Source organism: Taudactylus pleione, unplaced genomic scaffold (genome assembly GCF_031769625.1).
Source record: "Taudactylus pleione unplaced genomic scaffold, aTauple2 ptg000095l, whole genome shotgun sequence".
Taxonomy (NCBI): domain Eukaryota; kingdom Metazoa; phylum Chordata; class Amphibia; order Anura; family Myobatrachidae; genus Taudactylus; species Taudactylus pleione.
The window spans coordinates 18,313,052-18,889,767 of record NW_028284497.1 but is presented as its reverse complement, the minus strand read 5'-3'; the positions used below and the strand labels follow the sequence as shown (position 1 = coordinate 18,889,767).

The 576,716-nt window shown below is 43.7% G+C and overlaps 2 protein-coding genes across 3 annotated transcripts; both read right to left on the bottom strand.

Moving 5' to 3' along the window:
- Nucleotides 1-96,607: 96,607 nt before the first annotated feature.
- AUH (AU RNA binding methylglutaconyl-CoA hydratase) lies at nt 96,608-557,442 on the bottom strand. 2 transcript variants are annotated; one of them, XM_088470044.1, is made up of 10 exons: nt 557,359-557,442; nt 391,147-391,214; nt 379,471-379,558; nt 324,234-324,320; nt 236,281-236,373; nt 221,617-221,673; nt 119,915-120,102; nt 107,668-107,718; nt 107,400-107,447; nt 96,608-97,185 (listed from the first exon to the last, which is right to left on the bottom strand). In XM_088470044.1, the coding sequence occupies exons 3-10, from the start codon at nt 379,556-379,558 to the stop codon at nt 97,108-97,110; spliced, it is 690 nt and encodes a 229-aa protein (XP_088326170.1). In that variant the 5' UTR covers nt 391,147-391,214; nt 557,359-557,442; the 3' UTR covers nt 96,608-97,107. The 2 variants fall into 2 exon arrangements, with proteins under 2 accessions (XP_088326170.1, XP_088326169.1); XM_088470043.1 differs by lacking the exon at nt 557,359-557,442 and adding an exon at nt 425,768-426,164.
- On the bottom strand, nt 533,343-557,446 carry NFIL3 (nuclear factor, interleukin 3 regulated). The gene is made up of 2 exons (XM_088470042.1): nt 557,359-557,446; nt 533,343-535,230 (listed from the first exon to the last, which is right to left on the bottom strand). The coding sequence occupies exon 2, from the start codon at nt 535,040-535,042 to the stop codon at nt 533,654-533,656; it is 1,389 nt and encodes a 462-aa protein (XP_088326168.1). The 5' UTR covers nt 535,043-535,230; nt 557,359-557,446; the 3' UTR covers nt 533,343-533,653.
- Nucleotides 557,447-576,716: the final 19,270 nt, after the last annotated feature.

The window sequence follows — 576,716 nt, the reverse complement described above, 5'->3', positions numbered from 1 at the left end:
TTTTGATTTAATTATTTCTTGGTATGTGTTGTATTTGAATTTATCACTGTGTTCTTTTTTTGGGAGTGACCACTTTGTTTTCTCTGTTATGTTGTGAATAAATGTTTGGAGAGTGAAATGGTCTTCCTTTTTTGGGACGTTAACAGCAAGTGTAACCAGGTTAACACAAGTTACATTTGACTAAGGGGTAAACCAGTACTGATGCCAGTTGAGCTAAACTTAAATATGTTTTCAGCTTCCCAACCCACACCAAAAGGAAGCCTGGCCCAACCTTGGGATTTGTAAGATTGGCCTAAGCAGCTTGCGCACCAACTAGGAACCTGTAAAATGTAGAAATATGTAATTGACACTACACCCAAAAAGGGAAATGACATTGTTACTGTTATGTGTTTCTTGGGTCTGTTTGACATACAAAGACAAAACACAATCTAACTTTTAAAAAAGGGAAATCCTTGCAGGAACAGTCTACTTATGTCATGCTAAACTATCTTGGTTTTGGATTTAAAAAATGAGCCACAACGTATATTTGTCTGAATAAATTTATTTTGAAAAAATACCAAAAATAAAAAAACTACTGCCGAAGGAGGCCAGACAGCCGGTCGAGGGCCACCAGAATGCCGATTACATGTTGGCGCATCTGCCCCACACAATCCGCCACCTCTTGCCGACGCCTCTGTTCCTCTGTGGGTGAGAAAAGTGTGTGGGTTAATACAACAATAGGGAATCCACATTAAAAAAAAAAAAAACACAACCAAATCACTCCTAAACCGAAAAAAAAAAAAAAAAAAGGGGGGGCTGGCAAAAATACAAGGCCTAGGTAAAAATTCCCACAGGTATGATATGTGTATGTTGAAATCACCAGGAAGAGGTAAAGGCAAACCTTCAAAATCACCAAAAGTCAAGCCACAAAAACACGAAGAAAGGCACGACACATGATTACATACAAACAGTTTGTGCTTTAAAAAAATAGAAAAAAAAAACATACCGGGAGCCAAAACGGGAGCTCCGGAAATACCTCCATGATCCTCGGAGGAGGATCCGTCATTCCCCAAAGAATGGGGAGGAGTTATGATGGACTCCGGGGAGGGGGTAATTGGAAGAGGGGTGGGTGGAGGAGAGGGGGAAGTGGGACGGAGGGGAAGGAGGCCCGACATTTCCGGGAGAGGGTCTGGGAAGGATGGGGAGGAGTGGGGAATAGGGGAAAGATTTGGGGTGGAGTGTTGGCTGGGGGTTGGGGATAGTGGCCGGGAACGCCGTCTGGACGGACGGTGACGGCGGAGTCTTGGCTGTCCCCCTAAAATATGACAAAGAAATTGCGGTTAGTTTATGGACAAATCCGGGCAACAAAACTAAAAAAAAAAAAAAAAAAAAAAAAAAAGCCAAATAGCAGTAGAATGAATAAATCAGAAATAGAGGGAAAACATGCACACGCAGATATGAGTACAAATAATAAATAGGACAGAGAGGAAAACATGCACACGCAGATATGAGTACAAATAATAAATAGGACAGACAGGAAAACATGCACACGCAGATATGAGTCCAAATAATAAATAGGACAGACAGGAAAACATGCACACGCAGATATGAGTACAAATAATAAATAGGACAGACTGGAAAACATGCACACGCAGATATGAGTACAAATAATAAATAGGACAGACAGGAAAACATGCACACGCAGATATGAGTACAAATAATAAATAGAACAGACAGGAAAACATGCACACGCAGATATGAGTACAAATAATAAATAGGACAGACAGGAAAACATGCACACGCAGATATGAGTACAAATAATAAATAGGACAGACTGGAAAACATGCACACGCAGATATGAGTACAAATAATAAATAGGACAGACAGGAAAACATGCACACGCAGATATGAGTCCAAATAATAAATAGGACAGACAGGAAAACATGCACACGCAGATATGAGTCCAAATAATAAATAGGACAGACAGGAAAACATGCACACGCAGATATGAGTACAAATAATAAATAGGACAGACTGGAAAACATGCACACGCAGATATGAGTACAAATAATAAATAGGACAGACAGGAAAACATGCACACGCAGATATGAGTCCAAATAATAAATAGGACAGACAGGAAAACATGCACACGCAGATATGAGTACAAATAATAAATAGGACAGACAGGAAAACATGCACACGCAGATATGAGTCCAAATAATAAATAAGACAGACAGGAAAACATGCACACGCAGTTTGCCCCACAAACACAAACATTAAAACCACAATACATAACACTTACTTTCCAGGATCTCCATGCGAAAGCATGCCAGCAAGCGGGGCGTTCGCCGTTGCAGGTCGGACCACCTGCGCTCCAGCTGCCCGATGTTGCGGCGTGAGCCGAAGGACCGCAGGCGGGACCGTGCCTCCGCATACGCGGAGCGCTTCTGGCGGTTGGTCATGGGTTGAGGTTGGCTGGTGATCCGGCGATCCATGACCTCCGTAAGCACCAGCAGCTCACGCCTGGTGAATGCGGAGGCTCTCATGATGGCAATGGTGTTTTTCTTAAAAATCATTTTTGATAAAGTGTGTAAAAATTTTCTGATTGGCTAATGTATTTTGGAAATTAACAGGAGCAGTTTTATTGGTTAGTGTATGAGTCATGTGTTCGACAGGGCCAGAAATCTCTGGAGAGTTATGATAGGCTTGATGCAGTGACATGCGTAAGCAAATTTAAATAAAGAAATGAACCTAGGGAAATATGCGGGGATCCACAGCAATAGTACAATTGTTTAATTGTGGTTCACATGTTTTTTGAACAATAAAAGCGAATGTTTCATCCGTACGTATTCTGCGGGTAAACACAAACACGGACAAGAGTAAAGTTTCTTGCATTGTGTTGAAAAAAACAAACAATTAAGCTAATTGATACATTGATTGGCATGATACGATTGATGGAGGTAGGCAGAATAAAGGAGCAGGTAATCGACATCTGACAAGGCCACTTCCTGTTTATACTTGTGCGTGCGTTCCTTTCAAGCCATTTCGGGGATGTACGCTCGCTATTTCGTACGCTCGTTAGTTAGAGGAGGGGTCGCCTGAGTTTAGGGAGGAATTTTAGATGCGAACGAAAATACGAGCGAGCCATTGAATTTAAATATTTTTGTACGTACGCCTAACGTACGTGCGCCCGCTTGCGAGTGGGTCTGAATCAGGGCCTATGTTCTTAGTCCAGTTGGAGTAGAGGAGAACAAATCCATTTATGGGGGACATTGTATATTGTTCTTATATTTTTTATATATATCAGAATAAATTTTTTTGGGATTTTAAAAGGGAAGTCTTTTTCTATTTGGACATTTGTGGTTGTTCTGGACTTTATATAGGGTCTATGGATGACCTACCCACTCAGACATAAGTAAAAAAGAAACCTTTATGTGGATGTAGCAACCGTTCAATTGGTGAGTGTGAGAACACTGGGGGAATATATGATATCTGGTATATATAGAGAAGATCAAAGATACCTTTTGATGCATGCATTTTCATTAAGTGATGGTGAGTCTCGATATGCAGACGAATACATAAAAGAAGAGAAAAAACAGTGTTTGATAAACCCTTGTTTGTCTTCTGATTTGTTATAACAATAGAAAATTACTACAAAAGAAACCTAATGTTCTATATATTAATCCGAATCTAACAGCGCTTGTGAACCACTCCATGTTGATAGTGGAGGGCTAGGGATAGGGTGACTGTACTTAATGGTATGCTGACACACATGACCACCAGGACTTGGAAGCTGCCGCTGGAGATGCCAATGCACTCTGGACCAGGTAAGTGACCGCTGGGCCACCAGGGACACTGGGTGAAATGCTCCAACGTCAGAAATGCGGTCAAACCTCCAAAACTGCAGTTTTGGGTTTGACCGCATTTCTCATATGCTCCAAGACCCGGAATGCGATACATTCTGGGGCTTGCATGCGGTGAAATAGCATTGCCCAATAAAAGCCTAAGGGCTTCTCTCTTGCAACGCCCCCTGAGAGGGATCTACTGGGATCCCTTCCAGCACCCCTTGCAGCATGCGCAGAATGATGCCAGAGGGACTTCTGGTTCATAAACCAAGAAGCCCCTCTCTCGCAAAGGACAGCTTTTATCGGGAGAGTTATCCTTTGTGTTTTTCTTCATGCCTACCGGCAAAATTAATGCTGGCATGCATATGATGAGTGGTGGGATGTATTGCTTGCAAATTGCAATGTGTCATGAATCCAATATGTTAACATTCTATTATGTTGATATTTCATCAGTGTCTACATGGTGATTATCGACATAGTCAATGTCGACATTATGACCTTGTCAACATACTCATGTCAATATTATGAATGTCCACATTATGAATGTAGATATATAATTCCTAACCCCATTGTCACGATCTGCACACAAAAACTTCAGGTGAGGGTAAAAGCCAGGGCGATAGGGTGGCTAGGGAACAACTAAGCAAGTGCCAATGACTAGGTCTCCCTATAGCAGCCAAACCCAAGTTTGGCTAGACCTGCCCAGAGGTGCGGAGTCTAACCCACTTGGTGGCCTTTACCAGTGACCCCTCCAATCAGGATTTGGGTTTTGCTGCACCAAGTAGGCAGTTTGCGCCCTCTGGACTATATTAGCATGAATATCTTAACACAAGAGATGAAGTGACTACTTGAACACCGGAGTTTAGATAATACTTGAAAACAGGAGTTGAACTAAATACTTGAACACTGGTGATAAACGCAATACATGAACACTGGAAATGAAATAAATACTTGAACACTGGTGAGGAACAGAATACTTGAACACTGGTGATGAACTAAATACTTGAACACTGGTGAAGAATGGAATACTTGAACACTAGTGATGAACTAAATACTTGAACACTGGTGATGAACGGAATACTTGAACACTGGAAATTAACTAAATACTTGAATACTGGTGATGAACGGAATACTTGAACACTGGTGATGTACAAAATTCTGAGAAAGAGCTAAAGTCTCAGACTGAAAATTAGCATTGAAGCTAGTGCAGGAAATATTAGAGAACTGTGAGTAGGCAGAAGCAACACTCTGAAGGAAATAGCACAGAGCCACACTGGTGAGTAACACAGTCACTGGAACAGCAAAGTTGAACAGCAGTTTTCTGTTCCTGGAGTCAGACTTAAATACCCCTGGGTAGCTGGTCATTGGATCAGAGGATCAGCTGAGTGACCACAGGATTACCATTGGGAGAGACTAGTCAGGTGATATGGACCAACATGGCTGCGCCCATGCCCGCCACCCCGGAAACCAGGACCCACGCACAAAAGCCCTAGAAGATCCTGGGAAGAATACTCTGTCACCACTGACCTCCACTCACAGTGACTGAACACCTAAGTCCAAGGACGCCGGGGCGAAGGTGATTAGCGAACGATCCCAGGCCGCATCTTGACACCCATTATAGAATATACTGTATGCATATACAGTATGGAATTATATAAAGCTTGCATTAAAACAGAAAAAGCATAAAGCCACTGGAATGTCTATTAACAATTCGTTGGGCCCGCCAGCCAATCAGATGCTTCTCTACATTTAGCGCCCTCTGATTGGCTGTGACCCACATGGCTGACAGTCAACAGCACGTGGGTCACAGCCAATCAGCAGCTGCTAACTGTAGAGGGAAGAGCCCCGGGCTTCAGACTAAGCCTGGGGTGCTCAGGAGAGAAAGGACCCCTTGATTGAGGGGATCCCCACCTCCCCAGAGATCCCTGGCTTAGGCTGACTAGCTTGTGGTGTTAATGCTTTGGCCGGGGTGACCCGGTGAAAGAGTCCCCTGGCTGTGGCATTACACCTCAGGTAGGTTTGAGTCCAGTGCTGGCTTTAAAAATAGGGAAAACCCCACGCCATTTTTTTCCCCTATTTTAAAAACCCCACTGGCTCTGGGAGCCCAGTGCTGGTTACAAATATACGGGGGAACCCTACATGTTTTTCCCCCCCAGTTTTTTAGAACCAGGACAGGCTTAGGAGCCCGGGACTAGGTATGCTTTGGGGGGGAACCCTACATCATTTTAAAAACAATATTAACGCTTGAATAACTTTCACACAAACAAGCAGCCTGCACGTACCTCATTGATATGTGCAGGCTGCTTGTTCGGGAGGGAAACATGGGTAGATCACATACACCATCGGGAAACATGATCCTGACACAGGAGCTTAGTAAAGCCCAATTTTATTTAAAACAAAAAAACTCACAATTCTGTTCATTCCTACCCGTGTTTAAAAACTGACAGCCGTGGGCAGGACACGAACCTTAGTAAATTTACCCCTAGAAGGCTTGTCAATTTTAATGAAATAGTTTTCTTACATAGTATCAAGAGTGAGTTTTACTATGTTCATTGAGCTTCGGAGACAGTTTGGAAAAACAATGTGCCCTACACAGAGGAGTAGCGTGGTACCCCATTGTGTCTGGAGAAAGTGCTTGTCGTAGCGCCCCCCCCTCTCCCTGTACTGAACTGTGCAAGTGGGGTATGGACAGCCTGTGGGGGAATATGAAATGAAGAGAAAAACAGCAAACAGTGGCAGTATCACGCTGGGCATTGAGGTCCCATTGGTGGAAAAGAATGCTTCGGTGATGCACTATCTGATATTAAGGGGTAGCTCATTTGGCACTGTTTTATTTATGTATAACACCTAGGATCTGCCAAAATGTGTCTTAGGGCCTGATTCAGACCCACTCGCGAGCGGCTGTCCGCTCGCAAGTGGGTCGATGTTATGGACTGAGCATGCGCACGACGGAGGGAGCTCCGTCGTGCGCATGCGCCAGACGCGACGAGCGAAGGAAAGTCCTTCGCTCGTTGTGTCCGATCAAAGGGGGCGTGCTGTCAATGTTGATTGACAGCACGCCCCCTTTGGTGGGCGTGCCGGGGGCGTGCCTCCCTGACGGGGGCGTTCCCACGGGAACGCCTCCCGTCAGAAGCCGGCCCACTGACATCACTAGTGATGTCAGTGGGAGTGATTTTGGCTCTGATAGAGCCAAAATCACTCCGGAGCTTGCGGTTGAAAACCTCAACCGCAGGCTCCGACTCGCAATTTCGATGGTCGCGATGGTCTCGACCATCGCGGCCATCACAATGCACGCTCGTATAGCCTGTGGGTGGTGACCCACAGCTATACGAGCGTCCAGGAGGACGCTCCATGAAAATGGAGCCCGGCCCTCATTCAGAGCGTGCGCTCTGCTCAGAGCGTACGGCTCTGAATGAGGGCCTTAGTCACATGGCTATGGAGAATAGTCGGAATGGCATTTTGGTGCACCGTAGTATGTATATTAGTTTTAAGATAAGGAATTACTTTATAGTTTTAAGTTTATACATAATGTAATGCAGGGATGGGGAACCTCAGACCTGGGGGCTGTATAAGTCCCGCGGAGTCATTGGGTCTGGCCCTCTGAGCTTTTCTCTGCTGGTCTCATCTGGCTAGCAGGGTGCCTAGAATGGCCCCCTTCAGCTAGAATCTATACAGCAGTGCTGCCTGAAGCATCCTTAGGATGTTTCAGACAGTCACACTGCTGCCCTTACAGCTCCCCAGAGCATCCTGAGGATGCTCCAGGCATTGCTGTAATCACCGGCGATTGTGGCCCCGCCCCCTGTGACATCACACGGAGGGAGGATGGCCTGCATCGGGCCCGTGAATAATGTTATATATATCAAAATGGCCCTCTGCAGAAAAAAGGTTCCCCACCCATGATGTAAGGGAACCCAAACTTTATATGCTGTGTTGTGGTGTTGTACATTGTATAGTCACCCAACCATTATCTCAGATTGCAGTGACAGACATACTGAACATAACTCACAACTTTGGAAATGAGAGTTACATTTTCAGATGTAAGAAAGTATACTGCTATGCTATTGTTTCATATTTAAGTACTTTATGAGGCTTATATTAAAAATACACAAATAAGTTAGCTGCCCAGCACTAGTACCACAAAAGCATTGTTCCCCACCAGATTGAATCTCATGCTTGTCATGGAAATTTGCGTGCAAAGAGGCATCAGCAAAGGGATGCTGTTAGGATCCGTGGGTAGCGAATCTTCTTGGTGGCAGCTCCCAGCCATAGTTTGCGACTGGGACAGGCAGCTGGAAATCCTGTCTTGTCTGTGTATAGCTCATAGCCTGTCATTCCTTCCTGCCTGTGCGCAGATCTTAGGTGCTCACTAATTAATCAGCTGTCTCTGTGCAAAGCTCAGGTGCACACTAGCCTGTGATTAGGAAAAGCTCTCTGCAGGAAATGGCTCTGATAGGATCCTGCATCTCTTAAGTTACAGCCAGCCCTGCACTCAGTTCCGGTTATACTGTTTGACTACCAGTGTATGTTGCTCTGTTCAGAGTTACTTGCCGGTCTACCAAGTTCAACTATTCTTGTATCCTGACCCTGTCAGTATTCAGCTCTGCTGTATTATTACCACAGTTCTGTCTAGACGTGTCATGGAGCATACACACGGTCAGATTTTTCTTCAGATCTGAACGATAACGATTTAAAAAATCATTCAATCGTTCATATCTGAAGGAAAATCTGACATATCTGTCAGATGAACGATTTGAACGATGCGCATTCCCGATGGTCTTTTAACGATATCTGAAATCTGATGTGTTTGCAGTCAGACTTGGACGATTCCATTCATTTTAATGCAGTCAAAAATCGTTCAAATCGTTCAAATCTTTGGTAAAATCGTTCAATCGTTCATCTGACAGATCTGACAAATCTGACCGTGTGTATGCTCCATCAGTCTGCATTCAGCTAATGTTACCTGCAGTGTTCTCCACCTTGCTGCTTCCAGTTTGTGTTCCTGCCACATTTGAGTACTTCTGTCTGCTGTTTGGTTCCAGCACCTCGGCCTGCAAGGCTGCATCTAATGGAGCATACACACGGTCAGATTTGTCAGATCTGTCAGCTGAACGATTTGAACGATTTTACCAAAGATTTGAACAATTGAACGATTTTTGACTGCATTAAAATGAATGGAATCGTCCAAGCCTGACTGCAAACACATCAGATGTCAGATATCGTTATCTGACCATCGGGAACGTGCATCGTTCAAATCGTTCATCTGACAAATCTGACAGATATGTCAGATGTGTCAGATTTTCCTTCAGATATGAACGATTGAACGATTTTTTAAATCGTTATCGTTCAGATCTGAAGAAAAATCTGACGTGTGTATGCACCTTAACCGTGTCAGTTTATTCCCAGCTATTCTGCCAGCAGTGTTCTCCACCTCGCTGCCTCCAGTTTGTGTTCCTGCTGCATCTGAGTACTCCTGTCTGCTGTCTTGTTCCTGCATTATGGTCTGCTAGGCCTCGAACTGTGTTAGTACTATCACGGCTCAGTAGCCGCACATCGGCTGTCTCAGTTGCATCACGGCTCCTGGGCCGCAACCTTGTCAAGTAATTCACAGCTTTCAAAGCTGCACCTCGGCCACTAGGCCACACATTTGCCAAGTATATCACAGCTCTCAAAGCTGCCCCTTGGCCACTACTTTGTCATTTGGTGTTATACTGCTACATATTTTTCAACCAGTGGCAGATCTAGGGGTGAACAAGCAGGGCTATTGCTTGGGGCACTGAGGCCTGAGGGCATGTCCACAGTCTCTAATTAGATGGCACCCATCTGCTCTTTCCTGCTGCTGCACCGCTGTCTAAGCCATCAATCCAGTGGTGCCATGATGACCACTGCCTCCCTCCTTCCCATTCCCTCCAACTGTCTCCCAGAATGTCTGAGCAGCACACTGTGTGACTTTGTCATGGCCGCGTCTGGCATTCTGGGACACAGGGGAGAGAACTGAAGACAAGGACACAGAGGAACAGCCTGCAGAATTGGGACACAGAGGAGCAGCCTTAGTCTGGAGGGACACACTGGAGGAGGTAAGTCACTGAGGAAGGGGTTGGGGGAGGTGAGTTGATACCGGTGGAGTGGGGATTAGGGGGAGGTGAGTTGCTGGGAGAGAGAGGGTGGGGCATAATAGTGTAAAAGGCATTACAGTGTGGCATAATGTGTAAAGGGCATTACAGTGTGGCATAATGTGTATGGGGCATTACAGTGTGGTGTAATGTGTAAAGGGCATTACAGTGTGGCATAATGTGCAAGGAGCATTACAGTGTGGCATAATGTGTAAGGGGCATTACTGTGTCTGGCATAATGTATTATAAAGGGCAATGTGTTTACAAAAGGGCATTACTGTGTGGCATAATGTGTAAGGGGTATTACTGCTTGTGGCATACTGTGTAAGGGGCATTACTATGGGTGGCATAATGTGTAAGGGGCATTATTGTGTGTGGTATAATGTGTAAGGTGCATTACTGCATAGCATGTGTTAGAAGGGACACTACTACAGTGTAGCATAATGCATTTAAGGAATACTACTGCATAACATGAATGGGCTCTGTGTGGTGCCATATTCACAAACTGTGCTGCTGTTCCCAATCCCTCCCAGTCTCCCAGAATGCTTGTGGTGCCAGGCATGACGTCATCGCACATGGCATTCTGGGGGCAGGCGCGGGAGAAGATGGAGCAGCAGCACACTGCAGTAGCGCATCCTCTTTCTGCTGGGCATGCCCTTAGAGTGATGAACATGGGGCTTGTCACTAAGACACACCCCTTTTCCGGGAGCTCATGCGTCTTCAGCAGCAGAAAACGCCATCTATGTTTTTTTCATAGTTTTTTTTTTTTTTTGGGGGGGGGGGTGTAGGGGTGTCACCAAAGGGAACTTTCGCCCCTGGACTCCATAAGGTCTAGAACCAGCCCTGGTTCCAGCCATCGGTCAAACTGATTGACAACTACAGGAAAGTACTAAAAAAATATACAGAATTCCATGCTGACAATTTTCTGTGACAAGTTTAGGTCACACAGGAGTTCTTCAGTAGGTTCAGGTGGGTATACTGTATTGTATACAGAATATTAAGTGGCAAAAGAAATATGATGAAACCTGTTACTGATGTGTTAATTCAGTTAAATCTGGTGTGACGATGAGTAATGTAAGCTAGATAGTATACAAGTACTGACAGCAACTTGCACAGCAACTCATCTAAAAATTCCCTTTATATTTCTCTGCAGTTCCATTAACTCTGATAACAAAACTGTATAATTAACCTGCAATTAAAATAAAATGGAGTGTGGTAGAATCAACATTTTGAATCGTGCCATAGAGAAAAGCTGGAGTTCAAATCTGCAGATGTCACACAATGCATGTATTGGAGAAGTCTGCAGTACGCTATCAAGGAAAGTGAAAGGAATAGCATAGCTACGACATGCAAAAAGATAAATCCCATGGTAAGAAATACCATTAATACCCAAATATCGTATTATGTCACTCAACTTCTTCATTTATTTGCCTTTAATTACAGTAGGTTTCTAGAAAAAAAAAATCACATCATCTTTACCCAGTCTCACAATTTCCATGCTAACATCCCCATTTGTAAAGTCACTGCACAGCAGGAAGTGAATCTGGTTATGAAGAGTGAAGTCACATTGCTAGTTCCTCTGTTAATAAAAAGTCCCCAAAAATCTTAGGCTTTTAACATTGCAATAAATACTTTTTCCAATGAAGTGTGTGCTCAACTTAATAATTCAGAAAACTATTACTAGCTTTCATAAGCATGCAATGTTTAGTCACTCTATACATATTTAGATACAATATAAAATTGAATTACAGAAATGTAACTACATTTATGTAATCCCTTACTGAAAATGTTAATACCAGTGACCTTTGTGCCTATTGAAGTGGTTCCCAAACTTTTATGAATCACGGCGCCCTAGAGTATCAACTTTTTGTTCATGGCACCACTAGGCCAAACGTTTCTTATTACATGACGGTGGACAGTGCTGCAATTGTGTTTGCCCACATATTTTATGTTTAGCAGCCACCAGCTCTGGTTTTGCCTTACACTGCCCATACCCCGTTGTGAGTGCCACGCCAACAGTGGTGAACCAGGAAGCGTTTTACCCAGAATGTACAAAGAACTATCCTCACGTAGAGGGTGAGTGAAAAGTGACCACATCAGCCATTTGTGTGCTGCCGCATAGCACACTCTCACCTGTAACTTTGTGGAAACATTTTAAACAAACTTTATTGTCATGTGATATTCAAACATGGAATATTTCCTGCTTTCTTGACGTGAGTAGAAGCAGGTATCACCATCTTCAAGAGGCTATATCAGCGCTGGGGAAGAAGCCCAATTTTAAGTGCCCTTTCTTTCAGCAATACCTGTGTCTTTGAGTGCTGCCATGGGTGCCTGTGGCAGCTTGCTTTAGCATTTATAGGCAAAAGCTTCAGGTAATCCCTTTCTATATATTGAGAAACAATATGTACAAGGATTTTCTCTGACTTTTCTGTTTTTGTCCCTTATTTCCTTTTAGTACATAGTCACCACCACCACCACCACCACTAGAAATACTGGAGGAAGAGGAGAGAGATCAAATGGGTGGAGCTACAAGTGTCTTTATGCCCTGAAAGTTTTGTAATGGGCCACAAAGAATGAAAGCTGTGTGTAATATAGTTATATAATAATGCAAGATATGGATGAGACCTTGAGCCATTTAAGTCATCATTGGGCCCATACCACCACTACTAGAGGAGTAAATTGCATATGAATCCTAAAAGTTACTGTAGGTTATCAACATTTCTTCTCTATTTGGGGGACGGTCAGAGCAATTTTACAGAACAGGATATGGACAGTATCAAGAAAAGTACATATAGTTCACATATGGTTTATGATACTCAAAAACATTTAATTTCTAATTTAATATTTGTAATAGGTTGTGATTCTCAATAAGAGCTTGTGTTAGGTTTAACTTGACTAAGATAGTTGTCGTATAAGCTTAAAACTTCAACTACAGTAGAATTAGGATTAGAATCTTACTTATTATATTCCTTTAGCCTGTCTCTCACTTCACAACCACTAATGTATATTTAGATCAGGGATGGGGAACCTCAGGCCCGGGGGCTGTATAAGGCCCCCAGAATCATTTGGTCTGGCCCCCAGAGCTTTTTTTTTATAGCCTTATCTGGATAGCAGGGTACCTATAATGGCACGCTGCAGCCAGAATCTATGCAGCAGTGCCGCCTGGAGCATCCTTAGGATGCTTCAGACGGTCACACCGCTGCCCTTACAGCTCCCCGGAGCATCCTCAAGATGCTTCTGGCATTGCTGTAATCACTGGCAATTGTGGCCCCGTCCCCGTGTAACATTGCATGGAGGGGGCAGGGCCTACACCGAGCCCGCGAATAATGTTATATATATTAAAATAGCCCTCGGCAGAAAAAAGGTTCCCCTCTTCAGATCTCATGGGGTACATTCATCTCACTATTGACTTAAGGTCTGGGTAAAGCTGGCAGGGCAACACACTTTTCTCTCTCACCTACATGACTAATCTGAGTGAACAGCCACTGAAACAAAGACATATCCACGGGTTCTATGCTGCCAGGTAAACCAGACCCTCTTTAAACTGTTAAGTTTCAGGATTGCTCCCTGAAATCACATGAAACAGTCTATATATACAGGATCAGATTTTTTTTACAAAACTCCATTCTTCATACTATTTTTCACAGTTATTTTATTTCATTCTATCATCTTAAAAGTTATCATAAGGTTCCCGGGATGATGATTTTACCTCTCTGCTATCCAGGTATTTTGGCTTTGAAGGGAAGCTAGCTGACGTGGGTACTCCTTTAAATGTAACTTAGTAGTATAGTCACAAAGCAAGCCAGTATCAATTAATCAAAAACACAAATGTTTCGTAATTATCCTAAACTGGTATTTGTAAGATTTTTGCATGAATTTGCCAGGTGCCATAAAGCTGAGTAACTTCAATGGTTTTGCAACTTTATTTTAACACAGACGTACATAACAAATTGCTCATTGTTGAACCACAATTTCTTAATTATTCCCTCCACTATCACTATCTAGATGAGTAATGTTTTCTGGTACAGAGGTATTTGATGACTAGACATAGCTAAACATGACTGAGTACAAAAATGTCCAATTAACACATTTTCCCAACATTTTGCATTAGTGTTCAAATCATTATTATATGTACTTTTCCTCTATGGATAATTTTGCAGACTCGTCAATTAAAGTTTAGCACTTGTCTGATTACATATACCTCCTTATACTGCTTGTATTATAATTATGTGACTTGTACACCCGAACACACCAGGGGTCTGAAAGGAAAGAATACTAGTGATGCCATATATATGATATTCATAAGGTCAGCTATTTAAAATAGAATTTGAACTAATTGTACTGCAGCAATGTAGTCAGCGCATTTCATGTCTGTCTAGATTTTCCTAGTCTCATTTTCTTCCACTGTAATTCAGACTCATTATGCACCCAGATTACACTACAGGTTGAGTCTCCGATATCCAAAATGCTTGGGACCAGGGGTATTTTGGATAATAGAATATTCCATATTTTGGAATAATTGCATATCATTATGAAATGTCTTGGGAATGGGACCCAAATATACACACAGAATGCATTTATTTGTTATATACACATTATATACACAACCTGCAGGTAATTTTATACAATATTTGCAATAATTATGTGGCTCAAACAAAGTTTGTATACATACATAAAATTCAGTTATGTTGCATATACACCCTATGCACAAAGCCTGAAGGTAATTTTATACAATATTTTTAATAATTTGTGCCTCGGACAAAGTTTGTGTACATTGAACCATCAAAAATTAAAGGTTTCATTATCTCAATCATGCCAAAATAATTCCGTATTTCGGAATATTCTGTATTTCGGAATATTTGGATATGGGAGACTCAACCTGTATAAACTGAACTTTTGCTTAATTTAGCACCCAACAAGAAGTGTTACCTGAGCAAACATGGGCATTGCAGTTCTTAGTGGAACCCGTTACACTACATAGTATTATTATTATTATTATTATTATTATTATTGTTTAGAACCATTAATTTGCACAGAGTTGTACAGAGAAAATTTTTTATTCATTTTGGTCAATAACATACAAGAGAGCAAACACACATGGATAATATGTCAGAATACAAGGAAACCAGAGCCCCAGAGTAATACCCACACAAACGTGGGAGAACATACAGACTCCATGTAGATGGACCATAACCGGAAATGAAACTCAGGAGCTCAGTGCTGTGAGGTATACATATGTGAACAGATCTAACAATCTTATCTACCTTTTTTATCACAATGATATACCATCCAATAATTTGGTTTTATGGGGGTTTTTTATCAGCAAAAAGGGAGTGGCTGATGCATTGTTGTTGTTGTCTTGTAAAAGCAATTTGTGTACATTCGGTTTATTGGGACTTATGGCTGTGCAGTTATTGTCATTTCTTTCGGAGTAGGCTACTACATTGTACTGCCATATAATGATATTGATGGCAAATACAGGCTATCAACCACTTTATTTTTCATGAAGGTGATACAATAAGAAAACTTATACAAATGGTATATACAATCAAGAAGTGGCCTGGCTAAATGTATCATATCTGTTGATTGGATTTCTATTTTCAATTAATAAGCATGTGTCAAGGTCAAACACGCTGTGCTGAGTCTCGTTGATGAACAAATGTAACCGGTACAGATGTTTTCCCACTGGTATGATGAGTAAGATCTGAGTCTTTAACTTGAGAGTTGCATAACCTGGCGGAAGAATATGAGGATAACCAACAGCTGGGGTCGCTAGGGAAAGGCAGTGGTAACACACTTTTATCAAATTCTTTTAGTGAATCCTAAATGCATACAGTATAAGCTGAGCTATAGCAGACCGGTAATACACCCTAGGCCAGCCCCACCCCCATATATGTGACATCATGAAGTCACAATAGGGCGCTGCCAGGAACAGGAAGCTGAGCTCCCAGAACATCATTTGGATTTATAAGATGGCTCTCTGGCAAAACTCTCTCCCACAGTGAAGTGTAGAAATCTCCTGGCACCCCATTCTTTGATATGTTGTAATACAAATGCCCTAAAATGTAAGTGTAGATCAGCCTGTAAAGTAAATCTAGTCCAAGGACTCATTACTAACATGTAATGCAGAAAGTTATAATTATTATTCACATATTTATTTATTACCAGTTATTTATATAGCGCACACATATTCCACAGCACTTTACAGAGGATAGTTGGCCATACACATCAGTCCCTGCCCCAGTGGAGCTTACAATCTATGTTCCCTATCACATGCTCACACACAGGGTTCATTTTGGTTGGGAGCCAATTAACCTACCAGTATATATTTGGAGTGTGGGAGGAAACCGGAGTACCCGGAGGAAACCCATGCAAGCACAGGGAGAATATACAAACTCCGCACAGATAGGGCCGTGGTGGGAATCGAACCCACGACCTCAGTGCTGACCTCAGTGCTGTGAGGCAGTAATGCTAACCATTACACCATCTGTGCTCAAATGTCATTACATATCTGTTTAGTAAACAGACTGCTAAGCTTTTTAGCAATTGTTGCATGTTGCTGTAAATTCTGCGTATATTATGCAATATACTGAGATAATATGCAAAATATGTGTAAGAAATAATTGACATACATTTCTCTTTACTTTTGTAATTTCCATGCCACTAGGTTGCGTGACTTCTCCATTTCATATAAAATTGCTCAAAATAAAAGGTGTGACAGTCTTACACAAAATTGTTGCATACAATATTCCAGTAAAATGTAATTGTATAACTGCATCATTCCACAAGAGGGAGACAATGAGCAGAAGTTTACCTGCACAATTGTGTTACTCTAACACAAACAAACAAAGCTGTTATTTTGTTAATCTGTAACAATACAGTTCAACAAAAAAGCATTTTTCATTGTAAATATAAATTTTTCTTTAGCCTTCCAAAGAGTGATTCTTAATATCAAACATAGCTATCTGTTTGGCTCTAGTGGTTTGCTGTGTGTTCATAATTTATTGTATTTATTTACTACATTTATTAATGGGTCCATACACATATAGCAGCTAATCATGAAGGAACATTGTAAGTAGTCACCAATGGCCAAATAATTGCTTTAAAAGTGAAACCAAATTCTCCAGATGAGGGATGAGTTTGTCAACCAATAATAGAGTGAATTTGAGACAGTAAATTAGCCCAGATGACACATCACAGACTCTAAAGCATCATATGTTTGTTTCTCAGGTTCATTTAAGAGTTTGTATATTATACTTATTATACAACTATGTAAATACACCTTATAAATATATGTCTGATATAGCCATTGTTTTTCCATGATAATTTAAAAAATAGATTTTGCAACAAAACTAGCTTACAGTATGTACCTTTCATTTCTTCACTCATCGGAAACTGAATCCATAACCCTTTCAGACTTTTACAGTAGTTATTTTATACATGTCCACTGTAATAGAACACAGCTACAGTTACTGCAGCCAAAGCTGTATTTTTGTATCAGAAACCCAGGTGGCATCCTAACTGTGGCCTCCTGTAGGGGGTAGCTTAATAGTAATATAAATCTACTGTATAACTCTGACTTGTGTGTCTGGATGCATTAAATGCTAGAAACAGCTTCCAATAGTTCCTGGCACTTGGGGCAGTTGTAATTAGGCCACAGTCTGGTGTAAATGTAAGTGACGGGCACAGGCCAATGTATAAGGTGGTCTACTGACTGATGTGTTGTGTACAGTTCAGGCTGTACCTAATATGTTGGGCTGTACAATATAAAGTATTTAGAAAATGATATGCTGGGCATATGGTGTAGTTACCTAACAAGGTGTGCAGCCACAACTGACAAACATTGACTATACTATAAGAGGAGTGGGTTAGCAGCATCATTTTACTGAATCTGTTTGGCAAGCACTTCACATCACTGCTTTGTGTTGTTGAGGGAGCCTTGTTGAGGGAGGGGGGAGAGATAATATTTATTAAGTGATGCCAGGTGGCTGCTGCATGGTGTATGTATTTGCGGGGGGGGGGAATAATATTTATTAAAATAAGGCCAGATAACTGTTGCATGTCCTTGCAGGGGGGCGGGGGAGATAATATTTATTAATTTATTAAGTGATGACTGCTGCATGGTGTATGAGTGGGGGGGGGGATAATATTTATTATAAGTGATGCCAGATGACTGCTATCTATCTATTCATCTATCTGTTATTTGTGGCTAGATGTTTTTTTCATTGGTTTAGTAACCAAGAATTTGGAAACCCCCCTTTCAAAATCCTAAGTATGCCACTGTAATGTACACTTATTTCAGTGGATGTGTTAAAAAAAATTAGTTCACCTGTCAGGGACATTTCTACAGAATTCTGAATGTGTTCAAAGTTCTTAGAAAAAAAGTTAAAACACGTTTGGTCTAGAAAAGGTATGACATATGTGTGAGGTAAATTATGTACAGCCAGGAAATAGGATGTCAGTGAAGAAAAGGGAAGTCTGATGACTAATGCAAAGATGCGCTGAGTAAAATATCTATAAATCATGTTATGTGTACATAGAGGAATTATATAAAGAATCTGTTAGGTGTAGAAAACTAGAATGTAATATATTACACATGAATATTATAAGTATGAGTATTATGGGCCTGATTCAGAGGTGGATGCAATGACAATGTATTCGCAGTTGTTCGATGGTTTTTGTACTGAGCATGCATCTGAGTCACATGGCGCATTTGCTATGCCACCCTGTGCTAGCCCTGCCCCCTAAACCTGTGACGTCATGACATCACTTCTAGGGGGTGGGGCCATCAGCTCCATAAATAGAGCACTCTGGGTAGCCCGATAGGCTGTAGGGTGCCTATCTGGAGCGACCCTCTGCAGTAGCGCTAGTGGCTGCAGGGTGCCATGCCAGCAAGCATGTGCAAGTACCATGGGGCAGTAATGCTGGATATCTGCCTACTCTTCTGGGGGTGTGTGGGGCTACCCGAAAAATCGGGAGCTTCCCGCGACTTCCGAGAGTGTAACAAGTATGTGCAGTGACATCGCTCGCACTCCCATAGTTATGCACTGCAGGTGGTGCAGATTTAAAAATTTGCAGAGAGATTTAGGGGTATATTTACTAAAGGTAAAACTGACTATAAAATTGACACTTTCAGCAATAACCTAGGTTATTTCACGTGAACATTGCTCAGTGTGAAAGGGCCAGGTTTAAATAACCTGGGTAACGAGAAGGGTTGAACACATGTTCAACCCGGCTCGCGGTGAAGTGTAGACGGGTAACATGGGACGATGCGCCCCGGGTCCCATTCTGTGTATAGGAAGAGCCCGAGCTTGAAGATTCTCTCATCTCCAAGCAGCAGCTCAGCACGTTATGGCGGTGATGTGATCAACCCGGCAAATAGCCGGGTCGTGCCACCAGTCTGAAAGGGGTCTTACCTGGATCGTGTACAAAATCCCCGCTGCGACCCGGGATAGGGGTATGAAAGGGGTATGAAAGAGAGATATTGGCAGTGTATTACACAGTCGATTTCAGTTTCGGTCAAACCCAAAAATTTACCTTCAGTAAATATACCCACGAGAGTTCAGAGGGACATTTCCTAGCTGAAATCTAAATGGCAGTGTGACAGAGTGGGTCTCTCCCACATTATAAGGTTTAACCTCCCTGCAGCCAGGGAGGAACCACACCCTTACCTCAATTAAGACCAGCTAAGGTATAAAAACCTGGTAAGTTTAGTTAGTCAGTGGAAATGTGAGGGAGAGATTGCACCTTCAGCAGCTCTCTATGCTGGACAATCTGAACCATGACTGTGCTGGGAATACTCTGCTCGTTTGAACTGCTGTCTCATGTAAGCTGTATTATTGTTTCTGAACTGTGCTTGCCTTATGTAAGAAGCCATTACACTGACTCTGCCTTTTCAAGCCTTGACTAAAATGCTTACCTGTTTGTATCATATCAGTCTCCCATTGGTCATCTGAACTTACCCGTTACAGGCAGTTTAAAGAAAATCTGTCCAGTATTTGTGAGCTACACGCAAAAGTTACCAGTATTTACCATGCATTCAAAAGATAAATAAATGTATTTGCACTACTTGCTTTGCAACTTGGTTTATAGCTTTGATCCCAACACTGAATCAACCCCGCAGTACGTACTTAAATTCTCAGGGGAAAACAAAGCTTTTCTATTAGAGTGTTATAATCCAAACAAGAGCATGTAAAAAACAATGGCCCTGATTCAGACCCACTCGCGAGCGGCTGTCCGCTCGCAAGTGGGTCGATGTTCTGCACTGAGCATGCGCACGACGGAGGGAGCTCCGTCGTGCGCATGCGCCAGACGCGACGAGCGAAGGAAAGTCCTTCGCTCGTTGTGTCTGATCAAAGGGGGTGTGCTGTCGATGTTGATTGACAGCACGCCCCCTTTGGTGGGCGTGCCGGGGGCGTGCCTCCCTGACAGGGGCGTTCCCACGGGAACGCCTCCCGTCAGAAGCCGGCCCACTGACATCACTAGTGATGTCAGTGGGAGTGATTTTGGCTCTGATAGAGCCAAAATCACTCCGGGGCTTGCGGTTGAAAACCTCAACCGCAGGCTCCGGCTCGCAGTTTCGATGGTCGCGATGGTCAAGACCATCACGGCCATCAAACTGCACGCTTTTATAGGCTGTGGGTCGTGACCCACAGCTATACGAGCGTCCAGGAGGACGCTCCATTTTCATGGAGGGCGGCCCTCATTCAGAGCGTGCGCTCTGCTCAGAGCGTACGGCTCTGAATGAGGGCCAATGTACGGTGTGGTTTACCTTATTTCGATGTGGCTTTATATGGCCACTGAAATGTAAAAAAATATATTGTCAGACAGGGGTGGATTGGGATGGAAAACCAGCCAGGGAAATGTTGGGGTGGCGGTGGAGTTTCTGGAGGGGTGGAGTCTGTTAAGGTAGCAGGATCCTTCCTCATAGGGCCTGATTCTGAGTCGGATGCAGTTGCATCTGTGACTTTATGCTAATGCCACTACAAAGCCTTCCCTGGTGTACATCCGTGCTTCTGAATGTGCAAGGAATGAGATGCCCACTTTCTGTGTATACAGATGCTGCAATCATGCTTTGTGCTTCTTTAGAGCCACCATCGGTCGCACCATTGAAACTTTCACCAGCCTTGTGCTATGTACAGATCATCCGTCTGAGTATGGTCTCCAATGTGAGAAATTCAACATCTCTGTATGCAACCACTTTCAGCAACATGCCCATGATGCTCCAATAATAAGCCTATACTACTCTACATCTGCGTCTGATTAGCCATCCTCCTGTAACCACCAGGCCCAGTTGAAGGAGGCATGGCCTAATTGTGGGAGGCGAGGCCACGCCCCCTACAGGAAAAAAAATTGAGTAAAAACCCAAATTGCAGCGCTGCGTGGCACTGCTCACTGGGGGAGGCTCTGTGCCCCCCAGCCTGGCGCAAATCCATGGGTGAGCGTGATCAGTGTGATTGTTCCCTCCCCACAGGCATAGGAGACTGCTGAGGCTGCCACTCAGCCATGAGTAGTCTCCTACTCCAGCCCAGCACACAGCAGTGTGTGCTGGGCTGCTGATATGTAGGAGGGGGGATTAGACCCGGGCCCCTCCAGCAATCCCGGGTAATTTGTACCTGCCCCCCCCCCTCTCGGCACCCCTGAGAATCTGCAGGGACAGGTGTGGACTCCTAAAATCTCTGGAAGGGTTTCACAGATCCCAAATACAGGGGCCGATGCAGAATTGAGTACAATTGGGTGCTTTTGTTTTCACATTGCATGCATGAAACAGAAGGTGTATGTTTGACTATATGTACAACAGAGATGTGCAAAACTTGTGTGTTAAAACATATAACATCATTAGGGTGCCACCCTTATACTAGGGGCGCTGTGAGTCACTGTGTTGTGTGTTCAGGCACTGTTATAAAAAAGAATCCAATTTTAAAACTTCTTGTTAAAAAATATAACATCATTAGGATGCTACCCTTATACTAGGGGCACTGTGAGGCACTGTGTTGTGTGTTCAGACACTGTTATCAAAAACATAATAGCATTTAAAACTTGTGTGTCAAAAAATATAACACCCCCCACACTGCAGCATGTGGCTTGGGGGGGGTCTGTGAGCGTATTACAGGACCCATTCTGCACATGCGCAGAACTGATTCTGCGCCTACACAGACCCCAACCATCAGAGATGTACGTTCATTATCAAATTAACGTACATCTCTGAATCAGGCCCAGTGAAAATCGATGGGCAGCACAGGACCCCTTGACTAGGGGACCCATATCTACTGCACACCCTGCACCCATTATAGATCCGCCACTGAAGTGTTTTAGAACCATTGCTTACTGTTACAATGCACAGTTTATTGTACATGGTCCTTTGATTAATCCGTTTTAATTCCACATGATTGTGCAAGTTCTTGTATTGGATGTGATGTGCTAGAGCTCATTATCTAAACACTAAAAAAAAATATATAAAAAAAGTAATACATTGTAGTGAGCCCCGGAGCGACGGAGGCGGCGCATGTGCAGTGGTAGAACATCGACCCGCTTGTGAGCGCTGTGCGCTCGCAAGCAGGTCTGAATCAGGCCCCATGTCTATGATTATTTTCAAAAACATACAGTACATGTATTTTTATTTTTTTTACTTTTTTGTATGAATTATATTCATTCTGAGTTGTGTAGGAGGCAATCTGGGTCCATAAATCAGTGTTTTTCACCTGCTAGTGGCTGACGGACTCACAGATGTATTGATTATATTGTTTAGCAGGATCTGTAATAATATAATTATTATTATAATTATTAATAATTTTAACACTTTTTTATATAGCACCACCATACTCCAACGCACTTATGAACAAACAGACTGATGAAGCAAGACTAGTAATTACCAAATAGACAAAGAAGTAAGAGGGCCATACTTTGATAAATAAAGTTAAATACTACAGATTGCATAATGATCCAGTCAGATTGTAACAGGAAAGTGCTTAGAGGAGCTCAGGGTCGTAGAGAGCGGAGGGTGCTGGCGGCCACACAGGAACATTTGTCCCCCTCAGCTGCACTGCAAATGGGTACAATGTCCCCCTTAGCAGCTGACCTAAATAATTAGTACCTGCTTACCCCTCTCTCGGTGACCCTGAGTATGGTACCTGTGAGCAGAAGTACAAGCCTGGATGCCCAGCTTGATGCAGGTTGGGCACTCCCACTGCAGTTTGGCTGTACCAGTGCAGTCTCACACACTCTGCTCTCCACCACCACAATGCTTCACCTGGCCACGGTCATGATGGCGAACAGGAAGGGACTTGAGGGTAGGGGACTTGTGCACTCAGGAGGAAGTCTGTCTCAACAGGTACTGGATGATGTGGGCCATGTTAACTGCAGGCAGCAGGGCGCATTGTGCAGCTGGTGCTGGCGGCCGCACAAGAGGACAATGTCCCCATTAGCAGCTGACCCAGACTGGGTCCTCGCTGGGCCCCATCAACAAGTCGGGGCCCGAGTAATTAGTAGTAGGAAGCCCCTTCCCCCGTTCTCGGTGCCCCTGGAGGAGCTTCAGCATGTGGCCTGGATGCCAGTAGGATGTTTAAATAAAATAAAAGGTATAAATTTAAAACTAAGATATGAGCTAAGTGTGTAAATGGCAATTACTATGTACAATAGCCTTGAGGGGTAGACTACCGAGATTGATACATTTTCCTGAAGAGAGTATACAATAGTGAAAAATGTACCATATACATATGGTATAAAAGATAATTCCCAAAACATTTTTGATGAATTAATTTCAAAGAACATTTTCACTGTAAAATAAGTAAGTGAAGCCTATTTTTTCACAGCTATAACTGCAATGAGAAATTAGATGAAAAATCTTATTTATTCTGCAATAATTTGATATCTTCACTTCTTTACAAATACTAAACGATAGCATTTTCTTGATTGGATATGAAAATCTATGACCACAGACAATCCTCTGTTCTAGATGACACATTTACCAAAGCACAATGACAGTCATAGTGATTCTGAAGGGTTATTTTTTCAGCCTTACAAAGTAGTTTTTGTTATTGCAATATATACATAAATTATACCTAATTAGGGCCAATAAAACATTTGTAACTTCTACTTGATAATCACTATAGAAGATTTAGTTACAATGTAAAGAACATAATGCATTCCAGTCTTTCCACAGTCTGAGCTGTAATTCATTGCACATGTCTGGGGGAGATTATTTTCTGTCTGCAAATGCTGCATTACAGTTCGGGGACAAGTGTCCATCCTATTGAGTGATGTCTGGTATTTGTAAACTTCTAAATAAAGGGAGTATTCCTCCCTTTCCTGATCGGACAAATTGACATTTATTGGAGAAGAATCACATGAACTGTGTATAACATGTTTATTTGTAACCAATCCAAGCTAAAAAGTGCACAAGATCGCAGACACTCATAGGGACCACAGGCCAAGGAATATGTTTTCATTTTGGAAGGTATTGTGGACAAATCCTTAAAAAGGCAGCACATTGGGATATAGGCAGGACCTAACCCCTATTTTACTTTACCAGCAAAAGCTCACAAAGAAGAATTGCATTTTCAGATATATAATACAAAGCACCTACGATGCACCATTTGTGCGCTTTTAAATATATTTAAATATATTTATCTTCTGATGTGTTTCAATGGCAAACAGACAAAAAGACCACCAGTGTGACACAAGGCATGACAACATTTTTAACTGTGAGATGGCTGTTTTGCAACAGGTTATCCCAGGGCTGATTTGTAAAAACAGTGTTGAAACTTGCTGTAAATGTAGGTACATCCCGATGCTTTAATCTGCCTGTCTTCTGTTTTATACATCTTACATAAAATAAAAGCAAATACATTTTGAGTATAAAACACTTCATCATAGTCTGTATCAGCTCTCTGATCTCCCTTGCTTTTATTTTTCAGAAAGTCTTGCTAAGTAGTGACTAAATACACCCAGTAGATTTCTGACAGTGTTTTGTAAGCTCCAAAACCTCAGCCTAACAAGAGGCCTTTCATCTGTACTATTCCAGGAAGAAATGTATGGCATTTCGTCATCACAGCTGAAAGACTTGCTGGCTCTGCACGTAGGCACAGGGGGAATAAGTCCTGTTAACTATATTTAGGCTACAGTGGTTGCTCATACTAGTCAGAACTTCCTTTTACAAACTACCACTTGTGGCATTTTCAAAAGAGCCAGAGATCAATGAAGTAGGTATTAATAAAGGTGTTGATCTTGTTTAGTTTTTTTAAAAAGTGACAAGATCTGTATTGTGCCAGTGGTGAAGGAAGTGATCTTACACTACTACACATGTTGTACTAAGAGCACTAAATGCTACTGAACATCAGGTTACGATGCTCATATTAACAGTATGGCAAAAAACAATACTGACTAAAGGTTAAACACACATAAATATAATACAGTATGTACCCTCTATATGAAGAGCACATAATGTAAAGCACAGGCAGTAAAAGTAGAGCGATTGCTTTCTGAGCAAGCATGAATCATCATCACTCATTAGTAAGTCAACAGATTTACACTTTTACTTTAAGTTTCAAACCTCCGCCAAGGCTGACAAACTCAATGTCCCCGGTGTTTTGTAGTAATTAGTAAAAGAAATCACAGATGTTCAAATTAATAGACTATTGATGCACTCATATCTTCTTTATTCCACTGCCTGACAACAGTCACTTCTTGTCTTCATATTATGTGTAGAGTGTAAAGCATAGAAGAAGATCAGGTATATTCAGTATATGACTGTGCACATTTGTGTTTCACTCTGAATTATTTATTGCTGCAAATGTAAAATAACAACTACTCATTGATTTTCATAGAAGCCCACATGACAGTTACAAACTGTAATTGAAAAATATGGATATAAATGCATCTAGGAGGGAAAGTGAATCTAGCATTTAAACAAATTGAATAATGTGTTATGTGTTTTGTTATGTATTACCTGTAATCTGTATAGACCTAGCTTTAGCCAATGTTGCTGTACGGCCATTCGGAAGGACCACAAAAGAACAGATAAGGGTTTGCACTGATCTGGTTGTTGTGGTGCTGGCCGGAACCATGTGATTTGCATGGCAGCCTGCACGTCTGATGGAAGCATGACCCCATACAAGACAGGGCACCTGAAGTCATCATTTCACCTGATTCTTACCCAATACTGTACAATGCAGCTTTATACTTAGAGATTAATTTCAGTATGGCTGCATCGTAATATTTCTATTTTAAAGAGATATTATTCTGAAATGATTGCTACTGTACAAAAATATGCAAAACAATTGGGGAAACCATGGCAGAATAGATGTATAGAGATCCCTGGCCATATAAGCTTACAATTTAAAGTTATAGAGGAATAATACAGACATCATTCTCAACATATAACATTAGTAAATCCTTCCTCATCTAGCAGATTCTTTGTTTAAAGTATTTTCAAAGTAAGTTCATTTGGACACTGGGTGGCGTTGTCCTATTTGTGACTATAGAAAATCTTAAATTGTACCTAGGGCTATGAATCATCTCCCCTACTATATTAGTAAATGCAAAGGAGAGGCTGTTGTGGCAAATGTTGTATGTATTGTCTTTAGTATTTCTGTAAAACAAGAAAGAATAAAGTATATTTATGTGATAACAGCCTCCAGCACCAGTAAGATGTTGCAGAACTGCACAGCAGAACCTAGTGTGACTGCACAGCTTGGAAAATAGAAGGCCTTATAGTATATTCCACTATTTATTTATTTATTTATTAACAGTTTCTTATATAGCGCAGCATATTCCGTTGCGCTTTACAATTGGATCTATAGTCACCGCTTCTGGTGTAACCATATACCCTAATGGGTCCTTACACTGATAGATGATCAGAGGTCTGCGTGACTATATACACATCAAAGCACACATTTATTCTGTATTATTACAGTCATAATGATGTCACTTTGTGAGCGCAGGATCCTGCACAATGCTCTGCCTACATTTACGCTCTCACGTATGCTACTAAGAAAGAAATGGCCTAATCATCACTGCATTGTCTATGTGGCCAGAACATCTTGTAAACACTACTTATAGCAGCGAGGACTAAAAGGGAAAAAGCTAGAGAATAATGGTCTGCAAACGCTGATGAGCTGCAGGGGAAGCAACACTGAAAACATTCTAACACAAATGTTGTTTGATTTAACATTAAGTACACTGTGGCCCTTGTTCAGCTAAACCCATTGTGTGAAACAATCAAGATGCTGAATCACTTCACTTTGAACAATGCAGATACAGAATGCAGACATGTATTGCATAATGATTAGAAAAGGAAGGGCGGTTTAAGTATTTTATTGCACAAAGCCCAGTGATTTATGTGTCAGCCATGAGGAAGGCAACCAGACAAAATATCAGGTTTCATATAGACTGTGGAGGGATAAAGACCGCTTTTTTCAGCAATTCACATTGGGAAATGATTATTTCTGTTTCATAAGCTTTATAGGGACAAAGTAAGGTGTAAACCAGTTTCCTTCAAAGAACTAGTGCACAGCTTTCAGATGGGGAGCTGACATTTATACAGAGAGCTGGTATATAAAGCCGGATGATTCTTCTGGAGTGACAAATGTGACAGTATTTTTACTACTCTTTATATTAATCGCGGTGCAACACAGACTTTGTGTGAAAAATAATCATACTATGTTATATATATTCACAGAAGACACATGAGTCTGTAGATGAAAATCTAATGTATGATTGCAGTATCCCTACATATCTGCCAACATTCCAGATTGGAAACACAGGAAAAATGATCAAATACAAAAAGAGCATATATATTAGAACCAACAGTCCGGCACTCCCACAACTGTAGCACGGTCCACCGGTGCCTTCTGGCACAATTTGAACCACTTAACCTGAAGCAAGCAGCGGCACTCGGTGTAATATCAATGGAAATAAACTTGTATTAGGTTACATTACAAACACGACTTCCGACGTTTTCGGGGCTAAGGCGCCTCTTTGTCAAGGTGAAGAGATGACAAAGGGGCGTCTTAGCCCCAAAACGTCGGAAGTCGTGTTTGTGATGTAACCTAATACAAGTTTGTCTCCATTGATATTACAGCGAGTGCCGCTGCTTGCTTCGGGTTAAGTCATATATATATATATATAGGCATATTCAATTAAGCACGAAAAGTCCCGTACTTTTAGCATGCCAGACTTTTCGCCGACATCGCTGGTTTTCAGTGCCAAAAAGTATTGCGCTCGTCCCCGCTTATCCCCATATTCAATTAAAAATCAGCTAAAACGGGACCCGGCGAAACTGTAACATGCGAAAAGTACAGATTTGGGGAAATCAGCCTGACACCCCCCAAAAGATGTACTGACATTGGGGATCATTATAGATATCCCAGAATAGCCCTGCTGAAGGTATTCGGGGTACTTAATAATTCTCTCAATAGCTGCTAATTAGCTTCTTTGCAGAAGTGGTGAAGAATAGCATTTAGCAGTTTTTTGGGGGGAGAAAATAAGTAGTCCCAGCAAATTTGAGGTACATGAAAATGGGTGCTACCATATTTTAAAGTTACTAAAGTGAACTTTCAAAAAACGTAAAAAATCCACCTGCCGCAAGAACCTGCAAACTTAAAACACCTGGGGCATACTTGGGGACCCCCCTGGAGTCTATTTTGCTAGTTTTTAAATTTGTCCCCTAACTTTGGACTTTTTCTCCCCCAAACTGAAACTTTTTTGGGGTGAGCTAAAGTATTTTTTAAACTTTTGCTGATGCAGTTTACCTTTGGGGGACTGTCCCAAGGGTGCAGGGTGCAGGGGGGTTTTCCGAGATTTCCACCTCAAAACCCCAATTCTGAACTTTTTTTTACACCTATTTATAGGCAAAACTTTTTCGCAGGTCCCATTGCATTGACTTTCCGCACGGCGAAAAGTCTCCGGAATTGAATACGGAGGAAACTTTTCGCATGGCAAAATGACGTCACTCGCTATACTTTTTCACAGAAAACGGCTTTTCGCACCTAATTGAATATGGCCCATAGTCGCAGGCATCTGAAGATCATCCAGCTCTGCACCAGTAACATGTCCCAGTTGTATGTCAGGCACATACGCTTACACCCATAAGCACAAGAAAATTTATTTGATTGCATAAAATGTCATTAAAAATATGGCTACAAAGCCATATAAAATACTGTAGGTAAGCCAGTGCTAGTGACCACCATCATTGTGTATTTGCACCATCCTCAGGCAGTAGCACAGCTACTGACAGACATATACTGTATGACCTCAGGCGGGTCTGCCACAGCCACAAATGCAATCGTATTTTCCCTGCACTTAGGGCCTGATTCAGAGTTGTATGCTATTAGCACAGTAGTCTGCTAATGCCGCAGGAGGCCTCTTGTGTAAATAGGCGCCTCCTATAGGCTTTAGTGATCTGCTGCTGCGCTGGAGGAAGCAGCATTAGATCACTCTGTGACCATCGGTCATCTGAGTAACTGCCCCAAAACAGCTGCAGGCTGTCAATTCAGCTGAGGCATCCGGGCACTGCAAGCGAGCTTGCAAAAGGAGATCTCTGCGTGCGCAGTACAGATCCTGCACTTGAGCAGATCTTCAAACATTGGAGTTGTACACCCCTTAGTGTGCATTTGGGTGACACTGATACACTGTTTCAACATTTATTAAAGCTATTTTCATATTGATGTAATAAATTCATACTTGCCAACTCTCCCTGATTGTCAAAGAGACTCCCTGTAGCACTCTCCCTGACTCCAGGGACGTGCAGTCAGGGTAGGCAGGGCCTTCCTGTCATACTCCTGAGATTTGATATCAAAATGATTAGAATAATACAAAGAAGATATTTATAACTTATAAACATCTTCTTTGTTTATTGAAATAATTTTTATAGTTAACACTCACCAGCTTTGCGTAGCTCCCTGGGACTTCAGGGAGACGAGAGATGAGGCAGCAACAGCTCAGCCTCACTTCTGTATAGTCAGACACTGCTTGCAGAGTTGGGGACGGGGCCACACCACGGGCAGTAAACACTCAGACCCATTTCCATGTGTGCCATTGCTGCACATCACTGCCTGACTCCTTAAAAGGTCTAGAAATCTCCCTGATTGTACGTTACTACCATTATGAAGCTGTCATATAAATAACAACAGATTTATATACATATGGAATCATTAGTATAATTTCCTTCATTGGTTATGAGGCACAATGATCCCTATGGCTACATGCATTTTCTGAAAAGTATCATTGTGTTTTCATCAAGTAGCTCTTACGAACTGCTTTGGGGCTCATTTATATTTTAATGTAAATCAATTATTTGACATGCCTTTCTGGCCATTTTACAGCTGCCCTCTTATGTGCTGGTTTCACAATATCCCTGAAATGCTTTTTCAAAAGTAGGCAAGTATTGTATGTATAAACTCTTTTGACTGACTGGAATATTGTCTGTTTTATCCTGTGACCTCCATTTTCATTCAAATTGCACATTATCCATTCTGCATGGCAGAGTGTTTCCCAGAGTTCTTCCTTTTTAATGTTGAGACTTCTGATTTCAGTTTTATTCTACTGTCTATGCTGGACTGATATCATATGTTATATTTATTGTAGTACTAGCTGCAGTGGCGTAACTACCGTAGGTGCAGGGGGTGCGGCTGCTATGGGGCCTGGGCTGCCTCAGGGGCCCGGCCCTCCCCCTGCACCCACGCTGCCAGGCAGGGCCGTTAATTCAAACTCACTTGCGGTGCGTCTGTTGACTGGCCCCTGCAGAGATCTGTTTTTTCCTTCGTTCAGTGCCTTTCCTCCTCTGATCCCAGGCATGTCATCACCCCCCACCCCTCCTTCCCAGGTATCTCCTCCTTGGCCACCCCCCTCCTTCCCAGGTTTTTCCCCCCTGACCAGTGGCAGCACCCTTCTTACCATCTCCTAACTGGCCGACTCCCCCTCTGTCCCCTCTGCTACCTGGCAACATCCCCCTCCATCCCTAAGCAAGGCTAACACAGCCGGATTAACAGTTATACAGTGTTTCAGGTTATTCACTGTAATTTATTGAATACACTGAGGCCCTCATTCAGAGGCGGTCGCAAGAAGCGAGGGCTCGTTCTGAATGAGGGCGGCCACTTCATTTTTGAAGTGCGGCCTCCTGGTCATTAGGTAAGCTGTGGGTTACCAACCACAGCTTAACGACCGACCAGGTTGATGGTCGCGATGGTGAACACCATCGCAACCATCGGGGCTTGCGACGAGACCCTAAGGTTGGGTCTCGGCAGCCGCAAGACCCAGGGAGCTTCCTGCTCTGAAAGAGCAGGAAATTCCCCACTGACATCACTGATGATGTCAGTGCGGCTGCCCACAAAACGGTAGGCATTCCTTAAGGAACGCCTCCGTTTTGGAAACCACCCCCCAGCCCGCCTACCAAACGTCGACAGCCGCCCCTTTTGTAGAGAGCTCCGGAGCGAGAGAGTTTCTCTTTCGCTCCGGGGCTTACGCACGCGCAGGGCTAACTATCGACCCGGTTGCTTGCACATCGGTGCTTGCGACCGGGTCTGAATGAGACCCTGAATCTTGTTCTAACAAACATCCTAACATGTAAGCAACTGCAATAGCTGTAATATGGTAATGCAACAGGAGGTGTTATACCTCCTGCATTCATCACTTATCCAAACTACGTCCAGGGATGCAGCATCAGATCATCTGCAATCCCTTCGGCTGGCCATGGGTGACACAAGCAGGCCGCCGCAGATGAGTAAAAGAGGCCAGGAAATCTCTGTCAGCCAATGGAGATCCTGGCTTTGCCACTCCCACCCAATGGTGGCGACATGCCTCCATTTTGGGAAACGGAGGCTGTCGCCACCCGCTCCCCGACCACAAACTGTCAATCACTGACAGTCTGCTACCAGTCACTGTCAATCACTGACAGTCTGCTGCCAGTCACCGTCAATCACTGACAGTCTGCTGCCAGTCACCGTCAATCACTGACAGTCTGCTGCCAGTCACCGTCAATCACTGACAGTCTGCTGCCAGTCACCGTCAATCACTGACAGTCTGCTGCCAGTCACAGTCAATCACTGACAGTCTGCTGCCAGTCACCGTCAATCACTGACAGTCTGCTACCAGATTGTGTGCAGGATTGCAGACCCGTAGTGCCGATGCACAGTAGAGGTCAGGCACATTTGCAGATTACCACTAAATGGGAATCTATGTGATCCCTGTCACTGCGTCTGCAGCTGAATCAACCCCTGAAATCACTCTGCAGACCAACATTGAAGACCATGTCTAGCAGGACTACCATCAGGGAGGGGAATGCAGGGACTGGAGTCCCGTTCCCGGACAGAAGTTGCGATTTACCAATGCTAATAGAACCCATTGCTCTGCGCATTAGGGCACATGAATCTGCAAACGCCTTTCTGTCTGGCTGCGGAGCCTGCTTACTACATAATGTGAGAAGCTGCCTGTGTATACCATCAGCAGCAGCAAGCGGGTCTGAATGAGCTCCAAAGTTCAAACCTAGGTAAAAACCTAATCCTGGTCAAACTACACCCCCGTGCCAAATGTGGTGGAGCTAGGTTCAAAACTCTGGCCATCCATAAAGGACAGACAGACAGACAGACAGACAAACACACTTTCTCATTTACTATATAGATTATGTATAGGCAGTGCTATACTCTTTTCACTCTGATTGAGCAACATCCATCAACAATATTATCCTGACAAACATCGCAGGTTTAATGACTGAAAAAAACTTGTAAGTAAAGTAAATTTTTCATCTTTTTTAACTTTCTACTACTTTTATAATGCAAATCATTACAACTTTAATTAAAAATAAATAAATAAAATAGCAGAAAATGTATTTAGCTTCTACCACAAAAAAGTAGATTTTTTAAAACAAACAATGATGATGTACCGAACTATTGTCAATTATTTAATAAATAATATTAAATCATTTGTAAACACCAGTCACAAACCCATTTCTTTAAACTAATCATATGTACTTATAAAAAAGATGCAATTATTTTATCACTATAATCTACATAACCTTCTTATTTACTTATTATACACTTTATTGAATTTGTCATACAAAGCTAAAGTATACCCAGTTACACAAGAGCAATATTGTTTCAAAAACTGTGGCCCTGATTCAGCAAGAAACGCAATTGCAAATCTGCATGCAGGCTGATGTAGTGCACGCAGGCAGCTTTGCAGTTGCGATCCTTGCAATAATGCAAATGCAGCAGGAGGTGTATGACACCCCATGTATGACACCCCCTGCTGCATTTGCAATCTCAGCACTGTGACGGATGTCGCAGTCTGGTTTCATCATCGCAACCATCGGCTTGCGAACCCAGCAGAATGCGTACGTCCACGCAGTCCCTGAGCTGGCCACTCCCGAAAAACGAGGCAGACACGCCCCATTTCTAGTAACACCAGCCAACCTGCCCCGCCCTGTCAATCAGGCAGAGGCATTTAAGGGCTTGCGTGCGTCTTAGCAAGACCCATTCTGCACACTCGCAGAATGGGTCCTGCGCATGTGCAGATTCCCGATAACTTGCGTGCACTGCTGAATCAGGCCCTGTATTGTCAAATTATTTAAAAAAATTATAATTTTATGCACAACTCAATCTCTAAATCGCGGGAACATAGTGATTGGAGGCTCGGAGCTCAATATACCCTTTATATACTGTAGCTGTTAGTTGCCAGTCTCCATTAATTAATATGTATCATAGGTGTATCTACCCCTTGGCTTGGATGGCACTTGACAGGGGAGCCGACCAAGGGGGAGGGGCCGCTTGGCGGTGCCACCCGTGGCCTGGGGGTAGAATCACATAGTACTAGTTCTGTTCAGGGCCACCATAAGGGGAAGACTGCTGGGACTGGAGTCCCAGGCCCAGACAAAAAGAACAGCCTTCCCAGCGGCTGGATTGGTTCACACTACATGCCGGCCTGGGTTGACCATACATCTGCCGGTCCGGCTGCAGCGCTTCAGATGCCCCACTGTGGGATGCAAATCGGAAGTTGTTATCTGCTCCAGCTAGTTGGATGCAGCTGTGTGCTCGGCCTGGCTCTCCCTCATCCTCATCTCTCCGCTGCCTCAGCACAACCTTTGCTCCTCTTCTCCCCAGCAGGACAGCAGCATGAGGACTGATTATCGCTGTCACTACAACTAGCAGCATAAGCCAACAATCATCAACCTACCCCCAGCTCCAGAGACATACACTACCAACCCAGTATCAGAGACATACACTACCAACCCAGTCTCAGAGACATACACTACCCACTCTACACCTCCAGCCCCAGAGACATAAACTACCCACCCTGGCCCCAGGGACATAAATTCCCCACCCTACCCCAGCAGCCCAGGAACATATACTATCTGCCCAACCCGCCTCCCCGACCGCAGCCCCAGCGACATACACTACCCAACTGGCCAAGGGACATACCCTACCTGCTCCCCCAGCCCACGGGACATAAATCACCTGCTCTGCACCCCAGAGACATACAGTACTCCTCCTTGGATTCCAGGACAATTGCCCTTCATGTACACATTCTGGCTATGCCCAGTACCCAGACTCATTTCTGTACTGGAGGATGGGGCGTCATAGCATGTGCTTGCTTGGTACGCTACAGTTCCTCGCTACGCCTCCGTCTGGGAGATGGACCACCCGGGAGTCCAGCAGTTGCCTCTATAACCATGGCCTGCGGGCAAGTACTGCAGACAGGCCAGTCTTTCGATATTTTGAAATGTCACCCATGTGTCCCACTTTTTCCTTCAGCAGATGTCAGGGGAGTGGCACATGTCTCTCACTGATCAGTCTGCACCTTCAGAATGACTGGTTTCACCAATGAGGAAGTGAAGGTTAATTGTGAGTGGGTTGACTGAGTTTGAATGGGGCGACAGAAGGCTGCACCACAATCTCTCTAATAGCTTCCTGATACCCCACACAGCTGATACCAGAGGACACCTCAGGGAAATAAGATGTACTCCAATACCAGGGCAAAAAAAATGATGCGACTGATTTATTGCACTGGCAGTATCAATCCAAATATCCCCTGATATTGGACCAATGGCCTGATTCAGAGATGTACACTATTCTAATATTTACGCAGTTGAGTGATTTTCAGTCGACTGTGCCTGCATCATGGTCACACTGCACCAGGGCCAGATTAACTGGGGGGGCGACAGGGGCGGTCGTCCCGTGGCCCCCACATTTAAAGGGCCCCCACAATACCTGGATCTCGGAATACAGCATTTTACTGCCTCCGGTCCGGTCCCCCTGTATGTCCTCGAAGTGTACCTGCATGTTTCACATACCGGCACTTCGATGGACTGCACTGCACACAGCGGGGGAGTGGCTTGAATGCCGAGAGCCTGGAGGGTCGGGTGCGTGTGACAGCCACAGCCACACACTCTAGTCTGGAGCCCTGCTGTCCAGCTGTCCGCCTATTAATGGAGCCTTGCTGTCCCGCCGGAAGGTCTGCACTTACCCCAGGGTCAGTTTTATTGATGGCCGGATGGCCCCTCATTCCGCCCGCAGTGGCAGTCTCTGCTGAGCCCTGGAGTGGATACCTGTTGTTGGAGCCTTTCAGTCTCTGGTCCTTCCCTCCCCCTTCAGTACCGCTGCTGCTGCTAATTGCTCCCGTGGGGTTGGTTGCCGCTCAACATTACTTCTCTCCCTGCTGCCTTCATTCTGTGCCTTCTAGACCGCCCCCGGATCCCGCTACCACTCGACTGGTCACAGAAGCAGCTGGTAATACCATCCAATTCCACAGTTATACCTGTGTAGTTGTCATCTAGTCATCTAGTATATATGTTCCTCTCCTAAGAGGTGGTGGAGTAGCCTACATTTCCCTAAATATTTGCCTAAATATTTGAGTGCCTGCCTCTATGCTACACTGTTTGGAGCTGGGAATATGCTCCTGTGATACACTATTATATTCCTGTGGGTGCCTATGTGTGTGTGTTTTTTTTTTGTCCTGTGGGTGCCTATCATAACCCCTGTAGCACTCACTAAAGGGATTATGTCCTTCTTTCACTATTTAACAAACAGCGTTAAGCTTCGCTTACTGCTGTTTGACAATATACCACATATGCCATCTGTGGATGGCAAGAGCGATATGGTCCCCATTGTAAATTTTCAATGCCCGCACTCCAAGGGGCATATTCAATTGTGTGCGAGAATAGCAAAAAACCCGCACCTGCGAGGTTCTTCCTGCAGGTGCGGGTTTTTTGCTATTCTATTAGGTGGTTTTTAAAAAAACACGCACCGGGAGTTTTTTTTTCACGCACCTCCTGAGCAAGCGTGAATTTTCCTAAAATCGATAATTTTAGGAAAAATCACCGGAACTTGCTCTGACATCCCCGCGGCACCCCCCCTGAGGACTAAGCAATTGTAAGTATCCAATTAGCTTAATTAGTCCTTCTGCATCTTCTTCTGCATCCAGCGTCGGGAGCCGGCTCTTCTGCAGCAGGGTGAGTATGTCCGTGTGTGTGGTGTATGTAAGTGTGCATGAGTGTGTGCGTGTGTGTGTGACCCGCGGTGCGGTGTGTGTGGCCCCCCCGGAATGGGCGCTGGGAGAATTACATCTCCCAGCAGCCCTTGCTCCTCCCATCAGCCCCCGGGACTCCCAGCAGCCCTCTCTCCAGTAAGAAAAGAGAGGGGAAGCCACTGGGAGCCGCGAAGACCGCCTGCCAGGTAGGTGGTTTTTTTTGTTGTTTTTTTTTTATTTTACGCGGCGCAGGGTTTTCAGAGCTGAAAACCCCGCAACCACTATTTTTTTAATTGAATACCGCGGGTAGCGGGAGCATGCATACCCGCAGTATTCCGGAATTGGGCATGAGGTGCACAAGGTTTTTAACTTGCTAAACCTCGCGCCCAATTGTATATGCCTCCAAGATTCTAACTTCGACATAGATATATATATATTTTTGTAATTGATAGCGGCACACACAAGTTTGTTGCCCAGCGGCCCCCACAGACCTTAATCCGGCCCTGCACTGCACACGCACCAAGGTATCTCTGTGTTGCAGCTCGTTGTGACAGTTTCTTAGTAAAATGATTGACATTCAGACAGCGTTTGTAGGAGGAAATGGAGAGGTGCAGACAAAATGTAGGCGTGTCCTGGATGTTTTTGGGGCATGTCATAGCCTGAGTCTGCAATCAGATAAAGTGGTTCTGACGTCTCAGTTCATGTGGCCATTCTGCGTGACCATAGAGCTACTCAGATGGCCGATTATCTAATGATCTGCGATGGTGGCTGTGTATTTCTATGCATTTGTTTGAATCTTCTAAGCCGCCAGTGGGCATCTCATTGTATTTCCAGCAAGCTACAGCATTAGCAGACTTTAGCACAGCAGTTGCATACGGGATCACAGCTGTGAATGCGTTAGTGAATCAGGCCACAAGAGCGTCAATGTTTTGAATTCATTGTTATTAGATGTCATTAGATGATCATGCTTGCTGATCCCAGCCGCTCACCCAAACTGCCCTCTGCCAGCATGGTTGGTCATGGATACCAGTCACCCTATTCCATCAAGCAAACTGAGGTGTCTAAACCAGAGGCTTCTCCATGAGGACTGTAAGGGAGTTGGCAGGTAAGACATCTGGTCCTGGATCTTACTATACTTGTACCAACAACCTGGCTCTCTTTAAGAACTATAAAAATGATTGCCTGTTTTTCACATATAAACATAACAGTGCAGATCACATGGTACAGAGGCATGGTTGCAATCACGCATTTAAACACAACAGGATATGTGTCATCTTAGCTGTGATTTACCAATGCTAATAGAACCCATTGCTCTGCACATTGGGGCAAATGAATCTGCAAACACCTTTCCGTCTGGCTGCGGCAGCCTGCTTACTACATAATGAGAGAAGCCTCCTGTGTATACTAAAAATTTGTATACAAAATACTGCATATCCCGCCACTGTTCTTACATCTACAGCTGTCACCATTAGTACCATACTTATAGCAGCCCCATGCTGGGGACAAAATATCCATCTGAAACAGTTGGCTGACACACTCACTGAACTCCCATGACACTCCCATGAGATGGATCAGTTCCTCGTGGTCACATTGTTGCCTCCCAATTACCTCCCAGAATTGCCCATTTTAGTAATGCTGTGAGCCATAGATGGATGGATCAATCTGCACACACTAGTGAACGCCGTCCATGTGCTTATACCTGATATGGTGCATGTGCTGTTACTGAACTCTGTGAGAACTGTCCGCATTGCTACTAACATCCGTCTCAGAATGATGCCCATTGTGTGATAGCTCGCAGGGCACTTTTGTAACAACACATGCTGTATTAGAGCTATGTACATATATAAACTATCCAACTGCACCTAAAGGGGCCCATACACTACTGACAGATCGCAACAATGTTACGATCCTACAACCCGGCATTGCAGGATCGGTGAAATCCAACATGTTGGATTTCACAGATTTGCCGATCATGATCAAAATATGATTGTGATTGGCACATCGGTGAAATTTAAAATGGAGAATTTCACCGATCCGCCAACAGATCACAGAACATCGATGGCCGCCGGTCGGCATTTCCGATCCCATCGCAGGATCCCGCGATCCGTCGTTAGATGTATGGGTGCCATAAGTCCATACGTAATGTTTGGGTAATGGGACTGTCCTACTATTGCTGTCAATCTACATTAGCTGAAAGAAAGTATGATGAATACTTGTCCCACATAGGTAAAAAGTATCCCCATGATTTACAGTGCATACAAATATATGTCTAGATTAGAGATAATGGGGAACTGTCACAACATCACAGGAATTTTACTCCAAATAGTCGGGCATTGTCCCCTTTCCAGTACTATGGAACTGGGGAACATTAAAAGGGCTATAAAAGTATTTAGTCTGAACTTCTCATTCTGAGCTCTATTTACTACAATCCGCATTGGTAATGCAGATTGTAGTGTGATATTACCGAGTGAATTCGCATTGCGAATTCAGGCAATATCACAGGGATTTACTACAAATTCCTTGCAGGGACAGAGCTTGCGATAAAGCTCTGTCCCTGCTAATCCCCTTCGGAGCCTTATCACGGTATTTTCGCAAAAAATACAGTGATTAAGTGCCCGCGCATGCGCCGACCGATCGCCGCTGCTACCCCCCCCCGGCGCTAAGCCCCGCCCCCGGCGCTAAGTAAAAATAATGTTGATAAATAGAGCCCTCTGTGAGGGACAAGGTATATTTTCACTGAACTAATTGCTGAACTCCCCTGGATGGTAACAAGTTATTTAGAGTAGTTTACATTAGGATATCAGAATACAGTAAAACACATTACCTTCATGAATTCTTCAATATGTTTTTTTAAACAATTCTATTTACAGAAGGAGTTAGGTCCTGTATGATCAGGCACCTGTCTGCCATTAGCTATGCCACAATCTCATAGTGGTGATTGTGGGTAGAGCTATTGCAGCACAGTCAGACACATCTTCAATTAAACAAGCACTTTATTAGAATGCTTGGCTAAGATAACCTGAATGCATCTACATATTGTATTGTGTAATTCTTTATAGGTCTCATAACTCCAGCCATAGAAAGTTATGTGGCTGTCATGGAGCATGTGCACACAGCACTGTGGTGCATATTTATCTATTTGTCCCAGAGACTCCTAAATCTCGGGTGGCTCTCCTGGACCCCGGAAAGAGTAGGCAAGTCTCATGAGTAATGTGGGTGGTCCAATTGACTTGATGACACTGAATCTACTCATCATGGCCCCGCCTCCCACTTTACAAAATCTATAATTATGGCTTTGAATAGTGGGGCAAAGAGAATGTGAGTGTGGCACCATCACCCTCAACCCACTGTCCTCTTGGCTGTACCACATCCACCCACACAGATGACTCTCCCGGAGTGGGCAGCTGAACGATTAGCATGTACATATCTGCTAGTGGCAGCTTCTCAAATAAGATAATTATGATGAAACTTTGGGGTCCAGTTATTAATGAGCACATATGCAATGCGATCTGGGCATGACATTGCCAGCTATGATTTCATTGCAAGATGCGATTATAGTGTTGGAATGCATTATCTGGCACCCACTGGGGCAGGGGCTCCGAAAGGAGTCCGTCCCTACGATCTGTCCAGAAGCTGCTGGGGCTACCTCAGCCGGCTAATTTTGCGAAGTGTAGCCTATAAGCTACAACAGGCTAACGCCATCTTCAGATGACGTTAGCTGCGGGGGTCAATCTCCAGAATGCTCGGCATTCCAGAAGTTGGTAAATCTGGCAGCATCTTATCCCCCATAGAAACCTATGGGGGCTTCAGCTGCTGGCGAGAATGGAGGGATCGCATCAAGTATCGGAGATATCTCCCGCTGTCCCTCCTTCATACATGGGGGGTGATACTAAATATTTGTGCTTACCCCCCCCCCAGAAATGGATGTTTTTGTATTGATAAATAGACTCCTTTATTTATACACAGCTCTCTCGCATGGGTTGGGTACGGAATGCTGGCGCTCGGGATCCTATCGGTCATGATCTCAACGCAGACATCCCAACATGGTTAGGTCCTGTAGGTAAATATCGTAACCCTACCCCTAACACTAATCCTCCCTCCCTGCACCCTAAACCTAACCCCCACACCCAGTGCCTAACCCTCCTCACCCGAACCCTCCCCCTAAACCTAGTATTTACCGCTGGTGCGGGATTCCGGTGCTGGCATTGTGAGCGCGGTTATCCAGACAGCTGGGATTTCAACTATATCCCCCTCATATGATATCAATAACTTCATCTATTGTTGAATTTCTCAAACCACCTGTTGTTCCTTTATAGCAGAGCTTTTAATATAGTTTAGTTTTGCTTCGAAAACAAGCAGCACTGGAAACACTCGGCAAACTGTCTAAAAGTTGTTTAAGTGACAACCTTGCTATATGGATAGCATGCAGCTCTGTAAATGTCAAGTCAAATCCTGACAGGAACAACGACAATTTAAAAACCATTATAAATCAGGTATACTGCACTCCAATAAAGATATAGAGTCTTTCTGAAACACATTATTCTGAAGCCTGGCTTGAGTCTTCCATATTCATGTGACAAGAGTTATGTCACTGTGTTAATCATTCCCAGGAAGCTGGGATACAGAGTAATGAGAAACTTCTTGTGCAAGGAGTCGTTAATCAGAGAACATAACATTGCATAATGCTTTCTGGAGCATGTGCAATGTGATTAGAGTACAAGGTTGTATAACTCTAGCAGTGTTTGTGCCATATGCTGACCTTTTCTCAACTGAAAGGCAATCATGTGACGCAAGGCGGTTGCCAGCAGTAAGCTAATGCTAATAATTAAGTCTTATGATATGGAGAGAAGAAACTTACAGTACTTGCATTACTTTGGAGTTAGAAAGGGAAGCAACTTTGAAGTTTTTGGCTGCAGTCATATACAAAAAAGGTCCAACTTGGCTCTGCTTTTTAATAGTTATTTTGAAAGACAAGGGCACTTTGTTTAAGTGGTTTCTGGCATGTACGATACACAAACACATGAATTTACTCCATATAATTTCTTTGATCAGAAAAAGTAATACAGATATAATAAAATCAGAGGATCGAGGACAATATCTTACCAAGGAATCTGATATGAAGCAAGACCCTATTTATTAGTGGTAATTACATAACTCCTTAGAACATTTTAGTATTGCCCAAAGGAACACTTGCGCAATCTGAAATATAAATAGGTTGTTATTATCATACCCTGGATGCACAGCTTGTGTAGTATAAACTGTTTCACTTGAAAACTGCACGTACACAGACTTCTGTGATGAAGTACAAACACGTTCTTACAATCACAGGAGAGGGGGAGCAGGTTATTCCTAGTGTTATGTTGTTTTGTCCTGACAGCTTATATCAGCAATCCTTTATGCTGTTCCAAGGTCCATTAGGAAGGAACTTTCTAAGGTGATAAGCTGAATTTTTATAGACACAGCCCACAATATACAGCTGCTTATAGGAGGATGTAACTGAATGACAAGATGATCAAAAATCTCCTTATTACTAATAGTTCACAAGTTAAGGGTATGGATATGGTATAGAAGCTTTGGTGGGCAAATCCCTCATGTCACAAGCTGGCTACGCCACTGCTGCACAGCAGAGAGACCCAACTCAGTATTTCCATGGGGAAAATAAAGTGCAGTTACTCCCACCACTGGAATCCACATTCTGTATTGAACTTTTAAAAGTTATTGTTTGGAATTGCTACTTTATGAATATACTGTTTCTACCAGGGGAGGCCTCCATTTTATGAGCTCAACCAATGTTCATCAGGTCACCTGAAGTCCCTGACATCACTGTGGCTTAAGCTTCATTCTCAGCTTTGTGCAGTTAAGTGGTGAGTTAAAAACATGCACTTTTCATCACATATACTGCTGCTTGTAGGTATGTGTGTAGCGGAAAATATGAGTTTGAATCAGCATGGGCATAACTGAATATGATATTGTGTTGGCACAAACATGTAACTTTCCCTTGTAAATTTGTATGTAGCATCCTTTGTATGTGGATGTGTGACAAAACTCCTCTGGGCTAGTCCCCTTTTGAAGATGGGCAATTGTATATGGCATATAAGAAAAATGTCCATGGAAATTATAGGACAGCCAGCCAGACCCTTGATAAACCAGTCATGAGGAGCCCTGTGTTCTGTGTGGGGACAGCGATCAAAGGATAGTTGTTTACACAGAGAGACACTGGTCTTAGCAGGTGTGAACTGCTTCACCTAGTCAGCTGTGTACATTTATGACTTACCAACCTCACAGAAAGCTGAATATGTAACTAAAGAACCCCTGCTCATGTGGCCAGGAAACCCTGAAGCTTCAGCCAGCTGGACAATCCATTCTGAGCTGACAAGGGTTAAAATCCCCCAGGGAGGGGGATGAGGGGGTGCCTGGAAAACAGGCATAAATATGTGACTCAACCTTAGTTTGTTATTCATCGGCATGAGGTTATCAAAGGATACAGATGATCCAGATTTCACATTGGGAAGACCTCATCCCAAAACCAGTAAATCCAACTGAGTGGTTTGTTTCTCCCATTTTGTTATTTTATTTTCTGGAAATTGTATCTGTGTGATTCTTTTTAACATTATTATATTCTTGTATCTTTTTGTACATAAGCTTTGAAGATATTCTTGAATTAAACATTATTTCTAGTTCTGGATTGGTGTTTTTATGACCCAAGGCCTCATATAGCTCATGTTACCTATTTTTCTAAGTATTGATAATTGTGTATGAAGGTAGGAGCAGAAACTTACCTTATGCTTTAGCATTACAGTTTTCTTCTGCTGTTGGCAGTTACCAGGTTTAGTTAACCACACGTGCTGAGGTAAACTGTAAAAGTCACGGGTGGCCATTCTTCCAACTGGCGTATCTGGAGGGTCGGACCGCAGGACCATGACAATGTGTGACACTGACCTTCCCTCTGTAGCATTAATCTTGTTCCATTTGCTTTAAATCACGTGACAAGAGTGCATAACCAATCTGACAAAGGCTGAGCGTGTCTATTGTCTGGTGATTGGAATGTGGAGGTGTAAGAACCAAAGGAGTTGGGACTGAAAATGGGAAGAGCGAGGACTGTAAGTGGGAGGAGAAATGAGTAGAGAGGGGAGGATTCAGGATACATAAACCAGGTCTCCCTACAAGAAAAGTCTAGATCCACTCCTGCTTCACATTAAGGGAATCCTCCTTTACCTTCACACAGATTTCACTCCATTGCATTTGACAAGGTGAAGAGGATACTTGCTGACATTTGTATTATCTTCCTCAAGTGATCCTGGAGGGTACTTTCAGGCAGGATGTGTGTGTATGTGTGTGGGGGGGGGTTACTGCATGTTGCATACACTATCACGGCTCAATCAAGACGCTCATCATGCACCTGCAATGCCCGTGTAACTGGGGAAGCCAGGGTGAACTGGGATGCTGATCTACTCTCCAAAATTCAAGAGAGAGTGAGAGAGAGAGAGTAGGCAAGTATGGAGAATAGAGTGCTCATATAATTCAAAGAGATAGGGTCGGGTGTCGGCAGGGGTGTATTAACACTCAGAGGGACTTGTGGGCAGCAGACTCCCTCAACTGAGCAGCCCCCAACCCCCTCTCCCTCACAACCAGGCATCCGATCTTACTGTGATAAGCAGGTCCCTTCTGCGCGGCGTCATCTTCCCAGTGATATTCAGGAAGATGGCGCATATGCACTATAGAGCAAAGGCTCTGGCAAGGTGCCAGAGTCTTTGCTGTTACTGCGTAACGCCATCTTCCCGAAGATGTTACTGGGAAGATGGTGCAGCAAAGGAGGAGGGACCCACTTACAGGGCATAGTAAGTATACTTTGGGTGCAGGATGTGCATTGCAGGGCCCCCCAGGACCCAGGGGCCTTTGTGTTCTGCACACCGTGCTCTCATTAAAAATACGCTTATGGGTGTCTGTCTAATATGTGCATGCAGTACACAATCACCACAGCGTGGAACACTACATGCTGTAAGCACAGCCACTCTTCTCCACGTGTGACAGAAAGCCTAGCTTCACCCAGGCATATGTGCCCAGTTTACACCAGGCATATGTCACATACACTTGTGTCCATGTTTTTAATAATTTATTTTATTTCTAAAAAGCACATTTGATATTTGGCATCAAAATAACTGCAAAAACATTTTTTACACAGCCTTGTTTGCTTAAACATGCAAAAGCATATTATATGTCAACAAAGAAAGCTAAAAAATTCATGTCAGTGGAGCATTCACAAACAGCCAATCACAGCTGTTGGGCCCAATATCTTTATCATCCACTATGTGCACTTGTTCCTGATGACCCAAAAATAATACGGCCTTGTCATGCATACGAGTCTTTGTACTGATCTGCATGTTTTTGTGATTGTGTGAACATGCCCTCACTGTAATTGGCCTACAACAAAACTGTTGAATCACACACTTTTATTCAGAACAAAAGAAATGTTGTTGAAGTAAACAACCAGAAAGAAGTTATGAGATGACTAAAAATGCTTTGTATATCCATGGAACACTATCATGTGCACCATTAGGAAATAGAGGGAATATAGCACAGCTATGGATTTGTTTAGGAGTTTGATCCAAAACTGAGTATCTGTGCATTACAGGCACTTGGTACAGAGGCCAGCAAGAGACCTACAGTATGACAACACGGACAGATTTACAGTCTTTCATGACAGAGATAAAAGATACTATAATCCAAACACTTCACAAAATATGCTTTATGGAAGGTGTCAAAAGCTAAATCATTGGTGTGGAAACTCACATGAAATATTGTTTAGGTTTTTAGAATGTATGTAGGAGATCCATGTACAATACCAAGCGGAGGAAGATTCTATCATCTGATGAATCCAAGACTAAACTTTTGCCTCATTGCAAGTCATACCAATGCCATAGACCCATACCCATGTGAGCTTAATTCTATAGGGATACTACTCTGCTTAAGGGACAGGACAGGACAGTCTGCAGCAGTCAGAAAATGCCAATTCCGGCAGTACAGTTACCCATAGGAAACAGCAAAAACTACACTGGAATGACAAATATCCATGTACTATGGGGACCTAATGGAAGCTTAAAACCTCAATCCCATGGAGGATCCGTGGAATCATTTAAAAATTGCTGTTCACCAATGCATCCTATCCAGCCTGACGTAACTGACCAATATTGCAAAGAAAAATGGGTCCGATTCAGAGCTAGACACAGTGTCGGACTCAGTGGAGCGATTTTTGGCTACTGCACATGTACCAAAACTGTGCATGCATGGGGATAGGTGTGAGGCAGAAGACGCAGTGTGGATTAATTCTCAAAGTGAGTGACAGGTAGACAGCCTTAGAGGAAGGTAGCGGGGGTGGCTACAAAAAAAGCAGATGTGTTGAGATTGTTTTCTGGGCATGCCCTAGCCAGCCCCAGCATCGTAGGTGAGATAGACATTCTGAGACAGCGTATTGTTGCTCAGAGATTCGATGTGAGACCGATGTTTCACTCTTGTACGTAAGCAGCAGATCTGAGATGACAGAGGAGGGACTCTGTGTGCACAAGATGGCGGCTGAGTCATTCGTATATTTTCGCAAGTGCGCTGTATAAGGGATTTCTTAGCAGCGATGGCCAATGCGTGCGCCTCTGATGGGCCCAATGTCTCTAAGGACTGGCAACTTATCCCAAGAGAACCAGACATGTAGTTGCAGACAGAGTAAAGGTGTTTCTACAAAGTGACTACTCAGCTAATCAATAATTATTTGTTTTACATTTGTAACCGCTTAATAAAAATATGTTTCTGTTAATTAGACATTACAAACTACTTTGTGTTAATCAGTGGAAAGAACTCTTGAATTCCTGAAAAAACACAGGTTACTCCCATGATGTAATAAAATAAAAGTAAAATATATATACCGGTAAGAGAATAATCTCTATATAGCTTATTTGGCCTCGAAACAATGAACAGATTTATATTACAACGGTTTGTGAAAAGAGAAAAATGTTATGTAGCAGGACATACTGGCAATGTCTAAATATATTATGATATTCCAGAAATGTTCCCTTGCCTAGGTCATTAAAAATATTCCATTTACCGATTATGCATTACAGAAGGCAGTCAGGTTTAAGAAAAAGTCAGGACTGACACTGACAATTGATACAGATAGGAGAAGGCCATTCTGATTGATTTTAGAGACTTCTTTAGATTCTGCTCAAATTGAGGGGAAGATTAAAGGCCCCCACACACGGTATGAATTTTCAAACAATATTGCCGTTTTCGACCGATTGGAATGACAATCCATTTAAAAATATGCTGTGTGCATGATAACAATGCAATGCCCGCTCCCGCTGGTCGTTGGTCATCATCGGTGATCTCTTCAACATGCAGCAAGATCTCGACCTGTCTTTCACAATTTGGCACGCATCGTTCCCTGTGTACGCACAATGAACGATATGGATGACGAACGATTTGTCACTTTTCCTGGCTACTCCCCTCCGCCATTTTGTGCCAGCCGACGGGGAGACAGAGAATGGATCGAGAGGTTGTTTGCTGCCAAACAATATATCATTAACGATTTACAGTCATTAACAACCCATCTATATCGTTTCATTGTTTGTACAATCGTTCCATCTGTATGCACAATATCGTTTGTCTGGGTATGATCAGGAGTTCAAGGAAAATCGTTAACTACATCGTACCGTGTGTAGGCACCTTAAGTTTGCCGATGTCTTGAATTTCGTCTTCCCATAAGCTTCTGTTTTATAAAGTAGATGACTGAAGAGTGGAACACTTGTCCTAATTGCATTGCTTTATTCAGACTACATGTACAGTATGTATATATACAAACAAAAATTATCATTGCTAATAGTGAAGTAAGTAGTTGCTACTACATTTATTTGTTTCTAGGAATATAGTTATAATTATGTTTTCAATAGACATGGCTTGCAAGCATTTCTTATGCAGAAATAACCACAAAGGGTTTTTGGGAGGTTTGTATATGTGTTGAAAACAGAGATAAGTATACTGTCCTGTATACATATAAAAGGTAGTGGACATAGGAATGGAAACACAATATAATGTTACATAATAGGGCATTGAGTCAGTATGTGCAGGACGGAAGCAGCATCATGACCTAATGTGGCCCAAACATCTGAGATGGATTGCCCCAATTCTCTAGTCTGCCAAAGGAGGGGTCAAGGAATCGGGGAAATCCAACACGATTGAAAATCTCCATTCCCCATTTCCAACACAAAAATGGTCTGAATCTGTGAGTTGGGGACTTTTAACATGTTGAATTTCCCTGATTCCCGACAGATCACCGATCATCGATGTCCATGGATCAGCATTTTTGGACGCCGAACTTGTATGTGAACAAGTAAACATTCAAAAAAGTCTATGAACTTAGTTAACAACTAACTGAGAGATAAGAAATTGATAGAGCATATTAGGAGGGGGCACAAGGGGACATTTTAGTAAAGGTTTAGAAGAGGGAGATATGAAAGAACCACAGTTTTGAACATGAGAGATTATATCCTAGAGATCCAGTTACAAGTAACCATGTAATGCAGAATTCGCTGGGACAATTATTGAGAAAGCTCGTTATGTGTTTGAAACAGTAAATATTCCAGTATCAGGTGCTTAGGCATGATCCACTGCTGTGTGCCGCTCACTACCAGCCCGAGTTAGAGTAGGGAAGGTCTGCAATGTAGGTGAGGGAGATAGACACAACTCTGGCCTCCTGGAGTGAAATATACACATTCACTGCAGTTTCAACTAGTTTTTGCAACCACGATCTCCACCCCAGTACAGGATAAAGAAAACCTAGAAGTTGTGGTCGCTTTAACCAAATTTTTACAAGAGCAAAATTCTATTTAAAACTCATAGGCTATAAACACAGACAACACTTTCAAGAGACCAGTATGTAAAAAGAAATCTACATTTCATCCAACTAAAGTCAACTGCCCACACATTCAAACCTTCCTAAACATGGGATCTATAGATTTTGATAAATTAAAAGCCAAAATTAAGTATACAAAGGATAACCTCAATAAAAAAAGAAAGAGAAGCCATGAAAGGATTACAAGGGTATGATGATATAGTGATATAACTCTCATACAAAGGAAGTAACTTGGTCATCTGGTCTAAGAAACAATATAAATATGAAGCAAATTAACAACTCAGAGATCCGAAATGTTACAAAGCACTTTATTCTAATTCTAAGGACAACTATTTAGAATTATATAATAACATGATAGACAGTATGTACAGTACCACAATAACATCATCACTAAAACTGAATATGAAGTATCTTTTTAGATACCCATCTTTGAAAACATGTCATAAGCCTCCCATTATACCTGAAGGACACTTCAGCTGTACTTTGCCTCCTGAATACCATCATTTTGGATTAAAATGCTGCACTTGCAATATATGATGTGGAATCCTTATATATCAGCATAAAACATGAAGTTATCGAAGCAGTACAGCATTACCTTAGAAAAAATCAGCATACTGAATTCAATACAACTATTAAAGTTTGTACTCATTAAAAAAAATATTTTACATTTGAGGAGGAGGGTGTAGTTTTCAGTGAAAAGAATGAAAAATATACCAAATACCTACTGATATGGGAATGATGCATTGATAATATTCTAATTACCTTGGATGGTGAGATGGATTTATGACATAATTTATAGAGGTCCTATATAACAACTAGAATAATCTCCGACTATCTGGAGAAATAGGTGCAAAAAAGTACTATTACAAATGGTGCGCAAAACCTGCTGCCTCCGGTATAACACACAAAATATGGAAACTCACTATATTCCACTATACAATTGTAACAAAAATGTTATTGTGTTGCCATGTGGCACTGGATATACAAACAAGTGTAGAGCAAAAAAAAGAAGAAAAGATACTCAATCTGTTTCAAGAGATAAAAGGGTCCTTGCACAAATCACTTTCTGTGGGAAATCCTTAGAGTCTCCAGCGATTAGTCCAGTTGGCACATATAGAGGAAAAAAATACAAAAACGGAAAAGACCGTCTTAATGGTCTAATATTTGGTTCCAGATAATAATTGTGCATCAAACATAGGGGCAGAATGGTATAACTCCATCAATTGATTGAATCTAATCAGTGCGTACCCCAACTCACATCAGAACATATAGTGGGACTCCCAAAAAGGTTTCTTTATATTTCCCGCCCACTCAGTGATTCCAAACAAGTCTCCTATAGTCACACGTAGGTGAAGGCAGTAGAATAATGCATACCCTACTTACGTATTACAGACGTAATGTTCTGCATATAAGGGTTTCTTTCAATGGTCCCCCGAGAGATTCTGGGGATTTAATCCCACCGTCTTTGCTTCTCCATCTTCCTCCTCCCTCCGCCTATGTCTCACTGGTGTGACCGAGCACCAGCAGCGATACGAACTCTAGTGGCTTGCTGTATCTTGAACGCTGCTCGGCTGGAACAGGAGTAGAATATGACGACACCAACAGGTAAATTAGGTTATAGGGGGAAGTGGTATAGCTTATGGAAAGTAACATTAAGAATAAGAGGGTAAGGGGTTAATTAAGATGTTTTTCATTTGTTATGAGATGGAGGGAGATAATTAGCAGGTTACTATGCAAGAATGGAATTATATGATGATGTTGGAGCTAATTAATAATCCCCATTATTAAGGAAATAATTGTAAAGGGGTAAATTATATTAATTATTATTAATGGAATTGCTATAATGCTGAATTAGTCAATAGTTTTTGAGGAGGGGTTAATTATTGATGAGGAAATGGAAAAGACAATCAAAAATGCTCTCTGTATTATATATTTGTCACAAAATCTCTGCGGTCACTGATGCTCTCTGTATTATATGGTGATCAATCATGCTCTATGTATTATATGAAGGTCCATGATGCTCTCTGTCTTATATGGCGGACACTGATACCCTCTGTATTATACTGCAGTCACTGAAGATCTCAGTGTATTGTGGCAGTAACAGATGTTCTTGGTATTATATAGTGGTCATGGATGTGCTCTGTATTATAGGGCAATTACTGAATTTGTCGGTTTTTCTGTATATAGTCACTTACGCTATCTGTATTATATGGTGGTCACTGTGATGCTCTCTGCATTATATGGCAGTCACTTATTCTCTTTGTATTATACTGTGATCACTGATGGTCTCTGAATTATATGTAGGTCACTGCAATTCTCTGTTTATTGTACTGTATGGCTGTCATTGAAATTCTCTGTTGTGCGGGAGGTAGTGTACTACAGGCAGAACTATAGTACTTCCCTTTGAGTCTTGAGGAAGTGCAGCCTAAATGCTCCATTTATATGACTGCTATCTACTGGTGGGGGAGAAGGGAGAAGGGGTATCAAGCTGAGTGTTTTCCCCAGCTGACGGAAAGCCTAGCTTTACCTCTGGTTCTTGCTACTGGGATCATTTTCTTAATCTACTAGGTAGCATTTTACCCTATCCATGTGATATCCAAGTTTTGTTTATAATAGTTGTAATCAATGGTACTTTAGATTTTTTTCAGTTTCCAGCTATACTACAATTGGCTCCATTAATATCTGCCTAATTATATGCTCCAAATGCTTAGGTATCTGTGGGAAAGGATGTTGGAGAAGTGTATAGGATGGGAAAGAAGGAATATGGGAATGGTAGCAACTAACTTTTTTACTACCCATTAATTACTTTTGTGAATGTCTACTTTCATAATCTCCTCATTGGGAAAAGTCCGTAGAGGAGATGCAAGTAGCCAGTGATGGGGCAGGGTTTGGACTATTTGCATCATTAGGACCTGCTCCATCAAGACAAAATGCATCAAACTGCGCATATTTGAAAAGGGGGTGGGTCACTAGACCATGCCCCCTATTCAAGAACCGTGATTGCAGGGTGGGATGCTGGAGGAGTACACATTCTTCCAGGAGTCCGGGGAACTACCCAAAATCAAAAAATTGTGAGTCTCACTCAGAGAGACTCCCGGGAGAGTAGGCGATATGGTTTGTATGTGTTGTAAAGCTGGTGGCACTCCGGAAATGGGGGAATGGGATGGAGGGGGTTGGACCAAAGTATATTTTTCCACCACACGATAGTTCTGCTACTGCTGCCCAGGATGTTATGATTGCTGCCTATGCAGTCACATCATTCATTATAGCAGTATTGGTCACGTGGGAGTCCCTTAGGACCAATACTGCTGCAGTAGCTGCACAGGTCATCACTAATCAGACAGATATTGATAGATGTGGCTGCATAGAATCAATGAGCTGCTGGCAAGATTTTTTTTTTTTAATAAAATAGTGATTCAAGAGATTCAACAATTTTACACATTGCCACAAAGTGGTTATTTATTACAGACTCCCCCAATATCTTTAAACTGGTTTTCTGAAAATAAGATACTGAATGAGAGACATTATTTCACTCATTCAGTGTTTTAAGCACACACCACAAAAACACAGATGCCCTAGGCGGCTCCACAGGTTTAGCACAGGCTCTAAACTTTGATGTGACAATAGCTATATAGGTTACTCACAGTTCCATTATCCCTGGAGTTGATAAGTTATAGAGAAAAATCTACCCTCTCTCTCCAATACTCTAGAGCAGTGATTCCCAACCTCGGTCCTCAAGGCACACTAACAGTCCTGGTTTTAGTGCTATCCATGCTTAAGCACGGATGGTTAAATGAAAATACCTAAGGTACTAATTAATTCACCTGTGCTCAACTATGGCTATCCTTAAAACCTGGACTGTTAGTGTGCCTTGAGGACCGTGGTTGGGAAACCATGCTCTAGAGGGCCATTTTGTAGTTTCACTGTTTTGTGTTTCTTTCCCACCACACAGCAGAGAGGCAGGTGGTCCCAATCCTGACACAATAATGTACACAACCAATGAGGCTAATTTCATCTATTTTACCGGAATTCTCCAACCACTGTCATGTTCTGGTTTGCTTTTAAGAGTAATGTATGTTAACACTGTATATTTAAATATGTTCCAATAACTTATTATAAGGAACATTCCTCACCAAGAGAATTCTATATATTTTAATGTATTGTTATATACTATTTTAGTACATTTTACCCACCTAATATCCCTTACCCTAGCAGTCACACTTATAAGGATTCAATGCTAATACATAACAATATGAGTCAACCTATTAACACTAAATACCAGTATAATTATCAACTTACCCTGTATTACTTTTGTCATCAAACTATAATAATTTTAAAGTCCATTCAAGCCAGTCATATTAATGTTGGTGCACTTAATTGGTGTCTTTAAGAAATCCAGGTTTTATTGATTAATGAAACATCCATTGAGTTGTATTCTAGTTTCTTATCCTTAGCCTCTATGGTTGGATAATATTATTTCTGATATACTTAGTAGCTCAATGAACACTGCATAATAGCTCTGTCTGTATCTCATTCTATTGAATTATGTTCACAATGCTTCTTTCTTGCACCGGGGGTATTAACTACCAACAGTTTTATGGAAAGTCACTTTAATAATAGCATAATAGTACAGATGGCCCTGGGCACATAAAGTAACTTTAGGGTGGTTGAAGCTGGAAAGACTCAGATTTGTCTGTTCAGTAAGATCCTGAATTTGACAGTTCAGTGTGAGCTGCAGTAGTCTCCTGTATTCTTTGCCCTTGGTATATACTCTCCAGCTGTAACCGGTATTGGAAGTCTATGTATATACACTAGGTATAGAGCCATTCTATGGTATTTTGCTGTAGAGAGGTCAGACTTGTTAACAGGGGCAATAGAACTATGAATTGTCGCTAAAGTCCTAAAGCCCCCTGTAGTCCCCAGTAAATAAAAAAAAAAACTGTTATACATTATTATCAATGGGATACTGGAATTACTTTCTTTTTTCCTTAATGTTTATGATTAGACTTCTATCCTCAGTGGAGAGCGTTTAAGGGGACTGTTATTGCACAATTGTTCCTAAGCTGATGTAGTTTCTCTGTCTGCTCTCTAGTATTATTGGAAGTTTATCACCAACCTCTTATTCCATCAGCAAGGAAGCAGCTGTGCAGCACTGGACAGCTCTCCAACACGGTTGGGTATGAAATCCCGACGTCAGAAGTCCGTTTAAGAAAGATACCGACAGGGGCGGTAAGTCACCTAACCCTACCCCTCTCTCCCCCCTAACCCTCCATTAGTGGTGCCTAACCTTAACCTCCTCCCGGTGTTGCCTAACCCTAAGCCCCCTCTTCCCGTAGCCTAACCCTAACCCTCCCTGGGGGGCCTAACCCTAATCTCCCCCTGGGGTCCCTAACACGAACCCTTCCCCCCCTTGGCTATCACCTTACAGGGCCCCGGTTACCTTCTTTCGAGATGCTGGCTGTCGGGATTTCGGCATCGGGCTAAAGATAGTTGTTGGGATTTCTATGCCTATCTTTAGTCCCGGGTCAGGCTTCTGATTCTGATTCCAACAGCCGGCATCCCGGCAGCCGATAAATTAACTACATCCACTTCAACACACCGGCAGGCTCAGGGCCTGATTCAGATGTGGACAGTTTTGCATACCACAAGGAAGTGGCTCTGCAATACCATCCAGCAAATATTTAAATGCTGCAGGAAGCTTCAATAGGAAGCAGACACCTCCTGACAGCAATTGCGATCCGAGTGAGCATCCGTAGATACTGCATCGGATCACCATCATGACCACTGACAGACCCTGGCCTTGGCATTCTCAGAAAACTGTCCCGCAGTCCTGTCGGCTTCCGGGGGAAGGGGGGCTTAACAGGCTTAACCTGGGTACACACTATGTGATATATCGTTCGCAACAGATCGGAACGACCTTTATAGTGACTATACTGAAAACCACCCGATTCATCATACAATGAATCGGGTGGTCGCACGTCAGATGGGAAGATGCTGTGAATAATGTGGTATAGTTATATTAGACATGTAACAATATAGATCGCTCCATCTTACAGCTGATCATGCAGTGTGTATGGTGATGTGGGGACTGTTGCTATACCACTGTCTCTGTCCCTCCCTTAACAATACCCTAAAAAGGGAGATGCTCTCACAGCTGGCCTGAGAGGTGGTTGACGAATGTGTCTAATCTCCCAAACTTCCTGTGATGCGGATGTCATCCTCCCTAAGTCACCTCACTAAACCCTAGCATTCGGCGCCATGCATGTTAATGAAGGACGGAACAAGGGATCGTTCCATCCTTCATTAATCGCTGCAGTGTGTACCGGCAATCATGCAATGCCCATGGTGTCACTGGACATCGGCACAATTGCCGGCCATACAAGTGTGTACTCTCCTTAAATATGGGAGATAACAGAAGTGTTTGGAGACTGTAGATGTGTGTTATGCCAGCACTCTCTGGACGTCACATCACTGACACAGGTGGTAGGGGTCAAAGTTCAGACCAACCGTCACTAGATTCCAAAGTGATTACATCATTTTTATCACTCTTCAGCTTTACATATAGACAAATAGTGTTTCTTGTCTGACTACTGTTTGTACATTGATATTAGGATTTTTGTCTCCATCTCTTCCGTTACCTTTCACCTGTGCATGTCTGCCAGTTGATGACTTAATTACTTATCAATAGATGAGTCATTTTATCAGGCAAATTCCTTTCCTTACTCATACTCCTAGCCTCTTTCCATCAAGTGATAACCATCTTTTCTGGATAATTATTATGTGTCTCTAGAGATTTCAAACAAGCAACATGTTGTAACAGTTCTTTTGTGACATTGTTTATATTAAAAATGAGAGGCTGTGTCCGAATGTTTCAGGGGCAGAACTGACAACAGTATCTTAACATAATATTAAAAAATGCACACTGTTACATTTCCAGAAATGAGAGTAGATAGTAATTTAGGTAGTAGTAAAGACAAGTTTCCATGGCTGAATTCATACTCTATAGCTCAGAAGTGCTTTTTTGTATTCCTCTACTGGCACTACTCCAACTATAACGCAGCTTATTTGTGTGACATTTCTGGCAAACTTCCTTCTATTGCCACATTGTTAAAGTTTAGTAAAACTACATCTTGCATAATGACTTATTGTGTCATTTTTTTCCCACACGTAAAAGGCAGGTGTTGAAGAACTATTATTTTTGCTGAACAATGACAAAATAATTAAAATGTGCTCATGATTTATATTAACGGTAAAGTTGTACTTTATTCATGTAAGTAAACTTTGCGAATACAATTGCTTTGTTATTATGTGAAATATACAGTACAGTGTTAGAATTTAAAGGGCCCTCTGCACTTTTAAAATACATGTCGACATATTGTTTGCAAAACTTGTGCAGTAGTCAGCAAAATGCCTGTACAGCTATGTTTAGGAATGGTAACATATTGCTGGTGTTCTTTAATTCACTCACATTATGTTGGCCGTGTGTGTGTGTGTGTGTGTGTGTGTGTGTGGTTGTAAACACACACACATAAATACACACACACACACAAACTTGATAGAAAATTGCTTGAATCAATATTAACACAGTGCAATTTGCTGTCCTGATGTTTTTCATGTCAAACATACAAGTCTCCAGATATAATAGACAAGCTAGATATGAAGTCACCGAAAATACACCAGAACAACTTGCCAGGCCCCTCGTTTTCCAATTTATTACTTACATTATTTCCTTTGGGAATGGCCGTATTTGGTCTAATTTAAAACTAAAAAATGCCAGTGATGGCTTCATACTGTGGGCCTGATTCAGCCTTGTACACAAACACTATGGTTTGCCTACAATCTGGTGGTTGGACTGCGAATGTGCTGCGATGCCACTGCAAATTTCACTGCTTTTTTAATACAGAAAATATGTTTCTACTAAGTTGTTATTATTATCTTTTATTTATATGGTGTCATAAGGGTTCCACAGTGCCTAACAAAGTACATAAACAATTGAGCAGAACAAGAGTACAAGACAATCCTGGACAAGTACATGGTATATAAACATTGCTGCAAAAGTGGTCATACCACTGGCAGAAGTCAAGGGATCGGTGCCATAAATACGAGTAGGGGAAGGAAAGCACATGGGGGAAGATCCCCAGCTTGGGCTGACCAGCTTGGGGTGTGAATGCTTTGGCCCTGGAGACCCGGTAATAGAGTCTCCAGGCTGTGACATTACACCCCGGTCGGTTTGGGTCCATTGCTGGTTTTAAATATAGGGGGACTCCTATATTTAAAACCAGGACTGGCCCTGCAGTCAGGTACTGGTTCCTAAATTATGGGTGAAACCCTACACGTTTTGTTCCCCGTAATTTTAGGAACCAGGACTGGCTGAGCAGTCTGGGGCTGGTTATGCCTTTGGGGGGTGGGGGGCCTACATCATTTAAAAAAAATTACAATTATTAGACTATTTAAAGGCAGAAACATACATGGATCACACTGATCTGTGTATGTTTCTAGCAAACTCGCAGCTCACAGGCAGGTGAATTGATTTCACAAATTTGTACAGGAGTATTGTCAATTCTCATAAGAGTTTAGAAACTCTCATCTTGGTAAATTCCCGAATCCTATCTTCTAGTGAAAAGCTCGAGTTTGGCAGATGGTGAAGTAAAGAGAGTTTGCTAACTCTCTAGAATTTTCCCGTAGCAAAGGAGATTTCTCTCCCGAGTTTGTCATTAGTAAATTTGTGAGTGGAAAAAAATGCCCAAACTCTCCAGAGAATGCTAACTCGAACAAACTTGAAACTTAGTAAATTTACCACTTAGAGTTTAAGAAAGCGCTGGGACATTAAGGAAGTGATAGCAGAGAGACAGTAAGAGTATCATCAGCACAGAGATGATACTGGAAGTGGGAGTGCACCTAAAGAGGACATATAGAGGGAGAATAGGAGGTGTCCAAGAACAGCATCTTGGGGGACACATACTGTTAGTGGAAGTAGAGTCATGAGAGATGACAGAGAAGGAGTGGTCAGAGAGGCAGGAAGACAGCCAGGAGAGGGCAGTATCAAATAGACAAAAGGAGTAAAGAATTTGCAGGAGGAGAGGGTGGACCACAGCGTCAAAATCAGCAGAGAGGCCGAGAAGACTGAGCAGAGAGTAATGGCCCTTGGACTTGGCAGCAAGGAGGTCATTGCTGACTTTCGTTAGGGCGTTTTAGTGGAGTGGAGAGTTCGGAAGTCAGACTGAAATGGGCCAAACAGGGATTGGGAGGAAAGAAAGGTGGTAAGGTGATTGTAAACAATATGCTCAAAGTGTTTGGAGGCAAAAGGGAGGAGAAAGATGAGTCGGTAGTTGGAGAGAGTGTTGGGATCAAGGGTAGGTTTTTAAAGAATAGGGGAAACAAGGGCATGCTTGCATGCAGGGGGCACAGTGTCTGAAGAGAGGGAGAGATTGAGGAGGTGGCAGGATGGTAACAGGCAGAAGGAGAGAGGTAGTGGAGGAGGCAGGATGGAATAGCATTAAGGGGGAAGGTGGAGGGGGGTGAAGATCGGGTGAGGGCCATAACTTCATTCCCAGATACGGTTGTAAAAGAAGTCAGAATGTGTAAGATGGATGTGGAGGGACAGGCTGGCAAAGGAGGGGGTGGGGTGCCGAAGGTCTGGTGGGATATGATGTCCTGACTTATGAAGTCAAGGGTAGAGAGTGATGACGGGAAGCGAGGAGGGGGTGAGCAGAGGAGGCAGGTGAAAGTGGCCAAGAGATGATGAGGGTTTGAGGACTGGAAGTAGATGATGTTTTTGAAATACAGTACGAAAAGGGCAGCACTGTAGGATGAGAGCATACATTTGAAGTCTGCCTTGTTCACTGAGAATGGTTAAGCAGCTCCATACATAAGCCTTATTGTGCATATCAGGTACGTATTGTATACTGTATTTAGTACTGGCATGCATGCAGTCTTCTACTGTGTGTGCACATTTATGAGGTCCTAGACACATCATCATAAGGCTTTGGCTTAATACAGTGTTTTGTGCTTTGATGTGTTAGTCCATGGTTATATGGCTTGTCCTCATCACAACTGAGACCTTTTGTTTGTCCTGGGTTTTGCTTTAAAAGCAACAGATATCAGGCTCAACCACAAGAAGTGCTACTACTGTTATATGCAAAAAACCTCACTAAATAACTCTAAGGTCTGAAATCAAAGCCATCATTATAGCACCTATCTGAAACAGAAAACCATCCTAAATAATCCGATTTTATGTTGCCCCCCCCATTCCAGGCACCCTGCTAGCCAGATACTGGAGCTGTGGGTGAGCGGAGGTGCCACCCACAGGGCTCTGCACGGCCGCACAGCTTGCACACCCCTTGTTACGGCCCTGCTCAAGGCACCCCAACAGTTCAGGTTTTAGCGATATCCATGGCCGAGCACAGGTGGTTAAATCAAATTAACTGTGGTACTAATTAAGCCACCTGTGCTCAACCATGGATATCTCTAAAACCTGAACTGTTGGGGAGCCTTGAGGGCCACGTTTGGGAACCTCTGATTTGGCCTACAAGGAGATAGTTAAATATGATCCAGTTTGTGTAGTTGGACTGCACCAGACTAAATGAAACTAACATATAATAAAACTACAAATGATTAATTCCACTTTAAACCTTACCTGTAGATATTGGCTTCCTCATCTAGTGGGTCCTTAGCCACTGGCCTCATACATAAGTAAATCCTCCCTGCAAATACCAACTTTGAGAGGTAAGAAAGAAATGTAAATAATAAACCCAGTGTGCAGGAATGTGCACCAGTAACATATGTTACCATCATTTCCTCCGTCCCATGGAGAAACTTCGCTCTCCTGGGCATTTGGGACCAGAATTTATATTGACATAATATTCAGACCACCTGGGCAGATAATCTCTATCAGCACTCGGTGTACTAGAATCAGCCTCCTCATTTTTATGTTTTAGATTGGAACTGAACTGTGCAGGGCAGTGTTTGTGATTTCAAATCAATCAAGAAAGTAAAAAACAGTGGTTAAAAAAAACTGTGTTCCCATAGATGTCAATAATATACAAATTGCCCCGTGATACAAAAAAACCCAATTATATATGGGATTATATTCAATGCTGCAACAATTCGAAGAACTGTATTAACATTAAATACACATTGCTGCTGACAAATAATAAGTGCAATTAGCGTGAGCACATTATTTAATAATGTGCACAGATAAGAAGCCTATGATTTATAAACCCAAGCATTCTCACAGCAGGATATTCATACTAGCATTGTTTATGACACACTAGCGTACTACTAAGCAATACTGCATGAGATCTGGGAAACAGATACGGCTCTTGGCAAAAGCGGCACAAGTAATAATTACTAGTACCATCTATGCTCAGCACTTTTAAAAAATAATATTATTTTTACCAGACTTCAGAGAGACCTTTGAAAGTATGACCGGTTTAATATAAATACTTTCCATTCCTTTGTTAACATTTAAGGCAGTGTTTAATGGGTAGTGTTTGTCACACCACTATAAATCATAACTGTCTTATCACAGTCTCCCTAAAAGCCTGCATATAGCTCATCCACTACCACATATCTTCTTTATTTTTCTTATTGATAGATTTGAATATATTTAGAAAGTAGAACTTTGTATTATATGCTTAATATCAGAGCCGTAGCTAGACATTTTGGTACCCTGTGCGAGAAAGAGCATTGGTGCCCCCCCCCGCCCCTCCCACCAACTGCCGGAGTTTGCAAGTATATAGACAGCTCTGTGCGGTGGCACTGACCGCCAGAGCCATAACTAGACATATAGGTGCCCTGTGCCAGAAGGCACATTGGTGCCCCCGCCCCCCCATTTTTTAAATAGGGTCAGTCAAAAAAAAGGGGTGTGGTCTAACGGGGAAAGGGCATGACCACACAATAGTACCCCCAATTCGCATTACGCCACACAGTTGTGCAACCTTATGCACATTAAACTGTACTGTAGTGCTCCTTATTCACAACCACCCAGTAGTGTCCCTTTTCACATTACACCACACAGTAGAACCCATTAAACACATCTCGCCACACAGTAGAGCCCCTTATTGCCATTACACCACATTAGTACCCCTTATACATAATATGCCACATAATAATGCCCCTTACACATTATGCCACAGGGGTGTGTGGTTACAGGTGGCAAGGGTGGAAGTTACAGGGAGCAGTGTGTCACTTGTATGGGGGACAGTTACAGGGTGCAGAGGTGGCAGATGGAGGGGGTGCAGTTACAATGTGTAGTAGGGACAGTTAAACTGTGCAAGGTCCAGGGGTGGCAGTTACTGGGTCCAGGAGTGGCAGTTACTGGGTGCAGAGGTGGCAGATGGAGGGGGTGCAGTTACAATGTGTACTAGGGACAGTTACACTGTGCAAGGATGCAAGGTCCAGGGGTGGCAGTTACTGGGTCCAGGAGTGGTAGTTACAGGGTGCAGAGGTGGAAGGTCCGTTTTTCTGGGACTGTCCCGCCCGTGGACTGCAGTGTCCCGCGGTGTGGGATGGGGGGTTGGGGAGAGCACACCCGCTGCTCTGCCTAGCAGAGCAGTGGGTGTGCAGAAGGTGAACAGATGCCGTGCGCATCACATGGCATCTGTTCACTAGCATAGAGAGAGCCTGGGGGGCTGCCCAGCACCTCGGAGAGTGCTGGGCACGCCCCTTATAGTGACGAAAATGGGGGGAAGCCGCGAGACTCCGCCCCGCTTTCGGTTGGCTTCGCCCCCTTGTCAAAAGCCACGCCCCTTTTTTCCCTCCTTCCTGTTTTGAAAAGTTGGGAGGTATGGTATTCAATGGGTGGAAGGAACAGGGAGGGGGAAGTATCTGTGTGTAACCTCTTAAGCTGCATACACACACAACGATTTTTTTAATGATTATCGTTAAACGATATCGTTTAACGATAATCGTTTGCAAGAATCGTTCACTTTCTGAGTCAAACGATGAACGATTATCGTTCATGCGCGTTCACGTTTGTAGTTTGTCGTTTGTAGTTCAGTCAGACTTGTCAACTCAACGATTTTCATTAAGGGAATATGCAAAAATCGTTTGTAGTTCATAAAAATCGTTCATGACATTTAGTAAATGAACAACTTTAGTAAACGATTTTAGTTAATTTTTTCAAGGGAAAAAATCGTTTACTAAAATCGTTCATTAAAAAAATCGTTGTGTGTGTATGCAGCTTTAGTCTTAGATCTCAGAAAATCTCCACCTCCCAGTCCAGCACCACACCCCTCCCCCACACTTCATGTCTCCTTTACCTGCTTCTGCAACATATATTAACTTTTGTGGCTAGGGAAAAGGGGGTTGCTATGGTTACTTACCGCTGGTGGGGCTGCTGTAGTGAAGAAACAGCATTTCAGGAGCGATGACAGGAGGAGCTTTGTTAGAAGCTGAGACCCTCCGCCACGCTGTGGGCCACTGGCAGGCTGCCAATGCCTGACATATTAGTATGCTGAGTGACATGCAACTGGAGGCAGGGCTTCATACTACATTCGGCCCCACAGTCCGCCCAGAACAGAACCTTTTAATACCCGATCTGTGCCACCGCACGCACTGCTAATAACAACAGCCTAGCGGACACCCAACAAATGGACATTGCGAATGCAATGCCAGAGCAGGGCACTGTGGGAACATACTGGGGATGGGGCGGACCAAAAGGGACAGGCTGGCTGCAGCGCTGCCCGCTGCTATGTGTAATGGTAGCAGTGTGCCCGGCAGGGAAGGAGCAGGACGCACTGCTACTATTATACTGTATATATTGCAGCGGGTGGCAACACACAACAGCAGCAGGCTGCTCCTCAGTGGCTTCACCAGAGGAACTCAAGACTTGGACGGGGAGATGTCATGACGTAATGACGTCTCTCCTGTTCCACAAAGGATGCAAGGCTGTAGGCTGCCGGGACTCGGGAGTCACAAGTAGGACGGGGGGAGGCAGGCTGCACAGCTGTCTGACTCCTGTGTAAACAGTGCTGGGCATCACACTTTAAATAAGGTGGGTGGCCGGTGTTCCGCCCTGAGCGCTGTTGCACTCTGCGCGGTGGCACCGACCGCACCACCCCAGCTACGGCCCTGCTTAATGTCATCACTAAAAGCCTATTGGCCCCAGTGCAAAATTGGTCCAAGCCCCAATAGCCCATCCCACACTTACATATTTTCTTAATCTCCTAGAATATTTACGAGACTCCAGAATTTGGGGAGCTCCCTCTGACTCTGGGTAGAGTAGACAAACCTACTGGATCCCACCTACTTCTCCAGTGAAGTGGGCAGTCCGGGGGGTTTGATGATGCCACTTATGGGGAATCATGTCATAGTGTCATTGTGTCCCGCTGCCACAGTTTCATGATACACAGCGTTGTACAGCGGGAAGCAGAGGCAGTATAACACATCTCCTATCTGGATGTCCATTCTGGGGTCTCTCCCAGATAGTACGAGTAAAATGTAGGCATCACAATAGGAGCTGATGGAGCTGTCCACAGGCTCCTAAACAAAGTTACCTTCAGTAGCAAAAGAGCACAGTGGTTACTTTGACCAATGAATAGGCTCTGACAGCTGGTCACATGACAGGAAGAGAGAGCAATTCAAAACTTAAGTTAGGGGCAAAAAGTTTCAAGGACAGTGGGACTCATCATTTTGATATATGATATTGAAAAAAAAAAAAAACACTTAAAAAAGGAAAAAAAAGTATTCCCCCGATTCCTACCAGCCTGTCCCAATGATTTCTTCCCCAGACCAAGCTGCTTGGATGAAATTTACCTAAATCCTCAACCAGTGCTACACTGAGCTGTTTCCCATTAATATGGAGACAATGGCCCGTATTCAATTAGGGAGCAAAAAGTCCATGCTGGACTTTTTGCTCCACATCGGAGCTTTTCTGGGGATAAAGTATCGGGCGTGTGCCCGCTTTATCCCCGTATTCAATTTGGAGCCGGCGAAAACAGGAGCCTGCGGAAATGTAAGCATCGGGAAAAATAGGGGAATTTTTGGAAATTCTTCCTGGGACCACCCTAATGAACTCCAGACATGGGGGATCACTGTGGGTACCCATGTTTAGCCCTGCACAATGTGTTCTGCATTTTTTAATAGCCGAGGCAGGTGTTTTGTTCCCGACATTAAAGAAGTGATGCAGAAGAGCACTTAAGTTTTTTTTGGTTCCATCAAATTTGGGGTACATGAAAATGGGTACTAGCATATTTTTAAGTCCCTAAACTTATTTTTTTTAAATTCTGCAAAAATGCACCTGCTGCTAATAGCCTATTCTAGAAAACACCTGCCGCATGCTTGCAGAACACCCCTCAACCTATTGCACTATTTTTAAACACTCTTCCCCATTTTTATTTTTACCCCAAAATTAAAATAATTCTTTTGGGATCTCCCTATTTTTTTTTTAAACTTTTTTTACACATTTCGTTTTTAGGTGCTATTCCCAGGGGTGCAGGCTATTTTTTTTTAAGCCTGCACCCCTAAACCCTAATTCTGCACTCTTTTTCGCCATGTAAAACATGGGGAAAACTTATACCCATTTTTTTTCAAAGACTTTTCGAACCTGCGAAAAGTCTTTGCAATTGAATACGGGGATAATTGAAATAGGCGAAAATTACGTCATCGGCGATAATTTTCGCAGCCTAATTGAATACCCCCCAATGAGCATTGAGTTTCCACATCATAGAACAATTTAGTCCCAGACTAGAGAGTAGGGATGGCCATTGAATGATACACCATCAATAGCACCATCTGAACTTTCCATCGATGGCAGAAAACAATTGAATGAAAACCATTGATGGTTTGAACCACCTATGGGCAGCACAAATGCGGACATATGATGGTGGTGGGCCAATCAGAGAATTGGAGAAGGAGGACAGGCCTAAGTAATATGTGAAGAAAAAAAACAATTGATGCATTACCATCAGAACTCCATTGATGGCAAAACATCTACCATTGGTAACCCATTGATGTTTGTTAAAAATTGATGTTGATGTCCATCCCTACTAGATAGTACAGGACTGCTGCCTCTTTGGGATGTCCCAGTGATTTCAAGTCATTTAGCACCAAGGCTCTCAGAGAGCAGTCCAGCCAGGGCTGTATTAAGGCCTGTGGGTGCCCCGGGGCAGCTAAGTTGCGGGGGCCCCTTCAATAAAATTGATACCTAGACACTATGACCCTTCCTTGCCCCTCCTACATGCCCCATGGTGCCCTCCCAATTTGTCCCAGTGCCCCCCATATGCAACCCAGTGACCCCCCCACCAATATGCCCCTCAGTGACCCCCCTAGTGCCCCTGATTACTCACCTCTCGTGGCTGGGTCTTACTGAATGATTCTGGATGTTACAGCACAGTCAGTGATGTGGCATACAGTGCAGAGCAGGTCCCACATCCCCTCATTAGAGAGGATTCGGCAGCCACTCTGCCATGCATGCAATATCACAGACAGTATCCAGATTAAATATCAACAATGTCTAGATAAATACTCAATAGGTCGACAACGGATGGTCAACAGGCAATAGGTCGACAGCGACAAAAGGTTGACAGGTACAAAAGGTCAACTGACAAATGGTCGACAGTGCAAAAGGATGACAGGGACAAATTGCTGATAGGGACAAAATGGTCGACCCAATTTTTTTCAAAATTTTTAAGGTTAGGCATTTGCAGGAGTGTTAGGGTTAGGCTGTGGAAGGGGACGGTTAGGGTTAGGCACTAGGGGGAGGGTTAGGGTTAGGTTTAGGCACTTGGGAGATGGTTAGGTTTAGGCACCTAAGAGTTAGGGCTAGGCACTAGCAGGGGGAGGGGGGTTAGGATGAAGATTAGGCTTAAATGACAAAAAAAAAAATGCATCAACCATATGTGTCAACCATTTGTCAAAGAAAAAATATTTTTTTTAAGTTCAGCTCCACTTCCTCCTTACTCTTTCCTCATAACCATACTAGCATCTCGTCTGCACATATTACTATGCCACTGTAGGTGATACATCTGAATCAATAATGTATTATTTAAAAAAAATAAACTTTATTGACAATGTTACAATATATTTCACACTCTACAGTATGTATTGTTTACTGACTCAATGCAGTCATTTGTACCTTTCTCTTCCTCTTTTTCATGCCACGTCTAGTCACACAGTAACACAGGGTGTTGGCAGTCAAATCGGCTGACAGGGTCTTTCCTCCTCATTACCATAACAGGAATGATCTGGTCTTGCTATGCATGTTGTTTACATTTCCTTCAATAAAATGAGATTTTGAACTAAAAGAAAATGTGTGGGCAGCATATATAGATTCTTGTAATGGCCTGATAATCAGGGGCATAACTAGGTAATTGTAAGCCCTATTGCAAAAGTTTGTAAGGTGTCCAGCGGTACCTGTTCCTAGATGGGGCCTGTTACAGCTCTGTGTTCTGCATGCACATATGTACATAACACTTATAACTTTGACAAGGAAGATGGGCCCCCGTAAGCTCTGGGCCCCATAGCAGCTGCACCCCTTGCACCTATTGTAGTTATGCCACGGTAGTTTGGGTTCCTAAAATTATTCATATCTGAATAGAAATAAATAAAAAAACAAATTCAATATATATTTAATTTAAATCATAATTCTGATTATTATATTATTAATATATTATTTTTGTTGTGTTTCTGCTTAAATGACTAATTACTAAATGAGTGTGCATTGTGAATAGACACACAATTCAGTTTATTTATGACTTTAGTACAAGGCTACCATGACACAGTTTACACCAGATATGATACAATTGTCACAGAAAACAAACATATTATGGTGTCTTCATGCTGTGCAATGAATTGTGAGAACATGTGTGTATTTTGTGTTTTTTTCAAATTACATAATTGTCTACTCTAGCACATCAAAAATAAAAAAATAAAAGTACAGATTATGTAAGAAAACCATAAATCCTGTTACTGTTTAAACAGGGTTTATTGAGAGTTACTTATAGCCTGATGAGAATTCTGTATATGTAATTTTGCATGTTGTATAATTTTAGCTTGAGGTTACAGGAAAATAACACAGTTACATAATGCAGCAAGGGCTTGCCGGGACTGGCTGCTTACAGATGGTAATTCTTGTCACTTTGTATTTGAGTGATACCTCTAGAGAGACAGACATATAATTGGATAACAGAACCTTTTTCTTCTTCAGTTGAAACATCCAAACTTAATAGAACTAATTTAGCATTCTCGGGAAATAATTACCATGCTCTCTCTTACATTACTGTTGGAGAACAGTGATTCTCATGGTAAATATACTTTGGTTGCCATGGTGGTCATATTCAATCTATGGTAGCCACATGGTAAATGGAAATGAGCAGATGTGGTATTCAGCATAGGTGCAAGATTTTCTTTTTCACAAATTGATGCATTTTGTACTTCTGCCTCCTTATGCAGTTTTATTTATTTATTTTAATTTGTGTTTACAAATATGATATTTGATTTGATGTGTATATTCTTTGGTGTCTATGTACTGTACTAAAGCAAACATACAGGAAGGATAGGACATTTCTGTTCTTTAGTCCATATTTGAATTCTATTGGGGGTCCCTGCAGAAACAATTGGGTCACAGCTACTCATAATTATAAAATGAAGCAGTGCTACACGGTGTGTCTCCCCCACTTTTTCCTGTCACAGACTGCCAGCAGCCGTCCTCCCAGGCCCCTGCTTCCTCCTGCCCCAGCACTGCACTCTCACTTGTCAGTGAGATCAGTGCTTAGAGCCGGGCAGTGTGCAGGCAGTGTGGTGGTCACCCCTTCCCTCTACTCCAGTCCTCTTCTTCACTCGGGTCCTCCTCAGCCTGTCAGTTACAAGCTCCGCCCCCAGATGAAGAGCTGCTGCTGGATGGACCCTGATAAGTTATTTCTTTAATGGCTCATGGTGAGAAAAATCACTTAGTGGTTGATGTGTGTGTATATATATATGTGTATATGTATGTATATATGTGTATGTATTTGTGTGTGTATATGGATGTGTGCATGGTTATGTATGGATGTGTGTGTGTGTGGTATGTGTGTATGTATATGTGTCTGTGTGTGTGGTGTGTTTTTGGGGTGTAAATTTGTTAATGGGCACTAGGTTGTGGAAATTGTTCAGGGAATGGGAAAATGAGTGGTTTGTGGGGTGGAGTGCCATGCTGAGCTCCAGATGAGTGCCCTGTGGATTGGAGGAGGTTTATACTACTCTTCCTCCTGCACTGAGAGGGCGCTTGAGTTGGATGCCACACTTCCTGCTGAAATCCCGCTGATTCCACAGCCTCTTACTGCCTATTCATCAACCTGGTCTGAGGTGACTATGAGTACATGTATTTACATGTGTTATTGTATACTTAATAAATTAGAGACACTGCTGTGTGGCATATTTATTTATTGGAGACACTGATGTGTGGCATATCATGTATTGGGAGCACTAATGTGTGGCTTAATTAGTTATTGGGGCACTATCGTGTGGCATATAATATATTGGGGGTACTGTAGTGTGACATCATGTATTGGGGACACTGATGTGCAGCATATCATGTATTGGGGGCACTAATGTGTGGCTTAATTAGGTATTGGGGCACTGTAGTGTGGCATATCATTTAATAGGGGCACTGTCATGTGGCATATCATTTATTGGGTGCTTTGTAATGTGGCATATTACTAATTGGGGCACTGATGTGTGGCATATCATGCATAGAGGGCACTGATGTGTTACAAGTTATGTATTTTGGCACTGCTGAGTGGCATTATGAATTACAAGCACTGGTACATGGCATATTAGGAATTGGGAATGCTGCTTGGCATGTTATGAAGTGGGGACACTACAAATCCCTCACAACTCACAGGTAAACACCCTCACCCATCCCCACAACATCTTCAAAGTAGTGTTTAGTAGCTGCCCTCAAATTAGGGCCAGTGAAACATAGTCCAACTGATCAGTGTTGGACTGACCAACCAGGGCACAAGGAAATCTCTAAAATTTTGGCAGATATTAAACTATTGTAGCGCAATAAGCAGAAAATATGCAGCTTCTGTGCCTATCAAAACAAGTGAAAACACCAGGTACAGTACTTGCAGAATTGGATTTCAAGATAAACATGATGATTGGTACAGAATATCACTCTTCTCTGATGGATGTTTGTTATTCACAATCAAGTATATTGAACTTAATATGTATACCCTTATGTCTAATATACTCCAATATAGTGTGGCATAGACATATTAAGGGAAGGTTACATTTATTAAAAAACAAATGTAATTAAAAACATATACAATGCCATGTACATAATTTACCCTGAGAACATAAATTAGACAGTGTAATGAATATAGTCACAAACACAAATATCGAAGTTCCCTTTAGGCTCATACCAGGTGGTGTGTGTTACCAGTTGTTAGTCAGACGAAATCTGGATTATCAGGCAAGTTAAACAACACACCGACCTGCTTTGCCTTAGTGGTGAAGTCCAAACATTGGGATCCAGTCAGTGTATGGCGTTCACACAACACGTTTTGGAAATGAAGGTATCCTTTTTCAAGTGAGTATGCCCTGCTTGTGTAGAGATCCAATATTTAAACCTAAACTGCCGAAAGTAGGTGTCAGCTACCCTCGCTTCGCTCAATTACACAGCGAAGAGAGGGAAGCAAGCAGTGAGAAGTACAGAGGAGGGAGAGGGCAGCAGGCAGTGAGAGGTGCAGGGGTAAGAGAGAGTGAAGCAGGCAGTGAGAAGTGCAGGTGAGAGAGAGGGAAGCAGGCAGTGAGAGGTGCAGGGGAGAGAGGGAAGCAAGCAGTGAGAGGTGCAGCAGAGAGAGGGAAGCAGGCAGTGAGAGGTGCAGGAGAGAGAGAGAGGGAAACAGGCACTGAGAGATGCAGGGGAGAGAGAGGGAAGCAGGCAGTGAGAAATGCAGGGGATAGAGAGGGAAGCAGGCAGTGAGAGGTGCAGGAAAAAGAGAGGGAAGCAGGCAGTGAGAGGTGCAGGGGAGAGTGGTAAGTTGTGAGAGGCAGGGCCGTAACTAGGGTAGAGCGACCTGTGCCATGGTACAGGGCACTGCAGGGCAGGGGGCGCTGTGTGGGCCTCTCAATTTTCCTATTTATTATCATTCTCACTTGTAGCTCCCTCTTCTTTTATCCTCAGCATCTCCTGGCCTTCCCTATCTCTTCCCTGGCCCTTCCCCACGAGACCAAGGTCATTTTTCAGGTGCACTATCTTATGTCCCTATCAAAAAAATGGGGGGGGGAGGCAAAAAGTCTTGTTACGGCTCTGGTGAGAGGTGCAGGGGAGAGAGAGAGAGAGAGAAGCAGGCAGTGAGAAATGCAGGGGAGCGAGAAGAAAGCAGACAGTGAGAAGTGTGGGGGATGACAGAGGGAAGCAGAGAGTAAGAGGTGCAGTGGGTGAGAGGGAATTGGGGTGACAGCTGCAGGGGGTGAGATGGAAGCAGGGGTAGCAGGAGTGAGAGGTGCATGGGTAAGTATAAGAGAGAGATGCAGGTAATCAGACATAAAGGAGAGCATGGGGGGGGGTACCTGAGATGAAGATATGGGCACATGTGCAGTGTGACAGACAAAGGAAACAGACAAGAGAAAGCAGAAAGGACACATGGAAGACATAAGAGAGAGGTTCTGTAGGAACATGTGAGACACTAAGGAATGGTGAACACAAGTGGAATAGCCTTACATCATATAATATGTTTTATATGTTACTACATAGCACTAAGAGCATCTAAAATGAATCTCATATTATCAAAATCTTTAGCAACAGAATCTATATGGAAATGTCTGGAGCAAAAATGCTTCAAAGTATAATGAGGCCCTAATTGTAATCTAGTGTCTGTGCATCTTTTGTTTAAATATGAACCAGAATATTCACTTAAATTCTATATAACTTATATTTTTGATAGTTTTGCTTTAATGGAGCACTCTAAGAATGAATAAACATATATCAAATTAATGAAATGTTTCCATTAATTACAGATCTCTAGAGTAACATAATCTGGGCCTGGTCAGAGGTGAATGCTATTGCAGCCGAGACTGCGACTTTATGTTAATGCAACAAACGATGGTCTTCCTACTGAGACTATTAGGATGCACCATCGGTCGCACCATCGAACATTGCACCAGCCATATGGAGGCGCAGAATCTCCATCTGAACGTGGCCACCGTCTTTAGATGTAGTTGCTGACCGTGACCCACTGACATTCAGAACTCCCTGAAATGCCCACTGACATTCAGGGCTCTTGTATCCAAGTTAATTCTGCATCTCCCAACGCTGACCATCGGGACGCATGTGAAGTGTAGCTCGGATGCATGCAGCATCGACATTACATACACCTCTGAATCAGGCCCTCTAAGTTTTCCAATAGATCAGTGGTTCTCAAACTCGGTCCTCAGGAACCCACACAGGTCACATTTTCCAGGTCACCCAGCAGGTGCACAGGTGTATTCATTACCCACTGACACATTTTAAAAGATCCAAAGGTGGAGCTAATTATTTCACTTGTGATTCTGTGAGGAGACCTGCAAAACTTGCACTGTTTGGGGTCCTGAGGACCGACTTTGAGAACCTGTGCATATGATTATATAATGTACACCATTTCTAAACACATCTTTGTTGACCTTTTAAGGATAAAGCTTCTTTGACCATGCCTTTATTCATTCCTTCCACATTTTCCTGTTTTGTGGGTGAAGCATAGTATTATTTATTTATTTATTACCAGTTATTTTTATAGCGCACACACATTCCAATGTGCTTTACAGAGAATATTTGTCCATTCACATCAGTCCCTGCCCCAGTGGAGCTTACAATCTATGGCCCTCATTCAGACCCACTCGCAAGCGGCTGTCCACTCGCAAGTGGGTCGATGGTGTGCACTGCGCATGCGCTCGACGGAGGGAGCTCCGTCGTGCGCATGCGCCAGACGCGACGAGCGAAGGACTTTCCTTCACTCGTTGTGTCTGATCAAAGGGGGCATGCTGTCGATGTTGATTGACAGCACGCCCCCTTTGGTGGGCGTGCCGGGGGCGTGCCTTCCAGACGGGGGCATTCCCAAGGGAACGCCTACCGTCAGAAGCCGGGCCACTGACATCACTAGTGATGTCAGTGGGAGTGATTTTGGCTCTGATAGAGCCAAAATCACTCCGGGCCTTGCGGTTGAGAAACTCAACCGCAGGCTCCGGCTCGCAGTGGCGATGGTCGCGATGGTCAAGACCATCGCGGCCATCAACCTGCACGCTCGTATAGGCTGTGGGTGGTGACCCACAGCTATACGAGCGTCCAGGAGGACGCTCCATAATTATGGAGGTGGGCCCTGATTCAGAGCGAGCGCTCTGGTCAGAGCGTCTGGCTCTGAATCAGGGCCCATGTTCTCTACCACATGCTCACACACACACACACACACACTAAGGTTCACTTTTGTTGGTACCCAAGTAACCTACCAGTATATTTTTGGAGTGTGGGAGGTAACCGGAGCACCCGGAGTAAATACACGCAAGCACAGGGAGAATATACAAACTCCACACAGTTAGGGCTGTAGTGGGAATCAAACCCACAACCTCAGTGCTGTGTGGCAGTACTGCTAACCATTACTGCTGACACCTTTATTTATTTTTTAAACTTTACTGTAAGTGAGCAATATATATAATTCAGTAAAAAAATCAATAGTGCAATTCCTGGGGCATAGCCGAGGTCAGGGCTAGCGGCAGACAGTACATCTCCAGGGACGTAGCCAAGATCAGACTGATGGAAGAAAACGCATCTCCTGGGATGTAGCCAAGGTTGGGCAGGCGGCAGACAATGCATCTATAGGGACATAGCGGAGGTCGGGGCAGGCAGCAGACAGTGCATCTCCAGGGATGTAGCCAAGGTTGGGGCTGGCAGCAGACAGTGTGTCTCCTGGGATGTAGCCAAGGTAAGGGCAGGCAGCAGACTGTATATCCTAGGATGTAGCCGAGGTTGGGGCAGGCAGCAGATAGTGCATCTCTTGGGATGTAGCTGAAGTCAGGGCAGGTGACAGACAGTGCATCTCCAGGGACATAGCCAAGGTTGGGGTAGGCAGCAGACAGTTCATCTCCAAGGATGTAGCCAAGGTTGGGGCTGGCAGCAGACAGTGTGTCTACTGGGATGTAGCCAAGGTTGGGGCAGGCGGCAGACAGTGTATATCCTAGGATGTATGGGATGTAGCTGAGGTTGGGGATGGTGACAAACAGTGCATCTCCTAGGATGTAGCCGAGGTTGGGGCAGGCAGCAGACAGTGCATCTCTTGGGACGTAGCTGAAGTCAGGGCAAGTGACAGATAGTGAATCTTCAGGGATGTAGCTGAAGTTGGTGCAAGCAGTAGACAGAGCATCTCCTGAGATGTAGCCAAGGTTGGGCAGATGGCAGACAGTACATCTCTTGGGACAGGGCAGGCATTTACAGGGACATAGCCAAGGTCAGGGGGAGGGGGCAGACAGTGCATCTCAAGGGATATAGCCAAGGTTGGGGCTGGCAGCAGTGTGTCAGCTGGGAGGTAGCTGAGATCGGGGCAGACGGCAAACAGTGCATCTCCAAAAATTTAGCCAAAGTTGGGGCAGGCAGCAGACAGAGCATCTCCTTGGATGTAATTGAGGTAGGGGCAGGTGGCAGTCATGGCATCTCCAGGGACATATCTGATTTTGGGATAGCCCAGGTAGACAGTGCATCTCTGGAGATGTAGCTGAGGTCGGGGCAGGAGGCAGGCAGTGCATCTCCTTGAATGAAGCCAAGGATTGGGCAGGCTGCCGACAGTGCATCTCCTGGGATGTAGCTGAGTTCTGGCAGGCAGCAGACAGTGCTTCTCCAGGGACATAGCTTAGGTTGTGGCAGGCGGCAGACAAGCCATCTCCAGGGATGTGTAACATGTGCCGCTGTCTGTCTGATTGACTCTCAGTTGCTATCCTAGCTACCTGGACTCTGGCTGCTATGTGCAGCTACTCACCTGTTAGTAGTCTCGTTACCTGACCTCAGCCTAATTGACCAATCGCAGGAGACATCTCCCTTCATTAGGGATTCTGGTTAGTAACTGGTTGCCGGTGATATTACTAAGTGTCTGCATCTAGTGGATGTTCACGTGGTCGCTGCACACTGTGCAGTTCCTTGCTCCTGAACCTTTGTTCCTGTGTGCTGTTGTATACCTTTGCTTCCAGACTCAGTCCTCCTTGTCCTGTCCCTGCCAGTCCTACTCCTGTGTCCTGCTGGATTTTGCCCTGTTCCCGTGTCTATCCCAGCTCCGTGTCTGTGCCTAGCCAATACCCTCCAATTCACCTTTTGTGTCACCTCTGGTTTGTGTCTAGTCCCAGCGTGTATCCGTGCATCTGACTGCTAGTTCAACCATTTCAAGTACTGGTTCTGTTACAAACTTCAACCAGCATCCGCCTGTCAGTTCCACCATATCAAGTAATGGTTCTGTTACAAACTTCCAACTGCATCCTGAGTAGCTGGCCTACCACAATCAAGTCCATATCCAGCATTGCAGGTTCAACAACATCCCACCTGCACCCTGAGTAGCTGGCTGTCACAATTAATTCCATATCCAGCATTGCAGGTTCAACATCATTCCCACCTGCATCCTGAGTAGCTAGTCTGCCACAACCAAGTTCATATCCAGCATTGTAGCACCTACATTATTCCTACCTGCATCCTGAGTAGCTGGCTTGCCACAACCAAGTTCATATCCAGCATTGCAGCTTCAACATAATTCCTACCTGCATCCTGAGTAGCTGGCCTGCTACTATCCAGATCTGCATCCTGACTGTTTCTGTGCATGTCAACCTGTGCCAGTTAATTGCAAGTCTTCATACCTACAAGGTGCAGCAGACTCCAGTACACACCTGCACCTGTTTGCCCCTTCAGTTACTATTGCCTTGCCTACTCTGCCTACTGCTAACTCCAGGTTAATTCTCTGTGGATCCCTGCCTATTGCATGAGCCCCATCAGCGAGCTCTAGGGGTCTCATGTAAATAGTGCAGGTACATCCATGACAGGATATAGCTGAGGTCAGGGCAGGCAGCAGACAGTGTCCAAGGTCGGGGTAGGTGGCAGACAGTGCATCTCCTGGAACTTAGCGGAGGTTAGGTCAGGCAGCAGGCAGTGCATTTCCAGGGACATAGCCAAAGTCAGGCAGGTGGCAGAGAGTGCATCTCCTGGGATGTAACCAAGGTAGGGGCAAGCAGGAGACAGTGCATCTCCAGTGACATAGCAGAGGTTGCCACAGGCAGCAGACAGTACATTTCCAAGGATGTAGCTGAGGTTGGAAAATGGGGTAGATAGTGCATCTCCAGGGACATTAGCCATGGTTGGTGCAGGTGGCAGAGAGTGCCTCTCTTGGGACATAGCCAAAGTCAGGTCAGGCGGCATTTCCAGTGACTTAGCTGAGGTAGGGCAGGCAGCAGACAGTGCATCTCCTGGAACATAGCCAAGGTAGGGGTTGTGGCAGGAAGCAGACAGTGCATCTACAGGGATGTAGCTGAGGTCAAAGCAGGCGGCAGACTGTGCATCTCCAGTGACATAGCAGAGGTTGGGGCAGGCAATGCATCTCCAGGGACATAGCAGAGGTCATGGCAGGCAGCACACATATCATAAAAAGATGGTTTTAGAACTGCAGATTTTCTGTTTACATTAATGCAGGTCATCGTCTGATGATATAGTATGTGCTTCCATTGGCGCATTGTGATAAGTTTCACCCCATATGGAGCACACAAATTGTGGCAGTAATTGTTTCTTTGAAAACTTCACTTTTGGGCACTTGAATTTGCTGTTCTGTATCTAGATCAATGAAGTCCTTGTGCAGTGTGACTAGGGATGTAGTTTTTCCAGTCTCTGTCTCTTCCCAGTTAATTAAAGAGAAGAAGAGGTGTTCTCGCACATTATCATTTACCCCGAGCTGGAAGGACTATTCATTGCACAGAAGCTTTGCTAAAATGTCCTCTGTTACAGGACCAGTAAGGCCTGGGAATGCTGGTTCTTGTGTAAGGATTATTGTCTCTACTTCTGATGCTGACTCTCCAGGGAAAGGGTATGATCCTATGGTGAGCATATATAAAATAACACCAAATGCGAACCAGTCTACACCTGCACTGTATGGCTGGCAGTTTATTATTTCTGGAGCATTATAGCCAGGTGATCCACCAAAGTCTGTGGCATCAACTTCTCCATGCGCATTCAATAGTGCCAAACCAAAGTCAGTGATCTTGACAATTTTATGCCCCAATTAATTATTCCTCTTGAATGCATAAACTGCAATATGCAAACCAGTTCAGCAGCTATAAATGTTATTGTGTTGAGGTCCAGCACTGAGGAAATTGAACAGATCCCCTCTGCCAGCCAGTTCCATTACACAGTATAGATAGCTCTCTGTAAGGTTGCATAACCATGGATCAGAAAAATGCTCTCATCTGCCAATTCAAGGACCTGACACTCTACCAAACTGTCCTCATAATCTATTAGTGTTCTCTTCCTTAAGACTTTAACTGCCACTCTTTCCCTACGAATAGCATCTATTGCCAGCATCACTTTGCCATAACCTCCCTCTCCAAGTATTGAGTGGAAAGTAAATGTTTCCACTGTTAGAGGGACAGTCTCTGTGCTTTGGTGGCTGGTTGGCACAGACCAGCTCTCTTCTGCAGTTTGTTGAACTGGTGGGATGCCTGGTTGGCTTCTGCTAGTTGCTGTTATGGATTGGTTTTTCTTCTTTTTAACAAATCCAGCAAACCTGTCCCAGGTTTGTGACATCACAGTATAGCTCTCTTGTGTGATTTATTTTTGGTTATCTCTTATTTTGAAAGGTTTGTCTGGCCTTCCCAATGACTGAATCCCTCTCCTGGATCTTCAGCAATGTCAGAGTTTCTCCTGTGTCTCACTTGCCAAAATCTGGGACATCTGCTGCATGCTTTTATGAACTGATCTCTTTTCTGTTTTAGAAATCCAGCAAACCTGTCCCAGCCTCCCTGTACACCTGCAATTATTCCAAAAACTCCTACCCTCGGCCTCTGTACAAGATTTACTCATAGACAGAGTGCATCGTCTACCTAAACCAAGAGTGAGCACCAACAGTTTCCCTAGAGACACTCTGATGAGGATACATTTCTTTTACATCAAAGAACTTATCCTGAAAGCTGCCAGACAAGCAGAAAGATCAGACACTCTGGGAGGCCTACAGATATTTCCAGACCTATCGGCACACACACTGTCCAAGTGACGTTCATTTCATGCCATCACACTTCGGGACTCTGAGATACCCTACCCTACGTTGGGGGTTCCTGGTTAAGCTGCTAGTACACTACGAATCCTCTTCATACGTTATCCAGTGGAAGCTGGTATTAAACTACTAGCGGAATGGGACATTCCCGTGACCATAGGCACATCTAGATCTTCAAGGAACACTGTTCCCGATTGTTCTTATCCACGTGAAATAATGTGTATATTTTCTTGAAACCTTGATAGATCAGGTTTCCCTGCTGAGATGAGTGGTTTTTTTTCTAGGTCTGTGGATCTTTCCCTCGTATATTTATACTATGTAGTTATAGTATTACATTTATTGTTTATATACAATGTTTTCTAAAAAAAAAAAAAAAATTTTCAAGTAACTAATATAATATAATTACTGTTTATATGCTTTTTTATATATAAGGGTATATCTATTCTTGTCTACAAGACTCTATGAGGCTCCTAGTATGTAGGGATGATTCTTATTCCTAAGAAATATGATACTTCTAAATTAGTTGACTATTCATACTTTAAGCTGTAGTGATCATTATCAGATTTTATAAACTGGGGTTTTCTGAGTTCCATATAATAGATATTCTTCTCTCACCCAGTTTGGTAAAAAAAAAAATATATATATATTTTCTAAGTAGCTGCATGGGTGAGTGGCTTTCATGCTAGGCCACTTTTCCCCGATGTTTTTTGTTTTGCTGACACTTTTTCCTTGCGGCAAACATTCTGGCCCCGATTTTTGGGCTAATTCAGTTAATTCCCCTTTAATGTATGTTTTCCTGAGTGTTTTTTTGTTTTTTCTATCTCCCTTTTCCTTTCCTTTTTTATTAATCCCTAGGAATCTAGATATGCTGTCATATAAGTTCTATTCAACAGAGAGGCCTTTTCTAACCCCAAATGGTTACATTTTACTTATTAAATACCCATGGTGTCAATTCCCCTAATAAGAGACGCTTAGCACTGGCTACTTTTCATAGGGAAAAGGCGAAAGTGGTGGCTCTTCAAGAGACACATTTCTCTTCATTGGCACCTCCGGTGATTAAAGATGCTAGATACCCAGTAACTTATTACACTAACGGTCCTTTAGAGCGCAATGGAGTGGCTATTATGTTCCATTGCTCGTTGCGATTCAAATTATCCTGTAAGATTGCAAATAGAGATGGCAGATATCTGATATTAGTGGGAAAACTAGATGATAGAGAAATTACTTTAGTCTCCCTTTATGCTCCTAATACGAGACAAATTATTTTTTTTAAAAAGATGTTAGAGGCCCTTCGTGGAGTCCAAAAGGGTAGTGTAGTGATCATGGGCGACTTCAACCTAGTACCAGATATTAAAGTAGACAAGTCAAATGTAGGGGGTACCCCTAGAACTTACACAGACTCATCCTCAATGCTGAGCAGTTTACTGAAAGAGTATGATCTGTATGACGTGTGGCGAATTCACTCCCCAAGGGTGAGAGACTATACATATTTCTCACATGTTCATAATTCATATTCTCAGATAGACCTGATTCTTTTAGACAAATGGACTTTACAACACACTAGACAGTCCAAAATTGTCCCTGTAGTTTGGTCTGACCAAGCAGCTGTGACCTGTTCTTGGAATTGCGAGGGCTATCAATTTCACCCTAGACAATAGAGATTCCTGGAATATCTGCTACACACACCCGAAGCAGCCACTCCTCTATTGGATGCTTTCTCAGCATATAAAGCTACTAACTCCCCAGAGGACACATCTATAACTATTTACTGGTGTGCTCTAAAGGCAGTCCTTAGAGGAGTTGCTATTCAGACGGGTTCTAGACTCCGTAAGAAAGACCTACAACAACAAACTGACTTGGAAACCGCCTGACACAAGTAGACTGCTTAAATCAAGCTCGCCCATCGCGTCTCCTTAAAAGAGATTTGGTGTCTATCAGAAACCAACTCCAAAAATTGTTTATGGAACGTATGAAAAGCACCTTGTCTAAATTACAACAGAAATTTTATACATTAGGTAACAAAGCGGGCAAATTCTTAGCACGTAAATTACGCTTACGCCAAACGAGAAATAGAATTAAAGGTATCACTACGCCAGATGGACAGAGATTGCTTAATCCCTCGTCCATTGCTGAGGCATTTGCTAAATATTATGAAAAACTGTATAATTTACATAACGATTCTAACACTCCTCAACCCACCCACAACCTTATTTCCTTGTTTTTGGAAAAGTTACATCTACCCAAATTGAAGGCAGATGAGCTGGAGTCCCTAAATGCACCTTGGTCAGAGAGTGAGATTGTTGATGTTATTAAGACCCTCCCTGTGGGTAAATCACCTGGCCCGGATGGATTTTCCAACTCCTTTTATAAACATTTTTCACTTGAGGTTGCCCCTATTCTCACTTCGCTTTATAACTCAGCCATTAAACAAGGATCCTTTCTAACTGAGATGTTGGAAGCACGGATCATCACTATCCCTAAGCCTGGGAAAGATCCCTCTTTCTGTCAAAATTACAGACCAATTGCCCTGCTTAACTCTGATGTGAAGATTTTTTCTAAAATAATTGCCAATCGCCTTTCCCCACTGGTCCCACAGCTAATACATCCTGACCAGGTGGGTTTTGTTAGGGGCCGCCAAGCCTCGGACAATACCCGTAGGGTCTTTAACCTAGCTGAATTGTTAGTTAAAAGAAAACGGGAAGCGCTTCTGCTTTCTTTGGACGCCGAAAAGGCGTTTGATCGCCTACATTGGGAATTTCTTATATCTACCCTAACTAAATTCGGATTTCAGGGAGCAATACTGTCGTCAATAACTGCTCTATATAGTAACCCGACTGCCAAAGTCTTGAGCAATGGTTTTTTATCATCTCCATTTGTTATTTCAAACGGTACAAGACAGGGTTGCCCCCTCTCACCTTTGATGTATGTGTTAGCTATAGAGCCATTTGCCACTTCTATTCGAGCCATGCCAGGTTTCCCGGGAATCACTGTAGCTTCCACGTCACACAAATTATGTTTATTTGCAAACAACGTTTTATTATTTATTACCAACCCAGAGACTTCTTTGCCGGTTTTATATGAGGTTATAGATAAATACAGCAGGGCATCTCTATATAAGTTAAACACTACCAAGACTGAGGCATTACCTTTCCATATATCCAATAGGATGCTTGCACATCTTCAAATTGAGTATAAATATCAGTGGAAGAAAGAATCCATTTTATACCTTGGTATACATATTCCAAATAATGTTACTAATATTGTTGGGATTAATTTTTCTCCTATTATATTACATATTGCGGATCCTCTTAAAAATTGGTTGAGTTTTGAAGTCTCCTGGGTGGGCAGATTGGCAGCTTTCAAAATGATGGTTCTACCCAAGCTAATGTATCTGTTCCGCACAATTCCCTATTTGATACCACAGCGCTTTATAGCTCAAACACTTATTTAGCAGTATATATGGAGGGGTAAAAACTAAAAAGCCACAAATTGCCTACAGTCGATTAACGCGGCATAGAAGCCGAGGTGGCTTAGAGGTCCCTGGCCTCTTGGCATATCACCACGCATGTTTGGTAGCCCAGATCAGTGACTGGGCTCTGCCTGTCAGCTCAAAGCCTTGGGTCGATTTGGAAAGATCTCTGTTCCCGCATTTCCGCTTAACAGAACTGATTTGGACCCCTAAACAATTTCGCCCATCTTCACCAGACTCCCCTAAAATGATAGTTGCTGCAGCTGCATATAAAGAATGAAAATAAAAAAGTGAAGTACATATATATTAAACACACACAGTGAAGGGTTAAAATGTGTTATAAAGGAAAATGTGTTATAATGCGGTGCCCTGAGACAGATCAACCAACACAATCCAGGTAGACCCACACCCCAAAAATGAACCAAAGTTGCACTACAGTATATAACTTGTAGGACTTATCTAAAATTGTGCCTAATACAGTTTTGCATATACATTACCATACTCCATGCTTTTAAACTAATAAGGAAGAGTGCTAGTCCAGAATGAGGGTGTCTCTTTTCCCTCAGAAGTGCAATAAAGCACATTAAATGGAGCATATGGGAAAGATTCCTGGACTGCACAACCTGACTATATATATGATGGGAGGTGCTACCTGATGAGACTAATTGCAGGCACAGAAACAGACAAATCTCAGGTGCACAACTCCAAATTATTAATAATATATATAAATGCAATAAAATTTTGCAATCAATAGAGGTTTTTAGCATAATCATGGCCAAGGTTATGGGCCTACCCACCATATCCAGGTAACCTCTTTCGGGTAGGTGCCTAACATACTAGGGTTCAAATCCAGAGTGCAGGACCCCCCAAAACTGGCCCAGCCAAGCCGCCCCAGGGCACCACCATAGTAAGAAAAGTGCAGTGTAAGAGATAGTTAGGAGCAGCTGCAGCTGCATATAAAGAATGAAAATAAAAAAGTGAAGTACATATATATTAAACACACACAGTGAAGGGTTAAAATGTGTTCTAAAGGAAAATGTGTTATAATGCGGTGCCCTGAGACAGATCAACCAACACAATCCAGGGGGACCCACACCCCAAAAATGAACCAAAGTTGCACTACAGTATATAACTTGTAGGACTTATCTAAAATTGTGCCTAATACAGTGTGCATATACATTACCATACTCCATGCTTTTAAACCAATAAGGAAGGGTGCTAGTCCAGAATGAGGGCATCTCTTTTCCCTCAGAAGTGCAATAAACCACATTAAATGAAGCATATGGGAAAGATTTCTGGACTGCACAACCTGACTATATATATGATGGGAGGTGCTACCTGATGAGACTAATTGCAGGCACAGAAACAGACAAATCTCAGGTGCACAACTCCAAATTATTAATAATATATATAAATGCAATAAAATTTTGCAATCAATAGAGGTTTTTAGCATAATCATGGCCAAGGTTATGGGCCTACCCACCATATCCAGGTAACCTCTTTCGGGTAGGTGCCTAACATACTAGGGTTCAAATCCAGAGTGCAGGACCCCCCAAAACTGGCCCAGCCAAGCCACCCCAGGGCACCACCTAACTATCTCTTTACACTGCACCCACAGCTCTAGCGACCGACCAGGGTGATGGTCGCGATGGTCATCACCATCGCGACCATCGGGGCTTAAGACCAGACCCTAAGTTTGGGTCTGGGCTCTCGTAAGCCCCAAGGAACTTCCTGCTCTGTTTGAGCAGGAAGTTCCCCACTGACATCATCAATGATGTCAGTGGGGCCGCCCCCAAACGGCAAGTGTTCCGTCTGGAACGCCTCCGTTTGGCCAGGCACGCCCCCGGGCCGCCCAGCAAACGGGGCGAGCTGTCACTCAACATCGACAGCTCGCCCCATCTGCTACGAGACCCCTAGCGATGGAGTGCCTGTCGCTAGCCAGGTCTCACGCATGCGCACGACGAAGCCGGCTCCGTCGTGCGCATGCTCTGTGGGGACCATCGACCCGGTTGCGAGTGCATCGGCGCTTGCGACCGGGTCTGAATGAGACCCTATATGTGCAGGTTGTTTTAGAAGATGGAAGAATGTGCCATGCCCCCTTTCAAAGCGCCATGCTCTTTGGATTGGAGGAGGTTTCTGCCACTCTGTTTCCTGTACTGAGAGACTGGGCGCTTGGGCTTGGATGCCACACTTCCTACTAAGATACCACTGACTCCATAGCCTCTGACTGCCTCTTCATCAACCTGGTCTGAGGTGAATATGAGTACATGTATTTATGAGTACATGTATTGTATACTTAAATGAATTGGAGATACTGCTGCGTGGCATATTTATGTATTGGGAGACAATGATGTGCAGCATATCATGTTTTAGAGCACTGTAGTGTGGCATAATTATGTATTGGGGCACTGTAGTGTGGCATATAATTTATTGGGGACACTGTAGTGTGGCATATCATGTACATGCTCACTGATGTGTGGCATATCATGTATTGGGGCACAGATGTGTGGCATATCATGTATAGAGGGAACTGATGTGTTACAAATTATGTATTTGGGCACTGCTGAGTGGCACTATGATTTGGGGCACTGATGTGTGGAATATTATGAATTGGGGGAATGCTGCTTGTGATATTATGAAGTGGGGGCAGTACTGTGTGTGGCATATTAGAAATTGAGGGCACTGCAAATCTCCTAGCTCAATATTCCTAACCTCCCTTATAGGTTACTACCCCCCCCCCCCCCTGTCTGCTGAGTCTCCTTCTGCAAAGTGTTTAATAGCTGCCCTCAAATTAGGGCCAGTGAAACAAAGTCCAACTGATCAGTGTTGGACTGACCAACCAGGGCACACAAATATCTCTGTTGGGCACTATTGTCCATAGTACACACTCAAATACTTTTCTCAAAACTTGGTCATGTGGGTAAAGTTTTATATACTCTATATGGCTAGAAAGAGTGTATTTGGGGGAAGTTGAAGGGTGAGCAGGGTCTGTAGGGTGAAGTTTTGCCTAGGATGCCTAGAAACCCTACACCCGCCTTGGGTCTGGGCCCTCCTACTCCCTGCACCCAGTTCACATCCTACTGCTGGCGCCGAACACTTATGTAATTCAGTCAATTCAGTATATGATGCCCCGGTACCTTCCAAAGCCAAACTGTAAATATGTATGCAGAGAGAGGTGGGACTCCAGGGACTGGCATAATGTAGAAAAAATACTTGTCACCACATATATTTTCTACATTGTGCCAGTCCCTGGAGTGTCGCCTCTCTCTGCTTTTACATATATATTGTATGTGTGTGTGCATATACAGTATATGTATACCCTTCACTTATACCCCTTTTACACCAAAGTCCCGGGTCTGACCCGGGATTTGGAACACGCTTCCATCAGACCCGGGAGTTTCAAACCGCTACACCAACCCGGACTATACCATTCACACCAGAGCCGGGTCTACAGTGACCCGGTCCTTCTGGCGTTGCGGTGGATGCTTGGAGATGTCATTTCCAAGCGCCGCTAAAGCCGGCCACACCTGAGCTGGGTCTGTAGTGACCCGGCTTTTCCGGTGTTGCACTGCAGTGGACGCTTGGAAATGATGTCATCTCCAAGCGCCACTGAAGCCGCCCAATGCGGCAGCATGCGGCACGATCCGGGTAATCGTGACCTGGGATTGCTCTGTTTACACTGTATGGTGACACGGGAATGACCTGTGGCCAACCCTGCAAGCTGTCCGAATTGGATCCCCGGGTCCCTGGACCCGGGAGGATCCATTTACACTGACAAAAATCCCGGGTTGATGCGCGCATGGGTTTTGCGGGGTTTTCAGGTCGGTGTAAAAGGGGTATTAGTGATGCTTTTTTGTTGTTGTTCTTACTATGGGTTATAGACTAATATGTTCTTGGTATATCTATTAATAAGATTAGGTGCTTTTTATATAGAGAAATGTTACATTCATGACCCACATGCTCTTTAGTAGGGAGGTTTCAAATTCATGTGATCACTAAGTGCCATTTTCTTTATTTGTCATGTTAACAAGGGGTATATCCTTCTGTTTGTAGATGTTCACATTACACTGTTGATATAAGTGGAGTGGAGAATGCAATTGAGATGATTGAAGGTGCTAACCACAGCCCATGATACAGGTCACACCCCCACAGCATTGGTCATGCCCCACCATATCAACTGTCACACCCCCTGTGGGGGCACACAATAGGCCCTTTGTAAATTTCAGCTCCAGGCCCATGTGGACCTTAATAGGGCACTGGTGTTAAACATGTCTTTATTTAAATGTATTTGAAAAGCACTATAAATTATATAAATAGTCTAGTGTAATATGTATTTTGAAGTCATATGCAAATAGTGTATCTTGTTTCCATGCCTACTTGTTACTTTCTGTTGCTGAGTTGTTTTGAGGTTTGAGTGGAAATATTGATTATAGTGCCCTGAACACTTATTACATACACTCTAAGGAAGATACTAAAGACTGCTGCCTCTCCTTTACACTAGTATTGTGCACTTGTTTTGTTGTTTGGACTAAACATTACTTTGTGCATTTCTTGAAGTCAGTTTTTATGAGCTTTATCATAAGCAAATAAATGACAATTTTCATTCCTATAGCTATTGTGTTTCATATATACATAAATTAAATGACATGCTACTTTATATCAACAGTTGTTTGGATTGCTAATCGTATGACATGCTGTGTCTTGACATTTATTGGATGTAGATTTGGTGATCTGCTGACTATAATCCATACCTAAACCCATGGAAAAAGACATTAGTAACTAGGTATTTATGTTAACTATGCAATTATCCTCAGTGGGGTTTCATTTACTTTTGTATAGTTATTAGCAGAGACTCGGCCATATGTTTGCAAAATCACACCTGATTTGGAAGTAGAACATTTGTGCATGGTGTATTGTGTGCATACATTTTACCTTTTCCATATATTTGTATTAATGCATATGTATACATGATTATTGTTGTCTCCGGTATTTTCTTGTCTTATAAGCCAGATGTATTACAAATATGGCAGCTCACAACAGGCTTGAATACATATTTATAAATGCAAATATTTAGAGACGATACGGCCTCTGCACATATTGTAATAAATTATTTCCCATATGCCTGTTTATTGGGAATTAAATAAATATGGTTATTTTCTTAACTTAAAGATGAATCATTTATTTTTTGGTTAACACTGCTATTAAATTATTTATCATTTGAATTGCTCTTTAATACACTGAATGGTGACGAACCCTGATACTAATGAAACATTTTCATTCATTCATTTTGGGCATATAGAATTCTAAAGTGGTTTTAGTTTTTATATACTATATGGATTTAGCAATTGTTGGTTCAGCTGGAGCACCTATCTGATTTTACAAACTCTTCAACTATTTCAAAATGCTCCATAGAGTGACACCTAAATAATTACAATTTTACTTGATGTTCCGTTTTTTTTATTACAAAATATTGGACAGACAATAGTTACCATAGATTATATCCAACGTGGATATAGTGCATACTCTTCTGCAATAGCCTAGCTCATTAGTGCACCTGTAACTGCAGCTTGTCATGTTTGTATTATAGTCATGTTTTTTAAGCATGAACATATCACAATGAATAAATGATTATAATACCTAGAAATGGGTTTCAATATACATAAAAACCACAATGCCAGTTGTAAATTGGCATTCCCGGCTAGTCTGGCATGATTCCTGGAAACTTTGTATCAACAAGGCTAAATCATCTACATAAAGACAGTTATAAGTAGTTTAACTACAGTATGTAAGCTGTATCAATATAAATGGGTCATGGCAAATTTAGATGACACCAGTCATACCGAGAACACATGAATAGGTTTATAAGAGTAGATGACGTTTCAGACCCAACGAGATTAGGGCATATTTTGAGTATGAATGAGGACAGACAAGGTCATTTCCCAAAACTTAAAACAACTGTTACCACCCACTAACACCCTTCCTTTACGCTATGTAAGCTCATGAGACCAAATAGGAAATCTCTATGGTAACTGTCACCATACATGGCAGGGAAGTATGGCTTATACAGTATGTAATCAGGCTATAAGTGTGAAAGACTCATCCTCACCTATAAGAGAAACATGACAGCTGCAAATATTGCATCACTGCTACACCAGACTTGCCTGTTCCCAAATCTACTGTAGCCATTGTTAGGCAAAGTATTTAGTTTGAAAGAGCGTTTGGAAACCTGTAGGGGAAGAAAACATATACTTGGAAGGCTAACTTCTTTAAAAAATAGCTCAATGTATCATTTAAAATGGTGACAAAGGTGAAATATTGTGAGAATAAAACATTTAGTAGTGAATGATGTGCAAAATAAAGAATATTGTGAGAATAAAACATTTAGTACTGAATAATGTGCAAAATAAAGAAAATTGTGAAGAATAAAACATTCAGGGGTCTATTTACTAAGCAGTTTTAGGAGACAGAGGCCCTGATTCAGAGCCGGACGCTCTGACAGAGCGCTCGCTCTGAATCAGGGCCGTCCTTCTTCATTTGTAGAGCGGCCTCCTGGCCGCTCGTATAGCTGTGGGTGACCTCCCACAGCTATAGCGAGTGGCCATGATGATGGTCGCGATGGTCAAGACCATCGCGACCATCGGGCTTGCGACAAGACCTTTGTGGTGGGGTCTCGTTGCCGCAAGCCCTGGAGTACTTTCGGCTCTATCCACCCACAGCTATAGCGAGCGGCCAGGAAGATGGTCGCGATGGTCAAGACCATCGGGCTTGCGACGAGACCCTTGTGGTAGGGTCTTGTTGCCGCAAGCCCCAGAGAGATTTCGGCTCTAACAGAGCTGAAATCTCTCCCACTGACATCACCCGTGATGTCATTGGGGCCGCCCCCAGGCGGTAGGCGTTCTCATGGGAACACCTCTGTCTGGGCAGCCACCCCCCCGGCCCGCACACCAAAGGGGGCGTGCTGTCACTCAACATCAACAGCACGCCCCCTGTGGTACGAGACCCAGGGCGACAGATTGCCCGTTGCTATCCGGGTCTCGCGCATGCGCACGACGGAGCTGGCTTTCGCTCTGGGCCACCATCGACCCGGTTGTGAGCGCTCAGCGCTTGCGACCGAGTCTGAATCAGGTCCAGAGTGAAAAGTGATAAGGAAGTGATAAGGTGCCAGCCAATCAGCTCCCAACTGTCATTTTTCAAACACAGCCTGTGAGATGACAGTTGGGAGCTGATTGGCTGGCACCTTATCACTTTTCACTTTGTCTCCTAACACTAATTAGTAAATAGACCCCTTAGTAGTGAATGATGTGCAAAATAAAGAAAATGATGAAGAATAAACTTCGGCCATGTCACTTTATTGCTTTTCTTTCTAGCCTTAGTCTGTGTATAGGTGTGAGGTAGTATTCTTCATGTAACAATTCAAAATGGTATATCTTAGGTAACTGTATGCAGTTAGCCATATATTCTGATTTATTTGCAAAATTCCATCATGATATCGTATATCGGCCCTAACTGTGTGGAGTTTGTATATTCTCCCTGTGCTTGCGTGGGTTTCCTCCGGGTACTCCGGTTTCCTCCCACACTCCAAAAATATACTGGTAGGTTAATTGGCCACTAGCAAAAATTAACCCCAGTGTGTATGTGTGTGAGCATGTGGTAGGGAATATAGATTGTAAGCTCCACTCGGGGCAGGGACTGATGTGAATGGCGAAATATTCTCTGTAAAGCGCTGCGGAATATGTGTGCGCTATATAAAATAACTGGTAATAAATAAATAAAATATATGTAAATAATATTAATGCACAGGAGTGTAATACCATTAGTCAGATTTGAGAGTTCACTCCAAACCCACAAATTGCTTAATTACCAGATCTTATCTGGACTATGTTTTTATATTAGGTTCTACTAAAAAACAAAGAGATACTGTATATTAGGTTCTAATAAAAAACCACAAGCAGATATATTAGGTTGTAATAAAAACTAAACAGATATGTGTAAGAATTCTTCTAATTTAATCACATTCATCACATTCATTCCACCTTCTAGGAAAAGTATATGGACTATATTTTGTATCTATGCTGTAATAAAAACCAACCAGAACGACGTTGTTCACAGACATATTGCTGGTAGACACCAGCTGACAAGCCCATGACATATTGGCCGTTCAATTGAATTTGTCATGCCAACAGTAAAGCTTCCTGAGACCATTCATGTGTGGGGTTGCTTCTCAGTCAGTGTTTTGCCTAAGAACACAGCCATGACTAAAGGATGGTACTAAAAAATCCTCCAAAAGCAACTTCTCCCAGCCATCCAAGAACAGTTTGGTGACAAACAATGCCTATTCCAGCATGATGGCGCATCTTGCCATAAGGCAAAAGTGATAACTAAGTGGCTCGAGGAACAAAACATCGAAATTTTGAGTCCATGACCAGGAAACTCCCCAGACCTTAATCCCATTGAGAACTTGTGGTCAATCCTCAAGAGGCGGATGGACAAAAAAACCCCACAAATTATGACAAACTCCAAGCATTGATTAGGCAAGAATGGGCGGCCATCAGTCAGTATGTGGTCCAGAAGGTGATTGACAGCATGCCAGGGCGAATTGCAGAGGTCATGAAAAAGAAGGGTCAACACTGCAAATAATGACTCTTTGCATAAACTTAATGTAATTGTCAATAAAAACCTTTGACACATATGAAATGCTTGTAATTTTACTTCAGTATACCATAGTAACATCTGACAAAAAGGTCTAAAAACACTGAAGCAGCAAACTTGTGAAAACCAATACTTGTGTCATGCTTCACAGTTTGTACAATGAATGCTTATTAGTAATATGATTCTGGCAGAGCACCTATTACTGAATATATAACACTTTACATAATCCTCCTTTATAAGAAAATCTTAACGATGATAACTACTTTAAGAAACAAAAGTCAAAGTATATTTCTTATTAACCGTGGGGGTCACAGAGATATTACCCCGATGTGCTGTGACCTCATTCATGGTGGGTGATGGATGTTGGTGGGGCGGGTGGGGGGGTAGGGGGACAGAAAGTTATTAGCCACTATGGGCTGGATTCAATTTGCCAGAAAAATTACCACGAGAGGAAAAGTACTAGTAGCCTCAGACCTTTACACCCAGAGCTATTCAACTATAAGCCCTTTTCCTCATGCATAAAATGTTTGTATTTAAACTTAAACTATTTGAGTTAAAGTTTTTTTCTTCTTGGCACTTTTAAGTCTTACGGACGGCACTGTATGTAACAGCGCGTCAGATCCTGATACTCACTTACTGGGTCCGGCAGTGCTGGTCCCCTGGGGATCCTGGTAGACAGCGGGTGGGAGATCCCCGACGTCCGCTGCAGTGATTAGCCGGGCAGCAACTGCTGCAGGGTTGCCGGAGTATTCTCTCCTCCTCTAGCTGCAGCATGCTTAGCTGCACAGGCGGCTCCTATAGGGAAGTGCGCCGCGCTCTGTACAGGATTTAAAGGGCCAGGTGCGGCAAAAGGGAAACTTCTCATTGGTGCCCAATGGAGCTCCACCTATATAAAGAAGTACCTGAGAGCACTCCTGTGCCAGAGTATAGGCTACCAAACCTTACTACAGCGTTACTTTCTCCGTGATTAGTTCATTCCCGATTCCCATTCTTTGTACTGCTCCGGACTCCAGTCTGCTGTGCTCCGTGCGGTCCCTGTTCCATCTGTGTTCCTGATGATCGGCTTCTGGCAGTTTCCACTCCAGAGTCTGCACGCCATTTAGCGTACTCCAGTGTCTGCTTCAGTGCATACTAGCCCTGTACCTGCTTATACTTAAACTGCTGAATTTAAATTTGCAACTTGGCTGATCAAAGAAAAAAAAGAGAAAGGATTGTCTCTTTGTGTTTTTTACTTTGTATAGACACACTTTGTATAGTCTTTGGCAGCACCCCAGTATGAACAAGCAGGGGTTGTAAAAGGGGGCGTGGCGTAATCGCGGGAGGCGTGGCCACGCCACCTTAGGTAAAAAAAAAAAAGTTTTGCAGCGAAGGGGACGCAGTGAGTCCTCTCAGACCGGTGCATAACCAGTGGCGGGCGCGACCAACCTGATCGCTCCCCATAGGCATAGGAGACTGCTGTGACTGCTTCTTAGCAGCCGCGAGCAGTCTCCTAGTACGCTGTGATGTAAGAGGGGGGGAGCAGTGCCGAACCCGGGCCCCTCCAGCAAGCCCAGGCCCGGGTAATTAGTACCCGCTCCCCCCCCCCCTCTCAGCGCCCCTGTGAACAAGACATATTATGGGCCAGATTCAATTATATGCGATAAGCCCTGTTTTGGCGATAAGGTATCGCAATCGCACAATTCAATTATCGCATGTGCAATAAGTGCATAGACTGAAGCCGGCGATAAGTTTTCACCATCTCAGAACAGGTGAAAAAAAAATGCAAAATCTCTATTTTTGCCTAAAAATGTGGGGATTTGTTTCAGAACCCTATGGATACTCCCCTAATAAATAAAAAAATAGCCAAAAAGTTGTGTTTAATTAGCGTAATTTGTGCAAAAATGGAGTAAATTTTAGGTAAAAAAAATAAAACTAGTAGAAAATGGGTTCAAAGTAGTGGGCTTGGTATTTTGGGGGGCAGTATGGATGCGACAGGTGTTTTAAACATTGCAGGTGGCTGCAGCAGGTAAATTTTAATTTTTTTTTAAAAGTGCACTTTATAGACACAAAAATATACTAGCACCCATGTTAATGTACCCCCAAATTACACGCAGCAGTTATTTTCTCTCAAAAAATATTGCTTTTTATCATTTTTCAACATTAATGCAAATATGCAGATAACAGCCAAAGGACCCAATTTAAGAACCCAAAATACTTTTATTACGCCATTTAATACACTTCTATATTGATTTCCTATGTCAGCCTTTTTTGGGGGTTCATTGAAATCATTGACTGATTTCCCTAAATGTGGAGAAATTTTTGCCTGTTTCACCATGAAAAATTATATGTTTTCGCCTGTTGTACAATAGTTTTGGTGAAAAATGAGAGTGCGCGTTGCCGGAATAGGCGATAATATTGCGCAAAAACGGGCGATAATATCGTTGGCAATAAATTATCGAATTATCGGCGCTAATTGAATCCGGCCCTATATGTCATAAGTAATAATTTGGGGTTACATATGAATTTTTAGAGATACCTACAAGTGCAGAAGTTCTCCCAGTATCCCCTTCCCCATTTACATATAGCAACTTGCAGAGCCATAACTACCTTCCCTCATTTACATATAGCAACTTGCAGAGCCATAACTAGACATATTGGTGCCCTGTGCGAGAGAGAGCATTGGTGCCCCCCCCCCAACCTCAACTGACTACCTAGAAAAAAAATCACTAGCAAAAACTCAATCTACTTTTACTTCTGGGATACCTTCTCAAGAGAATTAGCCTTTACTTCCGCCCCCGACACCTCTCACTACCTACATCCCTCCCCCCCTGCACCTCACAGCTTACTTTTCTCTAACACCCCTTGAACCTGACACTACCTTCTTCCCTCTCACTCCCTGCACCTCACACTTCCTCACCCCCAGTACCTCTCAGTTCATGTTTGTTGTCCACACTGACAGGCTGCTTCTACCCTTCCCAGTCCAACTGGCTGGCAGTGGGCTCTCCATGGGCAGATGAACACAAAGCAGGGGCACATCTTGCCAAGACCAGCTGCTTCTCCTCCTCCACTTCCCGCTGGTGTTGGGCTCTCTGCGGCGGCTCGGCAGGGACACATCTTTCATCAGCGCTGGGACCCAATACATGAGGGCAGATGCGGCAGCAGTTTAAACCAACCGCGTGGCTGCTTCTGATTGGGTGCAAACCAGCTGCCAATCAGAAGCAGCCACGTGGCTGCTTCTGATTGGCTGCTGGTCCGCAAGCCATGATTGGCTAGTCGCTGGTACCAAATTTGAAAGACCACCGCTTGTTTTTGATTGGCCGCCGGTCCGTGATTGTTTTGCAGTGGCAAGGCTGCTGGCATGTGTCATGTCAGAATGTGGTAGGCGGTCAGCTCCGCCCTCGGGACAGTGGTACTCTGTGCAGTGGCACCGGCCGCACCACCCTAGCTACGGCCCTGCCAACTTGCCTGATGTCATGACTTTAGCCAGGCAGTGAGACATTTGTAAAGAGCTCCTGGTATCGCTCAATGAAGAGCAGACAGAAAGAATCTGAGTTGCTGACTCTGAGCGCATTGGAGTTCAGAGAGCAAGCAAGAGGTGCAGGGTCCTACTCATGAGAGTTTACAATCTAAGAGAATAGGATTATAAATCCGAGTGATTCTGAGTTGAACACATCATGGACGTTTCTCTCCATCCTTGAAAAGCGCATTATTTCCGGATGGCGACTGGCCGTACGCATGGAAGCGAACAGTCTTGTGAGAGTATTGTGGGTATGTAGTCAGAGTTACACCACATTCTGAGTTCTTCTTATGCCGTGGGAACACCTATTTTAGTTATATCATTTGCACCTAGCATGGGGTAGCGCTGATGATAATGTTGACGGCTGCTCTCATGTACGGAAGTGGGGTGGTGCAATGTGAACGCATTAAGGCCTACATGTAGTTGTATTGCATTTCATTTGCAATCAATTGACATTCAGAACTTGACCACATTCGGACCATCTCATGATCGACCTCTTACCTCATTAAGCGCTCATTCTCTGTCTCTTCATCTGACTCCATCTGCTGCCCTCTACAGGTCTGTGTAACCAAAATGTCTGTTTCTTGGCCTCTTCCCTTTCCCCTTTTCATATCCTTGCTAGTAGATCTCATTAGCTCGTTCGGTCCTCTGATAACACACAAATTTAAACTGAATTTAAATGTAACCCTCACTGGTCATCTCTTGTGCCTCTGTCTCTCTGTCGTATACTCCTTGAAGTTCCAGCACTTCTCAAACTCAGTATACCCAAAACCAAACTTATTGTTTTACCCCAGTCCAGGGCCCCCTCATCTACCCTCCTGTCTGTATCTGTTGGAAACACCATTATATCCTCTGTACTGCAAATTCACTATCGGGGGCACCATTCTTCATTCCTTTCTCTGCTGTACTCCCCACATATGATCTATCTCATAATATTGCCACTTCTACTTTCTTAATATCTATCAAAAATATTATGTGCACACTTGACATTTCCTGCCTAGACTACTTCACCTCTTCTTATCTGGCCCTCCTCTCTCCAGCCACTTGCCACTTAAATATATCCTTAATGCTTCCAACTATCTCATGTAACTCTACTGGCACTCAGTGTCAGTCACTGGTTCCCCATCCACCGCAGGACTTAAGTTAAACTTCCCACCCTCACATATAAAACTGTTAATCGCTGTCCCCTCTCCTACATCTTCAATGTGATTTCTGTAATTTAACTTTTTCCCACCATCTCTACTTCTCCCCTAAATGTCACCTCACCTCTGCTCTGGTGACACCTTCTCACTCCCCATCTAAGATTTTATCTGTGCTACCCCACTACTCTTGAACTCCCTCCCACAGACCTTCTGCCAGCATTCTGACCTCCAAATGAGTCCTTAAGTCAAAGTCAGGCCGTCTGATCAACCACCTACTTTCCTACTCTTTCCCAACCCTCCCTGTTAGATTGTAAGATCAGAGGGACTGATCTCTCCTCCCTCATTCTCTCCTCCTAGTATTATCCCTGCCATTGGTGCACATTTATTACCCTGTCTCCCACCAGTGAGTCTGATTCTATCTGTCTGACTACTTGTTTGGAAAATTCAATTCACATAAACAGGAATTACGATCCAATCAGGAAGTGTGCAGTTGTGATAGATATAGGCGTTCTTCAAAATAAAGAAAACACGTGTAGTAGGTATTAAGAGTTGATACCTACTAAACATGTGATTTTTGTTTTCATCTTTATTTCTAAAAACACCTCTATCACAACTACTGTACACTCTCTCCTGATTGGATCGTGATTCCTGTTTATATGAATTTAATTTTCCCAACTTGCTGGATTAGACGCATAATTGTGTTAGTTAATATCTGTACAGTGCTGCAGATACCTTGGGGTGCCATATAAATAAAAGATACTGTAAAGATAATAATAGATTTTAAAAGATGTAGGCTTATTAGTGTAACTAACTGGTGTCCAAACCATTCCAAGGATTACAACAAAGGAAGCTGGTCAGTGCTTTCATGAGTGGTCACCTCTAAAATGAATTAGGACAGCCAAGAAAAGTATCCTCTGTATGTGGACTATGCTGTCTCAGGACTGGTACAGTAGATTTCCATAAGGATGTCCAGCATCTTGGGCATGACGATATCACAAGGGGAAGGTCAGAGCTATTGATTTCTATTAGCAAAACACATTTCTGGGACTTTAGAAGTCTGCATGGAAGATTTACTAGAATAGCATAATCATCTGTCTGAGTTTTACACAAAACTGTATCATTGTACAATTTTGTATTAAATAATATCTATTTCTTTTCAAAATAAGCTACTCAATAAAGCTTTCTAAACACAAAGCTTTCAAACGTACTATTTTGCCGAATGATAACAGAAAAATACCCCCAGGTTTCAAAAGGAATAACCAACATATAGATTACAGCAATGCTAGACCTAATGAACTATAGAAATTATATAAATATAAATAATGAAATTATGGATTTTCTTGAAATGCTAGCACTTAACCCTCTGTGAGTGATGTGATCTCAAAGGAGTATGTGCCTCAGACAATATTATATATTGAATTAAATTTTTAATGATATAACACTGGGTACAGATACACCTTGTTTTTAAAAAAATATATATAAATAATATATTGTTTTAAAGCCTCTATGGATTGTATAGTATTTTATAGTTTCACATATAACCCACTATAGCACTGTAGTGATAAAGGAGTCTATTCATAATGTTAATAATCTGGGTCGGACCCCAATAATTACCATTCTAAGTCGATGTGAGTGCCGGAGCAATTCATAATTACTCCGACGTGGAGACAGCTGATCCGAAAATCAGCTGTTTCCCCGAAGTGTTTCACTGCTCCTTTTGGAGAAGTGAATCGCGACCTAGAGGTCAAGCATGCGCTCAAGAGCCCCGACGTCTGGCGGAAAGATTTGAAAGGATCCCTCTTCGCAACCTGGGACTTATTCCATAGAGAAGGAACGGGTTGCGAGCTGGAGTGGAAGCACTCGTCATCTGAAGATGGTGATTGCTCACGCATGCTAGCTCCGAAAATATTGTATTTTCGGAGCTTGATAAATTCTGTCCCCATACCAGTATATGCGGACAGTGGCCCATGCCGCGAGAGGAAGGTAAGCAGGTGATATCTGTGATATCCCCTGCTTTACCCTCTTGATGAATGGCCCGATAACTTATTTTCTACAATTGCAGGTGAAAATGTTCATTTTTATCTGCTTTTGTAGAAATTAAGTGATGATGAATAGGCCCCTATAAGAGCTAGAATAGATTGGCAATGGTAACCTATTAATGTGTGATGACAAATTTCAATCTTCAGTCTCGACACTTCATTCTAAAGCAAACTTTAGTTACCTCTATATAAAGATATAATCTAAGTATAATGCACTACACTGTTTCTACATTCTGACATAAGTACTTGATTACTGAAGAGGGAGAAACTTTTCAATGTGAATCGCCATTAGCAGAAATGTATACATTTATAATTATGATTGTGCAAATCCTTTATATATTATGAAACACCAATGACAATATATCGCCATTGTCTCACTAAGTTCTTGTACATATGGGTCCTTTTAAGTTTTGAGAGATGGCTTTAAACATGTATGAAACGCACACAGTAATATTACTAGTGTTCATTCTAGTACCCTGCACCTGTCACAACCCGTGCAGTTCCTCTTTCCTGCCTGGGGTGTCGCTCTCTGCTCTGGTGCTTGTGCACACTCAGCTGATGCAACAAACTGCTGAGATACAGACCAGTGTGTGCTAGAAGCACCAGAGCAGAGCGTGACACACTGGTTGTGACAGGTGCAGAGTGCTAGATTGAACACTATATTATGCTCATTAATTGCTATGGTGAAAGCTCTCTGGATACACGGGGGCTCACTGTGAACATCGGGTGGTCTTTGGAAGTGAAGTAACAAGTGTCATTCTGTATGAAGCCTAATTTATTAGAATACTTTTTTCCCTGTAATCTTTTCACCTCATCAATAAAAAATGAATTTTTGGTCATTTCATTTATGAAAAAGTCTGATAAAGAAATGTGCTCTACTTGGAATCTGAAGGTAAAGTATACCAAGCGGCCCCTGTCTGCAATACTATTTACAAATATAACAATAAGTTGTACACAATTTGTATTGCTGAGAAACAAAGCGGTGTTGCTGCCAATGAGGATACAAAGACAGGGAATGATATACTGTATAACATATCCCCCCTAAGGCAGCTAAAGAGAAAGGGCATGTACTGTAGTCTATCAACAAATCAATTGACTTCTACCTTTAAAGTGGAATTCTCTTTTCCATGCTCTTTATACCATTCAGTCATAGTTCATGTCAGATATTACCACACACAATAAATTATAATTACAATTAGGCTAGCTCATACATGCTTACTGTGAGAAAGCACGATCATCTCCCAATGTGGCTGCTTGTCTCACACATTCCCAACACACACTGTAATATACAACACTGACTATAAGATTATGTAATCCACAGAGTCATCACTTCCCGACATATATGGTTGCAGTACAGCTTTATTGATTTCATACATTCCGTCTGATATTTTCTGAAAATGTTTTCTTGCAGTTTGGTTTGCTGACATATTTAATTGATATTGTGAATAATTTCTATGGCTTTATTTCACATTACTTTAACAATCTATACAGTGTTTATAACATACAATGCTGTTGAAGCAAAAAATAAACAAACATAGGTTTGCCTCTGTGTGCAGCCCTGGAGATTACAGGTGTTTGCTATTACACTGGAGGTTCTAACAGCTCAGGTAACTGTGAGTGACAGTGCATGTAGGCACAAGCACCATCGGAAACTATGAAAGTGATCTGAAACACATACTTGCATCAGATGCATGTATGGGCACATTCCAGATGCCGTAATGTTTTTTTACATTTAATTCAATTTCCATGGTTGGGAAATGTACTGAGACAAGGCATAGAAAGACGGTGCCCAAAACATTTCTTTTCTACTGCATTCTCAGGAAAGGCATTGCAGTGTTTCCTTATTCTCCCTTGTAATGTGGAGGTCTTTTTTCTTTAAATGCTAGTAAGCCTTCAATCCTATCCTTTGTTGGGATTACCTGTAGACAGAAAACAGTAGAAACACTTTTTTTAATGGAGTGGCAAAAAGAGGAGTACAACGCACCCCCCCTCCTTATACATATATACATGCTGGTATTGTATAATATACTTTAATGTATGTTACCTTAAATACACAATCTAACTCAGGGTCTGATTCAGAGCCGGACGCTCTGACCAGAGCGCTCGCTCTGAATCAGGGCCCTCCTACCTAAACTTGGAGCGGCCTCTTGGCCGCTCGCATAGCTGTGGGTGACCACCCACAGCATATGCGAGCGGCCAAAAAGATGGTCGCGATGGTCAAGACCATCGGGCTTGCGACGAGACCCTGCGGTAGGGTCTCGGTGACCGCAAGCCCTGGAGTGATTTTGGCTCTATCAGAGCCCAAATCACTCCCACTGACATCACTAGTGATGTCAGTGGGGCCGGACCAAGACGGTAGCCGTTCCCATGGGAACGCCTCCGTCTGGCAGCCACGCCCCGGCACGCCCACCAAAGGGGGCGTGCTGTCAATCAACATCGACAGCACGCCCCCTTTGGTGCCCGCACTAGGGCACCATCGACCGGCTTGCGAGCGCTCAGCGCTCGCGAGCGGGTCTGAATCAGGCCCTCAAAGAGGTAAGGATTGATCCTACTGAAATAAGGTGAAGCCTAAGGCACAGCCCCACGTAAATATTTGTGTAGCAGTGTAAGCATTTCCTGTAACCCCATCAGGCAGGACAGTCTGTAAAACAGTACAACTGCAGGGATTTGGAACTCAAAATATCCTGATTTGATTGTGAACAGAGGGCCTGATTCAGACCCGCTCGCAAGTGGGTTGATGTTGCCCAAGTGCGCATGCGCACGACGGAAGCGGCTCCGTCGTGCGCATGCGCGAGATCCGAATAACGACGGCCAAGCCGTCGTTATGGGTCTCGCACCAAAGGGGGCGTGCTGTCGATGGTGATTGACAGCACGCCCCCTTTGGTGGGCGTGGCTGCCCAGACGGAGGCGTTCCCATGGGAACGCCTACCGTCTGGGGCCGGCCCCACTGACATCACTAGTGATGTCAGTGGGAGTGCTTTTGGCTCTGATAGAGCCAAAAGCACTCCAGGGCTTGCGGCAGCAAGACCCTACCGCAGGGTCTCGTTGCAAGCCCGATGGTCGCTATGGTCTTGACCATCGCAACCATCATTATGGCCGCTCGCTATAGCTGTGGGTGGTCACCCACAGTTATGCGAGCGGCCAGGAGGCCGCTCCAAAAAGGAGGAGGGACGGCCCTGATTCAGAGCGAGTGCTCTGTCAGAGAGTCCGGCTCTGAATCAGGGCCACTGTCCCTTTGCTAAACACAATCGGAAATATCTGAAATATAAACCCAGCCACTAAGCACAAGATAGCACAGAAATACCTGTATACATTTTCTAATATATGTAAATTCACAATATTCCATGGTATCACTTATGATGTATTCATATTACCACTGTGTATGGTTGTGGGTTAGTCTGTATGTTACCTGTACAAACAGAGGGCCTGATTCAGAGCCGTTCGTTCCGAGCGATGTTTGCCCAACTGCGCATGCGTACGGATCGTAATACGCATGCGCGAACCAGTCAGTGCGGCCGAAAATTGTTTGTTCGCTAAATAGCGAATGCCTGCTATTTTGAGCGACAGGAGGAGGCGTATGTGGGTGGTAACAGGGGAAGGTGCTTGAAAACGGGGAGTGGAGATCCGAACGCAGGCGTGCTTAAAGGTCAAAACGGGCGTTTTATGGGTGTGCATAATTAATACAGCAGCGTCACTGACCACGTCACTGGGTTATTTTATAGTCAGAACTGCTTGCAAGATTGTGGTAGGAAAAATCAACCACAAGAATATCGAGCAGTTCATACGCTGGTCGATGTACTCGATTAATCTGATAAATAGCGGACATGACGTAGGATGCGAGCAGCCAGGGGGCGTAGTTATCCAAAAAACGACCGCAAGTTTTGTTCGCTCGTTCAGACATGGAGGCGTCAACAGACCGCAATGAGCGAACGGTTCATTTGAATAGCCACCCCCTTTTCCTGAATGACCGTCCGCAAATAGCGTCCGGCTCTGAATCAGGCCCCGAATACATAGTTGGTATACAGAGGCTGTTATGTCTTAGTTTAACTATAAGTCCCAGCATGCCTTTCTAGCAAGTGGTGATCAAATTTAAAATAATACACTGACACTTTTATGATGCTACAACTCCAGAGTAAGAGGACTACACCCTCTTCTTAGATGGTTATTGGTTCCAGGAAGTTGTACATTATTGATGCGAATAGTGAGCAAACTATTGTGAAGAAGAGGGAGGTTATTTACCTCTCCCCCTGTGTCATTTCTTAGTAAATACTTTGCCTATGTCTTTGATAGAGAATTTGTAGTAATATACAAATATATTATACTGTTCTTGGCAAATCAATGACCTGTTCAACTCAAAAACATTGCTCCACAACACACTTCCTCCTTAATGTGACTAACCAGTAGATGTACTAAGCCTTGGAAAGAGATAAAGTGGATGGAGATAAAGTACCAACCAATCAGCTCCTAGCTGTCATTTTTCAAACAGTCTGTAAAGTTACAGTTGGGAGCTGATTGGTTGGTACTTTATCTCCATCCATTTTATCTCTCTCCAAGGCTTAGTACAGTACATAGAACATTAAGGGCCTGACTCAGACCCACTCGCGAGCGGCTGTCCGCTCGCAAGTGGGTCGATGGTGCGCATGCGCGAGACGCGACGAGCGAAGGACTTTCCTTCGCTCGTTGTGTCTGATCAAAGGGGGCGTGCTGTCGATGTTAATTGACAGCACGCCCTCTTTGGTGGGCGTGCCGGGGGCGTGCCTGCCAGACGGAGGCGTTCCCAAGGGAACGCCTACCGTCAGAAGCCGGCCCCACTGACATCACTAGTGATGTCAGTGGGAGTGGTTTTGGCTCTGATAGAGCCAAAATCACCCCAGGGCTTGCGGTTGAAAAACTCAACCGCAGGCTTCTGTTCGCTACTGGCGATGGTTGCGATGGGCAAGACCATCGCGACCATCATCCTGCACGCTCGTATAGGCTGTGGGTGGTGACCCACAGCTATACGAGCGTCCAGGAGGACGCTCCATAATTATGGAGGTGGGCCCTGATTCAGAGCGAGCGCTCTGGTCAGAGCGTCCGGCTCTGAATCAGGGCCTAAGTGTGCTGACATCTCACTTTCTCAGTTGAAAAACTACAGACCCAACACAGGGTTCAGGAGACCTTACTGTTGTCTTTGATATAAGTCGACAATACCAATTCCTACAGATTTGGCTTGTCAGCTCAATTACAGTGGATAGTGATATAGCCACTCTATTGACTGCCTACTTGTTTGTATCAAGTAGTGTTTTGTCTTTGATATACAGTTCAAACACAGTGACAACAGTGTACATATACTTTTTCCAGGGCTGTCACAAACAGAGCCATATTATTGTATATATCGAAAAGTGTCACCAAAGTAGATGGACACACAAATTTGTATGCTCCACACTTCTGTCAAAAACAAGATCTTTAATAATGCAAGTGTCTCTGAGCACCACTTTGACTGACTGCTAACAAAATGACAAGCTGCAAAAAATGAAATAAAATGCCATCCATGATAAAACTGCACATATTTTAGAGCTGTAAACAACAGCAATGCATATGGTGAGAAGCCTGAAATTAATGCTCAAATGAATGTGTGGCCATTTAGGAATCCTAAATTTATCTAACTTGCATAAACACCATTTGCTGATTTTTGTGTGGGAGGTTTCACATTACAAAAACAATAACTCCTTCCCATGAAAGAAATAAACAAACAACAAATAAAGCAATTAAATACTGCATATAATCAAATTTGAATATGTCAAATCCTACCATCCAGTATGTAAAATATGTACAATTCTGGAAAAGAGAATAACACTTAATTTTGCTTTATTCATGATACGGACTTCTATTATGGGTCAGAATGAAATTAAATGGAATGAACTTGAGATTGGAAAACAAACTGACATTTTCTTTTAATTTTGCTTTACAGTTAAAACATTATTAGGATTATATACAGTTTCATTGTACTCAAATTACAAATTACAACATTATTGTGTGTATTTGTACATACTGTACTTCGCCTGTATGAAAAGTGGATGCAATGCACATAATTACATACAGTGTTCTCCCCAGGCAGTTTTCTGCGGGTGCATCCCCCGCTGACCCCCGCTAACCCCCACTGTGGAATGTTGGCCTCTGAAGTGATCGGAGGCTAAAGAAGCCTCCGATCGCTTCAGAGGCCAGCGTTCCCAGTGATGCACTCCGCAACGTGAGGAGCCTGCCCCGCGCGCCTGCTGGATCTAGTTAGATCCAGTCAGCGTGATGCAGCATGAGCGGGAGAGGCCAGCAAGTAAAGGTAAATGCTGGGCTGGGGCCAGGACCAGTCTGGCGGCAGTACATAAGGGACACTTTAAACCTGGGGGCACTGCATAAAAGGGCCAGCCTGGGGGCACTGCATAAAGGGGCCAGTCTGGGGGCACTATTTAAGCCTGGGGGCACTGCATAAAGGGGCCAGTCTGGGGGCACTATTTAAGCCTGGGGGCACTGCATAAAGGGGCCAGCCTGGGGGCACTGCATCAGGGACACTTTAAACCTGGGGGCACTGCATAAGAGTCCAGTCTGGGGGCACTATTTAAGCCTGGGGGCACTACATAAGGGACCAGTCTGCTGGCACTACATAGGGGCACTACTTCAGCCAGGGGGCACTGCATAAGGGCAAAGCTAAACTACAGGGGGCAATGCATAAAGGGGAAAACTACAGGGGGCACTGTATAAAGGGCACAAATACAGGGGGCACTGCATAATGGGCACTTTTGACTGAGAGCCAGTGGGGGAGCAGCCTGAGACATGTCGGGCTGGATTGGTAAGGGAGATACCCCTTTTCCCGGCACACACATAATTGCGAAGGTCGCCACCCGGCTACTTTTGGATGCCAAGCCGGCTGGAAAAAATTTCTGGGGAGAACACTGACATATGCTTCTACTGTCTCTCAGGAAATAACCCTACATAAATAATCATTACACATCTTACCTCTTGTTCCATTGATCTATTTATTTTTTTAATCTAGTTCAGAGTTTTTAAACCACTGTGCCACGGTATCAAGTCTGCCGCGGTGGTCAGCTCAGCGCACTTGTACTGTAGTGTGTTTTGTTCCTGAGGAGGCCAGTGTAGAGAGTTTTATTCCTAAGGAGGCCAGTGTAGTGAGTTTTATTCCTGAGGAGGCCAGTGTAGTGAGTTTTATTCCTGAGGAGGCCAGTGTAGTGTGTTTTATTCCGGAGGAGGCCAGTGTAGTTAGTTTTATTCTTGAGGAGGCCAGTGTAGTGAGTTTTATTCCTGAGGAGGCCAGTGTAGTGAGTTTTATTCTTGAGGAGGCCAGTGTAGAGAGTTTTAATCCTGAGGAGGCCAGTGTAGTGAGTTTTATCCTGAGGAGGCCAGTGTAGTGAGTTTTATTCCTGAGGAGGCCAGTGTAGTGTGTTTTACTCTGGAGGAGGCCAGTGCATACATGCCTACTCTCCCGATTTGGCCGGGAGCCTCCCGAAAATCGGGTGCCGCTCCCGGCCCCCTGGAAAAGTAGGCAGGCCTCCCGACTTTTCCAGTCCCCCCCGCAATGTAATGCTAAACCCCCGCTGTGGAGGGGCTGATGACGCGATTCGCGCTGAATCGCGTCATCATAACCCCACCCCCCGCATAGCATGCCGGAAATATCGGCATTTTGTTGTGGGGCGGAGCCTAAATGACGCTATCGCGTGGCTCCACCCCCAGTCCCGACCTAAACACTTGTAAAGTGCCCGGCCACGCCCCTCTATACAGGCCCTGCCCCCTGCTACACCGACCTGGCTGCTTCCTCCCGGAGGAAGCAGCCAGGATGTAGGCAAGTATGGGCCAGTGTAGTGAGTTTTATTCCTGAGGAGGCCAGTGTAGTTAGTTTTATTCCTGAGGAAGCCAGTGTAGAGAGTTTTATTCCTGAGGAGGCCAGTGTAGAGAGTTTTATTCCTGAGGAAGCCAGTGTAGAGAGTTTTATTCCTGAGGAGGCCAGCGTAGAGAGTTTTATTCCTGAGGATGCCAATGTAGTGAGTTTTATTCCTGAGGAGGCCAGTGTAGTGAGTTTTATTCCTGAGGAGGCCAGTGTAGTGAGTTTTATTCCTGAGGAGGCCAGTGTAGTGAGTTTTATTCCTGAGGAGGCCAGTGTAGTGAGTTTTATTCCTGAGGAGGCCAGTGTAGTGTGTTTTATTCCGGAGGAGGCCAGTGTAGTGAGTTTTATTCTTGAGGAGGCCAGTGTAGTGAGTTTTATTCCTGAGGAGGCCAGTGTAGTGAGTTTTATTCTTGAGGAGGCCAGTGTAGTTAGTTTTATTCCTGAGGAGGCCAGTGTAGTTAGTTTTATTGCTGAGGCCAGTGTAGTTAGTTTTATTCCTGAGGAGGCCAGTGTAGTGAGTTTGCTGGCACTACATAGGGGGCACTACTTCAGCCAGGGGGCACTGCATAAGGGCAAAGCTAAACTACAGGGGGCAATGCATAAAGGGGAAAACTACAGGGGGCACTGTATAAAGGGCACAAATACAGGGGGCACTGCATAATGGGCACTTTTGACTGAGAGACAGTGGGGGAGCAGCCTGAGACATGTCGGGCTGGATTGGTAAGGGAGATACCCCTTTTCCCGGCACACGAATAATTGCGAAGGTCCCCACCCGGCTACTTTTGGATGCCAAGCCGGCTGGAAAAAAATTCTGGGGAGAACACTGACATATGCTTCTACTGTCTCTCAGGAAATAACCCTACATAAATAATCATTACACATCTTACCTCTCGTTCCATTGATCTATTTATTTTTTTAATCTAATTCAGAGTTTTTAAACCACTGTGCCACGGTGTCAAGTGTGCCGCGGCGGTCAGCTCAGCGCACTTGTACTGTAGTGTGTTTTATTCCTGAGATGGCCAGTGTAGAGAGTTTTATTCCTGAGGAGGCCAGTGTAGTGAGTTTTATTCCTGAGGAGGCCAGTGTAGTGAGTTTTATTCCTGAGGAGGCCAGTGTAGAGAGTTTTATTCCTGAGGATGCCAATGTAGTGAGTTTTATTCGTGAGGAGGCCAGTGTAGTGAGTTATATTCCTGAGGAGGCCAGTGTAGTGAGTTTCATTCCTGAGGAGGCCAGTGTAGAGAGTTTTATTCCTGAGGATGCCAATGTAGTGAGTTTTATGCCAGTGTAGTGAGTTTTATTCCTGAGGAGGCCAGTGTAGTGAGTTTTATTCCTGAGGAGGCCAGTGTAGTGTGTTTTATTCCGGGGGAGGCCAGTGTAGTGAGTTTTATTCCTGAGGAGGCCAGTGTAGTTAGTTTTATTCCTGAGGAGGCCAGTGTAGTTAGTTTTATTCCTGAGGAGGCCAGTGTAGTGAGTTTTATTCCTGAGGAGGCCAGTTTAGTGAGTTTTATTCCTGAGGAGGCCAGTGTAGTTAGTTTTATTCCTGAGGAGGCCAGTGTAGTTAGTTTTATTCCTGAGGAGGCCAGTGTAGTGAGTTTTATTCCAGAGGAGGTCAGTGTAGTATGTGTTATTCCTGTTGAGGCCAATGTGTGTGTATTTTTTTATGTGGAAGCTAATGTATATGTTTTTTCATTGGTCACACACACCACTTCGCTGGATAGTGTGTCTTGGCAATTTTAAAATCTTGTGTAGTGTGCCTCAAGTTGAAAAAGGTTGAAACTCACTGAGCTATTTAAATGAAACTACTGTATATCCTCTATATTATTATTTTTATGCACAACAGTAGACCAGGAGCAGCCACCAGTAGGGTTGGGTATGGGATGCCGGCGCTTTGGAACCTGGCGGTCAGAATCCCGACGCCGGAATCCCGACAGGGTTAGCTTACCGACACTTGTTGGTTGGTATGCTAACCCTCTCCCTACCCTAACCATCCCTCCCTGGTGCCAGTCCCTAAACCCTAGTGCCTAACCCTAACCTCCCCGCAGCCTAAACCTCCCCCCTTAGTGCCTAAACCTATCGCTTCCCCTAGTGCCTAACCCCTAAACCTAACCCTTCCCCCAACCCCGCTACTTACTATATCTTCGGTAACCCGGTAATGTAAGCGTCGGCATACAGACCACCAGGATGCCGAAGCTTATCCCTCACTGGTATACTGTTCACTTGGACACTGGCACTGTCAGGTAATGTAAAAATCATAATAATGGCCCCATGTAATAGATAGAATAGCTGATTTATATACTGCACAATGAATATTTTGTTTTCTGATAAAATTAGTGTGGACCAAACCATTTTCCGGTCGCGTTGATTCTGACATGAAGTGCCCATTTGCACCGAACACCACTCTTTTGATGCATGTGCTCATACATACAGCTAAATAGCAGGTGCTTCTACATACTGCAGCATCATTTTGTTATGTCACTCATCTGGTCAATACTCCTGCTGTGCCTGTCCTACTGTACCTGAGCTACATGTTCTTTACAGTGCATCCGGAAAGTATTCACAGCGCTTCACTTTTACCACATTTTGTTATGTTATAGCCTTAATCCAGAATGGAATAAATTAATTTTTGTCCTCAAAATTCTACACACGATGCCCCATAATGACAATCTGTAAAAAGTTTTTTGGAGATTTTTGAAAATTTTATAAAAAACCCCCCCAAAAACTAAGAAATCACATGTATATAAGTATTCACAGCCTTTGCTCAATACTTTGTTGATGCACCTTTGGCAGCAAAAACAGCCTCAAGTCTTTTTGAATATGATGCCACAAGCATGGCACACCTATCTTTGATGCTGCCACTACCATGCTTAACTGTAGGGATGGCATTGGCCTGGTGATGAGCAGTGCCAGGTTTCCTCCAAACATAATGCCTTGCATTGACACCAGTGAGTTCAATCTTTGTCTCATCATGGTCTGAGAGTCCTTCAAGTGTATTTTGGCAAACTTCAGGCGGGCTGCCATGTGCTTTTTACTACGAAGTGGCTTCCGTCTGGCCACTCTACCATACAGGCCTGATTGGTGGATTGCTGCAGAGATAGTTGTCCTTCTGGAAGGTTTTCCTCTCTCCACAGAGGAATGCTGTAGCTCTAACAGAGTGACCATCGGGTTCTTGGTCACCTCCCTGACTAGGGCGCCTCTCCCCCATCGATCGCTCAGTTTAGACGGGCGGCCAACTTTAGAAAGAGTCCTGGTGGTTCCGAAACTTCTTCCATTTACGGATGATGGAGGCCACTGTGCTCATTGGGACCTTCAAAGCAGCAGATATTTTTCTGTACCCTTCCCCAGATTTGTGCCTCGAGACAAGCCTGTCTCGGAGGTCTACAGACAATTCCTTGGACTTCATGCTTGGTTTGTGCTCTGACATGCACTGTCAAGTGTGGGACCTTATATAGATAGGTGTATGCCTTTCAAAATCATGTCCAAAAAAATTAATTTACCACAGGTAGACTCCAATTTAGCTGTAGGAACATCTCAAGGATGATCAGTGGAAACAAGATGCACCTGGGCTCAATTTTGAGCTTCATGGCAAAGGCTGTGAATACTTATGTAAATGTGATTTCTTAGGTTTTTTTTTTTATTAAATTTGCAAAAATCTCAAAAAAACTTTTTACAAGTTGTCATTATGCAGTATTGTGTGTAGAATTTTGAGGACAAAAATGAATTTATTCCATTTTGGAATAAGGCTGTAACATAACAAAATGTGGAAAAAGTTAAGCGCTGTGAATACTTTCCAAATGCATGGAATATGAGGGTGGTTCAATAAATACTGTAAGGTAACAAAACCTCTCTTACTGCGTGAATTTATTCAACTATCAATAGTATGGCCTTGCTACATATTATTTTTCCACATAGAAACTTTTTTTTCTTAAATGAAAACTTTGGAAACAAAATAACTTTATAACTTGAAGATTTAAACCCGGGCAACGCCGGATACTTCAGCTAGTTTACAATAATTATGAGAGAAAAAAAGCATACCTAGCCTCCACCCATATGCTGAGCCCTGTATATCTTGAGATGCGTACAACTCCACATCGGCAGCATATGGACCTGGCTTACTCTAGGCATATGTCATATACACTTATGTGCTTAGTTTTACCTATTTATTGTGCTTGCCAAACACACAGTCGCTATTGGGTTTCAATAAAAACTCTAACACAGCATGTGTTACATGCTTATGTAATATGGTCACACAGGAGTACATACCTGAGCATAGCATGCTTCTTCTATTGCCAAGCCTGTTGCCAAATCCACCTACAATTAATAAACATAATTCTGAATTACAGTAGCATGTGTACTTTAAAAATGCAATTCAACCACCCCGAATACTACTATAAAAATTGGATACAAATTCCATGTTAAACTGACACTGATACAGAAAACACTCTCCAACATGCAACATCATGGTTGTGGTATTGTTCAAGTCACCTGATAATATGATAATATTCCAGCACACATCAAATCAAAAACTTACTTCAATGCCTTGGTTGATTGCTAATTTAGCCATTCTCATTGCAATTGGCCCCTATGAATTAAGCAAAACAATTAATTGCATTATTCATCAGAAAAACAGACTTTTGGAAACACAAATATCAAGTTTATGTGTGAGTGTATACAAACATACATATGCAAAAATACAGCGACACTCTGGAAATACTACTATAAACACTTATATTTTTTAAATCAAGGTAAATAATTTATCTTGCTTTAATAAACCGAAGTGTTTTTAGCATAATTAGTTGCAGATTGCTGATATTTTTTCTTTTAACTTGTACTTTTTTTTTCTTCTTTTCTTTAACTGGACCTGAAGTGCCCATTTTTGAACTACAGTACTATATAACTCTACAGCACCTAACAGTCAGTAAACAAATCATACACAGAATGAAAAACATACAGAGTTGATAGAGAAGGTACAGACGTAAAAAGAGAGTACAGAGGGGGCGATTCAATTGTTTATCCAGCAGCTATTTTTTAAGTCGCCCGGCGGAGCAATTCAAGTGTTGCTCCGTCTAAGCGCGGTAGCTGCTGGCACGGACATTTCTGCAGTTAGGGCGTCCTAACCAGGACTTTAGGTCTAATAGGGTGTGAAGAAGGCTATAATTGAATTGCAAAACTGGGCACTCATTAATTATCACCGCCCACGCAACAATTGAATCGCCCCCAGAGTGTCCTGCTTGTGAGAACTTATAGACAAAAGTTTGAAGACCCTTGTTTACATATGGACCACACTTTTTCCTGGTGCAACATATACCAGATTAACTAGTAAAAATCACTAATAATTTATTATCTTAAATCATTTTTTATAGTTGAATGATTTCACAGTACAATATGAAGACAGACACGCTCAGAGGCAACTTTATTAGGTACGCCTGTACTCCTGCTCATTAATGTAAATATCTATCTATGCATGATAAATTTATGCGGACATGGTCAGAAAACACCTGTCAGAATGTGATCTAGGGTACATATTATTATAAACTGGTTTACATAGTAAATAATGTACGCAACCTTGATATTTTATTTAAAAAAATGACATGCAAGGAAAATAGGTGAATACAAAAATGGAAGAAAGGAGTGGGACAAATCTGTTACATCTGACACATGTTGCATTTGACACAGGTTGTGAGAGACTGATATGAAGAACCCTGAACTCCATATACTAATATTTCCCCAGAACTGGTGAATACTAGGTTAATTCCACTGCAGCATTTTTCTATATGACCCTCTACAGATGGGGGGACATTGATGGTAAAATCTTATTACATCCACACTAACCTCTATTTAATATTGTGTAACTCAATTCCTATATTTTAGTGCATATATAAATTCCTTGCAAAATGAAAACATGACTCTCTTCTATTAGGTTAGATTATGATAAAGTATACAATCACAAGTCCAGGCTCAGGTTATTTTGTGCATATTTAATACTCCTACCGTCTTTCCCAGTCCTCCCTCCTGGTTACGCCCCTAATTTTAGACTGATCCCTCTTCTCCTGTTCTCTTCTCCTAGCACTATCACTGATGCCATCTTTGATCCTGTGTGTTGTCTAAAGGTTTCTTACTCATTGCGATCAAGATATGACATATTCTAAGCCCTCCCTATAGTCTCCAAGGTGAAAACCTCCTCCACTGTAGCCTGGGGGAAAACATAGGTTATTGAAAATAGGGTGTGAGCGTTGTAAATGATGAGTAGACCATGTTTAGTGTCTTCATTTTGTAAAATCACTTTAAAGTTTAGCCAAATAGTGTGTACAGAAGCAGGGAGGGACAGACCCGAATCCAGCAGGTAAGCAGAATTTATCCTGATCACCAGCTCCCTCCTTTTCAACCTCTTATTCTGCTTACAATTTATGCCTGTTTTGTTTGGTTTAAAGTAAAGCTTACATTGAAAAGGAAAGATAGGCACAGCCCAATAAACGGAAGACACATACATAACTCAGAGGGCAGACCACAATATAGGAAAACAAAGGACATAAAGCACATTGCTGAAGATTTTGGCATAAAGTTCAAGTGATGGGTGTAGAAATAAAAGACAAAAAGACTTTAGAGAGCTTCCAGTACATAAAAAAGTATGAAGAAACATCTGAGCATTCAATACATAATGAGTTAGGGGTGGGGAATGTGGCAGTGGTCAGGACCGCACATAGGAATTACAGACCTCCTGACAATCTTGATCCTGGGACCATCTTTTCTTGTGAGATGAGTTTATAAAGTAATCATGTTAATCTTTACATAACAAAGTTTAGAAGAATAATCTTATCACGTTTTGGGGTGGGTAATGCAAACAACCAGTCGTTTAGAAAATAAACCCCTTGATGAAAACTTCCTTTATAATGTAAGTTCTTGCAGTAATAGCCACAGTTCTCCAAAGAATATTTCCTCTGTCAACTCCCTATGGACAACCCTTAAAGTGGTGGTGGGAACCTCAATGACACTTGCTCAATGTTTGTATTAGGGTCCAGACTACATTACTGGATAATGTGAGTGCTTAATTCACAAAACATACTAAAAAAACCAGACTCCCCACAGAGGCATTTTAAGAGAGGAGGGGGCCCTTGTGCATACTCAGTGTGGGCACTCTCCATTCTCCAGCCGTCCCACGATGCAGTAGATTCTGGCATAGTTAGAATATACTGTGCATGCGCGGGTCTCCGGGAAAATGGGACCTGCGCCGTTTTCCCGGAAACAGCGGTACTGCACATGAGCGAGTCACCGGGAAAATGTCCGTCGCTGCCGTTTTCCCAGTGGGCAGCACTACAGACAGGGAAGTATAAGACTATATGTGTGCACTGCATAGCCTGCACCCATTTTAGATACGCCCGACTCCCCATTAAATAGACTTGTGTTTGGGTAAAAACTTAGCTCCCTAGTGTTATAAATAGAGATAAGCAGGTTTGCTTTTCTGAAAACCGAACACACCCGAACTTTGCATAACCAAGTCCTTCTGATTCCGGGCTCGGTTTCTCCCGCCAGAGTAGGAATCCAAAAGGAGGCAAAAGTCATCTTCCTGGTGTCAGATCTCGCAGGTTTTGGATCTGATAAAAGTCCCACACTCGTGATCGCGATCGCCGTTTCACACAGGGTGCCAGAGGGCTAGGATGTGTGGGACAGGCTGCAGTGCAACTGTGACTCTGTGGGCTACTGTATGTCTCAGTGTCACTGTCTGTGACTGCCAGTGTCTGTTATCACCAGTACACCAGTGATTATGGGCTGTACAGGCTACTGTGCATCACACACTGTCATCATCACAGTGAAGGTCTGTGTGCTACAGCACTGTGACTCTCATTAAGCAAACCATCATTAGAAAAAATAAATAAAATGTGTGTGTTTCAAGTCACAACGTGTTCAGACACTGTAATTAATAAATAAATAACATACAGTAGGTGCAGTGCCACCATTGATAAGATTAGTGCTGTGTGTTGCAGTTTGAAGTTGTCATTTGTTACAAAACTTTAAAAAAAACAATTTTTTTTATTTTAAAACTTGTGTGAGCTCACTGAGCAGTTCGCTGTAAACATAAAAAAAATAACGTATAGTCCATCGTGTAATATCAGCGCTGTTGTGTAGTTGTCACTTCTTCCACAAGTAAAAATTAAATTCAAAATTTTTTTTTTTTCGTAAAACTTGTTTGTGTTCACTGGGCAGTGCGCTGTAAACATTAAAAAATAATATATTGTAGGTGCAGTCCACCGATAATATCAGCGCTGTGTGACTCGTAGTGTGAAGTAGTTGTCATTTGATAAAATATGTGAAACTTTTTTTCCAATAAAAGTTGTGAGTGTTCAGGACCAGGCAGTGGCACTGTGTTACAATAACGCTCAGTAGGTTGTGTGCCACCGTGTTAATAATATAAGCACTGTGTGACTTGCATTGTGAAGTGGTTGTCATTTGTTATAAAACAAAAAGCTTAACATAAGTATGCATATTTAGTATTAATCAGTAATATGCACAAGATAAATTAATAGATTATTCACAAAAGTCAACAGAAATGCTTGCAAGCTTGTAGATCATGGATAAGCAAAAAAATCTCTCTGCTTGTGGATTAGATTTAGGAAAAAAACATGGTATTATCCCTCATACTCAAACGCTCTAGTGCACCTCACAAAAGTACTGCAAGTGTGTGTTACCCAATTAGGGAAGGGGGGGGGGGGGGTAGTATAGCCAGCAGGTCAGCCTCCTATTATTTGTTAGCATAAGATAGGCTGATTTGATGTTTGCTACTCTGCAATGCAACTATTAATTTACTTGGCTTCTATTCCAACCCTTGTGAGTAATCCTTGGCTATTACCATTGTATTGTTTTATGGTCTTATAGTTTATTTTCTTAATCAATCAAATCAATTAGAATTAATCAATGAATCAATCAATTAATGCACCACTTTCAATCATTTTGGGTGCTTGTTTATTAATAAAAATTTCCACTTCTCTTTTTTTATAGTATTAATAAAATAATTATTAATTAATCAATTAATGAATCACTCTTCCACTATGTACTCCACCTCAATTTCCCTGTACTGCCCTTGAGCCTCTGATCTAGTTGTTGATTAATTAAAACATTTTATAGCATTGTATAGTTTATATTAAATTGCCATCCTGTCTGCCACTGCAGTGCCACTCTTGTTTCCTAGATGTGCCATGATTGAAGTTGAACAGCCATGTGTTTGTGCCACCCACTGCTGTCACTTTACTTAGTCAGCCAGCTAACTCGCTGCAACCTTTTAGCCTAAACTGGATGAAAACAATATTTGAGCTCTGAGGTGGTCAAAATTGACTGGAGATTAATATTATTGAGGTTAAAAATACTGTAGGAGCAAAAATGGGATAGTTATGAATAGAGATGTGAGCTGACCCCCATGTTTTGGTATTGGATCTGGATTCATCTTCATGTTTTGGTTTTGCAAAGCCACCCTCAAGTGTTTTGGTTTTGGATCTTGGGTTTAAAAAAAAAAAAAAACGAAGATAAAAAGACTTTAAAAACAGATAAAATCATATAATTTTTGCAATCCAAAACACGAAATTTGAATTTAAAATCTGCATATCGAGCCGCGACTCAGATCGGTCCGGATTCAAGAAATTTGTGTGAATTCGGATTTATGGACAACCGAACCGCACATCTCTAGTTATGAAGTTAATTACCAGCTAGAAGTGGCATTGAAATTTAATTGATTCTATACATATTAGGCTTGCATATATCATACAGGTATATAAGTTACTTGTTTTGGTGTTTCTCAATGAACTTCCTTTAAAAACTAAAGCCCACGCAGGTTAGTGAAAGGTAAACTATTTACCTTTTTAGGTACACAATACAAACATGATTTGTTAAGACTGAAGTAATCTTTGAACTTGTGAGCTGGTTTATCGGCCTCAGGGCTTAGGTGACATATTTATGCATATTTCAATTCCATGGGTAATATAATATCTGTAATTCCTAGTGCTCCTAAAGCTATTTGGTGTAGAACATTTTAACATTTTGTACACTACAGAATCTGAATTAGTGATTGGTTCTAAGGATTACCACTTTTTTATTTTCAGATTTGCGGACAGTGTGTGTGAAGATGGGACGTGGCCAAAACCGCAGTAGGGTTACAACCATTTTATTTTTATGGCAACATATTAAAAGATAAACCTCCCAATTTTCCATAAGTTAAACACTTATATGCCTTCACCCCTCCTCTACATGTACCTTTATATGTCAACAGAGCCATCCATGTCCCTATATATGCCATCAAAGGCCAATCACGCCCCTTTATTTGCCATCAGAGCCCCCTCATGACCCATTATATGACAGATGCCATCCTCCACATGCCCCTTTATAATCTAAAGCTCCCTCAAATGCCATTACCCCTTCTCAATATGCCCCATGTTATATAAAGAAATAAATGATCACAGTGACCTTTGAAGCAAAGAATAAATAAACATTAGTTTTACTGTACAAATTTTCCTTAAAAAAATATTATCTAACATTTTAAAACATGAAAAAATGACTCTACAACAAGGAGTACTATGCACCATACAGCGATTGTTGCACAACCAAAGTTATGATACTGTACATACTGCATAATTATTTTCTTTTGCACAAATAGTTTTTTGAATGATAAACATTAGGAATATTTTTAAATAGCACATAAGGTATTGAAAAACCTAGAGACCCAAGGGACTGCTCATTTGCCACCCAATATTTGTCAGACATCTTCCTAACACCACCACCATGTGATGTTAGCCCATATATAAGGCAGGCATCCTACCCCATTCTATGGATCCCAGCAATTACCTTCTACAGTCCTAAGTGTGACAGGCAGCTGTCCGTGTCCGGATTGCTAAATCTCCCTCCTGACTCCCACAGTGACAAGTCCAGTCCAAACAGGAGTAGTACTGTAACTAGTGAATCCTCCTGTCTCAGACTAACCTGTTGTCACATCACAGTCATAACTCCACACTGAGTGAGTCAGAGGAGGACACAGGTGGAGTTTGGCTGTGGCAGCGCGGCCTAAGTAAGCCAGGTGGTGGTTGAGCAGAGGCATGTCACAGGCTAGCTGAAACAGGCAGAGGACCCGTGAATTCTGGTACTTCCTGGCTGAGATCAGTCAGTCTCCGGACTCTGGACAGATCTTGCATTTTCCACACTGTCCGGAGGAATCTGGGATGGGTGATAACCCTATTGCTATTTCAGATTGATTTATAATGGTCTTTAGCATTTTAAACATTTGTTTATGCTCTTCAATACTAACATAATATCATGAGTGTATGCCTTCATGTCTGCATCACACAACTAGAACATGGTTGCAAAATAGTTTATCATTGCTGCCTCACAGTGTTGGCAGGGCCGGCTTGAAGACCATTCAAGTGGAGATGCCACACGGGGGAGCGACTGCAGGGATTGATGTCTGTAGCACTGGTGTCCGACCAGTGCAGCCTGCCAGGGCAGTTCTGGATTAATGGGAGGAGGTGATAGCCTTGGTGCCCTCAGATTATCTATCAGCGTGTAGGAGCAACTGCTACCATCAGACACGTAGTGTCAGCTTCACCTCCCTAGACCCTGAAGTGGCATTATGAATCAATTGATGAATGCTACAATTTTTCAACATGTCCTCCATTCTGGTGAACAACAATTTCCATTCCAACTACAGTATTCTCTATAGCAGAATGTAACATGTCAGGTGAAATAGCCAGCAGATGACATGCTGTATTTCAGATCTGACAGGATACAGTATGACACCCTTCCCAATATACCTGGGTCTTAAAGAAAACCCACAAGCAAAATTAGCGATTGGGCCAAGATATCTGAAAGTAGCAGCTAATAAGCCATTTTTCGATAAAGTGTTGCCTTAGCAATTGTTGCACTCTTCTAGTGATATCTATCTCCACCTGGTGACAACATTTGTAACGGATAGATGTTTTCAATAAACGCTAGGGCATTCGCTGAAATGATAATTATCCAAATGTATCTACATTACAAGCAGTAGAATTTGTTCCAGAGTGCTCTGAGTATAATATTTTTTAATATGTTTATTATGTAAATAAAAATAAATCATAATTGATCATGTTTAAGGCAAAATTTCGTAACTAGATCAATGTATTATACCATATGAAATATTACTGACTATGTTTAGTGTTGAATAAATTGTGATCTGCAAACACTGGGCCGCGTTCTCACTGTGCATATATATGAAAAGACTACACTAACGTCTATTTATTTGTCTGATGTATTTATTTATCTGATATTGGGCTCTGTGGATCAAAAAATAATGAAACCTATTATTACACTGTCAGGGAAATGATTATATCTAATGTGAAGTGCAATGACTATGACTTTGAAAGAAACAAGTGACTCTAAAGTAAAAAAATAAAATAAAACGTAAACAGTTTGAATTACCAAGCCACAATGTTAAAAATAACTGATCTTTGCAACAGCAGTTTGCAGCCAGACTCTTTTGTTTCACCCTCATTGCTTTCAATAGCTTAAAGCTTTTAGGACAAGTTAGTAATGAGACAGTTGCTTTTACACAGGGCCGTTGAGACCTTGGACGGAACTTGGTGCTGGGGCATGATAACGCCTCCTTACTTATTGTATACACAGGTAAGGTGTGTGCAATACTCGTTGTAATGTCACCTCCCCTGCGCTACTAGTCCCCCACAGAGGCCCTAGGCCTTTTAAATTGTTCTCGCGCTAACGCAATGTTATTGCACTAGTTTTTTTAACCAATCCATCATTACAAAGCACGGCTGCTACACTGTCCCTGGCCGCAACCAGGAGCTATTAAGGAGACCCAATAGCAAGTATCTCAACAATTACAACTTATAGGATCCCTGTTTTACCAGGAACTCTTTGGATAGTATACTTGTAACTGGTCATTATTTCACTGGGAAATAAGCCGATAAGCACTTGTTGGATTGCTGCTGCTCATACATTCATACTGTGATTTAAGACTCGATCCAATTAGGTGCGATGTGCCGGTGCAACTGGGTTAAAACGCTAGCAACGGCCCGGCACCTCGCACCCCGACTCACCACTGAATTCACCTGACTTTGCTCGTTGCCCTATGGGGCAGCGAGCACTTTTCAGGCGAAGCCGGGCGGCCGTCAAGTACGGCCACTGTCGCGATGACTCGCACACGCGAGTACATCGCACCTAATTGGATCGAGCTCTTAATATCTCAGACTTTTGTGTACTGCAGTTTTATAGCCGAGATGAGCAACCTACAGTAAGACTGCTATTGTTTTTATTTTTGTGTTAATAGTGTATATTTAAGTCTAGTTACATTTTGTATTATTAATGTTGGAATAAATCTAGAATATATCCTAGTTGTTAAATGTTTTACTTTGTGGATTGAGTAGTTATTATTCCTATCATGTTAGCCCTCTGAATACCTCTGAAGTGTCAAGTAGGCTTCATCTCATAAGTTTCACACTTTAAAACATGTAAAAAAATATTTACATGCATCAGGGAATCAAAATGCTATTTTCTTCCTTAACAGGGAACTATAAATGTCAATATATTTATTTTATTTATTAACAATTATTTACAAAATGCATACATATTACGCAGCACTTTACAAGGAATATTTAGTCTAGTCTAGTTATTAATTTACAGAAACATTTTCAATAACACAACATAATAAAGTAATCACCACAGTAAGTAATTGCTTATTAGATAGAACTATACTTCAGGAATAATAAAGATGACATTCTTCCTTGCCAGATTTATATTTAGGCCCGTATTCAATTAGGCGTATTCAATTTCCGCCTACATCGCGTGTTTTGGACGCCTAAACTTAACGGGCACGCCCCCACTATTCGTCCTATTAAATTCCAAAGGACGCGAAAACGGCAAGTCGCGATGTCAGAACAGGCAGAAAGTGCTGTCAGAAATGGGGAAATCAGTCTGAACCCCCCAAAAGATGCACTAACATTGGGGATCACTATAGATGCCCCCGATTAGCCCTAATGAAGGTATTTGGGGTACTTCAGTTGTGCCAATTAGCGCATTCACACAAGTGGTGAAGAATAGCATTAAGCTATATTTTTAGAAGAAAATAACTACTCCCAGCAAATTTGGGGTACATGAAAAATAAGTGCTAGCATATTTTTAAGTTGCTAAAGTGAAGTTTTAAATTACGTAAAAAAACCCCACCTGCCGCAAGCACCTGCAATAAAAAAAACACCTGCCCCATCCTTGGGGACCCCCCAGAAGTCTATTCTGCTAGTTTTAGAGTTTGTCCCCCAAATTTGCACTTTATCGCCCCCAAAATGAAAGTAATTCTTTGGGGCATTCTAAAGTATTTTTTAAAAATGTTTTGACACAGTTTATCTTTGGGGGACTGTCCCAAGGGTGCAGGGGGTTTCCCGAAGTCTGCACCCCAAAACCGCAATTCTGACCTTTTTTCCACCCGCTATTACCGTATATACTTGAGTATAAGCCCATTTTTTGTGCTGAAAAAGCACCCCCTCGGCTTATACTCGAGTCATGCCCGCATGGTACGCTGCTGAGTAGCGTACCATGCAGGCCGCGGTGCAGACTGTGTCACTGTGACACAGCCTGCACCGCGTGTGTAGCGCTGACAGGACGGAGTTCGGTCAGCACTACACACTGCTAAACACACAGCCGCCGGAGCCGGCAGCTATGTGTTTGGTGTAATCAGCAGCCGCTGAGAGTCTGTCAGACTCTCAGCGGCTACTGCTGCTCCCACTGCGGGAGCCATCTTCCGGCTCCCGCAGTGGGTAATGGGAGAGACGTCGTCATGACGACATCTCTCCCATTATGCAAAGCGGCGGAGGAGCCTGTAGCAGCGTCGGGACCAGGAGCGGGGTTACAGGTAAGTGTTTTTTTTTTTTTTACATTTCTTTCTACTGGGGGGGCTACTACCGGGGGGTACTACCAGGGGGGGATATCGCTACTGGGGGCACTACCAGAGGGGGGGAATTAATAATGGGGGAACTACCAGGGGGGGGATGTTGCTACTGGGGGCACTACCAGGGAGGGGGGGAATACTGGGGGCACTACCAGGGGGGATGTTGCTACTGGGGGCACTACCAGGGGGGGTTAATACTGGGGGCAATACCAGGGGGGGATTAATATTGGGGGCACTACAAGGGGGGATGTTGCTACTGGGGGCACTACCAGGGGGGGGATTAATACTGGGGGCACTACCAGGGGGGGATATTGCTACTGGGGGCACTACCAGGGGGGGGTATTACTACTGGGGGCACTACCAGGGGGGGATATTACTACTGGGGACACTACCAGGGGGGATTACTACTGGGGGCACTACCAGGGGGGGATTACTACTGGGGGCACTACCAGGGGGGGGGATTACTACCAGTAGCTGCTGCATTTCCCACCCTAGGCTTATACTCGAGTCAATAAGTTTTCCCAGTTTTTTGTGGTAAAATTAGGTACCTCGGCTTATATTCGGGTCAACTTATACTCGAGTATATACGGTAATAGGTGAATCTTTTTCACCTATTACATTGCTGCGTACACGAAAAGTCTTTGCAATTGAATACGGCGATATTTTTCTGCGGATTCGGGCCTTTCGACGCTAATTGAATACGGCCCTTAATGTGAAAGAGGACATTTGGTGTGGTTGTCTTTTTACCAAAACTTCTCCACACAGTAATTGAAGGTTATCCCGTCTCTACCAAACACCCTTAAGGTGCCAACACACATAGCGATATTTTACACGATCTGGCCGATTCCGACGAATCGTGACGACAGATCGTGTAAAATATGGCCAAATCGTGAGGAAATCGTGAGTCCTAACTCACGATCACGATGCGATGCGCGCCCCGCTGGTCGCACATCGCATCGTCAGATCTGCCGTGCAGTAGGGCAGATCTGACAATCTGGGACAAAATGCACTGGGAAAAAAAAAAAAAAAAGTTAAGATGCACGATAGATCTTATGCTTTTTACTCCAAATCGTGTGTAGGAGCTGCCGGGGAGCTGGTGGGGGAGAGTTCAGGGGAAATAGCACACATCGTGGGATCGTGTGCAGATCGGTATGTCTGTGGGTACCTTTACATTCCTCTATCTCTCTCTCACTTTTTTACACCAACTATAAATTATACTTATGCTTTCCCCATTGACAACCAAATTCTAGGTAACTTTTAAGAAAAAACAAAATACCCCAACACATTGACTGTCATATTAAGGACGATTAAGCAATTCTGGCCATTTAGCCACTAGATTTAAAGCAACAATTAGTTTTAAAGCAAAACCAGATAGCAGCTAACAACTGACATCATACTGGTGCCTGCAGATCACATGATACAACATTAGGGCCATAGGGGTAGATTTACTATCCTGCGGTTTGTCAAAGCCACCAATGATAAGATGGCTTTAATTAATGGTTTTAAAACGGTAACAGAAATAACTGCTAAACCAGCCTGGTTTAGCATTTATTTTTGTTGCTGCTTTAATTCCATTGGTGGAAGCTGCCGATCATCACCAACTTTAACAAACCGTGGAATAGTGAATCTAATCCAACAGAGAATATCCAGATGCTGCTCCTGAACACAAATGGAGGGCGAGTATTGTTTGGCTAATTAAAACCAAGCAATTGAATGTATCTCTGGAGACAAACAAATGTCACTAGGTCAGGTTAAGATCTCTCTCTGGTAAAGTTAATCTGACCATATCATTATGGGATAAAGTATTTTACCTTCATGTTTTATATGTGAACCTTTATGATTTGGGGTTCAGTTGTCTTTTGATTGATATTACCTGAGATGTAAATTCAAGTGCTAAAGCAACAGCCCTTTTGTAAGCTGCATCTCCCTCATCATTTTGTTCTACCACGTGACTGACCAGTCCAATGGATTTTGCTTCGCTGCCATCTAGGACGCGGGCAGAGAATATAAGTTCCTTTGCCAATGCAACTCCTACTGCACGTGGTAGTCGTTGTGTTCCTCCTTAAACATAAGAAAATATTTGCATTTATTTTTTAATACAAGTAATATTTATACACATACAAACAAAATAACATTTTATTACAGAGAACAATTTGTAAATACAATATTCATATTGTTATAAGAATGGTGATATCTATGGATTTTGGAAGATTCTTTTGCTAGATAGCACTCCAGCTCCATTCCTCCACTATGCTGCCCTGGGATGTGTGAAAATTAATGGCTGGGAAACATCTCTCTGAAGAATTTGTGGCAAACAACACCTGTATCAACAAGTACACTAGTATGGTCAGTATTTCCATAGTACTGAGAGGAAAACGAAAAACTAGTTTTGCATGAAAATTAAATCTGTGCCCTCAAGTGAATCATAACACATGTATGACGTTTCTTTCACTATTAAAATATTTCAATAAAACTTGTGCATTAACTGCAGAAGTTTGGATTAACAGAAACTAAAGTTTTTAGCAATACTTTGCCAGCCTAAATACTAGCAACAACTTTACATGATTACCATTAAACCCCTTTCTAAAGCACAGACTGATGATTACACATCTTATTGTCATCTGTTTAAAAGGTTCACAAACTTACATGATTATCCTGACTTGGAGAATACAACAAATGCATATATGTAAACATGTGAAATGTACTAAGGCATCAACTTTCGACACTTTGCCAGACCTTACTACTGTATAAAGAAAATGTCAACACACTACATTACTGAGAATAACTTCCTCATACAGAGCTGAGTGGCATTAGCCTTTCCTCAATACTGCCGTTTTTGAGGCAGTTTGCTATGGTCCTACTGTAATCATCACAGATCAAAAACAGATAATTACGCTAGCCCACTGTACTGTATATCATATTATCGGCCAACTACTGAATATACTGTATATGAAGTAAAAAACTTCAATCACTAATTATAGGTAGTTACAGTTCTAAAAATTCTCATCTACTTATTATATTAACATAATAATTTTTTATTCAAAGAATAATGGAGGTCACCTAGCCACCCCTAGTTTTAAGATAATTTTGTCGTCAGAAGTGGACTACTCTCGTGCACCTTTGGGCTTATGCTTTTTGCTTATAGTTACATTATTAAAATAACTATCAGTTATAGTTTATTAATTAAAAAGCGCTACTATATTGCGCAGTGCTGTGCCGAGAAGATTTAATAATTCACAGCAGTGACCTAACTCATTGAAGTTTACAGTCTAAATTATGTACCACACCAACACTTAATAGGTACCATTTAACATCAGCCACCTAACCTACAGTCACAGTATGTTTTGGGGCTCTGAGCATCTGGAAGGGGAGACGTGTTACAGAAAGGACCCTAGTCGGAATCGAATCCATGGCCCCAGTGTTCTGCTCAGTTTGTATTATTATCAATAAGATTATAAATAGCTTTTGCAATCCTGTGATATGTTAATTTGGCCCATAAGGTGGACTCCATTCTTCATTCCCTATGCCATCCACTCAACTCACTAAACCCCTTTTGGAAGATTTGACAAAAGGAGTAGGTACCTTTGAAGTTGCCATTATCTGGACAGCTCCTGCTGGAGGTAAATTTACTAAAGTTTGCTTTCAAATCATTCTAAGTTGATGTTGTGTTTCTGGGTCTAAATCACACATTTACTAACAGAAAATTTTGATTTGTTTTTTTAAGTGTTAGTAAATGTGTGATTTAGCCACAGAAACACAACTTTGATTTAGATCAATTTAGATAAATTTGAAATTGATTAAAATTGATTGATATTGACCATTAGTATATTTACCCCCTGGAAATTGGTCCGGCTTTTTCTCAGTTCCCTTGTAAAGCAGGATCATCACTGGGCTTCCTTCCTATCCAGGAATACTGGGACTTGTTTGTACATTCAAAACAGCTTTTATATATGTTTATACTGTATTTGTAATTTGATTTAAAAGTGAAGGTTCCATAACACTATTAGTTTATATACACAATTATCTATTTTGAGAATTTAAGTGACCAGAACTTTACGAAGTAAGACAGGTCCTCAATTGCTGCTCCCGATTTGAAAACTACTGTACATCATTATACAGTACGTATGTCCATGTAGCCTAAACTTTGTTGATATTAACACACAAATATTCACTCCTACACTCCTCTGCCATTAGAGTGGCACTGAGTAACAAAAATATGGTCTAGCCTGTAGCCAGGCACTTTTCAAGAAAAAGCATCATACGTTAGCTACTGTACATTACAATTAAAAATCATTTGTCACAATCCTCCACCTCGTCATGGTGGTAATCGGACTGCAGCACTATCCAGAGTAGAGTCACAATGGAACTACAGATTAAACACGTTCAACCAATGGGACTAAACAAGAAAATATCTTGGAATGTTTTGTAACTTTATCCATATCTGTATTCATCCAGTGCTTCTTTTTATTTTTCCTTTTTACCAAGATTGTGCATATCTATTTGGACATATGGTGAGGCCCTAGTGTGAAGCCCGGACTTTATCTATTATTCCTGGCAGTATTCATATTCATTTATATGATCTAGACTTGGGAATTTCTTACAGTTATTATCAAGTTTAATAATCGTAATGCACCATATTGTTCTGCTTTATTATGCCTCTAATCTTTTGTCTTTTTTAAGTATTCTTTCTTTAGCTTGTTTTATCACAGCTTTTACCCTTAACCTTTTTCTTTGTTTCTCACTGCAGAATGAGTTGGACAATAGGTCCTTCCACCTGGTGGGAGGGAGGAAAGTTTATGTTAGTTAGAGCTGGACAGGCTAAGATTTATTTTTATGTTTTGTTTATTTTATACTGCCAAATAAAACTAGCAGCGGTACTGGGTTGGGTATGATATCCCGGCTGTCGGGATGCCGCTATCAGAATACAAACAGCGGCATCCCGACACCCATAGCAGCCAATGGTGAGTATAGTTCTAACCTCTAACCTAACTCACCCTTCTCGGTGTCTAACCCTAACCCTCCCCACCTATTGTCTAAACCTAACGTCCCCCTCCCCGATGCCTAAACCTAACCTCCCCCTAGTGCCTAAACCTAACCCCGCTAGCTAATACTACCCTCCCCCTGCACCCCGATACATACCTTCGGATGCCGACGGTCAGAATACTGGTGCCGGGATCCCGACCTGTCGGGATTTCGTCGCTGGTATTAAGACTGTCGGCATCCTGCACGCCGGGATGCCGACTACATCCCGCGGTACTTGTATGGAGGTACTGGACTGGTGTGCTATTGATTGGCTACTGCATGAGAAGTGCTGCCATTTATCCCAGGAGATGGCACCCCTTAACCTGATCTTGCGACACTATATATAACATGTTAGTTGATACTGTCCCTTGAACAGAAGGCTTTTGAAACGTCCTGAGGAGAAATCTACATAGTACCTTCCTGAACTGCAATATCACATAACTTTCTGGTCTCAGGTTTCTATATGTAGACTAAAAAAACAACAACTGATAAACAGTTACAAAACTATTACACAACAGCTTTATCTTATGGGAACACCACGTAATTCTGCTGAAAGCAAACATTACAGTGAGATGAGGCAATAGAGTTAACTGGAAAGAAGTTCATTTCTAAGCCAAAAAAAAAAACATCAAAAAGACAAACAACAAAGAGAAGCACTGATGTGTTTGAGCCCTCCCAGCTCTTGTACAACAATGATGAAAATATTGCAAAGTTCACCTTCATGTTCATCCACAACAAGCTGAGGTTCTTCTCCTAGTAAGAGATGAACCTCAGCTTGCCTTGTATGACATTAGTGCTTGCCATTACTTGTAGCTCTTGTAATAAGAGGATATGGATAATATGAAATTTCATGACCTTTATCCCCTTTTATAGTTCTACTAATATATTGGACCTGGCATTCACTGGATACCTCCCTCATAAGCAGGCGCTAATCTGTCCCTTATCAGACATGGACCCATTGTGCATGTATGATATCATAATAAATCCACATTCAAAAAAAACAATACACCAATGTCTCCACTCACACTAGAATGAACATTGGTAAGTATGTTGAGTTACGGTAGCATAAAACCCTTCTTGTTAATAGCACACAATGAAATACTTATGTGTGTCTCACGACCTATCATACAAGGAGTATCTGCTGAATTGTTCATAAGGCACAAGCTGACCCCTCTAATTTCACAATTTAATGATTTACTGGATACAACTAAAAAAAGTTGGAGGATTTATATATTAAACACGCTCCTCTATTTTGCACGTTTGTATGCAAAACCTAAGTTCTACAGCCTTATAGTTCACAAGATGCAAAAGCAGTCTTACAGCTTCTGAAATATTAAAGGTACATTTTTTCCCAGAGAAAACAATACCACAAAATCAAACCTTAACCAAGTGGTAAATTTAAATAATGCTTCTAATTCACCACTTTCATTCTTCAATATTGCCCGATGCAAGTACAAACTCTGCACTCAATTCAGAGCTTTACTCTACTACTTGTATACCACAGGATGAGATGAAATATAAAGTTTTGCATTTTTAATTGGTTAGATTTTGGTAGACTTGATGTGCCATTACATTACCTAACTTTAAAGGCTCCATTTATTTGTTAAACAGAACCTCTGTGTCTCTACTCTCATCATACCTGTCACTCCCAATCAGTATTGTCCCTACACTCATTGTCAGTATTCCTGACACTCGCCCTATCACACAATAAACCTCAATGTTCCCGTCACTCACACTCTCCCTGACAATCACACTAAAGTATCACACATTCACACTTACCTTGGAGCTCACAGTAACTATCACACAATCATCTCAAAGTTCCCATCAGTCAAATTCACCCAGTCACTCCACTCCATTCTCCACCACTCTGCTCAGGGACTCTGCCACTCAAACTCACCCTCTATAACTAGAAATATTTTTAGCACTGTCATACTACATACATGCATCATATCAGTGTCTTGCCAAATTTCTGATTATGATGACATTTGGGACCAGGAGATGTTTGAGAAGTTCAGTTCCTGATGGTTAAATGAGGGCAGGGAATAATCCATTACATTTAGCAGCCCTGCAATGGAGTCAGTGTCAGAAGGAACAATACTAAGAGAGAGCGAGGGGCATGAGAGCAAGAATCAGAAAGGCAGGAGAGAAAAAGACATGCAAGCACATCGGGTGCAGGAGAGGATGAAAAGAGCAAGTCAGAGGAGGGATAAAAAGAGAGAGGCACAAAGACGTGGGAGTGTCAGAGGGAGAAAGAGAAATAGACAAACGAGGGAGATGCGTGATATGGGGAAGAGGCAGAATGAGAAAAGAGAGTGTAATTTAGAGGGTGGATTAGAAAAAAAAAGGGGGATGTGGAAGAAGGGATGTGGATACCATTAGTATCAGTAACTGCACACAATGGCCTGTAACAACCGAGGGTGGGGCAAGACAGTGGTGGTGAGTGAACACAAAAAAAGCCAGGTAGCATTGTGCATTACATCTTAGGGAATGTGTAAACAAGAAACAACTTCCATTCAGTCAGAATGCCACCATTTACAATATCTACATTCACAATGTTGACAGTAGAAGGTTAACATTGATTACGTCGACATGATTAAAATGTCAATGTTAATGTTGACACATGTAAAATGTCGACATTTCCATTAAGGTTAGTGTTTTCATTAATGTTCGGCACAGAATCAGATTAAAAGTACATTGTCAACATTTCATTTGTGAACATTGACAATATATAACACATCCACCAGTCCATGGTAATGATAATCCTTACATTTTATTGAAGTATGTATCAAAGTTAAACATAACTGATTTTTATAATGTAATTACAATAACAATACAGTCTGTAAATTTATAGAAGAGATGTAGAGTATGCAATTATACCTTTCCTTACAGATTTAGCAAAGGCATAGGCTGAATTTGTCATTGATGTTCATCTTGCAAATGCATATTAGCCTACTCTCATGAAATGTCCACGAGACTTACAGATTTCAAGTAGATCTCTTGGACTTCTCAGAGAAAAGGTCACCACTCCATGACGTTTTTTATCATTACCCTCCTGGCTCTTGCCCCTCCCTTCCAGACTCTCCTGGGAGAGGAACCTGAAAAAGACAGCTGATATACTGAATGGCCGCCTCCACTGTATGTAAGCAACAGATGCACTATACTTATTTAGGGGCTTATTTATCAATATATGGCAATAGAGCTTGTTTTTACACCGCTTATGGCAGTGATAGAAAAACACTTGTCATCATAATTTATTAATAAAATTTCACCAAGGCAGCTGAACGATTCGATTCCCAGGTTTGTGCTTTTGGTCCCACTTCATAAAATAAATTGAAAGAAAAAAAAAAGTAACAAAATATTACAATATTATTAGCCAGGGAAAAAAATTCATTATTCTAAGCTGTGACCGGATGACCTTGCTCGCCACCAGATCACTGATTAGTTTAGATCCCACAGCCTCTTGGGGTATCAGGGATTCCCTCTTACCATCAGTAACTGCCTGTTACTGACTCCGCCCACAGCGCTGTGGTCGTGTAACTTCGCTGCCACCACCAGGTTCTTTTACTGGCCCTTGAACAGCTTGCTGCTGTGTATGCATAGACACGCTGTGGCCACACCTCCTGAATGGTATCGTCTGATACTCACTGATCCCTCGCAATGGACCAGGCCCTGCACAGTAGCTAGCAGAGAGCATGAGCTTGGAGACACTGGGCTCCATTCAGAACCGCCAGAGAACGGAATAGTGTTTGGCGAAATTCTGTTGTCGCAGGATTCAGATGTAGTTGTTGTAAAAGCAAAATGTTTATTGCTCAAATAGTCTTAACAAAGACTCTTCCCCTCAGATTAAGGGGGTATCACAGCATACAGATGTTTCACAGCAGTAGAATCTTGATGTTCAAAAAGATATACATACAACCAAGCTCGCAGGCCTTCTTTTATGCAACTCCAATACACATTACCACAGGGGATAAGTCTGCCCTGTGGTTTTCACCCAATCAATTAAGTGCATGTACCTTGCATGCCCAAGGCAAGCTCACCTTTAACATTGTCCCCTATGGACAGTTGGGAGTGGTCACTCCTCTGTGCCTGATCAAACCCGCAGGGCTCGCCGACACCCAGTTCCCTCCAAAACATACTGCCACCTCTAGAGAACCAATATCTTGCGCTCCCAACTATTTTCTAGCAGCTTCCTATTAGTGTAGTCAGTACACTGGCTACATAAATGCAATTATGTAAAAAATAGAAGTGCTTGTAAAATTATATATTGTATGAAGTATTAAAATGTAACTGAGGACCAATGCTTGAATGACATACACCAACAATCAACATATATAGACAGACACTAATGTTTAAAGCTCTTTTGGGAAAAAAGGACCTTGAAAAAGTCTGAGTACGAAACGCGTTGGTGATCATTGAACACATTTTTTGTGGACATTTTGGACTATCTCCCCCCCACCCCTGACGTCACCTCCCAGTGGGCGCAATTCCAGAGTGCGAGCGGCGCCCAGAAGGAGAGCGCTCGTGTAGCAGCGAGACAAAGCGCCGTGGTACGGCTGAAGCGGGACCTACTGAACGGCTGGAGCGGGACGCACTGACGAGTGGTCTGAAGCGGTAGCCAGAAGAGGACCCTGGGGCTGAGATCCACGAAGTGCGGCAGCATAGGGAAAGGTAGGGTCAGCGTTTGCTAGCAATTTCAGTGTGCTGCTTATTTATCGGCGATACAATCCTGAAATCACCACACATTTTTTTCCCAAAAGAGCTTTAAACATTAGTGTCTGTCTATATATGTTGATTGTTGGTGTATGTCATTCAAGCATTGGTCCTCAGTTACATTTTAATACTTCATACAATATATCATTTTACAAGTGCTTCTATTTTTTACAATACTGCCACCTCTAGCCTGAATCTGTGTTCCAGAGGTGGGCAACCAAGGTCCCCAGGTAGGGTTTCCTGGCCACGGAGGGCAATATCTTTGGAGCTCTCTGAAAACAATTAGCTTGTTGCATTATGCAGCCTTCCCTCTACCTTCTCATGTCACTTTCAGGCATGAGGCTGCAGAGGAAGGCTTTTAATTCCCATAGGAGAGAGGCTGGGGGACCCAGCAGCTCACCGAGAGCTCCGGATCCCCCTGGACCTCCAGGGAACAAGGTAAGTGCACTTTACTTATATACATTTAAAACACTGACTTGTACAAATATATACACTGAGCCTGTGCCCTGCAATAAGCTTTACACGCTGCAGCACTGCAGCCCGGTAGCTGGTGTCCCAGCTCAGGGCTGCACATACCTTTTTAAATACATTTATATATCTTATCGATTACTATATTTTTAAAATGTGTGCTGGTGCTTTTATACACTGTGTGCCCAGTGCTGGGCTTCCCTAGCTCTGCAGTGCTGGGGCACAGGGAGCCAAGCTCCCAGTCCCCCGCATGAGGTACTCAGCACTTCCGTCTGGTTAGTGCTGGGGCTCTCCCCCTAAACCCTTCTCAGCACTGGCCCTCCTCAACACCGGGGGTACAGTGAGCTAGCTCTCCCTGCCTCCCAGCAGGTGGCCAGTCTACCTGCGGCATCGGGAGCTAGCGCCCCCAGCGTTCAGCACACAGTCCCTTTCTGCCATGCAACATTGGGAGCTGGCTGTCCTGGTCTCCCAGCAGGTGGCCACTCAGCCCTGCAGTCCGGGACAAGAGTTCTGGCTGCAGCAACTCCTTGCTGGTCTGTGCACCGGGGCGCCGGGAGTCCCCAGCAGTCAGCACATAGCCCTGCACCTTGGGACTATGGCCCTCATTCAGAGGCGGTCGGAGGATGCAAGCGGTCGCTCAGAAACTGGGTGGCCACTTGCATCCTGACCGGCCGCCTTTGTTGCGGTCGTTAGACTGTGGGTTAACACCCACAGCTCTAACGACCGCTCGGGTGATGGTCGCGATGGTCAGAGACCATCGCGACCATTAGGGCTTACGACAAGACCCTAGGGTAGGGTCTCACTTGTCAAAAGCCCCGGAGAGCTTCTGGCTCTGTCAGAGCCGGAAGCTCTCCACTGACATCACTAGTGATGTCAGTGGGGCCTCCCCCAAACGGCAGGCGTTCCCATGGGAACGCCTCCGTTTGGCCTGCCACCCCCCCGGCCCACCTTCCAAACGGGGCGAGCTGTCAATCAACATCGACAGCTCGCCCTCTTTGGAAAGAGACCCGCTACGACAGGCGCTGTCGGTCGTAGCGGGTCTCATGCATGCACACGAGGGAGCCGGCTCCCTCGTGCACATGCGCACTGGCAAAACATCGAGGCGGCAGTGCGGTCGTAGACCGTACGGCCGCCTCTGAATAAGGTCGTATGTCTCAGCAGCAGTTCGGGTTCCCTAGTGTGGAGCACTCAGTGGCTCCTTACAATCCGTCCCCCGGTACAGCGCCACAGGGTTTAACATGAAACATCGCTGTGGTAGCCGGAGACGGTCTGGGGCCACGGCACATCAACTAAAAAGTAATTTTTTTTAAATACTCGGGGCTGGCGAGACCTAGCGAATCTTAAAACAATGCAAGTTTGCATGTGCTCGGACTCTATTACATTGGGCGAGTTTAAAAAGTGTGAGAGATTACTGCTAAATTCTCACATTTTCTAAACTCTCACCCTATTACATTTTGCCCCTTAATTCGATATTAGGTTGATATTGCTGTCCATAGAGAGAACAAGTAAGTGATATTATGATACTATAACTCATTCCCCTGATTTGGGGGTTTATTAGAGTTGGATGAATATGGGCCTTGAACACACATGAGAGACACATACAAGAAAGCACATTTATGTGCATATTCAGTTAGACAAATCTCAAGATACAGCCAGCTGCATTTGCGTCAGACGTATGTTAGGTGTACAAGTTTGTATACTTGCAACCCATGATAGCACACATTGGGCCTGATTCGGAGATGTATGCTAATGCCATCGCAGATGCGATTTCGCACGGAATGCAGATGCGAAAATATGCTAATGTTTCCAAAGCTTACCCGAGCATAGGAATGTCCACTGCTGCCTTCTCACTCATATTAGTCCATCACACACCAATGTAAACATCAGTAAGATCGATGCAGATCAGGCAGCAATGCAGAATATGTGACAAGTCTGACCTGTCACAGCGTCCCTCCTGATACACAAAGAACTCTCATGCTGCAAGGGAGATCACAATAGCTAATTTATGCACCCCCATGAAACGGCATTTAAATGGCCAACATGTCTGTCCACTTGAACGCAGTTTCATGGGCGTGCATAAATAAGCCCCTGCAATTGCATACGCAGCATGAGAGCCCTCTGCGTGTCAGGAGAGATGCTGAGTTTGCGGCTGGTCAGACCTTCCACAAGTGCAAGATGGGTGCTCGATGTGCATCGATGTTACAGATATTTACGCAGGTAAGCAACATTGTACGTAGATAAGACGACAGCAGTGGGCATCCCTATGCTCAGGTGATCTTTGGGACCATATGCATATTTTCGCTGCGGAATTCCATACAAAATCGCAGCTGTGATCACATTACCGTCCATCTCTGAATCTGGCCCCGAGTGCAGTGTTCGTAGACGTTGCCTTGGATCATCGTGACCATTTGTCGCAATGGTTGCTGCTTTGGCCAGGCTGCATAAGCTGAAGCTTACTCTGGCTGGCCGATGGGACTGGACAGCCGGGTCCAGAAAGTCTACATCCCACGACGCAAACCCTGGACACGGCATGCTTCCAAAACAGGGGCGTCACGTCCCCGTTTTGGAGAACAGTCCTTGTGTTTGCCCCCCAAATGCTGCAGCATACGCAATCACGCAGGACCCGTTCTGCACATGTGCAAACCCGCAATAAACAGAAATGTACACAAACGATCGGGTTTGCTTACAGGTGTTTATGTATCAAATGGCAACAGGAGAAATGTAAAATAAGCCCTATCTATCAAGGGGTTAACCCTGGTTATGGCAATGCTATCACAAGCCCAGGCAGTTTACTTTACAAGGGTTGCAGCAGTACATGTATCACCAGGGTTGGACTGGCCCACAGGGGTACAGGGTAAATCCCCGGTGGGCCCCACTGCCTAAGGGCCCTACCACTTGCTCTAATGTCAGGTTCCAGACTGTGCACTTGAATTAAACATTGTTACTCTATTAGAGAGTCAGTTACATGGTCTCTAATGTCTGCCCAAACCTCTGTGGGGGCTGGCCTCATCCCCTGTAGCAAGTGACCACACCCCAAAGCATGGGCCCCTACCATTGCATTCCCCCGGTGGGCCCTTCATGGTCCAGTCCGACACTGTGTATCACCACAAACCTTTGTCTGCTATTGCTATCTCTGGTTGGCAGTAGCAGGAGAAAATCAATTCATTTTGTTTTTTTAGAAGTGTAATGGAGAGCCCAAGTCCAAACACACAAATCCTCTTCACACGCGTTAACTGACTAGCTGGTTCACAAATTGCCTGTGACTGGCCTGGCAAAGCAGTAAGTTATGTCTTTACACTCTTAGGGCCTGATTCAGAGCCGCTCGTAAGCGGCCGCTCGTTCGTTCCGAGCGATGTTTGCCCAACTGCGCATGCGTACGGATCGTAATACGTATGCGCGAACCAGTCAGTGCGGCCAAAAATCTTTTGTTCGCTAAATAGCGAATGCCTGCTATTTTGAGTGACAGGAAGAGGCGTACGTGGGTGGTAACAGGGGAAGGTGCTTGAAAACGGGGAGTGGAGATCCGAACGCAGGCGTGCTTAAAGGTCAAAACAGGCGTTTTATGGGTGTGCATAATTAATACAGCAGCATCATTGACCACGTCACTGGGTTATTTTATAGTCAGAACTGCTCGCAAGATTGTGGTAGGCAAAACCAACCACAAGAACAGCGAGCAGTTCATACGCTGGTCGATGTACTCGATTAATCTAATAAATAGCGGACATGAACGGTTCATTTGAATAGCCACCCCCTTTTCCTGATCGAACAACCGCAAATAGCGTCCGGCTCCGAATCAGGCCCTTAAGCCAGTAATGCTGAGACTTTCATTTATAACTCATGGTAAAAGGTAGTTTTCTAGGGCGTATGTTGTATTGGTAAAAAAGACCACACAGTGCTATTATAAAATATGTTTTAGATCACATGCCATTCTATCTTTACTCACCTTCCTTAAAGTGCAGACACCATAGAAACATACATAGTACCCAATTAGTAATCACTTGAGTAGAATATAATACAGCAAATATATATGACCAGTGTTTCCCTTTGACCAGTATTAAGCGCATATTATCCTTTGTTTATAAGTGATCCTCAGTGCTATATAAAGTGCATATACAGATACAGTGAAAACATAACAAGACTAAAGGTACAAAATGTACAATGCAAAATATATAGTATAAAAGCCATATAAACATTACTTCATATACAGGCACTATACCCACAAGGCAGCACCAGCTAAAACAGGAGGTTCAGTTTTGCTGTTAAAAAGAGATTATGGCAAAAGATAGGAAAGGAAAAGCACATAAGGGAAGAGGGCCCTGATTGTGAGAGCTTACAATCTATAGACAACAGGCAGACACCCATGGGTGACATAGAGAGGTGAGTCAGTGTGTGAGGAACACTGAGGTGTGAGTCAAGAAGAAAGCTGGCAACCAGTAACCATTGGTTTAAATTATTGCAAATTGCCATGAAGAAAAAGAGAGCAAAGATGGGTATACTGATGAGACTGGAACAACTCTTGTTGGTAAGAGAGATAGCTGCTTCTTCTATCTTGAGCCTCAAAAACAATTTGCTTTTAGAGGTCAATAAGAAGCAGCCTACATTTCTAGCAATCATTGGCTGGGTACTTTCCAACTCCAAACTTTTCAATACTAGCAAAGTCTGAATCTGGAATTCAAGTTGGCATGCTAAGCACTTCTGAAGTGCTAGGCTAGCCCTAACCACCCTCCTGTCCTACAGAAATACCAATGAATTGCTGCATGAACTGAATGCACCTGCCTCCACTACATGCAGCAAGGCAAATAACACCCAACTTTCGGCAAATCGGGATGAGCGTGCCTAACGCGAGACGGTCCACTCAATCGTGATTTTCTAGCCAAAATTGGGGCAATCCCCAGTCTGTAGTGGTTCCTCAAAAGACCACCCTATTTTGCTGACTGCAGTATGACTTTATGAGCAACTTGTTGATGTATAACATTAGTGTACTTCATGTTTATCTTTATGATCATTAGTGTAATGCTACATCTTTATGGCTGCAAGTCAACATTTGAAAAACACAACCAAATTATAAAGGGGTGTAGTCGGGATCCTGGCATGCGGGATGCCGACGTTCCTAATACCGACGCCGAAATCCCAACAGGTCAGGATCCTGACACCAGTATCCCGACTGTCTGTGTACGAAGGTAAGTATCAGGGTGCACGGGGAGGGTTGCGTTACCTAGCGGGGTTAGGTTTAGGTACTAGGGGGAGGGTTAGGCACCGGGGAGAAAGGGTTAGGATTTGGGTGCGGGGAGGTTAGGTTTAGGCACTGGGGGGGTTAGGTTTAAGCATCAGGGAGGGGGTGTTAAGTTGAGGGTGCGGGGAGGTGGAGGTTAGGTTTAGGCACTAGGGGGGAGGGTTAGGGTTAGTCACCGAGAAGGGTGGGTTAGGGTAGGGCTTACAAAAATACTTACCATTCACTCCAATGCGTGTCGGGATTCTGCCTGTCCGGATGCCGCTGTCGGTTTTCTGACTAGCGGCATCCCGACAGCCGGGATATCATACCCAACCCCCTGAGGTGATACAACCTACTCAATCCACTGTGTATGTGAGTATGGCACATCGGTACAATTGTTTTACCCATATTCAAATCACTAAATTAATATTAGATCAAATGTCCTGTAATTGATATGTGCAATCATATATAGAAGAATTTAAAAACACAGCTGTAGAGCTACCTAATGTATTAAGCAATTAAGAGGTATATCCAAGATAGTTTATGCCAGATAATATATTAAAATTAGGGGTATATTTAGTAAAGGTCGATTTTAATCAATTTTGATTGATTTAAAATCTATGAAAACTAACATTGACGTGTTTCTGGGGATAAATCACACATTTACTAACAGACAATTTTTTTTTTTCAAAGTATTAATATACAGTATGTGTGATTTAGCCCCAGAAACACAACATCAATGTTGATCGATTTTGCATTGATCAAAATCGATTAAAAATCGACCTATAGTAGATGTACCCCTTATATATTACTCTTCTTTATATTTACAAGCCGTATAAACATCTCCAAGACAGAATCCTTTACAAAACAATATAAAAGTTTATTGCTCCACTGTGTAAAAGTTTTAGATGAGTAAGTGCTTAGATTACTTTTATGTAACACTCAAAATGCTCCCACATGTCCGATTTCAAGGGCACAACGGAGGACGACGTCTATGGATGGAACAAGTCCAATTCAGATATATAATTTATTAGCTCAGCTTTCCAGCAACATTAGAGAAATGAGAGGCCAGGGTATTTTCCGCCTCTCTTTGTTTCTGTAAAACAACCTTAATCATTGTGTCATAAATTAAGAAAACATGCTTGCCCAAGTGACAGCATAAAGCAGATCTGTGATGAGGAAGAAAAAACACACATGTCTACTTCTTGATTTACATTTTATTCTTAACTTATTTTAAGAAGACATCTGGTGTAAAATGAAGCGCTCTGGGAACCTGTCTAAATACTGTCACGTTACCCATTGGTTACTAAAGGAGGAAATGATGGTACTTTTAGGCATATTCAAAATGTAAAATAAAAACAAATGCATAAATTGGTGTTAACATTTTCTTATTTACTTTATTACATGACAAAAGTTCATCAACAACTCTTTAATGGTTCGCAGAATGCAGCAATTTGGTCACATTCTAATCATTAGAGGAATCTATTTACCTTGGTCTATCCTATGGTGCTGCAGTGTAGAGGAGCTAAAACTAAAATGATGTACTGTAATACCCCTTTTACACCAAAATCCCGGGTCCGACCCTGGTATTTGAACACTAGTTATTCCCGGGTTTGCCCCGTTTACACTGAACCCGGGTAATCCCTGCTTTTCTCTATAGAAGTCATTAAAAATGGTCCATTTTGAGGTCTGACAAAGATGGTCACAAAAGGCAACAAAAAAAAGGCTTACAGCATTTCTACAGGTTGCTGTTCTGGCTGTGTATCAGCCTGCTTTTGTGGCTGCTGGTCAGGCTGCTGTGGTGCAGGAGGTTAGGCAGGCAAGCGATGGCTTCATGTGAGTGACAAATTACATCATCTGCCAGTGCCCCAGAAGCTCCAATCAGCATCATTCAGAGCTAGCCGGGTCAAATAAGCAGGGTAGCACCCGTTTACACTGCCTCATGACAACCCATTTTCAACCCTGCTCTCAACCAGAGTCAGATTGCCTGGTAAATCGACCCGGGTTTTTTTGTTGGGAGCCGTTCACACAGAGCCTCAACCCGGATCGACCTGGCAATAACCCGGGTTATTTGTTTGGTGTAAAAGGGGTATAACTGTAGGCTATAGGACCACAGTCTTTTCTAACGCATGTAGAGTGTAGAATTGTGATTCCAAAGTAACTAACAAAGTGAGCAACCCCACAAACTCACTAAAACAGATCTTACTATCTAGTAGGTCTACCATAAAGTATGAAGCAATGAAACTTACAAAAACAAAAAAGTTAATGTGTTTATCAGACCTATTTATGAAGTATTTCTTGTGGAAAAATCAGCAAAAACTGCATTAATTAAGTTTCCCTCTGATGTATTAAGAGGGTTACGTAGCGATTGACACCTGAATCCTGATCGCTAACACCATCTTTTAGTGGCATTAGCCATTTCATCCTACTATGGGCTACATTAATTTTTTGATATATTGCCCCGATAATTAATTTCTTATTGCCATGATATGCGGCAAAAAGACATTACAATTACTAAGGATAAACTGCAGATGTACATAAATAGGCCCCTAAATGTTCATTTCATACAGAGTTGCCTGCTTTAACACCACTATGTTCCCACACCAGTTTGACAGGAGCCTAACATTAGGACCTGCTCCTTCTACTACTGCTCCTCCCTCTCTCTTTCCCACATCATCACAATGCATCTATGATATATATATATATATATATATATTAGGGATGTGCAGGCTCGGATAGGTTCGAGTTTGCACGTGGAGTTCGGATTTTTCCCTCCAAAAAAACGGAACTCAGAACGAGGCAAAACGTCATCTTACATGGACGAACATCATCATTCCTGGTCTTTTGTCCAGGAATGATGATGTTCGTCCATGTAAGATGACGTTTTGCCTCGTTCTGAGTTCCGTTTTTTTGGAGGGAAAAATCCGAACTCCACGTGCAAACTCGAACCTATCCGAGCCTGCACATCCCTAATATATATACACATCATCACAATGCATCTATGATGTATGCAGCTTCTGTTCTGTAAGACAGTCACACAGGTGGACATGCCACTCATCACACAGTCATCTCCTAAAGACCCCAATAAACAGTTCAATATTTACCTATTTTAATTTTCAGACTCCATTGTAGAAAATACTAATTATACATTGCCTTGCCTAACACAAACTGAAAAACAGACAATAAAGCATATGAGCTCCTCATACTTAACCTGCATTTTCTCCACTACACAGATGTTGGGATGGGACGCTTATCTAAAGCACCATGTTTACTTTCAAAGCTGTCAGGAAATAAGCAACTAATCCTGAAACCGCTGCAGACATACAGATCTAAAAGGAACTCTGAACACAAACATTTCAGTTTTAAAACATTGGAAATGGAAGTCATTTTGTAATCTAAACTGTGCATTCCACAATGACTGAATTATTATTATTATTGTTACTGTTATATTATCCCTTTGCTCATATTCTGCAGTGCTATACAACTTATAACAAGAAGTGAGCATGTTACATTTTATCATTGAAAAAGGATCTTTAACCAAAAAGAAAATATTATTATTTATATGTATACATAATTTTTCCCCTGCTAAAATAAACATTATATACAATTTATTTTACATTTGGCACATAAAATTATATGTTAGAAGTCTGTTTACAGCAATATAATTTAGATTTTTAATAGATGTTATGGTTATAGAAGATCAGAACACAGCCCACACTAGAAAATTATATTTCTAAAATAAAAATGTATACCACAGTTTTGTGCAGTGGGCAGAACATACCCTTTACCCGAGTGCTGAACATCAGACATAATTAGAACTCAGGTAATGGAAATGGCAGTAGCCTGCTGACAAAACATTTCACTAACCAAACCATGCAATTTTATGTGTTTAGCAGAATGCAGCTAGAATACAGTCTGACATTCCTCAACATAAAAGCAATTACATCTACAGATTAATATCAATGTTGGCAGACTTATCCTTAAAAAAAATAAATAACGCAGCTTTTACTTACAAGTGAAGGAAAACGAAAAAACTTGGCTGTGGAGACTATTGCATAGATGATAAAAGGGCTAGACAAGGCAAGGCAGCTGCGGAGAGTTACTACAGATAATATTTCAACATGGGGACATTGTGTTTGGTAAAAGTTGGTTCAGAGAACTCTCTGGGGCCACATTATCACTGTGACATAAGTGGGGAAACAATACTTCATAAATCATGTTCTGCTCTTTTATTGTAAGCTAGTATATTGTTATGTTAAGGTTGGCTACTAGTTATCGCAGCTTGACAGTTTTTTGGGGCATAAATGTAACACAGTAAGACAAAATGCTTCGTACTGAAATTAAAAAATATAATCTTTTTTGTTATGATCACAAGTAAAACAAGCATTTTTTGAAGATAACTCTGTATGCTGCATCTGCCATATTAATTTAAACAGGTTTACGTACGGGATCCCGGCACACACAATACTGGTGCTCAGAATCGCAACTGGTTTGAAATACAGACAAGTAAGTATTCTAACCCTACTCCTAACCCTACCACTAAACATAACCCTCCCCACGCAGCCTATCCCTAACCCTCCCCTCCAGTAGCCTAAACCCCTTATTCATTATGCCACACATAGTAATGCCTTTGATACATTATGCCACACACAGTAATGCCCCTTATACATTCTGCCACACACAGTAATGCCCCCCACACCATTATGGCACAATTGATTCTATTTCCCCTTCATCATGGCACACACAGTAATGCCCATTACACAATTATGTCCCCCCCCATACTGCAGCCCCTCACCTGGTTCCCCTCCTTCCACAGTAGCCCAGCAGTTGTTGATTTGAAGTTGCACACCCGCCCCGCAACCAACCACAGTTCATTTTTGAGAGAGACAGCGCCTGCCGCCATCATTCTAATGTGGCGCCAGTCGCGAGTCAATAGGAGCTCGTGGACAGGCAGCAACTGCTGATTGGTTGCCAGTCCGCGAGGTCTGATTGGCTCGCGATCTGCGCTACAAGCGGCCATATTATAATGATGGTGGAGGGCGGTGTGTCTCTAAGGGCTTCGGGTGGCTGGCTGCAGATGAGCAGCTTCAAATCCACTCTTGCTTCCACCCAGCCCCCCTCAGTGGCATGCTCGCCCCCTTACATTCTTCACCCTGGGCATGTGCCCCCTTAGCCTCTCCCCTTGTTGCGGCCCTGACTAGCGCTGAAGTCTATGCTGAATAAATTCTATATACAACCATAGTCTATAAGTAAAATAAACACACATTTAATTGCACAGTAAAAACATATAGACGATATAAAAATAGCATCACGAATGCAAACAGACACAATTTACAGCACAAATGAAGTTGATTAATGCACCAAAGTGAAGGATCTCTTTTCCTTTCAATACAAGTATATCTGATAGCAGAAAAAAACTAAAATATGTCTATGCAGCACCTCTGGGTAATTTGTAATGATTCCAATACCAGCAGGAATAGTTCTAGTATCAGCAGGTCACCTTTTGAGTCATTAGCAACACTGGGTATCCGATACAATGTTGCAATTATACAGCAGCAGAAGTGTCACTCAATAACTAATTTGTAGCAAATACTGCAGACAGTATCAGAGTAAATTCATACTACCAGTAGTTGGGGTGGTCATCATTGTAGAGAAACCTTTTATGTCCGGTGTGGATCTGGACTTTAGAGCTGGAAACTCAGAATTCCACAGTCTTCTCTGCCTGTTTGTCAAGCTACAAACAAACATCTAGCTATTAGACTCTTAAAGAAAGATGGTGTTCTATACTCTCTACGTGTGTCCTTTTCTGCAGTTAATTGGAGGGGTCGATTAATCCTTTAGTATCTGCTGCCAGGAGGAGAAAAAAAGTAATGTATTCCAGGAACAGAACCTAAAATGTTAAAAAATATATTTCTCAAGTTTGGCATATTTTAAGAGACAACTGTATCATGTGAACTGTGTGACACCCAGACAGCAGAGCAACATGGTGTTTAATTGGATTAAGATCAGGACTCATTGCTAGCCAGTTTAAACAGTTAAGTTTTTACCTTTTCAACTATTCTTCAGTGGTTTTGGATGTGTGTTTGGTCCTGGAGGACCCATGATTTTTGACCCAAACCTAGCTTTCTTACACTGGGCCTGATTCAGAGCCGGACGCTCTGACCAGAGTGTTCGCTCTGAATCAGGGCCCTCCTACGTAAAAATGGAGCGGCATCCTGGCCGCTCGCATAGCTGTGGGTGACCACCCACAGCTTATGCGAGTGGCCAAAAAGATGGTCGCGATGGTCAAGACCATCGGGCTTGCGACGAGACCCTGAGGTAGGGTCTCGCTGCCGCAAGCCCAGGAGTGCTTTTGGCTCTATCAGAGCCAAAAGCAATCCCACTGACATCACTAGTGATGTCAGTGGGGCCGGACCCAGACGGTAGGCGTTCCCATGGGAAAGCCTCCGTCTGGGCAGCAACGCCCCCGGCACGCCCCCTTTGTCCTCACCATCGACAGCACGCCCCCTTTGGTGCGAGACCCATAGCGACAGCTTGGCTGTCGCTATGCGGGTCTCGCGCATGCGCACGATGGAGCTCCCTCCATCGTGTGCATGCGCACTAGGGCACCATCGACCCGCTTGCGAGCGGGGTCTGAATTAGGCCCTGAATACCACATTTTGCTCACAAATTCCATGGTAATTCTCTCTTTTCATTATTCCATCTATTTAGTGAAGGCCTCCACCATGTTGAACAGTGGGCAGGGTGGTATTTTCCCTAAAAGTTTAATTTTGTCACTTATAAAGAAATTGCTGGTCTGTACTGCCAAAGAGTTCTATTTTGGTTTTGTCTATCCACAGAACTTTTGCCCAGAAGGATTATTGTTTGTCTAGGTATGTTTTGGCAAAGATCAGTTGTTTTGTAAAGATCTTCTTGCTTTAGTGTGCAGCATATGATATGTGTTGAAACCAGGACTCCAGATTGTTCTAGGTCAGCCTTCAGCTCTTTGGATAATTTACGTGTTATATTCCACAGTTCATACCAACCTTTGAAGACTTCTCTCATTAATTTTTCTCTTTCCCCCATGTCCAGGGAGGTTCTTTACAGATCTATGAATAGCAAACTTCTAAATAACATTGTGCACAGTTGAAACTAAATTGCCAAGTTCTTTGGAGATGGCCTTGTACTGATGAGTTCTTGTGTTGGTGATATTAGCACTTCTACAGCTCTCAGCCAATGTGACAATGTTACAGCAGGGAATAAAAAGTGGCATTTTTAAACATTAAAGCTGTCATTTAGTGGTTAATTCAAGTCTTGTGAGTACTAACAATTTATCACAGGAAACTAATTTCTAATTTATCACAACGGAGTCTAATCTAGCTTTTTTTTTTTTAATTGATTTGAATTGCTCAATAGGGTGCATATAATTCTGTCATGGTAATCTTATTGCTTTTTCAAAAGGTTGTTGGTTTGGCCTTAGCTGTTCTGTGTCTTTAGATGGGATGTACTCGGAATCTCGGTGCACACAATGCCGGCAGTCAAAATACCGGCGCCAGAATCCCGGCAGCAATCAGAATCACGACGGCAGTGATCCCAGCAGTATTAGGTTTAGGCACTAGGGAAATGGTTAGGTTGCGAGAGGGGAGAGGGAGCGTAAGGGTCAGGCTACGAGAGGGGAAGGGGAGGGTTGAGGTCAGGCTGTGGGCGGGCAGTTAGTGTTAGGCTGCGAGAAAGGTAGATTAGGGGAAGGGTTAGGATAATTACCTGCATGCGTCTCAATTTCGCTACTGGGATCCTGACCGCCGGCATTATGTGCGCCTGGACCGCGTACCTAAACCTTATAGACTAAAACTGTTTCACTACATTCCTTTTTTTCAGGAGAAACTGTACATTAGCTACTTAAAATTCAAGGGTGCCAATAATGATGACCAGAACTGTAAAACCATTTAACTCTAAACAATTCTAGAGCCAGGACAACATGAAACTAGAAGCTTTCATTTGATTGCTTCACCTACATTTCCTATTAGTTTTGGAACCCCTTAGCTATCAACGCATAATCCTTGCATCAACTAGTATACTCATTCTTTATCATTTCCTTCTAAGCACTGTAAGCCTAATTGGTCAATTGTCATCCAGGGACTTTGGTCTCAGAAGCTAAACAGATTTACAGTATGAACTTTCTTCTAACAATCTGGGTATGGTGTAACCACAGTGACTGGATTCTAGGATATTTAAAAAAAAAATAAAATAGGTAACTTTTGTCCTAATCACCAAAACGACTGTCCCAATGAGCTGCAAATGTATTCTCTCTCTGAACTACAGTTAAAGAACCTACAAGAATATCTGGAAGAAAATTTGATAAAACCAGGACATGAGTGGAAAACTCCTTCAGTACAGACATTGTGAGCATTTGGCCATGTGATGACCCTGCAACTTTTCAACATTTCATCAATGACGTTTTAATACAGTAGATCTACACAATTAATTTGTAGTTGCCTATTTGGACAACATAATTTTTTTTATTACCTTGAAAAATATTGCAAACATGGCTGTTGTGATTTTATGTAGTAGTTAATTGGCTTGTACGTAAGAATGAAAAGGAAGTACTGTGGTGTACTGGCTTAACAAACTTCTACCAATAAACATTAAGAAACTTCATTGAATTAATTGATACTATTTCCATCAATAAGTTCCTTTCAAATTGTCACTTAAGAAGCAAGCAACTTTTATTCAGCTTAAGACTCTGTACATCAGTACCAATATTGGTACATCCAGATCCAAAATTACCTTTTGATGTTGACATTCATGCTGTTGACGCTCTGACTGGTCTGTTAGAACAATCCAATGTCAACTTGTGGTGAGAAAGTAGTTGCATTCCTAAGCCTATTTATTATTTTATTCCATCACCAAATAAACTCAGCAACTGGCTGTCAAATGTGATTTTTCAGACAGGAGACACCATTGTGAGGATACTGTCTCTATAGTAACAGTCCTTACAGATCACATTAATCTGGAATAGATACATACTACTACTACATAACTGTCCCATGGATAGACCAAGAGGACTTAATTGTTCTTGTGCTTTAACTATATAATTTCATTGTGACCTGGATTAAGACTCTTGTGCCAGAAAACAGATTCCACACAACTCACCAACGGGTTTGCTTCAATGCCTTCCTATTTCATGTCATCCTTGGAGCTAGATTTCTTTAAGTTCTATAGTTGATTTGTCTACTTTTAAAGTGATGACAAGAATACTGGTGGTAGTAGATCATCTTACAAATATGGCTCATTTTATCCCAACCAAAGCTGTACCCAGTTCTAAACAGACTGTGAAAATTCGTGATTCAAAATATTCATGATTTTTGGCATTCCTAATACAGATGTGTCCTGCTACATCTTTGCTCCATATGCCATGTAGTCACACCCTGCTGTGGAGATGTATCTCGCAGCATGTTGTAGTAAGGCGCAACGTAACGTAATGAAGCGCTGGAAAAGCCTGGAGTGTGTAATACAACTTTCTGTCCACTAGATGTCACTTTTCATAAACTGCACAGCGCATGCTTGAAATAGCTAACAAAGCTTTTGTAGCGCCATCTGCTGATTGGCTGACGGAAACTGTCTTTCATTACACTATAAAGTTGTACTGGACTGTGTTTTGTCATGAATGAACAATGGGCATCGGTAGAATTTTTTTCTTTTAAATCATCACTACAGGATTAAAAATAAATCATTTGGTGTGTGAGTTCTATTATTTAAAAAAAAATACATATCTGTGTTGGCCAGATTATGCACAACCAGCGTTAAATAAAGACAAAGCAATTCAAGTTCAATATTCTTAAGGAACTCTACTGAACTCAATACATTGCTCCCAACACCTGGCATTTCTATGCTACTATATGCCACCCAGCTGCATTTTACGGTAAACTGCTATACAGTAGACATTGTATTGTACACATTGTGGGGTGTCCTGCCATCCTGATGCGTACTCATTCCTGACAATAAGGTGACTCGCTATAGGCCTTATTGTAGGGGTGAGCTGCTCATCCTTGTGCGTTGGCGGGACAGGCTGGCAACGGACGGTCAGCTCCCTTCAAAGGAGGTGGATCGATTTAGTCCAGAGAGACCCCCAGCGGCTGGAAGTTAGGCACAGTAAGTACAGTACTGTCATCATATAGCCAATCAGTATCTGCCATAGCGGCATTCCTGTTTGGCTTAATGTACTGTAAATAATAGTGAGGTGTGGTGAGGTTAATGGCTGGGGAGGCTATGGCTAGTATCAGAGTCAGATTTACACACATACTGTTACATACACATATGTACAGCATATTTGCCAACTCTCCCTGATTGCTACTATTTCAAGGAGTCTCCCTGACAATCTCTCTGACTCCCTGAAGAGTCGAGCAATCTCCCTGATTGCACCTTATCCCCATTATGAAGTTGTTATATTTAAAAAAAAAAAAGATATACTGTATACATTCATATGGGATCATTAGTATCATTTCTCTCCATTGGTTATAAGACACAATGGAGATGTATAAAGCTCTGAAAAGTAATAATGTGCAGAGTGATAAACGGCCAGCAAATCAGCTCCTAACTGTCATGTTACAGGCTGTGGTTGAAAAAGGACAGTTAGGAGCTGAGTGATTGGTCGTTTATCACTCTGCACTTTATCACTTCTCAGAGCTTCATACATCTGCCCCAATGATCCCTATTGCTACAAGCATTTTTCTGTGTATCAGTGTGTTTTCATCAACAAATAGATCTAACTGCTTTGGGGCTCATTTACATTTGTATGTAAGTCAGTATTATGACACGCCTCTCACATGTACTGTAGCAGTACACTTCCACTTTACCACTGCGCTCATAGGTGTTGTTTCACAATCTCCATGAAATGCTTTTTAAAAAGTAGACAAGTATGTTGTACAATACAGTATTGTACAGTATACTCTATATGATTTGGTTGTTAGTTTTGACTATAAAAATGATTACAATAGCACAAACATGAACAAATACAAATATATTTATACTTTAACTTACAAATACTGAACAGTACTGTATCTTCTTTGTATTATTCTAATTATTTTTATACTCAGAACTCTGGAGTGTACTGGAGTATGACAGGCAAAGCTCTACTTCCTTTGCTTACCCTGACCGCACTTCGCTGGTATATGAGCTCTGAGGCATAAAGGTGGTTGGAAGTTGAGAGCAATGTATTGAGTTCAGTAGAGTTCCTTAAGAATATTGAACTTGAATTGCTCGGTCTTTATTTAATGCTAGTTATGCGTCTTCTGGCCAACACAGATACAGTATATATATTTATAAATGACAGAACTCACACACCAAGTGATTTATTTTTAATCCTGTAGTGAAGATTTATAAAAAATAAAATAAAGAAAATACTGATGTCCAAAATGCCATTGTTCCTTTCCAGGGCTCAAACCTGGAACGCACACTCTGTAAGGTGCTCACCTTAACCACTCACCCACACACTCCAGCAGTATCGCGACCCATGTCGTTTATGTGATGTGACGTGTGCGACTTTAAAGCAGGGAATGTGTAGAATGTTAATAGCAGGCTCAGCATGCGGTGGCATTAAATAGAAGCGAATGATGGTGGGGGGAGGTGGTGAAGGGACTTGGGTGGCCAAATACAGAGAGAACAGGAGGGGGAAAGTGTAGAGTACTGTATTTTAAAAGTATAGAACCTGAAAAGATCTCTCTACTCTCTTAATGAAAAACTTCCTGAGCATCGTACGGATGGCCCTGTAATGTGTACAATATAATGTCTATTGTGCCAGGTGGTTGGAAGTTGAGAGCAATGTATTGATTTCTGCAGAGTTCCTTAAGAGTATTGAACTTGAATTGCTCTGTCTTTATTTAATGATGGTTGTGCGTCTTCTGTACAACACAGATATGTATTTTTATAAATGACAGAACTCACACACCAAGTGATTTATTTTTAATCCTGTAGTGAAGATTTAGAAAAAATAAAATAAAGAAATTACCGATGTCCAAAATGCCAATGTCCTTTTCCGGGTCTTGAACTCGGGATGCCCACTCTGTAAGGCGCTCACTTTAACTACTCGCCCACACACACCAGTCGTATTGAGACCCACACCTGTCATGTATGTGATATAATGTGTGCGACTGTACAGCAGGGAATATGTACAATGTCAATAGCGGTGTATAGTCTAATGAATTTGGATATCATTAGATGGAGATGAAGGAATGAGGAAAGTGCGGAGCAATGCATAAAGTTGAGCAGAGTACTTTAAAAGTATTGAACCTGATATGCTCTGTCTTTATGACCAGGGATCTTTAAACCATGTAGTGACCGTATACAGTACGGATGGCCCGCAATACAGCAAGTGCAATATAATGTCCATAGCGGTTTACTGTAGTCTTGACACAAAGTGATAATGTCAAGCATGAGGAGTGACTGTTTACACTGCATGAACATGATTGGCCAGCCTCTCGCGGATTACCATGCACTGCTACAGTATTGTATTCAGTACTGTAGTTTTCATTCGTGGAGCGTTCGCCACCCAGTGGTTAAACTGTGTACTGCATGGTGGGTAGTCTTTCGTGGTATACAGTACGCCTTGCCACGACATAACCCGCAGTATCTGCCATAACGTGTGCTGACATGCCGTGGCAGGGAAGCCAGAATGCCGCGCTATGAGCAAAGATGTAGCAGGACACATCTGTATTCTAAATTCAGATCAAACAGTATTCAATTCACCTGCAAGTTATAGAAGAATTTCTGCACTGCTTACAGTAAATAGGAATTGGTCTTCTTTTTTCATCCACAGCCAAATGGGCAAACAGATAAAACTAATCAAACAGTTTTTAACATTTACCTTCAAGATACCTGGATAGATCATTTACTCTTGATTTTCTTAGAAAACCTCTGAACACAATTTAATTTCCCAGTTCACTACTTTACAGCTAACACAAAAGAGACTAATTAAGACTTAGGGGCCTATTCATCAACACTAAAATAACGGTTTTTAGGACATTTTCCTTAATTACTGTTATTTTAGTATTCATTAACACACTTAATGCAAGAGATATCACTGATACCTCCTGGTTAAGTCCGCCTGCGTTAATTTCCACACTCCTCTTACATTAGTATGGGGATGTAGAAATTAGGCTATTCATCAAATTCCGAAAATTATGTATTTTCGGAATTTGATGGAGTTACTATATCGGGTGATACTTACCTGCTTTCAGCTGGGCAGGTCCTCCTGGGCTCCCTCCGTCACTCCCTCATCCCTCCTCCGGCTGCTGCTCCGATTGTTGTTCTCTCAGCAGAACACAGTAAAGTTTTAAAAAAATATATACATATATTTTTTTTAAATCTTTACTGTTTTCTCCTCTTCAGACGGGAGGTCGGTATCCACGGCTGCAGCGGCCAGGTAGGTGGGGGGAGAGAATTATCGCAGCTGTAGGCAGTGCTGCACATGCGCCGATTTTGTGAACTTAACGGCGCATGCGCAGCACTGATTACAGCTGCTGTAAGTTAGAGCAGGCAGGGTAAAGTATCTATTTCCTGAAAAGCTGTCATAGCAAAAATGACAGCTTTTCAGAATAGATACATTATGGAGAGGAGGAATGATGAATTCCGCCAGTAATTAGGTAGAACTCCATGCGAGTTCTAAACCTAAGTACCTCCATCGATTTTTTTTTAGTGTTGATGAATAGGCCTGTCAGGGACATTCATCAAGTTCCAAAAAATATGAGATATGGTAAGAACTTACCCTTGTTATCTCTATTTCTACGAAGTCCATAGGGTTCCACAGGATACCTTGGGGTATAGGTGTGACGTCAGTCGCAGGGCACCAAAGAGTTAAGCTTTCAGCCTCCCAGGATGCACTAGGTCCCCCTCCTATACCCCGCCCCCGGGCCAAGGCACCTCAGTTAGTTACCAAGCCATAGGCCGGAGGAGGAGAAGGAAGAGAGAGAACAAAGATCTGGACACATACAAGAATCACATTCTCACCAGAGGGAGACGGAAAACCGGTGACCAGAGCAAAGCCCATCTGCAGCACAGGTGCGACAGGGCGGGAGTCCTGTGGAACCCTATGGACTTCGTAGAAATAGAGATAACAAGGGTAAGTTCTTACCATATCTCATATTTTCTACTTCAGGGTCCATAGGGTATCCACAGGATACCTTGGGGATGTCCCAAAGCAGTATCCTTTAAGGGTGGGGACGCTCCTGTGCAGAAAGGAGAATCCGCCGCCCGAAGGAAGCATCCTGAGAGGCGAAGGTGTCAAACCTGTAATACCTCACGAAGGTATGGACAGAAGACCACGTAGCAGCCTTGCAGATCTGAACTGCCGAGGCACCACGTCGAGCTGCCCACGAAGGACCAACAGACCTAGTGGAATGAGCCTTCAGAGAAGGAGGGACCGGTAGGCCTTCATGAAGATAAGCTTCAGAAATAGCCATACGGATCCAGGCTGCCAAAGTTTGCTTTGAAGCAGGCCAACCCTTTTTACGGAAGCCAAAGAGGACAAACAAAGCGTCCGACTTCCTAAACGAAGAAGTGCGGTCAACATAAGTCCTTAAGGCCCGCACAACATCCAAAGAGGCCTCACCCACGGAAAGACCCGGTGAGTTAAAGGCCGGAACAACTATTTCCTCGTTAATATGAAACTGGGAAACAACTTTGGGAAGAAACTCGGGCCGAGTGCGGAGCACTGCCCTGTTCCCATAAAAAACCAAGAAAGGGGGTCTACAAGAAAGAGCCCCTAACTCAGAAACACGTCTGGCCGAAGCAATGGCCAGAAGGAAAACAGTCTTAGCTGTTAGCCATTTAAGATCCACTGAGCCCAGTGGTTCAAACGGCGGTCCTTGGAGAGCCCTCAGGACCACTGCCAAATCCCAAGGCGCCACAGGTGGAACAAAGGGCGGCTGAATGCGGAGAACACCCTGCATAAAGGTGCGCACATCCGGGATTGTAGCAATCCTACGGTGAAACCAGACAGATAGGGCCGAAACCTGTACCTTCAAAGAAGCAAGGCGAAGCCCATGATCTAGTCCCGCTTGCAGGAAGGCGAGAATCCGAGACAGACGAAACTCCCGCGGTGCATAACCTCTCGGTCGACACCACTGGAAGAACGTATGCCACACGCGATGGTATATCCTCGCGGAAGACGGTTTCCGAGCTCGCAACATGGTACGCACCACAGAGCTGGAAAACCCCCGGGACCTCAGCATGGCCGTCTCAACAGCCACGCCGTCAAAGACAGCCGAGTCAGGTCCGGGTGAAGGCAAGGACCCTGAGACAGAAGGTCCGGTCGTAGCGGCAACCGCAGAGGAATGTCCACGGACAGACCCTGAAGGTCTGAGAACCAGTGCCGTCTGGGCCACGCGGGAGCTATCAACAGGAGCGTCCCTCCTTCCTGTTTGAATTTCCGGATTACCCGTGGAAGAAGGGAGACCGGAGGGAACAGGTATGCGAACCGGAACGTCCACCGGACGGACAGAGCATCCACCAGAGACGCCCCTTCGTCTCTTGTGCGAGACGCGTACACCGGCAACTTGTTGTTGTGCCGGGACGCCATGAGGTCGATTTCTGGAAGACCCCACCTGTCCACCAGTAGTTGAAAAACGTCCGGGTGCAGGGACCATTCCCCCGGATGAACGTCCTGGCGACTTAGAAAGTCCGCCTCCCAATTGAGCACTCCCGGGATGAAGACCGCTGATATGGCCGGAAGATTGCGCTCCGCCCAAACCAGGATCCGAGAGACCTCTACGAGAGCCGCCCGACTGCGAGTTCCTCCTTGCCTGTTTATGTAGGCCACGGTGGTAGCGTTGTCCGACTGGACCTGCACCGGGCGACCCTGGAGAAACCGCTGTGCCTGCTGGAGAGCATTGAAGACCGCACGGAGTTCCAAGATATTTATTGGAAGCTCCGCTTCTGTCGGCGTCCACCTGCCCTGGAACAAGTGTGGACCCGAAACTGCTCCCCAGCCCCGAAGACTGGCGTCCGTTGTCAACAGGACCCAATTTGGAACCCAGAACGGACGTCCCTTGTTGAGGTGGGTCGTCTGTAACCACCACGTAAGGGACAGGCGAACCTCCTGGGTGAGCACAATCGTCTGGGACTTCAGAGACTGAGTCAGCCCGTTCCACTTGGACAGGATCAGGTGCTGCAGAGGTCTGGAGTGAAACTGGGCGTATTCCACCATGTCGAACACCGACACCATGGAGCCCAGTAACCTCATCGCCGAGTGTAAGGACACCCGGCGGCTGTGCAGACAACTGCGCACCCTTGACTGTAAAGCAGAGATCTTGTCCTCCGTCACGAAGATCCTTTGCTGTCCCGAGTCCAATAAGGCTCCAAGATGCAGAATCCTCCGAGACGGGATTAGAGTGGACTTCTGCCAGTTGATTAGCCAGCCGTGACGTTGCAGCAGTGCAATGGTCAGGTCCAAGTGGCGTAACAGGAGCTCTGGAGATCCTGCCACCAATAACAGGTCGTCCAAATACGGCAACATGCGGACTCCCTGCAGCCGCAGAGAAGCCGCCATGACCGCCATCACCTTGGTGAAAACACGTGGTGCTGTTGCCAGGCCAAAAGGTAACGCCCGAAACTGGAAGTGGTCGCTGCTGATTGCAAACCTGAGGAACTGTTGATGGCGCCAAAGAATAGGGACATGCAGGTAAGCGTCCTGTATGTCCAATGACACCAAGTAGTCCCCAGGTTCCAGCGCCAGAATGATGGACCGTAGGGTCTCCATCCGAAACTTCGGGACCCGCAAAGACTTGTTCAGTGCTTTGAGGTTGAGAATCGGACGATATGACCCATTGGGTTTCTGTACCAAAAATAGATTTGAATAGAAACCCTGGCCCCTCTGGGAGAATGGAACCGCCACTATAACTCCAGCCTGGAGCATAGTGTGCAATACCTTCCGCAGCTCCGTAGCCTTGTTCCGGTCTGATGGGAGACCCGTGGTGAAGAAGCGAGCCGGGGGTCTGTGCCGGAAGGAGAGGGCGTATCCGTGGGAAACCACCTCCAGAACCCAAGTGTCTGTCGTAGTGGTCGACCAACACTGGGCGAACTGTAGCAGGCGGCCTCCCACCCTGGGATCCCCCAAAGGGAGGCCCGGACCGTCAGGCCGCAGGCTTGTCATCTGGCTTGGGGGCCGGACGTCTGGTACTCCATGCCTGCTTCCGGGGCTTGACCGATTTCTTAGGGCCAGCCTGTCGAGGAAACGACTGTGGTTTGGGCCTGCCCTAGGCCCTAGATGACCGAAAGGACGATGGTCCCGAACCAGAAGGAGCAGCGGCCGACGGGAGACAGGCAGATTTGGCTGCCGCCAGCGTGGCCACAATCTTATCCAGATCCGGACCGAAGAGAACTTCTCCGGTAAACGGCAACGCTTCCAAACCTTTCTTGGAATCTGCGTCCGCCTTCCAGGATCGCAGCCACAAGGTGCGACGAGCAGCTACCGCTGCTGAAGAAATTCTAGACACCAGAGTACTAATGTCTAGAGCCGCCTCGTTGATGTAGGTGGCCGAATCACGGAGATTGCCAATCAACTCCGCCTGATCGGCCGGACAGTCGGATTCAAAAGAAGCCTCTAATGAATCCGCCCAGCGCTCCATCGCTCTGGCAACCCAGCAAATGGCCATAGCCGGCCGTGCTGCCCCCCCTGCAAGGGAATAAGCGGACTTCAGGCAGATTTCTACCTTGCGGTCCGTAGCATCCTTAAGGGAGGACATGGATGGCATCGGCAATGTGGCACTACGGACAAGACGGGTCACGTGACAATCCACCTGTGGAGGGGATTCCCACTTCGCAAAATAATTATCCGCGAACGGATAAGCCACCGCCAGGCGTCTCTGCGGCTGGTATCTTTTGCCAGGTTGTTTCCACGCCTCCTCTAAATGGTCCACCAACTGACCCGAAAGAGGAAAGACTGTGGCATCGCCCTTCACATCTTTGAAAAAGGCATACTTAGATTTAGCCGCTGGGGGAACTTCGTCCTCAATCACCAAGGCTGTGCGGACCGCCCGAATAAGTCCAGGAATATATACTTTGGACTTAGCATCAGCGTCCTTAGTATGGAGAGGTTCCTGATCGTAAGGATCTAGAATCTCCCCATCATCAGACGTCCCTTCGTCATCCTCATAAGGAGCGGACAGAGACGCCACCGGCCTTTTATGAGACCGCATCACAGACTCCCCTTGCAACACATCCGACAAGTGCTGTACAGAACTCGTCAGGGAGTTAACCCACGCTGGCTCCTGAGAACCCGGGAGCGGGGAAATAGGGAGACTGTGGGGTACCACCAATTGTCGTGGGAACCCCTGCATGGGTGACGACACCACAGACTGCTGGGACAAACCCATCGGAGTAAACGCGGGCTGCGGAGCTAACTGGCCCACTAAAGCTGTTAACGCCTGAGCGAAACAAGCCCAGGGCGGCTCCTGTACCGGTGCTGTAACCGTAATAGGCCGCGCCATGGACAAACACTGCCGGCAAAGGCCCTCCGCGCTACCCTCCCCCTCCGCTAACGGTACTTTGCACGTGGTACACTGTAGCCGGAGGGGAAAATCACTTTCAGACATGATGGCACCACGTATGTGACCTCTCTCACCAATTAAGTATTAAATAGGCGAGAGACCACCCTGCAGCACCGCACCGCAAGGGCTTTAGCAGAAAGAACAGGGACAGTAATAAAGCTGACAGTTTAGAGAAGAAAAGATTACAGGCAGCAGCGCTAGCACAGTCACATACAATGCAGAAAAATAACAATTCCTGCACTAACAGCGCTGATCACTCAACTACACAGACACAGGGCCTGGTAGGACACAGCGCTGCATACACAGACCTGACCACAGCGGAGGAGAGGTATGCGGGGGGACCCAGAACACGATGCTTCCGTCCAGCGCTTCCAGCAGCGTTCACCATGCGTTCTGGAGAAGATGGCCGCCGAGGAGCAGAGAGGAGGCTGGCCTGGGGGAGGAGCGCTGCCACAGGACCAGTCGGCAGCATGCAGAGAGGGCTGTGTGCAGCGGGGGAGGCGCCGGCTGTGAGACAGGGAAGGCGCGCTCCCCTGGCATGCATTTAACCCCTGGGACGCCGCAGCGCTACCGCTCTGCTGCGGTCCGCTGTCCCAGGGGGTAGTGGAAGCGCAGGTTGGTCGCCTGGCTCCACGCTGCAGCCAGTCCCCAGGGAGCCCCCTGCCTGGGGACTTAGGACCATGTGATCAGCGGGGACCCACCGCGGGACCCCGCTGCTTACCTCTGTCCCCCTTGAATCCGGCCATGGTCCGGAGCATCTGGGGTCACCGCTAGCTGTGACCCCAGACGCCCACCAGCATCCCCGGATCAGTACCGGCGTTCTGGTACCGGCGGGGTGTAGGGAAGACAGCATGGACGTCAGGACTGACTGTCCATGCTGTTCATCCAGTTGTGCAGCCACAGCTGCATGAAGAATAAGCTTCAGGGGCTCTTCTAGCCCCCACTCCAACAGGTGCACCCGACTCCGGCCGGGCACCAAACTAAACTGAGGTGCCTTGGCCCGGGGGCGGGGTATAGGAGGGGGACCTAGTGCATCCTGGGAGGCTGAAAGCTTAACTCTTTGGTGCCCTGCGACTGACGTCACACCTATACCCCAAGGTATCCTGTGGATACCCTATGGACCCTGAAGTAGAAATTCATTTTTTTTGGAACTTGATGGTGTTACTGAACGCCACTCTGAGAAGCCGTTCAGCTCCCGATAACCTTCAGAGGCTGCTGTTTACACGGCCACCTGTGAAGAAATACCTGCCAGCCACAGCACAGGGATCTATTAAGATCCTTCCCTGCTGTGTCTGTATTGCCGGGCACCGGAACTCAGAGCCCCAGGGCGCAGCAGACATGTGGCCACACTCACTGGTCGAAGACACAGCTGGAAAAGGTGAGAGGGGATGTGGCACGGGCGGGGAGCATCGGACACCTGCAGGGGGGCATTGGACACGCGCAGGGGCACCGAACACTCACCCGGAGGGGAGGTGCAACGGACAACCCCTTGCCCGGATCGGACACCGGAGGCGCCGCGGAGGGGAGGAGGTGAGACAGTGGAGCAATAGAGGGTGGAGAGCCATGACTTCACAAAAAGAGCAGCTTCTCAGAAGTGATACTTTTGTTAGGGAGTCATGATGAATGCCTCAAAAACATAACTCGCAGCAAGTTTAAAACATAAATATCACTAGTGATAATTATGTCATGATGAATAGGCCCCTTAGAGAGAAGCTCAAAACAGCCACATACAGATAACACAGAGCTGTAGCCAATCTTCAAGTGAGAGAACAAGTCTGGCACTGCACTAAAAACCTCAAGCAACCAGATTCTGGACGTGGACTATTCTCCAGACTAACATTCTTATAGAAGAAACAGCAGATTTGCAAACCTTGTTAGACTGTGTATTCTATAGTGGGCATTAGTGTGGCACAATGTCAGAAGTATTGGGCATGTAAATGCAAGCAAGGGGGCTATAGATTGCTAGTTTGGGTACAGTGGCAGAACTTGCAAGCGGTGGACTCAGGTGCAAAAATATGCTTTGGGCCACCTCCCTTCTAGGCCCACCCCGAGTTCATAATATGCCACACAGTAGAGCACCACTTGACCGCAAAACAATACAGACAGCATCCCAGTGTCTAATATTTATCTGTGCCCCTTTTAATCAAATAATAATAATAATCTGTGCCCCCTTTAAACTCGCCAGTGTAAGATGCCAGCAATGCTGGTCAGTGGCTGACAGAGAAGATGCAGAGGCAGGGGAAGAACTATGGGAGACAATGGAGGCGCCTGCCGCCGGGCTCCAGCTCTGAAGGGGCACCTCCTCCATTGTCCACAACATATTCACCCCACTTAGGGCTGTAACTATGTACCAGGAGTGTACAGTCATGGCTGCCCAATACATGGCACCCCTTCACGGCACCTGAGAAGCCACCATACACTAGTGGAGAGCTCCATGTCGGACCATCAGCTGCTGCCTTCGTCTATCTATAGCCTGTCTACATGCAAATTGCTACATTACAGTGTCAGCGGCTGTGATAGGGGGGGGGCACCAAATTATAGCTTGCCTCCGGGCATCTGGGATAATCTTACGCCACTGGGCAGAGGGTGATGGGCAGAGGCAGAGTGTGACAGGGGAAGGAGCATTACTGACAATACTGATGGTGTCATTCACTCCTGCGGCTCAATGGGTACATTCGCCTGCTGCCAGTGAGCCTGCAGTCTGGGCGCAGTGGATAGACTAATCAGAGGACTCGAAAAGGCCCTCATCACCCACCTGTGGAACATGCGAGATTAACTCTATGAGTTTGTCCAAACTGTCTAAGGCAATCCCGGACAGGTGGCAAACGCTGTAAGCTCACAGTGTTAAGGCTGCCGGCATTGTGAATCATCAATGATGATGATACAATCAGAGGTGGGGACCCAGTCGCACCTTACTCTCCAGAGGCCCAGCTGCACCGGCGTTAGTTCCATCGCTGTTGGCCGTGAACATTTGACTGGATCTGACATGACAGTATACAACTTCCTTAATCCAGTTGGTCATTGATACCATATTTGTATTAATTTGATAGGACAATACATTCTATAATGAAGACTAAATTTGCTCTAAATCAACCTTCTAGCCGTGTATGTAAAAATTCATATATACTGTATGTTATTTTAGGGATGTAGTCAGGATACCGGCAGCCACTATCCTGACTGCCAAAATCTTGACACTAAAAGCTCGACATGGGACTAAAGATAGGCCTCGAAATCCCAAAATTATTGCTGTGTATGATCCTTGAAAAAGGCTCTTTCTTGAAAGGCAGTCCTTATTACAGCCAGAGTCATAACTATTAAGGAGACCCTCCAGCAGCTGATAAGTTTTAAACAATTTATTTAGCGCCTACATGTTATTTTAAATATTGGTATACATATCTTTTATGCAATAAATGTGACATATGTGATTTATTTAAATCTGTTTCCCAGTTAACATTTATATATTTTTATCTTGAGCACTGGGTTCTTAGACATATGTCGAAATCCCGGCGCCTAGCATTAGCCCCACGACAAAATCCTGACGCCCGGCATACCGGTCGAAGTTAAGCCGGGTGTCTTAGGTTCTAGCAACAGGGGGGGGGAAGTTAGCTTTAGGAATCCCCGGGAGGGTTAGGCTAGGGGAAGGGGGGGTTAGGAACTCCAGGGGAGAGCTAGTGTTAGGCACCCCCCCCAAGGAAGCGTGAGGTTTAGGTTGCGGGAAGGGGAGGGTTAGGTATAGGCACCACTAAGGGAGGGTTAGGGTAGGGAGAGGGGAGGGTTAGGGTACTTACCACCCCCCATTGGGATTTCAAACTGTCGGTCTTCCGCTCTCGGTACGTTTTTTTTACTATGTGACTAGGGAACGATCCTACATAGTAGTTGATTCATAGTTTAAGCTATTTACAGCACATCTTGTAATAATGAAAACTATCGGATTAAGGGGTTTATGTATCAAGCAGTGAAAAGCGAGGAGCAGTGGAGAAGTTGCCCGTAGCAACCAATCAGCTTTGAAGTAGCCAAGTACAGTCTATAAAATAATAGGTAGGAGCTGATTGGTTGCTATGGGCAACTTCTCCATTGGTCCACTTCTCCACGCTGTTTACTGCTTGATACGTAAACCCCATATGTATTAAATAAACAGTTAAATACAGCTCTAGTACTAATACAGATATGTTTATGTAATCCTACTGGAAATATTCTTGTGAGCATTTGTGAGCATTGAGCATCTGTATGCCTTTCAAAAATGAATGTGAGTGAAATACTGACTTTACTTAAATTCTCAATGAGTCACTTGTGAGTCAGACCTAAGGAAGAGACACATTTACACAGATCACATCCAGATTCCAGGCTTCTTTATCACAGAATTTCCCTTTTCACTTATTTTAGTCAGAGTGCATTCTGCACCTCTCTCAAACTCTCTGTATAGTGTAGTTACAAACCATGTGATGGAACTTGTAAATGAGTACTTAACAGCAATTAAATGACTACTACTATGCAGATTTTTAGCATAAACATTGATGTGAAGCAAGTTCTGTTACTTCAGATAACATCAGGTCAAGCCTTGAAATTTGATGCACAACACTACTTTTATTTTCAATAACCATGCATGTGTACATTATTAGAACATTTTTGCTCCAATATACATGGACTTACCAAATAATACATGTATTTGTTAAGGGTATCAATAAAATAAAAATGAGCCTCTTGCATATGCTCCAATACATACTGTAGGTATAAATATTATTTGTGGTATACTGTAGAAATGTCATTTACCATTGTTTTACCACAGCTCGCGTCTCTGTAGTACAAGAGATATGGTTTATTTGCTCTTTGGTGTCCTTTTCCTAAACTGCAAATGTTGGCATGGTCACTATTCCACACTAAAATGTTTATTATCCTTTAATAGTCATTGTTTCTATTACAGTTACCCATGGGGCTTTACATTTGGAACACCTTCTATACCTTGCTTATTTGCTACTCCAGCTGGTAGCTTGTGTTTTCAGGAACTTAAAGCGCCATGTAAAAGGAAATGAGCAGGCTGGCATCACCCCACAACCACTAAAGCTACATGACCTAGCTGGCTAGCTATAACGGGATACATGTTTTGTATTAATGAAAGGTATAACAAGTATTTGCTAAGCCATGCAGATTTTATTAGAAATTTATATTAAAGGTACTATCACCCGAAAGATTATTACTCTGAAAAGACTATTGTTTTCCCTGTATCTGTTGTCTGTAATTTCTGATTTTTCAGAAACTGACTTCATAACACTATCAGTACCACAACAGGAAGACCTGACTCCTATTTTGAGAGGATTATCCCATATGGGTGCAACTGACAGGAACACTTTGGGAGAAAATTGTGAGGGACTCAAAAACAATGGCTATTAAAACGGCAAATAAAACTGTGACTAAATTGCTTGTAGCATGGGAGTTGTATATGGCAGTAGCAGTTAAACCAGCTCAAGTTTAAAGTCAGATTTAGTGCAAGCCCTGCATATTTATGTTTTGGGCAATTCACTACAAAACTAACCAAAGAACAAAAGGTAGATATGGACTATGAGAACCTATCGCTGGACTGACAAACCAGGGAGATATGAGGCTAGAAAACAATTCTTGTGAGCATTGAGTATCTGTATGCCTTTCAAAAATGAATGTGAGTGAAATACTGACTTTACTTAAATTCTCAATGAGTCACTTTGGATCTCATATTGAGAGTCTACAGCAACTGATTCCAAATGCAAATGTCACACCTAGAATCAACTCCAGACCTTTTACCTGCTTAATTGATAATGAAATAACGAGGGAATAGCCCACACCTGTCCATGAAAGCTTTTGAGTTGATAGTCGCCACTACTTTTGGCCCCTTAAAAAGTGTGAGGCACATATAGAAACCGTTGTAATTCCTACACCGTTCACCTGATTTGGATGTAATTACCCTCAAATTAAATCTGAAAGTCTGCAGTTAAAGCACATCTTGTTTGTTTCATTTCAAAGCCATTGTGGTGATGAATAGAGGCCAAAATATGAAAATTCTGTCAATGTCCCAATATTTATGCACCTGACTGTATATAGAGTATATATATATATATATATATATATATATATATATATACATACATACATATATGTATTATTCATCCAAAATTGGAGTAAAAGAGGGCACTCACCAGTGATATAAAATAGATATCACGCTTTCATCATTCCGATCCAGCACAGCTGTGAGCTGTTTCACTCACCAGTGATATAAAATAGATATCATGCTTTCATCATTCCGATCCAGCACAGCTGTGAGACGTTTCAGTCTCAGAGGACCTTTGTCAGACTTCACCATTAAATCAGCCACATAATACCAGATGTGTAACAGCAGCATCAATCTCCAAACCATAACAATAAACCATCTCCCTATTTACACCCACCTTACCTCCAAAACAGCGCCAAACCAACTGAGTCATGGCGGGCCATAGACCAGATAATACATCACTTCCGGTACCGGACCAACCAGGGCCATCTCTTCCATTGGGCTTGTTGGGCAGTTGCCCAAGGGCCCAAAGCTTTTAGGGGCCCGCCAACATGCCCCCTGCAGCCGCGGCCAGTTGGTAAATTTGTGATATTTTTATAAGCCAGCTGCCGATGCACTGTATTCTGATCTAACCCTCCTCCCGGTGACGAGTACTCATCTCAGTCCCAGTTTCACTTCATCCGCTGGCTTCAGATCAGTCAGACACAGTCTCTCTGCATGTGTGGGAGGTCTGATGGTCATGCAGGAATGTTTAATTTTATTGACCATTTAAATTTTTTTCCCGTGAATGGGTGGGTAGGGCCCCAGTGCATTGCTTTGCCCAGGGCTCACACTGCTGTTAAGATGACCCTGGGACCAACAATAAACAACTATACAATGTCAATTAATGCAGTAATCATCAACTTCCTCTTAATATAGCATACTGTGAACACAAACACTGGTGAGATCAGTCACCAGTAAAGCAAGGTGGCCGTCCAGTGTTCACGCACCATGTGCAGGCTCTCCTGGTTGTGACAAACTGGTGCACACCGCGTCTTATTGCCTAGGAACGGAATTAGCTGAAGCACCCGCTGAATGTGGGACAGTTGCGAGCATGATCTAGGTGGGCCCATGGCAAAAATTGCAGGACAGGCACATCTGCTCTCCTGGCCAGCTCTGCCTCTCCTCACTGAAAGATGCTGACAGGAGGCCATGCAGAGCCTGCTGGGATATTCTCTAATCATGGCCATGCCTACTCCCATATCAGTCAGAGAGGAGAGATGGAGCTGACCGCAGTGGCAGATCCGGGGGTGGGAGTGAAGTTGTAGCAATCGCCCAACCTAGCACAGTCTGTCCTTGATCATCGCTCTCCTCTGCATCATGCACTGAGCAGGCTGTGTGCCTTCCCCTCCCCTTATCCTCATTCAGCCTATGCTGTGATCGGAGCTGTGTAAGCCCGTCCCCGTCCAGGAGGTGTGTCAGTGACAGGCTATCACCGGGGAACCAGGGAGGGAGAGATCACAGTTGGCTCCCCGTAGTCTGCTGTTGCAGGACTGACCGGAGACGGTCATCACTGCACAGTGGTGCTGTCTGTACGCTACTAACACTTTGCATGGAGACGTTACAGCTGTAACTTACAGCCTACGTCCCACCCTTCTGTTACTGCCCCTGGACAGAGAGAGGAGGGAGGGGGAGCAGGGAGATATCTGCTTCTGCCAGAGGGGAGGGGGCATGGCTTCTGCTGCCCTTGGACAGAGGGAGAGGGGAGCAGGTAGATGGCTGGGGGAAGGGGGGGGGAGCATGGAGATGGCTGCTGGTGCTAAAACTGTGTATTCACACATAGTGAATACATAAACATATAAACATTGTAATAATCAATGTGGCCATTAATAAAAATCCTATGAAGGGAAGGAGTTTGGACCAGAAATGGGAGGTACCAGAACAGGAAAGGGGAAGAGACCAAATTAATAATTAAATCACCCCCCCCCCCCCTCCTAGAAGAACAGTCTAGATCCGCCTCTGGCCGACTGAGAGAGCAGATGTACCTGCCATACGCAGTACACTGCTGAAAGAGGACAACCATGGAGCTCAAGAGGAGAGCCCATAGCTGGCCTGGCAGCGTAGGTGCACAGTAGGTGCACGGGGGGCTGTGCCCCATAGCAGCTGCACCCCCTGCACCTACGCCTATGGTTAGGAGGTATGATCTATATATTTATATATATATATGCATCACATGCAGTAAGTGACTGACACTGACTGCTCAATTACCAATAGCTACAGAAACAGACAAATCACAGGTGCACAACTACAAATTACTGATTATATATATTCTGTACATTATGCAATACAATTTTACAATAAATAGAGGTTTTTAGCATAATCATGGCCAAGGTTATGGGCCTACCCACCATATCCAGGTAACCTCTGTAGGGTAGTTCTCTAACATTCTAGGGTTCAAATCCAAAGCGCAGGACACCCCCAAACCAGCTCAGCCAAGCCACCCCAGGGCATCGCTCTAATGAGAACAGTGAAGTGTGCAGTAAGAAAGGTAAGAGCAGCTGCATATATAATCAGTAATTTGGAGTTGTGCACCTGTGATTTGTCTGTTTCTGTGCCTACAATAAAAGTCTCAACAGGTACTGTAGCAGCTCCCATTATATACAGTCAGGTGCATAAATATTGGGACATTGACAGAATTTTCATATTTTGGCCTCTATTCACCACCACAATGGCTTTGAAATGAAACAAACAAGATGTGCTTTAACTGCAGACTTTCAGATTTAATTTGAGGGTAATTACATCCAAATCAGGTGAACGGTGTAGGAATTACAACGGTTTCTATATGTGCCTCACACTTTTTAAGGGGCCAAAAGTACTGGGACAAACTAAACAATCCTAAATCTAATTTTCACATTTTAATACTTTGTTGCAAATCCTTTGCAGGCAATTACAGCCTGAAGTCTGGAACGCATAGACATCACCAGACGCTGGGCCCCAAGCCCTCCCTGCACAGAGAAGAGATGCCATGCGCACTGCATCTATTCACCCGCTCCTCTGCATAGCAGAGCAGCGGTGAAATTGATTTCTCCCAACTTCCCTCCCACCGTGGGACACTGCGGCCTGCGGGTGGGACAGTTCCTGAATAGTGGGCCTGTCCCGCCAGAAGCGGGACAGTTGGGAGGTATAGCGCTATATAAAATGATTTTGCAAGAGTTATGGCCACAACATGTAGTATAAGGAACAGATGGTCGATGTTTGCCCCTTGCGCATACGCCGCCTCCGACGTGCGCATGCGCGAGCGACTGAAGTTCAGTCGCTCCGGGGCTTGCTACAAGACGGGGCGGCTGTCGATGGTGAGTGACAGCTCACCCCGTTTTGTAGGCGGGGAGGGGGGGTGGTTAGGGAAATGCATGCGTTCCCTTAGGAACGCCTGCCATTTGTGGGCGGCCCTACTGACATCACGATAATCGTGACCATCTCCAGCCCACTCGCACAAGCTGTGGGTGGGTGTCCACAGCTTAGCGAGCGGGCAGGAGAAAAAAAAAAAAAATTCCCCGCCCTGATTCAGAGCGAGCTCTCGCAAACAGCGAGCGGCTCTGAATTAGGCCCAGAGATGTTGGGCATGCCCAGTGGCAGCAGCTTTTCCTACCTAGCCTGCTGTGTATGTGAATCTCTGGTCTGAGAGACTGTGAAGAGAATGTGTGCTTAGAAAACTTGGTTCTGTCTCCTATCCAGTGTTAGTAAAGGACCAAAGGGTACATATCTGTTCAGGGCTGTTGCTAGGTCCTTCTGCCACTCCCCAGGATTCCAGACCTTACTCCAATGCTCTGCAGAGCAGTGAAGTTGGATTGTGGAATGGTCCCTAAATGCAGAAAACAAAAACATTCAGCTCAGATGGCCAGGACCTACTGCTACATCTAACAGCTTACTGTGATCACTGCCCCTCTTTGGAAATCCTGCATTTACCCCTGCAGTGATCGCGCTGAGTGACAAAATATGTGGTCCCAGGGACCTTCCACTTTAAAAAAAATTGGGTCCTTCCTGACCATTTATGGGTTCCATCATAATATATGCTTTCGAGCTCCCCATATGCCTCCTCAGATATCCCCACATGCTACCACACATCCCCACATACCCCTAGAATGCCCATCTGATACCCCCAACAGCATCAGACCTCCCCACATGCCCCTTAAATGCATGTTTAATGCCTCCATGATCCTACTTATGATATGACTGTACACAAAACCCATAGTGAATAAGGCATTATGTAATAAGGGGCATATTCATCAATTGTGCGTTATATCACACATAACCATTTTTGTAGGTGGAGCGTAGATATTAAGTATGTATAGGGGACCACAGCAGATATTCCCCTAGTCTTCATGTTAGGGCAGGCAGGGCGCCTTTCAGAAAGGGACACTTCAATGCGCGCTGAAGAAAGGGATATGGTCACTCAGAAAAGGGGACGGGTCCTTGAGATGCGCCCCCTTTTCTTGAGATACTCAATCTTTTTGACTCTGGGAATTGGGGAAAAGTTATAAACATTACCAGAGCTGGATCACCATGGATGCACTTTGAGACATTCACTTTGCAGAAGTTTGCTAATTGACGTTATCACTACACAAGGACAACAGATATGCACAAATGAAATATATATGTGGATATACTGTACATACACATATACATTAGGTTATGCGCTACAGACCCTTCCATTATATATGTTTGATCATTTTATATGAAATTGTCGTCTCTTCCCATCCCCTCTAATCTCTCTTTTTACTTACAGTACCTTACTGGGGCTGAGCCAGGGTGGTTGCTGGGCTCTTTTGTTTTTTATTCCTGCCTGCTTCCCCTGCAGTTCATCTTCTTGGAATCAGACCTTATTATGTTTAGACATCATAACGTCTCATTCCTAAACCTCCAGCGCCACCCGCCCAATAAGTACTGATAGCGGAAGCCTGGGCACATCATGTGACAGAAGAGGAGGACAGAGGTGAAGGGGAGCGGGGGATGAGACATTCTGATGGCTCCTGGCTGCTTCACTTGTTTTGAGCGCCAGGCTTTACTGACTGGAGCGGAACAGCTCTGGCCAGGAGGGGGGGGTCGGTCACAGGAGATAGAGGGGCCCGAGGGGACTTGCCCCCCCCCTTAATCCGGCACTGGTTGATGGTAAGGCAGCCGCTGCTGATTGGCTGCCTGTTCGCGAGTCCTGATTGGCTCACGACCGGAAACTATTTTTGCAAGGCAGCTGTGCCAGATCCCCGGAGATGCGCTGTGCTGCGGCCAATCCCCGACAGGCTGTCAGAGATTGTCCACAGCACAGTGCCGCCCCCGGGGACCCAGGCACTTTTTAAAAGTGAGTGCCCGGTCTGCAAAACAGGGTAAATATGCGCTATAGCGCGTATGCCCCTGTATATATTTACAATACAGGAATTAGCAGTAACATATTCTGTTTGACAGAGCATTGGGAAAATTGTAGTTTTGAATATGAATAGTAAAAAGAATAAATGTTGGGGACATGTACTGAGTAAGAACTGCAAATAGAGTGCAATTATGGAAAGCTGACGGAGACTGCAATGAGAAAGGCATTTCGAATGCACGGGCTGGAAAGGTAGAGTCATTCCAAACCAGTGTCTGGTGCTAATTACATTTTATCAATGTTTTCAATGTGCAACATACCCCAAGAATTACATATTTTAAACTCAATATATTAAGAATTTAGACCATAAATGGGTATTTTATACATTTAATTACTGTGATTTTGCTAACAGGGAGGTGCCATATTGTTCCTCCCAACAGTTCTGCTTTCAGCGGGACAGTTAAATTTTTGGGGACTGTCCTCAGCAGAGCCGTAACTAGACTTTTTGGTGCCCTGTGCCAGAAAGAGCAATGGCGTCCCCCTCATTTTTCAAAGGGACATAATGCACCCAAAAAAGGGTCATGGCTTCATGGGGAAGGGCCAGGGAAGAGATGGGAGAGGCCAGGAGATGCTGGGGATGAAATAAGAGGAAGCTACAAGCAAGAATGATAATAAACAGAAATTTGACAGCGCCCCCTGACCCGTGGTGCCCTGTGCGATGGCACCGGCTGCACTATCCTAGCTACGGCCCTGGTCCGCAGTCCCACCCGTGCGTTGCAGTGTCCCGCTAGGATTTGGGGGAGAGCAGGAATACTCAGTCTCCACTGCTGCTCTGCAGATCAGCAGGAAAATATCTGTTCAGTGTACAGGGGGAGAGTCTGGGGGCAGCGTGCGTTAGGTCCCGATTTGTAATTGTTGGGAGGTATGGCCATTCTCTTTCTAAAAGATGGAGGAACTATTCTATAGTCATGCTTGCTTACTCTCCTGGAATGTTCAGGAGACTTCAAAATTTCAGGGAGTTCTCCCGGACTCCTGTGAGAGCAGAGCACCCTCCCATATCCCATCCACTTAACCAGTGAACCTCCCCAAACCCTATACCTTACCTCTCCCCCTAGTGCCTAACCCTAGCCCTCCCCCTAGTGCTTAACCTTAACCCCATTACTTACCGGCAGGATGCCGGCGGTGGGGATTTTGACTGGTGCCGGGATACCGGCACCGGAATCCCACATGCTGGTATTTCAAATACCACCCATATTGTAAATATCCTGGAGCTATTCAAAGAAAACAAAAGGGATCAAGTCTGACAAATCAAACTTGTACAGTTGATGGGTGAACATAAAACACGATACTATAATTAAAAAATCTTTCTCGCTGTCTCCCTCCTTACCCTTTTTTCCTTTCTGTATCCTGTAAATTTAGATTTTTTTTCAGTAAAGATTGATGAAAAAATATTTCTAGCTACAAATTAAAAATGCATTTAGTTATCTCAGTTAATATCCAAATAACCATGTAGTTTTATGGTTATCTGGTCAATTAGCAATGCAGTCATTCAATATGCTTTCTAGGGCTTAGCATTTTAAAGGTTCCATTTTGTTGGCAATTGACAAAAAAGGATTTGACAAATAGTACAACTGATGTCAAGTGATTCTGATTATAAATTTCAATAAACACACTGGCATCATCATCTCTATGACAAGTTGACAGGATACATTTAAAAATTTGTAATAAACCTGATGTATTGAATAGTAATTGTAAAATAAAACCCTCTCTCTCTTTGCACCTGTAAAACAAGTTCTCAGAGGAGGTTTATGTAACAGTGGGACTGATCCTTTAAGCACAGACATGTCTGAAGATTTCATGATTACCATAGGATCGAATGTAGGTTCTAAATACATAGTTCCATTGGGTTGGGTATGGAATCCCGGCAGTCGGGATGCCGGTTGTCAAAAGACTGACAGCGGCATACCAATGCTGAGGATCCCAACAGGGGATAAGGGAAGTATGCAATCCCTCCCCCTTACACTACCTAACCCTCCCCCCCTCAGTGCATAACCCTAACCCCCCCAATGGTGCTTAACCCCATCTTCCCACAGCCTAACCCTAACACCAGGATCCCGGCATTGGCATCTCCACTCATGTCGGGATTCTGGTGCCGGACCATTGTTCGCGGTTCGGGATTCCGGCGCCTGGACTTCATCAGCCGGCATCTCGATCGTAGGTTTTTTAACTACATCCTGTTCCATTACTTAATCCATAAATAAGAATGTCTCTAATGGAAGCAGAGGTCCTCAGGAACAGCTTGAATGATATATGGAGCATAATTTGTTTATGCTGCATTGTCAGGTATTACAATGGGCACACAAGCTAAAAGTAACACATTAATATTAAAATGTTTCTTTGACATTCCACTGATGTACAGGGAGACGTAAAAAACAAATCACACATCTTGCAGCTGTGCCTTTATATGCAGGGTTTATTGCTAGGAAACTGAAACACTATAATTGAGTGTATAGGTTTATTGATATAGTGGTCTTTGCTTCTCTTTCCTTTTTTTTGTAGGTTTCATTATCATACTGAAGTCTTCATTTCTTTTCACATGAATTTTCATTTTTTCCTATTTTCTTTTGAGTCTTTAATAATGTTCAGTAAGATTTAATGGGTGCTTTCACAGTAGTTAGTAATAAAGTAAGGTTACCAATCAGTCCATATTGTTCATGGGCAAATGGCTGAGCAAGTCTACAGTTAACAATAATAGCCAATAGCAGCAGAATAAATACCAATTATAATCAAAGTGCGCATTTTATTACTTGCAGTTTTAAATAGCTTATTTACGTATTATGGGTCATAATGTGGATTTTTTTTTTATTTGCTGTGGAAAATGTGTTCTTCCTGTAAGAAAATGTATTGCAGAGAACATTTTCCACACAATTAAATGGATGCTTCATCTTTAAATATATGAGGGGGGGGGGGGTTTATCAAAAGCGTGGACAGAGATAAAGTACCAACCAATCAGCTCCTGTCATTTTTCATACACAGCCTGTAAAGTGACAGGAGCTGATTGGTTGGTACTTTATAGCCATACTTGCCTACTCTCCCAGAACAGCCATAAGGCTCCCGAAAATCGTCTGTAAGAGAGGCAAAGTCTCCCGGACCGGCCGCCACATGCGCACCCACCATCCTAAAGCTCCCCCCCCCCCCTGCAACTGTCCAGCATTGTATAGCGGGAGGGGCGGCCGTGATGACGCAATCGCGCCGCTGCACTACCTAGTATTGCCAGCATACCTCTTGTTGCGCTGACCTGCAAGGGGGGGCAGCCAGAAAGTTGGTAAGTATGTTTATAGCTCTCTATTTTATCTCTCTCCAGGCTTTGAGAAATTTCATAGATGGTGTATTAAAAGTAATGAATACATTTAATAGCTGATTTGTAGAATTGATAATTAAATAGATAGAGTATCTCGGAAAGAGAGTGAGGGTGTTTAAATGTACTTACTACCTGCATACTTTTTTTTTTTTTACATAACCAACTCTGGACCTGATTCAGCAAAGAACGTAGTTGCGTATAAGCACACAAATTGTTCGATTCATTTGCACTGTGCATGCGTTTGCATCACAGCGCGCGTGTGCGAGCCAGACGCTGCGGTCAGAACTGCGTATGCAGAGCTATGGTAGAGTGATTAACAGGAATTGCCGTTTGTGGGTGGTGACGGGGGGGTGGACGTGCGAACGCAGACGTGCCAGTGCGTCTCAACGCCGTTGCATAGGTGTGCATAAATTAGCCGATGCAATACCAGAAGCCGCCTGAGGCCTCATAGCGTGCGCAGAAGTTAGCAATTTCTGAGTGAGGTCTGGGCTTCCTTAACTGTGCGTATGGGTCCGATGTTACTCGATGTTACCGATTAATTCGCTATGTTGCCCAGGTATACGGATGTGAGTAAGGGGAAGTGGGTGTCCTCATGTCAGGCTGTGTACGCAATGTGAATGCACACATTTAAATAGCACAGCTGATATATGCGTGCGTATAATCAGAATTGCGTTCCTTGCTGAATCAAAAGCGTGGACGCTTTCACATAGAATATTTTCACATAGAATATTTTTATCACTTCTCTAATTGTTTGTATATTATTTATGTCATTTTAAATCTTTCACATTTCATTAACACTTATTGATTTATCCTTACACATCTATCCTTTACACTTCACTATCACCTTTTTTCCCCTTTTCATGTGATGCCCTGGGGATGGTCCTTGGCTGGAATTTTTTGGGGTGCCTTGCTTCTCGGACGTGAACCCCTTACTGTTAGGGACGCCAGTATAGAGGAGCCTTGACGATTGGCCTGGCGCTTAATCATATATTTGCAAATGTATGTAACTAATACCTCTGAATCTCTATTATCATGTAGGATTTAAGTATTTTTGATTTTGCTACAGTGTGCTGGAGGGAAAATCCCTTTTTTCTGTGCTCAGTGTAAACCCCGCCCTTTACAAGCACCTGTGGTATGTCATTAAGCTGATTTGAGCAACTACCATATTTTTTGTTTGATTCAGGTCCTCTATCAGCTACACAGTATGTGAGAATGCCATCTGCCAATCAGGGGCTGGCTGGCAACTTTCAAGTGGCCCCGGCTTATTTATAAGGAAAAAAATAAAAAACTGTAATAAAAAAAAAATGTGTGTGTGTAATAAATAAAGTTTTGTAATAAACTACCCCTATAAAATCTGCAGCCCTGAAAATATCCTTGTTCTCCATCCTTCTTGTTAAATAAAAATTAGACCTCAGACTGTGGGGTGACCCAATCAAGTTACTCACCCTGCCTTCTGCCTTCTCTGTCCCTCTTTATTATCCTTGCAGACTCCTGCACTCTGATTGGTGGATAATCCAGCCATCCACCAATCAGTGTGTGGAGACATCCCATCACTGTGATTGGTGGATGGCCAGAGCCTGCTGCAGCTGGCAGACTGTAAATGTGTAACTCAAACGGAGAGGCCAGACATGTATGCAGCGTACGGCTGTAGGCAGCTGTTGGCCCTCCAGCACTGAAATTGTAACGGCCCAGGGAGGCACTCTGTGAAGTTAACAATGTTTTCTTGCCAGGAGACCGGTTCTGAAAAGAGCCCATCCTGGCAAAGAGCTGGAAACAATGTGATAGCGTTACCTACAGTATGAAACTTTCTAAACAGAACAGGTGGAAGTTACCCAAAGCAACCAATCATATTCTACCTATCATTTTATAGACTGTACTAGATAAATGACTGCTAGAAGCTGATTGATTGCTATGGACATCTTCCCCTAAATAATAAGACTCCTGGGGGGGGGTGGAGTTTTACCCAGGATTGGGAAGATTTTGGCATATGTTCTCCAACCAAAACATTTACTAATGTATGTAGTGTTGGGTGTTTTTGTCTAATAGTCAAATGTGATAACCACAAGTGATCACCAGGAAATATCAACGAAGAACTTAGGGACTACCCTCTTTCAGATGTGTAAGCCCTTGAATTATTGGAAGCAAGTGTGGGGGAGGGGTAAGTACCCTATTGTATGCATTTTACAAAGTGTAAATGGTAATGCTTACTTTTCTAAATCACTACTATAATATGTGGGTGTCATTTTAACATAAGATTTGTAACTTGCAAGCACTCATTGTAAAACTACATTGAATGCCCATGTATCTGGGCATGCAAGTCAGTTCATAGCATTGAGCACATTTGTAATTAAACAGAGCTTGGCAAGTCCCAGAAGCCAAGTAACCAATGCACCTAATGAACAACTGGAGTTATTTCTCAATGGATGCCTATCTTGTGTTACAAAATTACTGCTGTGGAAATAAATATATTACAGACAAAATATCTATCCTGTATCAACAGTTGATATGGTAGTTATGTATTTCTATAGAATCCTGTTCCTGCTCATAATAACTTGTTGTGCTTCCTGTGTGTATTTTTAATGGCTTGGTTTAGCCATTAACATGCTTGCTGCTTTAAAAATAGTGGCATATTCGCATGTATTACCGCAGCGGCGCCGGCTCGCAGTCTATTACAATTAGCCCCATGTGTGATTAGTGTCCTCAGTATTCAATGCATTTCAGTCTAGGGAATGTAGTATTATTACACACGATTTTAAATGACATTTTTATTTAGTTTTTTTTGTTGCATGGGAGTGAAATACCCACAATTATCCTGACATCCCCCCCCCCCACACACTTTCTGTCATTATGACATTTCAAATTATAAAGCGGTGAGCAAAGATCCAAAGCCCCTTTCCACTGTCCTCTCAATGAAATGCAAAGTTGTTACAATGTTATATTACCTTTGCAGAAATTAAAGCCAAAACTATAATGCATTGAACGTCTGCAATACTATTCAAATAATTTCATTGTTACATGAGAATAACAACCAAATGTCTGGTGGGCAACAGTTCAACTAGTTTTAATCCACATGGGACTATGATTCATGTAAATTACATTTTCTAAATGTCTGAGAAACTATCCCGCATTTAGTTCCCCCATAAAAGATGGATTAATACAGAGAATCAAATCCTTAACTGGACAGGGGACCTAACAATGAGAGACGTGACATGGGTCAAGCACAAGATGATCTCATACTGAAAGTATTTAGTGGTGCAGTCCTAAATTGACTTATCATGATCTCTGCTGAATTAAGAACAGTATTTAGTCTCATGACTACATTAGTTATTCTGTTCTAAATTTGACAGAATTAAAAAACAGAGCTAAAAGAAGGTCTGCTCTGAGAAAAGTTTAGGATTGTAGAATGAAGAACCAACCAGGAAAACTAGACAATGGGCAAACTGCCAAGTCAAGCTCATATATAACATGTTGCGAGCACCCTTGTAACTAAAACATACATATGATAGCATTATTTTTCTCATGTCTTCTTTCTTTCTGCCAAACGGTCTTCTTGGGCTAGAAGCCAACCCATAAACATCTTGGAAATAAAAATGTACAGATATACAAACATTAGCAAAAGTAGCATTAACAAATGTAAAAGATGAGTACTAAGGGGCTGATTCAGCAGTGCTTGCAAGTGCACTGCTGATCGCAGATTCCCGATTACTAAGCAACAGTTGGCCCATTCTCACCAAAACTGGTCAGTTGAAGACTGGAAAATGTTGTCTATGATGAATCTCAATTTCTGCTGCAACATGCAAGGTCAGTATTTGGCATAAACAGATGAATCCATGTATACATCCTGTATTGTGTAAACAGCTGAGACTAGCGTTTGTGATGTAATGGTGTGGCAGTGATCTTGAGGGTTCCATAAATGTATAATATTCCGGGTCCTACTTCGCAGTTTACATATCCCATATTAATTTATGACACACGTCTGAAACCCAGCATCTTTCCCTGGATGCACAGGTTGCTTGACAGTGATTGGCTGGATGGGGACAATACTATCTTATTAGCTGCAGCAGGACCTGACTAAAGCTGGGTACACACTGAGCGATATATCGGATCCTGAGTACACACCAGAACGAGGTAATGAACGACGGAACGATACCTCGTTCCTTCCTTCATTACCTGCAACGGGGCCGCATGCGATATCGACCGGTTGGACTTGCAGCATGGCTGACCGGACGATGTTGCATGCGGCCGCACGCATATTGGGCCTGATTCAGCAAGGATTGCAATTCTGCTAATACGCATGCAACGCAAATGCTTGCATTCATATTGTGATCACAGCCTAACATAAGGATGCCAACTTCCCCTTACTCATATCCGTACACATTGGCAACATAGTGAAATAATCTGTAACATCACTCAGGAATTGCCAACTTCAGCGCACGCTATGAGACCACAGACTGCGTATGGTATCAAGTGGATAACTTATACACGCCCCTGCAACGCCGTTGAAATGCACAGTTCCGTTTGCAGCAGCTGGTTCGTGCACGTGCACTGCAATGCGTATGCATGTGCAGTGCGAAAAAATTGTCAGGTTGCGTGCGTAATAACAATTGTGATCCTTGCTCAATCAAGCCCATTGGCCATACACACTGAGCGATACGGCATTCCGATTAGCCGGAAACAACATATCGTGCCGACATCGTCTCACTGTGTGCCCAGCTTAAAGGTTCGGGTCACCTAAGCTCTCACTTTTCCCTGTACTCCCGGTGCTGGATAAACAATTCTCTGTTATGTGTTCCTTGTGCTGTTCTCATAGGCTGGCTCTGCTCCTTCACTCAAACACTGTACTGTAGCAAGGAGACATGCCCTTGCTGTGCACATCACACAGACACATGACAATATGACTTGTCTGCATCACAAACAACCTTTTTAGTAGCAGATCAATGTCTGCTTACCCCTAACTATGCCCCTATAGGGGATAATATGGACAACCTATGGGAAGATATAGGGGAGATGGAAAAAATCTGCAGCTGGCCAAGTGCGGACTGGGATGGGAAACCTGCCCGGCAATTTCTGGAAACAGCCCTAATGGGGGCGGGTCTGTTGTGGAGGAGGGGGCGGGGTCTGGATACTCCATCCTCAAAAGACCTGGAGGGGCTGTGGCAAACCATTGAGGGGAGTAACAGGGCCCGGCTCCAGGGTTCGGAGTACCCTGTGCCGGCCCTTGAGAAGGCGCCCTAACATTGCAACCAATTTTGGGGGTGTGGCCTAATTAACATAGGCCATGCCCCCTGTGTGACGTTATTTAGAGGCGTGGGGGGTAAAGCCCAGCACTCAGTCACTGGGCCAGTCACTGGCTTCCCCTAGCCCTCTCCCGTCAGTGAATGGTCCCCAACCTCCCAATTTGACCACCCGCGGGCCACTACGGCCCGCGGGTGGAACAGCGAGACAGTACTGTCCCGCTGAAATCGGGATGCTGGGGAGGAGTGCCGCCCTCTATGGGTGGCGCCCCTGTGCGACTGCACTGATCGAACACCCCTAGAACCGGCCCTGGGGACCAGGGAACAGAGGCGGCAACAGAAATCTTGAGGAACGATACACTCATTTTTGGGGCTCCCCATCCCTCCACACAAGGTACAGTACAAGGCAGTCGGCTCAAAAGTCTTTTGTTACCTACATGGTGGTTTCTCTTTATTTGAGCCTCACTGGGCAAATAGCATCTTCAGTCTGCGTTCACTATTCATGTCAGAGATAGCATTGTCTGGAAGATGACTGTTTATGTAGAAATATGACCAATGTCATCATCACATACAGTAACTAAGGTTTAATCAGATAATACATAGTAAATAGAAGTATTTGTGCAGGGCAACCATGTGAATTTCCCTGATCAAACAATCTAATATTCTTAAACTATTTGCTAATTTGGTGCCATTGTATAAGTAATATCATTTTTTTACTGTTGTTTTGAATTAGTGTCTTAATGAAGATTACTTTCCAAAAAATTTACCCCTCCCCCTGTGCATCTCCAGCACTTTTTCCCACAGTGCCTCTCCAGCACTATGCCCCTTGTGTTTCTCCAGCACTATCCCCCATGCCCCTCCAGCCATATGCTCCCTGTGTCTCTCAGTCTCTGTCTACAATCCACTTGTGTCACTCCAGCTCCCCTGTTTCTCTCCAGGTCCAGGCCCCTTGTGTCTCTCCAGACACCCCTGTGTCCCTCCAGGCCCACCTGTATCTCATAATTTCCAGGTCCTCCTGTGTCTTTGCAGGCCCCCTGCATCTCACCATCTCCAGGCCCCCCTGTGTATCTTCATCTCTAGGATACCCTGTGTCTCTCCATCTCCATGTCCTCCTGTGTCTCCCTGTGACTCTCCATCTCCAGGCCCTCTTGCGTCTCTTCAGGCACCCTGTATCTCTCTTTCTCCAGGCCCCCCTGTGTCTCCAAACACCCCGTGTCTCTCCATCCTGTGTCTCTCCATCTCCCCATGTCTCTCCAGGCCCCCTGTGTCTCTCCATCTCCAGGCTCCTGTGTCTCTTCAGGCCTCCCAGTCTCTCCAGGCTCCCTTGTGCCTCTTTATCTCCAGGCCCACTTGTGTCTCTCTAGGTTCCCTGTGTCTCTGGCTTTAATCCCTCTTGTGTCTCTCTGGCCCCCCTATGTCTCTCTGGCTCCAGTCTGCCCATGTCTCTCTGGCTCCAGCCCATACTTACCTTCTTTCTCTGTCATCTATTCTGGCTGCAGTGCATCTCTTCTTCGTGGCTTCTCTCCTCTGCTCAGCGCACAGAGTGACGTCATGATGCTACGTGTGCTGCACATAAACCAGCCATTTTACTACAGAATGCCCAACCGGAGCTGAGCTGTCAGCTACTAACAACAGGCAGTGTGTGCTGGCCCAGCAGAGGTGAGCATTGGACTGGCCCAGCAACTGGCATAGATGACTCCTCCCTATAACTTTAACCAGCCCCATCTTTTCGGGCTGCTGGGAGATGTAATCTGCAATGGCACCATTATAGAACATCTGTCGCGGCTGTGGTTTCCTGTGGTTAATGCCACTGTGCCCAGAGCCCCAGCAAATCCAGTCCGCCCTGTCTTAATTTCCAGTCTAAAAAAAAATAAAATAACTATAGCGCATAAGTGCAGACACTGGTGTGGGGAATGTTTTCCTGGCACACATCAGACCTCTAAATTTTTTCGCCAATCATGTGCATCGCTTTATGGCCAACATCTACCCATCTTTTAGTGGTTACTTCCAGCAGATAAATGTGCCATTTCTCAAAGCACATGTCAACTAAACTCCACTTCTAAAAACCCACACTTTAGTAAATATACTGTACCCCTTAGAATGATATAATATAGTATTTCCTTAATTAGTAGCATTATATGAATACTAGTCAGTAAGCAGTAAATCTAGGGAGTAAAAGAAACAGAAGCTTAAACATATTTTGGCTAAAACACATTTAGTGTAAAAAAGTTAAAAGTGACTGATTTGTTTCCCCATTTGCAGGACATATTGGGTGCTGAGAAATGTCACACAGGAGTCATACATACTCAGTCCCACTCAAATGCCAGGAATACTCACATGTTTGATGAATTTTACATAACCAGGATTAGCAGAACTCCATAACAAGCTGTACTTGAGAAATGTAGATGTACTCATTATATAAACACCCTGCCCGACAGTTTAAACACAGTCTCAGATTTCTCCTAAAATATTCCTGTACTTTATATTATGCAGAGCATACATATCCACAAGACAGCAGCCTAATAAAATGCAGCAATTAATTAAACATATGGATCCAAACTGCTCAGTAAACTGCAATATAATATTGCACTTTATGTTTTTCAAGAGTTTACACTTCTGCACAACCTGGGCTTTTGGGATTCTATTGATGCATTTTTGAGTTCTCTGGTTAAGTCATCCGAGGAGCAGCCTTATTTTTTAAATGAGTTTTGTAACTGTTTAACATGAATCTAGTAGTCCTTCAAGCACTTATGTCAGGCATGTCAAATGTGTCTTGTTTAGTGCACATAGAAGGAAGCAATGGGATATCAGATGGCGCTGTCTAAGCTGCAGGTTCAAAAGGGGGTAGTCAGCCCCCTATATAAAGAGAAAACACAAAATGGTAGAACCGCGCTAAGAATTATTACAGTGAATATCAATATATGTATATATTGTGTACAAGTAATTCACATAACAATAAACTCAATGCAATGAATATTCCATAGGCAAACAGAGATATAGGTATGGTAAAAAAATATAAATACGGCTTGGTTGAAATAATCAATAAAAATAGTTTAATAGCATCAATAAAAAAAACATTAATGGTCTAAAAAATCAAGAAAATGATATATAAGTCTTATTGGAGTTTGGGACGCATATTATTGTCCACTGATCTCCTGCACTCAGAGACAGCGCTGGAAGTAAGAACTTGAAGAGCCGCAGCTAGACTAAACTTATCGCAGATTTGTAGACCAAGACCCTGGAATCTGAAGCATTGTGCAAGTGCCCAGAAGAAGAGGAGCACATGCAGTCATCCAAAAAACATGTTTCGGCTACCCATTACCACTGATACCATTTACATCGCCCCTGTCGCCCTCCCTATAATCCGGCCCTGCCATCCTGTGTACAATGCAAACTGCGCATATTATATAATACACATAGGCATAATTTTCTGTGTATGCAGTGCTCATTTATACCTGCTTTTTGCACAAACACTGGCCCTGATTCAGAGCCAGATGCTCTGACAGAGCGCTCGCTCTGAATCAGAGCCGTCCCTCCTTCTTTTTGGAGCGGCCTCCTGACCGCTCGCATAGCTGTGAGCAGCCAAAATGATGGTCGCGATGGTCAAGACCATCGCGACCATCGGACTTGCGACGAGACCCTTGCGGTAGGGTCTCGCTGCCGCAAGCCCTGGAGTGCTTTTGGCTCTATCAGAGCCAAAAGCACTCCCACTTACATCACTAGTGATGTCAGTGGGGCCAGCCCCAGACGGTAGGCGTTCCCATGGGAATGCCTCCGTCTGGGCTGCCACGCCCCAGGCAAACCCACCAAAGGGGGCGTGCTGTCAATCACCATCGACAGCACGCCCCCTTTGGTGCGAGATCCATAACGAAGGCTTGGCTGTCGTTATTCGGGTCTCGCGCATGTGCACGACGGAGCCGCCTACGTTGTGCGCATGTGCAATTGGGCAACATCAACCCGCTTGTGAGCGCTCAGCGCTCGCGAGCGGGTCTTAATCAGGCCCACTGTCTCATCATCATTATCACCGGAGAGACATCTATATACAAACCCTCTCTGATACACCCCTCAGTAGCAATAGATATGCCCATTGGTGGAACTAGACACATCCTTTGGGCGGAGCATGACACCCCACCTCCCCCCTCAATGGGGCACTGTGCTTCTCATGGCACACTCTACTACCAACTATAATCTCCCTGAGACTAGTTTTCAAAAGAAGGCAAGTATGGTTCATTTTCCTAGCATGGTTTGAGTACTATGGTACAGCATGACCATCTTCACCGCATGTTGCAGTATTTCTTTCCTGATAGGAGGGGTGTCTTTCAGGATGACCCATACACAAAGCACATGTGGTTGCTCAATAGTTTAATGAGCAAGACACTGATGTTACCGATGGACCTTATCAGTCACCAGTTCTATAGCCAACAGCATTTTACAATGCCTGACACAGCATTTTCGACAACTACAACCGGATGTCAGCTGAGTGACATAAGTAATAATGTTACACAATTCCAGACATTGGTGGACTGGAAGCACCAGCGCATACAAAGCTCATTAACTGAATGCGGTTGCCCAAAGCCCTATTACGCAATGGTATTTACATGGTAAATTTCACACACAGGACAAACTACATCCATTTAGTTAAATTAAAATGCACAAAACCGAGCAAACAGTCAAAAGAATAAGGGGTCAATCCAATTAGCTGCGATGATCTCGTGGCGGGTATGAGTCATGCACTTTACAGCAGCCCGGATTCACTTAAAAGTGCTCACAGTTCCATAGGGCTCCGAGCAAAATCAAGAGAATTCGGGCTCGGAGTGGGCCACGGAGGGTGCGAGGTGCCAGTCCGTTGCCGGCATCTTAACTCCATTGCAAGGGCAACTCGCACCCTTCGCATTTAATTGGATTGACCCCTAAATTGCAATAAGCGGCGCCTATGTTTATAACTATATACACATAGGGCTCAATCCAATTACCTGTGAGATGTGGTGCCATTACCGGCGTTTAAACGCTGTGGCAATGGCACCGCATCTCGCACCCTGCGCTACCAGACCCGAGCCCAGATTCACATAATTTTGCTCGGAGTCCTATCGGGTTGCGAGCACTTTTATGCGAATCCAGGCTGCCGTAAGATCATCGTGTGCAACCGGATTGACCCCATAGAGATAGTACAGTTCTATATTGAGGACTTACAATTATTGTATATATGTGCATAGATTATAAAACATACAGTAGTATATATTTGTGCTAGTTTTCTTTGCAAAACTGTGCACACTGCTAACTGTTCATAGCAGTTCAGTAGATTTATAAAGGTGAGATCACATACAGCTGTAAGACACGTGCTTTGGATGACTCTAGTCCTCCAGCATTGATAGCCACAGCCGGATCTCTGATTCATTTATAATTAGTTGTTGTCCACTTCAGACTTTGTTACGTTCAGGTTTTGACGTATACATTCAGACTGGCATCTAAGATACTGTATACTATACATAATACAAATTTAGTTCTTGGTGAAGTAAAAGCAGTATGTTTGATTACACCTAAATACGAAGTTCACAGGGCAAAGTCAATGAAACAAAAAATATTTTCTTTAATTGTGGATATAGGGCCTGATTCAGAGCCACTCGTAAGCGGCAGCTCGTTCGCTCCGAGCGATGTTTGCCCAACTGCGCATGCGTACGGATCGTTATACGCATGCGCGAACCAGTCAGTGCGGCCAAAATTCGTGTGCTCGCAAAATAGCGAATGCCTGATAATATGAGTGACAGGATGAGGCGTATGTGGGTGGTAACAGGGGAAGGTGCTTGAAAATGGGGAGTGGAGATCCGATCGCAGGCGTGCTTAAAGGTCTAAACGGGCGTTTTATGGGTGTGCATAATTAAAACAGCAGCGTCATTGACTACGTCACTGGGTTATTTTTTAGCCAGAACTGCTCGCAAAATTGTGGTAGCAAAAACCAACCACAAGAATAGCGAGCAGCTCATACCCTGTTCGATGTACTCGATTAATCTAATAAATAGCGGACATGACGTAGGATGCGAGCGGCCAGGGGGCGTAGTTTCCCAAAAAAACGACCGCAAGTTTTGTTCGCTCGTTCAGACCTAGAGGCGTGAACAGACCGCAAACAGCGAACGGTTCATTTGAATAGCCACCCCTATTTTCTGGACGAGCGAGCGCAAATAGCGACCGGCTCTGAATCAGGCCCATAGGTCTTGATAGAATTAGTATTTTTCTGTACAGTCATATACTCAGCTAACATCAGTCCATACGCAGGTTTTTGTTCCACCAATCACTTTTGTTTTATAATATAAAACAAAGCAGACATTGGCTGGCAACTTATCATGGTGCATTTGTTTTCATAAATATTATTGGGACAAGAGAGAATGGTTAATAGGAGTTTCCAGGAAAACAGATCACATACATACATACAGTATACAAACACACACACAGCTATTTATGGATTCATGGAAAATCTACTGCATTTCTGTAAACATGTATGTTAAGAGGTTGACACCCACTAAGTTTATTGTTGATAAAGTCCCTTGAATGTACTTGGCACAGAAATATCAAGATGCTTCCTCTGTCGTAGATGATTTTTTATTACATTTCATTGCATTCGCTAAAACTGATGGTTTTCCTAAAGCAAAAAAACAGCAGAACAGATAATTTCATCTCACATTTCCAAACCTACAACTTGCTCCTTAAATTTAAAGCAGGAGAAAACAGGCAGCAATATTATAATTGGCCTTCCGTATAACAATACACACTACACAAGTGCCCCTGGTTTGGATTTAAATTTCTCCTCACTTTCTCCCACTTGTGCCTGTTTTTAATCAATTCTTCATGAACAGACCTTAACAACAATGATAATCATTGTTTGCATTTCCTGTGCTGGGATTGATTTCATACTCAACTGTATTTTTATTTAAGGAGTATTATCAGATCCACAAACTCCAGGAGGACTCCCCGAAACTCCCATATATTCGGGAAAATTAGGCAAATAAGTATTAGATCCATGTTACACTTTAGCACTGCTTCTATCTAATTCATATCATACTGTAGATGATATCTAGAAGTGAGTAAGTGAGATGAAGCACTATTCTTCCACAATAAAATAACTCAACTGACTTCCAACTAATGATGTTGGTCAACGCTGTCTCAGGTATCGTTCCAGGATATCACATAAACGCTGTATTAGGTTCTGGTGATGGAAAATACCATCATATATAGAAAACATCAGTGTGTTTTCCCATTGGAGTCCCATTCTGACATCACTACAGGCACTGTTGCTTCGTGAAATATGAGCAAGTTGAGCTGCATAAGTGACTGATGCTAAATTGACCCAGACAATTACCTTTGTTCCAAAGTCACAAGGGTTTCCTCTTGATGCCATGCCATTCATGATTATAGGCAACCAGATGAGTGCATTATTGACCCTGACTATTTTTACCATTATTATTGTTGATTTGTAAGTGGGGGGGAAGGATGCGCCACATGTAGAGGCATTGGAGACAGAGGTGTAGCGTGAAGTCATAGCGCCCGGAACATGCTATTGCTACGCACCCCCCTCCCTTCCTTCCTCTACTGAATTTTGCTAAAGTGGTCATGTGCCACATCTGCCAAATCAGAAGCTCAAACCTACCAATTGTTCTCTGGCTGTCAGGACATTCCATGGATAAAATAAAGGCATGGAGGGATTGTATGTTTACGCAGTCCAGTGCCGGCAGGAGCTGCAGAGGGCACTTGTCCAGAAGTAATGAAAGTCACAGACGGAGAGGCGGGAAGAGGACTGGAGGCAGACAGGGAGGCGAGTGAGTAGGTGGGTGTGGACGGGAGGTGGCTGATGCATGCCAGTAACTGGGAGAGTACTGGAGGTAAACGAGGATTAGAGGCAAGTGGGTAGATGGGAGATGACTGGAGGTAGGTGAGGAGGCAAGTGGGTAGACGAGAAAGGACTGGAGGCAGGTGAGGCGGTGGGCAGGTAGGCAGGGGAGGACAGGAGTCGGGTGAGGAGCCAGTGAGGAGGTGTGCAGGTAGGCGGGAGAGGACTGGATGGAGGCAGGGAGATGGACAAGGAGGCGTGCTGGTAGGTAGGAGAGGACTGGAGGCAGGCAACTAGGTGGGGAGTTGAGCTTGTGAATGTAATAATTATTATTAACACTCAGCCCTACTTCCCTCTTACTTTCCCTCCCTATGCTCCCCTCTTTTTTCTCCTTTTACTTATATTGTCAGAGCTGCAAGGAACTCCCTTGCAGCTCAATTCCACCAGTAGGTTAATGCCGGTGACATATCTCTCTCCCCCCACTCCATTTGCAGCCACAAGCATCCCCCCTCCACAGCTCGTGCCTGCAACCTGCCCAAACACTGAACAGATGTCCAGCCCATGGGCATGCCACCTGCCTCCCAGAGCAGTCCAACTCTGCTGTCAGGATGCTTAGGTGTGGCAGTATGCAGGAGCAGGAGGAGGCGATCAGGGATCCCTGGCTGCCAGAGCGAAGCGGAAAGAAGTGTACCTGGAGCCAGCACCCGTGAGTCTGTCTTCGATTACACAACTGTCTGAGTTGGACTTCAACCGCAGCCAGCACCCTCTGATCTATTCGGTGCCCGGAGATCGCACTCCGCCAGAACCACCCTCCCTACGCCCCTGACTGGAGGAGCCGTTGGATAGGTAAGAAAACAACCAGAAAAGAATTGTGTCCTGAAGGACAATGGAGTGGAAAGACTCCAGAAGAAAAAGAAGAGCAAGAATGTCAAAATGGGGATGCTATTTGCTTACTGCATGCATGAGTCCCAGCTGTATGCAAGCCCATGCTTTGAGTAAGCTTGGCCTCCCTTATTTAACCAAGTGTATTCATTTTTTATCTACTACAACCAATTTTCTCCACAAATAAATAACTGTACTTCATCTAAAATTAATAGACTTGTTTTTTTAATATATCACTATGTACTGTTGTCGAAGCTGAGTAATTGGCTGAGACAAGTTCAGTTTAAAATTGAATCACAGCGACGCCATCTTGCGACTGGCTGATAGACGCCATCTTGGAAATGAGATCGCAAGACGCCATTTTGCGAATGGCCGCCTAAGCGCCATTTTAGATAAACTCACAATTAAGTACATATGGCGAGATTACTATTAGCACCATGCGATTGCATCTTCCATCATTTCTCATATACACAGTAATACGCACAATTGCACTGTTAACTAGTCGCATATTAACGAATGCATAAGAAAAACACCGCTTAGTAGCTAAATGCGCACGCATCTGTCCCCAGTTAACTGGCATCTTCATATCAAACCCCGTACACTCACACATTACATATTCACTTACAAGGTTCCATTAGCTTTAAGGTATAAAATTTAAGTTTGTTCAGTTAGTATAAATGCTGTGAAATAAAGATATTTGGTAACTAAGGTTTTATACATGCTAAATAAGCAGTGTTTGGTTTCGTACTGATGCGTATGCCATTATTATCGGTGGGGAGATCGCATCATGCATTCTCAACTTATGGACCGCAGAGACTTCAAGCAACAAAATGTATATTATATGAACAACTGTTAGGATGATTGCATGGGGTGGGAGGGCAGAGACCCCCAGTTGTTAGAGGCTGGGAGAGTCTATTTGAATCAGCCTGTTAAATGCTCCGTAACAGATGGATCCCCCTTGGGAACCAATAGCATCAGCAACAAACTTCTCTATTGTTTTGTCTATCCCTGGGGGGTATAAATATGTGTGCTCCAACACTGGGTTTTTAGTCTTCGTGCTGAATGCTGATAGACGAGGAGTTTCTTGCTGATGCCTAACACCTGGTACCGGAAGCGCTGCGTATTTATACTGTACTTGGGTCTGTATAATTCCTTTGCGCCTAAATTGTGTCTGGATCAATTGCGTGTAACTGACTGTACTTTTACTTGAATAATACTTGTGCTTTGGAACCACAGATTCCAGGTCTAAGTCTTTATTTACTGTATGACTGCGTACGCAAATTAGCGTCATCCTTAGAAGGTATAGCCAGGATATTAGAAGGTATAGGCAGGATATTAGAAGGTATAGGAAGGTGTGTATAGAGGTTCTGTTCCAGTATTGTTAGTTGGGGGCTCTTAGTGAAGTCACTTACCTGCTCACACGGTACATACGGCTATCGATATTTCAGCAAAGGGCGGAGTGGCCGCATGCAGGGTTTGCCTGCAACCGCTTTGTGCTGAAAGATCGCTATCCGTCTCCGTGTGAATCAAGGAAGCTGACTAGAATCCAGGGACAAGAGAGGAAAAAGTTTGTTTTCCTCTGTTGATAGAACCTTACGTTTAAAGGGGTGCCGCAGTACTGAGTACGCGGCTGAGTCGCAGGTTTGCGCACAGCAAAGACGCACTTTTTTGTACGCAGCTAAAGGGTGTCATACGGTTGTGTGGTAGTCGCATTATTGTGTATGCGTCTGGTCGCACAATAGCGTATACGTACTTCCGGTTGTGCTGCCACGTGTTTGAACAAAACCGTTGAGGTTTACATTTTTCAATTATTATCAATATCTGGGTTAAAGTGTATTTTTCAGCGCAGGAAAAAGTGTGTAACAGTGAGTGCTAGTCGCTCAGTAAGCAGCTTTACCGTTCTATACACAGTAGCAGGTGTACATGTTGTCTTTGTTGTAGAGAGGTGCGTGGAAGTGGCCAACATATAAACTTCCATAGGTGTGGAAGTTGCCTTACTAAATCTTATCCGGGTTTGGAAGTTGCCTTTTTCAAATCTTATCCAGGTGTGTGGGCGCCGCCGACTTAAGTCGTCCACAGGCCACGGGTAAGTGAAAGTATCTTGATTGTCTTTCACCAGTTTAAATCTTCATTGAAAAGCGTAGGATTTTTTCTCAGAATGGGAGCCGCGCAAACAGTGGAGATGTTAGACAATGATGTGCTGCTAATGGAGGCGCCGATCAGATTGGCTCGTTGTATTATGCATACTAAGTACGGTACTTATGCGATAAGGTATTGTGATGTATGGTTTAAAATGACGATGAAGAGTGTTAGACCGTTTCCCAGAATTGGTAGTTTTGATAAAAATGTCTTAGATAATGTCCGGGATCACATCAGTCTGATGCGCTCCCGAGAGAAAAAGGTTAAATATATGAATGTTTAAAACTGTGGCAGCATGAAGGGGATGCGTGGCTTAAAAATGTGCAAACAACACAAACTAGCGTCGCGAGCACATTGCCAGAGAATACATCCGCGACGCTAAATTGCAATACGTGCGAGCCGCAAAATGGCGCGCATGTGTGGCAAGATAGCGTTGTGGAGAGTATTGCCAGCAGTTCACGCTCACCTCCCCCACCATATGTGGATGGAGGTGCAAGTACAGTTACCAAAAATACTCATAAAACTGTAACAAGCAATTTGTTCCCTCTCTTAAACAACCATAAAGAAAATGTTTATGATGTGGATGATGAGCCTATTGTAATGTCTACCATTTCCCGTGCTGTGCAGATGATAGATGCTGCATCACCACAATCACGAGTGGTTCCGACATCTCCATCGGTTACAGCAAGGGAAGTGTTAATGCCCTCTGCACCCGTAGAGGAAGTTGTTCATACCATACGTAGCAGCAGCAGACTAAACCCCCAGCCAGGTAACCAGGTCAAAGGTAGCAGAGCTACCAGTCTGCATCCATTCGGACAATAACTGTTCCAAATGGAAATGCAGATGCGAACGGTGTAGTGCCCACGAGGGAAGTAGTAATGCATTGTCCTTGGACAAGAGCAGAACTAAACTCCATCATAAATGATTTCCCCGATCCCAAAATGGACCTAGCCAAATGTCAAAGATTTTTTAGAAATTTGGGTAGTTCACATGAGCCAACTAATAAAGATTGGCGAGTGGTGTTAAGGGCCTGTCTGCCACGCAATACCGACGTGACAAAATTTATCACGGATTGTGTATTGGATGGTGACGTTCCCTTAACAGACCAAGTAAACCAAGGTAACATTTCCCGCATTGTAACTCAATTGGGTATATATTTTCCAGTAGTAGTTAACTGGAACAAAATTTTCACCATTAAGCAAAAGGAGAGTGAATCTGTAGAAGATTATTGCGACCGGGCTCTGCAGGCTATCACCCAGTACACTGGGATAGAAGATATTAAAGATAGCACTCACCACAGGGGAATGATAGTCACGGTACTCGTGGACGGTCTGAAAGAGAGTTTAAAAACCCGGGTTCAGACCTCACAGCCTGGCTGGCGGGGACTCACAATAGATACCCTCATAGAAACCGCCATCGAACATGATAAAAACATCTCAAAGAAGAGAGAAGCCCAGAGCGAAAAACTAATGGCTGTCAGTATCCAAGCTCTGGAGGGAATGACGGTAACATCACAGCCAACCGACACACTTGCACTTGCACACACACTTACATCTGAACAAGCATGTGCCCTCACTAACCCCACGCAACAACAAACACAGCCCTATCCCACTAACCCGATACAATCACAGGTCCCATACTACTCACAAACTTCATATCCCCCACAATACCCTAACCCTCCCTATCCTTACCCATATCCACCACCTTTACCCTCTGCTCAAACTGCAAAACAACACGTCTTCACCCGATCCACGAACATGTTTTAACTGTAAACAACCAGGACACTTAAGTAGAAACTGTACAGTAAAAAGAGTAGGAACCCCAAATCAGGGAAGACCTGGATATCCCCATAAGGGATATGCACAGAGGCCAGCAAATGTCCAGCAGGCACCAGCTCCAATTGTGGCCGTAAATGCTTTATTGGAGAATGGTAGCCAATGCTAGGGGTCAGGTCATACCTGTAGTCTACAGATAGTCAGGTTAACGGGAAGTACTAGGGAAGAACCGGTCATGATGGTTGATGTAGCTGGTACTGAATATCCTTTTCTTGTAGACACAGGGGCGACCAGGTCAGTGATAAAATCTCCCGTTAATTTACAGGTGACCAACAAGACAGTACCAACAATGGGTGTAACAGGTAAAGTGGAACATTATCCTTTAACAAAATCCACAGAGGTTACTAATGGGCAGTTGCATACCAGGCATTCTTTCCTCCTGGCTGCTGCGGCTCCTACTAACCTGCTGGGTAGAGCCTTGTTATGTAAGATGGGATGTGTTATATATTGCACCCCTGATGGTGTATTTTTAGACATCCCAGAGAGAGTTGCACACGAGGTGCAGGATATGTTGGTCACTCCCCAAAGGATAATGTATCACTCTACAAGTTTAAATGAAAATCCATCTCAGATAAATGAAATGTTGTCCCTAATTCCAGATTCCCTTTGGACTAATGATGGACAGGACACTGGATTAATGGCAAACGTAAGCCCCGTAATGGTAAATTTAAAAAGCGGTAGGCAAGCTCCAAAAATTCCCCAGTACCCACTTAAACAGGAGGTAGAATTAGGGGTTTTTCCAATAATTGAGCGATTATTGCAACAGGGAATTTTAGTTTGTACAGCTAGTGTAGCCAACAGTTCCATCTTTCCAGTGAAGAGTGGTGGGAGGGGCTATAGGCTAGTACAAGACCTTAGAGGTGTTAATAAGGTAGTAGAGAGCCAATTCCCTGTAGTGCCAAATCCAGCTGTCATTCTGATGCAGATCCCACCAAATGCAACCCATTTCACTGTCATTGACCTCTGTTCTGCTTTCTTCTCTGTGCCTCTCCACCCTGACTGTCAGTATCTATTCGCATTTACATACAGAGGTTTACAATACACATGGACACGGTTACCCCAAGGTTTCATAGACAGCCCCAGTATCTTCTCGCAGTCATTGCATGACTGTTTACAATCTTTTCAACCTGCCAATGGATCTGATCTAATTCAATATGTGGACGATTTATTGCTATGTTCTGACTCGTTTATGTCATGTTTGAATGATACTAAACTTTTGTTACTTCATCTCTCGCAGACAGGATACAAGGTGGCAAAGGACAATCTACAGCCGTGCCAATCCACAGTAAAATATTTGGGACACTGCCTAACCCAGGGGTTACGACATCTTACAACAGATAGAATCCAGGCCATACAAAACATGACACTGCCGCAGAATCAACAGCAATTTCGTACCATCTTGGGAATGTGTGGATACTGTAGAATGTGGATCCCAGGTTTTTCTATTTTGGCCTTACCTTTACAGGAATTAGGACCTCATTCAGAGTCGGTCGTTGCGGCCGCACGGTCGTACGCATACGATGTTTTTCTTACAGCGCCTGCGCACGGCTAGCAGAGCGCATGTACGTACGAGCTCTACCGATGAAAAATACTGACGGTCGTAGGGCTTCCGACACGGAAGTGGATTGCTAAAGTTGATTGACAGGTAAGACCGTTTGTGGGAGTATACGGGGGGGGTGGCCTGCAAACGGAGGCGTTCTTCAGTGTTTCAAGGCATTTTAGGGGAGTGCATAAATTACCTGCTTCGTACGACCAAGAATTGCGGATGCATGAAAACGTCACTCTATGAACAGGATGATCGTCCAGGCTAAGGTAAGCAAGAAGCGTCCGTAAGCCATAACAGTACAATCATTAATCTGATGTTACCTGCGATGTTTCTATTTTGAACCACACAAACCAAGCAGCTAAGATTGCTGCATTGTAACTATTAACACTGCTAATTACCTTGTAACTGATTTCACTTGCGTGTGCATTAGGGAATTCGTAACACAAATGTTTCTTTGTGCTTTTTAAACATTTTTTGGGCAAAACAGTTTGTAAAACATCTTGCATTGTGTTTTGCGTAGCAGCCTTTTCAGATACCATACTTTTTAAACCTTGTATACATTGATAAAGTTAAAAAGAGACATTTTTGTTGAAAATAATTTTTGTTTTATTTGTAATTTGCCTTTCAGCACACGTAAAATATTAATTGTGAACGCAACATTTGCATATAATTAAAATAAAAATATAACCAAAAAAAAATTGGGGGGGGGTTTCAAAATAAGAAAAAGAGCTTGAGACATTGGTGACAAGAAATATGGGGACTGGACAACAGGTGAGGGAGGAGATATCCAGGGCTACTTTCGTCGTCTGGGCCGGCTCGGAGGAAGAGGTAAGCTACATACAGCCAACTGGCATGTAACACGCCGACTGGCCTGGCCAGAGGTAGATGGGATTTCCTGTGGCCTAGGGCTCTCCATACTTGTGGGGGTGGCTGTTGGGCTGCCAGAGGTGGTGGTCCTGGGAGGAAGGGAGTCTCGCTCCATCATGGCAGGTGGGTTGGCCTGCTCCTGGGTATTGGCCAAACGATCTAGGGCCCCAGCAATGGTCTCCAGGGGCACCGCCACCCTCACCAGAGTGGTCTCCATCCTCAGAAGAACACACCTGTTCTCCTGAGTTTGGGAGACCAACCTGGTGAGGAGAGGCACTGCTCGGTCTGATGGTTGCCCTGGAGTAGACTCCACAGGGTCCCCAGATGGAGTACTTGGATCCTCCCCTGCAGAGTCCCCATCTGTGCTGGACCCAGACCTGACCTCAGGAGCAGGCACTACCTCCTCTGAGTCTGGAATATAAAAAACATTTTTTTTATTTCTTTAAAAAAAAAAAAAAGCATAGACGTTTGAGCTTTATACTTTTTGTCTAACAAATTAAAATTACCTTCTTGCACATGTGGAGCGTTGAAGTCGGCCATGTCAGTGTCCATAGTGGACACGCCGACTATCTCCTCTTCCGTCACACATCCCTGAGCCAACGTCCCCAACCTCGTCAAGGCCAGCTCCTCAGGGATGGGACCACCACCTGTCCCCGCAGCATGGACCCTACTCCGTAGCTTCTTCTTCAGTTGGTACTTGAAATCCGTCCATCTGTCAATGTGAATTTAGAAATTTAAAGGGTTAGTTTATTTAAATTAGATCAAGCTTTTGACTTCAGTACACTCACAATATAATTTTCTTACCGTTTTTTAATGACTTTCATGGTTCTGTAGGTTGTACCCACACCATTAACAGCCCTGGATATCTCCTCCCAAATCCAGTCTTTGGCTCCAGCCCCCATATTTCTTGGGGCATTGACAAGGTTCTCCATTGTCATGGTCACCAATGTCTCAAGCTCGATACGTGAAAACGGAGGGTTTCTTGCCCTTGGCCTGCTTGGGCCCTCCTCCTCTACTGGTGGAATTGGATTCCCAGCACCTACAACATTGTTGAAATTAGATAAATTTTTAAAATGTTGTTGGTGCAAATATGAACAGTTCTGGTGTTGTTGAAAAAATGTGATTCGCACTTACCTGCCTCAGTTGGCCTCTGCTCACCATGGTCCTCGCTTGACATTTTGCTAACCTGTGAGAGAGCATGAAGAATACTGCTTGTGCAGACTTTTTAAGAGATGTGAGCGCATCCCTGGATTGGTTACCCGTGCATCCTTATTTGCCTAACTAGAAATGCACACCTTTCCTGCATTCCGTAATCACTGCATGGGTTGTGCTAGATGTGAGCGCATCCCTGGATTGGTTACCCGTGCATCCTTATTTACCTAACTACAAATGCACACCTTTCCTGCATTCCATAATCACTGCGTGGGTTGTGCTAGATGTGAGCGCATCCCTGAATTGGTTACCCGTGCATCCTTATTTACCTAACTACAAATGCACACCTTTCCTGCATTCCGTAATCACTGTGTGGGTTGTGCTAGATGTGAGCGCATCCCTGAATTGGTTACCCGTGCACCCTTATTTACCTAACTACAAATGCACACCTTTCCTGCATGTTTCAATAATTGGGGTTTGGTTTCTTTATTTAAGGCAAAGCCAAATGTTCCCTTACTTGTGGGTTGTAGTTGGAGTGTTTTGTGGTGCAGGAGGTGTTTGATAGTAGTTACATTGTTTGAAGTTGTTTGAGAGGTGCTTGTGTGAGTTGTTTGAGAGGTGCTTGTGTGAGTTGTTTGAGAGGTGCTTGTGTGTGTTATTTGAGAGGTGCTTATGTGAGTTGTTTGTGTGTTTTTTTTTTTATTTTGGTTGTGGGTTTTTTTTTTAATTCATTTTTTTTTTAATTTCCTTTATTTTTGTTGTTTTTTTCTTGTTCCTTTCTTTTTGATGTTTGTTTTTTGTGTTCATTTTTTTGGGTGGTTGTTTTTTGTATTCCTTTCTTTTTGGTGGGGTTTTTATTGTTTACTTTATTTTGGGTGGTGTTTTTTTTTTTGGTGGTGGTGGTTTTTGTGTTCCTTTATTTTGGGTTGTGTTTTTTTTTTAGTGTTTTGTTTTTGGTGGTGGTTTTTGTTTGTCAAATTTGTTTGGTGCTGACATTTAACAAACCCCATTAATTGTTGTGCTTGAGCCGGTTACTTGTTCTGTTTGAGTGGCCGGGCTTATGTATCCTTAAAAAAACAACGTTATTCGAAGACTCAAGTAAGTGTGCCAGCCTACTGCATTTGTTTTTTTTTATTTTTTGGATCAACAATCCTAAAAAACTTACATTTTTTGGTACTATTTTTTTTATTTGATTTTTTAATTTATTAAAGGTGTTTAACAGTCCATTTTGTACTTGAATCGGGTAAGTGTCTATTTATTCAAACCTACAATTATTCTTTTCTTTTTTTTTTTAAATGTCAAATTAATACTTTTAATAATGTTTTTGGATCTATTTGGTAAATGTAAATTCGTACATTTAACAACAATTCATATTGGCGATTTTAAAAGTTAAGCTTTGTTTTAACAATAATAGTAGTAATATTGGTTTGGACTAAAACAATGTAATTAATTTTTTTCTTCCCTAAACAAAAAAAACGTACTACAAATACACATGTAGGGATTTCCGAAGATGGCACTGCCCGACCCTGTAAGAATATGCACCATTATTATAAAGCTAAGTATTTTTGAACAAATAATCAAAAAACACTCTGTAGAACCAATTTAAAATATAAATTTAACTTTACAGAGCGATGTTGGACAGCTAATAGTGGCCATGTTGACCCCCACCAACCTTCCTCAGCCTCCTCCTGGGCGTAGGCATAGGAGGCGTGCAAGGGCCAAGATATATAGAACACGTGTCACCCTTTTTGGAATGCCTGATGATGTGGTTGTAACCACTTATCGCCTGCCTCCAAATATTCTCCTAGACACTCTTTCAATAATAAAGAATGATCTAGAAAGTCAGATTAACATTCCTACAGCAATCTCACCACTTACACAGTTGTTGGCGGTGTTACATTTCTGCGCCTCAGGGTCCTTCCAAGCCACTGTGGTGCTGGTGGGTGGTTTCTCCCAGCCCTCATTTTCACGGATCCTGAGGCGTGTGCTAGATGCATTTTTCAATCATCTAGCACATTTTATTAGTATGCCTTTGGATACAGAAGCCCTTGATGTGGTAAAGCAGAAGGTTTTTGAAATTGCAGGCTTTCCACACGTCATAGGGGTAGTGGATGGCACTCACATAGCAATTCAGCCCCCTGCATGCAGGGAACAAATATATAGGAACTGAAAACATTTCCATTCCCTAAATGTAATGGTGCTATGTGATGCCTCCCTCCAGATTCTCTCCCTGAATGCCAAATTCCCATGCTGCAGCCATGATGCGTATGTGACCCAGCATTCAGGGGTTTGGCCAAAATTAAGCACACTACAAGCTGGTGATGCGTGGATTCTTGGCAAGTAAAAATCCAGTATGTATCTCTAGTAATAGTGTAAACAGGTTTTCATGGTAAATGTATGTATTTTTTGGTGTCCCATGACCATCAGGTGACAGTGGATATCCTTGCACGCCCTGGCTGCTGACTCCTTATTTGACTCTCACACCAGGGCCCAAACTCACTATAATGCCGCATTGCAGGTGGTGGAGCGCAGTATAGGCCTTTTAAAGGGCCGGTTCCGGTGTCTCCGTCACTCTGGTGGTGCACTCATGTACCTGCCGGATATGGTTTCTCGCATTGTGGTCCTGTGTGGGATTTTACACAACATTGCAATAAGGAGTCGAGTACCCATGCAGCCAGAGGAGGGTTTGCCAGAGGATGGCCCCCCGGAGGAAGGTGTTGTGATGCTGTCGGGGGGGGCCAGACGCGATTATGTTGTTTCACATTTTTTTAGGTAGGAATATTTAAATTTTTTTATTAAACAAAACACTTTTGGCAACTGTATTTTAATGTGTACCTTTTTCTTTTGTTTTCTTTTCCTACCAACCAAATCACAACACTTTCCAAAACCTGCAAAAATAATGGAACCCATTGGCAATACCCTGTATGTTTTTGGACAACTAACACATTTTGCACGGATATACCCCAACATGTTTAGTTAATTTGCCTTTTTTAATAATTTGTATGTTTTCCATTCAAAAATCTGTTTGTTTTTTACTATCGTTGTTTATGTTTGACTAAGCCAGATGTTTTATTTGCCCAAACCCTGAGGACATTTGTTATGTGTGAATGTGTTATGAAATTATTTTTATGAGTAAAAGCCTGTTGGCAACATGTTTGATATTTAATAAATGTTTTCAATTAAATACAAACATTTTGAGGTGAATAATGTATGCCAACCCCTAAATAAAAAATATACATTACGGCAAATGTTCTTAAGGTTTACTAATACATTTTTGCAGTTCTTACACTATGGAAAGGCACCCACCTTTGTTCACAAAGTTTTAAAATGCAGAATTACATCCTTTAATGTGTGGCAAAAAAGAAGACAAATATTTGAAACACAAAAACTTTAATGTTTTTTTTTGCGTAAGAAAAATCAATAAATATGTCAACAAAATAACTAAACATCCTCCAAACGCCCCACAATTCTTTGGAGGCAGCAGTAGGCCTGAATTAAATATCCAGATGTGTCTCTTAGCTCCTCCCTTATTTCCCTCAGGATGTGGGTTAGATCTGTGGAAAAAAAAAAAATTTTTGGAATTAAATTCTTCATTAAAATTACAAACATTTGAACATTACACATTATTCAATGTACCAAAAAGTGTTTAAACACAACGATGTTACGGTGTGTTTGAAAGTATCAGCCACACAACATTATTAATAGGTTTATACTTTTATTTTGTTAAAATAATTTGAAACCCTAACTATGTGGCATAAGCCAAAAACCACTATGATGATGTTAAAAATAATGGGAGGTGTATTCTTAAGTCATGATGGCCATATCCTTAAAACACAATGCACGTATTAACTTCTAGAATGTTCTTGATAAACCTAAAATACAATGTGTTTGTTTGCTATGGAAAACATCACTTTTCCTAAGTACATTAGTACATTTTAAACACAGTGTACACAACATCAACAAGGGTAGTCTGGTTCCTAGCACCTTGCCAAGTTGTGTGACATGTTTTTTTACATTGTAAAATACTATTCGAATGTAATCATTATTTCCTAAAAATACAAAACATTTTTAAAAAACCACTAAACCTATATTTTTGAGGTCCACAATAAAAAAAAGGACCAGCCACAAAACCTAAGGTCGTAATTGTGAAAAACAGCATTACTGCGCAATGATTTGGACCCCCATACAGATATTTTTTAAACAAAAAAAGGTCATAAATTTGTACAAATACATGGATAACAACAACACCCAAAAAAATAAAATAAAAAACATACCCTCAGAGTGGTCGGACACAACCACAGATGTGGGCGGAGATACTTCCGGAGAAGGCGAATATTCGGGAGTTGGGGGAATGGTGGAAGGGGAAATAGAGCAGGAAAGACCCAAGGGAGGGGTGATTTGAGAAATTTGGGATGAGTGGGCAGGGGAGGGAGGAAAACTCGGGGAGGATTGGAAGAGGGAGGGAGGGTTACTGGGGGAGTATGGTGGTGGGGAGGGAGGGCTGGGTTGAGGAGATGCTGAACATGAGGGCTGCAGGTTGCCACCAGCATGTCTTTGCATTCTGCGTGCCCTTCTCTGTGCTTCTAAAATGTAAACATAAAATTAAAAAAAAAATAGTTTTGAATTTAGGCTACACAATACAAGTAAACTTTACACATTCAGGACAATAGGGACAACATACAGGAGGGTTTTTTAACATTGACTAAAATAATTGGCAAAGGAACATACATTTTAAACAGTACACTAATTATTACTTTTAAACAAACACATACTTACGTCAGCGTATTTGCGCCCGCAAATTCATCAGGAGCGCAGGCGACCGGCGGCGCAGGTCAGACCAGCGCCTCTTTAATTGGGCAATATTGCGCCTGTAACCCGCTGATCGGAGGGCTCGCCTCAACTCCGCATAGGCCGCCCGCTTTATGCGGTTGGAAATGGGTGGCAAAGCGTGTGTAATCCGCCTGTCCAGGATATTTACCAGGACAAGCAACTCTCTCCTGGTAAAGGCCGCGGCTCTCATGATGGCAATAGCCGATTTTTCAGAAAATATGAAATATACATGGGGTACAAAAAATATGATTGGCTAAAATATTTACACTTTCCTCAAAAAAACCACTATTGGCCAATCCTTTAATCATGTGTCCCGAAAAATAAGGTCACATTTGATTGGCTACAACACGCAGTGTGCAATTGCAAACATAAGAGTGCAAATGATCCTAACGCAAAATGCACATGCATTTATAAAGTTAACACAATTAGCAAAAGTACATTCACAGTTAATAAACCTTACTTTGTTTTTCAAATTGTGTGAAAAAAAAGAGAACGGAGAAAACACCCACGAAATGAACAATAAAGTTTATTGACACATGATAAAAAAACTCGTTTTAAAGAACAGCAAGAGTTAAACACTTAATTAGATAATTGACAACAAGCTAATAACAAGCTGATCGATAGTCCATGTTTAACATGACGTGACCATCAAAACAGCACATACGGCCGCAAACATCAGAACATAATTAGCATACAGCGCCTGACTACGATTGACTCGTTTGTTCGTTCAGATCCGTCGGTAGCTAGAGGAGGTGCAGTGCTAACGAATGGGCGTCACTTTGTTTATGATCGCCCTGCCGTATGATCAGATTTTGCGGTCGTTGGCTGTACGACCGTGCGCCCGCTACGACCGACTCTGAATGAGGTCCTTAGTCTCTTCCTCAAAACCCGATCGTGTCATACACACAGAGGAATCAGAGCAGGCTTTCCTTAATCTTAAGGATAGTCTGACAAGAGCTCCTGCATTGGGAATACCTGATTATGAAAAACCTTTTGATTTGTATTATACGGAAGCCGATGGTTGTGCTGCAGGTGTCCTTACACAAAAACATGGTGATGCCAGTAGGCCCGTAGCATACTACAGTGCCCAATTGGACACTGTAGCAAGATCACTCCCCACCTGTTTGAAAAGTGTAGCAGCTACCGCTCTATTGGTGAGTAAAAGTGAGGACGTAGTATTGGGTCATGATATGAGTGTCTACACTCCCCATGCTGTATCTGCTCTGTTGAACTCAGCTCAAACCAGACACGTCTCCTCGGCTAGGTTCACCAAATGGGAACTAGCTCTAATCGCTCCTGCAAATATTACAGTTAAACACTGCAGTACGCTGAATCCAGCAACATATCTACCATATGTACAAAATGATGTACAATGGGTGGAAGGAGAGGAGTTGCTGGCGGGAGGTGAGTACAGCAGACATAATGATACGCACGATTGTATGACATATCTGAACCAGACCTTTACTGCTAGACCTGACATACATGACACACCTTTAGAGAATGTGGATGTGACTTTTTATACGGATGGGAGTTGTCATAGACAAACAGACACAGGTGAATTATGTACTGGTTATGCTGTTGTAAATGACACAGACATCATAGAAGCTAAACCTCTTGATCCTCCTCACTCAGCCCAGGTGGCAGAGTTAGTAGCACTAACTAGAGCGTGTGAACTGGCAGCAGGCAAATCTGCTAACATTTACACTGACTCGAGGTACGCGTTCGGGGTGGTGCACGATTTTTGGTCTCTATGGCGTCTGAGAAATTTTATGACAGCAGCAGGCACACCAGTTGCACATTCCCAACACATAAAACATCTTTTAGAAGCAATCCAACTGCCCAAAGCAGTGGCAGTAATTAAATGCAAAGCCCATACATGTGAGGATGACCCGGTGTCACTGGCAACAACAGAGCCGATGAAGCTGCAAAATGGGCAGCAGGGTTAAAAATGTTTTCTCCAACTGAAACAATTATGTAATTCCAAACAATTGATATGCTGAAATTAATTGAGATGCAAAATTTGTGTTCAACCCAGGAAAAATCCACCTGGAAGTCCAAGGGATGTGGGCAAGAGTCCTCTGGGCTCTGGAGGGACGGATAAGGTAAGCCAGTAGCCCCCAAGGCATATTACCCCAGCCTGGCTGAGGCAGCAAACGGTCTGACTCATCTGGGTAAACAAGGTATGTGCAAGTTGGTGAGGGCATACTGGTGCGCACCAGGTTTTTCTTCACAAGCAGAAAAGAGAGCAATGTCCTGTCTGACCTGCTTGAGTTCCCTACCGAACTGTCCCACATTCCACCGACTGATGGACCTTTCCAGGTGATACAAATTGATTTCATCCAATTGCCACCCTGCAGGAACCTTAAGTATGTATTAGTGTGCACAGACGTATTTTCTAACTGGGTTGAGGCCTACCCAGCGGCCACTAATACTGCTGCATTTACTGCCAAGAAAAAAGTTCAGGAATTCATATGCAGGTATGCTATCCCTAGAATCATTGAGAGTGATAGGGGTACTCATTTCACAGGTGATGTTTTTCAAAATATGTGTAAGCTGATGGGTATTAATAGCCAACTTCATACCCCCTACCGATCGCAAGCCAGTGCCAAGGTAGAGAGGATGAACGGGACTATTAAAAATAAGTTAAGTAAAATCATGGCAGAGACGGGACTAGGATGGCCAGAAGCATTACCTTTGGTCCTACATAGCATAAGGACCACTCCTAGACCTCCTCTGAATCTGTCCCCATTTGAAATATTGTTCGGTAGACAACCGCATTGAATTATAAGTCCACAGGAAGACCTGAAGGGTAACAACGAGGTAACTGTAAAGTATCTTATATCAATGAGTAAGCAGTTAAAGCAACAGCAGCAGAAACTGAAATTGTTGTCTAATGATATGCCTGAAACTAACTGTCATGATGTTGAACCAGGAGAATATGTAATGATCAGAAATTTCTTGCGTTCAGGTTGTTTGACTGATCGGTGGGAAGGTCCGTACCAGGTGCTGCTGACAAGTACTACATCTTTGAAGGTGGCCGAAAGAGATACCTGGGTCCATTCCACTCACTGCAAAAAGGTCAATCAACCGGTGGAGAAACAAGTCGGAGACAAGACTGATAGTGTGGAGCTGTCGCTCGTGAACTTGTTCCGGGAGGGTTGAAAAGGTTGTAGTGAGATACCTGAACTAAAAGAAACTTGCAGGTTTTGTTGTGACAATGAACGGGCCTGCTGTGTTCATTTTCATATTCTCTTTTAGAGTGTTCACCATCTTGGTCGGTTCGGGAATATCCAGTTTCTGTGATGGGAGACCGATCGAGGAAATGGGAGCTGATGGCAGTGCTGATGGAGTGGAGTCAGGAGGAGTGCAATGCCAATCAGGGGAGTGTCTGACCAATCTTAGTACTATTATTGTTAAAAGAGCTGTCATTCCGGATACTCGGGGACGGTGTGGAGGTTTATTGTCTGAAGATTCCTGTATTTGTGAGCTATGTGGGTCCCTAGTTGATGAGAACTGTATCCAACGGTGCCAACCTAAATATAGCCCGTACTGGGGTGGGTATCCTTTAGAGGATTATCATAGTATGGTAGGCAAAGTGTTAAATCAAACTGATTGCTGGGTGTGTTCACATGTACCACAGGGACAGAATAATTTAGGGTTGGTGCCATTTCCGCTGAATATCACGGAAATTTTAGAATTACAAAAAGGGAAAACATTGGATGGAAAATTCCTCTCATCCAAACCACCTCATTTCAAACTCTATCAAACCCGGGAGTTGGGAAGTGACGGGGAATAATCAGACGATGACCTTCTCACAAAGAGCTGATAATGAGTCCATAAACCATGACCTGTTACGCTCCATTAAGTCTGGTGGGAAACATTTTAGGTATCGGTATACATTCAGTTTCACCAAAGAAATTATTGGTAAGGTGCCAAATGGTTATTGTGCTAAAATAATACAGCCAGAAACTTTCATGTACCAGATGGAAGACCCAGAAATAGGATTGTTTGCAAGGGAAATGTGCTTAATGATAATGATGCATACCATTCCTTATGTTCTCCCTGATAATGTATATTTCATATGTGGAAGAAAAGCGTATAAATGGCTCTCCCCGAGTTCCAAAGGTTTGTGTTACCTGGGAAGAGTAGTACCAGAAGTTATGACCCTCACACATGTTGAAATGCTTGGTATACATAAAAACACACCGTCACCATATCTTCACACACAGTATGAAAACAGAGGCAAAAGAAATATGATACCTGGTGACGTGCATAAAGCCACTCAGTTAATCAGTGAGACAACTGGCTTTCAAGTTTTAGTCGCATTGGATCCCACCAGGATTGCTCGGGGTACCTAAAATTTTCAGGTACTTGCTAAATTGATAGATAATATCACCGAGATGTACGATGACACATTCACGTATACAGGTAGAGAATTGCAAGCATACAAGAAAGAACTGGTGCAACACAGACTAGTATTGAATTATTTAACTGCTGTTACTGGAGGGTATTGCGTAACATTGGCCACCCAATTTGGAGTAAAATGTTGCACCTATGTCACCAATGATACTAGCGACCCCAAGGAGGTGATAGACCGAAAGATGGATGAAATTCTGCAGCTAAAATGGGAGTTTTGTAAGAACCATAACGCTTCAGTGGCTGAAGTAGGGGAAAAGATAGAAGGATGGGTTTCATGGCTGAACCCAGTAAAATGGTTCTCAGGTCTAGGGGAGTGGGTCCAGGAAGTGATCGCCAGCATAGGCAAATTCTTGATCCTTATACTAATTGTCATCATAGTAATTGGCATATGCGTCCGGTGTGTTCCTATTGTGTTGAAGTCTATTTGAATCAGCCTGTTAAATGCTCCGTAACAGATGGATCCCCCTTGTGAACCAATAGCATCAGCAACAAACTTCTGTATTGTTTTGTCTATCCCTGGGAGGTATAAATATGTGTGCTCCAACACTGGGTTTTTAGTCTTCGTGCTGAATGCTGATAGACGAGGGGTTTCTTGCTGATGCTTAACACCTGGTACCGGAAGCGCTGCGTATGTATACTGTACTTGGGTCTGTATAATTCCTTTGCGCCTAAATTGTGTCTGGATCAATTGCGTGTAACTGACTGTACCTTTACTTGAATAATACTTGTGCTTTGGAACCACAGATTCCAGGTCTAAGTCTTTATTTACTGTATGACTGCGTACGCAAATTAGCGTCATCCTTAGAAGGTATCGGCAGGATATTAGAAGGTATAGGCAGGTGTGTATAGATGTTCTGATCCAGTATCGTTACTGTCTACGAAAACAAACATATGTGCTTTACACATTTCAACATGCATTGTCCATCAAAAGGCAAATGTTTCACAAACATGACTGCCACGTCTATCACAAATAGCAAGTAAATGTGTCACACGAGTAGCAGAAAAAAAGGATATAAAAGAAATGAGGAAGCTAGTAGTATGAAACTTTATGATATGCAGCTTAAATTAGTTCTTGGAAAACTTTCACCTCCTACACACATTCTCAACCCCATGTGAGTTCATTGAGGAAATGACTTCAATGTCCGTAAGTTATAGTGTGTGTATCTCATCTGTCTCATGCATATATTACAGATCATCATAGTGGTACCAGTAATTTACATGTAATAATTTCTGTGAATTATAGTTTATAGTTTAGGTGGTCAATGTTTCTCATCAGTATTTCAGTATTTTTTAAAGGACGTGTTTCACATCTGTATGGCTGTCACATCAAAACATAAATGCATTAGCAGGTGCATGATCTTCATGGAAGAGAGGATAGTGGTACGGGGACTAACTACAGTCCATTTGATAAATAGCTAAATACATTTTTGGTGTTTCATTTTAGCATACTGTAACTGTGTGCTATGGTTACAAAAACATTCATGTCGCTCTCTTGTTGTTTGTAGCCCCACTGACTTCAGTCTTTGCAGTTTCCTGTTACTATGCAGCCATCTATCGTCTTCTACAGCCCATCACCAACGACTACTGTCAAACTTAAGAACTCCGTCAGCTCCCACCTCTCAAACATACCACCCTGTTGTCCGAAGCGAGATGCACCACAGCAGCAGGCATATCCTAGGGGGCAAGTCGTCGCACATGACATTTTTGAGTCATATGTGGGATAATGAGAGCACCTCCAATACATGTTATTTTTTGTTCTTATGCAAAGTTGTATGACTACTTTGTGCATTTGAAAGGTTTACCTGGAAAACAGTAGTGCACTTAGATGTGTTTATTATAAGTATGGTTTTATTGCAGCAATAATTTAAGTACAAATCAATGCAATATTTGAAATCAAATACAAATCATGCACGTTTCTAAAAAAAAAAAAAAAAAATTAAAAAAATCACAGATGCCTGATGCAGTAAAAGTAACTTGTCGCTATAACTATATAATTGAACCATGAAAAAAAAGCGTGCGTACGTGACACCTGCCATGTACAACGCACGCCCCAGCACCCACTGCGCACATTATAGGGCTGATTCAGAGTCACACATTGCTGTATCTTTTGCCATAGTCATGTCTGTGACTTTATGCTAATACAAATATCAGTCCTTCCCCTGGTATACAAGCGTGATTCTGAAGACTGAAATGCACACTTTGAGCCGCTTGGTGCGTCTTTAGACAAAACTATAAGTCGCACCATCAAAACTTGCACCAGCCCCATGTCTCAGAGAATGGCCTCCAATGTTAGCAATTAAGCATACTTGCCGACATTGAGATTTTCCTCTCCGGGAGTTGGGTGGCAGTGAGGGAGGGTCCAGGCAATCTGCATCATTAAGCCTCGCCCCTCATGCTAAAATACCGCAAACCCTGCATATTTGACTAAGGGGGCGGGGTTACACGAAACATTGAGAGCTCCCCACAACTCCCGGCAGAGTAGGCAAGTATGATTATTGGAGAGATGTATGAGGATGTGGTAAGTGTCAAATCAGCTATGACCAATTTATTGTTTATTCCATATTCAATATAAATCAGAGATTGCATTTGATTTCTGATTCAAAAGAATATATTTAATAATAAAACAAATGAAAATGGCATGGACAAAAATGATGGGACACTGTCACGCCTAACTGGGTTGACCCCTAAATGCAGTTAATCAATGTTGATGAACGAATGGGTCCAAAGTAAATAATAGCACGTTAAAACTTCCTGCGACTTAAAAAAGTGTACTTGTTGCAATATATATACACTATATATTATATGCATATAGATAGTTCATTCGTAAATCCACAGTATTATAAAACAATAGAAATTAAAGAAAGGTGCAGATATACAAAATAATATTTTAGTCTCAAATTCATCTAATATTTCAAATATTATTTTTTTTATTCAGACAGGGAACACCAACAAAATTAATAGTGCAGGCTAAAGAGCCACGTGAAAACTAGAGATGTGTGCATACCCCCATTTTTTAACTTTGGTTCTAAAATTGTCATGTTTTGGTTATTATGTCAAAACCACCCTCAAGTGTCTTGATTCGGTTTTGGTTTTCTTTAAAAAAATTATAAAAACAGCTAAAATCATGTTAGATTGGACCTGTTTTTGTTCCTATAGTATTAATAACATTAATTTCCAGTCAATTTTAACCACCTCAGAACCTGCAAATTACGAGGGAGGGACTTAAATGAAAACCAAGGTACGCAAGATATGGCTTTTACTGTAGATCTGAATTTCGACTCAGTTCAGTCTGGACTGAATCATTGGAATGGTTAATGACTTGTTCACCTGTTATGATGATATCAGCCTGGGCGTTGGCCTGGTCGACTGTGATTGGTTTGCCAGCAGTTTTAATCATGTGCTGGCTCTTGGGCCTGTGTGGGTTTGTTCTGTTCTGGCTGAGTCTCCCACAGGATTCCATGACTTGCCAGGTCCCTGGTTCTGTTTGCAAGCTGCCTAGGAAAGATTGCTGATTTCTTCATCCTGGATACATTCTATTAAATATTATTACTAGCAGATATACACCTGGCTAATATACTACCCTGGATAGTCCATGTGTTTTTAAATGTTTTATCCTGCAGTTTGCTGTATATCTTAAGAAATTGCTGAGTTTTGCAATTACTCTCGTGTTTATTGCATTATCATTCTGGAATTGTTATTAGTTATTCTTGCTTAAGAATTTATATATTATTAATGTATTGAAAATATAATTGCATACCCTTTGTTAGTTGCTTAATTATAAGTAGCTAAATTGAACCCTTGTTTGTTACTAGCTTGCAGTGACATTAAATGCAGGAGAGTATTCTGGTAATCACTGATTAGGAGTGCTACTTGTATTACTACATCAATTAGCTTTAGACAGACTCATTCTGTCTAGTTTTGGAAGCTACACAGTAAGAGTTTGGGTTTATTCCTGGATGGGAGACCTCCTGAGAATCTAGGTGTAGTTCCCTATATGAGTTCTTAGAGTGTCTATATTTTGATACCTGTGCTTCCTGCACTGTTATTACTTTAAGTGCGAAGTCCAGGCGGCAGCCGAGTACCTTGAATAAGTGTGTGTCCCGGGAAAGGGGGTTGTTATTGGCAAAGGGCACTTTGTTTAGATTTTGACAGTGCAGGAGTTCATCAGGTATGATAACAAAGGTGCTTCTAGGGCTGCAGCCAATGCAGTCCCTAGAAGCAGCAGAGCAGAAGGGGGTGCACATCCGCAAGTTCCCCTGCCGGCCGTAATGTTCTTCAAGGGCTGCAGCCGATGCAGCCTGTTTTTTTTTGTTCTTTATTCTCCCTTCACTAATGGTGCTGCAGTACAGTGAGCAGCACGGCGGCAGGTGTGAACAGAGCAGAGGGAGGTGCCAGAATCCCCTTCCCTCAAAATGATAGGCAGGAGCCACCACTGATCTAGATATTATCAACTTTGCCACATCATACCATTTAGGAAGGAACTTTTCATTGCATCAGACATGGAGAGACTTAGGCCCTCATTCAGAGCCGTACGCTCTGAGCAGAGCGCACGCTCTGAATGAGGGCCGCCCTCCATAATAATGGAGCGTCCTCCTGGACGCTCGTATAGCTGTGGGTCACCACCCACAGCCTATACGAGAGTGCAGTTTGATGGCCGCGATGGTCTTGACCATAGCGACCATCGCCACTGCGAGCCGGAGCCTGCGGTTGAGGTTTTCAACCGCAAAGCCCGGAGTGATTTTGGCTCTATCAGAGCCAAAATCACTCCCACTGACATCACTAGTGATGTCAGTGGGCCGGCTTCTGACGGTAGGCGTTCCCTTGGGAACGCCCCCATCAGGGAGGCACGCCCCCAGCACGCCCACCAAAGGGGGCGTGCTGTCAATCAACATCGACAGCACGCCCCCTTTGATCAGACACAACGAGCGAAGGAAAGTCCTTCGCTCGTCGCGTCTGGCGCATGCGCACGACGGAGCTCCCGCCGTCGTGCGCATGCGCAGTGCACAACATCGACCCACTTGCGAGCGGACAGCCGCTCGCGAGTGGGTCTGAATCAGGCCCTTACTCCACACTGGAGTTCATATAGAACCCAGGAGCCCCCTTAATATTAATTTATTAGTGAAAATTGCACTACTTTATACCTATGGTTTTAGACATATGAACATATTTTATAGGTAATATGTGTATATTCTTTATATGCTCCTATATGGAACTCATACAGTTTTTTTAAGGATGTATCCATAAATACTGGTTAATATATTTACTATAAAATTTTCCTTCAAAGTTCAAAGGGGATGTGTCATCAGAATCATGCGATGGAACCAATTGTACCAATAGGACGGTCCAGTCGTCAGAGATAGTTACAGCTCTACATACAGGAGAATATAGGCATACAGTATATTACCCTGCACACATTATGGGAGCAATTCCATTCAACTCAGCATTGTCGCCTATGAGCTCAACTGAGGCAGGAATTAATATAAATTATTACAAATATTCTCTGTAAATAATAAACATACATACCACAACCAATGAAAACTGAATACCTGGCTGACTTTTTCACATGTTGGAATGGAAATCTTTAGTGTGCATTTTTTTTTCTTATGTAGCTTGTTGCTTTTCATGAGCTGCCAACATTTTCAACATGATCAAAACACAAAAATGGCACAATGAATAGGAGTCCTGTAACTAATCACCTAATAGGGTGACCGTGACCATTTCCAGACGCTTTTTTCTGCTTCTGTAAACTAGTGACGGATTGCAGTTGTTGCGAGGTCAGCAAATACATTAATTCCAGGGCAATGGAAAGTATGTTTGTGAAATGAAAAGGCCCTTGCTGACATTGCATCACAATTTCTAGACAGTGCCTTGAGTACCAAATAAATCTCTGGACTTGGATGCGTGCCCAAATACTATGACCTAGTTTCATTAGGGTGGGAAGCAAATAATAAGTATTCTAGAGGGAGCAGATTACCAGAATAGCTTCCAGTATAAAAACAAAACCTGAAATCCCAAATGCAGAATATTTTTTCGCTCTTACTTAAGAATTTTCCATAATCATTATGTTATTAGAAAGCCCTAAGGCACAGAGAACACAGTGTACGTACGTTATCTGTATTATTTAACATGATATACCCTTCACATGTTTAGTCAGGTTATTTCGGACTTTACACAGTCTGGAAGCCTAAACACAGTCTGTAATTTGTGCTTCATATGTTGCTCTTCTAGAAACAATAAATGTGCTTTCCATTTTATTTCCACATATTTTTAAATGTAATTTACTAATCAGATTTTTACATAGGAAAACACAGAGGGAATACATACTTTTCTATACCCTAATGAAGCACAAATTTGATCATATTAAATAATATTGTGCGCATGATAACAATATGCCCAATACAAGATTGTATAGGACAGTCCCCTTTTTGAAATTATGTGGCTCCTTCATGGTGTGGCAAGATAAAGCTAGGTGGTGATAGTGAGCCCTGGATTCTGTGTGGGGCTGGAGGGACCCACCCACACAGGGAAGAAAAAGGAGGTGTGACCAGACCTAATGGCTGCCTAGAGGAGTCAGTCCAAGGAGGATTTAGGCAGACAAAGAGCCCAGTGTGCCAAGCCAGACCAGTGGGAGGCCAGGAGACCATGTCCAGACCTGCAGTCAGGCAGGGAGGACCACAAATCTGAGACTGTGTTAGTGTAAAGCTGTGGCAGCCAAATCAGGCCATTGGGCCTTGAAGCTGCAGGACAGGAGACCAGTGTCCATACTTGCATGGGGCAGGGAGGACCACAAGACAGACTTTGTATGACCTTGTGACAGACAAGACAGGCCAGGAGGCCATGCCTATGCCTGTGAGAGACAGGACTAAAGAATGAGACTGCATTACATTTGCAGACTGGCTGCCCATTATAGTTAGAGTTGAAGAAGTGAGGTAGTGCCCTACATGGGAGCTAGGTCATTTATTATTTTGTTCCTATATGCTGACAGTAAAGCACCATTTATTTCAGTTATCCTGAAAGCTGCATGTGGACCCTTATTATGCACCTAGATACTGCACCACTGACCCCTCTACCGATCTAAATTACCCCAGTTTATCACAGTGGTTATTGTATGGTGATAATCAAACAATATCAACTTACATTGCAGAAATACTGGAAGAGCTGGCCAGGGCCGGATTATAGGCAGGGGGGAAGGGGCGGTCGCCCACTGCCCCCACACATTGGGGGGCCCCCACATATTGCTCCTACCTGGCCCACAATGCACCCTCCCAGGCCTGGCCGGCTCCCTCCAGCATTTCAGTCTCTCTGTCTCTAAAGCTGGGTAGACATTTAACGATTGGGTACCCAGCGATGCAACCCACGATTCCAGCGCTGACGGGCCGACACATATCAGGTGGTCCGTACACACTGGGTGATCCATTTCTGGCACCCGCCACATAGTGCTGCATGGGATCGTCAGCCGTATTGTATGATCTTCCAGATGCACAAAAGATTAGGCAATGCGGCTTATGACCGTATGGGAGCGCACACTACACGATGCAGTGTATACACACTGCACGATATTGACGATTTGTCATTCCGATGCGTCAAAATCGGCCAAATCGTTAGCAATATTGTGTAGTGTGTATGAGCCTTAACATCAAAAGCTCTCCCCTCTGACCTCCTTACCTTCCAGTCCAGTGTCTTTTTTCCCAGGCTAGACAGGGTGGGTATGATCGGCGCGCAGCTCTCTAGTCTTTTTCTTTTTGCTCTCCCAACCCAGGCTGCTGCTGCTACTCTGTGAACGGCCGGTGACAGCAGCTCCAGAAGGAAGATCGGGACCAACGGGGTCCTGACAGGTAATGCACCGCTGGCCAGTTCCTGGACCTCTCCTGTGCATGTGCGCGCTCTGCCCGCCCCCCCACCCCTGCTGATTGCAATGACAGTGGCTGTGATGGGGGGGCTCCAGCTTGCAACCTGGCACTGCAAGGTGGCACTTGGCTGCCCAAAGACAACCCTCCCCGCTGGCCCCACTGCCCCCCAATGTACTACCTGCAGTTTGTAGATATCTATATTAGTGCTACTATTATGCAGGGGCATAATACTCGTAGGGGGGGGTCTTTGTCAATTTTAATGGTGGGGGCCCCCCACAACTTAGTTGCCCCGGGGCCCCATCAAGCCTTAATCTGGCCCTGGATCTGGCAGATGGGGCAGGGCACTAGTCTCCCCCATCCTGGCACATTCACACTTGTGAGAGCTTGTTTGAAATAGAGGAGTCCCCTTAAGCAAAGTTCCCCCCTTAGTACTTATGTAATGGTGATCATCAGAAAATAACACCCTCTATTACAGAAAGTGTTAAGAGGTACAGAAATGGGGGGGTTCTAGTATACAGACCTCCCCCATCTTGGCAGCAATAAATACATAGATTCCCTCAACTGATGCAGTAGGTTATTTATTTTTCAAAATGGTATGCCTCGTTGGGCTCCCATATCATTACTTCACATATTATACATTTCATTCAAACACGTAAAAAGAAATGCGTTATCATTTTCAAGTGCAGATTGGAAAAATGCATGTTTAATCTGTAATTTTGATGTTTCGGAAAGGTAGATCAATTCCGAAGCAAGAACCACAAAGTACTTCTCGGAGGTGGTTAGAATACAAAATTAGTACACACATTTGGTTTTACAGATGTGTCCTCACACATCTAGCCTCCTTTCGTGCTAAACAGCCCCTCCTAGTCGCGCCACGCCGTGGCGTGACTCAGTAGTGCTGAGCGTCTTTTCATGCAACTTTTTACCTTCAAATGCGTATTATCGCACAGCGATGCGAATATTTAGCACAAGCAGCTCCTGTTGATTAAAATGATATGCAAAATGGGACATTACAGTTTAGTTGCTGTAACGTAGCATTTCGTATGAAGAGACACCCGCAGTCGCACACAGAACATAGGCATGCTGCATATCATTTCAATCAGCAGAAGTCGCTAAATATTTGCAACGCTGTGCGAATAAGACGCATTTGAAGGTAAAAAGTTGCACGAAAAGATGCTCTGCGCAACAGAGTCACACGGAGCTCCCGCATTATGTGTAGCGCGACTTCTTGCGCCCGGAGGATAGATGTATGCGGACACATCTGTAGTTCCTTCTTTTCCAAATTCAAAAACATGCACTTTTTGGCTGCTATGGGTAGATGCTCTTTGCCGTGTATGGAATAACAAAACGAACGGTACATTCTGAAAATGCAAAGTAAATAAATACATATATAAATTAAGTATAATTTGCATGGGTGCAAAAAAAATAATACTGATCTTTAAGTTGGAATGTTCCGAACCCAAAAATACCAAAATAGGGTCTGCGAAGAGTAAAACTGAACAAGGATCAATGTTCAATTTGGCATGGTAATCCCGTGACTGGAGACTAGTTGTGCAGTTGGAGAAAAACTGTAAACAGGCCAACAATGGTATTCCAAACACATTTGCCAACATGCCACGATAATAATCTGATTGATTACAATTAGCTTTTTATGAATCATCTTGACTGTTTTTGGACCACATAAGCTTTGATATTGGGCCAATTACTGCAGAATTCACAATGTGTGTGTCTAGTCAGCATTATTTACTCATTTCATCTGCACTCATTTTTATATGCAATATAAACTATTAGATGTCCATACAAATAAATACAAATTGGATTCTAGAAACTAAGCGCAACCTCAGCAGCTTCAATAAACAAGGTCTTTAAGGTGTCACCCTACACCCAATATAAGTCACAATGAAAAAATATATGTAAAGCCCTCAGATATAAGCGCTGACAAAACATCAATGAGTCATTATACAAATCTTTATACAAGTGTGAGGAATCCTCCAGTATTCTCTTTTTACTTCTCCCCTCGTAGATCCAGATGTTCGTGGATGAAAATCAATAGGAGAAGGAAGGGACAATGTATCGGTTCTTATGTAAACAAATGGTGCAAAAAGACGATTAAATGTGGGCACACCTATCTAATAGAGATTTCAATGATGTGGTATCTCAGGTGTCTATCAAAGGTTCGATGTTATTTATGAAGGTAAACCAATAAGTAAGGGTCGTACCCTACTCACTTGAATAAATGTTTACCTCCTCCTATAACGATATCTTTAAAGTGAGTGTACCATGTACTCACATGTAGCTTTTCTTTGACCAAGAGCCGTATTCAATATGAGCCGAACCACTTATACTTTTTCGCGGCCCGGACTTTCCGCCTACTTTGCCTGTTTTGTAGGCAGAAAAGTATCATGGCCATCCCGGCTTTACCCCGTATTCAATATGGAAGTACACGAAAAGGGACCCGGAGAAACTGAAACAAGCGGAAAGTACTGTCAGTTTTGGGGAAATCAGCCTAACAGCCCCAAAAGATGCTCTGACATGGGGGTTCCCTATGGTACCCCCTGATTTGGCTTGCTGAAGGTATTTGGCGTTTTTAAACGGGCTCAATAGCTGCTAAATAGCGTTTTTCTATACGTGATGCAGAATAGTATTCTGGAGTATTTTTTCCTGAGAATAACTTATTCCAGCAAAAATGGGTGTCAGCATATTTACAAGTTGTTAAAGTGAAGTTGAAAAAAACATGAAAAATCCACCTTCCGCAAGCACCTGCAATCCAAAAAACACTTGGGGCATACTTGGGGACCACCCCGGAGTCAAGTTCGCTAGTTTTTAAGTTTGTACCCCAACATTTTTTTTTTGCCCCCTTTTTCAAAGTCATTTTTTGGGGAGTCCTTAAGTGTTTTTTTTTTTTTTTAAATTAACACAGATTACCTTTGGGGGACTGTCTGAAGGCTGCACGGGAGTTACCGCAACGTTGCACCCCAAAACCCCAATTCTGCACTTTTTTCCGCCTCCCATTCATAGGCAAAACTTTTCCGCCTATTACATTGCATTGACTTTCCGCCTAGGCGGAAAGTCTTTCAAATTGAATACGGGGTAAAAGTCAAACAGGTGAAAATGACGTCATCGGTGAAAAGTTTCCGCCAAAAACAAACGGAAACTAACTTTTTACCTCAAATTGAATACAGCCCTATGTTGCAAATAAATTGCATATATATATTTTTTGCATGTTGAGCATAAGGAAATGCTCTACATTTCTCTGTACAATACGGAATAATGACATGTTGCCTATCTTGTCCAGTGTTCTATATCTTTTTTTTTTTATAAGTCACAATATTTATATAAACTTGTGAAAAAGCTTCATTAGGCCGGTGAAATATTTAAGTTGGCTTCAGTTCCTGCTTTGCTTAACTGTGAATTATCTGAAGTAAGAGCCAAATTCTTCTGAAGTCTATAGTCCAGAAAGGAAATAAAGAGGCTAGCCAACAGCATAGTCTCTCACAGAAGTTAATAGACATAAAAATAGAGAATTTCTGTCACATGTGGACAAGATAGTCCTGATAATGCAGTTAACTTTGCAAACTGTGAAGTCAATCAACAGCTTACCATTAAATATACACAATACTTAGGATAGAATGTATACAATGCTGTGAAGTAAATGTATTACTAACATTGACAAAACACGTTTATTGGGGAAAAAAAATGTAAAACGTTATGGCACAGATTAGTATAGTAACAGAATGCTACATAATCAGTAACTTAATGTCACTTTAAAAAGTGGCATTAAGATACTTAATGCCACAGTGGGTAGTGTCGAGCGGGAGGACGGAGGAGCGGACAGCGGCAGGCGCAGGAGCAGGGATTCATGTAAGTATTGTGTTTTGTGTGTGTCTTTGTGATATGTAAGGGGCTCTACTGGGGGCACTGTAGAAGGGGCAATACTGTGGTCACTGCATAGGGGGGACGACTACTGGGGTCACTGTATAAGGGGCAATACTGCATAAGTTACACTATTGGGGAACAGCACTGAGGGGACCACTACTGGGGCCACTGCATAAGGGGACCACTACTGGGGGCACGGTATAAAGAGCACTACGGGGGGCACTGTATAAGGGGAACTACTAGAGGCGCTGCATAAGGGGGACCTCTATTGGGGGCACTGCATAGGGGGGCCCACTACTGGAGGCATTGTATAAGGGGCAATACTGGGGGAACTGTATAAGGGGCACTACATAGAGGTGACCACTACTGGGGGCTCTGTATAAGGGGCACTGCATAGAGGGTTCACTACTGGGGACACTGTATAAGGGGCACTACTGGGGGCACTGTATAAGGGGCACTGCATAAGGGGGATCACTACTGGGGGCACTGCATGGAGAGAACACTACTGGGAGCACTGTATAAGGGGCACTGCATAGGGGGGACCACTAATGGGGGCACTGCATAAGGGGCACTGTATAAGTGGCACTACTGGGGGCACTGTATAAGGGGGACCACTACTGGGGGCACTGTATAAGTAGCAATGTATAAGGGGCACTGCATAAGGGCAACCACTACTGGGTGCACTGTAAAAAGGGCCCTACTGGGGGCACTGTATAAGGAGCAGTACTGGGGCACTGCTACTGGGGACATTGCATAAGGGACACTACTACAGTGGGCATTGCAAGAGGGGCATTAAGGTGCATATGGAATGGAAAGGAATATTCCCAGAGTGACAAGAAACGATGATGTGTCATGTTGACAAGCCAGCATTTTTCAGTGGCCACGCCCACTTTTGGCGCACACACATAGGAGCGGAGGGGCTCCATTTTTCATCTTGCCCTGGGCTCCAAATACCCTAGTTATGCCACTGCCTTCCTACACTGCAAAACATAAGGCAAGGTAGCTTGTTTTTGGCCTATTTGGATAATGCAAAAGTGATACATTGCATTTTGCTTAATCTTACCATGGGTATCTTAGGATCACTCTCGTCAAGCATATAAAAAAAGGGTATCAGAGGGGCTAGAAAAATTCTAACCTATTACACCCCATAGCCAGCAAGTTTACTAGTGGTCCCCCTTTCATTTTGGGCCCAAACCAAATACCTCTTTTTGTACGACCCTTACTGCTTAATAAACTATGACAATTAAGAACAATGCATTAATTTGGGATTATTAAACTATTTCAGGATGTAATTACCACAACAATAGAGTACAGGCATAATGTGATCAGCTTACAAGAGAAATAGTCAGAAATGAATGTCACACCGTATGCTGCCCTGCATTACATAAGCCAAACACTCCTATGGAGGAGTCTCTGTGACAGCTGTCAACATCACTTTAATTCCAGATGAAAGAAGCAAAGTTGTCATAGCACAACTGTACTTCAGTGAAAGCACTAAAATAGTAGATATGACATACAAATTATCTTATGTGGTGAAGTGATGTGCCCTACACTACCTATTTATAACATCATATCGCTCTAAAGAAAACTGTGATCCCTTACATTCACCTACCAAAATTAATAGGCAGCACTCTGTCTATATCATGTTATAGTTCTTTGTACAAGATTTACATCCATATTAGAAATTTGACATTTTATAGAGCCAACCTTGCTTAATAGTCATAGCAATATTTGTTTTATCGTTATATAAGCTATAATTAGTCATATTATTGGTTGAGCCTTTGTGCCTTCACACAGGGCTGCCATCAGAAATTGCGGGGCCCAGGACTGAAAAAACAGGCAAGCCCCCCCCCCCAATGTTTCTGCAACTACAGCCCCATATTGTCTCTCCTGTACCAGCCAGTCTCCCTTCTGTCTCTGCCAGCCCCCCTTCTGTGTCTGCAGGCCAGCCCCCTGTTGTCTCTGCCAGTCAGCCCCCTTCTGTCTCCACGTGCCAGCCCCCGCATGACATGACACTTACCTTCTTGTCTTCTGGCTGGCATGGATGCTCCTCACACGGCGCGGGCCACGGCTCCTCTCCCTTTCAACAGTATAACGTCACGTGCGCGTCGGCTCGGCTCGCAAAAAAAAAGTTATTGCTCAGCCATGGCGATTCAAGCGGACACCCTGTCACTTAATTGCACGGGGGTACTAATGGCTGGTGAGAGGGCGGTAGAAACAGGATGGCAAGTGGGCGGTACGAACAGTCACCCCCCCTCCCTTCTCTGTCTAAATGTCAAGGCCCCCCTTCTCTGTCTAAGGGCCATATTCAATTAGTTTAGCTCATGCAAAACTTGTTTGCATGCTGCACTTTTCGCTGACTTTGTGTGTTTTAGCCGTGGAAACTTATCGTGTGCGCCCCCGCTATTCGCCGTATTCAATTCCAAAGGACGCGAAAACACATCCCAGCGAAACTCTAACAGGCGAAAAGTGTTGGCAGAATTGGGGAAATCAGCCTACCTCCCAAAAGATGCACTAACATTGGTAATCAATGTAGATGTTCCCGATTAGCCCTACTGAAGCTATTTGGGGTACTTAAGTGCTGTCAATAGCTCCAAAATAGGAGCTTTGCACAAGTGATGAAGAATAGCATTAAGCAGTTTTTTTTGGTGAAAATAAGTATTCCTGTCAAATTTGGGGTACTTGAAAATGGGTGCAAGCATAGTTAAAAATCGCTAAAGTCCACTTTTAAGTGCTGCAAAAAACACACCTTCAGCAAACACCTGCAATAAAAAAAACATCTCCCCCATACTCAGACCCCCCAAAAGTCTATTTCGCTAGTTTTCGCATCTGTACCCCCACTTTGTACTTTTTCGCCCCCACTTTCAAAGTGCTTTTTTGAGGTGTTCCTCTTTTTTTTGTGTTTTTTTTAACGCAGTTATTCTTTGGGGGTCTGTCCAAAGGGTGCAGAGTGGTTTCCGCACCTTTGCACCCCAAAACTTCAATTGTGCACTTTTTTTCGCTGGCTATTCAGAGATTAAACTTTTTCGCCGGGTACATTTTATTGACTTTCCATACCGACGAAAAGTCGCAAGAATTGAATACGGCGGAAACTTTCCGCCTGGCGAAATGATGTCACTCGCGATTTGGACTTTTCGACTGGAATTAAATACGGCCCTAAATGTCCGGGCACAGGATTAGAGTCCCGGCTGTCCCTCCCTAATGGCGGCCCTGCCTCCACAGGACACAATAACGACATTAGCTGGTCATAAACATTATAGCAGGATGATTCATTAAAATTGCCAAACTGCTATCATTTATTAACATGATCTAATGCTTACAGGGTATAACAATAAGCCATAACAACTTAATCAGCAGGTCAAGAGGTCATTAATACCATGTGATATCACAAGACCATTTCTTTAGCGAGAACTATGACTCTCTGGCTGTTGGTGTTTTCTCTATAACTTTTCCCTAGTAAGCAATGCTTCTATTATTATGGAAATAAACAAATTATTAATTACTGACACATTTTTCAGTAATACTATTTTATAATATATAAGCAGGGCTGTGAATAGAAAAAGCCATAAGTAGATGCCTCCTTGGGCAATGGTGAATTTGGGACTCATGTTCTGTACTACTGCAGAGGAAAAAGAATCCTACCGCAATGGCCAATCCCATCTATTGCAGTCCAATGCTACACAATCTTGAGAAGGAGGCTACACAGAGTGAAAGTGGGAAGCGAGAGGTCTGCACATACAAATATACTACCCATAGTAGTAAAATGAACTACTGGTTTGTGAAATCAGTCATCGAGTTGGCATTATTTCCAAACTATATGCCAGAGAATGTGGCTTGTATTGTATCACTGATCTACCATAGAACACTGCAATATAACAAGAGCTTAGTGATTACAAATGTGTGGATGAGTAAAGTTCTATCTATCTCAATTACAAAAAGTATCCTTGATAGAAGATTAAACACATTCTCCATGTACCAATAAAGATACAGCAACATTTAAAAAAAACAAAAAACAGTTACTCCAATATATAAACTTTATTAACATGTTTAAATCACTGGTTGCATCCTTTAGAACAGGGGTGGGGAACCTTTTCTCTGCCAAGGGCCATTTGGATATTTCAAAAACCATTCGCGGGCCATACTAAATTATCAACTTAAAAATGTGCCTGATATATATATATATATATCAAATATACCCACACACTAAAGCAGAACATTTTTAATAATGTGATGTGAACCTAAATGATAACCTAGTTTAGTAATAACAACACACAGCCCCAGGTAAAACACAAGTGGCCTACTCACAGTCCAGGTGCTTTTTCTTAGGGGCCCATGATCTCGTGGGTGGTGGTCTTGCAGTCTGTTATGCTCTGGCCAGACTCCAGGCTGGCGTCTGACATGCAGAGGATCGTATCCAGCAGGAGAAGGGAGGGATCCGGCATCACCTTGCTGCAGACATGAGCATGGACACCATTCGGCACATTGCCTGTCCCTTCGGCACATGGTACGGCAGCTGCTGGAGGAAAATGGCAGCTCAGCACCGCCTTAGGGATCCATGAAGAGAGCAATCACGTGACCGGGAGGCGGAGGTCACGCTGATAGGTTGAGGAGACGCTAATGCGCACAGTCATTGGTTGAGAGATGAGGGGTGTTACTGTGCTGGCAGCTGCAGCGCACACAGCGCTTCCTGCAATACCTGGTCAGCCACAGCTGGCCGGGCCTGATAAAATGATCTTGCGGGCCATATACGGCCCACGGGCCGGAGGTTCCCCATCCCTGCTTTAGAAAATGGAGCATGCTGGAATATGTCCATATATGTTATTGTTTGCTGCCATGGAGTGCTTCAAAGAAAGGAAATGATCAGGTAAGCATCATTTACTAACTGCACATTGTTGTGCACCTCATCAGTTTGGGGCATGTGCTTCTAGATTTCCCCCAGTGAGCATGGTATACAGAGAAGCACTGGCGGATAGGAATAGTAAATGGGAATGAGGGCATATCTTTCTAAGCACAAAGTAGCTGCATTGGTAGGCCAGTTTCTTGTAGCAATGGAAAAACAACATTTCATTTTGCGGAGTGAGATTATTGAATGAAATGTGGGGAGGGTACATTTTTAAAAGGAGTGGAAAGGTGCATTTTTAGGGATGATCCTTGCTGCCCAAAAAGCTACACAGGCATTTTTATTCCACAAAAGGAATTGCTTTTTCCACTAGCTAGAGTTAAGCTGGCCACACATCTAAAGATTATCTGTCCAACCAGCCAACTAGTTGGCTGGTTGGAATGAAAATCTGGTAACGTATGGGAGTAAATGATGATCAGCAATTTGCTCCTAAATGCCAGAAAACAGATGAAAATGGTCGTCAGACAAGTTTGTTAAATGTTTGATCTAAACCAGCAGTTCTCAAACTGTGGGTCGTGAGCCCAAAGTGGGTCGCGACTCACATGGGGTCAGGTTGATGACTCCTCTGATCTCTCAGCCAGTGATCTGAGGAGAGTGAAACCAGTTGAGCTGTCTGTTATTTCAGACTCCTTGGATCACTGGCTGAGTGATCCAGGGGGAGGGGGGGGGCTGCTGCCAGGGTGGGGGGACACAGAATGTGTGATGATTGCTGTGGAGGGGGAAGAAACATCAGCAGGGGAGCATGAGCAATGAGGGGAGTGCTGAGCACAGAGCCCATGGGGGAACAGGGGAACACATAGTGTGGGAACTGGAGGGGGGAAACAGAAAATAATTGAATGTATTAAAAATCCACTGCCTCCCCCATCATCAACCGCCTCCCCCATGAAACACACTGCTCCCCTCTGTCTTTCTCACTTTCTACCTCCCCCTGTCACCCGCTGCCTCCCCATCACCCAATCACCCCCTGCCACCCTCTGTCTCTCCCTGTCACTCTTTGCCCCCCCACTGCCTCCCTAGTCACCCACTGTCTTCCCTGCCACCCTTTGTTGCTCCTTGCCACCCACTACCTCTCTCTGTCACCATTTCCTCCCCTGTCACCCACTGCTTCTTGCTGCCTTCCACTGCCTCATCCTGCAACCCACTCCCTTTTCCTGTCATCCACTGCTTCTCCCTGCCACCCAATGCCTCTACGTCACCCACATACACCCTCTGCCTCCCCCTGTCACCCACTGTTCCTCCCTATTACCCACAGCCTCCTACATTACCTATTACCTCCCCAGTTACCCTCTGCCTTTCCATGCCACCCTCTGCCACTATCTGCCCCCTCTGTCTTTCTCACTTTGATCTCCATATACGTCACCATCCAGTCTTGGATACCTCCCTGTCACCCTCTGCCTCTCCCTGCCTCCTCGTCATCCAATCACCCCCTGCCACCTCTGTCTCTCCCTTTCACCCTCTGCTTCCCTGTCACCCACTGCTTTTCCTATGTCACCCTTTTCCTCCCACCTCCTCCCCAGTCACCCACTGTCTCCCCTGCCACCCTATGCTGCTCCTTGCCAGCCACTGCCACTCCCTGCCTCTCCATCACCTGCCGACACCCTCTGCCTCCCCATCACCCACAGCTTCTCCTTATTACCCACCTCCTATGTCACTTATTGCCTCCCCAGTCACCCTCTGCCTTTCCATGCCACCATCTTCCTCACCCCTGTCACCCACAGCTTCTGTCATCCACTGCCTCCTACGTCACCCTTTGCCTCACCAGTAACCCACTGTCTCCTCAGTCACTCTGCCTCACCTTGCAGGGACAGGGGCTTCGAAAAGAGCTCATACCTGCAATGTGTAAAAAATTAAACGATCGCATTATCGGACACTTCACAGTTTTGTGTCTCCATAGTGTTACTGTGCATGAGCGGTCTGCTGACCACACGTGTGGCAGTCATTCTGCAGTAACATGCTGGGCTCCTGTAATAACTTTTATTGTTAGATGGGGTCCCAGAGCAAAAAAGTTTGAGAACCCCTGGTCTAAACAATTTGTTCAAACAACAGTTTTTGTCCATTTTCCGGCGTTTGGGGGCAAATTGCTGATTGTCATTTGCTTTCATACCTTACCAGATTTTCATTCCAACCAATCAATTAGTTGGCTGGTTGGATGTAAATTGGTCTAGTGTGTGGCCAGCTTTAGAGCTTTGTACTGTTCCAATGTAGAGTATATGGTGCCTTCCAGTTTCACTTTAGTGAGGAGGAAGTACCGGAACATTTGCCACACAAAAATGCACATTATAAAAATGTCAGTCCTGTTGTCCCCTCAATGAGGCAAAAACAACATGTTAGAAGAAAATCTAAAATATATATTTTTAAATATGGTGGTTCTATATTGGTAGTAGTTTGACCTTTGATGTGAATTTGACATTTTCTGCATTGCACATTTTCTGCAAATGTAGGTGCACCTCTAGTTTGAGAAGGTGTCTCCTGAGGGTGGTGAGTAAGCATACACAATGGATATTGGACAATGGACATCAGACCTGCACCTCTATATGTGCTGAGCAGACCACCTAGGTGCACCGTTGCAAGCCATGGCATTTTCCCAAGCATTCACGCTACATCATAAAGGGAAACTAACAATGCATAGGGGAAAAGAGGTATAGGAGCAATGAATGCCTGCCCCAGATAGATGGAAAAATGCACCTTAACTTGTCATTAATTTATTGTATATATTTTTATCCCTTTGTAGTATTGTGAACCATACAGTATATGCTTTACAGAATACTTACATGCTTTAAATGTAAAAATAAATAGTAACAGTAGCACATTACATCCTATGACCCCAGATAAGTAAAGATATACATACGCAATTAAAGGACTAAATTACATCTGTTCAAATAGTTGTACTTAGTCAGTTGTATTCGAATACTAATTTAATATAAGCAGAAATAAGGAAGGTACAGCCCTCATGCAAATAGCTTTTATTTGAGACAAGCAAGAATAAAAAAGCGCTTAGCATATTAGAAATTGAGAAATTGCAGGTGGTGATCACAAAAACACGTTGGATCATTAACAAAAATTATCATATCTGGTATGAAAAGATTAGTTGCAAAAACAATGTTTATTTTTTATCATATGTTTTTGTTAAAGCAACGCATCTGAGCAAGATGTTAATCCTCTTGATTTAAATAGTTGTTATTGTAATTGACAGCCAAGACAAATAATAAAACTTAACATCGCATTGCTTTTGTCAATTACTAGCTTTCCGTTTAACTAACAAAATAAAACACATAACTGACAACCTATATTAATACACATATGTAAATGTATACACATATGTGCAGGAAACACATAAATTAAAGAATATTTATGAAACATTTTCCAGAAATCATAATAACTGAAAGTGCAAGAGCCCAAACAGCTCTGCTTTATATCCCTTTATCCTCTGTTTTATTAGGTAATAACATTGTTCTCTGTGTATATTCTAACTGAGTGATAGAAATGATTTCTTCATGAAAAATGAAACCATTACTTGTTTGTTTTTGTTGCTTACCTGAAGATAGTTGTTTGATTTAACATGGAGACTAAACGTATTGCTGGTATAAGCTTCAAATAGCACCATATGGAATGGAGAGAGCAGCTAAATTAGGTTACTGGTGAGAGTGGTTGCCAAAATGAAGGGCGGTTCAGCATTTTTAAAGTCTTAAGGTGCGTACACACAACGATTTTTTGAACTATTTAATAATAACGACGTCGTTATCGTTCAATCGTTTTAAAAAATCGTTGTATTTTTTAGCCTAAACGATGAACGATTATCGTTCGAGCACGTTCACGTTTGCATTTGTTGTTCATCGTCCATTCTGACTGAACAACTCAACAATTTTCATTAAGGGAAAGTTACAAAATTAGTTTGTAGTTAAAAAAAATCATTCATTACATTTTGTAAATGAACAATTTTAGTAAACGATTTTCGTTCATTTTCCCTTGAAAAACGTTTATTTACAAAATTGTTGTGTGTGTATGCAGCTTTAAGCTGCATACACACACACAACGATTTTGTTACCAACGATTTCTGAACGATTATCTGTCAGATATTTTAAAGTGTAATGAATGATTTTTTTGAACTACAAACGATTTTTGCATATTCCCTTAATGAAAATCATTGAGTTGGTCAGTCTGACTGAACTACAAACGTGAACGAACGATAATCGTTCATCGTTTTAACTTAGAAAGTGAACGATTTTTTCAAAGATTGAACGATAAACAAAATAGTTAACGATAATCGTTCAAAAAATCGTTGTGTGTGTATGCACCTTAAGATCTATGTAAGTAACAATCTACACATATGGGGATAAAATGAGCTGTAAATTTATTTATTTATTAAGTTATTATATAGTGCACACATATTACAGAGCACTTTACAACGAATATTTAGTTGTTCACATCAGTCCCTGCCCCAGTGGAGCTTACAATCTATATTTCCTACCAAATGGACACACATACACACTAGGGTTATTTGTTTTTTTATCAGAAGAGAATTAATCTACCAGAACTGCATGTTTTTGGGGGTGCTGGAGGAAACTGGAACACCTGGAAGAAAACCCTTGCAAATACAGAGAGAACATGCAAACTTCAAACATACAGAACCATAGTTGGGATGTGAACTCTTGACCACTAACAAACCATGCCACCAAATTTTTGCATTACTGGATATGCAGCCACTTGGACACACTGATTGGCCTGGGAGAAGCTTGAAAAAGGGGGATGCTCAGTGCTTGGGATCAAGCAACCTTATTGGCTGTAAACCAGAAAAGCTATAACACAACTGGTGGCCGTAGTTCACAAACCATCAAAAGACCTCCTTCTCTGTAACTGATAGGTCCCTTCTCTTCCAAACATCGCATGACCAATCTGTTAAATGTAACAATGGTCATTTCATTCTAGAAAGAGTACAAGCAGTGACCCTTTCTACCCAAACACAAGAAACTAGTATATATTCATAGATGTTTCCATGTCTGATGAGCAGAACACTAAATAAATACAGATATTTGCCCATTTGCAGAGTTGTGCACATCTATGCAGCTGCACCACCCCTGTTTATATGTATGCAGAAATAGCCATCAGCCCGCACTTGTATCGGCCCTATATTTGGCGCAAGAACATTTCTGGTTACAATTCTGCCTATACGCCCTCACAACCCTTATAATACCTGTGAACTCCCCATTTCAACCCAGTAACGCCCACTCAGCAGCAAGTGGAGATGTGACTGAGCTGCTTACGACCAATAACTGCCAGTAGTTCCTCATAGTTGCCTACAGTTGGATACAGAGCATACACAGTACTAAAAATCGTAAGATCCATTCACGCAATGGAGTTACGTGCAATTCTTAATCAGCCTCTCTGTGTGCATTGCTGGAAAGAGAATGATGGTCTATAAGGTTCAGTAAACGATTTAGGGGGGTATTCAATTAGGCTGCGAAAAGTCAGAATCGGGGATAATTTATTGCTGATGATGTCACTTTCGCCTATTTCAATTATCCCTGTATTCAATTTCAAATACTTTTTGCAGGTTCGAAAAATCTTTGGAAAAAAAACGGGGATAACTTTTCACCATGTTTTACATGGCGAGAAAAAGTGCAGAATTGGGGATTAGGGGTGCAGGCTTTAAAAAAATAGGCTGCACCTCTGGGAATTGCCCCTAAAAACAAACTGGGTAAAAAAAAAGTAAAAAAAAAAAAAACCGGGACACCCCAAAAAAATTATTTTAATTTTGGGATAAAAAAAAATAAAATTGGTGGACAGTGTTTAAAAATAGCTAAATAGGTTCAGGGGTATTCTGTAAGTATGCAGCAGGTGTAATGTATTGTATTGTACTGTAAGTCACTGTAAATCTATTTATGTACTTTGTAAGGCGCTGCGGAACACTTGTGGCGCCATATAAATAAACGATAATAATAATAATAATAAAGGTGTTTTCTAGAATAGGCTATTAGTGGCAGGTGCTTTTTTGCAGAATTTTTTAAAAATTAATTTAGGGACTTAAAAATATGTTAGTACCCATTTTCATGTACCCCAAATTTGATGGGAACACTTTTAAAAATTAAAAAAAAAAACCTAAGTGCTATTCTGCATCACTTCTTCAATGTCAAGAACAAACACCTGCTGCGGCTATGTAAAAATGCAGAACACATTCTGCAGGACTAAACGGGGGTACCCACAGTGATCCGCCATGTCTGGACATCATTAGGGGGGGTCCCTGGATGAATTCCCGAAAATTCCCCTATTTCCTGATACTTACCTTTCCGCAGGCTCCTGTTTTCACCGGCTCCAAATTGAATACGGGGATAAAGCGGCCGATACTTTATCCCCAGAAAAGCTCCGATGTGGAGCAAAAAGTCCAACACGGACTTTTCGCTCCCTAATTGAATACGGGCCTTAGTCATCGACAATTTGAAATGGGACACTGTTAGGTCAAACCCTGGCATGCCGACATGCTAATACGGTGTAATGCATTTTAACAGAGCCAGCTTTACAACTTCAAACATGATGATAAAACGGTTGTGAAATTATACAACCGGCACAATCTCGGCATGCTGGGGTTTAACCTAACCGTGTCCCTGTTCCGATTGTCAATATTTTCACTTTCTAAATTGAAACTGCATCGGTCCATGGATTAAAAAAGATTGATGTATTCTGCATATTTGGACTATCATTTAGAAGATCAATAAACATAGGAAACAATTTAACATATAATTCTACATAGTCAGTATGCCTAGTAAGCAATTTAACATATACATTACATTTTCAACAATTTAACATATACTTCTACAAAGAGATTATATATACTGTACATAGACACTTAAATTAATCAAATATCCCTATGTTTAGATCAGAATCGGTATATAATGCTGTCTACTGTTTAGCTGCCGGATCAAAAACCGACAGCGGCAGCCCGGCGGGTCGAAATCCTGACAGCTGAAGGTGGTAAGAACCCTAACCCTCCCCTTCCCCCCCCTAACCCTCCCTTAGGGGTGCCTAACCTCCTTCCCTAGTGTCTAACCCTAACCTCCCCCCCTTAGTGCCTAAACCCAACCCCTCCTCCCCGCACCCTAAACCTAACCCTCCCGGTGGGGTACCTAACCCTAACCCCCCCTAGTGGTGTCTAAGCCTAATCCCCCTTCCCCTACCCTAACCCTAAATCCCCCTGGGGGTCCCTATACCTAAACCTCCCCTCCCCACGGCTAGACGCTAAAACACCCGGCATACCTTCATTCGGTATGCCGGGTGTCGGGATTCCGTAGTGGGGCTAATGATAGACGTCGGGATTTCAATACCTATCTTTAGTCCCATGTCGGGATGTAAGTGTTGGGATATCGGCGGGCGGGATAGCGCCCCGCCAGTATCCTGACTGCATCCCATTTAGATCAGTTACAGCTTTGATCATTGAGGTTGAAAGGAGCAGGAAAAGATATACATCACTGCTTCAGCAAATGACCAAGAACAGAAATACATAAACTTTATATTCTAGTAACATAAACATCACATGTGCGTTAATATACTGTATGTATATTTCACTGAATAAATCAGTCCTACCTGCTCCAGGAATTATGGCCAGCTTGGTTTCAACTAGCCCCATTTTTGCTGATGAAGCTGAGAAAACAAAGAAACAAAATAAACGGATACTGGTATACAAGCCAACAATCTAATAATGCTACTAATTACACAGAATCAGACACTTTACAGTGTATATTTGTCTGCTCAAAAGCAGAATATTATGTCATAAGCTTTGACATCTGTTCTTATCTTCGTAGCTTGTATCCAAAAATCAGACAAGAACATAGGTATTATACCAGTAAAAGCTTGGAACCTAGATTTGTCTTTTGAAAATGATACCTTGGTAAAGGACATAGCGAAACACACTTATCAATAGCATTAATTTAATGGTTAGATATAAAGTTTGTCAGTTAAACAGGAACTACCAGGCAGTAAGAGTTGTCGTCAAACTGCAACTTCATTATACAATACATAATTCTAAATAATGTTCTGCATAGAATTGGCTAGAAATGATGGTAAAGGTATTTATTTACAGTATTCCTTTGAAAGCTCCTGCCATCACATTAGTAAATATAACCTGTTATTTATATATCAATCCATAAGCCGGAGCATCTGGATGAAACCCACACATATAAAGAAAGGACACATATAGGGTCCTGATCACAATCAAATTTACCCCCAGTGCTGTGAGAAATAATGTGAATCACTCATTTATTACACTGCACAACAATGAAAATGTTTCCGATGTGAAAATAGTTACTTCTAATTGATTTCAGCATGCAAAGATTGAATATGACATTTAAAACTCTCAGTTGGCTCTGAGTTCCGAGATATAGCCCATTTATGACGATGTAGGGGTATTCCTAGAGAACTGGGCAGAATGGAGAGAATCTTACCAGCAATCTGCGTTCCGTGCAGAGGGGGCGGGGCCTAATGACCCAATTAAATGAATCAGTTATTTGTCCCCTCCCCTATTCAAATATATGCGATTCACGTGATTACCCACACAAGATAACTGTGGTGCACTGAGTGACAAGCATAGTGAGCGATTCCACCAAGACATTTCAGCAATGGACTAAAGATATCAGGGTAGGTGATCACTACTGTTGGACAGTGACAAGAGATGCCCCAGAAGAGGAGTACAAGCGACAAGCAAAGAGAAAGCACCCCCATGAATAGGTCACTATATTAGATAGTACTTTCGTATGCTGTATGTTTGTTTCGTATGCTGTATGTTTGTTTCGTATGCTGTATGTTTGTTTCGTTTTGTGTTCTTATTTGTGATTGATTGAATTAAAACAACTGTTATTTATTTTCTATCAAGAAAATATCAGATTATTTTAAAATAGCTTTTCCCTATGACTATATTACTAATGTACATACAATATACTGCAAGTAGTGTAGCTCCAAAAATAGAGCTAGTAAAAACATTCTGAAATCATTTTAGTTTTTCTTGACCTCAAATTAGTAATGTATGACTATTTTTAGAAAGGAAACAAATTAAAAGTATTAATTTGTTGTACAGTGTTATCACTTGTGACAGCGTAAAGGTCATTTATGAATGTGGAAAAGTGCAAAATACACAGAACAATGGTATTTTTTTGACATTACACACCTACTTTTCAGCAAATGGATTTTTTTTTAGTTAATACATGGATATGTATATTAACTAAAGGCCAAGATGGCTTTATCTCTGGAGGTGCAAACGTTTGAACTATCGGATGTTGCACAACTATTATAAGTTAAGTAAAAGACAATGGGACAAATACGGAAAGCCAGCGGAAAAGGAGGTGACAGTTTTGAAACCTAGTCAGTATACGGATTGTGGTGTTTGTGTGAGTATTGGGTGCATATTAGTGATGGCATGTGTTCAGGTGATCATATTTTCCAGGTATATTTTGGTTTTAAGAGTATTTGTGAAGTCGGCAGATGTTACACTCTACAAAAAAATTGTCATCTGTAGTTTCTTTCTAAACCAATTTGCATGAAGGTCCACATGAAAGATGATGATCAAGGCTCAGCTGATCCACATTCACTATAACCTAGTCATATCTCCATGTCAAAGCAAGTTAGAAGCATTCTAAGTATTCTACAAGTTCTTGAATGCCCTATTATTGTATTGCCTTTAGTAGGTTTTGTTATAGCCTACCTTGAATCGGGATGTAATCAGGAAGCAGACGGTCTAAATGCCGACCGCCGGCTTCCCGACTGTCTAATCCTGGCAAGGTACTAATGACAGGCGTTGAAATCCCGACGCCTGTCATTTAACCTACGCCGGGAGCCCGACGCCGGAGGTGGGAGAAGGTTAGGTTTTAGGGCTGCAGGGGGCTTAGGTTAGGCACCCTCCCAGGCGGGTTAGGCTAGGGGAAAGAGGGGTTAGAGTTAGGCACCCCCGGGGGCAGGTTAGGGTTAGGCACCCCCAGGGGTACCGAGAGGGGGGGGAGCGGGTACAAATTGCCCGGGCTTGCTGCAGGGGCCCGGCACCTCTTCTTCTCCCTCTTAAGTCACAGCAGCCCAGCACACGCTGCTGTGTGCTGGGCTGCACTGGGAGACTGCTCGTGGCTGCAGCTGGAGCAGTCTCCTGTGCCTATCTGGGGAGCGATCAAGCTGATCGCGCCCCCCATTGGCTGTGCACTGGGCTGAGGGACATACAGCGCCCCCTCCCAAGTACGCAGCGGTGCTTCGCGGCACTGAAAAAAGAATTTTTTGTTTTAAGGGGGCATGACCACACCTCCCGCGATTAGGCCACGCCCCCTGTCACCTGGACCCGGTGCGGCTCTCGTCGTCCCTGGGCACCCCCCTTGGGGGACTTAGGTTTAGGCTGCTGGGAAGGGGGGGGTTAGGTTTAGGCATTTAGAAGGGCGTTAGGCACTCCTAAGGGAGGGTTAGGGTAGGGAATTAGGTTAGTGGTACTTACCTTAATTAGCGATCGGGATCTTCACCCCTGCCGGGCTTCCGTCTGTCAGGTTTTGAACCTACCTACTACACCCCTTGAATCTAGCCTAAATCAGGGCTTTATAGATGGCTGAATTAGCAACTATATTGCTTCAAAGTGGTAAAAGTTGCACACTGAAATACCACATTGTAGAATATGGTAAACCATATTTGACAATCTGATGTGCATGGGAATTTCCAAGTGACCAGCTACATTTTGGTACATGATGCTTCAGCATAGATAATTAGTCATTACCTATAAATTATGTGATTCATGTAATGAAATAATTATAAATGGATATTGGCCATCAATGTTTGAAATATACTTCTGACCATTTTTTATTTAAACATAAGCTCCAAGTACACAGTGATTACACATCAGCTCACCACTGAATAAAGAGAACTGTTTTAAATCAAGCAGAGTTCTGTGGGAATATAAATATCCTAATGACTGTACATTCCCGGATGGTCTGGGTACTCCCCCAGCTCAAAAGCATTTAATCATTACAAACTACTGGCAAATGTGAAGGCTGAAGGCTATCTATGTTGTTTGCACAAATGAGCCTTACACTTCAGATCAATTATATGGGCCAAATTTAATAAGCCGCAATAAGCATCCACAAGTTTTTCCTGTTCAATTTAAAATCTGTGTTAATTTAACGCAGCTCTTGGGCTTTTAGTTTGCATCTTCTGAGTAGGTGAAAAGTTAGCAAAAATTCTTTATTTTTAATGTACGACAGTTGAGACTTGTTGCAGGCCCTTACTTCCCCTCTTCCCCAATGAATAATAATTGGCCTGAAAGAAATTTAAATAGTAAAATCTGTTGAATAAAGATGTACTGTAATTTTTCAGGTTATTTTCTATAAAATGCTAACAATTGTATTAAGTTTGTAGCACATGTTATGTGGAAGTGTTGGATAGATGGGAAAGTCTTTGTAAGTGCAGATGGCAGTTACATGTGTTTTTTTCCAATAGAGAAAGAGAAACAACAACATCCGTTACACAATAGGTGGAAGAATAGGAAGAGACAGGGGAGGGAGATGGGAAGTTGTTGGAAGAAAGAGGAAAACAAATATCCTTGCTCAATAGCTAGCGACCCGGCAAATGATGGGTCCAAGATACTAGTTAACAAGTAAATAAAACTGGTTGTAGTTACATAATTTGCTATAATTATCATTTTAAATTATTTGTATTTTTTAATTTTTTTGTTTTGTACTATTTTTATTTTATTATAAAGTCCATGTAAAGCCCCGTACACACTGAATGATGTGTGTATTGAGCGATATAGGCAGCGGCGGGCCCAGCAGAGGCGCCAGCATCGGTAAGTGCATACACACTTGCCGATGCCGGCAACTACGAACGAGAGCGGGAGGCGGGGGGGGGGTAGCAGGGCCATAAGGCTTTCATCAGCATGGCATCGTTAACGATGTCCCCAGATTGAGCTGCATGTATAGACGACTGGGGATATCGTTGACGACCCGCAGGAGCGCGCATCAATCATCGCATAATGCATACACACTGGACAATTTGAACTATATATATCGATCAAAGATGTCGTTATCGTTCATATCGTTCAAAAATATCGTCCAGTCTGTACGGGGCTAAAGTTTATTACTAGAATAATTTAGTTTTTTTATTTTAAAGCAGACCACCCTTGCTCACTAATCAATCTAGTTTTTTAAATGATTGGTAGCAATGTGGTAATTTCAGTGATTCACAGCTATGCAATCTCGGAAATGGATCGATCCCCTTCAGATTTTGTACCCTGACGTCATCAGCCAATGTCCAACGTCATTCCCTACCATTCAAGTGGGCACAGAGGGGAAATACATTCTCATGGCAAGCACAGCGAGCCACCGAGCCCGAAGCGTAGCGAGCGAAGCAAGCCCGCGAGGAGCCAAGTTTTGTTTTTTGGTGGACTGTATGGGCAGGAAACTGCACTTCTGCCCTTAGTCCACATCACTTCCAGGTACAAAATCTAAGGGGATTCATACCTTTCCATGCAACCTATCTTCTTCCCTATAATATCCCAATTGCACACCCGAGGGGAATATGAAAAGACACAGATGTTCTAGAGACACGTGTCCCAGAATTGTGTTTACTAAACAACTCCTGCATACGATTACATTTCTAGCAGCACAGTCGGTACTCGGCAGCTGCTGTCCTTTCCTACTGTGTTACTCTGACTCTGCTGGGGTGCCCTGCAAATTTGGGAGTATCATTATGCCCGGTGTAATTTCTAATTGAATACTGAGGTTCAAGGGAACGCGCATTCTGCAATATTATTAACTTGCCTTAAATTATTTATTTATACAGCACGCACATATTACGCAGTGCAGGGGATTCTTAAGAGAGGAGGGGTCCCGTGTGCACTACCCGTGCGGGGCCCCCTCCTCTCTTCCCGGTGGCCGGCTGCCGACTGACGCGGCTGGCCAGCCACCGGAGCATTAGTAGACTCTGGGCACTAGAGTGTGCCCGGAGTCTACTGCGCATGCGCAGAACACCGGAAAAATGGCCGTGGTGGCCATTTTCCGGTGTTCTGAGCAGAGCAGACACCCACCGTGGGACTATAGACAGGTAAGTTTAAAATAATATGGGTGCAGGGTGTGCGGTGTGGGGCCCCCCTGGACCCGGGGGCCCGTGTGCCCCGCACACACTGCACCCATTATAGATACGCCACTGACACAGTGCTTTACAGAGAATATTTAGCCATTCGCTTCAGTCCCTGCCCCAGTGGAGTTTAAGCTCAGTGCTGTGAGGCAGTAATGCTAATGGTGCCATCACACGGTCAGATTTTTCTTCAGATCTGAACGATAATGATTTTAAAAATTGTTCAATCGTTCATATCTGAAAGAAAAATGTGACATGTGTGCAACAATGAACGATGCACTTTCCCGTTTCTCAGATTACGATATCTGACATCTGATGTGTTTGCAGTCAGTTTTGTACGATTTCCATTCTTTTTAATACAGGCTGAAATCGTTCAATCGTTTGCAAATTGTTTGCAGATCGTTTGCAAATCGTTCATCTGACATATCTGACCGTGTGTGCACCTTTACCATTACACTGTCTGTGCTGCCTCAACTTTTACAGAACTCACGCATAATTGATTTCAACCTATAGTGTTGCATATTTTCTCATGATTGTAAAGAATAAATAAATTGCTATATTTCAATAATCAAGCATTGTTCCTTTTCCTATCCCAATTATCAACATCTTGAGATGATCAGAGGGTATTCATTCTATAAAGAGATTAATCATCTTAACAATAAATCTGCATGATACTTACTGCCATTCTATGTGTGATTTTTTTATCCAATCTCAATTTATTTTAGGTACTGTCAATATACATAGCAAACTATAACTATTTTGTAACCTTGAAATGAGAAAATAGAGGTACCGATTTATATAATAAACAAAGGGAACAACAAAAATTACACAAAAAGAGAAGTTCCACATGAGAGAATTTAATGATCCCAAAGTACTTCACACAACCTAAGGGAACGGACAACAGTCCCTGTGAATGCTCTGGTTACAGCAGGTTTTTTAAGAGGGATTTTTTTTAAAGTGCACTTATAGAACACTAGTAAGGATCTATAAGGAGGCACTCCCACTATCTATGATACAGAGGGCTTGTTTCAGACCCGCTCACTAGATGCATTTGCACGCTAGATGCGTATGCAAATTTCGGCAAGGCAAGCGATCGCATGCCAAGGCATTAGCATGCCCACTATATCTTGGCATGCGATTGCTCTGTGTATGCAGACACCCACCTGCCTGTCTTAAGATGCCCACTTGCATACACATCTCCAGGATGTGTATGCAACCATCGGTACATCGAGTACCATCGGAAGCAAACTCAGCGCTTCTGGTTGACTATACCCTACTGCGAGCACTTCAGTGTGAAATATAACCAAGTGACGTGTATTAGGACGCTGCTTGTTAATTATGTACGCCTCTGAAACGGCGTTAAGACGCTCAGGCACGCCGTTCGCACCTCCACTCCCCTGTTTCTAGTGGCCAGCCCCTGTCACCACCCACAAACGGCTTCTCCTGTCACTCATTGTACAGTGCAGTCTATGGGCCTAATTCAGACCCGGTCGCAAGCGCTGAGCGCTCGCAACCGGGTCGATGGTGGCCCAGAGCGCATGCGCACGACAGAGCCGGCTCCGTCGTGCGCATGCACAAGACCCGGATAGTGACGGGCAATCCATCGCTCCGGGTCTCGCACCAAAGGGGGCGTGCTGGCGATGTTGAGTGACAGCACGCCCCCTTTGGTGGGCTGCCCAGAGGGAGGCGTTCCCATGAGAACGCCTACCGTTTGGGGCCGGCCCCACTGACATCACAAGTGATGTCAGTGGAGAAATTCCGGGTCTGTTAGAGCCGAAATCTCTCTGGGGCTTGCGGCAACGAGACCCTACCACAAGGGTCTTGTCGCAAGCTCGTGACTATCGCGACCATCTTCATGACCGTTCGCTATAGCTGTGGGTGGTCACCCACAGCTATGCGAGCGGCCAGGAGTACGTTCTTAAAAAAAAATAAGGACCGGCCCTGATTCAGAGCGAGCGCTCTGTCAGAGCGTCTGGCTCTGAATCAGGGCCTATGTGCGGCAAGCGTACACTTCCCGATCACTCGCAGTGGTTCATGCACAAGCATTGCGTACGCATGTGCAGAATGCATACAATCGGCTGGCTGCGTTCGAAAAACATCCTAGTAAGCGAGTCTGAATGAGGTCCAGAGGGCCTGATTTAGAGCTGAACGCTCTGACCAGAGCGCTCGCTCTGAATCAGGGGGCCCTCCTACCTTTCTTTGGAGCGTCCTCATGGACGCTCGCATAGCTGTGGGTTACCACCCACAGCTATAGCGAGCGTCCATGATGATGGTCACGATGGTCTTGACCATCGCGACCATCGGGCTTGCGACGGAGACCCTGCGGTAGGGTCTCGCTGCCGCAAGCCCTGGAGTGATTTTGGCTCTATCAGAGCCAAAATCACTCCCACTGACATCACTAGTCACGGGGGCCCATGGGAACGCCTCCGTCTGGCAGCCACGCCCCCGGCACGCCCACCAAAGGGGGCGTGCTGTCAATCAACATCAACAGCACGCCCCCTTTGGTGTGAGACCCGGAGTGACAGCTTGGCTGTCGCAGTCCGGGTCTCGCGCATGCGCACGACGGAGCTCCCTCCGTCGCGCGCATGCGCAGTGGGGAAACATCGACCCATTTGCGAGCGTCCTTTGCTCGCGAACGGGTCTGAATGACCCCCAGAGTTCCCAGAGAACCATCACACTTAAAGCATCTATTTGTGAGCATACAGTATGTAAAGCACTGGGGCTTTTATATCACCTTGTTAGAATGTTTAGCGGGTCTCCACCAGAGACATCATTTGGGAGCTCACATACTGAAATGCTTATACCCACAGTAAGTCACTCAAAGTCTGGCTAGCAGCTGTAGTGGTGCACTACGTTATCCTGCCCATTATGTTCCCTAGGGAAAGTGTGTCAATCATTCTAATGAGGACAGGTGGAGAAGTTGCCTAAAGCAACCAATCAGATTCCACCTATCATTTCATAGACAAATATCTATAATCTGATTGATTGCTATGGGCAGCTTCTCCACTTGTCCTCTTCATAAGATTTGAAGTATTTGACTTAAGGGGCCCATTCCCCATTCTACCGATCCAACCTGACAATCGGCGGCCATTGATGAACGGCAATCCGTTAGCCCATAGGGGAATTTCAACATGTAAAAATCTCAGACTCTACGATTTCAACAATTTTCAGGTCTGGATCTACGAATCAAGATTTTTCAATATGTTGAATATCCCCGATTCCCCCACCCAAACATCAGCAGTTGATTGCATTGTCGCCACCATGAAATGCCCAATTTCACAGAAAGATAGATCTGGCCAAATTCCATCCATCTCTGAATAGGAAGGACATATGCAAACATTCCGTAGATTCACATCTGCGCATTCACTGTATGTAAAAACTTGCCGTTTACATACAAGCACAGAGATCCATCCAACTCAGAATCAGCCCTTTTGTATGTAATGTGGGACACTTTCAAAAAGACGTGAAGAGGTACCTGTTCAGAAACCGTGCAACAAATGACTTCTGAATTAAACAAAATGCAACTGACTCATATGCATTTATAGGTAGCCAGGTGCTAGGCAGGGAAGAATCAATAGTATGGCCTTGGTACATATTATTTTTCCACATACTTATCTAAGCATTTATTCCAACACTAAGGCATCTATCCTGGCAAAGTAGAAATCATTGTCAAGCGCCTGAAGCCAGGTCACGACGGCATGCTGAACTTCACAGTCAGTTGTGAATCACATTCCACCCAGGTGCTTCTCCAATGTAGGGATGATGGTCCACTACCTCCCAATAGTAGCGCCATAACAACCACGAGTGTGGTCTGGCAGTATCGTACAATAAGACGCCTGTTTGCAGTAACCCAGGTCATCTTTGACTAATTGCCCTCCGCAACTGACTAAAAGTGCATCACAGTAGCAGACAGAATTCACAGTATCTCCCTTGGTGAGGAAATCAACAAGACGCACGCTCTTGTGGTCCCAAAACACAGATGCCATGACCTTCTTCGCTGATGGAGTGGTTTGAATTTCTTAGAACGTGAGGACAATGCGTGTTCCATATCATGTATACTTGCTGCATCTCCAATGTCGCATAAGGCACCCATGTTACATCACCTGTAACAATACACTGCAGGAACTGCACTCCTTCCTCATGGTACCGCGTCAAGTGTAAGGGAGACATTCCCATCCTATTGGTTTTGTGAACTTCTGTGAGTTGCTTTGGTACCCACAGTGAACACTTTTTCCCCAGTTGCACAGTGCCCACTGAAATGTTCAGTCCATTAGCAATATCACTAACTCAAATGTGTCTATTCTCCTGAATAAAACCTTCAATGAGCACAAATTGTCATCTGTGGTGGACGTGCTTGGCTGTGTGGATCGCTGCTCATCCGGAAATGTCCTGTCATTTTCAAAGGCAGTACACCAAACCCAAACCTATTTCCATGACATGTCATTATCACCATACATCTCGGAAAGTTGGCAATGAATATCAGCTGCTTATGTGCCCTTTAAACGCAGGAATCTGATCACACTATGCACCTTAATGTTTGACCATGTTTCCGCCAGCCATCATACAACTGATGCTGGGACAGTATGATTTATAATGGCCGTGAGGGGAAGCAGTGGCCTACCTGCTCTGACCTGGCAGGAAATTAGAACAAAATAGAGAACATTACACACGTGAGAGGTCTTGTTACCTTACTTATTGAACCACTCTCATATATCTATTGGGAGATAAAAAAATATGTACTTGCAGTGTCTGCATATTATGACATATGAAAGGGGTTTCCTTGAAGGAGTGTCTGTGGACTATGACATATTGAACAAGTGTCTCTGTATATTACTGTATATCACATGGAAGGTATATTATAACATATGAAATAAGTGTATATTAGTACATATTGAATGAGAGCTTATATTTTATTAGCTATGGAAGGAGTGCATCTGTATATTTTGAAATATGGAAGTTGTGTATGTATATTATCACGTATGGAAAGTGTGTCTGTATATTATGGCATATGAAATTAGAGTCTGTACATTATGGTATATTGGAAGTGTCTCTATATTATAGAATAAATAAAGTGTGTGTATTATGGCATATGGATGGTGTTTCTGTATATTATGACATATGGAAGAAATATTTGTATTTTATTACATATGAAAGGTGTGTCTGTATATTATGGCATCTGGATGGTGTGTCTGTATATTTTGAAATATGGAAGCAGTGTCAGTATCTGATGTCATGTAAGGTGTGTCTGTATATTATGAAATATGGAAGATGTGTCTGTATAGTATGACATATGAAAGCAGTGTCTGTATATCTATTTATACATAGTATAAAAAAAGTCCCTGGAAGGCGCCTGTCTGTTTTTCGGGTTAGCCTGGAGAAGCACTGGACAGATTTTGATGCAGTTTTCATTATTTTATAGAGCATTTGTCGAGGAAGGTTTAGGTGTATGAACCATTAATGTATGACGAAAGGGAGCCGAGCAGTGATGATTTTAGTGAAGCAAGTCAATGAAAAAACAGACGCCAAAGCGCTTTCTTGGCTTACGCTGCCTAAACCATTAAAGATATATCACAACGATGGCCTTTATTTTATACATTTAGAGATTGATACGAATTATCCGGTTTCTCCAGAAATATTGATGTAAGTCCTCTTTACTGATACAGAATTTCAGTTTTTCCCTTTTTTTTTTACCTGTTCCTATTTTATTTATGTGAAAAGTTATACTTTAATTTCAAACAAGTCCCAGTAAGAATCTGCTTTGGCATGACAATAAAGCACTGGGACAGACACTTAGGGCTTCATTCAGAGGCGGCCGTATGGTCTACGACCGCCTCGATGTTTGTCCAGTGCGCATGCGCACGAGGGAGCCGGCTCCTTCGTGCGCATGCATGAGACCCGCTACGACCGACAGCGCCGGTTGTAGCGGGTCTCTTTCCAAAGGGGGCGAGCTGTCGATGTTGATTGACAGCTCGCCCCATTTGGAAGGCGGGCCGGGGGGGTGGCAGCCCAAACGGAGGCGTTCCCATGGGAATGCCTGCCGTTTGGGGGAGGCCCCACTGACATCACTAGTGATGTCAGTGGAGAGCTTCCGGCTCTGACAGAGCCAGAAGCTCTCCAGGGCTTACGACAAGTGAGACCCTACCCTAGGGTCTCGTCGTAAGCCCCGATGGTCGCGATGGTCTATGACCATCGCGACCATCACCCTAGCGGTTGTTAGAGCTGTGAACCTACAGCCTAACAACCGAAACAGAGGCGGCCGGTCAGGATGCAAGTGGCCGCCCAGTTTCTGAGCGACCGCTTGCATCCTCCGACCGCCTCTGAATGAGGGCCTTAAAGTGGCTGGAATTGACCTGAGTATTTTTCTCATGTTTTTTTCATAGATAACTTTGCCCTTCTGAGTGTCACGTCAAAAGTAAATCTTTTCGTCTTGACGTCACGAAGAAAAACGACTAATGTGTCGTCTACAAGGCAATCTATTAAAATACCTTTGTTAAAAAAAAGACTATCGCTGTAAATTCAAAAGTCGCTTGTTATGGCATATGAAAGGTGCGTCTCTGGATATTATTACACTATGGCCATCAACACTGCAAGTTTTCCCTCGCAGACCATAAAGGTGCACAAGAACACTTGCTATGTCTGAGATAACATAACTAGCTGACATGTGCAGCCAAGTGCAGAACATAGCATTCAATTTAATTAAACGGGATATTGGGCCTGATTCAGACCCACTCGCGAGCGGCTGTCCGCTCGCAAGTGGGTCGATGGTCTGCACTGAGCATGCGCACGACGGAGGGAGCTCCGTCGTGCGCATGCGCCAGACACGACGAGCGAAGGACTTTCCTTCGCTCGTTGTGTCCGATCAAAGGGGGCGTGCTGTCAATGTCGATTGACAGCACGCCCCCTTTGGTGGGCGTGCCTCCCTGACGGGGGCGTTCCCACGGGAACGCCTCCCGTCAGAAGCCGGCCCACTGACATCACTAGTGATGTCAGTGGGAGTGATTTTGGCTCTGATAGAGCCAAAATCACTCCGGAGCTTGCGGTTGAAAACCTCAACCGCAGGCTCCGGCTCGCAATTTCGATGGTCGCGATGGTCACGACCATCGCGGCCATCAAAATGCACGCTCGTATAGCCTGTGGGTGGTGACCCACAGCTATACGAGCGTCCAGGAGGACGCTCCATGAAAATGGAGCCCGGCCCTCATTCAGAGCGTGCGCTCTGCTCAGAGCGTACGGCTCTGAATGAGGGCCATAGTCATTAGGTCAACAATAACAATGTCTATAATCATAATGTTGACATTTATGTTGACATTGTTAAAATTTCAACAGACAACATGTCGACATTTGAAATGCTAACCTTGACATTAGGGTTAGGCACTATGGGAAGGCTAGGGTTATGCTACAGGGAGATGGGGAGATTAGGGTTAGGCACTAGGGGAAGGCTAGGGTTATGCTACAGGGGGGTGGGGAGATTAGGGTTAGGCACTAGGGGAAGGCTAGGTTTATGCTACAGGGGGATGGGGAGATTAGAGTTAGGCACTAGGGGAAGGCTAGGGATATGCTACAGGGGGATGGGGACATTAGGGTTAGGCACTAGGGGAAGGCTAGGGTTATGCTACAGGGAGATGGGGAGATTAGAGTTAGGCACTAGGGGAAGGCTAGGTTTATGCTACAGGGGGATGGGGACATTAGAGTTAGGCACTAGGGGAAGGCTAGGATTATGCTACAGGGGGATGGGGAGGTTAGGGTTAGGCACTAGGGGAAGGCTAGGGTTATGCTACAGGGGGGTGGGGAGATTAGGGTTAAGCACTAGGGGAAGGCTAGGGATATGCTACAGGGAGATGGGGACATTAGGGTTAGGCACTAGGGGAAGGCTAGGGATATGCTACAGGGGGATGGGTACATTAGGGTTAGGCACTAGGGGAAGGCTAGGGTTAAGCTACAGGGGGATGGGGAGATTAGGGTTAGGCACTAATGGAAGGCTAGGGTTATGCTACAGGGGGATGGGGAGATTAGGGTTAGGCACTAGAGGGAGCTAGGGATTAGGGTTAGGGCCAGTATACATACCGGAACACTGGCGCATCAGATTACTCTACCAGAACTGCGCACCACATTCTATTATGTCGACATTTCATCAGTGTCTACACGATAAATGTCAACATGGTCAATGTCGACATTATGAATGTTGACATATCATACCTAACACGAATTGAACCCATGGAATGAATGCCTGTATTTTAAGACATATGGAAGCTGTGCCTGTATACTACGACATATTGAAGACGTGTATCTGTATATTAAGACACAAGCATGTATTGCAGCAGACACGGTCCTGCCAGCCGCCAAGGATTAGACCCTTTGCACTATAGCCAAATCTTAAAGAAGAGAGACAAGGGGGTTGGGGTGGAGAGAGTAATTTGGAGGATAAAGAGTACCAGGGAGTGAGTGAGAGGCTGAGAGAGAAAGAAATAAACAGAAGATGGGGGAAAAAACAGTAACATCTATGGTTAATGTAATAGCCTCCGAGTTTTCGATGCTGTGGGGATTTATGTGAGTCTCCCTGTTTATTTTAAAGTGGCGATCATTATAAAGGCTAAACCAGCTTGGTTTAGCCTTTGAAATGATTGCCACTTTAAAAAAAATTAGGAGACTCGCATAAATACCCAATGCATCAGAAACTCAGGGGCTATTACATTTATCTCCTAAAGTGAGAGAGAGTGTGATTGTGTAGTGTATCCAGTGGGGTCTGACACTGGCAGTAATAGGTGAGGAAATACCTAATCTCCGGCGAAAACCCCATTTTTGTCAGAGAAAGGGCTTAAATACATTTAATAAATAGACTTGCTTATCTATGTAAACATTGCGGTGTAAAATTAGTGAAAACTACACAGTGTTTGAAACACTGGCAGACTTATGTAATAGGGTGCGACTTGCAGCAGCTGCGAGAACTCCTGCGAGCCTTCCCGTATTTTTAAAGCGGCAATCATTTTTAAAGGCAAAACTAGTTTTGTTTTGCCTCTAAAATGATTGCTGCTTTAAAAATACGGGATAACTCCCAGGAGTTCCCGCAGTGACTGCAAGCCGCACCCTATTACATAAGCTCATAGATATAAAATGCAAAACATATTCAACAAAATAATAACATTCACACTTTGACCTTACCTGCCACTATAATGTCACTCGCTAAAGCCATCTCTAGGCCTCCACCTAGAGCGACTCCATCCACGGCAGTAATGGTTGGCATTGGAAGATTCGCTGAAGAAAAAAAAATTAGATTCATGAAAACAACCAGCTAAAGTAACAGTCCATAAAAAAGTAATTTAAATACCTGGTATTTTATTAAAGCATAAAGAAATAATATGATGACCAATTGGCTAAAATGAATGCACTATTTAAAATCTCAAGCTGTGTTAAGCATACTATTCAGGGCTAGTAAACTCTAGATTAATACTTCATAAGATATTAAACATAAAAAAATTATATAAAAAATGTGGGCTGGATATTCTTTTAAAATGTTAAACTAGACATAAGTAATGCTTTCAAACTTTTTTCTACATCTCTTGTGCAGTAAAAGTAATAATCGTACATGCATTATATCACCAAAATATAAAGGCCAACTCCACAAAAAATACACCTCAGCCCACCTAACAGACCTGTGAGGGCTATATGTGAGGGATCCCCACAGATTACGGACAACATTGTAATGGCTTATTTTAAATGTTGACAACTACTGTAGGAGCAGTTCAAATCCTAGTAATACGAAGTAATTGATAGTATGTTGTCAGTGGTTCCTCTAAACGAGATGTAGTCAAAATGACGACATTTACAATGTGAACATTCATAATGTCAACACCACAATGTCAACATTGCTAAAATGTCGACATTACATGTCAGTGTGTGAAGCATGTCCATGTTCACAATGTCAACATGTGAGACACCGACATTCTGCAAGGACCGGAAGCAGAGAGTTAGGCAATGGGAGGGTAGGATAAGGCAATGGGAGGGTAGGGTTGGGCTATGGGATGGGAGGTTAAGAGTTAGGCAGTAGGGGGAGGGGGCAGGGCCAGGCTGCGGGAGAACAGGTTAGGGTTAGGCACTAGAGATGAGGGTCAGCGGTTAGCCACTCACCGCCGCAAGTGCCACTAGAACCGCCATCATCTATGACCACCGGACCCAGAAGACATCACTGGAGCCATCAGACCCGCTGTACCAAGTAAGTCACCGCAAGACCACCAGGGATGTTTTGTCAACATTTTACATGTTGACATAATGAATGTCGACATTATAGCCATGTCAACAAAATATACCACACCCCTCTAATCTGTGCCCTATGAAAGTAAATAGTGTTTATTACAGCCCTATAGAAAAAAAAAAGCTATTTATTGTGTTGCACTGTGCATATATAACTAATATGCAGGGTGCAGTGCTACAATTCCAAAGTGAATGAAGAGCACCATGTGCTGGGGTCATACAAAGCAGCTGTGTTTTCCCCTGTAGCTCCAGACTCGGCTAACTACCACTCACCTTAAGAGGATTTAGACCACACAAAATTTTTTTGGAGAATCTACTGAGCATCGAGAGCCTAATTTCTGGCAAGATAGGAGTTCCACTCCCTAACACCTGTCCTACTATTCTGGCTTGATTGGAGGCAGCACTCTTTCTTTCCTTTGTTCCCACATCAGGCAGCATTTGCAATGCCATTACCCCAATCTACACCAAAAATCCCTCTCCCTGTTTGTCATTTATTCACCACACTCATTGAATTCTGGAGGCAGCAAGAGGTGACTTTAAGAACCTGGGATTCTCACCGAGCATGGAACACTGATGATCAAAACTGCCCCTTTAAGCTTTGAAACTAAAACTTACTTTGCTCATTTTTAATGAATGATGTTCTACTTTTATGCTTCTGATAAACAATGTATATTAACTTAAAATTGATTGTTATGAAGCTAAAAAAACCAGCCCATCTGCCAGTGCATGCCCATTTTAGAGACAGATTGTATTCTATTCTTTGTCAACATCCACCCCCATAAAGCAGCTGAACTTCAGGGAAAGATGTTGATAATCATCATTGTAATGATCTCGCAAAGTTCATACAGTACTTTATCGCCAGTAAAAAAGCAACCTGATAGCGAGAAGGTGATGCAATAGATGTGACCACAAATAAGACTATTATTAGTAATACATCACAAGAGATGACTGTACTTAGTTCACAGTCCAGCTCATGCTTCTGACACCTCTACCATATACTTGAACACTAATGATAAACATTCTCCACTACCGTCACTTTTGGCGTAAATAGGTGATGGTGGAAACAGGAGGTGGTGGGATTATGGTCTTAAATGGACTATGATATTAATATAACTTTAACCACACAAACTGATGCATATAAAGCATAGTAGTTAACACTGCTGACTCTCAGGCAAGGGTAATGGGTTCAAGTATCAAAACACTATGGGGCCTATTTAACAAAATATATTTAAATAGTGCACACATATTACACAGTACTTTATAGAGATTATTTGGCCATTCACATCAGTCCCTATCACAGTGGATCTTACAATCGATATTCCCTACCACATGTACATACATACACATACACACTAGGGTTACATTTTTGGATTGCGGAGGAAACCCATGTAAGCTTGGGGAGAACTTGCAACCTCAGCACAATTATGGCTGTGATGCCCAAACCCATTTTTGGGGTGTACCCGCGAATATTTATTATACCAAGGATTTATGTAGGGGGGAAACCGCAGCAGATATCGAAGACATATGCTGCAATCCACCTTTTTCAATTGCAGAAAAAGACCCATAGGGTTGTTCATAGGTCCAATGGTCGAGTAATGTTCATCCGACGCTGCATTTTTGTACGCAATCTGAGAAGCTGGTGTTGGGCATCTATACAAAAAACTGAAACTTTTGCATAACTTCTCAGATCCGCTGCGTAAGAAGACGTAGCACTGATGGCCTTTGTTTCCACCTCTGAATCAGGCCCTGATTCATGCAAAAACAAGATTTTTGAAGGTGCAGTTTATATTTAGTAATTGGTTTTAAACTTATAGTAGACATTGAAGAGATGATTTCACCCTTTTTACCATGTGCATATCATGTTACAACTGGAAAAACCTTTCCCAGAGTACATGTTTCAAAATCAGGGCCTTATGCAGAATTGGATGGAAATTAGCCAAACATGCTCCTGCAAATATGTATATGTGCCTGTACGCAGAGTTGTGCGCATCTTGCAAGAGCGACAGGTTTCTGTGGAGTCCACGTAATTGCCAACTTTACCAAGGTCCGGTGATTGGCCCAGGTAGGCTACACATCGCAATAGTTACCAGTAGAGGGATCCGCAGCTCTCGCTGCTCGTACGGTACATACGCTTCATTAGTGATCAATTCACTTTTCACACTTCACAAAGACAGCTCCAATCAGCACTTCTGTCCCTGCATATGTTTTTAATGCATTTGGTCGAACCATAATTTCTTATTGTCGCGATAAGAGATTATAATTATTGGGTTCTAGATTAATATGCCGCTAACAGTAACAAGGCAATCACACAAGCTCTGGATTTACACTGCTCCACAAGGATGAATTATAAAAGGAGCAACACCCCCTAATCAATATCAGCTTTCTATAAGAGAGGAAACACATAGCTTGATGGAAAAATTTAGAGAACAATTTTTTGTCAGGTAAATTATTTAACTCAGTAGTGCAGAGGTTTTGAAATGCAATAATTTACAAAAGTGGTTTTACTTTACCTTTAATTATAAGACACCACTTTATTTATAAAAATATAAAAACTAAATATTATTTTATTCCAAGTGTTCATTTTAAAATGTAAAACTTTGATACATTTTAGCCATATTTCCAACAACATATAGTTTTCCATATGCCTCTATGTCTTACATCACGGCGCTGCACACGTTACATATAGCCCTGTTCTCACAGAAGTGAGGCACAGCTTCCCAGAAGATCACCTCTCTCCTCTCCTCCTGCAGTGACCATTCTGGTCATTAACAAGTAGCTCTTTTCTCCATCTACTTTAAAACTGTGTACATTCTGAGCAGCGAGATGGAGACAAAATAGATTCAGATAATAGCACTTTAAAAATTTAGATTTTGGTTATACAGGTTGAGTCTCCCATATCCTAAATGCTTGGGACCAGGGGTATTTTGGATATCGGAATATTCTGTATTTTGGAATAATTGCATATCATGATGAGAGATCTTGGGAATGGGACCTCAATATACACACAGAATGAACTTATGTGTTATATACACCTTATACACACAACCTGCAGGTCATTTTATACAATACTTTCAATAATTTTGTGGCTCAAGCAATGTTTGTGTACAGAAATGAAATTCATTTATGTTTCATATACACCTTATACACACAGCCTGAAGGTAATTGTATACAATATTTTTAATAATTTGTGCCTTAGACAAAGTTTGTGTACATTTTACCATCAAAATTCAAAGGTTTCTTTATCTCAATCATGCCAAAATTATTCCGTATTTCGGAATATTCCGTATTTCAGAATATTTGGATATGGGACACCCAACCTGTACTTTCATGATATGCCTTATCTGTAACATAACCGTAGTTTCCTCAAGTGTTTGAAATGTTACATAACTTTCTAGCAAATTTCAAACATATTAAACCTTCTGAAGTGTGACTAATCATTAGCAGAGACTGACAGGAAAAGCTAATAATCTTCTTACTTGTAACCTTGTACAATCCCAACACGTGTTCCAGTACTATCATGTATGCCCCTGAAATGTACACGTACAACGCTCTAATATTGAAACGTTGAACAATTACGTTTTTAACTATAGTAGTAATAATTTATGTATAGTTTTACTATCTAGTTTGTTAAATGCAGTTCTACGTACACAGTAAAGAAATATTGTTGTCAATGGGGCCTGATTCAGCAAGGATCGCAACTGCGATTAGGCAAGCAACTGGTCGTTGTTGCATTCTGCGCATGCATTGCAGTGCGCATATATGATCCAGTCACTGCACATGTGTGAACCAGGCACACAGCTGCATGTGCTGGGCTGCTGGAGGGGGGCGGTGTTGGACCAGTACCCCCACAAGCCCAGGCCCGGGTAATTAGTATCCGCCCCCCCCCTCCCGAAGCCCCTGTTTACAACAAATAAAAAAGGGAATTATAGTCTCAGCAAGTAGCGCCCTCTTCCTTTAAAATAAAAATGATCTATCAATCATCAGCAGTTACGTATTAATGTGTGGGAGAAAAGGATGAGAGGGAAACTCACATTCGTAGAACTTAGAAAAGTTATGGGCTGTAGTAACTCAACCCTATGCACCAGAGCAGTTTGTAATAGAGAGTTTTCACTTCCCTGTACCTAATTAATGTGTGGAACAATCATTCCCTAAAAAGAGAGACAGGCTACATTCAGTTGTAGCCGCCTGTCCAGAATTGGTAAGAGACGTCCCTGGCTTCTGCAAGAGCAAACAAATATCCCAAAAGTGCTTACTTGCTCATCACCATGCAGTCATGTAACAGACCTGTGTGTAACGAGGTGGGCAAGGCTTGCCAACATTATTGCCCCAACTGCATGTTGCTGCAAATCATGTCATCAAGCATCACTCACCTGTATTCTTCTCACCTTGCTTCCAGAAGATCTGGAGGCAAAGCAGGTAAAGAAAGCGAGGATGCTTTTTTATCACCTTAAAAACACTATACAAGGTTTTACTAGCCTTACGTTCCCTAATTGTTACACGGCAAAAGAGCCGCATAAAAAAACTGGAATAGCTATTCTTATTTCTCGTGACTGCTCCTTTGTCCTTACTAGCCAACACGTGGGTGAGAATGGCAGATCATCCTTATAGGCCGATTGCATGAGGCAGAGATAACATTACTGTCTATGTATGCCCCAACTAGACAACTTTCCTTTTGAAGGAAATTTTGCACAGTTGTCCAAAGGTGACTTTAATATAATACAAGTTGAGTCTCCCATATCCAAATATTCCGAAATACGGAATATTTTTAGCATGACAGAGATAGTGAATCCTTTGCTTTCTGATGGATCAATGTATACAAATTTTGTTTAAGGCACAAAATTATTAAAAATATAGTATAAAATAACCTTCAAGATGTGTGTATAAGGTGTATATGAATCATAAATAAATTTCATGTATGTTCACAAACTTTTTTTGATGCACAATTTTATTAAAACATTATATAAAATTACCTTCAGGCTGTGTGTATAAGGTGCATATAAAATCTAAATGCATTCTGTGTTTAGATTTGGGTCCCATTCCCAAGATATTTCATTATGGTATGCAAATATTCCAAAATACGGAATATTCCAATATTCAATATACCCCTGGTACCAAGCATTTTCTATATGGGAGACTCAACCTGTATTAGATACGGTTTTAGATAGATCACCCTACTTCTAAACTGAACGGTACCTCCACACAAGATCCCTCTCGTGGTATTTGCCAGCTTCTAGCAACCTGTTTGATGTGTAGAGGGCGAGACACCCCACAGTTAGGGACTAGTCCTTTTTTTCACATGTCCACAAGTCATATTCTAGGATTGACCTGGTTCTGTCAGATAAGTGTAACTTACAGCAAACTGGGAATGTCGTTATATTGCCTATGTCATGGTCTGGCCATTCCCTCCTCTTCCTTATGTGGGATGTAGGTTCCAAAAAGAACCAACCCTTGGCACTTGGGAGGCCATTTGCTAGCACAACTCCAGAATTAATTTTTGTAGACGAAAATGTTGACTAAAATTAATCTACAACATTTTTTTTAGATGACTAAATTGTAACGATATTAATATCTACATTTTAATAACAAAAATTATGAAACGTCTATGGTCAATTTTAAATAAGCGACTAAGACTAAATTTAAAATCCTTTTCAAATTAACACTGATAATACATACACTACTTTCTTTTTTGTAGGGTTATTTTAAATTTTTAAAGAACAAGTATGTGTTCTAGATAATTGCAGAAAATATGGAAATTTAATTGTGTATTGCACTTTTTCTAAGAAAATTAAGGCATTAATTTGTATATGATATATAGGAGGAGTACTACGGTAAGTCAGTATGTAACACATTCTCACTCAGCCTACTGAGCCTAGAGTACTAAACACATACTTAAAAGGTATGCTGACTTCAAGTTCTCAAGGGAATTTTAGAGAAAAGTTCTGCAGTAAAATCCATTACAGTATCATTAAACTGTCTAAATCTTGACTAAAAAAAAAGCAAAGAAGAGACTAAAATGTGACTTTAAACCAACTACAAATTCAAATAAGCAACTAGGACTAAACTAAATTTAAAATTCTTGTCAAAATTAACACTGCACAACTTGAGCCTAATCAAGCCCTTTGACAATCCTGGACTCTGTTCTTATATACTAAAAAAACAGAAGACACGTCTACCTTTAATTTATGGTGCTCTCTTAAATCTGAAGATGGACTGTGATTCAGGTAGCTAGACTCAAAATCTAATTTAAAACGCTTAGCAGGAGGAGAGCCATAAAGCTAATCCCAAAAATGATAGCCTCTTTAAGGAACTGGTCCGAGCTGGAGAATAGCTGAATATCTACTCTTTGTGGGAAGTTCAAAAACACTTGTTCCGCCTTAACCAGAACTTCTGTTTCCGGTAATCATGCTTGTAGACTGTTCGAGCGGAAATTGGAGGGGATACTGACTAGAGAGCAAATCCGGACCATATTTAACTCAGTGGATGCAAAGGTTTATAAACCTATGGATGTATAATATGTTTTCAATGAATAATACTCCCAAATGTATAACCTTGGGGGTGATCATAACACCACTCAACCCACTGCAGAGGGCATTGACTGCATCTTAAATAATCTGTCTCCCCACTCGACCCTGAAGCTTGTCAGTCTCTTACACAGTTGAGCAATTATCAGCCAACTGCGCGTGCATCACAGTCACACTGCGCACACTCCAAGGTACTATAGCGGTGCCACTTGCAGTGAAGATTTCTTTGCAAAGTGATTGACATTTACGGACCATTTAGGAGCGGATACGGGGAGTGGTGGCAAAAACACAGGCGTGCTGCGGTAGTTTTTGGGGTGTCTTGGCAAATACTGCAATCTTGTATGCAGAAAACTTGGCGCCAGTGTCTCAGTTCCCATGCACGTTCTGTGCAACTATAGAATTACTGGTTGATTATCAAAGGATCTGTGATCACCGCTGCGTGTTTGTATGCAATTGCTTGGATCTGTGAAGCCGCCAGTAGGCGTCTCAATTCCTTTTTCATGTGGCTGCATGCATTAGAATATTTTCTCACAGCAGCTGTGTACGGGATCGCAGCTGCGATTGAATTAGAGTGCACACCTGAATAAGTGCCTGTTTTCATTGAGGCCTCTGCAATGGAATGTTTCCCTCCAGAGATGCTTGAAAGCCCAGATTGTTGCTCTTCCCAAACCAGGCAAGAATCCTACTTCTGTTCAAAATTCTCGATCTACGGCTGTGTTGAACACAGATGTCAAAATCTATGCAAATTCAGTTGCTAATAGATAGGGTCCCATACTTTCCTCCTTGGTTAAACTGGAACAGATAAGATTTGTAGAGGACAGATAGACCCTGGATAACACCCACCGAGTGATTAGCATTGTGGAGAGGTGTGAGGCACAGAAAGAGCCTTTGTTGTTTCTCTCAGTCGATGCTGAAAAGGCATTCCATAGGCTCCATTGGGGTTACTTAACTGCGCATCTGCAATGTTTTAGCATTCGAGACAGGTTTTTGGATTCCATTTTAGTTTTTACTCTTCCCCTACAGTGAGAATATTTATCAATGGGTTTCTTTACCCCACTTTCAACATTTTAAACGGTACACGCCAAGGCTGCTCGCTTTCCCTTTTCATTTCTCGCTTGCAATAGAGCCTCTAGCTGAGAAAATCAGATGTACAGATTCTGGGCCTGATTCATCTTGGAACGCAGTTGCAAAGACGCACGCAAACGGTCGTTTGTTGCGGTCTGCACATGCATCGCAGTACGCGTGTGTGAATTAGTAATTGCAAAGGGAACTGCGATTGCAGAGGCTACGCAGACCTGGAGCAGAGTAATTTGACAGGAAGTGTGGGTGGTGACGGGGGGGTGGTCGGGTGTACGCAGGCATGCCAGTGAGTTGCAACGCCATTGCAGGGGCGTGCATAACTTATCCACTGCGTGGCCATAAGCAGCCATAGCACTGATAGCGTGCGTGCGTGGATGTTAGCAATTTTTGAGTAAGGTCAGGGCTTGTGCAAGTGTGCTTATTGGTCTGATGTTACTCGATGTTACCGATTGTTTAGCTATGTTCCCCTAGTATACGGATGTGAGTAAGGGGAAGTGGGCGTCCTTATGTTAGGCTACGTTCGCAATGTGAATGCAATAATGTAAATAGCACCGCTGATATTAGCCTTAGTGAATCAGGTCCTCTATAACCCTGGACCCAATATTTGTGACTCTCCATATATAATTTGCTTATTTGTGGACAATATATTGTTGTGTCTCTCCAGCCCATAGACCTCTCTTCCTTCCTAACATTTTGTGCTGGAGGAATATTCTAGAGTGTTTTTATACAATTTAAATGCTAATAAAACTGAAGTTCTTCCATTTAATATTCCCGTACATATTTGTCAAAACTGCAGCATAATTATAACTATGCTTGGCAATCTCATAGCTTTAGGTATTTGGGGGTACAAATCCCTGTGTGTGAACAAGACTTACTTGTAACTACAACTTCACAGTACAATAGCAAAACTTACAAAGGACTTGATGTTGCAGGTCTCATTGCTGGAACAAGTTGCTGCAATAAAGATGGTCCTGCACCTGAAACTACTATATTTATTCTGTAATACTCTTAGAACAATCCTATCACCCAATGTAATATACAGTATTCTATTCAGTTATCTCCAAACTTGTGTGGAAATCAGGTAGACCATAACGGCCAGATATACCATGTCCTTGCCTAAGTCAGAGGGGGGTTTGGAGTTCCCTAAAATGGAGAAGTACCAGATTTCATGCTTGTTAAGTCATTTTCACTTTCAGACTTGTTATGGCTTCCTGTATCCGGTGAACCCAATATTTTTACCTCCTGTAAGGCAGTTTCAGCCACTATTGTGGAATGGCATACTCTAATGAAGAATTCAGAGGAAATATAGCTGCTTTTTCCAAATCTATCTTTGGCTAGGATAGCCCACCTGATATAAAATGTACAGCTTACCAATTGGTGTAGCAGTGGCTTGTCTGGTTGGTTAGGTTATGTATGTTAGTGGTTTGCTCCCTTTCTTCCTTTTACAGTCTGCATTTGCTATTCCTTTTCAACATTTTTATACATGTTTGCAGCTGAGGCACTAGTTACAGTTATTAGTTATTGGTTTCTCCAGTACTCAAAAAAAACTGTTTTGCCCCCATATATTTTTAGCAAAGTTTATTTTTACTACCCATAGAGGTGGTGTTACTTGGTGGTACAGTCTACTACAGCTTCATACTAAGAAGGGTGTATGGTGTATGGTGCCTGGAGCATCCTGAGGATGCTCTGAGGAACTGTAAGGGCAGCGGTGTGACCGTCTGAAGCGTCCTAAGGATGCTCCAGGTGGCACTGCTGCATAGATTCTGGCTGCATGGTGCCATTCTAGGCACCCTGCTAGCCAGATGAGGCTAGCAGATAAAAGCTCTGAGGGCCAGACCAAATGAATCCGCAGGCCTTATACGGTCCCCGGGCCTGAGGTTCCCCTTCCATGATTTAAGCGAAGGATCACCTTAATTGAATTAGGAACCATTTCCGTTAGAATCATTTCTAAAAGGGAACTTTGTGTGCTTTTTTATGTCTTTCCGGTATACACGATATGGAGGACTCTAGAAGATGTTGATCACCTGTAAAAGGTCATCCATTATTGAATTATTGGGAAAAGGACTAAGTAGTTCTTTTTTTTCTGGACACTATTTCTATTGCATTGTATATCCATTGCCATCCTACTTTCATATTGTTTTTGTCATTGCATTGTTATTTGAGTAGGGTGATACTCGTATTTTGTGAAATAGGAAGGTTGCAGGTTTTGCGCACCCTCTCCACACACAATTTTCTTTTGGTATATCCAGCGCTATCCTACTTTCAGATTGTTTTTGTCAATTTAATAAATAGTATTCATTGAAAATTCGCTATGAATGAGGTGTGCATATTTCTGTATATTGTGGTGTATATCGTGGTATAGTATGTACTAACTTTTTGTTTGAATTCAGTACAGCATGTTCTCTGAATATTTGTGTATATTGTTTATCATAAGGCGGAATGATCCTTGTTTGAAGTACTGATTTCTCAGCCACCCACATCAATGAAGGTTTAACTGTTGTGTAATGTTTGCATTATTAAATAATTGGGAAAAGAATTAAGTAGTTCTTTTTTCTGGACACTATTTCTATTGCATTGTATATCCATTGCCATCCTACTTTCATATTGTTTTTGTCATTGCATTGTTATTTGAGTAGGGTGATACTCGTATTTTGTGAAATAGGAAGGCTGCAGGTTTTGCACCCTCTCCACACACAATTTTCTTTTAGTATTCATTAAATTGTTTGACTTGCCGTTAAAGTTGCATTTATCAAGCACATTTCTCATCAAGTTAAATTAGTCTCATTTCAAGTGCTGGTTATTCTGCAAATATATCAATTGTGAATGCAGCTAAGTAGGTAAGAAAGCCATAACAAATCAAAAGTTTTTATGTGAGCTTATGTTCCTTATGTGTCAATTTATAACTCTTCTTACAGATACAAATTTTTAAAGGCAGTTGAAAATGATCAGCTAGAGCTGAGAACATCAATACACCAAGGACAGGGGTTCTTTGAAGATCTGCCGGAATACCATGACAATCCAGCTGCTCGACCTACAGACTTCAACTGTTTTGTTACCATCTCTGTTCCTCTCTTGGTGGTCTCTGTGACCTCCCTAATGGCAGAAGCTGCTACCACATCGTTGGTGTACATGGGGAACAAGTGTCCTTGCTCTGTGTGTTCAGCAGCGAGCAGGACGCCAAACCAAGGGAGAATAATGGGCAGAGGAATTCTGAGCTGGCGAGTGACCACAGGAGCTCCCATGCAGCAGAAGAATGAAAGCCTTACAGAACCAAAAGAGGTAGGAAATCCAGGTGAGATAGTGAAGGACAGAAATGAATGTGAGCAGTGACTGATTCATTTTTTTTTACCAATACATTTTCATGAATTTATTTTGTTCAAAGTATCTCGAAAGATGGGGGAACATAATAAATAGAGGGTGTGACATTGGGGTTAAGGAATAAAGTGAAAATGAAAATTGCATATTTAAAGTTATCACACCTACATTGCCAAAAAATAACACAGCAGGTGTTAGATTTTATCTGCATTACACTTGTCAGATATACTCAATGTTAGATGCTCTATAGTTGGGTGCCTACGATATTTTGTATGAGGTGAATAGCAGACAAGATACTCTGCCTCATTAACTCATTATTTGGGTGTTAACTTCAGATGCTTTTTTAAAGAATGTTCAGCCTCAAAGTAAGTGCTCCATGGAGACCAACTGCTTAAACTATTTGGAGTGCTATGTAATATACTGACTATATGTTCATGCGATAAGTGGACCAACTGTTTAATCCTTCATGTTTCTTCCATCCAATGTCTCCCTGCAACCCATATCACAGCCCCAGCAGCTGCTCAGATAGGCCAGGTATAATTGTTATTCCACTAATGCAGAGGTTCCCAAACTCTGTCATTACAATCCAGGTTTAAGGATATCCATGCATGAGTCCAGATGGTTAAATTAAATTGACTGAGATACTAGTTAAATGTCACCTGTGCTCAAGCATGGATATTCTTAAAACATGGCCTGTTTGGAAACCTTTGCACTAACGTATGTTTTAATTGTTCTCCTCACAACTTTAGACTCTAAGCTCATTTATTTTCAGCAGAGCTACCTTTACTTCCACTCAACGCAAGGTTGGACTGGCTTGCAGGGATGCTGGGTAATTCCCTGGTGGGCCCGTGTTTCAAGGCCCCACCCCTTTCTGTGATGGGGTGGGGCTTAGTGGGAGGTAATTTGGGGTTGGGAGCTGCCCAGCATGTTCTGGCTGTCAATATATGACTGTCCCCGTCTGTGCTGTAACTTCTTTTGCTGGTGGGTGCCGGCAGCAGCCTCTTTGCAGTGCACTTCCGCCTTCACCCTTCCCTCACAAAGCAAAGAATAAGCTCTGCTCCCACCATATGAGCTGATCTTAATGGTGCTTAGAAGTGCCTGGAAAGAGGGAAGCTCTCAATGAAGAGGAGTGCATGCAGCTGCACCTCTGCAGCTGTTAAGCACAGTAAGCTATTGCTTTTTTCTGCTTAAAGTATCATAACATTTTAAAAGATTAGGTTTCCCCAGGGTCGAACTGGCCAAACGGGGATGTGTGTGTGTGTGTATGGGGGGGTGTTGTTAAATTCCCAGTGGGCCTCACTTTCTAGCAGAACCGCCTACAATCTCAGGGGGGTAGGTCCGCCTAGTCAGTTTCAGAGTGCCCCCAGATCTCAGACCGAATCTTAACATAGATTGCATTGTGCAGCATTAGCCACTTCACCCTGCAGACTGTGCCATGGATGCACTGAATTGACGGGCGCTTCTGTACTGTTCATACGTGGTTTCCACTGTCAGCTGAAGCCTGGTAGGAGGAGCGGACACGGACTGCAATAACTGAAGACAAGACTCAGGATCGGGCGAGCGGCAGCATGTAGGAGTCGGACTCAGGACTTTGAATAGGTAAGGAAAGTCCTCTAGGGGTTCAGATGGTAGGAGGGAATCACTTCAGAAAATATGGGGGAACATTATTATTATAGTAAAGGTGGCAATATAGAAAAATAACATATAAAATAAAGGTGCCAAAGATGATATATACAGGTTGAGTCTCCCATATCCAAATATTCCGAAATACGGAATATTCCAAAATAAGGATTTTTTTTGGCATGACTGAGATAATGAAACCTTTGATTCTTGATGGTTCAATGTACACAAACTTTGTCTAAGGCACAAATTATTAAAAATATTGTATAAAATTACCTTCAGGCTGTGTGTATAAGGTGTATATGAAACATAAATTAATTTCATTTCTGTACACAAACTTTGTTTGAGCCACAAAATTATTGAAAATATTGTATAAAATGACCTGCAGGCTGTGTGTATAAGGTGTATATAACACATAAATGCATTCTGTGTGTATATTTGGGTTCTATTCCCAAGATATTTCATTATGGTATGCAATTAATTCAAAATACGGAATATTCCGTTATCCAAAATACCCCTGGTCCCAAGCATTTTGGATATAGGAGACTAAACCTGTATATATATATATTATATATATATATATATATATATAATATATATATATATATATATATATATATATATATATACACACACACACATACACACACACAGTCAGGTGCAGAAATATTGGGACATTGACAGAATTTTCATATTTTGGCCTCTGTTTACCACCACAATGGCTTTGAAATGAAACAAACAAGATGTGCTTTAACTGCAGACTTTCAGATTTAATTTGAGGGTAATACCATCCAAATCAGGTGAACGGTGTAGGAATTACAATGATTTATATATGTGTCTCCCACGTTTTAAGGGGCCAAAAGTAATGGGACTATCAACTCAAAAGCTATTTCATGGACAGGTGTGGGCTATTCCCTCGTTATTTCATTATCAATTAACAGGTAAAAGGTCTGGAGTTGATTCTAGGTGTGACATTTGCATTTGGAATCAGTTGCTGTCGACTCTTAATATGAGATCCAAAGAGCTGTCACTATCAGTGAAGCAAGCCATCATTACGCTGAAAAATCAAAACAAACCCATCAGGGAGATAGCAAAAACATTAGGTTTGGCCAAATCAACTGTTGGGAACATTCTTAAAAAGAAAGAATGCCCTGGAGAGCTCAGCAACACCAAAAGACCCAGAAGACCACGGAAAACAACTGTGGTGGATGACAGAAGAATTATTTCCCTGGTGAAGAAAAACCCTTTCACAACAGTTGGCCAAATCAAGAACACTCTCCAGGAGGTAGGTGTATATGTGTCAAAGTCAACAATCAAGAGAAGACTTCACAAGAGTGAATATAGAGGGTTCACCACAAGATGTAAACCATTGGTGAGCCACAAAAACAGGAAGACCAGATTAGAGTTTACCAAACAACATCTAAAAAAGCCATTACAGTTCTGGAACAACATCCTATGGACAGATGAGACAAAGATCAACTTGTACCAGAGTGATGGGAAGAGAAGAGTATGGAGAAGGAAAGGAACTGCTCATGATCCAAAATATACCACCTCATCAGTGAAGCATGGTGGTGGTAGTGTCATGGCGTAGGCATGTATGTCTGCCAATGGAACTGGTTCCCTTGTATTTATTGATGATGTGACTGCTGACAAAAGCAGCAGAATGAATTCTGAAGTGTTTAGGGCAATATTATATGCTCATATTCAGTCAAATGCTTCAGAACTCATTGGACGGCGCTTCACAGTGCAGATGGACAATGACTCGAAGCATACTGCAAAAGCAACCAAAGAGTTTTTAAGGCTAAAAAGTGGAATGTTATGCAATGGCCAAGTCAATCCCCTGACCTGAATCCGATTGAGTATGCATTTCACTTGATGAAAACAAAACTGAAGGGAAAATGCCCCAAGAACAAGCAAGAACTGAAGACATTTGCAGTAGAGGCCTGGCAGAGCATCACCAGGGATGAAACCCAGCGTCTGGTGATGTCTCTGCGTTCCAGACTTCAGGCTGTAATTGCCTGCAAAGGATTTGCAACGAAGTATTAAAAAGTGAAAGTTAGATTTAGGATTGTTTAGTTTGTCCCATTACTTTTGGCCCCTTAAAAAGTGGGAGGCACATATAGAAACCGTTGTAATTCCTACACCGTTCACCTGATTTGGATGTAATTACCCTCAAATTAAATCTAAAAGTCTGCAGTTAAAGCACATCTTGTTTGTTTCATTTCAAAGCCATTGTGGTGGTGAATAGAGGCCAAAATATGAAAATTCTGTCAATGTCCCAATATTTATGCACCTGACTGTATTAATATTTTAATGAAAGGGGCACAGATTACTATTTTAATAAAAAGGACCCAGATTATTACAATTTTAATAAAAGGGTGTACCAAATATTGATATTATAATAATAATAATAATAAAAAAATTGTGGGATGATCACACGCCCCCAAATAATGGCCACACCTACCCAATGGCTGGTCACACCTTTCAGAGGGCCCCTGCCATTGTATTCACCTGTGGGCCTTCTGTGCCCCAGTCCGACACTGCCTCAATGTACTTTGTTACACAATATGTTGACTCTATATACAGTAAAAAACCAAAATGATGATATATTATAATCTACTGTACACCAAGCTGAAGCATAGACATTTTGCAGACTAAGGGCTAAATGTAATAGACCGTGATTTGTGGGAGCTGCTGCGAATCCATCAAGATAGTCACTAGATTTAATTTGGCATATACAGTAGTTTAAAGGTAAAACCATCCTGGTTTTTCTTTAAATTAATTGCCGCATGTACTTTTGACCCTTAGGGTGTTCTTATACCTGCGCTTAAAACACAAGAGCTTTTCTAACTAGAGTTTATAGCGCTCAAATCTCTCCATGACACATGCAATGTTTTCTAAACATAATAGTTTCTATGTGACAGGGGAACAGAGTTCTCCATTTTCTTTAATGTGTCAACACAATTTGATGACTATAAATGATAGTGCTTTTCGAGCAGTAGCATTAGTATGACATCACCCTAAAACTGCACATTTTGCTGTAGATAAATCAGTTCAGTGCTTATACACTCTTTAAATGTCACCCTAAATCATCAAAAGAAATACACTATGCTTAATGGGTAACAAGTCCAAATATGTACAGCCATGGCCAAAAGTTTTGAGAATGACACAAGTATTGGTTTTCACAAAGTTTACTGCTTCAGTGTTTTTAGACCTTTTTGTCAGATGTTACTATGGTATACTGAAGTAAAATTACAATCATTTCATAAGTGTCAAAGTCTTTTATTGACAATTACATTAAGTTTATGCAATGAGTCAATATTTGCAGTGTTGACCCTTCTTTTTCAAGACCTCTGCAATTCACCCTGGCATGCTGACAATCAAATTCTGGGCCACATACTGACTGATGGCCACCAATTCTTGCCTAATCAATGCTTGGAGTTTGACAGAATTTGTGGGTTTTTGTTTGTCCACCCGCCTCTTGAGTATTGACCACAAGTTCTCAAAGGGATTAAGGTCTGGGGAGTTTCCTGGCCATGGACCCAAAATTTAGATGTTTTGTTCCCCGAGCCACTTAGTTATCACTTTTGCCTGTTGTTCGTCACCAAACTTTTCTTGGATGGTTGGGAGAAGTTGCTCTTGGAGGATGTTTTGGTACCATTCTTTATTCATGGCTGTGTTCTTAGGCAAAATTGTGAGTGAGCCAACTCCTTTGGCTGAGAAGCAACCCCACACATGAATGGTCTCAGGAAGCTTTACTGTTGGCATGACACAGACCTTAAACCCATTGAGAACTTGTGGTCAATCCTCAAGAGGTGGGTGGACAAACAAAAACCCACAAATTCTGACAAACTCCAAGCACTGAATGGGCGGGCATCAGTCACTATGTTGCCCAGAAGGTGATTGACAGCATGCTAGGGCGGATTGCAGAGGTCTTGAAAAAGAAGGGTCAACACTGCAAATATTGACTCTTTGCATAAACATAATGTAATTGTCAATAAAAGCCTTTGACACTTATGAAATGCTTGTAATTTTACTTCAGTATACCATAGTAACATCTGAAAAAAAAGTCTAAAAACACAAGCAGCAAACTTTGTGAAAACCAAAACTTTTGGCCATGGCTGTAGATAAAATTGATACAAAAACATTATAATTCAAGTTTACATTGAGTAGTCAGTGTTGGAATTAGTGCATTTATGAATAGTGACTTGCCAAAGTATAATTATGCTGAATGCATAACACTTTCATGCTAAAGAAGTAAATGATTCTTATATTATCATGTAACTAAAAATACAAGCAACTAAGCAATCAAGAAAAACAAAGATAACAGAACAAGGGATGGTATTTTTTACGGCACTTCAATTCACAAAGAAGGGATGAAGCAAATTATATACTGTACTAAAAGAAACCAATTCAGATATTGTGACCGAAGTAACATAGCAACCAAACAATACATACACAAATAAGTAAATGCTGCCAAGAATCTAACAATTGTTAAAGGCAACACAAATACAACATTCCTGGGAAATACTGAAGCAAAATTAAATTTCAGAAAATACTAAAACAAGAATAAAACTGTAGTTTTTCTTTCAGATAATAAGTTTGTTATCTGTAGATAAAAGTCACATTTTACAAGTAAACAGTAAAGCAAATAACTAGAGCTAGCGCTATCAGCAGGTGAGCATAGATATTGCCTAGGGCACCAGGGTATAGGGATTGCCAAAAACTCTGAATAAGTGACTTATGGTGCATATCCACTAGCAGACTGTGAAATGATTGAACGATTACGACATTGTAATCGTGCAGTCGTATCACAGTCTGTGCTGTGCCTACACTGAACTATCAGTCGTTCAGTGCAGGCACCCTCCTTCATCCCCGAACATGGGCAATCTGTAGTTATATCGGCAGATTGACCAGCATGTTCAGGCGATGATAGATGTCAAAAACAACCAGCGGGAGCGCGCATCGCTGGTCGTTTTTGACATTAATCTGCGCGATTAACAAGCGATTAAACGATAACAATGTCGTTATCGTTCAATCGGGTAGTGGATACCCGCCTTAATTGGGTCTGTTCATGAAGTATAGAAAAGCCCTGTTTTAATGAAAATTTTTCACTGCTTCTATCTATTCATGAAAGGGGTTACCGTGGAGAAGACTTCTCCAGCGGCAGCACTGCTTTGTGGCTAGATCACTCCCCCATACAGTTGTATGGGAAGAGCGATTCATAGAAGCTCTGCTTTCCATTTTGCTTCGCAAAATCCATTCGCCATCTCAGGTTGTCGAATGGATGTTGGTTATAGGAGAAGAGCAGTGAAAACAGCTGTCTCCCTGCATTCTCCCAGGTCTCTCCGTCACCTTCGTGGACAGCAGCCAATCAGAGGAGCCCAGTGCATATGCCGGGTCCCCTCAATTATGACTGGCTGCCCCGCCATATCCCTGCCGTCGCCACTATATTAGTAAAAGTAACCCGGACTATGCATATGCCGGGTTACCTACTCCTGACTGCCCAGCGCCCACTGCCCCCGTCCCACAGCACCCATGGCCACTATAGTTAGGTGACTCGCAATATGCATAAGCCGGGAAACCTCCATCATGACTGCCCGCAGCTCCTACTGTTCCACGGCCGGCTCGCTCTGTTTGATGCCCTCGCTGCTCCCCGGGGGACAGTACTGGAGGTGCATGCGCAGACAAGTCCAGCTCGCCGAGACCACAGAAGACCACAGCTGAAGCAGGATTGCAGTGGGCTTGGTTTCCGCATTCCTTTGCAAAACAGGCAAGTGTACATGAATGGATAAATAACACTAATATATATTGCATCAATATGATGCAATATTTTGTGGTAATTATCGGTAGGCACTTCGTTTTTTACACGAATAGACCATGTGATGTCACTCATCATTGTATTATTTGTCACCTGTGTCCCAGCACTGAACCCCAACCACTAAAACAAATGGGCAACAGTCGGCAGCTTCTTACCTGTAACATTTCTTGTTTCTAAATGCAAATGGCTAAGAACACAAAGGCTACATTGGTATGCTATGCATTTGCACTAAAAATAAATGTTAGGCACAGTATTAAAACACCAGTGAGTAGGGCCATGCTTGCCGACTTTCTGGCTGCCAGGTTGGAGCAGCAGGATGCATGGCAGCAGCATAGGTGGGCGGTCTGGGGGAGCTACTGTGTAATCGTGGTCTCGCCCCCGCTATACATTGCTGAGATTACTCGCATTGTAAAGCAGGGGGCAGGGGTACAACAACGCAATTTAGCTTGAATCACGTCACTGGCACACCCCGGACACCCAGAGGGCCATAACTAGGATGTTGCAGCTGCTGCCACAGAACAGAGCGCAGGATGCCATGGGGCGGAACCAGCCGCCAACACAATTTCTTTTTGCAGGGTGCCCGCATGTCAATAGCGGTGAGCCTTGCTTGTTCCATTCAGTCGGGACCGCCTCTCAGACAGATCCCTGGGCCAACGGCAGCAGTGGTGAAGTGGGGTATAGCGGTGGAGGTCGGAGTGTGATACAAATAAATAGATAACGGTTACCAGCGCTGCACACTATTATAAAATGAAGGTGGATGGTTTTAAATAAATTGTTCAGACATTTATTAACACAATATAATCGCCAAAAATGGATGCATATACATCTAATATCAAGCTAAAACATAGTAAAAATATACACTTTAGGAGCTAAAGCTCATGGTTCATAAAAGTCCTTTAGCAATCTTGGACTTTGTAATTGTATATGGACTATATATTCCCTTAATGGCAAGACAATTGATTACCGAATCCAGGTGTCAAGGATGTCACACAGTCCCTGGGCAACGTTTTTTGCACAGAATGGGTTAATGTGTATTACACCTTATCACGGATGATACAGTTCCTTAGCAGCGTTCTAGTTGCACATGAATAGGGTTCTTTTAAAGCCTCCGGATGTCCCTTGTTTCTGCCAATATGCCAGGGTGAAAATAATCCAAAGTCCACAGTGTAAATGTCCACAGATGGTTTCAGAGCTAGGTCAACAAAGGGCATGTAGCGCTCAACGCGTTTCGCTGGGTGTAGTATTGTGGAGCTTCCTCAGGAGCTTATGGTTGAATGGTCCACCATGACTTATATATACCTGGTCTCTAATTTAATCTATTATTCACACCTGTGTTCAATTGTATTTGTCATATGAAAAACCATCCACTTTGCAATATTAAAACTATTTATTCTAGGCAATCCTATTATATCTCTTATATAGCATATTATGCAAAATTATCATTATTAAAAGGAAAACTAACCTTTAAAGTTGATAGAATAGTGCATCTGTCAGAAGTCCCGTCCACGTGATTTATTCCGATCACGTGACCCGGAACTCCATATAGCTCTTTGACACAAATCACTTGCTATTATGTGATTGTTATATCACATGTCTAGTGTACCAATGAAATGGGTTATTGCAATGACCTATCAAAAACTCTTCCGCATCATGTGATAATCAAGACACGAGTCTGAACTTCTCATTAGTCCGGGATCGTCGTCATGGATCCCGGATGTAAACAATTATAGATCACAGAAACCATACATAAAATATAATGAATATAATGAAGGGATGAATATAATGAAGGGATCAAGGTAGGTATAGATAGAGGGATCACAGTATATATATTATCAACACTTATCAGTAATAACAGTAAACACAGTAATTATTGATCCGAGCTACTAAGTAGGAGGAATACATACAGTATTAGCGATATATCGCTATACTTAAAAACTTATTTTGTAAATCACAGGACACATACTGATAATATAGGAATCAATGTGAGTATATAGATAGATACAAGGATCACAATATATACTATAATCTGTTATTGAAAACCATTAAATAGGGGAGATATACACAGTAATAGCAATAACTACTGTATATCAATCTAGTCCTCTACATACAAAATGTCAGGATAATAGCCATCTACCATGTTAGTCCTTAAGATAAGAGATGGCTGGAATGTTCCAAATATTGCATATTCCGATATACAATAATATTAATCAGGAATAAGTATATACAGAAATAGAATAATTAATAATAATAATAATAATAATAATAATAATAATATGTAATAATGACATCTTAAGCTCCCCAAAAGAATAAACAACTAGATAAAAAATATCTAAACAATATTAATAGCTATGGGAGATCTTCATTGTAGAACTGAATTCAGTTCAATAGCCTCATTTAGGCCATCTAGATGTAAAGAACTGAATTTTAACATCCAAAAGACTTCCCTACAGCAAAGTCTATTAAACCTGTTTCCACCTGGTTCCATAGGAGGAATTGTTTCTAAACCTGTGATGGTTAAACAGTCAAGACTCCTCTCATGTACATCTGAAAAATGTATAGAGACACTATGTAATCTATTCTGATTGATGATGTTTCTACGATGTTCCATAAACCTGATCCGCAAAGGTCTGGTGGTTTGTCCCACGTAAAATAGTTTGCATTTGCATGTGAGCACATAGATGACAAACTTGGGAGTCACAATTAATAAAAGTGGGTATTTTATACTTTTCTTCATTGGAAGGTAGATATACTTTGTTTGTTCTTCTGGGGATATGTGAGCTTGTCGTGCACCTACATATTCCACCCTTGAAGAAGCCAGCAGGTCTCTCCATCAACCACCCTGAGATATTTGGATTAGTGTTACAGTTTAATGTCTTTAGATGACTGGGTGCTAGAATGGTCTTGAGTGATCTATTCTTCCTAAATGTGATATGTGGTCTCGGTGTTAAGATGCTCTGTAATATGGTATCCTGTCTAAGGAGTCTATAATTACGCATGATAATATCCTTAATCTCCCTAGAACTATTATTAAATTAACATATAAAGGCCATCTCTCTTTGATCTTTTTCTCTTTTGTCTGTGGTCATATTTAATCTATGACTACCTTTCTTCTTATCTAGAAGATCTTGTCTATTCATTAGATGGACATCTCTATATGCAGTCTCTAAGATTGTCTCTGGATAACCCCGTTGTCTGAAAGCCTTCATCATATCGTCTACCTGTATAGAGAAAGTCTCTATATTAGTACAGTTTCTTTGAAGGCGCATCAATTGTCCTTTTGGTATATTTAGTTTCCAGGGAGCATGGTGTGCACTGTGATAATGTAAATATGCATTAGTGTTAACAGGTTTTATGTAATTTGAGGTGATAATTTCTTCTCCTTGTGTCTCAAGGGTCACATCTAGGAAATCTACACAATTCCTGCTATATGTGAAAGTGAATAGTACATTATAAAGATTGGTGTTCAAGGAGTGAACGAAAGATTTGGCAGAAGAAAGATCCCCATCCCAAATAATAAAAAGATCATCAATATAACAGCCATAGACTAGGTTTGCTGCCCAGCCACTTCCCCACACATGCTCCTCCTCGAAGGCACCCATGTATAGGTTCGCATAGCTGGGCGCAAACCTAGTCCCCATGGCCGTCCCCATCACCTTGAAATAAATAAGTGCTATGAAAAAGGAAATAGTGCTATGAAAAAGGAAATTGAATACAAATCATAAATAAATTTCCTATGTGTCACTGTGAGGTCATAATTTTAATTAAGGTTTTGTTCAATCACTTTTGAACCATTGTAATGAGGAATATGGGTATATAATGCAGTGACATCTAAAGTGAGGAAGGCATAAGTGTCTCTCCATTTAAAAGATTGAATTAAATTAAGAAAATAAGTGGTGTCTTTTAAATGTGACTTAGAAGTGAGAGAATTAATACCCGTTATAATGGGACACCCAGGGGGGCAAGTGAGGGACTTATGTATTTTAGGGAGAAAATAAAAAGTCGGAGTAGTGGGAAATGAAGGGAGCAGGAATCGGTAGATTTCTCTAGATAGACCCCCGAGTCTACTGCTGAATCAAGGAGTATTTTCAATTATATTTTTATAATTGTTGGTGGGGTCACTCTGTAAGATGGAATAGAATTTGGTGTCAAGGAGTTGTCTATGGGCTTCTATAATATATATTTTCTCAATCCATGACAACCAGACCTCCACCTTTGTCCGCCTCTTTGATTATAACAGATGTGTCACGTGTCAGTGATTTAAGTGCTCTTTTTTCCTCCCTTGTTAAATTCGAAGAATGTCTAGTGCTTCCTTGTTTTTGTGACCATAAGGTTTTAAAGTCTTCTAAAGTAATCTTATAGAAGGCCTTGATGTTACTACTTTTAGCAATTATAGGGAAGAATTTTGATTAATTTTTGAATACATGATTATCTCTCAAGATCATATATTTTTTCAATTAATATGTTTTCTGTCCCTAAATCACTCTCACTGATAGTACTACTCTCTTCCCACAATTCTTCTAGGGAGGAGAGTAAATTTTTTCAGTGCTATCCAGTACTAAAGGTATAGATGTATCTCCCTGTTGATTCAATTGTTTTTTGGCAAAAAATCTTTTACGACCGAGGGTTCTCATGTATCGGGTTAGGTCAACATGTAGGTCAAATATATTTGGTTCACTTGTTGGAGAGAATTTAAGACCTTTGTAAAGCAGTGATAGTTGAGACTCATCAAGTTTTTTAGAGGAGATGTTAAAGATACTCTTCACTAGGGAGTCTTTAGATCCAATTGGGTCATCTAATCCACCCTTCTTGTATTTATTTTTGTTACATTTGCCTCCTCTCCTCCCTCTGGGCTTATATTTCTCTGTCTTTTGGGTGTACCTCTTGTGTATCGAGGATAATGTTGTAGATTTTCCCTGTTTTGTTTGGGTCTTGCCCCTAAAAATTTTCTTTCTCTATGACTATTGTATGATCTTCCCAATGAATGTGGAAGATAAATCTTGGTGTATTTGATCTTCAGATATCTTTCTACATCTTGTCCCATTTTCAAAATTAACGTGGGTAGTCATAAGTGGGGCAAATATATTTTTATGAGTAAAATTCTTAATGTCAATAGTGGTAAGCCTGGCTTGTTCCATGCAGTCGGGACCACATCCCAGACAGATCCCTGGGCCAATGGCAGCAGTGGTGCAGTGAGGTATAGCGGTGGAGGTCGGAGTGTGAGGCTGTGAGTGGAACAGAGGAGAAGGACACTAGTGGCTTCAGCAGCTCAGGTACTGTATCTGCATGCCCGCACGCACCCCCTCTCCCGAACAGCAACACCTTCAGCATCTCCCCCCAACCATACACCAAACAGCAGCACCTTCAGTATCCCCATACCCCTCAGCCCCCCCGCCTCGTGATCTCACCCCTCTGAACAGCAGCAGCACCTTCAGTATGTTCCTGCCCCCCCCCTCACAATCGCGGCACCCCCCCTCGTGACCACTCCCCCTGAACAGCTGCAGCACCTTCAGTATCTTCCTGACCCTGCCCCCCTCACGATCGTGGCCCATCCCCGCGGTCAGCCTCCCTGAACAACTGCAGCACCTTCAGTAGCTTCCTGCCCCATCCCCCCCTCAAGATCGCCCCTCTCCCCTGGGCAGCAGCACCTTCAGTATGTCCATGTGGTGTTATTCTCATGTATACATTTTCCAATATAATAGTATACACTGTCCTCACTGCACTATAACCCTATAATTCTGTCCTGGTTTCACTAAATCCCAGTGTTATTATCTTTTATTTATATGAGACTATTTTGTGGCATACTGTGTATAAGGGCACTACTAATTTTTGGCATAATGTGTAAGTGGCATTAATTAATGTGTGGTATAATGTATATAGGGGAACTACTAATGTATGGCTTTATGTATATAAGGGGTACTACTACAATGTGCCATTATGTGCATACGGGGCATAACTACTATGTGGCATAACGTGAATAAGGGGGCTCTCCTGTGTGGCCTAAAGTGAATAAGGAGTACTACTGTGTGACGTAACGCGAATAAGGGGATCAACTGTGCCGTGTATTGTGAATAAGGTTGCACTGCTGCGTAGTGTGATTTGAATTGGTACTGTGTGACCACGCCCCCACGTGCTGTCCCGGTTTAACCTTTAAAATTTAGGGGGACGCCAATGCTCGCTCTGGAGAACCAACCTTCGCTCGGTAAGTGGGCGGCTACAGTCTGGAAACATGCCCTCTCTTGCGGGCGGCCGGGAGCGCCACCTAATTTTCGGGAGTCTCTGGGCAGTTCTGGGACAGTAGGAAAGTATGGGTAGGGCCCTAAATCATACAAGTAAGCACAGTTACATAAAAGGTCAATAGCTGTGTGATTTTATACTGGGAGACGACTTTGTATTATAGCATCTATTCCATAGAGAAAAATTTACTGCTCTGTGTTTTACATATGTGTGTACCTTTTTTAAAAACGACTTCTATGCAGCACTGTGTTGTGCAAACATGCAATACAGGGAATGTTGGCTTCCTGAAAATAGCCATACATTAAATAACATGGCCATAGGTCAGAACACTATAGTGTGCAATGGAAATGTGACACATTCCAAGAAAGTCTGCAGTGAGATCTGTGTTAAGACAATAGAAGGCTGACACTATTAATGTCTCATCACCACACGTACTCCTGACCTTTGATAGAAGCAGATTCCCAAGGTCACTAAACAGCTCTTCAGGCAATGTCAGCAACTGGAAGGCTGAAGACTTAATCACAGCAAGCTCCTGACAAACCGATTATACACACAGTCGCTCCTTAACCATAAAAAGATTGTTACCTGACATACTAGATAACTGTACCAATTTTGTATTTTTTATCTTTTTTAAATTGACACAGGAGTCAGATTATGAACAATTAGTGAAATACAGAATGTATAAGGTGTTTTTTTTAATTAGTTTAGGTAATGTAACAGTTTTATTGCAATGTGTGAAATGTATAAAGTTGAGTACTATATTATTTGGCACTAACTTTGTATTTGTACCAACAATTCATTTTTAATGCAAAGCTTCCACTGTTCATGCAGAATGAATTACAGCAAATTTCTACAACTTAAAATTGGTAATTACATACTGATGAAGATAGAGCAACTTTTCACATTTTTATAATTTTACCAAGATGGCTAATTTGAATATCCCTCTGCTGCCAAGTTCCCCATACAACTGCAATGTGTCAATTTAAGGTGCCCATTTTTAATAATTGGCTGAAAATACCAGCTTCAGAGGCCCAAAAAGGCTGCCTATTCTATTAAACATATATGCTAAATCAAGTCGGCCTAAAAATCCAGTGAGACGATGACGACATCTGCCCTATAGAATTTAGCCATTTGGATCTTGCTGTACATGGTGGTATATATGTGGTTAATGGCTTTGATTTATTTTAAAATCTTGCAACACCACATTATACATAAAAAACATAGGGTTGATGACGTCCATGGCAAATTAAAAAAATGGCAACCCTTAATAATTGTTCTTTATTTTGAGGCTCAATACAATTTTAAACACACATTGGAAACACACATTAAGAAAGCACAATAGCAAGGCTAAACACAAATATGGCAGCTATAAATAGCATGTGTGCAAACTGTTGTGGAATGAATTACAACAAAATTCAACAAAGGAATAAATAATGCAAAAGGATATACACCTGTCAGTCATAACATTAAAACCACTGACAGGTGGCGTGACTAACATGGACACCACCACCATCTCCTCTAGCCCGCAAGTTCGCTGTCTTGAGGTCATCCTTGACTCCTCCCTCTCCTTCAAACCACACAATCAGCACCTCTCACAGTCCTGCCATTTCCAACTCAAAAATATTACTAGGACTAGACCTTCTCTCACCATGGGGGCAGCCAAAACCCTCAACCACTACATCTGTCTCCCCTTCCTAGAAGACCTTCTTCACTGGCTCCCATTCTTCTTCAGAAATTTCAAACTTCTCACGCTAACTTACAAAGCCCTTACCCAATCCTGTCTTATTAACATTGCTGACCTCATCTCCCTCCACATTCCTGCCTGCCCACTTTGCTCTACCCATGAATGCTGCCTCTCTTCCCAGCTGATTACTTCCACCCACTCTCGTCTCCAAGATTTTGCCTCTGGAACTCTCTCCCACTTCCTATAAGACTTTCCACCTCTCTACAAAATTTCAAACGGGCTCTTCTTCATCAAAACCTTCAAGCTCTCATCCTAACTTACTATCCCATGTCCCTTGCTAACTGTCTCTCCACTATGTGTCACCCATGTCTGCCCCCTCCGTTAGACTGTAAACTCTCATGAGCAGTGCACTCTTCCCTCATATGCTTTTCCTTTCCTTCCCACTGCCTACTACAGCACCCTACCTTTCTGCCATCCTGCCTATTTGAGTTTTATGACTAATGGTGCAGCAATGTTTATAAACAATGTCCATGTTCTGCAATGTTCTGTATGTCAGTTTAGTTTCTGTGTTCTGTTCATACTGTTTGTGTATTTTGTAAGACGCTGCGGGCCCCTTGAAGTGCCATATAAGGAATGATAAAAATAATCTTGTTGCAGTGAGCAACTTTGACAAGGGTCATATTGTGATGTCTAGATGACTTGGTAAGAGCATCTCCAAAACAGCAGGTCTTGTTGGGGTATCCCCGGTATGCAGTGGTGAGTACATACCAGGGCCAAATTAAGCCTTCAGGGAAATATCTTGCAGTCCTGGGTGCACACATATCTCCAGCACTTAACGTTTGATAAAGGTTCAGTCCTGTTTTATAAAGCTCAGTCCTTTTTAAATACATAGATATCAAGATGATGTACAGACTTCCTGTGGGACGTCTCCCTTCAAGACTGATAGCCTGTCAGCTTCAACGGACCCTTGGTGTAACAGCACTGCCCTGCTGGACTGAACACTATATCTCTTTCGCAAACACCAGGACCCTTAATCTCAGTAATGAGTTAAATTAATACATTTAATGAAAGAGTCATCTATCTGTAATAATGTATCAGCAGCATTTTATACTGTACAAGCAATATCAAACAGGTGAAGCAGGCTGGTGTGCGATGGAGTGCCTGGATGAAAAAACTGTTTGCCATCCCTTCAAACAAAGTCTAAACCTGGGAAATTAATGACTAATACATTGAAAAATGAATATAATTGAATTTTCCCTCAATCAGACCCGTTACCACAGGTGTATAAAATCAAGCACCTAGCCATGCAGTCTCCATTTGCAAACATTTGTGATACAAAATGGGTCGTTCTGAAGAGCTCAGTGACTTGAAGCGTAGTACTGTAATAGGATGCCACCTTTGCAATAAGACGGTTTGTGAAATTTCATCCCTGCTGGATATTCTACAGTCAACTGTGATATTATTAGAAAGTGGAAGCGTTTAGGAACAACAGCAACTCATCCACAATGTGGAAGACCGCGTAAAATCGCAAAGCGGGGTCAACGGGTGTAGTAGGTATTACCGCCGGATGCATGTCCGGCAGTTCAAAACCCGACAGCGGCAGCCCGGCAAGTGTGAAAATCCCGATCGTCTCTATGGTAAGTATCGCTAACGTAATTCCCTCGCTAACCTTAACCCTCCCTTAGGGGTGCCTAACCCTAACCTCCCCACCAAGTGCCCAACCCTAATCCCCCCTTCCCCGCCGCCTAAACCTAAGTCCCCCAAGGGGGGTGCCTAACCTCCCCCTGGGGGTGCCTAACCCTAACCCCCCCTTCCCCTAGCCTAACCCTAACCTCCCGAGGGGGTGCCTAACCCTAAGTCCCCCCATGAGCCCTAACCCTAACCCCCCCCTGCGGCTGTCCGTGCCCGGCATCTCTTCGATCGGGATGCCGGGCGTCGGTCTTCCGGTGTCTGGTTAAAGATTGGTTTGGACTGGAACAGGTGTTGGAGGCTGGGAGGTGTGAATAAACCTGGGTGGCTTAAGTCAGGACTTCCTCATGTACTGCTGTGAGAAGGTAGAGGAGCTGCAGAGAATGATGGGCCCAAAGGCAAGAACAAGAATGGAATGTCTTTATTAAACAGTAGGTTGGAATGAGATCTGGAGATAATACTGAATGAATGAGCAGAATATGATTGGGACCGATAATGCTGGATTGAGAGCTGGATCGGTTTGAGACCAATGTTGATGATTTGAAGAACTAGATGGATTTGAATCCGAAGTTGAAGAATTGATGAACTTGATCGGATTGAGACTGATGTTGAAGAATTGAGGAACTTAATTGATATGAGTCCAATGTTGATGAATTGAAGAACTTGATCGGTTGGGACCAATGTTGATGGATTGAGGAACTTAAATAAAATGAGTCCAATTTTGGAAGCATCGGATGAGACCAATGGTTGGAGGTATCGGCTGGACCAATGGTGGCTGCACTCTGGGCCTGATTCAGACCCAGTCGCAAGCGATGAACGCTCGCAACCGGGTCGATGGTGGCCAGAGCGCATGCGTCGCTCCGGGTCTTGCACCAAAGGGGGCGTGCTGTCGATGTTGAGTGACAGCACGCCCCCTGTGGTGGGCGGGTCGGGAGGGAGGCTGCCCAGACGGAGGCGTTCCCATGGGAACGCCTACCATTTGGGGGCGGCCCCACTGACATCACCAGTGATGTCAGTGGGAGAGCTTTCGGCTCTGTTTGAGCCGAAATCTCTCTGGGGCTTGCGGCCACGAGACCCTACCACAAGGGTCTCGTCGCAAGCCCGATGGCCACTCGCATTAGCTGTGGGTGGCAACACACAGCAATGCGAGTGGCCAGGAGGCCGCTCCATAAAAAAAAAAAAAAAAAAATAGACGCCCTGATTCAGAGTGAGCGCTCTGTCAGAGTGTCCGGCTCTGAATCACGGCCTCTGTGTGAACCAGCCCAGCCTAAGGCGAAACGTACGTCACCTAACAAGGGAATTAGGCAGCGGCCAGGTACCTTCCTGACAACAGCGTGGATAAGAGATCCCCGCTGTTCACAACCATGCGCTCCCTACCACAGTGCACTCCACACAGGGAAGCCGTCTAACGATCAGGCTATTGTCTGACAGCAGTATACGGAGGAGATCCTTTTTATCACTGCCGCGAGCTTCCGACACGAACTGCATACACTTACACGCAGAACGAGCTATTCAGACACGGGTGAGTGGACTCTCTCCGGACCCGGAGGGAGAAGGAGCCTGTTTCGGTTTGCAACATATCATCTGTAGTGGTAACATGGGCACCTAATTACAGTGGAATAAGAAAACTGAGCTTGAGCCCATTCTAACTGACAGCTAAGTATCACTGGTTAATTTATTATCTCGTAGCAAGTTTGTTAACATATGTGGGGAACATGGCTAGTATTGTTATAAGTAGCGTTCAAGTCTAAATGTATGTTTTTGATTTATTACTTATTCCTTAGCCTTTCCTATAACCCACTGAGAGTGTTTTCCGTGCTAATCAGCGGCACTTCAATATACTACCAGTGTACTTATGACATATGGTCTCCGGGTAATAAACTATAGCAGTCTCTAGACCAGTGATTCCCAACCTCGTTCCTCAAGGCACACTAACAGTCCTGGTTTTAGTGATATCCATGATTGTGCACAGATGGTTAAATCCAAATAACTGATTTACTAATTAAGTCACTTGTGCTCAAGTATGGCTATCCCTAAAACCTGGACTGTTAGTGTGCCTTGAGGACCGTGGTTGGGAAACACTGCTCTAGACCTTATGATTTTTCCCATATTAACACATTACCTTGTAAATAGCTTGTTACCACTTTGCGTTTCAATTGATGTTACAATTCTTGTGCATGATACTACCAGTTAATTTTGGATACTGTGACTAATAATTTGTTACATGTTATATTTGGACTGCTGTGTTGCAGAAGTGTATCCATTGTTACTTCATGGCTATAAGATGTGCATACATTTGTGGAAGTGTGCTGTTCTTGACAACAGTGAATTACTGCTAGGCTGCATGTTAACAGCCTGTTAATAAGAGATATAGATGCAAATTATCTTTATTATTCGCAGCAGGGTATTATGTCACATTTAAAAGGATCTTGCTTTATGATGTACCTTATTATGTACTAAAATATGTTACATGTTTAATGTCTGTCCAAACTTATTTTAAACAGTGATAATAAATGCTAAGTTTCATTTATCTTTCAAATTTCATAATAAGCAGTGCCCCCAAACTTTCTTTTTCTTTTGCTCTGCTTGATTGTACCCCTCTGACTATCTGTGGCTCATACAAATTACTGTCATGTTGGTCTTCTTTACATCTAAAGCTATATGAATCCTGTGTGGCTCTCACCCTCCTCTTCTGTGAAAAACTAATGGTGGCTGTAAGATCAAGTCTCTGTGGTAAAAACCATTTTGGTGTGCAAGATGGTATAGAAGACTTGTTTACCAGATATAGGAACTGGATATAATGGACTGGCGGCTTGATTCAGCAAAGAAGAGAACACACACACTTGGCTGATGTTCTTGATCTGCGCAGGCATATGCATCGCACTACAGGGGCGCGAACAAGCCAGTGCGATCGGGTTATGGTACACAGACTACACGCAGTGTGCACGTAGACCCTTTCGATATTGATTGACAGGAAGTGCTGTTTGTGGGTGGTGACGGGGGGGTCAGGTGAACAAAGGCATTATAATGCCATTATAAGGGCGTGCATAATTAAGACAGTGCAGTGTCATACGCAGCCATACCGTAAGCAGTACACAGGAAGCGGCCAAAACCCTGCGGAAGGTCAGGTCAACCACTATTGTGCGTATGAGTCAGATGGTTCTCGATGTTACCGATGTTTACACTATCTTGCGTACTAATGGCTGTGAGTAAAGGGAGATGGGCAGCTTAATATGGGGCTGGGCGTCTGCATCTTGGGTTGCTGTTCCGTGCGTATGCATTGATTAGCGTTTTCTCGCAGCGGACGTATGCGTGCATCTTCTACCGTGCGTTCCTTGCTGAATCAGGCCCTGGGACCGCTCAGATACAGACTTACTGGGAGCTCAGCACTGAGGTGTAACTTCAGCAAGAAACGACATTGTACTGGCAACAGAGGCAAGTCTGGAAATTGAATTTATAGGGGAGGATCCCCAGGGATTGGATGCTGCGATCAGCTGGTCTGGGAGCAGAGCTATGAGAGGAGGAAGAGCGTCAGGTGACAGAGTTCAACATGGCTGCACTCATAATGTTGATAAGTAGGGAACTCTGGTGTGCAGCCTGTGTGCCCTCATGCTGGGAAGACACGCTGTGAGCAAGAGGCTGCAGAGAGTCAACTCCATGCTCAGTAACAGAACACTGAGCGGACGGGGCAATAGCAGCACAGACAGACCTCAGCACCAGACAGGAGCAATGTGCAGCGTTAGCAGACCTCTGTGCTATCCTAAACAGGCACCAGAGCGGTAAGAAAGTGGTTTTAATAGTCCAAAGCGTGACAAAAGCACACCGACGCTGGACTGTGGAGCAGTGGAAATGTGTTATGTGGAGTGACGAATCATGCTTCTCTGTTTGGCAGTCAGATGGGCGAGTCTGGGTTTGGTGGATGCCAGAAGAACGTTACCTGTCTGACTGTACTGTGCCAACTGTGAAGTTTGGTGGAGGAGGATTAATGGTATGGGGCTGTTTTTCAGGGTTTGGGCTAGGCCCCTGATCTCCAGTGAAGGGCAAAAACTAATGCTTTAGCATACCAAGACATTTTAGACAATGCTGTACTTCCAACTTTGTGGCAACAGTTTGGGGAAGGCTCTTTTCTATTCCAACATGACTGTGCCCCAGTGCACAAAGCAATGACTATAAAGACATGGTTTGATGAGTTCGGTGTGGAAGAACTCGACTGGCCCACACAGAACCATGACCTCAACCTCATCGAGCACCTTTGGAATGAACTGAATGAGATTGCAAGCCAGGGCTTCTCGTCCAACATCAGTGCCTGACCTCATAAATGCTCTACAGAATGAATGGGCACAAATTCCCACAGAAACACTCCAAAATCTTGTGGAAAGCCTTCCAAGAAGAGCGGAAGCTGTTATAGCTGCAAAAGGGGGACCAACTCCATATTAAAGTATATGTATTTGAATACAATGTGATTGCTGTCCCTTTTAGTGTAATGGTCAGGCGTCCAAATACTTTTGTCCATATAGTGTATGTGTGCTCCTGTTTATCGCGTAAAAAACTTTCTCGGAGATGATTTCAGAAAAAAAGGAAATCTGCCTGTACCCCAAAAAAGGTAAGCTAAGATGGGGAAATGGTCTAGAAGTGTGTTAGTGGCCATAATGAAAGGTTTTGGGGTTCTTAAATTGTGTTAATTGGCTGTTATAAGCAGTTTTCTAAAACAGTGAAAAAATAATAGAAAGCAAAATTTTTTGGCAAAAATAAACGCTGTGGTTAAAATAGGGGTACATAAAAAAGGGTATTTTAGGGAAATTTTAAAATGTTTTAAAAATACACGTGTCACTGCCTCCTGCAATATTTAAAACACCTGTCCCATCCATACAGGCCCCCCAAAATACTTATCCCACTACTTTAAACCCATTTTCCAGCATTTTTTCATGCAATTATTGGCCAAATTCTGCTATTTAAATTTAAATAAGAGAGGTGTCCAAGGGGATCTGAAACAAGTCCTGACATCTCTACATAAAAAACAGGGATTTGGGACCCGCTCCAGAGTTCCGCCAAAAAATTTCGTAAAGTCGAAAACTGACTTTATGCCATGCGAAAAGCCCCAGAATCTGAAATGCCCAATAATTTTCGGTAAAAAAGCTCTTTAATGCCAGTTTCAGGCTTATCGCGGCTAACTGAATCTGGCCTTGAGTCTGATGAGCATGTCACAACTACAGTTTGGTAGGCAGCCTAACACACCCTGTGCCTGATTCAGGGGTGGACGCAGACGCGACTGCATCTGTCGGTCGCATGTCTGAAACTTTATGCAAATGCCTGGTGTACATACGTGTGCATGAATGTGCAAGGATTAAGACACCCATTTTCAGCACCTGCACACACTGCAACACCACCTAGTGGGTCTTTAAACACCACCATCGGTCACACCAGTCATATGGCAAGTGCAGATTTAATATCTGTGTATGCTGTATGGCCTCCAAAGTGAACAATTGAGCGCATCAGTGACACTCCCATAACACAGCCATAAGATGGACCATCTTTGTGCATCTGTTTAGCCACCTCACAGTCACCGCCCAGGAACACCCAGCACTTTTCCAGAGCATCTCTCATACCGTGTGTCTCAATAAAACAGCGCCTTTGTGCGTACACTCTGTGGATTTTCATGCATGCGCAGTAGCAATAAATCGCTCAACTCCATCAACATTGCGTACGAATCAGGGCCCCTATGAGGCAAGAGTACATTATTTATATTTGCATTTACTAAAGAGATGTATATTTTTGCTGAATTTTTACTGGAAATGAAAGGGTTATACTAAATTTTGTATCAACTTTATGTTTTTTTTTTTTTATGGGGATACTTCCTTAAGATAAACACTTTACCATCTGGTTATTGCTTTTGCGGAGACTTCGTTTGTACTTCCACCAACCACACGACTGGTTATCTTGTTGAGGAGGAGAGTCCCCTCTTTCAAACTAATTGTCTCTTGACCACCTGTGACTACCAGACAATATCAAAATGCACTACAGAAATACTGGTAGAGCCTGCAGATGGAGTAGGGCATTTAACATGTATTATTTCCACCATCCTGGCAACTACATACTTGAGGGAACCCGAATTTGCCAATGTGCCCTCTTAATCGTTATTTAGTGGTGATCAGGCAAATGCACTCTGTGCTGCAGATTAAAAAGTGTGAAGATGCCCATAGATGGAGGGTTCTAATTCCCAGATCTCCAACAGCCTGACATATGTAAACACAACAGCCCCATTATTTAATGCAGTAGAGCTACCAAATTATTTCTACACATTTTCGAATAATTAAAAAAAACTGTATTAGCATTCTCAAGTGCAGATTTTAGAATTTCTTAGTCATGTTTAGGGGAAAAAATACACACATTTGCTTTTAGTTTACATTTTGCAATTTTTATTTAAAGAAACACAACAAAAAGACTTTTTGCCATTTTGGGTAGATTTTCATTACTATGCGAGAATAAATCAGAATACTAATGATATTTTCAAGAAAATGAAAAAACATGTTAGAATTTGTGTGGGTTCCCCATAAATACCTAATGATATTGATGTTGGAATGTGACCAGCCCAACATTGCAAAAATAGGTTCAGCATTGAAGGGGTTAATGAAAGAAAGAGACCGATTTGAAATAACATATCAATAGGCATTTTAAACAGGTGTTACAAGCTATAACAAACAAGTGCCGTATGTAAAGACTCAAAAGGGGTAAATTTACTAAGATGGGAGTTCTATCAGGGGGTGATTTCGAAAGTCTCCTGGCCATACTTGCCACCTCTTCCTGATTGTCAGGGAGACTCCCTAACATAGTAGCAATCGCCCTGACTCCCTGAAAAGTCTAGCAATCTCCCCGATTGCACTCCCATTATGAAGCTGTTATATTGAAAAAAAAACAGATCTATACATTCAAATGGGATCATTACTATAATTTCCCTGCATTGGTTTTAAGGTTCAATGATCCCTATGGCTACATGCATTTTCTGAAATGAATCAGTGTGTTTTCATCAACAAATGGTGTATATCTTTCAAAAGGTGCCCATACACCTACACGATTTCGGGCCAATTGCCCGATTTTCAATGAGTCATAAGATGGATCTTGTGAAAATCGTGTATTATTTTAGTAAGATACGATCCGATGCGCGCTCCCGCAGCTCCTATAATCGGATCGTATGATCAGACGTGCAGCCCATATGTTCCATCGTATGGTGTGCAGATCGTGCCGTTTATTTTGTTCATGCGATCCATCGTGCAATTTAAGTAATTTCAATGACTGTTTTTTTATGAGCCTGTGAGACACAGGATCGATCTTACGACAGATCCTGTGCTAAGAAAAACAACAAACATGCTGCCGGGAGTGCCAGGGAGCTCAGGGGAATCATAGGGAAATCATATAAATGCATCTGATCTTATGCTGGTCGTGTAGGTGTATGGCCAGCATAACTGTTTTGGGGCTCGTTTACATGTGTACTGTATGTAAGTCAATTGTATGGCACATCTCTCAGATGTATCAGTACACATCCACTTTACCACCGCCCTCATAGGTGTTGCTTTCACAATCTCCCTGAAAAGCTTTTTCAAAAGTAAGCAAGCATGCTCCTGGCCGTTCCAGGAGACTAGGCAAATGTGACTCAGCCTAGCTAGCCTCACTTACAGATTGTCCTACTGTAAATAAATCATAAAAGTTATAGGGGGGACATCTGTCACTTTTCTGTGCTTTAATAATTTTATTACAAAGGGCTGTTTATAAGCACAATACCAGTTTTCCACCACTTGCATGTTGCATGATCCACAACATGTAAAACATGAAAAAAAGTCCTCCCTAATGAATATGGAATGCTCCCATAACTGCTTTCTTTCTACCAGGTGAAACTATTTAAATAATAACATTCCCAAAGTGAAATCTTGTTTAGCATGTAGATCATTTGCATGGCCAATACAATGCACAGAACACCCTGATATGCCCAGCTCCTTCCAACATATGATGAAAAGTAAGGTATCCCCGCAGATGGCCCAAATTTGACCTGTAAAATCAATGCACATTGAATAATATTGGGCACACTTCTGCAAAAGCAAGGACAAATGTCATCTCCATATTGGGAATATATATCACACAATGATGTGGCACTTCATCTCTCTCTGAGGGGTCTATGTACTAAGCAGTGTTAGGAGACAGAGTGAAAAGTGATAAGAAAGTGATAAGGTGCCAGCCAATCAGCTCCCAACTGTCATCTCACAGGCTGTGTTTGAAAAATGACAGTTGGGAGCTGACTGGCTGGCACCTTATCACTTTTCACTCTGTCTCTTATCACTGCTTAGTACATAGGGCCTGATTCAGAGCCGCTCATAAGCGGCCGCTCGTTCGTTCTGACCGATGTTCGCTCATCTGCGCATGCGTACGGATTGTAATACGCATGCGCGAACCAGTCAGTGCGGCCGAAAATCATTTGTTCGCTATATAGCGAATGCCTGCTACTTTGAGTGACAGGATGAGGCGTATGTGGGTGGTAACAGGGGAAGGGGCTTGAAAACGGGGAGTGGAGATCAGAACGCAGGCGTGTTTAAAGGTCAAAACGTCACCTGGTTGTTTTATAGTCAGAACTGCTCGCAATATAGTGGTAGGAAAAACCAACCACAAGAATAGCGAGCAGTTCATACGCTGGTCGATGTACTCGATTAATCTAATAAATAGCGGACATGACGTATGGTGCGAGCGGCCAGGGGGCGTATTTTTCAAAATTACAACCGCAAGTTTTGCTCGCTCGTTCAGACTTAGAGGCGTGAACAGACCGCAATGAACGAACGGTTCATTTGAATAGCCACCCCTTGTTTTGGAACGAACGACCGCAAATAGCGAGCGGCTCTGAATCAGGGCCATAGACCCTAAAGATTTTATCTTACCATTTGGTAAACACTAATGCCTTTGAGGTAATTCAAATATTTTTATTGCGGCTTTAGCTAATTGGCGATCGAAGGAGCAATTCAACTGTTGCTCTGATTGGACGCAAGTGTCGTGGGTGAACACATTTTTGCTCGCAGCCTGCTAAAGGGGGAGGCAATCGGGAAGCCGACTGCCTAAATACCGGCAGCCGGCTTCCCGACTGTCTTATCCCGGCAAGGGTGAAATGCCGGGCGTCTAGATGTAGACGCCGCATTTCCCCGACGCCAGGAGACCGGCATCACGATCGTAGTGATGCCGGGCGCCGCGAGCGGACAGCCTCGGGGGGGGAGGGTTAGGTTTAGGGCTCCCGGGGGGGACTTAGGGTTAGGCACCCCCCCCGGGAGGGTTAGGCTAGGGGGATGGAGGGTTAGGGTTAGGCACCCCCGGGGGTGATTTAGGGTTAGGCACCCCCCTGGGGGACTTAGGTTTAGGCAGCGGGGAAGGGGGTGGTTAGGGTTAGGCACTTGGGGGGGAAGTTAGGGTTAGGCACCCCTAAGGAGGGTTAAGGGGGTTAGGTTAGTGGATACTTACCTATCCACGATCGGGATTTCCAGCGCTGTCGGGCTTCCGTGCGTCGCACTCTTCTTCTGTCGGGCTGCGGTCGACGGTATTTCATACCAATTCCGCTAAAGGTGGTGAGCAGAAATGTGCAAAGATTCTGTGTTGGGCGCCCTAACCAGGATTTTAGACGGGTTCAATCTTTTATGTGACAAACTTTTGGCCGAGATAAGCACAATACTTAATGGGCGCCTAAAACAATTGTATTGTCCATTAATTATCGTGGCCAAAAACAATTGAATCACCCCCTTTGTTTACGTTAGACAATGTATGACTCTAAATTAATTTGTGATAGCTATAAAGTCTCTGAAACTGCAAGTAATACCCTCAGTATACTTCTAGAAGATTTTAGGTGTAAGTAGTTCAGCACTGCCTAACTATTGTAAGGAAAGCGAGAACCTCAAAAGTCATATTTAGTTTTTTTCCAATTTGCTTAGGTATAACACATGTGTACTACACCTAAATCTAATTAAAAGGGAAAATAAAGTGTTTTCATTTTTATGATTATTTAGAGTTAATCTGAATTTATATTGTACTAAGCATAAGACATTTTACCCTAAAATGGCAGGTATGCTCCCCACATGCTCCTGCCATCTATCCAACATATCCTATCCAAAACAGCTTTGCCAGACAGCATTTTCGTGGATGCACACAGTCGGCAATCTGAACGTCAACATATTTACTGAGGATAAGAAGAAAAATCACACCTCCTCCTACTGTAAATAAGAGAAGGGAAGTGGTTAAGGGACTAAGAGCACAGCTACAGAAATTACAAAGAAGCGTGTGTATGTGGTATATATGTGTTATATATATATATATAATATATATACTAGCAGTGTGTGTGTATATATATATATATATATATATATATATATACACACATACACACTAGCAGTGCCTACCCATTGTTGCATAATTATTAATTTTAGTCAATGATAAACATTTTTTTCTTTCCCGTTTTTTTTTCACTCGTCTGTCTTAATAACTTATAGAGCAGGGGTGACCAACCTGCGTCTCTCGAGCCGCATGCGGATCTTTTGTTTTTCCAATGTGGCTCGTGGTTCAGTAGACCCCCACTGGAATTGTGAACTCTGGACTCTGAAGCGATCAGACGCCTCTGAACACTTCAGAGGCCAGCGATGCAGTGCGCGGGTGACGATGTGAGGAGCCTGATGGATCCAGTTAGATCTAGCAAGAAGGGGCAGCAGCAGTGATGGTGGGACTCGGGAGCCCCTACGGCGTGGATCGGTGCCAGTATGAAGACAGGTAGGTTTCTTCACAGGGGTGTGGGCGGGAAGGGGGAGCTAGTATTGGGGACACGACTACAGGGTGCATTGCATTGCATATTGAGAGAATGGAAAGAAGAAATACATTCGTAAATGGAATTTAAATAAGAAAGAATGGACATCCATTAAGGGTCTACAGGAAGACAAGAACATTGTTAAAAAACCGTCTGACAAGGGAGGGAGTATCGTCATAATGAATAGATGCGATTACGAGAAAAAAAAATTATCGACAACTCAATACTCCCATCTATCAAAAGTTGAAGAGTGACCCCAGTTATAAAACAAAAGCTCTGTATTCCAAATTTATTGAATAGAGCTTTAACAATAAAATGATTACAAAGGATGAAAAAGAATACCTTGATATCAAGAATTAACTGATGCCTACGATATATGTTCTTCCAAAAGTTCATAAGGATGAACAGAATCCGCCTGGAGGTCCAATTATTGCAGGGACCAACAGCCTCACAAGCAACCTGTCAGAATACATTGACCATCATCTCCAACCTCCCGTTGTTCAAAATAGATCTCTCAGAGACACCGGGGACGTGCTCCATAAATTCAAGGACATAACATGGAGCGAGGACATGTTCATGATTTTGGCTGATATCACGTCCCTATACACAATTATTGAGCATGAGAAAGGCATTGAGGCAACTAATTGGCACATGGAAAAAACAGAAATGCACCCTTCTAAAACTTCAATTCTCATAAAAGGCATTGAGTTCATCCTCACCCACAACCATTTCTTCTTTAACGGTGATTATTTCCTACCATGTATCGGAACTGCTATGGGCACCAGGTTCGCCCCCAGTTACGCAAATCTATTTCTCGCCAAGTGGGAGGAGAACATATGGAATGGCGTGTACAGGGGGGATAAACCTGGTGTCCTGGTTATGATACATAGATGATGTTCTGTTTCTCTGGGGAGGATCAGAAGATACCCTCAGAACCTTCTGCTCTAAAATTAATAATAACTTGATTAATTTAAGTTACAACTTTAACATTAGTAAAACGGACTGTAACCTTTAGGATGTTACTATATTTACCGACGATGGCTGTTTACAAATCCAAAGTATACCGTAAACCAGGGGTCTTCAACCCGTGGCCAGCGGGTGGCCCATGAAGCTGTTCCCTGTGGCCCACCGACACAGCAGCAGGTGACTTGACCACCCAGAACCCGGAAGTAAGGAAGCAGCGTACAGTGCCGTTGCAAGCTGCGTTCTCAGGGACAACAGCCTGCCGAGTGGAAGAAGCCCATTCACAGCCCGGACCCTTCCGGGGAGATTCAGTGGAAAGACTCCATATGCCCGAGCAACAGCACCCACAAACAGTACCCGCATGCCCCTGAGAAAGACTGTCCTCGGCAAGCAGCACTACCGGTCTGTGACTATTAGCTGCAACACACTCTGGGATCCCCGGGGCTTACATTGCGAAAAGGGATCAATCACTCCCTGGATGCCCAATCAGCAGTCTGTAATTGCAGCAACCGCATGCCGCTAAAACATACCGACAGCGGCTAACATTACTGCCAGGCACACGATCTGGCAGAAAGGGAAGAGACAGCGACTGAGGTCAAGTATAGCCAGATCAGTCGGGAAAAGGTCTTAGAATACTCAAAAATTTAGAGTCTAAATACTGCAGCACAGCTTAGTGGCCCTCAGACTTTGTTGAATTTTTTAATGTGGCCCACACTGTCTTAAAGGTTGAGGACCCCTGCCGTAAAACAACCGATACAAACAGCTATATTGATAGAAAAAGCGAGCATCTAAACAGATGGCTGGAAGGAATACCAAAAGGTCAATTTATGCGGGTAAAAAAACTGCAGCAATCAAAACACTTTTTTGTAACAAGCTAAAACCATGAGTGAAAACTTTTTAGCAAGAGGGTATGATAAGGAACATATCAATTTGGATAGAAAAGAAGTAACCAATATGGATAGAAACCTCCTCCTTGCTCCAAAGCCTAAGAAGGCAGCAGATAAGAAAGAATGGATGTTTATCACCACCTATGGCAGTCATCATACTGAAATTGAGAAAATATTTAAACATAATTGGCAAGTACTGCAGAAAGACCCAACATTATCCTGTGCTCTACCTAAAAAATCCAGTTCATCTACAAAAGAGCTAACAACCTCAAGAACAAACTGGTTAGAAGTGCCCTAGAACATAATACCCTAAATCCAATAAGGACCAAAGGCTTCCATAAGTGTGGAAGTAGTGCCATGTGTATTAATGTCAAGAGGCAACCATTCAAAACCACAGTTCAACTGCGTTTAATCTCATAGAATGTTCCTGCGGCCTATTTTATGTTGGCCGGACATCTAGGGCACTGAAGACAAGAGTGGGTGAACACCTACGAAATATTAGGAAAGGACTAGAGAACCATTCAATGTCTGATTTAAAAAAAAATCCACAACAGCTCCACTTCACATATTCGCAATATTATGGGTATTGAAATTATCAAACTAAGTTGGAAAGACAGAGATCTAGAATCCAAGTTGGTCAGAAGTGATATGTGATGGATATTCAACTTAAAAACCCTTATACCTGAAGGACTGATTTTGAACTGAAATGGTTTTTATAATATAGATTTTTTTATGATATTTTATCTTTTTAGGGTTTTTACTGCCTTTTTTTAACCCTAACATCGATATTATCAGAACGATCCTCTATATACATTTTTAGCTTCATTTTACCCACCTCATGTGACCCCCGTGATCCCTTTTGTTTGTCCACATTTGCACATATATATTTTTTATGTGTGTTCACACTTGCATATTTATTTTGATTTATTTTTTCCTCTATACTTATTCTTATACATACTAAATGTCTCACCACTGTCCCCCTTTATGAATTAGTTGAATCTGGCAAAAAGAAACCAAAACGGAAGACATTTACCATTCCTGTGGAGAATCCATGAAGCTGCACACAACAGCCAGGAAACCAGAAGCCCTGACCCACTTCCGGTTTTACCACAGACCGGAAGCCTGTATACTTTGCCATTTCCGGTACTGGGACTACCTGATTGCACAAAAACTAAATGACCCTGCCTTATCCTACCCATCACCACTTAACCCACACAAACCTTTCAATCACCACAAACTTGATAAAAGGAAAAAGGAAGAAATAAGAGAAGGGAAAGGAAGAAAGAGAAAGGAAAGGGGAAAAAAAAAGTTTTTATTTTGTTACCGATAAATCTGAAGTGCCTGGCCGTGTCACTTCCGGTTGGTGGTTTTTCAATTATCTCTGGCCCTATTTAAAGCCAGCATAGCTTGCAGTATACCTTTAAAGAAGAGCCCAGCAGCTCTAAACACGTCAGGCCAATACTGCAAGCTACCTACCTGCACCCAATATCCAGAAGGAACCACAGGTATCGTTAAACACGCAGAGCAGTATCCGGAGACTGCTCTGTTTGCACACCACTGCCTTATTTACATCGCTCTCTGGTACAGGTGCTATTTTGGACTTTCCTTTTTACCACTGCATATGCATTTATCGTGATTTTATTGTTTGCTCTGACTCAGCCATAGTCATCTATTTGCATTATTGTTCATGTGGTTATCATTTTAGGACCAATTATATGGTCCACAGTTTTCATCTGCTATTTCATTAAAATTTGTGAATTTTAAAACTGAGTTACACTATATTTGTCTTAGGGTTATCTTTTTACATGTGGGTAATCCCTCCTATGCAACGCTTCTCTTAAGGGAAGTATTTATTTTTTTATTTAATTTCCATCTCGACTGGTTCATTTTATTTCTGATAAATGCGCCAGTAGGCAGATACTAACATTTCCTACGCATTGCAGAAGGGGCATTAACTACTGGGGCCATTGCATAATGGGCACAGCACTGGGGGCATTGCTTAATGGGCACAACTACAGGGGGCATTGCAGAAGAGGCACAACTACTGGGGGCATTGCATATTGGGCACAGCTACTGGGGGCATTGCAGAAGGGGCATAACTACTGGGGTCATTGAATAATGGGCACAGCTACAGGGGGAACTGCATAAGGGCCACAGCTACTGGGAGTATTGCATAATGGGCACAACTACTGGGGGCATTGCATAATGGGCAAAACTACAGGGGGCACTGCATATGGGCATAACTACATGGGGTCCTGCATAAGGGGCACAACTACAGGGGACACTGCATAAGGGCACAGCATAATGGGCACTACTGCCTGAGAGCCAGTGGGGGGGGGCAGTCTGAGAGCTGGGGGGATGATGCCTGCTTTCATGCTTATGAAGGCAGAGTGGGGCTGTTGAGATAAATCCAGGGGAGGTGGGGGGGCTGGAGTGACACATGAGGTGTCGCTGCAGTGGCATGGAAGGGGGGTTGCAATGGCACTTGAATGTGGTCTGGAATGGCAAGAGAGGGGGCTGGAGTGACACATGGAGGAGCTGAAGTGTGTATTATGTGAATCTTGCTTTTTCACTGTATTTTATGTGGTTCTGGATTTCAAAATGTATTTTATGTGGATATGGTTTTTAAAACATACTTTATGTGGATCTGGCTTGTTTCTGTTTATTTTATGTGGATCTGGCTTGTTTCCGTTTATTTTATGTGAACATGGCTTTTTCAATGTTTTCTATATTGCTCTGGCTTTTTCTTTCATTTCAACAGTGAAAAAAATATATTGGGAAGATTACGTAAATTGTGTATTTTCAATGTGCTGGATTCGCCCCCAGCGTGACACAAGGACATGCTCCTGCAAATGTCATACCAAAGGTGTGTGCACAGAAATGAGGCATGGCATTATGACAGCTAGGCCACACCCCATTTTTTGCGCGCACATGCTATCGGCTCTTTACCTTGAGTACAAATATTTCTGGGTTCTTTGCCTCTGACTGGTTGGCTACCCTTGTTCTAGAGTAACATTTCATTTTTATTTTCTTATTGTTTACCAATTTCTTCAGTTTGCATAAATAGCTCGTAGTTAACCGGGATGCAGTCAGGAAGCAGACGGTCGCAATGCTCACCGCCGGTTTCTCGACTGTCAAATCCCATTTATCCACAACATTAACACGCGGTTTCACACTCCTCCAGCTAACCAGAGCCCGGCCTCACCCTGGCCATGCTAGGCAAGGTGCGTTACAGCCAATCGCCATGCCGCTGTCACAACATGGTGTCATGATGTTGCAGGAGCCAATCGTCACCCTCCCTCTTTACGTTTCCGGGGAAGCCTTCCACCTCAACTGCTCAACGCTACAGCCAGCAAATGAGGAGGCCATCTGGCAGCAGAGAGGTTAGGACAGGAGACAGAGCAATAGCTGCTGTCACTCAAAGTAACGTGGGTCCAAGAGGCCCTGCCTCCCCAGATTACACAAGTATCTGCTAATATGCATTTATCTGCCAAAGTCTGCTAATTTTAGAGCGATATATTGAATTATTTCATCTTACAGATGGAGAAATCAAATCCAGAGGAAACTGTTATTTGGGCAACACAAAGAACCATGCTTGTATATCTACATGCACAGGACCAAGTCAAGTGTGAAGCAATTTCAGTAATTAGACAAACATGTTATCATGTAAAGGAACAATGTAGATCAGATTTCTCTGGCTCGTAAGGCGAGGGATTTTTCCACATAGTTATATTTAGAGTATTGATTAGAACCTCTTGATCCTTTTCTTTTTTAGTGCAAAACAAAACACTCAGCTGTTGATGGCAAGAAATGCATAACTGCAGAGATGTCAGACAAGTGGGCTACTTATCGGCTTTCTTTAGAATAACTGATTAATTGGCCTCCCTGCGCAGACTGATATGATAATCTATAATAGTTAACCAATTCACACCTGCCAGTATCCATAAACAAGCTTATTAACAGTGTTGCTATATGTTGTGCAGTAAACACACACTGAACGCTCATGTCATTCAATTGTACATTGATTTTATTTTATTTACAGATGTTGGACAGAATAGTAAAAAAAGCCAATCTGATTGGTTAGTAATAACCTGCACGGTTCTATCCAAGTATTTTTGTGGGCCCAATCCCCGTAGGGAGTACAGTGCTTTGCTGACTACTCTAGGCAGGGCCGGATTAAGGGGGGGGCGACAGAGGCGGTCATCCGTGGGCCCCCACACAGGGTCGGTGTGACCCTGCCGAGAACAGGTGTCGGTGGCACCTGTTCCCGGGAGGGCGCTCTGCAGCTGCGGCCATGCTACTGCATGCAGCAGCACAGTCAGTGCTGCTGCATCAGCTTGGGGCAGGGTGGTAGTGTGGACGCACATAAGTGCCGTTCGCACTACACAGCACAAACACACAGCCGCCGGTGGCGGCAACTGTGTGTTTGTTTTAGCAGCCACTCAGAATCTCATCGGCTGCTGCTCCCACTGCCGGAGCCTCTGTATTCCGGCTCCCACAGTTTCTGATATTAGAGCTGCCATGTCGTCTCTCCCATCATGCAGAGCGGGCCGGCCCGGGAGGACGCCGGACGGAGGAGCAGACGACAGAGCGGGGATTAAGGTAAGTGAAAGTTATTGTATTTTTTGTGTGTGTCTGGGGGGGGGGGTACAAGGGTCACTGCTGGGGGGTACTACTACTAGGGGCACTGCAGCGGGTACTACAAGGGGCACTGCTGGGGGGTACTACTACTAGGGGCACTGCAGTGGTTACTACAAGGGGCACTGCTGGGGGGGTACTACTATTACTAAGGGCACTGCAGAGGGTACTACAAGGGGCACTGCTGGGGGGGATTACTGGGGGGACTACTAGGAGCACTACTGGGGGGATTAGTACTGGGGGCACTGCACACTGGTGGGACCACTACTAGGGATCACAGCATAGAGGGGGATTACAACTAAAGGTACTCCTGGGGGGGACTGCTACTGGGGGCACTGCTGGGGCAGACTGCTACTGGGGGCACGGCTGGGCTCGACTGTGTGGCTTGAAGGGGCCCACCGCAACTTAGTTGCCCTGGGGCCCCTACAAGCCTTAATCCGGCCCTGACTCTAGGACTGGTTGGCACTAGGGTGGTGGGGACCCCCACACTGCATATATACCTGCTGCAGAACCACAAGCCCTGGCTGGCAAATCCTAGTGTTGGTAGTGAACTTTTCACTAGCCCCCATGATTTTGCAGCTAACAGCTCTAGTGCTCGTTGGATATTTAGGGAGAAGGAGGGGAGGCACACCTAATTTTCTAATTTATTTTACTATATAAAATACTGCAGCATGAAGCTCTCTAAATGAACACTTTTACATATAATCGCAAGTATAAAGAGTGTGTTTTATTTTTTTATTTTTCTGCAGGAAGATTTTTTTTTTCACGGCACTTCAATGCTTCTAACTATTAATGAAGTAGTCAAACAGTTTACTCTAATAAGACAGCATTGCATGAACATGGATATTGATAAAGTACACATATTTGACATGTGTACTTAATAATCAAAAACCTGTCACCGGCACTACAGTAGGCTTACTACAGTAGGCTTTAAACAGTATCCCAATGGTGATATAAGCCTCTAGATCTCAATATCAATAAGTCGTCTATGGTGATTATAGAGTTTCCTAAAGGAAAGAACCATGATCCATTTAGTGGATGGTTTTGTTGATGTTCTAATATATAAAATTAAGTGTGTTAATAACTGAGATGACATCACATCCCACATGAAATGGTATCTTCGTCCTCAGCTAGAAGCATACTACATTCTTTCCCTCAGCTCCCAGACACATAGGGGTAAATTTACTAAAGTGAGAGTTTTTAGAAGTGAGTTTTAAAAGTGATGTTGCCCATAGCAACATATCAGATTCTACTTAACATTTAACTAGCACCTTCTAGAAGATAATAGCAAGAATCTGATTGGTTGCTATGGGCAACATCACTTTTAAAACTCACTTCTAAAAACTCTCTCTTTAGTAAATATACCCCCAAGAGTGATACCTTTGATATGCACATCCCACAAATGAAGATGAAGTATCTATTATCTTCTTATTTTCTTAGGCTGGATACACACTAGACAATATATAGGACGATTTGTCGTTTTGAGGCGAATTGGAATGATATTTCACCAATATTGTCTGTGAACGCACAATCGCACGTTCACATGCGTCATTCATTGCATCTTCTCATCTACTGTAATGCATGGCAGATGAGAAGATATGACCACATTGCGCAGTGCATACGCCCTACTGGACATCTACGTGATATGTTGTAGATGTCACTTCAAGCCACTCCCTATATACCTACATAGCCTTCACCACTATTTGTTTAATATATATTATATGCAAGTCCCTACTCTGTTGCTCAGGATTATAACATGGAAAGAGCTATCACATTCGTCTTATACTCAAGGTATGCTATCTGGTTTAAAGCTCACAGCAACTTTGCTTTTAAAGGTGAGCGCAGAGCCCCTGTGATTTCTATTTAAACAATGTGTTCACATACCATGTTGCACCCCAAATCTAGGAATGTTGAATGCCGTGGATTTGTGCATTTTGTTTATTTTATTCTTTTTTTAATTCATAATTTTGTGATTACATTATTCTCATGCACCCCTTTTAACCTATTTAATCTAGCTTGTGTCAGGAGAGAGAGAGAAAGAAAGAAAGAGAGCGCAGTCGTGAGAACAGTATACCAAATAATTTTTATTTATAATAATGCTCACATACATTAAGATAAAAGTCTTCGCACATATCCCGGTAATCAGCCCTCATCAGCTTATAGATCTCTCAGCAGTCGTAGGAGCCTCCGGAACAACGCTGCTTCTGGAGGTAGCAGATGACTTAATGTCTCACATTAGCTTAGCCAATTACCAACGCGTTTCGTCGATGACTGTCAAGTGACGAAAAATGTGGATCCTCCTAGCAAGAGGAATTTGGGGACTGAGCTACAATACATCTGGGAAGCTTTTTGAATGTTATTGGGAATACTTGCACTGAAGTGTGCTGCCATATATATTTATATACATGGAAGAAAACACATGGGGGCACTCTATAGTGCATAAAAATGAGAGATATGGTAAGAACTTATGTTTGCTATCTCTCTTTCTTCGAAGTCCATAAGGTCCACAGGGAGACCTTGGGGTTTAGGTGATGGCAAGGACATCCGGCCACCACGCAGTTAAATTTTTACTCCCAGGATGCACTGGGCCTCTCCTTATACCCCACTCCCGAGCCAGGGGCACCTCAGTTCGTAGTAAGCCAAAGGCCGGAGGAGAATAAAAGAGAGAAGAAAGTCTGGAACACTCAAGAATCACATTCTCACATAGGAGATGGAAAAACCGGTGACCAGAGTGAAGCCCATCTGAAGCCAGGTGCGTCAGGGTGGGTGCCCTGTGGATCCTATGGACTTCGAAGAAAGAGAGATAAAGGTAAGTTCTTACCATATCTCTCATTTTCTTCTTCAGGGTCCATAGGCTCCACAGAGGATGGGGATGTCCCAAAGCAGTCCTTTTAAGGGTGGGGACGCTCCTGTGCTGAGGGGAGAATGGAAGCCTCCTGAGAGGAAAAGGTATCAAATACACAGAACCATAAAAAGGTCTGGACAGAAGACCACGTGGCAGCCTTACAAAGCTGAACAGCCAAGGCACCACTGCAAGCTGCCCACGAGGGACCCACAGACCGAGTAGAATGAGCGGTAACCGAGGGCGAACAGGAAGGCCCTCCTGAGTATAAGCCTCAGAGATAGTCATACGGAGCCATCTAGCAAATGTCTGCTTATTGGCTGGCCATCCCTTCTTGTTTGTCCTCTACGGATTTCACAAGGAGTCTGACTTCCGAAGGGAACTGGTACGATCCACATACATTTTGAGGGCCCGCACCATATCCAAAGAGGCCTCACCTGCCGAGAGGTCTGGAGACAGAAAGGCTGGCACAACACTTTCCTCATTAATGTGGAAACTAGAAAGCACCTTATGAAGGAACCCAGGGCGAGTCCGAAGCACCGCACTGTCCTGGTGATATATAAGAAATGGGGAGCGACAGAAGAGTGCCCCCAAGTCTGACTTTTCTGGCGGAAGCTATGGCCAGATGAAAAACAGTCTTTTCTATAAGCCATTTGAGATCCCCTGAAGCCAGGGGATCGAATGGAGGGCCCTAAGTACAACAGCCAAATCCCAAGGAGCCACAGGAGGGACAAAGCGAGGCTGAAATCGGAGGACACCCTGGAGGAAGGTGCAGATATCGGACAGAGGAGCAATTCTCCTCTGGAACCATACGGACAGAGCCGAGACATGCACCTTCAGCGAGGCCAAGCAGAGACAGAGATCCAAACCCGCTTGAGAGGAAAGCCAACACAATCCGAAATACTAGGGATCGTAACCTCTGGGACGACACTATTGGAAGTAGGTATGCCACACTCTGTGGTAAACCCGAGCAGAGGCTGGTTTACGCACTATGAGCATAGTATCTACAACAGAGCTGGAAAAACCCTTTGACCTTAGGAGGGATGTCTCAAGAGCCACGCTGTCAAAGACAGATGACCCAGGTTCATGTAAAGGCAAGGACCTTGAGACAACAGGTCCAGATGTTAAGGCAACAGCAACGGAGTGCCAATGAAGAGACTCCGAAGATCTGAGTACCAGTGTTGCCTGGGCCATGCTAGAGCCACCAGCAGGACAGTGCCTCCTTCTTGTTTGAACTTCTGAATTACTCGAGGAAGCAGGGAGACTGGAGGGGACAGGTACGCAAACTGGAACTGTGCCGACAGAGCATCCACCATGATCGCCTCTGCATCTCTTGTTCTGGAACTGTACACTGGCAGTTTGTGATTGTGTCGGGAAGCCATGAGGTCCACGTCTGGACGGCCCCACTTGTCCACTAGGAGCTGAAACACCTCTTGGTGAAGAGACCATTCCCCTGGATGCATGTCATGAGGGCTGAGGAAATCTGCTTCCCAATTGACTCCTTGAATGAACACTGCCGAAATGGCCATATGACCTTCCGCCCAAGTCAGAATGAGTGACACCTCTGTCAATACCGCCTGACACTTGGCGACTGCGGAGGCATCTGCGTACTCGTGCCTTAAAGTGGAGATCTTTTCTGCGATCAGAAAGATCCTCTGCTGTTGGGAATCCAACAGAGCTCCCATATGGAGCATCCTATGGGAAGGAGTCAAGGAGGACTTCATCCAACTAATCAACCACACGTGAGTATGACGCATAGAAATTGTAAGCTGTAGATGATGGTGAAGTACTTCTGGAGACCCTGCCAACAATAAGAGGTCGTCCAGGCAAGGCAACAGGTGAACACCCGGCTACCGTAGATGGGCTGCAATGACTGCCGTAACTTTGGTAAACACCCAAGGTGCAGTAGAGGCGCCAAACGGCAGAGCCCAAAATTGGAAATGTTGTTGCAGTACAGCAAAACAGAGAAAATGCTGGTGAGATGAAGCACTCGGAATATGTAGGTTCGCATCCTGAATATCCAGCGATACCATAAAATCCCCAGGTTCCGCCAGTATAATTGAGCGGAGGGATTCCATCCTGAACAGAGGTACCCTGAGGAATTTGTTTAGGGACTTGAGTTTGAGGATAGGCCGATAGGATCCGTTCAGAGCCTTTCGGTTTCTGAACCTAGAAGAGCTTGGAGTAATAACCAGTTCCTCTCTGAGGTAACAGGAAAGGGAGGGACGACAACTCCTGCTTTAAGCAAGGATTGTATGGCCTTCTGGATTTGTAATGCCTTGTCTTTGTCTGACAGAGGGCCTGCACAGAAAAACTGATGGGGAGTCCTTCTGCGGAAGGAGAAGGTGTACCCATTAGAGACCACTTCTTTTACCCAAGTGTCTGTGGTGGTCTGACACCAGCACTGGGTGAACAGAAGAAGTCGGCCTCCCACCCTGGGATCCCCCAAGAGGAGGCCCGTCCCATCAGGCTGGGGACTTATGGGCGGGCTTGGCCACCGGACTTCTGGCACTCCAGGCCTGCTTCTTGGGCTTGTCAGTCTTTTTGGGGGCTGACTGCCTAGGAAAGGGATGACCCTTAGGCTTACCTTGGGGTCGAAAGGACGAGATCCGGGATCCTGAAGTAGTAGATGCCGAAGGCAGACACGCAGAGTTAGCCGCTGCCAACGTATCCACAATCTTGTCCAGGTGAGGACCAAACAAGATTTTATCATTATAAGGCAAATACTCTAATCGTTTCTTAGAGTCCGCGTCCGCTCTCCAAGAGTGCAGCCATAAGGGATGGTGAGCTGACACAGCAGCAGCCTAAATCATGGAAGTTAAGAGACCAACATCCAAAGCAGCCTCATTCATATATGCGGCTCAATCACAAAGATTACCCACCAGAGTCACTTGATCTCTGGTAGCATCAGAAGGAAAGGACTCCTCTAGGGAGTCTGCCCAGAACTCCATTGCCTTGGCCACCCAGAAGATAGCCATGGCCGGCCTGGAGACAGCCCCTGAAAGAGAATACATTGACTTTAAACAAACGTCTACCTTCCTATCCGTAGTATCCTTTAAGGAAGACATGGACGGCATGGGTAGAGTAGCACTTTTAATTAAGCACGTCACATGAGAATCCACCGCAGGACGTGATTCCCATTTGGTACAATGTTCCTCAGGAAAGGGATAGCCATAAGCCAGGTGTCTTTGAGGCTGGTATCTCTTCCCAGGTGATTTCCAAGCCGCTTCTATGAGCTCTACTAACTGATCAGATAAAGGAAATTCCGCAGAGGTAACCTCTATTTCCTTGAACAGAGCATGTTTGGACCGGGGAGCTGGTGGTTCGTCCTCCTCTATGACTAAGGCCGAATGGACAGCACATATCAGAGCCGGAATATTGATCTTAGATTAGTCTCCACCTCTCGCGGAGAGGGCTCAGAGTCAAATACATCTAGAATCTCCCCGTCATCAGATGTCATGTCATTGTTATCATTTAGTGTAGACTGAGATGATGGCATAAGCATTTTAGCCGGTCTAAGGGATTTATCCCCCTGCAGAATAGCCTGGAAGGCAGTAGAGTTATCTGCCAGGTTCTGCACTGTAGTAGAGAGTGTATTTACCCATGGAGGAGGCACAGATGGAACCTGCAAGGGATAAACCTGTTGAGGCAGGCCCTGTGAAGGCAAAACCGACTGCTGTGGGAACCCCATCGGGGGAAACACAGGAGGTACTGCCAAACCCCCCGGAATGGTCGTCAATGCCTGAGCAAAGGATGCCTAAGGAGGCTCATGCGAGGTGGCTGAGACTATAGAGGGGTCTGGAGGATTATAACACTTCACACATAATCCCTCTTGCACCATGTCTCCCACACCTAACATGATTTGCATGTCAGCAGGGCTGGAGCAGAATTGTGCACATTATCCTCACTTTCAGACATAGTGTAGAGAAGAAAGTGCACACTCTATGTGACAAACCAAACAGATATTAATATAATAAACACCCTGACAACACTTGTACTGTAAGGGCTCAGAAAAAGGAAAGTTATAGTAATATGGTTGACAGAATGAGTCTGAAACACAGACAGACAGTGCTAGCATAAAGTCACATACAATGCAGAAAACACCTGCACAATGGCACTACAAGTCAACCACACAGACTCAGTGTCTGGTAGGCTATAGTGCTACATACGCTGACCAGGTGGTGAGGTATGTAGGGGGACCCGGGCTCCGCAACATCGTGAGAGATCTGCGACTTGCCAAAGGAAGAAAATGACCGCCGGAGACCTCAGAGGGGGTGTGCCTGTATGAGGGGTACTGCCTCAACCAAGCCAGAACGCAGTGGAAAAGCGCGGTGAGCAGAGGGGAGGAGCTGCTGTGAACAGGGAAAGCTGCCTCCCCATGCAGCCAAATAACCCCCAGGACGATGGTACGCCTGCCAGTATAAGTCCCTGGTGGTCTAGTGGAAGCGAGGGTTGTCTGTGCCTGGCTCCACTGCCGTCATCCCCGGTCCATCCCCTGAGACCCGGAGGAAAAGGACAGCCACAAGCTTTTTACCTGCTCCCAGTACATCTGGCCCCAGTCCTGGGAGTCCTGCGGGGTCTGGCTGGCACAGACACCGGAGTCCCGCCGAGATCCCCAGATCAGTACTGGCGTCTCAGCGCTGGCGGGGTGACGGAGCGGCAGCGTGAACGTCCACTGCCTGACGATGTCCCCTCTGAAGATAACTTGAAATTATTCTGGGGCTGTAAACAGCCCCACCTGCGTTACAGTTACTCGACCCCGGCCGGGCACCAAACAAAATATTTGATATTCCAATCCCACTTATTATGAATGTTTTCACTAATCTGGTTACCTTTCTCTACATGAGGACATATCTTACAATTTCCACATGGATAGCAACCTTTGATATCTAGAAAGGTGGCTGAACCTACATTACTAGATGGTAACATTGTGAGTTGGCTTTTTGACTAGATTTCATATTCTTAGCTTTCTTGTACACAATACTTCATAATATATATATATATATATATATATATATGTATGGATTGCAAACGGCGGCACTCAGGTATGAATAAATGTAGTCAAAAGCAGGTTAATAGGCTCCTGGGAGCTTATTAACCTGCTTTTGACTACATTTATTCATACCTGAGTGCCGCCGTTTGCGATACATATCATTGGGACCCTAGCTGTGGCCCTGATACGGAAGGCAACAGGGCACACTGAATCGGATTTTCGGAGTGCCGTCCTATGGGACATATATATTTATATTTATTTCAGTAGTAGGCTGGCACTCTCAATATATTTGATCCAATACCTGGGGTGCATACTCAGAGGCAACACATATATAATCAACAGAAAATTAGACAGCACTCATCAGGGCTTCTTGCCAAAGAGTTTGTTACTTACATTACAGAAACATTCATAATTAGGGTCGATGTTTCGGTGACAGAATGTGACCTTTTACAGGACAAGACTGTAGTATATTCCCTGGTGCATCCTACCCCACTTATATACCAGTGGTTAATGCAGAGTACTCACAATTACATGAGAAGCCAGCAGAAGTGACGTCATTGCTAAGTTATATTATTAAACCAACAGGCATATCCTTATCGCTTTGGCCAAACAGGTTTAGTCGCTACATTATTTATTTAATGCCTCCTAGTAAAAGACCAAAGATGTACCAGTGTCAAGCAATCAGATCGGGCTGCCTCCGGTCAGCACTAAGCACAAAACCGGAAGTCACTGTTGCAAAGCAATAATACAACAGACCCAACATATGGCTTAAATGCATAGTTTTAACCCACCTTTTGCCTACCCCAAGTGGCTCCATACTATTCACCCTACTCCATTGGTGACCATAAGCGCTCCTGCTGCGCTTGCCCCACGGTGCAGTGCAACTTCTGGCTGACGACCCAACAGTGGACGGCGAAAGGGAAATCATTGTTTAGTGTGCAAAAGCACAGCTCTCGACTCCGGTAGCTTAACATAGAAGAAGTTGCACAAAAATCTCGAGCAAAATACACTTCTAAGCAAGACTTATTAAACCTGCAAGTTTTAGCAGTGGTTATTGAAACCCAATGCCTATAATATCATAATATTCCCAGTCTCATGACTTTTAGCTGGACCACAGCGAGACAAGCAGAACCCCTGATTGCTATAAAAAGCACTTACTGTATGTTACTAATCTATTAACAGTAGAATACTCTCAAGGGATATCCCATCATGTTACAAACATTGTACCATTGTATTAATCTAAGGGGTGTTTATGAGACCAATACCCACATAAAAACAAACATAAAAACAGAATGCTATATACAAAACCACCACAATATATAATCAGGCATCTATCTAAAAAAAAACTTATGAAAAAATGCTTGTGAATAAAAGCTTCTTTGAAAAAACATGAGAAAAAATTGTATGTATTTAAATGTAGGCCATGGATTCTAAAAATTCTATGCATTGTTACAAAACATGTTTAAATGAACATATTCATTTAGACCCTTAGGTGGCCACAGTATCTTGCCGATGGATCCACTTTGCTTCCTTTTTCAACAATATAAGTCCTTTATCCCCTCCTCTCTTTGTTGGTGGTACCTAATCAGTGATCATATCCTTTAATGTTGATATTCGATGACCCACTTGCAAAAAATGAGCTGCGACAGGTTTATCCGATTCATTGTTGGAGTACGCCAATTATAGAGGAACAATGTTGGTCATCCGATCTTGGAAGGTCCTGGTTGTCTTCCCGATGTACATTAAGCCACAAGGACACTTTAAGAAATAAATCATATGGTCCATCTCGCATGTTGATCGATGGTAAAGTACAATTCTTTTTCCACTATGTGGATGTGAAAAGGAATGTTCCACAATCAAAGATGTGCAGGTTTTGCACCCCAGGCAGGCAAAACAACCTTATTTGACAGTCAGCCAGTTGCACAGTTCTCTCTCATATCTTCTGTCATTTGTCTTGTAAAGTAAATCTTTTACATTCGGATCCCTGTGGACACATACTAATGGTGGTTTAACACCTAGGTATCCAAAGTTTGGATCCGTCCGTACTAGCAGCCAATGCTTCTCAACAGAATTCTGCACCGCCTTCAAATTTGTATCGCATTTGATGCCCAATATCATTCTCCCTTTAATTGTAGATTGAGCTGGAGCTGGATTTCCTTCATGTGAATTCTTCTTGCCTTGATGAGTCAGTTAGCTATACTTTTTTTGTTGTAACCACGTTCCTGAAAACGCTTTATTGTCTATTGTCTTAATCTGCAACTCAGCAAGGTCACTCTCAGAATTATTTCTCAAAACCCTTAGAAATTGTGAGATTGGAAAGCTTACTTTGCAGAGCGTTCGGATGGTGATTGGTCGAGTGAAAAAAAATGTATTTCAATCCATAGGCTTGCGAAGTAATGTGTATGCTAGCCAACCTTCTTTCTTATGGATTGTTATATCAAGAATATTCATGCTTAAATCACTGATAGCTGCAGTAAAGCGTACTGGGCTATCCACTCTATTAAGGAATGTAATCATCTTGTGGAAGAAATTTTCATCATTCCAGACAATAAAGATATCATCAATAAAAAGCTTTTAGGAAGGAATGTTCTGTGCAAATAAGGGCACAATGTGACACCTTTCATAGTTATCCATACACAGGGTGGCATATGCCAATGCCAATTTGGAACCCAAGGCCGTGCCCATTAGTTGTACAAAAAAAATATTTTGATCAAGAAAATGGTTCAGCTCAAGTACTTTCTGTAATAACAATAAGACAAACTCTATTGGTGGACCATCATAGGGACCTTTAATTAAAGACTGCCAAACTGCTTCTATCTCTTTCTTGTGTGGTATAATTGTGTAAAGGTAGCAGACATCCTTGAATGTGAAATAGCACTTCTGGCAGGTAGGTTGTTTAAAGACAATAAACCTTCTAAAAATTAGTAGCAAGTGATGCAAAAAGTGTTTGTAGCAACCAGAGTCCAGTGATGTAAGTCCAGTGATGTAAGTCCAGGTTATGCAGTCAGCAGGATCTTGTAGCAGCAAGAATGTGGAATCACCTATGTGGATGTTATTTACTCCAAATCTAGATTAGTTTGTTGGTAGTGTAGATAGGTCATTTCACTTCAGTTCAACGCCGGTCTAACGTCAGTATTAATATTAAAAAGCACTTTTGATTTGTGCACTTATGATATAGGGCATTTCCAGCCTACTAATGACCCATACATAGGAGAATTGGCATGTGAAAGTACTGATTGCTAACAACCCCAGCACCCTCCCACTAATATGGCTAGCAATAAATTGAGTTAGACAAACAAACAGCACATACCACTAGGCAAATATCAGGCTCAATGAGCTAACTAATAAAGAAACAAAAACACAAAAAAACATCAAACTACTATACTATGCAGTGATATGCTATATAACATTGCTTATTAGCAAACTAATAACTCTAAGAGGGGTATTCAATATGAAAGGTTAACTTCAATGGCGAAGTTAACGTTTCATATCGGAGTTTTTTTCTGCGTAAAGGTATGGTGCGCGCTCCTGCTTATCCCCGTATTCAAAATAAAATTAACGAAAACGGGAAACTCTGAAGTTGGATTTGCGTAAAGTTACAAATTTTTCCTTAAAATAATTGTAAGACCCCCCTAAAGTTGTAAAAACATGGGGGAACACTATGGGTACCCCCGTTTTAGCCTTTAATTGAAAGTCGATGAATTTAAATAGCCGCAGCAGGTGTTTTTTTTTCCGACATTGAAGAAGTGATGCAGAAGAGCACTTAGGTTATTTTTTTCATTTTTTTAAGTGGTCCCATCAAATTTGGGGTACATGGAAATGGGTACTAGCATATTTTGGTGTCCCTAAAGTAATTTTGTAAAAATTCTGCATTTGTGCACCTGCCGCTATAATTCTATTCTAGAAAACATCTGCCGCATACTTGCAGAATAGCCCTGAACCTATTTCCCTATTGTTTAACAATTTTTTCCCATTTTTTTTTTTTGCACCCCAATTTTTAAATTCATTTTTTGGGGTGTCCCTAATTTTATTTTAAACTTTTTTTTACACAGTTCTTTTTTAAATGTCAATCTCAGGGGTGCAGGCTATTTTTTTTTAGCCTGCACCCCTAAAGCCCAATTCTGCACTTTTTTTCAACACCTATTCAATGGTGAAAAGTTATCACCGTTTTTTATCAAAGACTTTTCAAAACTGCTATAAGTCTTTGAAATTGAATACGGTGTAAAACTAAAACCAGTGATATTAACGCAAAAAAGTTAAAAAGTACGATATTAATGCAAAAAACGATGTTATCGCACCCATATTGAATACCCCTATAAATCTCTATTATCATGTAGGATTTAAGTATTGTTTTTGCTGCAGTGTGCTGGGGGGCAAATCTCTTTTTTTCTGTGTTCAGTGTAAACCCCGCCCTTTACAAGCACCTGTGTTATGCAATTAGCTGATTTGAGCAACTACCATATTTTTTTTTTATCAGCAAACTGCTGAGACTTGAAGTCCGTTACCTAAAGTTATCAGGCTGCCCAACATACAGTACATTCAGTGCAGCAAAATGCTGAGACTTGTAGTCCGTTACCTAAAGTTATCACACTGGCCAATATACATTCAGTGCAGCAAAATGTATTATTCAGTCCCTGGAATAATTCTGCTTGCGACCCGAGTCGAGCCTTTCAAGCTGAGACAGGATCTGGGTTGTCCCAGCAATATCCCAGAGGCTCAGTTTGAAAGGGGTATTATTCTCCTGGACCTCTCTGCTTCATCTGACACTATTGGCCATTCTCTTTTCATACAAATGCTATACTCTATAGATCTTTAGGACACAGTCCTAGCCTGATCCTACTTATCTCATCATTATTTTAGTATTGGCTTCTCTAGATCCATGTCCTCTCCACTTCCTTTATCAGTTGGAGTACCACAAGGCTCAGTCCCAGGTCCTTTGCTTTTCTCCATCTATGCCATTTCTCAGGAAAACTAATAAGTTCTTTTGGATTTCGGTATCATCTGTATGCAGGTGATACCCAAACTTTCCCATGCTCATCAACTCTACCACCATGTGTTGGCCTGTAGTAACAAATATCTGCCATGGTATTTTGTATGAAAGGCAATCTTTCAAAAACATAGTTAATAGTATTACTACCAGCCAACAGTGGTTTATATATAAATGTCTGTATGTCCTTTATGCACGACCACAGTTTTGTACCTAGCTCCACCAAATTTGGCATGGTGATGTGGTTTGACCAGGATTAGGTTTTTGCGTAGGTTTGATCTTCGTCAGGACCACACACTTTCACACAATCGCATAAAACTGAGACATTCTTAAATTACACAGGATCTGGGGCTGAGGGGCTGGCTTCCTACACACACTGTAACACTCTGGCAGGCTCATGAGCAGCTTAGCACTCGATACATTCGGACTGAGGTAGTCAGCATAATCAATCCACAGTCTATGATCCTGGCAAAGCTTAGCATATGGAGATTACAAACAGCAGGGGAGATTGATCGCAGCCACACAGTGCCATTATGGGCAGGCCCCCTTCTGTACGGGAATGGAACTCCAGTCCCGGCATTCCCCCACTGATAGCATAATGGTCTTCAATGTTGGTCTGCAAAGTGATTTCAGGGGGTGATTCAGCTGCAGACACAGTGACAGGGATCACGCAGATTTAGGATTATCAAGAATCTGCGCATGCACATGACCCGTACTGCGCACGTGCAGTACAGGTCTGGGATCCCGCACGTAGGTGTACTTCAGTGTCCAGTCTTCAGCCTTGGCAATGTCGGGTATCCCAGCTAGTGTATATTATATATTTTTTTTCTTGAAAATACGACAATAAACCCTGCCCTTCAAGCTCGCTGCCTAGGTGTTGTCCTTGATTCAGTATGGTCCTGTACTACCCACATTCGTTCTATCAAGGTACTGTACATACATCTAAGAAACATGTCCAGAATTTGCAAATATTTCACACAAGACACTGATAAAAACTTTAATTCATGTACTCATCTCCCACACTAATTATTACAATACTCTCATTCCTGGTCTTCCCCTAAACAGACTTTCACTCCTACAATCTATTTTAAAAGCTGCGGCTAGACTGATCTTCCTCACAAACCAATTTGTCTTCTGCTGCTCCGCTCTGTCTCTACAATAGATACGTATATTTTGCCAAATTCAATATAATATACTTCTGCCTACATACCAGGCTATCTACAAAATTAAACTAACATCCATTTCTTCATTTAGCTCAAAATATCTCCTAATTCGACATCTCCACTCTTGCTAGATCTGCGTCTCTCATCCACACTCATTAACTGAACCCATTCATGGTTACAGAACTTTTTCGGCAGTAACCCTCCATCGCACAACTACAATTTTTTCTAAACTTTCAAGTGATCTCTAAAAATGCATTTCTGCAGGAAAGTTAATCAAATTCCAGAACCCACCATGTATACTCAATAAGCTACCGATTGACCTCCCCGCTACACAAAAGGACTTACCATATGTACTCTTTCTGCATTAACACAATCCACTGATCCCAGGTCAACATTTCCATGTGACTGAATCACAAACTACCAAAAACCTTTGCAACATGCATGTACTAATTTACAATATCTAGCACTTACCCTGTTTATCAATCTCCTTTTACACTGTAAGCCCCTTAGCCCTTTGTTTGTCTGTCATTATCAGTCTTATATTATTACTGGGTAAAGCGCTTTGCTACATAAATGTTAATAATAATCACAATTAATAGCATAAAGGTGCACAAAAATATAAATTATGTGAAAACTTCTGTAAATAATATAAACATAAAGCTATACGGTATTTTCACTAGTAACGTCCATAGTTCTAAACTAATGCCGTATGTTGAATCGCAGCTTCCTGCATGGTGGCAAGGCACAAGGTCATTTGCTTTATTAGTTAATAGACTATTTCGTAAGAATTATAGCAGACTTGAAAGAACATTAATGTAAGATCTATATGAAACTGTTTAAAAATAAAGGGTTAGCAAAAACGAATATTGTTAACAGGTTTTTTTTTCTTCTGGAATAAGACTGGTCTTAAATTTTTTTCACAGACAAGATTAGAATATTGAAGACGTTATAGTGTACTGTACATCATATTCACAGAACAAGTTGAACCTTATTACACTGCCAAGATAAGCTTCCTGGAGCCTGTTACAATATGAGCTGTGTTAAATGTAATAGTACATATTGTAATATTTTATCACTGTTCTAATCCTGAACCAAAAAAGGAAAGACAAATTTACATTCTACTGTTATGTGGGATACACACTTAAACGACAAATCGTAAAATGTTATGATGGATCTAACGATTTGGCAAGGTTATGCACAAAAGACCTAGTGCATAGACACTTATCAAACGGCCACCCGATCTGGTAAACAGATGATTAGCAGCCTAATTGACATCTGTGAGAGGCTGTCAGTCTCTGTAGTCAGTCTCTCACTACCTGGTGAACAGGTCAGAGGCCTGTTGAGGGACACTGTGATTACTGGCTGCAAGTATTATGCTAATAATGTTGTTTTGTCAGAGGGGCGTAGGTCTTTCTTTTATGTTTTATCTTTAACCGGCAAATAAAATTAGCTGCGTACACTTGTACTAATGCCCTAGACTGGTGTGCAACTAATTGGCTGCTGTGTGAAAGATCTAGATATACAGACATATTGAAAGATAGATACTATATATCATAAAATTGGACACATTTTACTTTTGAAATATGCTTTTACATTATTCATGGAGTTCTAGAAAGTTGTTGGGACTCCATAATTTGGGATTGACAGGCTCTATATTGTCCTGAATCCATATATCTCTCTTTCCAAATATTGCTTATTTTAGTTATGATGTAAAAATAAATATTGATAGAGGGTATGGCAGGGTTTTGTATCCTGCAATGTTTACTATACATATATATAAGAAAAACATATCCAAAAATATTGTGTAAACAAATGTAGGTATTATGCAGTTTAACAAATGCCTAATGCAGGAGAAGATAGAGGTATCTACTACGTGAGGCAAAATCAATGGGGACAGTGTTCTGGGACAGTTTACAAAGTTCCAAACAACTTAGCTACATCTCCAGCACTGCAGGTAAGCCGGTAGAGTTGCCACCTGGACTGTTAATTCCAGACGGGCAGCGTCCGTGAATCTCCCAGGGAGACGGTCATTCGCTCTGTGATAATCAATTAGCGCTAGTCTTTCCCATTCAGCAAATCATCACCCACTCTATGGACCCTTCAACTGACAATAAGCTGCAGGCTTGCTGCTCACCCAATGAGAAAGGTTTGCTCTGGTTAAACAGACAATGCACTCGCTGTTGCAGGGAAAGTTTTGACAAAAGATTCTGGTGGAAAGCAAGCAGCTGTCAGTGCAAATTCTGCCAGCTCTGTTCCCAGGGTGAAACTGCATTATCCCCACTAGCTCTGTGAGTATCCCCTATGCCCATCCCAGCTGGGCTAGGCTACACTGACCTGCCCCTAGTCTGTCAAATTTACCAGTGGGTGGCACTGGCTAGCATATAGAGAACAAGAGGCATGATTTGAGGGGGTCTGAGGCATCTATATGGGCACAAAGGGACTATGGCTGGCATGTAAAGGCATGAGAAAACTGAAGCATACAGTGCCTTGCAAAAGTATTCACCCCCCCCCCCCTTGGCTTTTTACCTTTTTTGTTACATTACAACCTTTATTTTTTTTTTTTTTTTTTATCTGAATTTTATATGATGGATCTGCACAAAATAGTCTAATTTGGTGAAGTGAAATGAGAAAAATATATATAAAAAAGAATCTTTATAAATAAATTCTGAAAATTGGCATGTACATATGTAATCACCCCCTTTGCTATAAAGCCTCTCAAAAGTTCTGGTGCAACTAATTACATTCAGACGTCACATAATGAGTGAAATGAAGTCCACCTGTGTGAAATCTTAATGTCACATGATCTGTCAGTATAAACACACTTTTCTAAAAGGCCCCAGAGGCTGCAAACACCACTAAGCAAGAGGCATCACACCATGAAGACCAAGGAGCTCTCCAAACAAGTCAGGGACAAAGTTGTTGAGAAGTACAATTCTGGGTTGGGTTATAAATATAAAATATTCAAATCTTTGATGATCCGCCAGAGCACCATCAAATCCATCATAATCAAATGGAAAGAACATGGTACCACAACAAACCTGCCAAGAGAGGGATGCCCACCAAAACTCATAGACCGGGCAAGGAGGGTATTAATCAGAGAGGCAGCACAGAGACCAAAGGTAACCCTGAAGGAGCTGCAGAGTTCTGGTGTATCTGTGCATATACCCACAAGCCGTACACTCCATAGAGTTGGGCTTTATGGAAGAGTGGCCAGAAAAAGGCCATTACTTAGTGATAAAAATAAGAAGACACGATTTGAGTTTGTCAAAAGGCATATGGGCGACTCCCCAAATGTATGGAGGAAGGTGCTCTGGTCAGATGAGACTAAAACTGAACTTTTCGGCCACCAAGGAAAACGCTATGTTTGGCGCAAACCAACACATCCCATCACCCCAAGAACACCATCCCCACACTGAAACATGGTGGTGGCAGCATCATGATGTGGGGATGTTTTTCAGCAGCAGGGACTGGGAAACTGATTCGATTCGAAGGAAAGATGGATGGTGCTAAACAGAGGGATATTCTTGAGCAAAACCTGTTTTCAGTCTGCCTGTGATTTGAGACTGGGACGGAGGTTCACCTTCCAGCAGGAGAATGACCTGAAGCATATTGCTAAAGCAACACTCGAGTGGTTTAAGGGGAAACATTTAAATGTGTTGGAATGGCCTAGTCAAAGCCCAGATCTCAATCCAATCTGTGGTCAGACTTGAAGATTGCTGTTCACAAGTGGAAACCATCCAACATGAAGGAGCTGGAGCAGTTTTGCCTTGAGGAATGGGAAAAAATCCCAGGGGCAAAATGTGGCAAGCTCATGGAGACTTATCCAAAGCGACTTGCAGCTGTAATTGCCGCAAAAGGTGGCTCGACAAAGTACTGACTTTAGGGGGGTGAATAGTTATGCACACTGACGTTTTCTGTTATGTTGTCCTAAATGTTGTTTGATTCACAATATAAAATAAAACACATCTTCACAGTTGTAGGCATGTTCTGTGAATGAAATGATGCACACCTTCAAACAATCCATTTTAATTCCAGGTTGTGAGGCAACAAAACATGAAAAATTAATACTTTTGCAAGGCACTGTATATACATATGAAAATGATCTTTTTCACATAGTCCCATCCAAAAGCTAATAGTGAATGTGGGTGCTTACACAGAGGCTTACAAAACAGTCCCAAAATATAGGTGTGGAAATCGCCGCACTCAGTAGTCCAATTATCCATCCATTGCTGGGGTGCGACAAACCAGAGATATACCAACTTCCACTGGGATCCAGACAGGAACACCTTGCTGTGGGTTGTATACAAGCCATCACCCTGCCAAACTAAAATCCAATCTACCTGTGTCTCAGTTTCCCAGGGTACTACAAAGTAACTAATACTGAGAGAGCAAATGCCCAATTGGAAGACTATTAGACACGGTACCTCGAAAGAGGTTATAAGAAGACTGATGTTCTATGGTGTTTAAATAAAGCCAAAAGGATCCACACTGAAGTGCAACGTGATCGCAGGATGGGTGCAGGGTCTGATCATATTATACTCAAGACTAGATGCAACACAAATCTTAACAATGCAGAGAGATCAATTAGAAATAATTGGTCGATCCAAAATTCAAGAAGGTGGGCGATAAATCAGCATTGATCAGTGTACAGAGCGGACGCAACCTCTAAGATCTGTTATTAAGACCTGATATGAAACCAACGCCAGCCTCTGACACTGGATGGCTGCATAAGCATAATGGCTGCTTTAAATGCTTGAGTTGCATTACATGCAGATCATGGGGAAATATTTTTGTCATCCTCATAACGACACTAGGATCCCCTTGAGGCACCATCTAACATGCTTGCTGGACCATGTAGTCTACATTTTGGTGTGTCCCTGTGGTTTGATGTACATCGGGAAGACGGTGAGGACGTTCAGGGAAAGGATGAATCAACATAGATCATCCATACATTTGGCATTTGCTAGTTATAAAATGGACAAGCCCTTAGCAGATCATTTCTTACAAATAAAACACAAATTATCCACCCTTAGGGTCATATTAAATTAGCAGCGAAAATGGACGTTTTTTTCTCCATAGACGAAAACTGCAGTTTTTCAACAAAAAAAGGCAATATTTTTACCAAAAAACAGGCAAAAACGCAATAGGAGAAAAAAAACTGGAGAAAAGTTTTCTCCATCTAAGATCAGGCGAAAAAAAAATGCAAAATCCCTATTTTTGGCTAAAATATGGGCATTTCTTTCAGAACCCTTTGGACACCCCCCTAATGAAAAATTACCCCCAAAAAAATTTGTAAGTTGCGCACTTTTGCGAAAAACGACCGTGCAAATTTTGGGTAAAAACAAAAAACTTTGAAAATGGTTTTAATTAGGGGTGAAATCCGAACCCCCCCGAGCCCCCCCGATCCGAGTCAGGCTCGACTTTTCCCGCCTGACTCGGATCAGAAATTGAGGCAAAACGTCATCATCCTGCCTTCCGAGTCTCGCGGGTTTTGGAACCTATATAAGGTACCCGCGTCGGCGCCATTTTCTCACTCGGCTGTGGACAGTGAAGAGGGAGGGTGGGAGTTAGGGCTGGCTGGGCTGTGTAGTGTAGTGTAGTGCAGAGTAGTGCTGCGCTGTGCTGCTGTTGTCCACTACTTCAAAGTCCATAGGGGCTGGCTGTGTTGTGCTGTGCTGCTGTTGTTAATAGGGGATGTGTCCACTACTTCAAAGTCCATAGGGGCTGGCTGGACTGTGTTGTGCAGTCAGTTCTCCATAGGGGCTGTGTCCACTCCAAAGTCCTGTGCAGTGTCCCAGTCCTAAAGGGGTGCTGTAGTGTTGTCCAGGGGGTGCTCTGTCCATCAGGGGTGCTCCCCCCAAGTGCTAAAAAAATAATATTTTTTGTGTGTTTGTGAATTGTGTGCGCAGTAGCCGCACGTGCATCAACAAAGTAGTGCCAAGCGTGCGCCTGTGTCATAAGTAAAGGGCCGGCTGGCTTGACCGTTAAAGGGTGCTGTAACCCCCAAAGTACACTCTAGTCCAAACCAAAAAAAAAATTATTTTCTTTGTTTGTAAATTGTGTGCGCAGTAGCCGCACGTGCATCAACAAAAGTAGTGCCAAGCGTGCGCCTGTGTCATTAGTAAAGGGCCGGCTGGCTTGACCGTTAAAGGGTGCTGTAACCCCCAAAGTACACTCCAAACCAAAAAAATATATATTTTCTGTGTTTGTGAATTGTGTGCGCAGTAGCCGCACGTGCATCAACAAAGTAGTGCCAAGCGTGCGCCTGTGTCCCATAAGTAAAGAGCCGGCTGGCTCATTTCTTAAAGGCTGGTGTAACCCACAAAGTGCACAACTCTCCAGCAAAAATAAAAAAATATTTTCTGTGTTTAGCCGCACATATATATCAAATCGATATAACATAAATGGAGGACCAAACTTTCTCCGATAAAAATAAAATAGAGAAAGATCAAGAACCACTTCCTCCTAGTGCTGAAGCTGCTGCCACTAGTCATGAGATAGACGATAACATGCCATCAACGTCGTCTGCCAAGGCCGATGCACAATGTCATAATAGAGGGCACATACAATCCCAAATGACAAAGTTCAGGAAAATGACCTTGAAAAAAACATTTAAATCAGCTGAAGAGAAACGTAAACTTGCCAATATGCCATTTACGACACGGAGTGGCAAGGAACGGCTAAGGTCGATCCCTAGTATGTTCATGACTAGTGGTTCAGCTTCACATGACGATGGAAGCCCTCCTCCCACTAAAAAAATCAAAAGAGTTAAGCTGGCAAAAGCACAGCGAAGAACTGTGCTTTCTAAGAAGATATCACAAATCCCCAAGGAGAGTCCAAGTGTGGTGGTGGTTGCGATGCCTGACCTTCCCAGCACTGGATGGGAAGAGGTGGCTCTTTCCACCATTTGCACGCCCCCTGCAAGTGCTGAAAGGAGCACCCACAGTCCACTTGCTGATATGCAAATTGAAGATGTCACTGTTGAAGTACAACAGGATGAGGATACTGGTGTAGCTGGCACTGAGGAGGAAGTTGGCGAGGAGGATTCTGATGGTGATGTGGTTTGTTTAAATCAGGCTCCGGGGGAGACAGTTGTTGTGCGTGGGATGAAAAAGCCCATCACGGTCATGCCTGGGCAGAAGACCCAACATTCCACCTCTTTGGTCTGGCAATATTTCTATCCAAATCCGGACAACAACTGTCTTGCCATATGTACCTTATGTAAAGGTGGAATAAGTAGGGGTAGGGACGTTAACCACCTAGGAACATCCTCCCTTATACGGCACCTGCAGCGCGTTCATAATAAGTTACTGTCAAGTTCAGAAACTTTGGCTAAGACCGTAAGCAGTCCAGGGACACCTAAATCCCGTTGTCCTGTTGTATCCAAGTGCCTGTAAACCACACCGTCAACTCCCTCCTCGTCAATTTCCTCCTTAGTCAGGATCGGAAGTAGTCCTGCAGGCCATGTCACTGGCATGACTGACTCTCCTATCCCGGATTCCTCCGGAGGATCCTGCATTGCTACGCCTCCTGCTGCCACTGCTGCTGCTGGGAGTCATTCATCATCCCAGAGAGGAAGTAGGAACACCACTACTTTTACTAAACAATTGACCCTCCAACAGTCCTTAGCGAGGAGGATGAAGTACGACAGCAGTCATCCTGAAGCAAAACGTATAACTGAGGCCTTGACTGCTATGTTGGTGTTAGACGTGCGTCCGGTATCCGCCATTAGTGCAGTGGGATTTAGACAATTGATGGAGGTAGTGTGTCCCCGGTTCCAAATCCCGTCTAGATTCCACTTCACTAGGCAGGCGATACCGAGACTGTACAGAAACGTCAGAAAAAGTGTCCTCAGTGTCCTGAAAAATGCCGTTGTACCCAATGTCCACTTAACCACGAACATGTGGACAAGTGGAACAGGGCAGACTAAAGACTATATGACTGTGACAGCCCACTGGGTAGATGTATCACCTTACGCAGCAACAGCAGCAGCGTCACCAGTCGCAGCATCTCAGAAACACCAGCTCGTTCCAAGGCAGGCTACGCTGTGTATCACTGGTTTCAGTAAGAGGCACACCGCCGACAACCTCTTAGAGAAACTGAGGGAAATCATCGCCCAGTGGCTTACCCCACTTAGACTCTCCTGGGGATTTGTGATATCTGACAACGCCACCAATATTGTGCGGGCATTACATCTGGGCAAATTCCAGCACGTCCCATGTTTTGCTCACACAATAAACTTGGTGGTGCAGAATCTTCTGAAAAGCGACAGGGGCGTGCAGGAGACGCTTTGGGTGGCCCGAAAAATTTCTGCCCACTTTCGCCATTCAGCGACTGCGTGCCGAAGACTGGAGCGCCAGCAAACACTCTTGAACCTGCCCCGCCATCACCTGAAGCAAGAGGTTGTGACGCGGTGGAACTCAACCCTCTATATGCTTCAGAGGATGGAGGAGCAACAAAAGGCCATTCAAGCCTATACATCCACCTATGACATAGGCAAAGGAGGGGGTATGCACCTGACTCAAGCGCAGTGGAGAATGATTTCCGTGTTGTGCAAGGTTCTCCAGCCCTTCGAACTTGCCACACGTGAAGTCAGTTCAGACACTGCCAGCTTGAGTCAGGTCATTCCCCTCATCAGGCTTTTGCAGAAGCAGCTGGAGAAAGTGAAGGAGGAGCTAAGACGGAGCGATTCCGCTCGGCATGTGGGACTTGTGGATGAAGCCCTTCATTCGCTTTGCCAGGATTCCAGGGTGGTCAATCTGTTGAAATCAGACCACTACATTTTGGCCACCGTGCTCGATCCTAGGTTTAAAGCCTATGTGGTGTCTCTCTTTCCGGCCGACACAAGCCTGCAGAGGTGCAAAGACCTGCTGGTGAACACACTGTCAGCTGAAGCGGAACGTGACACGTCAACAGCTCCTTCTTCATTTTCTCCCGCAACTGGGGCTGCCAGGAAAAAACTTAGGTATCCTAAGCAACTCGCTGGCGGTGAAGCAGGGCAGGCAGGACCAAGTTTGGACATCTGGTCCGGACTGAAGGACCTGGCAACAATTTCTGACATGTCTACTGTCACTGCATATGATACTGTCACCATTGACAGAATGGTGGAGGATTACATCGGTGACAGCATCCAAGTAGGCATATTCAGACAGTCCATACCTGTACTGGCAGGAAAAAGAGGCAATTTGGAGGCCCCAGTACAAACTGGCTCTATTTTACCTGAGTTGCCCCCCTCCAGTGTGTACTCCGAAAGAGTGTTTAGTGTAGCCGGGAACCTTGTCAGCGAAAGGCGTAGGAGGTTGCTTCCACAGAATGTGGAGAAGATGATGTTCATCAAAATGAATTATCAGCTCTTCCAGGGAGACCAGCCTCCAGAACGTACAGAGGGACCTGTGGTGGTGGATTCAAGTGGGGACGAGTTAATACTTTGTGAGGATGAGGATGTACACACTGAAGAGGGTGAGGAATCGGTGGATGAGGAGGATGAGGATGACATCTTGCCTCCGTAGAGCCAGTTTGTGCAGGGACAGATTAATTGCCAGCTTGTTTTGTGGGGGCCCAAACGAACCAATCATTTCAGCCACAGTTGTGTGGCAGACCCTGGCGCTGAAATGATTGGTTTGTTAAAGTGTGCATGTCCTGTTTATACAACATAAGGGTGGGTGGGAGGGCCCAAGGACAATTCCATCTTGTACCTCTTTTTTTTCTTTGCATTATGTACAGTTTGGGGCCTAGTTTTTCAAACTGCCATCCTGTCTGCCACTGCAGTATCACACCTAGATGGGTCACGTGTTTGTGCCGCCCACTCGTGTCGCTTAGCATAGTCATCCAGCTACCTCGGTGCAACCTTTTGGACATAAAAACACTATTGTGAGGTGTGAGGTGTTCAGAATAGACTGGAAATGAGTGGAAATTAAGGTTATTGAGGTTAATAATAGCATAGGAGCAGAAAAACCTACAAATTCTGTGATTTTAGCTGTTTTTATGCTTTTTTTCAAAAAAATACAGATCCAAAACACAAAACCCAGAACCCAAAACACGGAAGGGTGGTTTTGGCAAAACCAATCCAGATCCAAAACACGAAGAAAGATCCAGATCCAAAATCAAAACACGAAAAGTGGCCGGTGCACACCCCTAGTTTTAATGTATTGGGTCTGATTTTTCGGGGGGCGCTATGCATGTGTTTTAAACATCGCACGCGGTCGCAGTTGGCGGTTTTTTTAATTTTTTGTTAAATGGTTGCGTGGTTGTTGTGCGCTCCATGTAGTTTGGAACGCATAGCGCTGGATCCGATAATGTTGCTTCAACATTGGCTGATCGTCACCCCGTGACTGAAACTTCCAGCTATGAAGCGCATGTGGGGTTTAGTCCGTTGTGCAGATATTGGTGATCATTTAGCTCCGTTTAACGTGTTTTGTACTTTGGGCTTATTGCTCTCCCACCTTTAACTGAGTCTATTCGAATGCATAATGATATATGCTAATGTCACTGTAAAAAGGCTTATTGCGATCAGCTGACCAGAATTTCTGGGTATGGGTTTTCACTTTACAATATTAGCCTATGTTATATATATATATATATATATATATATATATATATATATATATATATATAAAATACAGTACTGTGCAAAAGTAAAAGTTTTAGGCAGGTGTGGAAAAAATGCAGGATGCTAATCAAGAATGCTTACGAAAATAGAACTGTGGTTAGTTCTCCAAGATTTTCAGAACAACCTCGCTGCCGAGTTCCTCCAAAAGCTGTGTGCAAGTGTACCTAGAAGAATTGATGTTGTTTTGAAGGCAAAGGGTGGTCATACCAAATATTGATTTGATTCAGATGTCTCTTCTATTCGTTCACTTTGCATTTTGTTAATTGATAAAAAATAAACTAATAACACTTCTATTTTTGAAGCATTGTTAGTTTGCAGCACTTTTTCCCACACCTGCCTAAAACTTTTGCACAGTACTGTATGTGTACATATATATATATATATACACACACAGTATATATATACATATATATATATATACACACACATATATACATAGGCTTATATTGTAAAATTATATATCATCTCAAAATCATTGTGTATGGGAAGTTTCCAGTTTGCAGAATATAATCTAGGTACCAGTTACAGTGCGCTTCAGCCATCATTGCCTGAACCACAATTGTGGTTTGTTTTCTTATGAGTTATAAATACCTTCAGCATCTTGTCAACATCAGATGAGTACAGGGAATACAAGCTGTACAAACATGTGGCAGGAAGCCATACCTAAGAGCAAATTTACTAACCAGCATGATGAAATCAAATGCCCACATTAAAGGTTTAGTTTTTGCTGCCTGTTGCCCTATGTAATTGTTTGGCTCCCTAGTGCTGCCAAAGTACAGTTCAGTATGAACTAAACAAGTCCAAGGTTACATTTTACTTAAGAAACCATTCTTATAGACATGAAATTGTAGCACTTACGCTCTCTTCTATGATTCGGTAAGCTGACTATTGACATCATCATAGCACCTGGATTCTGAACGAATTTTAAGTGCTGCATTATTAGGTCCCTGCCTAGATCTACTGTTCCAGCCTTCAGTACTCTGTGTTCAATGCATCCAAGTTTTCCAGACAACAACGTGTTTGACTCTCCTTCAGTGTACTGATTTGGTATCTCACAGCATATTGCAATTTTACAAACTTTGGCACATCTGACTCTTGCTGATTCGCTACCACACTTTCCTTGGCTACCAGCTTCTCATACCAAGGGGCAGACCTGAGGTCCACAACATGCGGACATCCTGCAGGAATATTCTGCCAGCGCTAACCTTGACTGAAAGGAATCAGTTAGCACCAGATCCTACTTTGTTACACAAATCTATCTTTGTATTTAGCTACAAACACTTAACAGCAACATACACATACACAAACGCACGTGAACTAACCTTTGAACAGCTACCTTGCTACAGTATGGCTACATGCCACTGCAAAGCATATTACAATGGCGGCTAAGCTGCCACTATTCAAAGTCCATCCCTAGCGGAATTGGTATGATTTACCGCCGGAACCATGCCCGGCGGTTGAAATCCCAACAGCGGCATCACGGCAGAGGAGGAAATCCCGGTGTCCAAGGTAAGTTGGCCTAACCTAATTCCGCCCCCTAACCCTGACCCTCCCTTAGGGGTGCCTAACCCTAACCTTTCCCCCAGTGCCTAACCCTAATCCCCCCTCTAAGTGCCTAAACCTAACCCCCCTTCCCCGCCGCCTAAACCTAAGTCCCCCGGGGGGTGCCTAACCCTAAGTCCCCCCGTGGGTGCATAATGCTATCCCCCCTTCCCCTAGCCTTAACCTAACCCCCCGGGGGGGTTCCTAACCCTAAGTACCCCCCCCCAGGAACCCTAAACCTAACCCCCCCGCGCGGCTATCCGTGCCTGGCGTCCCTTCGTTCTGGATTACGGACACCGGTCTCCCGGTGTCGGTAAAATGACAGGCGTCTACATTTAGACGCCTGTCATTTAACCCTCGCCGGGATTAAGCAGTCGGGATTAGGGCCCTCATTCAGAGCCGCTCGCTAGCGGCCGTACGCTCGTTCCGAGCGATGTTCGCACATCTGCGCATGCGTACGGTTTTTAGTACGCATGCGCGAACCAGTCAGTGCGGCCGAAAATCATTTGTACGCAATATAGCGAGTGCCTGCTATTTTGAGTGACAGAATGAGGCGTATGTGGGTGGTAACAGGGGAAGGTGCTTGAAAACGGGGGTGTGGAATTCGAACGCAGGCGTGCTTAAAGGTCAAAACGGGCGTTTTAAGGGAGTGCATAATTAATACAGCAGCGTCATTGACCACGTCACTTGGTTTTTTTTAACTCAGAACTGCTCGCAAAATAGCGGTTGAAAAAACCAACCACAAGAATAGCGAGCAGTTCATACGCTGTACAATGTACTCGATTAATCTAATAAATAGCGGACATGACGTATGGTGCGAGCGGCCAGGGGGCGTTTTTAACAAATAAACGAGCGTATGTTTTGCTCGCTCGTTCAGACTTAGAGGTGTGAACAGACTGCAATTTGCGAACGGATCATTTGAATAGCCACCCCTTGTTTTTGAACGAACGACCGCAAATAGCGAACGGCTCTGAATCAGGCCCTAGGTCCACTGGCTTCCCGACTGCATACCTCCCTACCACATGCTGCATGAAATTATTAATCTTACTATCATGCGAGCGCACCTTGAATTCTCCTTCTCCGCGCACAATCCTTAATGGACAACCGTGTTAAGAAAAGGTAAATGTCCTCCAGTTTCATCAATCTTAATTTAGTACACAGAGCTCTAAGAATGCCAGAACCCACACAGATCAGATTTATTATAGTTATGATAGCAGTCTGTCATATTATATATAGGGCCTTGGTATAAGAAACCACAGCTAGTTATATTTGCAGCACAAAGATAAATAATACCTAGCCTACCCGGCACTAAAGTACCTACACAAAATGATTAATTCTCTCAAAGGGAAAGGACCTACACAAAACAGCGGTATTAGCACAGTACTTACAGCCAGTAATCACAGTATTTCTCAACTGGCCTGCTGTCTGCTCCCCAGGTAGTGAGAGACTGAGACTAGCAAATGACACACCTTATATCAATTTCTCACAGGTGCTCTGACAACCAAAGTTTTATATTAGCTTCTGCCCACCAGACACAATCCAGGGGAATCTGGGACACATAGCTCCTAATTTCAACTTCTCCTGTGCTTTTATCACTCTATATACGTATATTCTAAATCCTGTGTCTTTTCTGCAATAAAAAACATCTAGCGAAATCTGGGTGCTGGTTGGTTCTTTATCCGGATGGACATGGTAAATGTGTTTAAACAAACTGATTTTCTAGACCTTGCACCACACAGATTATGTTTGGATCATTTGAGGGTTTTTTTTTCTTTGTCTGTTATGGCCTCCTGAAGATAAAATACTTGCTATAATTTGGTATGTGGACCCTATACTGGAAAACCACTAGAAATGTCTTTAGACTCAAATATTTTACAAGTAAGCAAGCGATAGCAATGTGATTCACATTATTTGGCCCTGGTACTAATGTTTTACCAGAACAGGTTGGAGAATGTAGCTTATGCTGTCCATTGCACACTTTTACAATTAACACAGCATATGACTTTTATCTACATACTGTTCTTGTATTATCTCCAATAAATGTTTGTTTTATTCCTACACTACCTTAATGGAGAATATTTGTGTGTTTTAGAAATAGAGCAACACAGTACACTGTATATAGTGCACACATATTCCGTAGCACATTACAGAAAATATCTGGCCATTCACATCAGTCCCTGCCCCAGTGGAGCTTAAAATGCATGTTCTCCAGCACACGTAAACACATACACCCACTAGGGTCAGGTTTTGTGAGAAACCAACTAACCTACAAGTATATTTTTGGCTTATGTGAGTAAACCAGAGTACCCGGGGGAAACCCAAGCAAACACGAGGAGAACGTACCAACTCCACGCAGATAGGGCCTTGGTGGGAATCGAACACAAGACTTCACTGCTGTGAGGCAGTAGTGCTAACCAATACACCATCTGTGCTGCCCTAAACTAGTATTTTAGGCCAGTCAATCGCTGGGTAGTAAGAATGCAAAATGAATAAAAAAACAGGCTATATTCTCTTTCCCATCCCCTCTTTCCCCAGTCTCTCACTGTCCCCCTGTCATTAATGCATATTTCTCTCTCCACTACCCATTCTTTCTCCCCCTACGTCTCTGTACTACTCTTTTCCTGCCTCTCTCTCTCTCCCCCCTCTTCCCATTTATCTCCCCCAACTTGCTCTGTCGTCCCTCCCATCTCACTCCCTTTCATATTTTCTCTTTCTCCCTTTTTCAGACATCTATGTCCGCCTCCTGCTAGATTCCACTGTCAGGGAGGTAAAGGGGGGAAATACACAAGGGTCAACAGGTATCATGGGGTCAAGGAAGGAAAGTGGCAATAAGTCCAAGGAACAGTAGAGAAAAGTGTCAATAAATCAAAGGATGGTGGCAATTAAACTAGAGTGCAGAAAAATAAGGCGCAGGAAAGTAGAGGGACAATAAATCCAAGTTGCAGGAAAGAAGATGGGCAATAGATTTTGGGCTCAGAGCGATAGAAGAAGCTTTGTTTTTCTGATCACTTCTGTGCTGGACTAGGATGCAGCACTCCGGGAGCCTATATGTGCCTGCCCTGTTCACCCCAGCCACTGCTGAGATCCTACTGCGCTTTTCTCACTGCACTGCAGAGCACTACCCCAGCCACGACTTCCCTGCTACCGTGTTTGGAGCTGGTTAGGGCACCTGGTTATGGCTATTGCTTGGTGTATGCACGGCTGGATGGATAGTTTAATGTGGTGTACATGGCGGGCTGTGTCGGGGTGGGGGGCTCCGTTGTTACACGTACCCCAGCTTTGAACTACCCTCCAGGCTCTGGTTCATGAACATGGGACTAAGAAGAGGAATGTGCTTGAGCAGGGCAGGGAGGGGGATAAGGGTGGCTTGTGAGGGGAGGTGAGACTGGGCACGTTGTTCTGCTGGGGAGCTGCCAGCTGGTCAAACATGCACCAACAGTCTGAGGGCCTGATTCAGAGCTGTGAATAAAGTAAGAAAGAGCAAGTAACTCTGCATCTTGTTCATAACCATGTTGCACTGCAGGTGGGACAGATTTAAAATGTTCCGAGAGCTTTAGATTTGGGAGGGGTGTGTACAAACTGAAATCTAAATTGCAGTGTAAAAATAAAGCTGGCCAGCATTTGTGGGCTACATGCAAAAGCAGCCAGTATTTAACCCACATGCATAAAAAATGTATGTATATATTTGCACCCCTTGCATTGTAAAATGGTTTGTCCAGGTACACAGTCACTTGCTACTTATTACTCTATTCCCAATTCTGAATTTGGCCCTGTGTGTCACTGTGCATGTCTGGAACACAAAGGCTAGTAGTATAATACATGTGTTTATGCCATAAGTAGGCAAACACTTGAATCTACTATACTGAGTTTGGGCAGTTATATATTTTTAAGGCTTTCTATACTTACGGGTAAGACTTTGTTAACTTTTCAGTAGACCCTAAATTCATTCTTTTCTTAAAAAAAACAAAAACATATTATATATACACACATATACATATTTGTATGTGTGCTTACAGATAACTGCCAAGAAATAAAGCATCATGTGGGAGGGTCTTCCATTCTTTCACTATCTGATTGATAAGCACCTACTTGTAGACTATTATAGAATTCTTAGTTTGCCATGGTTGCAGTGTGGTCAAGATTTTATCTTCAATTATATAAATATATATCTGGGTCTTCCGGATCTGGCTCCCGAGAACATGGGCGCTTAACGGAGGAGCTCCATTGCAGCCTGGGCTAATTACTTCTCACAGCCGCGTAGCCATTGACATGGCACGGCACACAGCGGAGACGAGGGAGAGGGTGTCGGAGACGGATGAAGTGATTCTTCCCTCCTCAGAAACCATCGAAGCAGCAGAGGTCCCGCTCTGGGAAGCGGCACTCAGAAGGTATAATGGCCGCCGCCCCCGAGACGCCAGACATCCCTGCAGACGCTCCCACAGCTCCTGCAGCCCACATCTCCCTCCTCTGATATATCAGACAGCCCTGTCACTTATGGAGATGTGTTAAAGTCAATACAAGAAGTCATGGGCCCTATCATGGAGGCACATTCAGCAAAGCTTTCACAAGCAGTCTTAGATATAAAGTCTCAGATTAAACAACTCTCTCAGAGAGTACTCACAACAGAGAATAGGTTGGGAGTCATGTTTCATGATGTTCAGGAGTTAAATTCCACTACTGCCTCTCTACAGAAATCATATCACCAAGTCATAAATAAGATTGATGACCTTGGGAACAGGTCTAGAAGAAATAATCTTAGAAACACAGGCCTGACAGAATCTCTTAAGGGTGCAGGGCTTTATTGCTATCTACAGACCTATCTTCTAGAAATGCTGAAAATTGCTTATGCATGCTCAGATATCGTAGTAGAACGGGCACATTGCAGTGGACAAATCCGAGACACCAACGACAGCAGACCACGAGTAGTTATCTTTAAGTGTCTTAATTTTTTGCACAAAGACTCTATCTGGACTGCCTCCCATCGCCAGAGGGATCTTCAGTGGAATGGGAAAAAATTTATAATTTCCAGGATTAGTCTACAGAGGTTTCCCGTGCAAGAAAAGAATATTCCCCTCTCTGTACCCACCTATTCAAGTCAAACGGGAAATTCGCCTTACTTTACCCAGCGAGGCTACGGCTAATTGAAGGGGACTCCTTTAAGGACTTTCCCTCAGTTGCAGATTTTTATTTTCTGAGGAGGAGAATTCTACTTCTTCGCAAGCGTGAGACACATTGATTCCACATTTTTGATTTGTTGTTTGTAGTGGATATGTGTTTCCATGCAAGGATACTAAGCCTGAAGTGCTATGCCAAATTTTGTTATATTATGTTCTCCACCTATTGAGTAATACGTATATCTGTTTGCCATAGATAATGTGTCTCTTGGTTTCTTACATTATTGCTGTATGATAAAAAGTTCATGGGTTTTATTGATGCCGTTATGCTGTGTTGTGTTGTCACACCTTTTGTGATTTTACCAGCCGTGGTATGCTGAGGGCATATCCGGAATTTCAGAAATTATCTTTGTGCATTGTTTGCCGGAAGGTCACGTTTATTCAGAATATTTTAATTCTGCCATTATCAGAGTTCAACCAAAACCGGGGCGAGATCCTGAACTACCAAATTCATACTGACCCATCTCCTTATTAAACAATGACTATAAGATACTTACTAAATTGCTGGCAAATAGACTAAAATTCATGTTGCCCTCTATTATTCATCCCGACCAATCTGGCTTCATATATGGATGCCAGTTTGTTGTTGATATTAATAAAGTCCTATCTGCAATTCAATGGGTGAGATCCTCTGGGAGTTCTGATACTGGTATAATTTTATCGTTAGATGCCGAAAAGGCCTTTGATTTAGTAACATGGGATCACCTTTTTAAAGCATTGAGGAGGTTTGGTGCCCCGGAGGATTCCATTCATTTACTGGCTAATTTATATTCTAAACCTGCGACGCAGATACTAGGAAATGGATACCTCTTTTCTTCCTTTATTATTCAGAGGGGTACTCGCCAGGGCTGCCCTTTGTTACCGCTACTTTTTGCACTAGCTTTGGAACCTTTGGCAATTGCGCTTCGTGGCTCCTCTTTATTTACAGGCATTCCCATAGGTCGGGTGGAGGCTAAAGTTTCGTTATTTGCAGATGATATGTTATTGTTTATATCTAACCCTTTCACCTCAGTTCCTGCAATAATCTCTATGATTGATATTTTTGGATCCTTTGCTGGATACAAGGTTAATTATACTAAATCAGAGTTGTTACCTATATCTGGAAGTGTCTCAGGTTTGACCTTCACCCGATTCTATCGCAATTTCCCATAGTTACATCTTCTTTGAAATATCTCAGAATTCTAGTCCCCATATCACTAGATAATTTGTATACAGCTAATTTTGAGCCAGTCCTGACCTCCATTTTTAAACTTCTTTCTTGGTGGATGACCCTGCCATTATCAGGTAGAGCTTCAGTAATTAAAAGTGTAGTTTTTCCAAAATTGTCATATTTGCTGCAAATGATCCCTATGCACCTTACAAAAAGAGATGCATCCCGTATAGAATATATTTTTTCTAAATTTCTGTGGGCAGGTAAAAAGCAGAGGATAGCTTATTCTAAAATAAAATAAAACAAAACTGCCTCAATCTGAAGGAGGATTAAATATTCCAGATGTACAAATATTTAGCAGGGCCACATGTTTTAGGTATATATATGGGATTGTTTTTGGGGCAGTTCTACTTACGTAAATTATGACTTGGATGTGGAGATGTTTTCTCCTTCTCTCCCAGTGCATTACTTCATTCTCCTAAAAAAGACATACCTATCGAAATAATTTTCTAATATTTTATTTAAAAACACTTGGGAATATACTAATACTAAATTACAGAGAAATCCACATTCTACTAGGTTCATGACTTTTTGGGGAAACCCAGTATTCCTACCGGGTCTTCATAATTCAATGTATGGGTCATGGAGGAAAGCTGAAATTGCATCTATAAGAGATGTGTTTGATCTAGGAGGCTCGATGCTCTCTTTCTCATGCCTAAACCTATGACCTCTGAAGAGATCCCAGATCCCATGAAAATTCTGTTTTCCATTTCTCATACCAGTGTCTATAGATTACACTATTACAACACCTATCTCAGAGTGACTGGGAGAGATGGGTTATGGATTCGTACACTCCGAAACTGGTCACATGATGTCCCAGAACTTGTTGACTTTGATACAATATTAATGCATAATCAATTAGTACTTAAACACTTACATTCTGCTTCATTGCAAGAAACGCACATTAAAACAATACATAGGAAATATATTTCTCCAGCCCAGAGACTCCACATGGTGCCAGGGGAATCTGGCAAATGCACAAAATGAAAAGCTCATAATTTTTGGCAATGTGGAAAAATAGTGGTATTCTGTCATAAGGTTATTAATTATATTAATCAGAGTTTTATATTAAAATATCTCTAAAAACCCAATAGCCTGTCTGTTCGCTAGAATTGACACCTGTCTTAACAGTTATTTTGACAGTAGCCAAAAAAGTAATTTTGAAATACTGGATCAAAAAGTCCTCTCCATCATTAGCTGAAGTTAAAAATCTTTTATTCGCATCATTTATTTTGAAAGGCGAACTACTATTCCAGACATTGAACAAGGGATCATTAGTTTTCATAGGAAATGGGAACAATATATTGCTGCCTTAGATACCTCAATACAAACACATATATACAAACTATTTGAATCTACTACCTGGAACTTATATAGACAATTAGATCTCTCCTCTTCATAGCTTTATTATTGACTAGAGTGCTGCCTTAATTGTGACTTATTCATTATACAAGTTGAGCCTCCCATATCCAAATATTCTTATTGTCAAGTATTCTGTTAACGTGAATATCTTCATTTTTGTTTTCTCTACATATATCTCATACAAACTGAATCCATATTGTATTTGAACCATAATTATTCTGATTGTATTGAAATGACACAAGACTACGAATTTTGTGTTTTATGTTCAGATTTATTTGAAAACATTCTAATAAAAACGTATATATCCATCTATTGATCAAGAAATGTTTCAGTTACGACAGAAATAGTTTGGCTTACTGTGGTATAAATTCTAACTAGAAAACAAAGCACTCAAAGGTATTAAGTTATAAAAAATAAATTTTTATGCTTCACAGATAGGGGCAGATTGGGCCACTGGGAGCATGAGACAGTTCCCACAGAAAGTGGCACAAGACTGTGCCATTTTCAACAGTCCATTTCAGTAAACCTGTAGCACTACGAGCTGTCTCTCAGCCACATCCACTTGAGGTACCCCTAAGGCAGCTTCTTCCCAATATAATTTTCCCTGCTACCAGTACACTTTATTGGGGGCCCCTTCTTGGAGGCGCTGACTACACTGCATTCTTATTGCGTCTAAGAAGAGGTCAGTCAGCTGCTCTGTTTGGAAAGCTTTGTTTCGCATCATTTGGCCTGTGTCAGAAAGGGGGGGGTTTGGCTGGGAGTGTGCCTGAGTATGTGCCTGTGTTTGTGCAGAGTCTGAAGGAAGGGGGACTGATGCTGCTGCAGTGTGTAATGTCTGTACCAGTGTCAAGTAAATCCATATCTAACTGATTGCTGACAATTACTATATGATTATAGATGGTCTCTGGGACCTTCCTGGGGTCCTCCCATGCACAGGACTGCAGACGACAGGTTTCCTACAGGGACTCCCTTCTTTTTGTGACAGGTGAAACTGATGTGTCCCGCTTCGTTGCAGTTATAATACCTCTGGGCGTCGCCCAAAACAGGTTTTCCCCCCACCCTCCCAAAAGGTGCAGCAACAGTTGGTGTACATTCAGAGGAAAACGGGGGTGAACCTTCAGGTCGCCTCTCTTTCCAGGCCAATTGCCCAATCCTGCCAAACTATTTCTTTGCAGCAGGGGCTCTGGTGCTGGTGTACGTGTCCGCCATGCTGGCAGCCTCCAGAAGGGATTCAGGGTCCATTCTTTGACATCTGCTGGACACAAGCAAAGAAACTGCTCCTGGATCATTAAGTCTTTGAGTGTCTCATTTTCAGTCACTCTCACCCCTTCAATCCACTGATGGAATATGGTTGTTAAATGAGCCAAAAGTCCAGAATATGTATCAGATGCACTGCATTGTAAGCCTCTGAATTCTGTCTGTATGCCTCAGGGGTGATGTTGAAAACGCTTCAGCAAAGCTTATTTATTTTCAACATAAATGCCATCCTTGTCAGGGGGGAGGTCGGCAAAAGTCTCCAAAGCTTTACCCCTCAGTCCAGGAGTTAAATAAGTAGCCCACAGACTGAGGCCAGTGCAAACTGTCTGCAAACTTTCTCAAACCCCCTGAAAAACGTATGCAGATCTCCGTCTTTGTTGAGTACTGGGAAATGCTCTGGGTGGGGGAAGTGTGACAGGTGAGCATCTCGCTGCAGACTGGCTGTTGAGCCTGGCTAGCTCCAGCTGGTGTCTGCGTTCCGCTTCCCGTTCTGCAGCTTCACGTGCCGCTTACTGTTCTGCAGTCTCCCTGATTGCCTCTCGCTCTATAGCTGCTTGGCACTTGGCATCAGCTGCAGGGCCAACACAATGTCTGTATCCCTCACATATTTGAGGGCAGTTTGCAAGTACCTGTCCAAGTCAGGATCCTCACCGGAACTAACAAATGTATCCGAATTCCACCAAGGATTTATCTTAAATGTCCAGTGCCAGCTGGTTCTCAGAAACAGGGCTAGCGCACGCCTTGCCTCCGACAGCACCCAGATTCCGAATCGGCCTCTACAAGCAACTAGATCTGTTTTTGCAGGAACCGATAATTCCTCTGTCTTCACACAAGGCAAACAGCTAATTCTATTTCAGCTGCCATCTTGGATCTAATCTTTTACCAAATAAAAAGAAAAACAAGAGAGGGGGGGTGTCTATTTCACTTTTGTGTCTCGTCAAAATATATTAAGCATTGAGCGTAGTTTTCTTATAAATTATGATGTTGACCCTCTATCTGGAATTAATAAATTACTTAAATTCTTATAATAAAAAAAGATTCTTATCCCACCGCACATTTTTTGCCACGAACAGCTGGTCCCCAAAACTGCTGGTAGTAGTTAATTGTCCCGTCATAACTTACGATGAATAACACCATTCAACTGCCACCATCAAGGGATTAGAGGACGTATTGTAGGCTTTTTAGTACATATAGTATATATATTGTGACGTTCAGTCGGGTTAGGGGTCCCTGTCCTGGGGTAGATGGACTCCTTCCTTACACACACAGCAGCCGGGAAACAGCAGACCAGTCTGGATGCGAGTACAAGCTGGTCGGCGCCAGTCTTTATTGTACAATATCATAAATTACATGAATGAAACATAAACATAAATCCTAGCCCTGTCTGGGCTCTAACTTTACAAGTGATTTCCCTCACTACAAGAACCTGGCAGGGCCTAATACCCTCACCAGCAACAAAAGCACAGCACAGTCCTCACTGCTAGGTTTCCAAGTGTCTCTGAGCAAACTCCCTGCCTGCTCTCCCAGGTGAGACACTCAGCCCCAAACAAACCAAGCATATCTTGGCCACTCTCAGCTGGAAGCCCTAATGAGCCTGTTACCAGGCTGAAAGGCCCAAAACCTGGAGTGGCCGTGGGTGGAGCCCACCCTCTCCTCACACCCACAACCCCCAGGTCCCACACCGGCTTTTCCAAAAGCAGACATTCTAGTCTGTTCAGAACACAGACTTCTCCTGGGTTTTTTAGAACACATAGGACAGGAATCTGAGACAAACGTACCTGCCACAGACCACTTTACCAGTGATCCTATCACATATCCCCCCCCTTTGTTTCGACCTGTGGGGCGGAACAACTGAAGCCCCCAAGCAATGAAAGCGTGACAGAGTATCTGCATTGACCAGCTGGCGCCCTGGCCAGCTGCGGCTTTATTATACCGCTGCCAACGGTGTAACCAAGACACTTTACTTCCTCCATCCCTAGGCAACATTTCTCTGGGCTGGCTGTCAACCCTGCCCTATGGATGGAACCCAACACTGCTTGCACCCTGGGCAAATGAGACTGCCAATCAGGACTATGAATGACAACAACACCTAGACAAGCAGCAGAATACCGTCTATGGGGTCTTAGAACTCTGTCTAACATCCTTTGGAAGGTCGCTGGTGCCCCACGTAACCCAAAGGGCAACATCTTATATTGGAACAACCCTTCTGGCGTCGGAAAAGCTGTCTTTTCTTTTGCACCCTCAGCCAATGGCACTTGCCAATACTCTTTGGATAAGTCTAGTGTGGTAAAATACCTGGCTGTTCCTAGCCTTTCAATTAGCTCATCCACCCTTGGCATTGGGTAGGCATCGAACTTTGACACACTGTTCAACTTTCGAAAATCATTGCCGAAACTTACACTCCCATTGGGCTTTGGAATCAACACAATGGGACTGGACCACTCACTGTGTGATTCTTCAATTACCCCCAATTCTAACATCTTTTTAATTTCCTTTGACACAGATTCCCTTTGGGCTTCTGTTAACCTACAGGGCTTTAGATTAATCTTAACCCCTGGGTCAGTGATTATGTCATGTTTAACGACTGTGGTTTTGCCCAGCACATTTGAGAACAAAACCCTATTTCGGCTAAGAAATTCCTTTACTTCCTGCTGTTGAACTGCTGACAGGGTTTTTGCTAAAGTCACTTCAGGAACCAAAGGTCCTGAGTTTACTGGCTTTCTTCTCCTAGGCTTAGTGGCAGTTTCATAGGGACGGGACAGCTCCCCTGCCAAGATTTCTTTTCTGACCTCAAGACCAGTCAGACAACCATTTGGCTTAACAATACTTCCCATCTCAGTATTCACTGGTTCAAAAATCTCGCTACAAACAGGGAACTTCTCGGACTCGGAAGAAACTTCCCTTGCTACTGCATTAGCAACCTTCTCAAATGGGTCGGGGTTATTTACTTCGGTAACAAATCAGCTTTCCCACAACTTCCAGAAGTGAGTAAAGTCTCTCCCCAACATTATATCATACTTCAAGCCAGGCACCAAACCCACAGAGACTACAGTGGAACCACACTATGTTTCTATGTTCACTTCTGCAGTAACATAATACCGAGTATCCCCATGTATGCAGGTCACACCAACAGCTCCTCCCTTGCACTTTAAGGGGTTCACTAACTCAGCTTTCATAAGCGTAACCAGGCTGCCAGAATCTAACAGAGCCGCTACTTGTTTGCCTTCTACAGTCACCTTACACATTTGCGTATCTGTCTCAGCCTGACGGTCAGTAGTACAGGCAGGCTGTGCAAAGAAAAACATTCTGCGATGGACATAAGCAGTATCACATTGCATAGGTTCAGAAGTGAGTGGACAATTAGCAGCAATATGGCCCAATTCACTACATCGGAAACATTGTATCATTTTATTATCAAGTCTCTTATGGGGTAAGAGCCTTCCTGGCCTGGCAGGCCTGTCTCCAGGTTCTACACCGTCAGACTTAAGTTCATTGCACCGCTCAACACCCTTCTCCCCAGGAACAGTCTTACCAGTAGTCATGGGAGATCGCCGTTGTGGAATCGGGGCTCGGTGGGACACACTCAACAGTTCCTCAGCCACCACATACCTCACCACCAGTTTGACCAACTGGTCTTCAGATTTAGGGGCTGCATGGCTCACCCACTTGCGTAGAGATACAGGTAGCGATCGCAGATACCGGTCCATCACGACTCTTTCCACGATCTGCGTTCCCGTCAGCGTCTCGGGCTGTAGCCATTTTGTGGTCAGATTGACAAGGTCATGCATCTGTGAGCGTGGAGGTTATTCCATTTGGAACTCCCAGCGGTGGACTCGTTGGGCCCGAACAAATGAGGTGACTCCCAAGCGAGTCAGGATCTCCCGTTTTAGCTTTGCATAATCCTTGGCATCAGCCAGGCATAAATCATAATAAGCCTTTTGTCGTTCTCCAGACAGGAAGGGTGCCACAAGACTTGCCCACTGTTCCTTGGGCCAACTCTCCCTTTCTGCGGTTCTCTCAAAGGCCGCAAGATACGCTTCCACATCATCACTCTCGGTCATCTTTTGCAGAAAGTGACTGGCGCGGACGGAGCGAGTGTTGGTTGGAGGGTCAGCGGAAGCATCTCCAGTCCGGGCTACTAGGTGTTGTACCACCTCTTTTATGGCCCGGCTGTTCTCCGCTAAGGCGTGGCGGGTTTCCTCGTTGGTGAACTGTTGTTGCCTCTGGGCCGTCTCCAAGGCCAATAGTTGCACCTGGGTGGATTCGTGCTGAGCCCTGGTAGCTTCCTGCAGAGTTTTGTTAGACTGGAGCAAGGCCTTAACTATGTCCTCCATGCTGTCCTTAGGTGTAGGTTTGTAGCAAAACCTGGCTTCTCTCAGCATCTGCCGACAACACCTCTATGGACCTCAAAGGACACAGTTTTTATCCACACTGAGGAACTGGTGTCTGTCCCTTTAAATTTTAAACGTAAAATTTTTTCTTGCTGCACCTTTCAGTGTGTAGTTGCTCGCATTCTCCACCATATGTGACGTTCAGTCGGGTTAGGGGTCCCTGTCCTGGGGTAGATGGACTCCTTCCTTACACACACAGCAGCCGGGAAACAGCAGACCAGTCTGGATGCGTGTACAAAGCTGGTTGGCACCAGTCTTTATTGTACAATATCAGAAATTACATAAAGAAAATATTAACATAAATCCTAGCCCTGTCTGGGCTCTAACTTTACAAGTGATTTCCCTCACTACAAGAACCTGGCAGGGCCTAATACCCTCACCAGCAACAAAAGCACAGCACAGTCCTCACTGCTAGGTTTCCAAGTGTCTCTGAGCAAACTCCCTGCCTGCTCTCCCAGGTGAGACACTCAGCCCCAAACAAACCAAGCATATCTTGGCCACTCTCAGCTGGAAGCCCTAATGAGCCTGTTACCAGGCTGAAAGGCCCAAAACCTGGAGTAGCCGTGGGTGGAGCCCACCCTCTCCTCACACCCACAACCCCCAGATCCCAAACCAGCTTTTCCAAAAGCAGACATTCTAGTCTGTTCACAACACAGACTTCTCCTGGGTTTTTTAGAACACATAGGCACTTAGGACAGGAATCTGGGAGGAACGTACCTGCCACAGACCACATATATATATATATATATATATATATATATACTGTGCTTGGTTTCATGTGATGTTCATCAAAGTGTCACACCAGTTGATATCTACTAACATATCAATGCCAGGAAGAATGTTTATTGCATTTATGGCATGCTTTTTTTTTTTGTAATTGCTATTTTCAATTTCCTCTGAACATTTTTATAAAGAAGAAAGAAGGGAAGTGACATTAAGTAAATATACCTGCCCTTTTTGTAGTTATTTATATAGCAAGCACCAATATGGCATATAATCAAAAAGGTAGATAGGGCATTTTTTTCATTAAATTAATTTTGTTGGATAAAAAGTTTGTTGCTAGACGTTGATTCTGTTGGACCTGACTGTCTTGATTGGACTTTTTAGCCAAGAATTGTGACTCTGGACATCCAGTGACTATATCAAGACTTGTCACGGTACAGGCTGTTGATTGCACAGCACACAATTTTTTGCAATATAAGACACCATCATTTTCATACTATTGGTGATAAGCTGTAATATATATTAATAATAGGAAGGATTACATCCCCTACTATTTTCACGTCATATCAAGTTTTGATTATTTGTATTATTTATGGGATGAAGACAACTGGTACGGTTAGCAGCTGCTAAAGATTAGCGGCTAATAAAGACCGGTTTATTACATATTGACCTCTGTATTACTGCAATATTTTATCACTATGGCATAGTATACAACATTATGGGCCTGATTCTGACGTTTTTCATCTGCACATGCGCCTGACTTGCACCACACATATATCCCCGATGGTGTTCGTACAGATTCAGACACATGCTTGTGTTGGGAGTTCCTTGGCGGTTACAGGGGGTTGGCTAATCATACGCAAATGGATGCGTTATTGGAGTGACACTGGGGTGTTGCTGAACGTGGTTGCTTACAGAGTCGCTGAATCATTGGAGGTCATACTCATCGAATGATCTGCACATAGAATAGGGCTGGTCCAAGATTCAATTGTGCGACCGATGGTGGCATCTAAAGAAGCACAAAGCATGATTGCAGAGTCTGTTGGCACTGAAAGTGGGCATCCCAGTCCTTGCATATTTGGGCACACAGATGTACACCAGGGAAGGCTTTGTAGCAGCATTAACATAAAGTCGCAGATGCAACTGCATCAAAAGATACAAGGAAAGCAGCAACTGCCTCCGACTCAGAATCATGCCCTATAAGGAGGGTGTATCCTGCCTCCCCCCACAGACCTCGCCCCAATAGGGCTGCTTACAGAGATTTCCTAAGCTGTTTTTCCATCTCAATCCACCACTGCTCACAGAAACATGTATTATACAAAGAGCAACTTGAATTTACTTACCAAATTCATTCATCAGGGCTCTAGCTTTTGATACAAATGGTCCCACTTCACTTGGATGCATTTTTGCCCTTTCTTTCAAATCAGCTCCTATATAGAAGACACATATAATATTATATAATATTATATAAACATTTAATTTAGCATTATTCAATATTTGTAAGAAGAAACCACATAAAAAATAATTTAATGAATATACAGTATCTTTAGATGAAACAGGATACTAAAATAGTAGCTATGAATTTAGCTGAGCAATAGCTACAATTTTATTCACATCAGTAATACAATTGTTTCTTTTGAATCCAACATAATATTAGAATAAATAATCCCATTAATGAACACACGAGCAGCGTTCCTGCTAGGCTGTTTCAGCGGGACGCCGCACCCTGCCCTATTTCTAAAGGGCAGAAAGCACCCTGCCCACCCGCGCTGTGCCCCGCTGAAACAGCCTACGGGTTCTGTCCCCTCCCGCTGGCAGCAGTGTCCCGTGGGTGGGGAAACCAGCGTCGCAGCGATCACCACAGGTGAATGGATGCCGGCGCATGCGCCCGGCATCCATTCACAGTGACCTCAGCGCTTGGGGGCTGCCCGGTATGTCCGTAAGTGCCCACTTTTCGGGCAGAAGCGCCCTTTCTCTAGGACCAGCGCCGGACCTAGAGTGAACACTACATGAGTAGGTGGATAACATCCTACATACTACTGATAAATAATTCATACTCAGTAATATTCTAATTCCTAAAGTATAGGAAGCAAGTCTTTATATCTCAATGATATCAGTTACTTAATTTAAGTTCTTCATTCAACCTTTCAGAGTTCAGTTACCGCAATTTAAAACACTACACAAAATTCTAAATCTATCACTGCCCTGACGGTATTTGCAACAGTTTCCACCACCAAAACATTGAAACACTTAAGCCGGCCATACACAGTACAAAGGCAGCGTGTGAGGCGACAGGGGATCTGACGTCTGACATATCAGGCGGTCCGCACACATGGTGCGATTGGGTGGCCGACCGCCCGATATGCCGGCTCCCCCCTCCCTCACCCGCATAGTAATGGATGGGATCGTACATCGCTTCCCTTGATCGACTGATCCTGCAGTAAGATCAGGGGGTGCGATATACCACCCCACGGGAGCGCGCTTTGTCCGATATCATGGGTATACACAGTGCGATATAGCAGCTGAATCGTACCAATCAGTCAGATCGGCTGCTTTATCCCACCGTGTATGGGGGCCTTTAGGATTACAATTATGCATCTCAGCGACAATGTGTGTCTATAGACCATTTTCAATATTTTTTATGCTCTCTGAACTACAATTTAAAGATCTAGAAGACCTTCCACACATATCAAACCCCACATGGGCATCATAACACATAAACCACACTGTGGTTTGCAACTGATGGATTGTTTAATGGAATACCGGAGGATAGAAACTCTAGAATACATTTTTTAATCATAAAATTACATGCATGACTAACTGATCTATGTTAGGTTCACACTAGGAGCTAAAATATCCTTTAAATTCTTATTATGCTTAAAAACAACAGAGGGTTTATTGTCGATCAACTTTCCTAGAAGTGCATATACTTCAAGAATATTGCCATATTTAGTTATAAATGGATTAGTATTTTTCAGTATTGAATTTTCTCTTTATAAATTATGTTTTTTTGAGTATCAACAACAGCTTCCTATCTTGATTATAACCAAATGCCTTAGCTATTCAAAATATCACAATTCATTTTATCTATATGATAAATTAAATTTGTTTTCTTAAGTACAATTTCTCCTTAATCTCCCCATCTGAATCTTGGACATATTTGAATAATTTGTATAAAAGAGATCTTTAATGATCAATCATAAAAGAAATAGATAATTACTTGTATCCACTGGTTTGCAAGAAATTGTTAAAACAATTTTGTCATTATGGGCTGAGAGGGTAATATTAAAGGAATTTGTACGCAAAAATCTAAATTGTGAGTACATTTCAGATAAATAAAATTGTATTTAGGTGTAAAACAAAGTTCTGTGGCAAATCAGACCCTCCTCCCCAAATAACAAACAAATGAAAGTAACGACCATAAAACAAAGGTTTCATAGATCCATTTCAACTAGGTCTATTCAAAACGCTGATTTATAATTAAATTAAGCTTGTGGCAATTCTTGTGCCCATGGCCGTACCTAGTGTTTGTGAATTAAATAAAATAATAAATGTTGTGAAAAGTAAATTGTGGACAAGAATAAAAAGGATAGAATCCAGAAAGAAAAAAATTAATTCAGAAGAAATTTAATAGGTCTTCCTAAGATCTCTAGATCTTTAAAAATAGCCTTGCACACACCTAGCTTCAAATTGATCTCGTCCAATCATCTCAGTATATGTATAGTACATTTTATATGAGTTACGAGAGAGGTAACATTGATTGACATAAAAAGACAAGTTAGAAGTCAGAGAACACATAACAGAAATAACAGGTATGCCAGTATTTGTGAATCTTAATAGAAAATTGGTGTAGTAGGGTATTTAATAAATAAAAAGTGCTACTCATCCTTGCATATCACTCCCTCAAATATGGCTGACCCCATTTAGTTCACCTTGATAAATCGTAGTTGAATATTTATCAAAAACAAAATAAAACATCTTATCACACAATTGTCTGAATGATTCATTTATTTAATCATCCATTGTTAAAATACAAATCTCCATACACCTTGACTTCTGCTTTAATGACAAAGGAGGCATAATTTTGGAGCTGTTATAGCATAGATAGATTGTTTTTTCCTAATCCACTAAAGTGATCTTTATGAAGTTTGGCTTTATAAATCTTATTACGAGTCTCATTCTGATAATTCATGTCAACTATCGGTGCATTTGATCAGTAAATCTTGACCACATTATCTTTCCCAAAATTTTCTTATATAAAAAGGCAAATTTGATCATCTGTATCCAGAACAATTGGACTAAAATCTGACTTTTTTCTTAATGACATGAAAGCAAAATATATAGTTTTTTACATAATAAAATAATATATAAGTTAATAAAGATCAAACAAATTAGGATATGCACTGTTTGCAATACTTAAATGTTTAGGTAATTAAATTTGTGGGACAATAAATAAAAATACTTTAGTATTCTTTTTGTACTTGCTCCCAACTCTTTTTCCTTTGGATCTGGCAACCTTGATGTTTTGGGTTACAGCCCCTGAAACATAAAATCTTGATATCTCCCTTTCCCTAAAATATCCCTTCAAGTGTCTTGGGTCCTAGACGATTTAGGTACTGCTAAAGACTCTTATCCTCTTTAGGCACTTTAAGTTCATAATCTTTTCTAATTGGCCAGAAAGATTTGATCTTAGGATCCTTTCTTTTACTAAATGAGTCTTCATTTAGACCCACTTCAAAAGAGCAGAATTGATTTGTCTCCAAGGAAATTTTCTATCTTTATCCACCCAGGATCTTTCATTGTTTCTTAAATTAAAGGTATTTTTCGCTCTATAGGACTGGACCACTCATTGTTCATAATCAAGCAGGTCTCTTGCAAACTCCCTCACTGGTAATTAATAATCAGTTCTTTGGCATTGGCATCTTTTTTTCAAATCTTGAGATTTCTTGTATCTAGAAAAATGTTTTATCACTTTCTGTATTTCTTCAACCACTTTCTTAAATTCATAATCCCAGTATTTTATTAATAGATTTATAAGAGATTTGTGCTATAGACAATAAATAAAGTACAGAATATATAAGACAAACACTCTGGTACTGTTCTGGAAACAACTACAGTAATAATACATCTAGGAGTAGTAAATCTGAACTAAATATGGAACATTTTGTTAATCACTCATGAGTTAGCTGAAACAAATGTTCTCTTAATTAGTTTGAATAAAATTTAGTTTATATCAATATTAGATGAAAAACATTATTTTGTCCTGAAGTGTATATTCCTGTTAACGGACACAGATATTTTTATTTGAACATGATTACAGCAATGTCAATTATATGAAAACATACCAGAAAGAAACAAGGTTTTGTCCTGGAGTTAAAAAAATCCTATTAACAGACACAAAAGTAATTATATATTCTTTCTGACAAGGTTACAACAATGTTATTAACAGAACTAGCAGAAAATTCAGAATCAGAAACTTAAGATGTTTAATAGAGTAGAAGTCAAAAATTTCATAGTTTTAAAAGAGAATATAGAGATTAAGTAAATGGCAGTGGATTCTTACAAACTTAAAAGAACATTAAAACTAAGCATACAAATAACAGGTAAAAGCAAGGTGAAAAACAGAACCATGCTTAACATGTAGTCTAATGCAACACGTTTCACAAAGGGTCTCCGTTCTTCAGGCAACTTAAGACTGAATGAGAGGAAACCATTTATGTAGCCTACCCAGATGGATAATCGCTAATTGATTATGCAGTCAGGAAAGGTGTATCGGAAAAAAGGACTGAAAAAAGCGATGTATGAACAATATTAATATTAAAAAAAAGTTGGTGTAAGTGATGAGAAAGAAATTTGTGACAGGCAGCCTGAGGGGAAGTGAGAATTAAAAAAAATTGGGATAAATTGTGTACTACCGACGCCATTCGCCTAGGAACAAAGAAACTAATGTGATGAAAGATATGGGAAATTGGGGTGCTTCACTAAACAAAGGTTGCTGCCCCTCACCAGCACTATAAGGGTCTATCCTAAAATTCCACAGGATAATATGTAAAAGGTTAGCAATGCAGTGCATTATTAACCTTTTACAGAGAAACGAATGTGGCTGCTGGATAATGACAGTAACGGATGACGCTCAAGCATATACACCGCTACCAATCAGCCGATATCAGGTGATCAGTTCAATGATTGTATAGGTGCAAACTAAGCTTAAGTGAGCTAGAAAGAACAATATTAACAATGCAATAAACGTTAATTTAAGTGCTGCGGATAGTTGTGACAAGCAGTAAAAGGGGAAGTGAGAATTAAAAATAATTGGGATAAATTATGTAGTAAAAATGCCAGTGGTTACCTCCTAAGAACAGTGAAACTAATGTGTGGCTGCGGGATATTGACAGTATAATAGCAATCAGTACTACAGGTGTTTAACTTGACTTGTCAGACTGACTACAAGGGGACAGATCTCCTGGTGAATGACTGGAAACACAGAAAAGGTATGTGAGAGAACAGAGTATACAGTTTGCTGTGCGGTGATCTCAGGTCGAATGTCTGTGAGGAATTGTATTAATTAACAACTCTAATGTGTCTGGGAGAGTTGCAAAGCAAAGTAAATAAAAATGAGCTCATTGTAGAGCGGTGTTAATAATTATGTGAGATAAAAGACTGGAATTGGTAATTTGTAAATATAGGAATATACAGTCAAGTCCATAAATATTGGGACATTGAGAGAATTTTCAGATTTTGGCCTCTAATCACCACCACAATGGTTTTGAAATGAAACAAACAAGATGTGCTTTAACTCCAGACTTTCAGATTTAATTTGAGGGTAATTACATCCAAATCGGGTGAACCGTGTAGGAATTACAACAGTTTCAATATGTGCCTCCCACTTTTTAAGGGGCCAAAAGTCCCTGGAGGACTGGCAACATGTGGCGAGGTCCGATGAGTGATGGCTTCAATTGTCGGGCTGAAAGTAGGGTCCGGGTGTGGAGCAGACCCAATGAGGCCATGGACCCCAGTTGTCAACAAGGCACAATGCGGGCTTGTGCTGGTCCACCTGAACACGTCATTGACAGCAATGGAATATTTCAGCAGGATAATGCACCATGTCATCGTTCCCAATTTGTCCAGAATTGGTTTAAGGAGCATTCTAGAGAGAGTTCCAACAAATGGTGTAGCCACTATGTATACCCAGCATGAACGCAATCAAGCATTTATGGGATGTGGTGGAGAGGTCCATTCGCACCCAAGATCCTGCACCTATGAATATCAGGAGCTGTGACAAGCTAGCCAAATGGCATGGGTCAAACTTTTCTTTAGAGGTCTTCCGTCCACTTGTAGAATCAATGCCACGATGAGTTGCTGTACTTTGCTGGGCTAAAGGGGGTCCTACACTCCTTTATTCTAGGCATCGGTCTCATGACTTTTGGCACTTCAGTAGATTTTACTCTAGGGCTGTAGTGGGGCAGAGCACATGTGGTTAAAAAGGGCACTATTGCTAACCCCGAAGGCACGCACGTTCAAAAAAGGGGTGTGGTCACTTGAAAAGGGGCTGTGTTCTTAAGACACTTCCCCTTTTCATCACTGTACGGGCGTGTTTAGCACAAACAGAGATGCTGGGCAGCCCAAAGGCTCTCCCTGGAGCGTGAACAGATGCCATGCACATGTGAACTCCATCTACTCATCCTGCCCCCCTGCGGGACACTATGGTCCACCGGTGGGGAAGGCACCCGCCCTGCAGTTTCAGCGGAGAGCTACCATTAGGTCAGGTCACATTTTAGTGTTTTAAGATCAGGCAGGGCAAGGCGCCCCACTAAAACAGCCTAACGAGAACACTACTCAGGGTGTATATATATATATATATATATATATATATATATATATATATATATATAGTCCCACTTTTTAAGGGGCCAAATGTAATGGGACAAACTAAACAATCCTAAATCTAACTTTCACTTTTTAATACTTTGTTGCAAATCCTTTGCAGGCAATTACAGCCTGAAGTCTGGAACGCATAGACATCACCAGATGCTGGGTTTCATCCCTGGTGATGCTCTGCCAGGCCTCTACTGCAAATGTCTTCAGTTCCTGCTTGTTCTTGGGGCATTTTCCCTTCAGTTTTGTCTCCATCAAGTGAAATGCATGCTCAATCTGATTCAGGTCAGGGGATTGACTTTCCACTTTTTAGCCTTAAAAAACTCTCTGGTTGCTTTTGCAGTATGCTTCGGGTCATTGTCCATCTGCACTGTGAAGCGCCGTCCAATGAGTTCTGAAGCATTTGACGGAATATGAGCATATAATATTGCCCGAAACACTTCAGCATTCATTCTGCTGCTTTTGTCAGCAGTCACATCATCAATAAATACAAGGGAACCAGTTCCATTGGCAGCCATACATGCCCACGCCATGACACTATCACCACCATGCTTCACTGATGAGGTGGTATGTTTTTGATCATGAGCAGTTCCTTTCCTTCTCCATACTCTTCTCTTCCCATCACTCTGGTACAAGTTGATCTTTGTCTCATCTGTCCATAGGATGTTGTTCCAGAACTGTAATGGCTTTTTTAGATGTTGTTTGGCAAACTGTAATCTGGTCTTCCAGTTTTTGAGCCTCACCAATGGTTTAAATCTTGTGGTGAACCCTCTATATTCACTCTTGTGAAGTCTTCTCTTGATTGTTGACTTTGACACATATACACCTACCTACTGGAGAGTGTTCTTGATTTGGCCAACTGTTGGGAAGGGGTTTTTCTTCACCAGGGAAATAATTCTTCTGTCATCCACAGTTGTTTTCCGTGGTCTTCCGGGTCTTTTGGTGTTGCTGAGCTCTCCGGTGCGTTCTTTCTTTTTAAGAATGTTCCAAACAGTTGATTTGGCCAAACCTAATGTTTTTGCTATCTCTCTGATGGGATTGTTTTGATTTTTCAGCCTAATGATGGCTTGCTTCACTGATATTGACAGCTCTTTTGATCTCATATTGAGAGTCGACAGCAACTGATTCCAAATGCAAATGTCACACCTAGAATCAACTCCAGACCTTTTACCTGCTTAATTGATAATGAAATAATGAGGGAATAGCCCACACCTGTCCATGAAATAGCTTTTAAGTTGATAGTCCCATTACTTTTGGCCCCTTAAAAAGTGGGAGGCACATATAGAAACCGTTGTAATTCCTACACCGTTCACCTGATTTGGATGTAATTACCCTCAAATTAAATCTGAAAGTCTGCAGTTAAAGTACATCTTGTTTGTTTCATTTCAAAGCCATTGTGGTGGTGAATAGAGGCCAAAATATGGAAATTCTGTCAATGTCCCAATATTTATGCACCTGACTGTGTGTATGTGTGTATATATATATATATATATATATATATATATACACACACACACACACAGTGCCTTGCAAAAGTGTTCACCCCCTTAGCATTTTTCATGTTTTGTTGCCTCACATCCTGGAATTACAATGGATTGTTTGAAGGTGTGCATCATTTCATTCACAGAACATGCCTACAACTGTGAAGTTGTTTTTTTTATATTGTGAATCAAACAACATTTAGAACAACATAACAGAAAACTTCAGCGTGCATAACTATTCACCCCTCTAAAGTCAGTACTGTGTCGAGCCACCTTTTGCGGCAATTACAGCTGCAAGCCGCATTGGATAAGTCTCTATGAGCTTGCCACATCTTGCCCCTGGGATGTTTTCCCATTCCTCAAGGCAAAACTGCTCCAGCTCCTTCATGTTGGATGGTTTCCACTTGTGAACAGCAATTTTCAAGTCTGACCACAGATTCTCAATTGGATTGAGATCTGGGCTTTGACTAGGCCATTCCAACACATTTAAATGTTTCCCCTTAAACCACTTGAGTGTTGCTTTAGCAATATGCTTCGGGTCATTGTCCTGCTGGAAGGTGAACCTCCGTCCCTGTCTCAAATCACAGGCAGACTGAAACAGGTTTTGTAAGAATATCCTTGTATTTAGCACCATCCATCTTTCCCTCGACTCAAATCAGTTTCCCAGTCCCTGCTGCTGAAAAACATCCCCACAGCATGATGCTGCCACCACCATGTTTCACTGTGGGGATGGAGTTCTTGGGGTGATGGGATGTGTTGGGTTTGCACCAGACATACCGTTTTCCTTGGTGGCCGAAAAGTAAAATTTTAGTCTCATCTGACCAGAGCATCCTCCTCCATACATTTGGAAAGTCGCCCACATGCCTTATGGCAAACTCATATTGTGTCTTCTTATTTTTATCACTAAGTAATGGCTTTTTCCAGGCCACTCTTCCCTAAGGCCCAGATCTATGGAGTGTACGGCTTATTGTGGTCAATGAATAATTTCAAGCCAAATAATAATTGGGCTGTAGAATTCTTCACTGTAAGATATCGTGCTGTGCTCAAATATGTATCTCTAGAGAATAATCAATATAAATTGTTGCTCATGTGCTATAACTAGTAGTACAACCTCTATATGAAAATTTGATATAATACTGAATTCTGATATTAGGATATGAGTATCCCTGTGCCGTCTGATTAATATCAGTCATGATCAAAGAACAGATTGTCTACAATATATGTAGAGGTTATACAAGTGGATAATATAATTTTAGTTGGATAATCAAACACGTACAGAAATTCAAGTGTAACTGGGGGATTTAAAAGACACAGAGTACCCCCGGTGCAACATCACCTTGTATATTCTTTGGAATCTTAATTAGACACATTGGGCCAAATGTAATAGGGTGAGAGTTTAGAAAATTGAGAATTTCTGACACTTTTTAAACTTTATCAATGTAATAGAGTCCAAAAACAAAGTAACAGAGCGAACTTGCATGTTTTTTTTAGACTTAAAAAACTCTCACGATTTAAAATCTCATTCAGATGTTTTCCCATTTTGAAGATAAAACTCAACCAATGTGAGAGTTTACTGCTAAACTCTCACCCTATTACATTTGGCCCATAGTCTCTATATAGGATTGTGTAATAGAGCTCTTCTGAGGAAGAATTGAATCTTGCTCCCATGAACGAATACTTTGACGAACTGAGACCTATACATAGCTCTTCAAGACAAATATATTTATTAGTGATATATTAGTGACGATAGTCATTATAGCTACTAGAGAGACAGTGACATCACATAAAAGTACTATTACTTTAACGCACATACAAAAGGAGCCCCGTGCGGTAGGGACTATTTTAATACACCTTATTTTTTCTTTGATTATACACATATACTTTCTTTTATATTTCACTGTGGTTTCTCCTTAAGTTTAGAATTTATAAATATATAATGAAGGTTATATTTTAGCATGAGTGCATCCACCTTAGACAATTTTTTTTTTTTGTTCTGTTGATTGTACTTAGAGGTAAAAGTAACCAAGGTCTTGTTCTCTATATCTTAGAAAAATGGATCCCCATCCTATACGATGTGCCACGATTAATGTGGCTTCTGTAGTTTCCGAACGTGCTCGTATGTTGGCCTTTGATTTTTTCAACACGGTTGTGGTTGATTTTTTGTTTATGCAGGAGACTAGGATTAGTAAATTGGATCACAAAGCAAAGCGCGAGTGAAGGAGGGGTCCTTCTTACTGGTCTCTGGCGGCTGCGCCGTACGGTGGGGCAGCAGTACTTTTTACTGACATAAGCACAAGGTTATAGAATTACAAGCAGGTAGATGTATGATTTTGGATAACAACTTGAAGGGACAGGACTCATGATTGATCAATGTATATGGGCCACAAACACCATGGGATAGGAAGTGTCTCTTTATGGAGATTAAACCTTTTCTTTTTATGGCCCAGCAGGTTATCTTTAGCGGTGATTTCAATACCATTATTAGGCAATAGGACAGGGGAGGTTCAAGGAGACCTCTGGGCCCTGATTCTCATTTTTTAGTTAGTATGATTAGACAGGCCGGTCTGGTGGATGTGCATATTCGTCACTCCTCAAACCACACGGGTTTCACCTATTTTAGAGGTAGCCTTAGGTCTAGGATAGTTTTTTTGTTAAGGAGACTTCTAAAACTTCATCCCTAGGGGTGAGGTTGGTGGAGTTCTCCGATCATGTTTTTTTCTCAGTAACTTTGAATGCCTCAGAAACCCCTCAGAAAGGACGGGGCCTTCGGTGTTTGAACTCTGAGCTTCTGGAGGAAGAGAGAGTTAGGCAGTCCTTCAGGGTCTTTTTTAAATCTCAGGAGACACTTCTGGAGGCTGGCTGGAGTAGATCCGAGTGGTGGGAGGTGATTAAAAGAGAATCCGAAAGTTTTTCCGAGGTGTTAGAGAGAAGAATAACTGGGTAAAACGTAATATCTACCTTATTTTCAAAAAAACACCAACGCGTTTCAACTCTAGGTTGAGTCTTGAAAAAGACTCAACCCAGAGTTGAAACGTGTTGGTGTTTTTTGAAAATAAGGCTGGAATCCAGGAGGTAGGGACTGATTGAAGGTTCTACTCTATGCTGTTGGAGGATTACAGATTCCTTTTCCCGGGAAGTGTGGATTTCTATACATGCGATTATAGGTGCAAACACATTGCACCCACACGTTCTGGTACGCCTTGAATTTCATTTGTGTATGGTGGATTTTATTAATTATGCATTATATGTTTTTGATTCCTAATTAAAAGACAATATTACACTATGGTGGCCCTTCACTCTCTCTTTACATAAACGCTTATGGTGTATGGGAACTTGAGGATTCACCCACATCAATTGTTGGAAGCATAAGAAGCCCTCCTCACAGTGGAAAATCGCAGGGAAATTTCCCAAAAAATTGGATGTGGGAGTTTTTTTTTGAGACTAAGAAATTATATGAACTATCTTTTTACTACCAGTCAACTAACATCATTGTTCTTCAAAAATATCAAGGTTTTTTCATTGTTTTAGATAATGCGTTAGGTGCCAATTTTATTGTTTATTTATGTGCACTATTAGATATTTGTAGGTATTACCTTGTGACACTAGACAGCTGCAATTTGTGAAGCGCAGGTTCCTAGACTCTTTTTTTTATCTTTACCTCCCGATCTATGTCATCCAGTGCTTGAGGATGATAAAGCAATATGGTATGGGAGTGGGTGAAGTCAAAAACTCCCCCAGGAGGTAGTTGGGGAGAAGAATTTTGCAGACTCACTTTCATGTCCCGCTGTCACTGAGGGACTGCCCAAGTGATGTCGATTCGAGCGGGTTAGTTCTGTTAAATTCACAGAGGATACCGTCGAAGTTTAAGGATATTGCCTACCTACTTTGCTGGAAGGCTTTATGTTGGAGGGAGCCTCAAGTGGCGGAGTGCCGGTGATCGTGGTTGTCCACGGGAGGAACGTCCAGTGGTGGAGGAGACAACGGACCACTTTCTGCTTGAGTGTGCCTTTAACATAAAAGATAATGAGGAGGTATCGAAGGCCATTGGTATCCTGTGCCTTTTGGGGCTTAGTTACACTGAGTGGGCCAATGGGGTAGTCAGAAGGTGAATTTCATTTGTCCACAATTTATTTAATTAAGCTGTTCGGTATCACACGTGGGGCACACAGTGTCATGTTTCCATTCGAAAAAAGATCCTCCCCTGTGATATGGTGGTGGGATTGATTCTACAAGAGGTGAAAAGGATGATGGATCTGGACAAAGAGAGATTGGATGCTGTCAGCTGGTCTCGCTTGTGGGGCCAGCTAAAGCCCCCTTGAGTGGGTAGTTGAAGGTCTCTTTTTGTGTTTTAGCTTTGGGCTTTTCTTCTTGCACTCTCCTGTAGAAGTTTTTGTTATTTCATGTTTTTTTTTTATGAGAAGGTTTGCATATATCTACCTGAAGGTGGTAGATAATGGTGGTGTGTAGCGATAAGGAATTTAGATAGATAAGTTGTATTTAGATGGATATAACCCAACCTCTGCGCATCCAAACAACGAGAATATACTAAACGGGATATGCAATAAATCCAAACTTGAAGACGTTATCTTCCTGCAGATAGTGTTAGTTCAACGTGGTACATGGTATAAAGGTTCTTCTTGTGCGGAATCTTACAAACAACAAGAAAAGAAAAAGAAAAAAACAATGGTGTAGTAGTTCATAACAAAGTCTTTCGTATCAAATAAGAGCACATAATTTCTTCCTCTAAGTGTGGAAAGTGGGCGTACCGCACTCACGTTAGGATATTACAGATCTTTAACTGACTGGAAAGTTTTTCTCACCACTGTGCAATATTTCAATGATAGTGCTCACCCATACATATAATATATAGGGATGGGCGTACCCGAACTCACACTTGAAATAGGCATGTATGCTCGTAATGGTTTCTTTGAAAATGGCTGGTTCTGTTCCTTTGCAGTCTATATAATATCTCCTCCTCGTGTCCTCAGTATGAAAAAGGTTGGTAACGATATGGAGTAAGATAAGAACTAGCCGTCACAAACCATATAATAATTTTATTCCTTGTTTAAAAACATAAATGAACTGGGTGCCCAATGGACAAATAAGACATAGATGAAAAAATAATGACCTGGTTTGGATGGTAAGTCCGGACTCCTCCTCAACAAATCACTAATGTCCAAGTCTAAAAAGGTATCCCTATATCCTGCTGCCACCATCGCGTTTCAACAATAAGTCTTTATCAAGGTGTATGTGGCAGGATAACACAAACAGCTATATATACCCCTACTGTGTCCCTCCTCCTTAGAGGGGGCGGGGATCTCAATTCCAATATATAAGGCGTTTTATTCAGCACATAAGCTCCCAATTGTAACATCTAGGTCTGGGTCTAGACTTGCTTGGATTGGTCCTAAAGAGACCACGTGGGGGTAATGAACCTGTCCACTGCGACTTCCGTGTATGGTGCGTTCCACGCTGCAGGACGCTGGTATGCCAAAACACTATATTGTATATTTCTTTTGCTGGGCGATTTCAGTCTCTTACTCCTGATTAAGGTGACAGTTAAAGATGTTACAATTGGGAGCTCATGAGCTGAATAAAACGCCTTATATATTGGAATTGAGATCCCCGCCCCCATTTTCCACACTTAGAGGACGAAATTATGTCCTCTTATTTGATACGAAAGATTTTGTTATAAACTCCTACACCATTGTTTTTTTCTTTTTCTTTTCTTTTCTTGTTGTTTGTAAGATTCCGCACAAGAAGAACCTTTATACCATGTACCACGTTGAACTAATACTATCTGCAGGAAGATAACGACTTCAAGTTTGGTATTTATTGCATATCCCGTTTAGGATATTCTCGTTGTTTGGATGCGCAGAGGTTGGGTTATTTCCATTTCTTGTATTTGGTTGATATCTATTGTAGGAGGTTAGTGATCACCTCCTGGTTATTTCCCACTTTGCTGCTCCTGGTACGCAGTTGTCCATCGTATTAATTGTTCATTTTGTATTTAGATGGGTGTTGTGTGATACAAAATCCTTGCTTAGTTTTTCCTGATAGGTGTTAGGTAGTACGTATATATATATATATATATATACCTTGTTGAAAGCTAAAATAAAAAGGAAGTATGACCAATCACGAAAATGCAATGACAGATCAATTATTCCCATGTGGTGCACCTGTACTTTTGTGTGCTGCAAGAGAAACCCAGGGTGAATTTAAAGCTGTCTACAGCCTGTTCCTGCAGGCTCCTTGGTTTTCATCTATCCCGCTGTAGGAGAGGTGTAGCAAATAAGACTCAATGGAAGCAACTCAATTGGTTTCACCTGCGGCTGTGACTAATGGGCGCCCGAAGAGGCAATTCAATTGTAGCTCTGTTCGGGCGCAGATATCCACGGAAGTGCACATTTCTGCTCACACCCTCCTGAGGTGACGAGCAAAAATGTACAATAAGTCTATGGTTTGGGCATGCTAACCAGGACTTTAGATGGGTTTAGCCGTTTTACATGACTAAACCCAGTCTATATGGGCACAACATGTGCGATAAGGCATGGGCGCCCCAAACAATTGAATATTGCAGCCTGATTTACTAAGAATCATGTCTGTCAGTGTTTAAACAAGGATTCTCCTTAGCTTTTTGTGACCAAAATCACAAATTTACTAAGAATCGTGCTTGCCTGTCTATTTTGATTCGATGGGGATACTGATCGTGTATTGTGTGCAAGTTTATCATATTGGCTCCTTCTCAATAGACTTCGCTGAGCACTGCACAGATCAGTCAGATATTTGCCCTGCTTTTGTGTGTTACATGTTAAATAAAGGGTTAAAAAAAAATGAAAATACTGGCGTGGTGTCTCCCCAAAAAAGCATAATCAACCCCGGACCGCTGAGCCCGTTCTGGTGCTGGAAATTTAGGGAGAAAAACAGCATAGGGTTCCCCGTATTTCCAGTAACCAGCACCAGACTCACCCAGCTGGGGGGGGTAGTGCCATAGTAGGGGGATACACATCATGGGGTCCCCTTGCCAAAGCATTATCTAGTCCCAAACTGGTTACCCCAGCCTTGGGATTACTCTGAAAGTGGGGAAACCCGCCAAAAAAGGTGTTCCCCATCCCGTGGTTACCGCAGGGCTGGGGTAAAGCCCTTGTCTATTCCCTGCAACCCTGGTGGCGGTGTGCAGGTTTAATGTTTGAAAAATAGAAGCTACAGGTCCCAGGAAGCCTGCCCTGGCATGGTAGCACTTGGAGAACCACAATAGCAAACATGGGGAGGGAATTAAATTTAGCTGGCATCCATAGAGGTCACAGGAAACTCACAATGTTGCCACTACCATAATTGGCATAATTGTACGCTGCCAAGCATCATGATGATGCTCGGTGGCATATCACCAGAACTGACTCCCCACCCCCCTAATAGCTCAAGAGCTTGAAACAAGGGGAAGAGGGAAGTAACTTCGGCCTTTGGATTTACTATGTTAAGGCTCAGAGCAAACAGTTGGGTAAAAAAGTCTTGCACAGCCTTGAGGGCTGGAGTATCTTGGCTAGATGCGGCCGTATAGAGGTGGTGCGGCCTTTGAAGCCGGTCGCAGCCTCTGGGCTGGTTGAGGCCTGATGGCCAATAAATTGTGGTGCGGCCTTTGGGCCAGTAGCAGCCTCTGGGCTGGATGCTGCCTTGAGGGCAGAAGGACTTGGAAAGAGGACGCTGAGGTGCGCACAGTGTCGCCGGGATGACACCAGCGGAAGGATGCAGAGTTGCGTACAGAGGACGCTAAGGTGCGCTTAGTGCCGCCGCGATGACACCAGCGGTTGTACACAGGGTGCGTACACAGGATGCTGGGGTGCGCTTAATGCCGCCCAGATGACACCAGCGGTATACACAAGGTTGCGTACTCTGATGTGTGGCCTGTGTTGCAGGGTTGACACAAGACACTGGGTTGCGCACTCGGAACGCTGAGTGCAGACCGTGCCGCCTGGATGACACAAACAACAGCTGGAACAAATGCAGACCGTGTCGCCTGGATGACACAAACGACAGCTGGAGCAAATGCAGACAGTGCCGCCTAGATGACACAAATGACAGCTGGAGCAAATGCAGACCGTGCCGCCTAGATGACACAAACGACAGCTGGAGCAAATGCAGTCTCTGCCGCCTGGATGACACAAACGACAGCTGGAGCAAATGCAGACCGTGCCGCCTGGATGACAAAAACGGCAGTAACAGGGAAGCAGGCTAGGTGCTGGTAACTCGACTGTGAAACAGGAGACCAAAACGACAACCGGAAACATGTGAACGCTATCACCGGCATGGAGTGCAGGGCTGGCTGGAATTTAACAGAGACAGAGTCCAATCAAAGCAAGTCTCCCTTGATGACAGACTACTGTGCACCTGGGCTTAGCACAGACAGGATAATCAATGTGTGCACCTGATACTGCACACAGCAGGTAGTAATTAGTGCAGAGCCTCAGCAGCAATCAAGACTGGAACTGCAAACAATATGGTGCGACCACAGATCCTAACAGGAGGAAGGAGGAGACTTCAGCGAACGCTTGTCCGGCGTTCACCCCACACAGCATTTGGCAGCGTGGCGGCTTGTGACAACTACATCATCTAAGTATTATCATCTTTCATTTTATAAATCGATGACATGTTATGCAGTGGTGTACACTGAGAACATGACACAAATGACATACAATGACATGAAACAGTAAAGATGGCCCTGCTCAGATGAGTTTCCAATCTAAGAATAATTGTAGTAAGTATGTTCCTACCTACTGTATGGCAGCATCATTATCAGCTGCCAATAATAAAGCAATTATTGGAAATTGGATTTATGAGCAACATTGTTGGAGTGTGAATCGAGCAAAGGTGGAACGGAACATTATTCATTCCTGTAGAAATCTTGTTATGAACTGAGGTATAGTATTATGAATAAAGTCCTGCTACAGCTTTGAGGGCCGGTATACTTGGCTAGCTGAGGCCATACTGCAGCTTTGAGGGTTGGTGGTGGCCTGTGGGCCGTAGAATAAGATGCGGCCTTTGGGCCATGTAGCAGCCTTGGAAGGCTGTGGCCTGAGGACCTTAGAACAAGATGCGGACTTTGGGCCATGTAGCAGCCTTGGCAGGCTGTGGCCTGAGGGCTGTAGAATAAGATGCGGCCTTTGGGCCATGTAACAGCCTTGGCAGGCTGTGGCCTGAGGACCGTAGAATAAGATGCGGCCTTTGGGCCATGTAGCAGCCTTGGCAGGCTGTGGTCTGAGAGCCGTAGAATAAGATGCGGCCTTTGGGCTATGTAGCAGCCTTGGCGGGCTGTGGCATGAGGGCCGTAGAATAAGATGTGGCCGTGGCAGGCTGTGGCCTGAGGGCCGTAAAATAAGATGCGGCCTTTGGGCCGTGTAGCAGCCTTGGCAGGCTGTGGCCTGTGCCGCCGGGTTGACACAAGCGGTGATATGCTGGATGCTGGAGTGTGCCGCCTGGATGACACAAGTGGTGGCACGCTGGACTGCGTACGCTGGAGTGCGGCCTCTGCCACCTGGATGACACAAGTGATGATACGCTGGAGTGCGGCCTGTGCCGCCTGGATGACACAAGCGATGATACACTGGAGTGCGACCCAGATCCCAGAATGATGGACAAGAGGTAGGCGGAGATTTAGTGAACGCTCACCCTGCGTTTGCCTCGCACAGCATTCGCAGTGCGGCTGCTTGTGACAAAAATATTCAGCTGTCACCCATAAACTTACAGTACACACTTTCTCTTTGCACTATTCACTTCTGTAACATGATGGTATTGAAGAGTAGTTAATTATTGTTTAGTAAAAACTTTTTAATTGATTTTCTATAATGACATTATGTCAATTGGGTGTGATATGTTAGGTCGACAGTTCTCATGTCAACATTCACCAGGTCGACAGGGGAATGTCGACCTAACATTCATCATGGTCTAGTGGTGTCTTATCAGGTCCTTGTGAAAGAAACGACTCTAGTGTTGCCCCAGTGGCCATGTTACCATCACTTCCGGCGGTGACATCTCCGCCAGAGTGGTGTTCCTGTGAGTATTTTACCACTATCTCTAATCCTTCTACTAACCACCCCACCCCCCTACTGCAGTTTAACATTTACCTCCCCTCTGCAGCCTAACCTTAACTGTTGACATTTCACATGTTGACATTGTAAAACATGTTGACAGTCTGAGGACGTCGACATGCCGCCTTTGGAAATGTTGAACCATGTCGACATGGTAAGTGTTGACAACATTATGAATGTCAAAATGGTAACTGTCAAACATCAGACCGGATCCACATCAAATCACGTCACATCAAGCAACACATTTATGGCTTATTTTTGAAAAAAAGCAATATCATTACAGTATATGCAGAAAAGAAATAGCACTATGATGGAGCTTCCAATGACGGTGCTAAATATTTCACCAGTTGTCGTTATGGGATGCTTTAAATATTTAAACATGCAGCTTGACACCCAACCTCCTCTTGACATTTGGTTTATGCATCAATAAATGCACCTCCAAAGCCAATTCCAAACTAGGAGTTGTGTGCAATGGTGATTCATGCTGCCTTAGCAGTTGTTATTGCCAGTCACTGGTAACAGGTATTCCGTTTATGGCACTTAACTTCTTACATTTTGCTATGTATATCCAGGCACTATTTTACAAGTATAACATAATTTGTACATTTACAGATATGTTCACATACATCTAGACTCCTTGCACGTTAAACAGCCCTTCAAGTCGCGCCATGCCGTGACTCGGTAGCGCCAAGAGTCTTTTTGAGCAACATTTTACCTTCAAATGCATCTAATTCAGACAGTGGTGCGAATAGAACGCACAAGCAGCTCCTGCTGCTTAAAATAATATGCAGCTTGCCTATATTCTGTGTGCAACTGTGGGTGTATCTGCATATGAAATGCTACATTACAGTGTCACAGCTGCTGACACTAACGTAGCATTTCATTTTTTGCATTATTCATTAACTGGCCATAAAGAAAGGAATTCATATCCCTTTTAGGAAAAAATGTTCTTTAATACTATTCACCTTCCAACTAGTGAACCTAAAGCGAGGTATATAAAAGTGTTTCCAATGTCAATATTTACAGTGTCAGAAAACAGACATGTTAGTGATACAGATATTGGCCCCTAAAACAAATTAAACCCTATCCTATACCCTTTTTCTGAAGCACAACGAGTAATGGACTTCGACATAAAGTGCCCAACGCGGGAATATGATGGTAGGGGCCTAAAAACTAGTGTGCACGCCATAGGGCTGCTGCAAGGACATGGCCAGCTGCTATAAAGGTGTGGCTATAGTGTTCGTCAGCCCACAGATAAGAGAAGGGGAGAAACATTGACAAAAGCAGTGAAAGGGCAGAGAGGCTGGCAAAGACAGAAAAGGGCATAAAGTTAGCACAGACAGGGGAAGGAGAGAGAATAGTACACTACGGAAGGAGAAAGGCTGGTGCAGACAAGGGAACGGCAGAGAGTATGGTAAAGGCAGGAGAATGGCAGAGACTGGAGCAGATAAGGGAAGTGCAGAGTGGCTTGCGCAGAAAGCGACAGACTGGCTCCTGAGAAAAGAAGAGGGCCTGGCGCAGACAGGCAAGAGGCAGAGAGGAAAGCACAGAAGCTGATATGATGATGGGCTCACACATAGAGAAGGTTTGGGAGCTAGCATAGACTGCAGTAGGGCAGAGGACTGAAAGTCTGGAGCAGACAAAAGACAGACAGAGACAGAGAGACTGGCACAGACAGGGGAAGAGCAGAGAGACTGACAAAAACATGAGAAAGGTAGAATAAAATTGCTACAAGCACTAAATTTGCCAGCCAGGGTTGGTGGCACCATAGCAGGGTGACCCGCAACATGGGTTCTCCCATCATAGTGATAACCTGGTCAGAAAAAAAATTAAAAGCCAGCCTCTGATAGATGTGGTTTAATAAAATGTGTCAAAAAATTTTAAATTGTTGTTTCCTCTGGTTCCAGAAAGCCCTGACATGCCACTTTTAGGAGAGAATCTGGCATCATTCAAAATTTTCTTTTTTTTGACAAGTGAGGATCAGGGATGCTACCTGGAACTTTTTGGAAATATGTGAGTAATAAATGGGTAAAATATTCTGTTTTGTAGTTTTTATTTCAATAAAGTATTTTCCCACAGAGCGTGTGTTTTTTTTTTTTAACTGTTTTTTGTTCAGATGGACTACAGATATCAGCAGGCCCTGGAAGCAAGGGATTGCTGGCAATTATGGTCCCCCAAGTGAACATTCTAGAATAATGGCGTGGTGGGGGGACCCCTGCGGGTTTTCTATGGTAGCGCTGATAGTTGAAATTTTGGGATTTGGATAACAAATTTTCTCGGATAACAAAGAGACTCAGAGGGGAGATGGATCCTAGTTTGCATGCAGACCGAGACACTACTTTTTAATATGTATTTTATAGGGGGGGGCGATAGAATGAGTTACTTATTGAAAGGAGAAATTCTTACAAATTACACTTACAAAGATTGCTCCAGACAGTATTTTTTATTGTGAACCAGTAGGCTCTTAAAGTATATTTTTAAACTTGTAATTATTTCCTTATTTATCTGCAGATTAAAAAAATAAATGAAAAATGCTGCTTGTAAGTATTCAACCATTGCAGTCTAAAATATGGTAAAATCACCTTTTGCTGCAATAACAGCTATAAGTCGGTTGGGGTAAGTTTCTGTGAAAGATTTCTGGACTGCACAACCTGACTATATATATGATGGGAGGTGCTACCTGATGAGACTAATTGCAGGCACAGAAACAGACAAATCTCAGGTGCACAACTCCAAATTATTAATAATATATATAAATGCAATACAATTTTGCAATCAATAGAGGTTTTTAGCATAATCATGGCCAAGGTTATGGGCCTACCCACCATATCCAGGTAACCTCTTTCGGGTAGGTCCCTAACATACTAGGGTTCAAATCCAGAGCACAGGACCCCCCAAAACTGGGCCAGCCAAGCTGCCCCAGGGCACCACAATAGTAAGAAAAGTGCAGTGTAAAGAGATAGTTAGGAGCAGCTACAGCTGCATATAAAGAATGAAAATGAAACCAAAAGCTTTATTGCACTTCTGAGGGAAAGGAGACGCCCCCATTCTGGATTAGCACCCTTCCTTACTGGTTTAAAAGCATGGAGTATGGTAATGTATATGCACACTGTATTAGGCACAATTCTAGGTAAGTCCTACAAGTTATATACTGTAGTGCAACTTTGGTTCATTTTTGGGGCGTGGGTCCCCCTGGATTGCATTGGTTGATCTGTCTCAGGGCACCGCATTATAACACATTTTCCTTTATAACACATTTTAACCCTTCACTGTGTGTGTTTAATATATATGTACTTCACTTTTTTATTTTCATTCTTTATATGCAGCTGCAGCTGCTCCTATCTATCTCTTTACACTGCACTTTTCTTACTATGGTGGTGCCCTGCTGCAGCTTGGCTGGGCCAGTTTTGGGGGGTCCTGCGCTCTGGATTTGAACCCTAGTATGTTAGGGACCTACCCGAAAGAGATTACCTGGATATGGTGGGTAGGCCCATAACCTTGGCCATGATTATGCTAAAAACCTGTATTGATTGCAAAATTTTATTGCATTTATATATATTATTAATAATTTGGAGTTGTGCACCTGAGATTTGTCTGTTTCTGTGCCTGGGGTAAGTTTCTACCTGGGTTGCACACTGTTTGGGAGTGATTATTGCCCATTCTTCCTTACAGATTTGCTCCAGGTTTGTTCAGGTTGGATGGATGACGTTTGTGGATTGCAAGTAGAGTCACAGATTCTAAACTGGATTGAGATCTGGAATTTGACTTGGTCATTGTAGAACATACACTATTTTGATGCCATGCCAGTATGGCTTTGACCTTGTGTTTAGGATTATTGTTCTTCTGAAATGTGAACTTTTTTTCCAAGCTTGAATCCTCTAGCATACTAAAGGTTATCTTGCAGTATCTGTCTGTATTTTGCAACATCAATTGGTTCTTCTATATTAACAAGGTGACCAGTCCCCGCTGAGAAAAAGCATCCCCAGAACTTGGAGCGCCACCCCCACAATTTACTGTTGAGATAGTTTGCTGAGGAACGGGCAGTGTTAGATTTGTGCCACAGAGTGTTTTGAATGGGAGCTAATAGCTCCATTTTTGTCTCATCTGACACAAAACCTTATCCCACATTTTGTTTGCCCCACTATGTTATTTTCCGGCAAACTCCAGACATGCATTCATGTGGTTTATCTTCAGTATTGGCTTCTTTCTAGCCACCCTCCCAATCAGGCCAGTTGTATGCAAAGCTCGTGATATGGTTGATAGGTGCACTTTTTACTCCAGTCTCAGCCACTGAATTATGTATCTCCTTCAAAGTGACAGGTTGCCTCCCTGTGGCTTCCTTCTTGCTCTGAAGCTGAGATTCGAGGGATGGCTTTGTCTACGCAGTGCCTGGGTAGAATGATGCAGCTTCCATATTCCCACAATTGACCCAACAGTTCTCACTGGGATATCCAAGCATTGGATATTTTATAGCCTTTTTCCATTTTGTCCATGTTTACAATATCTTTAGTTTCTTAAAAACGCTATTTGATTTCCTTTCCTTCAGATTCACAGTATTTGATTTAGGGGATCTTTTAGAAGTGCTGGCCTATTTATAATGACTCAAAGTAGAGGCTAATTGAAAGTAAATTGTTATGGAAATATCTTTCATCTGTGTTAACTTGGATCTTCCACAGCACAGGGGAGGACTACTTATATATAAGTAAAAATGTCAGTTTTATTTTTTTTTTAATATATAATGGATTATGAGTTTGAAAATTTACTTTAAGAGCCAACTGGTTCACAGTAAAAATACTATATGAAAAGGTCTAAGGCAGGGGTGGCCAACCAGTCAGAGTCAAAGAGCCCAAAAATATCTGTAGGTATGTTAAAGAGCCGAGACCATGCGAACATGCAAAAAGGGGTGCGGCCTTGTGCCAGCTAGGCCATGGCCCTCGTATAATTTTTTTGTAGGTGCATGTAAAAGCACATGTGGAGGTGACTATTAAAAGGGAAAGAAAAAGCCAGAACAATTAAAAAAAATTGACAAAAACAGATCCACATAAAATACACTGAAACAAGACAGATCCACATAAAATACACTAAAAAAGCCATATCCATAAAAAAAATACATTGAAAAAAAAAAATCAGATTCACATAATACAATCCAGCCCCCCCATGTGTCACAACAGCAGTCAGTGTCAGTCAGGGGAGCCGCATTAGGATAATGGAAGAGCCGCATGTGGCTCAAGAGCCACAGGTTGGCCACCGCTGGTCTAAGGGCTATAATTACTAAAGGTCAGTTTGAAACAAATTTAAAATCAATGGAAGTCGGTCAACATAGATGTTTTTCTGGCGCTTACTCACACATTTACTACTACTTAAAAACCATATAAAATATTGTCTGTTAGTAAATGTGTGATTAAGCCCCAGAAACACAATGTCAATTTTGATTAATTTTAAATCGATCAAAATCGACCTTTAAATAATATATCACTAAGTGTAATTTTGTTATGATGTTTTTTAACGTTCTGTATAGTACTGTGGGACTTTGTGTAAACTTGGATCTTCTGCAGCACAGGGGTTCAATAATTAAACAAGCATTTTTAAGCCTTTATTTAAAAAAATATGCAGACAAATAATGAATTCTGAATTTGAAAGTTTACTTTAAGAGCCTTAAGGTTTGCAGTATAGGACTGTCTCAACTTTAGTGTATATACAGATATATTATTTATTTTAAAAAAGCAGCACTAAACAAAGTTCAGCGGCCAATTGGGAGTGTTCTGACCACAGATATCCTGGTTTCCATTGCGATATGAAGGTTTGTGGACCTTTACTTCTAAATGTAATTTTGAAATGCACAGAATTTGAAATAAAGCAGAATTGCAGAGCTAATTTGCATCTTGTTTTTTTTGTTGTTGTACATTTCCTTTCAATATAATACTTTTACCAACTTGTTTTTTATTATACAATATAAATCCATATTGTATACACCAATATTTACTATTTGCCAATATATCTGACAGTGATCGCAAAATATGCGCTATAGTGTGTATTTACACGATACAAGAAGTGAGGGTCCCACAGGACACACTATGGCCCTGATTCAGAGCCGGACGCTCTGACCAGAGCGCTCGCTCTGATTCAGGGCCCACCTCCATTAATATGGAGCGTCCTCCTGGACGCTCGTATAGCTGTGGGTCACCACCCACAGCATATACGAGCGTGCAAAATGATGGTCGCGATGGTCTTGACCATCGCGACCTTCGGAACTGCGAGTAAAAGCCTGCGGTTGGGTTTCTCAACCGCAAGGCCAGGAGTGATTTTGGCTCTATCAGAGGCAAAATCACTCCCACTGACATCACTAGTGATGTCAGTGGGGCCGGCTTCAGACGGTAGGCGTTCCCTTGGGAACGCCTCCGTCTGGCAGGCACGCCCCCGGCATGTCCACCAAAGGGGGCGTGCTGTCAGTCACCATCGACAGCACGCCCCCTTTGATGAGACACTCCGAGCGAAGGAAAGTCCTTCGCTCGTCGGGTCTCACGCATACGCACGACGGAGCTCCCTCCGTCGTGCGCATGCGCAGTGGGGACCATCGACCCACTTGCGAGCGGACTGCCGCTCGCGAGTGGGTCTAAATGACCCCCTATGTGCGTACCGCAGAGCAGCCAGTCACCGCCAGCGGTGATTGGTTGGAGAGATGCTGTCAGCGGTGACTGGCTCCTGCGGCGCACACACAGCTGCTGCAGCAGCCAATCACCGCCGGCGGTGTCTCATCCAATCACTGCCGACAGCATGCATCAAACAATCACAGGCGGCGGTGTCTCATCCAATTGCCGCCAGCTGTGCGTTCCACCTGACTTCTGCGCTGCTCCAGGTGTACGGACGGATCCTGCCTCCTAGAGTAGAGTGCCTGTGCGAGACTGCCGCTGAGCTGGAACAGTACTACCCTCACTTCCTAACTGTGGAACTCCAGAATATGTGACAGGGTTCCACCTGCTGTTCACCACTGTGGCCAGAGAGAGGAGAGTACAGCTGAAGGGTCCTGTCTAGAAGCACTGAGGGGCACAGCGCCAGGACTTAGAGACACTGAGGGCCCTGCTATGCACGATTCGGGTTGTATAACTATGGAGTGCCGCAGACACACTTACAGTAATAAAACAACTTGGAGTGACCTATTTGAAGTTTCTCATTTATAAACCCATTGTTCTGTACTGGTTTATACATAGATTATGACCCTTATTAAATCCTGCTCTGCCCTCACACCAGTTTCCCTTTCCCCATGTCTGTACCCCTTCTGCTCTCATCTGTAATCTGTCCTCCCACCTCTGTGCCCCCTGTTCCCCTCTCCCCATGTTTGTACCATATCTGTTCTCCTGTGCCCCCTCTTACTCGCTCTCCATGTCTGTTCCCCTTCTAGTCTTCTGTGTACTCTCCCCTCCCAACCCTTTGCCCTTCTCCCCATATCATTCTTAGGGCCATATTTAATTAGACGTGAAAAGTCCTTTACTTTTCACATGCCGGACTTTTTGCTGACATCGCTGGTTTTCCATGCGAAAATGTATCGCGCGCGTCCCCGCTTATCCCCGTATTCAATTACAAATTGGCGAAAACGGCACCCAGCGAAACGCAAACAGGCGAAAAGTGCTGTCAGATTTGGGGAAATCAGCCTGACACCCCCCAAAAGATGCACTGACATTGGGGATCACTATAGATAGCCCCGAATAGGCCTGCTGAAGGTATTTGGGGTACTTAAATTATCTCAATAGCTGCTAATTTGCGTCTTTGCACAAGTGGTGAAGAACAGAATTTAGCAGGTTTTTTTGGTAAAATAACTAAGTGAGGTTTGAAAAAACGTGAAAAACGCACCTTTAGCAAGCACCTGTAATAAAATAAAAAGCTCCCCCATACTTGAAGACGACCCCAAGGTCTATTTCGCTAGTTTTTAAGTTTGTACCCCAACTTTGTACCTTTTCGCCCTTTATCACAGTAAATGTTTGGGGTGTTCTTTAAAAAATTTTAGGATTTTTTTTACGCAGTTTACCTTTGGGGACCTGTCCTAAGGATGCAGGGTGGTTTCCCCACCTGTGCACCCCAAAACCACAATTCTGCACTATTTTTCGACAGCTACTCATAGGCGAAACCTTTCTGGCGGGTATAGTGCATTGTGTTTCCGCACCGGCAAAAAGTCACCACAATTGAACATGGGGATAAGTTTCCGCTGTCAAAATGACGTCACCGGCGAAACTTTTGCGCCGAGTACGGCTTTTTGTCGCTAATTGAATACAGCCCTTAGTGCAAAATATGCGCTATAGCGCATTTTTCCGCGCTACAGGTAGCGGGGCATAAATTGTGATGGGACCCAGTAACTGTGGAGTAGGACCCCAGTGTTTTTCTTTCAGCGCAATCACTGACATATGCAGGTAGGGAGTCGTATGTGGTAACATTTTAAGCAAGGGAGGGCCATGTTGGAAGTTTTGGGAAGTTGGACATGGAGATACTGAAATCAAATCATTTTAAAGCTATTTTTCACTCTTAATATTAAGGGCAATGTGCAGCCCTTCTGATAGTTAAAGGGTCGGGCAGACCTTGCTTTATGTCAGGTTCCCTATCACTCTCCCTTTGGGTTATTCTTTTACATGTTCTTTTACATCTGTCCCCAGTGTCTAGCCAAACTGAATACTGAATATTTTATAATTATAATATAAATATATTCATTGTTCGTACAAAATAAAGTTTAGTCTAAATACACAAAGACATACCCAGTGGATGGAAGAAATTAGATGAAATGCTATTAAGACCTACTGTAAACATTATTTCGCAAAAGAGAAAGTACCAGGCTAGTGCCATCAATATACAGGTTCTAGTTGGCATCCCGGCACACAGAATGCCAGCGCTCAGAATCCCGGCGCCGGAATACCATCGGGAGTCAGAAACCCAGCAGCAACAATCCCGATGGTTTTATAATTAGGGTTCGGCACTAGGGGGGAGGATTTAAGGCTGTTAGGCTGCGGGGAGGCAGGGTTGAGGTTAGGCTGTGGGAGGGGAGGTTTAGGCTGCGAGAAAGGTGGGTTAGGGGAAGGGCTAAATTACTTTCATGCGTCAGGATTTCCAACCTTCAGGATTCTGGCGGCAGTATTCTGACCGCAGGGATTGGGACACCGGGATCCCATACCCAACCCCAATATACACTTATGATAGTATGATGCTCCACAAAAATCATTAAAAAAAATGTGTGTGAGCCAACCAATGCTGTATGTAAGTGGAGAGACCTTACTCAAAGTCTTCAACCAGTACTGCTAAAGTACTAAAAAGGCATCCAGTCTAGGGATTAGAAACAAGGGCATCCACTAATGTTGGAGGAGTCCACATATACCACATATTTTGTTTATATGTTGATATGCGGTTGCTGTAAAAAATATGTGGGAAAGACAAAGAGGACACTAAAAGTTAGGATTTTAGAGCATATGAGGAATGTGAAGAACTGTGTCGATAACCATAGTGACTCAAGACACTTTAAACAGTGTCAAAAATGTAAACCCCAAGCAATGATTCTCAGGGCTTGGAACATGTCGTTCTCAACCAAAGAGGGGACGATAGACTGAGGGCCTGATTCAGAGCCGCTCGCGTAAGCGGCCGCTCATTCGCTCCGAGCGATGTTCGCACATCTGCGCATGCGTATGGGTTTTAGTACGCATGCCCGAACCAGTCAGTGCGGCCGAAAATCGTGTGCTCGCAAAATAGCGAATGCCTGCTAATTTGAGTGACAGGATGAGGCGTTCGTGGGTGGTAATAGGGGAAGGTGCTTGAAAACGGGGAGTGGAGATCCGAACGCAGGCGTGCCAAAAGGTCAAAACGGGCATTTTAAGGGTGTGCATAATTAACAAAGGAGCGTCATCGACCACGTCAGTTGGGTGTCTTTTAGCCAGAACTGCTCGCATGATTGCGGTAGGAAAATGCAACCACATGAATAGCGAGCAGTTCATTCGCCTTTCAATGTACTCGATTAATATAATAAATAGCGGAGATGACGTATGATGCGAGCGGCCAGGGGGTGTTTTTTACAAAAAAGTCCGCATGTTTTGTTCGCTCGTTCAGACATAGAGACGTCAACAGACCGCAAAGAGCGAACGGTCAATTTAAATAGCCAGCCCATTTTTCTGGACGAGCGAGCGCAAATAGCGTCCGGCTCTGAATCAGGCCCTGAATCTCTAAGCCAAAAGAGAAACATATTGGATTATAACTTTAAACACTCAACATCCCCTTCGGTTTGAACGAAGGATTTGAAATCACCCCCTTCTTGGAATGAGAATTTCTGGGAGAAAATTATTATTTTTTTTTTTTAAATACCTCGGTTTCTTTAAATAGCATATATTTTTTGGAAAGAGGATGTTATAAGACTGGATGAGATACTTTCTAAAGGTACCTATCCATTAACAGACATTGAAACAACGGCACAATTACGACATTGTAATCGTGCTATCGTTTCTATGTCTGTGATGTGCCTACACCGAACGTTCAGTCGTTCAGTGCAGGGACATCCATCATCCCCGTACATTCTGAACCTGATGTGATCATCAGGTTGACCAGCATGTACGGGCGATGATAGATGTCGAAAACGACCAGTGGTCATTTCCGACCTAAATGTGCCTGATACATGGGCGATTTGCTAGAGATTGCACGATAGAGACGTCGTTATCGTGCAATCGCCTGCAAATATCGCTAAATGGATACCCCCCTTTACACGATCATTTATATATTATATGTATCTATTTCGTCATAGTGAATTTACAATGGTGTAAGAATATAAGATGAATAGTGTACACCTTTTTATATAATTTTTTTTTTTTTTTAATATATTAGTTTATTTTAGATCGCAACAATTGCTGCTCAGTATAACTGTGTATCATCGTATATATATGAGACTGATAATGTGCGTTACGGGTATGAACTAGGTTTATAAAGAATTAGTTATGTAACGACCATGCATCTATGTATGTTTGTGAGATAGATGATGTTTTATTGTTATGAATCAGATTTATAAGGAAACAGTGATTATGTAACCTTTTAATTAATTGCGTATGGTTGCACATATGATTTATATGGAGCTAGGGATTGTCCACTCCATTTTTTATAATGGGAGGTCGGGAGATGTCGTAACCGTACTGTCTTTCCATAGTCGGGTAGTGGATGTGCACCTTAACATAGTAAAGCACACAAATTTGTACTATTTTACATTACTAAATTGTAGGGAGATAAATTCAGGCACATTTATCAAGTTTGCTTACATTTCTGAATGTGGTTATGTTGTATTTAACGAAGGATAGCAAAATGTTCATGTAGCTCTATCAACTTCAATAGTGAAGTCCACAGTAAGTTATTTTTGTATTTATTGACTTTCTTTCAATGTTGTATGCATTACTTAATTACACTACTGTATGTTTATAAAGATAGCTCAAGTATTGCAATCTACTGTTAGGGACAGGAAAACCTCATATTCATATAACACTATTCAGGCTTAGGTGTCTCCTTTACAGTAATGATGTAATACCTAAAACTAAACAGAAATTGGATCCAAAATATGTATAGCTTTAGGTCTCTTTGCAATTACTTGAAACTTGATATAATAGATTTGCTGTCAGAAATCCTACGTGCAAAAATACATACTTCCTTTACATGCTCTGATGCGATTAACAAAAGCCGAATGCTATGCCAGTCTGTGCCTGCATTAAAATGATAATCTCAATGAATCATGTATAATTGTACCTCTCAACATGGTTAGAAATATATAGAAAAGTCAATTTTAAGGGGACTATTGCCTGCAGACGTTCAGCAATTTCTGGGAAGCACTAGCTGCTGAATGTGCTGTTATGTATGTAAACTGAAGAACCCAGTGCATAAAGCTCCTGGGGGGAGATTTATCAAAGCTTGGAGAAAGATAAAGTACCAACCAATCAGCTCCTGTCATTTTTAAAACACAGTCTGTAAAGTGACAGTTAGGAGCCGATTGGCTACTATTTTATCTCTCTCCAAGTTCTGATATATCTATACCTAAGTACACTGCAACTGGAACATGAGTCTTTCAGGACAAACTTAAGCTCTATGAACATTTCATATCAGAACATATGTCTTTATTTTCAATTGCAAGCCAGTTGTAAGAATAAAGAATAACTGGAAAATAAAAATAAAAAATGGGCATAAATTAAAGCATTATAGCCTACCATTCAATAAAAAGTTGTAAAAATAATTGTGCTCTAAAAATAACACAGACTGTATAAGGGCATTAGCAAGATCTACTAAGCTACAAACTGTATATCATAGCTAGAGAGATACAACAATGGTAGACAGATAGCTAGAGAGATACAACAATGGTAGACAGGCAGTCATCTGGCTATATCTACCAGGACATCGGTGCTTACCCGAGATCAGTAATCTTGACTGTATGCTAATGATAGCTAGCTACGTATTATGATTGGCCTATACTTGTCTGGACACCGGTGCCAAACTTTTGGAGGACTCTACTCATGGAGGGACTTGATTCTCCCGGACGTTATAAATTGACAAAAGGATCCAAGAAAAGAGTGCCAATTTCTCCCTATGCATATTCATATAAGACAACCAGTTTTAACACTCTCCTAGTCGCATGATCCGAGAGATACAGGACTCATTTTTTTGTGACTACTAGAGCACAGGTTCTCAGAACCCCAAACGGTATATTTCCAGGTCTCCTCACAGAATCACAAGTGAAATAATTAGCTCCACCTGTGGATCTTTTAAAATGTGTCAGTGAGTAATGAATCCACCTGTGCACCTGCTGGGTGACCTGGAAAACGTGAACTGTGTGGGATCCTGAGGACAGAGTTTGAGAACCACTGTACTAGAGCACGCTTGGGCCTGTGTAATAATATCTTCAGGATTGGATACTTGTATCTCACATATATGATGCAAGCACTGGTGTTAGTCCAAGTGAGGTGAGCAACGGAGTGTGTAGAGAAATACATTGTTAATGAACATTGCTACTAGAGGGTAATCTGGGTTCTTTTGGTTTTTTTTTTATATTTTGTTGATTTTTTTCATGATGTAATTAATATCTAGTCCAGTTGTGAACAATTATGGCAGGACTTTGTTGAGTCTAATATTCTGTGTATTATTACTATACATATAGTTGTATTACAGAAGAATAAATAGTAAAATGATTTTTATTACCAGACTAATTTTTAAATTAATATTCATCTTTTGGTTACTCCTAGACACTTTTATATTTTCTGCTAGTGGTTAGATACAATTGTATACAATGCAAAGTATGCAGCCAAATGTCATAACCAAAGGAAAACTACCGGTAAATCAAATCTACCTAAAAAAAAAAAAGAGTTTGTAGGGAGAAGCCATTTATATTATTATCCTTTATTTATAAGGCGCCACAAGGGTTCCGCAGCGCCTAACAAAGTATATAAACAGTTGAGCGGAACAAGAGAACAGTGACTTACAGTACAAGACAATGCAGGACAAGTACTTGATATATAAACATTGCTGCAACAGCGGTCATAACACACAAATAAGTAGAAGGGTGGCAGAAGTCAAGGGTTAGTTATATATTTATCTGAAGGTGGGGAATATCTTTAATGTAATATTTTATTTAGGGAGTAGAGTGTCAGAGGTAGGGAAGGGTCCAATGATCTGTCTGATGCTAACATTTATATTACGACTACAATATTCACAAGAAGAGCTAATCAGATGAAAGTCAGACCAACAGAGGAATTTATAAACACACTTCATTTAAATGCCTAACCAGTGATACCTATTAAATAGACAAGTCTATCTCTAATGCAATGTCATACACATCTCTGAAATTATTTCCATCTGGCCATAGCAGGAACTTCAGCAAGTCCGAAAATTCCTTACAATAACCTCAGCTGCCACGATATAAATAATTGAGACATCCTTCATGAGGCTATAGCTGTATTCTGCAACTCCCTTATTAAACAAAATGTAAAAATTTATTTGTGTTTCAAACTTCATTCAGACAGAATTAAATGACACTTAAAAAACATCTTCTTGTCAAATTATGTTGTCATATGGTTAACTGACAAACTCATCAGGAAATAATTTGAGAATCTTACAGATGAAGAATGCTAATTTTTGCATATCAGATTCCTTGTCACATAATGGCAACGTTGGGCATCTGGCCTAATTAACCAGTCATTTCAACTTAGTGAGTTACACAGCAAGCTTTAACATAAGGGCAATTGCTAATTACTTCGAGCCCTATTAAAAATGTTTAAAGGCAAAAACATTCCAACTACTAAAACCAAATCTGAATGTATTGTGCAAAGATCTTGGGAAAAATGTCTTCATAAAACTGCTCTACGAGTCAGTCTTTTTCCTGCTACACATTCATATTCCATAATCTCCTGCGGTGATTCTTGCCACTGTAGCAATAGGGATTTTCTCTATATTAATCAAGCAGAAAGTGAATTGTGCTCTGGGTTTAATACTACAAGCAGTGGCGTTATACCTGAATATAATATCGTTGTGGGACTTAGGCTTGGCAAGACCCCAGTAGCTATGGATGTTATACAGAAAGACAATTGTTGGTGCTTATTACCATCAATGTAAATCTGTTTGTAACTAGCAAGGTTACATATTGTTCATATATACAGGGGGGTAGCAAGACCTATGGGGGCCCCACAGCAAAATTTGCACTCTTCCCCCACCAGCATAGTGTGCTGCTGTCACTAGTCCAGCCTGCTCCATCTCTTCTCACTATTGCTAGGAAGAGAAATGGCCAGATGTGTAGCAAATACACCAATTAAACATTAAGGGCAGAATTGGATTATGGTCACGTTATATCATACTTACTAAAACTAGGGAGACTAATAATTTTTTTTTAAACATATATTTTTCATTTATAATACTATATGCTAATCACCATTCATTTAAACCATCTATGTTAGCTAAACATCATTTAGAATCATAATGGCTATTCTGCAAACAAAATTGCCGTTTATTCATTATGGCTGTAAATTATCTAATGTTTGCAATCCCTGCTTGTTTAGCTGACATACAAGGTTTAAATGAATGATGATTAGCATATAGTAAGTATAATAAACCGTAAAATCTCTTCCTTGGAGTCAATCTGGGGGATGCCATTACCTCTGGGTTATATATAGTCAGCTGTGGAATCGGGCACTAACTAATTAAGACTGGCTCCCACCGCCTATATAACCCCTCCCCTTCCACTAAAACCTCAGTCTATGTTTAACAAAGACAGAGAAGGACCCACGGAAGAAATGAGATAACCAGAAAACCAACAGGTAACTAGTATGAAACCAAACAAGGAAGGGATCCCAGCATCTCCCAGATGGACTCCAAGGAAGAGATTTTATGGTGTGTAAAAATCGTATTTCCTTTATTATTCATCTGGGGGATACCATTACCTCTAGAATCTACCAAAGCAAGCCAATTTAAGGGGGAGGAGCATCGGATCCAGCTGCACAAAGAATTTTTCGTCCAACACTGGCGTCCCTCGCTCAAAATGTATGGAAGCGGTAAAGTTTTGTGAAAATGTGTACAGATGACCAGGTGGCTGCTCTGCACAGCTGGTTTACCGAGGCACCATGCCGCACAGCCCAAGAAGCCCCGACAGCACGAGTCGAGTGGGCCCGAAATGAAGTCGGAGCCGTCACATTTGAAGACAAATATGCCTGCCGGATGGTAGAAGTGACCTATCTAGCAATGGATCCTTTCGAGGCTGGCCAGCCTCCTTTTGGAGCATCAATCAACGCCAACAAAGAATCTGCACGCCTCAAAGATGCAGTACGCTCCAAGTAAATGCGTAACGCACGTACCACATCCAACAGTGCTAAAGTAGAAGCTTCACTAGTCATTTAAGCCTGGCGAAAAGCTGGAAGGACGATATCCTGGTTAATGTGGAAAGTCGATACCACTTTTGGGAGAAAGGAAGGTTTAGTGCATAACACCACCCTATCCTCATGAAAATGTGAAGCGAAGATTTACAAGAAAGAGACGCTAACTCAGATACTCTTTTGGTTGAGGCAATGTCCAAAAGAAAAACATCCTTCTAAGTGAATTATTGCAATTCTACAGATTCTAATGGCTCAAAAGGTGCCTTATGAAGTGCCTCCAAATCTAAATTCAAGTAACAAGGAGGAAACTGGGGGGAAATAAGGAGGCTGTATGCGAAGAACCCCCAGAAAAAAGGATTGAACTTCAGGAATGGTGGCCAATTTTCTTTGAAACAGGATCGACAGGGCCGAAATTTGTCCCTTTAGAGAGGACAATCTAAGACCCTTAACCAACCGATCTTGCAGAAAAGACAAAAAAGACGAGACACTCTGTACCTTTCAGGTTTAAACTTGTGTTGTTCACATCAAGAAATATATATCTTCCATATCCGATGATAAATCTGGGAAGTGACTGGTTTGCGAGCCTGTATCATGGTTTTTACACCAGATTCTGAAAATCCTTTGGCCCTTGTTGGATTCAAGAACCATGCCGTCAAAGTGTCACAAGAGGGTTAAGTACTTGTGGAGATGAACCTGGGGTAGATTCAGGGGAGTTTATAGGAGCAAACGTCTGATATTGAAAGGACCTGGTCTGAGATGTGTGTTGCTCTTGAATGGCCGACTGATGAAGAATAGATGCTGGAGACGAGATACACCCGGAGCGGACTGCGGATACACCCAACAGGTAACTGGCGGTAGGACTCTTCATTTGTTTATGTGGACCTTTTCATCTGTTTGATTCATTAAGTTGATCTACCTATTACTTTTTCTGGGAAACCAATTTTTGCTATTTATTCATTGATACACTTGTCTCCATATTCATCTATTTTCCCTGTGAGAGCCCACATGAGTTTTCTTATGTGAATATATATTTATATGTACTTTTATTGCTGTTGCTGCTTACTACTTTGCAACATATTGCGTTTTCTAGCAATGTTTGTCTTACCATACTTGCAATATGTTACCTAATTTTGTTGCTGCATTCTTTCTAGAAGCTGCCATTCATCATTGTCCCAACACCTTCTGTGATTTTTATACTTGTAAAGAAATTTTTTGGTGTATTAAATCCATCTTTATACTACAGCACTTAGTTTACTGGGTAGCGCCAATTATTGTGACAACCATTTGTTTTTCCAGGAGATACTGGAGTTGACCATAAAGGACTCAAGAATCCAGAATTTGTTTTATCTTGAATTCCTCCCCTCTTTCGGTATGGACTTTCGGAGGTGATGGCAGAACTTGAAGGAATCGGTTAAGGATCAAGGGTTTGAGCAAGGAGATATGGCAGGAGTTTGGGATCTTGAGGTAAGTGGGTAGCTTCAATTTATAGGCCACTGGGTCAATTATCTCTGTAATGGCAAAAGGCCCGATGCAGCAAGGGGCAAACTTCATCGAGGGTACCCGAAGTCGTAAGTTACACGTAGAGAGCCAAACTTGATCCCCTATTTTCATGCTGGGAACAGACCTTTTCTTGTCTACCCTTAACTTGTAGCGACTGGATGTCTTCATTAAAGAGGAGTGGACTTGGGAACAAATTCAGGAGAATTGTTGTAGTAAGGAATCGACTGCTGGGATATCGAAGACTGGAAGACTTTGGAACCCAGGGACTCTGGGATAACAGCCGTAGACAACGAGAAATGGTGTTTGTTCGGTGGAGGAATAATTTTAACTTATGTGCGAATTCCGCCCAGGGTACAGAATCCGCCCAATTATCCTGGGAAGGACATATAAATTCTTAGGAATGTCTCTAGGTCCTGATTCACTCTATCAGTGCACCCGTTGGTATGGAGGTGATAGGCCGTGGAGAACTTTAGCTTGACCTGTAGCGCTGAACATAAGGCTCTCAAAATCGCGCCACGAACTGGACTCCTCGGTCCGAAACAATTTTGGTCGATAACCCATGCAGATGGAATATGTGAGAGATGAAGAGTTGATCCAGATCAGGAGCAGAAGGTAGTTTTTTGAGTGGTATATAGTGCACCATCTTGGAAAAACGGTCGATCACTACCCAGATGGTAGTGTACCCGTTAGAGACAGGGAGGTCAGTTATGAAATTCATGGATAGAGGAGTCCAGGGACGGGTCGGTATGGGTAGCAGTTGAAGTTCTACGGCAAGAGACAGACGGGATGTATTGAGCTGAGCACATTAGGTGCAAGAGGAGGTAAATTCAGATATCTCGGCATTCATGGCAGGCAACCAATAGGACCTTTGGAGAAATTGTAAGGTTTTACGATTTATGGGCCCATGTTAACAGCTGCTTCCTGAGTTCGGGAACCACGAAGACTTTCCCCGGGGAAGGTTGAACGTTCATGGCAGCAAAAACTTTAGGTTCCAGAACTGGAGACACTGCTGTTTCCTCTAGTGTTTTCTCGGAGTAGAGAGAACGTGATAGGGCATCGGCTTTCGGGTTTTGTGATCCCGGAAGGAATTTTAGAGAGAAATCAAACTGGGAGAAAAAGATTGCCCACCGGGCCAAACGAGGACTGATGAGGGGATGTTATTTAATAAGAGTAGGTTTCGATGGTCTGTGAACACTGAGATGGGATGTTTAGCCCCTTCGAGTAAGTACCGCCACTCCTCAAAAGCGAGTTTGACTGCTAGCAGTTGTAGTTCTCCTATGGGGTAATTTCTTTCCGACGGTAGGAACTTTTTGGAGAAGTGGATTCGGTTGTCCTCGAACCTCTGGGACAGTACTGCTCCAACCGCCTCGGAAGAAGCGTCCACCTCCAAGAAGAAAGGTCTCTCAACATCAAGTTGTCTCAGGATGGGAGCAGAGATAAATGCTTGTTTCAGCAACTGGAACGCTGATTCAGCTTCGGGAGGCCATCGAGCGGGAACCACTCCTTTCCAATTTAGAGCAGATATGGGTGCCAATAGGGTAGATAATTCCTTAATGAAACATCTGTAATAATTGGCGAATCCTAGGAACCTCTGGACTGCTTTCAAGGAAGTAGGACGGGACCAGTCCAGAACGGCTTACACCTTCTTAGGATCCATTTTCAGCCCAGATCTGGGTATTATATATCCCAAAAAAGAAATGGAAGGAACCTCAAAAACGCATTTCTCAATTTTGCAAAACAAAGGGTTTCTTCCGAGACGGGACAGGACTTATTTCATGTGCTTCCTATGCTCATCTAATGAGGAAGAGAAAACCAGGATGTCATCGAGGTACACTACCACTGAGGAATAGAGCAAGTCTCTGAAAATCTCATTAATGAAGCTTTGAAAAACCGCCGGAGCATTGCATAACCCAAAAGGCATAACTAAATACTCAAAATGTTAATCGCGAGCATTAAAAAGCGGTTTTCCACTCGTCACCAGGTCGTATTCAAAAAAACTGTAGATCCCTTGACCCCATCAAATAACTCAGTGATGAGAGATAAAGGGTAATGATTTTTCACTGTAATATCGTTCAATCCCCGATAGTCGATACAAGGAGGCCCTAGTCTTTCTTGGTTACGAAGAAGCCCGCACCAACTGGGGAGGTAGAAGGTCTGATGAAGCCTTAGTGAAGGTTCTCCTGAATATACTCAGACATGGCCTTGGTCTCTAGCAGGGATAACGGGTAGGTGCGGCCACGTGGTGGGGTTTTCCCCGGTATCAACTTAATGGGGCAATCCCAGTCTCGGTGCAGCGGTAAGGAATCTGCCCCGGCTTTACTAAATACGTCACAGAAATAATGATACGGACACGGAAGTGGTGAATATTCTGACAATTCAATCTTTTTGACAGGTCCGATACATGGTAGACAAGACTCATGACACGCCTTCCCCTCGGACAGAATTTGCATAGTGTTCGATTCAATCTTGGGGTTGTGTTTACTCGACCAAGGATAGCCTAGGATAATCCCGTGAGAGGCCTTGGTAATAACCAGAAATCGAATGAGCTCAGTATGGAGAGCCCCTACCCGGCATCGTACTGGTTGAGTCAATGAGGTCACAGTCCCGTTAAGGATACAGCTGCCATCCACTGCGGATAAGGTGATATTGTGTTCAAGTGTAGTGACGGGAATTGAGAGCTCCTGGACAAGTTCAGTGATGATAAAGCTCTCTGCTGCTCTTGAATCAAGGAGAGAAAGCTCTAGTTTAGAATTTTGATCAAGTTCTAGAGAGAGGCAAGGTAGACTCTTTCTTTAGATGGAGACTGACACATGACTCCTAACCTGGTGTCCCCAATGCCAGTTAAGAGTGGGAATTTCGCGGACGAACAGGGCAGGATGCTACCATGGGGCCAGTCCCTCTGCAATGAAGTCAAAGATTGTCTCAGTGACGTCTTTGCCATTCTTCAGTGGATAAGTGAGCTCTATTGCTCTGCATCGGCTCCTCATTGGATGGCTCAGGAACTGGAGTATTAGGAAGGGTGGCCGGGCGGAACCGATAGCGCTCTCCTTAGTCTTCGCCACTTGGCGTTCCTGGTGTCCAAGGTCCACTATGTTGCAAAGTGAGATGACCTCATTCAGTAAGTAGGGAAGATCCGTAGTAGCGAGATCGTCCTTTACTCGGTCAGAAAGACCACTCCAGAATGCAGCGATCAAGGCCTTCTCATTCCACCTCAGCTCTGAAGCCAGAGTCTGGAATTGGACTACATACTGACTCACGGGGCGGTTGCCTTCGCATAGTCATAGAATCTCAGCGGCAGCTGACGCCGTTCTTCCTGGCTCATCAAAGATTCTCCTAAAGAAGGCCAGAAATTCAGGATAATTGTCCAGCAGAGGATCGGATCTTTCCCACAATGGCGACACCCAGTCCAGGGCAGATCCAGAAAGAAGGGACACAGGACCTTATTCAGAGGCCGCCTCGATGTTTGGCCAGTGCGCATGCGCATGAGGGAGCCGGCTCCCTCGTGCGCATGCATGAGACCCGCTACGACCGACAGCGCCGGTCGTAGCGGGTCTCTTTCCAAAGGGGGCAAGCTGTCGATGTTGATTGACAGCTCGCCCCGTTTGGAAGGCGGGCCGGGGGGGTGGCAGCCCAAAAGGAGGCGTTCCCATGGGAACGCCTACCGTTTGGGGGAGGCCCCACTGACATCACTAGTGATGTCAGTGGAGAGCTTCCGGCTCTGACAGAGCCAGAAGCTCTCTCCGGGGCTTACGACAAGTGAGACCCTACCCTAGGGTCTCGTTGTAAGCCCCGATGGTCTCTGACCATCGCGACCATCACCCGAGCGGTCGTTAGAGCTGTGGGTGTAAACCCACAGCCTAATGACCGAAACAGAGGCGGGCGGTCAGGATGCAAGCGGCCACCCAGTTTGAGCGACCGCTTGCATCCTCCGACCGCCTCTGAATGAGGCCCACTATGTAAGCCACTTTAGCCTTGGAGGACAGAAAGTTCACTGGCTGAAGTGTGAAATGTACGTCACACTGGTTGAGGAAACCCCGGCATAACCTGGGGTTCCCGTCGAACTTATCAGGTGTCGGCATATAGAGATGGGATGGAGCAGCAGTAGCGGTAACGAATGGTAAGGGCTGTGGATTTGGAACATTTGGTAAATTCACCATGACCAGAGAAGCTGGAAGGTTATCCTGGCGACGAGACATCTCCTGTAGAAACTGATGCTGCGATGCTCCCAATCCCTTCAGGCGGTTGGTAATGCCTTGGAGGAGGTCTGCCCTAGGGTCCTGACCACAAGCTGAATCCAAGGGCCAGTGCAAACTGTCACAAGAGGGTTAAGTACTTGTGAAGATGAACCCGGGGTGGATCAGGGGAGTTTATAGGAGTAGACATCTGATATTGAAAGGACGCTGGTCTGAGATGTGTGTTGTTCATGAATGGCCCACTGATGAAGAATAGATGCTGGAGACGAGATACACCCGGAGCGGACTGCGGATACACCCAACAGGTAACTGGGACGTCCGGGAGGATCACAGACTGTCAGGATAGCTTAAGCAGGGCTCCCTTTGCGGGGGTAGTAAGGAGTAGTACCGCTGGTATGCAGAGTGTCTGGGAGGCTGGAACCTGGAGCAGTTCACTTATTATGTGAGACTCAGCAGGAACAAGGAATAGCAGGGAGCTCAGAGAACTAACACCCACCTAGGCTGGGAACAACGTTGCACTGGCAATGAAAGGACTGCAGATCAGCCCTTAAATACCCGGAGGAAGTGCAGGATTGGTTGCTAGGGACTCCCAGGAATGCTCTGACTGGGAGTCCACTTATCCAAAAATCCAGGCTGGTTTGAATCCAACTTTCCCAAAATCTGAGTAAGAGGTCGGGTCCCAGTCCCGTGACAGTCATGTGGATTGACCTGAGGAATTAGCAGCAGGGCAACGGGTGCCGGGGACACCACATCCCATGAAGGTACATCTACAGGGACCCCTAGTCATACCCCAGAAGGCCTTCCCCTGCCTTTGGTCCGAAAGGAACGAAACCTAGGAGATTTTGGTTGTGGTGTTAATACGGGAAGGTAAGGACTTTTACCTCCTGTGACATGAGAAATAATTTTAAATAATTCTGGACCAAGCAGAAAACCTCCTTCAAAAGGCAGTGCCTCTAAAGCATGCTTGGACTCTATGTCTGCCTTCCATGTTTTAAGCCATAGAAAACGTCTGGCGGAAATGGCCAAATATGAAACTGTACGTGAATAGTGTCTATTAAAGCATCACCTATATAGGTCAGAGCCTCCGAAATTTGATTAGCTAAAGAACTAGCTTCAGACAAATCCTCTGATTGAAACCCAGCAATCTGGGTCACCCAGGAATTTATAAATTTATCACCCAGCCGCTGGCCAGAACAGGTTGCAGCGAGACTCCTGACAAAGTGAATATAGACTTAAATACAGCCTTATTCTTCCTATCCATAGGATCCTTAGGTGTTACAGACTGTGTTGTAGGGATAACAGTATTCCTGACCAACCTAGCAATAGGAGCATCCACCGTGGGTGGAATTTCCCAAAGCTTGGTATATTCTTCCGAAAAAAGATAAAGATACTTTAATTTCTTTCGAACATGAAATTTGGAATTAGGTTTTAACCAGGCTTCTTTTAATGTCTCTCCAAAATGTGAAAAATCTGGGAAAACAGATACATGTTTCTTCTTACATTGCAAAGTCTCCCGGAACGTATCTACCAGCATAGACACCCTTGAATAAGAATGGGAGTCATCCTCCCAGTTTGAGGTGTCTTCCCAGTTATAATCCAATTCCCCTTCTTCCTGGGAAGAGCTGAAGCCTCATGTCCAGGAAAATTCACTGACTGGCCTGAACATCTCTTAGTGGCTGTGGCCCCTGCTGATGTTACCATTTTATTTAGGGACGTTGCCACCTCAGCGAGACATTGTCCCATATCCTGGGCCCATCTGGGCTCTACTGGGGAATCAGACAAACTAGGAGTTTGAGCACAGGGTAACATATAATTTGACTGAGAGTGACTTAATTCACCTATGGCCTCAGCCATAGACCTAGCCCAATCAGGCATCACTGACTGTTCAGCCAAACTTCCCGGTAATGAATCTCCATGTGAACAACCAGCACTGAGCGACCCTGGGTCCATACAACCTTTTGGCAAATTTTTACAGTGGGATACATGGTTCACATAAACCTCTATTCTACCCAACTCCCACTCTGCTAGTGCTTGTCGCCTGTTGCCAGGAACTAAATACCCAAACTGAAACTGGAAAGTATAGAAAATAAACCTAACTAAAATAGCTAGGACCTATCTAGTGCCTTACTCCTAGGCACTAAAAACAAGACTGAGGTTCTAGTGAAAGGGGAGGGGTTACATAGGGGGTGGGAGCCAGTCTTAATTAGTTAGTGCCCGACTCCGCAACTCACTATACATAACCCAGAGATAATGGCACCCCCCCCGATGGATGATAAAGGAACAATGTATTAGGCCCCCTAATTCTAATTGTGTATGATATAACGTGGTATATAAGGTGGTTATGTTTCACAATTAAATAGGCTAAGGAGTTACAGTATGCTCCTTGCTGGAGACATGGGTGAATGGGTAAACTTGTACCTAGACAGAGCCACGCCTCCTCTAAGTGAGGAGAGACAGATACGGAGCTGGCCAGCCTGTGACAGCAGATGTGCCATGCAGTAGCACCCTGCTGAGAAGCTCCTGGCAGTTACTGGGTGCATATAGCTCCATAGCAGATGCACTCCCAGCACCCATTGTAGCTACACCCGTGCATATATGGTATTAATAATGCTATGAAGCTGGTACTATGTATAAAATGAGTAAAAAGCAAGTGCAGCCATATTTCTTTATTACCATGCCTATTATGTAGCAGCAGTCATCAGAAAAAAAAATATGGACCACCTGAGACATTACTATCTACAAATAATGTACCCTTATTCTTTTTAAACCTTACAATTATTCCTATTTTCACTAACATACTACACAATGAATTGTTTTGAAGACTGCAAATAATACATATGTGGAGTGTTTTATTTAAGTTGTTTACTGGGAAATTGAAAAGTAATTTCTATTTGGCATTGCACATGAGAAGAAAGAAAACATATCCGCCTGACTAGCTATTTTTAGCAAGACTCAGGGTATTATGTAAAAGAAAGAGGAAATGGACAGTTTTTGTTTCTACCATGCATTTTAGTGCATTATGAGTATCACAAGATGGCACCATATAGGATATGTGCATTAAACAGCAAATTATAGCACGGGATAAGTCCTTTTATACGAAGTACTCAATAGCAGCGCTTAACATGGAAAAATGTCCTTCTATTGGTGCATACACACAGGACTATCTGTTCAGCGAATGATATCGCTGAACGATCTCCCTTGAATTTCCTGGTGTGTTGGATGAACGATAGCATTCATCCACACACAAAGGATATCACCAACGATGAACGACCAACGATCGCAAACCCCTATGGAAAATGAACGATATCGTCTAGGTTGGCCTGCATGCTTGGCCGACCAACAATATCGTTTATCGTCCATGCGGGAACGCACATTGTTGGTCGTTGGCTGCATAAAAATGAACGATTTAACGATGAACAATATCGTTCATTGAAATCGTACCTTGTGTACGCAGCATAAGTTAGGTAGAAATTAGTATCTAGAAATAAAAAAAATCATGCTCCTGGATGGTATATAATGATACCGCTCCTTTTCCCGTCTGAGCGACTTTGCAAGCTGTTTCTGAAATATATAACACTTGAATAACATGGGCGGAAAACCTGGGCTGTCATGGAGTACTATAAAGTAAAGGAATTAAGTAACCATAATTTGCTGGGGTTTTTTTTATAGTCCTCCAATTCAGCCCTTACAGTGGGATGAACCCAAGCAATATTACAGGGAGGGCCACAGGAAACAAGCCACATATGCTGCGTAATCAAATATTGACAGATGTGTAATAATACATTGTTGCTGTAGTCACACCAAACAGCCCCTATCAGCACACCAGGTCCCATACGACTCTGCTTGCACAAATTGTCTTTTTTGAGTCTTTCCTGCGTCTTTTCTGCCTGCAAATGCATCTTAGGGCCTGATTCAGCAAGGAACACAAATCTGCTTATATGCACGCAACGCAGTTGCTAATATCAGCGGTGCTATTTAAATGTGTAAGTTCACATAAAGTTTGCAGCCTGACATAAGGATTCCCACTTCCCCTTACTCACATCCGTATACTAGGGCAACACAGCTAATTAATCGGTAACATCGGACCCATACACACAGTTAAGGAAGCCCAGACCTCACTCAGAAATTGCTAACTTTTGCGCACGCTATGAGTACTCAGGAGGCGTCTGATATCGCAGTGGATAATTTATGCACACCCATGCAATGGCGTTGAGAAGCACTGGCACGCCCACCACCTCCTGTCACCACCCACAAACGACACTTCCTGTCAATCACTCTGCCATGGGTCCGCGTAGCCTCTGCGTACGCAGTTCTGACTGCAGTGTCTGGCTCATGCATGCGCAGTGCGAATTAATCAACCGATTGTGTGCATATACGCAACTGCGTTCCTTGCTGAATCAGGCCCATAGCCACAAGGTGAAGCACCTGGAGAATGGACTGATTCATTTGATATGTGAAACTTATATCACTATATATCTGTTTGCAAATGAGTCAGAATCTGTATACGAAGGGCTACCATGCAGTGGTTGCTATAAAAGTTATGGAGACGTGTTCACCCTGTTATCTTGCACAATTCTGTCACGTAGGCCTCAGCCCTCTCAGCCCCACGTTTTAAATAGAGTGGGGTCTGTGAAGTTCTTGTTTTGTTGTGGGCCCGGGGTGGTAAAAGGAGCAGACACTGAAGCAGATTTAAAAATAAACGTAGAGTTTTTATTTAGAGGCTTAACAGACATGAATGTGGCACAACAAAAAGTCTGGGTATAGCACTAAAGTGCACTTGGGAAACTGTAGTGAAGCAATGGGAAAAAGTCCAGTACTCCAGGGTTTGTGAGGCTGAAAAGAATTGCAGGCTGAAATAAGTTACAGGCTGATGTGAGTTGCAGGCTGACGTGACTTGCAGGCTGACGTGAGTTGCAGGCTGAGAAATAATGTCCAGGGAAACTGCAAGTGGAGGCAAGGTGCAGGGTAACAGCTGACGCAGGTACTCAGGCAAGGTAGACGCAAAGGAAGAGGCAGGAGCCATCGGGGCTGGAACAGGCAGGGTGAAGCAGGCTAGGTAATGATCCCAACAGACAGGTGAATGAGCACAGGAACTCTCTCTCTCAGCTCCCGCTGAGAAAACACGTTGCACTGGCAATGAGAGGAAGCTCGGCACTCCCTTAAATACCCAGTGCTGCACTGTAAAAGGCCAGAGAGAGCATGTGACACACCAGGATAGGGCGACTAGGTCACATGACCAGAGGCAAGATGGCGGCGCCCATGCCAGAGCGGAACGGAAGCACCACCAGGCCTAACCAGACCAGAGTGACAGTATGCCCGCACAGGACTACGCGCAGCTAATGCACCCCAGCAGATACCAGCGCCAGACGCCCCTCACCATAGTGTCCTCACAGGTAATATCTGCCGGCCGGCATGCCGAGAAACCCTGGTCGTGAAAGGGTCTCAGTACTTCTCTTACTTTACGTCTTGTATGTATATATTATTACTTCTCTGATCCATCTAGAAATTACTTGTTTGGTAGGGTACTAACCTTTCCATGTTCCTGCTGGTATCATAAATAACTGTCCACTAGTTTTAATACTCTTTGGGGGTCAATCCAATTAGCCGTGAGCGTTGCCACCACATTAAAATGCCCGCAGCACCCCATCTCGCACCCCTTGCGGCCAAATTTTGGCCCATATTTGCTCTCTTTTGCTCGCAGCCCTATAAAGAGAGTTCAGGCTGCTGTAAAGTGCTGGCATCAGGCGGGTTTGAGAGCGCTAGCTTAGTTGTACATCCGATTGAACAATAGGCCAATAAGGTTTGCTAATTCGGTTAATCTTAGAGCTACAGGAGTTATACGTATTAACCCAAATATTGTTAATTTTCTTCTGTGAAGATTGTAACACCACAGATAGGATTTTTTTGAGGACCTTTTCTTTTATTTTGATAACAAAACTCCTGTCATATCCACTTGTGGAAACTTTTCCAATCGCTAAATTTAGTGCTTCATCAAATTGAGTGTCATCACTGATGATTCTACCAGAGAATATTGGATGAAGAATTAAATTCAATGATTGAGAAATATACACACATCTTAACCCCCACCCCAGACACACATACTTATTCAGTGGGCACTTGCCACCCCAGTGTCTGCAAATCCCATGGGCATTACCTACCTTCCCCTGTAGTATTTACCTCGCACATCCTGTAGAGCGCAGAAGGGCGTGTGTCAGCGGGGACTGATCAGTCTACGATGCTGCTGTTGATCCCTGGGGTGTCGAAACGCGTTGGAAGATGTACACTTTGGTGACCCACCTAAAAATACTTGGTCCACTGTCTCCAGTATCTGGAAACACTTATTCCGAGCTGTTTTATTTCAACCCTCTGGTAGGGTACCAAACGGTTACTTTTATGGACACCATATTTTTTGTTTGTAAAGATCTTATGTGCTTGTTCCATAAATTTCCTTTATTAGATTGATGTAATGTACTAATATTAATTCTTTTTTCACATAACCATTTTTCATTTGGAGATTCACCCAAAGGGAGAAATTCACACTGAAAGATATTCCTACCACAACAGGATTGATTACTCGCTTTATAAGATGTGAGGGGAATTATACCTTATAATTAAGTTGTACATTCTTTGAAGTTAGGATATTACAATACTAGCTGGGATACCCGGCGTAGCCCGGGCTGAAGACTGGACCCTGATGTACGCCTGCAGCTTTTATTTGTTTATATTATCCTCGCCTATAACCCCATTCCATTGATCCTGAAAAGGACCCCACTATTTGTGGACATGCATGCAAACCGTGGCGTAGCTACCGTGGGTGCAAGGGGTGCAGCTGCTATGGTGCCCAAATTGCCTCTGTGGCCCGCCGCTCACCCAGCACCTGTTCATGCACATAAGGTGGGCTGGTCCAGTCAGGGCCATTGAGGGTGGCAGCGGAGTTGATTTGGTGTCGGACCGTCAGCTGATTATAGGCGACGCAACAACAGGCAGACATGGATAGCCAGCACCGCCACTTGTGAAAAAATCATTGCTGGCGGACCGGCAGCCAATCACGGTGGTGGATCCTGATTGGCTGCTGATCTGCGAGCTCCGATTGGCTTGCGACCAGCGCCAGATTTAAAGTGTGCCGTTAAGGTCTGTCCATTTCTACCGATGCCTGCCAGTGCGGCAGCTATAATTAACTAGCCGCCTGGCACCAAATCCACACCTGCTGGCTGCTGATGGCACACAGGGGGAGGTGAGAGGCTGCTGGAGTTAGATGGGGAGGTGAGTTGCTGGGGGGGCATAATGTGTAAGGGGAATTACTGTGTGGCATAATGTGTAAGGGGCACCTACTATTATGTGGAATACTGTTATATGGCGCACTACTACTATGTGGCATAATCTTTAAAGGGCATTAATGTGTGGTATAATGTGTAAAGGGCATTACTGTGTAGTGTAAGGGGCATTATTGTGTGGAATAATGTATAAGGGGTACTATTACTGCTTGGCATAATGTGTAAAAGGGGTAGTACTGAATGGGCTCTGTGTGGCATTACATGAATGGGCTCTGTGTGGGAGCAAATGTGTTTTTTACCTCTTGGGGGGGCCTTTTAAGATTTTGCTATGTGGCCCACAAACTTCTAGTTACACCCCTTGCATGCAAACACAGAGGGCTGACTAATATACTGTATATGGTCACTTTAAAAAGGACTAAAGGTGCCTATACACGGTGCGATTTGTCTGCTCTATCATACCGTGTATGGGCATGATATCGGAAAGAGCGTGCACCCGTGGGGTCGTACATCGCACCCTCAGATCTTACTGCAGGTTTGGTCAATCTGGGGATGCGATGTGCTATCCCATGCAGCAATATGCGGGTGGGGGAGGGTGGAGCCGGCATATAGCACCGTGTATGGCCAGCTTTACTCTAGATTTAATATGAACTAGCATGAGTCAAAGTTTGACACTGTAAGATTAAAAAGATACTTTTGTAGCTTTCACACAGGTTTATGGCAGACTGCCAATTTTCACTGGAGCCAGCTCTGAACCCTGTAATAATAAGCCATCATCCCATTCTAAAATACACCTAAGAAAATGTATAATAAAATCATAATACTAGGAACAAATTGAAACTTGGCTTATTAATGAAAAGATTTGAAGACTATGGTCTCATTTAGACCATCAGGATGTTGTGGACGGAATACACAGAAAGCTTCTTTTTCACACAGAATTTTGAACCTATCACTTCCTCTCAAAGTTTGAGTGATATGATGAAACCCTGTTACTCGGGTCACCATTGTGAACCAATGCAAAGTGTTTTGCTATACTATGATATTGATACTTTTTGAGAATATTAAGACAATCTACTCTTTAAATTGCATATAGTAAGCTTCATGTACTGTAAGTCAGAATGGCACTGCAGTATATAGATACAATAAGAAGTATCACAATTAATGGTTTAATGCTAAATACATCATTGATAACATTAGACTTAATAGATGTAGTCCTATGTGATGCATATTGACAGGTCAAACATCTAGTTTAACCACATTTAAAACAACCTGCCGTAGGTGAGGTGAGCAAAGATAGTGTGTCTTGAGTTTGATTTACAGACAACTTCTTTCTCAACATACTTGGTGCCAGGATAATCTTAGATTAGTATCTAGGTGTGGAATTTAGGTATAGATTAAATTACAGGCTCAAAATTAAGTCTTTTTGTAATTTTTTACACAGAATATATCTAATAAGATGAGATATGTCATTATATTTAGAAATACAAAAGAAATCTGTACTACTCAGATTTTGATCTATATGTAGAGAACATAAATCCTCACTAGTATCTTTCTTATTTAGTATTTAGGAAACAGGAGAGTAGACAATCAGTGTTAAATGCTTTATTATATTCAGACTTTAAGATATTTGATGAATAACCTCTTTGTGCAAAATCTTTAACCATTTTCGTAGCTTGTATATGGAACATTTGCGACTAAACATATTAAATTGCCTCAATGGAATCTTTTTGAGCCAAGGTTTATAATGTCCACTTGAAAAATGTAAGAATTTTTTAGGATCAACTGGTTTTTGATAATTATGAGAAACTGAATTGCTCTCCGATAATGAGGTTAATCCCAAACAGTTCACCAATTTGTGTCTAAATGTTTGAATAAACGTCAAATTAGAATTATCATTAAGAAACAAACAAACACAATCTTAAGTGCTCCGTGTTTCCCCTCATGTCAAATTAGAAAAAGATCATCAATATAACGGCCATAGTACACTAGGTTTGCTTTAAATATGCCATACCATATAAACTGCAGTTCAAATAAACCCATATATAAATTATCAAAACAAGGAGCGAATCTAATGCCCATGACAGTCCTTGTACAAAAAAAATCATCAAAAGTAAAATAATTGTGGAAAAAAATTTTTTAAGCACTCAGAAATCCATATATATGTGGATATAAAAATGTTCTTTGGCTTTGACACCCAAATCATGTGGGATATAGATATACAAAGTTTGAATGCACTGTGTTAAAAAACCATAACTGGAATTAGAAAAAAATATCTTTAATAGTATTAAGTATGTGCATCATACCACGTATATAGGATCAGACATATTGTTGTAACAAATAATCTATAAATTGGAAAAAGTTACAAGTGACCCAATACCCCAAATAATTGGTATCCCGGGAGGTGCAGAAAGTGACTTCTGTATTTTGGGATTTGATAAAATATAGGTGTGGCAGGAAAATAAATAAATAAAAAAGAATTCATCTTTGGATATTATCTTTGCAGGACTGCTTTGATGTTTTAAGCCATTTCTGAAAAAGCATTAGTAGAATCATTTGATATTTTGCGATAAAACAAAAATTGTCTAGCTGTCTATAATGTAATAAAGTATCTTAGACTATACAAGAGAAACAATAGTGTCTTCCCAACGTTAATATACAAAAGCTGCATTTTCAATACATAATGTAATGAAATGCAGACATCCATATATAATTTACCACTTTGTAAATCTAATGGGATCTACAGCAGAGTCCAAAAGGAAATGACCAATAATAAATCCAAACAGATAGCCTTGACTTTGCATAAATACAGCTGCGAAGTTAATTCATAAAGTATTATCAGGTGGAGTGGTCAATATGTAAGCAGCATATCAATAACAGTTTCACGGTTCAGTGGGTGTCATCATCTCAGCATATATGAGGGTGGTTCAATATTAAGATAACAAGACCTCTAACGTGTGTAATTGGTCTTGTTGCCTTATTTATTTAACCACCCTCATATTTACACAAGGTCTCCTCTACCAGTACTTGCAAAAACACACCATTACGGTAGTTAACTCACTCTTTCCCTGTTCCATTCTACCTCTCTAAGTGAATCTGCTATAGTGATTGCCTTTTTTTTAGGAGTTACACATACACATAATTACACGCTTAGTGTAAGAATGTACAACAGTTCGTTACTCTACAATTAGATATCCGAAAACAGCAAACAAACCAGCAGGATTAAACAAAATACATAGGGTGAGCTCTCCAAATTCATAATATATATAACATTGACCAGCCGCTATATGCCGGTCAGGCTCCATTGACAAAGCTTAGTAGCACGAGGCATTCACGGCTCTGCATGGAGTAAAAACCAACTCTGCTAGATTGATAATAAGGACTAACGTTACTTGAATTAAAGGAACATATGCCTTCATATAATTATAAGCATATTAAGAAGCAAAAAAAAGATTCTGGGTTACTCACCGTAGAATCAATTCCTCTGAGTCCATTTGGGAATCACTGACGCTGGGATATTAGGGAGGGGCCAAGGAGTAGGTACTAAAAATAATTGACTGACTGAAACTCCCCCTACCTTATATACCCTCCCCTTTCTCTAGCTCTCCAGTTATCCGACTAGCAAAGCAAAAGGAGAAGAACAAGAGATGAACATAAGAATCCATCACACACATCAGTGATTCCCAGATGGACTCAGAGGAATTGATTCTACGGAGAGTAACCCAGAATCTTGTTTCCTCTTTCACCCAATCTGGGAAGCACTGACGCTGGGAATTCCCCAAGCCTTAAGAGGGAGGGAGATTATGCACATGCAATGCTGTACTTCGCGTACGTTGCGAGCAAAACTCACATCTTTAGCCACAAATGTGTGGAACCGATAAAATGTGGTAAATGTGTACACTGAGGACAAAGTGGCCGCCCTGCACAACTTCTCAATCGATGCACCCTGCCGAGCTGCCCAAGAAGCACTCACAGCCCGAGTCGAATGTGCGTGAATGGGATCAGGTACTGACTCGCCCAGGGCTATATAGGCCTGCTTGATAGTGGAAGTAATCCAACTAGCAATAGACTGCTTAGAAGCTGGCGAGCCTCTTTTATGGACGTCATAAGGTACTAACAGACTGTCTAGTCTTACGCAAGGCAGAAGTCCTATCCACATACATTCTGAGTGCTTGTACCACATCCAGAAACCGGACAGGACTCTCTGGATCAGGTGGATGCAATACTGGAACCACAATCTCCTGATTTAGGTGACATCTTCAAATCACCTTAGGAATAAAGGATGGGCGAGTGCGGAGAACTGCTCGGTCCTTATGAAAAATCAAAAGGGGAAAGCTGGCTGACAAAGCCGCCAATTCCGAAACTCTGCGAGCTGAGGCGATTGCCAAAAGAAAAGCTACTTTCCAATTAACCACCTTAAATCAATCCTTCTCAAGTGGCTCAAAAGGAGCGCACTGAAGACCAGCGAAAACTAAAATTAAGGTCCGAAGGCGGTACTGATGAAACATAAGATGGCTGGACTTGCAATACTGCTTGCATAAAAGTTCTGATGTCTGATATGGACGCCAGACGTCTCTAAAAAAAAAATAGACAAAACTTCCCTGACACCTCAGGGAAGTTAGGCAAAGGCCTTTGGACAATCCAGCTTGTAAAAAAGAAAGTAAACGCAGCAAGCGAATCTGGGAAATCTTCCCAGTTTCACACCAATCGGATGTAAGCTTTCCACAACCTATAAGAAATCATAGAAGTGGATGACTTGCGAGCCTGTAACAGTCTGGATAACTGCTGAAGAAAACCCTTTTGACCTCAAAAGACTGGTCTCAAGGGCCCCGCCGTTAAAGCCACTTTGGTAAATTGGGATGGAGGAATGGACCTTGTGACAGTAGATCTTCTCTTAGTGGAAGTCTCCACGGTTGGTTGGCCATCATAGACAGATGATCCGAGTACCATGACCTCCGTGACCAATCTGGCGCTATTAGAAGAACATGAGCTTTTTCTCGCTTGATCCTCTTGATTACATGCGAGAGCATGGGAATTGGCGGGAAAAGATACCCGAAGTGGAAGGACCACTTGGCTGTTAAGGCATCCACCAGAGTTTCTTGTGGGTCTCTGGACCGCGCCCCGTAACTCGGAAGCTTCCTGTTCAACCTGGAAGCCATGAAGATCTAGCTCTGGCAGATCCCCATTCCTCCACAATCATGTTGAATATGTACTGATGCAGGGACCATTTTCCCTGGGTGAACCCTGTGCAGACTGAGAAAGTCGGCTTCCCAGTTGCTTACCCCTGGGATAAAAATGACCGATACGGCTGGAACAAATCTCTCATAATAATCACATCATAATCTGGGTGATCTCTGCCATAGCCAAAGGATTCCTGGTTCCTCCCTGTCTGTTGATATATGCCACAGCCGTGGCATTGTCTGAATCTATCTGTAAGGGTCTGTCTCTGAGAAGATCTTGTGCCTGAACCAGAACACGAAAGATTGCTCGCTGCTGTAGCACAATGATTGACAACATCTTCTCTTCCAGAGACCAAACCCCCTAGAACTGGGACCCTAGACCTACTGCAGCCCATCCCTGGGGACTGGCGTCTTTAGTTACTAATTCCCAGGGAGAGAATTGTCAACCTCTGGATAGGTTGCGAGTGCAGAGCCACCAACCCAGGGATTGGCGCACCTGAACAGACAAGGTAAAAAACTATCAATCAATCTAGACAGGGAGCCTACCTGCTCCTGCGCTGAAGAATGAAATGCTGAAGGGGCCTGGAATGGAAGTGTGCAAACAGAACCGCTTTGAACGCGGCCACCATCTTTCCCAATAGCTGCATGCAGCGTAGCACGGACACCCTGTGTAGAGACAAAAGAATGTGCACCAGGGACCGCTGGACTCGTTCCCAAATAGGTACATGGAGATACGCGTCCTTTATATCTAAGGACGCGAGAAATTTTCCTACTTCCATAGAGGCAATTACTGAAAGTAACGACTCTATCCTGAATCTTCTCACCCTTAAGTGCAGTTTGAGACCTTTTAAATTCAAAATGGGGCGAAAAAAAACATCTGGCTTTTTTAGCAGAAACAGATTTGAGTAAATTCCTAGCCCCTGATAGTGTATTGGAACCGGGACCACTACTCCTGAATCTAAAAGGGAGAGAATTGCCCCCCTTAATGCCCTTCTTCTGAGCTGATCCCGAAAAGGGGTTACAAAAAAACAATGTGGACGGGGTCCCTCCAGATCCAAAACGTAACCTCTGGAGAGGACTCCTCTGACCCAAAGGTCTGTGGTTGACCGAAACCAGGCCTGACTGAAATAGAGAAGACAGTCACCTATACCAATGGGCTGGAAGTCTTCCTGATCCGAGTCATTGGAAGGATCTGTCACCCCTACGGGTGCCCGGGCGACGGGACCGCATGGCCATACGCCCTCTGAACTGAACCGCTCTCTGACCTCCTGTCATACCTCTGGTAAGCAGAGGCCAGAAACCTACCAGAGTACCAAAAGGGCCGAAACCTAGAGCGGGAAGTAAGAACTGGAAGAAACTGGCTTTTTCCGCCATTCGCCTGAGCGATAATTCGTTCCAGCTCTGGACCAAACAGAGATTGACCTGTAAATGGAACTCCCTTCAAAATTTTCTTGGAATCGCCATTTGCTTGCCAAGAACGCAACCACAATGTTCTTCTGGCCGAAACAGATAAGGTTGATATACCAGCCAGAAGAGAAATAGTGTCTAAAGATGCATGACTCGCATAAATTGAAGTTCGTTTAAGGTTGTCCACCAGATTAAGGATATCTGAAGAATCTGCACCTGACTGAATAGCTTTTGCTAATTGGTCTGACCAGTCTTCTATGGCCTTGGTAGCCCAGGCCCCTTCAAACACCGGACACAGGGTATTACCTGTTAAGGAAAACAAGGATTTGAGCAGATGCTCACACTTACGGTCCATAGCATCCTTCAGTGTGGCTGCAGTAGCCATTGGAAGAACCGTAGTCTTTGCTAAATGAGCAATCAGTTCATCCACTGCTGGAGGTACCTCCCATGGAGCCGTATCTTTCTCAGCAAAAGGATAAGTAAACTTAAATCAGTAAACTGGCAGAACGGCCTCCTGGGCCCCTTCAGCGGCAAGAGCAGCGATTCTATACAGACGCTGAGGTGTGAATTGCATGATTCACAACAGCTGGTAATATGCTGTGCCCCTGCTACAATGTGCTTAAATATGGGTACCAGCCTTCATACACTTAGTACAGAGCAACAGCATTGTACTTGAAAACCTCACCATGAAAAACCCCTATCTCCACTGTGGTGGCCCCTGGCCTTAGCACAGTCAACGCATTATTGTGACCAAAATAACAAATAGCCCTAAATTGGCTTTGATGTTTATGTTCTAGCACATAAATCAACTTTAAAGAAAAAAATTGCCAGGTGTGGTAAAAGGAAATTTCTCCAGATTTATTTTGACTTTTTATGACAGAATATAAAATGTTGCCACTACTCTGTGCTAAAATAAGGGTACTACTGTGGCATAAATATTTTTTATTCCAATGATTTTATATAACAGCTTTAGCGACAAGTTGCGTCCAAAATGTACCTTATCAACACCCTGCCCAAAAAAATCCTAGAGTGAACACAGTGTGTTCAATACAGTCTATCATACATTCATCTACATACAGTAGGTGTAGTGCTTGGACAATCTAATTTTTTCTATAACGATTATAAGGAGGCCTCTAGTCCTTAGCAGCTCCTGACCTCCTGTTCATGAACCCTGACTGCAGAATCCCCAAACCTCCTTTCCTTGACTCTTTAGTATATAAAATTAAGTTTTATTGTCACGACATTATATTATAAATTCATCATTTGGTTTTATCTAGTAACTGTTTGATGTGGTTTAAAAATTCTAAGACATCCTATAAGATTTGCATCATATATTTTGCCCTTGGAATCACTGCATTGGGACCTCTACCACATTTATTTTATACAGCCTTTATTTACTATAAAATTGGAAAGCACTAGTTTAAGTTGCTAAGGCAGCAGCAACACCCAAATCTCCATATATTGCATAGACAGTACTACCATTCATCTTTGCAAACATTGGTTATGGTATGGGGAATATAAATGGAGACAAATGAAGCGCGTAACCATCTTTTGATATATTACTACCCTGCATTGGGTCGTATGTAATGCCTAGTAATATACTATACAAGTGTTTCACTGACATTACTAAGCACCCCTACAGAAACATGATTGGATTAGTAATCTACTGACGAAAACAGACCGCTAACAATAAGCACATGATAAAACCTTACATTCAGGCGATGGCACACTATACCATTAAATACATACCTGCACAAAACACACCAGGGACTTCACTCCGCAGGATTACGGTCCTCACTTTGTTATTGCTCTTTAGCGACTCAACAGTCTTCATCATCTACACAGGAAATAAGCAGTTTCACACAATGAAATGTGAGAAAACAGTCATCAAATGGTATTTACTAAAATCGTTGAAATAATTTAGAAATGTTGCGCTGAAATTAGTAACAGCAATATGCATAAGAATACCTATACAAAAAGAAGTATGGTTTCATGCAACTTTATTAGTAAACCAACCAATGAGTATTTCATATGACATAAAAAACACACATTGAAAAAATGTTTAAAAGTATCTTGCAAGGACACCCTTCAAGGCAGTTCCACAGAGTATGTCCACAACTCTATATAATACATATTTATGAGGTCAGCATAAAAGGTTGGTTCTTATATTTAGCATAATCATCCTAAATATATTCATTACACTACACTCTTTTTAGTGATTAGTTAATGTGCATCTGACTAGACAGTACATGCAGCGGTGTTTCAAAGGCCTATTTTCCTTCTGATTGTTTTTTAATCTAGTAGGTGATTTCCTTAATGGGTCAGTGATCGCAAAAAAACGCGCTATAGCGCCTCTTTATGCGCTACAGCAAGTTGGGGACCTGCTTTTTTAAAATTCAGTGGGTCTCACAGAACGCGCTGGCTGAGTGTGCGGTCTGTAAGCAGCACTGCAGCAGCCAATCACCGCTGGCATCGTCTTCTCCACCAATCACCGCTGGCAGATTCGCGCTGCAGCAGCTAATCACCACTGGCGGCATCTTCTCCACCATTCACCGTTGGCGGATTAGCCTCAACCCATAGCTGCCGGAAGCATCTCATCAACCAATCGCTGCCGGCAGCTTCTGATTTAATTGTTCTCCAGATGGATGGACTCTGCATTCACCGGTGAGACAGGGGACAGCGCACTACCCCCAACCCCCCCTCCAGGGTTGCATAATAATCAGATTTTTTTTTTAAATGGATTCATTTGATTTAAATCAGATTTTTTGGGAATTAAACAGGTTTTTTTATTACATTTTTTTTTTTAAGTAAATGGTTTACTTTTAAACTGTTTACACCTTGTTTTAGTAATACATGAACAATTTTGAAGTGTGAACAGTAACAAACTGAACACAGTATTATAATACACACTAAACAGTTGCATCAAGAAGTACAGTTAGGCTCTGAAGTTCACTCAGTTATTTGAGTCTTAGTCAAACATGTGCATGCCTTTGTCCACGTCCTCATGTTTGTCCTCAACAGAAAAGGCTCTGTAGCATGCAACCAGCTTAGCTGCTTTTTCATTTCCCAATTTGTTGCGTGTTTTGGATTGTACAAAACCGTATGTTGATAAAAATCCTTTCAATTCCTGCACTTGATGAAACTGCGGTGACCATCTGCTTCAGAAGATTTACTACAGAAGTGTCTAACTGAAGTTGAGCTGCGTAGGACATCCACCATGCTAGAGGAGATACTTGGCGTAAAGTGTCCACTTCAAACATGTATAGTGCAAATGGTTTCATGGATGCACGAAAGTTGATGATGACCGGCATAATTTGACGAGTATTGGCATGAGCAAACTCTATATACTATACTCAATTTCAGCAGGACTAAGCTTTTTTCCCCTGTACCTAGGATCAAGTATATTAGGCAGCAAGTGGGCATCTGTGAGTGCAATTTTAGCGCTTGCCTTTGCCATCTTTACTACCTTGCTATAGTGTCCAATCTCTTCAAGATCATCTAACAGTTTCTTCCACACTTGTAAGACCTCACTGATTGTGCAGTTACATCTTTGTGCACGATCCAGGGCTACAGCAACAGGTTTCGGTCGAGCCAAATAATCTTCAGCACTCCGCTTAATACCTAAGTTAACAACTTTGTTAATACTGTCTTGTGGGATATCATCTTTGTTTTCATCACATACTCTAACAAGAATGGGCCTGTTTTTCAGAAAGGAGCTGAGCTTAAAAAAAAAAAAAAAAAAAGGGACTGCCCCCACCTACACGTCTATCTCTTCCTAAGCAAAAGTTGTAGTTTAACGTTTTGAATTAAATCATGATATAATCATTTGATCTAAATTCATGATTTCATAATTTGATTTAAATCGTGCAACCCTGACTGGGTAACTGGATGCAGCCCCCCTAAACCTGTGTAACTGGGTACAGCCCCCACTAATCCTGACTGTGTAAAGCAGGGTAAACACTTGACAGATATATCTGCAGATCGAGTGATATGCAAATATATCTGCAGATGATGGTTGTTCATACACACTGATCAACCATCATCTGTCATCTGGCCGTGGATCCCGCTGGCCGGAAAGTATATCGCGCCCCCCTCCACGCGGTCTCTGCTGCAAGTGTACGGGCGGGCAGTGAACCACCCGTACACACAGCACGATGGACAGATATATCTGCCATCGGCTGGGCAGCACAGGTGACACAATATGTCTGTGAACGACATCTTTCACAGACAAATCGCTGGTACATACTGGTTGACGGGCACCCGATATATTGGCCAATTGATAAGCCAATATATCTGCCAGTGTGTACCCAGCATAACTGTGTGCAGCCCCCCTAATCCTGACTGTGTAAAGTGTTTATCTTCCCTGACTGTGTAACTGTGTGCATTCCTTCCCGAGCCCTCGACTGCGTAGCTGTGTGTATTTCCCTTTTACCCTTACTGTAAACTGTGTGCACTGCCCACCTTTCCTCAGACACTGCCTGTCCCTTATCTTCTCCTTGCCCAAATATTGCCACAACTATCTACCCTAACCCCCTCCCTTCCCTTAGTACTGCCTGCCCTTAACCTCTTCCTTGCCCCATCACTGTCACAACTGCTGTCTGCACTTACCCCTCCCTATGACCAGTTCTGCCTGCCCTTACTGCCCTCTGGCTCCAGCTCTACCCCAACTTCTCCCTGCCTTTAACCCCAGCTCTACCCCAACTATTGATTGCCCTTAACCCCCATTATACCAACTGCTACCTGCCCCTAGCTGACTGCCCTCGCCCCCCCCTTAATATGTGATGGGACCCAAAAATAGTGGAATAGGACCCCAATTTTATAAAATGAGGGGTCCCTGGGACCCACAATTTTTTTTGCTTAGCACAATCACTCATGGGTAACTCAACAGTCACTTCATTTGATTGTCCAGTAAGACATACTTAGGATTATTGACATTATGTACAACAAAAATATGACCAGAAAGATCTCATCTGTTGTCATATCCAAGGGCAAAATCATGTAATACTAGAAAAGCAGACTGCAAAGCTACAGTATAGCTTGGGACTATTTTCCTTGAATTCAGACTCCTGATGCACGTATGTAGGCAGTTTCAATTAGCTGCAAGATCCGTGCTGTGAAGACACACGTTAATATAATCTGCAAATATTGATTGCTAATATTGCCATAAAAATTGGAACAGCTTACGTAATTCAATTAGAAAAATCAAGTTACTGACATTGCGCCAGTATCACATGATAATCCTGCAGTGTGCAAAGTATTTGAAGTGCATGAAACAACTGGGATATCACCCTGACCCCCAAAAAGGGTCAAACTGTTGGGTGGCCATAAGAAAAGTATAGGAGGCTGTTATAATGTGTCACTCGGTTGAAATGTACAACTTTTATTAAATCAATGAAAGCCGAAAGCCATCAAGTGTATTTCAGTAAATATGGTTATAGAGTATTTTGAGAAACCTGTAAAAATTAGAGTTATGGTATAACATACCTTTGTTAACTCTTTTTCTTCGCGGTCCATAGGGTTCACCGGGCACCCACCTTAACGCACCTGGTGTTATTGGGTAATCTTATCTGTTGTATTTCTGTGATTCTCTCTTCTTAGTGAGAGTGGTTCTAGAGTACAAGGGTCCTTCCTTCTCTTCTTTTTCCTTCTCCTGCTTTGGGCTTGGTAACAAACTAACTGCCTGTAGCCAGGGGCGGGGTATATATGGAGGAGGACCCAGTGCATCCTGGGAGCTGAGAGCTTGTTAACTGTTAGGTGCCTGGATCATTCCAACCACATACCCCAACGTAATTTCTGTGGACTCTATGGACCTCGAAGAAAAAGAGTTAACAAAGGTATGTTATACCATAGCTCTAATTTTTTACAGGTAACATACCTTTGTTAACTCTTTTTCTTCGAGGTCTTCTTTAGAGGAAGAGGCAACGGAGTATCTATGGAGAGACTCTGGAGGTCGGTGAACCAATGGCGTCTGGGCCAAGCAGGGACTATCAGTATTACTGTGCCGCCTTCCTGCTTGAATTTCCTGATGACCCTTGGAAGAAGGAAAAACAGAGGGAACAAATATGCCAGTCTGCAGTTCCACTTCACTTGCAGAGCGTCCACAAACTCGGCTGCAGGATCCCTGGTTCTGGACCCGTACCTGGGAACCTTGTGGTTGTGACCTGAGGCCATGAGGTCTACTTCTGGAAGACCCCATCTTTCCACTAGACTCTGAAATACCTGTGGATGAAGAGCCCACTCTCCGGCATGTATATCCTGCCAACTTAGGAAGTCCGTTTCCCAATTGAGGACTCCTGGTATGAACACCACCGAGATCGCTGGAAAATGACATGCTGCCCAGACCCGAATGTTTGATAATTCCGCCATGGCAGCCTGGCTCCGCGGGCCTCCCCGTGCCTCCCTGATGGTTGAGGTAGGCTACTGCAGTGGCGTTGTCAGATTGCGCCTGGACAGGCCTGCCCTGTAGTACTTCCTGTGCTTGAACAAGTGCTCTGAATACTGCCCGTAGTTCCAGGACGTTTATGGACAGGAGACTTTCCCTGGTCGTCCATTTTCCCTGAAATGTGTGTCGACCTGTCACTGCGCCCCATCCGCGGAGGCTGGCATCAGTAGGGAGAGGCACTCAATCTGGAAACCAGAATGGGCGACCCTTATTGAGAATGAACATCTGTAACCACCATGATAGGGACAGTTGCACTTCTGGTGAGAGACAAATCGTCTGTGACTTTATTGAGTGGTACTCCCCATTCCAGTGCGAGAGGATTAACCGATGCAATGGTCTGGAGTGGAACTGGGCATATTCCACCATGTCAAAGGTGGACACCATGGAACCCAGAACCTGCATTGCTGAATGAACAGATACTGACCGGCTGTGAAGAAACCTGCCTATCCGTAACTGAAGGGCCACAATCTTGTCTTCTGGCAGATATATCCTCTGTGCCAGAGAATCCAAGCTCGCCCCTAAATGCACCATCTGTTGTACTGGAAGAAGCGACTACTACTTCCAATTTATGATCTAGCTGTGTCTGTGATGATGCTGCAATTGTTGTGGAGATTGCGCCAATAACAGGAGATCATCCATGTATGGCAGTATCCTGATTCCCTGAAGCCTGAGGCAGGCTGTCATTACCGCCATGATTTTGGTGAACACCCGAGGAGCTGTTGATAAACCAAAAGGCAGCACCTGAAATTGGAAATGTTCCCGCAGCACCGCGAACCGCAGAAACAGTTGGTGGGATGGTGTAATTGGCACATGTAGATATGCATCCTGAATATCCAAGGACACCATAAAATCCCCTGGTTTCATTGCCAACACAATTGACCAAAGGGTTTCCATAAGAAACCTGGGCACCCGGATAAATATGTTGAGTCCCTTTAGATTCAAAATAGGCCATTGAGACCCATTGGGTATTTGAATCAAAAATAGGTTGGAATAATAACCCTTTCCTAGTTGATTCACTGGAGCCCGGATTATAACCCCTGATACCAGCAGGGAGTGCATAGACTGCCAGAGGGCCAAGGGTTTCGCAGACTCCGCTGTAGGAGTTGTGCAAAAAAACCTCTGTGGGGGACTTCTCCAGAAAGTAAGTGTGTACTCCTGGGAGACCACCTCCCGAACCCAGGCGCCTGTTGTTGTGAGAAGCCAGGTGTCCGAAAACTGAAGAAATCGGCCTCTTACCCTGGGATCCCCCAGGGGGAGGCCCCCCCTTCAGGCTGCAGGTTTATCCTTGGACCTGGAAACCGGAAGTCTGTTTGGCCAGGGTTTCTTAGATTGCGGTTTCCTGCGAGAACTGGCTCTAGAGGAAGACTGACCCTTTGCTTTTGTTTGTGGCCAAAAGGCTTGAAAGGATGACTGCCTAGGTCAGGGAGTAGATGCTGCAGGTAGACCAGCCATTTTAGAGGCTGCCACCATAGCAATAATCTTGTCCAGTTCTGTGCCAAACAAAATGCCTCCCGTAAACGGAAGAGATTCCAGGGATTTCTTGGACCCTGCATCTGCTTCCCAGTCCCTTAACTAATGGGCTCTGCGAGCCACAACTGAGAAAGCTGATGCTTTAGAGGATAATATACCAGCATCAAACGCTGCCTCTCCTAAATAGGACACTGCCTCCTTAACATAGGAGATAATTGTCACCTGTTCCTTGGAAGCTTCTGGAAGAGTCTCTTCCAGTGCCTTCATCCATTCTTCAGTGGCTTTGGAAACCTAGGCCGTAGCAATGGCTGGGCGAGTAACAGCCCCTGATAGAGAAAAGACTGCCTTGAGACATGCTTCAAGTCTCCTATACGTGCAACATTTAAGAGACGATGCAGATGGTATGGGCAATGTGGCGCTCCTGACGGCGGAACTTCCCATTTGGCAGAGTCGTCTGACGAAAAGCGGTATAAGGCCGCAACCTTTTTTGTAATATGGAATCTCCTATCCGGAGAACTCCATGCTTCCGAAAGCTGCTCAGATTTGGGAAATTCAGCTTTCACGACTTTCTGGCATTTAAATACTGGAGCCTTCCTTTGCACTGGCTCCTCATTATCTATGTTTAGCACAGTTTTGACTGCCCTAATCAGGGAGGGGACATCTGCTGCTGGAAAATGGTCCTCCTCTCCTGAGAGAGATCCTGAGAAGAGCCCTGTATATACCCACACTCATCAGAAGATGTACCAGAATCTGCAAGCTGGACGGAGTGATAGGATGAGGCCGACCGCCTTCTGGCTTTTGGCTGTACCGATCTAGCTGCTTGCAGCAGTTGCTGAAAGCTGCTGATGACGAAGCCATACTCTGACCTGAATGAGCATACATGTCCATCCAGGACGGATGCATAGGGGGAATAAACATAGTAGGTTGCAGCTGCTGAGGGTACCCCATCATCAGGGCCGGCCTATGAGCTGCCAACTGATCTGCAACCTGTACCATGGTCTGGGAAAAGGAAGCCCAAGGGGGTTCCTGCCCAGAAGCTGGTAGGTTTGACCATCTTGTATGAAATCCTGTGGGGATAACCCCGCTTTGCAGGCCATACATGACACCAGCAAAGGGGCTTCAGCCTCATGTATCTCAATTTCTTTGGACATAATATCATTAGTGTTATGCAAAGTTTTTATGCAATGTGACAATGTTTCACACCCAAATATAGCAAACACACCTGTAGCAGAGGGCTTATGAGGAGAAACAGCAGTGATAGTTATAACTGACAGTTATTCAGAAATAAGAAAGGCAGTATAACACACAGCAATGCACAAGATATATATATATGTATATATATATATATATATATATATATATATATATATACATACATACACACACATCCACACACACAATATATATATATATATATATATATATATACACACATATATATATACACATATATATATATATATATGCAATAAGCTCTTAGTCAACTACGGACAGCCTCAGGCCGAGTAGGATATAGAGCTCTGTATAACCTGATCACCGTAGAAGAGGTATTCAGGGAGACCGACCCAACCTCCTGAGAACACAGCAACCAAGAGCACCTGAGAGTGGTCTCTGGCCGATTCATATAAAGGGAGGCTGGGAGGGGCAACCAAGATGGGAAAACCGAATCTGGACCAGCGTCTGGGTTGGGGGAGGGGCTGCTGGGGAGAGCGTACCTCCCCTCTGCTGTATGGATCCACCCAGCACACTGACATGGCCGCCGCCATTTGCTTAGCCCCTGGCTGTCACGAACCCTCATATCCCGGTGGTCTAGTGTGGGTGGCAGTTTACCTGGCTCCTCACTACAGCATCCTCCGGCCAGTTTCCACCACAGGAGGCACGGACTGCCACGTGGTTCGCCGCCGTCAGCAGCTACAGGGAATCACCTTACCAGCGTCCCCGATGTTACCGGCTGCAGTCCTGGGCCCAGCTGATACCCGCCGAAGATCACCAGTTCCCTCACTGGTGTTGCGGCGCCGGCGGAGGAAGATGGAGCAGCAGCACGGACGTCTTCCAGATGCCGAGCTGGTCAGCGTTGTGCTGCTTACTCATTATACCCATTTCTCTGCTTTTTCGTGAAAATGATAAGAATATGAAGTGTTTTATTGGCCATATTATTTAAATACACTATTATTCATCAGGAGGGCTATATAAAGCCACGGCCGCTGCATGGTAGCACTTTATACATAGGGGGAGGGGCCCTAGATTGCACACCCTAAGCACAATGTGAGGTGCTACCTGATAAAACTTGTAGTGCTACAAGCAGAAAGAAAGACAGATGCAAGTGCACACTCTAAACATGCTGAACCTAATAATAATACTGCTAAATTGCATCCAAGAGGTTCTTAGCATAATAATGGCCATAATTATGGGCCTGCCCACCGCGTCCAGGTGACCTCTATCAGGCAGGTCCCTAACACTCCTATGAAACAAATACAGGGCACAGGATCCCCCAGGCCAACCCAGAAGAACTGCCCCATGGCACCACACTAGTGTGAGATTTGAAGTAAGGGTTAAAGAATAATAAAGAAGAAAGCCTATGTGTTAAGTCCTACATAAGTAGGAGGTTATAATAAAAAGTGTATAAAGTGCTACATATATTGCACTTTGTATACAGATTCAGACTCCATCGCACACAGATATAAAAGTGTCACATATCAAATTAATCAGTTTCATGAAGAGGTTTGCGACTAGCATTTTTGGTCGAAAAAGATGCAAAACAGATGCAAACCGAGTCGCATGGTTCCTGGCATCGAGAAGGGTTGTTTGGCTCAACTGCAACAATAGTATATGAGGACACATCTGTACTGACATGGTTATACTTTTGTTAGACTAAAATAAGGACTTATAACTTAAAGTAATCACTTACACTTGAGGTGTGAAATAAAATCTGCAATTTCTAACTGAATTGCAAAGTGTCGCTGCCAGTTTTTGAAGGTTTTTCAAATGAATGGTAAAAGGTTGTGCAACCTAGTTTGCGGCTAATGGAAACTGCCCTTAGTTATCACAACTTAACATTATGTTTTTACTGCATATGGTACCGAAACCGATTCTACTTATATCTCAAGGACACTACACATTGTCACCCTATAAAGGAAATGGAATAGAACATTTTATTTAATGCAATTAAAATATTGAGTACTGAGGATAGTGTACAGAACTCCAGAGTAATGCTGTTCCAGACAGGTTGAGTTATGAGCATAGATTGATGGGAAGATCTCGTCTTGTTTCCCACTTCGCCCCTAGATCCTGCTAGGACACCCTACAGGTAGAGAGGCGAAGACCCAGCAAGCAAAGTGCAGACAGTGATCCTAACAGTAAATAGCATACTACTACCTTTCTAACTACTCTTTTATTAAATAGCTCCTGACAACTTTCCTTTTCTGATTAGGAGAACCTTATAATTACTTTTCTAAAAACAAAAATAGTAAAAATAATGCAATTATCTAATTAAATAAATACTCACATTCCCTAAAAAAATTAATAAACTTCTAATGAATAGGAAACATTACCCTTTTCCTAATAAGTCGTTGCCTAACATTAAACCACAACAGTGGTGCAAAGCTTTAACTGCATAATAAATAAAAATATATTATATATATATATATATATATATATATATATATATATATATATATATATCTCATTATACTAATTACTAATAAGTTATGTTACCAATTTTGGGGTGGTGCACTTATCTTAGTACATTGCAGCCATTTAATAGCTGGTGGAGGAGGCCTAAGTCACCTAACATAATATAGACTCTGTCAAATAAAGTGACTGCACTGCATTCAGGCTCCTGACAGTTTTCATAATAATGCTCCACAGGTAAGTATGGTAATTGAGGCTTTTAAATGTTGTTAACTATAATGGGTGCTCCAAACTAGTCCCTTTCTCCGCAAAGTAAGCCCACTGTTGGCTATTTTTAGCGCATCTGTATTATAATTTATTATTTTTTATGTTCTCTGAGCATGATACTTATTACTGTTCTTTGATTGGTAAATGCATACTGTTGTAAGGTGTTGCTGCTATAATCTTATGAAAATGTTTCATAAATTATGTCACTTTGTTCCAGAAACTCCAAGTAAGGCATTACTGGTGCTGCAGTCATGGCTCCATACAGCAATGCTTGCCAAGATGGTGTAGACAGCAGTAATAAAGTGACAGTTATGCTGGGTACACACTTGCCGATGTAAACACGGACGATATGTCGGCCTGATGTGGCAACTTATCGTACCGCGGGTACACATTGAGCGATGAAATAAAGGACAGAACCCCTCGTTCTGTCCTTCATTACCTGCAGCTGCGCCGCATGTGATATCGTCTGGTTGGCAAAGCAGCACTGCCAATCAGACAATATCGCATGTGATCCGCATGATCTATCATTTCGATCCGCATCGGAACGATAGATGGTTCAATGAAGCATATAGTGTGCTTTACAGTTGCTCTCAGTGTGTCAGAGCCTGTCTCTGGCCTCACAAATACCCGTTTCACATCGGAATTCCGATTCGTACCCGGGATTTTGTACACAGGTCATTGCTGGGTGCGACCCAGCTGAGACCCCTTTCAGACTGGCAGCCCAACCTGGCTTATTGCCAGGTCGATGATATAAGCCACCCTGTGCTGAGCTAGTGCCAAGCGGCGGCTCTTCCTATGCTGTGAACAGGACCCAGGTAGCATCGACCCGGGTTACCCATTCACACTGCATCTCCTGGCCCTTTCACACTGCACGGGTTATTGCTGGCTGTGTGAAAGGGGTGTAACTGTGCTGCCCTTAAGAGTGGCTTGCTCCTCTTAGCAAAAGGATTTTACTGGACAGTTTTGCTGCACATATAATCCTGCACTTGGTATTATATTCCCTCCTCTCAATACTTCATTTTTTTTATTGGAAATAGACTGCTGGCAAAACAGTTCTTACAGCTGAAATCCTTCAGAGAAAATACTGGGTTTACAAATACTCATATAATATATTTTTCAAACTCTCTGCTACCCACAACCCTGGTTCAGACAGTTATCATGGTAGCTCGCTCTCTCTTTCTCTCTGGAGGAATCCCATTCTGTTGGCTGCTGCTTGATATGTTTCTCCCGTTTCCTCCCCTCAATCGGACTCACGTGCCCCTCACAGTGTCGCTTCTATCTGCTGACTCTGACTCCCACTTTACTACTCCTCCTGCTTCCACTCCCCACCCTCTGGACTATCACCAACACCTGCTGCCAAATTTCTTCTCCTCACACTTCCCTCAGACCAACTACCTCTACTCTTTTATCAACTATCCCTCAGGCTTCCAACTGACCTCTCTGTTTGTGCATGGGCAGTAATGTGCAATGCTATGCGGCTGTCATAATACCCCACATATTGGGCGGTATTACAATGTATTCTGCACTAATCAATTAAGACATAAGCATGGTCATTAACAATAAGACAAAGTACAGAAACTACACATGTATTTTTTAATACAAAACAGTCAACTTACCGATTTAACCAGACCTTTACTAATGGCATTTTTTGCATGTGGTCGATTTATCCCAATCACAACAATTCCTGGTGAAGTAAAAAATATATATATTTATAGTGTGCCAATTCTAAAAATTTAATAAGAAAACTGCTACAAATCACACAGACAATTATATATATAACGGATTCATCAGAAACTGCATTAGATCATTGTATTTAAAATAACTAAAAATGAAAGCAAGCTTTATGCCTGATCTCTTATGTGAACTAGCCCAAACGTGGCGAATTATTTCATCTGTACACTCATAATCTACCCAAAATAGAGCTTTATAGAAAAACTTTTTGTAGACAGCAAGGTTAACCTTTATTCTTATGTTTAGTGCTTTGTAACGAGTCTATGAAACAGCATAGTAGAAAAAGACTTCATGAACTATACCGAATGGGTTCAATCTATAAATGTATGACTTAAAAGAATTCACACACTGTGCTGGACTGCTGTGTTCTGTGCAGACTGTACAGCTCATTTGTACATCAGAGTAAAGACAGAATGAATTTGGACAAAGCAAAGGCTAATAAATACATATCTGAGTATTTGAATATTTGTTATAAATAGAAATGTTCTTTAAAAATAATCAGGTTGCTTTGGTAACACTTGCAGTTTTTATTATCAAATTCTTTCTCAAGCTACAGCAATAACCACAACAAACATTAATACCATTGACATTACCTACGCCAGAGTACAGCTTGGCAGAACAGAACATTGAGACAGGGATTACTACAAGTACTCACAGTGACTCACCGCTCTGCGGGGGTCCATGAAAAAACACGCATCTGCACAAATGTTTCAGAATGACAAGAAGTCACAATTCAAAAACAAGTCTGACTCAAGGTTCTTAGGCTTAACTCATTAACTCTGTACTTCTAAACAGAGACAATCATTTGCTATAGCTATTGCAACTATATAGACATGACAGAATGAGAAGATTGGTGCATACAATAATGGGCATGTAGAATGGGATTCCAAGAGCTTTTGGTCCTATAGCCCTTATGTCCATACATTTACCAAGTATACCTCTATATGTCTGCCAGGAATGCACAATGTGTTTATATTCATTTATAGAAGCTTGCATTCTTGATTTTATATATATTTTATTCTTGAATAATATAGAAAACAAAGGGCCTGATTTAAATCACACAGCAAATATGTGGTACGAACATAGGTGTAAAATTATGGTTACATCAATACTTTGTTTTTTAGAAACATAACTAGATACTTTTCCAAAAAAACATGTTTTAGCAGGCCCTGGCTGCCAAAACATACTGACTCTTGTAGTTCTACAAGCTCCGACATCATGCAGAAGCCTCAGGTATGCTGGAAATTGTAATTCTACAAGTGCCAGCATACCCGTCGTCAATGGCTGCCAGGGCTTGCTGTGACTTGTAGTTCAACAAAAGTACTTCATGATAATATGACTTCTCACTATTACCTTGGGACATTGTCCCATGGATGCCAGAATGGAACCTAGAATTATTCATCATAGGCCTGGTTTGTCTTCAGTAGCATAACTTGATGTCATTCCCTAACACAGTCATGGGCTACAGTTGGCCCTGGGGCCATATGTTGCCCTTCCAGACTTCATTTGCAGACCCAATCTCCTTCCTGCTTTGTTGTTAAATTTGGTTGTTGTAGCCTGTCATTTTACCTACGCCGGGAGCCCGACACCCAGCTTCCCGATCAGAGGTAAGCCGGGTGTTGGGCGCGGACAGCCGCGGGGGGGGGGGAGGAATCACTGTCAAGTGTGTACCTTGCCTTACACAGTCAAGATTAGGGGGGCTGCACCCAGTTACAGTCAGGGTTTAAGGGAGCTGCACCCAGTTACACAGTTAGGGTAGGGGGGGGGGGGGGAGTGCGCACAGTTACAAAGTCAGTGTTAAGGGGGGGGCCACAGTTACACAGTCAGGGAGGGTTAGGGGGATGCACGTGGTAACAGTCAGGATTAGGGGGGGCTGCGCACAATTACAGAGTCAGGGTTAGGGGGCTGCACCCAGTTACACAGTGAGGGTTAGGGGTGGGGGGAGGGAGTGTGCACAGTTACAAAATCAGTGTTGCGAGGGGTGGCCACAGTTACACAGTCAGGGAGGGTTAGGGGGGATGCAGATTGTCACACAGTCGGACTCTACACAGTGATGATCATAGGCTGTAAGTGATTGAGCTCAGGGTCTCCTCTATGTCACCGGCTGTCAGAGCTCGGTGTCCCGGCAGCACTTCCCCTGTAAATGCTGTGAGCCCCCCCCCAGCAGCTCCGGACCCGAGTACTCCTGACCGCTGTCCCTGTTTTATCGGTGGATGCAGAGTCCATCTGGAGAATGTGCTTGTGCCGCGGGCATTGTGGAAGGGGGGTGGTGTCAGGCGGAAATTAAATCAGAAGCTGCCGGCAGCGATTGGTTGAGAAGACGCTGCCGTCAGCTATGGGTTGAGGATAATACACCGGCGGTGATTGGTGGAGAAGACGCCGCCGCCGGTAATTGGCTGCTGCAGCGCTGCACACAGACAGCACACGTCCTGCGAGACCCGCTGAGATTTAAAAACCGGGTCCCCCAACTTGCTGTAGCGCGTAAAAACGTGCTATAGCGCCTATTTTGCGATCACTGACAGATAGGCGTCTCTTTAATTGATTAAATGTATTCACTTAACGTAATACAAATGTGCCAATATGCGGCCCTTTTAAAGGTTAGTGGGCTAATGTACCCCCAAAGTGTATCAGGTTACCTATCAATGTGCAAATACAACTCCTGCCCTTTTTTAAAAGAAACTATTCTTGTATTGTTGTTTATCAAACAAATAACTAGAAGGATTCCAAAGGAAAGAAGGGGAGGTGATATGAACGTTAGCAAGAATAGATAGTGAGCTTACAATACAGAAAAATGGAGTTAGTCATAACAACATGTTTCAGTGTATTTGTGGAGGTACATAATCATTCAAGAGAGAAAAACATTCAGTCTATAATCAAAGAGGTATACTGTATATTAATCGCCCAGGTGTTCCATTTTAGATATGTTGGAATGTATAGGGACATAAATGGATGGGTGATTGGTTCAGTGAGCATAGAGGGAGTGGGAATTTGCAATAAGTGAGTAGCAGAGATGATATGGAAGGAGTCACTGAAATGTTAAAGTTTTCCAAAATATAGAATTTAGTTTGTCATGTAAAGGAAGGGGTCTGCACAATGACCTGTCCATGGAGTGTAAGGGGCATATTCAATTTGGAGCGAAAAGTCAGTTGCCAGACTTTTCGCCGTCATCGGAGGTTTAGCTGTCAAAAACTTATCACGCGCCTCCCCGCATATCAGCGTATTCAATTCCAAATTGGCGAAAACGGGACCCGGCAAAATCGACGAAAAGTCCTGTTGTTTTTGGGGAAATCAGCCTGACACCCCCCCCAAAGATGCTCTGACATGGGGGTTCACTATGGGTACCCCCGAATAGCCCTGTAAAAGGTATTTGGGGTCTTTGAATGGTCTCAATAGGTGTTATTTAGCGTCTTTAGGAGAGTGGTGAAGAATAGCATTTAGCAACTTTTTTGAGTCAAAATAAGTAGTCCCATCAAATTTGGGGTACTTGAAAATAGGTGCAAGCATATTTAAAAATCACTAAAGTCAAGCATTAAAAAGCACCAAAAACGCACCTTCAGCAAGCACCTGCAATCAAAAATACACCTCCCCCATACTTGAAGACCCCCCCAAAGGCTATTTCGCTAGTTTTTGCATTTGTACCCCACACTTTGATTTTACTCGCCCACTTTTTCAAAGTGCTTTTTTGGGGTGTCCTGTGTGTTTTTTGTATGCGTTTTTTGACACAGTTTGACACAAGAGGGGGTATACAAAGGGTACAGAGTGGTTTCCGCACCTCTGCAATTTTTTCCGCCGGGTATTCAAACTTTTTCGCCTATTACAGTGCATTGCGTTTTCGCACCGGCGAAAAGACGCTAAAATTTAATATGGGGATAAATGAAATAGTCGAAAATGACGTCATCGGAGAAAAAGTTTCACCGAGAACGGCTTTTCACTCCAAATTGACCCTATGGACGGAATTCAATTGTTTTCTTATGCCCAATCCCTAAAGTGAAGGGGCAATATTCAATTGTTAGTGCCGACGGGCACTAGTTAATGGGCGCCCATTACTTATCGCGCATGACACACTGAAATCATACTTGCCAACCATTTAAATCTCCTCTCCGGGAGAAGCCTGTAGAGGAGAAGTAGCTGGCCACTTCGGGGTGTGGGGCCACACTGTCATTAGTTCTACCACAGTCACGTCAAACTGCCACAAATCACGAGACCGCGAGGAGGGAACGTGGCTAAATGGTGTGTTTTTGCATCATACGGAGCCGCGATTCTCGGCAGTTAGCTCCCCATCCTGCCCACTTCACTAGCAAGTGGGTGGGATACAGGAGATCTGGACAATCTTCCGGGAGTACGGGGGGCTACCCGATAATTTGTGAGCCTCCCGCAACTTCTGGGAGAGTGGGTTAAGTATGACACAAATGCACACCAGGTTTAGACACATAAAGCAGCTGCACCCATGCAATATAATAGGCGTGCTGCGTTTGGTGCTCCAAAGCCTGACTTTTCAGATTTCTGCTCGCCACCTCAGGAGGGTGCAGGCAGAAATAATGGACTTTCACAGCACTCACGCCCATCGACACAAACATTTGAATTGCTCTCGTCACTTTAGACAGGAATTGCAGACAGCGCAAAAACAACTGAATTCTCCTCCCAAAAGCAAGAAAACTTATACAGTATTGGGAATAATGCTAGCGATGTATTCCATACTGCAGACTTACCACATTCTGTATATAATAGAAAGCAAGGAGGAAGGTTCTGAGTTTTATACAAACAATGCTCAAAATTGAAGAGAAAATGAAGCTGCATTGATACATTAGCCATTAATGAATGGAGAATATTGAGGAAGTTTGCTCCCATTGCCACATTAGTTGAAAGAGCAAGGCTCTATCTAGTACATCATATCTTTTACATTTTTTTTCATCTTACCACCATCACTACGGTGATGGCAAACTGTGCCAAATTATTAAGTGGTGAAACAGTTAACTTTCGCCTCTTGTGTTTAAAACCTAATCCCTTATCAGGAAGGCGTTATGTTAATTTACAGGCAAGTCAGTGTACAGACTCCCATGGAGAGGTTATGCACATGCTCACTATGGGAGAAAACTTACAGAGCTGACTGGGCTTGCGCATGCACAATACGAAAACACAGGAGCCCAGCCTTCTGTATCAGTGACACAGAGAAGGCACAACACCGGACACAATAGGTTTGTACAGGACCTTTACCAGCAGGCAAATAATTGATATGACCCTTCCAGCAGGTGACAATTTGATAGGTTGCAGTGTTTTCACATTATGTATTACTGCAATAAGTAACCATACAAAATGTATTTCAGAACAGAAATAATGAGAGTTATGGTAAGAACTTAGCTTTTAGTGTCCACAGGGAGACCTTGGGGTGTAGGTGATGGAACTGAATCCGGCACCAAGCAGTTAAAGCTTTCAGCTCCCAGGATGCACTGGGTCCACTCCCCCTATACCCAGCCCCCGAGCCAGAGGCACCATGGTTCGTAATAAGCCAAAAGCCGGAGGAGGATAAGAGAGTAGGAAGACTGGTACACTCAAGAATCCCCTTCTCACACAGAAGGAGATGGAAAACCGGTGACCAGCAACATAGCCCATATGAAGCCAGGTGCGTCAGGGCGGGTGAACTGTGGACCCTATGGACGTCGAAGAAAGAGTTAACAAAGGTAAGTTCTTACCATAACTGATTTTCTTCTTCAGGGTCCGTAGGCTCCACAGGGTGACCTTGGGGATGTCCCAAAGCAGTCCTTTTAAGGGTGGGGACGCTCCTGCGCTGAGAGGAGAACACGGCACCCAAAGGAAGCATCCTGAGAGGCGATGGTATCAAAAGCATAGCACTTTAGAAAGGTCTGGACAGAAGACCATGTGGCCACCTTACAAAGCGGAACAACCCTGGCGCCACGGCGAGCTGCCCAAGAGGGACCCACAGACCGAGTAGAATGAGCACTCACCACTAGGGCACCTAATACTTGATTGCTTATGCTCTGTTGCTTATCTGGGTGATACGGTCGCTAATGTAGCAATATATATTATCCATGTCCTGGTCCTGTATTGTATTGTTCTGTAAGTCGCTTGTCTACAACTTGTTTATGTACTTTGTAAGGCACTGCGGAACATTTGTGGCACCATATAAATAAATAATAATAATAATAATAATAATAATAATAATTAACAGAAGCCGGAACAGGCAGGCAAGCCTGCGTGTAAGCCTCTGAGATAAACAAACATTGGCTAGATGGCTTTGTATGACTATTGGCTGGCCATCCCTTCTTGTGGAAGCCATAGAGCACAAATAAGGAGTCCGATTTCCGGAAGGAACTTGTACGGTCCACATAAATTTTGAGGGCGCGAACCACGGGCCTGATTCAGACCTGCTCGCAACAAAACGGGGCGGCTGCCGATGTTGATCGACAGCTCGCCCCGTTTTGTAGGCGGGGAGGGGGGGTGGCTGGCCAAACGGAGGCCTGCCGTTTGAGGGCGGCCCTACTGACATCACTCGTGAAGTCAGCAGTTGAGCTTCCTGCTCTATTAGAGCAGGAAGCTCACTGGGGTTTGCGGGAACGAGACCCTACCACAAGGGTCTTGTCGCAAGCCCGATGGTCGCTCGCAAAAGCTGTGGATGGTCACCCACAGCTTAGCGTGCGGCCAGGAGGCCAGATTGAAAAACAAAACAAAAAACAGGCCGCCCAGATTCAGAGCGAGCGCTCACAAAGAGCGTCCGGCTCTGAATCAGGGCCCACATCCACAAAGGCCTCACCTGCCGAGAGGTCTGGTGATTGAAAGGCCGGCACTATAATTTCCGCATTAATGTGGAAACTAGAAACCACTTTAGGAAGGACTCTGTGGTAGATCCTAGCAGAAGCTGGCTCTAAGCATTGTGCTGATGACAGAGCTAGAGAATCTTTTGGACATTAGGAGGGATGTCTCAAGAGCCACGCCATCAAAGACAAGGACCCTGAGACAACAGGTCCGGACATTGAGGCAGCAGGAACGGAGTGTCGATGGAGAGACTCCGAAGATCTAAATACCAATGACGTCTGGGCCAAGCTGGAGCCACCAGCAGGACAGTGCCTCCGTCTTGTTTGAACTTCCGTAGAACTCGAGGAAGAAGGGAGACTGGAGGAAACAGGTACGCGAACTGGAAGGTCCACTTCACTGACAGAGAGTCCACCAAGGTTGCCTCGGCATCACTTGTTCTGGACCCATACACTGGTAACTTGTGATTGTGTCGGGAAGCCATGAGGTCCACATCTGTGAGGCCCCATTTGTCCACTAGGAGTTGAAACACCTCTTGGTGAAGAGACCATTCCCCTGGATGCACGTCATGACGGCTGAGGAAGTCCGCTTCCCAATTGAGAATTCCCGGAATGAACACTGCCAAAATGGCCGGGAGGTGACACTCTGCCCATGCCAGAATGCGTGACACTTCTGTCATTGCTGCCTGACTTCGAGTGCCTCCCTGATGGTTGATGTAAGCCACCATGGTGGTGTTGTTGGACTGAACCTGCACAGGTTTTCCATGAATTATGTGTTTGGCCAACTGGAGGGCCCTGTACACAGCCCGAAGTTCCAATATGTTGATTGGAAGGGTTGCTTCGACTGCTGTCCAACGACCCTGAAAAGAGTGCGGACCGGTCACTGCACCCCGGAGACTGGCATCTGTTGTTAGGAGTACCCAGTTCGGGATCCAAAAGGAGCGACCCTTGGTTAGATGAGACGTCAGTAGCCACCAAGACAGAGACAGACGCACCTCCGGGGAGAGCACTATTGTCTAAGTTTTGACAGGTGGGGCAATACGTTCCATCTGGAGAGGATCAGCCCCATCAGAGGTCAGGAATGAAATTGAGCATATTCCACCATGTCGAAGGTGGACACCATAGATCCCAGAACCTGCAATGCCGAGTGTATTGACACATGGCGACTGTGGAGGCATCTGCGTATACGTAGTTGTAATGTGATGATCTTGTCTGAAGTCAGAAAAATTCTCTGCTGTTGAGAATCCAGGAGAGCCCCCAAATGAATCATCCTCTGCGAGGGATTCAGGGAGGACTTCTTCCAATTGATTAACCACCCGTGTGCCTGTAGAAAGGCAATTGTCAGTTGCAGGTTGTGGCGAAGCACTTCTGGAGAACCTGCCAACAGAAGGAGGTCGTCCAGGTATGATAGTAGCCGGATACCCTGCTTCCGCAGATGGGCCACCATAATGGCCATAACTTTGGTAAACACCCTCGGACCTGTGGATAGGCCAAAGGGTAGCGCCCTGAACTGGAAGTGTTGCTGCAGTATAGCAAACCGGAGATGACGCTGATGAGAAGGCATTATAGGGACATGAAGGTATGCGTCCTGAATATTCAGAGACACCATAAAATCCCCAGGTTCCATAGCCAGTATATTGAAGCGTAAGGTTTCCATCTTGAACCTGGGCACCCTGAGGAATTTGTTTAGGGATTTGAGGTTGAGGATAGGCCGATGAGATACATTCGGCTTCTGCACCAGAAAGAGAGTAGAATAGTAACCAGTCCCACGCTGGCATGGTGGAACTGGCACAATTACCCCTGCTTTCAGCAAGGACTGCATGACTTTCTGGATCTGTAAGGCCTTGTTCTTGTCTGAAGAAGGGCCTGAGAGACCACGTCTCTTACCCAAGCGTACTTGTGTCACAAGCCACCGCACTGCGAATGCAGGGCGAGCGTTCGCTGAAACTCCTCCAACCTCCTGTTCATCATGCCAGGATTGATCTGGTTTGGCTCCTGCTTATATTTTCTCCTGGTGTGAACGCGGCTCTGATGCCGGTAATAGCTTTTCAAGTGTTTCCGGGTGTGGTCAGTCTCCTGTTGTTTCTAGTCCAGTTCCGGTTATCCTGTCAGCCTTATTTCTTGCCTGCCATTTGTACCATCGAAGCACCACGCTCCGCATAACATCTGCCACCTGCCGATTGTGTCATCTAGGCGGCACGGTGCGCATTCCAGCTCCCAGCCGCTTGTGTCACCCCGGCGGCACAGAGTGCACCTCATTGTCCAAAGTACACAACCCAGCGTACCATCGCTTGTGTCAACCCGGCGGCACAAGTCGCAAACCAGCATCTTAAGTACGTCTCTACTGTATTATCACTAGTGTCAACTCGACGACACTAGGTATCTTCAACTTCTACCTGCAAAGGCATACCAGCCCTCAAGGCTGCATCTTGCTCACGGCCACAGGCCGCAAAAAGCCAAGGCATATCAGCCCTCAAGGCTGCTACACGGCCCAAAGGCCACATCTTGCTCACGGCCCAAAGGCCGCAACCAGCCAAGTTTTCCAGCCCTTAAGGCTGCTACACGGCCCAAAGGCCGCATCTTGCTCACGGCCCACAGGCCGCAACTAGTCAAGGTTTTCAGCCTTCAAGGTTGCTGCACGGCTCAAAGGCCGCACCGTGCATATGGTCCACAGGCCACAGTCAGTCAAGGTCATCTGCTCACAAGACTAACAGCATTACACTCCTTGACTAAACCTCCGATTCCTAACACCTTGGTGGTTTGACACCAGCACTGGGTGAACTGAAGAAGTCGGCCTCCCACGTTGGGGTCCCCCAAAGGGAGGCACACCCCGCAAAGCTGAGTGTATATCCTCTGGTTTGGAGGCCGGACGTCTTGTGCTGCAGACCTGTTTCTTAGGCTTAGTGGCCTTCTTGGTAGTGGACTGTCTAGGAAAGGACTGCCCTTTGAAATTACTTTAGGGACAAAAGGATCTAAAGAAGGAGGTTTGAGATTTTGAAGGAGCAAATGCTGAAGGCTGAAACGCAGATTTTGATTTTGCCAACATGTCAACAATCTTGTCCAGGTCTGGACCAAACAAAATCTCCCCATTACAGGTAAGGCTTCCAGGCCTTTCTTAGAATCGGCATCCGCACTCCAAGAGCGCAGCCACAGGGAACGGCGAGCCGACACAGCCACGGCCGAGACCCTGGAGGTCAGTTGACTAGTATCTAGAGCAGCCTCACAGATATATGTAGCCGCATCCCGGATGTGGCCAACCAGCGACACCTGATTCTCCAGAACTTCCAAGGGGAAGGAGTCCTCAAGTGCATCGGCCCAACACTCTATAGCCTTAGATACCCAGGAGATAGTCATGGACGGGCGGGCAACAGCTCCTGAAAGAGAGTATACTGATTTCAGGCAAGTTTCCACTTTCCTATCTGCAGTATCTTTCAAGGAAGAGATGGAAGACATAGGTAACGTTGCACTTCTAATCAATCGTGTAATGTGGGAATCCACTGCAGGGGGCGATTCCCACTTTTTACAATGAGCCTCAGGAAATGGGTAACATGAGGCCAAACGTTTTTGAGGTTGAAACCTCTTACCAGGTGATTGCCAGGCAGCAGCCATGTGATCCACTAGCTGATCTGATAGAGGGAACACGGCCAAAGTCATCTTTATCTGTTTAAACAGAGGGTGTAGATCTGACTGCACGCACCAAGGCAGGAATATTAATCCCGGACTTAGTCTCCACCTCTTGCAAAGGGAAGTCTGGGTTAGAGGTGTCAGCTACTTCTCCGTCATCAGATGACATCTCGGACTCAGATAGTTGAGTGGATTGAGAGGACACCACAGGACGCTTAGTTGCCCTTACAGGTCTCTCACTCTGCAACATGGTCTGAATGGCCATAGAGGAAACTGCCAGATTCTGCACTGAAGTAGATAAAACATCCACATAATTAGTGGTAGTCCCTGTGAGGGAATGACAGGCTGCTGTGGTAGCCCCATAGGAGGAAAAGCAGCAGAGACCGCTAGATGGCCCGCAATGGAGGCCAGTATCTGTGAAAAGACCGCCCAAGGGGGCTCCTGTACCGATGTCGGGGGGTTTGAGGTACCCGGTGGATTATAACACCTCACAAATAACCCATCCAGAACCAAATCTCCTCACTGAAATCTGCATTGCAGAATAGGTGCAGAAATGTGTTCATTACCTTTGTCAGACATCCCTGCAGAGCAAGATAACACACAATATGGCACTGGGTACAATGTAACCACGAGTATGTACAAATACTAGCAGGGAAGCAATATATTGGTCCCGTCTTATGCTTGGGTAAGCTTCAGGGACCGGCTGCCTAAATATGGCACAGTGCAGCACACAACAGCATGTGACCAACCTCACAAATATTGTTTATAATATATATATGTATATATATATATATATATATGTATATATATTATATATAAAAATTTCTCCAAGTCCTGCACTCACATCAACATTAGTCTCCAGCATAGGGGTGCACTCCAGCCACACCAGTCCATTTTCCAGATAGCAGGCAACAATATTAATCCCAATGGAGGCACTCACCAGTCAGATGTATCAAAAAGATGATTTATTCCAATGTTATCAAAAGTTGAAATAGCGACGTTTCTGTCATATCCAGACCTTTTTCAAGCCAATAGCACATATCAACGGTAGCGACAATCAGACATATCAACAATGTACAGCCACAGCTCCAAGATAATAAGGGCACAGTCGTGCCCTTATATTAAGGCTGCATGTAAAAAACTGCAATTCTCCCATAGAGAATTCCGGTGGGGGGGGCATGGCGTTTAAGGGGCTACACCTCAAAAGCTATTGGAGGTACCGTGCTGAAATTTGGCACGGGCGGGTAGAATTGTCGCTCGGTGTTGCATGCCAAATTTCAGGGCAGAAACATAAAAAACTGAGGACTTGGGAGTAATCTAAAGTTCCAGCTGTCACATTTTTCTGACATTCTCTTTAAGCCACAGTAAGTACACCTGATAGACACTCCCACTTTTCTGCTGTAGTCTATGGGGGTTTTTGGGAAGGCATAACTCAGGGTAGGGGGCAGATTTAACTTGGGGTTTGTTTATTAGGTAGCTATTGTGCGAGGGTACGTGCTTTGGGGGTTCAGGTAAATTAGAAAGTTACAGTTTTTAAACTATTACCTCAAGAATGCGCCATTGAATAGATAGGACTTTTCAACTTGTTGCGCAGCCGCAGTAGGAGCCTCCAGCAGATGTATTCACTGTGGCTTCTTTTGGGTGCACCAAGATGGCCGTCGTTTGCGGGCTTTAGCGGTGGTGGACTCGGGGGAAGAAAGTTGGAGTTAGCTGCAGAGGGACCCGGGGAAAAGGTGTGGGGGGGTAGCGGGCACTAGCTGCGGCCAGGAACCCGGGACGGCAGCGCGCCATAGCAGCGGCAGTGCGGGCGGCGGTTGGGCAGGTGTTAGGACCCGGGGGAGGTAGCAGCACACAGCATGCAGGCTCGGCCCTGCCCCCCAAAAAACAACCAGCACCGGGCTTTGGAGACCCAGTACTGGTTGTGCTAAATACAGGGGACAAACGACGTAGGGGTCCACCGTATTAAGCACAACCAGCACCAGGCTTTTCAGAACCAGTCCTGCTTGCCAAAATACTTGGGACAAATGAAGTAGGGGTCCCCCTATTCAGCGCAACCAGCACTGGGCCGGCCCTGGTTCTGGAAATACAGGGGGAAAAAATGCATAGTGTCCCCCTGTATTTACCAGAACCAGCACTGGACTCTTTCTATCAGGGGAGGTGATGCCACAGGTAGGGGAGCCCTTTCACCGGGCCCCCAGCCGCAGCATCACCACTGACCGCTAGTCAGCCCAAGCCAGGGATCCCTGGGGAGCTGGGGACCCCCCCAATAAAGGGGTCCCCCTCTCCAGGGCACTCCAGGCCCAGGCTGATACGGACCTGCTGGTACTTGTAATTCCACAGCAAAAGCAATATTAAAAAAACATAGAACACACACACCGCTGAAAAGTCTCACATCTCACATACTCACTTACGTATCCCTGTTGCCAATCTGTCCTCTTCTCCAGTAGACAATCCAATGGAGTACCTGTAATAAAAAAATCCATACTCACCTCCTCCAATGCGTGGATCTGTCCTCTTCAGGCAATCCACGGTCTTGGCAAAAAAAACAAACGCAAAATACCCGGACCCACGAACATTAGTAGTGTCCTCTAAGGACACTACTACCCGAATGATAGCTCCGCCCGGCATTTCAGTTCAGAAATCCTGGTGCGGAGCACCCATTGGCTGAGAGAGGCGAGCCTTCTGCCTCTCAGCCAATGAGCTGTTGTCACCATTGACTTCAATGGTGAGAACCGAGCGTGCTCTTTTCAAAAATGGCAATATAGCAGAGAAGACCTGCGCACTGAGCTTACCTAAAGAAGGTGAGCTGCTAACAACTTATAGGTACCCTTACCTACAAAGTATACATAGACAGACAAAGATGTTGTAGCGCTCAACCTGCGTGAAAGCTAATATAATAATGGAGTGGTGTTCTCAATTAATCCTTCCTGTGTTATAAGTCCAAATGTATAGAACTGTAAGTGCCTGGTAATTAAGTATATAAACTGGTAACCCACTTAGTTAGCTTATACTAAATCACATATAAGAATGGAGGTAGAGGTATACTGTATGTTATACGATAATATGAAAATATGCCAATGCAGATAATAAAAAAATATGGTGATTTGAGTCATGCGCTACACCAAAGTAAGCCAGAAAAGATGCACATGCAGGATGGTAACAATGTCACTCAGTTCAGGATGTAGACCAAACTGATGGGTGCTTGAGATCCGGACTGTAATAGACAGTAACCGGTGTATGGTTAAATGAGTGCTGTCCAAAAAATGAGGAAGGGGGGGGAAGAAAAAGGAGGAAGGTAAATCCGCAAGCGGCGTCCCGCTAAGACTGTATTTATGTGGAAATAGAGAGTTGGAACATGGGTGCCCGGGGTGATCTTCTTAGGTCAGGGAGTACGGTGTGTACTGTAGGGGAGAGGCAGCCTCATTCCAGCACGTACGTCACCCAACCGGCACAGCACCGGATGGCACCTGACTGAACAGGCTGCCTCCGGCGGACCGTACCGTGGTGTGCGCTGTGGTCCCAGCAGGAGACAGCACGGCCCCATTGCTCGTTAGAGTAATGTGCCGCGCGTCTCCTACTGTGGACGGGGGACTTACCTCTCTACCCTAGAGGGCACCGCTCCTGTCCTGCCGGCTCTCGTTCGGTTGACGGTGATGCTTGCTTCCTGGGTTGGTCACGTGACTAGAGGGTTCCAAGTACTGTTGTCTTGATAGGCAATGTGGATACTTGACAGTGGTTCCGGCTTCCTGCAATGTGCACGCTGATCTGGGGTCTCTGGTAGTGGCAAATATAGGTAAAAAAAGGAGCTAAAAGGAGCTTGTTCTGTAATGATCTCCAACACGTTTCAGCCTTTTTCAAGGAGGTAATGATTGCAATGATGAGGTCTCAATAAATAGTCTTGGGGCGGTCTTCACGTATGCAAATCCAACTGTGATGATTGGTGAAGCGTGTAGACACTCTGGATTGGTGCAAGCCGCTGTCAATCATTCACTCTGAAATGGTGGCAATGTATGTGAGTGCTTACTTCTAAGTACCCTTATAAAATTACAGCTAGTATCTATCCATGAGGTAGTCCCCTATGCATCAAAAAGAGACAACCATTGAATAGATACACTAAAGAACCTAAATGACTCCATATAAATTAAATTCTATTCACCATATGGTAAATTACTGTATAGACCAATCTGCATATATATATGAACTATTTGCATATGACTGACATAACTTCATTATCTTTATTTAAACCCCTTGGTGCAAATGTCCTCAATTCATACATCCACTTGAGTTCCTGTTTGTTTATAAAATGACCTCCTCTCCAATTGGGTTTTATTTCCTGTATCCCTATAAATGTTAATGATTTATGGTCGCTATTGTGAAATTCCTTAAAATGCTTTGATAAGTTGTGATCATCCAGGCCTTTCTGTATATTCTGGATATGCTCGGTGATACGGGTTTTTAATGGTATTATGGTGCGGCCTATGTACTGTCTTTGTGTGCTTCGTTTATGACTGTTCACACATCCTGGGCAGTTGCCACAGTAAAAGAATCCGTTCTTTGGTTTTTCATTACTTATAGTGGTTTGTCGTTTGATGGTGGGGGCGATATGGTTAAGTACCAATTTGGATCTTAGATCTGGTGCTTTTCTGTATACGATGTTCGGATGGGGAGGTAGGTGATCTGATAGTATTTCATCCTCTAATAGTAATGGCCAATATTTTTTTACAATTCTCTGTATATCTTTATATTGTTTGGAGAAACTCGTTATGAAAAGGATCTTGTTGTCTGATTGAATTTTCCCCTTGTCCTTATATTGTAAGAGTGTGTCTCTCTCTATATGTTCTATTTCCTTGAAAGCTTCTCCTAGTATAAAGTTATCGTAATTTTTCTCAATGAATTGGGTTGTCAGTTCTTTTCCCTGTTTGATGAACTCTTTCTTATTTGAACAGTTCCTTCTCAGCCTGATGTATTGACTTTTGGGTACTGCTCTCAACCAATTGGGGTGATGCCAACTATTGTGTAAGATAAAGCTATTAACATCTACTTTCTTCTTAAATGTTCTAGTTTGTATGGTACTATTTTCAATATATATCTCAAGATCCAAAACATTTATATTTGTTCTGCTGGAAGTGGCTGTGAATATAAGATTGTTGTCATTGATATTCAATTGTTCTATAAAGTCTTTGAGTTGTGGCTCATCACCTCTCCAGATGATCAAAATGTCATCTATGTATCTTTTCCAGAGCACGAGATTCGCCCCAAGATCCGGATCATTCCAGATATGTTGATCTTCCCACCAACTCATGTAGAGATTGGCATAACTTGGGGCGAATCTCGTGCCCATAGCAGTTCCAGTGTGTTTTAAGTAGAATTGGTTCTCAAACCAGACATAGTTATGTTCTAATATAAATTGTATACATTCTAATGTAAAATGGCGTTGTGTCTCTAACATGTCAGGATCTTTTTCCAAGTGGTAGTTAATACTCGAAATGCCTTGCTTGTGATCTATCACTGAGTAGAGTGATGTTATATCTGCTGTCACTAACCAAAAGTTATCGTCCCATGTGATATCTTTTAGATAATTTAAGGCGGATGTACTGTCCCTTAGATATGCCTGTTGGTTCTGTACGTATGGTTGTAGTAGCAGATCTAGGTATTCTGACAGTTTGGAGGTTAGGCCTCCTATACCAGAGATGATCGGTCTTCCTGGGGGTGATTCTACATTTTTGTGAAGCTTTGGTAGGTAATAGAATACCGGTATTATGGGGTCACGTGTCTGTATATAATTGAATTCTTTGTCTGTTAGAACCCCCAATTGTAATCCCTTCTGCAATTATTTGTTGAGTAGGTCTTGTAATTTAATGGTTGGATCTGTCCTTAATTTAGAATATGTTGTCTCATCATTAAGTAACCTCTGTGCTTCTTTTATGTAATCTTGTTTGGCCAGTAGTACTATCCCTCCTCCCTTATCTGCAGGTTTTATGATGATTTGATGGTTATTTTGCAGTTCTTGTATTGCTAGTATTTCCTTGAGGGTGAGGTTGTTCATCTTCTGTTTGTGTCGTGATTCATCTAATTTCTCAATGTCTCTTTCTACCATCTTGGTAAAATTTTCAATATGACTGGGGTAAAACTTTGAGGGAGGATTAAGGGAAGTGTGTTTAAAGGGTTCAGGTTGTGTTGAGTTCATTATTTCTGTTGGTATTGTGGAGGAAAATAATTTCTTAAGTGTCAATTTCCTCTTAAAGCTATGTAGATCTAAGTAGGCCTGAAATTTGTCCAATTTATTAACTGGGGCAAATTTGAATCCTTTGTCTAAAAGTCTCATTTGTTCTATTGATAAATGAGTGTCACTGAGATTAAAAATCCCTTTGCCTACTTCAGTTGTGTCTTTTTGCGTGTTTTTCTTGCTTGTTTCACCTCCTCTACATCCCCTTCTTGTTTTTCTAACTTTCTTTTCCCCAGTGGGAATATTGAATTTGTTGGGGTGATGGTCATTGGGTCCTGGTCTAAAAAAAGGGGAGTGGCACATCCTGTTGTTGAAACTTCGTTCAGTGGGGGTTCTGTGAGTGGCAACCCTTTACTTGGAGATGTGCTTATTGTTGTGCTTAGTCCGAGTGGTTCTAAAACGTCACTAAGTGTAATAGCTTGAATAGGTGTGTCTAGTAGTTCCGTTCGTGTAGTCTGTTTGTCATTCAGTATGCTGCTGTTAATCCACCCTGTTTCTAAAGACAACCTGGCTATGTCTTCATAAATATGCTCTTCTCCTATATCATAAACAGAAAATGAGATGTTGGAATCGGATTCGGCCGAATCCTCAGATGCCACATCTCTAACCTTCTGTCTAGGTAACTTCGTGTTGTGTTCTGTCTTATGTAATCTAGACATATACTGTTGGTAGGTCAAACTAAGTTTTTTGAAAATAGGGCTATGAGATTGAGCCTTGTAGGGGTGTTTTGTTGTTGGTGTTTTCTGTTTCCTTGTATTCCTAGTGGGCCTAATGCCAAACCCTTAAGATTTTGTTCCTCTTAATTTCTATCAATGTGCTTTCACCCCTAAGTATTCTTTTTGCTGTGATCTCCGAGAGTGATATGAACTCTTGTTCGTCATGGTATGGTTCTAACTGGGAATTGAGGTGTTTCATTTCCTCCTCTATTTGTTTTAATTGTTCTTGTTGTTCTCCAATAATTAGTTGGATAAGTTTATTTGAACAGTCTTGTAATACTTCATCCCATTTAGTCATGAAATTTTTATCCTCCTGATTATATGTTGGTTGTTTCTTAATGCGTAAACCTCTGGGTATTAAATTGTTATCTTGGTACCACTTCAAAGTGTGTGTGTCCCACCAAAGTTTTGTTTCTTTGTTGACTAATTTTTAAAGTCGGAGAAAAGTGTTGCAAAATGCGAAGCCTCTATTGAGGGGGTTATGTGCTGTGAAAATGGACCCAAAAGCGTCCCGGGCTCTCTCCTCCCTATGATTCCTAATCTCTATCAATCACATATGTAAGCTCTTGCTGCGGGACAGTAGGGTAAATGATAACAGTAATATAGCAGAGTAGACCTGCGCACTGAGCTTACCTAAAGAAGGTGAGCTGCTAACAACTTATAGGTACCCTTACCTACAAAGTATACATAGACAGACAAAGATGTTGTAGCACTCAACCTGCGTGAAAGCTAATATAATAATGGAGTGCTGTTCTCAATTAATCCTTCCTGTGTTATAAGTCCAAATATATAGAACTGTAAATGTCTGGTAATTAAGTATATAAACTGGTAACCCACTTAGTTAGCTTATACTAAATCACATACAGGAATGGAGGTAGAGGTAGTATACTGTATGTTATACGATAATATGAAAATATGCCAATGCAGATAATAAAAAAATATGGTGATTGATTGAGTCATGCGCTACACCAAAATAAGCCAGAAAAGATGCACATGCAGGATGGTAACAATGTCACTCAGTCCAAGATGTAGACCAAACTGATGGGTGTTTGAGATCCGGACTGTAATTGATAGTAACCGGTGTATGGTTAAATGAGTGATGTCCAAAAAATGAGGAAGGGGGGAAGAAAAAGGAGGAAGGTAAATCCACAAGCGGCGTCCCGCTAAGACTGTATTTATGTGGAAATGGAGAGTTGGAACATGGGTGCCCGGGGTGATCTTCTTAGGTCATGGAGTACGGTGTGTACTGTAGGGGAGAGGCAGCCTCACTCCAGCACGTACGTCACCCAATCGGCACAGCGCCGGATGGCGCCTGACTGAACAGGCTGCCTCCGGCGGACCGTACCGAGGTGTGTGCTGTGGTCCCAGCAGGAGACAGCACGGCCCCACCGCTCGTTAGAGTAATGTGCCGCGTGTCTCCTACTGTGGACGGGGGACTTAGCTCTCTACCCTAGAGGGCACCGCTCCTGTCCTGCCGGCTCTCGTTCGGTTGACGGTGATGCTTGCTTCCTGGGTTGGTCACGTGACTAGAGGGTTCCAAGTAATGTTGTCTTGATAGGCAATGTGGATACTTGACAGTGGTTCCGGTTTCCTGCAATGTGCACGCTGATCTGGGGTCTCTGGTAGTGGCAAATATAGGTAAAAAAGGAGCTTGTTCCGTAATGATCTCCAACACGTTTCAGCCTTTAAGGCCTTTTTCAAGGAGGTAATGATTGCAATGATGAGGTCTCAATAAATAGTCTTGGGGCGGTCTTCACGTATGCAAATCCAACTGTGATGATTGGTGAAGTGTGTTGACACTCTGGATTGGTGCAAGCCGCTGTCAATCATTCACTCTGAAATGGTGGCAATGTATGTGAGTGCTTACTTCTAAGTACCCTTATAAAATTACAGCTAGTATCTATCCATGAGGTAGTCCCTTATGCATCAAAAAGAGACAACCATTGAATAGATACACTAAAGATCCTAAATGACTCCATATAAATTAAATTCTATTCACCACATGGTAAATTACTGTATAGACCAATCTGCATATATATATATATATATATATATATATATATATATATACACATATATATACACACACATAGTAATCTTCAAGTTGGCGTAGAAAGATTGATAAGTGGTATTATCAGAACTATTTGCATATGATTGACATAACTTCATTATCTTTATTTAAACCCCTTGGTGCATATGTCCTCAATTCATACATCCACTTGAGTTCCTGTTTGTTTATAAAATTACCTCCTCTCCAATTGGGTTTTATTTCCTGTATCCCTATAAATGTTAATGATTTATGGTCGCAATTGTGAAATGCCTTAAAATGCTTTGATAAGTTGTGATCATCCAGGCCTTTCTTTATATTCTGTATATGCTCGCTGATACGGGTTTTTAATGGTATTATGGTGCGGCCTATGTACTGTTTCTTACAGCCGCATTCGAGTAAGTATATCACTCTCTTGCTATTACATGTAAGTCTGTCTCTTATTTCATATGAAGTGTCTGTATATTGCGATTTAAAGGTGTTTGTAAATTTGGCGCAGACCAGCTGAATAAAGAAGACACCGTGGAAGCCCTGGATGGGCGGCGCCCAGGGAAAAGAGCTTAAAGGCTGCCGCCCCACAGGTGAAGGTCCGGCAAAATAAAATATTTTAAAAAACTGTGTCTTTGTTTTTTTATTTTAATATTTCTTTTGCAGGGGTACTATAGGTACCAGCAGACCCTTTAATGCCCCGCCTGCTGGTACTTGTGGTCTCCAAGTACCAGTTTGCGGGGATGCCTGCTGGGACCTGTAGTACTACTGCAAAAGACAATATTTATATTTTCATATGCATTACTTTACATAATCAACCCGGTACCCACCGCCCAGGAGTGCCAGGGATAGCACCGGGCTATCAGTCTGGGCCTGGGGTGCCTGGAGAGGGGGACCCCTTTATTGGGTCCCCAGCTTCCCAGGGATCCCCGGCCTGGGCTGACTAGCGGTCAGGGGTGATGCTTCGGCTGGGGAGCCCGGTGAAAGGGCTCCCCTGACTGTGGCATCAGCTCCCCCCCCTCCACCGATAGAAGTCTGGTGCTGGTTCTGGTAAATACCCTACACATTTTTTTCCCCCTGTATTTCCATAACCAGAGCCGACTCAGAGCCCAGTGCTGGTTGCGCTGAATACGGGGGACTCCTACGTCATTTGTCCCAAGTATATTGGCAACCAGGACTGGTTCTGAAAAGCCTGGTGCTGGTTGTGCTTAATACGGGGGACCCCTACGTCGTTTGTCCCCTGTATTTAGCACAACCAGTACTGGGTCTCCATATCCCTGTGCTGGTTGTTTTTTGGGGGGTAGGGCCACGTAATTTTTTTTTGTTTGTTTTTAGTTTTTTTAATCACAGAAGCATAGATGGGTCTCACTGATCCCATCCGTGCTTCTGTGTTTATTTATACACAGATGCAGGTATCACGGATCTTTCAGATCCGAGCCTGCATCTGTCTGCTGCTACCTCCCCCGGGTCCTTCCACCTACACCACTAACGCCCCCGGGTTCTGGCCACAGCTAGCTCCTGCTGCCCCCCTGGGTTCCTGCCATAACTTACGGCTGCTTCCTCCTCCCGAGCCCATCCGCAGCTACCGCCCGCACTGACCTGCCATCTTGGTGCACCCAAGTGAAGCCACAGTAAGTACACCTGATAGACACTCCAACTGAGGCTGTGCACCAAGTTGAAACTTCCCATCTCTATAATGGTGATTTGTGAGGAAATAGTTTAAAAACTGTAACTTTCTCAATTACCTGAACCCCAAAAGCACCTACCGTTGAACAATAGTTACCTAATAAAACAAACCTCAAGTCTAATTTCGCCCCCTGCCTTCCCAAAAATCCACCATAGATAACAGCAGATAAGTGGTCCTAAATGAGTGTCAGAAAAAACTGACAGTTGGAAATTTAGATTACGCGCAAGTCCTCATTTTTATGTTTTTGCCCTGAAATTTGGCATGCAGCACCGAGCGACAATTCTACCAGCCCATGCAATATTTCAACTCCGTACCTCCAATAGCTTTTGAGGTGTAGCCCCTTAAACACCATGCCCCCTCCATCCGGAATTCTCTAAGGAAGAATTCAATTTTTTTTTTTAGAGGACCCCTACGTCATTTGTCCCCTGTATTTTGGTAACCAGGACTGGCTCTGCTTAGCCTGGTGCTGGTTGTGCTTTATACAGGGAACCCCTACGTTGTTTGTCCCCTGTGTTTAGCACAACCAGAACTGGGGCTCCAAAGCTCGATGCTGGTTTTGCTGTGGGGGCACATCGTTTTTTTTATATTATACATTCATTTTTTAAAACAATGCATGGTTGGATCTCACTGATACGTCCATGCATCTGTGTCTTATTGATTTGATTTTCTCAGTTGCATGCCCAGCAAAAGTGAGTCCCTCTGTCGCCCGCCGATGCTTGTGTGCATGGCCCTGTTGCTGCCACTGCTCTACACCCCCACTACTGCTACTGCCCCGCACACCTGAAGCCTGCTCCCACAGCAGTCTCTGCACCCTTAAAACACCTCCTGTGTGTTGTCTGTTCCTCCACCCCTGTTAGTGTACCTATTTGTTGTCCTACTGCCCTGCAGGTGGCCCAGTTTGCTCGTCAAAACCCTGATGGTTAATAAATTATAAAAACGCTTTGAAATTCCATAGACAAAAAAACCTTACGGTTTCACATGCCCCATTAAGGTTGCTTAGACATGATCTGAAAATTCACAAAACCTACTGAATTTGTGCCACACAGACTTCAAAAAGCAATGAAATTATGATCATTAAGGCTGACGCCTTAATGGACGTGTTCCTTGCGTAATACAAATATGGTATGCCATGACACCGTGTGGTTAACGGCAGATTCAGCACTCTCACAGAGGGAGATTGCTGTCACTCACAAAATGGTGGAGCTGCTAATTCACAGAATTGTGTGCTCATTGGAATACACACAGGTGAGCTTTAAACCAGGTAACAGTTTTCCAGTTTAAACTCTACGATAGCAGCTACCAGGTTTCCATAAGTATGACAGATAGTGTAGACCTGCAGAAAAGTAGGGTCCCGTGATGTGGGCTGCAGGCTTAAATGCATTGATCAATCCATGAACCAAAAACCCATTATTCATTTATATAGTATTGTGAGTGATTTAACAATGGTGAGTGCTGAGATTTTTGTATATATATATATAGTTATTTATGAACCACCCTAACAACACCTGTATCAGGGCATGAAATAGAGAAAGGGTGTAGCCATATGCTGACAGATAGAAAAAAAGAGACACAGACAGGCAGCGCTAGCACAAGTCACATACAATGCAGGCATTACTGCAAACTGGCACTACACTCAACTACACAGACTCAGTGTCTGGTAGAAAATAGTGCTACATACGTTGAGCGTGGGGAGAAGTATGTAGGGGGACCGGACCACGCGCTGTCCTGGGAGAGCTGCGACTGCACCATGAAGAAAATGGCCGCCGGAGACCTCAGAGGGGACGTGGCCGGAGGAGAACAGCTCAGAGAAGCCAGACCTTAGAGCTGAGGGAAGGAGCCGCTTAAACAGGGAAGCTGTCTCCCTTGGCCGATTATTGACCACTGGGACACTGGTTTCCAGCAACAAAATGTCCCCGGTGGTCTAGTGGATCGCGATGGCTGGTGCCTGCGTCCACACTAAGCCACCTTCGGTCCGTCCCGACACCGAAGGTATCAACTGCCTTAACACGCGGGTCAAAGCAAGCGGTGGCCCGCCTTACCTGTCCCCTAAAGTCCGGTTGTAGTCTGGGTTCTCTCTGGAGTCCCTGGCTAGCGTTGGCCCCGGGCATGCCAGCCGAGATCCCCAGATCAGTACTGGCGTCGCGGCCCAGAGGGGTGACGGAGCGGCAGCGCAGACGTCACTTGGACATTCTGCTGCTACGCGCTCTATGAAGAAAATCTAAAAGAAATCAAATCATAAAAATAATAGTTGATGCCCGGCCAGAGTCAGGTCATAATGGTGACCTGACTCTGGCCGGGCATCAACGAAACTGAGGTGCCTCTAGCTCGGGGGTGGGGTATAGGGATAGTGGACCCAGTGCATCCTGGGAGCTGAAAGCTTTAACTGCGTGGTGCCCGGATTCAGTTCCATCACCTACACCCCAAGGTTTTCCTATGGAGCCTATGGACCCTGAAGAAGAAACTTTTATATAAATACCCCTTAGGCTCTGTCATATCAAAACTTTATTTCAAAAGCTAGAAGTCATTCCATGTTTTCTCATACCATTTAGTACAACAGCAAATTAGTCATACAAGGTATTCATTTCTTAAGCTTTCCACAATGAAGAAATCTCTTCATCAAATGTCACATCTGACCTCTGAAGAGTGTAAATCTTATACACTATATTGCTTGCTCGTCACTCTAAGGGCCGTATTCTATTAGGTTTTCCATGCGTCCGCGCTTATCCCCGTATTCACTTAGAAAGCGGTGAATACGGCACCCAGTGAAACGTAAACATGCGAAAAGTGCTGTCAGATTTGGGGAAATCAGCCTGACACCCCCCAAAAGATTAACTAACATTGGGGATCATGGTAGATGCCCCCGAATAGCCCTGCTGAAAGTACGAGTATTTGGGGTACTTAAATGCTCTCATTAGCTGCTAATTAGCGTCTTTGCAAAAGTGGTGAAGAATAGCATTTATCAGTTTTTTTTTGTGACAATAACTAGACCCAGCAAATTTGGGGGATCTGAAAATGGGTGCAAGCATGGTTAATATTTGCCAAAGTGCGGTTTTAAAAAACATGAAAAATGCATCTTCAGCAAGCACCTGTAATAAAAAAAAAAACACCCCCATACTTGTTGACACCCCCAAAGTCTATTTCACTAGTTTTAAAGTTTGTACCCCAATTTTGAACTTTTTCGTCCCCTTTTTCAAAGTCTTTCTTTTGGGGGGATTTTTTTGACTCAGTTTACCTTTGGGGACCTGTCCTAAGGGTGGTTTCCCCACCTCTGCACCCCAAAACCGCAATTCTGCACTTTTTTCCGCCAGGTTGCATAGGCAAATCTTTTCCGCCTATACCAATACAATGTGTTTACGCACCGGCGAAAAGACGCCACAATTGAATACGGGGATAAGTGTTCGACTGGCGAAATGACATCACCGGTGAAACTTTTTCGCCGAAAACGGCTTTTCACAACTAATTGAATACGGCAAAAGAAGCAAACAAATAAAGTAACTGGACAGTATGCAGGGGATCTTGACCTATGCTACAGAAGAATGCTGGTTATCCTATGATCTCTATGTAATAGAATGGTGGCTTCATAGTAACAGACATAATCCGATAAAATGGTCAAAGTGTCGTTTCCACCATGAATGACAAAAAAGCAGATACCCACTAAGAACTTGCTATAATATATCATAGAAATTTTTAGTTAATAAAGAAAAAATTCACTATTAAACTTCAAAGTAATAAGTAAAATTACTGTAATAATGGGCTCAAATAAGCATAAACATGTCTCAAATACACTTAGCGTTCCCGCTAGGCTGTTTTAGCGGGGCGCGGCGCCCTCCCCTCCTTTTGGAGGGCAAAAAGCACCGTGCCCTCCAGAAGGAGGGCAGAAAGCGCCCTGCCCTCACAGCCTGCGGGTGCCATCTTCACCCGCGGGTCGCAGTGTCCTGTGGGTGGGGAAATGTGCGATAGACGACGGGCGCATGCGCCAGCAATCATTCTCCCTGTCAGCAGCGCTTGGAGCTGCCGGGGTTGTCCGTAAGTGCCGGGCACGCCCCCAAGAGTGACGAAAAGGGGACGCGTCTTATAGACATGCCCCCTTTCAATGGCCACGCCCCCTTTTCGGGAAGTGCCCTCTCTAACTCCGGCGCCCTGCACACTACACTACACACTTATGATATCAACACTGCTGATGCATTCGATAATTATAGGTTTTACTGGCCAAAAAATAGGGCCCGATTCTGAATCGCATGTAATGCAATCGCAATTTCAGCTTCTTTCGATTGGATCACACACATGAACATCTGCCAGTATTGAGTCTACTACAACTTTACTAATTATGCACTCCCATTAAACGCCCTTTTGACCGTTAGGCACGCCTGCGTTCGGATCTCCACTCCCCCGTTTTCAAGCACCTTCCCCTGTTACCACCCACAAACGGTACATTCTGTCAATCAAATTAGCAGCCCCTCACTGTTTTGCGACCGCACGATTTGCGACCGCAACGACTGGTTTGCGCATGCGCATTACGACCCATACGCATGCGCAGTTGTGCGAACATAGCTCAGAGCTTACGAGCGGCTTTGAATCAGGCCCTCTGTCCATACTGACCAAAAGACCAGAGCCAAGGAAAAACTCAGTTCCTGTGTCCATAAATATAGATGCCAAAAACAGCTACATTTGCAAAACCATTGCCTTCTGTATCAAGTAAACCCAGACCACATCAAAAGAAACAACAAAATTGATACACAAAATAAACATGCTGAACCCACATGGACTTAATACTGTTATTATTGTTATTTATTTATAGGGCAACACAAGGAATGGGTAATGCTGTCAAGAGTGCATACAAAACTACAGGTCAAATATAGGGCTCAATCCAATTGTCTGCGATTATCTCACGGTTGCGAATCATCGCGACAACAGACGCATTTTACGGCAGCCCAAACTCTAACAAAAGTGCTCCCCATAGGGCTCTGATCAAAATTGAATTGGGGCTCGGAATTTGTGCTCGGAGCGGTCCGCAAGGTGCGGTGCCGTTGCAGGCGATTTAACACCATGGCAATGGCAACTCGCACCCTTCACAAACAATTGGATTGTCCCCATAAAATGACAAAATTGTCTAAACGTGTACCCTAATTGATGGGAGCAGCAGACAGCTTCAGCGCTATTAATTGCAAAAGCACTGTCATGAAGGGGGAGATGATGGTGTTTGCAGGGAAAATAAGGGTACATGAGATAAAAGGGCTGGTGAGAGATTTCAATCTGTAGGATTTAAGGTCCATTTAGATTTTTTATTCACAATCTGGTGTAATGTACATTATAAAGTTTGGAAAGATACAAAAATATGAGATATGGTAAGAACTTACCCTTGTTATCTCTATTTCTACGAAGTCCATAGGGTTCCACAGGATACCTTGGGGTATAGGTGTGACGTCAGTCGCAGGGCACCAAAGAGTTAAGCTTTCAGCCTCCCAGGATGCACTAGGTCCCCCTCCTATACCCCGCCCCCGGGCCAAGGCACCTCAGTTAGTTACCAAGCCATAGGCCGGAGGAGGAGAAGGAAGAGAGAGAACAAAGATCTGGACACATACAAGAATCACATTCTCACCAGAGGGAGACGGAAAACCGGTGACCAGAGCAAAGCCCATCTGCAGCACAGGTGCGACAGGGCGGGAGTCCTGTGGAACCCTATGGACTTCGTAGAAATAGAGATAACAAGGGTAAGTTCTTACCATATCTCATATTTTCTACTTCAGGGTCCATAGGGTATCCACAGGATACCTTGGGGATGTCCCAAAGCAGTATCCTTTAAGGGTGGGGACGCTCCTGTGCAGAAAGGAGAATCCGCCGCCCGAAGGAAGCATCCTGAGAGGCGAAGGTGTCAAACCTGTAATACCTCACGAAGGTATGGACAGAAGACCACGTAGCAGCCTTGCAGATCTGAACTGCCGAGGCACCACGTCGAGCTGCCCACGAAGGACCCACAGACCTAGTGGAATGAGCCTTCAGAGAAGGAGGGACCGGTAGGCCTTCATGAAGATAAGCTTCAGAAATAGCCATACGGATCCAGGCTGCCAAAGTTTGCTTTGAAGCAGGCCAACCCTTTTTACGGAAGCCAAAGAGGACAAACAAAGCGTCCGACTTCCTAAACGAAGAAGTGCGGTCAACATAAGTCCTTAAGGCCCGCACAACATCCAATGAGGCCTCACCCACGGAAAGACCCGGTGAGTTAAAGGCCGGAACAACTATTTCCTCGTTAATATGAAACTGGGAAATAACTTTGGGAAGAAACTCGGGCCGAGTGCGGAGCACTGCCCTGTTCCCATAAAAAACCAAGAAAGGGGGTCTACAAGAAAGAGCCCCTAACTCAGAAACACGTCTGGCCGAAGCAATGGCCAGAAGGAAAACAGTCTTAGCTGTTAGCCATTTAAGATCCACTGAGCCCAGTGGTTCAAACGGCGGTCCTTGGAGAGCCCTCAGGACCACAGCCAAATCCCAAGGCGCCACAGGTGGAACAAAGGGCGGCTGAATGCGGAGAACACCCTGCATAAAGGTGCGCACATCCGGGATTGTAGCAATCCTACGGTGAAACCAGACAGATAGGGCCGAAACCTGTACCTTCAAAGAAGCAAGGCGAAGCCCATGATCTAGTCCCGCTTGCAGGAAGGCGAGAATCCGAGACAGACGAAACTCCCGCGGTGCATAACCTCTCGGTCGACACCACTGGAAGAACGTATGCCACACGCGATGGTATATCCTCGCGGAAGACGGTTTCCGAGCTCGTAACATGGTACGCACCACAGAGCTGGAAAACCCCCGGGACCTCAGCATGGCCGTCTCAACAGCCACGCCGTCAAAGACAGCCGAGTCAGGTCCGGGTGAAGGCAAGGACCCTGAGACAGAAGGTCCGGTCGTAGCGGCAACCGCAGAGGAATGTCCACGGACAGACCCTGAAGGTCTGAGAACCAGTGCCGTCTGGGCCACGCGGGAGCTATCAACAGGAGCGTCCCTCCTTCCTGTTTGAATTTCCGGATTACCCGTGGAAGAAGGGAGACCGGAGGGAACAGGTATGCGAACCGGAACGTCCACCGGACGGACAGAGCATCCACCAGAGACGCCCCTTTGTCTCTTGTGCGAGACCCGTACACCGGCAACTTGTTGTTGTGCCGGGACGCCATGAGGTCGATTTCTGGAAGACCCCACCTGTCCACCAGTAGTTGAAAAACGTCCGGGTGCAGGGACCATTCCCCCGGATGAACGTCCTGGCGACTTAGAAAGTCCGCCTCCCAATTGAGCACTCCCGGGATGAAGACCGCTGATATGGCCGGAAGATTGCGCTCCGCCCAAACCAGGATCCGAGAGACCTCTACGAGAGCCGCCCGACTGCGAGTTCCTCCTTGCCTGTTTATGTAGGCCACGGTGGTAGCGTTGTCCGACTGGACCTGCACCGGGCGACCCTGGAGAAACCGCTGTGCCTGCTGGAGAGCATTGAAGACCGCACGGAGTTCCAAGATATTTATTGGAAGCTCCGCTTCTGTCGGCGTCCACCTGCCCTGGAACAAGTGTGGACCCGAAACTGCTCCCCAGCCCCGAAGACTGGCGTCCGTTGTCAACAGGACCCAATTTGGAACCCAGAACGGACGTCCCTTGTTGAGGTGGGTCGTCTGTAACCACCACGTAAGGGACAGGCGAACCTCCTGGGTGAGCACAATCGTCTGGGACTTCAGAGACTGAGTCAGCCCGTTCCACTTGGACAGGATCAGGTGCTGCAGAGGTCTGGAGTGAAACTGGGCGTATTCCACCATGTCGAACACCGACACCATGGAGCCCAGTAACCTCATCGCCGAGTGTAAGGACACCCGGCGGCTGTGCAGACAACTGCGCACCCTTGACTGTAAAGCAGAGATCTTGTCCTCCGTCACGAAGATCCTTTGCTGTCCCGAGTCCAATAAGGCTCCAAGATGCAGAATCCTCCGAGACGGGATTAGAGTGGACTTCTGCCAGTTGATTAGCCAGCCGTGCCGTTGCAGCAGTGCAATGGTCAGGTCCAAGTGGCGTAACAGGAGCTCTGGAGATCCTGCCACCAATAACAGGTCGTCCAAATACGGCAACATGCGGACTCCCTGCAGCCGCAGAGAAGCCGCCATGACCGCCATCACCTTGGTGAAAACACGTGGTGCTGTTGCCAGGCCAAAAGGTAACGCCCGAAACTGGAAGTGGTCGCTGCTGATTGCAAACCTGAGGAACTGTTGATGGCGCCAAAGAATAGGGACATGCAGGTAAGCGTCCTGTATGTCCAATGACACCAAGTAGTCCCCAGGTTCCAGCGCCAGAATGATGGACCGTAGGGTCTCCATCCGAAACTTCGGGACCCGCAAAGACTTGTTGAGTGCTTTGAGGTTGAGTATCGGACGATATGACCCATTGGGTTTCTGTACCAAAAATAGATTTGAATAGAAACCCTGGCCCCTCTGGGAGAATGGAACCGCCACTATAACTCCAGCCTGGAGCATAGTGTGCAATACCTTCCGCAGCTCCGTAGCCTTGTTCCGGTCTGATGGGAGACCCGTGGTGAAGAAGCGAGCCGGGGGTCTGTGCCGGAAGGAGAGGGCGTATCCGTGGGAAACCACCTCCAGAACCCAAGTGTCTGTCGTAGTGGTCGACCAACACTGGGCGAACTGTAGCAGGCGGCCTCCCACCCTGGGATCCCCCAAAGGGAGGCCCGGACCGTCAGGCCGCAGGCTTGTCATCTGGCTTGGGGGCCGGACGTCTGGTACTCCATGCCTGCTTCCGGGGCTTGACCGATTTCTTAGGGCCAGCCTGTCGAGGAAACGACTGTGGTTTGGGCCTGCCCTGGGCCCTAGATGACCGAAAGGACGATGGTCCCGAACCAGAAGGAGCAGCGGCCGACGGGAGACAGGCAGATTTGGCTGCCGCCAGCGTGGCCACAATCTTATCCAGATCCGGACCGAAGAGAACTTCTCCGGTAAACGGCAACGCTTCCAGACCTTTCTTGGAATCTGCGTCCGCCTTCCAGGATCGCAGCCACAAGGTGCGACGAGCAGCTACCGCTGCTGAAGAAATTCTAGACACCAGAGTACTAATGTCTAGAGCCGCCTCGTTGATGTAGGTGGCCGAATCACGGAGATTGCCAATCAACTCCGCCTGATCGGCCGGACAGTCGGATTCAAAAGAAGCCTCTAATGAATCCGCCCAGCGCTCCATCGCTCTGGCAACCCAGCAAATGGCCATAGCCGGCCGTGCTGCCCCCCCTGCAAGGGAATAAGCGGACTTCAGGCAGATTTCTACCTTGCGGTCCGTAGCATCCTTAAGGGAGGACATGGATGGCATCGGCAATGTGGCACTACGGACAAGACGGGTCACGTGAGAATCCACCTGTGGAGGGGATTCCCACTTAGCAAAATAATTATCCGCGAACGGATAAGCCACCGCCAGGCGTCTCTGCGGCTGGTATCTTTTGCCAGGTTGTTTCCACGCCTCCTCTAAATGGTCCACCAACTGACCCGAAAGAGGAAAGACTGTGGCATCGCCCTTCACATCTTTGAAAAAGGCATACTTAGATTTAGCCGCTGGGGGAACTTCGTCCTCAATCACCAAGGCTGTGCGGACCGCCCGAATAAGTCCAGGAATATATACTTTGGACTTAGCATCAGCGTCCTTAGTATGGAGAGGTTCCTGATCGTAAGGATCTAGAATCTCCCCATCATCAGACGTCCCTTCGTCATCCTCATAAGGAGCGGACAGAGACGCCACCGGCCTTTTATGAGACCGCATCACAGACTCCCCTTGCAACACATCCGACAAGTGCTGTACAGAACTTGTCAGGGAGTTAACCCACGCTGGCTCCTGAGAACCCGGGAGCGGGGAAATAGGGAGACTGTGGGGTACCACCAATTGTCGTGGGAACCCCTGCATGGGTGACGACACCACAGACTGCTGGGACAAACCCATCGGAGTAAACGCGGGCTGCGGAGCTAACTGGCCCACTAAAGCTGTTAACGCCTGAGCGAAACAAGCCCAGGGCGGCTCCTGTACCGGTGCTGTAACCGTAATAGGCCGCGCCATGGACAAACACTGCCGGCAAAGGCCCTCCGCGCTACCCTCCCCCTCCGCTAACGGTACTTTGCACGTGGTACACTGTAGCCGGAGGGGAAAATCACTTTCAGACATGATGGCACCACGTATGTGACCTCTCTCACCAATTAAGTATTAAATAGGCGAGAGACCACCCTGCAGCACCGCACCGCAAGGGCTTTAGCAGAAAGAACAGGGACAGTAATAAAGCTGACAGTTTAGAGAAGAAAAGATTACAGGCAGCAGCGCTAGCACAGTCACATACAATGCAGAAAAATAACAATTCCTGCACTAACAGCGCTGATCACTCAACTACACAGACACAGGGCCTGGTAGGACACAGCGCTGCATACACAGACCTGACCACAGCGGAGGAGAGGTATGCGGGGGGACCCAGACCACGATGCTTCCGTCCAGCGCTTCCAGCAGCGTTCACCAGGCGTTCTGGAGAAGATGGCCGCCGAGGAGCAGAGAGGAGGCTGGCCTGGGGGAGGAGCGCTGCCACAGGACCAGTCGGCAGCATGCAGAGAGGGCTGTGTGCAGTGGGGGAGGCGCCGGCTGTGAGACAGGGAAGGCGCGCTCCCCTGGCATGCATTTAACCCCTGGGACGCCGCAGCGCTACCGCTCTGCTGCGGTCCGCTGTCCCAGGGGGTAGTGGAAGCGCAGGTTGGTCGCCTGGCTCCACGCTGCAGCCAGTCCCCAGGGAGCCCCCTGCCTGGGGACTTAGGACCATGTGATCAGCGGGGACCCACCGCGGGACCCCGCTGCTTACCTCTGTCCCCCTTGAATCCGGCCATGGTCCAGAGCATCTGGGGTCACCGCTAGCTGTGACCCCAGACGCCCACCAGCATCCCCGGATCAGTACCGGCGTTCTGGTACCGGCGGGGTGTAGGGAAGACAGCATGGACGTCAGGACTGACTGTCCATGCTGTTCATCCAGATGTGCAGCCACAGCTGCATGAAGAATAAGCTTCAGGGGCTCTTCTAGCCCCCACTCCAACAGGTGCACCCGACTCCGGCCGGGCACCAAACTAAACTGAGGTGCCTTGGCCCGGGGGCGGGGTATAGGAGGGGGACCTAGTGCATCCTGGGAGGCTGAAAGCTTAACTCTTTGGTGCCCTGCGACTGACGTCACACCTATACCCCAAGGTATCCTGTGGATACCCTATGGACCCTGAAGTAGAAAAATATATATACACATTACATACCACTATGAGCAGTGGCATGAGCGGGGCAAATGCCCTGGACTCTGTGGCAGGCCCAGCAGAGGGAGGTGCCGCCGGCCAGAGCATCGTACCTGCAACGCCGGTCCGCCACCATTGCGCTGCAGCCACCCACCCTCGGAAGATGTAACCCTTTTTGCAGCTGCTGGGCGGAGTGAGCGGTTCCCTGACCAGGTGGGTTCGAAGTGCAGCGAGTGGAGGGATCAGGAGAGGGTAGCAGGTGGAAACAGATCGAAGGCCCAGACAGAGAGTGCTCAGAGCAGAAACAGAGAACACCTGAGCGCGCCTGACACAGCCAGATATGTCCCCACTCGTTTTCGCCGGAGAGTCAATCATCGGTGCTGCTAATGCAATACTCCTGCCCAGAACCCGAGTTCCAATCATCGCCGATGCTTGCGCGCTGCTCCCGCCCAGCACAAATTAGACTCCACCCATAGCCTGTTGGAAATGCCCCTACTTGAGCCTTATTAGACCGGCCCACGGCTGTTGTGAGTGTAAACAGTAATATTATGTGTCATCTGCTATGGGCAGCACAAAACACATAAAAATATTAACCCTAGTGTGTGTGTGTGTGTGCTCATGTGATAGGGAACATAGAGTGCAAGCTCCACTGGGGCAGGGAATGATGTGAATGGCCAACTATTCTCTGTAAAGTGCTGCGGAATATGTGTGCGCGATATAAATACCTGGAAATAATAACCTGCTAACATGTCACATTTGTGTGTCACCTCCTAACACGTCACATCTGTATGTCAACTCCTAACATGCCAAATCTGTGTCAACTCCTAACGTCCCTTCATGTGTTTCACCTCCTAATAGTGCATACACACAGTCAGATATGTCAGATGAACGATTTACCACCGATTTTTGCCTGTATTAAAATGAATGGAATCGTTCAAATCTGACTGCAAACACATCAGATGTCAGATATCGTTATCTGACAAACGGGAACGTGCATCGTTCATCTGACTTAAGGCTTGTATCTACCACCCGACAGTAAAAAGACTGAATGATAATGATATCGTTAACTACACTGCAGGGTGCCCACACTGGACAATATGTTGTTCAGTGCAGGCACAATCAATCATCTGCAAACATGCTGAACCTGACGATATCGTCAGGTTGACCAGCATGTTTGCACGATGATAGATGTCTAAAAGACCAAATTTTCAAACAATCTCGATATCGTTCAATCACTCATTTGAATCGTCTAGTGGATAGGCACCTGCAAGGTGCATATGGAATGGAAAGGATTTTCCCAGAGTGATGATAACAATCTGCCTAGCCCAAGGTGATTTAAAAGAACTCACTAGGACGTGTGGTCCTCGCAGTCCCATTGTTACCGTAACTACATTAAGAGTATATTTTGTAGATATTCATGTTTAATAAATTTACCAGATAATCCAAGATAATTCCACGCAAGTAAATCTGGACACATGAAATGCATAGGCTCACATGCATGCTGCCTACCTGCAATAAAACAATTCATCATCCATATAACAAGGGTGTCTGGATTGACAGCAGATCTGACAAGCTTAGTACATTTTTCTGCATTCTTCACTCATATACACTTTTAGTTCAGACCATTCAATCACAACCCAACATACTAAATATAAATGCATTGCTGCAAAGCAATTACTTCTTATTTATACCGAATTGTTAGTCACAGCAATAGCTGCAGATATGCAACGTGCATCCTAACTTAAAGCAATGCAGTTATCTCTGGCTGGCCAACTTATATTACAGTTGTAACATGCCCATCCTTCATAGGAGCAACCACCAGCAACTAAATTGTTGTCAGTAACCAAATGTTACCACCAAATGCGAAGGCAGAAGCAAAACTACAACATCACTTCCCCCAATACTGCTCTATGTTATTTATTAGGCAGCATTTCTACTAAGCTGCCGCAACGCTATGTGAGACTATTTGCAAACAACTGGGAATTCCGAGCATGCAGACCACCACCACCTGTTGTGGAGGAAGCAGTAGAATAATGTGTGCATTATTATCTTAGTATTATCTTGTGGCTGGCAGTGAGCACACAGTGTGCGTATTATGGATCTGCTGCAGGATTCCCCTCATTATGCAACATCCGCCGCGGGCAGTGAGAGAAGACGCGGGGTGTGACGTCACGGCGTTACCTTGCTCTTCGCCCTCCAGGTATCTGACCCTCAGGTCGTCCTCACTTTTCACCTCCGAACTGAAGTGGCGCCCCCCAGCGCTGGACAAGCGTATCAGCAGCTGCACCTGCCCCCCATGCTGCCGAACGCTGGGGAACCACCACGGGGCGGAGTATGCAGCCCGAGCTACCCGACTGCCGCAGCCCAGGACCCTCAAGCCAGTCAGAGCCGCCGCCATGCTGAGTGACGTCACGGGAACGCCGCTGCCGCGCCACGGCCCGTCAGTAGTTGTCTCTGCAAAGGCTGCTGATGCTGGTGTGCTCGCACAGTGTTGTTTATAAAGTTATTTCAGAAAAAGATGGAAAAAAGATATAACTGGTAAGAAGCAGAATTCATTGCAGGACAGTGGACACAGGGCAAAAGTCTCTCAGACAGGTGCAGTAGTGATAGAGGCAGGAGGAGGAGGAGGAGGAGGAGGAGGAGGGTGCTGCCGTGCTGCATCGTACACCTGGGATAGAGCCGTACTCTGTACTGAGTGACTCGTCACGCTGACATTACCTCTCAGCCTGACCCTACCACACTACTACTGCACGCTGGAAAACATTGATTTACAGTCACTGACACACTAAAGCCCCTTTCACACTGCCAGCAATAACCCGGGTTATTGCACCTGAACGCGCAGCAACCCTGGTTATTGCTCAGCGTAAAAGGGCCAAGTCGAAATAACCCAGGTCGAGCAACCCGGCATTTTAACACAGGTAATGAGCAGAGTTGAACACGTGTTCAACCCGGCTCACGGTGCAGTGTGAACGGGTAACCCGGGCCGATGCGACCCGGTTCCCGTTCTCAGCATAGGAAGAGCCAGTGCTTGGAGATAATCTTATCTCCAAGTGCTGGCTCAGCACGTAATGGCGGTGATGTCATCGGCAGGTCGGGCTTCTAGTCGAAAAGGGGTCTCATCTGGGATGGACCCCATTACAAAATCCAGGTGTGACCCAGGATAGCGGTGTGAAAGGGTATTATGGCAGTTGGGCTAGGGAGACATAAGCTGGGTACACACTAGAACAACGGATCGGCCGCACGCCAATCTGCCATACTATCTGATGATTGGTAAGTGCATACACACTTTACAATCGGCCTGATGTGCTGTGACTGATGTCACAATCACACCTCCACGCAACCCATTATTGAGCTTTTCAGAGAAATTCCACTGAAATCAGACATGTCTATTGGTCAAATTATGTTATTTACTAAAATGCCCCCCACCCCCATTATAGGCGCAAGCCATGCTGTGAAGGACTCACTACCCTTTACTATGACACAGTATGAGCACCTCCACAAAGAAAAGTACTCATGTCCCCCCGCATAGGTAGGACACACCCGCCGTCCTTCAAAAGGGTAAGAGCCCGACAATGACCACTTATGTAGTGTTCACTCTAGCTCCGGCGGCAGGCAGGGCGCCGGAGCTAGAGAGGGCACTTCCGTGCGTGCGCCGGAAAAAGCAGCGTGGCCATTGAAAAGGGCGTGTTTATAAGATGCGTTCCCTTTTCGTCACTCTTGGGGGCGTGCCCGGCACTTACGGACATGCCGGGCGGCCCCCAAGTGCTGTCAACAGGGAGAATAGATGCCGGGCGCATGCACCCGGCGTCTGTTCTCTGGCGGTGACCGGGTCACTGCACATTTCCCCACCCGCGGGACACTTCGACCCGCGGGTGAAGACAGCACACACAGGCTGTGAGGGCAGGGCGCTTTTTGCCCTCCAGAAGCAGGGCGCCACGTCCCGCTAAAACAGCTTAGTGGGAACGCTACTTATGCCACGCGTGACTGATAGTTTGCAGCAGGGATGTGCAGGCAGGGGAGGCAGAGCCTCCCCTATCATACTCCTGAAATTTGATATAAAAATTATTAGAATAATACAAAGAAGATATTTATAACTTATAAACATCTTCATTGTTTATTGTAATCATTTTTATAGTTAACACTCACCAGCTTTGTGAAGCTCCCTAGGACTGCAGGGAGACGAGATATGAGGCGGCAACAGCTCACCCTCGCTTCTGTATAATCAGACACTTTGTAGAGCTGGGGGTGGGGTCACACCATGAGCAGTAACCTGCACAGAAAGAGAGCAAATAGAGGCATGCCTCAGAGTATGTGGGGTGTGCCTTGAGCACTGATGTAGACCTTGTATGTGTCATGTGACCACTAACTGCACTGCAGTATTTAGAGATCGGACACCAGTCAGCAGCAGCAAGAGAAGACAGTGATGCAGGTAGGAGAATCAATGGACACTAAAGCTTAGTGTAGTTAGGGGAGAGTTACAGTGAGTAGAGGGTGAGACAGGCTCCCAGCACTCAGACCCATCTCCATGTGTGCCCCCACAGCCATTGATCTCACCGCACGTCACTGATTTGTAGCGCCTTCCTACCTAGCTGCTCCTCATTGATTATTTTAATCAAGATTAATAAGAACAGATTAACTTAAAAGATATGAGCATGATTTTGGTAGGGAGGGACTCCCAAACTGAAAAGAGGCAGAACCAGATTCAAATGGATCTTTCATAGTGCCACCAACAAAACTGCCCTTAACACCCCTATAGGCAAGAAGGAATCAATCAAAATCTAACGAAAGCTAACCTACCTACTAACTGGTGACTATTACTAGAGGATCAAAACATTAAGGACTCATATATAGTCTCAAGTTTATACAGCTCTCATCTGATCTAAGGCGTACATTACTTCACTGCAATTAACTAGCTTATAAATGCTATAATATAATGACACTAACACAACTGCATTGAATTAAGGAGCTCATTCAGACCCGCTCGCTAAGAAGCAAACGCTTGCTGCTGCCGATGGTATGCAGTGTGTATGCATCGCAGTGCGCATGCGCATAACTTAGCGAACGTTCACAATGCGTTCACTCGCTCGCTGCGCATAGAGAGCTTAGCACAGTGAGTGACAGGGGAGGCCATTTGTAGGTGGTAACGGGCTGGCCATTAAAAACGAGTGAGTGGAGGTGTAAACGCAGGCGTGCCTGAGCATCTCAATGGCGTTTTAGAGGTGTGCGTAATTATAAGACAGCATCATAGTACACGTCACCTGGCTTGTTTTTACACTGAAGTGCTTGGGTAAGGTCAACCTCAAGTGCTGCAATAGCATCCGATGTACCGATGGTTGCATACACTTAATGGACATGACGTGCACAAGTGGGCATCTTAAGACAGGCTGGTGGGTGTCTGCATACAATATGTGATCACTTTCTAGGAAATACTGGGCGTGCTAATGCATTGCTGTGCGATTGCACTGCCTACGCAATTTGCCTACTCAACGTGAAAGCGATCGCATCTAGCGACTGAATCAGCTACTAATCTTACGGCTTTTATTAATTAAATTTCCAGATATTTTTTCTTAAACGGTGGCAAACAAGATGCTACACTCAGCTCTTTGCACCACAGATACAGCAGGACTCGAGTATCGAAAACTACACCCCGCACCCTTCATGCATTTAAATTTGTTAAAGGCAAAGCATTTACCCTTTGCTGTCACGCAAAAATTAACCTTAGCAGGAGCTGTAGGCCTCTTAGGATGACCCCATTCCAGCAATCCCTTGTTATTTTGAGTGACCTCCAACTATACCTCAACCTTATTTCCAAACTAAATCGTTTGTCGTAGTCCCTACAAATTAAACCTTTAGATTTCACTAAGATCTCATGAACCAAATTAATATATTTGATTACATTAAACTGTTCTTTGGGTGTACCTTCAAGATAAAAGGCTGAAAAAAAATAAAATGCCCCCTATTCTTGCCAATGCTCCTGGGCTTCTTAGCCTTATCCAAGCCCTGCTTCATCTCTTCCGTTAGGGCAAAAATATCTAAATACTTCCCTTTTCTAATTTTGTCCCTAATCTGCTGTCTCAATCCCCAGCTTCTGTTGTCCTTCCACAATGCACCATATCAGTGTGCAAACTTAGCAGGCGCTATCAATAAAGCCGACAATTGGTGCTTAAATTTTGTTTTAACTAATTGATGTGAAATGAGCCTAGCCCTTTTATGCGAGCATTCAGGGTACCCTGAAGAGTCGCTGCTGTCACTTGAACCAGAAATACAAACATCACATAAAGCAGGATGTACAGAAGGGCCTGGAAGCTTGTCATCATCCACAACCGGTGCAGAAGCCCTCAGAGCACGATACCCAGATGTTTCGTTCCAGCACAACCTGCAGCTGTTGCGTCGACTCAACGGTGTCACACTGCACCACTGAGAAGCTAGGATGAGGACCATAGTCAGAAACAACAGCAGTTAAGTCTCTAAGAGGTGTACTGACACCAAAGGGGGAGGCGGAGGAGGGGGGATTGGCATGGTAGGAACAGAAACAGGTTGGTCTGGAGGCAAATGAGACTGACCATGCATTTCCCTATCCTGTACTCCTCTGCACTCTTGATTCACTACCGATTGCAAGTGCAATTATGCACGCAATCGGCCGATTGTTGCGTTATGCGTATGCATCGCAGTGCGCATGCGCAAACTGGCCACTGCGATCGTGACTGCAATCGTAGTGACTACGCAAACCCATTGCAGAGTGATTGACAGGAAGTGCCGTTTGGGGATTGTGGTCGGGGAAACGCAGGCGTGCCAGTGCGTTTGAACGCTGTTGCATGGGTGTGCATAAATTATCCACTGCGATGCCTTACACAGCTTGAGTACTCATATCGTGTGATGAGGTTAGCAATTTCTGAGTAAGGTCAGAGCTTGTGCAAGTGTGCGTGAGGCCTTAGATGGTACTGATGGTTTCGCAGTCTTGCTAAGGATTACGGATGTGTGTAAGATAAAGTGGGCGTCCTTTTGTTGTGCTGCTATGGCATAGCGATCACAGTGGATTAGCATACTATCGCAGTGAGACCGTGCGTAATCGCTATTGCAATCGCATTTGCGATCTGTAATGAATCAGGCCCTCTATCAACATCCTTTTGCCTGGTTCTATGTATCCTCCGTTACCTGCTCATGCCCTGTTTTTTTTGCCCAAGTTCCAGGACACATGCTTGCTTCATGCTATGATGCTCCCTGTTTATCCCCGCTGTAGTCTGTATTATGTAATTTCCTTTCTGTTCATTGTTTACTTTGCTGTAAAAATAGGGTATGTGCGTTCTAATCAACAAACCTGGTGGTATTAATGGGAGCAGCTTAATGGTCGGGTCACCACTTAACCCAAAAGTAAATACATAAACAAGCAAGCATAAAAGCTTAGACCAGCGAGCGCTCAATCTTAAACAATAAGCTATGTAGCACTCTATACAATGTAAACCTATGTCTGTCGTGATTCCCCACAACAATTAATATATAACCAGTGCTAAAATGAATGTGATATGTATAATAACAATACCTGATCAATCAAGAGCGTGGAAATACGTTTAATCTTATGTACAATTCGGACAGGTTAGTCTAAATGTACGGTAATTAAAAATAAATGGAATAAATAAGAAGTTCCAGCGATAAGTAAATAAATAAGCAAACGGACCAAACTGAACAGGAAATCTAAAATAAATGAAAATAATAAAGCTAGCACAATACACTAAAGTTGTAGAGCTGATCGTAGCATATAAATCTACAATACAATTATCAAAATAAATAAATGAATACAAATAGATAAATAAAAAGAATACAATAAGCAAATGATCACACGTGACACATAAGGAAGGGGAAGAAGAGTGGACAAGTGGGGATGATACAGTAAATGATGTATCAGGGAACAAGTAATAAAATAATCCAGTCGGATAGCAAAGTTTAAAATGTAAGAATATCAAAATCTTGTGATGCAAAAATTCAGTTGATCATACAACTAAAGGATATATAGTGCTGGAGTAGTACACGAGTCTTGGTGCACCATATAATATCCGTGTCCTGTAAAAATCAGGCTGATGTAACTAACATAGTCCGGCATACACATAGAGGTCAGTCCTGAGAGGCACTTGAGTCCGGATTGCCTGGTCTGTGAGATAGTGAATACGGGTGACCCTGGCTCTGCAGTAGCCAAGGCCCGCACAATCAGCTTCACTGCTGCCCGGATGCGTGCTGGAGATGCCCTAGCAGGAGCGCACTTGGTCAGCCTGGAGCAGTCGCGAGCGGGGACAGCCCTCCAACACCCACAATCGGGATGGTGTACCCGCTGACGGTGTGGTGAATGCCCCGTATACGTGCAGGCTACTATGGTGCACCTAACGCCGCCGCGGCCGAGGGTATAAGCCTCAGCGGCAGCAGGGCGTGTTGAGACCGTAGGCCAGTGATGGAAAAGGGGGATATGCTTACCGGCTGATGAGATGGTATGCACTGCTGACGGGTCCTTACCAGCTTCCTCTGGCAGCTAGTGGCGATGAGCGTGCGTGGTGATGTTCTTCCTTATTCCAGGATTCCACAGAGGCTGTTGTTTGCGTGATGGTCAGTGTGCATGTCTCCCAACGCGTTTCGGCCGATAATGGCGGCCTTTTTCAATTTGCTGTTGTTTTGTTCTTCCTTTTGCACTGTACTGCAGACCTTTGTGGCAATCCCATACATAATATAATAATAAGAAGACCATGATCATTAATAAATATTGTAAGTGGACGTGATATTGTAAGTATGCAATTGTGGAAGTGTGTGTGGCGCAGAAATGTGTTGAGTTCAGCCATATTTTCGTGTAACTAAAAAAAATAATTTCAATCTCATAAATGGTGGCTATTGAACTATGTGAAACTGCAAAATAAGGGTTATTATTCCATTTACTGTCTTTATTTATCATAATACTAGACAACTAAGATATACAAATTTTGCTCACATCAGTTCCTTAGTAGGTAAGCTCTCACAAGCAGAGCTCTTTCCTCTTGTTCCTCCCTTTGCACTATCCATGCCACCGGTGCTCCTTTTCTTTTGTCTTTTCTTTTGTCTTCAAGTCCATTCAACAACTCTGTTCCTGTTTACCTTATGTACCCGGCTCATCAAGTTCTGAACGGTCCCCCCTCCATCAGAGCAGGCTTAAGACCCAATGGGGCCCTAGGTAAGATACCGTTTTGGGCCGCCAGAGTGGTGGAGAGAAATCCCACCCTATGGGAATTCTTGCAAGTCTTTACCTCCTGACTGTCCACAATGTGCATGCACAACATCTTGCAACTAAATGTGAGATATCATGCATACTTTGTGCAGACAGATGCGACTGATGGTTAGTACACATACCAGCAGGTAATACTGCCAATATATGAAAAAAATATAAGTGAACTTATCATTTTTGATAATAGTCGTAGACACGTCTCAACCAATATTACACTTGCCCCATTGTCTCAAACACACTTTAAGGTTGAGGCCAGTCACTGGAGCGTCCAGATAGCCAAGGGAGCCACACAATCATAGGTCTGCAGGAGAGAATGAGGAGCAGATCTGCTTCTCAATCACAATCTACTGCTGGTGGGGGGGCCAGTCCCACACTGTTGCTGTACAGGACTCCTGCATGTCACAGAGCCCTTTAGGACCAGACTTGCCCCCCTCACTACTTGCTTCCGCGCTATTCCCCTCCCACGCTTGCACAGTGGCAGCAGGCTGTCCCACTGAGCCCTATGCGGCTACCTGTACTGTTGTCAATAAACCGGCCCTGCCCTTCGTGTTACTTACCACTGCTTGCCCTACAAGATAATGAGTTAACCAAGGCTCACCCTGTGTCCTCGTTCTATATAGTCTGTCGTTTTAAATGCTGTGTGTTGTACCTAGGGGATGTAGTTTATAGACCGGCGGCCTAAATGCCGCCGGTCTACTGTATATTCCGACAGCAGCAGCCTGACAAGAGACTTAAGACAGTTGTTGAAATACCGACGCCTATCTCAATACCGACGCTGGAATGCCGAAGGTCAACGGACCGATCGAGGTAAGTCCGGCCGTCCTTAGCCGCATGGGGGGGGGGGTTTAGGGTTAGGCAAGCCCGGGGGGACATAGGGTTAGGCACCCCCCTGGGAGGGTTAGGTTTAGGGTGCGGGGGGAGGGTTAGGGTTAGGCACCCCTAAGGGAGGGTTAGGGGGGAGAAGGGTAGGGTTAGGGGACTTACCTGCTTCGTCGGGATTCTCTCTGTCGGACTTTCAGCGTCAGCATTTTATCCCGGCAGCTATTGAGCTGCTGCGATTTCATACCCAACCCGTTCCTAGATATGTTATATTATACCATATTCTACTTATTAAATCTTAAGTTACACTGTTACTATGTATATTTTTTGAAGCACCTTAAATAAAATCTAATAATAACAATAGTTCTACAATCTCAGCCTCAGCTCCCATGATAATGCCTGGACAATACTGTGCTATTCTCAGTGCAAAGGAAACTATGGCCCTCATTCAGACCCACTCGCAAGCGGGCGCACGTACGTTAGGCGTACGTACAAAAATATTTAAATTCAATGGCTCGCTCGTATTTTCGTTCGCATCTAAAATTCCTCCCTAAACTCTGACGACCCCTCCTCTAACTAACGAGCGTACGAAATAGCGAGCGTACATCCCCGAAATGGCTTGAAAGGAACGCACGCACAAGTATAAACAGGAAGTGGCCTTGTCAGATGTCGATTACCTGCTCCTTTATTCTGCCTACCTCCATCAATCGTATCATGCCAATCAATGTATCAATTAGCTTAATTGTTTGTTTTCAACACAATGCAAGAAACTTTACTCTTGTCCGTGTTTGTGTTTACCCGCAGAATACGTACGGATGAAACATTCGCTTTTATTGTTCAAAAAACATGTGAACCACAATTAAACAATTGTTCTATTGCTGTGGATCCCCGCATATTTCCCTGGGTTCATTTCTTTATTTAAATTTGCTTACGCATGTCACTGCATCAAGCCTATCATAACTCTCCAGAGATTTCTGGCCCTGTCGAACACATGACTCATACACTAACCAATAAAATTGCTCCTGTTAATTTCCAAAATACATTAGCCAATCAGTAAATTTTTACACACTTTATCAAAAATGATTTTTAAGAAAAACACCATTGCCATCATGAGAGCCTCCGCATTCACCAGGCGCGAGCTGCTGGTGCTTACGGAGGTCATGGATCGCCGGATCACCAGCCAACCTCAACCCATGACCAACCGGCAGAAGCGCTCCGCGTATGCGGAGGCACGGTCCCGCCTGCGGTCCTTCGGCTCACGCCGCAACATCGGGCAGCTGGAGCGCAGGTGGTCCGACCTGCAACGGCGAACGCCCCGCTTGCTGGCATGCTTTCGCATGCAGATCGAGGAAAGTAAGTGTTATGTATTGTGGTTTTAATGTTTGTGTTTGTGGGGCAAACTGCGTGTGCATGTTTTCCTGTCTGTCCTATTTATTATTTGTACTCATATCTGCGTGTGCATGTTTTCCTGTCTGTCCTATTTATTATTTGTACTCATCTGCGTGTGCATGTTTTCCTGTCTGTCCTATTTATTATTTGTACTCATATCTGCGTGTGCATGTTTTCCTGTCTGTCCTATTTATTATTTGTACTCATATCTGCGTGTGCATGTTTTCCTGTCTGTCCTATTTATTATTTGTACTCATATCTGCGTGTGCATGTTTTCCTGTCTGTCCTATTTATTATTTGTACTCATCTGCGTGTGCATGTTTTCCCTCTATTTCTGATTTATTCATTCTACTCCTATTTGGCTTATTTTTTGGGGGGTTTTTTTGTTTTTAGTTTTGGTCCCCGGATTTGTCCATAAACTAACCGCAATTTCTTTGACATATTTTAGGGGGACAGCCAAGACTCCGCCGTCACCGTCCGTCCAGACGGCGTTCCCGGCCACTATCCCCAACCCCCAGCCAACACTCCACCCCAAATCTTTCCCCTATTCCCCACTCCTCCCTATCCTTCCCAGACCCTCTCCCGGAAATGTCGGGCCTCCTTCCCCTCCGTCCCACTTCCCCCTCTCCTCCACCCACCCCTCTTCCAATTACCCCCTCCCCGGAGTCCATCATAACTCCTCCCCATTCTTTGGGGAATGACGGATCCTCCGAGGAGGATCATGGAGGCATTTCCGGAGCTCCCGTTTTGGCTCCCGGTATGTTTTTATTTTGTTTTTTTTTAAAGCACAAACTGTTTGTATGTAATCATGTGTCGTGCCTTTCTTCGTGTTTTTGTGGCTTGACTTTTGGTGATTTTGCAGTTTGCCTTTACCTCTTCCTGGTGATTTCAACATACACATATCACACCTGTGGGAATTTGTACATAGGCCTTGTATTTTTGGCAGCACCCCCTTTTTTTTTTTTTTTTAGGTTTAGGAGTGATTTCGTTGTGTTTTTGTTTTTTTAATGTGGATTCCCTATTGTTGTATTAACCCACACACTTTTCTCACCCACAGAGGAACAGAGGTGTCGGCAAGAGGTGGCGGATTGTGTTGGCCAGATGCGCCAACATGTAATTGGCATTCTTGTGGCCCTCGACCGGCTGTCTGGCCTCCTTCGCCAGTAGTTTTTTTATTTTTGTTCACTTTTCTAAATAAATTTTTTCAGACAAATATACGTTCTGGCTCATTTTTTAAATCCAAAAACAAGATAGTTTAGCATGACATAAGTAGACTGTTCCTGCAAGGATTTCCCTTTTTTAAAACTTAGATTGTGTTTTGTCTTTGTATGTCAAACAGACACAAGAAACACATAACAGTAACAATGTCATTTCCCTTTTTGGGTGTAGTGTCAATTACATATTTCTACATTTTACAGGTTCCTAGTTGGTGTGCAAGCTGCTTAGGCCAATCTTACAAATCCCAAGGTTGGGCCAGGCTTCCTTTTGGTGTGGGTTGGGAAGCTGAAAACATATTTCAGTTTAGCTCAACTGGCGTCAGTACTGGATTACCCCTTAGTCAAATGTAACTTGTGTTAACCTGGTTACACTTGCTGTTAACGTCCCAAAAAAGGAAGACCATTTCACTCTCCAAACATTTATTCACAACATAACAGAGAAAACAAAGTGGTCACTCCCAAAAAAAGAACACAGTGATAAATTCAAATACAACACATACCAAGAAATAATTAAATAAAAACAAAAAATCAAGAACTGGTTGACGAAGGACCATGCCAACATGATTCCACAAACATGGCGTTGCGATATGGGTTCCAGAATATATGCCCAAAAGGACCAGATCCAGGTTTGGTAAGGGTAGCAGGAAGTAGTGAGCGTTGGAGTGCCAAAGATTATGTGAACAAACAGAAGATGGTGAGAAAAAAAACACAAAATTAGATGTTCGCAAACAAACACATTAGGTATAAACACTGTAGTTTTGTTACAACTTACCTAAAAAATCTGGCCACCACATCATCGCGTATGGCCCCCCCACATACTGACCTCCGACCAACCTCGGGGGGGCCATCCTCAGGTAAGGCATCCTCTGGCTGCATTGGGACACCACTCCTTATGGCAATGTTGTGAAATATCCCACACAGGACCACAATTTTAGACACCATATCCGGCACATACATGAGCTCGCCACCAGAGCGGTGGAGACATCTGAATCGGCCTTTTAAAAGGCCGATACAGCGCTCCACCACTTGCCTGGTGGCTGTAAGTGCGGAATTATACGCACTTTGTGGGCCTGGTGTGGGAGCCAAATAAGGAGTGAGCAGCCAGGACATGCAAGGGTATCCACTGTCTCCTGTGAACAAAAATAGACAACATCAGGAACACTGTGTATCAAGCTTAACATTGTTATGTACTAAAGGTCTCCACTTACCCAGAAGCCACGCATCACCAGCTTGTAGGTTGGTTAATTTCTGCCATATCCCTGATTGCCGGATGACGAAGGAGTCATGAGCACTTCCTGGTAATTTAGCATTCAGGGACAGGATCTGGAGGGAGGCATCACATACCACCATTACATTAAGGGAGTGATAGTGTTTACGGTTTCTAAATATTGCCTCCAGCCGTGCTGGAGGCTGAAGTGGTATGTGAGTACCATCCACAACCCCTATGATGTGTGGGAAGCCAGCTATTTGGTAAAAATTGGCCTTGGCCACACTAAGGGCACCCATATCCAAAGGCATTTTAATAAAATGATGGAGGTGCTTGAAAAGTGCCTCCATCACTGCCCTCAGGATCCGGGAAAAGGAGGATTGGGAGATGCCCGCCACTATTCCCACCGTTGTTTGAAACGATCCTGAGGCACAGAAATGTAACACCGCCATAAATTGCGTCAGTGGTGGTATTGCTGTTGGACTGTCAATTTGCCGCTCAAGATCACTTTCTATTAATGAGAGAGTGTCTATGATGATTTTGGGAGGTAGACGGTAGCGTCTTAAAACCTCATCATCGGGCATTCCAAAAAGGGTGACACGTGTTCGAAATATCTGGGGCCTTGCATGCCTACGATGCCTACGCCTGGGACGAGTTTGAGGTTGGTCGTCTTCCGGGAGCAGGGCCAGAACAATTCGCCCCAGATCTACCTGAAATTCAAAGTTTACAATGTAAGGCTTTTGAGCCACCCCAAAAGTAACATAAAACAACTTAGCTTTATGATACCATCCATAGCTGCTTACATGCCGGGGTATTGTCATGATACGTATAAACTGTAAAAAAGCCAAAAATGAGACATCAAAAATTTAGAGGGTCATTTTATGTTTGTCAAATTGGTGCAAGCCAACACATAAAATAGGCGAAACACACATTTGGCCATCGATGAAAACGACATTGCACACCGTACGTCAAATAGGGGTCAAATGGACCCCAAAAATGGAAAAGGGAAAAGCAAAACTGGTTTACATGATGAATAAGCCTCAAAAATGCGTTAATTAGTTCGCAAATGCAAGTCACTACACCAACAGTCAAAAATGCGTTAATTAATTCGCAAATGCAAGTCACTACACCAACAGTCAAAAATGCGTTAATTAATTCGCAAATGCAAGTCACTACACCAACAGTCAAAAATGCGTTAATTAGTTCGCAAATGCCAGAAAAATAATGGACTTACCAAAATCGAATATATAAGATTTCCCTCAAAAAGGTCTTTGGGTCCGAAAGCCAAAACAAACTAAAATAGATGAAATTAGTGTAAAAAAAAATATATAAAACAAAAAACCAGAAGTAGACACCAATTGGCCACAAATTAGACTGCACAAAACTTACCAAATCAGGAAACGATGGCAAAAAATAAACCAAAAAAATGCGAACGGAAAACCAAAACAACTGTAGCAAACCAAAAAAAAAAAAAACACCGCCAAATCCTCCAACCGCAAACAACCAAATCCAACCAACTTAACCGCCAACAATCCAACAACGCAACCTCGACTCCACACACACCAAGCCATAAATAGTGTTTATTTTCCCGCACAAATTAAGGATGAATCATAGGGACGCACAATCAATGATGCGGCCGCAAACTAAGGACGCATGTATAAATACGTCACGAAATCACATTTAATTTCTGGTTGATTTCATTCTGGAAGCAGAGACATGGCTTCAGACCAGGGAAACAATGGCCAAAATTCCGGCGGTAAGGCCTTCATGCATTTTGTCTCAATGATTCTTTTAAAACATAATATTGTGCAAGTTGTGAAGTGGCTAAATCTGCATATTTACCCAAATAGGTGAAGAGGATGACATGGAAGAGACTGCTGGCCCCAGTCAACCCGCCAAAGCTGCCAAAAAAAAAAGGCAGCCACATTTCACAAGCAAGGAGATGGAGGTTTTGATCCAGAAGTGCGTTGACATCCTGCCCCAGGCAGCCAGGAATATGAGCCAAAGCCAGAAGTGGAGAATGTGGGAGGAGGTCGCCGTTGCTGTCAATAGGGTGGGTGATTATGTCCGTCTAGCCCGGGATGTCAAACGGCGGTAAGTAAACACTTTCCCATCCTATAAACAAACCCCATTGTAAAAAAAAGGATAATGGTTCCTATTTCATTCCACAGATGGGCAGACTTCAAATATCGTCTCAAGCAAAAACTTGCCGACAGGGCTAGGCATGCAAGGGGGACAGGTGGGGGTCCCACCCCTGTGTCATTGGAGTTGACAGACTTAGAAGAGCTGGCACAGGGGTGTGTGCAGGCTGTGGAGGTGTTTGGCGTGTCCAACATGGATACGGACATGCCAGACTTTGCGGCTCCTCATGTTGGCCAAGGTAAGTCTTGTGATGTCACCAACTCTGAAATGCTATTGTGCCAATATGTAGATTCTAATGTGAGTCTTTTCGCATTTTTCCTAACAGAGACAGAGGCGGATGAGTCTGCTCCAGAGGGGAGCCTTGGCCGCAGAATTTCTGCTGGCTCTGCAGGGGAGGAACCAGTACATCCGGCTGAGGACCCTGCAGAAGCCAGTCCAGGGCGTGCCCCCTCGCAGGCAGTGGGCCTCCTCACAGAACTCAATTTTAAATCGGATTTCCATACGGAGATTCTGCAGAGGATGGACGCCAGTCTGATACGGGTGGCTGAGGCCCTGGAGCAAAATGCTGCGGCCAACGTGACCATTGCTCAGGCCCTGGCGGAAAATACCAGGGCCAACATCCGCATCGCCGATGCCCTGGAGCAGCTCGTTCGCCAGCACATGGTGGAGCCGACCTCCCTTCCTGCCGGAACATCCGGATCCTCCACCTCTGGCACAACATCAGCCAATCCTCCAAATGTGCCTAGCCCTGTGCCTAGTCCAGAGGCCACAACATCTGCCTCTGGACAGGCCAGCCCGATGGCATCCCGGACCCGGTCTGGCGCCCACCCTCACCCAGCCAAACGGGCGAGAAAATGGTGACAGCAATGGCGACTTTTCCCACACTCCTTCTGTGCTTGGCTCATATTCCTTTCTGGTCAAAACTTCCCTCTCCTTTCTTGTGAAATTTTTTTAAATTTGGTATTTACGTTTATGTTACCAGTTATGGCTTTTTTTTTTTTTTTTCAAAATATCTTTGCCACAAAAAAAAGGCAACAAAATATTAGGCCAATTTGTTTGTGTTTAAACAATAAATTTAAAACAAAAAACTGACATTGTATTGTGACATTATTGTACAAATGGGTTACATTTAATCCTGGCCCTAAAGGCAAAAACTGACCCTCTTAAAAAAAAAAAAGGCCTCTTTAAGGAACGTTTAAAAAATCACATAGCGATGCAAATTCCACAGTAAACCAAAAAAAAGGGGAGCTAATTAAAACATGATGACATTATTGTTACAATAGGCCATAACCAACAAATTGTGGCCAAAATAAAACACCAAAAATGTACGCTAATTGATTGTGTAATCATGACATTAGCAGCTCTGATTTCCACCTGCATACGCTTTTGTGCTATCCCAATAAACTGCTTTCCAAACACATACCAAGCCGGTTTTCAATCCAACACTAATTACTTTACTGACCAGCCGCGATTAATCGCAGCACCATCGTTGAGTCCCGGGACGGAGGAGAAGGCCATCGCCAATGTGGTCGAGTAATCCTGACCCTAAGCTGTGCGAGCATTTTGAAGGGAAAGCGGATGTTCCAGTGACGTATGAGACGGTCCGAACACATTTGACGTTCGCATCTGCTAATGTATGTACGCCCCAAAAACGCCTCGCCACGCCTGCGTTTTTTCATCTCCACCCCCGTCAACACCCAAAAACGCCCTGTTCTGTCAATCACATTTGACATGTCACTTCCTGTACGCTATTTTAGGAACGAGAGAAAAAAAACTCGCAATCTGCCGTACGCACATGCGCAGTGTAACACCGACGCATGCGCAGTTAGTCAACATCGGAACGCAACGAGCGTACTGTTGTTAACGTGCGGCTCTGAATGAGGGCCTATGTGCTTATGAAATACAAACACAGGTGAAATATATGATAAAATGTCTGCTGACTCTTATATCGTAATTTGAAAGTAATATATGTATTGAGCCAAATCAGTATCTTCATATGTGTCAAATGTGTTCACAGAAATATGGCAACTTGTGTATAATTTTCTGAGAAAGCAGAACTAACCATCAAGATCATCAGTGATTCAACTCAAAGAGTAGGGATTGTCATTCAGTGATAACATGGGGCATGCTAATATATCGACAGTAAAAAAACCCAAAAGTCGTAATGTATATAAGAATTAGTCATACCTAAGTGTGAAAATATCCGTGGATGAAGTTCTCTTAAGTAAATTACATCTTATTTACAGATTATGCAATTCCCTTTTGATCTGTTAGACTGAAGTATCAACAGAGCAATCTACAAATTATTTAACCAGAAATTTAGGTCTTGATTCAGAGGTGGCTGCTAATCTCGTCCTGGCTGCATCTTTGTACGCAACGGTACTGAGAAGTTGTGCTACTGCGGCACCTGCCGTAATGTGTACAGACAGGCCCACTGTCTGTGTCTCTAATCCGTTGCTTGCATACAAAGACGCACAAACTGTGCGTTCGAAGTAAGCCACTGGGACCATTGAAGCTGTGTGTCCAAAGTCACTGACTGCGACATGCCCACAAAACGCTCCTGAAACGCCCGCATTTGGATAGCCACCCACCATTACCTCCCATAAACGCACACACTGTCAATCATCCTGCGTCCAAAACTACAACCCACGTTGGTGAACTATTGTGACACATGCGCAGTGTGATTTAGACTCATGAACAGCACAAAAAACATTGACCAACTGTGCAAACAACATCATAGCATCCACCTCTGAATCAGGCCTTTAGTCCAGAAAGAGCTTGGTCGCTTGACCTTGAAGTGCTGTATATATGCTCTAAAAGAGCCCAATATATTAGGGACTGTCTGGCAAGTTTTAGCCTGGGGAGAGAGCACACACACAGGCCCATGAGCAGCAGCCCATTCTTAAAATATTGTTAATAGGAATAGAACACAAGGGCTGATTTTTCAAAGGGCAAAAAGCCTTATTTCTCTAAAGTGCTTATTTTGCTTCACCCTCTATGGTTACCACCAGCAATAACACCTGCTGGGGGAGCTTATTTATCAAGCATCAAAGTGTGACAAATAGGTGCAGTATGTGTCTGCCTTTTTAAGGTTCACTGAAACGTAATGTTCTCTAGCAAAGGCTCTATTCAAATCATTAACATCATGGGTTCCAAGGGAAATAAAAGGCTGCTTTCTCAACGATCTTATTATTTTTAAAGTGGCCGGACTGTTTGTAGACAACAGTTACACTTGAAATTAAGGTGAAGGGATAGGTTATCGTAACTTAAATGTATATATGTCAAATATTAACACTAGCTACTCACAGGAGCAGTAATGTATCATATCCATTAACAGGGTCATCTCTTATATTATTAAGGCCATCTACAGGGAAAATATTTTAGATTTAGGGCAAATTTTACTAAGCGGCGGGTTCTAAACCGCGGCGGGTTCTAAACCACGGCGGTTTGACGGGGGGTTCTATTCTGTTCTAAACCCCGGGGGTTTGGTGGCGGTTTTGCAGCGGTTTCTAAATGATAGCCCTGTTCTATTCTAAACTGTGTTTTGACTGTGGTTTGGCGGCGGTTTTGCTATCTGCAGATTTACTAAGGCCAAAACCTCTGCAAAACTGCCGTCAAAACACATTGTAGAATAGAATAGAACAGGGCTGTCATTTAGAAACCACTGAAAACCCACCACCAAACTCCCGGGGTTTAGAACAGAATAGAATCCACCGTCAAACTGCCACCAAAGCTCCGTGGTTTAGAACCCGTCGCTTAGTAAATTTTGCCCTTAGTATCTACAAATAAAATGGATACTATTGATAAAGATTTTCTTTATGTTTGTTTTTTATTTTAGTTTTTTATTTTAAAGGCATATATTGAGTACTTACAACCTAAACTAAAGGCTTTGGATTTAAGGCTGAGCCATTTTCCAGAGATTGATGTATGGTCAAATAATGAAATAGAAGAGTTATATTATGGTTTGTAAGGGGGTGATAGTAATCCAATGGTAACGGGTAAAAAGAAATCAGTAGTGAACAGAGTAGAGCTACAAGTTTGACTCATTTGCAGAATAAAAAGTAAAAAAAAACACTAGAGAGAATAAACGGGATCGGTATGATATCCCGCCCGGCAGAGGTGAAGATCTCGACTGCGCTAAAAGTAAATATAAACTAACCTAACCCTCCCTTAGGGGTGCCTAACCCTAACCATCCCCCCCAAGTGCCTAACCCTAGCCCCCCTCCTAACCCCTCCTTCCCCGCTGCCTAAACCTAAGTCTCCCAGGGGGTGCCTAACACTAACCTCCCCCCGAGGTGCCTAACCCCCCTTCCCCTAGCCTAAACCTAACCCTCCCGGGGGGGTGCCTGACCCTAAGTCCCCTCGGGAGCACCTAACCTAGCCCTATCCCCCCCCCCCGTGGCTGTCCGCGCCCAGTGCCCGGCTCACCTTCGATTGGGATGCCGGGCGTCGGGCTCCTGGCGTAGGTAAAATGACAGGCGTCGGGATCTCGACGCCTGTCATTTAACTCTTGCCGGGATTAGACAGTCGGGAAGCCGGAGGTTGGGATTCCGTACATCTGCTATTAGAAGGAATAAGCAAACAAACAGGAGAATTCTATAATACTGAAGTAGCAGAAAGTGGAGGTAAACTTACACAGCTCTCCTTTCTATTGCCAGATAATTTGTAAAGATATTCTCCAAAAGTGCACACGCCTTCTATTGCTCAGTACTCCTTTCTTAAGTCATCTTGCAGAGGACCACCTTTCTGTAACTGCATCCAACCCCCACTTGCACAGTTCATAAGTCCCAAAAACAGGCTATCGCCATTACAATTAATTATGAATGCAGCTGCAAGGCTTATCTTCCTTGCCAAACGTTCGTCTGCTGCCCCGCTCTGTCAGTCCCTCCATTGGTTGCCGGTTTTCTACCGTATTCAATACAAAATACTCTTACTTACACATAAGGCTATTAACCAAACCACACCAACATACATCTCTTCACTCATCTCAAAATATCGCCCTACCCAGCACAAGATCTGCGTCTCTCATCCCCATGCATTACTTGCTCCCACTCACGGTTACAGGACTTTCTTAGGGCTGCTCCCACTCTATGGAATGCCTTACCACGCAAAATACGACTTTCCTCTAGTCTGCAATCCTTCAAGCGATCCCTGAAAACTCACCTCTTCAGGCAAGCTTATCAGATCCCAGAACCGCCCACACAACCTTCATAGTTTCCATATCTAATTACATCCCCTTTTACAGTCCACACATAACCTCACACATTGTCTTTCTCTCACATCCTCATGACATTTGGCCGACATTCCTGTGTGACTGGATCATGCAGTCAACCAAGAAACTGTGCATTGTGGCTGGACCAAGATGCAATATATAGCACCTATCCTTGTGTATTACTGCCTATTTCCCTATAGATTGTAAGCTTGCGAGCAGGGCCTTCCTACCTATATATCTGTCTGTTATTACCCAGTTTTGTTCTATCAATGTTGACAATTGTAAAGCGCATCGGAATATGCTGCGCTATATAAGAAACTGTTAGTAAATAAATAAATAATGCTGTCTGTATGTGATGCCCATGAAATAAAGTTGTATTTATTTTACAACGCTGCTAAAATGAAGCCTTATCTTTCACAACAAAGGTAAAAAATTAACTTGCAAATCAACTAATCAAAAAATTCATTGTAGAGCAGGCACATCACCAAAATGTTAAAATCGATATTGTCTTTGGTCCACAATGGAGAAACAGTCCATATATGAAGTGGCTAAAGAAATCTAGCAAAATATTTGTGTTAGACCTGAACACTCTACCCCAAATGGAACAAATGAGGGCGTTCTACATCCAGGACCTCTGATGTTCCCAAGAGTTTTCCGATAGCAGGCCCTTCTTCAGGGCTGACACCTTAGTATATCTCTGTGCATTTTATTAAAAATGTGTAACAATTTTTATCTTTAAAGTGTCTGTGTATAATCTTGAGTCACCTTGAAAATAATGCACACTATTTTTTAACACTCAAATCACAACAGCTGTTCATTTTACTGAACTGTTTTAGAGCGACTACTTACTGTAGCCATAAGTTTACATTGTCCAGATGTAAAAAGCATTATGTTGCTTTTGTAACTCATTATCTTAATGTTGTATTCAGGATACATCCATCCAAATGGCAATGATGTTGTTTCTCTGTGGCTCTATGCCAGCTGGTGAAATTATGTGCACCATCTGCCTTTTCCCCTGGTCTTAAATTGCTAATAAGTGCCACTGTAATTGTACAACTTAATTTCTAATTGTAAAAACGGGACAAAACAAGAAAAATGGTAACAATTGACAAATAACCAATAACAGATTTGACGTTCTTTTATATTTAAGAACAAAAAAATCTGAATAGCCATGTGTTACAAAATAAGTACACTCTTACTGCTTTCATTTTAATAAAGAACGTAATTTGAGCCAGGTGCTGCTAATCAAGTGCACATCATTATTTGATGAATGCTTGGTGAGATCTAGGTGACATTTATCATTTGTCATTTATGTCATGAAATGTAAAACACAGAACTGAAAGAGGCTGTACTTTGTTTTTTTCATATGACTGAATAAGGATGAATCTCACATGGGAGAAGTTGTCTGCTTTGGCCTCAGATCTCTCCATGTCCATTGACCCTCTCTATAAAGGAAGTGCTATTGTGATACTGGACTATGGCCCTCATTCGGAGCCGTACGCTCTGAGCAGAGCGCACGCTCTGAATGAGGGCCGGCCTCCATAACTATGGAGCGTCCTCCTGGACGCTCGTATAGCTGTGGGTCACCACCCACAGCCTATACGAGCGTGCCGTTTGAAGGCCGCGATGGTCTTGACCATCGCGACCATCGAAACTGCGAGCCGGAGCCTGCGGTTGAGGTTTTCAACCGCAAGGCCCGGAGTGATTTTGGCTCTATCAGAGCCAAAATCACTCCCACTGACATCACTAGTGATGTCAGTGGGCCGGCTTCTGATGGGAGGCGTTCCCTTAGGAACGCCCCGTCAGGGAGGCACGCCCCCGGCACGCCCACCAAAGGGGGCGTGCTGTCAATCAACATCGACAGCACGCCCCCTTTGATCAGACACAACGAGCGAAGGAAAGTCCGTCGTGCGCATGCTCAGTGCAGAACATCGACCCACTTGCGAGCGGACAGCCGCTCGCAAGTGGGTCTGAATCAGGGCCTATATTGGCTATAGTGATGTAATATTGATTCAGTTACTATTTGAAGTTGTCTTCAGTGATGTTACTGGTTGTGAAGTTGGAATATTATTGGATGACACTAACTGATGGCTATGTCTCTAATGATGCTGGCAAAGCCTTGATCCCTGTATTTCCTACTGTCCTTATTGTTTATACATTACTAAAAATCAGGAATGAGCAGTTCGGATCTGTGGAATCCGAACCGCTCCAAACAGCAGGGATCCTAGTCCACCTAAACCGCGGGTCGGGTGTTCCCGCCTGACTCGGATCCCATTGCGAGGCCAAACGTCATCCTCCTGACGTCGGATTCTCACGAAAGTTCACTTCTACATAAGGCGCCGAGATCGGGACTCAGCGGCATTTCATTCCACGCTGTGCACTCCTCTGCTGAAAGTGGCTGTGTACAGAGGCTCACAAGTGCCTGTGCTGGCAAAGTGACTGTGTAAGGGGGCACACTGCACGCTGATGTATGCTGCGCTATACTCTGCTGATTAAAGTGTCGAGACTCACAAGTGGCTGTGTGTACAAAAAAAAAAGTTTAAAAAAGTAAAAAAAAACTTTCAAGAAAATTAAAAATTAAGAAAAATAATAAAACTTCTTTTTTGGTGCTGTACTTTACTGTGTATACAGGTCACCGTGACTCCTTGGGCTATACCCCACTATGTATACAGGCACCATGACACCTTGGGCAGTACCCTACTGTGTATACAAGTACTGTGACTCCTTTGGCCGTAGCCCACTGCGTATACAAGTACTGTGACTCTGGCCATATCCCACTGTGTATACAAGCTCTGTGACTCCTTGGGCCATAGCCCACTGCGTATACAAGCTCTGTGACTCCTTGGGCCGTAGCCCACTGTGTATACAAGCATTGTGACACCTTGGGCTGTAGCTCTCTGTGTATACAAGCACCGTAACTCCTTGGGCAGTAGCCCTCTGTGTATACAAGCACCGTGACTCCTTTGGCAGTAGCCCTTTGTGTATAAAAGCACCGTGACTCCTTGGGCATTAGCCCTCTGTGTATAAAAGCACCTTGACTCCTTGGGCAGTAGCCCTCTGTGTATAAGTTAAAAGCAACTTGACTCATTGGGCAGTAGCCCTCTGTGTATAAAAAGCACCGTGACTCCTTGGTCAGTAGCCCTCTGTGTATAAAAGCACTGTGACTCCTTGGGCAGTAGCCCTCTGTGTATAAATTAAAAGCACCGTGACTCCTTGGGCCTTAGCCCTCTGTGTATACAAGCACCGTGACTTCTTTGGCAGTAGCACTCTGTGTATAAATTAAAAGCACCGTGACTTCTTGGTCAGTAGCCCTCTGTGTATAAAAGCACCATGACTCCTTGGGCCTTAGAACTCTGTGTATACAAGCACCGTGACTCCTTGGGCAGTAGCCCTCTGTGTATAAATTAAAAACACCGTGACTTTTTGGTCAGTAGCCCTCTGTGTATAAAAGCACCGTGACTCCTTGGGCAGTAGCCTTCTGTGTATAAAAGCACTGTGACTCCTTGGGCAGTAGCCCTCTGTGTATAAAAGCACTGTGACTCCTTGGGCAGTAGCCCTCTATGTATAAAAGCACTGTGACTCCTTGGGCAGTAGCCCTCTGTGTATAAATTAAAAGCACCGTGACTCCTTGGGCAGTAGCCCTCTGTGTATAAAAGCACCGTGACTCCTTGGGCAGTAGCCCTCTGTATAAAGCAGCGTGGCTCCTTGTCCATAGCACACAAGTACTGTGGCTCCATAGTGAATGGCAATGTTTCATAGATGTGTTTTAAACTGCGGTGTCTGTGCCGCTGCTCTGGTGCTTAGTAACCAGCCAGCTCACTGCGGCCTTTGTTAATAATGGTGAAAACAATATTGTGAGGTGGTCTAAATTGACTGTAAATGACTGAAAATTAATGTAATCGAGGTTAATAAATACTCTAGGAACAAAAAAAAGCCCAAATTATGTGATTTTAGTTTTTTTGGGCAATTTTTGTAAAAAATCCAAATACAGTCAAGGAAGGTTTGGCAAATCCAAAGCTGGACGACGAATCAGAGCCAAATCAAATCCAGCAAAAATGGTTCGGCGCACATCCCTGCTAAAAATTGATGATAGAGTACATTAACTAATAGGATGTCCCATTGTTTCAACTTGATGATAATTACGGCAACTTTGGATATCTCAAGTTTGTACATAGTTATTCTTCAAGAACAAGGATTGTGTGGGAGATTTTATGTAATGATTTGAACAACTGTAGACTTCAGTTTCTTTTATTACTTCATTGTTAGGGGTATATTTACTAAAGTGAGAGTTTTTAGAAGTGGAGATGTTGCCCATAGCAACAAATCAGATTCTAGCTATTATCTTCTAGAATGTGCTAGATAAATAAGTAGAATCTGATTGGTTGCTATGGGCATTATCTCCACTTCTAAAAACCCACACTTTAGTAAATATACCCCTTAGAGTTGATCTTGCATCACAATTTCGGGTTTGTAAGCATATTTATTTCTCAACAACTGTCAGTTGTATCCATGGGCAGTAATGTGGTCGCTACTTGGGCAAATCTGTAAATACAAGTTTATTAGTCGACACGCTGCATTTTGCCATTCTCTGTTTCTCTAAAAGTATTATAAATTGCAAATAGATGACCTGTTTGTGGTCTGTAGTGGCACTAAAGATGTGGCTTTAGTGGGTATTCATCATTGAATTTGGTGGACTCACTGTGGCAGAGTGAAGGACTGCCACACATGAGGAAGGGGTTAACCACCTGGGTTTCAGGTGGTGTCTCCGCAACTTTCTCACAGATAGTAAGTAAGTCGACTTCTGGCCTATTTAAGACCTTAGTTTCAGTATATAGATTGCTAGTGTGGAGGAAGGATGTCTGTTATATGACCCTCTCACTGAAAAGCCTGAATTGCTGTTCTGTCTGTAAAGTCTATTTCCTGGATCTATACAATATACGGGGATCATATATCCTGAGATGAACATGCGCAGTGGGAGCAGAGCCCCATCCCCTCAACTCCCAGCCAACAGCTCTCACTGCCACAACAGAGACGGGGCAGACCAGGAGAGGGGAGGACTGTATAGCGGCATGCCCAACACAGAGTAAGTATAGTGGGGCGAGGCTAAATTGATATATGCCAATTCCATATTACTGGTATTAAATAAAGTTGCTCTATTTATATCAGGAATAACAACTTCAGGTCATTATTGGAGGTAACTCACAACATGAACCAATTCGCTACAATATGATTGTTAACGAATCAACTCTATGGATGCTAATCAATTCTTTGGATGACCTGGACACATGTATGTGTAGGAAACAGGAAGTTTGCAATTTATTATGTATGAGCTGTCACCCTTATGCTGCATACACACGGGACGATTTTCCTGAACGATATGAACGATAACTTGTTCATATCGTTCATTTTTATGCAGTGAATGATTGACCAACGATGCGCGTTCCCGCATGAACGATAACAATATCTTTAATCGTCCATGCATGCAGGCCAACTTAGATGATAGCATCAACTTTGCCTGTTCAGAGATGTGGCAGGATAACTCACTGAAAGATATCTTTCAAGTTGTTGGTGGTACAGATCGTACTGTGTGTATGCAGCTTTTACCCCTGCTAAACTTGGATCATGAAAGCACAGATCTTAACAGTGATCCAAAATAAAATTGATTCAGCAAATTGTAAGTAATATTCTTCTGAGACAGACAGCAGCCTAATTTGTACATTGGAGAATTTACCAACTCTGACAAACATAACACTCATGTATGTTGTACTACTACATTTGTTTACAATGCTAATGCAGTGAACAGACCGTGACCAATTATGATGATAGATTAAAAAAAAAAACATCCCAGGGTATGTCGCTATCTTTTGTTTAGTTAAAAAGGGACCCTAATTTAGAATTTGATCAATTTTAAGTAAAAAAAATGGTTAGATTCTTAGCAAAATACATGTAGGTTGGTATCACACTAGCTATGAAACACCAGCACATTGTATCTTTGTATCTGAAAGTAATGTGCAAGTACATTTTTTCAGGTTTACACTTAGATGCAACAAAATGATCAATGAAGTATAACATTTTTAGAAAATTGAAATTAGGCAAACAGTCATATTTTTAGAAGAACACAGTATGTTTAGGCTAGTCCTCCGCCAGCTACTTAACACAAGCATTTTGTAGATAAAAGTAATGCAGCATTTAATCTCTACATTTTTTCTAAAAATGATAAACCATGCAAATTCCTGGTTTTTGCCATGCGTGTGCATTTTATTATATACAACAACTCGCTCATCTGACACTAGCCTTAATAAACAAAGGTTTCAGAAGTGTTCTTTATTGTGTATTTGGCAAGATGCCCAGTTTCTACATAGGAATTTTTTTTCCTAAACAGCAAGTGCTCTACACATAAACAGTACTGCTTGGCATAATATCCATTTGTTTTTATTACGTCCTATTTCTCCACACTACACTTAAGGCTTTTCTGAAAGTTGTTTGTAAACGTATCTCTGGCAATAATGGCACTGAGCAGAGAACCATAACTATAATGCAGGGTTTGCAAGACGTTTCTTATCTACTACTCCCCATAAGAATTAACACAGAATGGGATATAGGGTTTATCATTTGGTGTTAATGTGTACCATTATGACGACAAGTAGTGCCCGACAGCCAGGGCTGGTGCAGGTGACCTGGGTGAACTAGTACAACCATCCCTCAACAGTTTTGCTCCATCCCTGTGGGATGGTGGCAACATCTTCTGCTTCTGTCAGACTCTGAGTATGCACAGGGCTGAGATATTATAGCCCCGAGAGACTACCAACGGGGGAGCAGACAGATAATTCACAGCCAGTAGCTTCACAGGGAAGCAGTGATTGGCTGCTGCTCGTTCATGCCAGTGGCCACCGCTCAGTGTGGGGGGGGGGGGGACTACGGAAACCATTAAAAACACTGAATGAGTGACACTACATCGCTCATTTATTGTTTTAGGTATGTCCTGACTAAAGCTGTGTGTCCTAGGCAACCGCATAGGATCATCTAGTGGTAGCATTGGCCCTGCCTGCACCAGTTCTGTTAAGACACTTCTCCTATGCCAGGTTAACCTGTAGAACTAGAGAAATGTATTAGGTGACAAACTGCCCATTCTTTATCAAGGGTGCTGAGAAGCAGTGAGGCGAATACAAAGTACCCATGTCATGGAGATTAGTGGGGGAGAACAGAGCTCAGATCCCATATGCAGCCCTATAAGGGGAGGATTTGGGGAATGGTAAAGCAAAAGCAGAATTTGAAAATTGTATTACTATGCACCTCTGTAAAATAGCTCTGTGAAACTCAATTTGTTAATGCACATTGGGGGTGATTCAGAGGTGAATACAAGAGAGATCAGGGCTGCTTCTTCGGTAGTGGCGGATCTGAGTAGTTTTGCTAATACTGCATGTACTATCTTCTGTAAAGAGGCGCCCACCATCGGCTATCAGATCCGCTGGATGCATCCAAAGACACAGCATTGAAAAAACATTGCGACCATCGCAACGACCATCTGACATCTGAGCAACTGTAAGTTTACTCTGTGTCCACCACAATTAACCTGCCAAGGCCAATAAAACTGTAGATGCAGTCACTGGATTCGGCACGACCCCAAAAGGCATTTTTTAAGAGTCGGAGGCTGGCTGCTTTAAGATCGCTCCATTATAAAGAAACCTTTATGTGCATGAAACAAGGGGCTTAGAGATGAGTATCAGCCAATATGCAGAGCCGCAACTAGACTTTTTGGTGCCCTTTGCCAAAAAGCATTGGCGCCCCCCCTATTTTTTAAATAGGGAGATAACACACCTGGAAAAGGGCCATGGCCTCATGGGGAAGGGCCAGGGAAGAGATAGGGGAGGCCAGGAGATGCTGGGGATAAAATAAGAGGAAGCTACAAGTGAGAATGATAATAAACAGAAAATTGACAGGCCCAAACAGCGCCCCCTGCCCTACGGTGCCATGGCACAGGTCGCACTACCCTAGTTACGGCCCTGTCCATACGCTACACATTGGTGGAAGGAACCGGTGAGTGTAAAGAATGAGAGAGTGCAATGAGAGAGTAAAGAAACCTTTCAAGGAACGGTCTGGCTTGACCCTTGGTGAGTTCTGTCCAGATTGAAGGTTAAGGCTCTGACCTAGACAGAAGATCCATGGATATAAGGAAGTTTTCCACTGCTGATTTCCAAACAAAAAGGGTCTGAAGAACATTGCATCAGATTTATAGATCATTTATAGACGACGCTTGTGAACTATTCCATTTGTGTTTTACATTTGCAGACTTGCTTGCTCAGGATTAATTCTGTTAAATCTGTAATTAAAACTACGGCATGAAATGGAATTTTGTGGAAGCAGAACTCAAAGGTTTAAATTGCAGGAACTTTGCGCCACTGCAACATTGCTTTTTACTGAGCGAAAGTCATCCCTGCAACTTCACTTATCTCTGATTTTGAAATTGAAGCTGCAATCCAAATAACTGCTGTATTATAGTCTTAATAATATTAGCCTTCAAGCAGAACTCTCCCTCCGCACCAATGCTTACAGCATGAGTCAGAGTCTTGGGAGAGAATTAAGTTTTCCATACTGCTTGCTGATTGGTTGGTCAACTTCAGTCATTTTCTTTGACTCAGTTGCCAAGTCAGCAAAGTAGAAGAGAAAGACAGCTTTGTTTCATGAAACTAGACATGTGTCTTATAAACATTGCTTCTCTTGTAACAAATAACCTTTTGTGTTTGAGGCTGTACTTTTAACCTATTGTGTAAAAGTACAGATAAAGAGACTGTCTCTGCTTTACAATTTTTAGTTTAAAGTGGACAGATGTATCCAAATATGCGTTCCCAGCAATGTAATGTTATTAAATTATTTCAATTAATTTTTGTATTATTATTTTTTTGTGGCTAGCCTGTCTGCTTCCAGGTTATGTGGATAATCCATATGTATAGAACCACTTTACAAATTAACATAACCAGGTTGGGACCTGCCATTAATTTTGACAGAAGATGCCCAAGTGGCCCAAAGCCTAAATGGGCATATATCAATAAAATTCTTAATTTATCCATACAAACACCATTGAGCAAGCCTATTTACATGGACCTCCATCCAGTGAAGTAACAACAGTACAGTAGTACAGTAACACCTGCAATAGAAAGTTGTTGGGATATGTATAATAATCTTGCAGCCAGTCATTAACCATATACATTTATTGTTTGACATATGGAAAAGCTGCCAAAATCATTTAATGGGATTTTCTCCTTTGTGTCTTCCTTTTGAACCCTCTGTAAATGCCAACTTCATACAACATTGTGGAGGCTGACTAACAAATGTGAGGAGCAAGTGTAGCGGAAGCTGGGACCCATCAGTCATCCTTTTGATCTAACTTTGTGGGGAAGAATGAGGATATTAAGAAACGACTGAAAGTTGCATAAATCCTTATACCAAAAGGGACTATTATCGTGTATTAATGCTGAATTTCACCTTATCTGGATTTAAAATTGATTCTCCAGTATAGCACTATTGGTAACATTGTATCTAAAGCTAAAATTGTGTAGGATAAATGTGTTGTTGTGGACAGAGATGTAGCTTGGAGCCATGGCACACAGAGCAATGTGCATGCTACGTCGCCCCCCCTCCTTCCTCATACTACACTCACAAAAGTGAAGTGTCATAGGGCTAGGGCGGGATATAGCAATGTAAAAAATGAGGTCAAGCCTCTGAAAACTGCCTTATTTTACAGGTTTACCACAGTAATTATGGATCCCCATATGCATTAGAAAGGTCTGCAGCACAGCAAACCCCATATAATTCTATGGGACTGCGATGTGCCCATATGCACCAAGCTGCGGAAAGCGTAACTTTATGGAGCTTATGCCCGATAGTCAAACCTATCTCTAGATGGCATTGCCTACAGACGGCATTTCCTATAGAAGCCTATAGGCTTCTTGCCACAAAGAGGCTTGGAGAGGGATCCATGAATTGCATGGGGAAGCCTTTGCTGAGAAGTGGTGAATGTTACTGCCATCAGTTTTATCGATGGTGGCAAGATTCTTTGGTTCTATCGGGAAAAATATATTAAAATAATTTTATTGTGATTACCTGCCATCCTTAGTTTCTGGTGTGCTACTGGCAGTAATCCAGTGATGTCAGCTGGTGAGGAGGAGGGAGGTAAGGGATGAAGATGGCAGACATGGCAGAAGGGGGTAGTGGATACAGATGCAGAGCACATGGGAAAGTGTGTTGTGATGGGCATAGGGGATAGACTGACAACAGGGGTAAGGGGAGACACATAGAGTGGACGGACAATCCTGATATTGACGAAACAGACTGGGGAGGGGGGTGGCACATAAAAACAGGGAGGGGATGGAATGCAGACTGATACTATTGAGACCTAGGCACAGTGGGTGGTGAGTTTTGACACATACACACAGGGAGGAGGGTGTACACAGGTAAATAATAGCCAAAAAATTAAAGCAAAATAGGCTAATACCAGTATACATAACAAACAACAAAAAATAAATTTCCAGAGTCCACTGAAATAAATGGTGGATGTTTCTATATTAAAAAATATTCTAAAGTCTATATAGACTAAATAATTTCATTTAGTGGTGTTTTGTTCTCCCTGGACATTGCAGAATTGTTTGAATCCCAGTGGTGATTCCCCTTTTTGTTTCTCCCCCATGTATGCATTACGTGGAGAGAAACTTTAAGCAGAACTGAATTGACTTTTCAAGAAAAGATCCAGAAGAGGATTCGTGTGTGTGTATATGTATATATATATATATGTATATATATATATATATATAGTTGTATTACATTTTATTGTTTGATCCTCTATTGTACATTTCATTTGAAGAGTGCAAAGATTATATTTATTGTATGTTATATACTGTATGTATATCCACCAGGTTAGAGTACTCCTGGTAATTTTCTCTTGCTGCCATTTTGTCTGCGCAAGGAATCCAAACTTTGGCCCTGATTCAGACCCACTCGCGAGCGGCTGTCCGCTCGCAAGTGGGTCGATGTTCTGCACTGAGCATGCGCACGACAGAGGGAGCTCCGTCGTGCGCATGCGCCAGACGCGACGAGCGAAGGAAAGTCCTTCGCTCGTTGTGTCTGATCAAAGGGGGCGTGCTGTCGATGTTGATTGGGGTGTTCCCACGGGAACGCCTCCCGTCAGAAGCCGGCCCACTGACATCACTAGTGATGTCAGTGGGAGTGATTTTGGCTCTGATAGAGCCAAAATCACTCCAGAGCTTGCGGTTGAAAACCTCAACCGCAGGCTCCGGCTCGCAGTTTCGATGGTCATGACCATCACGGCCATCAAAATGCACGCTCGTATAGGCTGTGGGTGGTGACCCACAGCTATACGAGCGTCCAGGAGGATGCTACATTTTTAAGGAGGGCGGCCCTCATTCAGAGCGTGCGCTCTGCTCAGAGCGTACGGCTCTGAATGAGGGCCTTTGTTTTTAAATAATTGTCCAGATTCAGAGGTGAATCAACACTTCCAAATGGTGCATCATATATACGAAGAACTCAAAGATGTACTCACCATAACTAGCCTCTTCTCTAGTTCAACCTGCTGCACAGCACATACTGAGCTGGCTGACTCGAGTCCAGTCACTCACAGAGTTACAACTATGGGGAATACAATATGCAGGGTATGCTTCAATAGAAAAAAGGACCGGCCAGTGACGCACTGACACTGATGTCACCAGCAAGTGACCAGGGATTCACAGATACCACACACTACCTGTTGCCTCTGTTTAGCTGGGGTTTAGAAAACTGTCACCAACGGTCTAATTGGCTGTTGGGGCAAAGGAGCTCTAATGTACCCCGACGTCACCCCTGGACGGAGAAGGCGTCTGGAGCATGAGCACCGTTCATGCTCCGCCCCTGGCTGTGAGTGTGGTATATTTTGTTGACATTCAAAATGTTGACACTAGAGTGTCACCATAGTTGTACTGTCGACTTGCAGCATGTCAACATTCATCATGTAAATACTGTTGAAATGTAAATATGATTAAAATGTCAACAAAATGGCCCAGGTGGTCTAGTGGAGACTTACCTGGTATGGTGGGTTTGGCGGCTCCAGCTGTGTATTCTGGGTCTAGGGGTTATGTCCTGATGACTTCTGGTGGATCCTGCAGCACTTCCGGTGGTATGGCTAATTACCTAACCTCTATCCCTCCCCCTAGTGCCTAACGCTCTCCTCCCGTAGCTTAACTCTAACCCTCCACTGCTGCAGCATAACCCTTACCACCTAGTCCCTGGATAATGTCGACATTTCACATATAGATATTGTGAACATGTCGACATTTTGCTGATGCCGATATGTTCAATGCCGACATTTCAACAATGTAGACATCATTACTGTCAACATTATGAATGTCAACAGTTAATGTCAACAATATGATTACATCCCATTCCTGTAGCTTTTAGTAAATTTGCCATCTTTTAGGTATATGTTAATTATTACATGACAATAATCATCATAACACATCATAGTCAAAATATATCTCAGCTTGACCGAATTTGATTTTTACTTTGGTAAACATACAACTTGCCATATGTGCTGAGTAATGAGTTGTAAAGTCGCTGGAAACTCACCAAAGAATAGACTGTCCTCTGGCCAGTGAGATTGATGCGATTTCAACCTAGAGGCCTAGTAACACTCATACAGTATGTGGCCTATTAGAATGCATTACTAAGCTATATAAAACCTATCTTATACATAGGCAAAACTAGACATTTGGTAATGGGTGGTCCCAGTTCCAACCCTCATCAGAACTTATGTTACATTGGAAGTTTACCAGTGTGTTTAGTGACCATTATTTAAACAGCAAAGATTTCTAGCCTTATCCATATTATCACGTCATTCTTTCTGACTCCTGGTTGAGGTGAATAGCTGAGTGCCTGGGTTCGGCCTAGGCCCCCATGCAGAGGCTTAGCTAGGGTCTTCGGAGCCCAGGGCAAGTTTAAGATTGCGCCCCACCCACAATATAGAGCGTAGAGAGCGCCGGGGAAGGAAGAATCACTCTTCACCCAGCGCAGGCGGCAACTCTCAGGTCAGGAGAGAGACTGGGAAGAAGACTGCCTAGGAGGGGCTGCGTGCTTCCGCTGCAGCTCCCCCTACAGGCAGCCCAGCCAGCACCTGCAGGCACACCTGCCTGCTCGTTAAATTCAGTCAGGATGCAATGGTGGCGGGGGAGGGCACTAGGGTACGATGCCCTGGCTGGCGGCGCCCCCCTCTGCTGGGCCTGCCATGGTGCCCAGGGCACGTTCCCCACTCGACCCTCCACTGCCTCCATGTCTTTTAGGATTATGATATAGTGTGATGGGTCCTGCACATGCGCAGGTGCTCCATCATAGCAAATGTACGTACATTTCTGAATCACGCCCTAAGTTTACGTAATCTTAGTGCATTGTTTTCACCAATACAAACACCAATCATCTTTGCATTCATTTTTGTCCTTTAAAAATGTAACAATTCTCTGCCAAATAAAATGGATGTTATGGGTAATTACTTTCCTGCTATGAAGTGAAGACTAATTTCTGTATTGCAGTGGTTCCGAAACTTTTTGAATCAAGGCGCCCTAGAGTATCAGCATTTTTTTCCATAGCACCCCTAGACTTATTTAAAAGCTCAGCAAAATATAGAGATCACTTATATTGTGTTGGACAGGGCTGCACTTCTTTGTCCCACATATTTTATGATTGGCAACCACTAAAACTGATTTTGCCTATCACATTCATCACATTTCTCTTCTATTTGGTACTAGATCACCAACCCGTGGCAGCCCTACAAACACTCTGCGGCACCCCAAGGTGCCACAGTGCCCAGCTTAGGAAGCTTAGTTTCCAGCTACAGTAGCAGCACTGCACATAGACTGCAGCAAGACAGAACCTAACAATACCCCAGCCAAGGGAAATTAAAGTGGCACTGGAAAAATGTCCTTAAAGTGGCCCCATGTAAGACCAATTCAACTGTAGGTTAGGCCCAACAAAAACGTTAGTGAGACTAGCAAACTGTCTATTACCCTAGCAACATTACAATTTGTCGAGCATCCCAGTGACTGCCATACAGTACATCAATAATGGCTTTAAACTACATATGTGATCAAACACTCCGATAATCCACACAACGTCTCCGATATCTCACTACTGGCAATGTATAACAGTAAATATAAAACAGTGAGGTAGTTCTCCATTAGGCATGGATCCAAAAATGATCAATCCTTAAAGCCCTCTAATGCCAAATATACCCCAACCTGTATACTCACAAGTACCCATTACAAGAGTTTATAAATATAAACACTCTAAACAATATATATCACATATTTATATTAAGAATATCAACATAAAAGATTTTTAAAAGTCACACATGTATGATAACATACCAGAATACCGGGGTACGCTATATCCCTGACTATGAATCGCATATTCATATTCAGGTAACATAACAAAACAAAGAGTGTGGGTAAAAGCCAGATCCATCCACAATATATTGAAAAAGCCAGATCCACACTAATTTCCCACACATGCACACCTAGGAAACATGGATCCGTACTAAATATATAGGAAAGATGGTTCCATACTAAGGGCCTGATTCTGAGGCGTACACTATGCCGATAGCCAAACAGCCAATGTTTTATGTCACACGCAAATGTTGGGTCTTATAGAAGCATTAATGGAAGCGGCCACAGACAGAAACACACAGCAGCTCACATAGGTGGCCTTATTCACATGGGGAAACTGCACCTAGATAGGTAATGTAGCATCTCCAGATGCTGCCAGTGGGCGTCTCAGCCCGTACACATTTGGGCGCACGCTTGTACACCAGGGAAGAGATTGTTAGCAGCATAAAGACGCAGACACGACTGCAGCAAAAGATGCAAGAACACCCGCATCTGCGTCAGTCTCAGAATCTTGGCCTAAATACATTGAAACTGATGGATACATACTAAATTCATAGAAATTCATCTGTTTCTCCTCCTCTCTTTCCCCTTCTTATTCCATCTCTCACTCCACACTCTCTCATTCCCATATCTCTCTCACCCCTCCACTATTTCTCTTTCTCCCTCTGATATACTTGCCCGTCATTCTCTGATCACGCTTCTTTGGCTCTTCCATCCCTTGTCCTGCTCGTTTTCCCCTCTCACTTTCCTGTCCTTCTATGTCTATGGGGCCTATTCATCAAACGATAAATGGCTCGGTAACCATGCAGAAACAATAAGACCCCTTTGGTATTTAGCAAACTCCGAAAACTGACGAGAACAAGCGCCATCTTCTGACAGCGCTTGTTCTCAGATCCCCGCTCCTTCCTATGGGAAGGAGTTTCTCCCCAGCTCCCCGGTGGCTTTGCACATGTGTGACCCGAGGTCACGCATGTGTAGCCAGGACGATGGGGAGCAGGTGAGTAACGCAGCTACAGAAGAACTTCGGAGCAGTTGTCCCCTCACCGGAGCAATGATGAATTGCTCCAGTGTCACTTTTCCCCCGCTGTGAGTTGGATACTTAAGTATCCCTCGTAGCGAGTTCAAAATTTCATCATCGGAGGTCATACGGTCTTCAAGGATGAATTGGCCCCTATGTCTTTGTTTCCATTGTGCCCCTCTTTCTAGCTTTTTTTGTGTTATGGAGAGCATGGAGGGTGTTCTGCCGCTGCCGAGTGACCGACATTTCCCTGTTCCTTCAATGGGAAGAACAGGGAAATGTTTCCTCCCCAGGAGAGGAGCGCAGATATCTTGGGCCATATACTGTGACATATATCACAATGTATTCCCATGAGATCTGCTGGATTACAGGCTGCCAGATAAAATGTCTGTCGGCCTGACAGGCATTTTATCTGACCGTGTATGCCCAGGTTTAGTGTAAATGCCAGGGTAAGTGTGTGATGGTAACACTGTGGGTTATTGTGTGGTACTTAGTGTGAGTGATAGTGTAATTGGCAGGAATAGTGCAAATATTGAGTATAGAAAAATTAAGGGGGGGTGTAGTGGGAATTACAGGAAGGATGCGGGCAGGGACACTGTGGGGGAGTTACAGGGAGGCTGAGGGAAGGGACACTGGGGAGTTAAAAGGAGGGTGAGGGCAGGAATGCTGATGGGGAGTTACAGGGAGGGTGAGGACGGGGACACAGGGGGAATTACAGGGAGGGTGAGGTCAGGGATGCTCAAGCCGAGTTACAGGGATGGTGAGGACGGGGACACTGAGGGGAGTTACAGGGAGGGAGAAGGCTGGGACACCAATGAGGGGTTATAGGGAGGGTGAGTGCAGTGACACTGACGGGGAGATGGAGCAATTAAATATATATATATATATATATATATATATACAGTTCAGTTACTGCCAGCACTCCACTGACCCGGTATTATAGTACTCTGGGTGCCCCTCTGGAGGTAGGCAGAATATCAGAAAAATTGCGAAAGGATTGAAGCAAAACATTACTTTACACCTTACCTAAGATTCATAAATCTTTAACTAACCCACCGGGATGTCCAATAATTTTGGCCAGAGACTCACTTTACTATGGAGTTTCTCAATTTCTGGATCACTATTTGCAACCAGTTATACAAGCTGAAGGCACATTTCTTAAGACTACAACTGCTTTCTTATTAAAATTGCAAGAATGGAACAAGATTCAAAGTAACCATCTATTGTGTACAGTCGATGTGGTAAGCTTGTATACCAGCATTCCACACCAAGCTGGCTTAGAAGCTACCAGACAGTTGATAACCCACAATCCCAAATACCAAGGTCCGGATATTGATTTTTTTATGCAACTCCTTGAGCTTACACTTACCCGAAATTACTTGTGTGGCCCCCAGCTTTGCTAACGCCTATATGTTCCAGGTTGAGAGTGACCTCTTTTTAACAAGTTTATTTAAAATTTTACAGAAATAGAATAATACAACTATATGTGCGCAGGCAAAAAAAAAAGTAGTCAAAACTGCTAACAAAGCACATATCAAAATAAATTTCAAGAACACGTGAAAAAGAGAAAAAATGGAGAAATAATAAGAAGAAATTGTTAGGGGGGTGACAGGGTAAGGAGGGTGGAGGCCGAATCCGGGTCTATGTAACACATATTAGGAGAACCTGAATAAAAATAGATAAACACACATAAATAAAAGTAAATTGTGAACATCAAAACAGGAGGTTCGAGAAGCCTGAGGGTAGGGTCCCATGTGGTGTGGTGCTATTGTATAGGAACCAGTCACCCCAAACCATGAGAAACCTATGGGAGGTGTTGTGGAGAAAGGCTGATATCTTCTCCATGGCCGCCACATGCCACATTTTGTTCATGAGTTGTTGTCGAGAAGGAAGGTCAATATCTTTCCAGTGTCTAGCAATTAAACATCGAGCTGCATTTAAGATATGTGAGGAGAGCTTATCAGCATGTTAGCTAAGACCCTCAAGTGGACAACCAAGGAGGAAAGACCAGGGAGACTTAGTCAGCGGTACTGAAAGGATTTCTGAGAGGAGACTGGTGGCCCCATCCCAGAAATGGGCTATTTTAGGGCATGACCACCATATGTGTAAGTAAGTACCTATCTCGCCACATCCTCTCCAACATCGGTCAGAGGCTAGATGATACATTCTGTACAAACGGGCAGGCACCAGGTACCATCTATAATATACCTTGTAGCCATTTTCCTTTATTAAGGTGGAAATAGAAGACTTTGATACCCTTTCCCACACCACAGACCATGTGTCCTCAGCAGGAGGACTCCCCAAATCTTTTTCCCACTGAAGTTCATGGCTTGGTGTATCTGGTAAATTAACATTAAGCAGAAAATTATATATGACAGATATAATACCTTTCATGAGAGGATTGTGGAGGCATAGAGACTCACATGGTGTCAAAGATCTAACAATTGAATTAATGGGAAGGGAATGAATAAAGTGTCGTACTTGAATATAAGCAAAAGCATTGATAGAAGATACATCGAGTTTGTTTTGTAATGAACCCAGAGAAGCGCATCCACCCGCATCGAAGACATCAGATACTACCCTTACCCCATCCTTAATCCATGAAGAAAAGCGAGTGAGGTTAAAACCCGGAGGAAATGCCGGATTAAACCATATAGGAGTAATGGGGGATGGATAGGAGGTAATGTCGTAGTGAGTTTTACAGTGATCCCAAACGGAGCATGTGAAAGAGATAACCGGATGTGAGCGAGCAGATTGAGGCCTGTCAGGTGTAGCCAAGCCCACAATAGCGGACATAAAGGGGATGTCACATGCATTAGCTTCTACTTCCACCCACCTAGGCATCTGGGAAGGTGTAAACCAAGCTATACGTAAACGTGTATTACATCAAATGCCCCTGTGGACAACTTTATGTGGGCAAAACATACCCAAATGTTTAAAGAACGCATGGCGCTCCATCGCTCCTCTATTAGACAAGCCTTAGAGGGTAAACTCTCGGAATTACCAGTCACTAGACACTTTAGAGACTGCAGGCACACTCTAATCTATAAAATGATTGACTGGATAGCTCCAAGTCTGAGAGGGGGGAATCGAGATAAAGCCTTGTTACGGAAAGAGGCTTTTTGGATTCATGAATTGCAAACTGTGTCGCCATGGGGCCTGAACGAGCAATTAGCATTGGGCTGCTGCCTTCAGTAACTTGCAACTCTGTATCACCATTATGTATCTTGCCATAGGTGCTACTTAACTATCAGTTTGCTGGCACTGTCGACTTGTTCATTGGTCTCCTGATTAGTGTTTACATACACACGACTTAATCCTTTTTCCCTAGCCCATTGATTTTCATGCTACAGCCATCCCTTGCCTATTTGTTTCCTGTTGTTATTGTTTGTTTGTTTTTTACTGCCCACGTTATGTATGACACCATTTAGATGCAGAGACAGCTTTCACACTAGTGTGACCGAGGCTGTCTTATCATAGTCTTTTTTGTCAGGACTACATAGGTAGTTCGCTTTTCAGCTGCCAACATTGCCTTTTTTGTCAGTTCTGCTCACGGTGCCAGCAGCATGTGTCATTGTTTATTTTTACTTTGTTTTGATAGGCTACTTTGACTCCTTGGTGATGGGTACACACTATGATATGGCCACGCTCCCCTAGCACTGCCAGAGTGCCGGCACCGGTGCGTGCTTTGATGAAGTCATCAGGCGTCCAGTGGAGGTGGTGGTCGGAATGCACGGGGTGAATATGTCTCTATAAAGGTATGTATTTTCTTTATGTTGTTTGTTTCTGATGAAATGATGAAAGTCATGAAACGTTGAACTTCTTCCTCGGTGTGCCGGGCGATTTATTTCTGATGTATTAACCCTGTTCAAAAAACCTCCTGGAGTGCCATTTAATATTCTGCCTATATATATATATATATATATATATATATATATGTATGTGTGTGTGTGTATGTATGTATGCACTCTCTGCACAGTAGGGTAAATAACAGTTTCTAAAGGGGTGGAAAATAAAGTGCACACATTTACCAGTTTGGCAGTCCCTCTCCAGGGTGCAGGAAGGTCATGCAGCTGAATCATTGGGTCTCCTCCTGCTCCTGCAATAATGCGTGGCGCTGCTGCTCATCATGTCACATTGCACGAGTACTCAGTGTAGGGCTAACTGTTTCGAGCCAGGGGAGGTGGAGCACACCCTCTGAGGTGTTCACTCCGAGTCCTTACCAGGGCCAGGCACAGGACAGTGGGCAGGCAACAGGCCTTCCGGCGGCGCTCGGGGGAGGGGGGAATGGAAAAAGAAACCTTTGCAAGGCAAGCTAATGGGTGGTCCGGTGCACACCCGGACTACCCCTTAGTTTCACCTATGATCTTATACTATATAAACCTGCTCATACTGTAGTTCATTTACATCCAAACCATTTACATTTACCTTTTATAACAACATGTTGGGTCTTCCAACCCATTCCTCTCCTCACTCCTCCACGGCCCACACAATCCCCCATTGGAGTTGTGGGAGCGTATGTTGGCAATGTGGTTGTCTGGCTGCTTGTAGCTGATGATGTTGTTCCGACTTGTACATTTTACCGTTGTCCCTACTACTCGTTATGTGTAAGAAGTTGGACTTTGGTTTACTTCTGAATGGCTTCAGATTTTTCCTTCCAACCACCTATCAATATTTTCTGCCATTCTATTATGTGTGAATTGAACCACTGTTTTAGCCCCAGTTAATTACCTCAGTTGGGAGCTGTTGGATGCAAATTTTCTTGATTGGTCCAGTACTGTCTTGATTAGTCCTGCAGCTGGTGGAACTACTCAAGTAAGCCTGAAACTTGGGATAAACATGGCTGGGTTTGTTCACAACAGGGCAACTCCTGTTGGGAATCCTGTGTGGCCATAAAGGTGACTGGTGTTGTCAGGACCACCCAGACAAATTTTGGGCCCCAGTATAGAAATGTCCCAGGCCTTCCTGGAGGGGCTGTGGCCACAGCATGTTGGGGCATGGCTTCATCTCTTTGTGCCAATGGACAATCTATCAATAAAAATAACTTATTTTAAATAACAACAATGACCAGTATGGTGCAATTACTTACTGCTCTGAGGGCTCTGCATGTGTCAGGAATATTATATAATGGCATTTTAATACATTTACTTACTTTATTACTACTATGTAAATGTGCTGCTCACTATGCCAGTCCCCTGCTCCATGATTATTTGTTCTTCTTTGCACCTAAGAGTCACTCACAGATTCAGTGCACAAACAAATGCTCCTCCCTGTCCCTCCCAGCGTCCTTGAGCTCTTGTGAGATGATGACATCTTCCCATGAGACAAACCAACAGCTCCGCGGCTACCCACCACATAGCCTACTGACCAATGACTCAAATCAGTAGTGACAGCAGGTAGCATCCAAGTGCAGACCTGACCACCGTTCATTGGCAAAGACCCTGATGAATGGAGTGTTCCCCCTCTCTCCCAATCTTCATGAATACAAACTGAAAGTAAAAAAAAATGTACACAAAAAAAAAAAAGTAGTACAGTAGCTTCTGCTGTGGCCGAGGCCCTTTGCATGTCAGGGCCTAGGTTATTAGTACCCCCCTTCCTCCCTCTTGGCAGCCCCGGGTTTTGTCTCTTTTGCAGTATCAGCACAGTCGACAACAGTGAGAATGTGTTCCTCCTTTGGCTCTACCTTCATAACTACTGGAGCAGGACAGGATGGGAAAGCGTGAGATGGGCCTGAAGAGACAAAAGAATGTGTAAGTATTCAAAAACATTAGTAACAGTATGTATCTCAGAAAACAGTATTGATACATACTCTGCCCTTAGAATGTTCTTGACATTTATAAAAATAGATGCATATATATATGTATATAAGGTTTAAACTGTATTTATCTTGTCAAATTTACAAAAGTGACATTTATCATTTTTTGGGGTAAAAAGTTTTTTGGGTTATTTAGGTTTGGAGAAAGAATTTTGAGCAATAACATTTTTTCGCAGAAGTGACGTTTTAAAATTACTGTTAGGTGCATTACTCACCAGTTACTTCGAGTTAAGTGGGCACCTTCTAACCGACCAGCGAGATTAATCTTGGCGGAAACTCGGAAGCTATTACTGTAAGATGTTTTTACCATTAACTATCAAATGTATATTGAATGTTCATGAACACAGCACTCATAATCAAGATGAAGTTGATGTCACATTTTGTAAGGGAGCTAGAGAAAACCATGCATTTTAGCAAAGATTTAATCAGCTGAGAAAAAAATAGAAGTTTGTAAATTGAGCAAATGTACAATAAATGCACAAATGGCAAATGAATAAATAAATACTGTTACAAGTACATACTAGAATATCTCTAGGAAAGCTATACAATCACCTGTTCATTCATTAGGAATTAAAAGTAATGCAGCAAAATTTGTAAAAAGAAAACCAGGTTGTCAATGGATGAATTGCAACATGATAAAAACGAACAAATAAATAAATTCTGATAAAGAGGAAGCAGATCTTTTAGATATGTTTTTCTTCTATATTCACAGAGGAGAACAAATAGGTTGTTTAGCAATAGCCTGTGCAACACAAATATATTTACTTGTTTAACACAGGAAGAGGTGTAGTTACACCTAAACTAGATTAAGGCTGATAAAACACCTGGCCCAGATGATATCCACCCGTTTGTCCTAAATACAAGGGCAATGACTTTATAGATACAATATTTTATATAAATGATATATATACTAGTATGCCCGTGGCGAACATTTCGCCAATTTGAACCCAGAACATACGTACGGAAAATGCTTCGCTAGATAATGGCTAGATGATATGTTAATACAATAGAATCGGGTAATAAAAGATGTGTGTGAAACATAACCGGCTAAGCCACGCCCTTTTATGGTTTTGGGGGATTTTTTTATTGTAACATTTTGCCAATTTGTAAGTGCGATGATATATTTGGCTATGGACTCTGAAGCAAAATGGACCATTTCCAGGGGGTATTGCAAGCTGAGCCCCTATAGATGCAAATGATAATGCACTGTTATTCCGCCTCACCGTCTCCCAGCCTCCCGCCAATCACCGGCTGCTGGCAGCTGTCATGGAAAGCAGAAAAAAGAGGCGCTGCTTTATAGGCGCAAACCTGGTGCTGATTGGCTGGGAGTTGTGAGCCTGGAATTGACCTGTTGGAGAAAGGTGAGGGAAGAACGCCCCCTAAGGCATCCTCATGTGTTGTGCCGCCAACGCGCCCTCCCTCATTATGTAATAGCTACATTGTGCAGCCAGACGGCCAATCAGGAGCCGAACTGGGCAGAACGTAAACAGTGTCCGCAAATGGTTAGAGCACAGACCACCAGTAGTGCGTGAGAACAGCAGCCGGCGGTGGTCACCCCTATCCCGCTTCCCCCCCGGATCACTGTGCTGGTTCTGTGTTCTGGTAGTTTTCTTGACATTTTAAGGCTAGCTATACTAAAGCATTTATTATTGTTTTTGTCGATTTTTTTTATTCCAAATTCTGTCATTTATTGCTGATTGAAATCCATCGCAAAAGAATCACATTAATATGTTAATTAGTCTTTGAGATATGCAAATTCAAAGAGGGTTCCAGACAAAGGGATTAAGCAAATTATATATATATAAGATATATATATTTGTGTGTGTATATATATATATATATATATATATATATATACAGGATATCTTGAAATAAGTGTGTACAGGTGTAAAGGGTGGTGGTAGAATGGCAGAGTAAGCGTATACACCAGAAGATGCCCTGAGACAACGAACAGCCCAGATTGCTTACCCAGTGGGGTGGTTTATTGTTAGCAGGGAATCCGGCTTTCTGGTAGCAAAGGATTGTTATTTAAAGAAGTATACAGATGTATCCTAATACATCTATCCTCCATGCGCTACAAGTCGCACCACACAACGCGGGAGCTCAGTGTGACTCGGTAGCACACGTCTTTCTGTGTGTCTTTTTACCTTCAAATGCATCTTATTCTTATAAAGATGTGGCTATATATGCAACATGCCTATGTTCTGTTTGTGACTGCGGGTGTATCTGTATGCTAAACACTACAGTGTTACAGCCGCTGATACTGTAACATAGCGTTTCGCATGCAGATACACCCATAGAAGCACAGAAAACATACTGTAGGCATGCTGCATATCATTTTAATCAACAGAAGCTGCTTGTGCTATCTAACTCCAACAAAGTTTTTTGGGCATAATAGCACTTGATGCAATAATTACAATAATATAATAGGAGTATACTTCCCTTATGTATACGTCTCCGGATTCACCCTTGATCAAAGCTCATACATAAAAAAGAAAAGCAAAATATAAAATAGTGTAATCCAGTTTAAAACCCTTAACATAAAAATGTTTTAAACAAAGTTCAATTCCCAATGTGATTTGGTGTGATTTCGGGGAAATCCCCTTGCATACAACTCACACATTAGGAATATACCATGTGCATATCAAAGGTATCACTCTTGGGGGTATATTTACTAAAGTGAGAGTTTTTAGAAGTGTGTTTTAAAAGTGATGTTGCCCATAGCAACCAATCAGATTCTAGCTATTATCTTCTAGAAGGTGCTATTTAAATGTTAAGTAGAATCTGATTGCTTGCTATGGGCAACATCACTTTTAAAACTCACTGGGCCCTGGGACCATGTGGTGTATAAAGCAGCCCTACAAAAAGAGGAATCAGAGAGGAGGAGTGATTCATATTGCGTTCCCCATATAAGAGTAGTGGTGGTGGAGGTAGGTTTGCCCATGTGCACAAAGGCTGTGCTGCTTGTGTAAAAGTGAACTGCCAAGCAGCGCACACTGAGTACTAATAATACAATTTGTAATGCCACACCCCGGTAATAGGGTCTCCGGGGTGTGGCATTACACCCAAGTCGTTTTGGGTCCGGTCCTGGTTTTAATTATAGGAGGACCCCTACGCATTTTTTCCCCCCTATTATTAAAACCCGGACTGGCCCTGCAGCCTGGTGCTGATACCTAAATTACAGTGGAACCCTACTCATTTTGTTCCCCGTAATTTTAGGAACCAGGACTGGCTGGTAAGTCTGGGGCTGGTTAGGTTTTTGGGGGGACCGTATGTCACTTTTTTTTTTAAGAAAAACACTTTATATTAGGTATACAGGCAGAAACATACACAAATCACGCTGAATTGTGTAAGTTTCTGCCAAACTCGCAGCTCAGGAGGTGAGTGTTTAAAACTTCAATTTCACAGTGAGTTTGCTACAATCTCATACGAGATTGGAAACTCGATTCTTAGTAAATTTGCGAGTTGCATCTTTTTCATGTAAAGTACTTCCTAATTTGGCTGTTGGTGAGTTTTTTCAAGTTTGCAATCTCACATGAGTTTTAACAGTAAAAAGAGAGAACTCACTTCCAAACTCACGCGAGTTTGTCTTTAGTAAATTTGCGAGATGAAAAAGATGCCTAAACTCACGTGAGATTGCAAACTCGCCCAAACTCGATTCTTAAAAAATTTACCCCTTAGTCTCCAATTTTGTATGTGTATAAAACTATAAATGTCTCTCTGCCTATCTGCCTATGTGTGGTCCCAACACTGTAGCAAGGTGATATTCACCCTTGGGTGGTTCTCCAGGCTGCCGGATGCAATTCAAAGCACCCTGCAAGCCATATACAGCCATGATGCTGCCCCCTAGGCCCTTTACCCTGGACAATGACTCCACTTGCCCACCCCTAGTTATGGCCCTGGGAGGAGGAATAATGATCAGACTCCTAGAGAGTACTAGTCCAATGATGACTAGAACTGTAGCATTGAACTGTTGAGTACGGGGTTAAAATATCAGAATATAGTGCAACATCTTGTGGTACTACAACTGTCATCATGCACTTGCAGACCATGGCTGTTAATGCATGTTAGTGCTTGTAGAACTACAAGCTCCAACCTGCTCATGGGCACTATAATTGTCCCCCATAACAAATAACGGAATCCGGTTACATGACTGCATCCCGAAATAACTATGTCCCAGGGTACTTAATATACATGTTGCCCCCCATAATAGTCACAAAACTTTTGCCAACATAAAGGCGGGCATCCACTTGTAGATATACAAACGACAGCACGATTAACGACATTGCAATTGTGCTCTCGTTTGTATAGCTAGTGATGTGCTATGACTGAACGTTCACTCGTTCAGTCCCGGCACATCCCTCATCCCCCCCACATGCTGAACCTGACGAGCTCGTCAGGTTGACCAGCATGTATAGGTGATGTCAGATGTCAGAAGCAACCAGCGGGCATGCGCATCGCTGGTCGCTTCCGACCAAAACATGCCTGATGCATGCACAATGCATGCGCGATTTGCAAGCGATTGCACGATAATTATGTCGTTATCGTGCAATCGCTTGGCTAAATCGCTAAGTGGATACCCCCCTTAAGATTCTAAGAGCATTTATAATAATATAATAAATGTGTTCCCATTTTAGTCTCATTACTTCTCCCATATTGTAATAAATGTATCCTTGTAATACCTATCTTTCAAAATAGGAGACCCCATAAAAGCTAATGTCTGGTGATCAGTGTGATTACCAGACATTGACCCTCTGCATTACAGAAAAATAATGCAGTCCAGTGGTGGGAGATCCATAGATAAAGCATAGCACCTTTGTACCCTATTTCCTCCATACTGGCATGAACACCCGTGAGGGCACTCTTGTTTGAAAGAGGGGAGCCCTCCCGTTCAAAGGATGTACACCTTTAATAGTTAGTCTCTGGAGATAACCAGATAACTAAAACAGTATAAAAAAAATAATAATAATAATTTTCCACAGATGGGGGCAAATCTTTAGTCCCGATAGCCCACCCCCCAGACCCCCACCCCATTTGTATCAAATAAAAAACGGACAAGTTTTCCAGTTTGGAGTCTGGACAATCATATAATTGTTACGCAGTTTAAGCGTTTAAATCAATATGACAAAAATGAGCAAAAAAAATTGTTCACTTTCTTGTTATTCAATAAAACAACACTGGCCATTTTAGTTACATTTTATTTGATGTGTTAGAGTGAGCAACAAGGCTAATGGTATTTTCTCAAAATGCTCTGATAAAAATGTGTGTAAATTGTGTGATTACTGCAAAGAAACAATTTGTGATATTGCTGTTGGAATATGACTAGAGCAAACATCATAAAATGGCCTCAACACAGGGGTGAGAGCCCCTCAGCAGCGTAATAGTTACAATTATTTAATACATTTTTCCCACTATTATTTATTACTCCCCCCCCATAATTAATACTCATCAGTGGCCATTGTACAGCTTGTGTACAGCGCTGTCCAAAACTTAAAGAGGGGAACCACACCAACCACACCCCCGAATGCTGTCCTGCCTCCCCAACATCGCCGGCACAGAGTCAGTGGGAAGCCACTGGGGACCAGCCGGGTGGAGCACGGTACAGCAGCAACAGATCAGCCCGCCCCCAAGATGCCTGTGCCAACCAGCTTTCATTGGCTAACTAATTATCCGCCTGCCCCCCAGTGACATTGATGTATCACTGGGAGTGGGTAGATAATTAGCTACCCAATGGAAGCTAGTTGGCACTGGAGTCTGGGGGTCGGGCTGATCTGTTGATACTGTTGTGTGCTGCACCCGGCTGGTCCACAGTGACTCCCGGGTGGCGATGTGACTCCCAGCTGGTGATGTTGGGGCAACTGGGAAGCTTTTGGAGGTGCGGTTGATGTGGCTACCCACTTTTAGTTTTGGACTGGTCTGCAGCCCCAGCTTCACAATTGCCACTGATACTTACAAATAACTTTAGTTCTATCTTATTTTTTCAGTTCTGGCAGGCAAAATAACTCAACATGTTATTAGTAAACCAAATTGTCAAATTTGCCATTGCAATGTACATACATCAATTATTCACATCTGTTAAATTACCTAATTTTCTTTGGAAATCAATGTGCTAAAATATCTTGTTTTTGAGCTAAAACTATCCTGCCTGTCAGAATTTCGTTGCTGTTTCTTCTTTACTATTAAGCAGTGGTTTGACTGTGGGGTCCAGCATCAGATTACATAAAAACTTTTGCTATGCTCAACTGCAATTTAGTAAATGTAACCCTAAATGTGGTGAGTGGCCCTTTTAACAATATTAATGTTATTACCAAAATCTTCAATAAATATACCAAACTCCTTACTTATCTCTGCTCCAAAGCCACTAAAAATATAATTCTAAAAAAAAGTAATGTAGTTGGTTTCTACTACTATGGAGACAACATAATGCAAAAATACGTTGTTCTATTTTCTGATAAGCTTATTTGTGAATCTTTTTAAATGCAAATGGAAAGCACTTTGAGTCCTATTGGGCTAAAAGTGCTGTATAAGTAACATTATTATTATTATATTGCACAGCACTGTAGAGCCAGCGAGCCATATTTAATAATGTAAAGCGATACAAAAAACTTGAAGGACCCACTTTCTGAGTCTTACAATTTTCACTGTTTCATAAGTGAAGGAATGAAAGAGCTTTAATTTAGTTGTAAGACTATTGCCGTTCTTTGTAGAACAATTCATACACTTACCATGGTGATAGTTGGTTAGAAGTAGATGACATCCAGTGTGGAGCTTCAGAACTGCTCCTACCCAGTACCAGATTAAGGTCCACACTGGAGCTGAAATTTATGAAGGGCCTATTGTGTGCTTCCGCAGGAGGCGTGACCAGTACGACGGGGGTGATGACTACTGATGTGGCAGGGTGTTCTGCACACACACACACACACACACACACATATATATATATACAGTATATCTATATATATATATATATATATATACACAGTATATATATATATATATATATATATATGCACACACACACAAAATAAACAGTGTAGATAGAGTATATTTTACCACTAAATTGGCTAATTTTCCAAAATGTCCCCAAAATTGTCGATTTTTTTTTATTATGAAATTATGTAAATAATAGCTGTTTAAACCTGATTCAATCTAAAAAAAAACATTTTTAACGAAAATGCTAAATCAAGTTTAAATAGCTATTACTTACATAATTTGATCATTTAAAAAATATTGGGGGACATTTTGAAAAAAAATAGTTTTATAATTTATAAAAAAATCAAAATACTTTACTGTGTTAGTGGGTAGGGGCGGGACAAAGCTGCAGGGACGGAGCCATGCCAAAGTGTGGGGAGGAAGGGCAGGACAAAGTGCACGGTGGAATGGCAGAAACACACACATATATATTCCAGCGACCAGTGGTGCCCTCCAGATAGTAGCTACACAGATACCAAATACATAGATAAAGATACCGGCGGCACTAAATAAATCAGGCAAATATCAGGAAATAAATTTCAATGTTTCAGACACACACAGGCGAGAAGGGCTGCTAGGTGGGAGTTACACTGAGTTTTCTGCCCGATCACTGTGGCCTGCAGAGATAGAAACACTTGGGGCAGGGCGGAACGGCGGCTGCACTGCAGCTGCCAGAAGATGCTGGGCTGCTAGAATAATGATCAAGACACTCTGGGGGTGTAAACACATCTAGCACCCGGTGGTGTGTGTTTGAATTGCCTGATCACTGTGGCATAGTGATTGGGACACTGGAGGCAGAGCTGCGGCTGCACTGCAGAGCTGGGTGGGGGTTCCACGGGACTGCCCGATTACTGTTGACAGCAGTGATCGGTAGAAATTGGAGGTGGAGTCGTGGGTGCCGGGAGTTCCCCCTGAGAATGACGGCTGCTTTAAGATTAAGTTACAGCAGCCGCCCAGTGGGTATTTCTGACTGGTCGCATCTGATGCGACCATGCCAGGCAAGTGGTTAAAAAAAATCAATTTGAAACAATGAATGATTATAAAGGAATAAAGCATTTTTTAAATGGAAAAGAAAAACGGCTTAATAATTTAGAATTGTGCTCATCTGGCACTCTTAAGGTGCCTACACACATAGCGATTTTTTTCCTGATCTGGCCGATTCCGACACATTGGAACGACAGATCGGGTAAAAAATGCCCAAATTGTGAGTCCCCACTCACGATCACGATGCGATGCGTGCCCCCACTGGTCGCACATCGCATCTTCAGATCTGTCGTGCAGTACGGCAGATCTGACAATCTAGGAAACAATGCACTGTAAAAAAGTCTGGCTGCAGGAGATCGTATGAAGATTGGACAGCAGATCGTGTGCTGATCGTGTGCTGAGCTGCCGGGGAGAGTTTCAAGGGAAATCGGACCCATTGTCAGATCGTAAGTATATCGGTATGTGTATGGGCACCTTTAGGTTATATTATGTGGTGTTGACTGCGGTTGCTCCTCCGTTCAGTCATGCCTCACAGATGGATAGAGGAACACAGAGGAAAATGGGAAAGAGGCATATATAGAGAAGGGGGCAAAGGCACAGAAGAGAAGGGTACAGATACAGTATGGAGGGTGTAGGCACAGATTTGGGGAAGGGGCATAGGAAAGATTATTAAAGATCGGAAAGGGCAGAAGCACATATAAGGAATGGGTAGAGGCACAAATATGGGGAAGGGGCAGAGGCACATAAGTGAGTGGGTTAGAGGCATAGCTATTGGTAGGTGGCAGAGCAGGGGTTAAAGTGGGCCGGAACGGGGCGGAACTGCATTTCGTCACTTCTATTTGGAGACGGAACCAGTTCCGCCTCCTCTGACCCACCTGCCCGCTGAGATTTTGTTACCAGCGTGCGCCCGGTTTCCTCCCCACAGCACCAGCGGCAGCCGGAGGCTGGAGCTCACTAATGAGCTCTGGCTTCCGGGTCCTGCTGTGTGCAGTGCACTATGGGAGAGGCGTCATGATGTCTCTCCCATAGTTCAGACTGAGGAGCAGCCAGGATGACCATACGGCAGCGGACGCGGGAGTGGAGCTTAAGGTAAGTATTTTTTAAGGTTTTTTAAGTTTTTTTTGTTGTTGTGTAAGCCGTTTCACAATAGGGGACCTTACTACAGGGGGCACTACTACTGAGGGCATTACTCGGGGGGCACAACTACAGTGGGCATTACTCAAGGGGCACTACTACTGCGGGGCATTACACAGGGGACATTACTATTGGGGGCATTACTCGGGCATTTCTAGAGAGGATGGGGCCCGTGTGCAGTCTCCGTCATGGGCCCCCTCCTCTCCGTCCGGTGGCCAGAGGCCACAGAGGCCATTTTCCCTGTACTGCGCATGCGCAAACGGCGGGAAAATGGGCGCGGCGGCTATTTTCCAGACATTTTTTACAGGGCCGATGTGGGACTCCGGAGAGGTAAGTATAATATGGGTACAGGGTGTGCGGTGCGGGGCCCCCGTAGACCCAGGGGGCATTACTAGAGGTACTGCTACTGAGGGCATTACTATTGGGGCATTACTCAGGTGGCGCTACTACTGGGGGCATAACTAAAGAGGGGCATTACTACTAGGGGCACTACTATTGGGGGCACTATTACAGGGGGATTACTAATGGGGGCATTGCATAGGGGGCACTGCATAAGGAGCACCACTCCTGGGGGCACTGCATAAGGGGCACTACCACTTCTGGGGACACTGTATAAGGGACACCACTACAGAGGGCACTGCATGGGGCACTACCACTACTGTGGGCTCTGCATAAGGGGCACTACCACTGTGGACACTGCATAAGGGACACTACCACTACTGGGGGCACTGCATAAGGGGCACCACTACTGAGGGCACTGCATAAGGGGCACCACTACAGTGGTCATTATGTGTAAGGGGCACCACTACAGTGGGCATTATATGTAAGGGGCACTACTGCTGTGGGCATTGTATAAGGGACACTACAACTGTGGGCATTGTGTATAAGGGGCACAAATGTGAGCATTGTGTAAAAGGGGCACTGCTGTGTATCATGCATGAATAAGAGACACTACTCTGTGGTTTAATATGAATCAAGAATGTGCTGTGTGGCGTAATTTGTATCGGGAATACTATTATGTGACCACACCCCTTTCTTTAGAGAACATGCCCTGGGTACTTCTAGAGCTGAAAAAGGTTCTGGATCAAGTGGTCTGTGAAGTATCAAGTGGTCTGCGAATAGAGGTCCCCCTTGTCATTCCAAGGAGGAGTGACAAGGGGGGCCTCTATTACTTCACAGACCACCTGATCCAGAACCATTTTCAGCTCTAGAAGTATCCGGTCTCTGATGCTGCATATGGTTATGTTGATCTGCTTATCATCATCTGGTATGAAGTAATTTTTACCCTCCCCTGTTTTTAATAATTATTTGAAATATATTAAAGCTGCTTTTGAAACCATCTGCACCATGAGGAGTTTGTTTATGTTAATTTACATGATTTTCCTGTGATTTCGGACCATTGAACATGTCCTAAAGAAACCATTATAGGAGTACAAGCATAAATCTTTATGTAAGCTACAGTGTGAGCATTGATATTTTGCCGTATGGTATGATACATAGTTATATGGCAACATGGTGGTTAATTGACAAGTCAAAGATATCTTTATGGGAGGATAACCTATAGTTGCTATGTAAGCACTAATGTGAGCATATTTATACATTTCTGTGTGAAGGACACTGGGAGTGGATGTTTTCCATACATAAAGAACATGGGTCTTAAAACCTTCATATGATTTTTCGGTTTTCTATTATACTCATTTCTCCATTATTTAATGAGTATTACCGAAACTGTTACATATTATTCTCTTTTGTTTCTTTCTTCTTTAATTTGCTGAGGACGATTGGTTCAAGTAAAGAGACATTTGCAAGAAGAACATTCAGGACCAATAGAACACAGTTATCAATGTGTGAACAGAATTGGCGCAAAGATTTTATACCTCTGTTTTGTATATTTCCTAGGAGGCGGATGTTTCAAAGCTCCAGCACTATACTACTGCTTGACCGCTCTGTTTCGATGCCACTACAGATGTGTGGATATTGCGCCCCAACTGGCAGTGTTTATGTGTGCTATTAAATACTGTGATTTATTATTCACTTTGGTGCGCACCTTGTGCTTTTCTTTTTCATATATATATATATATATATATATATATATGAATAAATGTATATAAATATATGTATATAAATATATATATATATATATATATATATATATATAAATTGTATATATATATATATATATATATATATATAAAATCAATAATAGATGTCACTCAGGTAAAAAAACTGAGTAACAAAACTGTGGTGGATCAACGTTTCAGCACCCTGAAACGTTGATCGACCACAGTTTTGTTACTCAGTTTTTTTACCCGAGTGACATCTATTGTTAATTGCATATGATACCTTGGTATTCTGAATGTGCACCAGGACTGTTGATGTATTGTTGTTAGCGGAGTGCTGGACATTGGGTCTGAAATATATATATATAAATAATGTGGGGGGGGGGTCAAACCGGGCATGTGCCGTAAGCGGCTTCAGACCCAGCGGCGTGTGGGGCGCCGCCAGCCACCGGCTGCAGTAAAAGGGCACGTGCGGTCCGCGGCACTACTCATGAAAACAAACACGCCAGCGGTAGCGTGTTTGTTTTAACACTGCATCCAATAAGGGTCAGACAGACTCTTATTGGCTATGTCCATAAAGAGGTTAGTTCATAAAAAGTTCGGTTGTACCCTAAACAACACAAATACGTTCTTCTTGCTGTGTTAGGATCACCACTCTAATCTCCAAGATTCTTTTATACCTCCCAAGAAAAGAGAGAAAACAGAGGATGGTGTAATACTGTGGGGATTATGAAGTCCAATTTTTTAGACAAAGGGTCACTCCGCCTTCTTGCTCCCACGCTGGGTGAAGGGAGAGACGTCATGAAGTTTCTCCCACAGTGCCGAGCGGAACGGGAGCAGCGCACAGCGACGGCGGGTACAGGAGCAGGGGTGGGGATTCCGATAAGTAAATTATGTGTTGTGTGTGTGTTTCTGTGTGTGTCATATGTGTAAAAGGCACTATAAAGGTCACTATAGGGCACTACTGGGGGCACTAAGATCGCACTACTGGGAGCACTATATAAAGGGCACTATATATTCGGCGCTACAGGGGGCACTGCATAAGAGGCACTACATATTGGGCACTACTGGGGGCACTGCATAAGGAGTACTACTGGGGGCACTGTATAAGGGGCACTATATATTGGGCAGTACTGGGGCACTGTACAAGGGGCACTATATATTGGCCATTGCATACGGGGCACTATATAAGGGGCACTACTGGGGGCACTGCATAAAGGGCACTACTGGGGGCACTGTATATTGGGGCAATACTGGAGGCACTATTGGGGGCACTATTTAAGGAGCATTACTGGGGGGCACTATATTTTGGCCACTACTGGGGGCACTGCATAATGGGCACTACAGGGGGCATTGTATAAGGGGCACTACATATTGGTCACTACTGGGAGCATTGCATAAGGGGCACTGCATCAGGGGCACTACATATTAGGCACTGCATAAGGGACATTAATGGGTGCACTTCATAAGGGGCACTACAACAGGGGCATTGCATAAGGGGCACCACTACTGGGGGCATGGCATAATGTGCATACAACAGGTGGCACTGCATAAGGGGCCACGCCCACTTTTTAGACGCACTTGGGGGGGCCTCCATTTTTCGTCTTGCCCTGGGCTCCAAATACACTAGTTATGCCACTATATATATATTAATATATATATATACAGTATTAATGTTTCATATACAGTATATATGCTTTAAAAGGATATAAAATTCTGTTTTGTTATTGTCATCCTTTAAAGTGCTTAGTATTGCGATGTAACTGGGTTATCTGTCTTGTGGCAAGTTACTGAGGACCTTCGAGGCTCACAAAGGTCCCCTGTAGTGCTCTTCAATAGAATCACTGATACGATGTCTGGTCTCTCATGATCAAACCCTTATCTCCAGACATTGAAGATTGGAAACTCCTTTTTAAGGGATCTTATATTTTAGGTTTAGTCATCATTTAAGTACAAAAAGAAAACACATTTACTTTTATTATGGCCTTATACATGTTCAAATATATTTTTTGCCTCAAATGTATGTCTTAAAATCATAAACTTAATATAAATGATGTGCACTATATAAAATTAATATAAAACCAAATGAACAAGGAACATTTGCTACAACAAGCTGACACAATTACTGTCATTGAATTAATACACTGTTAATTATGTATACCATTAGTTTTAATTACACCTCTTTGCTCTTTACTACATGTTAATTTGCAGAGAGTAGACTGTGGCTCATTTACACAATATAGTGCATTGTAGTAATGGATGTAATGTAGGTCAGTATATATAGGTCAGTCTGTTGATAGCATTTTTTCTGCATATGTTTCAGTCATCGGTTTGCATGACCCTCTAAAATGTTCTGCTGATGCAATTTCAAGTTAAATACCAACATATGCAATTTGACACTTTAACATACTTACTGCTGATCCTTTCTCAGAAGAAAACTAAAGCTAATGAGGCTGTTGATGTATATTTTTATCTTCACTTGCAGAGGAATTTTAGAGCTTATAGAAAGATTCCTTTAAAGCTGCAGTTACATAAACATGTGTCCATTTACTTATCAGATTCTCCAAGTCCTGCACAGGGGATATTAATGCATGTTCTTGTTTTAATTTACAACGTTATTCAGCGTGTCAAGGGTTGCATACCAATAATACCCAGTGTTTAAAAAAAAAAAGTTGACAAATTTCTGACAGCTAAAACAGAAATAATTTATAGATATGATTAAACTTAATATTTATATATTTGTTTTATTGTTAGAATGAATGGCCAAGCGTGCTACATGTTAAATGAATTGTTACTTCCTCAGTTCTGTACAACAATGTATTATTAATAGGTATAATTAATAATTAGGTAGGATTTGTCTATAGCTTAGCTAGCTAGGCATAAGTGACAGCTGATGGCTGTGCAAGACTCTTGTCGAAACACAGTGGGGCGATCCCCTCCCTTTCCTGTTCGGCTACACTTACCTGTCTCGTGATCGGTGCTCTGGTGAGGTCCTCTGGGGCTTCGGTCAGCTGGTCTCCGGGCTCCTGCACTGTGACCCCAGTCAGTTGCTCTATGCTGCAAACTGAGATGCCAGCATAGAGCAGTTGACCAGGGTCTCACAGTGCAGGAGACCAGCTGACCGGAACACCAGAGGACCTCACCGTAGCACCGATCACCGGTCCACGGATGCAAGTAAGTCTTGTTGTTTTTTGACTATTTTTTTACAGTGATCATCTTGTGGTCTATTTAGACCACTAGGTTGATCGTAGGGGCCGGCTCCGGACTCTGCTCTGCCTGTCAGAGCCGAGCAGGAGTTGAGCAAACAAGAGAAAGATGGCGTTATTATTACAGAGCTTTCCCCTGTATTTTTCACTATTTATTTTTAGTAAATCTGAGCAGATCACATTTCCCATTACATGTATGGGAAATGCTATCTGCTTACTAAGAATATGTACTAAAATCCTGTGAAAAGGTGTGAAAACACCCTTTTTTTTTACATTTTCTTAGTAAAAAATAATATTGATAAATAGGGCCCTTTGCCACCTCCATGTAACCTGCCCAGAAACACCCATTACATTTTCCACACATTCCTGAGACTGTGTCTCTCTCACACTATATGGATCAATATACAGTGCGACATAGCTCCATATGCAGAAGAAAAAAATCGCTACACTTTGTCCGACATCGGCAGTGCCTGCAACTCCGAATCAGGCCTAGTGCATCTGCATATACAGAGAATGGATTGAATTTATTAATGAACTTATACAAGAGACAACTTTATATGATTACAATGAAAGTTTTGTTGGGCACTAAGTCACTCACCCAATAAATTTGATTGGTCACTATTCCAATCTGACAAATGGAATATTTATTTCCCATGTCAGCTGCACACCTTATCTTACAAAAGAAGAATGGCTCCCTGGCTTGTGTTGAGTTACAGAATTGTGTATGTCATTTTGTAATATAATATACACATTTATGGTGTTATATTATTCCATAATTGCTAACATTTTTAAATAATTTCCTGGGACAATTGGCAGCTAAGCCAGTACATCTAAACAGAAAACAGTTTGGTACACCTTAGAGCCCTACAATTCTCATAATGCCATTTACAGGAACAATGGATTCCAGGTACAAGTGCTTGAAACCTGTAACTGTCCCAGTTTGTTATTCTGTGGGCTCTGGGCCTGATTCAGACCTGATCTCATGGCTGCGTTCGCATGCAGTCTGTCGATGTTTGCATTCTGCGCATGCGTATACATCGCAGTGTGCGTGCGCAAACCGGCCGCTGCGATCGGGAATCGACCGCAGCGAGTACACAGAGCCTCCATACAGTGATTGACAGGACCTGACCGTTTCAGGGTGGCGACAGGGAGGGGGTCAGAGAAACACAGGCCATTTCAGGGATGTGCATAATTAAGCCCCAGCGACGGCATCCGCATCCTAACGTCTAGTTACACACACAAACATTAGCAATGTCTGCGATAGGGTCAGGTCAACCACAACTTGTGCATGTGGGTCCAATGGTTCTCGATGTTACCAATGTTTTTGCTGTCTTGCCAGAACGTAAGTAAATGGAAGTAGGCGGCATTATGTGGTGTTGGGTGTCTACTTATTGTGCTGCGGTTACATTGTGTATGGGGTCATTAGCATATTTTCGCATCGACAGGCTGCAGGCGAACACAGCCGTGCGATCAGGTCTGAATCAGGCCCTTTGCTCACAGGTCTCAGATACACTGACAGGGAGAGGATAGTCGTCCAAACTTCTGATTAAAAAATAGATTCCTCAGGCACAATCAATGTGATTTTCTAAGCAAAGTATGCACCCAAATAAGTACTACAGCTACTAGTGCTTTTTATCATGTCATCTAAATTTAATATTTTAATCTAATTTTAAGTAATGCCAAATTTGATAGCTATAGATGACTTGAGAACAGAATTGTTAAGTGCCACCGCCATATCTGCAAGCGAGGCAAAATCAAACAGGATGTTGCTTTACTGCCAAACTCTTCCTCTTTCCTACCCTAAAATGCTAATTGTATTCATTTTCAACAAATATAGTGGCATAAAACTCTGCCTATCTTATAAAGCCATGCCAACGAATGATGTGTATCATCGGTTGCGTCTACCCTTTATTTCTTTTTTTTTAATCCAGGTCACAGGGCAGGGAAGAGAGATTTTTGATGTGTCATATACACCCAAGCATCTTATGGTGCAAAAAATGATTATATTGAGGCTCATTTTGAAATGCATATTATTGTTTATTTATATAGCACCAAGAGGGATGAAACTTGTAAAACAGTGTTGGGATAGTCCACTCCTTTTTAACTCATGCATTCACAATGGTATCTGTGCCAGTGGAGCTCATATTCTTAATTGCCTAACACACAGGGGCACAGAGAGGGGGGATGTGTACTAATTACCCAGACTTGTCTGGGGATCCTGGCAAGCCATGGCTGCAGAGACAGGACTCACCACATGACGCTCACCTCTGTGAATTGGTGCCATGCACACTGTTCTCATTGAATGATTTTACGAGCGGACATGGCCATGCCCACATATTTGGCCATGCCCCCTCTCTAGTACCGAGGCCCAGGAAAAGTTTAAGCATCCCTGCTAAAACACACACAACCTATGGTGGATCCATTTTGTTTGAAGCCTGCTGGCTTACCAATATGTTTTTGAAGTGTGGGAGGAAGCTGGAGCCAGTGGTGTCACTAGAAGGGGAGAGTGAAGGCTGCTGACCACACAGGAAGTGACACCAAGATGTCAACCCCTCAGTGACAGGGGACATGCACATCGTAAGCTATGTATCTGATCATTTGTAAAGATCATCAGTATCTCGTCTAGTATTTTGTATCTGCCTCATTGTGTGTCATCTCTTCCAGGCATTGCCTATTACACCAAGTGTAACCTATGCAGAGCCCAAGATGGCTACCTTACCTGGATCCCTCAAAGGTAGGATAAATAATCATTGGAACTGATGACCAAAAGGTACTGCCTCACCTTACTGTTATATTCATGATATATGTAAAGTGCCTTTAGTAGTTATGGAAAAAAGCGCTATATAAATAAAATAATTATTGATATCGTTATTATTATCATTTGTGAGAGGATGCTTCTCTGTATGCATCTAGGTATATAACGGGAGCTAGGCATACATCAGATACTCATATTGCACTATAAAGTAGAGATGGCATAGAAAATGTATAGAAATAGCATAGATATGTGACTTCAGAGCCAGTAGTAAAAGCTAAAGTTGCATTTCCATATCTGTACACAATTTAATAATATAATGACAAAATGCTCTTGCACCGCAGAGTGCCTCTGGAGGAAATGTCGCTCTCTAGCGGACTTCCTTCACTTCAAGTTTGTCCTCTCTTCCTACAGCTCGGCCTTTTCCCTTGCCAAGCAATCCTTCTTCCAGTCGCTCATCTCCTCTCAGTCCTCCAATCCCCGCCGCCTCTTTGGTACTTTCAACACTCTCCTTTGCCACCCCCCCCCTCCCATCCTCCCTCACTGCAACTGACTTTGCTTCCTTCTTCTCTTCCAAAATTGAGGCAATCCATCACATTATATCCTCTAATCTCCCTGCTGCAACCCCACCTTCCCCTCCATCCGCACCTCCCGGCCACCCCACCTTCTGCTCCTTCAGCCCCACCACGAGTTCCACTCCCTAATCTTGTCCTCCCTACCTCCACCTGCCCCCTTGACCCCCTTCCTTCTCGCCTTCTTCGCTCCCTCTCCAACACTGCCTGCTCCCACCTTGCTCACCTTTTCAACTTATCTCTCTCCATGGGCATCTTTCCCTCATCATTCAAACATGCTCTTGTCACCTATTCTAAAAAAACAAAACCTTGACCCGACCTTACCCACTAATTACCGCCCCATATTGCTTCTTCCTTTTGCCTCCAAACTACTTGAGTGGCTTGTCTACAGCTGCCTCACCAGCTATATCACTGACAACTCCATCCTTGATTCTCTCCAATCTGGCTTTTGTCCACTTCACTCCACTGAAACTGCCAAAGTCATCAATGACCTGCTTGTAGTCAAATCCAGGGGACATTTCTCTCTGCTTATCCTCCTGAACCTCTCTGCAGCATTCAACACCATGTATCATCCTCTCCTCCTCCGCACCTTTCAGACCTTAGGCACCTCTAACACCGTCCATGCCTGGTTCACCTCTTACCTCACCAACCGCTCATTTTCTGTGTCTGCCTCTGGCTCCACCTCCCCCTCTTCCATCCTTCCCATTGGTGTCCAGCAGGGTTCTGTCCTGGGCCCCCTGCTCTTCTCCCTGTACACCTCTACACTAGGAGAACTCAGCAGTTCCTTCAGCCTCCAATACCACCTCCATGCCGATGACACGCAACTATACCTCTCCTTTTCTGAACTCTCCCCTTCTGTCCTCTCTCAGGTATCCAACTGCCTCTCTCCGCCATCTCTTCCTGGATGTCCGAGTGCTCTCTGAAGCTCAACATGGACAAAACCAAATTCATCATCTTTCCCCTTAACAGAGTCTCCACTACAACCAATCTCGCTATCACTGTTGACAACACCATCATCTTCCTGTCCCCCAACTTCGCTGCTTGGGTGTCACACTTGACTCCACCCTCTCCTTCACCTACTTCCCCAATCTCTGTCTCAATCCTGTTGGTTCCAGCTATGGTACATCACTCATATTAGGCCTTTCCTCTCCCAGAATGCTACCAAACTGATTATTCATTCACTTACTATTTCTCGGCTCGACTACTGCAACCTTCTCCTCACTGGCCTCCCACGTTGCCATCTTGCTCCTCTCCATTCTGTTCTCAATGCTGCATCTTCCTCTCCCTCCATTCCACTTCCACCGCTCCCCTCTGCCAAAACTTGCACTGGCTCCAATTCCCCTACAGAATCCTCTTCAAACTCCTCACCTTCACATACAAGACCCTCTTTAACTCTACTGCTCCCTACATCTCCAACCTCATCTCCTTACATACTCCATCTAGCCCACTCTGGTCTGCCAATGACTGTAGCCTCTCCTCTACCCTGGTTACTTCATCTCATGCTGATATCCAAGATTTTATTTGCGCAGCCTACCTTCACTGGAATGAGCTCCCTCGGTCAATCAGGCTCTTCACGACCTTGCAGAGCTTCAAACATGCACTGAAAACCCACCTGTTTATCAAAGCATACCCTTCCACCACATAACTGTGTCACCATGTCGCTCTCCCTCCTGCCTCAGCCGTCTTTACCTTGCCTACTTCCTGCACTCAGGTCCCCATCTACACACTCATGCCTCATGTCATATAATCTCTGTCTCCCCTCTCCCCTAGATTGTAAGCCTCTAGGACTTCACTGACAGCCTTCAGCTTCCCAGCTGTATTGTGTATGGAGAATTGTGTTGCTAATTGTTACTTGTGCTCTGTTTATATTTTGGTTACTGTATTGCAATGTAATGTTTTGTGTACCTTTTACTGTCGTACTGACGTATGTACGGCGCTGTGGTCCAATTGTGGCACCCTATAAATAAAATGTAATAATAATAGTAATAATATGTACCAAAATGCCTAGACATCTGTAAGAATGTACACTCTACAATACATTGACTTGCGTCTCTTTAGCCCTTTAGATGCAGAATGGGGGCAGACAAGGACAGGCAAGTGAAAGCCAATAGCAGTAAAGACATGTTTATATGGTTGTTGCACAGTTGAGGTCAGTGGTCAAAGTGGACATTTTGAAGTGGAGGTATGGAAATATTAAGGGAGGGGCTTTACTTGTAGAAGTGTGATACAGTAGAACAAAACATAACAGAAAACTAACCAGGCAGTCTACCAAAAAGATGTGAAAGCCACTGTGGTGAGGAAGGTTATATGGAGCAAAGGCCTTGCAGGTTACAAAGTATTAGATGTAGCAGAGTCCCAGCTGGAGTAGGGGAGGCCCTTTGTATGCACAGACAAGAATGGAGCATCCTGAACTGTTCTCTCAATGATGTCTCTTTTGCTTAGAGAGCTCAGTAGATGCAGTAGATGAGGCCAGTGGACCTTGAAGTGATTTTAAACCCCCACTGAGGACTAGACTGAGTCACTCTGCGGCCACAATTTGCTGGGGATGATGCTGGCATTGGTGGGTTAGATGGTGGAGAAGCACCCACTTGTTGCAAAGCTTGCAAACTAATGAAGGGCTGCATGGCATAACAGATGGAAGCCTCAATGGGCATATCTAGGTGGGGTAGCATAGGCAAACACAGGATTATTAGAGGGGGGGTTTCCAAATGCTTGATAATAGATTGAATATAGCCAGCCCATGATGGGGTCATAATTGGCAGGTACCAAACTATAGTTTACCTCATACAAAGTGCAGTGTATGTAATACTTCAGACATTAAGGGCCAACGATTATATAAAGTTGTTATTTGCTGCTCAAACTGCAGGAGCAAAATGTTTTTTTTTTCGGACGTGGGCACTGTTCAACAATCCAAGTCCCTTGCTCTGCCGAACTTTGGAGCAAGTCTCTGAGTATAGGGGAGTGGCAGAAGAACCTAGCACCAGCTTTGGACATATATGTATACATTGGGGGTACAATGTATCAAGTCTTGGAGAGAGACAAAGCGGAGTACTTGCCCAAAGCAACTGATTGGTTGCTTTGGGCATCTTCTCTACTTTATCTCTCTCCAAGGCTTAATACATCTAGATTCCTTACACTGGATAGTGTATGCAATACAGTAGTAATAATTACCACTATAAATTGCATATGGCAGTGATTCCCAAACTTGGTCCTCAGGGACCCAAAACAGTGAATGTTTTCCAGATCTTCTAGTTAGTGCTAGCTGATATTTCAAAAGATCCACAGGTGGTTCTAATTGTGATACTGAGGAGATCTGTAAAACATGCACAGTTAAGGGTTTTTGACGCCCAAGTTTAGGAGACAATGGTCTATAGTAGTGGTTCCCAAACTTTCTTGAATCACAGCACCCTAGACTAGAGTATCAGCATTTTTTTTTCACGGCACCCCTAGGCCAAAAAATTTCTTATTGAGATATTCAGAAAAAATATAAAATTAAGTATATTGGGCCTCATTCAGAGCCGGTCGTTAGATGCAGGCGGTCGCTCTGAATCAGGGCGGCCGCTTGCATCCTGAACGGCCGCCTCTTTGTCGATCATTAAGCTGTAGGTTAACACCCACAGCTCTAACGACCGACATGGGTGATGGTCGCGTTGGTCAAGACCTTCACGACCATCGGGGCTTACGACCAGACCCTAGGGTAGGGTCTGGGCACTCGTAAGCCCCAGGGAGCTTCCTGCTCTGTTTGAGCAGGAAGTTCCCCACTGACATCAGCAATGATATTAGTGGGGCCGACCCCAAACGGCAAGCATTACGACTGGAACACCTCCATTTGGCCGGGCACGCCCAGCAAACGGGGAGAGCTGTCACTCAACATCGATAGCTCGCCCCGTCTGCTATGAGACCCCTAACGACGGGGCAGCCATTGTTAGCCGGGTCTCGCGCATGCGCACGACGGAGCCGGCTCTGTCGTACGCATGCGCTGTGGAGCAACATCGAGTCGGTTGTGAGCGCTCAATGCTCAGGACCGACTCTGAATGAGCTCCATTGTGCTTACCTGTCATCCCAAGGTTCAGTTATGGAGTGGTGTGTAGGGTTGTGCTTCTGTTTGTATGCATATTTTTTGTTTGGCAGCCACAAGCACTGGTTTTGTCTATCGCACTGATCATAAATAATTTGATTTTCTAAGCACACATACTTCAACTTCATGTTAACACAACTGTTTCTTCTTACTGAAGTTTTTCTCTGGTCTTAGTGGTCCAGTGTGCTGATTGTGAACTAAGATCAACACATATAACAAACTTGGTAGGAAAATCTACTGCCCCAGGGCAGCTCTGTTCCATCCTTTATACTGCACGCTGGCCAGGCAAGTGGAAACCCCCTTGTGCTTGCCTACGGTGAAGTGGCTGCACCCTCTGGCTGCAGGGCACGGAGATGGCAGACCACGACACTCACTGACGGATGGGAGCATCTGGCCTTGGAACCAAATAAGTCTCAGGAGTGGTTGCAAAACCCAGATGAGGCTGTGGCCTCAACCTTGATGGAGAGAATTGGCCCCCGAGCATAGGGAGACCTGCTTATGAACTGGGCAGTAATCTGTCACAAAGGTACAGAAACGTTGCACTATAGTGTAGCCAGCCACAAAAGCTACAAGCTGAAGTAGCAGGTTACATGGCGAATCTGGTCTGGATGAATTGTGAATAGTCGAGATGACCTTTGGGATCCAGTGGGTCTGTTCTTATCTTCTGGTGGGCACAAGAGTGAGCTGGGAGATGTTGGAGCGTAAGTCCAATTGTCATTTGTTATAATTACTAGGGGTGTGCACCGGCCACTTTTCGTGTTTTGGTTTTGGATCTGGATCTTTCTTCGTATTTTGGATCTGGATTGGTTTTGCCAAAACCACCCTTCCGTATTTTGGGTTCTGGGTTTTGTGTTTTGGATCTGGATTTTTTTGAAAAAAAGAATAAAAACAACTAAAATCACAGAATTTGTGGGTTTTTCTGCTCCTATGCTATTATTAACCTCAATAACCTTAATTTCCACTCATTTCCAGTCTATTCTGAACACCTCACAATAGTGTTTTTATGTCCAAAAGGTTGCACCGAGGTAGCTGGATGACTATGCTAAGAGATACGAGTGGGCGGCACAAACACGTGGCCCATCTAGGAGTGACACTGCAGTGGCAGACAGGATGGCAGTTTGAATAACTAGGCCCCAAACAGTAAATAATGCAAAGAAAAAAAAGAGGTGCAAGATGGAATTGTCCTTGGGCCCTCCCACCCACCCTTATGTTGTATAAACAGGACATGCACACTTTAACAAACCAATCATTTCAGCGCCAGGGTTTGCCACATGCCTGTGGCCGAAATGATTGGTTCGTTTGGGCCCCACAAAACAAGCTGGCAATTAATCTGTCCCTGCACAAACTGGCTCTACGGAGGCAAGATGTCGTCCTCATCCTCCTCATCCACTGATTCCTCACCCTCTTCAGTGTTGTGTACATCCTCATCCTCACAGAGTATTAATTCATCCCCGCTGGAATCCACCACCACAGGTCCCTCTGTACGTTCTGGAGGCTGGTCTCCCTGGAAGAGTTGATAATTCATTTTTATGAACATCATCTTCTCCACATTTTGTGGGAGCAACCTCCTACGCCTTTCGCTGACATGGTTCCCGGCTGCACTAAACACTCTTTCGGAGTACATACTGGAGGGGGGGTAACTCATGTTAAATAGAGCCAGTTTGTACAGGGGCCTCCAAATTGCCTCTTTTTCCTGCAAGTACAGGTACGGACTGTCTGACATGCCTACTTGGATGCTGTCACCGATCTAATCCTCCACCATTCTGTCAATGGTGACAGTAGACATGTCAGAAATTGTTGCCAGGTCCTTCAGTCCGGACCAGATGTCCAAACTTGGTCCTGCCTGTCCTGTATCTCCGCCAGCAGGTTGCTTAGGATACCTACGTTTTTTCTGGCAGCCCCAGTTGCGGGAGAAAATGAAGAAGGAGCTGTTGACGTGTCACGTTCCGCTTCAGCTGACAGTGTTTTCACCAGCAGGTCTTTGCACCTCTGCAGGCTTGTGTCAGCAGGAAAGAGAGACACTACATAGGCTTTAAACCTAGGATCGAGCATGGTGGCCAAAATGTAGTGGTCTGATTTCAACAGATTGACCACCCTGGATCCTGGCAAAGCGAATGAAGGGCTTAATCCACAAGTCCCACATGCCGAGTGGAATCGCTCCGTTTTAGCTCCTCCTTCACTTTCTCCAGCTGCTTCTGCAAAAGCCTGATGAGGGGAATGACCTGACTCAAGCTGGCAGTGTCTGAACTGACTTCATGTGTGGCAAGTTTGAAGGGCTGGAGAACCTTGCACAACACGGAAATCATTCTCCACTGCGCTTGAGTCAAGTGCATACCCCCTCCTTTGCCTATGTCATAGGTGGATGTATAGGCTTGAATGGCCCTTTGCTGCTCCTCCATCCTCTGAAGCATATAGAGGGTTGAGTTCCACCACGTCACAACCTCTTGCTTCAGGTGATGGCGGGGCAGGTTCAAGAATGTTTGCTGGCGCTCCAGTCTTCGGCACGCAGTCGCTGAATGGTGAAAGTGGCCAGACATTTTTCAGGCCACCCAAAGCATCTCCTGCACGCCCCTGTCACTTTTCAGAAAATTCTGCACCACCAAGTTTATTGTGTGAGTAAAACATGGGACGTGCTGGAATTTGCCCAGATGTAATGCCCGCACAATATTGGTGGCGTTGTCAGATATCACAAATCCTCAGGAGAGTCTAAGTGGGGTAAGCCACTGGACGATGATTTCCCTCAGTTTCTCTAAGAGGTTGTCGGCGGTGTGCCTGTTACTGAAACCGGTAATACACAGCGTAGCCTGCCTTGGAACGAGCTGGTGTTTCTGAGATGCTGCTACTGGTGATGCTGCTGTTGTTGCTGCGTAAGGTGATACATCTACCCAGTGGGCTGTCACAGTCATATAGTCCTTAGTCTGCCCTGTTCCACTTGTCCACATGTGGACATTGGGTACAACCGTATTTTTCAGGACACTGAGGACACTTTTTCTGACGTTTCTGTACAGTCTCGGTATCGCCTGCCTAGTGTAGTGGAATCTAGATGGGATTTGGAACCGGGGACACACTACCTCCATCAATTGTCTAAATCCCACTGCACTAATGGCGGATACCGGATGCACGTCTAACACCAACATAGCAGTCAAGGCCTCAGTTATACGTTTTGCTTCAGGATGACTGCTGTCGTACTTCATCCTCCTCGCTAAGGACTGTTGGAGGTTCAATTGTTTAGTAAAAGTAGTGGTGTTCCTACTTCCTCTCTGGGATGATGAACGACTCCCAGCAGCAACAGCAGCAGTGGCAGCAGTAGGCGTAGCAATGCAGGATCCTCCGGAGGAATCCCGGATTGGAGAGTCAGTCATGCCAGTGACATGGCCTGCAGGACTACTTCCGATCTTGACTAAGGAGGAAATTGACGAGGAGGGAGTTGACGGTGTGGTTTGCAGGCGCTTGGATACAACAGGACAACGGGATTTAGGTGTCCTTGAACTGCTTACGGTCTTAGCCAAAGTTTCTGAACTTGACAGTAACTTTTTATGAACGCGCTGCAGGTGCCGTATAAGGGAGGATGTTCCTAGGTGGTTAACATCCCTACCCCTACTTATTTCACCTTTACATATGGTACATATGGCAAGACAGTTGTTGTCCGGATTTGGATAGAAATATTGCCAGACCAAAGAGGTGGAATGTTTGGTCTTCGGCCCAGGCATGACCGTGATGGGCTTTTTCATCACACGTACAACAACTGTCTCCCCCGGAGCCTGATTTAAACAAACCACATCACCATCAGAATCCTCCTCGCCAACTTCCTCCTCAGCGCCAGCTACACCAGTATCCTCATCCTGTTGTACTTCAACAGTGACATCTTCAATTTGCATATCAGCAAGTGGACTGTGGGTGCCCTTTCAGCACTTGCAGGGGGCGTGCAAATGGTGGAAAGAGCCACCTCTTCCCGTCCAGTGCTGGGAAGGTCAGACATCGCAACCGTCACCACACTTGGGACCTCATTCAGAGCCGGTCGCACAGAGCGTGCGGTCGGTCTGAATAAGGGGAGGACCTCTTGAATTTTCAAGACGTCCTCCTTTGCGGTTAACACCCACAGCCTTACGACCGCCTAAGGTGATGGTCGCGATGGTCAAGACATCGCGACCATCGGGGCTTACGTCGAGACTCTAGGGTAGGGTCTCCCTTGTCGTAAGCCCCGGAGAGCTTTCGGCTCTGTCTGAGCCGGAAGCTCTCCACTGACATCACTAGTGATGTCAGTGGGGCCGCCCCCAAACGGTAGGCGCTCCCATGGGAACGCCCCCGTTTGGGCTGCCACCCCCCCGGCCCGCCTTCCAAACGGGGCGAGCTGTCAATCAACATCGACAGCTTGCCCCCTTTGGATCGAGACCCGCTACGACCGGCGCTGTCGGTCGTAGTGGGTCTCACGCATGCACAGGACAGCGCCGGAGCCGTCGTGCGCATGCTCTGTGGGGGGGGCCATCGACCCGGTCCGAGCGCATTGTCGCTAACGACCGGGTCTGAATGACCCCCTTGGACTCTCCTTGGGGATTTGCGATGTCTTCTTAGAACGCACAGTTCTTCGCTGTGCTTTTGCCAGCTTAACTTGTTTGCTTTTTTTAGCGGGAGGAGGGCTTCCATCGTCATGTGAAGCTGAACCACTAGTCATAAACATAGGGAAAGACCTTAGCCGTTCCTTGCCACTCCGTGTAGTAAATGGCATATTGGCAAGTTTACGTTTCTCCTCAGATGATTTAAATGTTTTCTTTAAGGTCATTTTCCTGAACTTTATCATTTGGCATTGTATGTGCCCTCCACTATGACATTGGGCATCGGCCTTGGCAGACGACGTTGATGGCATGTTATCGTCTATGTCATGACTAGTGGCAGCAGCTTCAGCACTAGGAGGAAGTGGTTCTTGATCTTTCCCTATTTTATTTTTATCGGAGAATGTTTGGTCCTCCATTTATGCTATATTAATATATACTGTACGTGTGGCTAAGGCGCACACAAACACAGAAAATAATTTTTTATTTTTGTTGGAGACTAGTGCACTTTGTGGGTTACACCACCCTTTAAGAAATGAGCGAGCCGGCTCTTTACTTATGGGACACAGGCGCACGCTTGGCACTGCTCCTTTGTTGCTGCAAGTCCAGTTACAGTGCACACAATTCAAGACAGAAAAAAAAAGAATTTTTTATTCTTTGTGGAGCGCACTGAGGGTTACACCACCCTTTAACAGACAGATGCACGCTTGGCGCTGCTGCTTTGAGGATGCACGTACAGTGCAGACAATTCACAAACACAGAAGAAAAAGTTTTATTTTTCTTGGAGTGCACTTTGGGGGTTACACCACCCTTTAAGAGATAGACGCACGCTTGGCGCTGCTGCTTTGAGGATGCATGTACAGTGCAGACAATTCACAAACACAGAAGAAAATATTTTATTTTTGTTGGAGTGCACTTTGGGGGTTACACCACCCTTTAACAGACAGATGCACGCTTGGCACTGCCGCTTTGAGGATGCAAGTACAGTGCACACAATTCACAAACACAGAAGAAAATTTTTTATTTTTGTTGGAGTGCACTTTGGGGTTACACCACCCTTTAACAGACAGACGGATGCTTGTCGCTGCTGCTTTGAGGATGCAGGTGCAGCTACAGCCCACACAATTCACAAAGACAGAAAAAAAGGAGATTTTTTTCTGGAGCGCACTTTGAGGGTTACACCACCCTTTAACGGACAAGCCAGCCGGCCCTTTACTTATGGAACACAGGCGCACGCTTTGCGCTGCTCCTTTGTTGATGCACGTGTAGCCACAGTGCACACAATTCACAAACACAGAAAATATTTTTTTATTTGGTTTGGAGTGCACTTTTGGGGTTACAGCACCCTTTAACGGTCAAGCCAGCCGGCCCTTTACTTATGACACAGGCGCACGCTTGGCGCTACTTTGTTGATGCACGTGCGGTTACAATGCACAAACACAGAAAAAATATTAATTTTTTTTGCACTTAGTGGGAGCACCCCTGATGGACAGAGCACCCCCTGGACATCACTACAGCACCCCTTTAGGACTGGGACACTGCACAGGACTTTGGAGTGGACACAGCCCCTATTGACAACTGACTGCACAACACAGCCCAGCCAGCCCCTATGGACTTTGGAGGAGTGGACACAGCCCCTATGGACAACAGCAGCACAGCACAACACAGCCAGCCCCTATGGACTTTGGAGGAGTGGATCCAGCCCCTATGGACAACAGCAGCACAGCACAACACAGCCAGCCCCTATGGACTTTGGAGGAGTGGACACAGCCCCTATGGACAACAGCAGCACAACGCAGCACAACACAGCACAACACTACACTGCACTACACTACACTACACAGCCCAGCCAGCCCTAACTCCCACCCTCCCTCTTCACTGTCCACAGCCGAGTGAGAAAATGGCGCCGACGCGGGTACCTAATATAGAATCCAAAACCCGCGAGACTCGGAAGGCGGGATGATAACGTTTTGTCTTGATTTCAGATCCGAGTCAGGCGGGAAAAGTCGAGCCTGACTTGGATCGGCCTCGGATCGGGGGGGGCTCCGGGGGGTTCGGATTTCAGAAATCCGAACCCGCTCACCCCTAATAATTACTGGGCTTTGTCTGGGAGCACACAAACTTACGGACGTTCTGCTCCTTCAAATACAGATACATTCAACTCTAAATAAACCCCGTTGTGTTTTCATACCTCTGACATATTAGCTATTGTTACTCATTTCAGATTGTGGTTTTATTTTGAAGCAAGCTTAGGCTTCTGTCTATTGATATCTATAGAGAATTATCTAGGCACTGGTGTCAGTACAATAGTATGATTTTTTTCAGACCATAAAGTGATAGTTTCAGAAGCCATCTTCTTGCTTACTGTACTTCTGAGCAACCCCTTCTTAGGTATGCAGTTGGGAAGCCGGCGGACCTAATCCCGACAGCCGGCTTCCCGACTGCTTAATCCCGGTGAGGGTTAAATGACCGGCATCTACATCTAGACGCCTGTCATTTTACCGTCACCGGGAGACCGGCGCCCGGCGTCCCGATCGAAGTGAATCCGTGCGCCGCTGCGGACAGCTGCATGGGTGGGGGGGTTTAGGTTTAGGGCTCCCGGGGGAGACTTAGGGTTAGGCACCCCCCCGGGAGGTTAGGGTTAGGCTAGGGGGAGGGAGGGTTAGGGTCAGGCACCCCCGGGGGGATATTTAGGGTTTAGGTGGCGGGGAAGGGGGGGGGTTAGGTTTAGGCACTTAGAGGGGGGATTAGGGTTAGGTACTGGGGGGGAAGGTTAGGGTTAGGCACCCTAAAGGAGGGTTATGGTGTGGGAATAGCTTAGTGAATACTTACCTGTGGACGATCAGGATTTTTATCCTGTTCGGGCAGACGCTATCGGGATTTGAACCGCCGGCTACAGGGCTGCCATCAGAAATCGTGGGGCCCGGTACTGACAAAATAGGCAGGGCCCCCCCGGGGATGGCACAGAGGTGGGCGGAGCTTTGTATACTGTGGGTGGAGTTACACTCGGGGGTGGGACGTCAATTGGTGATTAAACCAGTTTAAACATTCTCAAAGTTTGGGGTCGGGAAGGAAGGATGGAGATGGGGACATACAGCTGGGAAGCCTGGACTGGGAGGGCACAGAGAAGGCTGGACTGGGGGTGCACAGGGCAGGTAAGTCTGGACCTTAATTGGGGGGCACAGGGCAGGGATAGCTGACTGGACTAGAGGGGGGCAGGGCAGGGAAGGCTAGGTGTACTAAGGGGGAGGCACAGGGCAGGGAAGGCTGGACTGGGAACGGGGGACAAGGAGAAAAGACTGGCTGGATTAGAGGGCACAGGGCAGTGAAGGATGGCTGGTTTAGGGTGAGCACAGAGAAGGGAAGGCTGGCTTGATTAGAGGTAGCACAGGGCAGGGAAGGCTGGACTGGGAAGGGGGGACAAGGCAGAAAATGGATGGTGCCATGCATCAAATACTGGCGGCGGCGCTGCGCCATTTCTCCCAGGCTGCCGAAGCCCGATTTCATTACCCTCTTGTCACCGGGCCCCCGCTCTCTCTGGGCCCGGGACTCCAGGCCCAGCAGACCCCCCCTGATGGCGGCCCTGGCTGGCTAGGGGTCCGGTGGTAAATCATACCTATTCCCCTTCTTTAACCCCTCTTCCCTACATAAAGTAAAAGCGGGGATTATAGATTCCCTCCGCCCTCCCTTATCTGAAGAACTGAATGGCATTTGTTTTCTCTGCAAGAGGAGTGCATTGCAGGCCATATAGATTGTCAGCTATGGATAAAATAAGGGGAAGATGGATCAAACCTTCTACAGAGAACAAGTGGAGACATTGGGCCTGATTCAGCACGGATCGCACAGCTGCGTTCGCATGCACCCGCTAGCTGTGAAAAATATGCTAATGAATGCAATCGCACGGCAACCGCAGCACTATACCAAGATGCCCATCACTGTATAAAGCCGCTCACTTCCCATGACATGCATCCGCAAGCCAGCGAATACATCGGTAGCACCGAGTAACATCGGAACCATTCGCACAGTTGTGGTTGACCTGACCCTACCTCACAAACTGCTGAACTTACTGCCATCATCTAGATCTCTGCCAGTGTATGCAATCTCAGGGGCTTAATTATGCACTCCCCTGTAACGGCGTTCAAACGCACAGGCACGCCTGCATTCCGCCGACCACCCCCCCCTCCAACCCCAAACAGTCACTTCATGTGAATCATCATGAGATGTTGCTGCGTGCAAGCTGCGATCGCTTCCCAATCGCATCGGCCTGTTCGGGCACACGCATTGCGATGCATACGCAGAGCGCAAACATCGACCAATTGCGTGTGAACGCAGCCTTGCGAACCAACCTGAATAAGGCCCATTCCTCATAGCAACCAATCAGCTTCTGTCATTTATCAAGTACATTCTATAAAATGATAGCTGGAAGCTGATTGGTTGCTATGGGTAACTTCATCACCTCTCCTCTTTAGAAGCTTTAATACAACATCCAGTTAGTACATCAGCACCTAAAGATGCCTATTATAACAGGGCATGTTCCAGACAGGATCCCCCCATTATATTTATGTACTGCGGGAGGCTAAATTATGATGTGGTTGACCAAATGTGGAGTTCCCTTTTAGGCAAATGAAGCAAACATAAATAAATTGTATGTAAATAGTTAAAGGGCTAACAATTTCTAGAGTATTTGCATTTTCTTGAATATAGGGCCTGATTCACTACTGATCGCAACTGTGATTACGCATGCAATCAGCCGATTGTTGCGTTCTGCATATGCGTATGCATTGCGAGTGCGTGAGCCCGCCACTGCGATTGGGACTGCGATCGCAGTGACTACGCAGACCCATCGCAGAGTGATTGACAGGAAGTGCCGTTTGTGGTTGGTGACGTTCGGGTGGTCGGCAAAACGCAGGCGTGCCAGTGCGTTTGAATGCCGTTGCATGGGTGTGCGTAAATTATCCACTGCGATGCCATACTCAGTCTGAGGACTCATAGCATGTGATGAAGTTAGCAAATCCTGAGTAAGGTCAGAGCTTATGCAAGTGTGTGTGAGGCACCAGTGATGGTACTCACTGTTACCGATGGTTTCGCAGTCTTGCTAAATATTACGGATGTGTGTAAGGTAAAGTGGGCGTCCTTATGTTGTGCTGCAATGGCATAGCGATTTCAATGGATTAGAATACTATCGCAGTGAGACGGGTTGGGTATTAAATACCGGCAGTCGGGATGCCTGCTGTCAAAATGCCAACAGCGCATCCCGATGCTGGGTATTCCGACAGGGGTCGGGTAAGTATACTAACCCTCCCCCATTCTCCCCCTAACCCTCCCTTCTTGCTCCCTAACCCTACCCATTATTGCCTAAACCTAACTCCCCCTAGTGGTGCCTAACCCTAAACTCCCCCCCAGTGGTGCTTAACCATAACCTCCCCCCCAAAAGCCTAACCCTAACCCCCCTGTGGTGCCTAAACCTAACCCTCCACCCCACGGCTAACAGCTAAGACACTAAGGTGTGCCTTCGTTCGGGATGTCGGCTGTCGAGATTCCGGTGTTGGGATATAGACTGGCATTGGGATTTCGACGGCCGTCATCTCGTCTGCTGGCATACTAACTGCATCCCCAGTGAGACTGCATGTGTAATCGCTATTGCAATCGCAGTTGCAATCCGTAATGAATCAGGCCCATAGTATGTTAGTTTTTTTGGCATTTTACTATCCCTTTAAAGGTTTGATTTCTGAATTTATTATTGATATATCTATTGTGTTTTTCACTGCTTGTCATTGTCAATCTTCATAATATACATCTGGATGATGCAAACATAACCATGCATGTCATCAATATAAGACCAAAATAAAACCTCAAATCAATGTAATGTATGAAACCATCTTTTTGTATTTGTCTCAGGTGAGAGAACAGAGAACACGTTGTGATGCTTACTGTAGGTCATTTTTTATTTTTAATTGCCCTGGCGTTCTAGAAGTGAACATATACATTGGTAAGGTCGAAAAATCTGCAAACTATCCTTCTATAAATAGCGAGGCAAACAAACACATGCTAACATTTCCAAGAAACTACCATGTTTTCCGATGAGCTGTCTTTACTGCAGTACCTTGCTTTTTGTTTACTCATTTACAGTGGCTGGTTAGTCATGGCTTTAAATAGAATAAGCAATAGGCACATTTATTAAACCCCTTCATCAAAATCTATCTCCTAAAGTCTAATTTAGAAAAGTACATGCAGATAACATTGTTGACAAAAACGTGCTGTGTTGTTGGTACAGGTACAGCGGCTCTCGTCATTCATAGAGTTAAACTTTTCCATGGATGATATTCTAGTTACCACCATAGGAAATGCACTTTTTTGTTTGTAACACTTACCTGTTTGGCGATATTATTGCAGTATATACACATTACACAGAACCCAAGACAAATCACCGCTTTCTCCCTTCCGCAATATGATAAGGATAGGCTATTATTTGATCAGTGTTTATTCTATAAATCTTGAAGAGCTTCAGAACAGTATAATGATGTTGTGAGGAGATGGGAGAGAAACTGTAGAAGCCATTAAGGGCCTGATACAGGGTGGACGCTGCTGCTTCCAGTCTTGCGTCTGTTGCTGGAGTAGCAGCTGCAATAATATTGCAAATGCTCGTTTCTACCTTCCCCTGTTGAAGTAGCCTGCACCCACTTTCAACCCCTATGCACGCAGTAACACCGCCGATGATTCTTGACATGCCACCATCGGCGCATGGCAGGTGCAGTGTCTCTGTCTGAACATGGCCTCTGTGGTTGCAGCTCTGCTTCCGAGAACAAAGCCACTTTCATTGGCACGCCCGCAAGAGACGGACTTCAGGCTACCTCCCAGTCACAACCCATCACTTTGCCGCCCCATATCTGATACTGTCTGTCTCAATTGCAACAGCATCTTTGTGCATACACTCTGTGTGACGCATGCAGCGTAGGGCTTTTCAGGACTTTGCGCATGCGCAGTTGCAAATAATCACTAAAGTACGTGAACATCGGCATTGGAGGTGGATTGTGTGCATCTCTGAATCAAGCTCTAAATGCGGTCTTATGGATAGAAATCAGTTTATTCCGATTCTTTTTTTGCTTTTTCATATATTTATTTTAAAGACTTATTTTGTTGTTTAACGTTTGCAAAATAAGAACATATACTGATTATAGTATTTAAAATGTATATTAGGAAGTGGTAGATGTCCATACTGGATAACAGCATATAGAAAAAGGAAGTGGTACATGACATATAGAAAAAAGGGATGTGGAAATAGAAAGATAAATCGTGAGACATAATATTGCAAATCTTAACAAAATGGGAGTATGCCAGGAAATGGAGTACTGCTGGTACCCTATAGTGTCCTGAATAGGCAGGGTACAGTAGCATAAGTTAGGGGGTCACACATGAACTTCCTCTCTAGACCAGACATAATGGATGTGTATTTTGCAATGGGCTTTGTAGAGAGCCTACACATGTCATTGTTACTCGTATTCAGCACATATGTCTTATATATGTGTAAAATTTGTATGATATATGTATTCAGAGATCATCTATTGCTGGTGAATGGCAAAGGGGGACAGTGATGATCATATCCTAATTGAGGCATCTACAACTGATATGCTCTCAGCATATTATCAGCTATGTGCAAATTTACTTTAAAAGATAATAAAGGTTAACAGGGCTGTAACTACTCATTAGTACAATCTTTTTTTTTTAAATCCTCTCTATGCCTTCACTCAGATTACATGATAGACAAACAGAAAGCACTTATCTCACTCTTATTTACCAAATGCACATTCATGCCTCATTATGGGGCCCATTTATCATTGAGTGCTTTAGCAACGAGATCAGGGCAGGCCAGTAACGCCCCTGATCGCATTGCAAAAAGCCGGATGTAACATCCGGGACATGCAGGTACACGGGCTCCGAAAGGAGCCCGTACCTGCGATGTCTCCATAGAGCGGCCGGCCACTGTAAGGGGTGGTGCGCATGCGCAGTCCCGTGGACTGCACATGCACATCCGCCATAGCCATGGAGGGTTCCGGTGGATCCCTCCGCCAGCTAATAGTGCGCGGTGTAGCCCATAGGCCACAGGCTACAGCGGCTAACGCCATGTTCAGGTGGCGTTAGCTGCCGGGGCCAATATCTGGAATGCTCCCGCGATTTGGCCACGCCCCCTCCGTACCTGGGTCCGGCAGGGCTCTCTACAGCCCTGCAGATATGTGGAGGTGTAAATGATGTGGGACAGGTATGTGGAGGTGTAAATGATGTAGGACAGGTATATGTGGAGGTGTAAATGATGTGGGACAGGTATGTGGAGGTGTAAATGATGTGGGACAGATATAATGAGGTGAATACAGGGGCATATCTATAATGGGTGCAGGGGGTGCGGGGAACACGGGCCCCTGGGTCCAGGGAGGCCCCTCACCGCACACTATGCACCCATAATGTTACTTACTTCTCCGGAGTCCCACGTCGGCGCGGGGGTCCGGTGCTCTAAAATACAGGAAAATGGCCGCGGCGGCCATTTTCCCATCGTTTGCGTATGCGCAGTACAGGGAAAATGGCTGCCATGGCCATTTTCTCGATGACCTGTGCATACACTATAGACTCTGGGCACACTCTAGTGCCCAGAGTCTATAACTCTGGCGCTGGCCGTGCATAGCTCAGTGCGCTGCCGGCCGCCGGGTGGAGAGGAGGGGGCCCGTGTCGGAGACTGCACACGGGCCCCCTCCTCTCTAGAAATGCCCCTGGGTAAATACGATGTGGGACAGGTATGTGGAGGTGTAAATGATGTGGGACAGGTATGTGGAGGTGTAAATGATGTGGGACAGGTATGTGGAGGTGTAAATGATGTGGGACAGGTATGTGGAGGTGTAAATGATGTAGGACAGGTATGTGGAGGTGTAAATGATGGGGGACAGGTATGTGGAGGTATAAATGATGTAGGACAGGTATGTGGAGGTGTAAATGATGTGGGACAGGTATGTGGAGGTGTAAATGATGTAGGACAGGTATGTGGAGGTGTAAATGATGTGGGACAGGTATGTGGAGGTGTAAATGATGTGGGACAGGTATGTGGAGGTGTAAATGATGTGGGACAGGTATGTGGAGGTGTAAATGATGTAGGACAGGTATGTGGAGGTGTAAATGATGTGGGACAGGTATGTGGAGGTGTAAATGATGTGGGACAGGTATGTGGAGGTGTAAATGATGTGGGACAGGTATGTGGAGGTGGGTGTAAATGATGTAGGACAGGTATGTGGAGGTGTAAATTATGTGAGACAGGTATGTGGAGGTGTAAATGATGTAGGACAGGTATGTGGAGGTGTAAATGATGTGGGACAGGTATGTGGAGGTGTAAATGATGTGGGACAGGTATGTGGAGGTGTAAATGATGTAGGACAGGTATGTGGAGGTGTAAATGATGTGGGACAGGTATGTGGAGGTGTAAATGATTTGGGACAGGTATGTAGGCATGTTGTATTGATAGTAGAGGCGTTTTTGAACTTGCAGATGAAATGTCCCACATCGCATTTTGTAGAAAAGCCGCACACCCTTGCAGCGAATACCACAAATTGGCATTTCTAATTGTATCTCACATTTCTCGGGTGCCTATTAGGGGTGAGCGGGTTCGGATTTCTGAAATCCGAACCCCCCCGAGCCCCCCCGATCCGAGTCCGATGCGAGTCAGGCTCGACTTTTCCCGCCTGACTCGGATCTGAAATCGAGGCAAAACGTCATCATCCCGCCTTCCGAGTCTCGCGGGTTTTGGATCCTATATAAGGTACCCGCGTCGGCGCCATTTTCTCACTCGGCTGTGGACAGTGAAGAGGGAGGGTGGGAGTTAGGGCTGTGTAGTGTAGTGTAGTGTAGTGTAGTGTAGTGCTGCTGTTGTCCACTACTTCAAAGTCCATAGGGGCTGGCTGTGTTGTGCTGTGCTGCTGTTGTTAATAGGGGCTGTGTCCACTACTTCAAAGTCCATAGGGGCTGGCTGGACTGTGTTGTGCAGTCAGTTCTCCATAGGGGCTGTGTCCACTCCAAAGTCCTGTGCAGTGTCCCAGTCCTAAAGGAGTGCTGTAGTGTTGTCCAGGGGGTGCTCTGTCCATCAGGGGTGCTCCCCCCAAGTGCTAAAAAAATAATATATTTTCTGTGTTTGTGAATTGTGTGCGCAGTAGCCGCACGTGCATCAACAAAGTAGTGCCAAGCGTGCGCCTGTGTCATAAGTAAAGGGCCAGCTGGCTTGACCGTTAAAGGGTGCTGTAACCCCCGAAAGTACACTCCAGTCCAAACCAAAAAAAAATTATTTTCTGTGTTTGTGAATTGTGTGCGCAGTAGCCGCACGTGCATCAACAAAGTAGTGCCAAGCGTGCGCCTGTGTCATAAGTAAAGGGCCGGCTGGCTTGACCGTTAAGGGTGCTGTAACCCCCGAAAGTACACTCCAGTCCAAACCAAAAAAAAAATTATTTTCTGTGTTTGTGAATTGTGTGCGCAGTAGCCGCACGTGCATCAACAAAGCAGTGCCAAGCGTGCGCCTGTGTCATAAGTAAAGGGCCGACTGGCTTGACCGTTAAGGGTGCTGTAACCCCCGAAAGTACACTCCAGTCCAAACCAAAAAAAAAATTATTTTCTGTGTTTGTGAATTGTGTGCGCAGTAGCCGCACGTGCATCAACAAAGTAGTGCCAAGCGTGCACCTGTGTCATAAGTAAAGGGCCGGCTGGCTTGACCGTTAAGGGTGCTGTAACCCCCGAAAGTACACTCCAGTCCAAACCAAAAAAAAAATTATTTTCTGTGTTTGTGAATTGTGTGCGCAGTAGCCGCACGTGCATCAACAAAGTAGTGCCAAGCGTGCGCCTGTGTCATAAGTAAAGGGCCGGCTGGCTTGACCGTTAAGGGTGCTGTAACCCCCGAAAGTACACTCCAGTCCAAACCAAAAAAAAATAATTTTCTGTGTTTGTGAATTGTGTGCGCAGTAGCCGCACGTGCATCAACAAAGTAGTGCCAAGCGTGCGCCTGTGTTCCATAAGTAAAGGGCCGGCTGGCTTGACCGTTAAAGGGTGCTGTAACCCCCGAAAGTACACTCCAGTCCAAACCAAAAAAAAATTATTTTCTGTGTTTGTGAATTGTGTGCGCAGTAGCCGCACGTGCATCAACAAAGTAGTGCCAAGCGTGCGCCTGTGTCATAAGTAAAGGGCCGGCTGGCTTGACCGTTAAAGGGTGCTGTAACCCACAAAGTACACTCCAGTCCAAACCCAAAAAAAAATTATTTTCTGTGTTTAGCCGCACGTATATATCAAATCGATATAACATAAATGGAGGACCAAACTTTCTCCGATAAAAATAAAATAGAGAAAGATCAAGAACCACTTCCTCCTAGTGCTGAAGCTGCTGCCACTAGTCATGACATAGACGATAACATGCCATCAACGTCGTCTGCCAAGGCCGATGCCCAATGTCATAGTAGAGGGCACATACAATCCCAAATGGCAAAGTTCAGGAAAATGACCTTGAAAAAGACATTTAAATCAGCTGAAGAGAAACGTAAACTTGCCAATATGCCATTTACGACACGGAGTGGCAAGGAACGGCTAAGGTCGATCCCTAGTATGTTCATGACTAGTGGTTCAGCTTCACATGACGATGGAAGCCCTCCTCCCACTAAAAAAATCAAAAGAGTTAAGCTGGCAAAAGCACAGCGAAGAACTGTGCTTTCTAAGAAGATATCACAAATCCCCAAGGAGAGTCCAAGTGTGGTGGTGGTTGCGATGCCTGACCTTCCCAGCACTGGACGGGAAGAGGTGGCTCTTTCCACCATTTGCACGCCCCCTGCAAGTGCTGAAAGGAGCACCCACAGTCCACTTGCTGATATGCAAATTGGAAGATGTCACTGTTGAAGTACAACAGGATGAGGATACTGGTGTAGCTGGCGCTGAGGAGGAAGTTGGCGAGGAGGATTCTGATGGTGATGTGGTTTGTTTAAATCAGGCTCCGGGGGAGACAGTTGTTGTCCGTGGGATGAAAAAGCCCATCACGGTCATGCCTGGGCAGAAGACCAAACATTCCACCTCTTTGGTCTGGCAATATTTCTATCCAAATCCGGACAACAACTGTCTTGCCATATGTACCATATGTAAAGGTGAAATAAGTAGGGGTAGGGACGTCAACCACCTAGGAACATCCTCCCTTATACGGCACCTGCAGCGCGTTCATAAAAAGTTACTGTCAAGTTCAGAAACTTTGGCTAAGACCGTAAGCAGTCCAGGGACACCTAAATCCCGTTGTCCTGTTGTATCCAAGCGCCTGCAAACCACACCGTCAACTCCCTCCTCGTCAATTTCCTCCTTAGTTAGGATCGGAAGTAGTCCTGCAGGCCATGTCACTGGCATGACTGACTCTCCTATCCGGGATTCCTCCGGAGGATCCTGCATTGCTACGCCTACTGCTGCCGTTGCTGCTGTTGCTGCTGCTGGGAGTCGTTCATCATCCCAGAGAGGAAGTAGGAACACCACTACTTTTACTAAACAATTGACCCTCCAACAAATCCCGTCTAGATTCCACTTCACTAGGCAGGCGATACCGAGACTGTACAGAAACGTCAGAAAAAGTGTCCTCAGTGTCCTGAAAAATGCCGTTGTACACAATGTCCACTTAACCACGGACATGTGGACAAGTGGAACAGGGCAGACTAAGGACTATATGACTGTGACAGCCCACTGGGTAGATGTATCACCTTACGCAGCAACAGCAGCAGCGTCACCAGTAGCAGCATCTCAGAAATGCCAGCTCGTTACAAGGCAGGCTACGCTGTGTATCACCGGTTTCAGTAAGAGGCACACCGCCGACAACCTCTTAGAGAAACTGAGGGAAATCATCGCCCAGTGGCTTACCCCACTTAGACTCTCCTGGGGATTTGTGATATCTGACAACGCCACCAATATTGTGCGGGCATTACATCTGGGCAAATTCCAGCACGTCCCATGTTTTGCTCACACAATAAACTTGGTGGTGCAGAATTTTCTGAAAAGCGACAGGGGCGTGCAGGAGATGCTTTGGGTGGCCCGAAAAATTTCTGGCCACTTTCGCCATTCAGCGACTGCGTGCCGAAGACTGGAGCGCCAGCAAACACTCTTGAACCTGCCCCGCCATCACCTGAAGCAAGAGGTTGTGACGCGGTGGAACTCAACCCTCTATATGCTTCAGAGGATGGAGGAGCAGCAAAAGGCCATACAAGCCTATACATCCACCTATGACATAGGCAAAGGAGGGGGTATGCACCTGACTCAAGCGCAGTGGAGAATGATTTCCGTGTTGTGCAAGGTTCTCCAGCCCTTCGAACTTGCCACACGTGAAGTCAGTTCAGACACTGCCAGCTTGAGTCAGGTCATTCCCCTCATCAGGCTTTTGCAGAAGCAGCTGGAGAAAGTGAAGGAGGAGCTAAGACGGAGCGATTCCGCTCGGCATGTGGGACTTGTGGATGAAGCCCTTCATTCGCTTTGCCAGGATTCCAGGGTGGTCAATCTGTTGAAATCAGACCACTACGTTTTGGCCACCGTGCTCGATCCTAGGTTTAAAGCCTATGTGGTGTCTCTCTTTCCGGCCAACACAAGCCTGCAGAGGTGCAAAGACCTGCTGGTGAACACACTGTCAGCTGAAGCGGAACGTGACACGTCAACGGCTCCTTCTTCATTTTCTCCTGCAACTGGGGCTGCCAGGAAAAAACTTAGGTATCCTAAGCAACCCGCTGGCGGTGATGCAGGGCAGGCAGGACCAAGTTTGGACATCTGGTCCGGACTGAAGGACCTGGCAACAATTTCTGACATGTCTACTGTCACTGCATATGATACTGTCACCATTGACAGAATGGTGGAGGATTACATCGGTGACAGCATCCAAGTAGGCATGGCAGACAGTCCATACCTGTACTGGCAGGAAAAAGAGGCAATTTGGAGGCCCCTGTACAAACTGGCTCTATTTTACCTGAGTTGCCCCCCCTCCAGTGTGTACTCCGAAAGAGTGTTTAGTGCAGCCGGGAACCTTGTCAGCGAAAGGCGTAGGAGGTTGCTTCCACAGAATGTGGAGAAGATGATGTTCATCAAAATGAATTATCAGCTCTTCCAGGGAGACCAGCCTCCAGAAGGTACAGAGGGACCTGTGGTGGTGGATTCAAGTGGGGACGAGTTAATACTTTGTGAGGATGAGGATGTACACACTGAAGAGGGTGAGGAATCGGTGGATGAGGATGATGAGGATGACATCTTGCCTCCATAGAGCCAGTTTGTGCAGGGACACATTAATTGCCAGCTTGTTTTGTGGGGGCCCAAACGAACCAATCATTTCAGCCACAGTTGTGTGGCAGACCCTGGCGCTGAAATGATTGGTTTGTTAAAGTGTGCATGTCCTGTTTATACAACATAAGGGTGGGTGGGAGGGCCCAAGGACAATTCCATCTTGCACCTCTTTTTTTTCTTTGCATTATGTACAGTTTGGGGCCTAGTTTTTCAAACTGCCATCCTGTCTGCCACTGCAGTTTCACGCCTAGATGGGTCATGTGTTTGTGCCGCCCACTCGTGTCGCTTAGCATAGTCATCCAGCTACCTCGGTGCAACGTTTTGGACATAAAAACACTATTGTGAGGTGTGAGGTGTTCAGAATAGACTGGAAATGAGTGGAAATTAAGGTTATTGAGGTTAATAATAGCATAGGAGCAGAAAAACCTACAAATTCTGTGATTTTAGCTGTTTTTATGCTTTTTTTAAAAAAAATACAGATCCAAAACACAAAACCCAGAACCCAAAACACGGAAGGGTGGTTTTGGCAAAACCAATCCAGATCCAAAACACGAAGAAAGATCCAGATCCAAAACCAAAACACAAAACACGAAAAGTGGCCGGTGCACACCCCTAGTGCCTATTAGTGTGATGTCTGCGAGTTTCATAAAACAAACTCATATTTGCAAACTCGCACTTAATAGGATTGAGCCCACTGTGTTTGGTCTATGGCTGTGACGCTGATTGCTGCAGAGAAAGGAGTGTGGAAGGTACAGTATATACCCTTGTCATGGACTGCACTGTGCATGTAATATGGCCTGCCCATGTTGCATCATTACCCAGCACATGTCTGCACTTTACTGGGGTTTAATTTAAGCGTGGGGTGGGGTTATTTAATTTGTCTGGAAAAAAAATCATTTTTGCAGCGATGAATTGGAGGGGAGGGGCCACTAAACTAGAATCTCGCTTAGGGCCCAATGATGTCTTAATCCTGGTCTGATCCAGGAATGGACATAATACACAGCATATTACCGACTTTCTGACAGCCCCCTCCGGGAGGGGGCAGCCAGGTCGATCCAGAAGGGGGTGTGGGGGTGGCTTAAGTGGGCGGTGCGGGGGCATGCCGGCATGATCACGTCATCACGGCTCCGCCCCTGCTTTAAATCATCTTCTGCCTCTCCCAATCACCCATTTTCTCCCCTGTCTCTCCCTCTCACCTACTGTCTTCTGTCACCCTTTGCCTCCATCTGTCACTGCCTCACCCTGTTGCCCACTACCACACCATATCAACCTCTGCTTCTCCCTGTCATCTTCTGCCTCTCCCTGTCACCCACCATCTCTCCGTCACTCACAGCCTTCCCCTGTCACACTCTGCCGTCCTGTTACTTATTGTCTCTCCCTTTCACCCTCTCCCCATCACCTACTGTCTCTCCCTGTTACCCTCTGCCTCTCCATCACCCATTGTCTCCTCCTGTCACCCACTTCTTCTCCCCATCACCAATTGATTCCTCCTGTCACACTCTCCCCATCACCAGCTGGAATCGGTATGATTTACCGCCGGACCCATGTCTAGCGGTTCAAATCCCGACAGCGGCAGCCTGACAAGGATGAAAATCTCGATCGTCCCCAGGTAAGTATTGACTAACCTATTCTACCCCCTAACCCTAACCCTCCCTTAGGGGTGCCTAACCCTAACCTTCCCCCCCAGTGCCTAACCCTAATCCCCCCTCTAAGTGCCTAAACCTAACCCCCCCTTCCCCGCCACCTAAACCTAAGTCCCCCGGGGGGGGTGCCTAACCCTAAGTCCCCCCAGGGGAGCCTAACCCCCCTCCCCCCAGCCTAACCCTAACCTCCCGGGGGGGTGCCACACCCTAAGTCTCCCCGGGAGCCCCTAACCTAACCCTCCCCCCCACGCGGCAGTCCGCACTCGGCGCCCGGCATCACTTCAATCGGGATGCCGGGCGCCGGTTTTCCGGCGTCGGTAAAATGACAGGCATCTAGATTTAGATGCCTGTCATTTAACCCTCACCGGGATTAAGCAGTTGGGAAACCGGCTGTTGGGATTAGGTCCACCAACTTCCCGACTGCATACCCACCTGCTGTCTCCCCTTATTACCTTCTGCCTCCATCTGTCACCCACTGCCTCACCCTCTGGCCCTCTGCCACACCCTGTTACCCTCTGCCTCTCCCTATCATCCCCTACTTCTCCCTGTCATCCTCTGCATCTCCCTGTCACCCACTGCCTCTCCCTGTCGCCCACTGTCTCCATGTGTCACCCACTGCCTCCATCTGTCACCCACTGGCTCACCCTCTGGCCCTCTGCCACACCCTATTACCCTCTGCCTCTCCCTATCATCCTCTGCCTCTCCCTGTCATCCTCTGCATCTCCCTGTCACCCACTGCCTCTCACTGTCCCTTACTGCCTCCCCCTGTCACACTCTATCTTCCATCAGCAATTGCCTCCTCCTGTCACCTACTGCCTCTTCTTGTTGACAACTGCTTCTCCCTGTCACCCACTAGCTCTACCCATCACCCATTGATTCCTTCTGTCACCCTTTCCTCATCACCTGATGTCTCCCAGTTACTTTCTACCTCTCCCTGTAACCCACTGCCTCTCTGTTACCCACTGCCTCCATCTGTCACCCATTGCCTCCATATCACCTTCGTCCTCTCCCCATCAGCTGTCTCCAACGTCACCCTTTGCCTCATCCTTTCACCTATTGCCTCCCTCTGTCGCCCACTGCCACCCTCTGTCACCTACAGCCTTATCCTGTCACCCTCTGCCACTCCTTGTCGCCCCCTGCCTCTCCCAATCACCCTTTGCTTCCTCATCACCCTTTGCCTCCCCATCACCCAATGCCTCCCCGTTACCCTTCCCTATCCTCATCCCCTACTATATCCCACTGTCACTTTCTGCTTGTCCCTGTCACCCTCTGGCTCTCCCTGTCACCCTTTGCATCCCCCTGTTGCCCATTGCATCTCCCTGTCACTCACTGCCACATCCTGTCACCCTCTCCCTGTTGCTCATTGTTTCTCCCTGTCACTGCTTTCCCAAGTGCCTTCTGCCTCGCCTCTCCCTTGTAGTAACATAGTATAGTGAACTGCAGGCATATTATGGCTTGGGGTTAGGTGAAGGGGGTTATTGTCTCCCCCTGTCATCCGCGGCCTCTCCCTGTCACCCACTGTCTCTCCTTATCACCTACTGCCCCCCCCCCTGCTGCTCATTGTCTCACACTCTCACCCATTGCCTCTCCCTGTCACTCACTGTCTCCCCCTGTCACCCTCTGCCTCCCCGTCACCCTCTGCCTCTCCCCATCACCTACTATCACCCCCTGTTAACCTCTGCCTCTCCCTGTCAGCTACTGCTTCTCCCCATTGCCCACTGCCTCTCTCTATCACCTATTGCTTTATCCTATCACCCTCTGCCTCTCCCCATAACCTACTGTCTCCCCCTCTGCCTATCCATTAAGTCCACTGCCTCCCCATGTTGCCCACTGCCTCCCCATGTTGCCCACTGCCTCCCCCTGTTGCCCACTGTCTTTCCCTGTCACCCGCTGCCTTATTCTGTTGTACCCTGCCTCTTCCTGTCACCCTCTGTCTCTCCCCATCACCCATTGCCTCCCCCTGTCACCCTCTGCCTCCCGTCACCCATTGCCTCCCCCTGTCACCCTCTGCCTCCCCGTCAACCATTGCCTCCTCCTGTCACCATCTGTCTCCCAATCATCCATTGCCTCCCCCTGTCACCCTCTGCCTCCCCGTCAACCATTGCCTCCTCCTGTCACCATCTGTCTCCCAATCATCCATTGCCTCCCCCTGTCACCCTCTGCCTCTCCATCACCAATTGCCTCCCCCCGTCACCCTCTACTTCCCCATCACCCATTGCCTCACCCTGTCACCCTCTTCTTCTCCACGGCACTGCCCCCCCCCGCTTAATTGCCCCCAATGATGAATACGCCCCTAAGGCACCAGAGAATGTAGTAACATTGATTTATTAAATCATATTATTATCAGTTGAGGTATGTGAATTTAAAAAATAAAAAATTGTGTAGCATTCCCTTTTAAGGTCTCTCACATGTGGGAATGGTTACATATATATTTGTAAATCTTACAACATACTCTGTTTTATAATTTTTAGTTGTGGTTGTATATACCAGTTGGTTATTTAAACTTTGAGAAACTAGAAGTGCTTATTACTAGGCATAGACCTTCAATTACCCATACATTCCTTGTAGCAACTGTTTTCTATAACAATTTTTAGGTTTTCGCAATCAAGCTCACATGTATCCTGTCACTTGCATTTCAATTACTGTATCTTCTTTGGTAAAGAAGTTTTTTCTCAAGCACACGGAGCAACAGAACAATAATTTAATCATATTTAACCTGCAATTAATTGGGATTCTGCACTGGAGTGCAAATGTGGCTGTTACTGTGATCCTTCACTAAAGCTGGCCACTAAAGCTGAAACTCTCCCCGGCAGCTCAGCACACGATCTCCACACAATCTGCACACAATTTGGTGTCCAATCTTCAAACGATCTCTCCTGCATCTAGACTTTCACAGTGCATTGGGTCCTAGATTGTCAGATCTGCCCTACTGCACGGCAGATCTGAAGATGTGATGTGCGACCAGCTGGGAGGCGCATCGCAATCGTGAGTGGGGACTCACGATTTACTCTCAATTTGGCCATATTTTACACGATCTGTCGTTCCAATGTGTCGGAATCGACCAGATCGGGTAAAATATCGCTATGTGTACCAACCAATCAGCTTCTAACTTTCTAACTGCCATTTTACAGGCTGTGGTTGAAAAATAAGGTAGGAGCTGATTGGTTGGTACTTTACCTCTCTCCACTTTATCGCTCTCCAAGCTTTGATACATATTCTTGCTAGATGTAAGCTCCAATGGGTCAGGGATAGATATGAAAGGACAAATATCCTCTATATAGCACTGTGGAATATGTGTGCGCTCTATTAGTAACTGGTAATGAATAAATAGAATGCTCTACAACAACGAGACAGCCGTAGCAGTGCAGAGTAATACCACTTTTACACCAAAGTACCGGGTCTAACTCGGAGGTTGGAACAGGGGTCCAATGGATCAGACCCAGAACTTACCCCTTTCAAACTGCAGAGCCAACCCAGGATATTCTCGAGTCAGCGCCATTCACACAGGAGCTGCGTCTGCAGTGACCCGGCTCTTCCAGTGTTGCAGTGGACACTTGGAGATTATGTCATCTCCAAGTGCCACTGAAGCCGGCCAATTGGGCGGCATGCGGCATGATCCAAGTCATCGTGACCCGGATCGCAACGTTTACACTGAAGGGTGGTGCTACAGGTGGCACGGGAATGACCCGTGGCCAACCCTGCAAAGTACCCGAGTTGGATCCCTGGGTCCCTGGACCCGGGTGGATCCATATACACTAACAAAAATCCCGAGTTGATGTGCAATGGTCGGTGAAAAGGGGTATAAGTCAGCAGTATCAGTGATATCCAGGGTCGCCAAAAGATTGTCGGTGCTCCGCAGGGTTGAACTGGCCCACAGGGGAAATCTCCGGTGGGCCCCACTGCCTGTGGGCCTACCCCTCCTCTAGGTGTCAGATTCCAGACATCAAATTAGAGATTGTTACTCTATTAAATGGTCAGTTACCGGGAACACTGATCAGCATGGGGGCTTGGTTCTCTTCTATAGAAACTACATCAAGATTTGCCCATTGGTTAGCCAAGCATCTGTGGTGGCTGGCCACACCCCCTCTGGTGGATGACCACACCCTTTTAAGCATGGGCCCCTACCACTGTATTCCCCCGATGGGTCCTTCATGTCCCAGTCCGACACTGGTGCTCCGTTACTGGGGATGACTAGGGGGGAATAGGACAGGGACATTGTTATGTGGTGTATCCTCTTTAGAAGCTGTGTGCTTAGGGAGGGTAGGTTTACCATCCAGGTAATAATTGCTATTAGGTACAACAGGACTAGTGACCACAGACTCAGCCTACCTTGTCAGAGTATTGGGAAAAGGCAAAGCAGGAGTGCACTGCTTCCAACTCTAGATGTGCCTATCTAAATGAGAGTAATGTTCTGCAATGATCCTATCCAAACTTGTAGGACTGTTATTAGATTTTTGCAAGAATGTTCATATGACCGCATTATTAATTCTGATAAACATCATAAGTGAGCACCCTCATGTTTAACAATGAGTAAATGACAGTATTGCAGCTTCTCTCACCAGATTAAGAAAATAAATTAATTTACTGAAGGACACTGGGGTAAATGTATGAAAGGGCAATAAGGGGGAAACGGTAACTGCACACTTTAAGTATTGCAGTTACCGTTTGCTTGCCTGTAGTAATGCAGGGAAGCGAGCAGAATGACAGGGGCACTATGTATCCCTGTCATTATCAGAACTCCTATCTTCAAGATAGGGTGCCGATGTGCAGGCAGATATACTGTATGGTTAGTGGTACTGAACGTTCCGACAGCTGCAACTATAGATTTTGACAGCTGCAGTTGTCATTGCTGCTTGCACAACACTGTACCTGGCCGACAGCCAGGGATTGTGCATTAAAAAAACAATAAAGTTTTTTTTATTTTTCCATTTGGCCGCGGGTGCAGCTGGGAGGTTTCTGACCGGCACAAGTGCAGATGCACTGCAATCGCCGGTCAGAAGCCGAAAGAGGGAGAGTGCACTTGGGCTAACAAGTAATTTAACACTATCTCTCTTTGGCAAACCACCTGTTAATACATGCAGGCGGTGACTGCACCTGCTTCCCCATGATAAAAAGGGGAAGCAGGACAAGGCATTTACCGCATGATAGGTGCCAGATTAATACATCTCCCCCTCTGCCCTTACCATGCATATACTAAAATGAATGACAACACAGGACAATGGCTTGCATTCAGCTATATGACAAACATTGAAACTGCTGCTGTGAAAAATTTTACATGTGTCAATGTGAGTTTTAGGTCACAAAATTAATAATAAAGTAACAAGAAAATATCTGTGTAGACCCTGTTGACAATTCAGTAAAGGGTTTATCTTTCAGAAAGTTGTGTACCTATAATGGGTATATTAGAAAGGATATGTACCTGAATAGTGTTTACAAGGACAGATTCTGGAATCTCAGGGCCTGGTTCAGCAAGGAACAGTTGCTAATACACGCACAATAGGCCGATTGTTGTGTACTCCGTATGCATCACACTGCTCGAGCGCGAACTAGCCATTGCGCTCGGGACTGCGATCGCAGTGACTACACAGACCTATTGCAGAGTGATTGACAGGAAATGCCGTATGTGCGTGGTGATGGGGGGGTATGGCATCGCAGTGGATAATTTATGCATGCCCCTGCAACGGCTTTCAAACAGACAGGCACGCCTGCGTTTCGCTGACCACCCCCCGTCAACCCCTTAAACCCTCACTTCATGCGGGTCTCCGTGGTCTGCATAATCGCAATGCGATCGCAGAGCTGCCTTCACGCATGCACACTGCGATGCATACGCATGCGCAGTATGCAACCATCGGCCATCTGCGCGTGCTTTTGTAATTGTGACCCATGCTGAATCAGGCCCTATGTTACTTATTTCCTTATTCTAAGGCTTTATGTAGATGGCACCAGGTCACAATCTAATAATATAAGCAAGGAATGCTGGCTCATTGCAACTAATAGACATACAGCGGTTAAAATAAGTATTGAAAACATCAACATTGATCTCAGTAAATATATTTGTAATGGGGCTATTGTAATGACATTTTCACCAAATGTCAGCAACAACCCATGCAATCCACACATTTAAAGAAATCAAACCATAGATGTCCATAAATTAAGTTATGTGTAATAATGAGAAATGACACAGGAAAAAAGTATTGAACACACTAAGAAAGGGAGGTGCAAAAAGGCATGGAAAGCCAAGACGCCAGCTGAAATCTATCAGTAATTAGAAAGCAATCCTGACCCTTGTCAGTGCAATTTAATATAAACTGGTTCAGTCCCAACTGATGGCCTATAAAAAGGTGACTCATTGCTAAGGTGTCACACGAGAAAAACATCTCATGATGGGTGAAATCAAAGAGCTCTCTCAAGACCTTTGTAACCTTTTTGTTGCAAAATATACTGATAGCATTGGTTGCAGATGGATTTCTAAACTTCTGAATGTTCCAGTGAGCACTGTTGGGGCCATAATCCGGAAGTGGAAAGAACATAATTTCACCATAAACTGGCCACGACCAGGTGCTCCTTGCAAGATTTTTGATAGGGGAGTGAAAAGAATTATCAGAAAAGTTGTCGAAGAGCCAAGGACCACTTGTGGAGAGCTTCAGAATGACCTGAATTAGCAGGTACAATTGTTTCAAAGAAAACAATAAGTAATGCACTCAACCGCCATGGCCTGTATGCACGCTCATCACACAAGAATCCATTGCTGAAGAAAAAGCATGTTAAAGCTCGTTTAAAGTTTGCTGCACTACATTTGGACAGCCTGTCAAATACTGGGAGACTATAATCTGGTCAGATGAGACCAAATTTTACTCTTTGGATGCAATAATACACACCATGGCCCTGATTCAGACCTGCTCGCTGCCGCAGGCAGTGAACTGGGTCTGTGGGCGTTTTTATTTTTTTGTCTCCAGGCCGCTCGCAAAGCTGTGGGTGTCCATCCATAGCTTGTGCGAGCTGGCTGGAGATCGTCGCGATTATCGCGACCATCGTGCTTGCGACGAGACCCTGGGGTAGGGTCTCGGCTGCCGCAAGCCCGAGTGGACTCCCTGCTCTAATAGATATCATGCTTGCTATCTACTAGAGCAGTGGTTCCCAAACTGTGTGCCGTGGCATCCTGGGGTGCTTTGGGATACTTGCAGGGATGCCTCAGGTTGGTGGTCCAGCACCAAATCAAATTATTTATGGTCAATGTAATGTAAATATGTAGACAAACAGAAGCGCAAACCTGTCCAACACCACATAACTGAACCTAAGGATGACAGATAAGCACAATTTACTTCACTTTACTACTTCACTACATTTTTTCTGAATTTCTCAATAACAAACATTTGGGTTAAGGGTGCCGTGAAAACATTGCTGATACTCTAGGACGCCGTGATATCTAGACATATGACAGTTTGTGAAAGGAGTAACATCATGGATGTTACTATTAAAGCTGTAGAACAGATAAAGGAAACGGTAAGAGGGGCGATGGATATAACCACCTTTGCTGAAGGGAAGCATTTTGGATATTTCAAATTCAGACTTTAAGCCCACAGGGTCTCAACGAGTCCATAGAGCTCAATAATGTATAATCCACTGTTGCTGCCCTATCACACATTTCTCTACTCACCCTGCAGATCAATCTTTCCACAGCTTATACTGCTCCATCACACCTAACACTGCACCCCTTGTGTCTCTCAAAGCTCCCCTCACGCTGCTGCCCTCACTCCTCAAACTGCTCTCCTCATGTCTCAGGGCAGGGGTGTATCTAGGGGTCTGAGCACCCCTGGCAAAGTAAGGGACTGGCGGCCTCCCAAAACTCACGCCCCATCACCAACTACCTCCACCACCACCACCACCACCTGTGGGTGGCTGTAATGTAGTCCTGTAAACTCAGCAGAGATATCCGGCAGAGTAAGATGCAATGCGGCAAATACACAGGTGAGTGTTATGTGCGGACAATCAGAGGGTGTCATGCAAGTTACCTTTACTCGGGTCTATTGTCCAGATCTGGTGACTGTCCCCTAGTCAGCCTCTGTCTTCTAAGCATAAGCCTGGCATGCTGGCACTTCTAGTTACACAATAGCTGTAATTAATGAGTCAGAAATAAGCCCACAGTACTGGCACATGCATCACATGATGTGATGTATGTGCCAGTACTATGGGCTTATTACTGACACACACACCTCTCGCACAGTGATGATGAGGATTACCTTCTATCGCAGCATGTAATGAGGATCTGCTGGCATCTTGTGGTCTCTATAGGAAGAGTGATGAGACTGGGCACATGACAGCGGTGCCAACCTCCTCCACTTCTCCCCAAATGCACGTCCAGCCATCACTGTCTACCATGGTCTGGGATGCAGATATAACACCATGCACGACGGAGTCCACCGACTGCTCATCTTAACATGTATTTACACAGCAACTTCCCATAGGTGTTGATAAGAATTTTGAGTGGTCCTCACCCTGTGCCATGGTCATCCGGGCAACACCGCACCACTTGATGCCTCTCTGGTGGTGATCCCTCCATGACCCGGACTTCCGGACACTTGCTGCCTTTCCAGGCAACAATCAGTGTCCTCTCCAAGTCCTAGCTCCCTGTGCTTTTTTCACATAGCACAATGTTTTTGGTGGGCCGCATATCAGAGGTTTTAAACTCTGGTGGCACCCCCCCCCCCTGCGAATTCCATCCTGGCCAAGGGGTAGATATGCCCCTGCCTCAGGGCCCCCTCATGCCCTAGACTTCTCCCAGTATGCCATTCCACTTCTCCCACTACCTCAACCCCCACCTCCCCTTGACATACACACACACACCACACACTCACACACAAAACCCCTTATTCTACCCCAGCATCCACAAAGAGAAGCTCACATGCGAGTCACCAGGGTCGCCATCAGGGGGGGACCGCCGGGCCTCAAGTCCCAGGCCCGGAGAGAGCAGAGACAGAGGGGGGCCGGGGTGGCTGCGGTGCTACATCGGCATCCATGGAGTACTAATGCCTGACAGTGGCTGCTGCATTACAATTACTAATATGGTGCCGGCCGTGAGCCAGCCGGAGCTTGCGGACTGGCAGCCAATCAGGAGCGTCCGTGTAGCGCCCGGCGCCATCCAACAAAGCTTCCAGACCGGCAGCCAATCAGGCTCGGGCCCGGCACCATATGTGAAATGCCGGTGGGTGCAGCAGCAGTGCACAGTTCTTCCAGTCACAGTGCCACTCTACATATATGATTCTGATATGCCATCAGGGCGCCGCCACTGAAGAAGCACAAACCAGGTACTACATAGTGTCTGACCTTGCCCTGTGCTCCCCCTCATGGTCCAGCCAGCCCCCCCTACCCTGCTCCCCCTTTCTCTGCCCTGAGCCTTCACAGCTAGTCCAGCCAGCCTTCCCTGTCCCTCCCCTAGTCTAGACAGCCTTCCCTGCCATGCCCCACCCCCAGTCCAGACAGCCTTCCCTGCCCTGTGCATCTCCACCCTAGTTCAGCCAGCCAGCCATCCCTGTCTGACCCCCCCAATCCAGGCAGCCCTCCAAACCCTCCCCCCCCTCAGCCTTCCCCCTAGTCCAGCCAGCCTTCCCTGTCCCCTCCTAGTCTAGCCAAACTTCCCTACCTGTGCGTCTCCCCCCTAGCAGTGGCGTAACTAGGGCAGGGTACGTGTCCTGGGCACCATGGAACCGGCGGCGCGCCACCGGCCACAGTACCGGCCCGCCCTAGTTAGCCAGTGTAACGCCGACCGCAGTGTGTGTTCGGTCAGCGCTACACATTTACACAGGACCAGCGCTAGGCTTCCAGCGCCGGTCCTGTGCTGCACAGCTGAGCCCCTTCCCTCCCCCTGAGCGCTTGCCCAATAGCGCCAGGAGGAGAGTGGCAGGCGGGCTCAGGCTGTGCATAACACACACATCACTGCCAGCACGGCAGCAATGTGTGTGTTATTCAGCAGCCAATGAGAGTCAGACAGACTCTCATTGGCTGCTGCTGCACACACATCCTCCGCCAGCGCTGGCGGAGATGTGTGTGAATCAGCAGCCAATGAGAGTCAGATAGACTCTCATTGACTGCTCCGCGCCCACTGCAAGAGCCGGGCTTCCGTCTGGCTCCTGCAGTGGGTAATGTGAGAGACGTCATGAGGTCATGATGTCTCTCCCATAATGCATAGCGCGCCAGCCTGGGAGGACTGACGTGCGGCAGCGGGAGCGGTGGCCTGAGCAGGAGCGTGGATTCAGGTAAGTGTATTTTTTTTATTTATTATTTTGTAACTTGTGTGTCTGCACTATGGGGGGGGGCTACTACAGGGGACACTATTACTGGGAGGGGCTACTACTAATGGGGACACTATCACTTGGGGGGCTACTACTACTGGGGACACTATCACTTGGGGGGGCTACTACTACTGGGGACACTATCACTTGGGGCTGCTACTACTACTGGGGACACTATCACTTGGGGCTCCTACTACTACTGGGAACACTAATACTGGGGGGGGCTACTACTACTGGGGACACTATTACTGGGAGGGCTACTACTACTAGGGACATTATTACTGGGGGGAGCTACTACTACTGGGGACACTATTACTGGGGGGCTACTACTACTAGGGACACTATTACTGGGTGGGAGCTACAACTGGGGGCACCATTACTGGGGGGGGAGCTACTACTGGGGACACTATTACTGGGGGCACTGCATCAGGAGGGGGAACGTCTACTGGGGGGGACTACTACTGGTGGCACTATTTAAGGGGCTTACTACTAGAGGACCACTACTGGGGGCACTAAATAGGGAGGACCACTACAGGGGGGACTAGATAGGGGGGATCACTGCTGGGGGCCTGCATAAGTGGGACCACTACTGGGGGAACTGCATGGGGGACTACTGCTGAGGGCACTATATAAGGGGCTTACTACTAGGGGACCACTACTGGGGGCACTAAATAGGGGAGGACCACTACAGGGGGCAGTGTATAAGGGGCACTGGATCGGGGGGGATCACTGCTGGGGGCCTGCATAAGGGGGACCACTACTGGAGGCACTGAATAAGGGGAACTAATGAGGGGCTGCATAAGGGGGACCACTACTGGGGATACTGTATAAGGGGGACTACTATGGGCCTGCATAAGAGGGACCACAACTGGGGACATTGCATACTGGGGGTACTGTATAAGGGGCACTACTGGGGTTAAGGTGCATATGGAAAGTAATGTGATGATAAAGGGGTGTTTCATGTTGACAAGCCCCATTTTTAGGTGACCATGCCCATTTTTCGCTGCGTGCGCACATAGGGGGGGCTCCTTTTTTACATTTGCCCTGGGCTCCAAATACCCCAGGGGGAGGTGACCCGCCCTGGCCCCTCTGGCTCTGCCTAAGACTGCAGCGTACCCCCTATCCCCGATTGCAGAAAGGGGTGTGGTCACAATGCAATTGTCCCTGGTATCCCAGTCCAAGCCTGGTGTGAGACCATTGTATGCAATTGAGTTCAGGAGGCCAAAAGAGTGTGGATCACACCTTTTAATCTGTGGCAAGTTTTACCTAGGGCCTGCAGGGTTGAAGCCCCCCCAGTAAAATCTGCCATCCCCAGTGGCTTTACATTGTAAGTGTTTTCTGCTATTCGCATGGGAAACTGTCTCTTGAGTAAGTGTTTAGTTTCCTGGGACTGCCAATTCAGACTGTGATTAGCAGAAAGTACTTCCAATGTGAAGCCATTCCCTTCTATTGTGGCAGCCTTATCATGCTTCTAGGGGCTGCAGCTGATGATGGTTGATTTTTTGTGCACATATATAGTTCACCTCCACGGATAAGGTAGCTGCAAGCACTGATCAGTGGATCAGGGCAGCAGCTGGGTGGGGATGGGGACAGACAGGGTATGTGCCCCGGGTGACAGATAAAGGAAGGAGCCAGCAGGGGATCTGGAGTTCTAGCTGCCTCAGCAAAGCAGGGAGGGTGGTCAGCACACAGTTATCACCTCCCAGGGGCCGCGCTCTGCAGCACGGCCCCTGTCTTCCTTGCCTATATCTTCATAGCTCCGCCTCCTCCTCACTGACAGCAAACGCCTTGGCGAGATCTGCCTGACAGACAGACAGCTGCAACAGGAGGGGGAAAGATTCCACAGAAGAGATATCCAACAGGTAAGATAGGGCATGGGGAGGGAAGTATTTGGGTATATTTTATAGAAGGTAATACTAAGAATAAGGGGGGGGGGATAAGGGCTTAATTATTTAATTGGGTTAAATAGGCTTAAGGATTTTTTATGAGACTGAGGGATGTAATTAGTTTAATGCTGTCTGTATTATATGGCGGTCACTAATGCTGTCTGTGGTATATGGCAGTCACTAATGCTGTCTGTATTATATGTTGGCCACTAATGCTTCCTGTAATATATATGGTGGTCTCTAATACTATCTGTATTCTATGGAGGCCACTAATGCTGTCTGCAGTGGTAACTAATGCTGTGTTATATGGTGGTCACTGATAGTGTCTGTAGTATATACAGTATACGGTCAATAATGCTATCTGTAGTATATGGTCATCACTAATGTTGTCTGTATTATATGATGATCACTGATGCTGTCTGTAGTATATGGGGGTCACTAATGCTGTTTGTAGAATACAGTGGTCACTAGTGCTGAATGTATTATATGGAGGTCACTGATGCTGTCTGCAGTACAGTGACCTGCAGTACAGTGTTGGTCACTAATACTGTCTGTAGTATATGCTGTCAACACTTATGGCAGTGGTATCTGGTGGTCACTGATGCTGTCTATATTATGATGGTCATATAGGTAGAGGGTGACTGCTATCTACTGGGAAGGGAGGAGGGGATCACCATGATCAGTCTTTGCCCTGGTTGACTGAAAGGCTAGCTTTACCCCTGCAGTGGACTCAAATGCTTTCATACTGTTATCTTGAAGACTTTCATCTAAGTGTTCTACATAAATCCCCCATTTACCAGCCTTGTTACTTAACCAGTGTAGTGTTTAAAAGGTTGTCATGAATTGGGGTCTTAGCATCCCTTACAGACTAAGACATTCATTTCAGTGTTGAAGACATCACAGTGATGCCTCCCTGTGATTACCTGATGCACCTGGGTGCTCTCCTGGTCAATTAGGCCAATGGCTACTCACCACTCCCTATTTAAGCCAGCCCCTGGATGCAACCCATGGCCTGAACGTGTTCCTTCCCAGGATAGTTCTGGGCCCCAGGATTCATTCCCTGCATTCTGGTATTGTGTCTCCTATGACTTCTATTTATTCATCATGCACTACTTGCTGTTTGACATCATCAGCTCCCAAGTGTCGATCTCTGTGAGCTGTTACCTGCATTTCATCTGCCGTTGTGTTAAACCATCATCTGTAAGTGCTGCAGCTTCCACGCTGCATACAGACTTGGCCTCCTGCTCCATTACTGTGCCAGCCATTGCATCCGCATTTCATTCCATCTGTGCTGTGTGCTATTTACTTGGGCTGGTTCTGAATACGGGGATGGTTCCAGGGCTAGGGCTCAGTGTGCAGTATACAGTCTGTACACTGAGGTGTCTAGCAGCTGTATTACTTAACCTGACTCTCAGTTTCTGAGTTCCTCACTGGGTTCCAGTACCATGTCTTGCATCAGAGCAGTACCAGAGTTCTAGTTTCCTCGAGCTCTACTCTGCCGAAATAAGACTCTGACTCCTCATCTGAGGTCTGGGTTCCACTCTGCCAGTACTATATTGTACTGAGTGCTGGAGGCAACCTTTGTGTATCCCTGGTCTTGATGGCCTTCGCAAGTCACTAGCCGAGTGGTCGGCAAGAGGGCCCAGTCTGTTCACTCAGGTTCCAGTTCCATAATCATGCATATCACGTTCGTAGTTCCTACATTGTCACTAGTGTGCCTACCCTCCTGTATAGACTCATGAGCCAGAGAATAAACAAGCCTCCACGTTTCCTGTGCACAAACATCATACCAAAGAGTCTCGTGCAGGATGTATAGAATAGTAAAACCATGACACAGGTATAGCCATACTCACTGTTATACACACTGGTAGATGGAGTGGAGCTTGAGCATAGTGTGTGAAGGTAGCAGTTAGAAGTGCAGGAACACTGGAAGGCGATGTGGGTCACAGGTACTTACACTGTGGCACTCTAACATAGTGGCAAGGTGGCGCCTCACATGCACAGTACTTAGGTCAGCACCATCTTGGAATAGGGACTGAAGCCTCCCTGGAGTAGTATGGAGCCTGCACAGTAGGTACACAGTAGGTACAAGCTTCTCCATATTACACAAAAATTTAGTCAAAGCTTTTCTGTAGCAACCTGAGAAAACATCAACATATCATGTGACTTTGGTCTGGACTTCTTGGTAGACACATCGGTAAGAGTCCACTTACTAACAGCATGGACCATAACAACGGTCTCTTGACTCACAAACTCAGGACTGCTGTCGTTCTCATGATTCTGGATGCTTTCCTCACTTGTAACCATTAGGTCTTGCAAAGTCCTTTTTCCTATCTTAGACTTCAATTCACACCAGTCAGATCTTGACTATCTCGAATATCCAGAGGTTCACTAAATGCATTATTTGTGAATTCCTCATAATTCCTCTTAGGTGGCTTGCCAATATTTGATCTTGCAAAAGATCTTTTCTGTTGCTGAACTTCCACTCTGGTAGCCTCTGTTGCATATACATCTCCAGCTGGTACTGTATGTCCAGTGACACACACTTGTTCTGCATATCAACTTCCAGGTTCTGTATAACTTTCACTGTTTCTTTGAATATAACATCTCTAGACTTGATACACTTTTTGGCACTTGGATTCCATAATCTGTAGCATTTACTTTCATGGCAGTAGCCAAGTATTAAGCACTTTACTGATTTTGAATCCAGTTTGTGTACTTCTAAAACTCCTAAAATATTTTACACCTGGTTTTCTCTTTGACCATGCTTCAATAAGTGTTATGTCCTTTAGGGTAACTGTAGGAGAATGGTTTTTGAGATAAACTGCAGTGGGCATGGCTTCTACCCAAACCTGTTTGTCTAGACCTGCATCCTTTAACATAAACCTTGCTTTCTCCGCTAGTATATGGGTTACTCGTTCACTTACACTATTTTGCTCAGGAGTATAGGCAATGGTCAATTGATGCTCTATTTCATATTTTCTCAAAAGAATTCCACCTGTTTAGGTATTCTCCACCATTATCAGATTTCAGGGTCTTGAGTCTGTGACACGTGTTAAATTACACGTGTGTCATTCTTGTGAAGTCATCTATGAACGTCTAAATGATATCTGTTGGATACTTACTTTACTTCCATTGGGCCACACACATCTATGTGTACTATCTGAAGTGGTGCTATAGCTCTGCTTGCTGACTTAGGAAATGGCTGACAGCTTTGTTTTACTACTATATAGCTCTCACACAGGGGTTTCTCAGCATCCCTCACTAGCATTCCTGTGTTTTGTAGTTTCTGAACAATTACATATCCAAGGTGACCAAAACTTTTATGCCTGACTTCTAGTGACTGTAACTTAAGGTGCCCCTACACGGTGCGATAAAGTAGCCGATCCGACGGATTGGTACGATTTGGCTGCTCTATCGTACCATGTATGGGTATTATATCAGACAGAGCCCGCACCCGTGGGGTCGTACATCTCACCCCCAGATCTTACTACAGGTTCAGTCGATCTGGGGATACGATGTGCGGTCCCATGCAGCGCTATGCGGGTGGGGGAGGAGGGAGCCAGACGTCAGATCCCCTGTTGCTTCGCATGGTGCATATCACTGTAGTTGTCATCATTCCATAACAATGTCATGTATCAAGACATACAATTGCTGACACCTTGTGTCTGTAGCTATGACAGCCCCTCTTGTTTTGCACAATGCACTTTCCTTTAGCAAAGTGACCTCTGTGGCCCGTCTGTTCAAGGACACTGATGGCTATTCGCTTTGTTCCCATCTCTGGTATATAAAGCATGTCTTGGATATCTGTGACTTTTGCTCTAGTCCCAATTTTCAAGCAAGCTTTAATTTTTATTACTGTTGTAAATGTAAGGACTTGATTGGCAATCCCTTTAGTTGTGATAGGATCACATGTGACTAACTTGGTGAACCATTCCTCATTGCAGCTAAAATGCCTTGTTGCACCTGAATTGATATTCCAACAATTTTTCATGTGGCTAACTGTGACACTCAGGGCTGATTAAACATAGAAATTTAGAATTTAACTGCAGATAAGAACCTCTCGGTCCATCCATCTAGTCTTCCCTTTTTTAACCTTTTGGTAACTTCAACCCTATTTGATCCTTGGTTCTTTGTAAGGATATTCTGATGTCTGTCCCAATCAAATTTAAAGTGCTCTACTGACTTAGCCTCTACCACCTCTGATGAGAGGCTATTCCACTTATTCACTACCCTTTCTGTGAAGTAATTTTTCCTAAAATTTCCTTTGAACCTAGCTTCAGTGCATGTCCTCTTGTTATACCACTTCTGTACATTTGAAGAATGTTTCCCTCCTGTACCTTGTTAAACCCTTGATAAATTTGAAAGTTTCTATTATGTCCCCCTTTCCCTACGCTGCTCCAAACTTTACATATTATGATCTTTTAGTTTTTCCTGGTAAGTTTTGTGATATAGGCCATGCACCATTTTAGTTGCCCTACTTTGTATAGTCTCTATTGTATTTATATCTTTCTGGAGATATGGTCTCCAGAACTGAACCCAGTATTCTAGATGAGGATATACCAAGGTTGCTGCTATTTCCAAGTTGGAGAAAGGACCTCTATGACGTATCCACCACGTGACTGCTGCAGGAGGCTGGACCGCTCCTGCGTTACCATCCACTAGGGCATAGAGGGGGAATAAATAATTGTGGCGAGTGCAGCGAGCCACCGTGCCCGAAGAATGGCGAGCGCAGCGAGCCCACGAGGGGACACTTTTGGTCCCCCGGTAGCATCCCCGCCCCTCCCCCTTTCAGGCCGGGTCACATGGGTGTGACATCACAGGTCCATCTGCGCTGTATAGTCTAGTCCTAACCAATATACCAATGACCTCTACAGTGGCATTGTTACTTCTTCCTGCTACTGATTCCTCTCCCTTTGTTACATCTGAAATAGTGTTTCCTAGATCCCTTTCCTTCTCAGTAGTGTCCATCATAGTACTGTTAATACTATATTTAGCCTTTGGGTTTTTGAGACCCAAGTGCATGATTTTGCATTTTTTTTACATTAAACTGTAGCTGCCATGTTCTTACCTATTTTTCTAGTCTACCTAGATCCTTAATCATTTACCCCTCCTGGTGTGTCTACCCTGTTGCATACTTTTCAGTCATTTGCAAAAAGGCATAGTTTCCCTTCAGTGCAATTTGCAATGTCACCATTAAAAATATTAAAAAGCACTGGTACTAGTACAGATCCCTAGGGTACTCCACTGATAACCTTTCTTGCTTTAGACTCTCTGTTACCTATCCTGCAACCAAGTTCTTATCCATTCAACCCTCTTTGAATCCAATCCCACACTTTTGAGTTTATTTAGCAGTCTGCGATATGAGACCGTATCAAAAGCCTTACTAAAATCTAGATAAGCTTATGCTCCCCCCCTTTATCTATCACCCAGTCAAAACATTCTGCTTTGCTGTTGCATTTCTTGCTTTTACATAGGATTCACATTATTTTGCCTGCACTCAAATGCTTTGTGACTTATCTTGTGATATTTGTAGCAATTGAACTTTCATTTTTTTCTGTGCAATGCTCTCAGTGCCCCCCTGGGGGATGGTGCAGAGGTGGGTGGAGCTGTGTATAATGTGGGTGGAGTTACACTGGGGGGTGGGACGTCAACTGGTGATTAAACCAGTCTAAAAATTCTCAAAGTTTGGGGTCGGGAAGGAAGGATGGACATGGGGACACACGGCTGGGAAGCCTGGACTGGGAGGGCACAGAAAAGGCTGAACTGGGGGTGCACAGGGCAGGGAAGGCTGGACCTTAATTGGTGGGCACAGGGCAGGGAAAGATGGCTGGACTAGAGGGGCGCAAGGCAGGGAAGACTAGGTGTAATAGGGGGGAGGCTCAGGGCAGGACTGGGAAGGGGGACAAGGCAAAAAAGACTGGCTGGATTAGAGGGAACAGGGCAGGGAACGATGGCTAGTTTAGGGTGAGCACAGGCTGGCTGGACTGGGGGGGGCACAAGGCAGAGAAGGCTGTCTGGACAAGGGGAGCACAGGGCAGGCGAAGGCTGGCTGGAGTAGGGGGTTTGGGTAGAGAAGGCTAGCTGCACTAGGTGGAGGGGCATACGGCAGGGACTCTGAGTCCTACCTTGCTTCTCAGCGTCAGCGGGCACGGAACCGGCAGACAGTGGTGCAGATATACGGCAGCCTGGGAGAGACAGCACAGCACTGCCGGCGGTATTTCAAATATGGAATTGGCCGCGAGCCAATCACAGCTCGCGTACCAGCAGCCAATCAGGAGCAGCCATTGAGGCAACTCCTGATTGGCCGGCGGTCCGCGAGCTGTAATGCTCGCAGATTGTGACATGTTTCAAATACCGCCGGCAGCGCTGCACTGTCTCTCCCAGGCTGCCAAAGCCTGATTCATATTTTCTGCCCTGCTATCACCGGGCCCCCACTCTGCCCGGGCCCGGGACTCCAGGCCCGGCAGACCCCCCCTGATGGCGGCCCTGTTGACTCATATGGCATACGTTCTTGGAACTGTAATAACTTTGCTTTAACTGTGTTTGTGGTTAACCCTTCTGTGTTTGACTCCAATGCCACAAACAGGAGGAATTAAGTTGTGTAGCATTGCCATACTGCTATACACACTCTGGTCATTGAATGGAGCTTGTGCGGAGCGGAGTGTCAAACAGCTCACTAGCCGAAGTTGGTAGTGATGCAGGAGTGCTGGAACAGCAAGTAACACCGGGTATCTCTGGAGCTATGTTGTACTGTGTTGTTCGTACACAGTTACAAGATGGCGTCACGCATGTGCAGCACTTAGGTAAGCGGCCATCTTAGTACAGACAATGAAGTTTCCCTGGAGGAGCAGCAGCATGGAGTCTGCGCAGTAGCACTTTCCACTTTCAACAAAAAATGAACAGATGTAGACTGACACATATTGGCTTTATAACTCGTATAGGCTGTGAGGACAGGGGATGATGATGATGGTGGCGGTCACCAGCACTGCCTTATTCTCATTTTTACAACCTAGCATATGTACAAATTTGTGTTGGTTTTTATTTTTATAAATGTATTTTACATTTGTGAACTTGGACGCAAAGTCCATACTAGCCCCTATGCCACAGTGCAGTAAATGAATAGAATTAATGACTGTTATTATGGATGTTCTTTGAATATTGCATTAGCTTGTGAGAATGACCTACTGTACACATAATGTCCACCTCCAGACCACATGTCTTAAATTATATGTCTTTGTACACAGAAAATAAGAGTTTGTTAAATATATACTATATATATTTTATATATCATGTAACAGAGCTTATAGGCCACTTAGTGATTAAATTTTCAGTTGTGCAATACATGCTGTTGAGTCCCATCATGAAAATTGCAGTTACTAGGTATATCAGCGACATATATACATTGTTACTATATTCATTGTGTCTATGTACATATGTTTCCATTGATCCATATCAGTAGTATGTGTAAAAGGATGCCTTAAACTGTGAAGGCTTGTTCTTTGTAAAAATCACTTTGTGTGCCTATCAGAAGAGTGACACTTTGAAGAATGCAGTGATGCTCTCTCTAAACCAAGATTGCACACTGGCCCTGATTCAGAGCCGGACACTCTGACAGAGCGCTCGCTCTGAATCAGGGCCTGGCTATTTGTTTTTTAGAACGGCCTCCTGGCCGCTCGCATAGCTGTGGGTGACCACCCACAGCTATAGCGAGCGGCAGGAAGATGGTCGCGATGGTCAAGACCATCGCGACCATCGGGCTTGTGACGAGACCCTTGTGGTAGGGTGTTGTTGCCGCCAAATCCCCCGAGAGATTTCGGCTCTAACAGCCGAAATCTCTCCCACTGACATCACTCGTGATGTCAGTGGGGCCGGCCCCAAACGGAGGCGTTCACATGGGAACGCCTCCGTTTGGACAGCCACTCCCCTGGCCTGCCCACCAAAGGGGGCATGCTGTCACTCAACATCGATAGCACACCCCCTTTGGTACGAGACCCAGAGCGATGGATTGCCCGTCGCGATCCGGGTCTCGCGCATGCGCACGACGGAGCCGGCTCCGTCGTGCGCTTGCACTCTGGGCCACCATCGACCCGTTGCGAGCGCTCAGCGCTTGCGACCGGGTCTGAATCAGGCCCACAGTCTGAAAAATAACCTGAGTGTTTGTGATGATATACCCTGCAACAAAGGGTGCCTATAAAGGACTGATCCAGAGCCAAGGTTCAACTTTTCTGGCCACTTAATAGGACTTGCAGCAAGAAAACAAAATGCGTATGAGATGCCCTTTGACTAGTCTTATATTTTTGCACCATTTAGTCCCTCTTGGTTAGCTTTCTTGAGAGTCTATGCCAAGTCTATGGTAGTCTATGCCAAGTTACTACCATTTCAGACTCAAACTATAACATCACTCAGCATCTTAAGACTACCTGGGCCAGACAGTGAGTTCCACCCAGTGATCAGAAAGGTAGCTTTCACAGGCCACTGTTAAATTAGAGCCACAAATTGCATCACATACAGTGGCTATAAAAAAAGGTATTCACCCCTTTTCATTTTTCACTTTATTTTCTTATATCATGAAATGAAAATAGTTTGATTTCAGAATTCTAAACAATAATAGCCACAACATATTATTTACATTAAAATGCAAGCTTTTTCTTTATTAATTACACATAAAAACAGAATCATTTATTTTTTTAATATTCACCCCCTTTAATAAACTAAACCTAAAAAACCTGGAGCTAACAGTTAACACATGATTGATTAGAGTTCATCTATGTACAAGAGTGCAAGGCAAATCGGCTTTGTGGATGTAAGTCTTAGCTCCAGAGCCGAGCATACGCAAATAAGGGTCACATACAACTCAGTCACATCTCTGTCCATGGGACAACAATAGCTGGGGCACTTTCCAAATCTGTGCTTTTGGGAGGGTACCAAAGATAAAGCAATTGCTGAAAAAAGCTCAGATGAAATCTTGTCCACAGTTTGCCAGAAACCATGTGTGAGACCCAAATGGAGAAAGATTCTATGGCCTGATGAGACCATAATTAATTCTGTGGCCTCATCACTTACATTGCTCATAATCCCTACAACACATTCCTATAATGAATCATAGTGTAGCATAATGTTATGGGGATTCTTATCTGCTTCAGGAACTGGAAATGCTGGTTCATTCTGCAAGAGACCTAGGACTTGGTAGAATGACCAAAATAGTACAGCACAAGACACAGTGGAGTACTGGAGTGGGCTAGTAAAAGCAAGAATGGTGGAGATCAAACAATAGAACAAAAAAAGGGTGAAAATCACATTGTCCAGCTGTGCAAAGCTGGCATAGACTTATCCAAATATACATCCATCTAAAGGTGCATTTTGCTAGTATTAGAACAGGGATCAATACTAAAGGTGCATACACACACAATGATTTTTTGAACGATTATCGTTAAACGATAATCGTTTGTAAAAATCGTTCACTTTCTGAGTCAAACGATGAACGATTTTCGTTCATGCGCGTTCACGTTTGCAGTTCAGTCAGACTTGTCAACTCAACGATTTTCAGTAAGTTAATATGCAAAAATCATTTGTAGTTCTAAAAAATCGTTCATTACATTTAAATGAACATAGCAAATGAACAACTTTAGTAAACGATTTTAGTTAATTTTTTCAAGGAAGAAAATCGTTTACTAAAATCGTTTATTAACTAAATCGTTGTGTGTGTATGCAGCTTTATAATTGATATCTTTCTATTCATTATTATCCATTTAGTCAATTTAAAATATAAGAAAAACTTTAGAGATGTTTTTCCTATTTGACATACTATTTTGTGTTCCATGTTAAGAATTCTGAAAATCAATACATTTTGATAATGTTTTGTAAGAAAATAGGGAGTGAATGCTATTTATAGACATTAAAATGCCACTACTTGAACTGTTCTTCCTCCCTAATAAGAAACTGCTCAATGGTTGTTGCCTAATAGTCATATAAATGGCATTACAGATGTGCTCTTACATTTTAATAAGTCATCTTTTAAAATCTGAGACCCAGATTGCATCCCCTTTGTGACCAATGGCTGAGCTCTAAATAAATGGCTCTGTGTACTAAGTTAGCGGTAGCATATTCTTCCATACCTGTGGCTTTCACTAGAGATCAGGATTACTACCACTGATATAATGTATTATTTTATGAAATATACCTACTGGCTACGACTTAAAAATGAATTTATTTGATTTACCTGAGTAAAATCGCGAACGCTCGACTGTATTATCTTCTTCCATGTCCATGTGTTACTAACAACATAATCACCTTTGAAAATCTTACTACGAATAATATTTCTGTTCAGACTATGCTGTTTGCAAGGGTTTGACTGCATTTCTGATATGCACCAAGTTTTGGAAAGCCAAGCTTTCCGCAGTTTGGACCCAATTGAAGCCTATGGACTTCTTTCTGCAAAGTGCTGTGAGAGGGATACAATCGGATCCCTCCTCGGCAGTGCACGCTCGGGCTGCTCGTGCACAGGGGGACTTCTGGGTCAAAAACCCGGAAGATCCTCTTTTGCAAAGGACAGCTCTTATCGGGAGAGCTGTCCTTTGTGATTTTCTCTGTGCATACCGGCGTTATTAACGTCGGCATGCATGCGATAAATGGCGGGATGCATCGCATGTAAAATGTGATGCTTGATGCATCCCGACATAGGGGTCTATTTACTAAGCCTTGGATGGAGATAAAGTGAATGGAGATAAGGTGCCAGCCAACCAGCTCCTGACATTTTTCAAACACAGCCTGTGACATGGCAGTTAGGAGCTGATAGGCTCCTACCTTATCTCCATTCACTTTATCTCCACCCAAGGATTAGTAAATAGACCCCAGAATGACTAGTGGTATGTTTTGATAGGGGCTGGTCTGTTATCTGATGCTTGGTTCAGGGTAGGCAGTTTCACCTAGCAACCAAACTAAAATATATAAGCGTCAGACATTACTTGAAGACTAAAGTGCTCATATGTCTGTTAAATGGAGGGATGGTGTTAAACCTGTATTAATAAAATTGGAAATGTAGGGGCTCACCCACCCTAGCCAAAGCCCTGGGAGCTGCTACATGCCAACATGGAGGGGATGTGTGAACAGGGGAACCAATCGCAAACTACAATCTCTTGATTGCAGTTTGCAATTTCACATTCCAACCACCATGCCCCTGGTTTTCGATCGAAGCTAAAGGGGAATGGAGAAGTCCTAGGAAAATCAGATGCAAGGGGCAGTCCCTTTGTCTTTGGGGGTGGGATTGTTTTTGCACTATCAGCTTTTACTTAGTGGCAGCATAACGTTAAATATTTGAGCAATAACTCATCCTACTAGAAAAACTTGCAATTTGTGTTAACATGAATATGTAGTGAAGAACACTTTGGATAATCTCTCTAAAGCTGCCCATACACGGTGCGATATAGCAGCTGATCTGACGGATTGGTACGATATCGCTGCTATAGCGTACCGTGTATGGACATGATATAGGATAGTGTACGCTCCAGTGGGGTCGTACATCGCACATCCAGATCTTTCTGGATGTGCAGTTGATCTGGGTATGCGATGTACGATGCAATGCAGCGCTATATGGGGGGGGGAGGGGGTGCCAGCATATTGGGCGATCGGGCAGTGGATCGCTCCGTGTGTGGGGACCACCCGATGTCAGCCGTCATATTGGCCGTCGCAGCACAGTGTGCCTATCACACCGTGTATGGGCAACATTACACTTAAACACAAATGTGTTGCTTGCACGACAGAACATTGCAATTTCAATATGTGAAATACTCTATTGCTGTGAGTATATTGATAGAATGCAGGGTCTATGCTCACCTGCTTTACAATTGGGACATTCAAATGTTATGATAATGATAACAAAAGTGTGCTATTGACATGCACTTTAATAATTATACACTATAACATTGCCAACCTGTACCAGGCAGTGGTGGGTACATACTATACAGATATATCTGCAGATGATGGTCGTTCATACACACTGGTGGCCATCATCTGTGTCTGCCTGCAGGTCCCGGCGGCCAGGAGGCGTGTCCCGGTGGGCGTGTCCCGCCCCCCTCCCCACGGCTGCAGCTGTGTGTGTACAGGCGGTCTGCAGACATATCTGTCCATCGGCTGTGCAGCACAGCCAATGCGATATGTCAGTGAACGCCAACGTTCACCGACATATTGCGGGTACACACTGGCCGACGGCTAGCAGATATATTGGCCGATCAATTGATCGCCCAATATATCTGTCAGTGTGTACCCAGCTTAAGTGGAACCTGGACTCATAAGGAAGCACAAAGTCAAGAGCAATGCTTACATTATTCAGAATTTTAGAATTAGAGAGCCAATAAAACAAATCTAGAAGTCAGATTTAGCTGTAAAGGAGATTTCTATTTATTACACTCCAAAACTGATGAGCCATTGGTACATGTTTCTGTGCTATTTCATTTACTTTCATTATCTACCATTATTAGCAATATTTGTTTCACCTATATGGTTAATACTGTTGACCTGAGATTGTGAACAGGAACATGTAAAGCTGATAATTTGTCAGGATTCCTTCCAAAATATGATCATTCAAACTGTTACCATTCACTATATTGAGCCAACCTACTCAGAAAATGTATCAAAGGATACAATATACTATAAAACAATTCTGCCTTTTATGACCAAGCCATCAGCTAGTAATACTTAACTTTAACACCATTAAATATTCACTTACGTGTCACATACTGTATACATGACACAAAACTACATAAATGCCATTTATAAATTGAGGATATTATTCACACTGGTACATTTGTAAACACACATACCCTGTCTGTTGCACTTGAAATAGACCAAGGTCCCTTATTTGTCACCAATACTTTATTATAACTGGTAACTTGCACAGTTTATAACAGACCAGCAAAAATAAAGTTTAAAATATGTACAACCTTGCAATTGCTACGTAACTGTACACAAGGCAGAGTGATCATAACACAATCTAGTTTTCAGAATAATTGTGCACAAAAGAGACAATATTTAGTAGACATCATTACATGAACAGAACAGTCAAATGACGTCACAAGTCCAGTGAAAATGAGCATTTTACAAAACATATCAATTTACTGCAAACAACACTCTTTACATTAAGCATCTGGTTTCATTTCAGTAGTAATTTAGCTGGAATCTGAAGTACAGATATCTTGGGTAACTATAAGTCTTTTTAGAGAGGCAACCTCAGCAGATAAATTTGCTATACCTTGCTTTAAATATAAGCTCTCTGGCTCAGGAGCTTTGTATACATTGTCTGTCATTCCAACAATTCCAGCAGTTTTGCAAATATTTGGGAGTCTATCAAGTTCTTTATGGTGCCACTGTCCTGATTTTATAGGCCAGTCTGTGATATTAGTCACTTGAACTGACAAAGGTGACAAAGATGAATGTACCAGGGTTTCACTACTATGTTGTTCAGGAGAAAAGTGCCTTTTTGAGGACATGTCAATTGGCAATGGCAGTTTTTGTGTGGCATCAAATACATTTTCCAGTGTTTCCACTTTGACCTGCATAGCTTTTGTCTTTATTCGCAGTTTGTGGGGCAGTGCGGAGGAATTCACCTCTGGGACTTTAATGACTGTCGTATGACCATTTTTCAGCTCAACAGGGGAGTGGATAGGACCTTTGGGAACCTGCTGCTCATCCTCCAGGTCAGAAGTCTTTCCCACCACTCCCTCATCGGCCTCTGATGTTCTCGGAGAGTTGCTGGAGGAACTGTTAATCTGCAGCAGAGGGGGAGAATGTGAGTATGCAGGAAATGTACTGCCGATATAGTTCCGATAGATCGATGTTGTGTAGGAGGGATTTTCCTCTCTAGGTTCCCGAGAAAAGTTCTCTATTTCCATAGGTTCCTGCTTTATCCTTTGAAACTTACTCTCAGTAATTCTGCAGTTGTTTTGGATGGGGTTTGGTTGGACATGTTCTCCAGATGATACCTCAGATACATCTGAAATGGAGCTCTGTGGGGAGTGCTTGATTACTGAAATACAGCTACTGCTTATCAGAGGATGTTCATGGTCTTCTGAGTAAGACCTTACATTGGAACTGGCAGCTCCGTATTCCTGAAAATACATAGCGGTAGCGGTAGTGACCTTTTGTATTTCTTGAGCGTACGATGTAGAACTTATCAAACCAAATTTAAGTTTTAAGGACAGCAGCTCTGTTTTCAGGTTTGCGTTTTCCTCTCCCAGTGCAATCAGTTTATTTTCCAGAACCATGTCGTTTAACCTGCGCTTTTCTCGCGACCTCTTTGCAGCCTCATTGTTTTTCCTGCGTTTCTCCCAGTACATAGCATCTTTCTTTTCATCAGGAATAAATTCCCTTTTCCTGCGACATGACGAGGACTTGTTTTTCCCGACCCCCCCTTCATTGTACAACATATCATTGCTAGAGTCCATTGATTCAGACATGTCGGGCATATTGGAATTAAGCACATGTATGTTCTCCATGCCGTTCCTTGTATCAGCACATTCCTGCTCTTTTTTAATGGTAGGCATTTTCCTCAGCTGCATTAGCACCAACTGGATTTAGAAACAGTTCACAGTTGCTGAGGAGAACTACTTTACGCTGTCCTTTAAACTGTGTCAACATTAATACATTAGTTATATGAAATTCCATCTGCTGTAAATACTTCTTGCTAGACCTTGGGGAAGTGAGTGTGTGACCATCCTCAGATTGTGTCCTGTATATCCCTTGTCACCTGCAAAAGAGGAACAAAAAGATTTGAAAACGTAAATATGGTAAAAAAAAATCAACTGCTGCATTAATGATCGATACTACATGTCAGGGCCTTATAATGTCTGTCTATGGCCTGTGCTAAAAGTCCCACTTGTAAGGAAGAAGTTATGATTCAACTTAGTTAAAGAAATGTTGGTTTGGTAGTGTGACCACAATCACAAATACTTCTGCAATTTTACTGGCCAAATTGTAAAGTCATGTTTGTGGTTCATTTAAAACACTAATGAAGTGCAGCAATATTTTGTTATTAAAACAGATTTGTTTTAACAAGAGCTTCTGCATGCAATGTTGAGTGGGGTCATTGCATGACTCTTGCCTGAGGATTTAGAGAACACAAGGAACAAAGTCTGAGATAAATGATTAATTGGTGCTTGATATTTAAAGAGAAGTGGAAATAGTGAACCTGAGTGGAGAGGAAAAAGTCCCTATGACTGACAAGACCATATATTTTGCAAACCAAAAAAACCAACATCTAAATTTATACCTCATATTTTAACACATTTGAGATAGCAGCTGTCACTTCTAACATAACGTTCGTATCACTCTTTTTTGCATGTAATAACAACAATAAACTAAAAGTGTAAAGTGATCTTGGTGTCTATGCAAGAAATAAAGGATGTTTAAAAATAAAAAATGTTTTGCAGATTTTCTAACTTTGTTACTTTAAGCTCATGTACTTCCGATGTGTCACAGTCCAGTCATCAGTGTCATGGCTATAAATGGACGGAGCGGTTGGGAGTCAGAAGTGTGAGTTGATGGCACATGTGGACAGTTCAGAGATTGTAATAGTGCTTGTATTTGAACATACGGATTAAGACAATGATCCTCTCAATTAACCAATTTGAGATTGTCAGATTTTGTAGAAAGAACTCAAATGGGAGCTACTATTCTGCAGTGTACACTTTATAGTAAAGGCTCCCACACACGGAGCCATATAGCGTCTGATCCAACAGTTTTGAACGATAATGCTATATCTTTCCGTGTGTGGGCATGATATCGTGCGCTGCGCGTTCTGGTGGGGTTGTCCATTGCTCCTCCATATCTTTCTGCATGTTCAATCGATCTGGGGAAACGATCCCATGTAGAGCTATGCGGGTGGTGGAGTGGGGCCGGCATATCGGGAAGTCGGCCACCAGATCACTCCGTGTGTGGGGACCGCCCAATATGTCGGCCATCACATCGCAAGGGGCATATCGCACCGTGTATGGGGCCTTTAAGACTTGCTGTAATCAAAGATTTACCTTGTTACAGATATGTAAAATTTTAGTAATGTGTAGTCTGTATAGTTATCTAGTTAAAACATCTAACTTTACTGGAACTTAAATCCATTTACAATGTTATCTAATTATGCTGGACACACACTCTACAATTATCAGGCCGATCCACCTGATATCTGTGGGTCGCCCCGATAATTGTAGTGTGTGTGTGGCCGACCGAGGGTTAAATATTGATTGGTCGGGCATGCCGGATCGTCCAGCATACCCGTCCCATGCGATATCTATGAGGTAAAATGTCGGCCGCATCGGGCAGCATAAGTCCAGGCGCGGCCGTCAGACAGACAATTCCCCTGTTTCTTCCCATGGAAGGAACAGGGAAATGTCTCCTCCCCCGGGGGGCGAAGCGCAGATATTGGGGCCAATACACCGTGAGACATCTCACAGTGTATGCCTGTGATATCAGCAGGCTGACAGGCTGCCAGGTAAAATGTCTGACGGTCTGACAATCATTTTATCTGGCAATGTATGCCTGGCATTAGGCATGACAAAAGCTGGCCACACACCTATATATTGTCTTTCCAACCAGCCAACTAGTTGACACGAAAATCTGGTATGTATGGGAGCAAATGACAATTGGCCACTTGCTCCCAAACACCAAAAAAAGGACAAAAACTGGTCTTCAGACAAGTTGATTAAATGTGTTTTTTAATCAACTTATCTAAACAAGAGTTTTCGACCATTTTCCGGTGTTTTGGAGCAAACAGTCGATTGTCATTTTCTCCCATACATTACCAGATTTACGTTCCAATCAGCCAACTAGTTGTGTGTGGCCAGCTTTAGTATAGAGTTAGCACTTTCATGAATTCTATACAACTAAAACACACCAAACTGCTCCTCTATTTCAGACTTAGACAAAAAATGGCAGTATGTAAGTTCACACACAAATAACATTGAGGGGAATTCTATTCAGCGTAAGGTGCTGGGAATTTAGGTCAGCAGTGTGATTATGAGGGTAAAAGCAATCTTTGCACAATCTTGCAAATCAATTCCAAATTTACAAACAAGTTTCACAACAAAATCATTCCCTTGCACCCCCCTGACCATGGGAAAAGGTGAGAAAAATCTTTCTTTAAAGTTAAAAATGTCCAGACACAGTGCAGAACCTCTAGTACCCCCCTGACAATTAATAACCAGCCAGGTGTAGGCATCTAAATAGCACACTATGGCCAATACTGACATGACAGTTTTCAGGTGACTTTTTCTAAAATGCTCATAAATGGGGTAAATGTTGTGGAACAGGTACAGTATGTGGGGTGCTGCATTTATGGGAATGTGCATTTGAACATGCAGGTGTGTGACTTAAAAAGTTTTTTTCCAACATTTTGTAAACTTGTCTTAAAACACTGAAAAAGGACATTAAATCCAATTTCCTGTACCCCAAAATACTGTACAGACTTTAATTTGCTCAAAATTTCTTGCTGCCTACCAATTTTTCACTATTACCAAAAGATGTAAAAACCAACCATTTGACACCTTGTATTAAAATCAAATACTTTGCTTAAGGCCACTAACTGCCTTTCTAATACAGTTCTGCCAAGTTATTGGGCACCTTTGGGGGTCTGGGTGATTTTCACACTTTTTCATCGACTTCTCCCCGATCGCACATTGTAATTAACGCACAATGGCCCTCATTCAGAGCCACTCGCTAGCGGCAGTACGCTCGTTCCGAGCGATGTTCGCACATCTGCGCATGCGTACGGATCGTTATACGCATGCGCGAACCAGTCAGTGCGGCCGAAATTCATGTGCTCGCAATATAGCGAATGCCTGCTATTTTGAGTGACAGAATGAGGCGTATGTGGGTGGTAACAGGGGAAGGTGCTTGAAAACGGGGAGTGGAGATCAGAACGCAGGCGTGCTTAAAGGTCAAAACGGGCGTTTTATGGGTGTGCATAATTAATACAGCAGCGTCATTGACCACGTCACTGGGTTATTTTATAGCCAGAACTGCTCGCAAGATTGTGGTAGCAAAAACCAACCACAAGAATAGCGAGCAGTTCATACGCTGGTCGATGTACTCGATTAATCTAATAAATAGCGGACATGACGTATGGTGCGAGCGGCCAGGGGGCGTTTTTAACAAATAAACGAGCGTATGTTTTGCTCGCTCGTTCAGACTTAGAGGTGTGAACAGACTGCAATTTGCGAACGGATCATTTGAATAGCCACCCCTTGTTTTTGAACGAATGACCGCAAATAGCGAACGGCTCTGAATCAGGCCCAATATTGCTTCACATCCCGGGAATGGTCATTTACAATTGAATTTGCGAGAGGGGCGGGAGTTGCGATGTGTGCGATATTTAAGTCACAATTTTGCACTCCCAAACTCATGTGGAATTGAATTCCCCACATAGACTGAAACAACAGCCTACATTAATAATAAAGAAACAATTCCTGCTGACTGAATTACGATTCCCAGTGTGCACTCATTATCAGTATAGTGGTAATGATAATTCAGAATTGGCTGGAGATCCACAGCTTGCTTGGCCCATCATAAAGGGAAAAAACAATATGTTTTTGTTTAGGTTAATCAATTGAGCAAACTGCGAAGTGCTTAAAACAGGTGATTCATGTCTGATAACTAGCTGATTCGCTGCTAATTAAAAAATACCAAACACTAATCACGTGATTTCCATCCACAGGCAATTCATACAGCAAATGATTAGCCGCTCCGTGAAATGGATGACTTGCTGACTGTGTCTCTACGCTTGGCAGAAAAATGATGCTTCTGTTTTTGTGATTACTCACCATGGCTTGTTAGGTTTTCAGTGAATCAAAAATAGTAAAAGAACAACTGTTCACATAAATACATCTAGCCAGCTAAACTCACTGAGAATGCTGCCAAGGTACACAATGGCAGCCAGCAAGGTTAGATTTTCACTCACTTACAATGGCTCATTAATCTAATTTTATCTTTCTCTTTGAAATAAAAACACTTGAAGACAGGCTTTACAAGAAAAACATTAAGGTGCTGGTATATACAAATCTGCAAGTGGGTTTAAAAAAGCATTCAGTACATATGAGACGTTTTATAAATGACTGGTGCTATAATTGAAATGGAAAACAATACTAGCAAACTACAAGCCATAGGCTAGTGATCAGCTGATCCATACAGTATATTATACGGGGTATTGGATACCTAATCATTTTGTTGTCTAGGAAGTCATTCTAAACATACCATTATTAAAAGTGTAGTGTTAAAATGTATCATTCATGTTTTATCTGTTGCCAAGTGGATAAATGACAGCCTGCACTATTGTTTAGGGGATTTAGATGTAGTAGGATTATCGGGTACTGTCAGGTCTAGTTACTCCGATAGTATGGAAACATATTGTGACAGATGAAAAAAAGATTTCTTGTCTATAGTACTAAAGAAAGTTCTATCTGGGCCAATATACCCTCCATTTTGGAAGAGATATCAACACAAATGAATCCCTATGAGTTCAAAGCATCACAAATACATAAGAAAAAGTAGTCATTTAGGCAATAATAGGTTTGTTTCTGAAACTAGTGTTTTTATTGTGAGATTTAAAGCAGCAATTTTTTTAAAGGCATTACTCAGCTAATTTTTACAAAACGTGGACTGATAAATAACCCCCCTGAGGGTTATTAGATATATTCTATTCAAAGGTATATGAACACATTAACATATTAGATTGTTTTTTAAAACTACTTGACTGTAACGGCCTGGTAACACTATGGCTGCAAATAACCACTGACTCCATGTCAGGTGCCACCATCTCAGCGCTCATAGATACCACTACATGCCCACTGACTAATGGGTTTAGAATGTGGCATGGTGCCTCATTTGTATTTTCAGCACATCCCAACAACTGCCTCACTGTGTGTCACATGTGTTTCCAGTCATGGAAGCAATTGTGACCTAATTTAATGACATGACTGTATCCTGAGGACTTTATGTACCCATTTTCTAGACAATTAAACTTTTGTTTGTTTTAATCTAGAAATGAAGGACAATGAACTTTCAAATAAAACCTCCTCATTTAGGTCACACTACAATTCTTATGGAGTGCAATTATTGTGCACGTGTCATGACGAGACGTGTAATAAGATTGTGTAGAGGTAGATAGCAAAGTTCAATGATGTTAAAAATATTTCAAAACAATATTTGAATTTTTATTGTCCTTAATTTGTAGACTAAAACAAATGTTTAGTGGTCTAGAAAGGGGTGTGGTATGATTTGTCGACGGTTATCATGTTGACAGTCATCTGGTCGACATTAGAATGTCGACATGGATACTGTCGACCATCTGAACGGATAACATTTTATCAGTGACTAAAAGCTATTCACAGACAATAGCATAATAAACCGCATAGAAATATTAACAAAACTACTTTTTTTTAAGTAAATACATTGTTCTAGTTTGTGGAAACCCAGCACAGTTACGATGATGATAGTTATAAGAATAGAGGAGAAGCTATAACATCTTTTGAATTTCATATGTAAGACTCTTTCCTCTTTATATACAGCTTGGAGCCTGTGATCACATATGTTAATCCTTCCGTCATATCTGGTTCACTGATATTCTCTCTAGTATTTATTACCAAATAAAATCCACAATAATCCAGCAATAAAATTCTTATTCTTGTGCTAAGAAAACCCCTACCTGGATTTAACATGTAAATAAATACTTATCATTTACTGCACTGATTCCTCATAAAACAGATCTTAATCCTTTTTCATATGAGTCAGTGCTGCTTACGCTCTTATTTAGTTTGTGGTAATGACAGTAAGAGCAGTTCAAACAGTATAATAGCAATTCTTTCAACAGTACTTTCATTATGTTTTATCACAAAGGCTCTAAATTACCAAGCACATAAAGTAATATGCATACACATACAGAAACTGGGGCCGCTCAGATTTTTTACTGCAAACCTAAGCTGGATTTGAAAAATTCTCCTTTGGACAGCATTTAACAATGAAATGCTATTTTGAAGCAGTCCTATATCCAAGGACCAAAAGGACAGAGTTCTTTTATTTCTAAATGTTGTTACAGGTCGTGTGGACTGAATTCATTTAGCAATTGTGGCTCACTTTATAGTCATGTACCAAAGACAAGCATGTCCGTCTGTGAGTACAACAAAGATTTATTATCAGTCTTTCATTTTCAAGCTATGCTTTTCCAAGACACTGGTACAACCATGTCTGTAACATGGAAAGAGGGCTAGTTCTTCACATGCACAATCACTCGTTTTACACCACTTGTGACCTCACTATACTGCTCACTTATAGCTAAATTCATGATATCTGGACAAGAAATAATGCTTTTGTGCCTTTGGGAGAAATGTACTAAGCCTTGGAGTGAGATAAAGTGGAGAAAGATAAAGTACCAACAGCTCCTAACTGTCACTTTACATGTTGTGTTTGAAAAATGACAGTTAGGAGCTGATTGGTTGGTACTTTATCTCCCTCCATTGTATCACTCTCTAAGGCTTAGTACATCTCCCCATTTGTGTGGTAATTGTTTATGTAAGTGAATTCACCAACATAAATTAACATTTCTAGATTTGAAACTACCCATAATGCTAAAAATGTACTGTACACTTTATAAGGATTTACTCCCTGTGTCTCTTCCATCTTATTTATTGTCAGTGGTATGTATGTAATTTAGTCCCTATTGTCAGTAGTATTTAGGTGTATATGCTATTGTCAGTGGTATTTATTTGTATATGCTATTGCCAGTGGTATGTATGTATTGTAGTCCCTATTGTCAGTAGTATTTAGGTGTATATGCTATTGTCAGTGGTATTTATGTGTATATGCTATTGTCAGTGGTATGTATGTATTTTAGTCCCTATTGTCAGTGGTATTTATGTGTATATGCTATTGTCAGTGGTATGTATGTATTTTAGTCCCTATTGTCAGTGGTATGTATGTATTTATGTGTATATGCTATTGTCAGTGGTATGTATGTATTTTAGTCCCTATTGTCAGTGGTATTTATGTGTATATGCTGTTGTCAGTGGTATGTATGTATTTTAGTCCCTATTGTCAGTGGTATGTATGTATTTTAGTCCCTATTGTCAGTGGTATTTAAGTGTATATGCTATTGTCAGTGGTATGTATGTATTTTAGTCCCTATTGTCAGTGGTATGTATGTATTTTAGTCCCTATTGTCAGTGGTATTTAAGTGTATATGCTATTGTCAGTGGTATTTATGTGTATATGCTATTGCCAGTGGTATGTATGTATGTATGTATTTTAGTCCCTACTGTCAGTGGTATTTATGTGTATATGCTATTGCCAGTGGTATGTATGTATGTATTGTAGTCCCTATTGTCAGTAGTATTTAGGTGTATATGCTATTATTAGTGGTATTTATGTGTATATGCTATTGTCAGTGGTATGTATGTATTTTAGTCCCTATTGTCAGTGGTATTTATGAGTATATGCTATTGTCAGTGGTATGTATGTTTGTAGTCCCTATTGTCAGTGGTATTTAGGTGTATATGCAGTTATCAGTGGTATGAATGTATGTATTTTAGCAGTTAATATGAAAATGGAGTGCAACTGATGTAAGGGCGGAAATGTTTTAAAAGACAGTATTCATATTTTATAGTTGGACGAACGGATAAATGTACTTTTTTATTTGAAATAATCCACTTTAACAAATACTTTCAGTGAAAGTTACATTATTATTATTTTTTAATTGTGTTATTACTATTGTAGTTAACATTAATAATACCACTCAACTTAATAAAGAAACATTAATTTGTTACACAACATTCTATGCGACCTGGAACGGCAGAGAGGCAGCATCCTCCTCATCTAAGCAAAGGCCCCATACTTTTCATTTCATATTCCCTTCATATCCCCTTTATGTGCAATAAACTCATTTTTCTTAAATGCAGAAACTATTAATTTGTGATCAAATTTTGGATTTTGGCCAACTTAACTGGAAGACTGTTACATCTGAAAATATTCAAGTTCTTCCAACCTAATTGTGTAACTGTACATAAAGTTATATAGTTAAGACTTAAAGTGCTAAGTGTTACTTAAATGAGACAATGATGACATTTGAAGTAATTTCTATAAGCCGGAGTGTTATTGCATGAAAGTCACTGAGTACATAAAACCTCAAACTTCTCAGATGGGTTTTATGGTGTATAACTAGTGCATTGTAACTTCCTTGTAAAATATATTTGGATATCCTAAATGCTTTGCAGATTTACCAACCGAAAACTGCTATTTTCCCCATTTTATAAGCATAGTAACAGTAACCCATACAATTAACTCTTACAACAAACAAGGCCTACTTTTACATTTATGGTTAAAGCACTGAGGAAGCAGGACTGAAAAATGGTTTATAAATATAAAATGACCATACATAATGTCACACATCATAGATTTTTTTCTTTCTGTACTATGCACTGTGACACATACAGGGGTGATTCTGAGGTGGGAGCAAAAAAAAAAAAAAGCAAATAACTTGGTAAAACCATGTTGCACTGCAATTAAACTGTGAGAGATTTATGCTGGGTACACACTAGATGATATGTCATCCAATCCCGCGGATCGGAACGACATATCGGGTACATCGTCTAGTGTCTACCCATGATATGCGCGCTCCCGGGGGTCGCTAGCGATGCCATGCTGCAGAATGAAGCATAACACGTCCCTTCACCCGTCGGACCCGGAATCGGCAAGTGTGTATGTACTTGCCGCATGCCGCAGTCCCGTTGCCAGCAATGTCATTAGATTTCGGAGGGGTGTGTCCAAATTGAAATGTAAATTTCACTGTAAAAAAAAGCTGTCCCACATTTGTGGGATACATGCAAAAGCAGCCAGTAGTTGAATAAATAAATGTATTTGCACCCCTTGTATTGCAGCATATTTTTTTTCCAAGTGAAACTAATGGGGCCCATACAGCAGTAATCACAAAATAAACTATTTAGATTGTAAGCACTTATGAGAAGGGCCCTCTTCCCTCATGTGCTTTTCCTCACTTAAACCGCCATCAGCTCCTATGGGCTATTTCACACTTGCCGGTTTTTGGCCGGCCAGCAAAAAAAACAAGCTTAATTAATCATGGAAGCGAGTGGCTCCTTTCAGACGGCCCAGGCACGGCACGGTCACCGTGTTACAGCCGGGAATATCCACTGAGAAGGACGGCTGCCGTGCCGTGCCTGTGCTGTCCCTTCAAGCCAGTGGTGTATAGGAAACAATGTTTGCTTCCACACTCGCCGGCAGTCTCTTCTCAGTTTCCTGCTACTGCGCATGCCCAGAAAAAATACAACATTAAAAATGGCTGAAAGCCGCTGCATGTGAAAGGCACTGAGTGCCTGAAAAAAACGTCCGGCTTCTGCCTGGTTTTTTGCCGGCCGGGCAAAACCGGCATGGTTTGGCCGCCTTGCTGCTTATTTGGGTACTATGACTGTTGTTGCAGAAATGTTTATAAACCTTGTCCATGTTCTGCAATGTTTTGTAATGTAAGTCACTTTTTTATGTTTCTGTTCATACTGTCTCTGTTTACATACTCTGCAAAGAGCTGTGGACCATTTGTGGCATCATATAAATAAAGGAAAATAATAATAATAATATATTCGCTACCATACTTTGGCAATCTAAGGTCAGCGAAAATCCAAAACGTAGGACAACCTGAATCACCAATTCCGATTAACTGGTCAGAATCCACCATTGGTAAACCCCATACATTGCCAATTTTTTTTACTACAAATCATCTTCAAAACGCAGAATTGCCCCAATTGATTGCTGAGGTATGAGCACCAGTACTTGCTTTTTTTCTGCTTTGTGCCCATCTCAAAATCAGCCCCACAGTATTTTATCAGGTACATGACATACATAGATATTGGTGTATTCTAATCATGTGATATTCTGAATACAGACAATTTTCTAAAAACAAACAAGCAAAAAAACAGCAACAATATCTGTATAAAGAATTACTATTTCCAGCACTGGTGAGAAAGGTAATGTTATTAGGTAGTATAGAGTGATCATTTCCCTGAATTAGTGTAATCTGAAAATGTGGCAACAGCTGAAATTCAAATCTTGCACGATTAGGGAGGTCTGCCAGGCCCATTACTGCATGGACTTTCACTGCACACTACATCTCTTGAGATTATCCCTGGAGCTTTAGTGCCCTTTATTGAGCTTAATTCATATCACTCCATCTAATGAGGTCATAAGCGCTAATTTGCATGGAAAATAGTACCCTATACTACTGTATAAGTTTAACACAGAGGAACATTAAATATGCCTGTTCAATTAATTATTGATGAGTCTCATGTTGATGAACCCACAAGCAGTAACAGCAAGTGACGTACGTTATCACTAAGGACTTGTTCACACTTTCTTTCTTATTTGTAATGAGCATTTCTTTTGTTTATTAATGCAAGTAAATTGTATATTAAAAGCGGACAGGTGTGAAGGAGCAGCTGACACTTGGCGTGTAGCACTGTATGTGACAGTGTGGTTTGTGTCCTATCATACATGATATGGGACATGTGGGCTGTACAGTACCGTGTTAACTTCATTACAAGAACTTCCACATTTCTACAATCTTTCTCCCTGCTAATGTACCTGTTTTCAATACCAGTTAGTAGTACTGTGCCCCTATTCTTTTCCTGCATGTAATTATCTGCCTGTATGTTCTTATTTTGCAGACTTTAAAGCACTATGTATTATGATCATTTGCACTGGCCACTTTGGATGGTTTAGCAAACTATGGGCCTGATTAAGAGCTAAACGCTAATGTTGCTCCTGCTGCATCTGTGTACGCAGCAGCTGTGCGAAAATATGCAAATGTTGCAGACACCAAGGAATTTATTGAGATGACCACCTGTGGCTTTGCAAATCCAAGCATCTGCGTGCAGCTGTTTGCCGGCTTACCGTGGGGCTAACAGCCATGCACCCGGCACTTTAGTCAGAGAATGCCGGTTACCGCGCCTTAACATCCAGGTTAAGTCGCGAGAACTGACATTCTCAGACTTAACCCATTCCCGCCAATGCTAACAGCGCGTTGAATTGAATAGCTGCGGGAGCTCCCGCCTGCGGCTATTCGACATCGCACTGAATTGAATTCGGCCCAGTGAGTGATGTGTTTACCTGCATATATCCAAAAATGGGTGACTGGAAATACACTTCAAATGCTGGCAACTATGAGTGTGCAATACCACACTGGAACATGCAATACTTTATTATGTGTACCAGTACTGAATGCATAAACATAATGTTCTGTCGTGGTGTATATTACTGTACTGAGCTATGAATATAATAATATTTATAATAAACTGGGTCACGTCTATGAAACTCTGGTTTCTCTGGCACAGATCTCAAAAGCAGGATTTCTACAACAGGGTGTAGTTAAGTATGATGATCATCTATATGAAAAATAAAAATGTACTGTAAGTGTATTCACGTTTCAGGAAAGCACTACACACGCAATAGCACAGTTTACTCCTGCATCTAATTACATGAACATATAAATACCAATAGGAAGCCACAATATAATGATACAAATTTCAGGCTGAGATGTGAACAGTGTCAATGTTTTGTACAATTTCTGTTTATGTACTTTGTAAGGTGCTGTGTGTGCCTTGTGGCACCATACAGTTTGCATTGTGCTGATGGTAAATACAGTGGAACAGAACATCAGTGTTAGACTTGCTGTTTGTACGGGGATGCCCAATCTTATAGAAAAAATTAATTTGTCTTTTTGTGTGTCTGTCCGGTTATGCATTCGGAAATCTCTGCACCGATTGGTATGAAACCAATGTGTGGTGGTCCAGTTGGATCCTGGCCAGGTTTTAGGGCGGTTGGGCTCCCGGTCGGACCTCCCGTTGGTGTACGCTGGGCAGAACTTTGACCCGGGGTGCCTTTTTTGAGACTTCCACTGGATGGATTTAGACAAAAGCTTCACAGAGTGGTAACACTGGATCCCAGAAGACATACTAGGGGGTCGGACCTCCTATTGGTGTAAGCTAGGCAGAGCTTTGACCCGGGGATGCTGAGCAGAACTTTGACCTGGGGAAGCTGTTCTGGGCCTTCCACTGGATGGATTTGGATGAAAGCTTAACAGAAGGGTGGCAATTGGTCTGGGATGCCTAATGGACTGGTTGGGGTCCCGGTTGGATCACACGCCATAGTGCGCCGAGTAGAACTTTGACGCAGGGAGGCCTTCCACTGGATGGATTTGGACGACATCACATAATAAAACTTAACTTAAAGATTTAAACCCGGGCAATGCCGGGTACTTTACCTAGTATTACTATAAAAGTGGGATTATATTTTTAGTGATGCTATAGGTAATGTACTGAATCTGCATGAACTCTACACATAAAGGATTAGATAGAGCTGGTCACAACAGAAACCCCATACTTGTATATTTCATTGCAAGATATATAAACAAGGTGTTGTTTTCACAATGGCAGTTTGTGATATTTGACCCTTATTAGTAATCGGTCCCTATTATGTAATATTGTGTGCAATATCTTCAATGAGCAAATATAATTAACCCCAGCCCTTGAGAACTTTGGCCAGGATTCCCTACAAGTGTGCAAAGTAATGTTTGAACAACGACAGGCAAGGAGTGGGTGTACTCCTGTAACCATACTCATAATAAGATTAGTTAATAGAAAATTAATAAAAAGCCTTAACCAAGCACAACCAGTTCTGACACTTGGATGTAACCTTTAAGTATATCAGCTAACAGTGTACTCCATAAGTCATCTGAGACTAGTTACAAGACTGACATTCTATACATAGCATGCTGCAATATCAATGCAATATGCTTTTGTGGACGTTACTATAGGCCAATTCTGTTGTATTTGATGAGCACATTTCATTACTGGGTCATGATTACTATTCCCAATCTCAACTGGATCAGGGTTTAACCAAACGAATGTGGCTGAGAAAAAAAAAAACCTATAAAACTTTGGTGGGATTTCAACTTCTGGGGATGTTTTGCCATACTTTGTACTTCGCTGAGAATGATGGTAGCCCAACATCTAATTTTCTTTTGTGCCACTATGGGGTGTGTGGGAAAATTGGAGGTCGCGTTGTGCCAGCATTAACAGCAATTCGCAGACATCGCTGAGATGAATTTTACCCTTCAACTACTATACTCTTGGGCAACAGATGTCAAACTTTTTGTTACCTATTTATAGATACAATTTTAAAGGGCCTATTCAAATATGGAAGATGTTGGGTGGTGATTTTTCATGAGCAATTCAATTCTGCATAGTGGCATCGATGTGTGTTCTGGAACAGCACATTGCGATCAACAACATCAGTGATAATGCCTTGCACCCCATAGAGGTGTGCAGGAAAATAGTTGATGTTGGGTTACGAGTATACGGTAATGTGCGCATCTGCATATCGCAACAATGTCATATATAACGGAATTGTTCATTTACACAATTCAATTATATCATAAATGTTTGCATACTTTTATAAAATATTATTTAAGTGAGAGATACATTTTTATTCAAAACACCATATATTTTTGAATGTTGAAGTGTCTCATATCCTTACTGTGTTTTTCCAGTCTCTCTGGAGCTAAAATTGTTAATAAATTGTTTTCTTATGCAATAGTGAGAAAGACAAAGAGTTTTCCTCGCTCCCTGTGATTGCGATGTTAATGAACGACTACACACAAACATTGGGAATACGTGACTGGTAAAGCATCTCTCCCTCCTCCAGGCCTGCCTTCCCTCCTCTGTGCAAACAAACAGTGTTATCCTGTCTCCAAGATCATATTTCAAAACTGATTAGCACAGGGTGATCCTGAGCAGTAACCAACAGACTGGAATGGAAAATGGATGCTTGCAAGCAAGCTACACAGCCTGCTATGTCAATACTATTTACAGAGCACTCCAAAGTAGACTAGAGTTATCCTGCAGACCACATTAATGTATTAGCTGCCTAACATTGTATATAGCATACAAATGAAAGGCTTGACAGTTCATTTTACAACAGTCTGGTCATGTATGCAGGCTATCCTTCATATCCCTATGCTGGCATTTTATGCTTCTGTTGCCTGTGTAAGGACAGGGAATATTTATTCATTCACATTCTTTCTTTTTCTCAATGGAAATCACATTTAATATTAGAGATGAGCAGTTCGGTTTTACTCGGTTATGTTCGGATCGCAAAAATGGCATCATCATGGCTATCTGGCTCTCACGGTTTGGATAGCCAAAAAATAAATCCCAACTTGCACTAATTTGGTGAAAAGAACCGAGTCAAGACCGAACCGCTCATCTCTATTTCAAATGTATATGTGTTTACATAACCTTGGTTGCTATGTGTGTTATTTTTTGTTCTTTATTATTATCGTTATTATTATCCTTTATTTATATGGCACCACAAGGTTCCACAAGCCCCTTACAAAGTACATAAATGAGCACACAAGAAAAACAGTTATTAACAGTACAAACAATGCAGGATAAATACATGGTTTATAAACATTGCTGCATAACACTTAAATAAGCACCAGGGTGTCAGCAACCAAGTGTTAGGTGCCGTTGTGGGGAGTTAGCAGTAAATGATAGTATAAGTAAGACAAGGAGAAGCACGTGAGGGAAGAGGGCCCTGCTCGTGAGAGCGTTCTAAAGGGGAGGGGCAGACAAGTAGGGGTGACGCAGATGGGTTAGATAGTGAGGTAAGAAGTATATAAGAAAAATAATTAGTAATAGTATTATTTGTTTACACGAATGGTTGCGCTTTTTATCTGGCTATGTCAACAAAGGGTGTTGCTAACCTATGTAACAGGTGATAATAGTAAAATTGTGTAAAACTGCACGAAACTAATAGAGTTTTTACTGCACCATAAGACTTATCACTGTTGGGGAACAGCACTAAGGGGTCAATCCTATTAGGTGCGATGATCTCGCATGTGCGAGTCATCGTGGCAGTGGCCGCACTTTACGGCAGCCCGGATTCACCTAATATTGCTCGCAGTGCCATAGGGCTCCGATCAAATTTATGCAAATCTAGACTCTGGTCGGGTGGCGAAGGAGGAGAGATGCAACGGCATATCGCACCCTTCGCACCTAATTGGATTGCCAGATCTGTTTGCACTAGGGCAGTAACTGTAACGTACAGGATATATTGCTTGGGTATAAAACATAAGGGCTCTATTTAAAAAAGTATATAGGGGTCTATTCAGCAATAGTGGTGATGTTGCCCAGAATATTATCGTGCAACATCGCCATGATTTTTTATCAATTACAAATATTTATGGAAGCTATTCAGCAATTTTTTATGCAGGGACAGCGGTTGCGGTAACACGCTGTCCGTGCGATGTTACAGAAGGCATTGTTTTTGGTTTCCGAAAACAATACCTTCTGTTACTGCTACTGCGCATGCTCAGTCATGTGCTCGGGAACAGTCTCCATCCCGGCTTTGAGATGACCACGGAGGGGTAAGTGCATCTCAAGCCTGTCCAAAGTGATTGACGTGTGTACAGGCTTTATATTTGCCTGTATACATGTATATTTATGTGCTTTTATATTTAACATTTATATATAAATGTTAAATATAATTGCACAAAAATATACATGTATACAGGCAACTATAAAGTCTTTATACACATGTCAATCAATTTCGGCAGGTTTAACAGGCTCTAGAGTGTCTTACCTGTCCGCGGTCACTGCAAACCAGGGACGGAGACTGGGCAGTGTTACACGATGCTGCAGGAACTTAAGGAAAATTTCCCTCTGTCCCTGCAGTTTTCGGGGAATTTAATGTAATTTCTTCATAAAACGCCATTCTGAGATGGAGTTATATAACGTAAGGATTTTTCGAGTAATTTAACGCTTTTTTTATTTGCTGAATAGCAAAAAGCGTTAAAGCACTGTAGAGATCAATGGCTGATCCCTACAGTGCGGTACTCTGCCAGATGGGAATTAATGGAGAAGATAATTGCGTTATCTTCTCCATTATCCCATGCTGAATAGGGGATTTACATGAAAAATGCGGAAATTATGTTTTCCGCATTTTTGATGTAAAAAAAATCATTGCTGAATAGACCCTGTAGACTTTTTCTCCTACTTTCCTTCTTGCTATTTAAAAAGAGAAACTGTAAGATCTTGGCTGTTTCGCATTACGCTCTTCAGACGTGCCAGCCCCATAGTTACCAATGGGGTCCGGGCATTTCCACAATTTAAAGAAGTTACATTTGGGTCACAATGCAAAACTATTGCAAAAAAACACAACGCCACATGAAAATTGCATTATGATCACTAATACCGGAAAAAAAGCAGGGAGAGTCCATTCTCTTCCTGATTTCTCCTGCAGTCTCTCCCACAATGCAATTTAGGGATAAACATCGGAAGCCATCAATGTGCCCGATCTGATTGAAATACAACCATTCCATGTCAGGTGTCCGGGGCCCAGTAGTGCAATTTGTCCTTGGCTCCGCGCACTCCAGGCATATGCACAGTCGGCCTTCTTCAGTACCCATTCCATGCATTTGCTGAAGGTGCATGCGCATTGGGCAACAGTTGGGCGATGCCATCTTTGCAAAAGTCTGCTGAAGAGGCAAGTTTTCTCCTCGCCAGGACAGACCTTGACCAAATTACGGGAAAAGCTGCTAGATTTATATTGCTAAAATTTCTTTGTTCATTAAAATAACCAATTAACCTGAAAAAACAAATATACTGTAGGCTGGGTTTCTACTAAGTAGAATTCAAAACTTGAATGAAACATTAAAATGATTATGCAATTACTGCAACTTTATTAAATCATTACTAACCCTAATGAGCAAGTGACTCAAGATTATTTTAGAAAGTAAAAAAATATTTAGTGATAATAACATGCCATAAAAATGAGTGATGAATAAGGCATAGGTCCTGAGAAGCAATATTTTCTCCAACAACAGCATATGGGAGGGCTGAATCCTGGGACCAACTAGTTGGACTTGTTTCCAGCACAGATATGTGATGTATCACAGTGTTATGTAACAATTATTACACAACAACATAATAGCTTGGGGACTATAGACAAAGTACAGTGTGTGCCATGAGGTACTAAATCCAACTGTTATCTGTTTTGCATAATCATTTATAGTAAAACGGTACAAAATAATAATAATAATAATAATTTGATGTACAGGTATCCCTGCAGGACGAAAAATATTATTTGTAGGGTTTTCACAAAAAGATCCCTATTTTAGGGTGTATAATTATTAGCTGTGTGAGAAATTATACGAAAATTTAAACAAAAACTTGTGCCCGGTACACACTAGACGGTACCGACATCGCCGAAACCCAGCTGGGTATCGGCATCGATGCCGCCAGCGACTGCCATGCTGCATTAGGCAGCATGGCCCTCGCTAACGATGTTGCCCGTCGGGCTTGAATGCAGGTCCGATGGGCGATATCGCTGATGATGCGCGGGAGCGAGCATCGTCAGTGACATTGATAGTACACACTAGATGATCTGCCGGCCGGATCGGACGAGATATCGTCTAGTGTGTACTGGCATAAGGGGTCTATTCAGCAAGCAAAATTTTACTTAAATCACATGGAAACTAACGTTTCCGCATGATTTATGTATCCCAGCAATTCAGGAATGTAGTAACACAATTATCTTCTCTATTAATACCCGACTCCTACAACATAGCACTGTAGAGAGCAAGTCATATATATAGTGTATATGCTAATATGTACTCTATATATATAGCCCTTCTCGGCACTTGTCTACCTTAAATTCATATTGCTCCCTCCCTCACATGCTCCTCTGTGGAAACTCCACCTGGCAGACGGAGGAGTGTGTGGGGGAGGGAGCAATATGAATCTAAGGTAGACAAGCACCGGAAGGGCTATATATATATATATATATATATATATATAGTGTACATATAAATATATACACTATATATGCTGCGCAAAGATGAGGCATGCACAGTTCAGAACAGTCTTTTTGGACAACCGAAAAGACTGCCTGCGAGGACTTTGCAGGGACAGTTTGTTAACGCAAATGCTGTTCCTGTGAACTATTTTGCTGGATAGCAGGAATACTAAGTTAAAAATTATAATAATCGTGACGATATTGGCAGAAAATATTCCAGCCAGTATTTCGATTATTGCTGCATAGACCAATAAGTGTAATCTGTGTCAGTGTATACAAAAACATGCTTTCTTTTGTTTCATTTCAAATCTTTGTACAATCTATATGTTACAAAGAAATGGACAGTAAACGAGTGATGCTCAATCATTAAATCACATATCGATATTAGCCTTCCAGAATCCACACTGCCATAATATTATATAACACATGAAGGACCTGTTTTTTACTTGTCTTGGTTACTCCCTTAAAAATAATAATTCATATTACATTGTTTAACTTTCATTTATGTAATCTGTTTAACAATGCTTTCTTGACGGTACAGTGCTTCCGTAAAGAGGCTGTCCCAGTTAAGCACCTTGCCCATTATTAAGCCTTTCAGCATAAGCCTTCACTTCCTAAATGCCTGCAGCCACTGGTGAGGGATCCGAAAATCCCTCTACACAGCGATACTTTAGCCCAGTGTTTCCCAAACACATTCCTAAGGGAGTGTTTAGCCCATAGGCTACAATAACTAACGCCATCTATATATGCGTTAGCTAAAAATGTCCAGCAAACATTTTTGGAGCTTTGTAAATTGGGTCAGACTGCAGACCTCATTGGAAACAATAGGGACTGCAGGCTGCAGCATTAATTTGCCTAACAGGTAAATATCATATATCTCCTGTGTCCAGGCTTTATTAATAAAGGTAGGTACTTAAATCAAGTGGAAAAGCATTTACGCATGATTTGGGGGAAATTAGGTTAATAAATAGGCCGAATGTTCTCCATATTAGCTAGAAACTGTTGCCATGCATTTGATACTTCTACTGCATATTTTCTTGCAACAGTGGAACATTTGTATATATAATATAAAGAAATAAATAATAATATAAATTAATAAAATGTGCTCACAATTACAACTGAGTTTTTTATGTTTTAAACACAATTTTGAGACATTTTTATGTTCTTTTTTTAAAAAAAGAAACAAAATATCAAATGATTTTAGATGTGTTTTAATGACATTAGTGTTTCATGTTTGCCATATTGCTTATAGTGATCATGAAGTGTGTCATTTTACCTAAAATGGCTCCTTATAATGGCTATTGACTATGTCACTGGTGATGACACTAGAAGGAAATGTCAACACTGGGTTCACTCTCTCATTTCTTATACACTGATAAAAGGTCACTTGTACAGGGAATAGACTTCTATGTGATGTCACAACACTTATGTGTCTGTCATGCAGATTGTCAGCAAACATGGGTGATAGTACTAATACTGAATATATGAAAACTAAATATAAAAACCTGCAATAATAAAAAAGAAAAGAAAATACAAAGTATCAACACACGAACAAATAATCTAGTGAAAATTGTCCACCTAATATAACAATCAGGAGAACTGAAGTGACAAAAATGCACATTTAACTAGGCTCAGACAACCTATGACACCCCCCAGCCCCCAGCTGTTGCCCCTCTGGAAAGCCCTATGTTAGGTTACCTACACCAAAAACACACAGCCTGAAACAGGCTATAGCTATACTGAAAATGCTTATTCATGAAGTAGTTATTGTATTATGCATCAATATAGATCGTATCCCTTATCTTGTGTGCAGAGCACATAAAGCATAACCTGGAGAGGATCAGTGTCATACCCCAATCGGGTCAGCCTTATGGTTTTCTCCCAATATGCACATGTTCAAAGCTATGTAACAACTAGTCTCCCCTCCGCCCCAGCAGCAGCTGCCCTCAGACAGACCATAGTGGGGACTCGGCTGTGGATACCCTGCAGGAGAACAAAGGAATGCAGCGCCCGCCCGCCTCCCATTCATGTGCTCTGCCCTCAATCACAACACGCTGCCCGCCCGCCACATCGGGCTCATTGTCATGCATAAATCACTGTATATATCACTGTCCACTGTCTCTGACGCTAATGTTACATGCGGGTCACACACAGCCTGCCAGGCGAATGCACATACTAGTCTCTGAACAACAACAACCTGATATATCTCATTCACAGAGTCAGACGTATACCCAGCCCATGGAGATGGATCATTACAGGAGGGACTTATGGAAATGTAGCACTATGACAGTAATAAGAGGAATCACGTATGTAGAACAATAGAGCAGAACTAGCAGCCTCCCCGAGCATACGACTTGCCAGGTTTATTACACACATTATATAATATTGTATAACAGCCAGTCTGATTACACTGTCAGTGGCTGAGGCAGCGCACACGCCAATACTACTCGGATGGAACATTGAGCCAAATATAGATCCATTTTATTTTTACACAGCATGGCAGTCCTTCAGGAACATGATCTCACCCCGTCATTGTCTGCTCTCCGCTCACAGTATTATCTAGAAATGCTGAAATACCCACATGGATGAGATTATTCCCCTCTCTTTCATTCTGCGCTGAGACTGTCCTGCTCTCTATTGTAGCCAGCTTATAGAATCGCATAATCAGCTCCCCTCTCACACACACAGCCGGGCTGCCAGCTAATGCTGAGGTTACATAATAATATACAGCATTTCCAGGAACTCGTGCCTGCGATCTGCCAGTGACACCCAGCCCGTCCTAGGAGAGAGGGACCAACACTGACACCCAGTACACAGGTGACAGAGACAGACAGGTGACACACAGAATAGTGATAGATAGATAGATAGATAGATAGATAGATAGATAGATAGATAGATAGATAGATAGATAGATAGATAGATAGATATGAGAGAGACATATATGAGGCAGACAGATATTAGATAGATAGATAGATAGATAGATAGATAGATAGATAGATAGATAGATAGATAGATGATAGATCGATCACTAGATAGGAGAGTCTGTCTTCTACATTTCATAACCATATTTCTATACAATTAGCATGCACATATATGTATACAATCACAATGATGACTACACTGTACACACAAGACTCTATTACTTACATATTATTAACTATAGACTTAAGGTAAACAATTGTGACAAGTTAAATAAGGACACACGAGTCATTACAGTGGTAGACAATATAAGACAATGGCATAGTAAATGCAATCTGATTCTGAACTCTATATTTATACATGGTGCGGTGGCTTATTACACCCTGCTGGGCGGTTATGGATTTAATGAACTGATAGATCCCCTGCACCAAAGGAGACAATCAATATGTACTGTACAACAACAGCCCGGAGCCCCGCAGCCCCACAGTGCTGTACACATCGCCGCATGGGTTATGTAATGTACGAAAGAACAAGTCATACATACCATCCCCCTGCTCCCAGACAACAAAAGGACAAATGATTCAACAAATCTCACGCATTCTGTGACTATTGCCCCATAGGTGTGTGTATACATAGCTATACCCATGGACAGACAGACAGACAGACAGACAGACAGACAGACAGACAGACAGATAGATAGATAGATAGATAGATAGATAGATAGATAGATAGATACACGTGTGATCAATCACAGTTTGCTTATTAAGTTTACAGCCACATACATCCTTAATAGCAACTAATGACTGCGATATGAGTGGTGGGTGCTTGTTACACACAGGTCTCGGCTGAGTGCCGGATCAGATAGCCGCCTCGTCATTCATTGTCACATCATTCCCACTCAGACACATCTCGCAACAATAGAATGTAGGAAAGGGAGTTTAAGTCCCTTTTTGAGTATACATGCATCCCAGCCATTGTGTAACGATCATACACACATTACATACATTGTGTTGCGAAATATACACAGCACATGCCAGACGAGCTATGAAATCATGATTACCTTAGTGGGTCAGCATTAAGCCAGAAGGTATCCCTGAGGACATTCCACTACCCAAAGTGTAAGTGCTGAAGGTGATGATGTGGGATGCAGCGATAAGACCCAGTGGAGAAGGATGAGGTCGCTCTGGTGGTGAGCAGCGCCTCCTATACAGTATGTCAGAGCCACTACTGTCCCGCTCCAGCCCGCCGTCGCCGCTGTGTGTGTGGGGATCTATGTTAGTAGGTCAATACTCCTCAGTGTTACTCTCTGTGCACTTCCAGGCTTGCTCTGACTCAAACAGGAGCTTCCCGCGGCCAATCAACTCGCCGGCGTTTTGAGCCGGCGGCCAATGAGAGAGCGGTACTGGAGACAGGGGGCGGAGCGTGGAGGGAGAATGAAGAGCTCTGCTTGCGAACACTGTGTTACTGTAGAGCGTGTAACAGCAGCAGCAGCAGCAGCAGCAGCTTTGTCCTGGTCATTGCATAACCAGCGCCGGGGGGAGAACGGGCGGGCGGGGGAACATACGTAACTGGCCGACAGGAATACAGCGGCAGCAGGTTAACCCCTTGTGTGCTTCCCAGCTATCTGAGTGATTAGTTACAGAGTCACAGCGAGGGTGGCACTGACACCGGCGTCCTGCCATTACTGAGTGACTAGGCAGCACCCGCCGGCCGGGCGCGGGTGTGTTTCCGACGTACCCTGCTGGATACACTGATGTCTGCCATTTGTTTACTAGCGGTAACAAATGAATGAGAATATAGTAGTGTGGGATGTGAGTGTAAAACAACACGCGTGGAAAACATGAATTCACACAGCCAGCTATGAGGATTTCTGGGGGAAGATAAAGCGGTCAGGGAACATGTTAGCAAAATCTTCTGAGTGGTGTAATAGGTTGTTTTGCTAAAAATATGCACATTACTACTAGAGGGCTGTGTGACCGACGGGTAACGTGAGTGCTCTGCAGCCTGACACGCTGTATCAGTGCCCATTGTGTGTGTATTAGTCAGTACGCCGCAGCATTACATGGTCTGATCACAGTGTTCCAGGAAACGGCCAGTACCTGCCCTCAGCTGCTATATAAAGACATCTAGTAACAGCGTCATATAATAAATAACACTCTATCCCCCACCGTCGCCATCTCAGCTTTCTTTCATTGTCCATAAATTTCACCGTCTCCCACTCTGAATCGTGTCTAAAACTCGCTTAGGCTATTTACTGAGGTACATGACGTAACCACGCAGGTATATACTGATAAGTACACGTATATTATGTATATATATATATATATACACACACATACACATTTACTTATATATATACATTTACATATACACACACCGATAAGCCATAACATTAAAATCATCTGCCTCATGCCGCCAAATCAGCTCTGACCCGTCGAGGTATGGATTATACAAGACCTACGAAGGTGTTGTGTGGTATCTGGTACCAGCAGATCCTTTAAGTTGTGTATATGTTGCGAGGTGGGGCCTCTATGGCTCTGATTTGTGTTTCTAGCACATCCCACAGATGCTCCATCAGATTGAGATCTGGGGAATTTGGAGCCAAGTCACCACCTTGAACTCTATGTATTGTTCCTCAAACCATTTCTGAACATTATTTGCAGTGTGGCAGTGTGCATTATACTGCTGAAAGAGGCCAATCCATCAGGGAATACTGTTGCCATTAAGAGGTGTACATGGTCTGCAACTATGATTAGGGACTTGGTGGTACGTGTCAAAGTAACATCTGCATGATTGCCAGGACCCAAGGTTTCCCAACAGAACATTGCCCAGAGCATCACACTGCCTTCACATAGTGCACCCTGGTGGTGTCATGTCTTCCCAAGATAAACGATGCACATGCACCTGGCTGACCACATGATGTAAAAGAAAACACATTTCATCAGACCAGGCCACCTTCTTTCATTGCTCTGTGGACCAGTTCTGACGCTCACGTGCCCATTGTAGGCACTTTCTGCATTTGAAAGTGTTAAACATGGGCACTCCGACCAGTCTGCGGCTACGCAACAAGCTGCAATACACTGTACTCTGACACCTTTCTATCATAGTCAGCATTAACTTTTTCAGCAATTTGTGGTACATTAGCACTAATCTGGGATTGGACCAGAATGGCTAGCCTTAGCTCCCCAAGTGCATAAATGAACCTTGGGCACCTATGACCCTGTTGGTGGTCCACCAGTTGTCCTTCCTTGGACCACTTTTGGTAAGTACTAGCCACTGCATTCCGTGAACACCCACAAGATCTGCCGTTTTGGAGATGCTATTGACGGACCAGCAATCACAATTGGCCCTTGTCAAAGTCACTCAGATCCTTACGCTTGTCCATTTTTCCTGCTTCCAACACATCAACTTCAAGAACTGAATGTTCACTTATGGCCTAATATAGCCCACCCCTTTTACATGTGTTTTTGTAACAATATAATGTTATTCACTTCACCTGTCAGTGGTTTAACAAAACAGGAAGGTGCTTGTAGTGTAGCAAGTAAAACACCAAACTTGGCATATAAAATGTAAGTATTGTGCACACTTCCATAAAAATTAGAACCAACGACATTCATTTTGTGATCCTCTTTCAGGACTTTTTTCACAACATGTTATCAGAATCTGGAATATAGGCCAGTACCTAACAATAGAGTCTCGTAGTGCAGTAACTCTTAATTTTATATTTGAAAAAATCAGATTAAAAACATGTACGCTATTAAACTGGTCAATTAGCATAACAATATGGAATGGAAAAGTCACCCAATTCCTTATGGAAGAAATGTCTGTACTCAGAATGGCATGAGCTCAGAGTGGTGGAGATTCTTCATAGGTAAGGGTATTCGCAAGGGATGTAGGATCATCCAACGCAATTTGTTTGAAACAAACTTCAGAACAAAGTTTGTTTCAAACAAAACACGGGTGACAATGTATACCTTATGGGTGTCTCTACACCATATGGCGAAAGACGCCCGGGTGGTCTGAGTGGAGTAGTGTCCTGTATCTTTAATGATTGCGTCTTAGTATCATCACAAGCAGAGCGAAAAGCTGCTCACAGTGGGGTAGATGTATTATAGCGGCACCTAAAGTGCCGCTATAACGCTTCCCGCTTCGACCTCTTTACCGAGGCGAAGCAGGAAGCACTACCGATGAGATGTATAAACATCTCATCGGCCGGAGAGGGGGAGCGTTAATCCCCCCCTCCGGCGCTACCCGCTAGAGACAGCAGCGCATCAGCCGGCCGAACGGTCATGTGTTATGACCGTTCGTACATGGCCCTGCCGTCGGCGCTGCTATCTTTACCGCCCAGACCCCCGATCATACATCGGGGAGAAGCGGTACCAGCGCACATAACGTGCGCTGATACCGTTTCTGGGCTTCGTACATCTCCCCCAGTGTACGTAAGACGTTAACTGGGACTTTATCAGCCCGTGAATTGGTTTTACACTTGTACAAAGTCGCAGATGAAGCACAACAGAACTTCAGACTCAGTAGGACACAGATGTACAAATCTTGCACAAACCACTGATCAGTGTACGCTAGCAATACAGTTCTGTTGCTCCCAGTTTTATTTATGTGAATAAGATGAACATTTTAAGCAAAAAAAGGTGTACGAGACCTGGGCCCTGATTCAGACCCACTCGCAAGCGGCTGTCCGCTCGCAAGTGGGTCGATGTTGTGCTCTGCGCTTGCGCACGACGGCGGGAGCTCCGTCGTGCGCATGCGCCAGGCGCGACGAGCGAAGGACTTTCCTTCGCTCGTTGTGTCTGATCAAAGGGGGCGTGCTGTCGATGTTGATTGATAGCACGCCCCCTTTGGTGGGCGTGCCTCCCTGCCGGGGGCGTTCCCACGGGAACGCCTCCCGTCAGAAGCCGGCCCACTGACATCACTAGTGATGTCAATGGGAGTGATTTTGGCTCTGATAGAGCCAAAATCACTCCGGGGCTTGCGGTTGAAAACCTCAACCGCAGGCTCCGGCTCGCAGTTTCGATGGTCGCGATGGTCACAACCATCGCGGCCATCAAACTGCACGCTCGTATAGGCTGTGGGTGGTGACCCACAGCTATACGAGCGTCCAGGAGGACGCTCCATTTTTATGGAGGGCGGCCCTCATTCAGAGCGTGCGCTCTGCTCAGAGCGTACGGCTCTGAATGAGGGCCCTGGTGCGCTGAGAGGAGGAAGCCACAGTAAAAAAGGACACATCTGTATGATGATTAGTTCAGGTTTATTGCAGAACTTCCTGTGGCTGCAAATCTTTCCAATAGGAGTAGTTGTATTCCTAAAGAGGCAAAGTTACCTGAGCAAGGGTTGGAACACTCAAAATACACTTTGGGGCAGATTCAATTAGCCGCACACATTTCCAGTTATTACATTAGGAGAACCTCACAAATATTTTTGCTTTCACCTCTATGGTACATGAGGAAAAACAAACAGGGTTTTCCTGCCCTAATAATGCATGTAGTATAAGGGCTCGACCCAATTAGGTGCGATGTGCCATTGCAACGGCGTTAAAACGCTGGCACATCGCACCTTTCGCAGCCCGACTTGCCACTGAATCCAGGCGGCCGTCAAGCACGGCCATTGTCGCGATGACTCGCACACGCGAGTACATCACACCTAATTGGATCGATCCCTTTGTGTGTTTCGTACTAATGGAACCTCGCGGCTAATTGAATTTGCACCTTTGACTATTCTGGAATAAAACTAGGAAGGAGACATCGACGGCTTAATATTTATGTCACCATTGGCCGTGACCAACGATGTATATAATAATGAAAAATATTGGCTACAAACATGAATGTGTTTGTTGATGTAACAATGCTTCTGCACTGTTAACCCCTAGTGGTTCAGAGAATTAGATAAATTAAATTATGTTTTTCAAGTATAGAATAGCAGTTGCTTACAATTCACTTATTGCCAACTGAAGATCATTGATAAAAAATTGGTCATCTTTTAGAAGTACAGTAGAATCCCCCTAGTGGCTGACTAGTGGCTAACTGCAGGGACTGTTTTTCCACCAAGTGAGCGTTCCATCTGCTGTTAAGGATATAAATACTCGTTTCTCAGTTTGAGTGATGGAAATAAAGAACATTTTTTTTTAACTGTTATTGTATTTACAGAAAGCAGTTCACAGAGATTACATTAATTTACATACATTTGCATGTGCTTTTGGTTTGTTTCTAATATATTATTTTTAGCAGTTCCAGAAGAGAATTTGTTTTCTCTGACATTAAACACTCAGAAGAAGAAATGTACACGTATTCAGCAATGAAAAGTTTAAACATGAGATGAGCTGTGTAATGCTGCATAGCTGGTTAATCATAGGCAATTATTGAATAACTTGCATTCATACAGCCTCAGGGACGACTAATCTTTAAATCACTGTGACGTTTTATTAGGTAACTATTTCTCACTAGTTTGAAATGGATGTCAAAATGTTAAAAATATTTTATATTGCAACTGTTGGTGGATTTTGCGGCTGATGGACTTATATAGAACAATAAAACTATTCATTATTTTCTAAATAATAATTAATTACAACCAGCCCATTTAGAAGTAAAGTTCCTTGTTATTACATTCTCATGTATTATCAGTAAACTGGAAATAACCACGGCCCTAAACCCACTGGAATGATATAAGTTTTGTAAGAGAATGAACTGTGCTGTATTCAGTGTCGGACTGAGGCATAAAGTGCCCACCGGGTGAATTCAGTAATAGGGGCCCATGCTTAAAGGGTGTGGTCATCCACTAGAGGAGGCGTGGCCGGCCACCACAGTTGCTTGGCTAACCATTAGGCAAATCTTGGTGTAGTTTCTATAGAAGCAAACCAAGAAATTATGTTTATCAGTGGTCCTGCACCACAAGATGACTAAACCTGCAATAGAGAAACAATGTACAATTCTGTACACAGTCTGGAACATGACACCTAGAGGAGGGGGTGGGTCCCTCAAGCAGTGTGGCCCTCCGGGGATTTTCCCTGTACCCCTGCGGGCCAGTTAAATTCTGGCTATATATAAGTATGGTCTTTCATTGAATGCCAGGACAACTGTTTACTCACTGCGTGTTGACATATTTCTGCAAAGACTATCACATACCCCACCTACGAATGGTCAATATATCTTTAGGAGCTGGAATGCAGTTACACCCAGGGTCAGCACTAGCCCACATTTTTTGGTAAGCAAGTATATTTTTTGGTGCCCCCCTATGCAGTGCCCCTTTTACAGTGCCCCAGTAGTGGTCCCCCCTGTGCAGTGCCCCTTGTGCCCCCAGTAGTAAGCCCCTTATATAGTGCCCCCAATAGTAGCCTTCCTATGCAGTGCCCCCAGTAGTGGTACCCCCTATGCAGTGCCCCCAGTAGTGGTCCCCCTGTGCAGTGCCCTTTGTGCCCCCAGTAGTAAGCCCCTTATATAGTGCCCCCAGTAGTACCCCCCCTATGCAGTGCCCCTTATATAGTGCCCCCAGTAGTAGTCCCCCCCATGCAGTGCCCCCAATAGTGGTACCCCTTATGCAGTGCACTTTAAACAGTGGCCCCAGTTGTAGTTACCCCCTATGCAGTACCCCCAGTATTGCCCTATATATAGTGCCCCCAGTAGTGGTCCCTCGATGCAGTGCCCCCAGTGGTACTCCCCCCCTTGTAGTGCCCCTAGTAGTAGTCCCCTCCCTTGTTGTGCCCCCAGTGGAGGCTCCCCCCCATGCAATGCCCCAGTAGTAGCCACCCCCTTGTAGTAGTCCACCCCCTTGTGCCCCCAGTGGAGGTTTTCCCCCCTATGCAGTGCCCAAGCAGAAGCCACCCCCTTTTAGTAGTCCCCCCTTTGTTGTGCCCCCAGTGGAGGTTCCCCCCCTATGTAGTGCCCAGTAGTAATCCCCCCCGAGTAGACACACATGTAATAAAAATAAAAACACCTGAATCCCCGCATCGGCCGCCGACATCCGCTCCTCAGTCCGTCCTCCCGGGCCAGGCCGCTCTGCATTATGGGAGAGACGTCATGACGTCTCTCCCATTACCCACTGCGGGAGCTGGAAAGCTCCAGCCCGGCTCCGGCAGTGGGCGCAGTAGCCAATGAGAGTCTGACTGACTCATTGTCTGCTAAGCAAAACAAACACACAGCTGCCGGCGCTGGCGGCTGTTTGTTTGTCACTGTGTAATGCTGACCGAACTCCGTCCGGTCAGCGCTACACGCGCAGTGCAGCTGTGTCACAGAGACACAGGCCCTGATTCAGAGCCGGACGCTCTGAAAGAGTGCTCGCTCTGAATCATGGCGTTTTTTTAATTTATTTTGGAGCGGCCTCCTGGGTCACCACCCACAGCTATTGCGAGCGGCCAGGATGATGGTCGCGATGGTCAAGACCATCACGACCATCGGGCTTGCGATGAGACCCTTGTGGTAGGGTCTCGTGGCCGCAAGCCCCAGAGAGCTTCTGGCTCTAATAGAGCCGGAAGCTCCCCCACTGACATCACTGGTGATGTCAGTGGGGCCACCCACAAACGACAGGCGTTCGCATGGAAACGCCTCCGTTGGTGAAGCCACCCCCACGCCACGCCTCCAAAATGGTGCGAGCTGTCGATCAAAATCGACAGCAGCCCCCTTTTGGTACAAGACCTGGAGCGACGGAGCGCCCGTCGCTAGCCGGGTCTCGCGCATGTCAGAGCCGGCGTGCGCATGCGCAGTAGCCTAACATCGAGCGGGTCTGTATCAGGCCCACAGTCTGCCCGCGGCCCGCATGGTCGCAGCTGAGGTGCCCTCCACTATGTGGCGCCCTACTAGCTGCGTACCATGTGTAATGGTAGAACCGGCCCTGGTTAAACCCCAGACAATATATATTTTTTTTTTTTCGTTTTTTGGAAGAACTTCATTTTGAAAATGCATTCATTAGGGACAGTTCAATTGCAGACAATATGCCGCCAAACATCACTATGGTTACAATTCATGCCTATCAGGATAGCTTAATATTGCTATTTTTCTTGCGCATCTCTATATGTTGCGAGGGACAATTAATGATGTTACTGGCCGAAATGTGTCATAACGGATGGGCGCATTGTGACTGAGTAATTTTTTTAATCGCCCCATTGGGATAAGCAGTCAGTAAGTCTGTGGATAATAGACATCAGAGGAGGCTATGCATTTTATACTTCACATAAGAGGAGTCTCAGAGGATCAGAGGTACAATGAATTGTATACAGTGTATCAGAATGAGTTATGCATTATCTTCTGGACATTAAAGGGGGATATCAGCTGTAAATTGGTCATCAGAGTGGGTGATGTATTGTATATTGGTCATTGGCATTGGTGTGTACTGGACATCAGCAGGGACTATGGCTGTATACCAGTGGTTCCCAAACAGTGTGCTGTGGCATCCTGGGGTGCCTCAGGGCACTTGCAGGGGTGTCACAGGTTGGTGGTCCAGCACCAAATAAAATTATTTTTAGTCAGTGTGATAGGCAACACCAGTGCTAATGGCTGCCAATCCAAAAAAAGAAGCGCAACCCTGTCAGCCACCACATCACTGAACCGAACGGTGACAGCTACTAAGCACAATATCCGTCATTTAATTTTAGCTGAATTTCTCAATTCTAAAAATTTTGACCCAGGGGTGCCGTGGAAAAAATGCTGATAGTCTAGGGTGCCGTGATTCTAAAAAGTTTGGGAACCACTGCTATATACTGTACATCACAGCGGGCTATGCACTATATACTGGATATCAAAAGGACCTATGCACGGGATGTAGTCAGGAAGCCGCCGGTCTAAATCCCGACCGCCGGCTTCCCGACTGTCAGATCCCGGGAAGGTACTAAAGACAGGCGTCGAAAACCCGATGCCTGTCATTAGACCTATGCCGGAAGACCGACGCCCGGCATACCGAACAAAGGTAAGCCGGGCGCGGGCAGCTGCGTGGGGGGGCTTAGGTTTTAGGGCTCCCGGGGGGAATTAGGGTTAGGCACCCCCACCCCCGGGAGACTTAGGTTTAGGCTAGGGGAAGGGGGGTTAGGGTTAGGCACTTAGAGGGGGGTTAGGGTCAGGCACTTGGGGAGGAGGTTAGGGTTAGGCACCCCCTAAGGGAGGGTTAGGGTAGGGAGTTAGGTTAGCGATACTTTACCTTATTTAGCGTTCGGGATCTTCACCTCTGCCGCGCTTCCGCTGTTGGGATTTGAACCGCCGGCCATGCGGCCGCCGGTAATACCTACTACACCCCTATGCACTATATACTGGACATCAAAGGATGCTATGCTTTATATACTGGAAATCAAAGGAGCTATGCACATATACTAGACAACAGAGAGGACAATCAGGGCTGGATTAACAATGGGGAGAATGCTCCAGGCCCCCAATGAAAATAGGCCCCCAATGAAAATATTTTCCTGTCTTTAGCAGCATCCTAATCAGCCGCTTGAAGCCCCGCCCACTAGCACCCTGGAGCTGTCACCACAAACACCCCCTGGCCGCTTGTCCAGGCTTGGTATCAAATAAAAATGGTGGCGCAGTGGAAGGCTTCACAATCCCTCCCTGCGCCACAAAGTGTTTCAGCATCTCCCCTGCACCGGCCAGATGGTAGCTGCAACCGGGTGATAGTTTAAATAAAGGGTGATGATGAACAATCATCACCACCTTTCAGCAGTGCTGCGGGCCGTGAACCTCGACTCTGTCTTCTGCCTCTGCTCCCACAGTGCAGCCGCAGTTCTAGTCAGAGAACCTGTGTGATCATGGGGCCTGATTCAGACCCGGTCGCAAGCGCTGAGCGCTCACAACCGGGTCGATGGTGGCCCAGTACGCATGTGCGAGATCTCCCAGATCCCTCCGCCGGCAATGGGCGCCGCTCATGTGCAGTCCGCGGGACTACGCATGCGCAGCAGCCTCTAGGCCACATCGCAGGAACGGGCTCCTTTCGGAACCCGTCACCCCACATGTACCGGATCATACATTCGGCCGCTATGATCGCATTTTGCAATGCGATTATTGGCGGTACTGCATGCCCTGATCGCATTGCAAAATGTGATCTTTAATAAACAGGCCCCTAAGTCATTGACTGCAGATACTTTCCCCTTCTGAAGTGGCTGTGCCCGTGACATCCAATAGAGAGGGCTGCGGCCACCAGCTGGAAGCTGTGCACTGGTTGGCATAATGCGATCTGTGCACTCACAGCCACATCGGCTTCGCCATTATCTATGTGTGTTGATCCTTTATACAGATGCGCAGGCTTGACTGTCCACCACCACATAACTGAACCTAAGGATAACAGGTAAGCAAAATGTATTTAATAGTTTTTTTCTGATTTTCTCAATAGCAAACTCTTGGCCTAGGTGTGCCGTGAAAATAATGCTGATACTCTAGGGCGCCGTGATTCAGAAAAGTTTGGGAACCATCTGTCCTAGTGTAAATCCTAGCAGCAGACATACTGAAAAAAATATTTTGTGGCCTGTTTAATAACATGTGCTCAGGAAGAAAAGTAACATTCTTTATTACTGAATATTGCAATGATTTGTATTGTTTTTTGTGTCTATTATGAAGGGGTGGACCAGGACATGGGCTCCGCTATTGCTTTCTGTTTACTTCCGGGACCTGACCATTTCATGCACAACAAATACAATGTGCATCGGGAAGAGCTCTTGTTGTTTAGAGCATAGGAGATATCTCCAATCTCTCCTGCAATATCATCTCTTAGATAGCCGTGATGCTTAAATCAGCCTTAACTATGCAGAAACAGCTGCTTCCGTATGTTTTAAAACACATAACTACTTTGATAAATAGGCAACCCTTGAGAAAATTTGGCAAGCTCTTTTGAATGCTGTTGCCTCTGACGTATTGTAAGTTTGTGTGGTGGCCCGCTAATTTCTTAAATGGCCCTAGACACCTTTGTATGGCAATACAAGGTAAGCTGAAGCATTATTTTTCCTATTAACAGATGTGTTATTACAACCAAGGTAAGGAAGGTACAGTTGTGTAGTTCATTCTTTACACTTTAATACATTTTAATTTATTTATATTTTTTCAACACCTATAATGTTTTTTTATTGCAATACAGCAGGCGCTGACTATGGCATAGTTTTTCTAGCTATGTACTTTTAATACTTATGAACAGTATTTGTTTTTTTCTTTAAATAAAGGAATGCAGTACCGCATCCTTATTCATTATCATATAGATTGACTTCCTGGCAGTATGTTGTGGAATCAGCCATGTGGAAGCCACTAAGCAAGTCTTCATGCCTGCCAGCGACTGTTAGCAGCTATTCTACTGGACTGAGCATCAGCTGTTATGGATGGGCTGCACGGTCACATGCTATTCCAGAGCACACAACCAAGAGTACTAAAGATTTACAGCAGATCGCCTAACTGCTCCAAATGTTGTCTGTCCCATTTTTTTTGTATTTCTGTATTTTGAGTTTATATAAAATGCTGGCATTTGATTCATCCAGATAATTGTAGAGTAATTGGTAATGCTTAAAGGCTTTGTAACCCTAGGTAATATGTTAGAATTAACACAGCTTTAAATTTGAATATTATGTCCTTGCAGACAAAATGTAAGTTTGTAGTTATAAAGATGAATTAATGTGAATGGCTAATGGTAGCTGATATCCTGAATATGATTTCATGGCCAAGAAGGATTCATGCAGTTGAGGGTCTTTGGCCTGTTTCAGAGCAGGACGGAATAAAAAAATAGGATGCCATCGCCCGATGTTTTAATTCTGCACATGTATTCGAGATGCACTGCTCATGCGTCCCGAAGGTTACTAATGGGGGAAGCAGAATGAAATTGCATGGAGATCCGTGCATTTCCTTTAGTCCATGTAGGGGGCATGACACCGGCAACCATGGACCGCTGGACATTCTGAGCAATCATAGGGTTGCTCTAAAGTCCGATGGTTCGGCCAATGTCTGATCGATGGTGGAACTATTTGCATACATCGCCAGATTAGCTCCACAGCGGTAGACATTTTAAGTAGGAATCCCATTAGCTGCGGCATTAGCATAAATTCGAAATTCCACAAAAGTTGCAGCCACTACTGCAACTCCGTCCACCTCTAAATCAGGTCCTTTATAACATTTAGGGGTATATTTACTAAAGTGCAGGTTTTTAGAAGTGGAGATGTTGCCCATAGCAACCAATCAGATTCTACTTATCATTTATCTAGCACCTTCTAGAAGATAATATAATTTGATTGGTTGCTAAGATTGGTTGCTATGGGCAACATCAACTTCTAAAAACCTACCCCTTAATTGCTGCTTGTGCGAGCAGAACACTTACTGTACATAGGAGGGTTTGCAGAAATTGTATTTTACTGAGCCTGAGGTGTGTAGAGAGACATTCAGTAAGGTATGTTTCTATTAAAAATTAAGCAGAATTTATACACTATTCAGGCCAGGAAATGCAACATGGCTGGCATTCATAAACACTTTACATATCAAGCATTTTTTTTAAATTAGCTTTAGTAAATACATATGCACTCAGTGGTCACTTTTTAATATACATCATTTTAAGGGGTGTGGTGTATTTTGTCGTCATTCATCATGTCGATATTCATAATGTCATCATGGTCGTAATGTGTCATGCTTAGCATGTCGACATAGACCAAGTCGATATTCATCATGTCAACTGATGAAATGTCAGCTTGATTAGATTGTCAACAAAATGTTCCTTTTGGTCTAGTGGTGACTTACCTCTTATGGCGGGTCTAGAAGCCGCAGTGGTGTCTTCCAGGTCAGGCGGTCAGGTGAGGATGACTTCTGACAGATCCATCGGTGCTTTCGGCGGTGAGTGTACATCTAAATCTTAACCCTCCTCCTAGTGTCTAACCCTCCCCTCTCTTAACCTAACCCTCCCCTTAGTGCCTAAAACTGGGTAGACAGTAAACAATGTGTGTACCCAGCGACGGCACAATATATCGGGCGGACCATACATGCTGCACGATCTGGTGCACTACCACCTGATATATCTGTGATGTACTGACTGCTTTGTACAGTGCTGCACCACTAGCACCAGGTTCAGGTGTGCTCGGATTGCTTCAGTGGCCGATTTCCCCTTGTTCAGATAGGACACAGAGAGGCAAGCCTGAATTCCCCTTTTGCAGACACAATGACCAGTCAGGAGGGAAGGTGCAACGCAATTTTATTATTTGTTAATAATTAACAACAAATGACAGGAGATATTTACCATTTACAGATGGAATGAAATTAATTACACTATTCAACAACAAGGTATTTATTTATTACCTCCCCATCATCTACCTGTGACCCCGGGTGAAACCAACAAGAACCACAATTCCTGCAGAATTTTACTTTACCAAAAAAACAAATGAGTGACCTAAATATGAAACCTGCTGGTCTAGCTTGAATCAGTGGTGCTCCGGCAGTCTATAGCTGTGAAATACAGTGTGTTAATGCTCCCTTTTTGCTGAGAAAAATGTGGGAAAACACATGCAGGTTAGGCTTATATCAGTAGTGCAACAGTTGTACCAACAAATAGTCTATGCAAAATAATTAGCTCCAAGCAGGGTTATGCACATGCAGGTTGGATAGGTTCTTGTAGTGCACTAGCTGTAACAACAAATAATCTATGCAAACAATTAGCTCCAAGCAGGGTTATGCACCTGCAGGTTGGATATGTTCTTGTAGTGCACCAGCTGTAACAAAAAATAGTCTATGCAAAATAATTAGCTGCAAGCAGGGCTATGCACCTGCAGGTTGGAGAGGTTATTGTAGTGCACCAGCTGTACCAACAAATAGTCTATGCAAAATAATTAGCTCCAAGCAAGGTTATGCACATGCAGGTTGGATAGGTTCTTGTAGTGCACCACCTGTAACAACAAATAGTCTATGCAAAATAATTAGCTGCAAGCAGGGTTATGCACCTGCAGGTTGGAGAGGTTCTTGTAGTGCACCAGCTGTAACAAGTAGTCTATGCAAAATAATTAGTTGCAAGCAGGGTTATGCACCTGCAGGTTGGAGAGGTTCTTGTAGTGCACCAGCTGTAACAACAAATAGTCTATGCAAAATAATTAGCTGCAAGCAGGGCTATGCACCTGCAGGTTGGATAGTTTCTTGTAGTGCACCAGCTGCAACAACAAATAGTCTATGCAAAATAATTAGCTGCAAGCAGGGTTATGAACCTGCAGGTTGGAGAGGTTCTTGTAGTGCACCAGCTTTAACAAAATATAGTCTATGCAAAATAATTAGCTGCAAGCAGGGTTATGCACCTGCAGGTTGGAGAGGTTCTTGTAGTGCACCAGCTGTAACAACAAATAGTCTATGCAAAATAATTAGCTCCAAGCAGGGATATGCACCTGCAGATTGGAGAGGTTCTTGTAGTGCACCAGCTGTAACAACAAATAGTCTATTCAAAATAATTAGCTGCAAGCAGGGTTATGCAACTGCATGTTGGAGAGGTTCTTGTAGTGCACCAGCTGTACCAACAAATAGTCTATGCTAAATAATTAGCTCCAAGCAGGGTTATGCACCTGCAGGTTGGATAGGTTATTGTAGCACCAGCTGTAACAACAGATAGTCTGTGAAAAATAATTAGCTGCAAGCAGGGTTATGCACCTGCAGGTTGGAAGGGTTCTTGTAGTGCACCAGCTGTAACAACAAATAGTCTATGCAAACAATTAGCTCCAAGCAGGGTTATGCACATGCAGGTTGGATAGGTTCTTATAGTGCACCAGCTGTAACAACAAATAGTCTATGCAAAATAGTTAGCTGCAAGCAGGGTTATGCACCTGCAGGTTGGATAGGTTCTTGTAGTGCACCAGCTGTACCAGCAAATTGTCTATGCAAAATAATTAGCTCCAAGCAGGGTTATGCACATGCAGGTTGGATAAGTTCTTGTAGTGCACCAGCTGTAACAACAAATAGTCTATGCAAAATAATTAGCTGCCAGCAGGGTTATGCACCTGCAGGTTGGATAGGTTCTTGTATATATAATAAAAAAAAAATGACAGGGGCTAAAGAGCACCTAAGTGTCTCCCTGATATACTAAGGGGTAACCCCATAACTATGGGGGTATCACACACTTCCCCCCTAAAATTATACGTGTCCTCATGTATTGACCTTCACAATTTTAAACAATATTCAGTAGCAATTTGTGTCTTACACACTATTACATCCAGTAAGGATGTTTGTTTTGCAAAGTAACAATGCATTTTTTTACTTAACAAATTATATTCATGTAATACTAGATTCAGGGCCTGATTCAGAGCCGCTCGTAAGCGGCCGCTCGTTGGCTCCGAGCGATGTTCGCACATCTGCGCATGCATATGGGTCATAATGCGCATGCGCCAACCAGTCAGTGCGGTCGGAAATCGTGTGTTCGCAAAATAGCGAGTACCTGCTAATTTGAGTGACGGGATGAGGCGTTTGTGGGTGAAAACGGGGAGTGGAGATCCAAACGCAGGTGTGCCAAATGGTCAAAACGGGCGTTTTAAGGGTGTGCATAATTAACAAAGCAGCGTCATCGACCACGTCACTTGGTTGTTTCTTAGCCTGAACTGTTCGCATGATTGCGGTAGGAAAATCCAACCACAAGTACTGCGAGCAGTTCAGACTCCTTTCGATGTACTCGATTAATCTAATAAATAGCGGAGATGACGTATGATGCGAACGGCCAGGGGGCGTCTTTACAAATTAGCGAGCGCATGTTTCGCTCGCTTGCTCAGACATAGAGGTGTCAACAGACCGCAAAGAGCGAGCGCTCAATTTAAATAGCCGGCCCCTCATTTTCCGAACGAGCGAGCGCAAATAGCATCCGGCTCTGAATCAGGCCCTCGGTATTTATATCTAAGAGGTTAAGACCCCTTTTGTGCTTCTCTTGGAACGTCTGAGTCTCTCTTCTCCTGTCACGGTTTCAATAGTTGCCTCCTTGGGGACCTGAGTGTCGACACTCTTCCAAGTTACTGGAAAGTCTGTGAGCAGTAGCATATCCATTCGATTGCTAATGGTCGGGTCTGCATGGAAACTTGACCTCTCTGTAACAAGTGAGTCAGCAACCTGATCTGGACCTTCTCCTTGATTTGTGGTCAGCAACTCTGGTTGTTTGCATGAGGCCATCCCAGCATCGCTGTTGTTCACCCTCAATTGACTCTCATGCATTGGCTCTTGGCAGGGAAGCCGTTGATCTGTACCATGGTGCTGCCTTGTTCCTGGGTTAAGTACCATCTCTTTGTGTGCAGACAGTTCTGTATCTAGGTTGTTCACCAGGTCTTCTATCCCTGACCACTCAATGTCTGTTCCTACTCCTTTATTGAATTTCTTAACTTCCTTCCTTTCACTGGGATTGGGAACACTGGGGACTTGTGGTGGATGTTCTTGTGACAGAGTTGGGACATTGTGGTTTCTTCTGTATGACCTCCGTTTACGATGCACTCTGTTATTAGGATTACGCCTGTTGCGACGAGCTGCATATCGGCTGCCTTGTACGGGAACACCTCCAGGACCAGTCACATTTATGGCTTTAGCACCTTTCTCTCCAATCGCAATCTCGAACTCCACCATCTCTCCATCTCCCACACTGCGCAGGTAGTTCCTGGGGTTGTTCTTCTTAATGGCCGTGAAGTGCACAAACACATCCAACGTGAGGTTATTTGGGTTTATAAAACCATATCCGCGTTGTACGTTAAACCACACCACCTGACCCAGCATTCTTCTTGCACTTGTTGATATATTATTGCGTGGATTCGTAGTTCTGGGTTGTTCTTCTGCCAAGAGTGGACCTAGTGTCTCTGTTCTTCCTGAGGGTTGGTCCTCGGCCTCAGGACTTCAGAGTTTAACGCCTGTGAGTAGCATTCACTTTCCAGGTGTCCGCTTTGATGACATTGCCGACAGATAGGGCGCCCCTGTTGGTCGAACTGATCCGTGGGCCTTTGTCCTGGGTTTCTCCAGTTTTCTCTGTATGGCCTCATCTCGGCTTTCCATCCGACCGAATCTTCCTGCTGTTTGACTTTTAAGGATTGTATTTCCTTGGCAAGTTCGGCAACTTGTTTACTTAAGGATTCCAACAGGTCCACTTTAAATTGCTGACTGCTTTGGGTCGCTGATGCTGTTAGCGGGTCCCGCTCCCCATTTCTTGACCCGGTATTTCCACCTACCACCAGAATGGCTGTCTCTTTAAAGTCCAGGAAAGTTGCTTCTGGGTCTTGCCGCTGCAATAATCGCAATTGGATTCTCATGGGTTCTCCCCTCACGCCTTCCGTAAACTGATCAATTAAGGTTTTATCAGCGTCTCTCACTTCATCTTCATCCACTTGCTGAATGGCCTTCAACGCCTCCTGAAGACTAAGGGCCTGATTCAGAGCTGAACACTCTGACCAGAGCGTTCGCTCTGAATCAGGGCCCTCCTACCTTTTTTTGGAGCGTCCTCATGGACGCTCGCATAGCTGTGGGTTACCACCCACAGCTATAGCGAGCGTCCATGATGATGGTCTTGACCATCGCGACCATCGGGCTTGCGATGGAGACCCTGCGGTAGGGTCTCGCTGCCGCAAGCCCTGGAGTGATTTTGGCTCTATCAGAGCCAAAATCACTCCCACTGACATCACTAGTGATGTCAGTGGGGCCGGCTTCAGATGGTAGGCGTTCCCATGGGACGCCTCCATCTGGCAGCCACGCCCCCGGCATGCCCACCAAAGGGGGCGTGCTGTCAATCAACATCGACAGCACGCCCCCTTTGGTGCGAGACCTGGAGCGATGGTGAGCCCGTCGCTCGCCGGGTCTCGCACGAGCGCATGCGCGCATGCGCACTCCCTCTGTCGTGCACATGCGCAGTGGGGAACATCGACCCTCTTGCGAGCGTCCTGCCGCTCGCGAGCGGGTCTGAATGACCCCCTAAGGGCATAGTCACGGAGTGATTCTCCATGTTGCTGTGTCCTGACATAGAACCGCATCTTCAGCTCTGACATAGTTTTCTTTTCAAAGGTTGTTGTTAGCCGCTCGAATATCTGTTCGACTGTGTTCTTTTCACGATTTGGCCAGGAGGTGACTTCTCTTTAAGCTGACCCTTTTAATTGTCCTATCAGGACTTCCACTTTCTGTGCTTCAGTCAGCGAGTATAATCTGAACATGGACCTTAGTTTTCCTTTGAAGCCTTTCAGACTCCCTGTTCCTTTATCTCCCATTTCACCGGAATAACATGGCAGCCATAGGGCCCCAAAGTAGTAAGGCATAGTGATAGGAGTAAGGCTGGTCCCCTCCTGGGAGCTGCTGCTTGGAGATGACTGTTTGGTTTCCACTGTATCTTTAAGGGTAGGCTTGTGTGGAATCTCTGTATCCTGTTCGTCGACACCAGAAATTTATGTGATGTACTGACTGGTTTGTACAGTACTGCACCACTAGCACCAGGTTCAGTTGTGTTCGGATTGCTTCGGTGGACGATTTCCCCGTGTTCAGATAGGACACACCGTGACAGAGAGGCAAGCCTGAATTCCCCTTTTGCAGACACAATGACCAGTCAGGAGGGAAGGTGCAACGCAATTTTATTATTTGTTAATAATTAACAACAAATGACAGGAGATATTTACCATTTACAGATGGAATGAAATTAATTACACTATTCAATGACAAGGTATTTATTTATTACCTCCCCATCATCTACCTGTGACCCCAGCTGGCAATCATGTGAAACCAAGAAGAACCACAATTCCTGCAGAATTTTACTTTACTAAAAAAACAAATGAGAGACCTAAATATGAAACCTGCTGGTCTAGCTTGAATCAGTGGTGCTCCGGCAGTCTATAGCTGTGAAATACAGTCTGTGTTAACGCTCCCTTTTTGCTGAGAAAAACATTGGAAAACAAATGCAGGTTAGGCTTATATCAGTAGTACACCAGTTGTACCAACAAATAGTCTATGCAAAATAATTAGCTCCAAGAAGGGTTATGCACATGCAGGTTGGATAGGTTCTTGTAGTGCACCAGCTGTAATAACAAATAGTCTATGCAAACAATTAGCTCCAAGCAGGGTTATGCACCTGCAGGTTGGATAGGTTCTTGTAGTGCACCAGCTGTAACAACAAATAGTCTATGCAAACAATTAGCTCCAAGCAGGGTTATGCACCTGCAGGTTGGATAGGTTCTTGTTGTGCACCAGCTGTACTAACAAATAGTCTATGCAAAATAATTCGTTGAAAGCAGGGTTATGCACCTGCAGGTTGGAGAGGTTTTTGTAGTGCACCAGCTGTACCAACAAATAGTCTATGCAAACAATTATCTCCAAGCAGGGTTATGCACATGCAGGTTGGATAGGTTCTTGTAGTGCACCAGCTGTAACAACAAATAGTCTATGCAAAATAATTAGCTGCAAGCAGGGTTATGCACCTGCAGGTTGGATAGGTTCTTGTAGTGCACCAGCTGTACCAGCAAATAGTCTATGCAAAATAATTAGCTCCAAGCAGGGTTATGCA

Excerpts from the sequence above, each read along its gene's own strand:
- AUH (XM_088470043.1), bottom strand. The coding sequence starts at position 425,984 with ATGGCGGCGGCTCTGACTGGCTTGAGGGTCCTGGGCTGCGGCAGTCGG. Across the intron at positions 391,215-425,767 it reads CCTGGAGGGCGAAGAGCAAG|GAATTGTTGTGATTGGGATA; the intron begins GTAACGCCGTGA and ends TTACTTCACCAG. Across the intron at positions 97,186-107,399 it reads AAGAAGCATGCTATGCTCAG|GTAATCCCAACAAAGGATAG; the intron begins GTATGTACTCCT and ends TTCTGTCTACAG.
- NFIL3 (XM_088470042.1), bottom strand. The coding sequence starts at position 535,042 with ATGCAGCTGAGGAAAATGCCTACCATTAAAAAAGAGCAGGAATGTGCT.